Consider the following 550,416-nt stretch of genomic DNA (forward strand, 5'->3'; position numbering starts at 1 on the left):
ATACTTTTTTTTCTCTTTTTTGCAGTATGTTGTTATTTCACCACACCATTTTCTCCAATTCCTGTTTTGATAATGCCACTTTCTTAACAACAGTCAATCATGATAAAAGTAATGTCTCATAACACTGGGCTGCATTTTAAAAATGCAGCAGACTATTTGACAATTTCCTGGTTAAAGTTAGGATTTTGCCTTTATTTATTCAAATGATTGTTTCATAATGTCTCATTGTGGGTCGTCATTTCAAAGACGCATAACACTACAGAATTACTGGATGTCTCTAATAGCCTGTGGTGGTGCATATTAAATGAATTGTACAATTAAAAAATTAAAACACTTTTTGTCAGCAAAGATGATGTCCTGAGCATGTGATGGTGTTAGAGGTATTTACAAAGTATTTCAGTTAAACTGTTGCATAGATTAAATATATATAAGAATTTCTTTGATATTTTCTTATCAAAAACATTTTTCATGTATGTGCTACTGTAGATGAAGCCTTCTTAGATGACGACTATCAGTCTTCAGTGTTAGTCTATTTTATACACCCGGCCCAACTAAACTTAAATAATAATAATGACAATGATAGTAACCAACTTTTTTAGCAGGAAAAGCCCATTTAATAATGCCAGTTGGTTAGACCAGTTCAAAGGCTTCATAAATGTTGTTAGCTTAGCCTCTCAGTCAGGGAGATTCTTTACGTGTTAGCAAATTAGCTCGCTAATGTTAGTGCTAACTCAGCTACCCGGTTAGCCATGGCCCTATTCTCGAGCGTTAGTGGTTCCTGGGGGGTCTCCCTCTCGGTAAGTGCCATTTGACAGCTTACAGAGAGGGATGTCAAATACTAGGACAGGAAGCGAGGCAAGTGAAATAAAAATAAATCGGCAGTTTAAGGCATAAAGTTATGAATTTGACATTTAGCGTCAACTTAGCTAGTTAAGAGCTAGCTAGTTAGTGAGTTTCAGTTTAACATACCAGAGTTTTCTGGTTCTCATTTGCGGCCGCACAGAAAATGAATTCCTCAGGATTTAAATGTGTCTCCTAATGTCTTCAGTGCAGAAAAGACCACTGAAGGAATTATTTATGGCTGAGAAAGAAGGTGGCTAGCCCCGAAAGACAGTGAAGAACTGCTAACAGGAAGGAAAAAAAACATTTTGCGCTCCCGAAGAGAAGCAGTGTGACGGCGCTAACAGAATGAAGCTTTGACGGGTTACAGAAGGGTGAGAATTATTCATCACAAGTATTTTTCAGCAATATGTTCAACTTTTACAGGAGAAAAGGCTTCACAAATGAGATGGCAAATGTGTCTTGCATTAGACTGGATAAAACCTTTACCAACATCATGGCTCTTGTAGGGGGCAGATAGTCTTGGTGCTAGCTACAGTGCATGAGGGGCACAAACCGGGGCTACAGTGGAGCTAGCTGGTTAACCTTTAGAAAATCACTTGTGACCTGAATTCACTGATTCATGCTCATTCGTCTTGATGTAGAAAATGGAAAACAAATGCAGAAAATCTGTTTATTTTTCTTGCTTATTTCATCTTTTTTTTATTTACTGTGTTTTTATTCAAATGTGACATTACATTTAAATGAACCAGAGTCATCTCATATGCATGCCAACACCTTTCTGTTTCAGGAAGGAAAATGTAATTGTATTTTTTTCTTACCTCCTCCACATATTGATGGAGTTGCAGCGGTTTATCAGGAATTGCTGCTTTAATGCATTCAGACGTGAACTGGGTTGGCAACAGCTGCTTTGTGAAACACTGTTGAGATTTTTCTTTCAGGGGATTAAAAATCTTCAAATGATATTTTCAAACATTGTAATATTCAGACAGCTTTGTAGTTGTCACTTACTCGTGTTGCTTTTGCAGAATCCACACCCACCCCACTGTGACTCCTCGGCTGGTGGACACATGAACACCCTTGTGAGTACACAATATCTTGATTTTAGTTTTGACTAACCACATGAATTGCATTTCATGTTTTATTTTTTGGTTTGGTAACACTTTGGAATGAGGTACACAAAAACATGGGAAGGAACAAGCAAAAAAGGAAATAACTGGCAAGTAATAACTAACTAACAAGCATCTGACTCAAGAAATTAAAGCTATTTAAGAGCAGATTTCTGTTAATCAGCGCACTGACCACTTTTGAGTCATTGCTGATTAACTCTGAATGCCGCACAGCAAATACTTAAATATTCCTTATTAAGTACATGTGTACATTGTACCTGCTGAGGGATGCACTGTTACTTCATGATTTACCATTACTTATTATGTATTTGTTTTCTCAACAAATCATACTGCCAAAGTATCAAGTAGCTATTGAGTTTTAAATCCACCACTATCAGCTCCACCCAAAAAACTTTATTTAGTTCTTTAACACATTGACATTAACATGCACATGCATTTATAGCTAACAGATGCTTGCTAGACAGCTGATAAACTGCTATAGTCAATTGTGGCTTGTTGTAGTTCCATCCTCTCATGTTGAATTCCTCTTGCTCTCATGAATCTCATCAGGAGCTACTCCAGCGTTCCCACAGTGAGGCAATGACTGCTGCTCATATTCACAGATTAGATTCATTCAGCAGTAAAACCCCAACTCAACAACGATGCTCTCTGAGAGGAGCACAGTCACAGAGGAGAGACTTCAAGCTCCCACGTACAGTAGCTGTTGACTAAATGTGCTGGCCTTGGCTTTTATGATCTCACATAATGTCAAAATTGAAATTTAGGAGATATTGCTTGTTTAATGGGCTTTGAACAAGATCATCGCTTGAGCTGGGTGGTACGTGAATGTTTTATTACGAGCCTGGACTACTTGTCGTGGATATGCTCTTTGAGGTGACAGTAGGGAGCACTTAAGTGTGATTGTTTGGTTTGAGAGAGTGAGAGAGATAGATATAGAGAAAGAAGGGGAGATAGGCATAGAGAGCCCCATTGGCATTACTTCCCTGTAATCCTCTTTGCACTACACCTGGCTGGCATACTAATGATGGAGAAATGACCTAGATTTCTCTCACATTCATACTCACAGCATAAAACATAATGAATGAGTTGGTTGAATTTTGCTTGTGCGGCTGCTGTTTTTTTTTCATGTGAGCGTTGAATCTGAGAAAGAGGCCAAGCATGGATATTCACTTTTGATGAAAGACAGACTCGAACGCTACAACACTCACTTTGGTCTCTGTTGTTTGAGCTTCCTCTGTGGCTTCATGATGAATATGATGTGATCTGTGCTTTGAGAAAGAGGCCAGAAGACTGTCAACAAAAATCCTACGTTTGATGTCTTCTGATATTGCGCTCTTCCTTGTGACAGTATCCTCTGAACACTTCACGACCAGGAAAACTGAAGAAGCCTCGATTTTGGATGGCTACAGCTAATATAACACTGGAAGCAGAGCTATTTTTATTGTTGCTGTGTTTAGACCTGTTCAGATGGGGATGTAGCTTACTGTGTAATTCACTACAGCAATGCACCACAACCCCACTGACAAGATCTTTGCAGAATGATAAATTCCAGCGGCTGCAGGTCTTCAGGGCAGACACTGCAGACTGTGGACTATGAGTGCATGAGGGGTCGTTTAAAAATCTGCAGAATGGTGTTTAATATGGCCGCAGCTGTAGCTATGTGATGTTTAATGCTTCGTCTGAACTGTACATCTAATTTTCAAATCTTTTGAACTGCATTTGGAGGAAACAGCTGCAGATGAGTGCATGTGCCAGTCTTCGGTGTGTGTGTGTACGGGATGCTGGGGGCTGCATGTAGAAACTATTAAAGTCAACTTCTCAAACCTTTAATTTACGGAACTATAACTTTTTATATATATTTACCATTACTTTGTATTAGTACTGTAAATGCCAATTTGCACAGTTTATTGGAGAGAATTATGCAGTACAGATGACTATATGAAGCTGATTCAGAGGAATATTCCCATTTAACTAAAAACTAATACGTGGCACCTCAATTTATCCTTCCCCTTTCATCTCCACTCCTCATTCCTCCTCATCCCTTCACTTCGCTTCTCCCCATCTCTCCTTACTCATCTGTAAACATGGAGGAGCGTTATTTCCCCAGAAGGAAATTCAATAGTGCACAGAGAAGCAAGGAAAAACGCCACTCCGCACCTGTTTTGGGAGGAGGAAGCTCAAGCACAGAGGGCGGGCAGAACTGATCCGGCTGGGTGCAGGAGGCAAAACCCCTTAATCCCTGTGACATTTTAGCTCAGACCTCTCATCAAAGCCCGTGAGCTGCTGTGCTGCTCGGGTAAAAGGAAGGATGGAGGATGCAGAGAAAGGAAAAGACAGACAAGCAGATGTTGGATTAGTGAAAAGAGAGAAATTTTTAAAAAGCTGCAAGTCTCGGATCAGATGAATTGCTGATTAAAGCTGTGGCAGCCTGGATAAAGAGGCCAGTTTCTCCTCTCTCACTTGTCTGCGTCACATCTTCTCTGCTCAGAATGCAAACACCATCACGCCCTGACATGATGCTCTCTGCATACTGAGTCCCTGGTGATGCCTTCCCCTCGGCTGCGCTCAGTGGTATCATAACTTCAGTGCCACACTTTGACACCTGTCACAGCCAGCTGGGCATTCACTCCTCCCTGTGGGCTTGGTCTCTGTGATACCCCAGGAGACAGCAGCTCCTCTACTTTTATCAGTCCCCACCTTGAACACCCCCTCTGTCCATATCATTCCACTGCACACTGCTTCTTCCTGGACTCATTCAAGCATGGAGATCCCTGGAGGGGGCTGGGACCGAGGTGCCAAATGTGTCTGCAGGCATTAAACAGAGGGGAGGCAGAGAGGGAGAACTGAAAAAGACACACGCACCTGAATGTGAAAGTGTTTCGGCTATTATAAAACCTTTGTCTTAGCCAATTTACACCTTCTGCTTGTGCTCCTCACCAATAAATGGTGCCATATGCAGTGTGTGAAACTTTCTGTCTACCTTTAATGTGAGTTAAAAGTGTGCAGGTCCCTTGCTGTGGATTGGATGCCTGCCTGCCCTTGGATGAAACAGAAACAACAGAGGAGCAGACAGAATATCAGGTACACCGACTGAGTAGAAAATAGATTTGCTTTTGTCTTCGGCCTGACAAAAACAAGTCAGATGATCAAACATAAAGAGGAACAGAACCAGGACCTGAAAAGGCCCATGATAATGTCCTGCAGCCAAGAGAAAAACAGTGCATGTAACTATTTGACTGCACACTTTGGATGACTTTCAAACCCAGCGCGAGTGATGAAATACCTTCAGTTTTTCCTGCAACAGCCCAAGCAAGGTGAATGCTGTGAAGTTTTTGTTTCAGCGTAAATGATGTTTGGCTGAGGTCACTCACTAAGTACTCATTTCAATACGGCCCAGATGAATACCTAAGCATTTCATTTACGCTCAGTGTTTGCTCTGAAGATTACATTATTAATCCACGAAGACAGAGGATTATGGTTTGTGGTCCGACTGATTCAGGAGGCAGCAGCTGGGACAAACTAAATTGAGGTCATACTCCTATAGACCAGGTTTCATGCCATTTGATCCTTTATCTAGCTTCATAATGGCATCAATAGCTTACGATAGCCGCAGCTGGATGATTGGACATGTATTAAACTGCAAATAAACCACATGTTTGTTGTGTTTTATCAACCTCAAGTGAGTGAAACATGAAAAAGAAGACTTGTTCTTTAGAGTTTCATGTAAAGCCCCTTCACCTCATGACTCACCCGCACAGGTGTTTACATTTAATCTGCCTGATGAAATATCTTCTCATTCAGGACTGCGTGGATGTGTACAGACATCTCCCTAGATGTCATGTTAAGTTCGATGTCACCTGTCAGCGTGGGGTGATTTATACCTTGATTATTCTCAGAATCCCAGTTTCATAATACATACTTACTGTATACAGTATGTACTATCAGTAGATGATGTAAGAATACTCCATTACAAAATGTTGCAAAAGCAAAAGTACAGAGGTATTATCAGCAAAGCTCCTTTCACACTGTTATTACAGAATCTAACATTATTCTGTTTTCTCACATGTAAGAGTATTTTGCTGGTAATGTGGAGCCAACTTTAGACACTTTGGATAGTACCAAGTAGTATTCAAAGTGATGATTATAAGCACGTGTGATTACACACCAAATATGCATCATATTCCACATACATATAAAAGAGATCAAGTGCTACCTTTTTTACATAAAAACATATTTTAGTTTAAGGAACTCAACTCAAAACAAACATGCAAATTATAAAATACTTTAATTTTCTGATGTCACAAATCAGGCAACTGAAGTATTAGTTATAATACTGGGTCTAATGAAACTGGCAAATAATGAGCAAACAACAAATTACACACAATAATCACTGTGATGATTAAACCAGAAAGCTTTCAATTATCGTTATCTTCATCACAATCTTCAAAACTTTTGCTTCCCAGATTTTTTGGTAGCAAAGTCATCAGTGGTGTCCTCAATGCTGACTATGGCGAGACCGCTGAGACGATCTTGAGCCACTGATGACCTCAAGTACGTCTTGATGAGCTTCATCTTGTAAAAGCTCCTCTCTGCTGATGTCACTGTCACTGGGAGAGTACAAGCAATCCACAGATTGGGGTACAGTTCCTTCAGATGCTCTTTCTGAACGAAACAGAGAAGCTCTAATGTTGTCATGTCATCTGAAGGGAGGTTTGGAAAGGATTTGATTTCAAGAGCCAGTTTCCTTCCATCAATGGCCATTCATTTTGTCCCCAGAGGTTAGTGTACTGCAGAGCTCGTTGCCCTGGGTGAACAGTGCCACATCATCCAGTCGCCGTCACTTTGCCCAGTGTTTGGAACTGTTCATTCAATGATTCAATGGTGGTGTCCACAACTACATTCAAAGAGTGTAGTTTCCAGCCCCTCCTCTGCATCACTGAAAAGGCTCCACATGCAAAATTCTCTTTGTGCTGTGACATTACTGTCCTCACAATGCTGCAGCAAGGCTAGTGTCTGTTGCTTGTGAGTGAGGTCTTTGCCTTCATGAGGGCAAATGCCACATTGAGCTGTGTTGTGGAAGATTGCTAGAGCGTGCTTACATTTCTCACTTGGTGAAGGATATCATACCATACCACTGTGCAAATCTCAAAGAGATACAAGGCAACCTCTGCCAAAGCTTGTGCTTTAGTGTTGGCCGAGCATCTGTGGTCTTATCCCCGACATCCAGTAGCGCATCTCTTAATCTTACGTTGGGGGCCTGATACCGCACTGCTTCAATACTATTTACACTACTCTCCCACTGTGTTTCACTCCAGGACTTCAGCGTAACTGTCAGATGATTCTTCCAGATTGTCTATCTCTGTGGTGCTGCAGAGAAGAGTGTTTCTGTACATTGCCGAAATAGCTGATGGCATCTGTGGATGTCCTTGTTGCATCAGCCATTCAGTGTGTGTGCTCCACATGGAACACAGAGTGCTTGGGGATTTTTCTCCCTCAGCCTCACTTGAAAACCTTTGTTGCTTCCCTTCACGTTGGCCCTGTTGTCATATGACTGTCCTCTGCACTCATCAAAGGGAATAGTCAGCCTCTCAAGTCTTTCCAGAATCACTTTCAACAAACCTAGGCCTATTGTTTTGGAAGCCACAACAAATCGCAGAAAGTTATCTCCTATTTGTAGTGTCTTGTCTATTTGACAGTCCTGGTCATGACTGATATCTGCTCTTGGTGGCTTAAGTCAGGAGTACAATCCAAAATTATGGTACAGCACTTTGACTGTTTGATTTCAGTCACCATTGCATTCAACATTTTCCCACTGATTGAGGCAATCAGCTCATTTTGGACAATATTTCCAAGATGTCTGGAATCACCGCACTGCATGTTTTGCACCCAGCCAGTGTGCTGCGTCATTGGAGGATCTATTTTGACAAGCAGCTCCACCTCTTTTAAAAAGTTTCCATTGTTTTGCATGTACTGTGTCACTGGATCCCCTCAATGCAAAGGTTTCTGTCAGCCACAGACTGGATAATGGAGATCGAGCGAGCCAGGACATCTTCTAAGGGTAACATTTCTGCTTGGTCTATGATCTTCCCCGTCTTTAAGTGCAGTTCCAATTCCGTCCATGTTGCCATGTTGTGTTCGTGCTTCTGGCTGCTTTCATGGCTTTTCAAAAGCATATTCGTCCAGTTAGAAGGTCCATCTGTCATAAGTCTGAATTGTTTTGGTAAAATAATTTACAACTAAAAGCAGTATACCGCATCATTCTTTCTTCAGTAGATGGGCCAATTTCCCTTTCACTTTCCCCCATTCACTAATGTTCTATACATATAGTGGTGATGGAAGCATCTACCATCCATTCTTTTGGGGAATGTGAACACTGAACTGATCTGAAAGGGTCCTCTTAGTACTAACTCTGCCCTGACTGCATCTGTCAGAACAGATGGCCAATCAGCTGGATCAGTTGGTTCAGTAGTAGAGTGATGAAGTGGTTCTGCAGAGGAAGATGATGGGCCTGGTGTCTCCTCACAGGCTTTTCTCTCAGACTATCTCAGCAGTGCTCCTGCAGAAACAAAGTTTCTAAGTCATTAAACATATTTTATCCTAGTGATTTTCCATATTGGTAACAGTAGTGAAATCCAAATTATTTTGAAAGTTGCTTATTTTTATTTTTATTTTTTTAAAAAAGGTAATGATAAATGCCGAAATGGCTTACTTTAGTTATGACTAGTAACAATTGTATTATAGGTGTTTGAAATGGGAGTTTTTTCTCATAAGAATTTTATCGCGCATACCCAGAATGTTTACTCCAGACATCAAAAATGCATTTGTGGATATCTGAATTTGAAAGCCCAAAAAAACATGAAACGCAAAAGTGACATTATTTGTCCTAGAAAAAATGACAGGGTAGATATCTCAAATGGCAATTGTAGATAGGAAGAAATGTCATTGTGGATATGTGAAATGTTCTTTTTGATTACGAACAACTGAATTATGGATATCTGCAATATATATTGAGTCTAGCTATTAAATGTTAAAAGGGCTTGCCATAAATCCACTTATTTTTCTTCCTCTCCCAGTCAATTTTTCTCCCCTCTCCTGTACTCCAGAGATGGCTGGAGCACTGGCACTTAGTGCACTTATTTTGCCCCCTCTGCTAGTCAATTTTTTTTCTCCCCCATCTGCAGAATGCAGAAACAAATAGCCAGTTTCTGAATGGATCTATCGTTTTTCCCTCATGGTGCATGGAAGCGTATTGTAATTTTGACCATAAAGCCAGAATGCAAATGTTACTTAACCAAGTCAGCTCTGAAAACAAAATGTGCGGTAAGGTTAGCTAGCTAAGTGAGATTAATATGTCTTACTTCCTCCAAACATTGTTCCTCCTCAGCTTTCTTTCATCTTCATTTTTCATTTCCTGAATTATAAATCCTTTTGGAAACCATGACAGCACATAAAATATCTGCCAGGCTATTAGATTTAACAGATTTGACCGACCCAGCCATTAACATCAGTCAGTACGTCTGATAATGACTTTGAAATTGGTTTGCTTGTGAGGCAAAAAACACTCACGAGCAAGGAATAAACAACAAGGAATAAAAATTGCTTTATGATGCACACATGTATTTTAGTTTAGCTATTGTGACCTTCAATAATGTATGTGTTTGCAGTCATTAAATAATGACGCTTGGTTACCAGAAGTATCAATTTATGTTCAAGGAGAAAACTGATTTGTTGGCAATGGGGCCCTTGGCGTTTCCAGGGGCTCTAATCACATGCATAACCTGCCTGTAGCAAGAAACGGCCCTGGAGTAAAGAGTACAATATTGCCCTTTAATAGTAGTGGAGTAGAGGGTAACATAGAATAGAAGTACTCAAGTACAATGTCAATATTGTAGTTAAGTACAGTGCTTGAATAAATGTACTTAGCTACTTTGTACCACTGTGTGCCATATACTAGTCTGTATAGAATGTTTTTTTAGTAGTAAACAATGAATTAACATGCTTAACAATTTTACACTAACAGAAAGTGAAACAATACTTGCAGTGTAAATTCTACTACTATAATTGGAGAGCAGTCTAGTCTGTGTGTCTGTGTGTTCCACTGTTCCTCTAATCCACATCGATCCAGTCCCCTCCAAACCTGCCCCAAAAAGCTTCAAGGGAAGGGACTTTGCACATGGTGTTTGCTATCAGTGTTAATCATTTCATCATCAAAGTTCATGTCATGTTTATTGTCATTTTAAATAAATACTCAGCAGTTCTTACATTTTTGATTCGTCACCCAGAACAACTTTTTCCACTTTTACCACACAAACCGTCAATCTAGAAGAAGATAGAAAAACAGCAAGATCAGGAACAGTTACACTAATGTTTATCAAGCCTGAAAAGAAGCACAAATCACTGTCAACCAGGCGCAATGCCACTGACAGATTGGCAAAAAAGTCAGGGATGAGTTCTGCAGTTAACCTATATTTCTGTTTTGTCGTTTGGCGTTAACATACTAATAAAATACCTACCTAGCCCTATTTTAATATGAGCATCATATGTAAAAGATTTTCACAAGTCCATTAAATTTGACTGTTAATGCATGGTGTCCATTGTAGTTGTCCCATACATATTGCCTTCAGAATGAATTTTTGAAAATAATGCTCTTCTTCTTGTATTCACATTTGAGTTGTAATAATAAGAACAAGAAAAGCAAAAAGCAAAACGCCTCGCTCCATTTCTAATGGGATTGATGAAATGGATTCAGCAATTTCTATATCATTATTTCATCAACCATTTGTTGCACCATGGCTACCTTTCAGTATTCAGGCCACAAAATGTTTTCACATTGTTACGTGCAGACAAGGACCCAGTTTGCAAAAAGACGTTTGCTTTGCAGGGAAAAACTCACTCTAAGAAAAACAAAACCAAAAAGCACCACATACGGGAAAGTATGTGTTCTTTAGTAAAATAAAGAACAAACACAAAATCACCTTTAAGGGAAAGAACTCATTCGGGAAAACAAACTTAAAGTGTCCAGGAGAAAAACTCATTATAGAAAAATCACTTTTAGACAATGGGAATACAGAGAGAGGCAGACGATCACTCGGGAGCGAGACTGGTGAGGCGAGAGCAGAGAGAATAATCTGGCACAGGAGTCAAATCAGAGGTGGCTTAAGAAACCGGGCTGATTAGCAGATGAGGAGCAGGAAAATGCTGTCAGACAGGGATGACGGAAAACACAAAAAGCAGAATCATGATACACATACTACATTAAAAAAACAAACAAAAAAAACAAACAAAACAAAGTTCTCAATGATCAATGGTATCTTAGTTTGGCATTACCAAAACCAATTAACACAAACTGCCCACAACCAACATGTGACTCCTGGTGATGTACGTCTAATTTCAGACAATGTGAATGTGTTCAGGAGAATGCTGACGTGTTCAGGAACGTGTTCAGGAACTTCAGAAGAGTATGGATGGCTCCACAAGAAGTCACAAATGCAGTTCAAATTCAAACACCTGAGATGGATGAAGTCTGCGTGCATGTTCCCTGGGGAGGCGTCAAAAGCCTGTGGCGATCAGGAATCCTTCAGTGCCTGTTGCAACTATGGAAGAACCCAGCTCAAGCCATTCAAAGACCTTCCTCCTACACTACAGTCCCTTTTAGACAGAAACTCTCAGCAATCCAGGCAGCTGTTGGAGAACGTCATGCGATATAATGGCTCGGTGTCTACAGCTTCTAAGAATGTCTCTGGCAAGACAGTGGCGTTCAATGGACATGGAAAGTTTTCCTTTTGGTGTCTATTTTACTCTTTCACTTACGTAAAAGTATATTTTCTTATCTGTTTGCACAGTTGTGTGTGTGTGTGTGTGTGTGTGTGTGTGTGTGTACACAATATAAATATTATTATTTCTGCATTGTAATAATGTAAGAGTTGGGTGTGTGTATGTATGTGCTTTTTTTGTGCCGTGCACCCTTCATCACATCCCTTCCAAATCCACCATTAATCCTGCTTAGAGGTCTGCCCTTTGCCCAGGATATTTTTAAGGAGTGGTGCCAGAGGGTCTACTGGGATCAGGGGAGGCTGGTCGTGAAAGCAATGGAGAGGGCTGGGGTGTAGGGGGGTAAAGTCTTGTGCTGCCCACAAATGTAATGATTATGGATGATGTGTCACCATCATCCACAATTAGTTTTAATTTTTTCCAGCTGTGAGCAGCTCCATCAGTTCTCGTGTGTGTCGAGTTTGCAGAAGAAATTGTGTACATCAACAGCACACTCAAAAATCAAGTGTTCCTCTCACTATGCACACTTACTATTTGCGGTGTCCTTTATTTTTTCACTCGTCCAGTGTGAGCACACTACATACTTGAAACCTCTGTAGAAATAGCATGTAATATGGATTTGTTGAAGCAGCTGGTCCTATTAGTATACTGAGTTTGATGACATTGTTAATCCCATCATAGCTCCGCCCAACATCAAGCAGAGCTGAAGTCTAATTAGCCAGAATAAATGACAACACCTGTGTGTGTGCAGAGCCTTCAGATATCTGAATTCAGTTGTTTTTAGTCATGACTGAAATGAAAGTTAAATATCATCCCTTTTTTATATCAGACATTTTGGCGGGTCATACCAGGAAAAGCACAGGTGGAATTAAGATGTTAGGTGTGTCACCTCCGGCGTCCAGGTATCGTGCATGCCCACTCACTGGCCTGATTATAGGCCTGATTTGCTGGGACACTTGAATGGTATGAATCCATCAATAAAGGTATAAGATCCACAAGTGCTTTTCCTGCTGAGACAAGTCAAAATGTTTCATGTGAAAAGGGCCTACTGAATCAGTCAGTTGCTAAAATCTGAACACTGATCTAAGCAGTGTGCAGATAGTCCAAAACTGCACGACCTTGGTATTTATCTACTTGTATTTTATTTCGTAAGATTTAAATACAACCAACCTTGCTTCAACAAATAGTTTAGTGAAGATCAAAGGCTGTGCTGCCTCATTTCATGTAGTTGCTCTTTTATCTTTGACCAGAAGGCGGCAGTCACGCGCGTATGCTGAGCGCGGCGTGCAGGGTGTCACCACACACACAGCAAACAGGCTACACGACGTGTAACTGCTTTGTAACGAGCTGTGTTACGAGCTGCAAAGTCAATTTAGGAAATCTTACTTCACCCAAATTACAATCATAAATATGCAGAGAAATTTTGTCACCCTATCTTTAAACATGAGGCTGAAGTTGAATAAAACCCCCCCCCAAACCTATATATATATGCCCGCCACTACCATTTTTGCATCTATTTTAGTTTATGTCAAACAAACAAAAGCATCATATGCATTATCACCTGACAATACCAGAGAGGATGCAATGCAGCTGGGGAATTAGAAAAGAATGTTTGATGTGAAGAGAGCGTGTATGGAAATGGTTGTTTGGCTTAAGTAAAAAAAAAATATTTTTTTTAAAAAGCAACTGTTTAGATGGGCGAGCCCTACTCTCCCACATGTCTGTCCACGGATGGTATTTCGATCAGTTTAGTTAAATTTCCCCAGTTATTTCTTCACCTTTACTTGAAAAAAAAAACTACTAATAACTATTATTTAAATGAGCACGGTGCCTCGCATTCAGGGGGAAAGGGCAGGATGAGAAACCTGAACAAGTTTCAGGATGTGCGTTCAGCTATTGGATGATGGATTACTCTGGTACCAAGCGACGGTGAGGGCAAACCTTGTCGTCCCGCCTCCTGCAGGGTTGCCATTGGACGCCGGGCTTGTCATTCCCCGCCCGCCCAGGTTAGGTTGCTCTGCAACGTTAAGATGCTCAATTGATGGGCGTACGGGGCTGTGCAGTGAAAGGAGATACCCTTACGTGTTTCATTGTAGCAAAACAAAACCATGTTCTTCCCCGGTTCTGGCACTGCTTGTTGCAGGTTTCTCCGCGGCACCTTTCCTGGAGCTCAGCCGTTTTTTCTCCCAACGCGAGGTGACAAGCGGGTTGGACGATGCTATTGCGGCGTTTTAAAGGGAAAAAAGCTCATGACAGAATAACAACACAAGACAGTGCATCCGCTGCTAGCCCCACATATCACTGTTTATTAGTTTAATCAGGATGAGGTTATTTGCTGGTGAGCTCGTGGACTAGGACAACGCAGCTACTTTGGAAGAAAAACGCACCTGCCGTGAGATAACGGACCATCCGGACCACATGGACGTCTGCTCCCTGGACCTCAAATCGGACAGACACATCTGATTATTTCTATAAAACCTCTCCTGCTGAGCCGCCATGGAGCATTCACAGTTTTTAATCTTCATCGGTGTAACATTCACTCGGCGCGGGGCTTCAAACCAAGCCGAGTGTGAGGATGACAGCTGATCGCCCCTCCTCTCCCACCAGGACTTAAATAAAGACGCGCTCCGTCTGAACTGGAAGCCAGAGTCTCAGTTTCAGCCGTGTGTTTAACAATAGATGGAGCGCACAGGGCTGTGACATTTGCGCGATCGCCACATTAACCTCTCCCCGATCACGTTGCCGTCACACTCCGCCAAAAGGTTTCGCCGGCATGAGCCCGTGGTCGCGTTTTACTGAAGGCCCTTTAATTTGATTTGTACTCGCTTGCAAAGATTAAAATCATCCGTCTCTTGTGCAGGGGGACGGGTTTTTTCTGCAGCTCCGTGGAGATGCTCCGTCCGATCACCTCTCCACATGGAAACTGAACGTCTCCTCCTGCTCTTTGGTACTTGGCGCTAAAGCCCGTGGCCGGGGATGATCCTTGAGTAGCCGGTAGAATAATCAGCGTCGCGGTGTCAGCAAAGGCTTGAGCTACAGGGGATTTGTGTAGATTATCGCCGGACTGCTATTTTGTTCCCCTGGTCACACTCTTAACTGAACTTAGCGGCTTTTGATCAGCCTTTTCCCTGCTGCCCCGCTGCCGCCTGGAAACTCCAGCAGGGAAGCCTGTTTACAAGCCTCGCTATTCATAGGGGAAGGGGGGGAAACCGGGTTGCATTCATAAGCAATGACCGCCACAGAGGTGTTTGGACCCAGATCTGAGGATACGACGAGTTTGGCGCCGCCGTCACCCCGTGGACCCGGGGCAACGAGACGCGCATTAAGCTGTGTGTAGTTAACACTCCCCGTTCATCGGCCGGGTCACATGCCGTCGCTGTGACCGGGACGTAGCCCGTCAGCACAGCCACAAACCGAACGCAGCAGCGCCCGAGCGACCACTTTCCGGACCGTTTTGACTATCTACCGGGCGGCTACCGGAGGATGTGTGAGCCAGGATGCTGCGCTTCCCCGTGAAGAAGATCCGGAAGCAGTTCAAGCTCCTGCTGCTGCTGGTGCTGCTCACCTCCGCCGTGTGGTTCACCTACCTGCACATCAACCAGGGCAAGACCATCAAACTCCACTTCAACTACGGAAAAGGTAGGCTTTCCTGAGACAAGCCTCATGCATTGCATTTTGAAGTTTTGTAAAAGCAGCCTCGTCTGTTACCCTGATAGATATGAACTTAACAGTCCCTAAAGACATTTAAAAAGACATTAAGCAGTCCCTTTATGAATGCTGTAGTGATACCTCAGGATATAATACCATAAACTAGTGTAACATTACTATAAAGTCACCACTGTGTGCAGCGGGCACCTGCAGGAACATTATAGGAATATTAAGGTGACATCAAAGAAGATAATAATGCTATAAAACATGATAAGGCCACCATAAGCTCCCCACAGTAGACATAGTAACAGACATAAAGGAAAAAAATCATATGTGTTATATACCATGACTTCAGCTGAGACCAGTATAAACACTTCAGTCACATAAAATCCCTGTAAGAATAATGTTGGTTGCATGGATTTATGATAAATATGTCTCTGAGACAGCTGCCCTACTGCCTTTCATATACTGATTGTTCACCCTTCAGTAGTGTGATGGGCAGGACCAGTTATAAGAAGCAACACAGAGCGGCAGCGTGTCTTCATAAATTAACAACAGTTTCCTTCTCCGGACTAAGTAAAGAGCACCGCGGTGTCGGGCCAGGTGAAAAGCCAGACCTCCGCCCTCAACATTAATAATCAAAGGGTAGTTCATGAAGGTGGACTCAGAGGTGACAGGCTCACCAGTTAGGAAAGAAATATCGGGTGGGCAGCACAGGGGAGGCAGTTCTCCACCTGCTGCTGTAATGCTCCCTCTTATCAAGGCTTGATTGCATCCATCCACCGTGCGCGTCATGAACAGCTGGTTGTAACAGTGGATGATGCTGATTATTATACAGGAATACACAGCTATTAATGAAAAAAACTCCTGATAAAAGGTGTGACGTACCATCACCTACTACTGGGTACAACATGGGACGACGGTGTAATCTATCTCCCGCAGCTGTCTGTGTAAAGTGATACCCAATGATTGTGATGTCCTTGAAGAGTGTACACCACACACACACACACACACACACACACACACACAACATGCAGAGATCATTTCATTGTCTCTGATCTCAGCCGTGGGGTTTTCCCAGTGACAGACTGGATTTATTTTTCTGATGATGACAGTCATTAGTCATACTCCTGGCTGAAGCCCGCCACACCGGCTTGTTGCAACTGGATAACTGCAGCAAAGGGAGTTGCGAGTTTGTGTCAGGTGTCCAGGTTAAAAATGAATTAAACATTGACGAAGCTCGTGTTATTCTATCCTGCGTGTGTACAGCAGGCCTGTCACAAGACAAGTAAAAAAAAAAATGTACATGTATTTATTATGCATATAAGCCTGAAAGAGGCCAAATGCATTGATGTGGCACAGGTGCATATTGTGATATTGTATGGAATGAGTGGTCACTCTCAGTCCTCCCATTCAAGCAGATTTACTGGATATCATTGCATTGTGCATTCTTTATCCTTGCCTGAGGATCCCTTTTTGTCCTCTGAAATCGCACAGCCCGACGCATGCTGGTATTTTCGACATAGCTGTGTTCCTCATTCTGAGGCTTACACTAATAGTCTGCCTTTGTGACTCGTCTGCCGTCTGATGGGGAAGGAAGCTGTTATGCTGTGGTGCGCTGGTCTGTGTGCCTAATTGACTGTCTTCCATTTAGCAGGCATCTGAGCAGGTCAACTCACTTAACCTCTTATGAATAACATGTCCCCTCTCGCACCAAGGGTTTCTAAGTGAGATGTAGCCATTACTGAAAATGGGGCTCCATGAAGTGTGTAAATATTCATATCAGGCTGGCAATATTCTCTCCACATGAGAATCTTCATTGATTCTAAGCACTGAGGTGGGGCAGGTAGAAATAATGTAATTTCGTTTCTGGCCTGAGTCCTCCCTATTTGAATATGAAATGACAATTTGTCAAATTTCCATTCGGCTTGTCCCTATTTTGGAGGAAATTAGATTAATCTCAGCCAAATCTTCTCCTTGAGCAAACACTCGTGTCAGGCAGATTGCTGCTCGGACTCCATCCACTACATACAGTGTTATTGGCATCTGACCAGCAGACTTATGAGATAATGTAAACATCGTGGCACAAAGTGCCCCGCTGAGGCTGCATCTATCTAATTGTGAATAACGATTTGAGAAGCGTGTCGGAGACGGTTTACGGCAGATGATTTTATACACACTCTGTCAAGTGTTTCAAACTTCAGTTTACTCACCTCACTGTGCTCATGTGCTGGTTGACTGGGTCAACATAATGAGGGAGCAGGGCCCTGAAACCTTGAGAAGAGGTCTTCTTAATGGTACCCCGCGGCGTCTTTAGAGCAAACAAGCACGCTCTTGTATACTTTGAACGTTTACATCAGCCGAAACTAACATGTTGAATACATTTTCTACATGATAAAACATTTTCCGCATCTTTTCTGATTGCTTTGAAACTTGCTGTGTTTATATGAGCTCGGCGGCCTTCGTTTTCTCCTCTTATTGGGCCGCTGCTACGTTTTCGGTGCATTGTGTTCCACCAGCTATTGCTAAGCTGGTGCTTTGCAGCTGGCAGTAATGTGCATGTGCCTCCTTATGTGCATTGTGGTGGAAACACAATAAAGATACAAAAATATTTGAATTCAGTTGTGCAAAGTCTTGAACTCTGTGGACTAGCTGACAAGAATTAGGGTGCGGCAGTGAGAGGAAACTACTCCCGGCAGGTTTGACTGCCTTGACTGAGCTTCAGATCGGAATGCTTTTACATCCTATGTTAAAAGGGTTTTGCTGCACCTTAACGAGCCTTGACATTCATAATCCAGCTAGTGTCTCACCGAGTAGAAACTGTATGATTTATATCAGCTTGCAAACTTAGTTGAATAGGTTGAAGGACGCATGATAACTCAGAAGTCATATGTGATCAGAGATATCAAACCGCGGTTGGCAGGCAGAGAAATCAATTACACAGAGGTGTCCACAGGTCGTTTTGAGTCAGGATTGTCATCATTCAGAGCACTAAGCGCTGAAGCCACAGCCCTATTGAAATGGACCATCATTTTCTCCCACTAAATTATTCAGCAGGATACTGTAGAGCTGTGTGATGGACTGGTGATAGGCAGCCCACTCACCTTTTTTGTGATTTTGTAGAAAGTAGAGATGGAGATTGGAGAAAAAGATCCAATGCCAGGCAGATGATGGCACTCATGGACAGCAGCTCGAGATGTGAGGAGCTTGATTAACGATTTTTTCCAAAAGGTTGAAGTTACCGGTACTTCCCACCCTATGAAACATCTGTGCTTCAGGAGAAAACTGTAGGTCAGGAGCTTTTCCTCACATCACCGTAGTAACAGCAACAACAACAGAGCAATCCTGATTTGCTTTGTGTATGAATGTATCATTTACATATCCTGCATGCCTCTCCCGTTTATGAAAAGGGAATATAATAAGAGCACAATGAGCGATGCGACTTTTGTGAATGTGTTTCTTTTCTCTATTTATGTTTTCGTAAATGCCAAGGTAGCAGTTGTAGCTATGATGATGGGGAAAGACAAAAACATATAATTAAATAGTTTTCAGATTGCACATTGGCCAGACTGGCCTTAGTTAATCAGAATTTCAATGAGAAAGTGTGTTGGCAGGCAGTGCTGCGGTGCATATTAGATGAGTGCCACATCTACGCGGCCACCCAGTTGTACAACAGCCCCCCTGTTTTCCTGCATCAACAGGTCCACTGAGGAGGAGGAGGAGGAGGAGGAGGAGGAGCAGACTGGCTGCTGCATAGAGGCCTCTATTGATTAACTATGATTACACATGTGGAGGCACTGCGCATATACTCAACTGCCCCCACACAAACACACAAATTTGTTGCCTATATAGCTGTAAAATAGCACATACTACACACAGTCACTTCCATATCATTGCCACTCCAGAGGGATAAGCAGGAAGTCAGAGAGGGGAAGTCTCAGGGCCTTCGACAGATTGGCTGCACGGTTGCCCATGGAGACAACATATGGGAGAGGAACGTGCTGGGCTGGTGGGGTGTTATGGAGCTTATTTTATCAAGGCTGATGTAGTCACAGGTTCTGAGGACACTTAAACGCATTGAATATCAGCTGTAGGCTACAAATAGAGCAGACACAGCTTGTGGATATGGTGCCATTGAATTGTATTAATGTGGCTTCAGAGAGAGCTATAGACTGACCCTAAGAACCACACATTCACATTCAGACACTCGGACATCATTGCAGTTCACTATCAAGTTGGATTCGGCTTGTTGTTGTATCTCAGCAGAAACACCCTCAGGCTGGCTCGCTGTCATGGTAACCATGCCCTCCGATGTCACTTTCCCTAATTTTAGATCTTGCGGTTCTCACGGTCAGTCAGCTTTACCTCAGCCAGAACCACTCTGCCGGAAAAACGGTAACAGACACCACCTTGGTGTGTGTAAGCGCTGAAAAACATACACAGCCCTTTTCGAGTTATCATTTATTCATGCAACAATGAATATTGTCAATTACCTTTTCAGATCTGTGAATAATGCAGCTGCTTGGTGCACACTTGCACCTCTGATGAAACAGAACAGTTGTTAATGGAGGATAGTAGAACGGAACAAAGAGACATAAACAACCTACATGCTTAGTAAAAAGCAATTTCCGAGGCCGTTGCGTTGTATATCTTAGGTGTGTTTCTGACAGAGTTGAATTTAGCAGCTTTTATAGGAACACTGAGCCCAGCGTGGGTGCAGTCTGCAGGTCTGCATCAACAAAGTGGTTTGGGCATGTTATACTGGGGACATGTGTGAACCCAGCTGGGTGGTGTGGCTTTTAAAGATTGCTTCCATTTAAGAAAGCTGGGCCTGTATATCACCGTGGAAGAGCTCTGTTATTCAGATGGGAAAATGGGGGGAAAAAAGCCTTTCATCAGGGGAAATTATGAAAGGAGTGAATTATGAAATTGTAGCTGTACTAATGTGGTGATTTATATTCTTTAGAGCCGTACTGTTTGGCTGGCTTAACAGAAGTATTTCTGATAGTGTATGTGCACATAATTCAATTTCCAGGTGGAAGCTGTTGCTGCAGAAACCTGGATGTTTTCAGTGCTGTGATCATAAAATTGAAAACTGGAATCTTATAGTCTGTGCATCTGCCTTTGCAATCCTTGAGTAATCATTAGATATAACAATACCATTATAGAGAAACTGAACTGTATATGAAACAGTCATTTCAGTCGAAGCAACTGTATCTTTGACGTCCTGTTTCATTTAAGGGGCCGTGTCATAAAAGCATACGCATGTGGCACTCATTGTTAGCTCGTGTCTGGGGAGCTGGGATAGGGACTGTCAGAAGCTCAACCATGAATCTGCCCCACAGCTTATCTGACCAACCCAGTAAATCTCTCTCTCTGGGTAATTCCACAGTGAGGATGAGTGATGTCCCCATAACAACTCACACTGCATCCTCGATGTGCCTGGATGCTGTAGGACCTGCCTGGTGGAGGTGGAGACAATAAAAGGATTAAGAGGGAGAAATAATACCTCGCGCTCTTCTTGTGTGTATGCCTTTGCTGATATCTCATTGTATAACCAAGCCAACCAAACATGTTGGGATGCTGTGTAAAATGTAAATAAACAGAATTCATTTGCAAGCGAACTGTTTACCAACAGCGGATTTACAAAGTGTTCCTGAGCCTGTGTAGGAACATCCTTTCTACAATCATGTGTTCACAAAGTGGTGAACCTCGCTCCACCCTTGCTTGTGAACAACTGATACTTTCCAGGATGCTCCTTCCATACCCATTCATGATACTATCACCTGTTACAATCAACCTGTTTACCTGTGGAATGTTCCAAACAGGTGTCTTTTGTTGCCCCGCCCCAACAACAAGCATATGTCGAGCACATGTCGAAAAGGCTGAGCAGCACATATTTTATTTATGTTTTATCCAGCATTCCATTCTTTTTTTTTTTAATTAGGGTTGTACACGTTGTTGTATTCTTGCATTTGTTCATTCTCATGCACACTCGTGCACTTGTGAAAACGTTTTCAGGCTGTGTATCAGTCCAGTCCTCCCTTTGCTAATTTAACATTCTCTGTTTTCTTGCTAATGCTACAGCAAATGCAACAGAATTTATTACAGCCCTAACATATTTCACACTCAGGATGTGTTACGTTCACATGGCCGCCGTGTATTTCGCAACGTTTTTCCGTGTCGCATGTAAGATTAACAGATGTGGATGCAGGCTTTAGAGATGAAGGGAGGGCTAGGTTGGAAGGTGAGCGAAAGCATTGGAAAAACACCAGTCCACAGTGTGTTAACCTCAGGGTTAATGAAATTTGTGTTGGCCTGCCTAACAAGCCACCATCAAGGTACCAGCTCTGCCCCATGCAGATGAGAGTGCTGGCCCACTGCCACGGCTTTGCCGCAGGAGATTTGTGCGTGTGTGTGTGTGCGTGTGCGTGTGTGTGAGAGAGAGAGTTAGTTAGTGAAACAGAGAGATTTAGTGTAAAAGAGAGGCGAATGTGTATGTGTGATGTGCTTGTTTTTTTCCAACGTGTGTTATTGCATGTGTCTGTGAGTGCACACCTCCCCGATCCCGCTGCCGTCTGCACTTTAGCCCCAGTGTTTACCCGAGCAGAAGAGGAAACAGCTGAATGATGGCACTGTCTGCCCGCTGGCACACTCGCCACAAAAGGGGAGCGAGCTTTTGGGGAGGAGGGACAGGGCAGAAGAAGGACACCCTTCTCACGCAACAGGTGGGACATGCAGCAGGATGCATCAGGGGAGGATGTGGCTGTGACTTATAATAAACCCAGCCATTCACAGTGCACTGTGTAATCTGTTTGTACATGGAACTGCAGCTCCTAGTTGGATGGTGTACACATCAGACGAGGTTCACCATGGAAAGGCATTCAGGTGTAGCTACGTTCTACAGCAGGGGTGCCTAATAATACAGCAATCACACTGTTAAACAATGCCATCAAGATTTAATTAAGACCAATTTCCTCATTGTAGCCTCATAAAACTCATGCAATTTGGACAATTTATATGGACACTGCTGGGAGAGTGAGTTGGTGACGGGTTTTAAGAAATGAGAAACAGTCAGAGAGCGAGTGAAAAGAAGGAGCGCCAGAGAGACAGATGTCAGGTGGGAGTATCGACTGCAGACGATCATGATCCTTGTCATGATGGGATTTGTCAGTTTCCCCGCGCTCAGGCTCGGTTCCGCTCTTTACTCCCCCCCCTCACCTCTGCAGAAGGATTTTCTTTCATAGGGTTTCTATGCAGCGATGGGCTGTATCAGCTCTGGTGTTGCCTTACTGTAAGTGATCCAGACCTTGCAGGATTTCAATCAATCATCAAAGAGTTGTGGGTCTGCGCGCTCCCGCTGCTCAGAATGAGCTTTCTGTAGCGGTGGTTAATGGAAAAGGTCACCTCTCCTCGAAGGCTGTGCCGGCTCGCAGCGAAGACGGAGGAAGGCTCAGAGGAGAGGGACAGATAAACCTCAGAGACAGAGGAGGCTGCATGTTGTTGCATTGCAATCAGCCTGCCTTTTTTTTTTACAGCCGTGTTGAAAAGTCATAAAAATGGATACAAATTGGCCGTAACGTGCCCGTCCCTGTGTGCCGTAGTTTTCACTCGTATTCCCTTTCACCCTTGTTTTCTTACTTTTCACTGCTCATGAATATTTACACATTTGTGGAACAGGATCTGTAGGCAGGATAAGAATTTCATCTCCATTTATGAAAGGCTTGCCAGATGAAGTTAAACACCAAGGGGAGAAGTTTGAGTTTTCCTTCACTTTGACATTTAAGGGCTTTCACTAACGTGTCTGGCTGCCATTTAGATAAAACTAAATCCTGCACTTTACCGTTTATCTGGCTCCATGTTTGAAAGGATAGAAGCGGCGAGGACGTGATTGTGGTGGCGATACGGTCCCCCACCGCCCCACAGCAGGTCTGCCGGCTCTCCCCAGCTGACAGCAACCCCATGTGAAACTCTAGCAGCGTTTCTGCGTTTTGCTCAGTCGAGCTGAATGGTTCGCTTCCTCCCTTTCATCTTGTATCATTTGCAGGATTTCCTCTTTTTCATCCCGTCTTACATTCGATCTCCCCTCGTTCCATCTCACCTGTCATCCGAGTTATCTTTTACACCTGGCTGTCTCCGTCGTCGTCTCGTTCTCCTGCGTGCGGCGTGGGAGTATCGGAGAAGGCGGGAGCAGGGAGCGGCAGAGAGGCGGAGGACAACGGCTGCACTTTGTCATTCTTTTGTTTTGCGTCTCAAAGGCCTGCTCGCCGCCTTGATTACCATGTGTGCTTTGTGAGGGAGCGCGGCATCGCTCTCTGCGGCCTGTCAAACACTGTTCCCTTTTTTTCAGCTGTGGCCGGTCATGAGGAAAGATATTCAAGAGAGGAGGAAAGGTTCCAGTTTACTCTGGCGCTGTGTTTGTGTTTGTACAACTGTGCATACTTGTTTTGAGAGGATCCCCGCTAGCGTGCGCTGAATTTTAACATCTCTCATTAATTTTGCTTATCTATAATTCACTGTAATTAAATACCCCGCTCTAGCATTCACTATACGTACTTAAGTTCTCCTTTATCCCCCTTGTCCTCGTCGCAGTCGCAGTAATACAGTTGATGGAAAATCACGGTTGTTGATGTTTTGATCAGTAAAAGTGGTTATTGAGCTTTATGGTGCTGGATAATGTTTCAAAGCTCATTTTTTCTTCTTCTGCTGACAACTTTTCATTTTTAGGAGCTTGGTTTTTATTTGTTTACTGTGAGGGAAACGTTGCAGGCAAAAAAGCAGGTTATAAAGCAAGCTGTCACAGAGAGTTCAGTCACAGACTGTCTTCAAGTCAACAGAAACCAGCGGCTGAGGGTTAAAGGATCGCAGCCATGTCTCTGCATATTCTGGCTCGTTCGTTTTCTTTGGCATGCGACTGATTTTCATGTTATTTCTTTTTCTGTGTTCCTAATTTTACTCAATTCTCTATGACATGATAATTAATAAGTGAATCTAACAAGTCACTTTGAACTAGTTTGACACACGAATCCATCACAGTGTGCATTGCATCTGCTTTTCTTTTTGGTCAAGGTCACATCATTGTTATGCAGCGCTTGCAGCTCCATCACCATGTTAACTGTTTTTAACCTTCGACACCGATAAAAGCATGTGCCTTAACAAATTTCAATTCACTTCACGCTGATTTTTATAAATGAGTAGAAACTAGTGGAAAAGACTAAAATGTATTATGAGCATTAATGCCTTTACAAAGGTTTTAAGCTCTGGAATTAGAATCTAGAGTCAAATATTTGGCTGCAACAAAATCAGGGGGTGAATCTTTAACCGCCCAATCTAGATTCTCTCCATCTTGGCAGGATGTCCTGGAAAGGCCACGTCTCTCACCTTCAAGTTCAACCTCTACCAATTACCTGGCTGGGTTTGGGCCAGTTTCTATCTTTCCCATCAAATCACCAATGAGAAAATCACTTATCACTCTTAAATCTCAGCACTCCATCTCTTTGCCTCTGTTGGCTTTGTTTCATGTGCAGTATATCAGGCAGTGTTCCCTGCTAAGGGCACCGCTGCAGATTCCTCCCTACTGGACAAAAACTTGATGCTGAGCTCCAGAGAGGATCAGTGGGAATGTCCATTTTTTTCCCCTACTGGTCATCTTCTTGTTTGTCCTAACAACGCTATGCCAAACTACCTCTGAATGCCGTCATTTTTCACCCATTTATATGGTATAGTGACCATTTCCTATTGGCCACTGGCTGGTTGGTTGACTCTCGGCGTGCTACAACAGCAGCAGCACTCACCACAGCCGCAGCAAGCTGCAGCAGCATCGTTTAATCTAAAATAAAAGGATACTGCTGCATCCAGTCAGCAAGGAAGAAAAAGCTGGGCGGAGATGAGAATGAGAAAAAAAAACAACAACATCAGCAAGAGAAAATTGATGACGCTACGAGCTAATTATCTGAAAATACTTGTACATTTTATCAGCAGGGAAAGAAAATATGCGTGCACTACCTGTAGCTGATGCTGATGTCTTGGGTTCGCTGCGTGGCCTTGTTTACATGATGGCAGAGAGAGGACATTCTTAAAAGCTCGTCTGACAGAGAGGACATTGTACGTCTAATGTCACCACACTTTATTCCACCCCTCCTCTTCCACTTCCCTCCTGCTTGGTTGCTTGGTTGGTTTTGTTCTTGCTTCCCAGCCTCCTCTTCCCTCAATAAAATGACACATCTATCACACTCTCTGCTTCTTCTTTTTTTTTTTTACATCCATTTTTGCACCTACAAATGAGATGTGGGACAAATGCAAGCTTTTCATCTGCCTGAATTTGACATGGAGATTCACCTGCCTCAGCAAAGCAAGACAATTCAACTCTATTATCTCACTGTCAAACACGCCGCTGCTAGCAGCCCTGCTGGTGGAAATGAGGTGTTCTTACATTGCTGGGGAGGATAGGAGGACTGGCAATGTGCCGATGTGCATAATACATCATTCTGGCACTTTTCTGACCATCTGATCATGTTTCAGAGTACAAAGAATAGAGAGAAAACAGCCAAGGAATTTGTATTGTATATATTGAGCACTGGGGGATAGACTGAGATTTATAATGTCCTGCATTTAAAGTGGGCTTGGCAAGTGGATAAATAGATTTGTCTACACATATGTATACACATACATTCTTACTTTTAGATATGTAGGAAAAAAAACCAAGGAGATGAGGTATGGCTTCCTGATTACTTACAGCTCTATCTGTATTCTTGTTTGTGGGGCGAGCTGGCACGCTGCTCATACTGACCCCAAGTCCAAGTTTTATTGTGTCGTGCATGAAAAATAATGCAGTCGGCTCCGTTCAATGAAAGGCTTGTTCCCTGGCTCCCTCCTCTTCAAAGATGGAAATACACAAAATATGACACACATCAAATACTGAATAGAAATGAGTGAATATAAAACTATTATGGGGCATTAAAAGTGCAATAAAAACAACAGCAAGCAAATATATAATATAAAGACATTAAAATTGGCACAATGCAAATAAACACCAAGGTTATGATACTGTCGATGACTCGTTGCAGCTTTATCAACAGCACACTTTCTCTCTCACGTGTCTCAGTGTCATGAGGTAACATCTCCTGACACATATCTAGAAATAGATGAATAGCAAAGCATTTTATTTAGATACATAAGGAGAGCATTATACATGTAAAAGGCTGTGGTTTTCATGTTCAGCCAACATGTCCATGCACGGCTCCTGTCCTGTTACAGTAAAGACTCCCAGAGCAAGACATCAGACGTCTTCTCATCGAACGTCAGCTGCTTTGCACATGTAGGGAATTACACAGGCCTCTTCCTGGATTCCTTGAGACAAAGGTGGCAAGGTCTGGAGGACGTGTGTGGCATGCTTCAGGAGTGCTGTGTGCTTCGGGGGAAAAATCCTGATTTGACAGACGAAAGCGTCCACAGGGATGACTGTGTTTATTTTGACACCTTCTTATGCACATTTTACTCTCCTGGCTCTGTTTTTTTATTTTATTATTTTTTTGTGATTAAACAAAGGGCCACAGAGCCTCATGGAAACATTGAATACAAGAATGATGAAGGAAGGTGGGTCACACGACATGACTTCTATTGAAAAATCCAAAAAAAGATGTGTCCAATAATACAATTTGATACCGGTTTTGGGGTATTTATATGATAAGTCAGCACAAAGGTGCAGAATTCTTTATTTACGTTTTGAACTCGAAATGTTTTCGGATCAGGGTTGTATATAGAATCAAGCCTAATTGCTGAGCCGACAAAGTGTGCCAATGTAACTCATTTATTTTTCACCATTTTAAGTGCCAAATTAATTAGCCATTACATCAACTGTCGGTTCTGCGTGTCAAGTTAATGGTCATTGTTAAAGCATCTTGTCACGGACGCACAATCGGCCGTATCAGGATTTGATCTTTGCTAAAAGCACTGCTGGCCGCATGCTGTAGGTTCAAAGAGCATCAACACCTCAGAGCCAGTATCAGTGACAGCCACATTAAAAGCACCTCTTTCAAAATGATTTCCCATGAGAAGAGATTCCTATCATGTTTAAAATTTAGCAGTTTCACCATAGAGCACCATAGACCTGTATACGGTACATTTGTGTGTGTGTGTGTGTGTGTGTGTGTGTGTGTGTGTGTGTGTGTGTGTGTGTGTGCCTGAGGGTAACTGAACAAGGAAAAAAAAAAAGATTACTTTTTGTTTACAACAGTGTTTCCCACTTAAAAAGCTGGAGTTAGTGATGGAGGAAGTGATAGTGTGGTTAGTCCCCTCTGCAAACAGGGTCAGAGCAGTGTGATAACACATCGCAGCCCTCGTCTTCTTCTCCCTATCTGGCCCGAAATTTTGCTCAGAATGGTAGGAATGCTGATATTACCTCTTCATACGAATCTGCTTTCAGCCCACACATTTGTTGAACAAAATGCACACACTCTCTCTCTCACACACACTCACGCACATATAGGACATGAACCCATAGATGAGTAATTTGTTTTTCTTTGAGTGCCCTCAACACTTGCTGGTGCTCTGAATCAAAAAAACAAAACAAAAAATAAATCATCCAATCAACAAAAAAGGCTGTACAGCCTGAGCTGTGCCTGTTCAAATGGAGCCGTTACAGGCTGATCGCCCTGATCAGATCGACACACGCTCATTTAGCGTTCAGGTGAAGTCAATGGAACTTCAAACAGAAGTTTTTACTGTCCCAGCTTGGATAAGACAGTAAGGACTGTCAGCGCCACAGACGGCGTCCTGACGCTAGTGTTTAGCAAGGTGCATTGTATTATGTGTAATTTACTGTACTTACATGAGTCAGAAATGGAAGGAAAATGAAGTTATTTAGTGGTAAATATGTGAAGAATGGTGCGTGAAGAACATTTGATGCATTATTGTTGAATACAAGAAGCAGAGGAAAAGTAGTGTGATCAAATATGATTGATGTGATCTTTCGGCAGCCCCTTCCTATTCCATTAACCTGATGCACCAGACAGTTTGCTATGCAGAACCATGCTGGCAGTCGTCCTTGGAAATTGTTTTTAAAAGGGCAGGAACCACCTATTTTGGAAGCCAAATCCGGCTAAAGACTCACTTTTGTGACTTGTTTCAACCTAAAAGTGAGATAACCCTTCTGACAAATTGAGGCACTGACGGTTCAAGGAATAGGTAACAGTATTTTAAAGATCTGTATAAAGACAGACATAGAATTCAAATGCAAGGAATACATATGCAGCTCTGCAGAGGAGCCTGCACAGGAGGATACTGTATGTGATGCATATGATGCTCAAGGACTGTGATCTCTTGTGACTGTGCCATTCAAAGCTTGTAGAACAAACGATAATACCCCAAAACCTCAGCCAGCAAATGGGGTGCCACACCTGAGTGTCCATTTATCAGTTGGGTTGTACAGGTTTCATGAGGGACCAGCAGGTCAGCTGAAATCCACCCTGCTCCAACAGATTTTACCCACCGGCAACTCTCTCCCAGTCCATTCTGCCCATGTCCCACCATCCAAATCTAGATTTCCTTTCCTCACCTTCGTCTTTTTGTCACAAATTATGTCACAAATGAGCAGCACGTAGAGTTAATTGATGAAAGTAATTTTGCTTGTGCAGTCACACGTGAGAATTGGTGTCCTTGCAGGATTCTGGGGCGCTTGCCTGGCGCTAGTTCTCCATCGGCATGAGCTCTTTCCTTAGTACAAGGCTGAAAAAAATCTGGGTACACTGTGTGGCAATGTGCCATGTTTGTTTCTCTAATTATCGCTCTATAGTAACGCAATCAAGAGTAGTTAAGGTCATTTGCCAGTGCTGTGCAATGAAAATGATTGTTTGTCGTGTTAACATTATTGCAGTGGGACGTTAAGACCTGTTTTGGTTCTTGAGTCTGTATCCAATGAGCATAACAACATACTCAATGTGTTTTTTCTTGTTTGCCACACTGCGTGTTTCCTACTTGCCTGTTTAGAGTTGGAGCATGGTTTAGCCTTTCTGCAGGTGGTGTTCTTCCATTATTTCAATGTGCAGAGACAGGCAGCTCTCCCTCTGTCACGCTTAGCCCCCTCAGTACCACCACCACCACCTTTAACTGTGTGTGCTACAGCGAGAATGCTGCCTGTGTGTGATGTGTCTGTAGAATATAGCGCCTGTGTCCTGCCGCAGGCTGCTGCTGTCCCCCTGACACACACACACACACACACGCATGCACGCACGCACGCACGCACGCACGCACGCACGCACGCACGCACGCACACACACAAACACACACACACTCCCGGCCTCTGTTTCATCCTTTCCCCTCATTCAAGCACTCTCTGCTCATTCATATGCTACAAGGGATTCCTATTTTGCTGCCTAGATTCTATTCCTTCCGGGGTTGTGGGAGTCCGCACCTGTGGGGTACATAAACACACACACACACACACACACACACAAACAGAGGAACGCACACAAACACAGACATTCATGGGCTGAATTTTGCTTGCCTACCTCCTATTTAAGCTGCAGGGAACCTGACTCTGGAAGCATTCAGATTTGCCCCCAGAGCTCCAGGTGAGAGGAAAATAGGTGCGCGAGCTGTGCAGGTGATGTGACAAAGAGAGGATAGAGAATCTCTCCAGATTCCATTTGCCATGAGAGATTTGTTTTAATAAGAGCTTAATGCGGACTGCATATTTCAAAAACCTAAGGGCCTGTTAAGCCATATCACACAGAGTTTTATTGCTTTTCACAGAGACTACCATTGTTTCCCTGCCATGAGGAAGAGCTTTTTATATCCCTGTTAATGTTGTCAGACACAGGTATGGATATCAGTGCAGAAAACCTGAAACCTGCTGAACACTCAAGAAAAAATGTGTCGGATCCAGCGTGCTGACATTGAGTGGAGTGCAGTATAGCTGAGGCCTGTGTGTGTTTGCATAGGTGGAGTGTGTGTGCAAGTGTTTCTGTGTGTCCAAGCCATTATATGCAGTAAATGACAGTAAAACCACCTGAAGCCTATATTAACTTTCCACAGCTACATTTTCCTGTCAGCAGGTTGACTCACACAGCTGCATGTGAATCAGCGGGAATTGCCACACACACAGAGTTGCACACACACACACACACACACACACACACAAAAGACCGTACTCTTACACCCCCCTCCCCGAAGAGGAAGACGAGTGAAATGGACATAGTTTAAAAGTCATGCTAAAAATGGCCATCATCGCTCCGCTCCGTCCACCATCCCACAAACACTGCGTGGTTATTTATACTTGACTGAGCATCTGAGGGAGTCTGGCCTCGCAACCTCATCCTGTTAGCTCAGACGAGCCTGCAGCCCTCAGCAACTTTAGCACTTTATTCAGGTCAGAGCAGAGCACAACCTCTCCCCAATGAGATTTAAATGTCCCACCCGTAATCCAAAATGTTAAGCAAGGGGTGGCTCCATCGTCGTGGATAAATCACACAACTCTTTGTAAAAAGATTCGAATTATTGGAAAATGTAATTTGATGGCCCTGAAGATGTTTGACTAAAACTCTCAGATAGGATAATCTACTTGAAACTTGCTGTATCAAGTCAAATCAAATCATGGTCAAGCACCAGCATTGTGTCCAAGATGATGAAAGATGAAATATTCTGTGTTTTGGATGTTTCAACAGTTCAATAAGAGAATATTCAGAAGTTAATGCACATGAGTGAATTCAATGTAACACAACGTTGCACTATTTTCTATCAAATGAATCTTCTGCAGGACAGCCTCCACACGCAGCTCCAACACATCAGTTAAGCGGGTCTGACGGAGGCTGCTCGCACACACTCGGGCAACACTTGTTTACGACGTTTGACCAGAAACAGATGCAGCTTTTTTTATTTTCCCCGACAGAATATCTGACTGCACACATGCAGTCATGAAGTCTTCGATGAGCCTGTGTTTTGCATCAATCCATATGGCTCCATTTCTGAGAGAGATGATGAATGATGAGCTCTTGCTAGGGCGCCGCCTCTCTCTCTCTTAGAGGACCTCTTTGACATGACTCGTGCGTGTGTGTGTGAGAGAGAGACCCTGATTTTTATAAATTGCATTCACATTTTGGCAGCTTCTAGCATCTAGCTTTTTACAGTTGATTGTTATTCTGCAGTTCCAACAGTGTTTTCTGCATTGCTGAAATCATAGGATACTACGTAATGGTTTTACTTTTTTTGTACAGAGTTACAGCGACGCCTTTTCTGAGTGAGCTATCAAACATATGCAGGTGTTTTTCTTGTCAAGCCCGGCGCTAGAGAAAGATCAGAAAGTTAGCTACTCTCTGCTACGTGCAGACTAGACTATTACAGAGCAGGGAGCCAGTCATCGGGGTGAAACGTTCACTTAGTCCAACTCGTAAACTTGCAAACTTCACTCGTTAAGAGGAAACATGTCAGTTTGTGATGTCCGTTGCATTCTAGGAGTTATTTTGTGGAGTTGACTTTTCTGTCAGTCTGCCTCAGATAATGATACTTCAGGTAGTGCCCAAAATGACCTTTACCATCCCAAAGAGAAAGGGTTTTTTTTGTATTGTAGAGTATCATTTGGAGTTCACAAACACACCGTCAGCACCAGGAGAGTGAGATGGAGAGAGGAAGTAGAGCAGGCCGGCATTAATGACAGAACACCTGAGCAACAAGAGTCAGAGGGAGTCGCTTTTCCGCTCGGTGTTTTATTGCCGATTAAGGCTTGAACTAGGAACCCGCCTGTGAGCGATTAACAATCAGAGCTCAAAGCTATTTAACCTGCCACTCTCCCTGAATCCTGAACAGCTGTGGGAGGCTGGACTGGTCTCCGCCTGTCCTGCACTGTTGCCCCGCAGTTGACAGCAGAGGCTTTGGAGTGACAGGGAGCACTCAGCCTCGATGTAGTATTTCACCTCAAGAGAATGTGAAGCAATAATCTGGATTTAAACCGGAGTTGTTTGACAATCTGTCCCAGACCCTGGAAAAATCTCGCTATCCTTTATCCTTCCCGCTTTCCCCTCCCCGCGGGGACTCTTTTATAAAACCTTTTAATATCGTGGTGAAACCGACCACGGCAGTACGTTTTTCCAGATGATAAAAGTGACAGCAGAAAAGAGAAAAGACGTGCGAAGTAGAAAGCTCTGGTTACGCTGCATTATGGAACACAAAGACAACTGTCTGCGCAGTGACACTGGTGACATCTTCTTCTCTTCGATGATGGATTTTTTTTTCTCCCTGTGCAGCTTTCTTGTCACACTGCATCGTTTGACCAGTTGTCTCTGAGAGGGGGAAAAGTTAAGTACTAATTCAAATAACGAAACAGGTGCACAGGTGCAAGATAAATCCCCAGTAGCTGTTATTTTGACAGTTTGACAAGTGTATTCAAGGTTTAAAACGTTTACAGCTTGATTTTCTTTCAGACCCTGCACATTAAAACCAACGCAGTAGCAGCCTTTTTCACTTGTTGTACTGGAGGAGCATCGAACATGCAACACAAGAAGTTTTAAACATGTAAAAATTACCCACTTTTTCTGAACATGCTGTTCTGTGTCCCCCAGCGTTCCCTGCGCTTCATCTTAAACATCTCTGATTTCCACTAATTGAGGATTGGGCTGATTGGGGTGGTCAGGGGGGCTTCAGGGCCAGACAGACACACGTAGCCCCCAGTGCTGTGCAGATGCTGTATGCATGTGCACATATGCATTCATGCGGTAACCAACACTTCTCTTCCAGCCATCTGGGATCTGAGATGTCAGGATGTGTTTGTACCCCGCTCAAGAATTCAATTAATTAGACTGCTGTGTGTGCATGTGCGTACGTATGTTGTTTCTGAGGTTAAAAGTGTTTTTTAATGACTATAATTTTTTGCATGCCTGTCGACACAGGTTTTTTTTTTCCTGGTTGCTCGGGTGCACATCAAAGGCACAAAGAACATCAGCGACGACAACAGCGCAAGCGGCAAAATAAAGAGGGAAATTCTCTCATTATGCTTTGCCACTGCTTTTTTACTACCAATTAACCAGTGTAGCAGCCTGTTCACATGCAAAACAATGCACCCAGTCATGGCGCGCTCACACTCATATTCAATAGCAAGTTTCCTTTTGAAGGCATGTGGTTGTATTCAATGCATTTCTGAGGCTGCTTAATCGAAAAGGAAAGGGGGAAGTGGTTGTAGCCCAGCATGAGATGGACAGACCCCACACCCTTCTGTCAATGTAAATATTCAGTTACTTGTTTTAATCTTCTTTTGTAAGATCTGCCAGGCAACTGTTGCTAAGGACATGTTCTGTGTTTGTGCAGAATCTCTCTTTCTTTTGCCACCCCATAAAGCACCCACTTATATAGATTTTACCCACATGTCAATTCACTAGCTGTCCTATTTCATTTTTCCAAAATAATATATTCTACCCTCCCAATATTCTCTGGAGCATCTGACAGACAATATGGGGCTCAGTGAATTCCCGAACTCATAATCCAATTTCATAATTCTCAATTCCCCTTTCCTACCAGCTCGCCAAGCCGAGAGCAGCAGCAGCTCAGAGGGATATGTGCACTGACGTGTAGACTGTCAGTGAGTGTGAGCAGAGGGTTAGAGGTTTAGTCCAGCAGGCTGCTCTGAATGTAGAATAAACTGCAGGTTTAAAAACTGTTTTTTCCCTTCAGGTGACGTTCTGGCAATTGCAGGTCCCTTATCGCACTTAGTGTTCCAAAGTGACTTCAAGGTCTTCAACTTTGTGGATGTAAAAAGGTTTTTTAAACAGTGTCACTGGGCAAGCAGCCCTCTTAATTCTATATGCACCTGCCACATTGCCTCAGATGAGGGTTTTGTTTACGCTCTTACTGCCATTTAACTCTTTGTAAAAGTCAGCCCGATTCTTACTGGAATTTTATCCCAGAACATACAGTATCTGTTTGTCAGTGACTTCACCTCATAATTCCCCTTTTTATTTTTCTTCCTGAGTGTATAAACTGTGTGTGTGTGAGAGAGAGCAAGCCTGCTCCTAAGCCGCCACAGCTCTGCCCAACCCGTCTGGTCCTTACTAAAGCCTTACGCGTCCGTGACTCGTTGCTTGGCTCTGAACTCAAATGTCTTGGCATCCATTCATGGGTACACAAGCGTGATATTGAATCACACAAAGAGAGAGAGCTCTGATTTCCCCGCTGGGTTCGCCCTCTGTGGCCTCTCGCCGCCACCCCACCCCCTCTCACATTGGGTGGCACAGAAACGCATCATGGCCAGAGGAAGGAAGCTCAGATGATGTAACCGAAGAGGACCACGGGCAGCTCGATTAGACAATGACAGTGTTTTCCTATCGGTCCCATGCTTTTCTCTCTTGTTAAAGATGTGACGTTTTTAAATAATAATAGAAAATAAATAAAAACAGAAAGCAATCATTTGTGAAAACATGTTCGTCATTCGACCATTTCTCTCCTCTCTTGAAATGAATATTGTTCATTCAAACGTGAGTTGGCGGTTTCTCTGCCGGGGAAGTGTTTGATGATTATGCTGCATTGTAGACAAACACTGACCGGTCAATATTTATGCCATGAGGACTGTCCCAGTGTGCGTTTATTAGCACGCTGCCTCATTGACTCGCGCAGTGGGGGGTCCAGGGTAACAAATTGACCAGCTGATGTTTAATGTGGAGCCTGATGTAGGTTAATGATCCAGCGGGAACCAAGGCTATGGCAGCGGAGGCAGATGTTTCTTTCTATTCAGCCTTGTCTGGAGGTTTTTGGAGATGATAGGCACTCCGTGCTTTGCCCAGGGGCTCCTCAGCAGGACGATCCTCCTCACTTATCACCAAACAGACAGAAAACCAACCCCTGCCCCCCTGTGTGCCAGGCTCGCACATCACCACTCTTCTGTTTAACACTAACACAGATTTTATTCATGAACACACATACAAATGTGGAAGTCCAGCTTTCTCTGCATTTATTGCTCTGCTGGTGCACTGCTCGACCACTCTCAAGAATTAAATAATAATCCGCTGGTGCAGGGTAGACACAGGATGAGGTAAAGTCTGTAAAATTCAGCCAGGCCTTTTGTACACGCATGCGTCGGGTTATTCTGCTGCCACTTTTGCTGCCTTGTCAAGTTGATTAGTAACCCCCATCATGAGAGGAAGGAGCTAACTGTGCTTGTGTCACGTTCTACGTGCCAAGGTTTCTTTCATGCCGTCGGGGAATCAATGGGGACTTGTTTCTGCATGTGGCACTTTTTTTCTTTCTCCGTTTCCTGCGGAGGTGGTGTGCAAATCGATGGCTTTGAACTCAGACGAACGGCAATTCAGATGGGAGCCAGGCGTTAAATGAAATCCTGCCCACCAGAGACACACTCGGCCAACTCGGCCGATGCAGAGAAACGCGTGATCTTTAAGAGGTAGATCTCCCAGATATATTTTTCTTAAGCATACCCACCAATCACTCGATAAGTGCATTTACTTAAAATATGCTGAGACGCCAAGAATCGCTGCGACATTACAGTATGTTAAACTGTTGCCTGTTCAGTGTCCCCTTACAGCTCTCTATAGGTGGGCAAGTCAGCCAAGCCAATTACTTAACCCTGACCCGGGGTGGCGGAGGAATCAGAGAGGCTGTGGACCAAGTGTCTGTAATCTTGAGAGGAAAGCACTGAAGCAGTGGCCCAGCTCTAATGTAGAAACTGGAGACGCCCTTGACGCCGATCTGGAGCTGCAGGGAGGTGGCTATAGACGCAGGGACGACTCTTAAATCTGCTGCGACCAGAACACATGGCCACACACACAATGGAACACTGATAATATGATTACCGAGGTGCTGGGTCTTAAGTCTAGACTCGAGGCCTTAGGGGCTTGATTCTGTCTCTCTCCCTATTTGCTTTCAACCTTTATCACATACACAGCTTCACAAACGTATTGTTGTGAGGGCTGATAGCAGCTCTTTGTACTTTCCTGAGAGGAGAGGGACGCCCCACAGCCATCTATTCTTATTCGCTTTCTACAAACCGAGCTCTCTGAGGCCACGTCCAACCTAATGTGGATGAAGCTGAAGACACCATTTAGGTGTTCGGCGTATTCTGTCCACTCTAATGATTTCAGATTGTTTTCTAGAAGCTCACAGAGCTCACAGAGTTTTCTCCGAAGCTCCAGTTGCGACCTCTGCATTGTCTTTAGAGGAAAGCTTGGCTGTTTTCCCTCTAACGTCACAAAATTAGTGTTTCAATACAGGTGTTTTTGTTCATTTGTGTTTTTCTGTTTCTGTTTTCAGCCAACTATAAAGAGGAGTTTAAACTTCTTACAGTCTTCTCAGTGGATTTAGCAGAGTTACACCCAGAAGGGTGTAACTCTGTGGCACAGAGATTTTTAGACTTGTTTGCAGAATGTTTGAATTTGCTTTGGCCAGCATTGATATTCTGACATTAGAAGTCTGCTTAGAAGTTCAGCTCAACTGTCTCCACCAACTGCTGAGGGAAATACCTGGCTATTATATAAGCTGCTAAATGCTCCACTTACTAGTCACCAACCAGCTCCGGGTAGTGAAGTAAGTAAGTAACCAAAATCATGAGCTGAAAGATGCTGAAACACATACACAAAGATGCATATGCATGAATGTGTGGCAATCCACATTTTCCTCTTGGTACTACTTAGAATGCATTATGTATGTTTGTCTAAACATGCAACCAGCGTGTCGCAGACCATGAAGATAAGAAAGTATGACTCTATGTGCTGCACGCATTGCACTAATGCCCACACAGACACAAACACGCTGACCCTTGTGCACTTCCACATCAGTTTATGGAGATTGCCCGTGCCTTTCAGGACTGAACAATAGGTTTGAGTGGCATCGTGAGAGTTGGAGCGGGATTAGGCCTAACCTCCGAGGGCTCTCTCCAAAGCCCCTTTTGTGTGTGTTTGTGAATAGAAACATGGTTCCCTGAGATTGTCTGTCTGCCTGCCAGCCAGTCGTGTCCTACATGCCGTCTGAATCTTCGCTTTATTTAAAATACGCATTAGTGTGTGTGTCCGTGAGCGTATCCGACTACACCGTCGGCCCGGTCTGGGTTACATGGTGATTACTTTTGCCTGATGTTCATCCCTTTCTGTTGCTGTCTAATGTGCCTAAATGCAACGCGAATAAAGAGCTGATGTCTCCCAGCCATCCCGAAAGTTTTACACAGGTCAGTGTATCTGCCTCTGTCTCCCTCTGTGTGTGAATTGACAAATGATTTGATCTAGGAGTTCTCTGCATCCCCCTCTTTGCTTTGCCTCTCTAATTAACCATTTCAGTCGGCTGAGAGCATCCGGCCAGTTGGGTCTTCAGCTGGCTGAGAAAACACAGAGGGAATCAGCAAATCTTGGCAATCATGTCTTCAATGTAATTGGCAGCCTCAACCAGTAATCATGCTTTCTCTGATAATAATAGTGCATCTCCTCTTCCTGATTGTGTAAGGGCATTAAGATGTGGTCTCTCTCTCCCCCCCTGCCGCTCGTTTTTACAGTGAGGGATATGTGGGAGGGTGAGCGCTTCACCAGAGGGTCAGTCGTGCATGAACAGAAAATTACTGGGAGAAATCACTTTGCTTTCCCGTTTGATTTTCAGATTCAGCAATTACCCCCTGCCCTCTATTCCTCTCTCGACATGCCGTGGGTTGAACACACAGGTGGACAGTATGTGGCAGCACGTGTGTGTGTGTGTGTGAGAGAGAGAGAGAGACACTTTGTTTGCATGTGTCTCGTCGAGTGCGTGCGCCTGATCAGCAGCCCTCTCCATCTTCTGAGAAGTTGACCTGGTTTCTGGTGTCAAGTGCTAGCATGGTCAGGGGTGGCGAGTAGGTGCTCCATTCATCCAGAGGAGCGAGCATTTGACAGTATCGGTCCACCATTAAGCCCCGTGATGGATGCTCCACAGTGTGGGAACAGATGGGTGGAGGCCGCTAAGGATGGAAATGGGATTTGTTTGTAGGCAGACAGTCTAGATTTACTGCAGGAACTCATTCATCCACAGCATGTGATTTTATAACAAAATGTGTTTCGCATTTAATTTTTTACAGTTATTTGCAGTGATTGCAACAGAGGATTAATCTTATATTCCAGGCTTGCGAAGTGTTCTGGGAAATCACAAGGACCATAAAATGAGCTCGATACAGGATTGGGATCAAATGTGTGTCGATAATGGTGATTAACTTAGCTGATTTTTAAGTAGCCAGACTAACAGCCCGCCACGCAGCAGATACAAACACAACAGCAGCCAGTCAGCGCGCTGCCTCTCTGCCTCTGCTCTCTGTGTTTCTGCCTGTTTGCACGAGGGTGGGGCTGACTTCAGGGCATATTTTGCTGGAGTCAACAACGACAATGCTGATTATCCACAAGTGCAACAAAAGGGAGACAGTATGATCAATTTGTCAAACCGCTGCAGAACAAAAACTTGCCGAAATGCGACGTCTTCGGCCACTCTGTCCGCAGTGACCTGCAGCCGCCTCTTAATCCACATCTGGTTTGTTTTCTGAGCCACACTTTCTGCTAATGTGCTGAAAGTGAACTCTTGTTATCCTTTAAAGCAGAAGACATTGTTGACAAAAACGGAAACACTACGTCAATTATATGAAAGTGGTTTGGATCTCAAAAGTGATGATGAAGCACTAAGATGGTCAGCAAAACATGCCATCAGTCGGTGCAGACCTAAAGTGAAAGCACAACAAATCTGAACCATCACCTGAAGTGGAACCATCCCAGCAACCACACCAGTATGTTAATAAGCTACAAGGCAAGCTAACTTGAACTGTATAGCTAAAGCAAATAAAGCATTTGAAAGTTAAACGTCTACAAGTAGATGTTACTCTGCACAAAACATTCTAAACCAAGCCACGTTTGCACAGTTTGATGTTTATATTATATGTTTTTTTTGTTTTTTATGTTAATAAACTCGATGAACCCTCTGGTTTCTTCAGGCTTCAGTCAAAACCAGGATACTCTTCAAACTGGCAGCATTTATCACATAAATAAATAAATATCGACATTGATCGATATGGAAAGAATTATTGATCTTTTTCTTGCCACATGGTCGAGCCCTAGTGCAAATTGAAAGAAACACGGCGATACGTCGTACGATTTTAAACATTTAACACACTCTTTTGTATGTTGCGTGTTGCCCATTTTGGCTTGCTTGTTTTACTCTCCGTCCTACTGTATCATTGATGTGTGTTTGCATGCCCAGAGCAAGGACCCTGCAGTGTATGCATGTGTGTTTGCTATCCTCATCGGTTGTTTGCCCCTGTTTGCACGGATGAATACAAATAGGGCCGAGTTCCTTATGGCAAGAGATGCTGTAGTGAGTAAGACTTTTACCCCCCCCACCCAACCTCCGTCCCTATTTTCTCCAATCTCGCGACACAGACGTTGCCCTGCTCCTGGCTGGCTTTTGGTGTTACTCATGTCCCCTGACGCAGCCCGGAGTAATTTGGTTTTGTGTTATGAGTAATATTGTCACCCCCATCTCCAGTGTTTTCTTGTGACCCTCAACACAGGCCCAAGTGTGAGCGCTGCTGGCCTGTTGTCCTGACCAATGAGCATCATGTGCATTTTTGCCGCTCTGTATGCCTCATTGCAACTTGTTTTTGTTTCCTTTGACCCTCAGTTCACCCTTTAGTAGTTCTGCTGCAGTTGGTGTTTCTCGTCTCGTCTCGTCTGTTTCTGTCTTGCTTCGACGTGTTTCTCCATCGGGCTCTCCTTCTTTTTGCTGTGAAGCCCTATCTAAAAGAAGTGGAGGGAAATCACTCCCTCACACCGCTCAGCATGTCCTTTTACCTCTGTCTATCACTCATCAGCTGCACCGACATCATCATCCCTCCTTCCTCCACTCATCCCCCAATCTCAAACCCACACCTTCACCTTGGCGCGAGCTGGACCGAGCCTATCTCTGCTCCCTCTCTCCTCCGTCCAGTCCTTTTACCCCTCATCCGCCGTCCTCCTCACCTCTCCGAGCTCTCCTCCTTTCTCCTCTTCTTTCCAATTTTCACAGCTCAAATGAGATGTTGTGTACAGAGGAGAGTGTGTACATTCCTTATCGCCAGCTCCTGCCCGGGTATTAGGTGGGGGAAATGGGCCTGTAATGAAACAGAGAGTACTGCTGTGCAAACACACACCCGCCGCCGGGTTTTTTTTGTGTGTGTGTCTGTAAATGTATGTGTGCGTATGCATGCGCATGTGGGTGCACATCGTGGCTGATTAAGGTCACCCTGTTTCTCATCTCATTACTTTGGCCACTGTCCTCTCTACTCCCTTCCTGTCTCGCTCCTTCAGCCTCTTCCTGCTTCTTCTGTCTCTTACCATTTATCTCTGTTCATGCCTCCCACTGTCTCTCGGTTCGTCTCTCTCTCGTATCGTCCTGCCCGCTGTTCTGTTCCATCCTCTATGTATTTGACAAGTTTATTTGTGCACACATTATTTGGTATAAAGCGATGTCTGTACTTGCGAGTGCATATGTGTAGCATGTGTGTGCCTTTCTGTCCCCGTCATTCTTCCCCATCTGCACACCACCACCCTCCACCGTGCCCTCTTTGCGCCACTGTTCCTCATGCATAGTAGATGCGTTTAGCAACAACAGCAGAACGACACAGGCTCCGTCTGTGTGCAGCCTCCGGCTTCCCACACTGCTGTGCTGTCTGGCATGACAGTTGAATGTCTTCTGTCTTTGCAGAGCTGGTTTCAGAGAGCGTACTTTCACTCAGCCCACACTAAGCAGAATGGGCTTTTGTCTGGAGCAGTCACATTCTTCTTCTATCCTTCCCTTTTTGGCATACAACAATCAGTCTTCAGGAGCCTGGTTGAAGAAGGCCAATAGCTTAATTGGATAGCGTTGAGCTCTAAAGACAGTGTAATGCCTATTAAAGAGCATCAGATCAGTGAATGATAGGTAGTCTTACTGTGAGATGGTGTTAGCCTCTGACTTTACACCACTGACCCTAAGAAGCTGCAATTAGACGTTGAACTGACGAATTTCCTTTGACTTTGTATTTTAAGTAGTTGATGTTGACAAAATAAGTAAAATAAAATATTTAGCCTTGTTCATATGATGGTATTCTGGAGATGATCCTTAATGTCGTAGTTATGTTTTTGGGATCTCAAACATTAACATTTTGTGAAGGAATCATTATTAATATTGATTCTGTGATGAAGGAGGTCATCATATGCATTCACTTTTGATTTCAGTCAGGTAAAACTGTCTCGTGTCTTATATCAGTCGTTAGAAGTTCAGCATTTAAGCACTGTTTAGTTTCATTACCTGTTCTGGTTTTGTGTTTATACTGTACATTGGCTAGCTCTTGAGGAACTGGGTGTTGCAAAACTAATACTAAAGCAAAAGAAGAAAATCAGGCATTGAAGAGAGGTGCAGCCAGAAACAGAGATGGAGAACACTGCAGCGATCGAAGGAAAGAGGATGGAGAGATTCTGTCAGGTTAATACAAGCTCACGACTCAGGGGAGGTCTTGTTTTGGCTCTACAGTAGTAGGTGTGTACACCGGCAACAGGATGGTATTGTGAGTGTTGCTAAGGGTAACAGATTGAAATATGCTTCTCTGCCTCCAGCTCAGTCTCGGGTCATCTTGGTTGCCCAAGGCGATGGTTTTCAACATTAAATCCTCCTACAGGGTGAATAACTGGTTGCCCAGGGAGACGACTGCAAGGCTCTGGTACAGTGTGAGGAGAGCGGAGGCTGGTTCATATCTCTGCCCAGCAGTGGTTGTTAGCTGCCGTCCCATTCATTTTAATAGTGGTAATGTAATATTAATTAATGTTTCCTTAGGTTAAACAGAATTAGAGGACTACTGTTTGTGCAGCGTTGTGTAACCTCTGTATGTATAGAGGTTCCCATCAGGGACGTGTCGCTCGGCTCAGTGGGTCACGAATGGCTGCATAGTGATGAGAGTTCAGATATGGATCATAAGACACTGCACATCAGCCACAGATGAATAAACTGTGGCAGCTGCTCTCCTCTCCTCCTCTGAAATAAGGTAGTACTGTCTAAGTATACACTTGAGGTAAAGAGGTCATATATAACTATAATTATTGTTGTTATTATATATTACTAGATGCCCTCGTTGGGCTGCATAAGGTCACATAGGCCTTGTGTGTCTATGAACAATACAGATCTGTGCTTATAAATGATCTGTTTTGATTAGTAATCATTTAATTTGTGTGTCTGTCTTGTGTAGCAAAACATGATTTATGAATATGAATGTATGTGTGTGTGTATATATATATGTGTGTGTGTGTATACAGTAAAGATAAAATAATAGGAAATCACTCAATCACTGTTCATTCCAGAACATGTTTCTGAAGGTGTGTGCTCATGTCTGTCTGACCGCAGCCACTTCTGAACCCTGAAAAGCTTCTCTTAAATGTCATAGGCCTGTGGAGCTAAAAGAAATCCCTTTTAGCTGTTTGATAAATAAACCCTGAGATGGTTCAGGCTTTTTCCCCACTGATACCAACTTGTTTTCTCTCCCACGCTGAAGCAGTGAAACATTTGATGTCTGCACACACACAGAAAACATGCTACATGCGTTGTTACATATTGCATGACCCGATGGCATCCAGGCAAAGTCACGGATGACGCATGGATGACAGTTATATCAGTTTCTGTCAGTAAGCATCTTGCCAATTTATTCTTTGGTATGTCTGCTTGTTTAAAGATGTTGCCAAGAAGGAAGGCACAGAAGCCTGAGTTATTCTGACACCATGCTTGGACATGTTGTGATCTGGCTCTGCAAATCAGTGGAAAAACACATTGATTGAGGTCCCGTCTTCTCTGTTCCAAATAGTAGATGCAGAAAACCCAAAAGCTTTCTTTCCCTGTTCAGTTCTGAAAAATGGCAGAATGTAGACTCTGATTTCCTTATTCCACGTTTAAAAGAGAATATAAATCGCTTTGTAAATAAAAAATATACCAATGAATGAGGCAGCCCACACATAAAACAGACCAATTCACTTTTGAATATAATCCACAATGGTGAGTAAGAGATCTTGAGAGCTTGTAATGAATCTCCATCCAGCCTGTGAAGACAATGAGCAGAGACATTCATGTACAACACATTTCTGTGGTCAGCAACAGGTAAAAAGGGAGACTCCACCAATTTCCCTTTCACACAAAAAGAAAACCAAGACTTACTTCTGCAGTGAAATGATGATAATAGCTTCAGCTATTTTGTAACATGCTGCATTTGCCCCATAAAAGACAGATTTCTGGCAACTATTTTCTCAGTCAATGCAGATGTTACTGTTCTTAAAGTGGTAAAGATCATCAGTTCGGTTTAATCTGCATTTGGAACAAGTTGCAGTTGACAAAGCTGCCGTCCATCAAACACATGCTGAAGATATGCAACAGCCTTCGCAAGAGTGGGTGTGAAGCACAGCTGATGGTGTGATCAGTGTCGAAATGAAAAACTGAGTTTGGGATATTCTGTCTGACGCAATCTATGTAAATAGTAAATTATAATGGGCCCAGAACCAAACCTTGTGGGCCCCTCTTGTGAACTTGAAGTACCTCGCCCTGTGACTGAACAGCCTGGGTTCTGTCTGTGAGATAGCTGGCAAACCACTCAGTTGCACGTTCAGAAAAAGCAATAGCTGTAAGACATCCAATTAAAGTAATGTGATCAACAGTATCAAAGGCCTTTGATAGAAGAAAAGCATAGACAAAGAGAGAGACAGCACTGCTTGCAGGCTTCAGTTATATTGTTTATGTCCTTCATGGAAGAATAATGGCACTATGGTTTTTGCTGAATCCTGACAGGAATGCAGACAGTAGAGAGTTGATAGCAAGGTGTTCTCTTACTTGTTCACTGACCTATTTGTTGATAAGATTAAAAATGTGACAGTGGCTCAGCTATGAATTCTGATGTCAGTTTTAAAAAGACAGGTTATGAATTGTCTGGACCAGACGGTTTACTAATTGATTCATTTCTTTTCGGGCCCTAATGGCCTCTACTACTACTATACTCTCTGGGGATTTTTGAGGTTAAAGAAAAAACTACTAAAATGATTATCGGTTATCCTGAGACCATCAGTGAAGATAGTGCGTGGAGGATTAATTGAGTTGCACATAGCAGATAGCAGATAGTGGAACTGTGCTTTTGCTTGTCGTCGGAGAGGGCTGTGTTTATTTCTTAGCCAGCCTCTCTTCCTGACTTACATTCACCAAGTATTTCTGATAGCTTGGTTGTAAACCAACAATTATCACAGCCTTTAATTCATTTGTGTGTTTCAGGCACAGAGTAGGCTGGGCATCTGCTCAATTAAGCACATTAAAATGATTTCATTGCACTCTCTACTCGCCCTAGTAGCCCCATCTCTCATGACGATCCCTCAACAATGGAAGTGGAGCTGTCGGATAGCGACATGCATCATGAGTTTTATTTATTTCCATCCGGCTTTTTTGACTTGAGATGCGACCGTCTTTTCTCGTTTGATGTTTATAAATACACAGGGTTTTTTTTGAGGGGGGTTTATTTGTTTGTTTTACATCAGGAGACTGATGGGTAGGTCTATCATAGGGTCTGTGGAGAACAAAAGTTTACAAAGCAAGTAAACTACTTAATTTAAATGACAGACAGGATCCAAAATAGAGTGATGGTACACGCCTGCATTTGCATTTTCATCACTTTCAAGGAGCGTCTAAATGGAAGTTGTATGACCTCATTGGGCAGCATGACTGGAGTCAGCTGACTTCAATGAAAATCACCCCTAATCTGATTCTTATTCTTAGCTGACAAAAGAAATCTTCATTGTGGAAATACCTGTTTTACAGCTTGTTTCGTTCCTTCGACAGACTCAACTGGAAATCTCTTATCATTATAACTTAGAGAAATATGATCTTGGGGAGTCGTTGACCAACAATCAAATTATCCACTCCGCAAAAACCTGGAGACTGTGAAGGCTCAGCCACCCCAAATTTCAGATTCTGTCATCTTCAGTGTACGGCGTACTCATGGTTGCAAGAGAATCAATAATCACAACACCCCAGATAATACAGAACAATATGATTGCCAAGAATGATCAATATCAGACCTCCTGTTTCTAACCCAGTCACTTAAAAAAGAGGTGTTTCAAAAACTCATTCATAGCAGAGACTCTGAAAGCTTGGTGGAAATCCAAATAACTGCATACCCCACATATTCAAATGCATTTACCCCAGTCTGACACAACTGGGACTTTCAGATGAAAAACAAACCTATAGCATTCAATTCATTCAACAGAGGAGGAATTACACATAATTTCATCACAGCTCGCTCATACCTGTTTGAGCAACTTAAATTCATAACCACCCAGAAACTTAAAAACTTAAACAAAGGTACAAACTCTCAGTGGAAACAGACAATGATGTCCCACAACCAGTCCAAGACTGGGAAGCAGATCCAGCTGTTACCATTGAGGTAAGGTCCTGGATGTATTCTGCAATAACCTCACGTTCTACACAGAGCCACAGTGAATGAAATGACCACAGCAGCACGTGATACAGCTTCACAATGCGTATGCATGAGACAGAACTGCTTGTTTGTGTGAGGTGAAGGTTTGTGTGCGACGTGAATCGAGTCCTATTCTACTTAATAAAAAAGACATAATTACAACAAACAGTAAGAGTTAAGTAAACTGAATTAAGTCAGGTGCAGAACAGATTGGGGGAGACGACCCCTACATAATAAGTCCTTTTATCAAGTGCTGTCTGCCCACAGACACTCGTTATGGCCGATGACTTGAATCTGCTGCATTCCGATAAAGAAATCGTTTTCTTCTCACAGCTTCCCGTCTGTGTTTGTGTGAAACACTAAAAACAGAACAAAAACACTTTACAGATTTATAATGCATGATCAATGTGGTTTTAATATCAATAATGATGATATAATGATATAAATATGTTGTGTTAACCAAGCTGGTACTGCAGGTGTATTTGCCTGTAACATAAACTGTAACATAAAGACAAATAATGTGAAATACTGCAGCTTCATTAAAATAAACAACTTTGAGTCAAGTCTTTTAAATGGTCCACTTACTAGAATTCTGCTGATGATGTTAGTGTGTCAGTCAGTCGTGAACAGTCCAGTGTTATGAATAATAACCAGACAGTTGCTGTCTGCAGGCGACACACATATGTAAAGACGCACAGAATTCGGCCTCTGTCTGTCTGCTGACTGTTTTTTGCTGTGTCTTTTTTTTTTTTGTGTCTCCATGTCTCACCCCCGAACCTGCTCCGTCTCAACTCCCTTCTCATTTCCAAACCACCATCAGAGACGTCGATCAATGTGTCCTGTCGTCCCCTTCATGTCTTGCAGCGTGACCAGCCTCTGCTGTTGCAGGAGGATGCGAAAAGGAACACCTATGAATAATTTACGCAGAGCAGGAATATGTAAACGGGTAAACAGGCACAAGCAACAAAACGCAAGCAATTGCAGAAGCTCGCCTGGAATTAATTGCTCGGTCGAGGTCCCGTGTTCTCCTTAGTGGAGCTCTCTGTCCTTTGTGACTGACTCAGGGTCAGCAGGCTGTGGGGATTGTTGTAGCAGGATCAGTGAGTGAAGGGATTGCTGAGGTGGGAGTATAATTGCTTTACAATTTCCAACATTTGTTTGCTGAGGTTTTATGTAATTCTGATTACTCAGCTGCAGGGTAACACATATTGTTGAACTGGTGAATTTGCATCATTGCGTCAAAAAGTATTGCTGTAATTGGAGATTTTTTTTACTCTGCAGTTCCTCCTCCTGTACCAATCAGTAGATCCTTGTGTAATGAGGTTTTAACATAACATATGGATGTGGTCTATTGAATGACTCAGATTGGACTGAATCGTGTTGGCGGCTGTCACAGGTGGCCAGTTGACAGTGCAGGGAGGTGGAAAAACGTTCATAACACTGAGTTATCATCAGTAACCAGTGGACGATGTGCTGAGTTAACTGACAGGGTGCAGGGCAGAGGAGGGGGGCTAGGACGTGACAGAGTGGCCCCATTTGAGGGTGTCAGCGGGTCCCAGGAGTGACAGCGCTGACCCAAGACGAGACCCAGCTGGCTGTCTGGCCGGCTCGTATAAGTTGCCTGATCATAAATAGCCGGGGCTGCAGTGCAGGGTGGAGGAGGTTTGTCATCAGGCATGGCCCCAGCCGGACCACTGACTCCCCGATGAGAAGGGAATTTATCACTGTACAGTGATAAGACAAGGCTATTATTGCTGCTGTCCTCCTCCTCCTCCCTCTCCTCCTTGTATGTAACACGTAACCTCCTCCTTTTCATCTCAGTTTCCCGTGCTCCCTTGTTCCCCTGCCCTCCTTTCCCGTCTCTTGTCTTCTTTCATCTTTTATTCTCATGTTGTAACCCCCTCATCCCCACCGCTGCTGCGTTTCCTACCCCGCTTTTCAGCTGCTGTCCTCCCCCTCTTCACCACCCTTCCTCTTCTACCTCCCTTTCTCTTAGCACACAGGCGATATTATCAGGAAAGTAATGACTCCTAGGGACAATGATAATCAGATACTCGGCAGAGGATAATGACCACATCAGGGTTCTACACGGAAACAATGTTCGGGCGGTAATCGCTGCCGAAGCATCAGATTGCTGCAGAGAGTGATGGCGAGGACGAGGGAAAGAAGGAGGAGAGACGGGGAAGAAAAGATGAAAGGTGTATAGGAAGCGCAAGTGAGAGGAAAATGGAGGAGGGTGTTTGTGAGGGAGGCAAAACGGGAGAGAGAGATGGTAAACAGAGTAAGGTTAGTCAGGGGTCAGTCTTCTCTCAAGCGTTTTGAGGTTTGTGAAATACTATTTGTCTAAGTCTTTTAGTGAGGCAGAGCTAAACTCCCCATTTTTCTGCTCCTCTCTCTTCCCTCTTCCTGACACCATTGTCTCGTCGTCTCTATGCTCCCACAAGAAAAATTGCTTTGCTCTGTCAGTTTTTTTTTTTTTTTTTAAAGTCTGACTCACGTAACTTGGTGCCGCGAGACTCGAGGCCTGGGACTCGACTCTCAAGTTCATCTGGTGTACGTATTTTGGGATGCGGGCCTGGTGCAGGCTCCTCTCTCATTGTCTCCCAGCGCAGCAGCTCGGCTGTCAGGAACGCAGAAGATGGATGAATTATCACAGAGCGGTCTCCTCCAGCGCTCTCACCTCATTTAGACGCTCTGATCGGCGCTGACTCTTGCTAGCGTCGTGACATTGTGTTAGCCTAGCACCAAGGCCGTCTCCAACTCTGTTTCTTTGTTTACAAATGTATGCTAATGAGCTCGATGGCTCAGGAAGTGTGCAACCCCTGCACGCTCACTCTAATTTCTTCCCCTGTGAGACATCAGCTGTGACAGTTGTGATTCTGCGGCGGCTCAGAGTCGCCTCCTTATCTCCTCTGCTGTGATTGGAGCAGCTGCCTCTGGGTGTCACTGGCAACTGTGGGGATTGCCTAGTGGTGTGCGTGTATTACTCATGTTGTGGGCACATAAATCTGTTTGCACCTGCTTTCCTTGTGGGGACAAAGCGCAAGTCCTCATAACATAAATGATTACATTTCAGGGTGGAGACTTGGGTTAAGGTAAGGGTAAGTGGATATAAGTCTATGTAATGTCCCCAGAAGTGATGGAATGGTATGTGTGTGTGAGTGTGTGTGTGTATGCATATGGTACGTATCCACTGTGGCATGATTAACACTTTGGAGACACTTGCAGCCTCTATTTGACAATAACTACTGACGCACATACAATGCACAGGCACATCAAGGCACCTGGAGAGAGTAACTTGCATTTATTCTGCACCATACACAGCAGTTGTGTGTGTGTGTGTGTGTGTGTGTGTGTGTGCGTGCGCGCGCGTGTGTGGCCCTGCATTAAGTCCATCCGCTTCGGTCATTGTCGTTTGTCACTCTGAGAGTGGCTGCTATAGCTTGCTCTTCTCTCTCTCTCATTCTCTGGCTCTCTGGCTTCGTTCTGCACTGCTTTTTTTATATATCGTGTCATTGAACATGATGGAAATGTTTCCCTTTTGCACTCTCGTTTCCATGGCAACCCAGAGTGGGACCAAAGCAGACCTTAAAGGCCTCTAGACAGCCAGCGGAGTTCACAGAGACCTTGGGCACTAAGCAGCGGGAGGAGATGGGCAGAGGCAGGCAGCCATTTAGAGGTGAGCAGGGCGAGTGGGCTGGCAGGCCGCGGACGGATCAGACTGCTTTGCTCGGCAGCCTATGGACAAATACCAACTAGACGGCAGAAATATATCAGATTTTTCTTTTTTTTTTTAACTGTTTGTTCAATATTACCTGAGTTGCCAGCTACCTAGCCCCTAAAAACATCAATCCTGCGGTCACAAATAGAAAGCAGGATTTATCAGTGACGGAGAGTACTACCAGACAAGTTAACAACACAGTTAGCACAAGATGTATGTTTTTTTAGAGATACCATGCACATTGCTTGCCCTATTTTAGACTAACACAGCTGTAGACTATCACCTCATAGGCCCTCGTTAGCTGCCAATAGTGCGATGAGTGTAAAAACCTCAAAAGCCTCGAGAGCAAGTCGGATATAAACGTCACTGGAGCCCAGATGGTCGAGGGATGAGCACCTCCTGGCTGTCGCATCAGCCTTTTTGTTTGTAGATGTAATCTATTGAACACTCAGTGGAACTCTTCACTTCTCCACACTATGGTACGCAGTGATAAAAATGCATAAAAGGCCAAAGATTGTCTTTCACATTTGTACAGATACGACTGTAGGTGTTAAGGACACAAGCATCTACCACTGCCTCTCGTTCTGAACAGACCTCACACCGATCGCTGCTGAAAATCACCAAACTCATCTACTCTGAAATGCAAATGGATAATTGATTTATTTCTTTGGATTCGGTTTGAAGCGATATCCTCTGTGCAGCCCTCTGAATGTATGTTCATGGCCTGGCAACGCAGTAAAGTCATTCCATTTTCTCTCAGGCTGTCTATTAATGTTTGAGTGCGCTTTCTGTTTGTCTGCATCCAAGGCATTTTGTTTTTTGTTATTTGAATTTTGCTAAGTGGCGGCTTTAGTGAGCTATTAGTGGAGTGCAAAACATTACAGGAGAGGGTAAGAGAGCGGGACCTCTTTGACCCTGACCCATATTAAAGCACATTAAGCATCTTACAGTCTCCCTTTCTCTAGCCTGCACACCCACAGGCCTACAAGCACATTTTCTCCCTTACTACATGCTCTTTCGCTCCGCTCTCTATCTTTTATCCCATCGAGTTCTCTCTATCTCTGTCTCCTTCCCTTGCTCCTCTCTGCGTCCCATTTTCTCTATTTATCTCATCTCCAAAGCCTTGTTATGCTTCTTGTCTTAATGCACTCTCGCTTTCCTCCGAAGGCTGTGTTGTTAGAGCTGAACTAAAGGCCAGGGAGTGCGGTACTCAGAGCCAGGGCCTATTCATCAGTTTCACAGCAGCCCTCCACTCCGCTTCATTACTGACTGGCTAATGGCACAGATCAGTGCAGTTTATTTGCTATAATTAGCTAGCTCCATTTGGCCAGCGCAGCCCCAGTGAAGCCTGCTACACTTACGCTGCCCCCTGCCATGCCACCCTGCCTATATACTATATGTGTGTGTGCACAAATGCCTGGCTGTGGTGCCAGAAAGTGTCATTAAGAAACTATACCGGCCCATCAGTTTTACATCCTCCGTTGCCTTGTGGCAGCCGCGTCTTGTAACGTCATGCCTGATTGCAGAGCAAAAAGCCATGAGGCTTGTAAAACTTTATAAGCTCTGCACGTAGCAGAGTGTATTGAAAACGCGTTGCAGAGAGAGGGGGATAGGGAATGTGTGAGTGACTAAATGAACAAGTGAATGGCTGACTAAGTGATGAGGGATTGAATGAGCGAACACGTGAGCTGCTGGGAAATGGTGGACTCTCGCCCTTTGATTACACCGTCTTGTTTCAAAAGATCCTCATACCTAAACGACTGATTGATAGTGACTCCCAAAATGACGTATATCTCCGTTGGAGGGTCCCAGCGACAGGCAGACAGAACTTAGTCGTCACATGGTTAACGTTGTCAAACTTTTGCAGTTTGCACTTGTTGAGGTTCAGGAAAAAGTCATTCATTTAAATAAGTACGACGTGGACTGTCGTTCGTATGGGCCTCTCTTGCTCTTTATACTACATCACCTGATTCTTCTTTTGCTCCCATCATAATTATTACAGACACAAGAGGTCGCTGCCTAACAATAAGCCGCCTATCTGAGGGTCGCTTTGCCATCAGTCTGAAACGTGCCGAGCCCCCGCAGCTGGGGCAGTAACAGCATCCGTCAGCGGTTGTTTTCCTGATGAGAACTGGCTGCTTCATTACATCTCTCTCTCAGACTCTCGTCCTTGTATCCCAATCAGCTGCTTCTCACAATCTCCGCCTGCATTCCCATCTTCCCCACTGACTTCCAATTTAATCTCCTCCCGCGTACCCTCTTGCATTCTCCACCCGTGCAACCCCGTCCCCCTCTCACTTAATCTCCCTGTCCTTCGCCCACTCCCGTGTTCTTAAAAGCTGCAGCCTCTTGTTTCGTCGTCCTATGCAACTTTAATCTCGTTCCCCAATAGAGGGATGGGAGGCGAGGGGTGTATTTAGCGTTCTCCCTCGAATGCTGGTGCAAGCTGAAGGGGAGCGCAGCCTACGTCACCGGGTTTGAGTCGCAGTGTACTCGTTGAGTGGAGGAGATCAACCCCGTCAATAATTTACGCTGATTTACTTTTGCTGTGTCCTTCCAGACCTTCTTTCCCATTGCAATGTTTGATACTCATGGATTCTCCAATTTTCAGTGCCCATCCATCATTTCCACTCACTCTTTCATCACACATTCAGCTGGTGGCGACTTTATTAGGTAAACTTGCTCACTGAAGCAAAACAGCCACGTCCTGCACACAGCAAATCAGTATGACTCTCTGTAGACAAGGTCAAGAGGCTCATTTGCTGTTAAACCACACTTTAGAGCAGTCATGATGGATAAGCTAAACAGCTTTGATTGGTTGTTCCAGTGCCAGAGGTTGTTGTCCCAGCGTCTCAGAAACAGCTGGCCCCTCGGGATTTTAGTACGATAGAGCAAAGGAAAGTGTGCTGTCGGCTCCACTAAAGCAGGCAGAAACACCTTGGCAGTGATGAAGGTCAGAGGCAGATGGCTAACAGGAAGGCCACAAGTATGCAACAGCTCAGAACAACAGGGCATGTCTGGATTCAGCTCATCACGCCTTGAGGCAGCAACAGACCGTGCTGGGTCTCAGTCACAGGTGAGAAAACAACAGAGTGGTCACATAGCTATCAAACTTCAGTGATTTACATCACCGAGCATCCATCAGTCTTGTCTTGTGTCAAGAATCAAGCTCGTGGTAACTGCGTGGGAGTCTTTTCTTGCACAAATTGGACCTCGTGATACCAGATGTTGAGCCTCATTTGGATTCCTGCAAACTGAAGCCACTGACCAGTAGCCCTTTGTCACAGGATTACCTAAAGCAAGGAGAGAATCACACAAAAGCCTCTTTAGCATCTGGGAAGTGTTTATAGAGATGATGACTAGCCAGCGCAGTCTCTGGGACTCAGTCCAATAAAACATCTTTGGGATGAGATTGAATATAGGACGAGTATGAAACCATTGCTTTAAAAATCTGTGGGAAGTGCAAGATGCTGTTGAGTCAGCATGAATCAAAATAAATAAGGAGAGTTTCCAGCACCTCTGAAATATATTTGAGGCCTACATCAGTTGGTTGAAATTATTATTGGATGAGTTAACGAGTAGCCCTAACTCCCCTAACCCTTAATCCCTAATCCCTAACCTTTATCTTAAAGTTGATTAGTCATTATTAATTTTTGAACACTATGTCTGAAGCTTCCTTTTTTGTATGTTTGAATATTTATTAGTTCAGGGTTGGTTAGATAAAACAAGCATCAATTTGGGCTCTTTGGACTTGTTGCGGGCATTTTTCGTTATGTTTGAATAATGAAAAGCTTTATAGATCAGAGACCAAATAGATTTCTGGACATTTTAGTGTGTAACCTGTGACCCTGAAGCATGTTGTTTCTTTCCCTGCGTGTGTTCTGCTGGTTCTGCTTCAGTGTCGAGCATTAGGAGCCGCTCTTCAGATAACACCGGCAAATGAATTGTGATAATGACCGTTGGCGTTGCTCTGTGACCACTCTGAGCTGCTCTGTTAGGCTGCGTGCGATTATTTCCCCAATTTACCTGAGGGGTTGTTACATGGAACAGCCCCTGAGGGCTACCGAGCAGATTATTATTAGCTAATGTGTTAATGCTGAACTTAATCATGTATGTTCAAGCTACCTCCAAACCAACCACCTCAGCTTTATGCATCTCTTCCATAATGCTCAATCCTCTCATCTTTCCTCTCCTAACTTCCCCTCGTTGCGTTTCTTGTAGCTCCTGCTGCACTCCCTTCTTTGATTCTGTGATTAGCATTCTGCTGTATCACCACGCTGTCTATCACTTAACATACAGTGGAGCACCGCCTCGCAGTGAAACCCAGCGGTTGTTGTCAGTCTTGTTCAAAGATAAAGCAAGACACGGAGATACAGCGCGCGCACGCATATTCATACGGAGCATTGCACGCATATATGCGCAAACACTGAAATACACACATGCATATAAATTGGCACGTACAGCGGAGATGAGAGCTCTGACAGCTGTAGTTCACTGAAAGTTATGGAGTTTAGAATATCATTAGCTTTCAAAGGGCAGCCAGGCAAGGTGAACTTATTACTCAAAAGTAGAGGAAGCTGGAGAAAGTTTTCCCCATTCCTTGTCTCTATCTACAGATTACACCCACATCAACCTTGGATAAGCCTTTTGTTTATTGTAATATAATATGCTGTCACTTAATCTACAAAATACTCCAAAAAACCTGCCACTTCCTCTGTCCTCTGGAGGTCACAGAGGTTGCTCACCACTGTCTTATCTGCACGGTGAATAGTGCTGCAGTTTTAGGGCCGGGGGACATGAACAGATTAGGCAGAACAGAGGAGAGGAGGCTCCTAAATGATTAGTATTCCGCGTGGTCCCCTGCTGGTGGTAGAGCTCGTAGTCGATTGGCTTCCATTAACCTGCCAGTCTGCTCTTCATTACTTCATTAGAGCCCGCGTTGAGGCTTGAGGAAGTCCCGTCACAGTCCAGGGACTGACTCCTGACTTGCTACAGCTCGCCACAGACAAACCACACCTCACAGCTGCTGCACACTGTGTGTGTGTGTGTGTTTGTGCGTGTGTGTGTGTGTGTGTGTGTGTGAGCCTGAGTGCCCGTCTCTCAGTGCACCCTGTTCTTTTCTTTCTTTTTTGTCACTTTAGCCTTCAGCTAGCTGTGACTTTCCTGATACAGACCGGAAACTCTTGAAACTCTACTTTTAACTTTATTCTATTCCTCATATTCTCTGTGTTGTATTTTCCGATGTTATACATTCTCTCTATTCTGTTTTCATCCTTATTTTTATCTGAATTGTATGAATATCAAGTAGGTTTGTTCTTTTCTGTTTTTTTCTGTTAATTATGGCATTCTATCCCTGGTTTTGTGCATCTTTATCATATTTTTCCGACTTATTTTACATTAATGTTGTCTCTCTTTTTTATGCTCGTTCTGTCTTTTTTCATGTAATTTCTTTGTTGTAAATCACTTTGAGCTGCATTTCTTGTATGAAAGTGGCCACACAAAAAAGTGTTATTATTATTGTTACTAGTAGCTTTGTGTTGGTGTCTATGTGTAAATGATAGCAATGGATGCTGGTTACTTAGGAAGATGGCAGTCCCAGCACAGGATAAGACGACCTGCCTCAGTGGTTTGTGTCGCTTATTCACATTTGATTTGCTCATCAAACGTCTACTTCCCACCAGCAGGGAATAATATTCATGACTCGTTCCCGTTGCAGCGCCGCAACTTTCTATCTGACAAGCTACGCGAAGGCCTGTGTCCACACACACATGCACACACACGCACACACAAACTTATCTTTTAAAAGCATTAAGGAGTGCTCAGGGATATGTTGGCAAAGAATGTTTGAACATTTGTCCACAAATGTTCACACTCATACACACACACACACACACACACACACACACTGCAAGCGCTTTGCCGTTCTCATTATCTTCTCCTTTTGGGATTGTTGAAGAATTTATTAGAAGAATATATTAGCTGGGAATGTTCTTTTTTTCCCGACATTTATCCATAAAGAGGGACTCTGCGAATGGGCTCTAATGATTTAAATGTAATATAAATAGCAGCGGAGAGTTATTTCCATGTTACACCTCACTTGATAAGGCAATGTTTCTAAGGCTCTGCATAGGGTGCAGAGACACATTTTGTACTTTTAGTGCTTAGTATCTCTCATTTTCTCAGGAAAGAAGTTCAGTCAAAAATTATTCTCCTCAGACTTCAAAAGACAATGCTTGAGGGACTTGAAGGAGAGAAATGATGTGAAAGTGAATTCTTTGTCGAAGTTTGCCTCCTAATGTTGGTTGCCTGCTTTCTGTCATCTGGCTGGGCTGACGTTTCCATAGGTGATTTTCTTTCTGTCAAACTTTAATGCTCTTAATCTTTTCTTTCTCTTTATTGGGGGTATTAAAGAATGCTCAGGTGGATTTGGCTGTCAGTTTGACCATCCATACTGCTTGAACATGCCGTTGCATGCAAAATACAACATATTCCTATCATCTTATTTTGCAGAAATTGATGGAAGTCATTATGTGTATTGTATGCAGCATTTTTATTCACAGGTATGATGAATTTTAACTGCTGTTAGTGATTTCCAAGTAGGACTGCTATGAGGTTTCTGTGCTCCGTGTGCTCATTCATATTTAAGGTGTTCACTTACAGAAATGAGGCGAGGCATAGGGGAGTCTCACCTTGCTCCCCAGTGCATTGCCTGCTCATAATAGCTTCAGATAAACGGTTAAGGGGAGATGTGCTGCCAGTTGACTCATGCAGTGACTCATGCAGTATTTTTACTCAGAGAATGAACAGAAATAAAGAGCATAAATAGCAAAATGAAGTTAAGGATGATTCGCGACGCATAAAGAAATTGCATTGCCATTTATTTTCCACTGGGGTTATTTGAGGTCATTTGTTGTATTCTAATTACAGGATCATATCCTTTATTTAGGGCTCTTCTGCTAATTTTCAGGTTCATACTTTTATTTTGGGTGCCTGCTAGAAAATGTTTACATGCTTTAATGTTTAAAAAACACATTATTTTCCTCCTACTTTGCATTGCTGCAGCACTTCTGTTCACCCTCTGTTCCAATGTGCTGTTTTAGTGCCTGTCTCTTTAAAGCCCCCCCCTCCCAAAAAGCCATGGCAGTGATTGGTCAGGTCCGACAGGCATGAGAAGCCATCGCCCACCAACTTCAACACTGGCTCTGCAGGTGTTTTTCTTTTGCAACCCTCATCCAACGTGCGTTTCATCGCATCACTCAGATAATGTGTAAAACATGGCGTATTCATCGTCACGTTGTTTCAGGCCTACAACAGGATGATGGTGATCACAGTATTAACATCAGGCTGATCACAGTACGACCAGAGGAAACCAAAATGACAATACGTGTAACACATAAGTGATCTGCCCATTGTAATTGTGTGAATCTTGAATCTAGCTCGTTAGCACATCTTATGCATTTGATTTCTTAGTGATCTGAACGTACTTACTGACATTTAAATATTTTTCTTCTTTAATTGGCTTTCTATAAGGTTCAGTTCCAGAGTTGATCTAACCCGATGATTCTCTAGTATGTTTATTTTAGTATGTATAATGATTCCAGTCGGCATGATCTATTTTCATGTGAATTATTATGAGAACTAAAAATACTTTTTCATTTTTGTCTACATTGTTATAATCCTGTGACTCATTCTCATTGCATCTACCATGCTCTTTATGAGAAACCATAGGACTATAGAAAACCTCAGTGGTGATCGCTCTGATTCTCCACATCACTGACTCCCAGAGATAATCACTGCCGCTGAGCCTGCAAGAACATTACAGACAAGGTTCAAACACGGAATTAGCCCGCATCAGTGTGATACATGCACACACACTTGTGGGGACGTTCGAGAAGCTCACAACGTGTCTGTCGACAGCGTCTCAGGGTCATGGTAGCTTCCAATCCTCCTCCTCCTCAAGGTCCAGACGAGGTCTCTGTATTGGTGGGGATGATAGAGAGGCCTGAGGAGCTGAACAGTGGATGTGTCAACACCACACAGGAGCCTGAACAGCTCTGACGGGATTGCATTTTTTTTTTAACACCAAATAAGACAAATACATAGCAATATTACCAGGGCCTGAACAGGTCGAATGGATCCCTAATCCCTCACGATTCATGTTGCTACAACCAGCAAGATTTATCTACACAAAATTCAAGAGCTCTGCTTTGCAGCAGGACTGCATAATCGACTTTTATTACAACATGTGGATCATAACATACATCTGTGGCTCCATTCATCCTGCTCAACCGGCTCTGGGCCAGTCAACACACCTCTGTCCACCCTCGGCAGCCACACTCCAGAGGTACATTACAGTTACAGCACTGGCTAGCTCAGTTGCAAACAAAGTAATGTTATAATGTGCACACAGCTAGCCCGCCATGTTATCACACAGCTAACCAAGAGCAAAACAGGAAGCGATCAACTCAGTTGGTAATCTCTGTAACTGAAATGGTTTCGTCCACTGTTTCGATGCTTGGGGTCACTGGAATTGATTGTATTGATTTGGATGCTGCTCCAGCATCGTATAGCCCCCGACTCTGTATGCACACCGGTGTCAAATGTCTATAAAAATAAAATCCATCCACTTGTCTGCAACATTGTTCTCTTTTGGAGGGCTGCGCGGTGATTTGTTTGATGCACGGCTGCCAGGAATAATGCACTTTTCATGGCCGGTTTTCAGCGTACATGAGTACACTCTCCTGCTTTGCACTCCTCTCAGTGGCTCTCCTGGGAAGGAGCAGGCAGTGAGGGGGTTTAGCAAATGTTTTAGCTTGATGACTGTTGGTTAAAAAACAGCACAATCGAAACGCGTTTTCATGATTTGCCGTCTTTGATGTATTTGCGGCATCTTGACATGCACACGCATGTGCTGTTTATGTAATTTACATTCAGACACATTTCTACAAAGGAACTTTTACAAAAGAGGTTTTCGTTACATAGTAAGATCAAAAGTTGGGAGTAGAAGTGTCCTATTTTTGGCTCAACAATAGCAGGAAAGTCAGGCTTGAAGTGAGACGAAGTTGAGCACGGCTACTCTTTGGTGTTTGCGCTTTGATCTGGTTTAGCTTTGATAGACCCCGGAGGACATACTTAGACGGTCCGTGTGTCGGACGAGTTGGACTGCCGACCAACGGTTTTCACACCATGGTTCCTGTGGCTCACGTGGCCTTAGTGGACATGGAAATGGCACTCGCTGAAAGCGTCTTCGCCTTACGTGGGCTGGTATTATGTTTTCTTTTTGTTCCGTCCTTTTTTTTTTTTCTGTCGGGGTGACCTTTCCAGTGCGCACCAGGAGTCTGAAAACACACAACACAATGCGCCCTAACACAACCAGAGATAAAGAGGGGAATACAGTTTCGAAGGTAATGCATTGTGAGCATGGCAATTTTCTCCTCTGTTTCATTTATACAGCAACAGGATGATTTTTCAGATCAAAGCAGATTTTTATTACAGTTGTCTGGAACCAGTGAAATTGTTAAGGGAATGGAGGGAGACAGGCAAGATGATATCCAGAGAAATGAGGAAAACAAATCATCAGCACAGATTATGTTTGCCCTAGACTTTCAGGAGATGCAGAACAAGTTGTACGAGAGAGAAACTTTCACTTTTGTTTCTGTTCATTCTCGTTTTTATCTGTTTTGGATCTTATTTTTATTTATTAGTTATTTTTAGTTGTTTTTTCCTACTGTCTTGTCTTTACATGAAAGATGAATAAGCAGGCATGCGTAGCCTACGCCTGTCTTTTCTCTTCTTCTTGACTGCATCAGTCTCCCTGCAGCTCAACCCTGACACACACATACACACACACACACACACACACACACACACACACACACACACACACACACACACACACACACACACACACACCACCTCCCCAAACCCCTGCCCCATCGAATTCAACCCACTCAGAGTCATTGTTAAGGGGACATATTGGAAAACCATTAGCTCTCATTATGCTTTATAACCACCCGTTCTCCCCATTCTGTCTTTTAATCACAATCCATCCCCTTGTGTGTGTGTGTATGTGTGTGCGTGCGTGGGGTGGGACGAGTGCACGCCCTCCTGTGTGTGGCTGAATGTATGTGTGTGTGAGCTCTAGCCACCCCTGCGCAGCAGACAGTAATGAACCGCTTTCACTGCAATACATTTGGGACACCACCCCCACTCTGCTTTTTACGGGGGGAGTCAATGGCACAGGCGCCACCTTTTATGGCAGCCCATCCGAGCTGCAGCAGCGCTGTGCATTTGTGGACCATGTCAGCCAAATGAGATCGAATCCTGTGCAATACAAATAAAATGGGGCTGGAGTGAATAGGGTATGGATTCCTCTTTTATATGAACTCCTCGTAGAGGTAAAAACCCTTATACGAAACCCTATGAGTATCCATTCACTCCTTGTAACTCCAAATAACCAGGCTCTCATAAAGTGTTGAATATCCTGTTACTGCTCTGTATTGAATTGTGCTCCGGTTTGATCGTCTGTGACACTGCGTGTGTGTGTGTGTGTGTGTATGTGCGGGTGTTTTGCTGGCAGCGTGGCGAGGTGGCAATTTTGACCATATGCTCCGTGATGGACACACAAAAACACACTCTTGCGCGCACGCACACACACACACAAACTCATAATGAGTGGATTTAAATTCCGGTTGTTCTCTCCCGGCCAAGGCAACTGTCATCATTGTGCAGCAAAACTCCCATAATCCATCTGTGGCATGACAGCATCCTAACAGCTCCCCTTCGCAGCAAGAAAAGCTATTCTTTATGTCTCTCCAATTCTCGATCTCTCCTCTTTTTTTCCCGTCTCCACTCCCCCCTCTTCACATTTCCCCTCCGGACTGCTTTTTATTCTTCTCTCTTGTCTCTCTTCGCTTTTCCAATTACATTTTTTTCCCACTTAATCTCCTTTTTCTCCGGAAACTTTTATCTGGGTTTGATTACAGTCGAGAGGCTCGGTAGGAAGAAAAATGAGTGATAGCTGGAAATTACTGTTGACCATGATGATGCTGCTGATAGAGATATTCATAATTATAATTATGCTGTCGATGATGGCAATAATGATGGAGATTGACAATGATGCTAATAATGATGATGATTAAAATTGAGGATGAGGATGCTGACAATGAGGGTTGATGATGACGGCGACAATAGTGATGATAATGGTGCTTGCTTTTCACCTTGGCCCAGATGGAGACAGACAGACAGAGGGGACGGACGCCAGCCGCAAGAGGGACGCTCGCTCCTCGGCCGGCCACCACAAGAGCGAGGACACCAGCGACAGCAGGGAGGACGAGGCTGCAGTGAGTCGTCACAACCTAATCACACGCACCCCACCCGCCCACTTCCCTCTGACTAAGCAAGACTGAGGCTTGTTGCATGTGTGTGTGTGTGTGTGTGTGTGTGTGTGTGTGTGTGCGGAGGAGCTCATCAGGGCTCCAACAATCACAGTCTATGTCTTAATTATCATCAAAAACTTTGGGTTCTGCGCACCCAGTGATTAGCGCTTCATTCTGCTGGCTGCCCCTAAATGACACTTCTCTCTCTCTCCATGATGGAGAAAAGATAAAGGACGATGCAATATAGACCAGACACGAAGTACAGTGCGTATGAAATTGGCGTCCGTGGGCGGGGAAACATTTAGGAATCTGTGATCAGATTTTATTGTGTAGAAACTTCTCTTTTTGCTCATTCAAACCCATGTACAGTTCAGCCTCGTGACGCCACCCACAGCACTGAATTTTAATAATGTTCCCAGCTCCGAGAGGCCACAGTTCAGAATACACTGCGAATGCATCATGCGGTCTCCTCCTCAAGCATTTATTTCTGTCATAGTTTTCATTCTGAGAGATGTGAAATTAGGCAGAGCAGCGTTCATTATAGCAAGAATTTAAAATTTTGTTTTAGTCACTTACTGGAAATTTTTGGTTTTAAAATCGCAGTTTAGCCTTTTGTTTTACTTAAAATTTAGTCTGTGGAATCAGTGCACAATAGTTTTCTCAGGCACAAATTTCTCCTGACTGCAGAAATTCCAATGAGAAGTGAGCACACCTTGAACTGTGTTTAGTCATGAGCCCCTAAGGGGAGAAGAAATTCACATATCATACACTAAGCTGACCTGAGGTAGGCAAGAAAAAGACTTTTTCAATATACACATGTGCATTGAAACTACTGTACTAGACAAAAAAAAACGTATTGAATAAAAATAGATTAAAATTCAGATAAGACAGAGATCTCACACATTATTGCATTATGACTTTCTGTAGCGGTTATTCCTACAGCGGAGGTGAAGAAGCCTCCGACTGAAAACACTCTGCTGTCTGATTAGTAGGCCACGCAGGGGGTGTGAAGTGTTGTCCATTATGTTGAGCAGTTTGTGCAGCAACCAACTCCAGGGGCTCCGGAGCACAGAGCCAGCCTTCTTTATCAGCTTATTTTCTTAGTGTCACTGACTGACATACATTACTGACTCGCCGTACTTCTTTCATATCATAGAAGCTGAATGCCTCAAGTTTGTTTGAAAAAGTGCAACGCAAAAAAACGCATTTCCTTCACAGGTCCTCTTTCTTTTCTGCATTTACCAACGACACAACAATCTGCATGTTTCACAATCTCAGCGGACGTTACTGATGTTACAGATGTTCCAGTCAAAGTGTCTGCCTGCGAGGGGCCCCCGCTGTCACCATGCCTTGTGATGAACTATAGGAAAGATTGGTTATCAGACGCTGAGAATGTTTATTACTACACAAAACTTTTAATTTATTGTATGTTTTTATATCTTCTGCTGAATTCGGCATCATGTTTCACTCAGTAGAACTCCAGTTCAATAAATCAGTAGTTATAAAAATGTGTGAACTGCGTCGTTAAGCAGAGGAGCATTATCTGGGAAACATCCTGTTTATTAACTTCACATGGAGCTTAAATGAATGCCAAATTATGTAAAATGTTTGCCAAATGAGCTAGTGTCTGTTTACGAGTCATAACAAATCATAAATCATCTTTTAGAAGGAGTAGATGTTTACTGTAAGCTTGGCTCTGTTTAATTTTTCTAATATGCTAACAGAGCAAAGCAAGCTAATTGCTAATGTGCCCTGAATCCACAAAGAACTAGAGCTATATGAACTTTAAAGGCAGATGCTATTAGCACCCAGGTGTACAAAGCCAACAATTTAGTTATTTGCCCCAAAAACATGATTGTTTCCTAAACCTAACCAAACTCAGCCATCTTTAAGATGTAGTCATCTCATTTTTTGTTTCACGTTGGACTTAAAGTCTTGTGTTTGACCTGTTCATCCAGTAGTTATACTTGAAGCCCGCTTTTGCATGGGGTCCGGACATGCACCCAACATGCACATGGCAGGAAAAAAAAGCATCCAATGGGAAAGGAGCATGGAGGCAGTGAGGATTTGTACTTGCACTTGCAGATAAGTGATTGGTTGAAAAGAAAAACAGCCAAAGCTTTGAAAGAGCTACTCTGATCTAACTCGGGCTGTCTGCCCGAACACTGATTGCGCTGTAATTTTTTGTTGCTGTCGAAATATTTTTTTATTTGCTTTGTCATTCCATTATAGTCATGAAATGAACACTGAGACAGGGTGATATCCCACAGCAGCAAACAGAGACGAGGTCTGGGCCGCCGCCAGAGATCGTTAGCACTCGGTACATGCAGCAGTAAACCACCGAGACCATCTGACACTGTGACTCTTATTTCCCCTGACAGTGGGCGGATTTTAGGGTTAAGTACAGCAATTTTGGACCCGCAGGTAATTCCCAATTACTGCAGGACCTGCGGAGTACATTAGCTCTGACTATGTGATGAAATGACAAGCTCCTGTTGCTTTCAACAAGCAGTCCAAACGAGGATTATTGTCAAGCATTCCTCCAAAAACACGAGACTGCGAAACACGGCTCACGATGAACTGCTGTCATTGCTTTGACAGCGCAGTTCTGCAAATCTGTGCCCAAGCTCAGTGTGATCTGAAAGTCTGCTAGAATGGACAACAGAGAGAAATATCTTGCTAATTTGCATTAGCTTGTAAGGGATCATCAGGGTTAGGGCCCCTCCATAGCCAGGAAATGTTGTATTATACACAACTGCTTATTATTGGCAGCTTTTTTTCTAAATTGATTTAAAATATAGTCTCTGTATCTCTCTGGGTGTGTCAGACGTACCTCTCTTCTCATAAATCGTATCTAGCTGTTTTCTGTCAGCTTTAGTAAAGTTAAAAGACTCTTTTATTACTCTCAAGATTCACCACTCATCTTCTGGCCTTGAGGCAGGCAATTTATTATTGCCCCCCCCCCCCTTTCCTCAACCTCAGTCGACCAGGTTTCCACGCCAGCACTTGCCACTCGTGTTGACAGGCTTTCTGCCTTGAAATGGTATCTCGCCTTAGGCCCGTGTATCTGTAAAACTACCCGAGGTGCCAAAGAACCGGCAGTGCAGGCAGACAATGTGCGTGATTAAATGTTCACCGCGTGCGTGGCTGAGTGTTTGATGTCGAAATCGTTGTGGAGCGAGGGACAGACACAGATTAATGAGATGTATCAGATTTAGTTATTGGTATTGTGATAATAAAAAGCTTTTACCTCTCTCCCTGCCACAGAGGATCGTTACCCTGAGCCGCTTCTGCATGTGGAATGAATTTAGATGAATTAGACAGTAGTAACAGTAGAGGTTATTCAAAGAAGTGATCTTATTCTGCCAGTTTTTCTGCTTCTATCGAGATTTAACACATAATTAAGATTTTAAATGTCTGTCAATACATCTCTCTGTCAGACATATTTCATTTTATCATATCTCAGTTGTCAAATTGATTTCTGCACCTGCTCGTGCTGGAGTAGCTATGTCACTGACAGCTCTGACAGGCATCGCTCTAATACAAACACGTATACTGCACTGAATGTGCAGGAGGCAGTTTGCCACACACAAGCCGTGGCTGCTAGAGTTTAAGACCCAAACATGGTGAAAGTTAAAACCCAAATTGTTGGGATAACGCCGTGTGGCTGTCGACTAGCCGAGGGTACCGTCCGAGAAGAAGAAGGCGATATATCTTATTCCATAAAATGCAGTCGTCTTCAAAATCGATTTAAGTGAAGGCTTTAGGAAATGTGCTTGAAGAGATAAGAGTCATGAAGGGAAGCCAGCAGGGTTTTTTTTTTTTTTTTTTCTCAATGGCCCTCCTCTAAACTCTAAACCTGCCTGATAGCGTTAGGGCTTCTCTTCTGTAACAGTCAAAGGAAAAGCGGCTCTCGGGGCGAGTCGGTCTTGTACGCTGCAGCTCCAGTAGTCGCCTGCGCTGTAACATTCTGCTGAAGTCGCTGGAAACGTGTCAGAAAGTTTATGCCGTGCTCTTTGGGAATTTTAATAACACCTCTTTGTCATTCGTTCCCTAAACGGCGGCTGATAGATTTGGTTTGCTTCAAATAATGATCACTTAGATGAACTGTGTTCATACTCGGATGGTAAACACGCTCTAAATCATCACAATTACTATATAGGAGATAGAATTGGCCTGCTGCAGGAGGTGCTTCCTCGGATTTACGATCAGTTGAGTGTAAGACTGAGCTCCGTTTATGATTATCTATAACACTGCAAGTACTGGGTTCTATCCTTTCAAAGGTGTATGTGTGTGTGTGTGTGTGTATGTGTGTGTGCGCCAACATGGCTCACCCTTAAGACTTTTGTGCTCAGCTCTATAACAGCATCTCCCTTCATCTATAATTTATTCCCATTTACCAGCCCTTTGTTCCAGCAATGTTTGACCTCTGAGTGTGCGCGCTTCTGTGTGTGTGTGTGTGTGTGCACTCGGGTTACGATGCTTCACATCTCTGTGCACTGTGCTGCTCATTCAGCACCCACATCTCCAGGAAACCCAAAGCAACATAATTGACGCCCTCAGCTGATGTGACGCTGCGCCGGTTAAAAAATGCCAGTGCCAAAGGACTCCAAAGCTGGAGTCTGTGTTTCCAGGCCCGATGTGTGTGTGTGTGTGTGTGTGTGTGTGTGTTTGAGAGAGAGAGAGAGAGAGAGAGAGAGAGAGAGAGAGGGATGATTTAGTGTGTTTAATGTGCTGTAATATGGGTCAGGGGGACAGAAGCACTTCCTCCTTGTTTGCCTTCCTCTGTTAAGCTCCCCTAGTGTTTTGTGCTGCACTAATACTTCACTAAAGCTGCCATTTCAGACATTTCAGACAATGAAAGCAAAATGGCATGGGTGAAAACAAACAGAAAAGCCCCCAAGGCTATGTGCACTCAAAATTAATAGACAGCCTAAAAGAAAATGGACTGACCTTATTGCAACTGAGCTGCACAAACACTCAGTCGGGGGTTCCAGCAGAGAGATACAAGGACTGTCAAACACCCACAGACACACACGCACACACACATTATATTGGTGGTTGACTTAATTGAGTGAGGGCCTGCAACACATACCGTATTAAGCCCATAAATTACACTTTTACTTGTTCTTCTCCCTGCACTTTCTGCCTCCTGCTCCTTTAAAAATAATAGAAAGAGCAGAGTTGCATCCTCGATATGAGCAGAGAAGAAGAGGACGCCAGTTTCTGATAAAAGAATGTGTCGAGCGCCTCTCTTGATTGTGGTCAGATGGACAGAGAAAGCAGGGAAAATAGGGAGTGTTAATCTGAGCTCACCAGAGGGAAGGAGAGAAGGATGGAAGAGGGGAAAAGGAGAGGACAGACAAAAGGAAGGACATGGGTTGATGGAAGGAAAGGAGAAAATCACAAGTAAAGGGAGGCGAGAGGATGAGAGGCAGGATCTTCTGTAGGGGAAGTAATTACGTTCCTCTCTGCCTCTGTGAAAGGCTGCGACTGAGCAGCAAATGTTTGCCTCTGCACCTTCTCTTTCTTTGCCTGCAAATCACTAAAATTGCGGCTTAAATAGTTGACAGTGTGTCAGGGTTTGCAATTACAGGAACCGACTTAGGGTGTTTTATTTTTATTTTTTGAAAGACATGGAATATCTCTCTGGCCACCTGCTTTTCAGGATGAAACCTGCAATAGATTTACACTGTCACAAAGTGTGTGTGTGTGTGCGTGTGTGTGTAGTTGTGTGCTCCAGGTGGTTATCCCTTTGTCTGACAGTCTGACACCAAGGATAAAAGCAAGGTGTGTTTTTGCCCTCGTGCTATCTAGCACATACGTATTATCATGTATGTGGGCGTATGTGTGTGTGTGTGTGTGTGTGTGTGTGTGTGTGTGCGCGCGCGTGTGCTGTTAATATGGATGAGATGTGGATTCCGTGCTCTGTGCCGTGCTTCTCCTGACAGTGGCAGATTGCTTTTGCGGGGCCGCCCCTTCATTTCGCACACCTGATGAGAGGGAAGAGTGATGAAGGCAGAAGAGGAGGGCCGGGGCTTCACAGTAGACAAAAAGGCTGGAGGACCAAAAGAGGCAGAAGAGAAGAGCAGATCTGATGGAAGTGGGAATCATTAACGTTGACTGAGAGATAAATAAAAGAACAAATGTGTGAGTCGCTGACGTTGGATGGTTATTCAGACAGACACACTAAGAATATTGAGGTAGGGGAAACCAAAGATTGAAAGACAGACACATGCATGTCATGTCGGAGAGGACAATATGGCTCTGGCTTGATATACGTATGCACATATGATACAATATACATACATTCTGTAGACTACACATGGTGACATTATTATTATAATGACTTGATTATATAAAGAGACTGTAATGCTGCCGTGATGGTTGTCAGCTGAGTCCAGCTGATCAATAACAAACTTTAAATTGGATATTGGTATTGGATAAATCATGTCCAGCAGCTGTTTGACGGGCAGCTGTCTGCTCTCCTCTGCTTGTCTTTTCCTCCCACGTTGCCACCTGACTGTGACTGCACCGACTTGTAAAAACTCTTAATGTTTTACTTAAAGAATCAACAATGTCATGATGGATCACCTGAGCTGATCAGATTCTAAGGCGACTTGTGGTCAGTGTTGTGCCGTATCAAGTTCTGTCTTATGATGCCATGATGTTAATGTTATTGTGACGTTTTCATGTGTTGACAGCAGCAACACAAAGTAATTAACCATTAAGGGTCGAGGTGCTGAATGATGGCGATCGACTTTATTGCATTAACTCTGCCGACGCTTTTATTGATCAATCACATCATTCTGGGTCGAGTTAGGTTAAAGTTTACTAGTTGGCCTCATGTTATAAGGGTCTGCAGGGTCTTTTCCCTTTAACAAAAACATGCAGCATATCAGCTGTAAGGTTTCTAAAAGCACATCACCAACACATTGCGGCTCATTTCACAGGAGAATTGTTGTTCATTATCGCAGAGGATGAAGAATATCTTTCGGGTCAAGAAACCTATCATGCAGCGGTATCTAAAGAACCCAGTATTACGCACCATCACACACACACATACAAAGAGCAGGTCAACATCTCTCATTGTGCTTCCTCAGACATTAATAAGACCGTGGGCTGTTAAAGGCCGGTTAGTCAAGGTAAAGGCTTGCCAACGAGGTCACGGTGATGAGAGGAGAGGAGAGCGATGGAGGAAAAGAGTGAGGAGATACTTCACAGTAGGCTTGAGAGGAAGGGCTGCACCATTGTCTTTCGCCTGGCGGAGATTTTAATCATAGTGGCAATTTTACAGCGGCTCATAAACCTCAGCAGCCGGGCCTCATTGTTAACCTCCAATCGCTTTCAGGGCTGTAAATATGGCCGCCTTACATCGCTCTGGCCTTGCCGATAGTTTATGGGAGGTGGGACGGGGCCGGTGCCGGCACTGGGAGACATGCCTGAGAATGATGAGGAGCGGAGGAGAGCGTGGACTGACTAGTAACTAAACGCGTGGCCCATCAGAGCGACTCGACACACTCAGTTGCACTTCACAGACTTGATGATACAACGCTGTGTGTGCTATCTGGGTATTAGGCGTCACGTAATCTGTAAATGGACCCAAATGTGGGGATTAGCGCCACAGTGTAATTGCTCAATTTGACATTTAGATTTGACCGTGGAGATCAGTGACACATGACTCATTTTTCCAGGTACCCGCTACATTTATTTAGCATTTCAAACGTTGTCACGGATTGGAAAGGATAGTGAGCGAGTCGGGACGGGGACTCTTTGGCCTCATCTCTGACATTTGGTTGACGAGGTTCTCTCCTGCAGCTGATTGGTTCTGCAGCCAGCCAAGTGGAAATGGATCTCCCATGAGGCATTTAGTACATCAGTCTGAACGCCCTACCCCAGGATGCCTGAGCTCCCACTGTGTTTGTTTTCTGCCACTTTTCTCAAGTGTCTTGTCACCTGTGATACCAAAAGAGTTTAATTACATTTTTTCTGTCCTTAATCAAGGACTCCGCTGCCAAGCTGGTCCTGAGAGTCTTCCGGGTGAAACAAATAACGGCTCCAGGTTGACAGTCTAAATGGTAGATGGAGGGATAATGGAGCTATTATTGGTGGACTCCTCTCTGCTGCTAAGTACAGTAAGCTAGACAGTGAGCTCTACAATATGAACTCAGAGCTCTTAGATAATGGTGGGTCAGTCCTCCCTGAGGCACTTATGACAAGTTGAGCGGCCGTAGCACAGGAAGGTTAATAGACAGATACTGAAACAGTGAGGTTTGTGATACAGGGATGGCAAAGAGATGGTAAGCAACTGTCGCCCAGACAGTATTCAAACATCAGCAGCAGCTTTTACACAAAGTCACAAGGACACAAGAGGCCTGATTTTGTCACACTGTACTCTCACTCAGGAAGTTTACTGAGACTCAGATGGTTAGAAAAAGGAGTCTGGACACAATATATTTAATGTTTGACCACATCAGCTTCATTGATTTTTGTAAATATCTGCTTATTCTGAATTTGATGCAGCAGCACATATCAAATGAGTCGGGACAGGAGCAACTAAAGACTGGGAAAGTTGTGAAATGCTCCAAAAAAAACCTGTTTGGATCATTCCACAGGTAAACAGGTTGTTTGGTAACAGGTGATAGTATCATGATTGGGTATGAAAGGAGCATCCTGGAAAGGCTCAGTCGTTCACAAGTGAGGATGGAGCGAGGGTCACCACTTTATGAACACATGATTGTATGAAGGTTGTTACTACAAGGTCTTCTTGGAAACACTATACAAAAACAAACACACACAGCTTGTCTGCAGGTGATTGCTTTCTGTTTTTATTTACATTTTACAGAGCATCTCAACATGCATGGATCTTGACACAAAGCTAACCAGAGTTACTGTTGCTGAGTTTTCAGTCTATTGGATGGCTGCTAAAGATTTGAAAGATGTGTTTTTTTTTCTCTTAAACTCCATGAACCTGCAAGGACGCGTGTGACTATTCCCACAAAAGGATGATAACCAACCTTCATCATCCCCTTTTACAGTTTTCATAGGTGAATCTGGTTTATCATGACTTAGGTCTTATTTTCGCAGTTTTGGCCATCGTCACGTACCTGCTGTACTTGTGCACGCACACGGTTTTGCTGTAAAGGATTACTACTGATGTTTGGGTTGTGCTCACTTTCGGTTTTACCGCCGGATAAAATGGTTTAGGTAACCTGGAGACACTGTTACTGTGCTGTTGGTCACCTCTCTGACTGAAAATGTTATTGTTCTGTAAGTGCTCTCTATTTAGTCATTACATTTTTGTAGTTGTGGATCAAACCAAATTAACGCACTAGAACTGCATTCAGGATTCATCGGTTGTTTACATCTTGACCGTATGCAGTAATGCATATCCCCTTGATCATTAATTTGTTCCACTGGACGTTTATAATTTCACTGCAGACAGATCGGTTAAAACCACAAGCCTCCGATAACTAGCCGTAACCCCACAAACAAGAATTCTTCCCTTTCATTTTTCAAACTTGGGCGTGTTGACAGCTCCGTTATATGAAGCTATTTGAGGGTTCAGCCCAAAATTGTTTTTCCTCCGGGTGCTTCAGCGCTTTCAGTCATTCTCACTATCACCTCTCAGGCATTTGTCAGCCTGGTGTTGGTTCACACAGGATGGACGTCCAAGCTGTGGGCCTGCAATAAACATCCAGGCGGGCCTCCAGCATCGAGGTCTGCACGGTTGTCATACTCTGCTACCCACAACCGCATGCCAACAGAGGGGACAGCTGTTTCTCAAGACCGGCTGCTCAGTGTGCGCATGCAGTACGCCATGCATGCACACAAACTGGCACGCTGATACCTACATCCACAGTCCAACAAAACAACTTGCCTCTTTTCCTTTTTAGGACGGAGGAGCATAAAGTTTTATTTCCATCCTCTATATCCCAGATTGGGAGGGGAAGAATTACACAGTGGGATCGCCATCAATCTTTTCAGGCACAGTATTGAAGAATCCTTCTCTTTCCTTTCTCGCTCTGGTTCCCACCAGCTGGCTGTGTTCCAGCCGCGGTCAGTGCAAAGCTGTTACCGGCTGGCTGACGCTGTTTCTGATCAGTTTCGTGCTGGGGCGATGCTGCGGGAAGGTCATAGGGTCAGTACACATGACACTAGACTATATGTCTGTTGCTTTTTCTCACCTCCACCCCTCTCTCTCTGATATGATGGATGCACGCTGAAGGCGGTCAAAGTGGACTGATGATGAAGTTAATGGGTTCAGGGCCCAAAATCCCGTCTGCTGCCTGCAAAGAGAAATGATGCGTCACAGTTTGGTTGTTGTGAAGTTGTATGTCTGATCAGACAGATCATAATTTGGTCGGGGTTGGAGATACGCTGGGCAATTTAGCGAATTAATTTGAATCACTTGTTACACTATGTGTACAATCTGCATCCAGAGTCACTACAACAGAACAGTATTTTGATTAAGAGAAACGTAGGTGATAGCAGGCTATCATCAGTCCTGTAAGCTGTGGTGTGAGCAGTCACAGTGTATAGGAACCCTCCGCTTGCCTGGCTGCAGACCTTTGAAGAGGCCCACTGACTCGACATGAAACAGCGGTTTCTTATCTGACAAAGCAGACGATCCAATGAACGTCACGGGGGAGCTAACGATTAGCCAATCAGCACTCAGGGTGGGACTAACGCTGTTGTCAAGCTGCATGCGTGAACCAAGGGTGAGTAATGACAACAACGCAGACTGCTATAGACAAGATAGACGCTGTTTTTCACCTGACAATGTTTTTACCTCTCTCGCTCTGCTCCACTCTGAAAACCCCGGCAAAACCGATGCTAGGTTCAGGTGGATATACATTGATCTTTAGTGACTGGAAAATTAAATCAAATCCCTCTGTCCCACAGAAATGGATGCAGTGTCAGACTGAATCCTGGGTGGTGGGAGTTTGGCCTGAATGTGTATCTTTACCTGCCACTTCAGTCTCATCTGCTGCATATGCAGCACAGAAATTGATTTCCCCCTCTATTCATATTCAGGTGTCTTTTTATGACACTGCGTGTGTCACTCGATGCTCATTTCACAAGGCTGCTTCTAAAACAAGTATGATATACTTGGAAATGCGCTTAGGCGCATCATTATGCAGATCTGCTCATCCAGGATCTGCGGTGGAGGAGTAGGATCCCTGAGAGCACAAAGAGCTGCTGGTCAAAGACCTCTTATGGGAAACTGCATCAACCCCCCCTCCCCCAGCAAGACAAACTTGTTTAAGTGCTTAATGTTTTAAGTGCTTTCAGGCAGCTGGATTGCAGAGGACGGCCTGGTAGTAGTGGACGTCATCAGCGTAGAAGATGCCTGGGTGTCTGCCAGATTAAACAAGGTGCTGCTCCTGTTGCCGCATGATAAAGGGAAACAAAGCGCATGCACACCTCCATGTTTTCTTCGGTTCCATAAAGACTCTAAAAAAAAAACACTGTTCACAATAGAAACGAGGCAGGGATAAGAACACTGAACAAAGCATTTTCTCCCTTTTTTTTTTCCCAAATCTCCCACCGCTCAGGCATTGACTTGACGAGAGGCAGATAAGGAAGCCTTGGCTGCGTAGCACCGTGCATAGATACAGCGGATGGATGGGTGGATGGAGTGATGTGAGTAATTGAATTGGAAACAAAATTCTCGGTGTGGGCCTGCTGCGTTTCTGCGGGGCCTAAGGAAGAGGAGGAGCGCATTCATTTGCATTCCTGTGGGAACACTTCCTGCTTTCATCAGTATTCCCTGTTTGAGTTGCAGCGAGTGCCGCATCTCTGAAGAGTTGGAGGGGATTTCGCGCTCTGCTTCAGTTTTTCAGCTCGTCTCCAGGGAGTTTTTTCCATAGGTGCCAGCTTTCAAGTGTCTCATTTTGTTTTCTTTCAGCCTGCGCTCTTTCATCCGAGAGAGGCCTCAGAACATTAACCACTATATGGAGAGATGTGTTAGATGTTAACTGATGTTCCGTGCAGAACGAGCGCTGCTGATAGAAATGACAATTTTGCAGGATACCATTCGTGTAGGTGTAAAAACTTGCTGGTACATCGGCGTTTTGATATTTGGACCTTCACTCCCACTGCAGCAATCTATTCAGATTGTTCTCGTACAGAAACAGTTGAATACGTTTGACTTCCAGGGTCAATGTTTCCCTGTTTCTGTTGTCGCTCTGTTTTTAAATTGTGTTTTACTCTTTAGTATTTTCCAAAGCTTCGCCCCTCACTCGGCTGGAGTGTGTTTCAAGTCCATAACGTGTAGTCTCCTGTGGTGAGCCAGCTCTCTGCTGTCCCCACGCTGTCCGGGTAGAGGCCAGACCCTTGGAGCCTGTTGATTGATCTCCTCGGTATCTTTGCCCGCCTCACCGCCCATGGTCACCCAACCTGTCCTCCTCTCGTCCTGCAACTCTTTTATTTTTCTTGTCATCACTTCTCTGTCACCCCAGTCTTCATCTGCTGCCCCTTATGAAAGAGAATAATCTGGGCTAATATCTACATGCAGTTTACATGGTAACACTTTACTTACCACTACATTTATCACATATATTAACTCTTTGTTATGTACAAATCATCTTAACAAGGTCTAAAAGTGTTTGTTAACATGTTCCAAACTCATCAAGACATGTTGAGCTTCAAGTTTCATTCTTGACCTTGGTAAGAGAAGTTTGACAAAGAGAATTCTTAACATTAAGGGCCTCTTGACAATAACTCATCCCACCTTAAATCTTAAATTAAAACAAGAAGACATGCAGTACTTTATATAATTACAACTGTGGTATGTTGTTCGTCGTTCATTAAGTAAGGAATAAATTATACTCTATCTATCTATTGTTTATATGCTGCCTATAAATGCTAAAATGAGGGTGTTTAAATCATATGTCATGTTTTACCCGCCATATAGCAACAGTACAAATCCATCTGAATCAAGGCTACTGTGGCCTGAAAACTGTCGCTGTGCCGTTGGGCAAAAGTTTCTCTACTAAAAAGACATATGGCTGAGAGGCTTAGGCAGCATTTTTCGCAGGAGTATTTACAGAAAAATCTGTCTGCTCTCTGTGGGTGCCTGACAGTAAGCAGAGTACAACATAATCACAAAAGCTGTCAGCATGGGGGGAAAAGTTTTGGACAAATAAATTTTGTGATACACCTGCTGCACGATCCCACATATCTGACAGAAGGTAAGACAGCAAAAAAAGAGAAAAAAAGTTAAAGAGAAAATGGTCAGAACTACAAAGTAATGCCTCGTGTTCATTGTGATGGATTATACTGACTGTGTGCAGACATGAGCATGAATAATGTAAAAGAGCCCACCCAAGCTTTCGCCTCCTCCTCACCCTCTCATATCAGCTCCATTAGTGTCTCTGCTTCCACAACCTCTGCTCGTCTTCCTCACTCACCCTCCTCTTTCCCCTCGACCTCATCTTCCTCCTCATCTCACCTCATATTATGGGTATGAGAGAAATAGTGCACTTTGTGTTTGCATTAAAATTCCATTTAGCAGTGGTCCATTATAATACAGGTGTAATGATATAATTATAATGCCATAATATTTTAGTCAATATAACCTGCTGCACTTGACAGTTACAGATCATGCTGCTGTGATTACCATAGAAACCACAGTTTGAGTTTGACCTTTAGCAGTCTTTGCGAGTAGGTGGTAAATGAGACATGCCTCATTTACCAGCTTTTTCCACTCAGGCCACAGACATCAGATATGAGCTTACATTTATTGTGCCGCTGTGACGGCTTGCATGTCTCAAGAAAAAAAAAAAAAAAAGAATCAATGGATTTGAGATTAAACATTGACCGTGACTATGAAACGGCTGAGATAAAGAAAAGAAGGTGATTACTCTTCATGTAAATCATTCTGGGGTAATGACCAAAACAGGCAAACCAAGCAGTCTATTAATCTCGGCTACAGTGGCGGACGGAGCGAGCCGTTGATGCGCTTTGTTTGGCTCTGTTGTTATTGTCAGGATATCAATTTCTTTAAGCGTCCTCCTGGATTTATTCTGTCATTAAACAACCAACCGCCTTGATTTTTTTCTCACTTGAGCCAGTAGAAGTTTGCAGGTACAGTATATCGACACGCGGGTCGATGCCGCTGGCTGGGATGGATGGATGGATCCGGAGTGGCCATTTCAGACTCTTGTGAGATGGCAGCTGGCGGGAGAAAACCAATTTTTATTGGCTTTTTCAATTTGCGCCTGACCGGACAGGAGCAACACTATGTTAATTGCAACCAGTGAATCAATGGTGTGGTTTGAGTGTGTGTCTCTTTGTCTCTGTTGTGCGCTTGTTCATAATTGAAAAACCAGATGAAGATGACAGCACAGTGCACGAAGTAGAGATTTGCCGAGCTACATTAACAGGGAATGACACTTTTTCCATTTTCCATTCAAGGTCAAGTTCAAAGTTGTTATCATCACATCTAAACAGATATGTTCGGGATGAGTTGATGATGTCTGAGCTGCAGATGGAAAAAACATTGCATTGATAAGCAACGGTCTGATGCCAATATTTTAATATAAAAGCAGAGAAGATAGAGGCTGTTTATCAGCTCTCAATTAGCCAACCCCACACACAAACTTGATATGAGGACAGATGACAAAGAGCAGATACACATGCAGATAAAACTTCTCTGGCCGGTTAAATCCGCACAGAGGAGAATCTCACAATCTTTACCAGATGGCTGAAATTTGGCAAATGTTAGAGGTTCTCCCCGAAGTAATTAGAAGCAACCAAAACAGAGCCACAGCCTGCAGGGTTAGACACGTCTCCATCATCTCACATCTGTGTTTCCACTTTTTCTTTCCTGCTGTCATCTGCACTTTGGCAGAGTTGCAGAAAGTTGGACAGTTGCTATGAAGAATGCAATTTTGTTTCTCTTCTCACAAGAAATTGTGTGTGCTTTTGGGTGTGGTATCGTTTCTTAATTTGAACGATTCTGCTTATCAGTTCTGGTTCCTAATGATTGTGATTCTTCAAGGGGCGGGGCCACACAGCCACTTTCATTGGCAACTATTTAGATAATTGGTATTTTTAATGCAAAAACATTTCATGGTTCCAGCTTCACAAATGTGAGGACCTGCTGCTTTTTCTCTTAATTACTGTAATCATTTTGATTTATGTGGAATAATTGTGAGGTTTGGACTGTTGGGTGAACAAAACAAGCATTGTGAAGGTGTCACTTTGGACTCTGGGTAATTGTGACAGCATCTCTGACTATTTTTTAAAATTTTACAAACCACATAATCGAGTAATGGAGAAAATAATCAGCATATAAATCCATGATGAAAATAATCATTACTTATTTATTGATTATGAATGCCATCTCAGCCAGCTACAACAGTAAATTCCTGCTTTTACACAAGTAATAATATATGATATATATAACATATTTAATGGTATATGATAATGGAGTACTTCCTCCACCACTGCCCCTCTGTGTCTATCAATGTGAACAAACACTTAATTGTATGTATATGTATTGTATGTATAATTGTAAATAATTTTATGAATCAATATAGTTGCTATGTTTTTATTAACATTAGGTTAGCACACCCACAGCATAAGTACACCTATGTGATGATCACATAACAATGTGTTGCTATATTGATCATAATCCCACCTCGCTCTGTATGCAGCGAGTCGCTCACAGGGTCAAGGGCATTCATCAGAAGATTTCATGTCGCTGTAATTAATGCAACCACAAATGCTTGATTCACAGAAGAGCTTTATGCGTCATTTGCAGATGGAAGTTGCAGCTAATGAGACTAACACGTGCAAGCCAGACATCTATGATAATGATGGATAAAAGTCACACACTGCACACATGCGCTGGTAAAAAGCACAAAATCAGCAGCTCATACACATGAGGAAAATCCTTCATTTTCTTCATCTCTTCACAAGCTTCAGCGTGGAATCGCTGGTTGTAGACACATGAAGGAGGCCACAGTTTGTTGATGTGCCCTTGATTGATTGATTGTTGTGTGAAATGTTCAATGAAAAACTGAAAACAGCGAGTGCTTTGGCTTTTTCACATGAAAAAAAGGTGCAGTTTTGCTGCGGAAAGCGTGGTCGAATTTGTATCACACACCTACAGCCATAAAAAAGAGACCGCTTATTATACATGTTAAATGAGCCGCTACGCTATCTCCAGAATTGTATGGCTATATATAGGCTCAGAGAGAGAGAATCGGACAGAGTGGTGAGCACAAAATTGGACGTAGATGTGATAGACACAGTAACAGAAGAGGGAGATGATGAGAGAGACACACAGGGTGAGATTGAGAGCGTTGACCCTGAGCGACGGCTGTGTCACGGCCAGTCGCTGTCCTCGAAACCCTGCAATAAAAGTTATTGCTGTACCAACTAAGTTTTCCATGAATTTCACTCAGTATGCTGAAGACTGACCCAAGACATGGCATTGATATTAATATTAATACAGTACACGAAGGCCAAATCCTTCACAAAATAACAATATGTTTGTGAAAACACCAGAATACATCACAAGCTTTGTATCTTGGTGTCGAGTACTGTAGGAGTGAGTGGTTTCATACAGTGTGTTGCCTCCCTGAAGAGTCTTTATGCAGTATTACAGGTGGTGGTATATGTTAGTACTGTACATGTCATCTCTGATCTGACAAGACGCCTGCAGGTAGATGAAATTACGACCCACGCACCCGTTTCATATCGATGGAGGCTCCAGAACAATGTGGGCGTGCTGCAAATAGAGGAGGACGCAGCGTCCTGGAATGAGCTATAAATTACCTTTCCCGCCCGCCTCCGTCCAGGTGTCCAGAGATTGGGACGGACGGACAGCTGGATGGAGGGATGAATGGCTAGAAAAACGAAGTGGGGATGGGTAAAGCAAACATGAGGCCTGAAACACACTAACGGAACCTGAAGACAAAGGAGCAGCTTGGGACTGTGGGTGTGCACTGGCGAGAGAGAAACAGTTGATGATGAAGATTCATTGTTCTTTTCTCGCTGCCATCTATCTCCACTAACATGCGCCGACACCATTGAATACCCATGCCACCAGGTTGGTTTTGAGTTTGCTGTGTGGGTGCTAAAATAGAGCTGGTGTCAGGGAGGTTAGAGGCAGAGTGATGAAATGTAAAAGTGAGGCAGAAAAAGTAAATCCAAGTGTCAAGAAAAGGTGCTCAGGTGATAAAAGGTGTCGCTTACATCAGCAAACACTTAAAAAATGCTGTCATTTTCTATGCAGTGTGGGGTTTTTTTTTTTTAGATATGTAGATAATGCATGGTTCACACAAGGCAAGCTGACAGGTGAAGCTGACGTGACATCAAAGACAGCAACCATCCACTGCCTGGACCAACCAGACTGTCATTATTAGACATATCCAGCATTAGAAAGGTCGCAGGAAGTCCTCGCCGTCAGTCGTGCGCCAGAAAGTATTTTGACATTTCATTCTAGGTGTGATAGAAATGTTGTCATGCTTTTAGGGCTTGGCCCAAGTGTTCGCACACTTTGAACCCAGCGTAGACAAAAAATGTCATGGAATTTGACTGCTGTGGAGGAGCTTTCTGTGTCTGGTTAGCTGTGTGTATTTTCGTGAATAAAGTTGCATGAACGAGACGCCGCCCGTAGCGTGCCGGTGCTGTGAAAGAGCTGTGGGGCCAAATGGTGCCAGCACGTTGCTGTGAAGTGGCTCCGAGGCTGTGGACGGGGACGTTAAACACAAAGCAGCGGGGGCAGTTTTAATTACTCTTTGTCTGTCTTGTTGTCTTGGTGACAAAGGGAATGAGGAATGATGTCTGCAGAGGACGGCACATGAGGCAACACAGAGGCGAGTGAGGAGAAAGCGAGGGGTAGACTTTTTTCCTTTTTTTTTCTTTTTATGGAGACAGCAGAGTCCAGACAGGTGGACGTGAGATCTCCAAACAGGTGTGCAGCTGATGAAGTGTGCTGTGGAGGAGAGAGCTGGAAAGACATTCATTTTGACACAGTTTATTAACCAGAGGCCTCCTCCTCAAAGCTGCTCATGTCTGTTCTGTCTGTTTGAGTTGCGCTGACAGGACTGTAGAGGGAGAGAGGCTCCAAGAAGTACGACAGGAAGAAAAAAGAGCGGCTCCAGGAGCATAGCAGGTGTTTTAAAATGCGTTACAAGAGTCAAAGATGCCGGCCATCTGAAGCACGCACGTACGGACTGTATGTACATGCACGAAATTCACGCAGGGATGCTGAGCTACAGAGGCGTCGCTTTCTTTGAGATGAAAGATGGAGCCTGAAACGTTCTCTGGGCCCCGGGGTGACAGAACATTTTGAAAGGAAGCCGGAAGAAAAGGGTGGGAGAGGGATGAAAAGGTGAAAATGAAAAAAAAAAAAAAAAAAAAAGATCCCCTGGTGCCACAGGCTTTGCTGACACATCTCTGTGTTTGTGTAAGTGAGGCAAAAATGGAGTCTGGTGCGGCCACAAGTTCCTCTCATCTCCCCCTGCCTCCCACTGTGCAGCCACCCAAAGCAAAAGTACTAAAACCAAGCAAAGTGAAATAAATGGAAGCCTTTTTTTTTACACTTTGTTTATTTTCATGACAGCTTTTATATTTGTTCTAGCTTTTCCAAAAGGATTTTTTTTCTTGTGTGTTTAAGGACTCAAGCTTTTTTTTTTCTCAGTTTTGCCTCTTTTTCCTTTTGCTCCACAATATTTTAGTATTATCTGTCTTTAGCCAGGATGAAAAGCCACGAATAGGATTTGTTCTGATTGATAGTTACTTACCCTGCTACCATTAATCCTGGTATAGTTTGTTCCAGCTCTTTAAGGGGACTTTAAATGGAGTACTTGACAAACAGAGCACTTAAAGAGCTTACATAATAAGTGGTCCCGTTATACATCTAGTCAGGGAGGGGCTGCTTTGTATTAAGCTTTCATTTAACTCTCTCTGGACTTGGAGAAAAAGTTAAATCACATTAAATGAAACAGTATTTCACAGTAGAAAGGAATGGGGGGGGGGGGGGGGGAATTGCCCAAGGAAGAAGGATGGAGGGAAGAAAATCCTGAAGCAGGACAGAGAGCTCAGGAGTGCTGGTCAGCACAAATGTCAGCTGCAGAAATCGGGCAGGCGGCAGGCTACCCACATATCACAGATACCACATGTGAAATGTGCTGCAACACACATTACACAGTCACTATGTCTTGTGTGCTGTGAGCTCCAGATGTATCTGCTTGTGTAGTGGCATGCGCTCCGACATGGACGCATTTCTGGTTACGCAGCTTTTCTGAATGCTCGTTTCATATCTCGCAAATCATCCTTACTTGTCAGGGCTTTTTGATAACCACTCTGCGGTCAAAGCTGGCCCTGGTTTTTTCATGCTTTCAGACCGCCGGTGACGTTTCTTTCGTGTCTTGTGCCAAACTGATTTCTGCTCATTTGTGGTTATTGTTTTGGTTTCGGTGTGACGGGCTAATCTGACAGCGCTCATAAGCTTGGGCGCAGTATTTGATTTAGTGAACAGAGTACACATGCAGGTAAGATAAGATAAGGAGAAAAAAATACCCATGAGCGGTAATTGTCCACTGACAACAGCTGAAACTGCTGCACAGTGCCAGTCCCCCACCCCCCACCCCTCTCAGTTCCCCAGACTAATAGCAGAAGCACACTGCTGGCACAGCTAACATTTAGCCACCCTATAGACCTTCCTCCCTGCAGACATTGGGACTCGTCAAACACAGGTGTAACTAATTGCTCCGTTTTCGATGCTGCTGTGCCAGTGAAGGGCGCTGGTGACTGTGCATGCCGGCTCACTGGCCCGGTTCACTGGGACGTCTGAATGAAACACTGTTGGTGTTATTGTTTACAGCTATAGAAGTATAGCCCTGCTATACAGCATATGCACTATATGTTTTTTTGTTATATAGTTTTGTTATGTTACAAGCTAAATTACTTAAGATGAGATGAAATAAAAATTGATTTGTTCAGCTTTTTATACGCTCAGTGCGTATTATCACAGTAATAGACTATTGAGCCACTCTGTTGGGCCTTATTTTTTGATAATGACTGATTTGCTTGTTCTTAACATATCCAGAGCAGGACACCTGTAGACCTCCTGCATGAGAGTGATGCTATCAGTGTGGTTTATTCAGTAGGGGTGAGATAAGAAGATGTAAGTATTGATTGCAGGCATAGCTAATCTCTGCACAATCTCCATAATAGCAGTTGGGGGTCCTCTCTCGGTGTTGTCTTTACTCGTGATCGCAGATAATGAAGGCGCGACCTCCTCCTGGGGTCTTGCTGTTGGCTTATTGATCCCAGCAAGTTCCCCAGAAGCCAGTTTTTATTATAATGAAGTGTGTAACGGTGGCGCACTGATACAGACACCAACGACTTGGGAGTGTGTGTGTGTGTTTAGTTTAGTCGGGCATGATTTCACAGTTTTGAGTCCCCCTGAGAACGAGAATTTCATTCTCATCGAGGCCACTATTGTTGCGTTGACATGGGGTAGGAGTTGGAAGGAAATGTGTGTGTGTGTGTGTGTGTGTTATTGGATCTTTGTGTGAAACTGTGTGTACGTGTAGGCTGGTGCTCATGTGAATTCATATTCATTTTTGATCGCAGTTGAGGTTATGAAAGGTCACATCCAGATTAAAGGCTCCAGAACGTTTCCTCGTATCTCCTGTTATTAAACTTTCCGTGGGCCCTTCTTTCATTCATAATTCACTTCAGTATTTTAATATGTTTCCTTTCACTGACTCGATACGTGTGTGTGTGTATGTATGTATGTGGGGCATGGACTGAAGTTACCTCATATTACATCTCTGGTTTTTGGTCAAGGGGCAGAGTGGGAGGAGGACTGAGTACTTTAGTATCTTACATTTATGCTTTGATGAGCCCACCACCAAATGTGCTGAGGTTTCTGGTGCAGCGTGTGATAAACACACACTTTGATGAGCAAATTCTCGGCACACTCACACATACTGTAGCTATACACAGAAAGAGAAATGCAATGCAGACGCACCTTCAGCGCGAGTGTAGTGGTGACCTTTGTAAGGTGCCGTGTATATCAGGACATTGGGACCACCTACAGAGACAAGTAATACTAGCAGGAGGTTTTAGACCTTCAGATGTAGACATAATAATGTGTAATTTTAAACACTTAAGAATATAAGGCACGACTTCAAAGATACACAATCAGCTGGTGTGGAAATAAAAAATAACAGCTGGTGCCACAAGAAAATTGCCGAAGCTATTATTTTTCCTCGAGACTCGCTCAATGTGAACAATTCATACAAGCACACAAGCTCCGATTAGCCTCCGCTGATTATTAAGGTAATTAGCATGTGTAGAAAATTGATGAAAGGGTAGTGCGAAACAAGAAAACACTCAGCAGATGTTCCCAAAATGTGCGGGATTTGACCCTGCGCTGGCTTCTTATGTCTGACATCGTTTCACGTTCGACTGCATGCATAATACAGCGCCTTATATCCACTCACTTACAACACCAATCACAGCGTAGGGAGTTTGTCGCTTCTCTCCATCCTCGTTATTGTTGTCAGAAACCACCAGCGTCCCGAGAAACCCTTAGTTTTGCTTTTTTTTCATTGGCAAGCATCATATGGTCTTTTCTTTAAAACATAAGCCTTTTCAAACCTTTAGGTGCTCTGCTCTGCCAAAAAACAGCAACCAGGTGCTTTTATTAATGTGTCCCTGTACTCTGAGCACGCTGTGGCCAATTCCGATAGGAATGTATGTGAAACACTCATCCATCCATCTATCCTTTTTCCCTGCAGAAGAAAATCGCCACACACAAGTTAGCGCAGCATTACTGTGAACACACGTGTCTTGTTAGAGCGCGGCCAGCCAGCTAGTGTGTCCGTGTCCATCTCTGTCTTAGCCCGTCACGGTTTCTCCGCAGCAGGCTCGGTGTTGATTAGGTCAGATTGAGCACCGAGCAGGTCACGGATGATTGGCAGTTGACGGTTTGCCTGTTCTGTTTGCCAGCTGCCCCGTGTCACACCCCATCAGCGGTAATCAGCCTGGACAGAAAACCCAGGCCTAATATGGATGACGGACCTCTGTTCCTTATTCCTCCTTTTCCTCCACACTTTAGCGTGGCACAGAATGTGCGGGCTAATGCGTGTTGTCACTCAGGCAGTAAAAAAGCGCTCTTCCAGCAAAGGGAGCGCATGGCACGAGGCCGGATTTCTCCTCTCTGTGCTCCCTGCATCCGCTCTGCGTCCCCTTCCAGCTAACTCTCCCTCTCTGCTAATCTGACCCGCGTCTTGTTCAAGCTCTCCTGACATTGAATTCATGTAGATTAAAGGCACCTTTAGCCGTCTCTTTTCCTAAGGCTGTCCTGAAGCACCTCTCCGACAGTTTTAATCAGCATGCAAAGATTACGCGCCATCAAATAGAGGGCTTAGGCTTCGCCGGCTCTCTCTCCACCACTCAACGCAAAATCCTGCCCTCAATCAGCCAGCCGGATATTTTCATGTCATTCCAGTATCGTCTAAAATGTATTAAGATATTATAGAAACTTTGACTTCTAACAAGAGGGTCTGAGACAATACATTTAGATTTTTAAGGGTTTAAAGAGGATTTGCCTGCTGTACTGATGTGCACGACACAAGACTTACCACCTTGCCCCAGACCCAAATACAAGAAATGACACACTCTGTGAGGCATGTAGTAATCCATATGTGCTGCATGCACATGTTGGTAGGAATACATGCTATCCAAACAAGCCTGTTTCAGCACTCATGCATGCACAAACATACTCATCATCATCGCATTAAAATCAGTGCTCTACCCATGCAGGATAATAATTGCTCATCCCCTCCTTTTTTCTCACTCAACTGTCTGCAGTTTTTCTTCTCGCCATCCGTCCATCTCTCCCCCTTCCCTCCCCCCTCCCTCCCCTCCCTCCTCTCCTTCGTGTCTTATTGTCTCCCTGCCGTACTCATCTCTGCACCATTAATCTTCCAACCAATGAATTGGAGCCACTGACTCTATCACTGCTATTGTCGACTGCAGCCGTCCCTTATTTATGTTCCATTTTTCTCCCTCTCTTCCTCACTCAGCCTTTCTACTGTTCCATTGACCGGCATGTAATTTCTTACATGAATAATGCAAGCAGGGAGACAAAAATAGTTGCACTCCTTCTTTCTCTTGGCTGGGATTTGTTCTGCAATAGTTTAACTGAATGCGCTTGGGCTGATTTCTATTCAGCGGTGCCAGCCACTTTGTTAAAAGGAATAGGGATTTGGATGTAAAGGTATTGGGGCTCCCAAAGCTGCATTCTTACTGAAATAGAGTAGAACGGCTGATTGTGAGATCAGGGTGCAGATTTATTCGACCTCTCTGCGCTCGGGAGTGCTGATCCAGGATCGCTGAGGTTGTTCCCAGGACAGTCCTGTTCATTAGCCAGCAGCCGCAGCAGCCACGTCAACATATGGCAGTCTGCAGGCAAAAATTACATTTCAGCTTCCAGCAGTGCTTGCTGATGAGCCATATATCAAAGTGACCATCATCTTTCCCTGCGTTCCGAACCGATAGAGGCCATATTGAGTTGATGTCTCTGAGAGTGTCGTGTGGGTCACACTGGAGACATTCCTGGTAAACACCTTGAGTCTTGTAGTTCTTCATTTTCCCATGACAGCATCCAAGATCTTGCCTAAACACTGTTTTGAATCCCATAAGACATCTTGTGAGGGTAATTTGGGACACTTCTACCTCTCTGTGTTGAGGCGGCATAATTGGTCCTCTAAGATATGAGCTAGAGAAATGAAAGTGAGCCACATCATCTCCGCTTTTATCCAACTGCGCTCGCTCGTCTTGTAGAGTGTTTTAGACAATCACAGGTACCCCCGTTTTTCCCTGCACTGTTGCCTTGACGCATCACTTAAAGGGATGTGCTGCGATGTTTTTCGCATGTCAGTCCTCATCCGTTCTTTAGTGCCACCGTGCTTTGATGACCCCTCAGTCAAGTTCATTTCCTCACAATCATGGTGTAAATTCCATTCAGTTATTAGAAAGCGTCTAAATGTCAGGAATGACTTTGAAATGAGCTGAATACACTCTCTTACACCGTCCTCTTTTTCAGTTAGATTCTTACATTGCTGCAGCATTTCAGGTGAGGGCAGCTGTGAAGTTAGCCTTGAGTAAGGTGAGGAATGTGTACTATGTTTTGATGCTGTCACAAGCTTTTTTTTAATAATGTGGAGTGGTTGTTGTGAGTGTCTGTGAGTGGCGATAGAAAGGTTTCACTGCGGCCATGAGAGCTCGCCACTGTTCAAGTTTTAGCTTTGATTTGAATTAACCCACCGGATGAGGGTGATTCATTTCAATAAACCGACCTTTCAAAGAAGGACACGATGAATCGAGATGTTACAAAACAAGTTGTTATTATTATCTAACCCTGACTCTCTGTGGTGGGGAGAAACCTTACATCTGTGGTATCCAGTGTATCCTGAGAATTGGGAACTGAAAATCCGTCCTTTCAGTTGTAGTCCCATCACACACGGAGCCGCAGCGCTGGTGAGTGTGTGCTACTTCACAGAGCTTTGTGGTACTGCTCTGAAACCACGCAGGCACTGGTCTGTTTGGTCTGTTCAGTAAAGAGAGGTGTGAAAGGGAATCTGGCAGTTGCTTCAGACAATCGCCGTGCCAGAGGGATTTCTGAGGACTAGACTGGCACAACGCGCTGTGACTAAGGCCCTCTCCCCGTCGTCCTTTTTTTTCCTCGTTACTGCTCCATCGTTCACCTTTTCTCTCTTTTGTATGTGTCTCTGTTCATCTGTCTTGTGCTGCGGTGCTTATTCTCTGCCTCCAGTCTGCCACTTTTTATGTCTTCATTCTCCATTTCTCTCTCCGCCTCTCCTCTCCGTTTCACCCTTTTCTTTTATCTCGCCTGTACTCTCCCTGTAGAAATCGCTCATCTCATGCATCATCCATCCAGTCTCTTAGATCGGCGTCTTCTGGTCCGTGGTTACACACTGTCACAGTCTTATCCAACAGTGTGAGATGCACAGTATGATGCATCTGAATGTGTGTTTTCTGTATCAGAAATCATCACCGTCTCATATGAGAGCAGCTTTTCTCCTCGCTGATGAATCATTGCGATTAGTCATGGCTACAGTAAATTCCATCCAGGTATCTTTGCCTGCAGCTGCACATATTAATATGAGCAATGAGCAGCCAGTGACCAGGAGCCACTGTTGATTCAGCGAGACTATAGGATGAAAAATGGTAAGTGTCTATGTTGTTATTATGGTTGGACTAATTAACATAGCCTATATCTCTGTGGTGGTTAACATAGATGAAAAATTGAGAATAATGTAATTATTCTGTGCTGGTTATCAATTTTCACACTGCTGGAAATGAAAGTTTGATTTGTGGACTTTTGGGAGCCGTCTGAGCTCATTCACTGGGGTTATCGTGGTGGGTGGGGGAGTGAAGAGATTTGCGAAACGAGCCCCAGATCTCTGCGCTGCTCTATCTGCGCAACCCTCCCCTAGACCCCCCCACCCCCCCCCACCCCCCCCTCCTGCAGACTGCTGCTTGTTTGTGTTTAGTAAGGGACATTAATTAAGCTCATTGGCATTCTAGGACTCTGGCTCCAGCTGTTTCCCTGGGCTAAGATCAGCAAGGTCATCCGTTGGAGTTGTGCTGCGTGGACGTGAGGACTCTGGGAAGGAAGCAACTGGGAGGCTAGCCCCCACCAGAGCGAGTTTTCTGACTGCTGAGAGGGATGGATATCAATGACAAATGCTCACCGATTGGACAGCTAATCTGTCAATCAATCCTTCTTTAGATGAACAACCTCTGCCATGCGTGTTCATACATAAAACGACTGAGCTTATCTTTAATTAAATGCCGCTCTCCCTCACTCTTCCCGTCTGTGATGCATTGCTGCCGTAGCAGACAAATGCACACATTGTTGTAGAGCATTTGTCATTCTATTTGATTGAAAGTCAACAAGGTAAATAGCAATGTAAACATCTGATAAATAGGCAGTCTCATCAGAGTGATTGATATTCCCTGTTTAGCCTTGATGCAATGTTTAATACATAAGGCCATCTGACAGGCCCCTTAGCATCAACTTTAATTATCATTGAAACACGATAACACATTTCTGGGCCCGGTGCCAGAAAAAATGTAAAATCTGCTTATAAGTTAGAGATTGTAACTCTAAAGTAATGAGTCACACAAAAAAGCTACAAAGTCTTTGCAGCGCGCTGTAAGTAATGGCAACATCCCGCTGAAGTGTGAAGTCGATACGCACAATAGAGGGAAAAGAGATGCAGCTGATGACGGATGTAGTGCTGCTCCAGGTCAATGAGTTTAACAGTGCATTTTAGCATTGCATCGACAAGCAGACTTTGAGTCGGCTCGAGCTGAGGTGTCGCTTCAGGAAAGCGGCGTCTGTGCGAATTACAGGCCAAACCCGAGCAGTGATTTAGAGTTTGTTCTTTGAGCTCTGACAAGGTATTATCTCTGAAACATTGTCTCTTTTAATTGCAGTCGGTAACCCAGGATCGCAAAGTCCTTTAGCTACATGGATAATCTTTCATCATCATTCAAACAGTCATCGCACCTGTTCTAATAGTGAAAGCTGATTAACAGGCAGGCAGGAGCAGAAAGCCCCTGGTTCTTGGTTGAGCACACAATGTCACAGAGACGGTTCGAGGTCTGGATTTCGTTTGAAATGAGCAAGCTTCGCAGTGATTATGGCGAGGAAGACAACATTTAAAATGTAAAGAAGTGCCCAGAAGTGCAAAGTGTTAATGAGAAAAACAGAGGTGTAATGACCTGGATGTCACAAACAGAAATGACCTCAGACCTGAAAATATATAAGATAAGATTCCACATCTATTCTCATTCCTTTAAAGATAAAGCAAGATAAATGTATACGAAGCTTTATTAGCATTTAGTGGTCTAGACAAAGGTAAAGATGTTAAGTAACGCTTTGTATTTAAAGTTGTGTCTATGGAATAGCCTGAAAGCATTCGAGTAGAGCCGATAATTAGGTGCAGTTTTCATTGCGGCTTTATTTCTAATTATATGGTGATTTTTATTCCTCTGCACAGACGACAGCTGTGGCCTGCAGGCAGTATGTTTATGGGTTGTCCGTCTGTCCATCTCTTTCTCGTGAACGCAGTATCTCAGGAACGCCCTCGGGGAACTTCTTCAATTTTGGCACAGACATCCACTTGGATTCAAGCTCGGGCCGATTAGAATTTGGTGGTCAAAGGTCGTAGTCACTGTGGCCACACGTATCTCTAGAACTCATGTGACAAAATGTCACGCAAACCAGGTTCAGGTTCAGATTACACACCAAAACCTTCTCAATCTGTTGTGATTGTGTAGATCTTCTGGACAATGTGTCACGATTGGTAGCTTCTTTGCGGCAGCATCCATATTTGAAGCATTGTAGTTCACCACAAGCTCATTGATTCTACTGATGTTGATCTTCAGGTGATTGCACTAAGTGAAGACAGCATGTTTCTCACTCAACATTATTCACTGGAGTCATACATGTCAATAAAGTCAGAACTTCCATTAAAAAATACACTTAACACCTTTAATCAAGTTCCTTCAAAGTCATCACTACATATATTATATAAGTTTGGACAGACATGGATGTAAACTGCAGCTTGACTGGCTGGTGGAGGCAAACAACTGCATGGCGGTGATTCCAGTTCAGCATTCAACACATCACGGGTCAGAAAATGTGATTCTTCTACACTTCAGTATTTTACTGACCACTGAGTCTGTCGCATCCTTTTATTCTTCTGCTGTCTTTGTTTCATGCGAGACTCCAGCTGATGCAATATTAATGTGTCCTTCAGTGAATGGTTCTATGAGTGTGTGTTTGTGTGTGTGTGTATGTGTGTGTGTCTGTCAGACAAAGCTGGAGCTGGAGCACGTTTGTGAGTGTTACGCTCAAACATCAGGCACTTTACGCTCCTCTGGTGTCAGGCAGGAGGGGAGTGTGTTGTCACATTTCTTCATCATTACCTTCCCTGCCCTCCTTCATCTCTCCCTTGGAAGCTAAAAAAGTAATCAAAGGCTTGGCATCCGACAGCAGCTCCTCCATTCTAAAAAAATTCTTTTTCGTCCCCTGATTCTTTCGCAAACGCTGGTGACTTCTCGACAAAAGCCCCTCATTTCAGGGGTGCTGAAAACCGCTCCGCCGCGTCTCGGCGGAGGTGTGCCTCTCTTTGACATCGGCGCTAAATGCTGGATGCTTTGCCGCTCATTTAACAGCTCTGCGACTCGGTTCCTCCTCTGGGAGCCGGGCGGCCTTTTATCTCCTCGTAGCTAGGCCGAGGACGTGCGCTCCTCTCCGCTCTGTCCTGCCCGTCACACCACAGCATTAACATTAACCTCTTAGCGGGCCGCAGAGAAGGAGCCCTGCAGTGCTCTGGCCGGAGCACAGGGCTAAATCCCAGATCAGGGGGAGAGTTCAGGCTCCCTGGAGAGGAGATCTTGGCCGGCAGGGTGGACGCTTAGAGTGTGCTGGAGATTAGAGCTTTGGCGAGTCAAACGCTGGATTAGGAGTGAATGGTGAAGAGGAGATTCCAGGATGCTTAAAAGTAGCCTTCTGGGGAAATAACCCTTTGTTTGCTTGGCCTGCTCTTTCATGATATACAGTGTGTGTGTGTGTGTGTGTGTCTCTGTGGATGTGTTATTCTCAGCTGTGTGTACTGCACAGTATACCCTGCTTAATACTTCCATGAATTAGAAAGGGCTGTGGTTTTAGCTAATGATGCTACTTTATCACATACTATATATCAATTATGTAGCTTATGGAGTCCTGTTACCTCAGTGATGGATGGATGCTTTCATGCAGAGATGGATGGATGACTTGAGCCTTTAAAAACCACCATTCATTTGTCTTCTCCTTTCACCAACGTCTCTTTTTTTGTGGTGACTGATTGGTGTCTTTGTTTCTGCTGTTTTTTTTTTTTTTTTTCAAGGATGATGAGGCATTCACAGGAGGGGCTGATGGCAGAGACCATACCCACATCCGGAAGTTCCTCAGCCAGCACCACAAGAAGTTGCCATGGAAGCCAGAGGTAATACAAATCACTTTTTCTCCTTTGTTTTATTTTGGTTTCCTCTTTCTCAGGCTTGCACTTATCTCTTAATCACTCTCTTTTTAACCCATTTCTCCCATCTCGCTGACAGATAAGGATTATTATATTGCGGATCTCTAGTTGCTTTGCTGTTTGTCTTCTTTTTATTCATCAGCTAAACCCAGCAAAGTCACACACATACACACACACACACACACCAAAAATTTTATCAGTAATCGACCTTTGTGAAAATGGTTTTATTAGTGCTGCTTCATGCCAGCTTGGTTACTCAGTATTTGCTTTTTGTGAAATATAATTTAGCTGAAGATGTCTTACTCTCATTTTCTTTCAGTCGTCCTTTCACGGATATTTGAGGTCAAGCAGAGATCCAGTCAGGCTCTGGTTCTATTATAGTACCTTATGGTCTTGAAGACAGATTATTGTGTGAGGATGGCAACACTTCATCCAGAACCAATAGCGGGGGATATTTAAAGGCACCTACGACGTGAAGATTACAAGTTGATTTGATTCATCCTAATTTTTCAGCTCACTTACTGATGTGGTTTACACATCTGCTGTAACAAAGGTAGCAGCAGGCAGGGCAATTAAGCAGCGGATTTGCGATAAGGAAAGCGACTCTAGATTTGTAACCTGTTCAACAGAGTTTAATTAAAGGACTGTGTGTGTGTGAGTGTGTGTCTCTGTGTGTGTGTGCAACCCTAATCTGCAAAATATGATTTATTAGTCATTCTCTACCTGGGGTAAAGTTGAACTATCTCTGCTGAACACCACATTGTGTAGTTCTAGGCAAACCATGGAGAATCTAATGGTTTGTAGACACAGCACGAGATGGATAATACAAAATTGCCATTGTATAAGTTACTTTTAAATAGGCTGCAGCATTTTCCTTATTTTTCCTTTACAGGGTTCTCTATCATTCATCGCCTTATGCGCCTAATCTTCTGCGCAGGGCAGCATTACAGGGGTGCTGTACACAGTATGTGTCCAATAATCTTACTGCTCTCCTGGGTGAGCCAGTGTTAAGTTAGCCTTTTTGCCTTGTCTCATCAACACAATGCATCAAACGCAAAATCAAGCAAACCCACATGCTTATTTTTTTTTTATTTTCTTTTTAGCACAACAGGGCTTTCGTCACATGTACGTGACATCTGTTTTTTAATGTCATCTGGCCCAGAAACATCTGTTGCCTGAATATTGAGGACCCTGCATCTAAGTGTGGATGGACGCTGTCGGCATTATTTAAAATGGTGCTACTTAGAAAATGAGAAGTCACGTCGATATGAGACGGTCAAGTTCGGACTGCGGCCAAACAAGATATCCGAAGCTGGAACATGTCGCCTAATTGCACAAATATAAATGATTTCCATGGCCTGATCACAGACAGATGCACATGAACATGTTTTTCTGGGCTCTCTGTTTTATCATTTTACATGCAAACACTTTTAAAACCACAGGATGCTTTTCCACTTATAGGCATGTACATGATTTCATTGACCAAACATAATTTCTTATTTATGGTTCGGTTAGGAAAAGTAGCCTCAAAGGGGAAATAAATTTTGCAGCACACCACACCGGCTCCATTTTGCAGCACATTAGGCGTGACTAGCATCAAAGCTCACATGTAGAAGTCATCATGCACATTTCCAGCCCACTCGATAAGCAACATGCCATTTAGTCAGTGTGAATAATATGTAAATCCACCATAACTCTATCAAATATTTCATACATCTCTTCCTCTTTTATCTCAGACTTCTGCTATGTCAAGCCTAAGCCAAGTCTGTCAGACATCATGGAGTGCAGCAGTTCTTGCCTCGCTTTCCTCACTAGCTATCTGTCCTAATTAGCAGCACTAACTTGCTTCTCTGGTGCACAGCCAAGATGGCAGAGGTCTGAGGCATAGACTCAGGCTGGTGGAGGTAGAGTGGTGCCATATGCCAGCTGTCACAGACTGGCAGAGGTCACGCGGGCATCCAAAAGCATTCTTACAAGCCACACGCGCAGAGACCCAGCTGCTGTGCACAAGTGAAATGAAAGGATCGCTGACTTTATTTCTTCTAATGCGAGCACCCTTAGAGAGATAGATATAGAAACGGAGCGAAAAAGGGCAAATCTCCAAGCTGTGTTGGGTCTAGCAGGTTGTTTTCAGCCACCGCTGGAGACTGGACCCGGATTCCCAGCTGGTGAACTCGTCCGGAGGTGACTGCGGATTAGCGTGGACGCGCATCTGCGGAGTGGACCTCCCCTGTCTGTCAAGGACGGCAGCATGTCAAGGACACTGACATGGGATAACGATCAGAGAGCGATCTGGCTCGCTCAAGCAGTAGCCAGGAAGGGAGGGACAGTCATGTGTAGCAAAGCCAACATGGACCCAGAGAGACTTTGAGCATAACAAACCATTTTTACTTAATCGGGAGGAGAGAGAGAGTGATAGTAAGAGAGATTAGTGACACTTAAGCTTTTATGGTTTCTTTACCCGCGACTGTGTGTGTGAATCAAATCGACATCCCAGATGTATTATGAATATGCGCCGTGATTTTAACCTGATGTTAAGCAGTTAAACCAAATACAGGGGAGGATAGATGGAGAGTGTCAAAAAAACAGAGCTGGAGATGTGGTGTTGCAGATTTGGACATCTTCTTATTTACCCTAAAGAAGGAAGTGAGGAAGATAGCGTGGCACAACACAGACACATGACTCAGGTGGGAGCAACCGTCGCAGCTGGCTCCTCACACAGAAACACAAGGGCGAGACCAGTGGAGGAATCAAAATTTCTCCCGCCTCCAACCATCCCGTCATGCCGCCATCACAGGTGAGAGTGGCTGGACCGGGGGTGAGGAAGCGTGTTTGTCTCTTCTCACTGTTCCTTCAGTCTGCCCGTCTTTCTGCTGTCTGTCTATCCAGAACGTCAAACAGACAAACAGGAGGCATAAATTCGATTTCTGTTGCAGGCCTCTCATTACAGCCGGGCGAATGATCGACAGCTTTGCTGCAGGAGATAAAAAAAAAAAAAAAAGCCCAAACATCCTCCCTTCTCTGCCTCACATTCTCAGCTCAACGTATCTGCTGCAGACACATCCATCCCCCTCATGTTATATCCCTGGCATGACTGAAGACATGTAATTGTGGGACAGATGGCAGATTATACAAACCCTCATTACAGCAGTTGATGAGGCTGGAATCTAGATCATATGAACCTTGTCTTCCATTTTTTGCTGCTCTCCTCTGTGTGAAATGAGTTCTCTCATTATCTCTCCCCGTATAATCCCCTTTCAAACCTCTGTACCTTTGAAAACCCCCTTTTTCCTCGCTGTCCCTGTCTACTTATCCCACTTTCTTTTCTTTCCGCTTTCCTAAATTACTAATGGGCAGAGAAGGATGAGATAGGCAGGGAGAAAGTAATCTAAATGCCCCCTGGAAATCCACATGGAGGGATTTCATCGAATGTGTTCAAGCACTAACATTCCTGTCACAGCCACAGAGGGAATAACTCGCATGTAACTTATGGTATCTTTTGATCATTCATTCGCCGCTTACATTTCGACGCAGCAGCTCTGTTGTAGCTGTGTTATGATGTATCAACAGTGAGCTTTAATGCCATCTCTCCTGCAGCATATGTCCCCCGGGGACTGAGCTGAGAAGTATTGTATATAACCCAGAATGCCTTTGCCAGGAACATCATGTCTCACTTTCCTTATCCAAAGGGGATTTACAGTGTCAGCTGGTGCGATTGCTCGTCAGTGGGCGCGCCGAGCGGCCATTTGTCAGTGCCTCGCTGCCAGCGGGAACGCAGACGGCCGCACCAGATTTTTGGGAACGGGAGACGGCCTCCTGCAGGAGAAAGGGGGAGGAAAGGGAAGGTCTGGTTTGTGCTCCGGTTGACGGTGCGACCAGATGGGTGAGGGATATCGGAGTGGAGAGCAGTGCAGACGGGGAAATGCTAAGACAAGCTCACAGAGATGGGGGTATGCGAATGTGTGATCTGAGGAAGACGGGCTGGTAACAGTGCTGTTTAGAGCGGCCTCTTAAGCGGAGCAGTACGCCCTTTCATTTCATACGTCTTCATCAATCAGTTGTTTTCTCCCTCAGCCGAGCACCTGTCATTTCCCCTCTCCCGTCTTTCTTTTCTCTCTTCTTGCTTTGCAGACCCCCTTAGTTGCCTCCTTCCTCTCCCTTTCCTCCCCTCTTTAACTGCCGTCAGAGCTATAGGTGCTCTGTTGCTTTGAAACTGTGGCAGCTTAAGACTGTATATACTGTAGGACAGTTGTGACCACCTCTGGAGTGCGATAAGAGCGAGGAGGAGGTGGATGAAGATAAAGACGACAAAGAGATTCTGACTTAACAGACAGAGAAACAGATAAAACGATGAAGAAACTGACACTGTGCAGGGCGCAAGCTGACTAAATATCCAAGCCCTGTCAAATTATTTTCCAAAGACGTACAGATATTATTAAAAAGGAATGTGCAGTCTTCTTTTGCAAGCTGTGAAATAATGTTTTGCCATGAGACTACAGTTTGGTGTCTTGCTCAAGGACACTTTGAAAGGTGAGCTGGAGGATTCTTTCGAAAATATCTTATATTTCATTCTTTACAGCATCTGTTATTGAATTTATTGGGAATTTTTGTCTGAATGGATATGGGTGCATATTTTATTAGGGCATTTAATTGGAATTGTCAATAACTGCTTAGAATATGTTCCTGGCTCTGATATCAGAATTAGTCCTGATGCAGATTGGTGCAATATATCCAGCACAGATCGGGGAATAATCCGATGGTGTTCATAGTCTACAGTATTCTGATTAAAGGGTATTTGCATACTAATGATTTGATTTGATTTGTGAAAGATTTACTTTTTTGCATTTGTAAAATCTTTTTCTGATCTTTGCACTACAAAATCCCAAATATGAACTATTTTTCTACATTCTACCTGCTATCTGCAGCCGCACTCTTCTTATCGAGTGATTGCACGCTGTTGGAAGCAGTGGAGAGCTTCTTAATTCATCCACCAGTGGATTTAAGACTTGTGGTTGTGCTGCAGTAGAAAGAAAAATACAGTCGTTCGCATCGATTAGTTGAAGTGACCATACAAAATATTGGTCATCAGATGTCAGCAAAATCTGATTTTAAATGGAGGCCTCAGCAATTCGGCAAATCACCAGTTTGTGCTGCCTCAGCTCATTACAGAACTATTTCACCCAGTCCAAGTGAAACAACTTATCTCTAATCAAACACGCAGAATGACTGTGGTTGAGAGACAGTGCTAGTTTGATTTGGGCTCTTCTCATGCAGTTGGGCCTGTAGTTTTTCTTTCTCTTTTTTTTGTTATTGTTTTTTTGCTGGTGGTGAATTTTTTATAATCAGTGCAAGTACAGGAAACAATGCTTTCCGAACCCTCCTCTCTGTGAATTACACTGCTTGTCCTCAGTGGCAGGAAGATGCAGAGGTCTGTCTCCGGTTTTGGATTAAGGAAAAAAAAAGAGAAGGAAGAAAGCAAGAAAGGCAGCAGCAGCCGTTCTGTCTCTTCCTTAGCCGAGTACCGAATGTGAATGTGAGCTGACGAGGTTGTAAAAAAGAAAAAGCTGTCGTGTGAAAGGACACAAGCTGCCACAGCACAATCAAGAAACCCCCCCAAAAAATACCCCACAAGCATGCAAGTCACCGTCTCTACAAAACAACTGTTAATGTGAGCATCATTTAATCCCATGTTCCAAAACAAGGAACCGGGAGTGAGCTAAAAAAAAAAAAAAAAGAGCCAGAGGGAGACAGCGCTGGGAACTGACAGCCGACAGCTGAGCTCAGGGAAACTGAAGGCTGGAGTGGACAGAGATGGAGGGATGGAAGGCAGAAATAGAGAGGTCAGAGGCAAGAGTAGACAGCATTAGGGATGGTGGTGCTGGAGGCTCTGAGAGAGAGAGAGAGAGAGAGAGACAGAAGCAGTCGGGGAAAAAGCCAAAAGACATAACAGGAGCGAGGCAAAGGCAGTTTACGTAGCAGTCAGGGAAGCAAAGGGATAACAGGGTGAGTTTAAGTCGGAGAGAGTGAAGGAAAAAACAGCTTCCTTCTCGCCTCATCCCACATCCTGCTAAGTCCAGAGCACAGACAGGCCTCTCGCTGTGCTGTCACCCACAAAATAGAGCCACTTATACACCAGCAACCCTCAGCAGAAGCCCCACTCTACAGCCCGTGGCCTCAACACAGGGGTGTGTGTGTGTGTGTGTGTGTGTGTGTGTGTGTGTGTGTGAATAATTAGAGACTTTTAAAGCCTCCCTCTGATTGCTATTTGACAAGAGGAGGGCTGAGGAGGGGGCCAGGCCGAAAAAGGTTTGCTTTTAAAACCCACAGGAAATCTATTAAAAGCTTTACACAAGGCATATTTACACAGGGACTTGTCCCGTCTGCTAAATCCCTCTAACCTCGCCGTGCCACTCCTTTTTTGAAACATCAGACATTCCTGTTCATCTTTTCAACTCCCCGCTCTTCTCTGATTTGATTCCGCCGACCTCGCAAATCCGCATTTCTTTCTCCCCCTGTTTTTTCATTTGCATCAATCTTTTTTTCCGCGAGACAAAATACAAAAAAAAAAAAAAAGAAAAACAGAACAAAACAAACAACATATGTGCACATAAAAAAATAAGCAAGATCTAAAATCAGGAGACCCACTGCTTTGGACTGACATGTTTGCACAACAAAAATACCTCATGGTTAATGCATGAGCTGTAATTGCCGTGCTGCTGTCAGTGTGCGGGGCACGTAGTTGACCGTGCAGAGCTCGGAGAGAAATGAAAAGGACAACGTCGGGTCAGGCCATCTGTTAGAATGTGCCTGTGCTATGCTGGAGGAGCACGACTCCCTCCATCAACGTGTTCCTCCTTTAAATGTAGACATGGATGTAGAGGAGCAGTCAGAGAGGTGTTTACCCTGAAAGGCTTTGCTGTCTCACCCCGCTAATCCCTCTGATGAAAGGACAGGAGTTACAGCTGTGTGTGTGTGTGTGTTTTTTGTCATGAGGTCACTCTCACTCTCCTTATTGATTGATTTGACAGCTCGCACTTGTTGACTACACAGCTAGCAGCTACTCCACATGCACAGAAAGGCTACCTTCATCACATGAAATGGGGCCAAAGTGGTGGAGCCAGCTTTTGCTTTGATGCAACCGGGGAGCCCCGCTGCATCGTTTCATGGTCGTTTGGTGAGAGTCGGCTTTCTGCTCAAGTTCTGTGTGATGTTCTAAATATCTGTGGCAGCATTACAGTGGCAGCCCGCTGAGACTGCTAGTCACGCATTAAAGGGATGGCATATGTGTGTACGGTGTGTGTGGGTGTCTTGATACAGTTGGCCGACGTATGAGAAGTTAGAGTCTGCAGGTTGTAAATGACTGCGATGACTCGTGAGCTTGCATGCAGATGTGTAAGCATGCATCTGCACGCGTAGCTGTGTCTCCAACCTCCGGTCGTTGCATCCATGCCACACTTTGTGGTTGGTGTGTTTATGTGTGGGTAAGGATGTGAAAATATGTAAATGATATTTTGCTCACGCCTTGCTCTATAGAGTGTTTTTTAATTGTGTGTGACCCAAAATGCTTAAAGCAGCTTAAGTTTGACACACAAGTCATCGGAGAGTCATCTCTTCTCGTATATGAGCAGGCCCGTGTGTGTGTGTGTGTGTGTGTGTGTGTGTGTGTGTGTGTGTGTGTGTGTGTGTGTGTGTAATGCCCACGTTGCTGGGACATAAATCTGTTTACACAGTCACATTGTGCTCTCTGCAAAACACAAGTCCCCATAACATAAAGCATTAGATTTTAGGGTGAAGACTTAAAGTTAGGGTTAGGCAAGGGGTACTGGGGTACTGGTTACGGTTATGGTGAGTCTCCAGGAAAGGAATATAAAGCTATGTAATGTCCCAAAAAGTGATGGAAGAAAAGTGTGTGGGTGTGTGCATGCATGTGTGTGTGTGTGTGTGTGTGTGTGTGTGTGTGTGTGCGTGTGTGCCTGTGCGTGTCAGGAAACGATACCCCAAGGCAGACTGGTTTCACCATCTGTCCTTGCTGTGTCCTGTGATTTCCCTGTGTAATTCAGACAAATGTCAGACCATGAGCAGGGGATCAGCTCTGACAAACTGCTCCAGACATTCTCAGTTCACACTCCCCCCCTGATACTCCTGACGAGCTCTGTGTCACCTCCTCTTATTGAGGACACTGAGAACATTTGAAACGTCACGCTGCATTCGCATGTTTCGCCATGAATTCACGGCGGAGAGGAAATTGCGTACACGCCAGGACATAAATACGTCCGCTGAACCCGGTGCAAATGGAAACCTTACAGTCAAGACGGGAGCTCCAGCAGCTGAAGTGCTGAAGTATAGCCTGCCTGTTTATTAGGAGATGTAATGCTGTTGTTAGTGCGTGCACTAACCTGTTTCCTGTCTGTGTGTGTTGGCAGTATAAGGGCCAGGCCAACCTGCATGTGTTTGAGGACTGGTGTGGCTCCTCTATAGCCCAGCTCAGAAAGAACCTGCACTTCCCTCTCTACCCTCATGTAAGTATCACAGCGTGCGCGGACTGAGTGACCCCTGTTGAATGCTGTGTTTTCTGTGGTACCCCAGAGGGACATTAAACCGGCCGTTAGCGAAGCAAAGTTACCTGCATAGTTGCTGTTGCTGCACCTGTCAGGCTCCCCGTTCTGGCAAGGCGCATTTGTAGTTTACAATTATAACGGATTTACCACAAAAAATATTCAGTAATTTATTTTATTTTATTTTTTCTAGTCATGTGTTGGTGGCTGAAATAAAAACTGTAAATGAAATTAAAACTAGCAGATTTTAATCAACTGTTGCTAGCGACGTTACCTAATTAAGCTGACGTTAGCTTCATGATTTAGTTGAAAAACAGTCTTTGGCTGACTTTTAATGTTTCAGACTGACTCATTTGATGAATTTAGATAACATGGGAATAAAGTGACAGCGTTGTTCTTGCATGGTAATGCACAGCTAGCTAGTCCTATTGTTAAAAGTATGATAAGGAAAAGTGTTAGCTCAAACTCGTACTTCATTTGAACATAACCCTGTTTAGCTTGTAGGCTGCTTAGCTTACATGCTTAGACAAGCAAGACAGAAATTAGAATTATGCTTTATCGTATGTATTTTTAAACAACTCCAATTTTAACATTACAAGAGATGTGTTTAGCGAACGGACCATCATCTAGGGTATCACCTTTGTCAGAGGTGTGGAAATATATTAATTAAAAACCAAGAATTGTGTGAAAATCTAATTATGAGCAGGACAGAGATGCTAGTGTTAGCACACACTCTGTAGCATCCAGGACCAGACTACATAGCGAATGTGTGGGCTTTTTAATGTAAACTGAAACACTGTATTCAGTATGTAGCTTGAAATACTTCTGTTTCTTCTGTTTGTTATTGCAAATGCTGCATCTATGATCTGAATTCACTTCTGTTTCTTGCTGCAGACCAGAACCACATTGAGGAAGTTGGCAGTGGCTCCGAAGTGGAAAAACTACGGCCTGAGAATATTTGGCTTCCTCCACCCTTACAGAGATGGTAACTAACTGGTCTTATTAGCGAGTCCCTCCTCTGAGGCTCAGGGCCTTGGAGCATGCGTCCTTTATAAGAGTAGACAATTTCCCCAGCCCTCTTAATCCAGCCGCTTGAGAGCCACTAATATGGTGGATATTCACATTTTTATTAGGGCTGAATGCCAGAGATCTCACAGCTAAATCTCATTGCAGTGCCCTCCTAGCCCTAACCTTGAGCCCTGTTGCCATGGGAACTGAAAAGCCTTAACACCCAAGTGCCCTTACACAAATTGCAGAATATGAAGTTATTAATTAGATTACCGCTCATTTCATTCTCTTATGTAGCGTTCGCTGGTGGTATAGTTGTCTCCAGCTGATGGCTCAAAGGTCATCCTATCTTCAGGATTCTGACAAGCGCTCTAACAAGCGCCCTTCGCCTCAGACGCAACCTTTCAGGTGCAATTGTAAATTGATTGAATGTTAACCTGAGTTAGCACCATAGAAATGCTAGATGCTTTTCCAGACAACAGACTTTTAAAAACTCAAGACGACTCAGTGTCACATAACCTGCATCTAATCCATAGGCCATTGGTTTGTCCCTGAAATTTAATGCTGCTCCTTTAGTTCCTTTACCAACACATTTAAACAGCTAACATTTAATATGTCGTTTAAAAAGTGTCTCTTTGGAGAATTCCTACATTACTGTAAAAGTATCTGCTTGTACTATCTACAATCAAGCCCTACAGACTGTACAATATAGTTTGCGAGACCCAACATCATCATTGTTTGTTATCTCAGTCTTCACAAGGCGGACACACAACTGAAAAGTCACACTGATATGTGCTATGTCTTCCTTTTCACAACATAAAAAGAGTCTTAGGCAACAGCTTTAGGCATGCATCAGCTATGGGGAAAGTAGATTAATGCAGCTCTTGCTATTAATAGTTTTGACAGACATTATTGACAACCTGACCGCCATCCACTTTTACACTAAAAGGTGACATTAATTAACAAACTCCAATGGCCGCTCGTTTGCTCTCTGTACGCCTTGTGGTTTAGATCCCTGCACACGTATTCATTTCTCGTTCACACAGTTGCTTATAGATTGGAAATTCAGTTGCAGTAACACTTCTGATATCACTGTGACCAAACGTGTCATCTCCGACACGCTCGGCCACGGTCTGTCCAGGCTGCCACAGAGGCAGATTATGTGTCCATCAGATTTCAGGTGCATTTTTACACCTAAGAATCTCTTTTATGAGGTCATGCCCTGTCTGATTATACTACGATTATGCTTATCTGGCATCATGGATATCTGCTTCCACTAATTCACACTTTGATCATGTTTTTCCCCTCCAGGAGATTTCCAGTTCTCGGTATCGTCTGATGATAACTCTGAGTTCTGGCTGAGTCCTGATGAGAGCCCTCTCAACGCCAGACTCCTGGTCTATGTAGGACAGGTAAGCGCTGAGCTGTGCTGCACTCTTTCCTAATATATAATTATATTAACTTTCCTAAAAACTCAGCAAATTCACTAAGTACGCATTTCCAAGACTATGAATGTCCCTGGTTTTAACTAATATTGCTTAGCAACAAGCTTTTACAGCAGGAAGATATTGAATCACCTCGGGCCTTAACTGTTTCGAACACTTCAATGTCATGATTGAAATAAGGAAAGTGCGTTGCATAATATATACCTCTAGGTAAGAAGTACTTCCTTATCATTAGACTACATACAATACTGACTTTATTATATGATATTCAGGCTGAGGGTGACTCATCGCTCCAAATGGCATCTAATGGATTTCCTTCCTAACCATGACAATTATACACACAATGATCAGAAATGGGAAAAAATATTCTCTAGAAATGGGATTATTAATGGGACTGAAAGGGTCAAGAGCTGTTAAACTAATACTGCTCTGATCTGACTTCTGCTGACACAGCTGCCGTTTGTCAGGACACTGGGTTCTGGCCAGTCAACGGCATAAACGTTTTATTCTGCCAGAGCTCCACCTTATAGCAACAGGAGGGACACAGAGCCGTTTGTCTGTGTTCGTCCTTCGTAATCACCTGCTCACCTCATGTCACCATCCTCACACTCAGGGTATCACTCACCTCCAACACACAGCTCAGAATACAGGGGACTTAAATCCTCCTGTAGAGCACCCTGTGAAAAATTGTTTCCGTTTTCCATCTATCCTTGGAGTACCCTCTGCCCGCAATCGAATAAAAGTCAAGCTGTGCCACGGCTGCTGCCTTCACTAATAAAGTTTTCTCGGTGAAACCTTCCTAAATTTTAAAGAAGGAAAGGATGCATGAGGTTGCACAGTGTTTGAACTGCACCATATGAGTGCCCTGGGCAGATGTGTGTTAAGAGCAAAGGTCCAGCTATGGAGCCATCTGTATTCCAACAGGATGTGAGATGCCACCAGGTTCCATGGGAGCTGAGATTAATTAGCTGGCAGTGAATATTGATGTGACATTTAGCAGTGGAGAAATATCATCTAGATAATGGCAGGGGAGCAGTGCTATGGCCAGGGATCATTCATTCTGCCGCTGGCTGACAGACAGGCCTCGCTGTCTGCCCCATCTTCAGAGACACGTTGTGTTTCACAGATAAAAATCTGACTCTCTGCTCCATCCCGCACTATGTGACCAATCTGTCTGCATGAGTTTTGTGGGGAAAAAATCTTTTATGTTAGAAAGCCTGAAATGTTGTTTACATTTTTGCTGCACTTTTATAAGCTAGTGTTTCATATACAGTCCTTGCACATCACAGAATTTATGCCCAAAGCAGGTAATACAGTGCTTTGCTAATCTGAAAAAAAGGCTTACTGCCAAGCCTGCTTTTAAGACCTTTAGCTCTAAAGAGGTCTAAAACTTTGCTTCCCACTTTTTATGCTGTTTGAATTCTCTTAATAGCTTCTAGCTGTTAATAAAAATGGGATAATTACATCTTATGTGTGTTTTAAAGGATTAAAAAAAGATGAAATATGTAAGTAGAAGAGCACTTGGAGAGCACAGACCTCTGCCACGGCCAATATTCCCCTCCACCATGATGTGCAGATCTGCAAGCACAACAACTGTATATGTCTGGATATATTACCAGAACTTTTTAGAATTGGAAAAATTGGATATGAAATTGTTTCCATAGCCACACCTTAAAAGCGTTGTTACAATTGTGGCAGTTCTCCCATGAAACCACTGTCCCCGAGTGCTCCATAATGACTGCTTTCTGTGGGTAGTTTCAATAATTACATGTGTCGCTACCCCAAAGGATCACTGGTACTCATGAATTTTGTCTGGATATGGAGTCATCGAATACTTGCCTGTGTTCTCACTACTTAACTTTATCACCATCTGCTGCATTTTGAGATGTAAGGTATTTATTCCACCAAGACCAAATGTGTAATGAAAGCGAAAAATAATTTGTGTATCTGCATTGTGATTCAGATCTGCTCCATCGTTTAATGCGTTCTTCCTTGGCCGATGCTGCACACTTCGACTAAGTTTCATGAAATTCACGTCAGTAGTTCTGTCTGTTATCCTGCTGACAAACAGACAAACAAAGACCATTACAAAACACCCAAACCGGCATATTGACAGTGGTCCCTGTTTACGTTAGACAGAAAAGACTGATATAAAGAAAAGATGGTGCTGTCTTGGTCTCACTTGTTGCAGGTGAAAGCTCCTGTAAACCTGTTCCTTATCTGAAACAACGGCTTGAGTGCAGCATGGACGAGGATGTGACAGGTCTCTTTTATTTGAGTGAGCTTTCTGTGTTTTTTTATTGAGGTTCAGAACTGGAAACTCCAATAGTTCGGGAAAATATACTTAAAAATTTTATGAGGCTTTTCAGCAGCTGCTGGAGTTATTCCAAGATGTTAAAGGAGAGGGTATCTAAATTTCATAAGCAATGAGTCAAATTTGACCCCCTAGCATAATGTTTGTGGAGAAAACCTCCCTAGCAGAAACTTGTGCAGAGATAATGTGATAACTTAAATGAAACTTTTAAATCACTGGAGTGTACGCCTGCAGTATGTCAGTGTCTGATGATTTGTATAGTTTCTCATCTTTGCTCATGCTAATGACCTGACTGTAATTCCTGCTATTCATAACCTGACTCACTGCTCTAAAAATACTCGTAGTAGTAAATGATTATTGCTTTACGTCAGCGGTCACAGCGGTGTCGTCCTCGATGGTGAACTGGCTATATATGGAATGTGCTGCCATGAGACATTTAGCATGCGGTGAGACGAGAGGCAGGGGGCTGAAGCGTTACCGTGGCGTTTCTTTGGAGACCCCTGTCAGCATTTTGTGGCTAGCTTTTCGATGATGTACTGGATGTGACTGATATCTCCTCGGCCCCCCGCGGGATATCTAAATGAAAAGATCACGTCATCTACCAAGGTCCAGTTCTGTTTCATTTCACGCACATAAACTCAAAAACACAGGATAGGACAGCTCTGTACAGGTCCTGGTTCTCATGCAGTTACTTTCAAACACACACTCCAGATGCACAGATCCAGAAAGACAAAACTGACCTTGAGTCATGATTGGTTCCTCTGTGTTACATGTACCAGCTTGCTCTGGTGATTGTGGTTGGGAATGGGGGGGGGCTCTAATAAGGACACTCTTCAGTCCTGCTGGGACATTATCTGTGTGCATATGAATGTACTCAATGGGAGTGAGGATCATCCATTGTCCCGTCTTGGCGTTAATCATATTTTTTGCCCACAGCTAATCTGTAATGAGATTTTCCTTCAATCAGAATGTCCAGACAGCTCCCACAGAGCTTCCCACAGAACCAGACCAGGGCCAGTCTGATGCTGAGAGAGCCTCAGGAGTGGCCCGGTGCACGTGTGTGCAAGTTTGTGTGTGTGTGCATGCACATGCATAGTGCTCATGATGTGCTGGTGTGTGTCATATGTGCTGTGATGCTTATTTTGTCTGACTCAGACACACACACAGGCAGACACACAGGAAACTGGGTCAGGGTGGTGTAATCAATATGAGACTCGATATAACAGTAGCTGCTCATTCACACACAGGTCAGACTTTTGTCAGTGGTAATCTATATTACTTAATATATGTGAAGAATTTTGCTCCAAAATGATGCACCATCCACTATCTACTATCCCATATTGACTGCTAACCCACAGAAGGAAAAGCACAGGTGTAACTAATAAAATAAATGATGGCTGAATTCCATTTAGCTGTGTCAGTTTTAGTATCCTGGTATTGAGCTTTCTGGCGTTCTGTCACACTGTCATGTCTGACTGGAACAGCCTTCCTTAATGCTATTAGTAACACCTGTACTTTACCTTCTATGACAAGTCAAAAGGCCTGTTCTGGTGTTTTTCAAATACTTTACTGCAAAGTAGCAGCGTCTGTCCAAAAACTGTAAATAGCATTTTGGATTGAAAACCGTGACAGCCACATAATTAGTTTCATTCTTTGTTGAAGTTCCAACTTGAAATTTGCAACCTCCATGCACCTAGTAATCCATTTGGAGAGACATTAAAAAAAAAAAAAACAGGGAGGAAAATGGATGCCTCCAAGATTAAAATTTTAAACCTGCTTGAGATAGGCAATCCATCACAGCGAGCAGCGTGTCTATGTCCGCTTTTACTCCTGTTGCAGTTGCATCAGCGTGTGCAGAACGTTTGATTCAAACTACAACCACCCACTGATAATGTAACCTTGACAACAATTAAAACAGGCATGGGGATAATTGTGACAGATTACCAGTAGCCAGCTTGAAGCATCTCCAGGTAGATTTTATGGACTGAAATGAATGAAAACCTGTGACTGCTTTGAAGGAGGGGAAAAACACGATTCAAAGCCCTGCACCTCATTCAAATGGACTCGTCTCATGCTCATCATGACCGTGGTCCCACTCGAAGGCGCTGAGCATTCCTGCTTAATGAGACAAGTATGCCCAGAGGTCATAAAACTGCTGTTGACTATGGCTCTGAATGCACCTGTTTCACTTCCTTTTTTTTGTTTTTCACATCAAGTTGATGGCAATTAGACCAGTGACACCAGACTCTGTTGTCTCTACTGAGGTCAAAGTGCTGCAATCTGTATTTTTTTCTGGAGCCTCTAGGGCCTAGCGCACAGGTACATGAGTATTATTAAAAACATGGTTTTTCCTCTTTGTTTCTCAAAAAAAAAAAAAAAAAAAAATCCTGTCCTGTTTTAAAAGTGTACTGTGCAGGAATTGTTGTTTGTGGTTTGTAAACACAACATTCAAACCCCTTCTCCCCGGCTCAATGCCACCAGAAGCACACTGCTTATACAAACGCTGCAAGCTGCTATTGTAGGAATGTTACCTTTGTTGTAATGGAAAAGCTAACGAAGCTAAACGCCATAACCTACCCGTCCATCAGAATACAGGCCGACTCCATCCCCATCCTCTCCATCAGTGGTCTTCGGCAGGTAAAAAGCCCAGATTCACTGTCGCTTTACTCTCACTTTGCCCACTTGGTTTTCCTCTCACTGTATTTGTGTTTCTTCAGCACTGTGTCGACCATTTTCATAGCTTCCTCTTGGATGCATGCTGCTTACGCTCTGGCACCTTGTCACTGCTTCACCTCTGCCCTGTTATTGGCTGGGGGCTACACACCCCCTGCCCGAACACAGCAAAACAAGAAGAAAATACAGGCACAGGGCAGGGTCTCTGCAGACAGACACACCACCACCACACACTTCTAGTGGGTCATACGTGACAACTGAGAGGGATTACTAAATTACTCGTGTATGCCTGCACTAATTGCACTAATCAGTTAATCAATAACCTTCTTTCCCGATCAAAGAAATAAAAACATCCATCTTCATTTTGGCATTTTGTTTTCAACTTCTGGTTCACTATGGATGTATGCATACTTAGTTTTGGAACATTTATCATTTTGATGTTGTGCTTCTCTGACTCTGAAACATTAATAACAAGTAAGCGTGGACAATGCAAGGGTCATGGCTCTGACTCAGCTGAATGGGATGGTGCCATTATTTCAGTAATACGAATGCTGACCCTGCATCGAAATTCTTCCCTCAAACATTTCTTCAAATGTCAGATTTTCTGTTTTTCGGCCGACGTGGTTATGAGTTGCATGAGTGCAACCAGGAACAGTGTGCAGGCCTGACCCTTCCTGGCTTCATACGTCTTATCTCATGGCCTCTGTGTCCTCGTGCACCTGCACGAGGCGAGACAGAATCAGAGAAAGAAAACAGCACTCTGAAGTTACATGACATTTCAGCTATGACTTCTCATCTCATATGGGAAAAAAGAGTGTATAGAAGAAAAGGAGTTGATAGAAAGAGGAGTAATGTCTCCATACCTCCATTACATTATTTCTTGTATTTCTTGACCCTGTTTTGAGTTTCACTTTTCAGTGTTTCACGGCCAGTGCCCATCTGAAATGAGTTTTCTCGAGGTACCTACATATGTGGGTGGGGTGCACACAGAGACACACTGTGTGTGTGTGTGTGTGTGTGTGTGTGTAGTGTCTGTGTGAGAGGAGGAAAAAAAGAGGTTACATTAGAGTAAGGTTGGTGTATGTCTGGTTGTTCATCTGCTTTAGGTATAAGAAATTTTGTCGCCAAGTTCTCTGCCTTATTTCTCTGAGGAGACTAAGTTGAAGGAAAATAAGACAATATGTCAGTGAGGGGGTGTGTTTTAAGATGCGATATGACGAGTGTTTGTGTGCGTTTGTGCGTGCGTGCATGTGTGTGTGTCTATGTGTTACCCCTCATGACTCCCTGGCTGCTTGCTTTCTGATTTACCTCCCACCTACTCTGGTGAGGAGATGCTGCTCTCAATAAGCAATGACTCACTGTTCAGTGGGAAACTGTGTCTGTGTGCACGTGTGTGTGTGTGTGCGTGTGTGTGATTCTCATCTCTATACTGGATTAACACCTTGGAGAACATCTGCCACTTTCATGTGAAAACTGAGGTACTACACTGTTATTTGTCCTTGTAACAACGTCTGTGATCATGCCTTTGTTCACATACAACTGATTAAGCACCTGACAAGTAAGGAAAGGAGCAAAAACAGCCTTTAATTTTGGAAGTAGACTTGCTTCTTGACATTGATGTATTTCTCCTTTGTGTGAAACTAGTTCAAACCCCTCAATTTACTTTTAAATTGTCCAGAACCCAGAGGTGGGAGATGGTTTGAAGTGCTGAGAGATTCACGGGATACACATGGAAAAGATGTTGCATGAATCTGAATTTCTGTCTGTACTTTGTGACAAGACTTATTTGTATGCACAATCATAAATGTGGAAGTCAGGCTTTAGAGGTAAAGGTGCCACAGATGTAATCTTGGTTCAGACACAGCATGTAAGTTGTCTTGAATTTCACTGGTCAGAAGTTTCTTGAAATAGTTTCCATCTCAACATGACATTCATAGCTTCATGCTCACCCCAAGGGGATGTAAGATCACTTCATTGTTGCTCCCGTTGTACTTTCATTTCTATTCTGTATATGTGTGTGTGCTTTGGAAACAAAGCAAATGATCTTTGCTTGTTTTAGAATGAAACATTTTTTCCTTTATTTAGAGTGAGCACTGGATAACATGACTTGCTGCGATGAATATTTTCGCAGTGCTGACTCTGCTGTGTGATCACTCTCTTTTTCATCTCGCTGAGAAAACGCATTACTCACAGGGACAATACAAATACGCAAGTACAGTAACTCCCGACACTGTCAACAGTATTGTCTCACAGGCTTTCCATTTATATTCCGTGCAGAGTTTTAAGACTCTGCATTTATCCCACTGCTTTGTGTCACAATGTTGAATGGATGTGACAAAGAGAGAAGACAATTCAGGTGACCCTTCGCTTAAGACCTGCTCCGAATACCACTTGTCCAATCATAGCTTAGTAACTGTAACTAGGCACCTGCAGGCCTGTCAATCTTTGCAGTTCTCTACATGTTGATGCGGTATGCATTAGGCTCGAAGAAGAGCGACACTCGGTATCTCAAGTGTTTGGAGGTTGGCGTCTTTTTTTCAAAAACTTAAAACACAAGAGCAAACATGAGGAATCCATTCCTCAAACTTGTCTGCTCCAACATAAGCTACATATGTTAGTATGTCTGGCTAACTATCTTACTACCGACAGTAATAACCAAGTGTTCCATCCAAAGGCAGTAGGCTTGTTGATAGCTTAGTACATTATTCAGTGAGATTACAGGTCACAAAAAAATACCTGTTCATGAGCGACACATTATTCACTGTTTGTAAATCTGTGAGCCAAGAGCCTTAGACTAATGATAACAGCTCAGTCCTGCTGCTGATATGCCTGGGACATGTAGCTTTAGCCTTAGTCTTTTGTCAAACCACACTTAAAACCTGGGGCCTTGGAGAGAGTGAGAGACAATGAGGACAGGCTGGCAGTTATATCCTTGTTGGAGGCCCGCACAGTCGAACCAGCGCGTGCAGAAAGGGAGGGGTTGTAACATTTGCAAGATGTGAAAGTTCTGCTGAGGTGAGGACTCCATTCAGCAACGATTTGTTGAAGTTTTTTAACTTTCACTGAAGGTTGCCTGCCTCTCTTAAGAAAGCAACAGCACTTTGCAGTGACACAGATTCGTTTGAGGGAGAGCAGCTTAAATGAGATTCTACTGCACTACTTTCTGCTGTCATCCCTGTCACAAGCCAGCATGAGCTGAACAAAACATAATAAAACCTTAAAGCAGTCTAGCAGTTAAATGAGTTACACTTTTCATTTATTTATGGAGAAAACAAAGTGTTCGTGTACATGCTCAAGTCATCGCATGCATAGTGAAACACAAGTATTGTCTTCCAAACAGGCACAACAATAAAAAGCATAGACAATGCACGCAAGGAAGCAGTGGGAGGATTGTGATGATGCAGATAATTAACAAGTGCAGCATTTACAGGTTGCAATGTTGGTGTGCTAATGAGCTGACTGGTCTCTAAAAGCCAAATTTTGCAGTGCACGAGCTAGACTTTAGCATAGCAGCATAAAAACAGAGCCACATTAGTGTTTATTTTCGAGTAACGCACAAACCCAACCAGCGCACATTAAGTTTAGGAGAGAGACTGACAAATGAAATGGGTTGCTGGGATAGTTTACATGCTGGTGTACCAATAAGTCCTGTGCACCCATGTTGTTCGGATGTTGATCGGATGCTGTGACCGACATTCCAGACAGTTAGCGAGTGGAGCTTTTGGGTGCTCACATCAGTGTGTTTACAGTAGACGAGGAACACTTCTGATTATGTGAGAAGAGTTGTATTAAGTGTTTTGTGGCTCCAGAAGGAGCTGTGTGAAGTCTGCCTCAAGTGATGGAGGTGTGGAAAGAAGTGAGCTTACCAGAGCTCAGTAGCCTGCTCCTCATCTTTGCTTGAGGCTAGCAGCTAGAGGCTACATTAGCTGCTGCTAGCGTGGCACATCCGACTAGCCTATATTTAATATATACAGTTTCATTGTGGTGCAATGCTACATCTGTACTCTTTTAGCACGGTCTGAATGTGCACAGACCGTCTGATACACACCATCAGTGCTAATATAAATTGAGATTTCATCCTGAATGCTGACCTCAGACCATATAAGCACCACATCATTGATGAGTGAACATGCCCTCCACTCGGTTTCAGCATCAAGTAACTACCGTTAAAAAATCAACACAAAGTAATTTCCTGCAATTGTTTGAATGTCAGTACACGTTTAAAGTGTATATTGGTTTGAAAGAAAAGTTTTCATCTTTAATGTAAACTTTGTAAATGCAGTTCAGCTGACTGAGCTTAATCTGCTACCTTTCTCACTTTTTCATTTGAATATTCTCCCCCAGTGATTTAACTCCCACCATCCTTCCTTCTTCTGTGCCGGAGGAGGAATCTGTGAGGAAACTGTTGGTGTGGAAATGTACTCCGGCAGCAGCGTGCTGCGGGCCCTCAGAGTGAAGACACAGTAGCACACATTGTGTCCTCCTCCTCTCCAGCCAACTGCTTCACAGAGACTCTCAGAGGCTTTAAGACTGCCAGGGGTCTGGTTGATTTTGGACAGACATTACTGCCTGTTTTTTCAGTTTTTCTTCCCATCCTGACTCTCTTCTCATGCCAGCAAATACATTCTGAGGTACCATTGCATAATTGCCATTTCATATATGTGTGTGTGTGTGTCGCTATCTTGAAGGTGCACGCTGCAGTGTGTGCTGCTCCCTGTGAAAACATTGTGCTACCCGGACTGAGGATCGGCAGCTATTTAGTGCACAAGCTGAAAGGCTCTTGTGATCTGTTCCCACCACACCCCGCAACGTTTTCTGACCAGTTTCAAACCCTGAAGTGTGGCCAGCACAAACAATTAAAGGCATGCCCGCTGTGATCTTAGCCTTATTCTTTCATTATGGATCAGCAGCAGTCGAGGGCCCTAATTAGTCGCGTTGGCTGGCTGAGGAAATGAATGGGCACTGATTGGGCTGAAATGGGGGCCCCAGGGGTTCCGATGAGCCGGCTTCTTAGAGTCAGCATTGGCAGGGAATTGCTCTTTCTGATTTTCTGGCGATTTATAGCCATTAGCTCTCATCTGTTTGCTCAGTTTGCCTGTCAGAACTTGCCTTCTGATTTTCTGTCCCTGTTGCTTCGGGGCATAGTGTCCTGTTTTCCCAATTACTCTTCATTTCTTGTGTTATCACAACCAAGGACGCCAGCACAATCTTGTAGCGTCCTTTTCAAACAACCAATCCATTTTCTGAAAATAATATGAGCTGACGAGGTTATAATCCGACTTGTTTACAGACAGGGCTCTTCCAACATAGTCGTAGCCTGTGCCTGTGAATCATAAAGTTGGTGTTTTTGGCTCACAAAGTTGATTTCTAAGAAGGATTTTCCAACGAATACTCTTGAGTTGTGCTTCAATGTTTCTTACGCTCTTCTTACCCCCTGCTCGCACACTTGTGTGCTCTCTCTCTCTCACACCCGCCCTGATCTGTGTCTCCTGTCTTGTGTGTTGCAGCTGGGTACAGAGTGGACTGCTCCAGGCGAGTTCAGCAAGTTCAGGTCCCAGTCCTCCAAGTCTGTGCAGTAAGTACCTGTGACAACCACACACATTTCTTAACGGCACAGTTATTTCACTGTGAAGTCAGCGCACAGGCCGAAAGAAACCCCTGCTCACATCTTACAGTCAGCTTGGCAAACACACACCGCCACTAGAGCTTCTCTGAGGACCGGTCTTGTGGCTGTTACCGGTAAAGTGTCTCTCTACCTGTTAAGTAGCAGTCTGTACCCATCATGCCCTGTGTAGAGTCATTCATGTCCGGCTACAACCTCTTTTATCACATAATTGCTTCAGAAGGCTTGTTCACTGGACACTGAAAAGCAGGTGATGTATCTCTTCTGTGGATATGCGTGTACTGTTTGAGTTAACATGCGTAGAGTGCTACGACCGTAGCAGTTGAAAGTCCCCTCTCTCTACATGTAAGTTGAGAATGTATTAACCTAATCAGCTCCTCTCAGTTTCAACACATCTCTCTTCCTAATTGCTGGGAGCTGCTTTCATAAAAGCACCCTCTGGTATGAGCAGTTTGCTTCCATAGTCATTGTCAAGTTGATATGATTATGCAGCAAGAGAGGAGATCCTAAGAACAGCGCTTTTATCCCGTTGGGTTCTTGCATTTGCCTGATTGGATGAAGTTGTAGAGTGCTTCCTTTAATTATTCACACACCACACACAAACACACTGCCAATGGTGTTTGTAGTGAAGGTTCAGAATATTTTAGAACTTCTAAATGGTACAAAATGGGTGATGAATGCACACAAGAAAGTCAAAGAAAAAAACATGTTTAGCTATTTGCAGTTATGCCCCCTTCAGAAGCTGAAAGCTTTGGATCATGGCTGCAATGTCAGCGTGAGTCTGAAACATTCTTAGCATGGTTTACTAAAAAGACAACTGGTCAAAGCAGCTTTCCAAGCCTTGGTGATATCAGCACGCTAATGATAGAAAGGATTAGAATGTAATACTGATATGTATCCCAACACAATAAATGAATACAAGATCACATGGCGACCTCTTTTTTTGTTTGAATTATAACTTGTTCAAATCATTCATTTATAGAACAGTAACAGAATGTGATCATGTCATCATGGTACAATTCTATAGTCAGAAAGCCGTCTCATATCAGCAGGGGCAAAAGCAGAACCCCCAAGTGGGACCAGAGCGAGCATACAGGACACACCACTGCCTGCTGTCATGCACGCATGATGACATACTAGATGATGAAATATGCATTTGAATGCCTAAAGTTTCAGAGAAACAGCGATGCACTTTACAAGTTGAATTGCTTATGAATCAGGTGGCGGTGCAGTGGTGACAGCAGCAGTGTGAATAGATGTGTGGAGCAGGCATATAAATGGACCTCTCTGTGTGACTGTGAGTGTAGGTGTGCTGATGGCGCTTTGAAAAATCTGCTGATAGTCATTTGATCTGAACGCCACAAATGACATCATAGTCCTGACTGAACTCACCATATGAGCTCAATTTGTGCAATATTACAGTGATTTAAGTGCCGACTTTGAAAGCCTTTTTGATATTATTGTAGTACATTTACTGATACACACACACACAGCCGTGTTTCCATCGGACATTGCATAGGCTTACATTCATTTCCTGAAGACTACAGGATTAATTTGACATTGTTGTGAATTCAGTCTGACTCACTGCATCACTCCAGGTCTCCAAGTGTCAAGTTCTCATTGTAACTCTTTAGATATCATTATGTATCATTCAGACAAGCATTATTCAGACGCATAAAACCACAAAACAATCTTTAATGCTCATTTAAAACCATGCATCTGTCGCACATTCTGCCTTCCTTTGTAAAGGTCCACTTAGACACACACACACACACACACTCACACACACAAACACCCACACACACAGACACAGAGAACATTTTATATAATGAATTTAATAAATTCATTAATGCCATAAGGGGCTGAATGCAGACCAGGACCTGTTGGCGAGTGTTTGTCTTTGTCTGTGTGTAGGCTTAACTGGGCCTGGTTAGCACAGCAGGCACGCCAGACTACCAGAGAGTACAGAGAGATTATAAAAGATGAAGCAGAAGAAGAAGACGAATGGAGAGAAGGAGGCAGCTGAAAGTTTTTCTATTTTCTCATCGTGCCTGAATAGCGTCTTATGTTCTTCGACAATGGAAGCAGAATACGACGGGTACATTAAAAAGAATCGGTTGTGACATTGCTGTGTTGCACGTTTTGTCATCTGTTAGTGTGTCCATTCGGTTGTGTGTTTGTGTGGATGGGTGTGTGCATGACTTCATGTATGTCGAATCTGCAGGGTAGTTTTTCTACAATTCGAGCAGGTTGTCATACAAGAAAAATTCCCCAGTCAAGGAGAGCTATTGCAGAGAACATGCCTTCGCTGTGTGCTCTCTACCGCACTGAGATCTAATACAGCAGTGATATCTATCACCTTGCGCACACATACGCACACACCAGTTGTTGCTCAAGTACCATCCTCTCAAAATCTTTTCATGTTTTCCACCCTGATGCGTAAAGTGATGCACGATTCCGCTGTCAGAATATGAAGTGTTGCATACCAGAGATGGAGTGGTTGGGGAAGTGGTGGGGTTTTACGTGTGGAAGGGGCTAATGACTAAAGTCAAATCTGTTCTTATTTTACAGCTACACTCTATCACATGCTTTAGGGGAAGTGTGTCAAAGATGGCGTGAAAGTCTAGCTTAAGATAATTAGGAAAAATCTAGTTTGATGTTCCTGTGTGTGGGCGTGCGTAAGAGAACATATTTATATTTTTGCATGCAAGCAAATACATGCCTCCATGCATTAATGTGCATGTGTTCGTTAAATACCGTGACATTTCAAATCCCTCTCTGCATCTGATGACTTTATTGAAACATCCCACAGCAAATTCTGTTTATTTGTCATCTTCCACGTGTTCCGTCTGCCGCACTGTGTGGCATGAATCGCTCACACACCATTACACTCGACCTGTTTACAGCAAAGCTGATGTGCTCCCAAGCGCGGCAAATTGTGTGCACAGCAGGATTAATCGCCATGCATTCATAAAAGGTATTCTTCAAATTAGATGGGATAGATTTGAAATTAGCAAATTAGCTGCGCAGAACAGAACAACATATAATTTTCTAAAAAAAGGGGGAAAAAATGAAAAAAAATCCATCGGAGTGTGTGTACAGCAATAATAATCAGTCATTAGACAGATTGTATCACCTGGTAATTTGAAACATTTGTAAATCAGATGAAATAAAGAAATAATATAACAAAATGAATTAGGTGTTGCTAGAATATTACACTCAATTTTATAGATGGAAAGCCACTGTGGAAATTATTTGTCATTACACAGGCTACTGCTATCCCTTGGCAGCCTGATCCTCTTGTGCAATTTGTTATTGAAGGATACGGAAGTTCGGGTCATTTGAGCCTATTTACAGGCGCCACTCTACCACAGAGCTGCATTTCAAAACAACTTTCACAGTTTATGGGCTACTGTTCCTGGTTATTATCATATTGGACCCAGGACAGAATGAAATGGGACAGAGCTCGAGTAAAATGGAGCATAAAAGAATTGAGTTGAATGGTGCAGAGCAGAACACAACAGAGAGCAACCCCTCAGAAATGTAATTGAACGGAGGAGAGCAGAATGAAGCACAACAGACACTCCCACTTTAGCAAGGTTGTTCTTTCGCGCGCTGGACTGCGGTTATTTATACGTCTCGGTTCGTTGGAGCCGTGCAGCCGCCTGTAGTAGAGCTGAGTGAACAGTGACTAATGGCTGCTGCAGGGTTGAATCATATTGTCAGGGAATGAAACATATTGTTGTTGAGGGCTTCAAGAAACACTTCACTCGCCTGTTGGAGGTCTCCACGCGATGCAGTTCAAGGCCACTGAAATCAACAAACATACGTGCGCACACACACACACGCTTATAGAATCTGAACAGCATCCAGTTGGCGGTCCCTCTGCGGTTACTCCGCTTCTTGGATGACTGCAGCTGGAGCTTTCAGGTGCACCACCCTCATCTAAACTGCCACATTCTTCCCATCAGCCCCTCGTTCTCTCTCTCTTTTATGGCCTTCTCCCTCAATCTCAACATGTCTGTTTCTTGTAATGGCAATTACATTTGGGGAGTGGATTTGCAGCTGGTAAAAAGGAAGAGGTAGATAAGGTTATGGGCTTTCTGTAGTGTGCACGTGGTCTGGTGCAGGAGAGGCTGCACCGAACGTCCACTCATCACCGCCGGGCTAGGTGTGGCCTTCCTGTCGTCGGGTGGTGTGTGAGAGTCTGTCCTAGGTGGCAATTTAAATAGATGGGATGGACAGGAAAGTTGGATCAGAACACCTGTTTGGGAGGTCTGGTAGCCATCTACACCACCTGGCCATGACCACCTGGAGGTAATGACTGTGTGTGTATGTGTTTGTGTGTGTGTGTCTGTTCTGAAGTTTGCTGAATAAAGCTTGAAGATAAAGAGTATTGGTCCCTCTTGCTGTCTCAATCCATCTACAACCCCAATTCCAGAAAAGTTACGATGCTGTGTTACGTAACATAAATAAAATAGAAATGTAATAACTTGCTAATCCTTTTCGACAAATGCACAATTGAAAACAGCACAAAGACAATATATCTCATGTTTGACCTATTGGGCTTCATTGGATTTTCTAAATATCTGCTGATTCTGAATTTGATGCAGTAACTCGTTTCAAACAAGTCGGGACAGGAGCAAGAAAAGACTGGGAAAGTTGTGTAACGCTTCAAAAACACCTGTTTGGATCATTCCACAGGTAAACAGGTTGATTGGTAACCGGTGTATCATGATTAGGTATGAAAGGAGCATCCTGGAAATGCTCAGTCGGTCACAAGCAAGGATGATAGATAGATAGATACTTTATTCATCAAGAGAAATTTGCAAATGGATGGAGCGAGGTTCAACACTTTGTGAGAACATGATTGCACAAAGGATGTTACTACTACCTCTTCCTTGGGAACACTTTGTAAAACTGCCGTCGGTAAACACAGTTTGTTTGCAGATGATTGCATTCTATTTTTATTTACATTTTGTACAGCGTCCCAACTTTTTTGGAATCAGAATTGGATCTGCTTCTCTCTTTCTGCTCTCGACAAACAATGTCTTCTGTCCTTTGTGGCTCCATGTCAATGAAATGGATCCATGTGAGGATTTATGCATGGAGCATATCATCAAATAATTCGTGGTAACAACCATCAAAACAACATTTTATAGCTGCTTGTATTTGGCCCATTATTTAGATGTGTATGGTTATAAAGAGAAAGGTAGAAACAGTCAGAGATTAGTGCTAATTTATTAGTTGATAGAAAATCAACAACTTTGATCGTCTCACTTTTTAACAAGCACAGATACAAAACATTTGCTTGGTCCTTGCTTGTTCTTCCTAAACATGAGGATTGCTACTACTTTCTTTTCTATATCCCAGTAAATTGAATATGTTTGATGCCACTTTAGACTGTTTTTGATGGGCTGTTATTTACTATTTTCTATCATTTTATTGTCTAAAGAATTAATCCGTTCAGAGAAGAAAAAGCAGACACAACAATAAGAATGAAAATAGCCATTAGTTGCAGACCTACTTTCAGGGGTAAGTGTCAAAAAGCTGCTTCTTTCTGATGCCACTTGAACCTGTTGTCATGACTTTTAAAATAACACTCTGTCAATTTAAAAGTGCCCCTTTTTTGTCTGTCTAGCTCTTTGTCTCCGCCTCCGCTCATACCTGTTACGTGATCGTTTGGCGGTGCCTGCTAGGTGCTGTCACAGCAGCTTGATGAGTGACAGTGAAGTAGTCAGATGAGGAACCCAGATAACCCTGTCAGCAGTGTCTCTGCTCTTTGACACAGCTACAGGAGCCTCAGGCTGTATAGACAACACCGGCGAGATTGACATTTGCTAAAATTCTATAAACTGAACTGTGCTGAGTAGCATACTGAGCTAGTCTGACGGCGTGCTTGACTCAGGCTCAGGCGGGGATGTGATTGGCAGTGAGTTGAGGATTATGGGGAATATTGTTTGAAAGATTTTGAGAGCTAACGAGCACCGGCTGAAGGCAAAAGTCAATTAAGCGATGTCTGTGTTTCTTAAGCGTTAGCGTTTGCCTCCATGTGCTTCTGTAGATGAGCTTCCATACATGAGAGTATGGCCCGTCTGGATTTTCACCTCGGGGTGTAACGGTTGAAATTAAAAATGGCTGCCGCTGACCTTCGACAGTGGCGTGGTGAGGAGGAAAGGCAGGAGAGGAATCCAAGGTTATCTGGGACGCCACAGCTGGCATTTTGAAGCAGAAGCTTTCACTTCACAAACTGCTGCAAATGACATTTACGCCCAATCCTCCACAGACACGTGGGCGTCGATGTGTGTTCTTCTGCTTCTCTGTGAGTGTCTGAGTGTGTGCCTTCTTACATTTTAGGCCTTTCTTTCCTCTCTTAACTTCCCCTCTTCTACCTCCTCATCTTTCTTTCACTTTCATTCCTTCAGACTGCAAATGCTCCCATTTGTTTTCTGTCCACATGACTTAACAGAAAACCTCCAAAGAGCGATAGTAGTTGGAAGGAGAGAGTTAACTGTGCTTCTCCTAGGCAACAATGAGGGAAACCTAGTGGAGAATGACCAGCTATTTCACTATGGGATCTCTCAGTATCTATAATTGAATCATTTAAGCACTGCTGGCTATTAGCTGGTGCTGAGACTCAAGCATTTAGAAAGGGGAAAGTATAGTACTTGTGCTCGTGGCATCATAGGAATACTGATTGAGTGTTGCACCTGCTCTACAGCGAGCACCTGCACTGTCTTATGATATGCATGTATTCCACTTCCATGTGAGTTAATGTCTTTATGCTTCTGTCTTTGTGTGCACAAATATCCCTGATTGTGTTTGTGTGTGAACACCAGCCTTAATGCGAACCTCTCTCTCCGCTCAAGGTAATTGGTTGATACGCTGTAGCAGTTGAATTAGAATGAAGCTGTTTGCCAGCGAGCTGCAGTGACTTCTCTGTCCCACTTTCTTCCCTCAGGCCTTCACTCCGCCATCTGTTTCTATGAGTGATGGGAGCCTGCTGAGACACAAATCTTTGTTTGAGTGTGTGTGTGTGTGTGTCTCTGTGTTCATGTGAGGAGTGGCTTATATTTAATCAGAGTGTCTTTTGGGGCGTTGATGGTGATCTCTTGAGCTGTGAAAGACTGTGGCAGCGGACATCTGATTGGCAGTAATGCACGAGTACGACCACACGGTAACACCAGTCTGCTTCTGGCCAAACCTGATTAGAGACGGCAGTGATGACGGATGGTCAGCTCGTTCTGAGGAAACACAGAAATTACATTCTGAGCAGCTGGGGAACGGATATGTAAGCTGTTTGGAAAGTGACTTAGTCTCCGTCCGACAATTTCTTGAACTTTACGAAGCCGACCATCCGACATTAGCACACCCTTTACGATTGGTCAGGTGTGTGTGGGTGAGAAAATGAGCCATACACTAAGTGCCTTCCAGGAAAGACTGTCTGAAAGCGTGCAGCATATTTAAACAATTATCACGTCTTTTCACCCTGCCTTCAAGTATATTGCAGTTCGAAAAGCCTTTAAACAGTTTTGTCTTTCAACACAGCGGTGAATCATGTCAACATACTAATGAATGGGTATTAAGTGTCTGTGGCTCACTGATGAGTTGTTAAGCTCTGTGGCATGGAATAATATCAGGCTTTGGATGTGCAGACAACACTTGTTAGTTGCATCAATCCATTGGTGGTTTTGGTCTTGAGCTCCTGAGATTCTTTGACAGTAAGAAAAATGTTGCCAGCCTTAATTCTCCCGACTTGCTGACGTACTTCTGTACCTCTTACATTTCTCCTTTAAATACAGCTCCGCTCAGCTTGATGATGCTGTGATGAAAAGAGCACATGCTTCTCTTCACCTTCTCTGCAAACCCCGGGAGAGCAAGACATCGTCAGATACTCTTTCTTCACATGTCCACGCATTCAGGCTAGTGGGAGAATGGGAGCCTTAATACAAAATCAAAGTGGGACAGAGGTGAAGTGGAGGCGTAGAGAAGAAAAAGCATCAAAGATAGTAACAGCATAATGTTATATTAGATAATTACATACGGGGGAATTGGACGTGGTAGATGGAGGGAGAAGAGACGGTGCGAGAAGCGCTGCAGAGAGGCGGCGGACGAGATACAGGAGAAGAGAGAGGGAAGAAGGGACGAGGGGTGAAGGAGAGCAGAGGGGGACGAAGCGAAGGCAGGGGATGGAAGAAAGAGGATTTATTGCGGCTGCAGGGAAGAGCAGCGTGATAGCTCTCTGATGGATTAGAGGAATACATGAGAAATGGAGTGGAGAGGGGCGAGAGCGCGAGGGGAGAAAAGTGAAGTTTGTGCGTCTCCTTGGGGCAGCTCTAAACACTGGTATCATTAATGTAGTTGAGAGGGGAGCACTCGCCGAGCACAGTCTTTTTATTTAAAGACCACCTGTGGGTATTGGGGGGGGTGGGGGGGTTGACAGTCAGATAGCATTAATGAGAAATTGAGTTGCAAAAAGAAAGCAGATACTGGAAAAGTAGAATCAGGAAATTGCTGCAGCCGGCAGTGCAGATAGGTGAGATGAACGGAGAATAAGAGGAAGAGGGCTGGTATTTACCAAAGGTAGGAAGTATACTGTCTCCATTTCACCTCAGCTCTGATCACTACAAACAAGGTTAGTAATACTGAGGGTGTGTGTGTGTGTGTGAATGTGTGTCATCTGCCTGTCCGTGTGCATCCAGGCTTTTGTACATTTCTTTAGAGCCTAGCGGTTTTCTGTGAGATGCTTGTGAAAGGAGTTTGCCTTTCAGCAGGAAAAAAAACACACTCTCTATATGCTCTTGCCAAATAAATATTTCATATTTCAAATCCAGCAACAATGATACTCTCTGAATATTGTTTAGCTCCAGCAGTCTTGTCTTGTGTTATCCAGCCCAGTCGAGCTCCTTTGTCTGTCTCTATCCGTTCAGCCCAATGAAGGGAAACTGGAAACAAAGACTCCAATTAGTCAGGCAATTAGACTCTTGTTTTGTGTCCTCCACTCATCCTCTGAGTCACACACTAATAGCTATTCTTTCCTCTTCCCATCTCTCACTTGCCCTTCACTTGCTCCTTTATCTTTTTTTTTCCCCCCGTCAGGCATGGCGTTCTATATGAAATCACGTCTCACTGATATTCGCTGTAATGTATTTTTGCTTTCATGATACAGAACGCATTTATAATTCCCTCTGTCCCTGCTGTTCATTCGCTATTTATCGCTCCTCCTTCATCTTTCTTTCCGCGTGTCTCTCTGTCTCTTCATCTCTCTCAACCGGTGCACGCCTCGTCATCCATCACAGGGTGACTGGTGTGACCAACACACACACACACACACAAACAGAGAGTCATGCCAGTACATAAAAACCACCCTTTGTCGCTCCTACTTTGTGCTCCTTTGTTTGTTTCTCCTTTTTTCCTCCAGTCTTTCAGTTTAATATAATACTTTTGGACAGAGCGGAGCTTTTGAAATTTGTTTGCATCTTTCTTATTTGTCCCTGATCATACCGTGATTTGGGCCCATCGTGATTCATTTCCGTCTTCTTCACACCAAATTGAGAACGAAAACAAGACACAGAGAAATGATGCAAACCTTTAAAAAAGCAAATCACTATCAGTAGACGAGTGCAGACTGCAGACACTAAATCCCACAGGACTCAACAAATGTCTCACCTCCGCATGGAGCAAATATGAAATTGCTACTGAATCGGCATATAAAAACACTTCAAACCACAGAGAGAAAATATCAAGGAGATAGCTAAACAAAAATAAGATCAATGTGCAAATAGGACCCAATGTCCTGATGTGATCCTCTGTTTCACAGTGTCATGTGATCCTTTTGTTTGTCTCTTGCACCGCTCTTGTTGATAGGCCTGCTATCTGCTATCAGTGGTGTGTGTGTGCATGTGCGTGCATTGTCTTATCTGGCATCTTGTAACAGGTAAACAAGTTTGTATCGGCTGAGCTGTCACTGCTAAAGTTCAGACTCTTTGAGTGCGGTATGTTTTTTTTTTTTTCTTTGAATTTCTGTGAGTGGCAGGGGGCTACAAGGAGGAGATCCTCAAATATTGACAGTTGAGGACGCATTTTGAGAGTTTTCTGTGTGTATCTGTTACAGCTGTTATTTATTTGAAGCGCCCCTCTCGTCTGTGGTTGTGTATCAGCCTAACGCTGAAACATTGTGGCGGCAGACTGCACCCTCTCATCTCTGGCATTAGATTATCCCCTAGATCGAGTCAGATTATGGGCTGAAATAGACAATCTAATGAAGGGTCAGGAAATGCACTGATATATCCTAAAACCCATCTATAGTCGTCTGCTGAGGGACGGGAACTCAATGAACTACGGCTGCCAGGGTTGTCTCAGGGGAGGAATATGCAGGCATATGGTCAGCCAAAAACAGTGGAAAACTATAAGCTCCCGTACTTGGAGGGAATTTTGTTGCAAGAGTTTGGTTCGATTCTTCATTACCCCTCAGCAGAAGCGCACATATATTATCATATATTTCAGGGCTGTCCTGTCCTGGCCACCTACTGGAAGAATATCCATCAGACTGTCGAGCAGGTGCTCAGAACCACTGCCCCTTTTAGAGTCAATGTTCTTGTACTTAATGTACTTATACAATATCCCACAAGAGATTAACTCCAAAGACAGAACCCTTGTGGAAATGCTGCTGGCTGCATGTAAAAAAAGTCATAATTCATAAGTGGCTGAAGCCCCAAGGCCCCTTGATTGAGGACTGGATCGATGTAGTTCTTGAAATATATACAATGGAGAAATTGACACATTCCCTCAGATGACACCAGATAAATTTACAAATATATGGTCAGGGTGGATTGATTTTATCAGACTGCAAAGACAAGACTTCACATTAGACACGTGAAATAACTTGAGTATGTTGTTGTGATGATGATGTTTTGTTGTCATTGCTTTGCCCTGATGAAATGTCAGGGGAAAAAAACAGGTCAACATGTATGTTTTCATACCTCCATTGTCATTAGTTCTTTTTTTCTCTTTATTCGTGATCCAGCTGGTCAAAGTGCGAGTTTGAGACTATAAAGTAAATGTAAAGTAAAAGATTACCTTGGATAATAGCTATGGCTAATGGATCTAATGGAAACTGATTTGAACCTGGATGTTTTCCTTTGTTTTTTCTGTGTGTGTGTGTGTGTGTTTGTGTGTGTGTGTGTGTGTGATTTTTGTTGTGATACATAATTGTCAAATTGTCAATGGCGCCAAGTAAAATTTTATAAGATTTTATAATCCTCTGGCTGCTCAATGAAATTGAATCAGGACAGTGATGTTCAGGTATGCAATAAATGCGTCTGTTTGCAGATGAGTCATTTTGTCTGTTAGTAATATTTCATACATTCTGTATATTTCACTACAGACAGAATGTTACCGTCAGTTCTCTGGTTAAGATCACGTTCATCATAATAATGTTTCATCTGATCGAATTGAAATACTCCTCTGACTGTGGTGACTGGCAAAAACTGAAAATGAATAAATATATATATGTGTGTGTGTGTATTTTAAGTATAGCTCAGCTTAAAGTCTGCCATGTTTGAATCATGTTCCCAGGGCAATCATATGTTTGCCCTGGGAAAGGGCAAGCAGTGTGCCAAGAGCTGAAAGTGGCGCTTAAGTTCACTGAGTGCCGTTTCAGCAGCTGCACAGAGATGTTCCCTATTCATGAGAGAGTGACCTTAGCGCACTGTCACTGCTCTCCTGCACCTGCAATGATTTATTGGTTACAGAACGCTGGACAGCCGGATGATGTGGCTGCGTTTGTGCACGGGGCAACACGTGATCGTCCCCCTTCAGCCTTTGTCCTTCCCTTTCAACTCGGTCAACCTGCACACTGCACACTACACTATAACTGTAATTCAGCAGCCTTTATCAAGGCTTTATATCCATCCATTAACGTCCCCCTCCTCGCAAAAATGCATTTTTTCTTCTTGTTCCTGCAGTTGAATGTTTGAGCTTCGCTGTGCAGAAGGATGTCTGTGCAGAGTTTGACACTAGAAAGCTGTTCTCACATTCACAGTTTGTCTCCAAATCCAGTTTTAAAGAGGCGGGCCTACCGGCATTATTTGTGACATCACAACTAGTTTGGAAGCCAATCCTGGTCCAATATTCAGCTCACACAAGTGTGACGTGGAAACTTGAAACCTCCAATGCACAAACACTGAGAACGATTTTAAGGGTTTTAATAAGATGATAGAACTTTTTTTTTTTTATGGAAAAACACATTTTGAATCAAAGTCAGTGTTTTATATATATCTTAAAACATGTCTGGAGGGGATCTTTAAGCAATTAGTTGATTGACAAAAAATTAATAAGCCACAATTTTAATAATGATTCAGCCCAGTTATCTCTGGCTTCTCAAATGGGACAGTTTTTCTGCTTTTTCTCTTTGGGTTTTGGACAATAAAGCAACTTTAATATGCCGCTCTGGGCTCTGGGAATTTGTTTGATAGGCATCTGTCACTGTTGCTGTGTAGACTAAAAATGATTTTAAACTCATAAAAATGCACATACTCTCTAGAACAAGGATAACATCGTGCAACAAATGTTTCTCTGTTTGTTTGCCTGTTTCTTTTTAACGTTATCTCCTGTTTTTTATGGGGCTATTTTCGATTCCAAACACAGAGGATGAGCCTGTGTTTGTTTCGGGAGACAAATGGGAGGCAGGAGAGAGAAAAGGGACCATCAAACAGAGAGAAAAGAGACAGAGAAAAACAGAAACAAAGGCAGGAAATGAACAGAAAAAAGAGCAAGCCGTCGCATATCTTTGTGAATCAGAGCACATGAATATGGAGGAGCCAAATGACTCCAAAGTTCAGAGTAGCAAATGTTTCACAAATTACCAGGCTGCGGCAAACAAAGTGAACATGATCTTGTTTAAGAATTAGGCTTTCAAACATAACATACTGTACATTTTATCCTCATAAGAATAACTTTCACATCTCTTTCATTTGAGCCACATGCTTTAACAAACGCCATGTTTATGCACTGTAGATCTGCACTGTACATGCATGCAAGCAAAAACAGCCCCGCAGTGTGTGTGTGTGTCCAGCTATGACTGTATGTGTGTGGTCTGAGAGCTAATGATGTGTGGAGCATTGCTCGGGTGTCTCTCATTCAGCAGCAGATGTTTGGTTATTATCCGAGATGTGTCTTTGATGGGAATAAAGCATTGTCGCCTGGCGTGTGCGTTTCACCAGGACAGGGAATAACATACAGACCTTTACTCGGTTCCAGAGAAATACTGAAGCCTGGTTAAGTGTAAAATGTTGATTTATGTGGAGCATTGATTTTCTTCCTCAGAGTCTCTGAAGGAGTGGTTTATTCAGGACCTAAGGCTCATAATATCCTGGCTCACTGCTGTCTTCTTTGCCTTCTTGCCTGTAGCACTGAGTTATATTCAAGGCTGATTAACCTGTTTATGCTCAGGTCCAATTGACAGGTTTTTTATGACTATATGTGCTTTTTAAGTAAAACGCCTCACCTTGCTTCACTGCAGTCTCATTAGATCCTGTTATAACTTCAGTTTTTGACGAGCCAGAATTGCTCACACTTGTATTTCTGGTAGGTGTCCACACAGGAACATTCGGTATGTTTCCAGTGTGGGAGAGATCCTCCTAAGGTGGAAGGAGCTGCAGTGGCTTATTATAGAAAGATTTTTTTTTTCCATCAGTGTCAAATATCTAACAGTAGCTCTCTCTTTCCCCTCAGCCTGATCTCGTCCAGACAATACTACTTTGAGATACTCCACAAGCAGGACGACAAGGGCTCGGATCACGTGGAGGTCGGGGTAAGTGGATCCACCCGGTCATGGGAGCGTGCTTGCTCTATTCTAGCTGTCTGTCTGCATCTCTTTCCCCCTGCGTTGCTCACTCTCAGCATATGAAAATGCTTTCACCTGTTTGCAAGACAATTTGCATTTAGCTTTGACTTGTACCCTGTGATTAACAGAGTCAGAGCGGTGGCTGAGCAGGTGAGAAATGAAAGGGAGCTCTCCTCCCTCCCTTGCTGTGCATTATTTTGCATTTTTCTTCTCTTTTCCATCTGATCACAATGGCATGCATAAATGCCCTCCTTGCTGTCAAACTGGCTTTCCCTACCAAGCATTTTAGAGCATCAAGTCATTTAAAATCTCTCAGCTATTCTTCTTCTATCCTCTTTCTATTCCTCCATCTGTCATCGCTCTCCTCCTCCATCGCACTCCTCCACCTCAGCAGCACCTCTCATTGGATTTTCCTTCCTCTCCATCTTTGTTCCGCACTTCTTCATCTGCAACTTTTCTGCTTTTCTTCTCGTTCACCCCGACTCTCCTCTGCACCGCTCGTCTCCCTCTGCAGTGGTGTTCGGCACCTCAGGCAAAGCTCAGAGATGAGTGGGGCTTAATTTCGAGATGAAGTTTCAAACGAGAGCCCACACGCCTCATGTGAGGCTGTACTTTGAGTGGGAGGGCAGATGATAAAAAGAGATCACTGGTGTGTGCATGGAATTAATCTCTTAACAAGCCCCAGGTTATCGTCATCATGGTGACCATCATCATGAGCAGAGCCGCGGCGGTACTGCTGGAGTTGCGCTCTCCTTTCACAAAACTTCTTTTTTTTCCACCCTCAAGGTTCATGATCTTTTACTTTTCTCCCAGTTTGTCTTCATCCCCTGCGAACTCCGTCTGAGTGCCTCGGGCTGCTCTCCTCTACCTACCTTTCTGTCTTGCTGTTAGTTCTTGTTAGTCTTAATATGCTTAACTGTCCTGTCATATTTTTCCACTGTGTTTCCACAAACCATCCATCACCTCACCACTCCTTCACCTGAGACCACAGTTTCCAGCCCTGCTCTACTCTCAAACATCTCAAGCCCTCAGTCCATTCAGTGTTGTGCTTTTTTTTTTAACCGAGGAGCACCAGCCTGAACTCTTGTAGCTCTGCCAGGAAGATCACACATGAATGCTGTGTGTGTGTGTGTTTGAGAGAGGAGGGCATGCATCTACTTTACCACCATGCCATACTGACACTTGGGCCTCCAGTCTAGTTTGATAATAGCAAACTGGCACAATCAGCACAATCAGCCCATGGCAGTGTTTTCACACAGGCTGTGTGAAATGTCCTGTTAGTGGCAGGTCTCCCAAGTACTGTGCTGTTGCTGTGGGATGTTGTGGATCGTTGATGTGGGTGTGTTATGAATATTCTGCTGATGATGTGCAAGTGTGACTAATAAATTACAGCCTGTGACAGCCACATCCCAGTGGCAAACAAATACCTCCGCCTATCTTTGGAGAGCCTCGGGACAGGACAAACAGACAGAGCTGGTGAGATACAATGAAAGAAAAGTAGAGAGGATGCATTGTAATTTCGGGTGGGGGTCCTGCGGCGAGATGGTGTGAAGCTTTGCAGGTGTTAGGCTACGTTCAGACCAAAAACACATACTCCATCGTTAATTTCAATGAGACAACTGTGTTGCAGAGGTCTTGAAGAATTACACAGCTCATTGGATTGTGAACGGCGTCATTTTAATGTTTATCTCACGCTCATCGAGACGAAGGATAAAATGATTTCTGTAAACAATTCTGAAATTATGTCTCACAGTGTTTAAGCTTAATTTTGGCATTGAGTGGGCCTTAAAGCCGTATTAAAGTTGATTTTGTGGTCACTTGGGGGCAGCCCGACAACCTTTAAACACAAGTTTCCAACAACTCCAAGAGGACATATGTGGCTCTTTAGCTGCTAAATACATCTCGTATGTTCACCAACTAGTTTTTTACTTTGTTTGCCTGCCCTTTGGTGCTGGGTATGTAGTCTGTCAAGCTTTGTCACTAAAAATGGCTGCCGGCTGAAAACAGGGTGGATGAGGGTGGAGAAAATGACCCAAAACAAAGAGTTGGTGGTATTCTCTCTACGAGGGACCCATATGACACTGTGTTGATTAGAGCAGACTTTTTGGAAATCCTGTCATTAGTACATGTTGCAACATGCCTACAATAATACATCCCCTTGCAATGGTTTAATAGATGGCTATATATTATTTTATTTTATATATTTTTGACTATACTGGTGGAGACACACAGCTGTCTACAGCTTCCCAAGGTGGACAGTGGAAGCTGGTGCTGACCATCACATGGGGAGCTGGCCATTCGAAATTGGAGGAAAATGCGGGAAACTGGTAAAAGACACAAATTTAAACTTTAAAATCTTTTGCATTGGTCTCTTAATCAGGGACAAAGAACAAATGGACAAAAAGAAGGAGAGGAGACAGAGTAAAGAAGAGGGACAAAATGTTCTCTCTACCGCGTGGTGTTTCACATTCAAATTGTCAACTTCTTAGCAGACTTTCCGAGTCATCCAGAGAAAACTGTTCACACCATCTTTCTCTCTGTCGCTCAGTCTCTGTCTCTCTCTCTCTCCCCCCTCCTCCCCTCAGCCAACTACTCATGAGGCCATCAAAATGGGTTTGCACTTGTAGAAACAATTTAATGAAGCGTATAAAAGTCATGCAGCAAATCAAGATTGTGTGCGGGAACTGGTGTATGTGTGTATGCTGTGCTGTCTTAGTGAGGCCCCTGTGTGTGATTTAACAGCGGAATACATTTCACACCTTGACAAAAATAGCAGATTTACTGTGACCGGCCCACAACAGCGTAAGCCCTGGGCTCACATAAATCTGCAGAAACCCAGGCACTCATTTGTTAAAGAGCAGATAGTGTGGATTTGCGACTCTTCCGTCTGTGTTCTGTGCCAAGCTGTGATTGCATGGTCAAAGGTGGGCTGCTCCTCTGGGAATGTATTTGTTTACCGGCGCTTGTTATAAAGAAACAGGGGGCAGTCAATATCAGATAGTACGCAAGCGCCGTCTGAAAGTTACCTTTTGGCAAGAAAATGAGAAAGAGACCCTTTGTTGGCCCCTCTCTTTGCCATCATGTGAAGGAATTAGGGAGGATGGCTGCAGGAAGGCGGAACATAAGCAGCACTGGAGACAGGAAGAGACAGGTTAGGAATACACTGCGCCTTACCCAAGGGGATGGAACAACTGTCGGCCAATGAATGAGTGTTAGGATGAGTAGGCAAGTTACTAAACCTGCACTCTGACTGAACCTTTCCATTACTACGCTCCACCACTGTGTTTTTCTTCAATTAACTTGAAATAAACTCTCTTTAGAGTGATGACTGCTTTTTAAATGGATTAAGCGAGATGAAAGAAGACTCAGTGTGCAGTCGTTTCATTAAGTTCCTTAAATGCCATCTGGCTCTTGGTCGGTGAAACGCAGGACCTTTCCACTGGCCTAATGGAAAAGACGTCGCTTGCTTGCCACGTGACAGAGTAAAGGAAAGCGTTGGCCATTAAACGGTGTGATTGAGAGGAAGAAGGAGTGAGAGAGAGAAGAGAGGAAAGTCACGCCTTAATTAGTAATGGCAAGTTTATGGAGAGCCAGGGGTGTGGGATTTAAATGCGGGATTTTAACGGCCCTGTTTTATCACTGCTACCAGGCCAAGCCTCAAACTGCCCACCAATTAATACACACGCCCATGCATGCACACACTCGCACTCTCACTCACACCCGATCAACCCTGCGGGCTCATGGGTGTGTAAGCAAAGGCACAGCCATACACACATGTACACGCAGGCTTCTCAACATCTGCCTCGTGCCTCCCCTCCTCGACATACTGTAAATCAGATCTGGAGCCAGCTGTAAAAGTATATCGTGTGTGTCGTTTTACTTTGGAAATAACTCACCTTTCTCACAGTTTCTTTACCACTACAACACCTTTTTGGGTTGACCACAGTTCAGCAGACGTATGGAGGGTTTTTTTTTCAGTTTTCACTGTGTCCTCCTTTACCTTTTCAAGTACTTTTTTTTTACCCACTTTTACCTTATTACAGTCATTTTTGTCTCATACTTCTACCATAAATGGCTTTTGTTTTCATTTTGACACATTTTCAGATCCCAGATTACCCTCCACATATGGAGGAGTACACATATATACAATGTGTGTGACCCTTGCCCTTTCCCTCATTGCTCAGGCCACCAAATGGCCATGTCAGTTTCTTTTAGTGAGATGACATTTAAATTTGTCATTTGGCACCTTCACTCCAAGACGTACTGCATGGAAAAAACAGGAGCACCAGCAATAACCTTTACCTCACCAACACTAGCTCTTTAAGGGCATGGGACATTTTACTGCCATGTTCTTTCTCAGCCTCTAGAGGGCAACGCCAGTGCCGGTCGATTCGACTTGCAGGCCGCTCACCCGGGCTCTCCCCAGCACGGAGACGATGAAAAGTGCAAGAGTGGCTCCTCATAATCGAGAAGGAGTCATTGTATAGCTAAATATTATTATCCTTCATGTTGTTCTTGCTCATAGAACCACTGAGAGAACACTTGTGCCTACAGGGATTTAAAGCCATTAGCGGGGCTGATGTTCGCATCCCTGTCTGCCGTTCATGCCTCTGCTTTCTCTTGTCATCACGGAAAGAGCACCGTCCCACACAAGACACGTCATTTTAACATTTAAAAGGGAAGCTGTGTAGTGTCCCTTCACCCACGCTCGTAGTGTCCTTGTTACCTTTCATATGCTTACTTTACCGTACCTTTTATTCTATCTTACCATGTCCACTGCTCTTTTGGGCTCATATTTCATTCAATAAGTTTTCAAGCGACTTGAGTTTTTAAAGGGTAGAACATGCAGGCACACTGGTGTTAGCATATTCAGGTCATGTTGAATGTGTCAGATCACATTCTGCTAATGTATTTTATCATTGCATGTTTTTAAATCTGCCATAGGCTGCCGTAGCGCTATCGTATTAAATCAAATTTCACATGTTCAGTCGGGTCTGCGCTGTCATGCTCACTTAGTCCAAAACCGTCAATTCCGTTGCCTCTTTTTCTTTATCTCCATTCGTATTCAGGTCAGGCTTGTTATTCCTGTGTTATCTCCTTTCCAGTAAGCATCATGTTGACCAAAGTACCTGCGTGTCCTTGTCGTAAGTTTTATTCATTTGGCTGCCGAGCAAACACATGGGATTTTAGGAGGTGTGCTAGGACATTCTGTCATGTAAGTTTGACTTGATTTGAATCTAGTGAGAGTGTTAGTATGACTAACCGGCTTCGCCTCAGAGCACACAGGGCATCGCTGTCGACGCGCTGACTACGACGCAGCAGTAATTGCTATGGATATTGGGCTCATTTGTCTTTCTGAAATGTCTGTTCTGAGAGACTTTGGCTAATGTATAATTCAACATAGAAAATCAAACAGCCCGTCTCTGTATCCACCTCCTCATCTCTCTTTGAATATTGTTCCTTTGTCCCTAGGCAAGACATGATATGTCGTGAAAAACAAGCCACTGTTTTCATGTCAGTGTGACAGGGAATGGAGAGTGGCATTTATCCTCTAGCATGTAAGTGTTAGTTCTGTTTAGTTGTCAATTGAAATAACAGCATAATGAGTCAGGAGCTTTATGTCCTTGTTTCCACGCTGTAGTTTTTGTTTAGTTTTTTTTTTGGTTAGGTGGTTTTTTGAGAAGGGTCCATCTGCAGTGTCGGAGACTAAACGTAACCAAACTGCAGCCGTTTCGAGGGTGTATCACTTGGTAGGCGTGTCCTATTGTGTGTCAGAGATAGACCTGCTCGGCCTTTTCAGCTCTTCTTCACTTCCTGCATCCTTCTCAACTTTCATTGTATGACGTTTCTACAACATCAAAATGCCTTCTCCTCTCAAACACAGCACTGTGTTTGGGAGGAGTCTGTTCAGAGCCCGCCAGGAGTCTCTCCTTGATGCTCTGCTGCCGGGCGCCTGTCAGTGGGCAGCACCGTAGCTCCACACTACACGCTCTCCATTACTGCCAATGTGAACATTTTGTGTCTCTTCCTGCTGAAGCTGTCATCTCGCAGTCCATCAGTAAAATTGAACTTTTTCTTGTGATCACTTGTCAGCTCACAGTGTTGTAAAAGAGGTTTTAATCTCAGTGTGACTTCCTAGTTAAGTAAAGATCACGTGTTCAGGTCATGGTTGTGTATTGCATTAATTTGTGTCAGTCAAAAGTTCAAAGTTACGACCCGCAAACTGTGTTTGTCTCTGTTGAACCACAGTAGCAGCAGATATCAGATTTTAATGCGTTGGCTCAAAGTGTGTAACGCACATAGCAGATAACATAGGTATGGAAAGGGTACGGCAATATTGCACTGTTACCTTAAAAAGTGTTACTGAAGTAATAAACCAACAAAAAGTGAACTGATTATCAATTATAAATATACAGCTGCCTTCCTCAGTGTAGCCTCACTAGACTTAACCAGAATAGAGACGACTCTTTTGTGCCACTCTCGCACAGTTTATCATATCTTTTTTATGTGACTGAAGACCGTTTGTAAGTTATGTCACAAATATGCAGTTTTATTTCTAACGAAGGCTGAACAATTGCCTGAAACAGCTGGGCACTGCAGTCTTTAGCTAGCATTACTAAAACAGGAGTAAATAGTGCATTTGTCGAGGACTACTTTCAGCGGTGGATTGATACACATCAACTCAACTCATAATAAGTTACAGTGGCCAGCCATATCGTTCAATCTTGCATCGTCACCAACATCTGGAAAGTAGCCCATAAACAGTAATTGGAGTCACCTTAAAAATCATACAGTTTGCAGGATGTCCTTCACTCCAAAAAATCATTGTGACTGTACAGAGGGTGCTGCTCTAAAAGACCTCGCAGGCCTGTCCGACCTGCCCTGTATTTAATTTAAAGGTGAAATAAATAAATAACAACAGTGTAATCCCGGCCTCGTCTTGCCTTTATCCCTCGGGCAGGTGTCAGTGGGCTTGTTAACATCTGTCTTGTTCTGCTGTCCTCTCTGCCACTGACTCTTCTCTGTTTACCACTCTACCAATTTGGGCTTAATTCCAGGTGTGTGTGTATGTGTGAGTGAGACACAGAGAAAGAGAGAGATAATAGAGAAAAAGCACACAGTAAACTTCTCTGCCCTCTGCTCAACAAATGGACTTGGACAACAGCGAGACAACCTTAGTCCAGCTGAAGCTGCCTGATTCAAGGAAACATCTTTCCTCCTCTGTTTCTGCTTTATTCGTTCACGATTTATTGGGAGATAATGTGTCTGTGTGGAAAGGCTCGAGTGGTGAAAGGAGCTACACATTATTGTACGAAAGGTAAGGCGATACTGCCAAACAATTATTTATTCCCAGGAAAATTCAAGGCTGTAGGACCGCTAAATGGAAGTGTTTACTTTCTCTTAATCTTATTGGACCTCAAATCTGAATCGATTTTTACGTAAACTTGGAAAGGTCACAGAGTTTCATTATGTCGCTACCTCTTAAGTGTCTCACTAAGAAAACAACTTCGTATCCATAGTGCCTCAGGCTTTGGAGCAGCCGATTGAATTGAAGGAAACAAACACAACGGCAGCCAGCGGTCAGCTCTCTCAGAAGCAATAAGCTGCTAATCACTGGTGGATAACAAATAACCTGTGCCTGATGGAACCAGAGGCAAACGTGTGTGTGTGAGTGTTGAAGCTGGAATGAAAGTACTGTAGGTGCGTCACTCCATCGGCCCTCAAACCACACACTCTGGCTTGGAGCAACATCCATTTTTGGCCAGCTGGATGAAAACAATATCAAAACCTCATATGTCACTGGGTGGTCCAGGCATGATGAAACGTGATGAAACAGCACTGCTGGCTGCCCACTGCCATTTTGCTCTGCGATTGGTACTTTTTTTTATTATTTCCCCTTGGATATTGATTTTCTTTCCTCTCCACTGAACTTGTGGGGCCAGTGAGCAGGCCTCTGCTTCTTCCTGCTGCTCCCTGTCAACACTATTTCACAGGGGACGCGCCTGTACACACAGAGTACACACCCACGTTTGCACGCACGCAACAAATACTGTGTGTGCATATAAGGTGCACATGCAAACATCTAAATACACACAGATATCAGTATCTCCCTTGGATGAATAATAAGAGAATCCTCTGGGCCAGAGAGTGGACAGGAGTGATTCCCACAAATCTGTAAAATAAGCTTCACAGCTTCAAGTATTAACATATGTGTGTGTGTGTGTGTGTGTGTGTGCTCTCATTGATCTCCTGGGCCTTGCAATCGACCCTGTGATGGTGCTCTCCATACATGTGCAGCTGAAACACACTGCAAACCGCCAGTCAAAGCGTCAGCTGCCAGTGATGGTTGAAGACCTTTGCAGCTTGAAGTGGGTTTGCTCTTAGGATTCATGGAAAGGTTTACCTGCTACCCATATCCTCGCCCTGTTGGAGCCTGGAGGCTCAAGTCAAGGCTCATCAGGCCTTTTTCACAGATGTCATTTTGAAAAAGATGTAGATGATAAAATTAATCATGGCTGAATTCAATTTACAACCCCAATTCACCACCCAAACCCCAAAAATAAAAAGACAATCATTTGCAAATTCTTTTAAGCCTGTATTCAGTTAAATGCAATACAAAGACAAGATGTGTAATGTTTGACCTCATCAGCTTCATTGATTTTTGCAAATATCTGCTTATTCTGAATTTGATGCAGCAACACGCGCCAGACAAGTTGGGACAGGAGCAAAGCTATGGAACGCTTCAGAAACACCTGTTTGGAACATTCCACAGGTAAACAGGTTGAAACAGTCTGACGGTTTAAGAATGTTTCTCAACACAAAATTGCAAGGAGTTTAGTCTGGAGAAATAACTGCATGTAAAGGGGCAAGGCCGAAAAACAACAGTGAAGGCCTGTGACCTTCAATCCCTCAGGCAGCACTGTATTAAAAAAAACAACACGACTGTATAAAGGCTGTTACTGCATGTGCTCAGGAACGCTTCAGAAAAGAAAAGTGTTGTCGGTAAACACGGTTTGTCGCTGCTGCATCTACAAATGCAAGTTATATATCAGCAACAACCAGACACACTGCTGACTCCTCTGGACCTGAGCTCATCTGGGACTGACACAAAGTGGAAAAGTTGATCAATCTGAACATATCTTGTCTTTGTATTATATTCAGGATTTCCAAGTCATTGCATTTGATTTTTTTTTCCATTTTACATTACATCCAAGCTTTTTTAGAATCAGAGTTGTAGGTGCTTCAGTTTAAGGCTTAGAGGGACGCTTCAATACAATGAAGCCATCGTTAATGCTGTCAGCAACACTACTGTATGATAATAATAAACGTCTGCTGTGGAAAAGGCTGCATAGCTTGTGCTGCATAAGCTGCTGTCAATCAGTCAGCCAGTGTTTCTGTCTCTTTTCTCGCCTCCTGTTTTTTCGGCGGATTCGGTTACACTTCAACAACAACGGAACACATCTTCAACTCATACATCGCTGACACTACTGATGTTGTGTAAAGACATTGCTTCATGTGTTTTTTACTTATCTAGTTCTGTATAGTTGGGTGAAACTAACGACTCTTATGTGGTCTCCACTTTTTCGTCCTTCCTTGAGTCAGGCAGTGACAGCCTGCTGACTTGACCTTGAGGACAATCACCCTAAAATAATGACACAACGCTGAAGCCTTTGGTGGCCTGCTGAGCCGCTCCCTGCTGCCGCTCAGCATGGTGTCGCACCGTGTCCTTGTTTGTCATCCTTTTGTGCGTGCACTTGTTTGGATGCTGTGTGCTTCTGTGTTAATGTGTGTCGGCGTGGGTGTGGAGGTGTACCGCGCAACACAGATATGATGCAAAACAAATGCCGTACTGGGGTATTACATATCGGCGCTTCGGTCGGTGCTACGTGGATGACAAAATGTGGACTGCGACAGAATTTAAAACTGTGGATGCGCGTGTATGCGCGTGTTTGTTGTGCATACACGTGCGGAGGCATTTGCATGAGCCCGAGGAGGGTGTTTATATTTGTATTCTCAACCCGAGGGCGGGAAAATGACCTGTCTCCTGTGATTATATCCTGGCTAACCAGAAGTGACGTGGTAATTGTGAAATCTATTTAAAAGAATTGTAGCTTCTCTCTCCTACTCTTCCTTACTGTCTCTCTTTATTTCTCTCTCCATGCTCGTCTCTGTTTTCAGGTCATTAGTACGTCTTCCCGTTTACACCTACCCGTCACCGTCTTCCGGCGGCTCTGTTCTTGCTCTGGTCTATTTTCTCTTGTTTTTTTTTTTTCTTTTTTGCTGTTGTTTGCTGACTTCACCCTTCCTTCTTTACCCCCTACAGGCTCACATTTCTCTTTGTCTGTTCATGTACCACACTTTCTTTTTCCTTCTTGTTTCCTCTTCTCTCTCTGTCTGAGTGTGTTTATACAAAAACCCCAGCATCGCATCGATCCCGTGATGTTGCGAAGATCAATAACACAGAGTGTCACAGTTTAGCCTGCAAACAGTGAATGACCATTTCTGCTCACCTTATGCTTTCTGCATGTTGCCGTTTAGTTTTCTCCTCACACTCAGTCATTTTTCCTCTCACTCTCTGCTTTCGCACACAGTGGCGTCCATTCCTCCCTGGTCTGAAATATGAAGTGATAGACTCAGCCTACATCTCCCTGTATGCAGGTAAGAGCTGTTCCACCCGGCCGTTGCATTGCAGCTTCTCTGTCGTCTTGTCTAATAGAATAAATTTTAAAATGGACATTAAAGTTTTCTGATGCTTGTGGCTGAGATACACACAGGACTCTTTAATGATTCTCTTTATTTTCAGTCTGTTCATCCAGCTGAGAGCTTGCCAAATAGAAAGAGGAACTGATGCTATAAAAAAAACAACTTCATTAGTCTAGTCTGGTATCGATCAGTAGTTTAATGTCACAGAATCAGCCTTTTTTAAACCAAGATGTGCTTCTCTCTTGTGCCTTGAACAAACTCACTTTTTTTGCCTTTGTCTTGATGACGGCTTAACATCAACATTTTCCCTTATGTCACATGTATGTTTTGAGGGCAGCTGCAGATTGTCACTTTGAGAGCGTGGCATATTCTCTGTGTAGGGCCAAAGAGAAGATCTAATAGTTGCTCTATTTTTCTGTAAGTGTCATTTGTTGCAGAGATGAGAGCACTAGCTCCTGAGTAGATGTCTAATCTCTATGGCTCCAAGAATAGCAGTGTGTCACAGGGATTCGGTATCGTTCACGAGGGAAAATGCCGCCTGCACAGAAAATGATTTGTGGAGTTGTCATTTTGGGCAAAGCAGCAGGTTTTCTGGGGGATGTATGCCTTCTTGTTTATGGCCAGCTATGACAGGGAATAAGGAGGCCTTGTACGGTATACAGTATGAGGTCACCTGCTGGATTCAAGCATTACGATCTCCTCATCTGTCTCCCTCCACCCATCCATTTCTGCTCCTCCCTTTATGTCACACTCTCAGCAACTTGACTTTCACAGAGCTGTGGCCAGATGCACAGAGATGAGCGGCTCAGCAAACAGTTTCAAAGTGTTCAAATACTGTACATTTATTCAGATTTTAACATGTTTTCGGCTCATATTCAGTGTCTGGAAACCCAGCAATACATGTGCCAAACTGGTAGAGTGCATTTGGGCAACTATGAACTATGAAGCACTTTGTAATTAATAACTTATCCTGCGTGTTGTTAAGGGGTTATTGAATATTTTCAGAATGTGGTATCTCATCTGAGTAGTTTTCTCAACTTCCATCTCTGTGGTCGAGAATCCTGCTGACTGAAACTGTGTATTATTGAATTTTTACAAATTAAATGATCGTTTATGTTGTGATAATTACCCGTGGTGCATTACATGACATTTCAATTTGCAGGGCAGTTCAGTACAGCTCCAGTAATGACTCATGGGGTCAAGCCAAATAGATCTCTTTATTGGTGTGATAATACTTTTTCAGAACAGTTCAGAATCAGTGAAAATACACATAAAAGTCTAACCCAGATGGTGGCTGTTAATTAATTTGCATCACACATACACACACGCACACATACACACACAGACACACATACACATCCTCTGACATTTAGTACAGAGACTAGGAAATTCAAATGGCCACATGATCTAGGTCTCAATATCTGAGATAATAATTGTTGCCATACAGACGTAATGTCGCATTTTTGTATTACAACCCCACTACATCAAAAAGAAGAGAAGGAGAGTTGTTTCCATTGTTTGTTTGCTGTTTTTTTAGGGTTTCAGTAACATAGATAATTAGTCTTGGGAAAGCGTGTGTGTAGTGGCATCCAGGTATGTGATCAACAGATGTCTTGTTAGAAAAAAGGAAGTCTAAAAAAAAAAAGGGTGTTGTGTGTGTAGCCTGTGCACACACAAAGACACACACACTGAGCGTGCACTCTCCCCTCTCTGGAGGATAAAAATGATGCTGACCACCCTGTTAATTATAAAGCATTTCTCCCATCAGGCCTTGTCTCCTGACATGCCATTAATCACACATGCTCTCTACTCCTTCCCTGCTATCGATTGGTATAATTATGACTCTGCTCTGCTCTGTTTTTGTTTTCTTCCAACTTTTTTCTCATCTTTTCGCAGCTTTTGTTTCTGCCCGCTCTCTGTTTCCTTCCTCTCTGCCTGTCCTTTGGCCTCTTTCCTCCCCATTCTTCACCTTGTCATGGTCTGTGAAAACTTTGTGCATAATATTTTCCTTCCTACAGCTAACAAATCAAATTTGCCCATCCTTCAGATAATCAAAACAGTCAATGCAATTGTGAATCTTCCTCTTACCCTCTTCCCTTCATCACAGCTACCTCACCGTGTATCTCCATTTCTGTATTTTTCAGATGAGTCTAATCTGAAGATGAACAGTGTCGATCACATCCCCCAGACCTTGGCCAGTCACATTCGTCTCCCAGAGGACTCTCAGCCACAGGGTCTAGAGGGAGGCAGCATCGTGCAGCACGGAGCAGATATGCTGAAGCCGGACCCCAGGGACACCTTCTACAGCAGTAAATCTGCCACTCATCATTTCAGTCTGCCCCCCTTTTTCTCCCCTCATGCAGGTTTTCTGCCGCGTCATTTTCCCCGACTGACTGATTGACTGTCTGGCTCACAGTCTCTCTGGCTGTCACTTTAGCTGCATTCAACATGTCATTTCGTCTGGCTGGCTGTTTTCCATGTTTTTTGTGTGTGTTTTCCTTTGCCCCGATCATCTCCCCACTTTTTGGCTTGTTGGAACCAGAATTCCATATACATATTTGTTGGTACCTGACCTTAAATATTTACCTGCCCCTTTTGCTTCCTCTCTCCTCAGCTCCTATGATCGACCCCTCCCGACTGGAAAACATTCTTCCGGCCTGTCTCTACTCTCCAACCTATGTGGTCAAAGATTTTCCCATTGCCAGATACCAGGGCCTGCAGTTTGTAAGTCACCTTTCCACCACAAAAAGCAACTCTCAATAGAGAGTGAGTTCTTACTAACATTAAACTTGTGGGGTCATCAGAAGTGCGTCCAATTATTGCAGTAGTCTCTTCCCCTGCAAAAAGTAGCCCCTTACAGAGAATATTCTAATCAGCTGGACAGAAAACATAATAGCAGAGAAGCTAAGTCAGTGCTGGTTTGGACACGAGCACGCCATCGCTCCCTGAAAACACAGAAAGGGAGCAGGTGCAGGCAGTGTTAAGTGCTGCTTCCCCCTTTAGGACAACATGAGTTACTGCAGCAGCTGCGAAGACAGTCGATGAGCTGGAGATGACAGCCACAGAAACAGCAAATCTACTTGAGATTTGACAGGAATCACCATAAGAAAACGCAGCATTGTGTAGAGAAAATGGCTGATTTGAATTCATCGCTGGTGTTTATCTCATCCTCACAGAATGACAATCAACCCCTTCACCTGTTTTTTCTGGGGCCGTTGCATTTTGGATTGACACTTGACTTTTCTTCAGGTCTACCTATCCTTCGTTTACCCCAATGACTTCACACGTCTCACCCACATGGAGCGAGAGAACAAGTGTTTCTACAGAGAGTCCCCTATCTACTTGGAGAAGTAAGGGCATTATTGCTTTTATCTCTTAGAGAGCTAAGAGAACATTTGTCTCCGTCTTGTATATTATGAACAAGTACATTGATTATGCAGAATAACTGTTCAAGTGTGAATTTGATGGCAGTGATTCATGCGACCTCTCGCCAAGAGATTAAGTTTATTATGCTGCAAGGCACACTGAAACGTCAGCCTTATGCTAATGCATGTGGTTGTGTGTGGTTGCGTGTGTGTTTTTGCCCGTGCGTTACCTCTTGTTGTGTCTGCCAGGTTTGGTTTCTACAAATATATGAAGATGGATGAGGAGGAAGACGACAGACCGTTTTTCTTCCCCAACCCAGATGGTAACTAATAACAAAGAGACATGCCCTCATGCACGCACGCACAGTCACACATATTTACATGCATGTACACACATCACTTTCAAGTTTGTGTCTCCTTCATGTCTCCAGATTTCCTGGAGGAAGAGGAGGTGGTAGATACAGAGGATGAGGCAGAGATCGTTGGCACTCAGCCGCCCAAGAAGCCCTCTCATCCCAGCCAGACCAGCCACACTTCCAACCCCTCCCACCAGCACTCAAAGCCTGGGCCCACACAAGGTGGCAGAGAGGGGGAAGCGGAGGAGGAGGACCCCGATGAAGACGAGGAGGGAGCAGTCAACAGCATCATACGCCACAGAGAAAGGAGGCACTTTCCTCACAGAGATGGACAGATTGGTAGGGATCTGGACAGAGACTGGGGAAGGGATCATACAAGAGGCAACATGAGACACGATACTAGGAGGGGACTTGAAGAGCCTCAATCCAGGGCGTTTCAGCCTGACATGGACAGTGTGGTCCGGGGTCGCTCCCTGTCTTGGATACGCACTGGTCCTGCAGAGTTGGGCCCTGGCAGGAAAGGAGGAGGAACAGGTGGTGGAGGAGGAGGACTACCAGGTGGTGGTGGAGGAGGAGGAGGAGAGAAAGGAGTTGAGACTCCGCCTAAACTGAGCAAGTCGACACTCCTTTTCCCCCAAAAGTCCTCCCTCTCTGCCCTTGCCAGCCGAGCCAAGCAGATCCTCAGCAACTCCGCCCATAGCAACAACCTCCAAATGAACAACAATAAACTCACTGGAAACAAGAAGGAGAAGAGGGAGGAGAACAAGATTTACATCACCAGGCCTCGACCTGCCAAGGAGAGGGAGAGGGAGAGGGAGCAGCGACGAGAGAGGAGAGAGGAGAGGGCATCTCACCACCCTAGAGAGGTGTTCCCGGGGGTCTTTCTGTACCAAACTGGCAAGACCACTAGACTGGTCAACCTGGGTGCCAAAGGACATGCTGGGGGAGGCATAACAGGAGTTAAAAGTCTTGTCAGTGCCCCTCAGCTTTGGCCCAATCCCCCAACAAAGGAAGGGAAGACATCTCCTCACAATGGAAGCATCAACACACAGAATGAAAGTGTACAGAAGTCTGCCAACAGGGCAGCAGGGGCAAAACCGGTGAAAAGCAAGAGGAAGGGGGAGCGCCAGAATTTAAAGACTACTGTAACTGCTGACCTGCCCAGCAAGGGGGACCCAGTAACCCCACTGTCCCATCATCAAGAAGCCCCTTCACCTCCAGTTACCCCACCAAAGTTAAACTCCACAGAAAACATGCTCCAGGGTCAATCACGTGTTACCTCTTACCTCAGGACCTCTGAGATCACAGAGTCCCAGCAGCAGCCAGACCCAGACCCCAATCCGGCAGAGCTCGACCAGGATGCAAACCGCTCTAATCCTGACCCCGACCCTGATCCTGAGCCAGAACCAGAAGAGGGCGAGATGTCGGACTACAGCTACGAGGAGGTAGAGGCCCGGCCAGGGTGGGCAGAGGAGAGCATCAACTGGCAGAGGACCTTCTCAGTCAATCCGATGGACTTTGAGCTGCTGCGCTCTGACTGGAATGACCTGCGCTGCAATGTGTCCGGCAACCTCCAGCTGGCAGAGAGTGAAGTGGTGGATGTGCTGGCACAGTACATGGAGAAACTCAACGAACGCAACGGAGGGTAAGGATAAAGAGGACATGGTTAGAATGATGTGAGGCTAAAAGAGAGCTTATGTAAGTTCAAATGTGGTTTCTCATGCTAACCATTATGTAAAACAAGAAGTAATTTCACTGAGAACATATTGGTCACGGCCTGGTGCTTTGACTTCATGTTAGCAGTCCTCTGTGTGCCGATTACCATTTTCTGGAGCGGTGCTTACAAACCTTATTTGTTGGCCATTAACTTTTCTGTTTTCATTTTCCTCCCACATCACACCATGCTGACTTCACAGCACCACAGATAATGCCACATTTTTGAAGTGGTCTGCCTGCAGTCAAACAATGATCAATCCAGTTGTGAGAATTATATAAAAAATGTGTTTTACATTTGCATCCTCTGCCTTTCTGTCATACTGTACGTATTTCAGAGCATGGACAAACCTGTCTGTGTTTTTTTAAGCTTTTTTTCTGCCTGTGTCCCAGAATCTACACCCTGCTGCGAATCATCAACGTCGAGAAGCGGCGTGACTCGGCGAGAGGGAACCGTTACCTGGTGGAGCTGGAGCTGATGGAGAGAGGCCGCAGCGTGGTGCGTCTGTCGGAATACATTTACCTGCTGCTCCACCGCAGCAGACAAGGAGAGGAGAGTCTAGAGAACACTGACTTCGCCCCGGCCTCGGTACCGGCGTCGGCCCCGTCCGCTGCGACGTCCAGCCTCGCCACCCCAGCGCCAGCTCCCTCCACCAGGTCCCCCGCCCGGCCCGGAGCCACCCCCTGGAGCACCGCCTATGCTAAGCCTTTGCTCTGCCAGCCGGTCATGCTGCAGTGGAGGAAAGATGTCATGGTGCACTTTGTGGTGCCAGGTCAGTCAAACAGGGGACTTTTCAAGAGTGAATGAAGTGTATAGAACAAGTTGTTAAACTGACATCATTCAGGCTTTATTTTCTGCTCATATGGAGAAAATTCAGCTCATAGACCAGACTGTTTGCAAAACATCACAGCCACACATCTTTTTGGGGGAAAGCAGAAAATGTCTATAGAGAAAGTGTTGTCTGTAGAAACCAACCTGCTAATAGCCAACTTTTTTTCTTTGCTAGGCTGAGATTTAGTTGGAGAAGATAGTCATGTTTACTCATTCTGCTTTACTGTATGACTGTACTCCAGCAGCCTCCCACTCAAGCTAGCTGTCCATCAGCTGTAGCTTTCACCAGCGTCATTTAGCTGTTTATCACACTGACTGTGAATATTCATGCATCGTATGTTACTAAACTCTCAGTGTGAGTAGTCTCACTGTAATTTCTCTCACTAACATGTGAAAGTGCTATTCTTTCCCTCCAAAATGGGGGTGTGGCCTTTGAGATTGGCACCGATGCAGTTTTGTTTTTCCTAACTTGCTGTTTACTTTGCTCTTACCGTCCATCAGTGAAAAACCAGGCTCGCTGGGTACAGCAGTTTATCTCTGACATGGAGAATCTTCATCGCCAAACAAAGGATGACAATTTCAGCATCATCATTGTCGACTTTGAGAGCGAAGACATGGACGTGGAGCAGGCGCTTAGGGAGAGCGGCGTGCCAAGGTGTGTATGCGACGCCATCAGCCACGTCATAGTCCTGACTTTAAAGGCCTCCAAGTGATGTGTGTGCATATTTTTTATTTTGGCAGATATGAGTATTTAAGGAGGGAAGGAAACTTTGAGCGCTCGGCTGGACTGCAGATCGGAGTGGACACTATCGAGGTCAGAGAAACAAACACACAGAGACAAGACAACAATATGTGAGCTGGCAGGAAAAAGCCACTCTTTGAAGGTCAGCTGCTCACACTGACCACACGACCTTTACTGGTTGATGGACAGACAGAAAGAACACTCATGCATAATGAATACATCACTGCTCGGCCGGTCTGTCACGGGCAGTGGATCTCGCCCTTATCTCCGAGCCTCCTCCTGCTTCCCTTCGTCCTCTCCCGCAGAGCCCAGCTGTGGGCAACGGGGAATCGCTTAGACAGTTAGCTGCATTTCCTCTGTCATGTGTATGCCATAGCTGTCACATCCATTCCCTTTCACAGCTTATCTGTGTGCGTGTGCCCTTGCGCCACACTCTGGCTGTCTCTATCACACGCGCATGCACACCCACCCACGGGGGGCGTGGAGCAGCTGGAAATTTGGACCGACGTTGATCCGTCAGTTAGGTGTCAGTGCTGTCGCGGTGGGATGACAGCGCTGCCACTCATGTCTGAATGACCTGCGGGATCTGGGAGTGAAGACAAGCCTCTGACGCTGAGCCCAGTCTTCTCCACTTTCTCTAATCCTAAAATCCCGTATTAGGCCAATGTGAACATCTACTGGCATACACACAAATTTGCACCAGCTCAGCCACAGAATCGTCAAAAAGACGCATTCACACACATTGTTGTTGTTTTTTTCTCTCAGGAAAGATTTAGAGATTATTTAGAGGCACTGAATGTGTGTGTGTGTCTTTGCTTTGTGTTTTCCTCTTGCAGGATAGTCACAGCATCGTGTTCCTGTGTGATCTGCACATCCACTTCCCTCTCAACATCCTGGAAAGCATCAGGAAGCACTGTGTGGAGGGACGCCTCGCTTTTGCTCCCATTGTCATGAGACTCGGCTGCGGCAGTTCGCCACATGAGCCTGATGGTAACATGCACACACACATCTGTGCACACTCACATTCACAAGTTATTAGTTTGACCCGTCACTCAAACTCATTCCCCAGTTACTGCTGCTTTGAATCCCCAATACAGGTTTTCAGTGTACATGCTAAATAGACGCACATAGTGTGCTGTGTAAGCATCACACATTCCTTTAGTCATTATCACTGTTGATGCAATGGGGCCAATAGCTCATTTTAAACCTCTTTTTTGTTCTTCCTGTAGGCTACTGGGAGGTAAACGGCTTCGGCCTGTTTGGAATCTATAAATCTGATTTTGATAAGATTGGAGGCATGAACACCGAGGAGTTCAAAGACCGCTGGGGTGGAGAGGACTGGGAGCTGCTGGACAGGTAACCCAGGAACAAGCCAACACAATAACCCTCAATGTAAACTAGTAGAAGGTCACAAAGTTCTTTGTTGTTGCTGTGTGTCAAAGACTGTTAATGTTGTGATGCAATGCTGGGATTGTCAGAGCTGTACCGGGTAAATATCATATTTTAGAGCAATGGGAGTGGAGAGTGTGCACATTCATTGCCAACAGGGAGCAAGAGGAGGACAAAAACGGCATGCAAAAGTAAAATAGACTTAGTGTGCACAGTGAAGATTGCTTGCAGAAATCTCCTCTTTTAGTAACACCAAGAGTGGCTCCTACTGTCAAAACTAAATTTCATTTATGAGGTGAATTTTGGGATTGAAGCAGTAAGTAATAGGCTTGGTTTACGTATTTTCTCATTTACCTGTTCAGCTGTGGAGCCATGCTATGTCCGGGTTTCACCACTTCTCAGATTTCTACCTTCACCTGCAAAATAATAGGGGTGGATATAATTTCATTTTTGGTACTCATAGTGTTGATAGTGACTTTTTCAACTATAATATTTCAGTGCTTCTCAGTGCCCTCATTTATTGTGTGGTGAAGGCAGAAATCTCAGAGATGGATCCTTCAAAACCCGAGCAAACAAAACCAAAACTATGTCTGCGGCTAGATACCACCCAGATGTTAGTTGGGTTACGTGAGTTAAGTGTGTTAATGTTAGTTAAGTTATAATACCATTAAAGACAGCCACAGTTACTGTTCTTCAGTATTTTGAGCCTAAGAACAGTTGCTATGGATGTTAACCCACCATTTTCTTCTAGATGAAAAGAACTTGTGCCCCAGCATTGAGAAAAGAGCCCCGTTTTAACCCCTTCTTTCTCCTTTCTAGGGTACTGCAGAATGGTTTGGAGGTTGAGAGACTACGCTTGAGAAACTTCTTTCACTACTACCACTCCAAACGAGGCATGTGGAACGCCCAAAACAAAAAAACTCCCAAGGGATAGCGCCTCCCCTGGTGGTCGGAGGATTCTGAACCTGCCCGCAGATCCACTGTGTGTGAGAGAGACCTGTAGGAGCTCACTCACTGCCTGAACTCTGCCTTTTTTTTTCCAAACAGGCTCCGTTCAGGGACGCCTCTCTTTCGCCGTCGGCTCTTCTTGTATGCTTGTCTGTCTGAGGAAACAGAGCGCAAATCTGAACTTTGCAAGCGAGCCGCTTAGGCAGACAGACCCGAGTCATCACTTTGCCTCACTGACTGAACTACTGTACAGAGAGAAGAGAGTTATTTTTCTTCTCCTTCTCTCTGTCCCTTTTTTGGTGCAATGTTTTCAGACAGACTGGAAAGCAGCTGTTTTTGTGTGTGTGTGTGTTTGCGTGTATGCGTGTATATATATATATATGTATATATATCTATAGATATATCTATATATATATCTATAGATATATATATAAGTTATGTGGGTGTGTTGCCGCTTGTGTGTGGTTACGATGACAGGAAGCACCTTTTTTCTAACAAGGAGATGTGAAGACAACCTAAGATCTTTTCTTTCTAACAGGCTCCCTGATGGGCGCCTAATAGAATGTGTGTTGACACGTTATTCAGATAAATTCAGACATGGTGGCGTTGCCCGAGTAGAGGGACTCTGGTGAACAGCATTTCTAAATACATCAACTACTACCTGTTGGATATTATTAAACAGTATGACCGAGGTGCTGAAATTCTCCTGATACCTGAAATTATGAAACAAAGAACGTTTTTGAACCAGAAATCAGCCCTTTTCCAAACAGATACATCGTCTTTATATCTCTTTCTGTCCCTCTCTCTCTCTCTCTCCTTCTGTATCTCTTTTATCTTCTTCTCATTTCTGCCTCTATCCACTTCAACATCATGCCAATTCGAATCGGTTGAAACGTTACATATAACACTGCTGCTGTACGACACCCATGTTAATGCTACCTATCAGTTTAGAATGGGTTCATTTTGTTTCATGAAGTTTAACTGAAGCAGTTGTGCTGTTGCTTACTTAAAATGGCTTTGCATTTGTCCCTATCTTCTGTTCTAAAACACTGAATTTGTGAGCAGTTTACACCTTTGAACTCTACTGACAGCATCCTCTATACCCTCCAGATCTCTAACCTCACTGTCAGCTTGAACATGAAACTCTTACCGGGAGGGAAGCAGGGGACAACAACAGTTTTCTGACGTTTGATTTTTAGCGTTGTCGCACCATTTTTTAAAGCGTTTTCTGAGCTGCGTTTCAAATATTGGATTTGAGGGATTAGGACTCTATCTCTCATATTAAAATACCACCGAGACAGGGAATGCCTAGCTTTCGAAAACGTCGACACTCTTCTTTTAAGCTTGTGCAAAGCTCCAACAGAAGGAGACCAGTTCATGTGTTGGACACGCTGTGGCGAGGCATGGCTGTTTCACAAATGTGTGCCTTTATCAGGGTTTGGCTGCAGGCAGTTTTTAAACTACTCTAATGACTCAAGAGGGCAGGGACAGACAGAAATACATAGTTATTTATCAGCAGGCTGTATTGTCACTGTAAATTGGGATACACTGTAAGAGAAGGAAATGTGGTTCTCTTCAATGGATTACAGACGTGTCAGTGTGTTTGTTAAATTACCTTAGAAGCAGGAAGGAGTGATCTTTGCAAGCCAGTCGCCCCAGTGAGATATACAGAGATGGTACTAACGACTACTGAGTGAAATCAGGAGGTGTGATGGAGACTCACTGGCAGCTGCAGTCCAGCAGGACCCCGCCTCCTCCCATTAGTTTGGCTGGAGGCCGGGCTCCTAATACCTCTGTTTATGCAACATGGTACTTATATTGATGGAGAGTGGCTGGAGGGCTCGAGGGTGGACACATGGCTGAGAGGTAATGATCTGATATTGACTATATGATTGTACAAATGCCCTCCAAGACCCTTTGTTTGCCTCTACAGGAAAAAGGTCTATACTGTACGTCATTTAACACTGACATGGGACTATTTAAAGAACAAAACAAACATTAAATATAAGACTATATATATATAAATATATATATATATATATATAAGAAACACAAAAATGAAAAATAGGCATTCCAAGGTAATTTCTGTGAAATTGTTTTGTAGAGAAAAAGGTTTTAAGAATGTATTGTACTTTTATTTTGATTTGTTGGTTTTTTGCAAATAAAATTTTATGCTTACGTCCAGATAATTTTGTCTTTTTGTCGTTTGTCATTTTGTAAGGCATAAGTCAAATATCAGCTGCAGCCAAACAGAAAAAAACCACAAAAACAGAAACTCTATTCCCCTATTCTCTGAAAAGCCCTATTCCCTATCTGGCCACATGGTGGTGCTCCACCCATAACTATACCTGCAGAGGTGCAGTGAATGAATGGTTTCACACACATCAAAAGGAAAAGTACATGCGTATTTTGAGATTCTGTGTAGGCGAAAAGCCACAATATGAGCAGACAGATTAAAACAATGCTGGTCCCCCTCCTACACACATGAACACTCATACAGAGTCTAGAATCACTTCCATCATGCAAAAATGTCAACCCTTCTTGACCGCATGTGAGTATGTGACTAATTTTGATCATGTCAGTTAGGTCACTTATTCCCACACAGCTTCACAGGGGTTGTGAGGCCTTCATCATTTTCAGAGGTGTAAGGAAACTTACTTTAACTTACTTACTTAAAGATATAAACTCAAAACAATCTCACAGGATAAGGACACGGTGAAGATCTGAACACAAACTACATTCACAGAGTCTTTACTCTCTGCTGAACAGCTTTAGCCTGCATTAGAGTTAAAACCAGTAGAGCTAATACAGCAAAAGCCCGAGCCTCAGGGAGAAGACAACACTAAATCTGTAAAAAAAAAAAAAAAAAAGAGGAAGTCTGTTAAGTATGTATGATTGTCTCCTAACCTCTGATGTAATATTGACAGGAAACAGTCTGCTCAAAAATCTGACTCACTCATTTCACACAAACCTCCTGTAGTCACTGCGATCACTATGTGGGTTAATTGTACAGTTCATCAGTTGTTCTGTACTGTTATTGTTACGCATTGAATATAATATGAAATAACCATATGATACGTCACTTAGTCAGGGGTCGTCAGTTTACTCAATGATAGAAAAGGGGTCCCTTCAGAAAAAAGGTTGGGAACCACTGAGTTAGGTGGGTTAAAGCGGTTTGTAAATTCTGACCAGTCAAATGTATGTGAGCTTGTTCTGTTTTTTAATCACCTAGATTAAGACGTATCCATGCTCTGATGCACTTTTATTACCAGCTACGAATGCAAAATAAATATGACATCATGTTAAAACCTTCTCTCTGTTTTTACTCCCAATCTGACATCACTAAGCAGTTACCCACTCGAAGTTAAATTGATCTGATATCCCAGTCATTGTGCTTTATGACCAATGCAGAGAGAAGAGCGAACATCATGAAGTCTTTGTGACCAAATGGAATCATTTGCAGAGTTTTTTTTGTTTGTTGGTTTTGTCTTGCTGGTGGGCCGGCTCGATGTCTGCCCCTGACCGTGCACGCACACAGAGAGGCCGTGAGGTAAACTCTGCCCGCACCACAGCTATACATGAGGTCTGGATGAGGCAAGCGCTAACCTCCTGTGAGCCCCTCTGCGCCCTGTGTGTCTTCTGATCTCATTCAGTTACTCCCTGTGCACTTCCCCTCACTGAGTCATGTATAGAGCATGATGTGTGAGTGCATTACAGAGTCAGTTTTTCCACTTTAAGTACATACATGGTAGTATGTTCTATAACACCCAGCTCTGTATATGTGTAAGAAAACATTCATTATGGCCAGTTTCACAATGTGTTGCAGTCTCACAGGCACACAGGCTGAACCCATTGTGTAATAGTGTTGGACTCTGTCCCAGTAGAGACACACCCTACCTGTCTATATGAGTGCCGAGTGATGAGAAGCAGGTAGTCACAGGCCTCTTCGACATGTTTGCTTTATTTTCCCTCAAGCGCGTTACAGTACCCAACCAGAAACAACAAACAGGGACCACAAGATGGTCCAGCACTAAAGTTTCATAAGAGGATTTGCTCAAACTTTGTTTAGAGAGCAAGAGCTGCCACTTTTATTTCAGCATTACATCTGCTGTGCTGGTGCAGAATGGGCACAGAGTGGTGGGCTGGGCACAAACCATACAAGCCAGCACACTCTTTCTTAGCTGAAAGTTAAAAACTGAATATACATATTTAAGCTATTACAACACTTCTGTCTTCCTTGCGATCCTAAATAAGCTCTTAAAAAGTACTTTCAGTGCAAACCCTGAGCCTCGTCTAACCAAAGTAAACAGTACCCCACCTCTTACACCATTACCGAGGGCTTTACAGATTCAGTTTCTGTTACAGGCTGCAGGTGAGAGATTAGCTAATTGTGCAGGCAGCAAGCCAAGTTCCCCAGAGTCAACATGAGGAGATAAGTGTAGTCTTCATGGAGCGCTGTTTGCTTCCAGTTAAGTAACTAGAAGAATTTCTCCAGACCCTTTTGACTAATATAATAACCAATGGGATTAATACTCATGGATGAGTTAGTGAAAGGTGACAGCCTTAGATTATAGATGATTATATTCAACCACATTTTGTGGAATGATAAGAAACTGTAGACAAAGATGTAAAACAGTTGAAGTAATATGAAGCTGTTAAGGAGTTTGAGTAGGTGTGTAAAAAAAAAAAGAAAATAAAAAAGTAGTGAGCTCGAGCACGAAAGCAAATGCAGCCATATGTAGGTCACAAAGTGAGGGGGATTTGTTTGATGCTTCATTTGAGGCAACACAAAGTTTACTTATTCAGCTAAACTTCGGATGGATCTGGAGCGCGTGTTGATTGGCTGCCGTTAAAGTCTACCCTCTCCTGATTGGATGTTTGAGCCGCTTCCGTGTTGTCATTCAGCGGCCGTCCCTCCTTTCGCACATCTGTAGCTGAGAGTCTCCGGCAGGCTGTCTGTGCGAGCGCCGGGACGGTGAGAGATGAGGTAGACTCGGGACTTTTCCACGGTCGTCGACGAAAACACAGCGGTTTGTGTCCGTTGAACGGCTGCGCGGGACATGTTCTAATAAACGAAGTCGGCTTTGGGTGTATTCTGAGAGTGTGGAGACGTTTCGGCGTGTTTTAAAGACTGCGGATACTGGAAGAAAGTTTAAATCCCTGCGCCACCCCGGTGGGAAGGTGAGCCCGGTGCGACTTCAACTTTCCCGGCTGTCCTGCTTGTTCACGACAGTATAAGGTGGTTTTTATTTTAAAACACCTGTCTAGTAGGGTTTTATGTGCTTGTGCAGTTGTGTCGTCTCGCTGTCCTGCGCTGAACTGTACTTAGCGGCATGTCCGACAAGTGCCGCGCGGTGTAACCAGTTCATCCAGCTCGGCGGAGTTTCGACTGCTGCTTTCACGGACTTGCAGGTAAACCGCTGACGAGTCTCGCCGCTCTTCCAAAGCACCTCTAAAAAGAGCCGTTTCACAACAATGGCTGGTTTGAGCAATGTCCACATGAAAACCCTGGAGGACCTGACCCTGGACTCTGGCTACGGGGCGGGGGACTCCTGCAAATCCCTCAGCCTGTCCTCCTCCAAGTCAAACTCCCAGGCCTTCATGACGGCCCCTCACCGGGGTAACTGGTGGTACTACTCCGGCTCCATGAACAGCAGGAACAACAGCTGGGACACGGTCAACACTGTCCTCCCCGAGGACCCGGAGGACATCTTCTCCAAGTGTCCCCGCTTACCTGAGCTGGAAGAGTTCCCCTGGATCGAAGAGGAGGTGGCCAAGATACTGCGCAAAGTGGCCGAGAGTGGTAGCGTTAAAGGGGGGGCTGCACCTGTGTTCTCCCCGGAGGCCGTGAGGCGGCTGTCCGCTCTCCTCCGCAAGGCTCTGATCCGCATCTCCAGAGAGGCCCAGCGGCTCAGCGTCATGCACTGCCGCTGCACACGCTTCGAGGTGCAGAGCGCCATGAGGCTGGTGCTCAGCTGGGCCCTGGCCGACCACTGCGTCTCTGCTACGGTCAAGGCTATCTCCATGTACAGTATGAGCGCCGGGGAGCTGCTGAGGAAGGGCAAGTCCGCCCGCTGCGGCCTCTCCTTCTCCGTGGGACGCTTTTTCCGCTGGATGGTGGATACCCGCATCTCCGTGCGCATCCACGAGTACGCAGCTATATGCCTCACCGCATGCATGGAAGCCCTGGTGGAGGAGATAGGAGCCCGGGTGCTGATGGCCGAGAGGGGTCATTCAGGGCCGGATTCAGGGTCAACATACGCCCCAGTGAGTGCAGAAGCCCTGGAGGGGGTGGTGAACAATGATGCGGAGCTGTGGGGAGTCCTGCAGCACTATGAGCACCTGATCTGCGGGAAGAACGCCAACGGTAAATACCATTTTAAGTCATTTCAGTGCACACAAATCACTACCATGTCCAGGTGTTCGATGGTAAATTGATGCAAATGCCAGCTTTCAGTGTATGCTTTGCTGTGGGCTGATGGGTGTCAAACTTCACCTCAGACTTTTTGTTTTTCTGTCACGCACTCTCGTCCCAAAGTGCTGGCCTCCACTTTCCACTCCCTCACAGGGTGGAAAAGGTGAACTGTGGCCTGCATCTGGATACAATAGCAGCTCTTTGTGCGTGAGCATTTGATGGATCCTTTGCTAATTTGACTTGTCAGAATAGGAAAATAACAGTACAGAGGCATCTGATACGAACAAAGAAAGTATTTTCTCTCTGACCGGGCCATGCAAGGAGAAATGACCACTGGAGTCACCAAATTAGATTTGAACTGCTTGACTCTTATTGGGCAGTTGCAATATTGAGACCGTCCTCACATGTCACTCCTGTTCTGCTGTTGTGATTTGGGGTGCAGGGAGCCTTTAAAGCACAGGCAGGAGGCTTGTCTGTTGACACAGCTCTCTGTTTACGCTGACTTTACTGGCTGCACTCCTCTCAAATCCTCCCCTTCTTCCATTTCCTCATCCCCTCCTCTCATCCTGTTGGACAAATCCCTCTCACCCACCACCATCTCCACATATATTACATCACTCTCCCTCCTCTGTCTCTGGTCCAGCTCCGACTGTGCATCCCGCTCCCTGTCCATTTGTTTCCTCCAGCTTCACATCCCGCCTCAATCAACTCTCTCGCTCCCTCTTCCCTCTTTGTCCAACCCGAGTACACTCATAGTGCTCTTTCCATGGCTGTTTTGGCAGCCCAGCGTTGGGTTGATTCATGAGCTTGTGTTGGGACAATGTAACCAGCCTTTGTTTGTGGCCCTCTACCAGCTCCCCGGAGCAGAGCTTTTTACTGCAGGACAATGGCCTTTTGTTGTATGATCATGCAGCTTAGCCCAATGCAGAGGGAATGGAAACAAATGATGGCGAAGCTGGGCACTCACATCCATGTGCACACACAACAGACAGAAGGGGAGAGAGAAAATAAGTGGAGATGTCCATTATTACAAGGCTACAGGCCCACTGCTGATTCAAGTTAAGACATTATCATGCAGGAGGAGCACCTAGGTGTGCATGTGAAAAAGATGTTCGTGCTGTGACACTGCCAACCTCCCAAAGGTGTGAGGTCAGTTAGCACATAACACACAGCACTTGCACACATGCATGCACACACTGATTCACTGTCACCTTACATTTCATATTCTGTGCAGCCCCCACTGGTTTCATCATAATGCACACTACATTTAAGCCTGCAAGTGTTTAATAGAGTGCAATGCATTAGACCTGCCTGTTATCGGGCCATGTGCCTGTGTTAGAGCTAAGTATGTCATTGCAAAATAAGTTTAAGAGCAGCTTTTGTCCCAGTATTTAACCAGATGTCTTTTGGTTTGGTTTGGACTGGCCTATTTTGGTGTGTTCAGTCATTGGTTTTGAGAAAGACCTCTCTCTGTGTGTATGTGTGCGTGTGTGTGTAATAACAACAGACCATTATTCTGACCACCCTAGCTTTTTATAGGCCCAAGACCAGGCTGTGCAAGCCACATACCCCTCTACTACCTTACCACCTGACACCCCACACCCTGCTTTCAGCACCCACCTCCTCTGCAGCTGCAGACTACCCAACCATGAGCATCCACAAAAGCAAAGATCCACTTTCTGCACTCAAGCTAGATAGTCTCAGAAAGGGAGTGTAGACTAATGATCATATGGAAGGGCACAGTCTGATAAACACTCCTCCCTCCCTCTTGATTTCTCTGCGTCTCTTCGACTCTTTCTCTTTCTCAGGGGCTGGCCCACATCTGGAACTCTTTAAGTCAGAAATGACTTCTACGGCTCCAATAACAATTCTGAAAACTCCCTCCCTCCCTCCCTCCTCTCCTCCTGCTCTCTCTTGCTCACTCTTGCTCTTGGCTTCGTCTTTTTTTTCTCTGCCGTTGCGTTCACGTCCACTTCATCTTTATCTGTTTATTTCTTCTGGTCTACAGGGAGTGCATTAGAGGAACCCGGTTGTGATGTGCCAGGATCTTATTCATTACTCATGCACACACCCGCACGAGCACATTCACACGCACGTACACACGCATACCCTGAAACCTATTTAGTCTACTTTGCATGGGTTCAAATGGCTCCATAGCACTGGTTGAACCCACAACACAGTGCGTACACTATACAGAAGAATCCATTTGTCATTCATTTCTCCACACAAGGAAATAGCATGAGCAAGCTCTTCCTGGTATAATTTGTATTGATAGTACTGTGGGGCATTTTAAAGTGCAGAGTAGTAGCTGTACTAATGGACAGTGGAAGTGGCTATGAAGTCATTGATCTTTATGACTGGCACACAGATGTCTGTGGCAGAACGGTTTTCCAAGTGCAACCCCATTTGAGCTTTTGTGGGACTTTTGCAATGTGCTCAGACTTTTTTGTGTCTGTATTTGTTTCCAAAGTTAGCTGTTTAAGTAATAGTCCAGTAATTAGATATTATGCAAACGAGTGACCTTGACCTTGACCAAGGCTCTCAACTCTCAACAGCTCCTTTCAAGCTTTGCAGTGGAGGATTGTGCTTATAAGAGGCTGCTCTATGGCTTGAATCTGTAAAACTATAGATCTAAGGCAGGGACTTTCTAAAAGAGAGCATTCATGCATGAGCGCATGATTTACCTGGATAAATAAACTTTGATTTGATCCAGTACTAACAAAAAGTTCTGTTTCTCTGCTCCAGCTCTATAAAGGTAGTAAAAAAGGCTGTGAGTAATGGGTTTTGGGTGCACTGAGAGAGCAGGGCATATGATTTGCTGCTCAGTATTTCCCTAAATATGTATTTAGCCCAGAAAGAGGCGTGGGAACTGCGGGCAGAAAGATGCAGGGAGAACGGCCCAGCACTGTGGTCACACAGATGGGGAAACCAGCACTCTCAAAATACACTCCCTGCTCCACAAATCTGGAGCAGGATCAAATACAGTTTTGGGAAACATATCAGGACATTAATATAACAGTGAAATTGATTTAAGTTATGCCTTGTGTGTGCAAATTTAACCATGTAAGACTTAACAGCAAGCCAGTGTTTGGCCCAAATAACTGTACAGATGAATGTAGGTTGACCTTGTGAACACTGTCAGCGGGTCAGTTTGTGTGTAGGGTTAAGACCGTAAGTCATATAGCTTTAGTGTATAATAAGGGTTAATCCTGCACAAAACAGTACAATTTGTGTGTGTGTGTGTGAGAGAGTGTTATGTGTGGGTAAATGTACCACCTCAGGCTACACACACACGCACACACACACACACACTGATGGTCCATGTCACTGTTTGCAGTGGCTTCTTGTCTGGTCCCAGCTGTAAAAACACTGACCCATTAGAGTGCTGGTGTGCATATGTGTTTCAGTGTGCTCATCTGTGGGTGCTCAAATGTACTTGTGTGGGTATATACTATTCTTGGAAAACCATGAGTAATGCTTTCACAGATATCACACCGCAAATGAGTTGTCGGACTATTACAAAACCAATGACACTGATTCCAGAACCTCCCGTTGATTTCACATCATTTCACACAGGTTATTTCAGTTGTGATATTAATAACAATCAAAGTCAAATAACCTTCTTAACAGGTTGTGTACTCCCCTGTGTAGACATCCCACCCTTAGCCCCTCCTCTCTCTTCTTTGAAACTTCAGTCATTATTTTGATTTCTAGCCACACTCCCCCTGTTACATTACAGCTGTGTGAGTCATGCTTCTTAACACTGTTTACAGTAAAGCACTGATGAGGAGGAAGCAAAGAAAGATGAGGAACACAGATACTCAAAAGAAAGAGAAAGAGAGTGACAGCAAACTTGAGAGCATTCGTGTCTTTGCATCTTGATTTATTCCCTCAAATCACATTCTTGTAGAGTAGTGGTTGAGTCTTTATTCTAGCCAGAGAGAACAGAAGCATTCAGAGTGGTAGTGAGCCTCTTTGGCTTGTTCAAATTGGAAAATGTGCAGCCAGTGTGTCAAATGCATTACCACAGAGTCCTGGCTGCGGCTCTCGAGGGAATCTGTCCTCCATGTTTGGTTGGGGTTGCAGTCGGAGTAGCTAATGAGGGAAGCAGAGGGACTGGCTGGAAGATGCCTGGAATCTTGGACCAGCCAACTTAGTGCATGGCCTGGATGCTAGCAATGGTTTTGTTGAAAGGAACCCACCGTGCAGCACATCACCCCCGTGTGAAGTCTGGCTTTGAGTCGGCGCTGCCACATGCACCTGTGTTGGAGTCTGGTTTGGTCATTATGATACGGAAATCTGAGTGTCGAGGGTCAGAAGTTAAAGATCAGTGGAGTCATACTTGTGTGAGTGAGTGTTTCTCCATAGAAAAATATGCAAAAATTAGGACTTTGAGAAAGCGTTGCCATTTTTGTCCAGACGCCGGTGGATGTGGCGATACAGCTGACAGTTTTACTCGCTCACTTAGTCACTCGCTTACTGATTATATAGGGTAACTAGCAATTTCACACACATGCTTTTTACCATTTTTTTTTCCTTTTTTGGCTGTTTTAAGATGAAGGTAAGAAAAGGACTAAAATATGCACAGATGCACCTAGGACCTGGACACGTTTTTACACTTGCTGGTGTTCATGAAGCCTTGGTGGTGCCATTAGCTGGAAGGAAAGATTATAAAAACCCGCTTCAGAAGCCTTGGACCAGGGCTGAGAAGCCAACTTTGTTTTTGAGCTTGATTGACAGAAAATGCAGAGGCCAATCAGTGCTTCGCTTCTATGGATCATATTGGCCTTGGATGCCACAAGTTACTTTTTTTTTCTTTTTCTTGCCCACCTAATCAGTAGCTACAGCAACACAAGCCAAAAAGGAAAAAGGGGATGGAATGGCAAGGCTTTTCTTCATGTTTCTTCATGTAACATTTAGCTGCTGCAGCTCATATTTCTTTTCTCCTCTGACTGACAGGCCGCTAGAGAAGTCAGACCTGTCTGACCTTGACATAGAATCAGAGCGCAAATATCCAGCCTTGCCTGAGCAAGTTTAAAATGCTGTTTGCTAAAATGTATCAAAAAACAAGATGAAAAAATGGTTTAGTAAATATACCTGATCAATTTCATAAAGTAAAGCAGACATTTTTAGATATCGTCCTTCTGAATAAATTCATGTCAGAATCTAACCTGACAAAGTGTAATGCGCAATACAAAATATGCTGTAATTGTGACCTAAATTGTGCTACTGTTACAGTAAAAAGAGTAATTGTCTCTCATTGTACCCAACCCAGACATAAACCAAGTGCAGTCACTGTAAGAAATCTGTCATTGCTACTAAAAATCTATCCCTCTTACGACTACACCACCCTCTCACTCAGTAATTTAACACAGAGATGGTTTGATTAAGTGTCAAAGCATATGGTTTGCAAAGAAAAAGACATATACAGTGCTCCATTCAAGTTCTTTAAATTGGTTGTTTCTGTGGCAGTTCAGATCCGTTCTGCCTCGCGTTTAAACATTTGTACAGATTTCACAAAGAGTAAACTCTATGAATCTGTCAAACCGCGAAACCCCACTGAAGTCATCACTTTTCCTGCTCCTTCCCCCTGAAAAATCAATGCCAACCATCACAGTTCTAATTGAAAATTGGCATTAGTTGGCATGCATCAGTTTCTCTGCATGTGTGCTCCAGCAAAACTGAAGCCAGTTACCATAGTCGATACAGAACCGTTTTGTGGGTGATTTGGTTGTAATATTTAATTACAGTACACACAAACAGGTCAGATGGGCACACTCGGGTAGGGGAGTGAGGAGAGCACGCCTGGAGGGGGATCAGGGAGTGTGTAGTTTAAGTGGAAACAGATTTGTCTGACCAGGGATTGGATATAATAACCCCTTGCTGTGTTCTCTGGTGAAATCTGTTGGAGCCTTACTGACTTCGCTGGATGGAGTCAGAGGAAGAGCGAGAGAGAGAGCGTTTGCGGGAGAGATGAAGCTGCAATCCCACATATCCTCCCTGATTGGGATCCATGTAGCCAGGTTGGCCAAAGCCAAAATCTCTGCAGCTGAGGAAGAGTTTGTGTGTGTGCGTGCAGGATTGTTCCTGCATACGCATGCATGTGTGCCAAAGGAAGGGCTGTCACTAAGAAAGAAAAAAAAAAGACACAGCCTCTTTTGGATGTTCTTCAGCCAAGCTAAGAAAGTTTTTTTTTCTTTTTTCTTTCAAGTCTAAACTGTTGTTTTTGTAAACGGACTGAAAGAGGGAGCTTTTTATGATGCTCTCAGTGACCTCTTTGTCCAGCGGAGTCAGAGCAGCAGTGTGTTGGAGCCTGAACGGCGAAGCTCACATATATTGCACTGGAAAAGCAAACACACTCATCTGTAGAGACACTGTTGTACACATGACCCCCGCCTCCTCCTCCTCATCTGGCCACCTTTCTCTTTTTCATGCTCATGTGCATACAGGTATTCATTTACATATGCAATACAGTAGTGCACACAAGTACTTGCACATTTACATAAACACAGTCTGTCACAATGCAGATAAACAAGGAAGATGCAGGCATTCTGACTATCCATTTTACTGTCACTATAACACACACACACACACACACACACACACACACACACACACACACACACACTAAATCAGTCCTTCTGACTTGGATGACTGCTAAGGCTGTGAGCACACACAGGGTGGAGTAAGCAAACTTGTATCAGTGGACAAAGGCACTCTGTTTAGGACTTCCATTCCTGCTTAACTGGTCAGTGTCTTCCGGTTTGGTTTTAGAGCCAAATGTCCTTAAATACAAATGTGTCAGTAGCACTAGCTGTAGTACTTACACCTGCGGCTCACACTGTGAAATCAGCACCATCTACAGGTTGAGCAATAGTGTACAGCTTGCAGGATGTTTGGAAGCAGTTTCTCCAACACCCCAAACAGCCAGCCAATTTTCCAGAAGGAGAATTGAATGAGAGAGAGAGAGAGAGAGAGAGAGAGAGAGAGAGAGAGAGAGAGAGAGAGAGAGAGAGAGAGAGAGAGAGAGAGAGAGAGAGAGAGAGAGAGAGAGAGAGAGAGAGAGAGAGAGAGAGAGAGAGAGAGAGAGAGAGAGAGAGAGATCCCGACCAAATGCAGACTCAGTCAGGCTATAGAGAAAGGGCGACACCAGAAGCCCTGAAAACCGACAGAGGAAACAGAGATCCACTCCCCCTTAAAATGTGGCAAATATATGGAGTGCTTGAAGAAATTTGCTTTGTAAGTCCCAAACTTCACAGAGCTAGATGACAGAGAAAAGCGACAGATGCTACTCAGAGAGGGAAAGGCAGCATACAGTACGTGACTGCCTGTCACAAACTGAGGGACACATAATTAAAACAACATCACTGAATGTGATAAATAATTATCTTGACAAGGCCTATTATACATATGGAACACACACACACCCACACACACATTTGGATGGATGGTTTTAATGTTTTTAATTCGTAATGTAATATTACTTTTGTATATTGCCCAAATATTTGGTAAATCTGTACTTTGATGCTTTGGCAAAATCCTTTTTTGAGACTTTTATGCTAATAAAAGCTTTGAATTGAGATAGAAGTGGGGAGGAAAGTGGGAGAAAAAAGGAACATCAGCGTTTATGACAAGCTTGCTGGTGAGTGTGCCAGGTTCGGTAGACAAAGTGCCCGTTCTGACAGGTTAGCTGAGGTGTGTGCGGCATGTGTGTACGTGTGTGTGGCACGTTGCCCTACAGTGGTAAGTAGGCCACTGCAGCCTTTGACATTTGCATCTGCATGTTTTTGCTTTTGATGTCTTGCTGTCTCTCCCATCTCTGTCTCACGCCTCTAACACTGACGCTATCTGTGCTTTTGAGAGAGACTGTGTGTGTGTGTGGGCATGCATGTGTGTATGTGCATGCATATTTTTATGTGTGTGTGTTGGCCTGGATTTGCCTTTTCTGTCAGCGGAATTGACTGAGGGCTGACTGAGTGCGTGACTGTTAACGCAGGCGTCCAGTCACAGAGTGATGAGTGGAGACTGGGGGTGTCTCGTCCGATTTGACTGAAGCCCAGGAGATGCAGCTGTCTTTGAAATGAAAGCACGAGGATGAGAGGAGGTTTTGCTCTTTCTTTCTTCCTTGAGAAGTCTCCCAGTGACAGGAACTGATGCTGCGTGTTTCCACATGTTTTCATTGCGACTGTGAATCAGGGGTTAAAACTCCCTCTCCCTCTCTTTCTTCATCCTCCTCACTGTCTTACTGCCCTCCCCTCTCTCAACTGTCTCGTCCCTCTCCGTCAGACGCTGGAATGTGTTTGTTTGTGTGTCGAGCCTGCAGCTTCGTCAGCAACAACGCATACATAAACATCAAGGCTCGGCGGCTTGTTTGAATCCCTTTTGCCCTCATCACAGGATACGTCGCCCCTCCCCCAAATTGTGCTGGCAGCCAAACCGCTGTGGGTTGAAGTCTTTTAAAGTCACTCTGATTTTAGACGGTTTCTCTTGTTATGCTCTATCAAACCTGGTCATCTACCAATCCTCCACAACACCACACCAGGCTCCAACTTCCTTTTGACTCTGTATCTGTGTCTTTTTACTCTTCTCAACCCTCATTGATTCCAATCTCTGGCTCTGGCCCTCACCTGTGGAACTCTTTTCCTGTAACGTACACTCTGTAATGCACTGTCTCTACTTCCACTCTTGCGCTCTGCAGCAAAACCCATCCTACAATTAAAACTTTCTTTTCCAAAACCTTTGCTTTTCCATCTGCAGCCAGCGCCATCTCCTAAAAACATCACCTGTTGGGTCAAGGTCATCCAGATAGACACATGGTGATTAAAAGAGCCACAGCGGCGCACACAGCCTATTTAGACCAAAACCATGTACAGTAAGGTTTCCTGGAATTCCCTCGTGGTTAGTGGAGGGAAGGGGCACATTTAGAGCAGGGCCATATGGAGAACACATGTGGGCACAGGAAAACAGACTCTGTCAGGACAGGGCACCCTTGGCCACAGCCTGTAGTCTCTTTCTGTCGATAAGATCTGCACAGCACATCCACCACATGTGGACTTCTTCCTGGAACCAAAATAAACAGATCTCAGAGGTAACCAAAAGAAGATGTATGACATTAGGGAAAGTTAGAAACAAAACTTTTGCGTAATGGACGTGTGACTCCCCACCACAGGCTGTGATTTAAGACTCCGGTGTGCATGAACATGTAAAGGTTTAGATAATGTTTAGGGGACAGACAGAGCTGGAACACTCATCATCTGGTTGGCCTGTATTTCCACTGCAGACTCTTTATTACACATAATCACCATGTCTATGTGTTTCCTTTGAAAATGCAGAGGAGTATGTTTGGGTTCGAGTCTATGTTGTGTTTGTGCGGCGGGGAAAACTTGTACGTCTCGACTGGCCAGTCGTGAGGCTGCTGCGATAAGAAAACTGTGATGTGACGCTTTGTTTTCATTACTGTGTGTCTGTACAGGATATGTCTCTTTGGGTACGTTCCCGCTAATTTGGGTTACATCTGTATATAACTGTGTGCATGTGTGGGCCCATGGCCACGCAAGTATGTGTTGAACTTTGTGTTTGAATGTTTTCGGTGAATTAGTGGGCTCTGTCTATTGAGCCGCATCTGATGTGTCTCTCTGTGTTGGCCTCCCTCTCTCTCTGGCTCCGTCTCTATCTATCTGTGTTGTGGCGGCCATCTGTGTGTCCCTGCAGGGTCACAGACAGTACTGGACATAATACACTCGGTTAATGGTGGCCAAGTTTCCTCTCCAACATCGATAGTCTGCCTATTGAGCATTAGGGGGGTGGAGGGGGAAGACAGGCGAGGGAATATGGTGGTGTGTGGTGGAATTTCACACTGATGAAAGCATGCCTTGTTTGAGGCCGTTTGGAGAGATGGAACAACGATGATGCTCCTCCCCAAAAGACGGGTGCACATCGTTTTCTTATCTTATTAATTCTGCAGTGTGCCTTGCGTCTGTCAGTACATACTGTGTGAATATGAATTGGACTATTAGTATCCTGTGTGACTTTGTGCTGGTTGTGTGTCTGTTACTATGCAGCGCATTGGAGGTTGCAGAGGAAGTGTGTCAGACAGCAGTTAAACAGACCATGGCTGAAGTCAGGCGCAGAGCAGCCCTCGATGCTTCCCCCTCTTCTCCACCTCTAAGAGCAACACATAGCCTCACATAGACTGTCTCAATGCCAACATGTTCATCAGATCATCAAATCTCATTCTGTTTAACTCTATGTAAACCCACTGGGATTATTAAGCATGTTGGGATTAGACATTTGTTCCACCCGCTTGGGCTCTAGACACAAGTGTGACTAATTTGGGCTCTATTGAACAAGCATTCTCATTATTATCCATGTGTTTCACATTAGGTAGCAGTCCATACTGTGCACATACTGTATATTCGTGTGTCTGCGTGTCGGTGTCCCGGCCTTATGGTGCTTCTGTTAAAAGAGGTTGTAAAGGCACTCTCAAAGGCAGCCTGACAGTAGTTAAATTATAGTGTAAGACCCAGCCGAGCATTCACTCTGACAGAGGTCAAGAAGGAGGAAGTGGTGGAGCTGGAGAGGTCAACACACCTTTCTGCCATTATACAAACCCACCAACAATTCAATGCTTTGTCTTTTACTTAATAGTCTGCTTCTGGCAGGGAACTCCTTTACCAGTCCACGAAGGGAGGAGCCTTTCAGCAGTTCAGTCAGGTGCTAAGAAGGGGTGTGTGTCTGCATGATGGCGTTGAAGGGGGCAGATGTGTCAGGAGTTTAAGCTGTGCAAGAGGGAAGGAGGGAGTCAGTCAGAGGGTCAGCAAGTCATAAATACTGCAAAACCCACCCAGCTGGCCAGCTGAACACCAGCCAAACTGTGGAACATTAGCAGCTTTTATTCATCAAGGTGGCTTCATAAAAACATTTTGACAGAGTTGTATTCGTTTGTTGTGCTTTTCAGCCGAAAGGGTTTTTGTTTTGACATGAGGTCTGCAGACAGAATCCTAAGCACAGACAGTCTGATCTCTGGAGAACAATGGAGCACGTAGGGCAGTTAACAGAGACGCGACCCCACATGGGCTGGAGATGTCTAGATGCGTCTCTGTGACTCTGATAACATTGTGGCTCTATCTCAGTGTCTAAATAGACAAAAGATAACACACACAGAACAACACTTGCATGCACACATACTAAGAAAATCAAGAATCACTTGAGATAGAGACACAGACTGATAAGTAGCAAACAGACAGACAAAGCTGGAAAGGAATTTACACTATCAGCATGTGGTGGTCTTTTTCCCTTGATGCAGGTGTGACAACTAGTGCTTCTTAGCCTCATTAGGATGCCCGTGTGATATCTGCTGTGTGTGGGAGAGAGAAAAGAGCAAAGGGAAACAGGGGCCCTGTTTACATCTGGCATTAACATGAGTCTTGGGTGACCTGATCACAAGTGGACAGCTCTCAGTGCAGGTGTGAATGCATCCAAAACGCATTGAGGACTCGTTGAGACCTGATTGCTCAAGCTATATTAAGACACAGTCTGGGACACATATGGGCACATTCTTTTAGCAGTTTGTACGCAAATGTGTCCTGGGCCACATTGAAGGACCACCTACTCAACTGATGTCCTCTGTAAAAGTAGCTACCCACACTGTCTGATTTCACTGTAATTCTAATTATTTGTTTGGGTTCTCTTATCTACCAAGATAAGCAGCACAGCAGATGTTTGTGAGCACACAGTGTGGTTTCAACTGATTTCACCATTGAACCAGTAACTGCAGTATCTCCAGACTCCCTTAAAAAATCTTGCAATTTTGAGAGTTACTGAGTGAGGAGAAGCTTAATTAACGTTGCGAAGTGGCTACGGCAAATTCTTAATCATTCCTGCCACCTTGTAAATTCGGCATTAAGTACAATACATTAAGTTGTTTCTTTTCTTGTAAAAAACGCTGTGTCAGTTTGTTGCAGAATCCGTGTACTGGCCTGTCTGCGACTCCTACCTTTACCTGCCAACATTTAGCAGCTGTTTGAACGCACTGTTTCAACTGGTTTCTCAATTTACACTATTATCTATGAAAGAAGACGTTTTATTGATGGTAAACATCAAATTCTACAATTGTATTAAACACTAACTAATATAGGCTAATTGTCACCCATAGAGAATGGCCCCAGACTCCCTTAAAAAATCAAGCAATTTTGTGAGTTGTTGCGTTTGGAGCAGCTTTATGAATTATGTGAAACGCTGTGTACAACAAATTCTTAATTAACTGGGTGCCCTTCGGCAAATGTTATACGTTTAGTTAGTTATTTATTTCTGTAAAAACGTGTCCATTTGTCACGGTGTGTTGGCCATCTTTTTTTGCACATAGAGCGGGGAACAACTGCTCACTCAAGACACAAGTGGACACACATTCTAGTGCCAGGTGTGAACTGACATACTTGAAGCTGTCCACCTGTGATTGGATCACCCAAGACATGGTAATGCGGAGAGAGAGATCCTTGACAGTCATCGTGTCTAGATGGATGGCTATCATCTCGAGCCCCATGCTGGGAGAGACAAACTTTAGAGGAGGCCCATTTTCTTGTCCTGACCCCGTGAAACCTCCCAAGAGCCCCATCTCTCTGTCCTCCCTTGCCTTCCTCCTTCCCTTCATTCTGCACTCCACTATTCTCTCTTTTGTTGCTCCCTGTGTTCCGCGCACAAGTCTTGAAATGCCATCAACGTCTCCTGCAGGGGGGAGCACAAGAAAACTAATAACATAGTACTTTGTGTGTGTGTGTGTGTGTGGGTAACACTGTGAGTGAGGTGAAAGACAGATGTCTGTATGTCTCTGTGCATGCAGTTGCACATGAATTTTTTAACAGCAGATGAACAGAGAAGCCGCTGATTTCAACATAGTTTTACTTGGAATGTTATGGACTTTTACAAGGTGTGGCACACTGTGCTGTTAAATTAACAACTTGGCCAGCAGAGGAGAGGGGAGAAGTGCTATCAGTATGTTTTAAAATGTTGAACATGTGGGGATTAAGGCTTTTGTAGGTGCCAGAAGTAGCTCTAATGTATCTACCTGACTCAGAGCTGAGAGATGCAAACAGGGAGCAGAGCAAAGGTGAAAAACAAAGACAGGACAGTGACAGAGAGAAGAAAATCAGAGCATGAGATGAACCTGCCTAGTGGTTCTTGGCTCTAGTGCACTCTTGCGCTGAAGGCCGTAATTACCCTCTGACCGACTCGTGTTGGTAGCTACAGAGTGGTGAGGTCAGCATTTAGCTGGCTAGCACAATGAGGTCAAGTACTATTCATGCCCTGGCTTGTACATTTTTGCATGCAACTCTCCATCTAACACTCTGGCTCTTTGTTTGGGCTATCTTTGTCGTGGACGGGTGCATGCACATCTGCAAGCTGGTTTGTGTGTCACCGCAGTCTGAAAATCGAATCAGTGAAAAACTTGCCTCCCCTCTGTCTCCTGTCTTCCAAACTTTTTCTGTCCTTCTGTTGCTCCTCCTCGTTTCATTCGTCCATCACAGCGGTCGTCTCTCTGTGCATCCTGCCAGTTCTCCTCTTGCAGAGGGTCAGCCAGAGACTTCCCGCACAGGGCTGCTGTCGGAGTCAGGCTCCTGGTAACCTGTAGCACAGAGACAATGGCTGGGGAAGGCATCATCATATCCGCACACACACACATACGCACAGAGGCTAAAGCTTGATTTTAAATACGCACTGTAATCTCTGGGTATCAAATTGTTGGGAGGATTGCTGCCAGACGCACTCAGGCTTTCAGCAGGGGACTAAAAGGTTCTCCTTTTTTCCCCATTTGCTTCATGAAATACCGCTGCTATCCTCACGCAGAATTGCTTCTTTACACAGGCTCTCCCCAGATCCTCCCCATCTTCATTATGGTGTGTGTTATTTTCTTCCCATGTTTCCCTCAAGAGGCAAAAGGTAAAACTTGGTTAATTATCACCCTGCAGTTTTCGTAAGCCCCTCTGAGACTTCATGGGCTGAAATTGGAGAACGGGAGTTGTCAGGAGTAGGGAAACAAAGTGTGTGTATGTGTGTGTGTTCCTAGCTTAAGGCTTTGGGTCGTCCAAACCCCAACTCTGAACACTTGGCAAGGAGTTGAATGAAATATCCCACGAGCCTCTCCTTCTGTCTGTCTAGCCATTTGTGGTCATGGGGTTTCCCGAGCGGGCAAAGCAGGGGCTGCTGTTTATCTTGGAATGAGACAGGAAGTACAAGAACCAAAAGTTGGAGCAAGAATCAAAAAAAGGTGGAGGGTTGGGCAGAAAAGAGAGATTCTGTCATGTGAAAGCCTGTCAGACATGGTACAAATGCGGGAGGGGACTCGTCGACGGACATCGGCAGGGCCCGCACACATGCTCAGCCGTCTTCGTTACACCCAGACAGACCCTACAGTGGGAAAAAGAGAATGAAAACAGATTTGTCACTCAGTCCTCTGTTTGCACAGGAGCTGTGTGAGCATGTGTAAGAATAGTCCTCTCCCCCAATCTGTTGCACACAAACATTCCTCTAAAACACTCACACACCCATGCTCAACACTCCTTTAAAGGGTCTCTGCTGGGCAGCCTGGTCTCTCTGGGAAGGGTAGAGGGGTTTGTGTGTTTTAATGTGTGTGGTCAGGATGTGGCTAGCACCTCTCACTAGTCATGATTTACTAACAATACCCATGGTGTTTAGAGACTGACACTCAGCAAATATTACAAGTCTGAGTGGGTCGACTATACAACAATGTGGAAACTTTTCCATGGTCTCCCATTCCCCGATTTTGTTCACATTGTAACACAGTCTCTCTCAAGAAGTGTGTGTCGTTCCTGATTTATCGATTGTTTCCTGCCAACGGGGTTTTATTAATTCCTGCAAAGGGCGTAGTTGGTAATATACAATGTAGCCAGTTTAAAATTTATATGTGAGTGTGCCAGGGTGTGAGTTTGTGTGTTGGTGTGTTAGAAAGGGCTTCAAGTCTGTCAGCTATTATTTAGCCATTGTGGCTTGGGAAGCGTTGTGGGAACGTCAGTTGAAGTGAATTGACCGGGTCTTCTGTGATACTCAGGAAGAAATACATTAACACACACACACACACACACACACACACACACACACACACACACACACACACACACACACACACACACACACACATGCACGCTCATGAGAATTGCCCAGCCTCCTAAGAAGTTAAAAGGCAAATGGCCTTTGGCTTTGACGTTGCTTTTACTTCTTAAAGTGCTCTGTTTGTCAAAGTACTCTGGTTTTATAGTTAGAAGAAATATGGAGGAGATTGAGAAAGTCTCTCCTGAGATGATATCTCAAGGATCCTTGTCTTTCTTTTTCCATCTGCTGCTTAGAGGAGAGGGCTTCAGTGGGTGGTCCACAGAGACCCCTGGAACAGTAGCCTCTTATGACCTGCATAACACAGAGACATGCAGACTCATCCATATGCACCCAGTGAAAGGCACACAACACACATGGGTAGACACATTAAAGCCGACCACGCAGATTAAACCTGTCTGAAGTTGTTGAGGTGACCTTATAAAGTAATTCAATGACACGCACTGAGTCAAGCTCGCCTGTAGCACCTGCGGAGGCAACAGCTGGGAACACACACGGCAACAAACGCCACCCCTTGTACATATACACACACACACATACAAACACACTCACCTCCCACAACTTTATTTGTGTTGCTGCCATGCTTGGGCTCAGGAATGTGCGAGCAGGTGCCCCCTGCAGAGAGAAAGCAGCAAACAATCATCACACTGAATGTGTGAGTTGTTTGAATTGGAGTCACAGCGTTGTTCGCTTTGTGTTCGAAGGACAAGACTACAGTAGTGATGACTCAGGTTGATGCTGTAGCAGTGATTTTTTTTTTTTTTTTCCACTGAAGCTGAATGCAGCATGTTGAAACTCATTTACCTTTGATGTGGCCGGCTCGCAGTAAGTCTGGACACATTGAGGCAGAGGATAGACACTCGATCAATGTGTGCATCAGGACAGGAATAAAGGCAGCTTCATTGTTCTCTTTAATAGCCTGAGCCAGCCACAAATAGACCAGAGTGCCAAGAAAACACACGCCTAATCTGACACATATTCACCGTTTGGCACCTCTTTTTTGTCTTTTGTTGTTTCAAGTGTTAATTCTTGCTTTTGTTTATCTTTTTTTTTTCATTTTTTTTAAATTATATTCTTTTCATTGCTAGTTGGCCTCCTCTCTAGAGTGCAGCCACATAAGCACAATCCTCTTTTCCATAGGAAGAGGAAAGAGTCATAATTGTATCAGTCTGAGCACAGAGAGACACCAGATGGTTCCTCAACCCTCAGTTGAACATCCTTCGTCGTGTGTGTGTGTGTGTGTGTGTGTGATACACTGCAGTGGTTAAAATGAGGCCTGTCTGCTAATGACCTTTCATCCAAGTTTCGACCTGAGAGTGATTTGCAATTCTTGAATGGTATTTTTTTGAGACAAGAAGAAAAGATGAGGTAAAAAAATTAATTTAGTAAAAAGAAAAAAGAATTGAGAAGAGTTGCATTTCTTTTCTATGTTATTATCTTGAGACTCCTTTTTATATTCACCTTGTGACACATTTGGGAGGTGCGGACCCCCAGTTGTGTGTGTGTGTGAGTGTGTGTGTGTGTGTCCTATAGTTCTGACCACCGCATGGGCACTCACTTGCTCATGGACATAAAAGAGGGGAGTTTGTGACTTTGTGTGTGTAAGTGTCGCTTTGTGGGTGTGAATATTTGGGGGTCAAAAGGTGACATAACTGCCTCGGAGGATGGTCCTTTTTAGCAGGCTCCTTTTGAGGTGTGGACACTCCCCCTGTGTTCAGCGTGTGAGGGGTGTGTACAGGGTGTGTGTTAGGGTCAGGGGAGAGCTGTAAACCTCCTTCGGGTGTCAGATGGGTCATACAGCCAGTTGAATGAGGTGACTGGTCTGGTTAAAGGTAGTTTACTGCCTGCTGCTAAAGAGGTGGACATCCTGACACGCCCTGCAGGTCCCTAGCACACCCAGGTCACACAAGTACACACACACACATACACAGAATATTTAGAGCTTTAGTATCTGCGCTCTGCTGTCATCTGCAAGACTGACACACGGCCACATGATTTGTGCTTTTGATGACACCTCAATGCCTGGTGCATACCATTATTTAATTCTGTGCCATCATGTGTGTGGTCAGACTGCACCGCACACATTTATCAGAATGTCATCGTGTGTGTCTGAGGTTGGGTGGTCCGGTGATTTGTTGCCAGTGTGTCGCTCTTACATGTGTTCACAGTGGCATTGATTTCCTGACTAATTGTATGAGGTGCTCTGCCCACTCTAACCATCCAGTGTTATGATCGACATCCCCTCCCAGCATTGAACTCTCACCTCTCTTCTGTCTTTCACAGTGAGGACAGTTGTTGTCAACAATAGCACAGACAACAGCAGAATTCGACAGATGTGAGTGGAACAGCCCTCCTCATTACTGCACACTAAAGAACTGCAGGCCTGAACAGAGCTCTGTCCACTGCTGTAAAATGCTGCCATGAAATAATGCATACTCGTCCTCTCTATTTATCTTATCCATGACAGGATATAATGGGATGAGTGAGTCTGTGGGTGGTGGTTCTTTCTTAATGCAGGCTTAATTGGAGCGTGATAGTAGTAAGGAGGTTAATGCAACAATCGTGGACGAATAGTTTTCTGTCTATAGAAGTAAATGTAGCCTCCCTTTTCTATTGAGCTGACTGTGCAGGTTTAATCACTCAAACTAAGATGTGTGTCGCCAGTAATGGAAAGTAAAGTAGTGCATTTAAGCAAGTAAGTTCAGTGTGGAGGTATTTGTACTTTACTTGAGTACTTCCATTTTATGTACATATGCTGAAGTGTGTTTTTGCATGTTTGACTTTTACTCATAATGAAGCACTTTTAAGTCGGTGAAGTGCGTGAACAACAGTCGGTGGCTGCCCAGAAAGTGGTTTGCCTTTTCCTTTCCTGAGCCTCTTTTCCACTCTGCTGTGAAACCCAGTCCAGAGATTTAGTTCGAGAGAGTGGGAGAAAGCAGGAAAGGAGTGATTGAAAGAGTGAGTGAACCTCCATTCCTAATCGTAATCCATCCACCCCCCCCCCCCCCCCCCCCCCCCCCTCCACCACCAACCCTTGTTTTTTTCTCCCCATTTGACTCACTCCGTTCTGCGTCATGATTTTGCTCTCTACCCAGCCCAACACGGAATGTTAATCAGCAGAAAGCTGCTTTAGATTTACAAGGGGGAATTTGGATCCAGTTCTTTGAAACGTCAAACTCTTAAGTCTCTCTATCAAAACCGCTTGTTGGACTGTGAGAACCATGCTGCGGCAGGAACAGCTTATATCTGAACATAGATGTTGGGAAGTATTTGGTGCCGTAATGTATCTTCTGGAGCTTTTGAGAGTGAAGTACCTGTGACTCTCTGTGGACGCCACTCTGCCGGGGAAGCCACAGCACGGGACTCTCAAAATGTGTTAATTAATGTCTTGGCTCCTGTGTGAATACTCAATTTAGTGTGTAAGAAAAGAATCAGGAGGATAGAAAGAGCTAGAAATAGAGATAGAAGCTCTATCTTATAAGTAATTGGTGAGTCACAAAATGTGCTTTTTGTGGGTGTTATTCAGTCTGGGGTTAAAGCGATAATGAAACAGTGCCACATGCATCTGTGTGCGACACACAGACACATAAGTGTCTGATGCTGAGGTTATTTCAGTCTTGATCTTAATGTTAATTTAAAAGGTGTGACAGTGGAAGTTTTTCAGTGACGGAACTAATGACAAGCATGAAATAAACGCAGGCTGAGACTGAAAAGCTGCTGAGCTAGGGTTAGAGCTGAGTTAGGATGTTGCATGGTGGCACGTAGGAGGCAGAATCTCGTTCATGTTAGATTTGGTGCATTTTCTTGGTGCATGCAAGCGATGCGAATCAACAAAACTTAGAGCACATTTGTAAAAATGATCAGCAAATCTAGTGAATTTGTCCTGCCAGCTCAAAACACATGTAACCCTTAAAATTCTGCATATTCATGCACTTGTTAAAAGCTTGTTTTGCGTTCACGAATTCCTGCACCTTTTTAAATCCTCAGGGTTCAAATAAGTTTTTGTTGTTAATTAACTTCCCTATTAGATTATTTGAAATGACTCGAGAATCACACTCTTTATAGGTTTTCATTTCATAATGAAAAGACTTAACATCTGGCTACCACCAAACAACCAGAGGTCATGTTTATTTGGTGGTAAGTGGCTTTAAACCTCCGTCACAGCGCACACTCAGAAAAAGTGTTTTTAGGCAACTGATTCACTTAGAAAAGGGAGAGATCCACACAGCCAACTGGCCCGTGAAACTAACTTTACTGGAGTTTCCTCTCCTGAAAAGAAAATGAACCTCCAACTCATTCTTGAGCTCTGTGTGCCTTTCCTCAATGAATGTGTTGTCTGCCATCCAAACTGACTGGCTCTCTGTTCTCGCTCTCTAGTGGGTCCAGCTGAGAGAAAATGAGCTGATCACACAGACAGAATGGGAGCAATTAGTGCAAACACACACTCCGATACACACTTTGTGCCTCTTTGCCCAGCCTGCTGCCCACAGTGTTATTTGTGGGAGAACTGAATAGAGGGCAGCTTGTTCTTAAAAGGGAGGTTAACTGTTTCTTTTTAAAATGGACAAATTAAACAGCTAAACCTTGATCTGTTCCAGCCAATAAGGTCCAGTCTTTACTGTGGTCATAGGGAGCTGATGTAGCCGTTGGCTTTGAAACATGAATGCATGTATCGCCACCATTACATTTTGCCCTAAGGAGTTTTTATTTGTCTAACACTTCACCTTCTGGTGGTGTTTTGGATGGTGACATCATTTCAAATTGGATTTGATTATGAGGGTGCGGGTTTGAGGTTAAATGTTTATGTGGAAGTGTTATTGCAATGTGTGTGCGTGTGTGTGTGTTTGTGTGTAATATACTCATTTCTGTGTCGCACAGAAAACAAAGCCAGCCTACATTTACAGTACAGTGTATTTCCAGCCCCAGTCCGGTACAGTAAACCTATAAAACCTAGTCATCCAATAATGGCGCTATACTGTCCCTTTGCTGCACACTTTGTGAAGTGGCGTCACATATGGAAAAGGGGAATGTTGAATGAGACTAGATAGCCACAGGCACCACAGTTGGCCTGGAATGCAAAATATAAAACATGATTAGAGAGCGAAAGAGGGAGAGTAGAGGAGGGGAGAGGATAATGGGGAGAAAGCTGAAGTCATGTTTAGGATTAGGGTTAGTCGTGTTGAGGAGCTTATAGCGATATTTTTCAGAGCTGTGGGAAACCAAAGCCATCTTGAACTGTACCACTCCTAATTCCCCTGTGTGTGTGCGTGTGTGTGCGTGTGGGTGCATGTGGGTGCGTGTGGGTGCGTGTGGGTGTGTATGTGTGTGTGTGTATGTCGGGGGGTGGCGGTAGGTATGTTAGTGTAGACCATATTGTCACACTGTTAGACCCACTTTAAGTCCATGTCAAATGAAATGGCATGTCTTTAGTCTGCTACAGCATACATAGAGTGAAGCACTCGTTCTGTGTTCTCTATTTAGGAAGAAAATCAGGAACCAAAGGAAGAAATGTAATATTTTTTGGTTTCATGATGGAGCCAACAAGTTTTGCATTAATTAAGAACAATAACCCACATTAGCTTTCCTGCTAAAGTCTTCTATTTATTTTGTAGAACAATTGACCACACTGGAGAAGACTGCACTGCTTTTGTCGGTTTGCACATTTTTGACTGCAGAAGGGATGACTAAATGTGATTCCAGTTGGACTTAAATGTGGCCTATTTGCATTTTGAGTTTGACCACCTCAGACCATTTTAAGTCATACTAGATGTTTGATCCATCTTGCTGATTTTCCATAAGTACAGACCAGCAGCTAATAAGATAAGATAAGATAAGATCTAATCTTCGGGGCCTTGCACACTGGGTTTCTAACAGTGGGCCAACAATGCTACTTTCAGCCTGTGCGTAGGAACTAAATTTCACACTTTCAAATCTTAGTTTTAACCTTCTTTGTGTTTTTTTTTTTCCTAGAAAACATCTTAAGCCAAAAGCTTAGTGCTACACAACAGCAATAGTCCGACACGGCAGGCAGATCAGGCACTGCATGTGATTCCGTCACAGTCACCAAATATAGGAACTTTCCTCTTTCCGTCTTAGCCTGTGTCTTGCAGTGATTAATGATGTGTGTGGGTGTTCTCACTCAGTGGCTTAGGGAAGTCCCCTTTTACACAGCTGATAAGGTTACTTCCTCTTTTAGCCCCAGCTGAAACCACCTCTGACCCGTGACCCCTTGCAGGCGGGGGGTCACCAGAGGTGTCGGGGGACATCAACCAGACCCCACTTCACTTGTCTATCATGGTCTGTGATTTATCAGGTTCGGACAGGCCCGTGTGAGATAGTAACTTGGATGCCTTTTTAAATCAGAAACGTCTCGAATCACGCACGCGAGTATTCCAGTGAAAAGTCAAATGTACTGTAAGCAGCTTCAGTTTATGAATGCTTCTCTGTCTGCCCTCAAATCCACATTCGTAGTTTTTACTTTGAAAGACACGCTTATATGCTAACTTGTCAAATGAATGGTTATTTTTATCCCAAATGCTAATAGACCACTTTAAGTCTCTAAAAGGCCCTCTGTCCCACTTGAATCATGTTTAGATAAGGAACGTGATGAGGGTCCGCCAGAGCAAGCAAACACATGGATATTTTTAACCCTGTATGCTGAACCCTGCAAATGGCGAAGCTGAACAAAGCTTAGCCCTCTGGTTTTACAGAGAGACACATACACATACAATAAAGCTCATTCATCAGTCTCACTGTTCCTCTCTCAGAAATCATGCTCAGTGCCTCCAATAAAAGATTCGTGTGTTGCGAACAATCTCTCAAAACTGTGAGAAGAATGCGGTGCGTGTGGGAGTGGGTGAGGTTGGATGTGTGAAAAACAGGTGTTTTGTAGCCTTTAAGTGTGGAAAACAAAGAGGCCAGGCCCGTGAGTGAGGGATCACATCTGGCCCTTGGATTCCACTGACATGAAATGAAGTGCGAGCATGTGTGCGTCTGTTGTTGTGTGAGCGACACGCTTTGAAAGACGGAGGAGATCAGGATACTTTAGGGGTGATACACGCCCAAGAACAGCCCTGTCAAACACTGTGCTATTGTGTGACTGTCCACCTTCCAGCCTCCACACAGGGACTAGGGTATAGCCTCCTGGCCCAGAATCAGAGCTCCATTCTGGGCAGGGGGAAGTGTCTTTGATGTCCCCTTTCCTTGAATCTCTGATCCATTCACCCCGTAATGAATGACGAGGTTGTGAAAGGAGGCAAGGCAGGTGTTCACTTGAGCGTTTGTCTGCAAGCAGTCATGAGCTTTTCTGTCGACTTACTGAGGGCATACACAGCAGGAGCAAAGCTCGTCACGTCCTTCTGTCTTTCACACACTCTCTGTACGGTAGACAAAACAAATCAGCATGCACAGACTAATTATGGTTCAAGAATGTACTTCTATCAGAGCTGAGGGCTGTGACAGAATATGGCAACACTCAAAGAAAATTTCATGGTCTGGATCCCTTCAACAGAAAACTGTTGATTGTTAGATGTTAGTTGTTATGTAAGAGTCACACAGTGTTCTGCAGTCTTTTTATGTGCGACTCATTTTCTGCTGAAGTGACTAAAGTGATCTCAGAGTGAATTTTTTAAGCGAAATAAGCAGTAAAATGTGAATGATTGAAATGTTTACAATATTTGCTCATGAAGCCTCAGCAAAGGGAGTGCTCTAAACAGATTTAAAATTGGAAATTCAATACACAGTTGATTCACGGTGTGCGGTTTTGCCATGGCCTGAGAATTTAGAGCTGTTTTTTCTGGCTCGCTACTGAAGGTGAAACCCAAATATCTTCCAAACATACGCCGAAGAAAGTAGACATGAGAAGCAGTAATGTCCTCCGAAGCCTGCACATTTTCTACCCTAATGTTGCTACCAAGCTTGTGTGTAAAACAACGCAAACTTAGAGGCAAGTAGAACAAACTGTGACATTGGGAGATAACAGGCGATATCACAAGAGCAACAAGGAATGAGAGTTGAGGCATGTGGGAAATATGTTCAGTTCCAGTTCAGCTCAAATCAGACTGTTCTCTTCTGGCACATTTTACTCCCAGGTCGCACTTAAACATTCTTCTGATTTCCTGATAATAGATTGAAATTTGAATGTTGAAATTTACTTTGACAGCAATGTCATTAATTTGATATGACTCATAAAAGCACCTAATTGAGGGAGACAGCCCGGCTGGGAAAGTTCCAGATACTTTCAGCGTAACAAAAAGTAGTTGTTGGGTTTTTCTGACCTTGTTACGGAAGTGTGTCCAACATCATTGTGAGTGATAGCTTGGCCACGCTGGGAGTGGCTGGAAGGGTTTTGAGAGATAGTTTGGATGGGCTGGGGACTGCCACAGGCTTTGTGGTAAGTTTCAGCTGTGATTTGTAGATGGGATTCCCACATGACATTTGCATGGTCGACCTCAGAAGTGGAACCATAAAGGCGCAAAAGAATGAATCCCTTGTGCCACTTGTCTTCCCCCGCCTCACCCATTTCAGAGTCTCAGATATGCCTGTCTCTCACCCCGCAGTTCCTCCTCAGTTGTATTCCTCCTCTGCATGACTCATTCGTCTTCCACCAAAGCTCTGCAGCCCTCAGTCCCTCTCCTCCCTTCAGCTTCGGCTCTCATCCCCTCCTCTTTGTCGTATCCTCAGCCTCTCCCAGTGCCAGAGACAAATGATGCATATCGTGCTGGATCTGCTGGTTCTCGTGATATTAGTGGTGGTGGTGGGGACAGGCGCTGGTTGGCTTACAGACCTACATCAGGCCCAAATGACGCAGGCTGGGGTTCAGTGGTGAGGCAAGCAACGGGGTGGGACTGTGGGAACTACTGAGAGTGTGGTGGTGTGCGAATATTTGCCACAGCTTTGAAAGAATATGTCCGAATCAATAGAAACTATATTAACATTTCCAAAGCTTCCGTTCAGGAGATGTCTATTTTAAGCATGCTAAATATAGACCAAAGATTATTTTGTTAAAGTAACAACAAGAAACTTCAGGATACGTCAAATCAGTCCCTTTTTGTAGTGTGATGTTTTCCGTGACCTGGAAATTCACCTTCTAATGTTCTCTAAAAATAGTTCTTAACTAGCTTATTTTAATACGAGAGGCAAAAGAGGAGAGCTGTGCTGTTTGAATGCTTTCTTAACTGTTTAGACCAGTTCATTACACTAGTTTAATTAGTCCTCCAGGTGCTGTTAGGTATTTATTTCAAACCGTTTCATATATTTGATGCAAATGGAAAGAGTTTTAAGACTGGAATAACGTCAATGTGACGTTCTTGGTGAATCACACTACAGGGAGTCAGAATAGTCTGTTTGCACTCCATTGCTCACTCCCATGCGCACAGTCTTGCACACACACCTGCCGACACATTTTTTTCACACACCCTCACCCACAGTAATGAGACAGGATCTCTCAGAATGGCTCCTACACCTCGGAAGGCATGAGTCTCTCTAACATAAGTTGGAATCAAGCCATTTCTGAGAGAGGTGTTCACATAACATGTCATGCAGTAATGCCCACTAATCTGTCATGGAGGCCAGCGTAGTTATGGTGGCCGTAAAACATGGTGGCGTATACCCGGAGAGGCAGTTCAGGAGAGTGTGCAGAACATGAGAAAGTTAACACAATAAGGTGTGAAATTTTCCTCTGTTTGTCTGTGAAAAGAAAAGTGAAAAGTCCAGTGTCTTTACAGAATAATGGGGACAAAAAGAGATTCACACAAGGTCTTGTAAAAATGTTCAAGCTCCAGATGCTTCTCCCATGTTTATGTGCAATTTTAAGTGATATTTAACAAGCTGCGAAGGCACACCCTCATCACAATTACACAAATACCTGAAGTGACACATCAAAGAAGCGCATGCATGCTTAATATGCCAAACGTGACTGTATGGGTTTGTTTGTGCTTGTGTGAGTGAACAGGGATGTGTTGAAGCTTGTGTACAGCTTGGTTGTCTGCCGTGCAGGTTCTTTGTAGCAGTGGTACTCTGCTAGAGGCAGCCATTTCCATTGTGTTGGAACGGGGAGTCAGCACATATTATACAAGTCAGATGGTGCAGAGAAAGTACGAGAGGGAGAGGTAGAAAGAGTTGGAGTTAGACTTTTTGTATGAGGCTAGATTCCCTTTGGCAGCACAACTCTGCTGGAGTGAACATATCTTTAATTCTGTCAATATGTTTTTCATTTCTAAAGCACTACTCGATACAGAAGTGACTTCTCTGCTTGGCTTTGTTTTTAGGAAGTTAACCTATCACGCGCCATGTGCTTCTCCATCGAGAAATCTAGCTCCCTGTAATATTTCCCTCTCACTTTTTTCTATAGAGCAGTTGATGTACAGCCTGTCATATAGACTGGAGGATGTTTACGTCCAGCACATGTGATTTAATACTCTACCTGTCTCGTAGATTACCTCTCCTTTATTGTGAAATAGTGGGTGTGCTTGTTTCCATACATACCATCACACCATGTTGCAAATTAGGCTGTGATGTGATGGCTGCAGTTGTGTGCATTACAGAGCAGTGTGTTTGCAGCGGTGTGATAGGTAGAGCACTTACTCAGAGACATAACGCAGTATAAAACAGTAACATAACAGTATAAAATGAACCAAATCTGACAGCCAGTCAGTCTCAAGTTGTGCTGCTACACGCACTCATAACACAAAGTACTCACTGCAACATCTTGTATATCCAGCAGGAGTTTTGCAATGAGGTACACATACTAACCTGCTTGTTTGCAAATGGTGCCGATATTACAGCGGCTGCTTATACCAGCTCAAAAACTAGATGCCAAATATAAACTGTGTCCATACTTTGTATTTACATAACAATAAATTGTTTCCATGTGCACCTTAAACGTATTTATATAGTTCAGTTCCTGCACATGCATATGCAGTGCATTGAAACATTCAGATACAGCATTAAACATATAGAAAACTATAGGATATAGATTAAAGAGTAAAAAATGCAAGGTACAGTAGGTGGATACTTCATGTGGATGTTTATGGTCAATCAAAAGCAGTGGTTAACGTAAGTGATTTCAACCTGTATTTAAAGGCAGTTCCAGTTCATGTCACAGTACATATTGCACACAATTTACGATACAGAAAGATGTTTGTAGCATTAGCCACTGGTTTTAAAATATTCTGTCCTTTACCCTCCTAGATTTAAGTCTTCTCTTCTTTTTTTCACCAAAGTTCAATCTCCTCTTGTGTCACGGGGTGCTGAGAAGAAGCGACCTCAGAGTAAGAGGATGGGAATGTTTTTTTACACACATCAGCGTTTTTTTCTTTTCAGCATCGTTCTCAGATTCCAATGAGAGGACACCGCTCGCCGGAAGCACATGGGAATGTCATTTTAGGGATGGCAGCCCATCTTTTCCCCTTTGGGAAAGAAGGGAGAGTTTGAGATGAGGAGGCTTTTTTCCTCAGGCTTTGTAAATAAATCACAAACCTGCACCGATCATCTTTCCTCTTTCCATTTCTCTTTTCCATCCCCTGCCATCCCCCACTCATTTCCTCTGGCTTGGCAGAGAGCTCACCTCTGATTCTGACGCCAAAATAAAGGTTAACCTTTGGGCAGCTAACCGTGTTCACCCAGATGCTAGATGCACAGTAGCTCGCAGCACACTGTGGTTCTTACACAGCAACGTAGTCTGAACGCTAACAACCAGCAGAGAGATACAGAGAAGCAGAAAGCAGCAGTCCGTGTTCTCACCTTCATTTGTTCCAACTTTTATCCATTTGAGCTGGAAAACAACTAATGCCAAGCCTCTTACAGAAGTTAAAGAACAAGATGATATCTTTGAGTTATGCAAGCATGATGTTATTACCTCACCAGCAATTAGTCTGACAACCGGCTGTCATGTCCAATAAAAGAGCAAACCGGATGTTACATATCATAATTTATCTGTTATCAGATTTTATGAAGAGTGATAAATGATACTTCTTCGACCGATTTTAATAAAAAAGTCAATTTGGCTTGGAGGAAATAAACTGTTTTCCAAATGCTCTCCTTAATGTGCATCTAGTTTGTCAGGGACGGCTGAGTCTCTAGAGGGTCCATTCAAAGAGGAAATACCACACGTGTCGTAATATTCACAATAAACGTTACGCTGCTCTTAGTGTTGACCGCTAAAAACTCCCCACTCTATTTTAACTGCTCACTGTTTTTTTTCTGCTCACTGTTTTGTTCCACTACACTGTTCTACTTTTACACACAGGTGTGCACACCACACTTTAAAGCCAGCAGTCACACCATGCCACAGACCTGCCTTTGTCGTTCTGCTTTTTCGTTTGTAATTGCACTGTTTCCTGTGCGTATGATGGTGGTGTTGGTGACTGTGTTGTATTTTTGTGTGCATTTCACCACCATATACTCGGTACGCAGAAATGACAAATAAACACACTTGAACATGTCCTAAAGTGACCCAAATTACACCATAAGACATGGTAGTAGATGGAGTACTCTGTAAAGAAAAACTCAATTAGTGATTTCATCCTGCAAATCGCCCATGGAATTGTACTATTTGAGTGTATTAGAAACAATTATTTCAAGTCTTTAAGTACTTACATGCAGTGCATCCAACACAAGCTATTTCAATTTAAAACCAAGACTTAACCTTTAAGTGTATATGTCAGTGAAGGATGCAGTTTATGATGAAAATCAAGAAGGTGTAACAAAGTGCAAATCCTCCTTGTTTGTTTCTTCATCTGTGGGTGTGTTAGTGTGAAGAAGGGTCAGAATAGAGGTTGTTAGGGTCCTGGGGGTGGTCTTTGACCCCTGCAGTGCTCCTTTGATTGACGACATCCTATGAGCCCCATACCAAACCTTCATCTGACTGAGTGTTCCTGTGTACAATATGTATATCAGATTGAATCATGTAGCTACTTTAACCAGCCTTGTTTTACCAGTTTCTTCAGAGCTCTGCCAAAATTAGGCCTGACGAGTGCATCAGGCATGTGTATGTGTTGTATAATCTCCACGACTTGGATGAATGAGAATCTGCACAGACATGATCTCCATGAGTAAAGGGAAATAAATATCTGCAGTGACACTGAACTCTTAACTTAACTTATTTTCCTGAATGTGTTGAGAGCAAGGCTCACATTCCCCTTGTGTTTTTGTTTGCGCTCAGCGGTGTGGGTTACATGTTACAAGGGTTATAAATACTAAGTAAATACCACCAGCAATTGTTTTGGGACTTCTGTAGAAGCATGTGTGGACGGACTGTTGCAGAAGTTATGGAGGCTTGTTTACACTGCTCACAGAATTACCATATTAATCACAAGTACCGTTCTCTCTCTATGTTTTTGTCTCTGCAGGTGTTTTGTCTCTCCCGGCCCATTTCAGTCCCTACACAGAGAACCAGCAGACGTCTGTGGACAGCAGGGAGGATGCCTATGCCCAGCTGGAGCTGAGGACGCTGGAACAGTCCCTGCTGGCTACCTGTGTGGGCAGCATCTCAGAACTCAGTGAGTGCATGTAGTCCAGAATAGTGTGTGTGGTCCAGCATCGACTTAATATTAGCAGATGTCTTTCACATTACGTGTTTAATCTATTAAATCCCAAGTAAACATTCCCAGAAATGATAAACTCATTGTCATCTTTTTTTACTTAAACCATATTCTAAAAGCTTTCTTAACACACCTTGTTATTCCCACTGACTCTGGAAGACAGGAAACCAAACAGCGATAATATGCTTTTTTTTTTTTTTATCACTCTCTGTCTCATTATAAGTCCCATCTTGTGCCTTATTGTGAAAGTCATCTAAATGTGCACTCTTCTAAAAATAAGCAATGGAATAGTTTATCTACACATGGAGCTCTGGGGAGTAAAGTGATAATGCCTCTGATTGTATATTGTCTGTCCCTGGTCTGTTTTTTTTAAGAAGTGTGTATCAACACAACACGTCTGGTGCTCTGAATCTTTGTTTTACAAGTCAAGCTAGTCAGCATGAGAAAAGATCAGGATTCAGACTTGTTTGATATATACAGTGGCTGTATGTTCACTCCTTGTAACCTGGATTTCATCTGTGTATCAGAGGAAATAGAAGGCTGGCGCTCATTCTCGTCTGCCCTGGCTAGCTACATACTAAGAAAGATGCATATTTCTTTAAGAAACAGTGGTTTGGCGATGAGATGCTGTATATTTGTTTGGTATTTGGACAGCAGTGTCTTTGTTTTTTTACAGACAGTTCCAAAGTTCAAGTTTCAGTCCTATTTTATAATTGGGTCAGGTTGTGGTAGGTGTTATATTAAAAAGACTTTATATGTAGAGCCAGTCAGGGAAAGTGTAAATCTGTTGAGAGGTAAAGACCTCCCTGTGACTTTTTTCTCTCCAGCCATCAGAGTTTGAATGATTGGACGGACTTGTTGAAATATTACCAGTTGTAGATGTCCATGTTTCATACACATGATGGACTTTTGGTAAACACATGCACACACACACACACACACACACACACACAGTCATACTGTACTCTACTGTACTTATGGTTAGTTTAAGCTGGAGGCTGTGATGGACTTGGAAGATGATGGAGAGCTGGAATCAGGTCATTAAAAAGTGAGAAAAAGACAGGAGTGAAGGTGGAGTGAAGGCCTGGAGGTCAGAAAAGTAAAGGATTAAGTGTAAGGATGGAGTGCACAGTGGCTAAAGCAGGGCTGAGATGTGGGGGGTGGGGGTTTAGGGGATATGATGGAAAGGTAGAGAGGTGAAGAGTGAGGTTGTCAGGGCAGGGAGAGAGGAGGAGGGGTGGAGATTAGTGTTGGTGAGACTGGAGGTAAGTTTCCTTCTCCAAATGAGCTAACACTCTACCATTTGTTCCACCAGCACAAGGCCACGTTCATACACCACCGCCGCTAGTGAGGCATTAAGAAAGTGTACACACACTCTCAAACACAGACACACTCTTTCTCTCACTTGCTCAGTGGTCTCTTTGTGCCACATCTCTCTGGTGGTGTGAAGCTGGGCTGTTCTGGGCAGGACTGGCATCCTTCAGACTCATTCACGCCTGCACTTGCACACACACACACACACACACACACACACTGACTGATATGCATACACCCAACAAAAACACAGAGAGCTTGGCACTCTGATCTGAGCCCAAGAGACCAGGCAGACACAGGAGCATCTGTACTGAGCTTCCCAGTCCCGCTGGATCTCTCGACTGGACTTGGCCAGACACACGAACACACAGCATGCATAAACATGATGGATAATGGATGGCGGGATACTGGACGTTTTGACTAAATGTCCAAAGTTGTTGGAAATATAGTGTAAGCAGTAGACTGGCTCTGAAAGTCGTCTTCAGACACATTTGAATGTTTCATTTTCAGCTCTGCACCAGCTATGGGAAACTATGAGTATGCAGCCATCCAGTTAACTAAGGGAAATATTAAGGATCATGACTGGACTAACCCAAATAAAAATGAGCTTTGTGCTAAAGCCTGGAAAGCTAATTAGCAATCTGGGGTCACACAGAGTCCAGATAAAAACTTGTGTAAACATGTTTGTATTGAATTCGCTGACAGCATAGGCGACAACTTCACACTACTTTAGTCTTTGAAACATTTCCTTTTCTTGCAACTTTGACCTAAGGGCCACATTCTGTCACCATGCATTCAGAAAGCAGTCTTGTCACAGTTTATTGACTTCTAGGTTTCCACAAGGACTCCAATATAAGACGTAATCTAAGAATGAAGCATTTCATATCCTTCTGACCCCGGGAACTTAGCCTCGGGGCACAGCGTGGCCTGTAAAGCCAGGGAGAGGCTCTCCATCTTGGGCAAGAATTCCTGGGAGACCTCCTGGAGGGACTGCTGGTGATGGTTAACACAAAGGAGGCCCTTCAGCTCGAAGTGGGGTCTGTTTTGGGAGGGCCAGTTCAATCTGACCCCCCTCGAAGTACCGCAGACCTCTTAATATAGACACACACATACACACTCGCACTGCCGAACTCCCCAGTCTTGCCACACCCCCCCCCCCCCCCCCCCCCCTTGCAGCCTCCTGCTCACAGTAATCTGGTTAGAAATTAACCTCAGGGTAATTATGCTAAATAAGCATTACACGATCTCAAGTTCAACCTGGCTACCCTCCTGCCTCTCTCTGCCCCTCCCCCACTTCCCCTGTCTGTGACAACTGATATTTTGTCTCTCCACTACCCTCCTGCTATGATACCCATAATCACATACTGGGTGTTATCTACAAGCTTGTCTCCTTGCAGCACTACACCCTCTTGTTGTATTCTCTTCTATCTATCCATGTCTGTTTATCTTGATAAAGTTTCATATATTACATGTGTACATACAGTAATCTGCATTGGCCTTTATCCAACTGCACATAATTGTCCCATTAGCTCACAGTGTGGGTAATGAATCCTCTGATAAGTCGCATATTTGTTAAGTCCATATCTCACAACAGCGTTTTCACACAAGGTGGGAGACAAATTTTAGACATTTTCTTACTCAGACGTAAGCACAGGTCTTAACCTTGCTTGTATCATGTGACTGACACCCACCTTTCCAGGCTGAGCACAGTGATTGAAATCATTCATTAGAGCGTGTGATCCACTGTCTGTTAGGCCATTAACTCCTTCAGTGATTAAAGATGAATGGCTGTTTAGACTGGCCGTCTGGCTGTGCTCACTGATAATTACACTGCTAATGGCAAATACCACTAGAGACATGGAGGGGGAGTAATGAGTAAAGGAAGGTAGAATGTAAGTGGTTTAGGAAAAGGGAAAATCCAGTTTGATTAGGCCACAGGGGGTATACTGCGCACTAGTTTAAGGTTTCTCTGATGTGCCACTTTGCTGCTCTTTAGGACCCACATACCACTTGGATACTTTATTTAAGAAATCCAGCAAATGACATAAACATGCCATATGTATTTGGGGTTTTTTTTGTTTTTTTTAGAAAAAACTCTCTAATAAACCATTTAACCCTGATATTTTCCTCCATTTCCTTCGTTCCAGGTGACCTGGTCTCCCGGGCTATGCACCACATGCAGCGCCTCAGCTCAGTGCGCCCAGGACTGAGCCCAGCCCGCCACGCCCGTCCCCAGCAGCCCGTGTCCTGGTCCCCGGACGCCCTCCACACCCTTTACTACTTCCTGCGCTGCCCACAAATGGAGTCCATGGAGAATCCCAACTTAGATCCTCCACGCATGGCACTTAGCAAGGAGAGGTGGGAGTCATGCATCACAGCCAGCGGAATAGCAGATCTTATCTTAGACAGTGATGATTTTTTTTTTTCCATTTTGGTTTTGGATCCAACCTCAGAAATGTAGTTTTGTAGTATTGTTTCTCCTCCTTCATGCGTTTTGTGCTTTTTTGTTTTCCTGATTACATCTGTAATTAGAAAGGATTTGATTTGGACCATGAGGTTGACAGAAAGACAGAAATTAGATAAATGCCATCACTCTAGCCATGCAAATACACAAACTCAAATATACAAACATTGACTCACTCACAGAAAATAACAAATAGGTTCTAATCAAGTGAGCAGCTTTTTCACAGACTACCTTTCCTTCTCAGCCCTCGCTAATCCCATTGCCCTCTGGTCTTTGAAGTGTTAATTTTCTGTTGGTAAATTACAGGTGAGCAAGAGACTCCAGGTGCTAATGTTAGTCTGATAGAAGGGTGAAGTGTCTCTTTAGAACATAAATGAGGTAGAAGACTGGTGGTTTAAGGGATTTTTAGAGGTGCTAATGGTCTGTAATTCTGTTAGGGTCTCCACAGATCTTCCTTGGGTTGCCTTTGTTGATCAATTATGGTAATCCTTGTCTCTTTTCAGTCCCGAGACAAGCTGTTGAAATCGCATCACATTTATGTTTTGTTCTAATGTTTTGGTTTGAGCAGTATACCTGATTGTATTTTTTCTTGGCTTTAAGTAAGTCACAGGAAATTACGTTTTCATGTTGATGGGAGTACAGAGTTATATCTGGTTTATCTGTTTTATCCTCCAAAATGAACTGATGAAACTGTGGGTTGCACAGATGTGCTCAGCTCAGTTTTGGTGGTATTTAACAATCGTGAGAGAGTATGTGCTGTTGTTTAAGGTAAGATTATTAGTTGTCTGTGTGTGTGTGTGTGTGTGTGTGTGTGTGTGTGTCCCAGGGTAACTATATGTTAGAAATGTCAGTGGAAAGTGCTGTCGTCTGTGTAAAGGTTAATTGCACTTTTTAATACGTGTATGGAGACCTGTCTAAAGGGAACACACACACATACAAATGGGATGCTGTGCCCACTAAAACGTGTGCTCAGTTAGCTGTGTGTAAGTGGGTTGACTGTGTGTTTGTTTTCCTAGATTAATGTTTTAACCTTGAGAAATTCATGTGTTTGTGACTGTTAGGTTATGATGAGGGCGTCACATCTGGGAGATGATCATAGTTAGGTGAAAGTTTTTGTGATGAAATCAGCCAATCTCTCACCAACAGCCACATAACACACACACACTGTGTATGAACACGGCTCCAGATGGCTCTTATACATTTAACAATGAACAGACACAGTGTGAGTGAGCAAAGGTGGGCTCCTCATTAGCATCAAAGAGAACAGCGCAGCAAATATACACCCCTCTTTTCCCTGTCCTCACTGTTCCTTCCGAGTCCTCAGATGTTTTTAATGCTGGGCGTATATCAGCCTGCTTTATGTGTGCAGGATGAAATGATTTAGCATCCTGTTATACTGTATGCTTTGGAACATCTGCACCATTCTGTTTTTCTTTCGTGGCATCTACCGGTTCACCTACATGCTTCTCTGTAGCGTCTATAAACGTTAGCGTGCATGACATACTCAGGTGGTAGAGTAGAGCTGGGTAAACCTGGTAGTGATTACAACGTGAGCGCCTGGTAATCATACAGACTTTTCTCCTTCGAGGGGCCTCTCAATCTGCCTGGCTCACCCTCGATTGAAAGCTTTATAAAAATCTTTGGTGGAAACTCAAAACCACCAAATCTGTGTGGGCCACATCATCAAACATTATAGGAAGCCTGGTGAGAGTCTTACTGCCGAATCCTCGAGACTAGTGAGACGCCATTTTTGTAATGATCCTCTTAACCTGGTGCTTAGTTGTAGTTGTTACTGATGATGTAGTGTTGGAGTACTACACTGCATTAAGCATAAACCCCAGTGTGCACTTGTTTTTGCATTCACACACCAAGAAAAATACAAGTTTTAGTAGTGCTGAAAGTTATTAACCAATCTATTTAATGGTCGAATCACTCTGGAAAACAAGCACTTCCAAACACTCTGCTGAGCAGACCACCCCAACCCCTCTGATCCCTTCAGTGGATGAAAAGGAGCACTAATGGATAGATGTGTTTCTGTGATAATAAGTAGCCAGTGGAGCTTACTTCTAACCACAGACACATCAGATATGGTTGCATCCACCCTTATGGGGCCTTTATGAGAGAAATCTGACTCTAGATCAGTGGTTAACCTTGACCCTTTGCAACACATGATGGGAGTCTGCTTTAAGAACTGATTGAAGTTTCTTACAAGGTGAACTCAGTCACAGTGCCTTCAGCAGTGTAGCCTGTGTGATGTTGCCTCCTGGAGAGAAAAAGCCTTTGCTTTTCATGTTGGACAGGTTAGAGTTCAAACCCACCTGACCATGATTTGAGCTATTTGTCATTTTATGACCAGCCAGGTGGTGGCGAGAAAGGCGCCATGAATCAGAGCGAGCGTTTATATGTGCGTGTGTGTGGGAACGTGTGGGAGAGTTTGTGTGTGTATGTCTGTGTGTGTGTCTACATCCCGCTGTTCTCAGTGTGCAGCCTTAGCATGTCGGGTCACTAGGCTAGCCATGAGCGCTATCTAGTTTCAGTGTTAACAGGCAGCTCGGCTTTGATGTTGCACTGACTCTCTGACGAAGCTGAAGTTAGTGTTTCAGGCTGAGGGGCATAACCCAGACGCTGGGGTCAGATGGACGGTGTATGTTCAGATAGAGGGAAAAATGGTTTGAGGAAAGAAGAGCAATGAATTGTGGGAAAGGGCCAGAGCTGTGTTTGTGATGATACAGACATGCTCCATCTGTCTGCAGACGTGGGCCACTGGCAAAGGTGTGTACACACATATGGCCTCATTTGATTTATGTTGATGGCTGTTTTCATATATCCTCTACACACACATGGATACACTCATACAACATTAGAGGTCAATTGGTATAAAACTAGTGTTTTAGTGGAAAACCACTATTTCTTGCACTGAAAAGAAACGGTACCTTCACTCACTTTGAAATGCTGAAGAACAGACAAAATCTCTCTGATAAATCAATAAATGTTAACTGTAAAAAGCTCAAAACATTTATTTGCAGCTGGAGATTAGTTCCGGATAAGTGTCAGTGCCGTGTGCACACCCGCAGGCAAGCATGCAGTAAAGTAGCAGGCTGGATGCCTCGTGGGATTCAGGAAGATGGACGCCGACACATGCACGAGTGCACATATGAACGACCAGACTCCCACGCAGCCCAATTTGTGTTGAGTGAAGCCCATTAAGAGGAGAATAACATTGATTCCCAAGCCCAGTGCCCCTCCTCTCCTCAGAAACCTGTCATTCTTACTGCTCTCACTCTATCTCCAAACTGCCACCCAACCCCCTTCTTCAGTATGACATACCCCACCTGCCTCCCAGCCGTTTCCCAAACACTCAGAAGCCTCCTTACATGCACCTATCCAACCCATTTAACATTGCCCTCCTACTCCTCCTCCACCCCATGAGCCTCTTGTCTGCTTGTTAACTGTCACGCATTAGTGACTGCAGGGTCCCTCCTCCCTCCTGACTGATCACCAGCTGATAAAGCACTGAAGCAATATCTGAGAGAGTCGCTAGAAGATAAAACAGGGGACAGTGAGGTATCTGCAGGTTTCTAAAAATCTGAAATGAGATTCTGATAATAATAATAATAATAATAATAATAATATCATTCCAGCAGTCCAGCTCAACTAGGACAGAAGAATGTTAGTAATAAAATATGAACAGCTGGTTTTATTCCTCATTTCTGTTCTTACTAACCACAACTGGATTCAACAGCTGTTTTCCTGGAAATCTTTCATACAGTCCAGTTATGAAAAGCTTTCATTAGCTAAGTTCAAAAGTCTGACATTCACTGCCTGAAACCTTTAGATAAAATGGACTTTACAGTACACATCATTAACAAGGCACTGATGAATGAGAGGGAGTGGTGCTGTACAGAAGGAGCTGTTCCACAGGAAACCACAGGTAGCTGCGTAAAGTAAACACAGTGAAGAAAATAAATGCCACTGCGGGGGTCCCGGTGCTCATTAACAGTAACCACAATCCCTATAGCATGCACACTATAGAGCTATGTGCTGTATCCCATCTGTATTCATGATATACATTGGAGTATCTCCATCTCCTCAGAACAAAGGTGAAGCCACTTGTAAGAATAACATCACAGCAGGAGAAAGTCAGCCCAGTAAGTCAAGATAACACAGAGACAGTGTTCAAACAATCATTAACACACAATGACTGTGGCTCCATCGGAACAAAGGCAAAAAACAACACTCACAATAATGTGCCATTGTTCACAGGCACATTGGATGTACAAGCACATATGGTGGGAGAAAGACACATACAAGCCGGGATTAATGCCAGATAAGCAGCCAGACGCGGCGTTGCAGATAGCCTTTGCTGGTTTCTAAAGGGTTTTAGAAGAAGCGTTGTGAGAGGAGGACAATGAGGAAAGAAAGAGAGCAATCACATAATCCAGATGATTTTCAGAATGCCACGTTCACAAATACCAAAGCGGACTAATGTTCTCTCTCCCTTTACTCCTCTTCTGATGTTTACTCCACTGCTTCGCCACGATTAATGGCATTTTCTCTTGTTCTCTCACGCTCAGCTCAATCTTGTCCATCATTTCTATTTTAAACCTTTTCTCGCCTTTTTTGTTTCACTCCTTTCTCCTTTCCTTGTGTTGTATTTCGGTTATGATCGCAGAAACCATCCACAACATTGCCAGGGTTCATTCAGGCCCCTTAGGTAGTTTGTTCTGCTACAGCTGGTTTAAAAATAGGCTGATTATTCAGAAGCCACTGCAGTGTTTTGTTTATCAAACCGCAACACAAATGAAGTCACAGTTCTGTCCTCATCTCGTTTCATCTTGCAGACAAAGACAGCTGATGTTTAACTGCAAAACCTGGCAACCAACATATCAACACTGATTAGTCATGTATACATCTGTTATTTGAGTGTTTGTGCTTGCAGGTATGATGAGTTTAAAGGAGAAAGACAGCTGTATATCCTGTGTAAACGCCAGCAGATATGTGTGATCAGTGGCCGTGAGGTGCTCTGTGCAGTGTAAATGTGACTCACTGTGCAGTGGTCAGGGTGAGGGGAAGTACTGCCAGACGTATATAAGTCATCTGATTGAAGACAGTTTATGACTTCCCCCTAAACGTGACTGAATCATGAGTGAAGACTGAGAGCAGTGTGTCTGAGAACTCACCAAGTGCTGTACCAACGTTACACTTGAATACAAGAAAAACACAAACCTGTTTGGGTTAAACAGATTTTTTTTTTTGCACCAAGCATGAGGATGGACAGAGGTGGAATTATTTGTCTTTCTTTCTTGCAGGCCATTCCTGTTGCTGCCACCTCTGATGGAGTGGATGAGAGTGGCCATAGTTCATGCTGAGCATCGCAAGAGTCTACTGGTGGACAGTGATGATGTCAGACAGACCGCCAGGCTACTCCTTCCAGGACTGGACTGTGAACCAAGACAGCTGAAGTAAATGAGAACACACACATACACTCGCTGGGGCTGGATTTCCAGACTGGATCTGGTCACATGACACTTCACGCAGTGATATGAGCTTCAATGGAAAGCAGCAGCACCGCTTTTGAAGAAAAAAAAAACAATTAAAGAAACTAAACCTTCAGGCAATATCTAATTTTAGTTTTCTTGACTCCAGTGTCAATTACGTGCGCAATGAGGTCATCCTAATTAGTTGAAAAGAAACTTACGCTAAGCCAGTGTTGTGCTTCCAGATGTGGAAGTTTAACCCATGCACTATAGGCTCATAATTTAATTAGTTCTCACTCACAAATAATTACACTCTTCAGTAGATTAATGACTGCTTGCCGACTATAATGTGGCTCATTAGCTTCTTTGTTCAATTAAAGAAAACCAGCAGATGTGAATATACTGTGAGCATGAGCCACAAGGTGGTTGAAACAAACTTATTGTAGCTCTCAGTGTCTTTTGTTATTATCTTACTCTTTCTTTGTGTCTCTATGTTCGTCAGGCCTGAATGTTGCTTTAGCTCCTTCAAGCGCCTGGACTCCAAAGCTGCCACAGACAAGTTCCATCTAGACTTGGGTTTTCGGATGCTCAACTGTGGACGCACTGATCTCATTGGCCAAGCTATCGATCTGCTGGGGCCAGATGGGGTCAATAGCATGGACGATCAGGTACTGAACATCTGTCTCCCAGTGTGTGTATATATGCTGATATGTGTCTGAGTTTTTGTGCATGCTGTGTGGAATGCTGCAGGTTATTCATATTCATTTTGAAGCAGCACTTCATGTGTTTTTTTCCTCAACTTTCTGTTTGTCACTCAGGGGATGACGCCTCTGATGTATGCATGCGCAGCTGGAGATGAGGCCTTAGTCCAGATGTTGATCGATGCAGGGGCCAACCTTGACGTGGCGGTAAATATGCATCCACAATTTTCATTATGTTAAGTGTTTTTAAGAGAATGAGCTGGATCTTGATGTGTAACACTGATTCTTCCTGTGTTGCCAGGTTCCACCATGCTCCCCAAAACACCCCTCTGTGCATCCAGATAGTCGCCACTGGGCAGCCCTAACCTTTGCTGTGCTGCATGGACACATCTCCGTAGTGCAGGTTGGGAACACGTACACACAAATGTGGTAGCCAGTGTGTGATCCTTTAATTTTACATGCTACATGGTTGGTGTGCTTTATACTCGAGGGGAAATGTCCTGCTTCATAAGCACAATAAGAGCAGGTTGTCCAGAGCTAATAGTGGATGTGATGTCATACTTTAAAAAGTTGAGTGACAAATGTGAGGTCAGAGGTCGCGCTATAAACGAGTTACAGGATGTCAAACATTGCACAGTATAACAGATGTGCCGTGTATTTCCAGCTCCTGTTGGATGCAGGGGCCAACGTGGAGGGGGCCGCAGTTCGCAATGGACAGGAGAGCACAGCGGACACCCCGCTGCAGCTGGCTTCAGCAGCAGGTGGGCAAACACACGTGCACACACACAAAAAGACACACACTTACATATTACAACAGGGGGCACAGCTGGTGTTAGTGTTGTCTGACTGACAGTAGATCTGTGTTTGGATATGATTTATGTTAGCTAAATTATTGCTTACTCCTAAATTATACAGACAGAAAGTCTGTGGACGGGTCGAGCAAAGGAAGCGATGAATAAATTAGAGCTGCTGTCGTGACTTTCTGCAAATCGGATAATAATTGATCTCACAATTACCAGTCACCAGTACAGTAGTGTGCTAGTTTCCCAGAAGACCACCAAGAGCAGCACGGGACTGAGTTATGAATGACACATCGGCTGCAGGAATGAGGAAATGAAAGGGTAAATGAAGGCACAGTGAAAGCAGCAGAGTTGTGCCTGTGGTTGTTTAAAAGCCTCTGGGCAGCATTCCGCTGTGGGATCCTCTAAAAGCCACACATAGCTGTAGTAAAAGAGACACATGCTCTACATAGCAGCAATGACAGTGTGTAAATAGTGCCTAGTATGAATGTGTTTGCTTGTTTGAAAATGCAAAATCAAGTATGATAAAGGTTCATTTACCTCTGGTAAAATTTGTGTAATAAATAACAGTGTGTTAAAGAAAGGAAGGAGGCATTTGGAGCATAAGTGCACTACTGAATTATAAAATAAGTAATAAAAACACTACTAACAATCAAATGAAACCATAAAAAAAATGTTGCTGGGTGATATGTTTACAATTCAAAAATATTAAGTAGACTGCACCAGTGGGAAAAAATACAAGGAGGATAGATTACTAAAAGTATGGCTTTGCAAACAATAAAGATGTTTATGGTTGATACTGGTAAAATATCTCATTTAAATAGTAGTAGTAGTGTAATTGACTGTTTATGTGCTTCCCAGGCAACTATGAGATGGTGAGTTTGCTCCTGGCTCGAGGTGCAGACCCCTTATCAAAGACCCACGATGGAAATGCTCTGACGTCCTCCCTCTATGAAGACATGAACTGTTTCAGCCATGCTGCCGCACATGGACACAGGTATGTGTCCCGTGTATGCTGTCCTCTTAAACACAGAGAAAGAAGTCACACAGAAATAACGCAATCTGCAGTCTATCACTGAGTTTGCGGTTGAGGAGAGATTCATCCCTTTTATCATGCAGTGAAACGGATGACCTACAAAGTATAACAAGCAAATTCAGGGTCTCCTCCTATTCAGAGTCCATCTGTCCCTGAGCACCAACTGGTAGCATAAACCTCTCCACCTGTTCGCTGTGTGTATGTGTGAACACAATGTAGACTCAACACTTGAGTCACATTCCACAGTGAGGGTGACAGATTACGTAATCAGAGAGCAGGGCACAGGGTCACAGAAATGGATGTATGTGCTGCAGAGTGGACGTGTATTAATGTTTTCATGCTACCGTTCTTTCCTTCGTTCCTTGTCCTCTTTCTTCCCCCCTTCTTCCTCCCATTTATCTTGTCAGGAACGTGCTGAGAAAGCTACTGACTCAGCCCCAGCAAGTCAAAGAGGATGTCCTGTCTCTGGAGGAGATCTTAGCTGAGGGGGTTGAGGGTGAGGAGGCCGGGATCTGCCCTTTCCTCCCACTCTCCCCCCTCCCCACCCCGTCCTCTGGCCCCGGGGCCCTTCCAGAGGTGGGCATAGCAAGGCTCTGCAAGGCCAGGATGAAGGCTCTGCAGGAGGCCAGCTACTACAGCGCTGAGCATGGCTACCTGGATGTCACCATGGAGCTACGAGCCATGGGTACCTATCAAATACCAAGAGGAGGATTCTCTTACTTTTCAAACTGTCCTTACTTTGAAAACCAATCAGCATGTTTCTTTTCTTTCGTCGTAGGTGTACCATGGAAACTACATGTGTGGCTGGAGTCTCTGCGCTGTGCCCAGCAGCAGTCCAGGGCAGGAGTCACCCTCTCACTCCTCAGAGAGTTCACCACGATCAGGGAGGAGGACTACTGTGAGGAGCTGGTCACCATAGGCCTGCCCCTGATGTTCACTATCTTGCGTACCACCAAGGTACACACAAACCTCAGGGTGTCTGCCAGTCATCGCCTTCGTCATGAGTTTAGATGGGTGATATAAAGCCCTTCTCTGTGTTCTCTCACTTTCCTCCAGAATGATGCTATCATACAACAGCTGGCGACTATTTTTAGTCACTGTTTTGGTCCAGCACCTCTTCCAGCCGTCCCTGAGATGAAGGCAACTCTTTCAGCACAGTTGGGTAAGGGAAGTCTGACACTGGCGTGTCTGTGAACACACACACAGTGTTTAGAGGGAACATCTACAATGGCTTTATGTCAGTACTTTTACTTTCATTGTTCACCAATCTGCCAATTATTTTCTTGTTAATTGTTTAATTTTTTATCAGTGAAACATCATCACTCATCACAGTTTCCTAAAGCCCAAGGTGATGCTATCAAATTGCTATGTGCATCAGTTTACTATCACAAACAGAAAAATGAACAAAAATACAAACACAAGCAGCAATTCCTCTCAAATGAGGAGTTGGAACGAGTGAATATTTGATATATTTGCTTGAAAATGTAAATAAATGATTAATCGTTATGTAAGGTTTTGAAGTCTGTGTTGGAAGCAAGGTGTCAAACAGCCGAGCCAGTCCTCTTCTCTGCCTGTATGACAGGTGCAAACGGGTATTTTGCCATTTAGCGGAAGCGAGTGCGTTCTACAGAGCTACATTTACATCTGAGTGAAAAGATAAATGGCTCCTTAGGACACTTTGCAGATGCATACCGATGCCAGGTGTGAGCATCTTGACACACGCATCTTACACCTGCATACAGGATGCTGTCTGAATGGCAGAACAATGCTCAGACTGGCTTCCCTGTCACTAAAAATCTGTCTTGTGAATGCTAAGTTTCTGATGTGTTTTCCTTCAGACCCTCATTTCCTGAATAACAAGGAGATGTCAGACGTGACATTTGTGGTGGAGGGGAAACCGTTCTACGGCCACAGAGTCTTGCTGATCACAGCTTCCGACAGGTGAGCACAGACCGGTTTACACTGGAACAGGAAGACACATTAACCCACGTACGGACAGTGGTTATTAAACAAAAAATCCAAATGTGTTTTGACACAGACCTTTGTTTTCTTTAGATTCAGGTCTCTGCTGGCATCCTCTGGACCAGACGGAAGCCAAAACAAAGAGATTGAAATCAGTGACGTCAAGTACAACATTTTCCAGGTAACAAATATATATCTTTATTTCCTGATTCGAAAAAACAGTCTTTGTTTTAGTGTGACACAGTGAAACAAGAGTGGTGGCAAATTGATGGAGACAGACTTATTGCATTTGACGAAACACATAATGTATTTTTAGTTCACCTACTGTACTGACTTGTTCCTAAGTGAGACCTTTGACCTCTCTGCAGATCATGATGTCATACCTGTACTGTGGAGGAACGGAGTCACTGAAAACTAATGTTCCTGACTTGCTGGAGGTGAGATACAGAAATCCCAGAGTTATTAGCTGCACATGCTCTGATCAGTTATAACTGTTGACATGGACCCAGTGTAATTTACCTGCTTTAACATACTATAAAGCATTAAAATGCTGCTCATACACGGTACACACAACAAACAACAGTTACTTCCTCTCCACATCCCCCTCAATAATTTTTCTGCAATGTCCTATTCATAATGAGACCTATTGGCCGGCTAGTGAAGCTCTGTAAATACAGTGTATGTACTGCTTTTTAAAGGGCAAAAGGTTTGTGGTCACACAAATCCCCAGTTACACCCTATTCAGAACTAAAGACAAAGCTCAGCATACCACAGTGACAATCCATTGCAATGGTCTATTGCACTGTAAAACACTATTCACTGTAGGTCAAAGTGGACAAGAGCAGTAAAATGCAGGAAATATTTGACATTTTTCATAACATAATTTCATCCTCCGCCTTCGTTTTCAGAGATGAGCTATTCAGTGTTAATGCGTCTCCATGTCTTCACAATCAAGCTAGTCAGCAAAGTAATCTTAATTAAGAATGAAAGTAGATAACGTTGTCCTTCACTGCTGTGGATATCTTTATGTTACTGAGTGAAATGTGAGACAGTGTTTCTCCAGTAGCAACATTTGCTTGTGTTTTCTCCTGCAGTTGTTGTCAGCTGCTAGTCAGTTCCAGCTGGGGCTGCTACAAAGACACTGTGAACTCATCTGCTCTCAGCACATCAACCTGGATAATGCAGTCAGCATCTACAAGACAGCCAAGGTAACACACACACACACTGGCGAGCCTGGATCATGTCATACTGCTCTCTCAGCTGAGCAAATGAAACCAAAAAGCTGTGTAATACAGCAGAGCTGCTCATATGTAACTAAGATCATCCTCTCCTTTTCCCAGGCCCATGGTTCAGTGGAGCTGAGCTCATTCTGTGAAGGTTACTTCTTGCAGCAGATGCCTGCTCTACTGGAGAGAGAGGGCTTCAGGAGCCTGCTGCTGGGACCCCCCGGCACCCGCCAAGGGAACACCTCCACTTCTACGCTGGTTCACAGCCGGGGAGACTCACCTCTGGAGGAGCTGGAGGCCAGCCTGGCTCAACGGCTACGCTCTCTCCACGTTACCTCCCGAGTCTGAGGGCAACAGGACAGCTGCTGCGGGGAGTAGACAGGAAAGAAGTGGAAGGATGTGGCAGTTTCATCTTATCACTGATACAGGATCAGATCTTTAGAAGCTCTCTTAATAGTTTGAGTACAGATGTTTTGTTAGTAACATCTGATCCTGTCTCTGGTAACAAGCAACGTCCACAGACACATTTTGAGTGAGTTATTTGGCAGCAGTCAAGACTTTGCTCTGTGGACAATTCAGTGTTTCATATTCAGTGCCAAGCACTCCATCTTGACAGTGTACAGCATGTTTATGAAGAAGAAAACTGGACAATGTAATGCTTTTTCCTCTGTGGCTCGGGAAGCTTAAACGGAGAAGCAACAGATGGATGCAACAGGTTGGAACTCTGAATTCTGAAACACTGCTGCCCTCCAATGGACAAAACTGGCAACATAAAACATTGCCTCAGTGGATTTGGATCAACGGCACCCTGCTGGTTCTGACTGAAGCTATGTAAAGTGACAATAGACTGAAGCATCTATGAAAGAATCAAGTGAAGCGGCCATGCTGAACTTTTGGCTTGGTCAAACTAATAATGCAGAGTGGGAGGAAGGAAGTAGACTCGGTGCCTCCAGCGTTGACAAAAGCTTTGAATTAACAAATGTACTTTTTACGTAACTGTATGTTTTTATTTTCTATTTTTAAAAGTACAGCAGAAACACTTACTTAAGAGTGGGATGGACATTTACTATTTAATGAGAAAAAAAAGATGTGAGAGTATTTATCGGGGTGTTCCCTTTTTATTGTTTTTTTTTTTAATCCAAGCAAGTGATTAATATTATTGTTGAAAAGTTGCTTTTGTGTATTTGTTGTTTTTTCCAGGTACACTCTAACAGTTAATTAAGCTTATGTATGCTGAGGTTTAATGCTTCTACACAGGTACAGCAGCAGAATCCATAATGGGATCTGGATTACATAAAGTCTGTTTTAATGCTGAATATTGTAATAAACCTGGTAAGAAAGCCTTGTCATTTACTGGTGCAAACATTTCACTGCCAAACTGTTTGTGTGGGTTTGTATACACTCACCTGAAATCCAGGAACTGGCAAATGCACAAACCTACAACATGAAAGTCATTACATTGCAATAAAAATGAATGAATAAACAAGGTTAATTCTCACAGGAAATGATGAGAATGTGATAATACTCAACACTACATTAATCGTAGCTTTGTAACATATCCTAGTATTGAGAAAACTGACCATGTGATAGATTTAAAAGTCTGTGGATATTTACTGTAGGTTTGCACTTACCCAGAAATGTACAGGAAGGAAGAAGGGAAACCAACACACCATAACTTAATGAGTTTATTTGTTTCAGCACTGAAGATGCTCACAGTTATTTTATATGGGGATTACATCAGTCAGTTTTGTTCCTGCTCTGTCAAAAGACCGCTCTGGGCCTCAGAATCACTGGATGTCCTTGGTGCTGCTAGCTTCCCATTGTAGAAAACAGAAAGGAGGGTGACAATAGGGTATTGCTTTGTGTTTGTGTACTGATATCCCCTCACTGTGCCTCGTCCACCAACAGGTAGAGAGAGCTCAGACCTCCGAGCCTTCCAGGGAGAGGTACAGAGTAAAGGAAGCATCGTTCAAAAGCTTTGTGCACAAGATAAGAGGAGGAGGGAGGGAAAGATCAGCGGGAGCGAGGGAACAAAAAAACAAAAAAAAGAAGGCCAGAAATCAAACTAGAGAGGGTGAAGAAGTAAGGGACAGAGGGGGAGTTTAAAACGTTCAAAGGTAGTTTTGTGGAGAGAGAATTGATGAAGGCTGAGAGAAGGAGTGAGTTTGGCATGGAACATGAACACTAAAGCCATGCAAAGAAAAGCTCATGTTTGACATGCACACAGCAATACAAGCTAAAAGCATAGAGCAGGAATCCCCAGCATGGTTGAGAAGACGATCAACCCCCACGGTTTGTCTGTATTTACAAAGAGAAGAAGTAGATTGGGATCTGTGGTGTCCTTCTCCTCAGGCCTGGCCTACAAGCACAATAATATGAAACTGACAAATATCAATAGGAGAGCTTATTTCCTCTCCAAAAAGAGGCTAAGTCTACATTCTTAAATTACTGGTAAATAATTGTTCCCACAAGTTCTCTTTCCCTCTTCAGGGAGGTCGGGGAAAAGAGAATTTGTGACTTGTCGTTGTTCACATAATTCTGTTAAATTCAGACCAAAGCAAAAGAAAAAAAGTTCTTTTTTTTCTTCAAATGTTGCCCCATTTTACGAACACACAAGAGGGTAATAAATAACATTCAACTGACCTAACAGCTTTGTTCATATAAATAGCCAAGTTATAATAAATTAGGAACTGAAACAGTGAGATGAACAAACATGAATAAATAAGGACAAAAATACAAAAATATCCACAATTGCATTTATCACGTCGTCGTTTTTTTTTTTTTTGTTGTTGTTGTTGTTGTTGTTGTTCCTCTACTCCTACTGCTGGTATGTGAGACTAAGAGAGAGGTATAAATGGAAAACCAAAGACAAAGCGCTGCAGATAACACAAACAGGACCGTTCGGATCATTATTAGGTCGAACAAAGACGTAAATGATCATGTAACAAAAATACACGGAAGAATTTAAAATAACAGTTATGTGGCAGGCGCAGGTTTACCAACCTGACCCTATGGTATCTAAACATAGTGTCACAACTAGACATTTCTTTTTTTTTTTTTTTTTTACATAAGAAATGATATCAGTCTGTACAACAGAATAGATCATTCATTTTAAATACCCCACATACCCACCCGCGTCCCTCCCCCCAACCCTATACTATCATATCATCTCCCCCCCCTGTCCTACTCACACCCCACACCTCTCTGAAATCACAATTCCAGTCCGTTTGCAGCAATAGAGTTAATTCTAATAAAGTCAGTTAGTATTTTAAACCCAGTTCTTCACAAAGAAAGTACATTAAAAAGCAAAGAAATACAATCCAGCAAGCATCCGCGTCGGCTGTTTGGGCTTTCCACAAAACTCCTCCTCCTTCTCTCCTCCTCGGAATCAGTCAGTGTTTCCTCACGTCGTCTTCTTATTGTTGTTGTTGCTCGTGCTCTTGTTAATACATCCCAGAGTTTGCTGTGCATACTGGACCTGTGCGTGTATGCATGTGTGTCTGCTGTGTGTGCGCTGTCTTTTTGTAAAATGCTCGCTTCCAATTAATGAGCGCTCCTGGAGCCGGAGCGGAGAAAGGGGGTCGGGGTGGGGGACTCTTGTTTTATTGGGGTGTGTGTGAGGATTAGTTGTGCGTGTGTGTGTTTTGTGTGTTTCTCAGGTAGGGGAACGGTAAAGGTATTTTCGTCTACGTCTACTGATGGCTGCTGGAGGTGGAGAAGGGGCGCAGAGGGAGATGAAGGTAGAAGTCTGCATGAAGGGTCTGTTTCCATGGTAACCCCCCACCCTCTCAGCGCACCTCTAAAAGCAGTCCTCCGTCAACAAATGTCCGTCTCTCTCGGCACGCTTGGAGGGAGGGGTGGAGGGGTGGTCGAGGGAGGGCGAGTGGAGCGGGGAGCAGGAGGAGGGACTTAATAGGTTTTCTGGATAATTCCTGGTATCAGAAACAAGTCAGGTCATCACACAGGTTAGCAGCAAGGGAGCAAAAAACAGCAAGGGCCACAGGAGATTGGATGGTCAGGGTGAGGGGAGGTGGATGATGATGGTGGACACTGAGAGGTAATGAAAAGGGGGGTGTGGAAGGACAGGAGTGTGTGTTTGACATGTATGTGCAGTATGCTTCTTGTAAAATATCACTTTGATTCTCTCAATATATTTCTATCTATATAAAGTTATTTTATACAAAAAAATGTCCATAAATGATTCTGTACATCTAGCTATGCACAGAGAGAGCACGCTCTCTGTGCCACTGGCTTACAGTGATACTGGGATGGGTTTTAGCACTGGCTCAACTACGCAGCTTCTCAGTCTAAGACTCCTCCTGTGTCCCCACAGACGCCAGCGACAACTTGGCTCTGTCTCGGCCCGCGGCGGGGCATTTGGTGTCATTATTTTCTGGCTCGTGCCTCCGGACGTGCATGGGCGAGGGGCAGTGCTTGGAGGGCGTGCCAGAGGGGTAGGGCACCTGTCCGTTCTTCTCGTCTGAAAAAAGTTGTTTTATTACGTCAAAGAAGTTACTCAATGGGCTGCCTAGGTACACAGACGGGAAGAAAAGAGGACAAAAAAAAGGGGGGAAAGAGAGAAGAAAGAGAACAAACAAACTAATGAACAATGGGGTTCACAGGATAGAGACGCGGCTACAGGTAAGACAGAGCAAGCAGAGGCGAGGAGGAGGACAGACAGACACAGCGAGGATGAGAACTGCTGGGGCAGCCACGTCGGGACGATGGGCGAGCTCCCATAAACCATGCATGTGTCACAGCGCAACCGATGAAAACACACAAGTAGCCATTCAATCAAAAACTCAAAATTAAAGCAAACTTCGGGAAGCTGATACAAGAGTACATTTGTTTCACATATGAAGTGTGGCGCCGTGTGTCATCCCTGTGAGCTGGTGCCTCAGTAGGTCCGGCCAGCCAGAAGCAGGACAGAGGACGGTATAATGGCACCGAGGGGCAACTTGAACCTCAGCAAAGCGCGGACAATGGAGGGCTGTCTTTCTGGTGGCTATTGTGCCCAGCGAAGCGCGTCTAACGCAGTAATGTTTGGACTTAAGTCTGCCCAGAGCGAAGAGACAACCTTTGATCAACACATTTCTACACCTGAGTTCAGACTTTTATACCTCAGCTAGCTATGAAACCTGGCCGAAGACATCAAACGCACTGGGAGGCTGCGTCATCATTGTGCCAACTCTTTGAAGTCAGAAAAAGTCCAACTCATGTGATTTCTCTACAACAAAGCAAAAAGTCTGGTGAGCTGCATTTAAGTCATAAATCTGTCTTAACTTGATGCTGTGAGCTGAGTAAAAGGAGTGCATGTGCTAAATAATACACGTTTATTACTTTCTTCCTGCTATAAGCACACTTACAGTCAGTGTGAATGTGTGTGTGTGTGTGTTTATGTTTGCATGCCTGGAAGTATGCAAATGATCTTGAGCTAAACACACTCACTCTTTCTGCAGGGCCTTAATGGTCCCGCTGCAGGTATGTGGAGTGGTAAGGACAACAAAGCATGAGAAATGGAGCAAATAAAGAGTTGATGTTCTTTTTGTTAATGGTGCACACACACACACACACACACACACACACACACACACACACACACACACACACACACACACAGCACATCTCTGGGAACCATCAGTCACACACAGGACTGTTTCTGAATACTTGACAGAGGAGCCATTTGCACGACAGAGTCCCGTGGGTCGACAGATGAACAGTGACAACATCAGTAACAACAGGCAGGGGTGCAGCACGGATGACAAAACACACTCATACACACATGCACACTGGTCTGGAGAAAGTGTGTGTGTGTGTGTGTGTGTGTGTGTGTGCTTGCACTTAATAAATCGTTATTGGAAAGGGTAATTTCTGCTTTGGCAGCTTTGTGCTAAAAAAGCCTCATTTTCAAAACTCAGCCTGACAATAAGCACATGCTGCCGATGTGAAGGCTGCCTGCAGTAATCTGGAGATACGGGCAAACTTCAGTGTAATGACTTGAGAAAAATGTCTCGCAGCAAACGAGGCGATGTTACAATCGTTGCGGTTCTCAGATGAAACCACCGTCTCCGCGTGCTCCATAACGACTGCTTTCCGTAAGAAGCTTCAACAACTACATGCGTCGGCTGCTGTGGAGGATCACTGGTGCCTGTGAATGTGGACTGGAGTCAGTCTCGCATGTGTGTATGGGAGGCATGTGAATGTTCTTTTGTCATTGTGTTTGTCAGTGTGTGGACTAGTGTGACTGTGCCGCAGCTGGAAAATGGTTGCAGCCAGCATCAACCTAATGTTCCCTCTACCTGTCTCGTGTGCGAAGAAATCCACATTTAAACACTTCACTCCACCCAAACCTGCATTGTTTTCAAAAATGGCAGTAAACTGATGAAACTTGACGTCGGCTGTTAAGTAAAGAGACACCATCCTCTCAGTGAATGGTTCTCCTCTGCAGTCCTAAAGTACACTCGCTACGGTCTCCCTCTCCTCTTATTGTTCCACCCCTCTATTGTCTCCCTAAGCTGGGCTCCCAGGTATGCTGCTGTTAAAAGTGATTAGAGGACACAATGACCACGACTTGATGAAGCCTTTTGTCTGACACACATTGGTATGCAAAGCCATTTCTATTCTTAATTACAGCCACTGGCAGTTTTTCAAAGGCCCTGCGATCAGGTGGCACCAAAGGTGTGTTAGGAGGTCAAAGCAAAGAGGGAGGCGGAAGAGTCGAACAATGCTTTCAACTGCTCAGCACACACTGACCTGCTCTAAGACCCATATTGCAGTGTGAGATGCTCTACTCCTGTAAAGACAAGAAATTTATTTAGACTGACCAAAAACAACTGGCACTGACTCTAAGTGCAGCAGCTCTGTTGGTGGCTACAGAGGAATACACAGGACTGAATTTTACTTACAATGGCATCCTTGCTGCCATTTATTCTAATTTCACCCTCCTCACACCTCAGCCTGTTAATTAACTCTGCAATAATATAAAAGATCAGAAGTAATTGGTAAACTTACTGAGGCACGGCAGTGATAACAGACTGTTAAATATCACAACAGCTGTGGTGACTGCTGTTCGCTTGTGGGTGTCGTAGAGGGTAACACTGCGCAAAAGCCACAGAGCAAAGATTCAGCTCACACGTGTAACTTACAGCCGAGTAACAAGGACCAACCTGTGTCCAACGTGGAAATGGAAATGGGGTTGAAAGGATAAAGAAAGACACCAACACACAGAGTACGATTTGTGGATGGGATGGAACTGACGTCCAAAGAAAGCAGCACGCCTCCTCCTGAAACGGTGCATCACAGGTTGGCGGTGTTTCCCTATCTGACCAGCAGGTGGAGCTGTTGTCAAGAGGATGGCGACTGAGACGCACACAAACAGAGCAGTGGTTCACATGGAAGGACATGCTAAGGGGAGGGATCGGATCCCTGTTTCTCTCTTATCTTTATTTTCATCATCCAGGCTGCGGGTTGAGTGAAGAGGATGAAGCCGCATTAGGGAGAGAAGAGGCTTTTTACACAGGTCCAGGCCCAGCACCAGCCCTGCGACTAATGACGAGACGGGATAACGTCACAAAGTTCACAGGTGAACGGTTAGGGGGTGATGAAGGCTGCCCGTCAGATGCCTTTCTGGTGGACTGGGGACAGCAGGGGGAGGGCTTCTTGTTGTACAAGAGAGGGGGGCGCTTGTCAGGTGCGGTGTGTGGCAGTGCAGTGCAGTGCATTGTGGGAGTGCGTTGAGGTGCAGCGGTGTTGCCATGGTAACGAGCGCCGACAATCAGTCTTGGAAGTAGGAGTAACAGAATGCAGAGCAGCTCGCCCTACCTCTACTCTAATCCTCACTGCCAGGGCAACGAGACAACATTTGACCCGCCGTCGGTGCTTGAGAGCAACTCCCATCCTTTGGAGGCAGCGAGGCGCGGGCATGCAATGGAAGCCGTGTTGGAGAAGCAGAGAGAGGCGCTCGGGGATTTCAAGCACAGGGGAAGAGGAGGGCAGGACTTAGCTTAGCTTCAGTGGTGAGGGTGGGTCGTCAGGGGGGAGGGATGGACGGATGAGGCGGTGGGGGGTAAGGGTGAAGAGGGTTTGGAAAAGTTTTTTTTGTTGGTAAGGAGGAGTTCTTACTCACCAGACAGCTGTTGGACCCCAGGCTGGTCATGTGTGCTTAACAACTGGCTCTGAATCGTCTCCACTACTCGCTTAAAACGCCGGCTTGGTCCTAAACACAGGCACAAGAAAGCCCACATTGTCATGATCAGCTGCATCAGACAGGCCGAGTGTAGAAAATATGCAGATGGAACCATTAAGAGTGGGGAAGGGGTGAAGATGAGGAGAGGAGAAGAGGTGCATGCTGTGCAATGTGAGCTGGAAAAGCTGCAGAGAGCCCAAGATGATAAATGAAGGCCAGAGAGGAGCGCCACTGTAAGCTCCTGCTACATGGTCAGTGACATGGAAGAACCAGCAGGCTCCAAACAGCCACTATTATACTCCATTCAGCTCAAATGGGTGCCCCCCACTTCAGAGTGTGTGTGCATGTGTGACTGTAAGTTTCTGTGTGAGACAGAGAGAGAGAGAGCACGCATGTGTTTCTGCAAGACTAAGCATGCACGCATGATTGCATAGTATGTAATCTTGCATAGACAGACCTCATCTTGTTACGCTCAGGGAGGTTTGGAGAAAATCTTATCAAGCATTCAGGATTGGAAAAACTTTGAAAATCCTCAGGCAGCCATTCATTCTGGCAGCGAGTTTGAGAACACCCACCTCTGGAAACGGGTTTATTTGTTGGCAGGAGACGGCACAAACGCAGCCTCATTTCGTCACTTTGAAGTGTGACGGCGTCCCACTCCACACGTGGGTGATGCCTCTCCACACTTGTCAAAGTGACTTGAATTACGTGAGACCTCTGTGAGCCTGATGAGATGACCAACTATTCAAGATTGCATAACACCGTATGCAGCTCTGTAATCTGTCTCACAGCAGTAGGGATTCATATTTTTCCCGAAAACTACACTTTTTCTATCAGAACAGAAGAGCGATATCACAGAATCCTGGGAGGGGCACTTGTTTTTAAGGTGCAACTTCAGCTTCAGTCAAAATGCATAACAACCAGGAGAAACATGCATAAACCTTTGGGTTTTGTATTATTTGGTGGTATCAATAATGATTAAGGCAAAAGAACGCCATTATGTTAATCAACATTAGAATGAACATATAAGCCTTGCATGCAGTTTGAACTTCGCTGAGTTCATCGGCTGTGATCTGTCTGCTGAGAACAGCCTCATGGAAGCGATATTTGGCTATTCTTCATTGTATAAATGAAATTCATTAAAGCGAGGATGCTGGATGTAGGTCAACTCAACCTTTTAGATTCTGTGGATTTTAGATTCTGCTGCATGTTGCCCATGTTTGGTGTGGTGTTCCTTCTGTGTGTCTGCAAGTCCTCTGATAAAGGAACCAATGGGAAGAGAGCAGGGTCCCGAGGCATGAGGTGTGTCACATCCTCCAGGGTCCACAGATGTGCGTGTATCACTTACAGTACATGGGTGTTTTTTTGGTCACATGGTCACATTTCTCTGCTCAAGACTCTATGTAACGTTAAGTGTAATGTTAAATTTATGTTTTTGTGAAGAAATAAAAAGCTAAATATTGTAGCGAGCTAAGTGTGAAAGAAACCGTGCTAACCAACAAAAATACAACCTCCCTGATGTTACATAAAGTGTTTGATTTCAGTGAATTGTGTCTTCTAAACTCATAGTGGCTTCACAACACATGCATGAAATACATAAATGGTTGCTTAGTTAACAAAAACAAAATCACCAGTACAACAAGATCATCTTTAACGGCATTGGCTGACTAATGATTGACGTTTAATTTCGCATTAAGTTGGATTCTACTCTATTTTTTCCAACAATGCTAATAAAATAAATAAAGTAGGCCTATTTGAAATTATACTTTCATGGCAGAAAAGAAAGTGTGTACATTATGTCTCCTTCCACTGGCTCACAGTGCTGGGGTCTGCAGCTGGACTGTACAGTAGGCCCAATGCATGCAGGATAAGCAAGAAACAAGAAGGCGGTTCATATCTTGACGCCCCCTGACCTGAGAGCAGGGTGAAGGTGACAGAGTAGATGCCGTTCTCCTTGGTGGCGGCTGTGCTCTCCGTGTAGGTGATGTCCACCTGGAATTTGACTGGCTTCTGGAAGACTGTGGGGCCCGCTGTGGACTTGTACTCTGCTCGGAAACTGGTCTGAGAGATCACGCTGTGGCTCAGGCTGGGGATCTGGGAGAATAAAAAAGAAGAGGAAAAATGGACAAAGAAGCAAAGATATGAATAAAACTAAGTGGTAAAAAGAGGCAAGTAATGGGATTATACATTGGGAGCATTGATGTTTAATTTTTCTCCCACACGTTGCGAATGACAAGGTGAATAAACCCTCATTAAAATACCCTCCACATACTACCGAGCCACAGTTGAAACTCTAAGGAGATTAATGCCTCGGGGAGTAGCCATGCATGCCAGGGAGACTTAAGCTAATGTAATCTTGAGTCATCCAACAACATTGCACTCTCCCACCTAAAATGAATTTGTATGCCCAATGAACAGGTGAGCTCTGAAATAGTCACGTTTCACTATAGTGCTGGAGAGGGTTTGACATTCCATTAATGTGAGTGTGCTGAGAGGTATAATTCCACTGATTCAGGTGCCAATCTCCTGTCTGGAATACCAGCCAGCATAACCCAGAGGAGAAAATAGCTACCTACAGGGATGGGGAAACAGATTTGACATTGACCTGCACTGGCAGAGTTTGCATTTACTTAGACTTTGTTAAATCTAACTGGGGTGAGGATAGGTTGTGTTCAATTATGTACCCTGAATATCAACTACCACTGCTGAATGTTTGTAGATACAGATTCCACCGCGTTGGCTGAGGAGCCCTGATGTTGCCTGCGTTCCTGCATGTGTTTGTACATTCACACTATCATAAACACACCATGCACACAGATTCAATCTTTACACTATTTCTCAATTTCTTGCGCTACACATCTAAATACGCACGCACACACATGTGCTCAATACAAGGTATTGAGGGCAAAGCATCTATATGCTAATGATCAGTGCACTCTGTTGATTTTCTATTGACCTCAAGTGAGTCTGCAGTCAGAGAGAAAATAGAAGCGCTGAACACAAGCAGTTTACTGAATTGCTACATAAATCAGCAGCATGTTAGCAAACACTTGGAGAGAGGCTGCCTCATACCACAGCCAATCACCAATGCTGTGAGAAAAGGCAAGGTCCTGCATCACACAGCAGATACTCGGGTAATACTGCTGCATGAACACACGTCCGGGTGAGCAGGGAGACGTCTGGGCACAGGGGGCTGGGATCAGATGGCAGAGAGGTTTAGGAAAGGCACAGAAGGAAAGCCGAGTGCGTACCGAGAGGAAGGCTTGAACGATGTCCGCCTTGATGGAGCTGAGAGGCTTGTCTTTGATGACGATGAAGATCTGCTCCTCTTTTTCCAGGTTGATGAAGTTACCAAACCAGGATTTTTTGGCAAGTCTGTGGGGAAAGACAAGAAGCTGTAAGCTTATACTGTTTATTGCTGTGTGTTCCTACTACAGAGAGTTTGTCTTCCTTCCACCAGCCTTACTTCCTTGTTTTAACAGACCCATCCATCCACCCACCCACCCACCCACCCACCCATCCATCTATCCATCCCTCTCTGCTGCTCTGGGGAAATGAAAAGGAGGAAACAGAGGATACCTGAAGGGAAATGAGCTAAAACTGTGCAGAGGAGAAGTTTTCTGACTTTCACCCTCTGTGCAACTGGGTATTTGTGAATGTGTGTGTGCGTGTGTGTGTGTGTGTGAAAGAGAGAGAGGGAGAGAGAGTGTGTGTGTGTGTGAGAGAGAGAGATAATTGAGCCTCTCTGTGAACAGAACTGTAGGTCCAGAAGGGGCAGAGGTAGATGAATTCACTACTGGCCTCAGCCCAGGTGTACCTGCACCCACTAATAAGCCATATGGACTCCTGTTTTCTGGCATATTAATATTTCATGAGGTTCTTGAAAATGTTGATGGATTTGCAAGACTCAAACTTCAGCAAAAACAGAAACAATCTACAATTTCCTCCTTAAATATAAATAAATACTTATGATTCAAATATGAATACAGACTTAGATCATGTTAATAGACATGTCAGACAGAGACATTAAGGTGTGCACTGTTGTGCAGTGTGAAGCTGGTCGGAGCTGGTGTGTGACTGCGTATGCCTGTCATCGAGCTCAACCCAGCTAAGAGAAGATCTTTTCCAGCCAACTCTCCAGCTCCTTCCAGCCAGAATGTTCTTCTCAGCCAGATGGAGATGGCCGAGCCAGACAGTCAGCCAACCAAACAGGCATATCTAGGCCAACCTTGAGTTATCAGGCCCCTGGGAGCTCAGCAACATCACATAGGCTACCTTCCCTCCCTCATAACCAACCCACTACCTCCCGCTACGGTGCTGCTTCTCCATCCCAGACCAGGCCTGAGGCCATTACAGGGAACTCAGCAGGTTAAAATCAAACATTCATGGATGTAATACTTTCCAAAACATCACGCTATCGAGAGCGAGCCCGTTTGAGCCAATAACTGAGGGGCTGACGGGTTATGCATAGTTATGATGGTGGTGGTGGCTTCGAAAAGTGCAGCATCTACTCACTCTGGGGAAGACTCTGGTGTGAGGCTGGACATCTCCTCTTGTGTGGGGACTGTGGGGGCAGGGTCAAAGGTCAGACAAAGGTGGACGGCTCAGAGAAAGATAAGATATTCAGTGTTTACCATAAAAATCATCTTTCATCTGCTGCAGCGTCAGTACCTTGGAGTTTCCTGCGGTGGAAGCGAGGCGAGCCCAGGAAGCTGTTCTTGATGGAGTTGAGGCGCGTCCTCCAAGGCATGCCTCCGATAGAAGGGCTGGGGGGCGGCGTTGGCGTCGGGGTGCCAGCCGGGCTGTCCTTGGGAGTGTGCACTGGGGTGCCCTTTGGGGTGGGGAGGGGGCTGCCTCGTGGGGAGGGGTGAGGGGTGACCTGTATGAGGGGGATAGATTTGGGTGGGTGGTCAGTGAACGACGAAGGCACCGGCGCCACGGGGTGAAAGTGGTGCAGCCGGATGGGCGACAGGGGCACCACTGGGCTGAAGGGCACAGAGAGCTGGGGGTTGGCGGCGAAATGGGAGCGCCGTACCTGGGGGCTGTTTGGGATGGAAGCACTGGGGCTGGGGGACGGGGAGAAGGGGGAGGACTGGCAGGACGGAGAAGTCGGGGTGGGGGGCACAGAGGCAGAGGGAGGATGCGATGGGGGCTGGCAAGGAGCGGAGGACTCTGATTTGGCTGCAGATGCTGGGTCTGGGGAGGTTTCGGGAAGCGGGTTGGATCGTGTGGCTTGGAGGGGCTTGGGGACAACTTTGGGCTTGGCGGGGAGTGTCTGCGTCTTGTTGAGCGCTGCCGGCAGAGGCTCGCTGTTTGGCGCCAGGGAGTTGGGGGTGGAGATGCGGGGGCCTGTACGATTGGGGACGGGCTCAGGGGACGGGCAGGGGCTCGTGTTAGGGGACTGCGACAAGTCCGGAGACTGAGGCGGCACGCAGAACTTTCGGACAGGCTGGAGTTAGAGGACACAGAGTGAGGACACGCGGCGAAATACAGCCGAGAGCCAGAGCAGGTGGAGGAGGAGAGGAAAACAAGGAAAAACACGCGGGGACGCATGCAGGAACAAACATGCAGAAAAAGCGGGGAAAACGTGTGGCAGATCAAACACACACAGCCAGAAGCAGAGGATAGCCAAAGAGTACAGAGGCAGGTGAGATGTGTGCATACACGGGAGAGATGGAGGAGGCATCGCAAAAACAGAAAGACAGAAAAGAAAAGAAAACATGCAGTTAGAGCATTCAGTGACTCATGTCAAAACAAAACAAAAATGAAACGGGAACAACAAAAACAGCCAGCAATGCACACAATTTAAAAAAAACAGGCCAAACAAAACAAAAAGGATGGACTTCTTGAATAAAACATGCAGCGCTCTGCCAGCTAGAGACGAGCAAGCAGGCACAGCCAGGTGTGAGAGACAGACGGCCAGCTGTGAGGACAATTTGGGCCGTCTCAGTAACAAGAGGAACACCATTATGGCGCATCTCTGCTTTTAAATTTCCAGTTCCCAGATAGGTTTATTGATCTGTGTCATTTGTAATGCTGAAATTGCAGCCACGACGGTGCACAGATAAACTCCTTTCCTCGGCCGCCTCCCCTTTTTCCGGACACAAATCTGAGAAAATAACCCCTCGCAGAGCCTCTTGCTGTGCGCACAATCCAGGCTTTGGGTCGGTCTGAGAAATCAATTTCCCTTTCAGATGAGCCCGAAAGAACCTGTGTGGCGCGAGGAGCTCGTCTTAGGATCCTGGCTAATCTCGAGCCTTCTCAGGTTAGTCAGCTGGAAAAGTTTACTACAAGCCCCCCAGCTCTGAGCAAGAAAAGTGGGATTTTCTGAAGCATTCCCTGAGCTGGATTTTCACAGAGCTCGGGCCACAGAAAACAGAGAGAGGGATAATAAGCGGAAAGGGTGGAGAGAGAAGAGGCTTTAGGGGAGGAGAAAGTTTGCTGTGCTGTCACATCCTCTGTGTAAGTTCATCAGTATGTTTTACAGATAGATCCAACTGCACGGACACAGCCATGACTCATGTAAAGTCAGATCTAACACCGGATATGAAGAGTCCATCATAGTGGATCCCTGCTTCCTCAAAAGGCAAAGGTGGATGTGAAGCGTGGATTCAAATTTAAGGGGTGGAAACATTGTATCTCAGACTGATGATAAAGTGGAACAGTAGGAGAATACTGCATGTGCAGAGAGATGCAGTGGTATTGTTTCATAGCGTACTGAGCTTTGTTAAAGGTCAGAAGCCGCAGCGATGTAGCTGTAGCTACTGTCTTTATTTACTCTAGCGGACATAAACAGCGATAAGATGGCAGCAATAAGACAGGATCAGCAGCAGTCGGATGGTTGTTATCCCTGAAGGCGAACAACTAGATACCTGAGAACGGGGTCAAGAGGTGCATGTGGTGTGTGCGTGTGTTTGGAAGTGCACAGAGGGTCGTGACTTACCCGTGGGCTGCTGAGGGGGCTGGTGGAAAGGCCGGAGGAGGCTCCACTAATAGACCGCGACCTGTGCCACAAACACGCAAGAACACACACGCACAGGGGCAGAGATAATTCGAGGGATCAACATGTGAACCTGTTACATGTTTCAGTAAACACAGGTGGAGGTGAGAGCGTGGAGGTTACATGTTGCACACAGTTAGAAAGCACTACAGCGTATGTTACCATCATACTAAGCACAGTGGTTGCTATCCAGCCCTTTGCAAACACACCTATTCACAGGGAGAGGGTGAAAGCATTACAACGCTGCAACAGACATTACTAACATTGACTCCCAGCAATTAGTCTCAAACCAATTATGCTCAAACCTCGGTTTCAAATATGTCGATCTGACTGCAGCTTCTCCTGCAAATCTATAGAGGCGACTGTCCACAGATTAGCATTCAAATTAGCTTTCCACCCCATCTATAGCTCGCTCGCAAACCAGACGCGTTGACTTTTAGGCCTTTTTCGCCCGATCAGTAGAAAATATCTTGAGGGGGGAAATGAAGTGGGACATTTGGTTGAGTGCCATTTGTCATGTTTCTTCCTTTTCCCCTGCAGATGCCGTCAATAACCTCTATGAGCAGAGCCCTGCTCAGAAATGAACAATCACAGGACAATCTGTCTCCATCAAAAGCGCACGCACGCAGGCGTGTACACACACACACACGTGCACACAGAAACACACGCGCGTGCACACAAAAACACAGGGCCCGTCAACACTCGGAAATGCCAGCTGCTCACTGTCACAACACTGCCCCTTTTCGTCATTCAATCTATTAATACCCCCCCTTCTTCCCTCCCTGTGTTTTTCTCTCCGTTGATGCATTTGCGAACATGTGGCCCAGCCTACAGATCTTTCGTCTCTCTGAAAAGATGAAGAGATGAGCACTTCAAGTGGTGTTTGTTCTCAGGTCGCTAGGTTGTGGAGGAAGGCCTCATGGAGTGATGGAGGAATGAGGGAGCGATGGAGGAATGAGGGAGCGATTTAGGAATGAGGGAGCGATGGAGGAATGAGGGAGCGATTTAGGAATGAGGGAGCGATGGAGGAATGAGGGAGGGATGGAAAAATGAAGGGTGGGAGGCAGGGATGGAGTAATGGAGACTGATGTTCAGTCCTGATGCTGGAGCAGTCCCGTGGGAGCACAGAGGCATCCATACATGGCCACCAACACGGTTACAGCTAGTAGCCATGAAAGTGATACAGGTGCCGTCATAATAACAAGTCTTGATTAAGATCTGTACATATCAGTCTTCTAAAGGTAGAAGCTCTACTTTAGGTTCCATCATCCACAGCCCCCTTTTAATTTACAAATAGCTAAAGAAAGACCTGATGCTGGAACAGATATCTTTCTCCTGAGAGGCACTGACTCAAACAGAACAGTAGAAAAGCAACACTAACAGCTATCATGAGAGAGGGAAAATATAGGAACACCCACACTCGAGCTATTTTTGTAATTCTCTCACTGCCCCTTCTGTGAGCCTATTTATCGCACACACTCTTGCACATATGAGTAGGCGATGCTGAGATCACACTGGCTCTGGGCTCTTGTTTCGGAGAGCAGCTGACCAGACAGTTGCTATGATTTACATGTAAATCCTACGCTCCGCCGAGACCACAGTCACTCACTGCAGCGCCTGTTCACATACAGCCAATTGCACTTTATCTAAACATGGCCAAAACGCAGCGTCCTCGGGCCATTACGAGCATATTGTTGGAGGCACGCTGCATCTGTTAGTGTTGGGCCAGCAGGTCTATAAAGCTAATGTTACAGATGGTTGTGCCGTACAGCAGTGGGCTGTCAGGGGCTCGCCCTTGGTGAATTATTGTTGATGGATGTTTTATTTAGACTAGCATTTAGAATAGCAACACAACTAAGCAACGATTTATCATTGATCATGTATCAAAAGGAACATTTGAACATTTGTTTTATGTGGATGTCTATTCAGTGTAAATGTTGCTTGTTTGCTTTAAAGGGTCAGTTCACCCTTATTACAGAAAGCAGAATTTAATTTGTTGTTTTAATTTAATTTAATTTAATTTAATTTGTCCTCACAGCATTTAAAAATGACATGCAAAAACCTGAAAACAGCTGCAATTTCCTGTTTTCCAATTAAATTGATATCCTGGTTCCTGTGGATGATCCACAGATCACAGAAGTTTTTAATAGGGACTACTTTGTTGTTAGAAAGTAGCCTCAATGAAAACTGTTGACTGTATGGGCTGTGGGTCATCCACAGTAACCAGGATATTTCAGTGTGAGCACCAGTGGCGTAGTGTAACTAAGCACATTCAATCAAGTACTGTACTTCAGTACAATTTCAGAGAGAAATATTGCGCTTCCACCATGCTACTTCTTTTACTTAAGTAAAGGATGTAAAAACGTCCTTGCCACCTCTGGTGAGCACCACTAATGAAATTGCATTTGCCTCGTGTCATAAAGGGATATCTCCTCAGCAACTGAGTACTTGCAGCCATGCATGTGTGTGCAATGATGTGTGCCTGTTCTACATGCGTGCGGCTGCCCATTCTTGTTTTTCTATTAACCATTAGTCTTCGAGCTAGCGTTTCCCATAAGCCTGTTTTGGAACGGGGCCCTTGTCCTCAGTATGTGACCCCCAGCTGTGTCAGAGACCCATCCAGCGCACCTGTGGGGGTCTAATGCCGGGCCGTGGGGGATGGAACGAGTACAAGAGGTTCTGGGATGAGGGCATGGACTGAAATAAAATGAAAGTGAGGCAAAACGAAATGGAGGGTGCCAGGAGTCAAACGGCGAACAAATAAAACTGCCACAGCAAAAGCACAATGCTGCTGTTCTGCTGGCGTGATAAGTGGAGAAAGTTCCTCCTCTGTATCGACTCCGTCCTGCCAGTGGAGTCCTTCTACATGGAGTAGATATTCATATAAATCAACACACTGTTTAAATTCATTTCCTTTCCTGAACCTTGACAACTCCCAGAGGACTCAGTGCATTAATATTCACAGCTCGGCGCCTCAAATTTCTAAATGTAGCAGACCCCTGCAGTTTCTGCTGTAGAGCTCAGTGTTAAAGGTGCTTTATTTGTGCTCATTTGAGCCTCTTAAATGAATTAGAGTCAATAATTAGCATGAGAGCCTGACTTATTAAGACTGCTCTGAGTAACCCAACACATTTAAACTGCATGAAGCAACCAGAGCAGATCTGTAAAGAAAAAAAAAATCAATTGATATTCTCTTCTTCACACTGCAGCACTTTTCCATATTTCATTTGCATATCATTAACCTCCCTTCATTTCTCCTGGCATGTTGTTAAGATTTAAAATTAAATCAGTGGGATTTCTTGCGCTTTGAATTTGGCTTTAAATGTCTTTTTAAGATACTTTTGGGTATATAAAGAATGGAATGGGCATTCACATGAGAGCGTCTCCTTGTGGGTTTCTCTGCAACACGGCTGCTGCAGAATTTACCCCAAATCTGTTCAATTACACTTCAAGTCAACACTCACATGTATGAAAACACAGCCCGGGCAGTTCATCGCAGACTGCCTACGTGAGATATCTGAGGCAAAATGCAGGATAAGGATTGAGGTTAGTGACGTTTTTGCCGTGTAATTTCAGATAAAACCGTTTCCCCCTCCTTTCCACGATTTGGCGGTGGAAATGTATCCTGTCAAAACACATGTTTCAAAGTCAGTCCTCTCTCTGACACCCTCTGATCTGAAGTTCTACGAATCTTCTGTGCTGTCGACAAAAGTTTGCTGCCGGGGAAAGATAAGGTTAGGTTCAGAGAAAGTCAGTCAAATCTTTGGACGTTATTCTGCTACGTATGTGCTTCCCCAACACCATCGTCTACACACACACACACACACACTAGCGCCCACATGATCAAACAAAGCACACACAAGGACGCGATAAAAGGCAGAAAAGTTCAAAAACACAACAAAATCCAGATTCACAGAGACTTTGTTACCAACATCTTTTTCCCCCCACTGCTGAAGAGCTCTGAATTGCAGTGGGGGGAAACAGAGGCGTACAGCGATAGAGAGATCTGATTTGATTTGGAGGCGGAGGGGCTGTGGTATTGGACTCCCCCCACCTCCAACCCACCACAGCTGATAGGAAGCCAGACAGAGAGAAAACTAGCAGCATCTCCACATTAGCATAGCAATTCCATACAAACAGAGGGGGGCGTTTGGGACTGAAGGTCAGCTGCACACAAGGGACCACGGCAGAAAGAGCGAGAGGAGATATGAAAGGGTGGGGAGGAGCCCCTGAAACAGATTTGGGTGGAGGGGCAAGAACAAGCACACTGATTTAAAGTAGCATGGAGGAAAGATGCAGCGGAGCTTTTTTAATGACCGTAGATGCTGTTGTATGTGGGAAAGATGCAAACACATGCTGCCACCTGTTGAGCTTTCTCAATATTGAGAGTAATAGGTGTAAACCTAAAGCTGCTGTTTTAAATAAAGGTTCAAAAGACGAATTTCAGTGCCCTTTATGATACACGCCATCCAGCTGTGTGTGATGTCTGAACTGGTGTTGACACTGCTTAGGAAAAGTATTATTAATGCTCGACAAAGTCATCGCAAACTGGCCTATTTTGGGATTCCAGGCCTGACTGAAACATGTGAGTCAGAGCGACCTTAAAATGAAGAGGAGATGAGACTCAGATCGCCTGAAGGGATGAAGGAGCGGAGTCGAGGCGATGAAACACAGGAAGACGAATCTCAAACTGAAGCTCAGAGGCACCAGAGGACAGGAGGAATTAAGCAGAAGCGTTTGGAGGTGGGAGCTGCTCAAATGGATGTAAAACGTCTGAAGTGAAATGAAGCCAGAAATATACTCTTGATATTTTGTTGTAAGCAAAGCGCTGCGGTGAGGAGTTATTAATGCTTCTGCCATTTCGATGAATATTCAGCTTCAAAACTATGTATATGTATGTTTTTTTATCTATGTAATATATGCACTCGCTGCCTCTGCATTTATGCCCTCCACCTCTGAAAGCTTCCCCCAGCTCTCTGCCAATCTGCCTATCATTAGGCAGATCAGGTTATCACCCCCCACAGATTCAATCTTTCCCGCTGTCACAAATGTCACCGCCTCTGAGCAGAAATGTGTGTTGTGATGATATATTGGTTGTTAAGATGAGGAAATAGATTTGAAATCAGTCCGCTGTGCCTCGTGGGTGTGCGCTTCTGGCCTGACTCGAACATTTCTAAAATAGAGAAATACAGAAATGTTCCGCATCCCGAGAAAGTGGGACACAGTATGGGAGAAGTGATTATCAATGCGCTGAGATTATGAAAAGGGGAGATAATTGAGCTAACGCCGGAAAAGAGGGGTTTGTAGATATTATGGCTCGGAACTGCAAGTGCGCAGTCCTCCTTAGTTTGAAAATTAAGTTAATTAAGAGAGTTAAGTCAAACTTTAGGAGCTGCCATTCAAAAGCTGTTGACTCTGTTGGACCCAGCTTCTCTCGTTCATCAGATGAGTTCCAGCTTATTTAAAAAAGCCTCGTGAAGCACTCCTTCCACAGGACGCACCGCTGCATCTTTCTCCTGCCACGCACGTGCCCCAGCATGGGGGGAGAGACGCGGAGCACGGCAGAGGTGAGAGGGGCAGGTGAGAGGGGCAGGTGAGTACCTTTCTTCTTTGCTGCATTTTGTACTGGCGTCAGGAATGTCCAAGCTTTTACTGTACACTGATTTACTACAGTGAGACAGGAGACAAAGCGAGCAGAGCGTCAGTCTCTGTTGATGTTTGTCCACAATCTAACCAGCTGACACCCAGAGCCGGACTGGCTGTCAAGACCTGCTGACACACCGCTGGGCTGCGAGATCCCCCCCAAACACACACACACATCCGCAGCTATGTCTAGATCTATCTGTTCATTTCAAAATTGCACAGATTTTTTGAAAAATTCGCCCTTTCAGCCCTGTGCGTACCTCTGTCCGTGCTGCGTCATGTCGATGGCCCTCCTGGCCGGTACAGGTGAGCCTCCGTCTGTGACGCTCAGGACCTCCATAGACTTCCTCTCCGGTCTCCTCTTGCCATGACGGTTCAGCATGGGAGAGTCCACCCGCTTCCTCGGAGGATCTGCGCCAAACAAGCGAGACAGATTCAACGCAGCTGCACCTGACGCCCCTCCGCATCTATCCATGTATTCCTACACACCCAGCGGTTTTGTGCGCCGTGTGCATATGTGTGTTTGAGTGATGTTCAGCGCCCATCACATCGACATTTTAACTAATAGTGAATAAGTAATGGTTTCCTCCCAGACCTTGAACTAATGGCCACTGCATTGACTGTACCACATTCACTGAAGAGGGAGTCTATTCATCAAAATGTCGGTATCTCACAGCTCACACGTTTGCACATAATACTCCTCCCTATTGCACTGCGCTCGTCAGAAAATAACTCTGGCAAAAGTCTAAGTGGAGCATCTCTGTTTGGGCTCAGATTTCTGTGGGTGGAAATCTGTGCTGAACGGGAGAATACCTTTTTTTTTTATGTGTTATTATCTGATCTGAAGCACTCGAAGCGGACAGTTTTTTAAAAAAAAAATAAATAAATAAAAATCTTTGGCCTATTGACACCTTCTATTTCTGCTACTGTATTTCATTGAGAAGCTTGTCTATATTCAATAAACAAAAAGCCTTTTCTAGCGGAGAGCCAATCCTCGTCGATTGGAGCTGATCCAGGGAAGAAAACACTGCAGAATGGTTCAGACACTCGAAGCACTCATGAGTTACCTTCTAACAGAACTTATTCCCATCTAAATTGGCCTGTTTGTCTGCGTTAACAGCTGTCTATTCAATTATTTAAAGTTAGGCACTACCAACATACTGGAATTGTCCAGAAATAGAGTTTGCAACACTGCCTTTGCTGATTTGTTTTTATTTTCTCTTTTTAATCACATTTTATTGTGTTACATTCTTTATCTGTGCTTGTCCGAGCCTCACCAATCTCATTGCGAGGGGGAAGGTTCTGGTCCTCCTGACTGGGGTACCTTTCCTTACGGTCCAGTAACAGGAAGTATATCATCTTTTCCTGGTTGTCACTGCAGAGAGGAGACAATGGAAAGACTACTGAGACTTCTGCATAAGAAAGGGCTTTAAACAACCCTGGGTCATTCCAAAAAACACACAAGTTTATAGAGAAGTGAAGCATTGGTATCGTACATAGGCACGCCAGCATCTGCAAGAGCTCAAAACCAAGACATTAAACTGCACAAACCCTCACTATGATTAATGTCCTTTAATCTTTTTGGGTTCATTGTGAAACAGCTACTAAATAGCTTCTGTCATTAAAACAAAAGTTAAGTTTTACAGGTCATTAAGCCATCATATAATATTCTGCATATATTTTTTCTCCGTGTGCAGAGTGTGGTGAGTTTATGAAAGTATCAAAACATTATGAGTTCGTCCTTTTCTTTCTCTGTAAATCAGGAAGCCTAATATCTTTAGCCTTTAGGCCAATACTCTGTATGCAAAAGGCCCAGGGATTGGCCCTCCATAATAAAGACAGATTGGAAAGCAGTAGGAGGCAAAGAGACAAGGACCTGCAACTTCAGCTAAAATGAACCAGGGGAAGGGAGATAGAGACCGCGGATTTTCCTCCAGTCCAGCACTATTACTGGATGCTCCCAGGAGAAAGGAAGCAAAACATAGAGACAGGGAGAGGGGAAAGTGATGGAGAAATGCTCGTTTAGTACTAAATTATGAAGGCCGGGTAAACTAGAGGGGAAAGAGCTTGAAAAGCAAAGCAAAAGGAAACATCTGTAATGCCCACGTTAATGAAAAAACATGTGTTTGAAAGACTGCAGGGTGAGTATCCTCAGCATGCTCACACAACAAACATTAGCAGCCGAACATAAACAATATGACCCACGAGCTTGTTCGCGGTGCAAGCCAGGATCAGCTGTGGGGGGAGCGGCGAGCGGTGTAAAGGCTGTGTGGTAACAGTTAAGTGATCTATAGCTTCTGACATCTAAAGCGACAGCCTCGCAGGATTTCATAAGAGTCGGGGAAAAACCAAGGCAGTCTGTGCGCATGGACACCGCACACCTATCCCTCCCGTCGCCAGACCACCGCACCGCCGCGGCTTCTTCTCTCCGTCTTCAGCTGCTTTTATTTTTTCATTTATCAACACACTGCTTCATCTTTTATTCCCCATATCCTCTTTTTTTCTCTCTCTCCCACCTCTTTGCCCCCTCGTTTGCCCCTTCATTCACTCACTCATCTGAGAGCAGGTCTTTCAGCAGTTTGTTTTTGTCTCTGAAGCAGCCCAGGGAGTGCATGCTGTCCAGTACGTCTGGGTCGATGTCGTCCGCCGAGGGCAGGCTGCGGATGGTCACCTTCCTGGGCACGGGCTGCTCTGGCTCTGGTTCGTTCTTCCCCCCTCTGGGAACGCAAAGAAATCACATCACACATAAGGACGCTGTCAGCCATTTTGGTCCCTGGTATTTCATTAAGTAAGTTTGAATCCACCAACATAAATCTTTTCATATAGCTCATAGAGCCATTATGGATCTCACTTTGCAGCTTTACAGATTTAATGAGTAAACAGCATATGCAGTATGTGAAGTGTTCCAGTCTGTTTAACTCTTGGACATCTGGGTCGAGAAGTTTGCCTCATTATGACGCTGGTTCACATTATGAAACCTTCACAGTCACGTATTTTCCCCAGGTTTAGTCATTTTGCATATAAGCTGAAGAGGGTGAAGAGCTGCTGCAAAGATGCAGACAGACAACTGAGTCATGGCGTTAAGTTCTGCCGTCTCCCTCTCTCCTCCTGGCTTGTTTCCCAAACTTTGTTTCTTCATTATTCCATTACTGTTTCCCGTCACTCCCCTAGTTATGTCATTTTTCTCTGTCTTTCTTTTGTCTGTCTGTATCTGAGGAGTGCACAATCAGGACTGCATTCTTTGGGATTTAAAGTGAAAGGCTAACCAACACTGACACCATTTTCTAGTAAATTTCTAGAACGTTCTACATCTACATGTTTTAAAAGAACAGGTTCATCTTTCAACTTCAATTTCTACAAATGTTACTACATATATACACACACATACATATATACATATATACATACATACATACATATATATTTACATATATACATATATATGTATATATACACACAAACACACACACACATATATATATATATATATATATATATATATATATATATATACACACACATATATATGTATGCTCATGTTGAGGGGACATACATCTGTTTACACAGTCACATTGTGAGGACTCGCCTTACTTAGGAGGACAAAACATAAGTCCCTGAAATGTAAATCATGAAACTTAAGGCTGAAGGCAGTAGCCTAATGTGTTTACCTCAAAATAAACTCAGATGCCAGTTTATCAGCTCCAACTTGCTAAAAGTAATGCAGTCTGCTATAACAGCCAAATGCATTAATTTGAGCTAGGTGTACCTTATCTGCTAGAAACTGGGTGTATGTTTGTCCAATGCACGTCATCAGTGAACCTGCTGAGGACAGCTGGGCCTGGTGCTGTCCTTTCAGCACCATAGAGCACCTTGTTAGAACGCTCACCAAGTAACAAACCTACTGAACAAAGAATAAGAGGGGATGACCTTATTTGAATTTGTATTAAAAAATAATAATAGTAATGAGCAGCTTCTGGGAAATAGCCACAGCCCCCTTAGCCATTCATTCTTATGTTTATTCGTTTGATCAGACACAGACACAGGCAGCCAGGCAAGTTTCCTCACTGACAAAACTCACATTACATTAGTCTTCTCTGACAGCTCTTCTCTTGTCTCCCTTTGTTTCTTTTGTCAGTCTCGCTGTCTGTTTGCATGATCTTTCAGCGTACGATAGAAACCATAACTCAACCTCTTCCAGGACTCAGACTGTATAAAACATGGACGTAGTCTCCGTGACGTCACCCATAGCTTCCTGGAGTGCCATTGTGAAGCACAGTGACAGTGGCTCAATCCGTCACCATCTTGGCAGTGCCTGCCTCTGCCTAACTCCTGACTAAAATGGGGAAAGAGGTGGAGCGGGGGTGGAGCTGAGGTGGGAGAATGAGGCCTGGTTGCGGAAATCCAGTGGCTAGCTGTGACTCAAAGCGGCCAAGATAATAATTATGCATAATTTAAATGAGTGAATTATTTAAGAATTCACCCTGAGTGAAGTTGTCATGAACGGGGAAATTACAGACCAAAACCGTCGTTTGTACCAGGCAGTTAAGGTGAACATATAATATGGGAGTCAATGGGGATTGACTTGCTTTGGAATCAGCCTCAAGTGGCCATTCATGGAACTGCAGTTTCTGGCACTTCCCTGTCAGCTTCATTTTTGAGCCCAAGAGGTTGCAGCTTGTCCATAACTCACAATTTCATCAAAAGATTCAGAATGTGTTATGAAAGTTAAACGATGGGAACAGTGAGGTTAGATGGGTTCATCCTCCACCACATCCCTGCCTGCTCCCCTGCTCCCTGCTCACTTGACCATATGCTGCACATCCTCTTTCATGCACTACCAATTTACCCCTACATCCCCGAGAGTGGAGTCATGCCCTGCTCAAATGTATTCTCGTGTACAGGGCTGCAACTCAAAGCCATTTATCATGTGGTTGCTCCCCCACCAGGTCTACAACCCCTGCAGAATAGGCTACGAGAGGAGGGGAGAGCAGAGGAGAGGAGGGTGTACAAAGAAGGAAAGACCAGTACTTACATGTACCATGTGTGCTTCTGGATCTGTTCTAACTGTAAAAGACAAGACAGAAGAAAAGGCAGGTCAGTACAGAAGCAACGTGATGCACTTGATTTGAATTTTATCCTCCTTTAGGTGCTGAGAAAATAATCACTGAGGAAGAAGATGAATGCAAAGAACAATCTTCTGCCTGTGCATAGAAGTGTTTGGTGCAGTGTGAGCTGAGCTTACTGCCTTAATGGAAACACAATAGGACAATACAGGCAGATTGAAAAGTGGAAGTAAATAATGAGGCCTTCAAATATTAATACAGCCAATGGGAAAAACTTATTGAGAGAAAGAGTGCGACAGAGAGAGGTGCAGCAGGAGTATGAGAGAGAGGCGATGCGGCTGAGTTATAAACAGAGAATATTATCTCCCTCACACACACTGCTGACCCTGCCAAGCCCTCTAGTCTAAAGGGAATCTCCCATTCTCATTCTCTTCCCATCTCTCGTACTCACACAAACGCACGCTCGCTCTCTCAATGCTACTCTTGTCATCACACTTTTTTATGTGGCCACACTGTGGTCACCCGTGCTGTCAGCATGATCTTTTGCCAAGAAAATAAAAGCAGAAAGAGACAGAAACACTGAGCAAAAGGGCAACAAAAGAAGATGTCTGATCGAATGACTTCGCAGTGTTTCAACTGCCCACAGAGGAAAACAGGATCAATGTCACTGCTGGGACTTTTTAATTTGCTCCTGCTGTTGTAGTGGAACCACAGGAGATACACATAGCAGCTCTAATTATTATCACTTATTGAGAGCTGTGGTTCCTGTGTATGTGCCTACATCACCGTCTCAATGTTCCCATGCTCCCAGAGGATTTACCTCTGTGCTTGAGCACTGATGAATGCCTTCATGTGACACTAGTTCAATCACAGAGCTGGCCAGACTGCGGTTTCTGACTTAGGTGAGTCTCGTCTGCTTCCACAGAGGTCATGGTATTGACAGAGACACCCTGCCTGTCAGATAGAGGCCAGTGGGTGACCTACTCTCTCCCACTTTTATTGAAGGCCTGGAGGCAAGAGACTGATATCGCACGCATGCTTGAAAGTGATGTGGTTTGAAATGCAGTATCACATCAATCAGTCTCTAAATGTGACAGTACCAATTCCAACTGCTTTCACTCAGAAAGAGGGGAATGCTGCTGCAGTGCTGGTTTGGGTAGGTGTGGGTTTGAGTGTGCATCCAGGTGCTGCATAAAGTAATTTCGGTGCAACTTGTGTGCACACAAATGTATGCACGCCTGCATGGGAATGCATGTCTCAAACAAAAGGCTGTTTATTAGGGCAGGCAGGGACATCAGGCTGGGTGGAGGAGTGGGGACCTTTTCTGCCCTACAAAGCCAAAATAGAGCAACAACATGTTTGGTAAAAATTGAGAAAATGACTTTTTGACATGTGGTTTACTGTATAAACCTGACTGTACCACAGAAATGTGCAATTTGGGGAAAAACAGCATGTAAAGAACTAGAAAACTGAAACTGCAATGACTGCACTCAGCTAATTAAGACTACCTTTAGCTAAAACTCCTGTTTTCTGTAACTGAACAAACTGTTTGCATGCTCCAACATGTTAGAAACTGAGTTGTTTATATCTAATCATGGAGAGAAAACTGTCATCCTGCTATAAGGTACGTTTTAGCAGGACTAGCTTAGCAGAGTAGCAGAAACTGCTACTCTCGGACAGGAATTCATATGATTAACTACGGTATAATTTCTTAATGAGGGCAGTTTAATTTCTTATTTATCGAGACAAACACACACACACACACACACACACACACACACACACACACACACACACACACACAGACACACACTTGCTTTATTTTCTTTTCCGCAACCTTGATTCTTTTTCTGTGCTGCCTCCATGAATGCATCATTTGCCTGTGATGAACTGCTCTTTAATATAATAAACAGGCCAATCATCTTCATTAGCCAGGGAAAACGAGGAGGCTGTTCTTTCCAGGCTGTCTGCGCTCATTTGAATAGTGAAGATGAGATGACTGTGTTGAGGTGGCTGGCCTGCTCACCTCCAGGCCCCCGACGACACAGACGGGAAATGAAGAAGAAGAAAGCTTTTTATTGGTCTAAGCCCCTTAAGCCCGGGTGCGTGCCCTCCCACACTGACTCCGCGGGGCCTTCGCTCTCTGTGTGTACTTATGTGCATGTACAAGCAAAACCTAATTAACAGAAGGTGGAAATAGTCCTGAAACACAGCAAGTAGATGTGGTCTGATTACTCTATCAATCTGATTCAACAAACTACTGTCAACATTATTATGAAAAGAATCCCTTAGCAAAAGAATACCATGTTCCCTCATGATGTCATCCACACCCTCAGGTGCACGTGCCTCCTCTCTGACTGGGCGGACACCACTAAACTCCAAGAATGCTCAATCTAAAGGGGCTGTTTGACATTCTGCGAGGTTACAACACATCCCCAGAGCTCTGTTTGGAGCCCTCGTGCACGGGGAGGGGGGGCAGAGAGGTAGCATATTCTCTCCCAGCAGCTCGGCCCGTGTGTAACCCTTTGTCGAGGACAGCTGGAGGCTGCTGGACATATCTAGGGGATTTCAGGGTGACCTGTCCTTGTTGAGCTGAGAGAACAGAAAAATAAAGCATATAGTGTACATACAGCATACCAAAGAGGTGGGGGCTCTTTCAAGTTCATGCCCGTACCTTCAGATTGTCAACTCTCCTGCAAATGAGCATCTCTTTCTTTGCAGCTTTCTGGTCTTTTTTTCGTTACTGCCGGTGTTTTTTTGTTTGTTTGTTTGTTTTTTCTCGCTAGTTAAATCCATTCTGACACTGTGACGATAGCTAAGCCAAGGAGAAATGGAGCATCAGCATCCACTTAAGGGTGGTGTCACCACACTTGCTTACAGGCAAGTGCATCAAAACACTTTTTACCGCACTGATTCACAAAATACCTGAAGAACCTGGAAAAAGTGTGTACCTACAGCATGTGCGTGGGGTTTTATTTTGTGCGTGTGTGTGCGAAAACAGCAACTTGTGGGCACGTCTGTATCTCTGTGTGTCGTCTGAAAGTGAAGTGCAGGACAAGAACAAAGGGCAGCACCATCTCGCTGTAAAGTATGTACTTTTTGAGAACTCTGGCTTATTCACATTTCCCTTTGTCCATCTCGACCTCTCTCTCATCCTGACCGCCTGCCCTTCACATTTCTCTGTTCTCGCGCCCTCCGCCAGCCACCTCGCCAAGGTGATCAGCTGCAGTGTAGAAGGGGACTGGCACTGTGATGAGTACACTGAGGAGTGCAGTGGGAGAGTACACAAACAGCAGTCCTCCCCTGAATTCGCATCCTGCACTTGAGGAAGAACTCAAACAGAATTGGGGATGAGGCGAGACAAACACATTCGGAACACGAGGGAAGAAAGAAGACACAAAGAAAAAGACGACGGTTGGCTTGGCGGCGTCGAGTTGATATTAGCCACTTTAGTCTGAATGTGTATCTCTGCCATCTTGGCCTCTCCTTGGAGCATTACAAGTTTTCCCAGCTTGTTGCGAATCTGCAAGATAATGTTTTCCCTCTCTTAACAAAGACCTGATGTGTCTGGGTTTTTTCCTGTGAATGCTTTCTCAAATAACATCTATAAATGTGTTTTGCTGCTTCTACAACATCATAAGTAAACACTACTAGTCACAGACTATGAATATGAAATATTCAATGCAGATATAACTCACGTCTTTACTGAGTCACTGAGATTGTATGAAAGGTGCATAACGAGGTGAAAATGTAGCACAGAAATACATCGTGCACAGTGCTAAAGAACAACAACATGCACTGCAGAGGTTTATGATACTTACATATTTGTGTGCTAACGTGGGTGCGAAGACACTATACACATACCCTTAGAGATATATGTAATAATTACACCCACACCTACATGATTGTCAGTCACATAAGGGTGTAATGTTCCTTCTCAAACCATGGACATTAGGAAATAGTTGCATCCCCCTTACTGTTGCAGCATTCTCCACTCTTTTGCGAAGGCTTCCTGCAAGACTATGGATCCTGGCTGCAAGGTTTTGCTGCGATTCTCTGACACCAAACTTGAAAAATTACTATTATTACTGTTCAGTTAAAAGCTATTGTCTAAATATCACTGAATGTTGTAGCATGAAGAGTTCCCTCAATTAGAAGTAAGATGCAAGGCTTAAGACCAAAAGTACATAAAAGTACAGTATATGAACATAATCATAATGGTGAGTTATCGTGTAGCCTCTGAACTGAACTGACCGTTAGTCTTTTGGAGGCATCCACTTCGATCATGCCACGGAGAAGGTTCTGACAGTCTGGAGGGATGAAGTGTGGCATGTGAAACACTCCCAGCTTCACCTTCTCTAGCAGATTCCTCAGGTTGTCGTCATCAAACGGCAGGGCGCCCTGAAGAGACGAGGGAAAGAAGCGGAGCGTGAGAGGATGTGGGGTGAAAGTGGTGAAGATGTAGATGCAGGAATGAAAAATAGTGTGCACTCTTAATGGCAGCATTACAACAGAAAATAAACCTTCGTCTGATCGAAGGCGAAGAATATGAACGAGTAACGAGGCTCACCAGAAGGTACGAAAGCGCATTTTGAGTGTTAATCCTGCGCCGCTTAAAGAACAGACTCGCTTTCTCAACTCGTTCAACTCTCCAATTAGAGCATTCTGCCCTCAGCCACCATGCAAAATAAATAATAAACAGCGGTAAGCTGAAAACGGGGTTTTTCTAATAATTACCCAGCTTTCTCATTTACCTCGTTCATTTAGCATTCTCTCATCAGAGTCATTTATCAGAGCGAGCTGACACCTCACAGATGTGGCTGCTTGATGAATGACAACCTCCACCAGAAGACAAGATGGAGGGGGAGAGAAAGAGGAAAAGGCTGAGAGAGACAGAAAGAAAGGCTGAGAAATTAAGAGAGGTAGAGAAGGGGGGAAAAAAAGGGAAAGGAGGCTTGTGTAACAGATGATCTGAGCGCAGCCTAACTGCTGGGGAGTATGCGCGTCTCCCACAATCAGACAAATGGTTATCTCGCAGCCAGACAGCAGGACGAAACAGGAGAGAGACAGTATTCATCTGCAGTCAAACTGCGACGGGGAGAAACTTCTGTTTTGGAGTGAGAGAAGTGCCGTCACGATGGAGACAGCGGTAAACAACATCAGGTTTACGCAACGCAAGAGCAAAAGGGATACTGTCCTTAACACAAGTGCACAGACAAACGCACGCATGAGGCACGGAGTGAGGGAGAAAGAGGCGAAAACAAAGATAAATAAACAGGGCCTGTGGCCAAAAGCCGCCCTGTCAGCGTCGGTATTTATTTTAGGCTCTCTTCTTTCAGTTTGGCTGCATGAATTATTCATGGAGCAGGAGTGTGTAGGAACTACAGTACAGCTGTTGATGAAACAAAGCTTCAGGGCTGCACGGCTGGGGAACCACAGACATAATATAGCTGGAGAATAGACCTGATTATGGATATAACGTTGTGTGTGGATACAGGATAATGAATAAAAAGATGCTTCAATTCTCTGATCTTCTATTATGCAAGAGTATCAGCTTGAGGAGGTTTCGGCAACATTTTTCCAGTAGGGCCTACTAAAAGTCAAGATTTTCTCAGGTTTCGAGTCCCTGAAACCTGAGTGCATGTTTGAGCCTCTGTGGCGGCTTTAAGAACTTCTCATTCCACTAAGGTCAACCTCGAGTGCAAAGCTGCGAATGTCCCGCGACAAGGTGCACTTGCTTTCTGCTTTTGATCCATTACAGCTGGCACAAAGGCGAGACATGTGGGAAGGCAACACTTTGTGGTTAAAGTGTATGATACTTCTCTGGGGGATTTTAAACTGTACGTCAGTCCACTCAGCGTCAGTTAGTAAAGAGGAAGCTGACACTCACCACCAACAGGGCAAAAAGAATGACCCCACAGCTCCAGACGTCCGCTTTCCTCCCGTCATACTTCTCTCCCTAAGGATGAGACAGTGTTTGTTAGCGGGTTAGCGCAGAGTGCTGGTTAAAATAAGACTTTGAAAAAGAAGCTAGTGGAGCCAGAACATGCAGCAGTGGAAAATGACTAACCCTGATGACCTCTGGACAGGCGTAGTGTGGAGATCTGTTGGGAAAACAGAAACAAGAGGTGCAAACAGTGAATGAACTGAAGCTTAAGTCAATTAACCGCTTTTCCATTTGTACTGTTGAAGTCCGAGTTACACAGTCATGACACGACTAATATTAAAAAATTCAGACACAACTGTATGGAAATGTGAAAAGAACAGTTTCGGCAGACAGTAAATGTCTCCCGTGAGCATAGATCAAGATGTGCTTGCGGGAGCTTAGACATCCTGAGGGTGTTTGGATGTCCTCCTGCTTGCTCACTCAAGGGCATCCTCTCACAGCAGACAGTGAACAGACCCACTAATCTTTACAGCACCTGGATGGGCTGACAGTAAACCCAATGACTAGATTGACACATCAATATCGAATGAAGATTTATGGAGCTACCTCGCGACGGCTGCTCCATAAGCCGGTGGCTATGGATGAGGGGAGCGGCTGTGGAGTGACTTGTTATTTTATACGTTACACAGCTGCACTTTTGCATTGCTTTGACATTGCCACATTGCTTAATTCAGTAGCTTGAAATAAAAAGGAAGGGGTGACAATAAGTGTTTTACATCAGTCTAAAATCAAACAACCTTTTATTTGCATGAAAGCAAATCAGGCACCCGTCTCCCCAAACCTCTCGGCCTGCTGATGTGTCCTCCACCTCCTTCTTCCGCTCATTCTTATCTAATACCGGGACATTTGGCTCTAATGAGAGACTATCTGAAGACTAAACATGGCGCCCATTAGCTCGGCTGTTGTCTTGTGTACTCATGAATACCAGCCCTGACGGTGCGGCTTCCTCTGGCTGTCAGAATACTGGCCGATAACAAACACTGCCGCCGTGTCAGCGGGGAGGTTCAAACGCGAGCCTATGCAAATACGGCCTTCCTGATTGCAAGTGTCATAGTGCATTATGCAGATGAGCGGGGAAGAAAAATAAAAAACAAGCCTGGGATTTGCACTAGTTATGCCTCTCGAGTGCACAACACACGAGCCACAGCTGGAACCAGCGTGAACATAAACTAATTATTTGCAGAGGCTTTAGGTGGCAAACACAGGGTGAAGTTAAAGACTGGAACACAAGCGTCTCGGCTTGCTGCCTGAGCTGAATACTAATTTGTCGATATTAAAACACTAATCAGTCAGCCATATCATCTACAGCATATGCTTTAAAGATCTCTACATATGTCAGCCTTGAAACTTTTCCATATGAAACACTCCAAAACCCTTCGCTAAGTCCTGCCCTCCTTAGTTACTGTTGCTTTGCCTGTCAAGCTTTCCACACAAATGGAGGTTACAGTGACAACAGCGGCAGATTTTTGCAGTAATTTTTGAAACAGGCTTCTCATTTCTAGCTGACGTCTGTGCATTTTGACGACCCTTCTTTCCTGTTGCCTTTCACCCACATTTAATGGCCTAAAGCGATCAGAGGTGTAAATAAAGTTCATTCAAATGTAGCTGAGCTCACCACATTAAAATTCTGGCCACATATAAAAGCGCAGACATCATGAAATTTATATCATGATAAAAAAAATGTTGCTCACTGCTCACACCAGAAGTTCAGATTACAGACAGGGATACTCAAGATAAATAGAAAGCTGTATGAGCTACCTCCCTCACACCGGAGTGAAAAATGCAGTGCTTTAAAGGACAGTCTTGTGTGGGTTGACATAACATTAGTCTTTTCTTGATATTTGCCAATGCTCATTATTCTCTCAGCCTAACACCACCAACATCACATAAATAAAATCGCACAGGACAGAAAATCTGACTTTTTTCTGAGGGCATACAAATAGCAGTATAGTGGGACAAAATGACGCTGTAAGTTGTTTGCCTGACAGAATAAAGACAGAAAACACATTTGGTTAAAGATCCCCTGAAGACATGTTTGAAGATGTATATAAAAGACTCAACTTTCAACAATAATTTGTGTCTGATTTGGTTTTTCCTCAAAAATATCTTTTTAAAATGCTTAAAATGACGTCCACTCCTTCATTTAAATTTCAGGACTCTATGAATAAAAACTATTTTTCATTTCTAACATTTAACTGTTAGACACAAGATGTCTCCTCTTTACTGTGAAGTCAATTCTCAGTGTTTGTAAATTGAATACTGGACCAGGATTGGCTTTAAACTAGTTGCGACATCACAAATAATGCTCAAAATCCCGATCTGGATTTTCACTGAGCGCAGAGAAACTTTCCACTTTCAGAAGACGAATGTGAAAACATCTAATGTCAAGTTCTGCCCGTACATCATCTTGCACAGTGAGGCTCAAACAATCAACAGTAGGAACAAGAAGAAAAATACATTTTTGAGAGGCGGGGGGCTTTAAGGACCCAAGATTGTAAACATCCAATAAAAAGATGTACACTGAAGGGCTTATCAGTGTCAGCCTGTTTGCACGGAGTTGTCTGGAACTCAAGTTCAAAAGAGCATTTACAAGTTTACCAAAAGATTACCATGTAAACAGTACATCGCACACAGTTTGCAAGGAGAGCATCGTGAGCATCAGAGATATGAATTTCTCCGGAGCAGTGAGCGAATCAGCGGTACGGGCCGGCAATACTGAGGAGACGCTGAGACACGCAGCTCATCATTATGAAAATTCATCTTTTTGAACCAAATTTGTGCAGCTCCTCACTGCACACAGGATAATTTCCTTTCATCAATCAAAGCAAGAGAACTAAACAAACAGCAAGCGCTAATGAACTTGCAGCTGGGCGAGAGAGAGAGAGAGAGGTTGTATGGGCGGTCCTGGATCCATATTTGTGTGTGCCTCTGCTCATATATACGTCTGCGTGTCTGCGTGTATTTATGCATGTGCTCCGCAGCCCTCCCTGTTCTACCTGGTGGTAAGTCTCATCTCCACTCAGCTCCATTACCCGTGGCAAATGGAATACATTTGTGTCAGACTGCTGCATGGTGAGAGGGGGCCAGATAAATGCGTTTAATTAAAAACTGTCATATCTACACTTAGAGATGGGACAGTCAGAAGAGCATGACTAATCAATAACCACACATGGAGTGTATGGCACATTTACACGTATTAGGCCACGCCATAGAAACACACCAACACAAGTGGTGCGCACGCATTCCTGTGAGACACACACGCACAAACAGAGCAGGATATGGAACGAAAACAGAGCTATGTTGCTTCGCTGTGTGTGGGAGTGTGGGAGTTTGTGGCATGTGTGCCTGCATCTGTGTAAGACAGCTCTGTGCTCCCACTTGCAACAAGTACCTCTCACACTTCATAAGTGTATGTGGGGGACTAAGCAGATGCACCGCACCTGCATCGGATGGCAGAATTGCTCAGACTGGAAGCAGAACGCAATCAAATATGGATACAGTTGGTCCACAGGATGCTGCGAAAAGCTGAGTAAGAGCTGTCGCATTCTGTGGCCTTTCTAGGAAAAGGAAACACTTCAGCGTGGTCATCGCGGCTGCGGAATGACTCAATCATGCACATTTTACTTGCAGATAGCAACGCACACTGCTCTCAGTTGGCCCGATCTCTACCGATGAGTCACAAGAGCTTAGGCACTGTGGTACTGCTGGAAGAATTACGCAACAGTTTCAGCGGCGTGGCTCGTGTGTGTGTGTGCGCGCGCACATGCTTAAATGTGCGTGCATGTGTATTACAGAGCGGGAGTCAGAGGAAGAGAGAGACAGACAGAGAAACAACCAAACAAGCAGAGGACAAAGGGTCCTGGAGGTCAGGGATGAACTAAGCCTCGCTGTGTGCGCATGTGTGTCTGCAGCATTGCGTGTATGCAAGTGTGTGTAATTTCAGTTGCGGCCGATTTGGAGGTATAATCTGGACAGAATCAGGTCTGAGCTGGGGACAGATGTCACAGGGCCTTCTCTATCTCCCAGCCTTGCACGCAGTGTCATGTGTAACCACAGAGCAAAGACCCTCCCCAAGACATCCACATCACCTGGAATCTGAAAAAACACCCCCTGGTTTACATCACGTCTGGAGTCGTTTGGACGTCCACCACGCGTCGTTCTCACTGGACAGACATTTTTCTAAATCTGCAGATCTATCTGTGCCTATTAATCAATAATCTTCATAGGAGGCCATATAAATCACAAAATCTACTACTATACTTGTGTTTTAACTTGACTCCTTATCATTGTTGGGCAGAATAAAACAAAAAATCAGTATAAACAATGCTGACTTCCTTCATGTATACCGATTACGGTTGGCTTTGCGTACATGTTGACATATCATTTCCAGTGTGGATTCCTGCTAAGAGTGAAATGATGCTGTCACTGACGTTATGAACCCAGCGCCTCAAAGTAAACCATCATCAACTGTGCTGCCTCTTTTATTGACGAATGTGACCGTGCGCTCCATTCACTGCGCTTCAGGGTTAAATAAAAACACTCCCACAGTATTGGACGGCCATCCTCGGAAGACTTTGAAAGTGACTTTTCCTGTAAGTGAATTCATTACGGCCGTTGTGGGATTGATGGGCCTGGCGTCGTCGTGACTGCCAGATCATAAAACCCAGTGTCAGATATGAGGAGACGGAGAGCAGTAACGTGTGGCCCTGGCCCTGGCCCTGCTCACAGCCAGATAGCGAGCTCGGCGAGCGACGCCAACCGAGATCAACTGCTCGATAGCAGAGGCTTTGAGAACATGTCACCTAGCAGAGGGCCTGAGAGCTCCACTCATCATTATCTATCGCTTCTCCACTCTCCTCTCTGTTTCTCTCTGCGGCATACTGGCAACTCCATGTGGCCTCCCGCTATGACCCCTCCCTACCTTAGATATTCTCCAGACACTGTGTCAGAGAGCATGCACCACAATGTTTGCTGCATTACTTACCCACAGCTGGTTTCCAGCAGACTGTCTCCAACCTGAAGGGAGGCCATGCCGAAGTCTGCTATCCTGATGTTGTTCTTTTCATCTAGCAACAGGTTCTCTGGCTTCAGATCCCTGTGGCTGCGAGATGAAAAAAACATAAAGCAGTTAATGAAACATGAAAGAGCTCATCAAAAGTCATGTAAACTGGTGAAACTGAAGAGAAGCGAAAGGTGCGAAGTCCATTAAACACCTGTGGATCGAGCTTCAGTCCACAGCCACGCAACTGAGAACAACACAGTGTGTCAACGTGCCACAGAGCGCCCTCCTCCTCCTCCCTGCAACATTCTCTCTCTTTGATCGGTCCATGCTGAAATTAAGGGGCTCCCACCTCAGTGCTAGGCTGGTACAAGGTGTGACGGCCCCCCGCTGTGCCCCTTTCTCCTTCTGTTTCCCTCCCTCTTTTGCCCCTCATCCCCTTCCTCTCATCTCCCAGACAGCCACCAGCAAACTGGCTGAGCAAAGGGCGTCAAGGGGAGCCAGCCGCAGAAGAGGTGTTCATTAGCTGCCATTCATTACCACTAAACGCAGCGAGGGGGATAATACCCAGCGGACATCGTCTCCCTCCTTAAAAGGGACAATGAGATATTTCTCATATCACGCATGCTGTTGCTGTGTGGGAGATTAAAATCTCCGTTTTGATTGGTGACTGGTAAAAAGAGCAGGTCAGCGGTAGCGTTTTATTGTGCATTTAACATCTCAGGGTCCAGGGCTGCATTGCATCATGCTGCGATGTTCTGATGGCTGAGGGAAGCACCGCAGACATCCCCCACACGCGGGCACACGCTGATAGCCCATCTCGATCCAGCCGTCTCTTCTTCGTTCTTCCTTGCTTACCTCCCTCTAAGCTTTTTGTAATCAGGCGGAGAGTCATGGAGCCTGCGAGCTGTCAGGATGCCATGAACTAGACTTTTATCTTCTCTTTAAACTAATGATAGAAAGGGGAGAGGAACAATAGCTGGATGCGTCTGTCTTTGAAGAGCGCCTCATCACAATGGACGTTTAACCTTAGATGGCATCAGCTGCTGTACAACTCGTTTCCTGTCCTGAGGGATTAGCTGTCAGCTGGTTTGTTATCACGCTGGCAGTCTCTGTGATCCTTGCTATAATTGAAATAAAACACAGATAGCATCTAAAACAGTTCTCCCCAGGCTAAAACCTTTGTCAATTCACACAACCATCATTTGGCAGCGATGTCAGTAGCCCGAGAGTTAGTCTTTTAACTAATACTGTCAAAGCACACGTGGAAGGAACAAACATTTACCCGACTGCTCAGGGGCCACCGGTGTGACGCTGTGGTTGTACCGGGCCTCACTGAGGAGTGAGCATGTATAAAGTCTCCCTCTGTTCCACCAGGTCAGTACAGCACAGGAAGTCTTCTTCATCAGCATGCCTGATTAAATAAGGCTTCAACAAATAATGTTTCTCCCGGCAGCAAAGTGTTTAAAAGTTACAAATCATTTGTGACTGGAGTTTTAAACATGACAGGAGGTCAAACTGTAGCTTTGTGGCTACAGGGAGCAGAGGACAGGACCTGAAGGAAGTTAAATAATTCGGTGCGACATCAGTGACCAACAGCGCTGATTGTGGCCTCAGTTTTAAGGCAGCGGTCAAACACTGAACTATTAACATCATGGGGGAGATAACCCGCCAATCCTGACGGAAAACTGCATTCTTTATTATCCAAGTGGTCCTGAACTGTCAGCCTCAGATGCAAAAAACCCCCACACTAAATCATGACCTAAAAGATCCATAAACATGGCACAAACATTGTGTAATCACATGTTAAACACAAAGAGCCAAAGCCTCATGAGGTCCATCCAGAAAAGAAAGAAGGCAACAGCGTATTTATCCCCGGACAGCATCAAGGGGACAAATTGCATCTGGATGCTTTATTGGTTGTCAGGACCCGGGTATCCATAATAGGACATTAAACTGCCTCTCTGACACATTAGGCAGCACTTTGCTACTGTAATCTTGCTCGCACAGCAGGTCCTGCAGCAGGGACACCTCTGGTTTGCACTCGTATGTCACACAGGAGGAGATGCCGTTCAAACAAATTCAACGGCCACAATGAGCTCGTGCGAAACTGTTGTTTTTCTTCAATACACATTTTTTTTTACATATTTCTTATATATATATTTTCTACATATTTTATTTTAGTCAATTCCATTTTGCTTGTATAAAATTTACATATATAGTCTACTTTTTATTTTGTACTTTGTTTTTTACAAATGTTCTCCACCTCTACTGCTATTTTTTTCTTCCCACTGCTTTCAATGCTGCTGTAATGCCCAAATTTCCCCGACTTGGGATAAATAAAGTTTTATCTTATCTTATCAGAAATGTGGGAGCTGTACGCCACCAGTTTACAGGCAAGTCTTTGAGGAATGTCTTTTCACAAAAGACTCGAAATACCAGCGCGTTATTTTTGCAAAGGTGTTTTGTGCAGGAGATGAGACAATACAAATTTTGGCCCACATAGAAAAAATAAAAACAAACAAAAAAAAACAAAGTAAGGCCACTATTTAAGGCCTGTATTGTCATCCATTATGTCATACGATATATTGTTATGTATTACACCGTTCTACCTTGAGCTGTGGAGGCCTCACAGTCCAACATGCACTCAGCTCTTACTATGTAATTTACAGGGCACGCGTGTGTGTCTTCATGCTGTCTGAGCAAGGTTTACACCTCACTGGGGCTGTTAGATGTGATTATTGCAATCTAGCACCAAGCCCTTAATTGCCTGTGATCATTTACACGTGCCATGCTGATATGTTTTACAGAGGTTGTAATGGGTCTGTCCTCTTGGATAACTCCCTAAAATATCCCAGACATGTTTATGGCAGTGAGCAGTTTTGTAACTAAACTCTCCAAGGTGGTCCATGTAAAATACACTCCCATTGTGACACATTCGACACGCGCCCTGTTTAATGCCACCTCTCGTTATCGCAAGATATGTGACACTAATTAACTAAACCAGAACACTTGAAACAAACACTAATGGCTCGTATGTGTCTTTTTGACACATTAACACGCCTGGAAAATGGCACACCTGTTTTTGCATTTTTATGAAGTATCCTGGTGCCATTATTGTTAGCTGGAGTGGGATTTTAAACCATCGTTGTGAGCTGAAACGTACCCATTTAGCCTCCGGCGCACCTCTGTGTCATCCTCCTCTTTCTATCTTTCCTTTTTTCTCTGAAACTTTTTTAGGCCTCTGTTGACCCAATTAGAGAGAGACCAAGCACACTCACTAAAAATGCTTTAGGCTAATATTCTATCGCATTAGCAAAAGAGGACATTCTGACTGCTGACTTAGATGTGCTAGGCACAATCGTTCATTAGCCAATGGGGTTAATTGAGTATTAAGAGCAATGAGGGATGAGAAAGATAAAGTTGTCTTTTTTGCCCCTTTTTTTGCTGTCTAATGGAAATGGTCTGTTTTTGCATTTTTGCTTAAAGCAAGCGAGGATTTTGCTGTTTTATTATTCTGTAGTTTATGTCTTTTTCTTCCTCAAAGCAGCCAAGTTAAAAATCCATTGTAAAAGACCATTTGTTCACAGTACATATGAAAGAGTAGAGCCACATGCAGGCAGTGGAGAAAGTACTCATTTACTTGAGTAAAAGTAGTAAAACCACAGTGTAGAAATACTTTATTTCAAGTAAAAGTTGTGCCTTTCATTTTCAAGTGAAAGTATGAAAGTATTAGCATCAAACATTACATAAAGTGCTGATCATGCAGCTGACCCATTTCAGGATAATGTATATTAGATCCGTGGCGTATAATTACTGATGCATTAATGAGCTATTTTAACCTACAAAAACATTTATTTTATTTTTGTATTATTAAACCAATTCTGCAAAGTAACTAGCAACTACAGTTATCAAATAGAGTAAAAGTAGTGGATCAAAAAGTACAATATCTGCCTCTGAGTTGTAGTGGAATAGAAGTAGAAAGCCGCAAAAAAAGCCGATTGTCTCATACAATCGTTGTACCGAGTGACGCTTCATCACATAAAGCAACATAAAAACAAACAATGGTCTAAACAAGCGTCAGCTGCCATCATCCTCTGGCCGTGCTCTGAATATTGTCTGACTGTGTTATGTCAGTTGATCACGACGCACTCGTCTTCAGCAGAGACCTCCTTTCGCTGTGAATAGTGAATTAGTCAACACCAAAGTTTCTCACATCACTTCACCTTTGGTCACGTTTGATATCACAGCCTTTTCATGATCTCTGAGGTTCACTTGGATAGCTGCAGTACTTATTGCCTCTTTACACTGCTTCCCTACACATTTCAGTAGTCTCCTCTCATATCATTTGCATTTAAACTGGATTAAAATTGAGAGGAAGACACACTAGATTTGCCTCTCCAGTGATTGGTTACAAGAGCATTCCTTGTGCCATCTGCGGCATTTCTATCTATTCCTCTGGGGTTTTAAGCAACACTGGTGAAATAATGCATTGTTGCATGCCATGCAGAGACTGCAAAGTGGGATTACAGTGATGGCAAGATCTGTAATAAACAAACTATTTGCTTTGTTGTGTCAAATCTGTGTGTGCAGCCCAGCGTTTGCTCTTAATCCAGAGGAGTTTGACTGGGGAAGATAGGATGAGCAGCAGACCTTCGAGGCAGAATAAACAGAAAAGCATTGGAGTGAAGGAGTGGCATTGATATTACAAATCCATAGCAACTTCAAGCATCTAATACAGCCATGGTGGTGCATAATTCCTCTTAGAAGAGTCCACCGTGGCAGTTTAAAATAAGAATGATAAATACTCTCTTATTACCGATCTGGTTATCTTTCCCCCCTTTACTCTCCACATAATCTTTGTTATCTTAACAACCTGTCTTTTTTTGTTCTCTTTGCTGCCACTTCTACTTACCTTTCATTTCTCCCTTTCTTAACTTCCCTCATTCAACCAGCCTCCCCACTTGTCTTACTACAGTTCCCCTTACAACTAAACGCCCATTCCCCATAAATCAAGCACCATAAACCAACTTACTACTTTTGTTCTCTCTCCTCCTCTCCATTTCCATTTCTCCATTCCACCTCCTCTCAACATTCCCTCCCCTCACCCAGTTACACTTTAGTGCTTTAACTGGCTCTGCAGGAGAGTGAAATATCAGAAAATTTTAAAAGATAAGGAGAGAGGGGGAGAAAAAAAGATTTCCATTCCGTCTTGTTAGCGGCCATCAGCTGTAATGATGATAGGCTATAAGTACAGGCTTCCTGCAGGGTGGCAGGCAGAATGTCATCGGGGGGGAAACACTGCTAAGAACGTCAACAAACAAAACCACACACAGCCACAAGGGCACGGGTGGAGGGTGGAGGTTGACAAACAGGCTAACATGAACTGCACGCTGTAGAAACATTGCAAAAGATGACAAAAAAGATGACAAAACAAATCAGACAGAAAGAGTAGTCAGGTTTCCGGAAAAAAATGAATTAATGTGCATTTCCATCCATAAGCTTCATGCTAATATTAGGAGTTGAGGGTATTGAGGTAAACAGCTGGTGACGCAATTTGTTTTCCAACTCATGATGCAACCAAAAATTGGTTGCATAAAACACTGAATTTAGATGTTTTTTGTGGATCGATGTGACAAAATACCTGGATTTGTTCATTATTAGATTAACTTTTGTCAAAAATAGGCATTTCCATCTGGTTGCTTTATGTGTAAAGACAAGCATGTGCCAAATTACAATATTTATCACTGTTCCAATATACAATGACATATACCATGGTGGGAAATTTAAGCAATTCCCTAAAAGAGAGGTAAATGCTGCTCAAATAAAAAGACCTGTTGCTAGCTTTATTCCCCTCTGCGGAGCTATAAGCAAGTGATGGCAGAGACAGATGCATGTGGCTGTCTGAGCCGCTGAAAGAGAGGAATAAAGCAGCCAATGACGGAGGGAGTGTGGGAGACGCAGAGTGAGAGAGAGAGAGAAAGAGGTGGATGTGCATGATGTGCATGATTACGACACTGCGTGGGTTTAATGTGACTTCTGGACCAGGTGTTTGTTTGTGCACATGTAGGTGGCGGCGATAATGTGCAGAAATAAGAGGACGTGTGACTGTGCGCGTGAGCGTGTGCGATGAAGCTCTGAGGGTTCTCGTCCTAGCTACACTCGCGATCTCTGCTTTACTTGGTGGGGCGCTTAGAGTCACTTTGTGTGATAGATAGCCTTTATCTCTCACCCACACACAGTCGCTTTGTGTTAGACATACAGACAAAAGGTGGTGAAGAGGGTTACAAAGGGAAAGACCAGGGTCATTACTACACAAACAGAAGAGGGGTGAGGGAGGGGACACAGCCTCAGATTGTGCTTCTTTTCTGTGGATGGATGCAAACGTTAGTGCATGTGCAGCATATTACAAAGCTGTGTGATGGGAGTGGGTGGACAAAATGACTGGGGCGTGTTTGGCATCAGCTCCAGATCACCTGACCTTCTATCCTGGCTATAGTCTCACTGTGGCCTCAGAAACACAAACACACACAAAAAAACCAATGCAATATATTTTAACATTTAACAGGAGGATTGGGCATGAGGTTTATCACAGGAAATCAGAGCTCGCAGGGCTCTCTGGAAGGTTTTGAGTGTAGATGCAGGCAAATGGGATTCAAGGGACTCTCTTATTTTTCTCTCTTGTGTGTAAACTTAACCTCTCAGCGTCTGTTAATCTGGTTCAAATACTGGGTAACAAGCACACAAGCAGCTCGTCAAGGAAAATGCACTTTACTCCTCTCAATCAATCCGTGTCTCTGCTGGGTGTTTGCAGTTATGGCAGACTGCCACATCGACTTCTCTGGAGAGAGCATACTGTGCAGCAGATGTGTACTTTGCTGAATGTCAAAACTGACAAGACGCAGCCGAGGCTGTTGTTGGGATTCCCTCTCAGGTAAATGTGGAGGCGCATTATCTGCAATATAATAGAACATCTTTGAAGCATCCGCTCTGTTTCTGTGACCTTGAGGAACAAAGTGAATCCGAAGCTGCTGCGGGAGAGCTGACCCTGACCTCTGACATCCTCGCTGGGAGACACATTTTCATAAGGATCGATAAAATCTCATTATTTGTGCTCTCGTTTCTGTTCAAACTAGTCTGTCAGAGGATCTCTGAGTCATACAGTTGCAGATCTCACATTGGCAGACTTAACAAATATTCAAACACAAGACATGTCTGAGTGAGGAGTAGAGAGAGGAGCAGTTTGACGCTGGATCTGTATTAACACACAACGAAGATTTTCTCTCACCGCCTCAGCATTCATTATAAATACCTTTTACTGACGAGTCTTTCCCATGTCTGTTTTTATCCTACCCTTGCCTATCTTTGCCTCATCTTCCTCGTCAGCTCTTCCCGTGTGCTTCACTTTGTCCCTTTCTCTTCCTCCGCGGAAAAAAAAAAGAGAACTGCCAAAATCAGAGCGCGATCTGATTCAGGCGGAGGGAAACACTGAGTCATAAACAGCCCTCCACGTTCTTTCATTCACATCCAGACTTTACATCCATCTGGCTCAAGAGAGATATTTGGGGATAGGACGTGGGCGGAGGGCGGAAGCATGAGGCGAAGAGAAGAAGCGAAAAACGGGAGGTGTGCGTAAAAAGGAGGGTTGAGGAGAATGTGTTTACCCCCCTCTGCACGGTGAATCACAGAGAAAAGGGTGCACTTCTAATGGTCTGTGCAGGTCCCCGGCGCAGACAAGCAGAAATGGAAGAAATGATTGCAGAAATGCTTTTTTATTGAGGGGATGCTGGGATCTCATTAGAGGGAATGGAAGGGAGGTGAGAAAGGCTGCGTCTGTCTGTCTGTCTGCCCCTAATTGAGGTTGGGAGGGTGGCGAGCGGGCGCAGCAACGCCAAATAATCCTCCTCATGATAAATTTACAAGGCATCATTTTCTAAGAGTGTTAGTGAGGGGATTTTGAGGAGCTAAAACGGAGAGACAGCTGCGAAAGCAAAACAGGAAGGCAGAGATGAATCTGCAAGTGAATCTTACTATTAAAGAGCTGTGATAATCTATGTATGTGCATGCACTTAATGTCAGTCCCAGATGCTTTCTCCTAATTGGCCTAATCTGTTCTCCTCACAGCCAGTTATTTACACAGACTGATAAAAGACTTCTAACTTTCATTCCCTTAGGTAGGACAGTTTTGTTTTATTTCAGCGGTTATCATCTGTTTTTCTTACATTTCTCTCAGAGAATTCAAGATGGAATCCATCAACCACCGGTTTGAAGGTTCAAACAGCTAAATTAACTAATCATCCCGAGATCATCAGTAAAAAGTAAAGTTGTTCTGACACAGGGGTGTAGTAGCTGCTACTGTGGACAACAGCCCCCACAATGGCTTAATTACTAAGTAGCAGCAGCCACAATGCAATAGCTTTTTCTATAAAGTATACAGCACAAATATACAAAGCATATCAAATCACAGAAAGTCAACGCTACCCAAACATTCCATGACAAATCAGTTTAATTCTCTCCTTTTAATTGCCTGTTCAACATTATGCAAATCTATCTCCTGGGCATTTAGCACTCAACGCCAGCTTCTTATTATACCACAACTGTTTTTCTCCAGCTTCCTCATCAGCAGGAAGCTATTCAGGAAACTTTCAGCGACGGGCCTACGAGACTGTGCACAGAGGAGTAGAAAAGCCTCTCGCGCTCCTTCTCCGGACACAATAGCCCTGGCACAAAAGTTATGATGGAGTCACATGAATTATCATCATGAGTTGACCGGCTGGCTGGCTGGCTGGCTGGCTGGCTGGCGGGCGGGCGTCGTGTCACAGCCATGGTCAGGTTTTATGGTGATATCTTCATGTTTGGGCCCTTGCCTGTGAATATTCCGGCGGTGTGAGCAGCGAGGAGTAAAACCATTACTGCACAGCATGATGACCACGTTTTAATTGTTAGTGACCTCAAAATTCTTCTAAATAATGCAGCTGAAGTAGTGCCCTTGATCTGGTCTTGAGTCTGGTCTTTCTCCGCCAGAAAAAGGCGTCGCAGATCATTTACACATTTTATACACGCTCCAAACAAACCGATGGCTTGGTTTACATTAAGGATTAGCGTATAACCTCTCCTCTAGCTGGCGAGTAAAGAAAGGGAGCGGCATAAAAGAAAAAGCAACTGAAGAATCTCTCTGCATTACTTTTCAATGTCCTGGCACCAACTGCCCCGCCTCTCCTCTGTACAGTTTGTCTCATTTCACATGCTTTCCTATTTCTATGTACTCTGCATATTCTAAGTTTACCGATCAACTAGGTCTACTGTACTGCATGATCAGGCCATCCGGGTGGGTCCGAAACACCCTTGCTCATGGTACTAGCTTTTTCTTTGGTTGAATCCAGCTATATTTTGTGTTCCTATTTCAGATTTTTACCCCTCTTTCTGTGTAGCCGCTGGAGATTCACTTGTGACCAAGGTAAAAATAAATACACTTGAACTCATTCTGCTCTGTGGTCTTTGTGCTCTGCCGTGCAGGCACATGAGGACAAAATACAGAGCAAAGGCACACTCTCTCTGGAGAGGAAAAAAAAAAAAACGCTCTCTGTTTTAGGATCATAAATGGACGGACAAGTGACACGACACATGCATACAAACAAGAAACACACTTAATCAGTCCCTGCTGACATGTTGGACTTCTGAAGTATATATAGTCTATGAGCTGGTAAACAGCTAAATTACCCCCTGAAGCCATCCACAATGTTTCATATTTGTGACAACCTGGAAGCAAATTTTGAAAACTACATGGACTCATTCTGCTCAGTGGCAGTATCGCAGGCTTTTTCCAGAACTTTATCTGGAAAAGAAGTGGACCACCTGTATTTCAGTCTCCGCCAAACTACTGTAATAAGTGAGTAGCTCCTTATAAGGAAAATAGCTCATTCTTTATATAGAGTCACTTATATTCTTTGGTGTGTTCGTGTATTTGACTCTTTCTATCTGACGTGTCAACCACCCTCAGCCATTTAAGCTGGATGTTAAAAAGGAAACTAAAAAAAGAGGAAAAATAAAGACTTTCATAACAAGCAATATCAAGTTTCCTCAGTTCTATAATCTCCACATTGAATCATTGGTTTGAAAACTGAACAGCACTCTATGAGCTATGAATAAACTGATTGAAATTTAGATTGCGATTCACTTCAGGAAGAATCTGTATCTTTTTTGAATTCATTATTTAGGAATTCATTATTTGTTTAATGTTGTATGAAAACCAAATTGATTTTGTTACACTTCCTGGGTATGGTTGTTTATGGCTTGTTCTATCTTTTTCTAAAATGTATGTGATGGTTTTATGCAAAGAGTGAATGTGGTTTTCATGGCTTTAACCTCCGACACGTTGACGAAACCTGTGGTGTCCACTGTTATCTCCAACTGCATGGTGAACTAGTCTTGGTGTGAAGTCGAGTTTAATCCTGAAAAATACGTGATTCCAGCTGAAATCTCATGTTACTGAGAGCTTTATGTTTTTTTACTTTGAGTGATCATTCACCTTATTACTATATCTAACACTGATGGCTACTACAGAAGGCTCGCAGCTGCAGCCTCTGAGCACTCACAGTATGAAATCTGTCTCAGTTTAACGGAGAGACCTGCTTTAACGAATCTTGTTTGTTTGTGCAATGAAGAACTATTAAATATTACTTCCATGAGGCTGTTCTCAACAGACGGATCACGACTTTCATGTTCCTCACAGTTCAAACTGCATGCAAAGTTTATATATTTATTCTAATTTTCATTAACATACATGGCATTTGTTTTATTTAATATTTATTGATATGACCAAACAACCCACTAAATCATTCAGGTTGGGAACCCATACATTTATGCATATGTCTCCTAGCTGCATTTACTGTTAATATATATATGCATTTTGACTGTAGTTGAAGTTATACCTTAAAAGCAAGTGCAGTTCCCAGGATTCCTGGAATAGTGTGCTTCGTTTTCCAGGATAGAAAATGTCTCATTCTCAGGAAAAATATGAATCCCAAGTGTAAAGTGCAAATACGCCTCAGACCATCAGTGTACTGCACTGTGAGATATAAATGGAAATGGATGCAGGATTCCATTCCATATATTAGGCATGCATTAAATTTAACTACATGAATGTATTTGCTTTTTATACTTCATACACATTTAATGTCATGCTATCAATGTATGGTAAAAACCTAAATATTATCTTCCCTTGCTATTACTGTCCTTTGATTTGTGTCATAATTATATTTGTTTTACAAACATCATAAAACAAAGAACAGAGTCTATGAATAGCATCAGTGAAGGACTGGTGGGACTGCTTTATTCAGGGTTTTCAGCATATACGTTAGTCTTCTAGCATGTGGGCCTTTTCACTTACCATATGGAATGACTGTGGCAAAAATCCAGAGCAGACATGATCTGTCTGAAGAATTTCCTGGCCTCTTTAGGTGTTAACCTGCCTTTCTTCACCAAGTAGTCAAACAGCTCACCACCAGACACATGTTCTAGCACAAGGTACCTGAGAGAAAGAGGGGGACAGAGGGAAATCAGTCCAGGAAATAAAGATGAAGCAAGGAGCACATCTCATACACAAATAGAAAAGAAAGATTTCACTTATAGGGACGGGAACAAATACCAGTGTCTCCACAGAGCCACCAGAAAAGGCCCTGAAGAAACAGAGGAAGCTCCTGACCTCCAAGGTCTGTGAGAACTGAAGCAGTGAGTTTCACAGCCATTACACACAGACAAACGGGCAGACTTATATCATCATATCATGTTGCATGTTTATTTTTGTCATCTGTAACATGTCCCCGCAGTCACAGTGTGAAATGTACCAACAACATATTACAACGCATGTGAAGAGTTCTGGCCTCCACTGCCGCCCATTGAAGGGACAATGTAGTCGTATTTCACTATAAAAAGATGGAAAAGTTTTGTGAAAGCTCTTAGACGTAAGGGATCAGGAGCTGAGGTGCAGACACTGTAAGCTTCTGTGACAGTCTTTGTCTCAGCACTCGCTTAATCAAACGAAAGAGACAGAGGAGAAGGAGGAAGAGAGATAGTGGAGGATCTCATTGCTATACAGGACTGAGGCAGAAGTGAGACATAACACCCAAGAAAACCCTTAAATAAAATAAACAATACAAATAATGATAATACTGCTAACATCATCATCATCATCATCAACGACTACCGCAACAAATGAAAATAAACAAATAATTGTAATAATGGTAGCCAGTTACTGCTGCTAAAGTTTGGTGGTTTGGAGCACTTGCGTGTGTGTGTATGTGTGTGTGAAAGCATCTAAAACAAACAAAGCAACAACAAACGACTCCATTAAGAAGCAAGAAGGAACGTTAAGGAATAACGCTGTTAAATTAAGGATCGATTAAATGGGAATAAGAGGGGAGTAAAAAACAAAACAAACAAACAAAAAATGTCTGCTTCTTCTTCCTTCCCCAAACAGGCGCCTACACACACAACCCTCCCCGCCATCACAGTTCTTCCGGCCGCTCCTCAGGTGGCCTTCACGTCTGTGTGGCTGGGCTCGTAGGGGAGGCGGTCTGTTCTGGGGCTCCGAGCGGGTGGGGAGGAGATGAATCTCCGCTGACCCACACCTAAAGCTGCATCTGTGGGCTGAAAGCCAGCGGCGCTCTGGCCCTGCCCTGGCTGACCCGCTCGTATATCCTGCGCTGAGACTCCCTCCATCTTCACTCGGACAAATTGAAACTCGGACAGGCGGTGAAATACTCTCTTCCTCCTCTCTCTCTCTCTCCCTGATGCGGATGTGTGCGTCCACATGCTACTCCTCAGTTTCATCGATTACACTATAGTGTTGCAAATTGTACTCAGCCACTGAGCATATGCTCACTAAACAACTCCAAACCCTTAATGGCAAAAAAAAGATGGCGAGCCCTCACCAGCACAAGCAGGTGAACACACGTTAACACATTTACAAAAACAAGGACATTTGACTTGAACTGCATTCGGCATTTGCACAGTTTCCGATATAATATGACCAAATCGTAAATGCTATTCCACTGAGTCCTGCAGTTTGCCCTGTTATTTACAATAACAATGCATTTTAAAGGGGCACTCCCCCTACATTACTTTCTGTTGGTAGCATTATTCCGCAACTGTTGAATAACATTTTCTGTGAATCTAGAAGGCAGCTTTATAAAAGCTGCAAAAATAAAACTAGTTATGTCATCAGGGTTAGAGTACAAATGGAAGGCCTGCTTTAATAAGTGTGGGTGTGGAGTCTGAACTAAGTGGGCTTTTACCAGGCTGGGAGGGTCTAATAAAGAGATACTAGCCAGATGCATTATTGGAATTGTAGTATTCAGAGCTTTACCCATGATCAGGTCAGCGCATCTCGGGATAGGACAGATGCAGCTAATCCTTTTTTAACGGGTTTCTCGCAAGTACCCCAACTTAATGCAAGTGCAATACTGAATCAGTGGAGTGCCGCTTAACATGAACTGCTATACACTCTGTTCATGCATTACTTGTAAGATTACAGTATTTCCATCATAAAAAACATTTATACATTTTCAGCAATGCAAGGATGCAGAGAACGTGGGCCTCTGAACAGCCTCATTGTTGCCTAACAGTAGCTCAGCCAATAAGAAGAGGTCTTTCAAAGGACTTCGTCTTGCACGTGTTACAATTAATCTTTGTAACCTCTTTAACGCTGCAGCAAAAAACCTGACATAAAACAGCTCATAGCGACACCATTACATCAAGTGTACTCATGTGCATTATGGACTCTTAAACTACTGAGCATTTTTTCAGCGACCGTTTTTCATTCTCAAAAGCATAATTTATATCGACATCATGATGTGACCGTTCATTCGTTTCGAGCGATGAAATATCCATAAATAAAACATTGGTGCGCTATGTATCAAACTCCTTCCACCTCTCCCTCACCTCGTGTACACACACATGCACACCACTTCAAACAGCTCGTGGTAGGATCTGGGCCAGCACCATCATAAAACTTAAAAGCTCTGAGACTGCTGGCTCAAAACGTGCTGTATGTCTATCAGTTACTGGCTTTCAAGTGGGGAGACTGAGCAACAATCTAAACAACATTCATTTGGAGACGACATGGACGATGTGAGGCACCGAGTGCGCCCGAGTCACTGGTGACACGAACGTAAAGCAATTTGTCTTCTGTGACACTACTAGTGAACAACTGTCAAACGTGATGAAGCAACCGACACGAAATGTGATTTTAGTAATCCAATTATAGGATGAATCACAATATTCGGATGACATGTACAGCGCTGCATGTCCAAACTCATTTGGCCTGTAAGCTGAAGATGAGAACTAATTGAATTTGGTTGACAAACAGCCCTCTGCAGATCAGGAAGGCTACCACACACTACTGATGGGCTTGTCACTCACTGCTGTTAAAGTTAGCTAATAGATGTGAGTGTGTGCGGCCCCGGCAGCGGACTAATGCGGCTGCCACTCTCTGCGGCTAATGTTTCTTAATGCAATGGCGTCGCCCCTGATAAGCGTGTCATGGTGTTTACATTACGGAGACTTCCTCTCCCTATTAGCAGTCCCCTAGCGTGCGCGACCAAATTAAATGCTTCATGCCAATGCTAATGGAGCATCCGCCCCTCCAAGGCTATCATCGTTGCCCTCCCATCACAATACACCACTCAAGACTGTTCTGCGGGCCAACAAAATGATCTGTGGGATTTTAAAGACTGCTCTGGCATCCAAAAGAGCACTTGGTGGTAATGATATTTGTGAGCCACAAAAGTTTTTACGCAAACTTACAATCAGTTACTGTGTGCAGTATGATTTAGTGTATTTTGCATAAATCAAACCTGCTAAACAATCCACTGGTGATACTTACAAGTATTTTTTGTTTTCGTAGACATCATGTAGCTTTAAAACGTGCGGGTGTTCTATGAGCTTCAGAATAGCTATTTCTCGTTCCACCTGTGTGAGAGAGGGATTGGTAGGGAAAGAGGGAGGTAGGGAAAGAGGGAGGAAGGGGAGGGGAGAAAAAAGAGATTTGATTAGTGAAAAATCAACACAGTCAAGTTCCTAAAAGCACCAATTGTCCTGATCTGCCCTCTTAAACTGCAACGTTCTTCCCTCTGCTGCCAAAACTGAAGTACCGGGGAGACAAACCGAGTGACCCCAAAACAGCCTGTGATGAGTTCTTGCCAGTCGTTTTCCTGAGGTTACCTGTGAGGTCACTGTTAGAGAGACAAATCTGAGAGGCAGCAATCTGTAATAACACAAGACACAACCAACATAAGGGCTTAAGAGGAATAAGTAAACCAACGGAAGGCGCTGACTGGCACTTTCTACTGGCAGAAAAGACTGGAGATAAGCTCTGACCACACTCTGGTTGGCATCCAGGCCAGCGAGCACGGCTATCTCTGCTGGAAAATATGGTTTGCTTCAAAAACTGAAGGAAAACAGGTTGCCTTTGTCTTATCTTCTAAAAATTGTGTCCTCCACCTCTCTCACAAACAAGCCTCGCTGCATACTTTGCAATCACATTTCATAATCCCACGGTTTGCTCGAGGTAAACATAAATCAGCTTGGCTAGATAAGAAACATGAAGTACAATAAGCTGTCAGAGTCAGACATCCCACGTTTGAACATTTCTGTCCACTAAGAGTACAGCCAATGGGTGACTTGGGGTCAAAATGTCCACTCAGGTACATCAACATCTCCCCGAGGAGGTTTTTTCTTCCTGCAGTCAGCCTGAGACAGCGGCACTACATATAAACACAACGCTGTGTCCACAACAAGCAGATGGCTGAGTCCACACAAGTTTCTAAGTTCTTCTTCTTCTTTTTTTTTTGCTTACAGAGCTGCTGAGGGACATATACAGCGCACCGTGAGACCAGCAAGAGCTGAATTTCACCAAAATCGAGCAGATCAGTTTGGATTTGTGTCAGCATCTCCGGAGGTTGTAGTCAGCATGTACAGCTGCCACTGAAGATCAGCATGGAGCCCACTTCGACAGAAGCCGCCGCTAATCTTCAGCCCCCCTGTGCTCCCGTGCTCCCTTGTGTGTTGCGGTTATCTGCTCATCCTGCTCCTCCACCTGTCTTGTCCATCCTCTCCTCCGCCCTCTGCGTCTAGCTCTGACTGACAATGACGGAGATGAAAGGACAGTGTGTGTTAAGGGCTCCTCTGCCTCTATTCAATCTCATCAAAGTCAATTTCACTTTGTCACTTGCGTGTGACAGCCCTCACGCTGCTTTAACGTCACACTCACTCTCCTCGTTTTCTGAACGCTCAAGTGGAATAAAGTCAAAACTCTAATCTGCCATCTAACTATGTTTTTGTTAAACTCCTACAAAGCTGCCTGCTTGACTGGGCGTAAAATCAGTTTCCTCCCCCTTAATTATACTCTCACATTGTTTTCCATTTCAGAACAGCTTCTATTAGTGATTACTGTCAGCTCAGGTAAGTATTGTACCCTATCTTGACACACTTTTGATGATTATGTTCTGCCCAAACAGCAGCATCCCCATCTCCGCTCCTTATCAAGAGCAACATGTCGCAAAGTGGATGATAAAAACCTGCTGAGGTAGCTCACATTTAGTTACTGGGGAGCAAAAAAAAATGCAATGCAGTGCAAACAGTGTTGGAGCCGCAGCCAGGAAAAAGTCATGGGAGAATGTAAAGCTAATAAAGTTAGGCGCCCAGCTCGTCTAAAAAAGGGTAAAGTGGTAAATACGTAATTAGCATGGCGTATCAGTGGGAGTAACAGCGAGGCTAATCAGGGCTAATCCAGAGACTAATGAGCGCTATCAGCAGCACTACACCGTGCCACTCTCTCACCTGAGGCTAAGGTGTGTTGTTAAGAATGAGCCCGTGGAGGCCGGCAAGCTAGCTAGCTGGCAGCGGGGCTCCCCGCAGAGAGACTAATGCTACCCAGGACTCAGGGAGAGATGAGCTGTCGAAATGCTACAGAGCCAGCAGCTGGCTTCCTAAGCTTCCTTTAAGCGCCTCCTTTTAGTTAATTGAAATAAGAGAAATGAGGCTTAATGTGAAGACTTAACTGTACAACTGCCTGCTTATTGCAAGATTAGCTGTTGATTAACACACTCATGCAAATCTGTGGAGCAACCCTTGCTCTTTCTAGCATCGCGAAATGCAACAGTTTCATTTAATAGCCTACAATAATGAGTCAAAAGAAATAATCGATACATTTAATGCACACCTCACTTGCATCCACCTGCAAAAGGTGGAGTCAGGCCTATAGGTTTTTTTGGTGCATGGATTATTGCAAACGGTAATAATGCATGCATAAAACAACTGCATTTATACACACACACAGTGTGCAACTGTTGGCTCACTCCTTATCAGAGCCTCGAACACACACATGCAACACCTCCATAACTTCATGCTAATATAAATGCCAGGTGGCCCTCCTCTCTCTTGGCCTGGCTCCTGTACGTGGCTCCGCACTCTCTCATTAAGTTTCACATCTGTGAGTGTGGACAGTTCCCTCCATATCTCCGTGGCGCTTCATTAAGCCTTTATTAGCAGGCGCTTGGACAACGTTCACCGAGACACACGCACACACACACACACACACACACGGACAGATGGATAGGTGGTCAGATGAACACACACCTTCTCTTTTCATCTTTCTTGTGTCTTGTGTTCCACACTTCAGCATAGAGCCTATTTGCTCGGTTTTTCAAAAAACAAACAGGGTAACAAGAGGAAGAATAGGCAGTGGAAAAAACACCTCATCAGAAACCAGAGGTTGAACGAGAGCACAAGACTGACACTAATCCAAATTGGCTATTTGACTGGGAGATAATTTGACTTGTAAAGTACGGTGGTTATCGTTGTGGAGTGGACATCATTAGCAGAAGGCGTCAGAACAGGAGTCTGTTGGTGGATGGGCTGATTGGCAACGCTTTGACCCACCAGGTTTGTCATATCCTGGCACTCTAAATGCATAAATAAGTTGGAACTGCGGGGGTAATTCTACAACTAGACAGTTGCCTGCAAAATAAAGAAAAAAAAAAGAAGCTGTGTGATGAATGATAAAACATGACACTGAATTCTTGTCCTCCAAATTAAAAGCATTTAATTTTGATGATGTTTGAAAGTACATCTAATGTGACACATTTCTTGTAATTATGGTGTAATTTGCAGGTGCAGACGGTATTTTATAATAGAAAATTGAAGGGGAACTGTGAAGACTGGGGCTACATAGACAAGTGAGGCAAAGCAGTCCCTGCTGCGCACATGTGTCATAAGAGCCAGTTTAGCATAGCTCCGTCAGCTCGCTATTGATTCTTCAAATTACAGCCCTGGATCTGAATGGCTGAATGGACGAGCAAACAAATGACATCAATAATGCCATCACCATGGGTAAGAGTCCAGTAATAGAGGACAGAGACCAAGACAACCAGGCGACAACAAAGACGCAAAGACATTAGATTCATGTCACACATGTCACGGAGTGACCGAGCAGAGAAAGCGGCCCAAAATCTCAGAGGGGAAAATATTGGATCACAGGCTCTGTCATCTCTCACTCTCCACTTATTGAATCTCGCGCTCGTTCTCCCGCCTCTCTCTCTCTTTCTTTCTCATGCGCACAGAAGGAAAACACAGACATTTCTGTCACCTCCCCCAGGCGAGCGAGTGAATGGTCCCCTGATACTAAGATCTGAGGATCAAAGTCAACAGGGCAGCCATGTGTGTAATAAAAAAAAAAAAAAAAAACGGGGGTGGCTAATGTTAACATGGGAGCCACAGTGCATGCAAGAACTGCCGGATGGATAGAAAAACCAAGGAAGAAGGATGGGTGAATGCAAGAGGGATGAAGCGCAGGCCATGTAATTCTCCGCAATGGAGAAGACTAAAACAGAAATGCAGACGAGACAGATGGAAAGAGAGCAGAGTGGCACTGCCAACTCGGCCTCCCCCCCTGAGTTTTGCAGCCTCTTTTGTTGCTAATTAACACAACACAGGGAAGGGATAACCTTTTTAGCAGCGCCATGCACCGAACAGCCCACGGAGAGCAAAATGATATAAGGCGACGAGGCGGCCGTGTGAGGAGCTAAAAGCATGTGACAATCAAGGAAATGAGAGACCACTGCACCTGCATGCTTCATCCTGCGGACAAGATATCTAGGGCAGTTGTCTAGAATGAATTTATTTCTGCCATCTTGCTAGATCTTTAGAAGCTTTCCCAGTGCAGTGAATCACAACATTTTACAGTGTATGAGTCACTGGATTTATGGTTAATACATTTTGTTTCCAACATAAGACAATTGCAGAAAGGCTGAAAGGCCAGATATTCTGTGGACCCTCCTTATAGTCTCTATCCTTCTTCAGCATGTCCTTAACATTCATGACATTTTCTTTTTTTCTTGCACTCCATCAGCTTTATTTCACAAACTCATCACAATTTATGATATTACAGTTTTTTTCTATTTTTTATAGATACAGATGATTTTTCAACCTAATTCATAAATGTATGCTTAGGTTAACTTTCAATGAGATATAATGGTCTACACTTAAGGAATTCTTATAAAAATAACACTTTTCTGAAAAGTCCAACATGATTAATTTAGCTTTTTTGTAGGTCATGATCTTTATTCTTTGACATTGTGAATAAGCCCAAATTGTATCTTATTCGTTTGATATTAAGTTTAGCAAATAAAAACTTTAAAATCTACCAAAACTATAACTCAGAGGAAGGGGTGTAGGAGGTTAATAGATCAGGTGACATGTGGGCGACGGAGAAATAAGGAATGGGCGGGGTAATGGCTGGAGAGAAGGGGACGTGGGTCCAACTGTCAGTGAGCAGAAGGGGAGGAGACAGCACAGCTTGGCCACTGGCTCGCAGACAAAAACCAGTCAGCTTGTCATCCATTCATACTTGTGACATGTGGACACATTAACGCATGATGCACACGCGCGCACACACACACACACACACACACACACACACACACACACATACACACACACACACACACACAACAGTGATCATGGCAAGCCATGAGCCACCTCCATCCATCCATATGTCGGTCAGTGAGCCAGTAGGGCAGAATCGGTGTTTTATGCCAGGAACAGAGGGTAGCCAAGCTGGTGTGTACGCATGCATGTGTGTATCTTAGTGTACGTGCTTGCACATGCATGTAAATGGTAAGGCTTTCAGTGGCTGAACAACGCTGTATGTGAGTTGTTGTAGCCGGGAGGGAAGGACACAAGTTTCAAGGGCAACAAACACACAGATGCACAGTCTACTTGTTACACCCTGGTGGAAAGGCATCGGTCACAAGGTCTGTCCCAAGGTGTGTCTTCACATGCTCTTCCTCTGCTTGGTGTGCAGGGCATGGTCACTGCCTTCCAGAGGACATTAACATGTGTTCCTGGGAGAAGCTGCTTATCCAAACTTGTTTTTGAAATTGACGGAGACGGGCTCGGGGTGATGGATTTAATAGCATTTGGTGAGGGAGTGTGTGCGTTAGGTAGCTGTGTTATCTCCCTCTACTGAGCCCGTCCCAGCGAGAGCAAAATAAAATACAAAATAAATATTTGTATGATTCCATTCCAGTCAAAGCGGTTGAACTGAGAAAAAAAAGTAATATCCCTGTGACTTTCATCTCTCTCTGTTTTATCACTTTTCTCGCCGCTCAGCGGACCTCACAAACACACAAATGTGTGCGCACATGCACAAACACACTTGGATACACAGTCAGCGCAGCAGGTTTTTCTGATAATCACTGTATCAGTCATCCTTTGTGAGAAGGAGGTAAATTCCCTACACGGGGGAGTTTGATCAATGCAAGAGACATGTAAATCGATCTGGACGTAGTCTCTGGTAGGCCACTAGTCCTTATCCTTTATCCATCTCCCACCTTTCAAATCTTACTCATTACCCCTTCCCATCCGAGACCAATTCTAACCCCCCTCCCCCTCTTCCTCCTTCTCTCCTATCCTTCATTTATTTTCTGTTTCTTTCATTCTATCTCTCTAATCATGTCTGTGATGCGTGCCTGTGCTTCTGACAGATCCATCAGGCTGCCACTTAGACCAGTGGCAGGCCACATCATTTCACAGTAACAGACATGTCCCTGGATAACCTTGGTCGTAATAGAGTCTAATGGCAGAGGTCCTGCACGCCGTGAGGTCAAAGGGTATAATCATGACCCTCGTCACACCTACTGCAAGGGCTGATGGGTGGGATGGAGTGGGATGGGCTGGGCTGCAGAGAGGGTGAAAGGTGTGTGCTCGGGGGTATGATGTATGTGAATGGCCACATCCGTGCAAAACCCCTCCGCAGGATGAGTGATTTATCAGTGACGGGCAGGCAGCGGATCCCTTTGGCAGCCATGTTTTTGTGTCGGCCGTCTGAAGAGTCTTTTTGTCACTCACTCCCTAAGTGAGGGATATTTCATACGAGGAGGTTGGTGAGGTGACCTTGGACTGTGTGGAGATGTGAAATGTGGATTAATGAACTGGTTTTCACAGACTGGAGAGAGAGCACAGGGCAGAATGTAATGATTAGATCTAAAGGTCATCTATAGCAGTTATGAAAGCGTAAATCTAACAACCTACAGTCAACTTTACTTGAATGTGAGGTAGATGGAATTGTTTCTTAGGTGCAGCACAGTAAAGATAAAATCAGGTCCTCTAAGGATGCAGGAGGATTTTGTATTAAAAGCCATCTGTTTCTTGCAGAATGTGTCTTTTCCTTGCTGCCAATCTTGAATTAAAATACCTATGATGTAAATTTGGCTGATTGAAATCTTGTCTGACTGTATGAGACCAGAGCACTTCTGTAATTTAAAAATGACAAAATTCTAGAAAGAATTATAGAAAATGTGAAAATCTTTGCTAAGCATTCATTTATAGAAACACAAGTGTTCACAAAGTAAACCTCTGCTACAAGATTATTTATATGAAGAAAAACACAACATGGACATTCAACTGATTGATGAGACTTGAAGGAAGGTGTAAAATACGGCACAAGCCAATCTAACACACTGGTGCAGGTTTTGGTAAATGTAATGTTATGTGCAAACAACTTAAAGAGAGTGAGTAATGAGTAATGAAGATTATTAGTGCAATAATTCAGGCGGACAGTAGTAATTAGCTCACAGTGATTCACTAGTTCACTAATTATCTCCACATATGAATACATGGCCTATTCATGACACATGAGCCTGGTCAATAGTCAGTCGGGCAGAGGAGTCAATACCAGACAGACAACAGGTCAGTAGGTAAGACTGGTCAACTGAAACAACTCAAATTAGCAACTTTGTAAATAGGTTGAAAATAGCTCTAATAATGTAATCAGGCAGTTTTTTCAACTTCCGCACTTGTTAATTAGCTCTTACACTTGAGCGTGAGATACATAAAAGGCACACTCTTGTGCTCTTGTGGTACTCTATATGAATACTAATTTACCCTAAGAATGATAAACCACATGTGCAAACATACGGTGCATATATGTGTTGGCGTGCATGTGTCTGCGTGTTCTTGAGAGTGTCACCACAACAGGGTCATTAGCAAACAATCCCCACAGGGATGTAGATGAAGGAGCCGACGGAGCTAAAAGTGTCTCTCTTTAGATGTCCGACACATTGACCGCAAAAAGCCCAAATATACAACAGGATCTGTCCCAAACTCATTAACGGCGCCAAGTCTGAGCCAATTTCCCTGTTTATTTGCAAGGGCTAAAAGTGGTAAATTTATGCCTGATTCATAAATTAATGTAGCCTGTGCATAATGTTCAAGCCTTGTAGGAAGCTAGTTAACAGCATAATCAAGACATAAAGCCATGTGTTGAATACTGAGGAGCTAATAGACATAACTATAGTTCTATGAGCACATGCATCCATTTACACAATAGAACTGGCTCTGTCCCAGGCAGAATATAGTAAATACTAGGAGTATTAGTATTCACTCGTTCGTAGTATTTAGTATATTAGTGGCAGTGAAGTGGAAGTTCTCAACGCAAAGTGGCTTATTATTGCAGTATACATTTTTCTTCACATGTGTCTTTTTATAGTACAGTGACAACATATAGTGCGAGGTACATTTTGCACCTGTTTACTTTGGTATCTGTGGATTCCAGTTCACAGATCAGTGCATGAAACTGAAATACGAGTGGAAACCATGCATGCAGCTGATAAATGGCATATTTTTAGGCATCATTATCAGGTGCGTGCTTGGCTTATACGCATTAAATTGCCTCGGTTTGGGACCGAGCACAATTTCTGTGGACACACAGCCTGTGTGCTTGTAAGCGGGCAAGTAAGCAGCATTGTTGGTAGTGCTCTTTGTGACATGCTTGTCCACAAGCTGTTATTCACCCCACAACCCTGCCTGTCTGATGTGAGACTATTACAGACCATATCCTGCAGCGAGAGGACAGACAGAACCTTAAGGGGAGTTGAGTGTGTCTGAGTGTGTGTGCGTCTTTGTTGACTCTTGAGCAACTAGACAATGGTCACGGAGCTGTCATTCATGGTGTCACTTATGGTACGTGTGACTCGCACACACAGATACTTGTGCGCACACGCACACAAACACATATGACAGCACACACATACTGTAAGTATAAGCAATGGCAGTTACAGTGATGCCATGGTATATGAAATGACATATCACAGCATTGATGTTGGCAGTGAGATGACAGTTGTCACAAACTGTGACACACTTCATTGTCCAAAAGTTAACGTGTCACAAAGCTCGGTTACAGTCCCACACACACACATACACGCACACACAAACAAGCACGCACACACCAAGACTGAACGGTAATCGTATTAACATTCACTCTTTCTACAATCCCACAATGCTGTACTAGCAAAACATTTTTCCAAAGCTTCTTTGTATGTATTTGTGCATTTATCTGTGTTAATGAAGACAAGGGCAAGGTGCTGCAGGTGCATCATATCGCACATTAAGGCAGGGCACAGGCCAATATAAAGCAGAATAAAATCACTCACTAACACATGCTGTCGAGATGCAGGGCACTGGAAGCGTGTGCCTTTAAATGGAAGCAGCATGATGTAAAAACAGATGACAAAGACAGATTTGGAAGTAAACTGAGTTTATTTTCCCTCTCAAGAGGGCATGATGCACCTATTCAATTATCAGTCCCTACTCAAACAAGACGGATAAAAGATGATCACAATACCCAGAGGCTGAGAAGAAACACGCACAAAGTACACTCGAGTGGGTCCACAGGTGATATAAAGAGGTAAGAAATCCCAGTGCAAAACAAAGAAATAAACAAAGGCATAAAAAGGAAAACTGAACTTTGAAGGGGAACTTGGCTGATCTCCCCATGAAAGCATCACTCCACTTAAGGTTAGAGGAATTGGATAAAATGTGCCCTCCGCTCACAAAGGAAAAGCAGGGAAAAAAATGAGAATAAAAAGCGACACCAAAGCAACAGCAAATAAAAAAGCAAACAGAGATTTCTCATCTCGCATGACAACACAGCGGCTTCTGCCTTTGAAGAGGAGAAACAAATGCCATCGGTTTAGACGTCTGTCTGTCTCCTGTCGAGCTCAATGGGGGATCCCGCTACAACTTGTGTTCCGCTATCCTCCTTTCCATTATTTCCTCTGCACTCCGTCTCTGTTTTATCTCGATAAGACATATGAGAGGTAAAATCAGTCAAACAACGCTGCGTGTGTTTGATGAGCTTTGTCACCACAGCGAGCAGCAGCACTAACGCTTTTACGCGTCTCTCCTGGATGTGTTAGATCCCAAACTAGCAGGCAGAACTGTGCAAAACTCAGTGTTGGGCGTCTTCAGTCAATGATCTTGAGCATGAAACGCGATGTGACACAGGTAGGGCTGCCAGCCGACATTGCCTCACAATCTCCAAACATCTTGTGCCGCGTGGGTAAAATCTATTCCCTGTTTCCGTTTCACCAGAGCGCCATCGACACTCAATAAAGACTGGGAAAAAACTGGATGTACATTGATTTGGGAGAAGTGATTGGAAACCAAGTTAGGATGCAGAATGCTTCATATTGACTGATAACAGATAGGGCTTTGTAAAGACTTACAGGTTCGGGGAAATCAATATTATTATTTAGTTCTTCACAGAATTTCTTCAGGGGAAAAATGACAGAGAGAAAAAACTATGCGACACTCACTACATTTATATGCACACTAATATGCCACAGTTCTGTTTGGATATACCTAATTAAGCCTTAAAAAGCCTGATAAAGACACGCTGTAAATGCTGGATTTCAGGAGCATTCTTCGGACATGTATACAGCACATTAAGAATATAAATCTCAAATGAGGTTTTCACCGCAATTCGCAACACACAGCCTCTTGCCAGTACGCAACCAACAGTTTGCAGGGCTGGGGTAGAGATGAAAAGCCCTCATATCTGGTTAGAAGGAGAAGCACAGCTACTTTTAAACATTATGAAAGACCTGGATATCAACAGGTTGTCTTTTTTTGGAATAAGGACAAAAACTTGAATACGTTGTGCTTGTAAACATGGTCAATTGGAAGAGGGACGCACTGATTAATACTGTGTGATACAAGAAAGGGGGTATCACTGGAAATGTATTGTATTGAATTTCTCATGGTTCTGTAATATAGTTAGAATTGACTATATTTGACTGACCTCAAACGAAAGAATGCTACTATATTTCCTGATTTCACTTTATTGCAAGAATCGAAATTAATCCAACATTTTAATGCAAAAATACATCAACAGGCAGAAATGAGTGAAAGATGCAGCAAAAGCAGAGCAGAGAGAAGTCAGCCTGTTAAGATCAAACTGTGTGCTGAGCCCCGGCTTCTGGCTCAGCGCCGTATAAAGCTGATGGATCAAGGCGCAGGGGCAAAACATATGAAACCCATTTATTTCCAGGGGTGTCGGCGCTGTCTCTGCGACGCACGCACACAACCGCGTACATGCACGCGACATAAAGTTACAGAGGCACGTGTGCGTGTTGGAGGCATTTCTATATCCAACCCACTCGCGGCACAACAGAGATGGCGGAGGATGGCCAATCTATAATCATTAGGAGGGAAGAGCGGAGATGGCGGAGAAAGAAAGCTACAGTGCTGTCAGTGAGGTGTCGGGATAACAAGATTAGACCTTGTGTGATTCATCTGTGGCCGTGGCTTTCTGCTCCTCACCCGCCCACCGCAATCTCTGCCGGTTGGTGGACTCAACCTTGCTTTTTCTCTGCCTCTTTAGCGCTAAATTGTCATCTTAGATGCTGCGCATTTAAAAATTGGACACCATTGTGTCATCCAGTCATCCAGAATGAAACTTGCTCTCGTGTTTTGCCACTTAGGCTGCAGATACAGATGTACGGATTATACAAATTATGTGCTCACATTGCTTTATTTCAAAAAAATGTCCTCGTTTATGCACAGAAAAGCACACATTTAAACAGTTATGAACTTTTTCATTAATCAGAAAAAGTATGGAGCCTTGTCCTTATATTTCAGGCCGTCTTAGGTAATGCAGCTGTCCACCCTGGCTCTGCCTCGTCCTCGGCTCTTACATGCGGTGTCCTTAGCATAGCGCTTCAATTATTTGCTTCAGGGGGCAATTATACTGCATGCCTCTCCATCTCCAAACTCTCTTTTTCTCTCGCTCACACGCTCATTTCTCACTGAAATGTTGTGACTGACATCAAGGACAGAGTCAGCAAACCACAAGTAACCTCACCACGCTAAAAAAAAGAAATACATCAGAAACAGCGTAGCTATGTAAAGACATCTACTTCAGAAGACATCCATCCAAAGTGTTCTAACTTCATGTTCACCATCCTTTTCTAACCCTTCCCACACACACACACACTCTTCCCTCCCCTTCTATCTGCCTTCATCCTGCACTTCATCCCTCCTCTCCCTCTCTTCCTTTCTCTCTCTCTCTCTCTCTCTCTCTGGGCTCGGGGACAGTAGAGTGACTTTGAAGTTGTGCTGCTTCAGGAGGAGAGAGAGTCACTCTGGCTAATTAGTTGTCCTTATCCCAACAGCAGCAGCCGCCACCAGCTCACTGGCTCAGAGGGAGAAACAGAGCCGGCATCGACTGCAACTACCAACTGCTGCACGCCAAAGATACCCGTCTCCCTCCGCTAGTTGTTAGTGCTAGGGGCTAGCAACAATTTAACGCACCCCGAGACTAAACTGCGGATTAGAGAAGTTGCTCCACTCGGCATAATGATGGGTAATATGGTATGAAATATAGTACAGTGAATCTTCTGCTCTCAGGTAAAGCTTGTTAGACCATAGTTGACTGCGGTGGCAAGATTCAACCATTAGTTTTACAGCAAGTGCTCAGAGGCACTGCAATAACAGACTCATGGTTACTCATTTAAATCACACATTTGTCAGTTTTGGTTCTGTTCAATAAAGGCAAAGATCTTGCAAGACTTTTAACAATTAGACATTTTAGCGAAAGCCTTTTTGTGCAATGAAATGCAGAAGGTTTTCTTAGATTTTTCTGGCCTGATTCTGGCCAAATTCTCATGACATAAAGCAGTTACAGGGTTTGTCACACTCTTATCATGGATTTAAATTATGTTTATTTTTGTTTTCTATTCTCAAGAGCGGGCGAGCAGCTCCATTTTATATAAAATCCCTGCTGCATCACAACAGATCCCTCCAATTTGACCCTCTTGTGTGCAAAAAGAGAATGTTTCTCACTTACCATTTATCATTATTAAAAGTCTCGGTTATTGCGATCATACGCGTGGCAACCGTTTGGCCATGCCATGTGTGTGAATGTCACATGAACAGTTCAAGAACAACCCGCGCTCGCTCCTGACAGGAAATGTGTGTAGAGACGTGGTATACCTACTGAGGCGTCTGTGTTATCTCGTCTCAGCAGGGTTCCTCACAGCATGTCCATCTCTCTCTTCTGAGTTTCAGGAACATTAACTACCCTCTCGAGATACACATATGCTCACACATACAGTGTTGTTTCTGGGCTTCTCTCTGTATCAGATCGCCACACTGCGTTCTGTTTGGCCTCAGTGCCAATGACTGCTGACATACTGTCATATGTGCACATACTGTGTATTCTCTTTCTGTCTGTTTCTCTCTCATCTTCTGAAACATGACAGGCAGCCACTTCACACTGATGGAGACTCTTATTACTATTCAACTAACTCCATTGTTAGGTTTTCTGCTCCGAACTGAACCAAAAAATAAAATAAAATAAATCCACTGCGCTGCTCTTGCTCTTTGAAGTAGTCAAGGCTCATTCCCTGGCAACAAACTGACAAGAAGTTCATAGACGAATTCATTATCCAAGACAATTCAATGTCTTTCTGGTCCAGAGTGTCATAGCCTGTGGGGCTGTGGACTAAAGAGTTCAACATTAGTTATACAAAGTTCAACACAGAGTGAGCGGAGGAAAGACTTCTCTGCCAGACATTCTGAGACAATTAATTCAACCCGTCATCTCCTCGCCGCAGACCCCTGACACCCAAGGCCGGCCGGGGGAAGGACAGACGTAGAGGGATGATATGCGTCATGGAGGATGTGCTCTTGCACATACATATGTGTCTGTATGACACACGCTCACACATTCTTATGAACTCTTGTGTGCAGGCACACATGCACACATGCACATACGCGCAAGTGCACGCATGCAGACACGCACACACACACACACACACCTGTCCAGGAGAATCAGACTCTACCCTAATGGCACCATGGGGACCCAAGACATTAGCATATTAAAAGGTGACATTTCCCAGTCTGAGCCTTGCAGTAGCGTGCAGCCCGATCACTCTGACAGTCTGACAGCCACACAGGCAGGCCGGAGAACAGACACATCAGACTGTGGAGTGCAACACAATGGGAATATGGGAACATGGCTGGATCTGAGTCAGAAAACACCTGTCCAGCCGCGGTAAGAGCCTCAGCATGGGAGAGCAGATTCGGAATCTGAGGCCAACGTTGTGCCAAGTGTGTGTCCTTAGCAACGGTGTGGTCTAATGGGTCATGCCTCCTAATTTACTGTATAGGTGCAAAGTACATTGGTGCAGAGTCTTTGAGTTATAACTGAGACCTCAAGTTGCTTTATATCAGAGGCCAGTGAACAAATCAGCGAACACACAAAAACAATACTGCATGTTTAGAGTACATCGATGAGAAGCCTGTGTTAATGGGAATGACAAAAAACACACACATATGATCACACACATCATTTCCATACAAGCACACAGATCCAAAACCAAAAGCACCTGATTCACGAAATGAAAAGAAATGTAACTGCTGCATTCAGTTTGAAAGACACATTATTTACATGATTGCTTATAGCTGATGACTTTTGGCATCCACTCTCAAACTTATTAGACAGAAAACTGTCTCTTTCAGAGGAGCTCAGTTGTCCCTGGCTTCTATATGAAATCCCTGCTGGCACACATGTGAACACATGCCTGCTGGCACACGCACGCACGCACGCACGCACGCACGCACGCAAGCACGCACGCACACACGCCAGGGGCCAGCAGTTGAGAGAAGTGTGACAACGGCTGAGTTCAGTAATTGGCTCTGAACTGCAGCTTCAGCAAAAGCTGTGGTCCTGTGGAAAACCTGCCAGTGTTTGGCATCTGTTACAATCATTTCCGTCTGCAGGACAGCCCAATGTGAAACACCTGGGTCAGGACACTGTCCTGCTACCGTCCCCTCTGCTGTCACTTGTTACAATGGTTCCAGCGACTACTTTTGCTATGACTAATAATAACTCTGTCAGTGCACAGGCAACAGAAATGACCTGTGTTTCCCTCCTGAAAATATTACACTGTATGTTGAGCAGAAATAGAAGCGGCTTCCAGAGCACGACAGCAATAAGGGAGAAAAAGTCCTGGGGACCCAGGCACAGCAAGGGGCTGATTAATACCGACTGTTTATCAAACAGCAATATCCGAGGACAGAGAGCTTTTCATCTAAAGTCTAATGACGCTGCTGCAAGAAGTGATGCAAAACGTAAGGATTTTCCATTTGCAGATAACCTGTGCTGCGAGCAAACCCTCCCGCTTCCTGCTTTCCAGCTCATAAGCAAACAATTACAGTAGGTGCTCCTCTCTGCGTGTGTCCTGTGAAAGACAATTTTCAGGTTGCGGCGTCTTGTTGTCATCTATCTTCCTGCTCTCTTTGCTTTTCTTTACAAGTGCTCCATCAACACAAGGGCCAATTTTGCAGCGTGCCAATTTTGAGCGGGCACTGAATGGAGCTGCCCAGCAGGAGCCCTGGGACGTAATGAGAAAAAAAACATCCTTCATAAAAGGGGCTACGTGGGTAACAGTAAAATTTTAAATAAATAGAGTTGTTTCACCCAGAATATTCTGACATGTTTTGCAGTGAGAAAGTAGTGATTATAGTTGCAGAATTGCTTTACTGTTGTGTTACTCCAAGGTCTCCTGGTGGCTTTGACGCCTGGCAGGAGAGCCAAACAGCTGACTCCTTCAGTTCAACAAGGATGAGACTCAGCTGCTTCAAACACCCACTGTCACCAACTCAGCCAGTGATTCCACTCCTCATGAGGCTCATTATGATAAATCGCTCATATTCAAACATTTTTGCAAGATCAGCCATTGGTTTATGTAGAAATGCAAAATCCACTCTTTCTAATTTTGATTTTGGAAACTCTAGCTGGCAGTCAGCTCACATTTTCTGCGTCAAAGAGGTGGCTCTTTCAGGGGCACCACGGCTCAATCACAATGCAAATGTAAAAAAAAAAATTCTCTAGCACTTCCTTACTTACATGTATTTGAAAAGACGAAAAGGGAAAAGAAGAAAAGAGAGTGCAAACTAACTTTAACAACCTCACTTTCAATCTGAAAGCCGCTGAAAGCTGGACACATACCTTCATTAGTACCGACTCGCTGAGCTTCTCCCGGTTCACAATCTTTATGGCGACTTTCTGGCATGTTACACAGTGGACTCCGAGCTTGACCAACCCTGCAGAAACAAACAGGAGACATATGCTTTTTTAGGTCAAATGGGTCAAACACTTCATAGATGCTGCAGAATAATGGAAACACAACGTATTCAGATGAGACCGAGAAAGCAACCAGTGCATAATTATGTAATGTACCGACTGTACAATGCATAATGCAGTGAGCACATTATTAAGCTACATGTAAGAATTAAGCTTTTTTTCAGTCCACTAATGTGCATTGACCAGACTGATGTAAAATGGCTCATGACTTCATGTACAGAATGCTGATAATGACTTCTGAAGTGTGGACAGTTCCTTAAATAAGCTGCCCTCTGGGGTTTATTTGAGTCATAAAGGCAGTAAGTGAGTGGGCCATTTGTGTTATTGATTCCTATAATGCACTAAATTGCTGTGATGCAGTCATGTTGAGTTTGCTCAAACAGACAATAAAATGTAGCAGTAACAAACAGAGGCATTACAAAGCCAAAGGTCAGTTGCTGAATGGGATTCTTTATTGATCGGGGCCCAAAAATGGTTAGAATGAAGCAACAAGGAGAGTAAATTAGCATATTGCATTTCAGCAACCCAGCAGAAAACATCACCCTTACTTCTCAACTCAAACACACTGATGCAGGCGAGAGACTTGAGTGTTTGATACCAGTCTGGTCCTATCGGGACTAGCTTCTGCATTGGCATTAGCTCTGAAATCAAAATCCACACATTATAAATCCTCAGATTTGCTGCAGAACCGCAAAAGCGTCTCTCCTGCTTTGCCACAGTGAATGTCCCCAGGTATCCTTAGTTAAATGATCCACCGCAAACAATGCCGAAAACAAGCAGGGATGCCCCAACGAGTGTACAGTTACAGTGGAACAAAGTGTTGTGTTTGTGTGTATTCGATACAGCGGAGCCATGACGACACCACCAATCCATTTTCTGCCAGGGACCACAGAGCGGCACACACATTAGAAAGATGTTTGCATCAGATAGATTACTTACAAACTGGAACAAACACACACCCATACACAAACAAATGTCGGCTCTTTATTATTGATTTCCCCAATGGCCCCACAGTGCTGCGGGGATTTGGAGACGAAAGAAGATGATTTTTAACTTTGTAAACTACAGCATTTGAGCTCTGTAATGGCCTGGCACACGGAATTTACAGAAATATCCAAGTGGAATAATGCGAAGGCTTTGATTTCTTGCCACTCTCGTGCTGGCAGAGATGAAGATCAAGTTAATAAGTGTTACTATGATGTGCCTCAGACAGAAATGCAGTCACTATAAGAAGCGCGTCAATGGAGAGAAGAAATACACTTCATCAAACTGGCTGGCTGACATGAACCAGACTTGCATGGGCCTCTGGCTCGCTCTCCCACTGTCTCTCACACAGTTTGATTTCTACATAAACCAGCAGAGGAGGGAGAGTCAATGGGCTTTGAGGAGGCGGTGAAACTTAGGAAAACAAGCCTTCTGACACCAGAGAAACGTCAAGGAGGCGAGAGGAATGAGGAAGGGCGCAAGCATCACTGGGAGACAGAAAAAGAGAAAGAGGGAATAAGTAAATAGTGAAGAGCATGTGAAAGATGAAGGGAAAAAGCAAAAAAGATCGAGAACCAGGGATAGCACATTATTCAAATGACAGGCCACAGATAATTAAGCAATAATGGAGAGCATTGTGTGGGAGTGAGGCACTGGCTTGGGAGTTGAGGGGCCGCGGGGGCCGAGAGTGGAGACACATAGAGGAGAGGAGGCGTGTGAGAGAGAGAGGGCGAGAGAGAGACATACAGAATGATGGAGAACGAGACAGAGATAGGAAGGAAGCAAATGCTAAAAAGAGGAAGATGAAAGATGAAGGAAGATTTAGAAAAGGGAATGAAGCAGTTGAGCAGGAGGGGGAACAACAGTCAAACCCATTAGCCCTGTGATGGTAATCATATGTTAATGGCTGCTATAGAGAAGCTCATAAGTCATGATAAACACATTAAAGAGAAAATATCTGCCTGCAAACACGTGAAAAGTTAACTGGATTATTTGCCTCACTATCCATCTTCCTCCAGTGACTGTGTTGTCATGAGCAGAGGGCGCATTAGCGAGAGGGAAATGTGCACGGGAAGACAGCACATTATGACTTTACAACCACTTTGTGTACGGATTGAAATGAACTCTTAAAAAGAACTTCAGTACATAATGCAAAGTGACACAAGGCATAAGCCTCTGTTATACACCATACATGGAAATCATGCCTTGAGCACAAATTATAGAATTAATGGTCATGGCAAAACACAGCCAACTTACAAGTTTAAATTACAAATAAGCCTGCAACAGATAAAAGTGCCCCACTGGCCAAAATCAATGCATATTTGTCAGTTTTTGGAAAAACTGGCATCATTTTGGTCTCAAATGTAGCCACTGGTGGTGCAATAGCCTGCAAATGTTGTGTCTGACATCCCTAAAAAGTACAATGTTTCTCACAAATCCACCTGAGGAATATCAGGCAAGAGGAGTGTTGATATCCTGTAACATGATCTCTTAGTTCTAAAGTCCTCAAAATTTAAAGTTTCCTTTGAGTGTTGGAAGCAGCGTTGTATACACACATACTCATACTTACTGGTTTTAGTCAAAACCATAAAATATACTAATGCACATAGGTGCTTTGAGCTAAATGCTAACATGCTCAGAATGGCAATGCTAACACGCAACACATAATCAGTGGGTGATTTGTAGCTATATAGTTTAGAGAATATTTTCTGCCCACATGCTTAGCTCATCTGTACATGAGCCAGTTTTCATGCATATTTAATAGTCTGGACAGGAATCAAATCCAAGCTAATTTTTCACCTGTCTTTGTCTTTTTGAAAAATAAACAAAGGTCAAGCTGTCCTCCTGTTCTTTTTGATGCCATTCTGGCCACAAATTCACAAAGCCGACAGTGCTGCCTGCATTCCCGTGTGGAGGGAAGGGGAGGGATGGCCAGCAACAGGGGTGACACATTTTGGCCATTTTGCTAACGAGGGGGGTCACCCCTCATCCCCCCTCAAATTACCTTATGGATATAATGTTTGTCATGTTCAGCATCCTAGTTTACCATGCTAGCATTTGGAGTGTTGTCTGTTTGAAAGTATTTTGCCATATTCCAAAATACTTGGAAAAGTTGCCAATTTTGACCAAATGATGGCGCTAGATGAAATGTCAAGAGAACGTGTCCACAAAACTGTCAGGACACACTTTCACTCAAGGTCAAAAATGTCAATTTGATGGTGGATCACCAGTAGACTTCATCCTCAGTGGGTCATGAATGTATAACATTTCATGGCAATCCACCCAATAGTTGTTGAGATATTTCAGTCTGGACCAAAGCGGTGGACTGACAGTCACTGCAGGTAGCGAGGATAAAAATGGCTGCATTTTATACCGAAATCAGGCACTGAGATATATTCCCACTAACAGAGCCAAAAACAAGTCATCATGTGTGGGCAACACACAGTACTTGTACATAATTTCAAAGTGTGCACTAGAGTAATTTTTACCAAACACGAATGTACGGTAAAAGAAGAAACCCGGAAACTGTTTTCAACCCTGAGTGGAGAAAACAGACCGACGTAATGAATAAAACAAATCAGACAATGAATAAATAAAAAAAATCTGTCGGCTTTTGGTTTGGCTGAACAAAACAGTATTTTGTTTGAAGTGCAGGACTGGAGATACAGAGACATGCTGATGAGGTGTCGGGTGTTGCCCATCAAACCATTAAAACCTCTACAATAAACTAATGGTTTATCCTTCTGGATGATCGCTCCCTGCTAGTATCCAAGCCCAGCATCCTCTTTCCAACAGGAGATACGTGTAATTAAGGCCACAGGATTTTCTCACAGTAATTGCATTGTGACTTATCTTGTCTTAAGTGTGTTGTAGTATCTAATTAGCCTCTCTATGACCTTAAATCAACCCATCTTCCACCCCTCTGTAATGTCCATTGATGATGATTGCCTGATGCTCCTCCACCTTTCGCCCGTCTGTGACGATACCCCAGAGGAAACCCTCTCAGCTCTGGGTGAACGCGCTGAGCTGAACCTGGAGCGGCAAGGCTGGAGGGGAGGGGTGTTGAGGAGACACCCTGGAAGAAGCAGGGGTTTCGTCTGGATCTGGCCGGGGCTGAGCAGGTAGTCTGTCTTTGAACATAGCTTCAAACGTAAGGCTTTGACTGAGAGCACGGAGGATCAGAGCCTCACGGGGGGAAGACAGGCAAGATTACCACTACAGTTGCCAGTGTCTGTGCATGACTGTGTGTGTGAGCATATGGATTACAGTTCATTTTAATTTGATCTCTTGTAGTTGCCTTTGGCAGCTATTTAAAAAGAGAGTATAAAAACAACTATTTCAAATGTTGTTTTTTCAACTACATGTTACGGACATCCATGCAATAAAGCGCATGTGTACAGCTGGTATCTTTGTGAGTATAGAGCTGATGCGTAGGTTTGAATTCCCTCTCTGGGGAGAAGGACAGCACTGTGCTCTGATTAAGTGTCACATGAATGTAATTTATTAACTGGACCAGGAAGACACTTGCAGGCCGGTGTTGTCACATACTGTACACCTAAATGCTTCTCATTAACACACATATGGACAAAAGCAGGCTGCGCAGCTGACCTGAGTTTGCAACACCACTGAATCAGCAAGCGCATTGATTTCTCCTCTCCTTCGCCCTCCTCCCAAATCAATAGCATCAAAAGCGCTCGCCTTCACAACAATGTCAGAATAATGACACCAGTCAGGGACTTATGGGCTGGAGAGGCCACCATCGACTGATCCCAGGCCTCCATCCCGGCTCTGGACTCTTTGCTTTCCACACTGCCCTGTGATTAATGATCTAACGTAGCGGGCCCGCTGGAGGAAGACACAGAATGAGAACTTTGGTCCATGGCTCAGTGAGCATCAGAGCTGAGCAGCGTTTTCCTTCGCTGTGCTGGAAACTGCTGCATTGCTTCAAAGCTGTGGTTTCAATCATGTCCCCGCTGGCTTTGACAAATCAGGGATGAATAATAAAGTTTTTGAATAGAGAGCTGGGCTTGATTGCGTCTGCAGAGCCGGCCCTTTAGGACAAGCAGGCGAGAGAACTGAGGGTCAGAAATAGAGAGTCAATGTAAGAAGAAATAAAGAAACCAAAAGAGAAAAAAGGAAAGAAAAACACTGGGAACCATGACTATGTAGTCACTTATCATTAATGGAAACAGTTCATTAACAGCATCTGCACAGAGTTGTGAAAATGTTACTAATCAACTTTATTTTTAAATTAAATCTGTCTGCTTGTCTCCAGCTCTGCAGCACTGAGCCGTGTGCAAGCACTGATTTGGTAATGAGCTTTTTGTGTCACAGTGGTTGTCCTTCTGGATATCACAGCTGAACTTGCTGACATCTGTCCCAAAAACATCTCTAACCGGTGTCAGGTTATATTAATTATGGGGAGGATTTGAACTTTTTGAACAAAGCAACTTTCTATGAAAGATATAAATGACAAAGAATTTTGGGCCTTTCCCCCAACCAGGCACATTTAAATTTGGCATTTAGTCCAGGGAAACTATTGGGTAAAACAAACACTCATGCAGCAAAAACAGGTGCTCAGTTGGAAAAAAAAATTGTGATTTGTTTATACTATAAGATGTTGTCAATAATGTAAGTTGAAAGAAGTATCTGGAACCCTTTAGGCTGCCAAAAGATTTTGCAGCAGTGCAGTTTATCTGAATGAGCTCCAGTAGACTATAAAGTGAGAGTGTGTTGCACTTCATTGAAATCCTTTGACTTGTTATGGGAGTTCCCAGTGGGCCCTCGTTGGCATGTTTATGTTTGCCTTCCCTCAAAGCTGTTTGGCCTGGCAGAGCATCCAGGAAACCCCGACTCCCAGAGAGAGAAACCGCACATCCCTCCGTGTTAACTTGTGAGAGCTCTTCCTGTTCCAGCTTCCTAAGCATGCCGATCGGTGGTCGATTTATCATCGGGTGCTGCTGGGACATCCAGGGAGGAGCAGGCGGGAGAGGAGAAGGACCCTGACTGTGAGCCTGATTTCCCCGGCCATCGATCTGAGACACTGAGAGGGAGTGAAGGAGAGCCGGGGAGAGGGGACAGGAACACTCTGCTTGAGCCTTGGAGAGGCTGTTTATGATCTCCACCTACTAACCACACACATCTACAGAGCCACACACACACACACAATGCTTCAGCTTTATCCTCTCACAGCACTGGCATCCATGCGGTTAAAGATCATTACTGGATAGCTTAATTTCCATCTGGAAGCAACTAGGAGCGGAGAGCGAAGGATGAAAAAGAGATGTCTCCACTTGTGCACCTCTCTCACTTTCAAACTTGATCTTTCAGAAGCCCTAAGCCAATGCCGGCAGATGGTAGTAGCTTATGCTGGCTTAGCTTTCTCTCCCCGAGGCGTTGGCTCTGAGAAGCTCGTTGCCCTTAGGCACAGATCTGTGAGCTGCTTCCCTCTGCTGCTCTCTAACTCTGAATGCTCTACGTGGGGGCTTCAGCTCTGTCCTGGGATCAGCGTTTGAAAGGAAACACAATGTGTTACTAGGGCTTATTGCTCCAGCTTCTTCTGGCTATATGAAAAGCCCCTGCAGCAGGGCGTGGGAATCCCCTCCACCAGGGCAAAGGGCAGGAGCTGAAGACCGATCATCAACCACTGCAGCCCAAAGCTCTTCAGCTGTGTTAGCTCTTACACACATACAGGCTGCCTGCAACGTCAAACACATATCTGGGTGGTGCATAGAAGAGAAATACATGTTTTTTCCTTGCAACTACGCAGTATATTCTCTATTACAGTTTTTATGTACAGTGGTGACAAAGTGCCAAACACAAATGGTTATGACAAATTAACGCATTTTGTGCATTATAGACGAAGAAATGTACTGAAGATTAATGTTCGGTCTGACTCCATCACTACAGAATGTGCTCTATGAAGAAGTATTTAAGCACAGGGCTGTCGATATGTGAATCCTTGCTATAAAATCTCTGCTTTTGTCAACTATTTGCCAGTTTCCAATCACTTTCTGCTTTCTCTCGGTTCCGTTGTGTTATCCAGTTACTGCATGTACTTATCTTTCCCTTGTCGTGCAGTTCCTGCCCAGATTTTGCCCTCATTCCTTCTCCACCCGTCAGGGCTCTCTGACTCATTTATCTCCCCTTCTCTCTGTTCATCCTCTCATCTACGCAGAAAGAGAGGGAATACACCAGCAGAAAGCTGTTGAGTCATACTGTGCAGGAGGGAGACGCCGTGTCGAAGATCAAACAATGCTCGCTCGCTACTCAATGAAGGCACTCTGTCTGTCTCTCTCGCACCGCTTCTTTCCTCCCTCTTCATTCACCAAATCTCTGCATCTCCTCCACCCCTCCACCTCCTCGCTCGCTCCTTTTGCATTTTCAGTCAGCCGTGACGTTAGTCTACCCAGCCTGAATTCCCCTGCAACCCTCTAAACCCTTCCAGCCAAAGCAAGAGCAACAACATCAGTAACAACAGAGGCCCAAACCAACAGAACGGCTTCAAAAGCAGGAAGAGCAGTTTAGCCCTGGAGTGCTGGTGCGAGGAGGGAGGCACACTGACGCATGCATACAGAAAACTGTTTATTTGGCCTGCGTGAAATAAGACATTCGCTCAACAGCTCCCTTATAAGTTAACTCCCTACACAAAGCAAGGATCTCTTGGTAAATAGAATAATACTGGTACTTTGCTGGCAACCGAAACTGGAGTTACCTCTTCTCTCAAGGGCACCCTGGAGATGGTATGGATCAGATTTCTGGCTCCCAAGACGCTTAAATCTCTCACTTCATTAATACGGTCTTGTCGTCTAACAATGATCATGTTAAGTGATGGAGAGTGCACTCCATTACTATTTCTAAATAATATAGATTTACAGCATTACCGTCCCCCCCCCCCCCCCCCCCCCCCGCCATCAAAAAGCTAAAAAACAACTGAAATCTAATTTAGTTACAGTACATCCTGGCACTTACTGGCTAACATACTGCTTCACCAGTGTCGTTTCTCCTCTTATGCAAGTATTTTCTACAGCAGCTAGCATCTGCTCCCTGTGTGTGCTTATATGTGTATGTACTTTGTTTCAGTGTGCATGTTTTTGACTGTTTGGGTTATAGGGAGAGGGGCTACAGAAACCAATTCCATATACATGGTTGCATTTCCATAATATAGCTCTAACAAGCACAAACAGGGTGAAATGTGGTGTAGGGCAACGAAGTTCTGGGTGGCTTCAAGGCAGTAATCTATTTTTCACATTCTGAAACAACAATGAAAACAATTGAGAGCATCGCCCAAAGGCAGCGACTACTGAGCGATCCACTTAGTCACCTAACAAGCTCTGTGATTGGCACATCTTTCAGGATCCCCACCCCTTTCAGCATCGGCCTCATCAGCATGCAAACGCATGCACGAAGACGTCCTCAGAAGCTCATCACCTGCACGGTGGAAGACGCATGCTTCACACACTCTTTTCTGGCAGTAAGGCAAACAAGTCTCACTGCCAGAGGTAACTAATGCGTGATTGCACAGCAGAAAATAGCTCCGAAAGTTCAGGCTCTCCTGTTTGACTGCGCAGAAAATTCCTGGATGCTGAGGACTTGCTGGAAACATATGGCACGCACAGCCTACCAAATATTCTCATGTTTGCTAGATATCCACACTTATCTGTACTGAATCTGTGCAGATTTTGTGGATTAAATACGCAAATAAAACAAAAAAAAAAAAAAAAGTCAGGGAGAACTTTTTGGGCAGAGATTTTGTCTCTTGTGAGGAGACAGTCTCCCCATTAAGTTGATCAGAGGCAGTGACATCTCTTCTCTTCTGAATCTCTCTGCTGACATGTCGTCGCAGATTCAAAATATTCCCCTCTGAATTTTGGCCTGATGTGACTGGAGTTCAGGCCACAGAGCCGAGCGAGAGTGACACTGTCAGAGGAATGTTCCGGCCGAATCCCGAACGGGAACATCAGAGCAAACATGAACGAAGACACGGTGGGCAGATACGGGAGAGATGAGAGACGGAAAGAGCAAATTTGAGAAAGAAAGTTGCGACAATGAGAAATGGAGGAAATACTGATCAGGATAGATAAATAGAGAGATGGTGGGAGAGACGCAGTCAAAATACGGAGAGAAAGTGGGGCCTAGAAGGGCGGGGCACGGAGACTCAGATCTATTTTTAATGCCTCTGACTGGGGATCAGCAAAAGGAATGTATAATTACAGCCTCATGAATAATGCAAGCAGGCTTCTTTTAATTAGCCACACCAGGCCCGATGCAGCAACCGCAGCAGACGGGACAAACACGTGCACACGTACATACACACACACACTCATCCAGAGTATACATATATACATACAAACAGATAGGATGTCCACAGAATGTTATTTCACCGATGCCCGTATGTGTGTCACTTTGAAACATATGTGTGTGCACGCTGAACATGCACTCGCGCACTCCTCCAGGGAGACGGGAGTCAAATAAAGAGGCGAAATGATGAGCTAAGGATTGGTGCCTTGGTGATGACTCTCTGATAGGCTTCACAGTGAGAGGAGCCCCTAGACACCACTCAAAGAGCAGCACACTGTCTGCCTGTCATGTGTTAGATAACCCCCAATATAAGAATATGAATTATTAAACATCTGACTGGATAATATTACAAAACCTGGCTGTAGCTGCAGAGAGGCATGCTGGCAGTGGCAGTGCGCTCTTCCTGTATTTTGCACACACATGCACGCTCGCATGCATGCACACCAATGCGAACCAGCGCAAAAAAAACCCCCAAAAACAGCCATTTCTGGCATACAAGAGATGCAGTGAGGCCAATTGTGTGGGCTGGGAAAGAAATGGGGGGAGGAAATCTGATTCTAAGAGGCAATTAATCAAACCTTCCCCATCTATAATTCAGCTTGAGTTATTTCATTAATTAACAAAGTTTGGGCTGTCCATGCAACATCTCCATTATCAAACATGGATCAAGCCAGAACAGGCGAGAGGAGTTCTCATCAACCTGTCTTAATAAGTAACTTTCTTCCAAATGGAGATTGAAATGGATGGTCGAAGCTCAACCAGGAAAAGCTCAACTAAACTCTCTCCGCACATCAAGAGAAGGGAGGAAGCTGGATCCAAGTTGGAACGACACATCAAGACGCCGGCAGGATGTTATTTGGTTGTTATCTGGCAACTCGACTTCACCCATCTTCAGAGCCTTAATTTGTAAGCTAATTTGTGGCTGGCAAAGACAGGCTTGAGTATGGGAGAGGATATTGGATGTAATTCGATGTCTCACTCCATCTTCGTTTGTTGATTGGAGTTTAATTGGCAATGAGGGTGCCGCGTTCCCGCTTTGGGGCAGGCAGGGGAGATGACAGCTTGAGCACATGGACTGAAAATGAGTGCCGCTATGATGTTTTAACAGGGACAGCAAGAAGCACCCACTTAAAGGTTCAGACTCCGTACAGCTGAAGGAGCACATCAGAAAAAAAAAAACAAAAAACGGACAAACTGAGGCGTCCGGCTTTTATTTTCCGACTTATGCTTCTATAAAAAAAAATAACACTTTAACCTAGAATTGGCTTTACACAACTTTTTGACATTCAGCCCTTTTTATAAATGAAAAAGAAAAAAACAGCAGGTGAGCACAAACCCCACTATTACGGCCAATATGCACAAGGTTGTTCCTATACGTACTTACAGTGTGTGGATCTAGGACTTCCATAGGGGGAGTGTGTGTTTGTGCGTGTGCTCGAGGTAGGGGGCCACCTCCCGGTGTGTGACATTGATGCACACACAAACGCACACACTTTTCAAAATACTGGCAATTGGCTTCCTCTCCCGGCTTTTACTTCTCCTTGCTATGTCTTTGTCCAGCCTTTTATTCTCTGCTAGCGTAGAACAAACGCAGCACAGGAGAAAGGTCAAAGTGTCAAAGCTTCACCATTAGTGTATGGGCCAATCGGAAACACCTCAGGCCACGGAAACAATGGAGACAAGATGTACGCATTTTTTTCTGGGTGAGAGCTGCCTTGCAGCCAAGGATAGGTTTTCACCATCCGCTATTACTATAACTATCTAAACAAGAAGAGTGAAACCCAACATCTCATGCTGATTATATATAACACACGCAGCTTCTGTCCAGCTCTTGACTATAATTGTGTTCACCCTGATAAAAACAGCTACTGACATGATTTGAGTTGTTGGATTAATTCAGTCAGAGATTTTTCCACTTTACAACCAACACAATTGGAAAACACACCAATTAGACTGAAAGCATTCTGATTTTCCTTCAGTATTTTTGAGATTGCGATTTCTTGCACACTTGGCCGGCAGATCAGAGGATTAGTCAATTAGGGGACAATACGTAGAAGCGTTTTAACATAATAACACTTCTCTGGTGAAAGCTCAGCATTGAGCTGAATGAGTAAAACTAATGTGCATGATATACAATCTTGCAAATCTCTCTTGTGCATCTACATATTTACTTTTACACATGTTCAGAGTTGCAAGTGCTGAGATGAGCGAACATGACTCATCTGATTTGGAATATTTCCCTATTTTCTTAATGTTGAACTCACATTTTGCAGAGCACGACAACACGTAGTCATACACACTCATTAGCATATTATCTTAAATGGACGTGACTTTCATTTGATTGCTCGGAGCTGATTTCTCAAGCAGACACACTCCTGTCATGCTCTTATACTTTCATGCTGGGACTTGTACAAGACAAATGTTTTTTTCACTGATATTTTACCTGAAACTCCATTATCTACTACTCCTTCTGAAACCACTCACAACCGGAGCCACTCATATGTGCTTCCACTTGTGAGCCCTGCTTGCTTGCATAACATGCTAATATATTTGGCCATGGGACATGTCAGTGGGTGGGGCTGCAGAGGAAGGCGGGATGGAGGCGGAGAAAGATTCTTGTGTAGAAGAATGGAGATCATGCTGAGAAGAGGGAGGCGGCGGGGTGCGTTGATAATTATCCCGGCAGCCATTGGTGGAGCTGTTGACATCTCTCTCGAGGAGTGGGATAATTTGAGCGACTCTTCTGGCGAAATCAATGCGTCAGCGGCAGCTAGCTCATTACCCAAGCCACCGCTGCATCTCAATGAAGCAACACGGGAATATCTATTAGCCACCGAAAGCCCGATCTTTCTCTCTCTCCTCCTTTCCCCCCCTCTAGCTCGAGTCCCTCTATCATGCTCACTTTGTCCCCTATTTCCTCTCCTCAGTCAATCAGTCAGTCTTCCTTCCCACTCAGTCTCTCCCTTGTTTTTGTTGTTGCCTGATACGTCTCTCTTTTTTTGCATCCCCCCACCACCACCACCACCATTTCTCCCGGGGGACAAAAGGAGGGATGGCTCTGCTGTTGCATCATGCGTTCCTACCATAACAACAGCAGTTTGTGTGTGTGTGTGTGTGTGTGTTTGTGTCTGCCTGTATACAATCCGGAGTATGTAAGAAAATATCCAATTGCAAAAAACAAGGGCAAAAACAGAAAGTCTTAGTAAGGCAAAGAAAGCTGGCCACTGACCCTGTCTGAACACTCTTCAGCTTGTCTGTAATTATCAGCGGTTTTGTGTGTGTGCGTGTGTGTGCTCCAGTGAGTAACATCCCACCGCTGAATGGAAATGAAAGCGGTTCTGGAGAAAAGCCAAGGCCCAGATTGCCTGCTTTCTCTGAGACGGGACTCATGTCACAGGGCTTGGAACATTGCCTTGTACAAAAAGTGCAGATACACACAAACTGGACACACACACACACACACACACACACACACACACACACACAAACACCCACCCACCCACCCAGGGAAGCACTAAAAGAAAGTACACAAAGTAGAACACCAAGGGCTCTTCACCAAGAGTCCACCTGGCCTTTTTACTGAACAAGGACTGATCTTAAAGTGAGATGTCTAACAAAGCCAAGGGAAAACTCTGCCTGAATGGCAAAAAGCAAGAAGAGATACAATCTTTTAAAAAAGGCAAGAGGAAAGGGAGAAAAGTGTGTTGACTGGAGGAAAAACAGCTAAATAGAAGCGTAAATTGGAAAGAAAGAGGGGAAGACAGACAGAGAAGAGAGAGAGAGACGTCAGAGCGCCAGGTCTACATCGAACGCCAGCAGGGAAACAGAGAGCAGGGAGACATCTGTTCAACACGACTTCAGGGGGGGGTTTACTCTGATGTCAGCCTGTCACTACATACAGGACCGCAGGAGCAGATACATGCTGAGAGCCAGAGTACACACATATACACACACACACACCCTATAGGATACCCTGTCTCTCTTCCTTTCCCTCTCTCTGTCTCACTCTCCTCCATGAAAATCCACAGCTAAAACCAGCCTTAGCAGGCTCGCTTTATCCTTTCTGATTCTCACCTGATGTGTCTGTAATAATGAGCTTTCAATGAGTGCTTTATGCTGTAAATATATTTTTTTGTGTGTTAATTCCTCGGCGAGAGCTCCATCACTTAGTGTCTTGATTACCCAGAGAAGTGCTGAAATCTGCAAAACTTTTAACAACTGATTAATTGTTTAAGTCCTTTATGAAGCAAAGCTGCTACTTGAATATTTTGCGTGTTGGCACACTAAGAAGAAAATCTGCTGTTCGGCCAAAGCAAATAACTTGAAGACCTCACCTTTGACTGACACTTAACAAATTAAACAATTAATCAAAAAATTATCATCAAATTAATCAATGACAGAAACAATTCTTGGCTGCATGCATAATCCAAAGTGACAGTACCATGCAATGATAGAAACCAGAGCGGAGCAGCTCACCCCTAACATTAACCCATTAATTGCATCAGTGTCGATATCACTTTTATAGCCAGAGAACAGATTCAATTGAAGAAGCAGAGGGAACGAGAACGAGAGAAAGGCCAGCCTCTCCAAACGAAATAAAAAGGAGCCTTTTGTTGAACTAAAGCATTAATCAATAAACTGTGTATTGTCTTCATTAGCTGCTTGGCGTTTTCAAAATGCCACCGGCCATTACGTGACACCAGCCTTCAGCCGCTAGCCGCCTACAGCAGCAGTGAACTTTTAGAGACCTCCGGCGTCGTCTTGTTCATCCCGAAGGCCATCAGCGGGGAAAATACTGCAGTCATTAAAATGATAATGATACAGTCAGAGCGGCTGACGACATATTGATCAGCTGCAGCACCTCCTCCATCTGTCTCACACACACACACATACACACAGCCATCTGATGAGGAGGACTGTGTGTGTGTTCGCCTGTTGTATATATAATGCGTGTTTGTGTGCACTGTCAATAATACAAGAGCTCTTTACAGCTGGACATAAGGATGCAAGGCTGGCTCAGACACTCACAGCGCTGTCAATTTGCACCATTGAGTGATCAAATCACACACACACACACACACACACACACACACACACACACACACAGACACACACACACAGTGAGACAGTATCATTGTCCAGAGTCAGTGCAGACAGTACTGAAACGTTAGTCATGTTTGCACTGCTGATGGCTTTTATATATCATGGTAATGCTCATGAAGCTGTCACAGGAGCCCTGCAGACATGGGAGGCATCCCTGACATGCCTATTACGCGTTGTACATCACCGGACCGGGATGTGTGTCCTCGCATAACGGCGATGAACAAGTCTGTCACAGTGGCGTGATGCATGTTGCACTTCAGTGATGGATGTGAGTGAGGCAGTTTGGGCATGTCGCATCACTTGACAATCAAAGATAGAAGCGCGAATATGACCGGAGACCTCTTGAACACCTTTTCACAGATCCTTCAATGGCGAGGGCCACCCTTCACCAGGTTCCCGCTCGCGACGGGAAAACTCAAGTTCAAGTGAACCAATTTCGGCGTTCCTGTGCTTGTCCCTCACAGGCCCGTCTCATTTTGAAGAGGCGCACTCTCCTTGCGTGTCTGAGCTGCAACTGCCAATCAAGATGTCAGGAGGGCTGATGGACAATCCTCTCAGCCACTGATGACAGATTGAGAGGTTTGAGAGGGGCGGGCTGGGTTCATGTCAAGGGCTCTGCTAGCAAGGGGTTGCTATGGCGTTGCTATGGAGACAAGGCAGAGGGAGAAGTGGTTTATGATGGGTGGTCCACACCAGAGGTTAAAGTAAAAGGAGAGATGTGTGTGAGTACTTGCTCCCTCGAATTTGCATATATGCAAAGATGACACATCAGTTCCAGCCTCCATGTGTGTGTCCCTGGCTTATGCACTGCCGCAGTATTGGGAAATACACACAGTAGTCACATCTTAACATTCAACCGCTGTGGAGGGTTCAGGTCACACACACACACACACACACACACACAAGACCCACTCTGCCCGGAGCTGATGACGCAAATAGCCTTATAACTCCGGCTTGGTGCAGCGCTCAGTGCAGATAGGGAGGGACAGGAAGAACAGAGAGAGAAGAGGAAAGAGAGTGGAGATTACAGTCTGAGGAGTTGTAGCTGCTTCTGTAAGTGGAAAACAAACTGTCCTACAAGCACATACATGCACACGGTCAACAGGGCCATCAGCAGGGTGAGATTAGCACTAATCTACATGAGCATCATCTGTGACCCTTTAAAGTGATGGCTCTGCTAGTATGAGAGAGATAGACCACGCTGAGTGAAGGCATGAGGAAGAGAAGGTAGAGGAAATCAGCAGCAAGTGAGTGTGTGGATCAGAAGGGGCATTAGGCACCAGTACCAGCTCCTGCCAGTTGGGGGCTCCCTTTCACCTGCACTTTTGCCTCAATCCCCCATCCACTCTATTCTCTCGCCCTCGTTTTCATTCACAGTCGCCTCCTGACTCTAATCATTTCTCTGCCAGAAGGATCTTTTACATTTGCTTTGTAACTTTGTTTGTATTTGACGCCTTTCAACCACTCCATCTCTTTGTGATTCTGTTTTTTTTTCACTGCCCTTCTTTCCCATTGCTTTCAATCTCCCATTCTGTCTTTCTCTCCTCGCAATAGTGTGTTGCTGTTGCTGTTGTTTTTTTGTTTTTTTTTGCGGTCACTGCAATCCTGTCCAGCCACTGTGATTTTACTGCAGAGACACACAGAAAAGAGGAATAGCCAACAAAACAAGACAGTCAGAGAGAAAAGGGATAAGAGACGAGAGATGCAGACACAAGCAGAAAGAGAGAGAGAGAGTGTGATTAAAAAAGAAAATAGGGTGCATGCTTTTTCTGGATGTTGAAGATAAACAATGCGATGGAAAAGAATAAATATGGACATGAAATATACAACACACATGTGCTTCAGAAACCCACTGATTCGTGGAGTCAGAGGGATGCTGACACTCATGAGAAGACAGCGCTATTGTTGCTAGGAGAGGAGCGAGGTGGGAGGAGGGGAAGACCAGGAGAAGAGGAGGATGAGGATGAAGAGAAGGGGGGGTTGAGAGGAAGAGTTGATGTAGAGACAGTTGGAGACAGAGAGAGCGAATGGGAGACGGAGGTGAGGAGGATTGTAGTACGCGGATGGTGCCCCTGTCGATTAGCATAGGAAATGCTCCCTCCCCCGTCTGTAATGTCAGTGATTTCACATACCATCACCTCACTGCAAAGCCCCGCTTCACTCCATCACACACACACACACACACACACACACACACACACACACACACACACACACACACACACACACACACACACACACACACACAGAGGCAGCTATTGCCTTCGCCAATGAAGACGAACAACAGGAGAGAGGAATGACACAAAGGAAGAGAACGAGGGTAAAAAAAAAAGAAATGCAAGAAAAAAGAGATACACACAGTAGACAGAGGAGAGGTAGGGCTGCTGTACTCATACTTTTCCCCATCGTACCGTAAGTTGTACGCTGACCACACTACATGCCCCGGTTGGAAGCCCACTGGCAAGCTGATGAACAGCACCGTCATGATGACAGAAGCCTCGATAATGCATGAAAAACCTCACTCTTTAACAGTCAGTTCAAGAAATTTTATGGCGCCCAATTTCCCTCTCGGAGTCTTTCAAATAAAAGGGCGCCTGATTAGAGTGACAGATGTGGCGAAGGTGTCATCGCCAACGCTACGTGTTACTATTTCACTCCAGTCCTATGAGCTACGGCAGATTGTCTAACACTCGGTACACCTGCAGCATCAGTTTGAGATGCCTCTTTCCACTTCATAGCATCACTAAATCCTTTCATTTGAACCCTTCCTTTCCACAAAATAACAGCAGGATGTCCTGTTTAGTCTTATTTTTATAGCTAGCCATTTATCTATAAAGAAACTACTTAGCAGAGATGAAATGATCTTTGCAAAGTATTTTATTTAAAAAAAAGGTCTTGTATCCTTTCTATCTCAATTACTGCAAGTTGGTTTGTGCTACTGCTACTGGTTTCCTGCTGCCTCTCAGAAAAACATACAGTACATAAGTCACCTTCACCATACTCATGTACTCATGGCACAAAAGTAAGCCAGGCTTTGGATTACGGTTCGAGAGAGGGTAAGCATTTCTCAGCGTTCAACGTTTGGTTCAGCTTCCCTTTAGAAGCAACTTTTTAATACGTGGTCATTCATCAACAGCTGACTGCTTCTTACCTGGTGGAGCAGCGGAAGGAGGACACATCCAGGCGGGAGAGGCAAGAAAGAGAGAAAAGAGAGAGAAGCAAAGTTAGTGGCGTACACTGAGGTTAACAGTACAGCTTCAAGTCACACACTTCTTTATCCTCAAATTTATGACCATGCAGATCCCATCAAATCACAAATGACAACAAAGTGATTAGGAAGGCATACATGTCAGCCTGAAAGTCAGTAAAGTGGATTTAGGGTGGATTTACACTGCATTACATCCCTGCCAATCACTGGACTTTGCTCCCAGCAGCTGAAGCCCTCACCCCCTCTCGACGCCTTCTCGTCTCCCTCTCCGATCCCAGCTCTGACAGTCCCTCATCCCCCATACAAAGTACCCGTCTTCTCAACACACACACACTCTAACATGCACACACACAGACACACACACACATACACACACTCCAACTGACTTCCAAAATAAAACCCGGCTGTTTACCAAGCCAGAGAATCCCGAACGGAATCACATTTTGCCTTTCAAAGGGTGTTTGAAGTTCCTGCACAGATGTTGCTGTCTTTTTTTTTCTTTTTTTTTCTTATTTCATGTAAGAGAATTTCCCCTTGCTCTTTCCCCCACCTCGCTCAGCACAGTGTGACACTCTTTCGCTTTCCCTCAACCTCCCCCCACATCCCTCCATCTCTGTCCCCATGATCACAGGGAGAAAGTTTTATCAGGCAGAGGAGCATCTTTTGAAAAGTTGTTGGGGTAGTCTCAGTAGAGGGGAGAGGAAAGGGAATCAGATGTTGAACCTGAAAGGCAGATGTTTAGTTAGCATGCTAACCTTTGTTATGTGTGTGAGCACGCAAAAACACACAGATACAACCAGAATAGATTAACATCCACCATGCAATCAAACCAAGTGTTTCACAGTGTTATGACAGGTGAAAAATAAATACATCTCCTTCCCACACAAGAATGATTTTGCACAAAACATAAACACACCTCTCTTTGGATTCTTCCCTTCCCTTTTCATTTGACTCTGAGATGGATCATCCATGGGAACTGGGGGGAACTCTTCCCTTCTATTTGCTCAGAGCAGAGAATCTGATGCTTAAAAATCCCTTCTCGATTCCTGGTTCCTCACTTTATATGTCATGAGGAGTGTTCTTTAAAGAATAACTCTGCTTCGTTACAGCTTGAGTGTTATTCTTGTAGCTTTGGCCATAATTTCTTGGGCTATGACACCTTTGTGCTTAACAAAGTGGTTGCAACACAAAAAAAAAACAGCGGTCAGACAATCAGACTTGGTATAGACCATTCTGATGTCAGACCAGAATGGTGACCAGCTGTGACCATTTCTGGAACTTGTGAAACAATCCGCCATTTACATCCACTTGACGCAGTGACCGACCAGCTTTGAACATCTTTATAGATCTCTATTTTCATTTTACACAACTATTTGCGGAGCTTTTTCATGTGTACGAACAAGTCCAGCACTATGAATTCATTCCTTCATTTGTCCACGATATTTATGCTTCTACCATGGCTAAGTAGGCTACGCAGTTAAATGGCTTCTTTTTTGTCTGTTTTAATTTGTTTGTTGTTCATATATGATCGGGAGTCTGCACTTGGTGTTTTAATCTGATAACTGACCGGATTCTCCATGCTGCTCCTGTGTCTGACTTCCTGCCTGGCTCGATCTGCTCTGTGCAGCTTGACATCAAAAATAGACAAGTGGTACGTTCTCTGTGGAGCAGAGCGGAAAGCTGCTTCTGGGACGTGTCTGAAATGCGCTGCGGTGCCACTGGTGGAGTCAGAAACATTATCTGGGCTGGCTGCGATCAGCCGTCCGCTGGGATTTGCAGGTTAGTCTTGAACTTTGATGGTGGAACAACCTGCAGTGCTTGTTCTGATGACCCGAGAGGCCTGATGGCCTGTGCTATACGGGATGAGCGAGTCACTAATATCTGATGAAGCCAATTTGTGCAACACCTTGAAATTTGAAGTCATCCTAAATTTAACAGGAAGCGGAGGAGGAGGAGGAGGCCACATCAACCTCAAACAACACTCTTAAATTATATACATTTCCCTTTCCTTTAAAGCATATTTCACATGGAGGTTGGCTTTAAAACCCAGACTGCTGGGCAGCGAGAGCGATTGTGTCAGAAGGTTTACAACCCAAACAAGTGTCGGCCTCTCGAGCTGTCACGCTGCGGACCATCGTACAACGTCGGCCCACTCATAGGTTAACAGTGCAGTGTCACGCCGTTAAATTCAATTGGTTTTTTACGACCGCTCCTATCTGTCCCCAAGGGCAGGCAGGAGAGGGGCTGTGAGAGATATCAGAAGAAACAGAAGGGACATGAGTGAGAGGTGCAGCATGTTGTGAGAGAAAGTGAAGGAGAGCAATGTGGAAGGAAGATGATTACCAAACGGATGAGTGGATGAGGAAGAGGAGGAAAAGAGAGGCAGCAAATAAAAAACCTTTCCAGCGGAGAGAAAAGAGAATCATTCACCCCCCCACCGACAAGAACGATGCGCGTTATGATTCTGACAGAGCAAAATGAGGCCAGCTTTGATTATGCCTCTCTCCTCTACTAAAATGGAGCTCTGCATCACACACATATAATATTCTGTGGAGCAATGCAGGAACGTGGGCCGCTGTACAGCGCGGAGAACAAAGGCTGTGGTTGAAAGCTTCCTACAGGAGCTAATTGCAATATTAGTGGTCCTAGCCAGGGGAAGAAGAGGAGAACAACACCACTACTAATTAAAAGAAGAGAGGCGTTCTCTGATTGAACAGCGGGAGAGAGAGAGGAGGAAGAAGAAAGAGATAGAGCAGAAGTGAAGAAGACAAAAGAGGCGGACACCAAGGGTGGAAGAAACGGACTGAAAAGACACAGAGGGACAGAGCGGGACAGTGGGCGGAATGTTAACAGTGTTGCTGTGTGCTGTATGGGAGTGTGTGAGCTCGCAGTGAGCGAGTGTGCGTACATGCGGGATGTGTGTGTGTGTGTGTGTGTTCGTGTTAGAGTGTAATCTAAACGAGACTTTAGAGATTAATCCAGGCCCGGCTTCAGACGTCACACTCTAATCCATCAGGGTAAAGCAGCGCTCTGCAACTCCGCACCCAACCGCTGACTCTGGATGTGATGATACATTACCTACAGTCAAGCCAGGGGTGGTAACATTGTGGGACATAAGCCATGAGAAGTTAAACAGTGTTGCTTTTATGAAAAGACGGTAGAGTGCCGTTGTGTTGGAGATGGTGGTCTTCAATCAATATTAGATTTTTAATCCACTAAAATTACAATACTGATAATCAACAAATAGAGATGGGTGACAAATTAAAGGAAAGTCAGTGGTCAGTGATTTTAATCCCACCTGGACCGACACCCTTATATTTCAAGAGGATCTCTCAAGTTTTTGTCCAACTTTTTTTCTTATTTCTCTTCAGCTCTGTGCGAAATTTGACCCTGGGTGAAAATGGAAGGAAGTCAGTGTCGTTTCTGCTAATCCGGACACATGCTGTCACCAGCATTCAGGCCTCTCTGGGAACCCAAATGACAACAGAGGAAAATTTATACCATCAGGAGAGCAAGTCCCAAAGACCTCAAATGTGCCATTGTAATGTCAGCGACAGGCAGCTGAGCCCCGTCAGCCGTTACCTGTTCACATTTCAGCACCGTTAAATTGACACCATTAAAAGTACGCTAGTAGCTATCAGCAGCTCCTGTTTGCAGTGTACACATGGATGTGCAGACAACTGTCACTGAATTACTTAATGCTGAAGAAAAGTTAAAAGTTCTGAAGCATCTTTTTCTATGATTTCTAATCAGATGTCTGGATGTTTATCTGCAATGGGCATCACAGAAAATTATATCCATATCCTTATTCAGTGTAAGTCACACTGAATGATATCAATATGTATTTCATGCCTGTGGGTTAAGATTTGACTGAGTTACGACTTCGAGAAGGAGTGCGAGCTTTGACTCACATTCACCTCACGCAGTAGGTTAATCAAATTCACTCTGCCGCACCCCCCTGGAGAGGCTTTTGGCTTTGTCCATGTCTATTACAGACTATATCCTCTAATTTCCTGATGGTTAAAATGCCATCTGGAACAATGAGTTAAATTATAGTGGAGCACAGTGAATATATTTTACTCCCCTCCTCCCCTGTAATGTTAATGGCGTCCAAGTGGGGCTTTATATCCCATTCAGACCTACAGTGTGGCACAGGTCAAATTTTCTTGGGGGACTTTCCTGGCGGTCTATCTCAATAGGTCAGCATGCCTCAGCTGACCTTCCATTGCAAGTTACCTCCTCCTCCTCCTTCCTGGGTTGGTTGAACATGAAGTCAAACTTTATTAAAGGTGTGTTTTTTTTTATTATACTAGATATTTTGTTTTGGTGGAGAGGGTCGTACGGTGAGCCAGTCAAAAATCTACACAGACCATTTTGCTTTAGCGAGACGTTTGTTTTTACCGACTTCATCTTTGCTTTTTATTTCTGTCACATTGCGACGCTGCTCTGATGACACGCCGCTGGCAGCTGTGGTAACACTTTCTAATTGTTTCGGGACCCCCGTGCGACTACTGAGAGCACTAAATGTGTTCTGTTTCTGCCTGAGTTTTTCTGACGGCAGGATTTGAAGCTTTGCTGTGTGAAATTCTTACCTTTTCTTGGCTAACATTTTTGTGAATGAACACCCCCCCCCCCCACGCACACACACACACACACACACACACACACACACACACACAAATATAGTAGAATATGTAGCTTTGCATAGCAATTTGGAGGCACTGATTATGCTATTGATCAACACACACTGCTTCATGAACAGGTGCCATTTATCTGGTTCAAGCAAACCTCTTACATCAAGTATGTGCAGTTAGTAAAGTCTGCTGAATCCAACTGTACATGAAAGCCTCGCAGAAAAAAAGCAAGAGCTCAGTATGAGAAGAACATTCTCGCATTCAAGGTTTCTTTTTGTCATCTGTCTGTACATTAAAAGTTAGTTAAAGGTGCTGCTACAAAAGCACATGCGGGACAGCTCTACGACAAAGACATATATGCAACAGAAAAACCATGCCCACAGTCACACACAGCACAAGCTTGCTGTTAGTTTGGTTTGGAGTTGTTGTTTTCCTCACAATACTTTCATTCCAGTCATTCATTGTGTTCAAAAACAGCTTCATGAAGGGAGATCACAGAGCTGCAGGCTGTGCAGTTTAAGTGTGTGTGTGTGTGTGTGAGTCTCACGTCAGCTTTGGTTACCAGTCTAATGTAACAACACCACACACACGCGTGCATGCACACACACACACACACACACACACACACACACACACACACACACACACCAGAACAGAAATTAATGAAACCACAAGAGTAGAAAACTGCTCTAACTCTCTGTTTCCCCTCTTTTCCTCTTTTTCTTTCTCTCTCCGGTGAAACCACGTCCGACCACCCACGAGACTGAAATGAAGCCTTTTCGCTCACGGAAACTGTTGCGTGCTCGGACTCTGAAAGCATCGCCGCCTCTCTCTCATCCCTCATCGCCGTGTCCGTTTCCCTCTTTCCCCCGTCTCCCCCTCTTCTCGTCCTGGCTTCCCCTCTCCTCCAATCACCTTCAATCACCTCATCCCCTCCCGTGCTCTGACCATCCGATGGTCCTGCCTCTGAGCCATGCATGCGTGCTGTGGTGTGTTGTCATGAGGATAGGTCAGCGGCTGGCACTCGTCCAGTCCATACAATCAGACATGCTGTTCGCCCTGACCTGACCAGACCCTCTTGCACGCACATGGCCCGGAGAGCCCCATGGCGTCGGGATAGGTGTATACGCTGTGCACACAGAAAAAAACACTGCAGAGAAGGAGAACCATCTGACCTGTTGTAAAGCTCAACAGTTGAATTCACTCTGTCACATAATACCTTAAACACTACCACTATTTTTTATTCCTCCATGGTGTCAGCAATTATTAGACTCATGTCGAAATGTCAAACAGTCAAGCTGACTCTTCAGTGCTCAACAAAATGACAGCAGTAGCATAAAGTTACATGTTGTGCCATTTTGCATGTCAGTCAGCATTATCTCATTACACACAAAGACAACTTTTATTGATCCTGCCTACAAATTAAATTCAATATTAAATGTGGATAATCATATTCCTTTGACAATTCAACATCAATTAAATCAGTTTAAATACCCACAAATCAGTATCAAAATATAAAGTAAAACATCATCCTGCATAAATGTATGAAAGGGAGGTCTCACCAGATGTGTGCTGGTACATGAGGACCAGTCATAGCTGCATGTGTGAGTGTGCGTGTGTGTGTGTGTGTGTATGCCTGTGTCCAGCTCTACTGCTGTGCCACCTGAGATGAGGCTCCTGATCTGAATCACAAGCATCTGATTGGTTGAGAGTGGGGCTCAGGTGCATCCCACTGAACTGCAAAGAGCACCGCAGGGTGACGGGATTCCCCGCCCGGGTAAACACACACACACACACACACACACACACACACATACACACACACACAAACAAGTGACTTCTAGGTAGAAGCGGGGACACACAGGAGCCATGTATAAATCAATCCCAGGGAAAAAAAATACCTGCTGATACTGAAACACACTCCCACTCAGCTCATGTCCCCTCTCCACCTCGACCACTAAGTAGTATGAATGGACACACACACACACACACACACACACACACACACAGAGAGAGAACACATACGGTAGATACACACAATCTTCACAGACTAGGCTCCATTCTCTTCCAACCTTTTGTCTACTTCAAGAAAAAAAAGCTAGTTGAGTAAACAATTGGTCACAATAATTTGATAATTGATTATTTTTTGAATCCTTTATTGAGCAAAAATGCCAAAATTTGCTTATTCCAACTACTCAGGTGTGAGGATTTGTCCTTCTAAGGAAAATGTTGACTGAAAATTGAAAACTTCAGGGTTTTGGACTATTAATTCAACAAAATAGAGCACATTAAAGACATCACCTTGTGCATCGGTAACAATTAATCAAACATTTATTCAGAAAATCAATAATGACGACAACGATTAGCTGCAGCTCGAAGCAGCCTCTTAGCAACTCAGACCTCAGACTATTTTACACTCAGAAGAGCAGGTGAAAGCTTGGATGAGACAGGCTAAACAGTGAACAGTGACCTCTTTTAACTGCTCCACTCCATCATTTCAAGCTGCCTTTCATTTATTAAGCTATTACCATCTGTTAGATGCGCACAAAAGGGTTGAGTTCATATGAAGACAACGGTCAGATTTCCGACCCCACAAACACACACATGGTAAAACCCGTGACAATCCCTTCTCGCTAATCGTATTTCTATTACCCTTCTGCACTACTTCTGCAGTGTGGGACAATACTCTATTTCTTTTTCAATCTTCACCCCTTTCTTCCTCTGATTTGATTCATTTCCTCAAGCTCCAACATGCTGAACTTGTCACACTTGTGTTTTTTATGCTCCCTCTCAAACTGCCTTCATCTCACCTCAGGTTCTCCTCCGCTTCCTTCTTGCGTCTATCTCTCATTTAAGTTTTCCTTCATGACACAGAGGAGAGATGCAGTGTGCATGATCATGTTTCACAGATAACGCGACAGCCAAATTTCTAAACACACTACATTCCTCAAACTCAGGCACCGTATCATGCTCCCTGCTAAGATTCTGGGTTAAAGCTCGATGGCCCTAACGCTGAATTGATTTGTACAGGCAACATTATCTTCACTGTTTATTCTGCGTATACTTCACGCTCTGCGCTTTCTTCTCCGAGATGAGTTTCTCTCGTTTTCTGTGAGCCGAGACGAGTTTTTCTCAAACATGATTAGAGGAACTGACACCCAGATAACCTCGCAGAGACAAATCTTTGGAAATGAATCTTGCTTTTGAGACGAGCAGAAAATGTCAGTCTCCACTGAAGTTCAACTATACCTAATGCAATAGGCAGCGATTCGGCATGAAGTACGTAGCTTGATCAGACATGCTCACATCACGCAGCAAGTGAAGATTTTTTTGACTTCAGTGCAAAATCTCAACTTAGGCAGAAAATGAAGGGACTTTCACAATACAAAACAAATCAATGCTTACACAGGAGTGGTTGCTGTTTTCTTATTTTGCTCTGTTTGCAGTGAAAGCAATGTTTTTTCACTGCATAAGAACATTTTATTCTAGAGGTGCACCACACACAAACTAAGGGATGGATGATTTTTATGGATGCCACTTAGAGACAAGCAGCTGCATGAATACAGTTTGTATGTGGAAAGAGGCACCGCAAGTTTTGCTTCGACTCTTTGTCATGTGAGTTTTTTGCCCACTACTTCATCCACTACTGAGAACATCTACACTGTAATCGGGATTTACATCACAATGGCACAATGCCCGCGCTTGAATCACAGCCTTCCAGCTCTCGAGCTAAAATTAGGCTGCTATTTTCCCAGTTGTACAGTAGCCGTGTGTGAATGTGAATGTGTGTGAGTGAGTGAGTGTGTGTATGCGTGACGGGGTCCATTAGGACTCTAAGTGCTGGGCTAATTGGCAGTAATGAGTTCTTGTGCTGGGGGGCTGGTGAAGGGGGCTATGGGGCTCATGTTTGGTAGCTTCTCCAAAGACCACTCCACTAAAGGGCTTCATTAACACTACTTTCACTGTCCCGTAGAAAGAGGTGTGTGTGAGTGTGTGTGTGTGTGTGTGTGGATATGACGGTGTGCAGCTGCTGCATATCACCTATTCCCCTGTACGGCTGAAAAATAATTTGTTTGCACTTTTCTCTCCATGTCAACTTTCCTGCTCCGTGCAAGAGATGAAGGTGATGACATAGGGGTCCTGGAGCTCAACACGGCTTTTCAAACACAGATTTACACACACACACACACACGCACACACAGGCAGGCACTGAGCCAAGCCCATTTCCAGTCAATCCCTCTAATTGAGGGAGGCATTCATTTGTTTTTCAGGAGAAGTATCCAGCATTTTAGGCAAATGAGCAGGTAAGCGAGAAATGGAATTTCAAGTCTGTTCAATGAATAATGGAAATGGAAAGCGATATCTTCTCAGTTATGGTGCACAAAGCTATGTGTTGAAGGAAGAGCGACAGAGACAGAGAGGTGAGAACACTGTACGTATATTTAAGCATTATTTCCAAATGAACGTTTGTATTTAATGTGGTATACCTTGGGGCTTAGTGTGCTATGGGCTTGTGCGTTGCGAAGGGCCACAGAGGCAGTGACTCGCACTAATGTAAATTACACCTACCAGCTCTGTGCCGCCGCGGTCCTCCTTCCACACACACACACCGGATAACTCATGCTTTGTCAAGCTGGAAATTTCCCATTAATTCCACACAAACACGCACAATCCATGAAGGCTTTTCCCCACAGTAAGCATTATATTCATTACGTTTAGTTTGGGAGTGCCCCCCCATCCCCCCTCCCTCTAATCGATTGAATTGTGGATACGACGAACAGTGCTTTCTAATTTGACTTGAGTAAGTGGGTGACAAATAGTCCAGCCAGAAATCAATGAGGGGAATTATGTATACACGGAGGGGGAGGGGTGGGAAGAGAGTCCAATGCAAATGACTGTATACACTGACAAGGCACGAAGGCATACACACACTAAGCCGTGCAAACACAATGCAAACCAAATCAGTATCTCAACAAATCCTCTATTTAATCATGTGTACTCTGCGTGAGTACAATCTAATAACACAGAGAACACAATCATGTCCCTATATGCATTATTGATGTAATGTATAATCTTGTACTCCGTCACCTAGCTTCGCAGTACAACTGTAACAAAAGTGAAACACAGACAAGATTATAATTACATTTCTATTAGTGTCAGTGATTGAATCACTGCAGGAAATCAAATATTGTGTTGCTTTGATCTCAAGAGTGTTTTTCTACGGCCTGTAGATAAAGGTGAGGGGACAGATTTCATCCTAAAAGCAGATTCAGGCGAGTCTTGCATCGTCAGTGTCTTTTATTGCTTCCCCCCTTTTTTTTTTTTTTTACTTCTGGCACTTACTGTATGTGACACTCCAATGATTTTTGGCCATTAGGGCTGCATAATTAGTCACAGGTAACTCTATATTACTAGTTCTAGAATGAATTGTCATGTAAATCTGGTGATACTGAGGCGATAACCACATTTTCTGTTCCCTTAAATAGGCTGGTATTGGACGTTACTTTATGTGTGACCAATCACAACCTGCACACCATGCGTGCATGTGCCGCAGTGGCCCTTAGATAGAGTAAAATAATTCTCCTCAGGTAAAGTGTGAACATGCAGAGCAGAGCTACATCAAGCAATTAAAACAGGTATGAATTTTGTGCATGCGTGTGTGAATCTTGGACCATATCAAGAGTAAGACTGCAATAATAGAAACAGACACAGTCTCACTCCTACTTTAACTCCTTCCACTTTCCAGTGGCATAAATAAGGATCTAATTTTTTCATGATTTTGCAGCCCTAGTCTAACCACCAATACACAGCAGTGAAAGCCACATATGAAATAAAGAGAAAGATTAGAATTCAAACTGTGTGAAAATGATGAAACAAATGTAAAAAACAAAAATCAGACCGGTGTAATTCACCTGTCTATTTTCTCATTTTTCTCATACACACCGAAAAACTTAACCCAAATTGAGCTGTTGCATTGACTACCTCCATATGATTGTGTGCTTAGCCAGGGTGTCCATTTGGAACTGGGCAGCTCCCAGTCTGACAGGCTGGTGGTGAGGTTATGGCTATTTTCCAGGGGAGAAAGTGCTTGTAGTAAAGTGGGAATCAGAGGGATGTGGTCCAACACCACTCTACACAGAGCAGAAAAAAACCTGCTGGAATTCACCAGAGCAGATTACTTGTGGGAGAGTCAAACACACATACTTGCACACAAGCCACCGCAGACCCAGGGATGCATGAAAACACAGGGTGTTTCTGGCAGAGAAGTGAAAAAAATTAATGGATACTGGTGCACAAATACACAAAAACTGTCAGAGACAGATACTGCAGTAAGAGTGTGTGTGTGCGCGTGTGTCCGTCCCACTCCTCATAAACCAGTGTGATCTCCACAGGGGGAACTAATCAGCTCATCGCTCTTAGATTGCCACCAACAACCTTAACACCCCTTCACACATACACACACACACACACACACACACACAGACACACACACACACACACACACACACACACACACAGTCCTGGCCCTTGCTAATAGAGATATAGACCTCTCTTTGCTGGTATTAACCCTCAGCTTGGAGAATTGCACTTAGAGTAAACAGTCACATTCACACACACACACACACACACACACACACACACACACTCGGAAGAGAGAGCAGGGCTCATGCTGTCAACAGAGTGCTCTGGAGGAGGGAGGCTGAGGGAGAAGATGGAAGGACCTATGGCTGAGCTGAAAAAAGGGTTTTCTGAGCGTTGACTTGGCCCCCATGGCGAAATTCATCTATAATCCAACCTAGTAAGCGAGGCGCCGCCCTGCTGGCTGCATCGTGGTTCTCCTGTCCCTGTCTTCCCATGTCAATTATTTGTACTGTCTTCTGTGCCATTGTGTCCTCTGGGACGGTGTAACTGAACAGAATTTCGTTGCACTTGGAAACTTGTGTGATGACAATAAATGATTCCTAACAATAGCCTGAAAACCTTCTGCTTTGCTTTAATGAAAAATTCTACCAAGGGGTCTTGCAAAGAGAAAAGATACTGCAGCAGAAAGTGAAAATCAATATAAAAGGGGAAATTTACATTGAATAGCAATCATCTATGTAATTCTCACATTGTTTTTTGTTCAATCAATATTTGTGTGCATGTACAGAAATATAAAGTGGCCAGCTGAGCTTCTCGGGCTGAATGCTGGATGAGCTGTCACATCTAAATTGGCTTTGTTTTCACAGTGGTGTTGACAGACAGAAATGACCAGATACAAGTACATGCTAGGTTGCATCTCAATTAATCACTTAATGCACCACCCGTCGAGCAGTGTAAACAACCCAAATCAAACACACCCAAAAAGTGCTGCGTGACCAACAGGTGCCTGCTGTGTCTCGCTAAAACACTGACCGCTAAAATGCTCAGGTGGATCCTCCAGCAGTGACTTCTACGTTCACCTCAGTGAGGCCTTTTTTTTGCAGTTTTTGAAAACTTTGACTAGTGCAGCGGGACCTGAGGAGTTGAGCTGCCTTAATACTGGTCGTATTAAGGCAGCGAGAAGGAATGAGCAGAGAGGGCTGACCTGGAGCAGACTATGGAGGACTTTGAGGTGCATGAGGCATACACAAAGCCAGACAGGTGAGCGCAACAACAAACTCGCTCATGGATGCAACCCCCTCTCTCCAGAGGAGAACATCAACAAGCACTGTGTTGCCAAGCAACATAGGATTTTGCGTGCGTGTGTGTGCTCCGCGGCATGCAAGAACTGTGCAGCCCTCCTAGTTTTTAATGTGTGTGTTTGTGGCCTGCAGCTCCCGCAGCATCCATGGCTCTTACTTATTTATTGTCCGCCATCTTTGTTTACATTTATGAGTTTTGTCTCTCTCTCTCTGCTGTATTGTATTACACTATTAGAACATTATTTTCTTTAACTTTACCCCTTTTTAGCTCTCTTTTTAAAAACAGTTAGTTAAATTTACCCGTGTGAAAAGTTTGTGGAATTTCACTGACTTACTTTTTAATTTTACCACTCACAGACAAGTAATTTGACTTTTATTCAAAGTAACAGCACATTTACCTCGTTGCCTGAGGTTCTCAGGTATCAGTCGACATGGTAAATACTCACAGCAGCATCTGTGCCACTGAGAGAAACTGATACCTTTTCAATTCACTCCGAGGATGAAAACAGCCATTACAGCAATTCAAACATTTTTTGGTTTTCGGCTCAGTTTTTTTTCCCTTTATAAAGCCGCACAGTGCATCTTTAAATCCACCACCGTCACTGCTGCCACCAAAAAGTTATTGATTTCTCAATATACTGTCCCATCAAACAGCACAGTAACACTGAGGCTACAGCGTTACTGACATGAAGCAGAGAGCTGAAAAGACACAGCTCTGATGCTGAGAAACAGGTGTATGCCTCCAGAGAAAACACAGCACGTACAGTCCTTTACCATACAAACAAATGACGAGTATGTGTGTCGACCTGATGTTGCGCCAAACACCATTCATCCTTTAACTTCCTCTACTCATTTTCACACCTTTAATTTTGCATTTTTCATCACAAAAGACTGAAAAAAGATGGAGCCATCAAGCAGGTGTGATCCATACAGCAGCCCGACAATCCCCCTCATTACTCACAGTGTGATCTTCGGCTACAATACAGACACCTTGGTGACAAATTACAGATTCATTTCTTTTCTTTGTGTTTTTGCTACTTTTTCTTGCTTACTGCATGTTACATCTGAAGCAATGACTGAAACAGCAAAAACTGGTGACGCTAATGATCCGCGGTGTGTGTACTGTAGGTACCCCCTCTGGCAGTCTGCAACACCATCAGTGTGGAGTTCTGCTGAATCTCTCTCTTTCAAAAACTCACATTTCTACAGTCATCTTTATATCATCCCCATGTTTTTCTCTCCCCCCCCCGCCTCTGTTCTCTTTCCAACAACAATCATTCAGCGAACTGCTTATTGTGCCTGAGTCTAAAGCAGCTGCGTCTGAGCTTTGCCCTCCCAGGACAACAGAGGAGTGTGCCTTGCTTCCAAGGCAGCAGCACAAAGAACCAGACAGATCAGGCCCAGCTAGCTGGTTCACAGCTTGCAGAGAGCCACATTTCTAACAGAATTGGTCTAAAGGCCTCAATAATGAGCACCATCCAACTCCCATAGCCAGGGGATGTGAGCAGAGAGGCTGGAAGGGTCAGAATATTATAGGAGGAGAGAGCTAGAAAGTAGTGAGTGAGAATGAGAGTGTGAAAGAGCGCTGTTGGGTTCGTAGCCCAATGCAGTTTTGAAAACGGTGGTTTATTTGCCTGCTCAGCTGCTGAACACACTTTAAAAGGCCTTTTGGGAGCCCTGACCACAATCTGGACTTCCGCTGAGTCCTCCCGCCCGGGCTTGAAACATCAGCCATGACCGGCGGCCCGTGGAGGCTGGGGCTCAACTAGTCTGAGTCAAATGGAAAGGAAACAGGGCAGGGAAACTGTCTTGGGAAACAGAAACTGTCACGCTTGTGCACACAGATACACGAAGCAGAGGAAGACATGCGTGACTACACGTGCACGCACACACAAATCTGACGTGGTACTAAAGTAAAGCTAGGTCAAGCAACAGACTAGAGCTCAAACTCAGAGCAAACTCTCGCCTCTATAAATGTATCCACGCTGTCAGAGCAGAAGCCAGGTCAGCCGGTAAGAGGACCAGCTCTCTGTGTGCGATGTAGGGGAAGCAGGGGTCAATGGGTTTACCTAGCAGGAGGTTAGAGAGGCAAGGCGAGGATCTGCAAAGTATTGAAAATGACAAGAAGAGGTGGGGGAGAGGAGAATGAGAAGATCGGATATTTACACCAAAGAAGAGAGCATGCCAGAGCATCTAAAAACATATCCTTCAAAGAGAATGGCAAAAAGAGAAAACTGGAGGATATTTAGAAGCCAATTTAACTTGGTGCACATTCTGCATGTGTGGATGTACTTATGCTATGGGCCTAAGTGGTGTAAGAGAAGAGGAAGCAAACGAGCTAATGGGGTGCCGAGAGACTCAAAAAGAGGGAGGAGGATGGAGAGAGTATGGGAGAAATTTCTTTCCATCAATTATTAAATGATGGAAGGAAATCTCACACAATACAGAAAGCTGATAAGATCTGCTCATTCTAGACCTCAGTGGACTTAATTAATTACTCCAATCTTGTTTTCTCTCCTTTAGTTGTGTAATGTTGCTGTTGTGAGATCATCCAAATAAAGTTGTCTTCATGGCCCGCAGAAAAAAACATAAACAGCAGCAGAGCGCCGCAGACAAATGTGACAACATGAAGCAGACTAATTCAAAAGTATCTCCAGCGCTGCTGTGACAACAAACACAAAACCCCGGACATCGTCGCCAAACTTTATGTCACACCATGTTTTCTCTTGTTGCCTCTCCTGGTTTTCCTTGTCACCAAAGCAAAACAAACAGAAAAAGACTCACAATCACATAAAAACAGAGAACGGAGATACATAATTTGATCCGGCACTCCTCTGTTAACACTCCCAAACTGCTGCAGCACCTCACCCATGACTGCAGAGACAAAAAAAGGAGAGAGGGGGTGGAAGCAGGTTTGGGAGGGAGCTGCAGCGCTTGTAAAAGCCTAATAAAATCACACCTACAAATGAGATCTCCACATGAGAAGAAGGTTTTCAACAGCCTTTAAAGCCTCAGCCCTCTGCTAAAAATATAACGCCTATTTCTGCACAGGGAGATAAATAACTAACCCGACTAACTATTCTCCCGCTTCGCCCAAAGGGGTGCAACATGTGCCAGTCAAGTGGGGAAATGGGGTCAAGCATCTCCTTTCATGATACCTCTGTAACATTTTAGGAGCGCTAGAATAGAAGCAGATTCAGTTCAGAGAATTCCAACAATCAAACGATAAAGAGGACGTTCAAATGTCTAAATTTGAAATCTGAAAGCTGCAGTGAGTTGGCAGTTATTTCCACACATAACTCGCAAAAAAAACTGGGCTCTTTCGCACGGGGGGTGGGGGCGAAATTATTGCATGTGGGGTTGAGGAGTCTGAATGTAGTCCTGAGCCCTCGGGTGGGTGAAGGGAGGGGATTCACCTCTGAGCTGGTGAGGTTGAGATATAAAAGTCCACTGTGGAGTTTTTACTCGTTGCGATGCATCTCCGTGTGGATGTGCATCATCGTGGATGTGGCATGCAGCTAAAGAAAAAAAAAACAGTCACAAACTTTCTGTATGTGTAGGAGAAAGCACAAAGCTGCAGAGGGTAGACGCCAATGTCCCCCATCAGACCCTTTGTGGTGTACGAGGGCTGCTTAATGCAGTCACTGGCCGTCGCACTCCATCTCTCTCCACCCCTACGTTCCTCTGCCCCTCGTTCCTGCCGTCATTATCATCGCCACCAGATAGCAATGATGCGGCGAAACCCGTGGAGTGGTCCCCACATCCCAAACCCACTGCTGGAGAGAGAGAGCAAGACAGACGCCAAGGAGAGAAAATCACCATACAGAGAGGAGAAGGACCGGCTGTTAGTGCTGAGTGCTGGGAGTGAGGGAGTGGCACGGACGGGTGAGGAGAGGGAGACGGAGGGGAGAGGAAGAGGAATAAATGGGAAGGAGAGAGAGATGGTAGTCGTTATGGGACTGATGTGTAATAAACTGCATGAAGGAGCCTTCAGGGAAGCATTACTTTCTAGCTCAACACACACCACCTCCAAGAAGAACAGACACACATATTAGACACACGCACACACTCACAAACACACAACTCTGAACTCTGCGTGACTCATAACCTTATTCATATTTATGAGAATTCAAACACAAGCAGACTGCACTGATAAACACAAGTTTGGTGAAGTCTTCCATCGTGTCAGTCTGATTGATTAATGATGTCTGTGCTGCAGACAGTTAGAGGGCGCCTGCAGGTGACATGCAGCAATGCATTCTGGGTTCTTTGTGGCATATGTTTAGTGCTGTTGGACACTAGGGGTGTGCAGCGTGTGTGTGTGTGAAGCCTCAGATGTTTGCCATCTAAATCCCCCTTTTTTTTAAAAAATTTTGAATACTTAGCAGTGGGGACTCAAGGGTGTGCAATAATCAGCCCTCATCATTTAAAGCCAACTCCAGCAGCTTTGCCTTCATCATAGCACCATTAGTACATTAGATATAAAATACTCAGCGGCCGGACATTTTACGAGGCCAAATATTCAAGAATTCAATGACTGAATGACTTCTTTTATTGGTACCGATAAGGTCAATCTGGGCCTTAGCAGGAGGGATATTAGCTTCCTTAGGAAATGGAAAGAAGTGTTCAAAAGAGGAATGAATAAGGAATTTTATAGTTCATCATTTTTGCACATTATTAACAGGTTTTAAAGCAACAGCTTAACATTTTGGGGAATGTGCTTCTTCACTTTCTTCCAAAGAGTAAGATGAGAACATGTGCACCTCTCTCATGCCTGTACGGAAAATATGAAGCCAATCAACACGTTTTAGCTTTTAGTTGAATCCAAAAACACACTCATACACACCACGTTGGCTTCAGCTGTACAAAGTCTGAAATGTGAAAACATCCAGGACATAAGCATGCCTCCCAAAATGTTGAACTATCCATTCACTTTATATTTAGTTTATATCTCTATTTCTGTGGCTGTATTTTGTGACTGATTGTGTGGTAGTTTCGGCTGTTTAGGCGATGCAATGCTACATTTTCTTGCATACTTTTATTTTGAAATTGCTGTCAGCCATTATGTAGTGCATGTATGTTCTCTCTAACACCTTGATGAAGGCCCTGTTCCTCAACATACTGGCTGAATAAAGAATAGACACTTCTAATGAGTCAGTTATTGTTGCAGAGTTGCTTTTCACAGTTGGATCTGTGGCTCCTTGAGCACATAGTTGACTGCTGAATTAGCAACAGCATGACTTTCTACTTTGACTTTAGCTTTGCAAGCTGGCAAGGACTACTTGAATATCACCTAATGATTTCGCAATCACAGCAAGAAGTGCAATCTAAAGCATCGGCCATAGTCAGTCATTTGAAAGGACACTGAACACACACACACACACACACACACACACACACACACACACACACACACACACACACATAGTGTACAGCGACAGAGTTCAGGGTCTGCTCGGCAGATCAAGCGACAGATTGAAATCTGACGAAAAGCCAGCGGAGGGGTGAAAGAGCACGTGCATAACAGCTCTGTGTGGAAGCTGCGCAGCACTGGGCTGACAGCAGGGGTGGACAATATGGCCAAAATCTGCTTTCACAGTTTATGTAATTTTAGATCAGGGCAAAGTATGTATCATGATACAGTAAATATTCTATAAATTAAATTAAGAAATGCTGGATTTTCTAATTCCAAATGACCACACTCCTTTTAGTAACAAGTTCTTCTCCCTCATCTAGGGTTTGTTGCGATGTCTCCTGCTCTGTATTTACAATTTTACTCTGCCCCTCCATGTTTTCTTGTTACTCTCAGCTTGGAGGTGAATAAACGCCACCGACAATCGCTCTCACACACAGGTAGCTGGATTCATCCCTGAATCAGCCCTGATTGGCTACATAGCAGAGACACTAAGGGATAACTCCTGCAGTGGAAGCAGCAATGCCATCTACCATCTCGAGGTATACACTGTCACATTGCCCATCGATAGCTGGCAGGGTGCTAGGCCACTCCAACAGGCTCCACCATGGGTCAGAGTACCATAGAATATGAAGTCTCAACTTGTTTCATCACACCAGCAGATGTGATTCCATTTATGTGCCTCAGGTGTTTTGCCACTGTTTTAGAGGTGAACTAGTTGTTTGTTTCTGTCTCATCATCTCTCTTAGTCTTAATCCAAATGTCTTCTCATCCCATCTGTCATGCCCCCTCTCTCTCTCTCTCTCTCTACTTATTTCCTCTCTCTCTCTCTCTCTCTCTCATTTTCTCTCCCCATGGACCATCCATTAAATATCAGCAGGGCTTTTGAGCAGTTGGAAAAATCAATGACTCAGACGTTCCCCTTAAACACCAGTGATTTTCAGATCCACTTTAAGTGCAGGAGTTTTGAGATTTCATTTGGGCACAGTGTGAATCAACTCATGAATAAAAGCGAGGGAAGCACAGGCACTGATGGGGGAATGAGGCTCCTGCGGCAGCTGCGGGATGCACAAACCCTTCACAGCTCACAGAGAGGAAAATAAGGATGGAGGGAGAGGTGACAAGAAGAGAGGGAGGGAAGCAAAGACAGACACTGTACTGTAAGGAAAGGAAGAGGACGTAAAATTTTTGGAGGGAAGAAAGCGCCCCGCTCCTGTCACTACCCCTTCTCTTCTCCTACTTTCCTCACTCTTCTCCTCCTCCCAGCCTATTTTTTGGAGATTACAGCACAATGCATCTGAAAGTGGAGACAGCAGCAAGACGTTGCTATGACCCAAATACAGCAGTGTGGCGTGATGATTGGCTAAGAGAAGGAGCAGGGGTGGGGGGGTGTAGTGCAGCGCATCCACAGCCGCTTATAAGCAGAAGCACCTTTAAAATTCAAACATTTATATAAGCTAGAAATGGACCCGTTTCTCCTTTTATCCAATCACTTCATCCACCTTTCTTCCTCCATCTCTCCTGTCACTCATCTGTTACTCCATCATTCCAGTTCCTCCGTCCTCCTATCTGTCCCTCTCTGTCTCCTTCAGTCCCTTCTCGCATCTTTCCTTCTCCTACGTCTCTGCGTTGGGTTCCCTTAGAAAAATGGGGGATTGAGAGCAAGAGCGGTAGAAAGAGAGACCGAAATAAAGCATGAAAGAAGGACGGAGGGAGAGAAGAGCAAAGCACAGTCATCCATTCTTAATCAAAGCAGTGGTGTAAAATTGTGTGGTACTGCATGACAATCCAGCGAAAAAGCCAACACACTTGCGCCCTCATTTACCACCCCAAATTCATCCGCAGCTTGGATTTCTCGCCGCCTGTCATCGTACACAGTATGCCCAGTATCCATCATCACCTCATTAGACAGCAAGCTGACTCTCTCATCTCCGCTTTGCTGTCATGGTATTTAAGCTGAGGATGAACCAAGTCCTCCGGGGAGTGATGTCGATAAATGTCAAACTTTTCAAAGAAGGCACGGCCTCCTCATCCACTGTATCTATGGTTATTGAGTGTCTATACATAGCGGACTGACGTGTCTTTGTTGGCTGCCGTGACATTTGTGTGTGAATGCATACTGTATATCTCATTCCTTAAAGGCTCATGACTAACTCCAGTGAGCCTGGCTTTCGACCAAGCTATTCCTCTCTCGTCCACCCAGACTCCCTTTAAGGTGAGAAAACCACCAGCGGCCGTCAATTAAGGTGGAGGAGGTGGGTTGTAGTTAGATTTCATTTTATTTGGACAAAATGTTTTTAACTCTTTGTGCATGTTGGAGCCGCTCACACCATAAATAAGAGTGCAAATTAATGCAGATACAGACACTTGAATAATTGATACATGTCTGCTACGCATGTTGGGAACAATATACTGATACATGAGTTCACTGGAATCACATGAATCTGATAAATATTGGATGCTGAAGGCGGCAGGATTGTTCTGCTTCATCAGGGTCATACACTGGTCATTTTACATTGGGGGTCTAACATACTGAATTTCACAGCCACCTGAGCTTGTTAGAAAAAAAAAAAACAAATCTGCCTCATTTTCTGATAAATACAAGTCAGCAATGTGATTAATACAGCATAATACCGGCTCTGGCACTTTCAAAAAGCTGCATCGCTTGAAAGAGACGCATTAACAAAGACTGGCTGAGATATTCTGCCTTGAAGTCCCTGGTATGGGTAAATGTCCAAAAACAAGGGATTCCTGCAAATGCGTCTCAACAGCATCTTTCATGAGACTTCCCCTGCCTGCTAAATGCCAGGTTCTTTAAAACTTCATGCCGCAGTTTGTGACGCAGGTTTCTGGTATAAATCTGCAGTCTTCAAGCCCGAGCCGAGATAACCCTGACGATCGTTGGATAGCTCCTTCCAGGGCCTCAAATGAAATGTTTTGATGGCTTATCAGGACGAGTAAACCGAACATCCTAAAATTGGTGGACAAGTTCTTAGAAGTCCACTGACGTATGAGGAGTCATGCATTTTACATTTCTTGCAGCGATAACAGGGGTTTGTTTGGAATAAACTGCAGAGGAGTTAGAACGGGCAGTGAAAGCTACGGGAGACAGAAGTCAAAAAAGTCAAACATCAAAAGAGCAAAATAATATCCCAGCATATGCTGCAAGGAGAGACAGCTTATTGTTAAACAAAGTGCAAAGGACACATACGACTATTAGTCATTCATTACCTTTTGAGATCCTAGACCGCATTAAACCAATGCAACTTAAAGAAATTATTTAAAAAGTACACAATGGAAACTCACTCCTTTGTACTCATTCAAGTCTGTCCCTTTGCGTTGCTCAGGAATCACTCTTCTTGGATTCCCTACCAGGTCGACACCTTTGTCTGTCAAATCTCTGCTGAGTGCATATCATCATGTAGATGTAAGCAGTCTCCCAACAGCCAGCCTGCTGGTGTCTTCTGGAATACAGTGACAGGCCTACGCTTCTCCCCCCCGTAGCCACACAGGGGGTGGAAAACAACACCAGTGGAGAGGCAGACAAGTGGCACTGTGTGCACCCCCTCATGGGACAAGAATACATTTGAAACCGAGCACAATTGTGAATATACTGTCGTTTTCAATGCTGCATGGCTGAGCTCGTAGCATGCACTTGGAAACCTACAAGAGAAATTTTCTTGCTTTTCTTCACAAAATTAAGGGGTTTGCGTGCACAGATTCACAGACAAACACACTCATACAGGTGAAAATGACTGTGTTTGGCAGAAACACACACACATACACAACCACCACAGGTATAAGCTGCAGCCCTGGGTGACGCCACAGGTTAAATCCCTTCTGCGTAATCTGAGGTCCACAGTCAAAGATGCCACAATGAGGCTGCAGGGACCACACACATATGCACACACTATTAACAGAGGTCTGTTTCTCTGGATCCCCTGCTCTCTCCATCCTTCATTTTCTTCCCACCTGCCGACCACTTCTTCCCACGTACTCCTAAAGCTTTTCTACCTTTGAGCAATGAAATGACAAACATGTTCAAAGTACTGCAATGTGATCACAAGGACACCTTGTTTTCTGTTTCTCCCCCCTCAACCTCCCCCCCGCCAGCCCCATCTCCACACTTTTCCTTTCCCTGGGGAAGTAAATGAGGCCAAATTTTCTCTTTTCTCTTATGCGACTTAATCAGAGCGATGACGCTGGTGGCTGCTTATAGAGCAGGAGGAAATTCTTAACAAAGAACACCCTCTTGCACAACGCGTCCTCCTTCATACTCCCATTCATTCTGCCAAACAGTATGTTTGGTGCTGTCAAGTCAGAGTGGGCCAGGGAGTGCGCATACAAATGTGAATAAGAATGAGTTCAAATCTACAAGCAGCACACAGCTACACATTATCTACTGTCTGGTGTACTGGCACCTTATCGTAGCCTCACATTATAGATCACAACACAGCAAATCTCACACTCACACATCTGCTGTTCCCAACAGCTACTGTGTGAAGGTTGCCACAATACCAGCGCCACAACTGTGTAATATGCATCAAATCTCTGGTGCAATATAGCACTGACACATCACTCTGAGGACAAAGCTGTGGTTTTATTAAGGATGAAAGACAGCTGCATGGTGACCTTTACTCTGGTATAAAATCTATGCTAAAAGAAAAATAGACAAGGTGGAAAGCTGGAACCAGTGAACCAGTTACATTATTGATTGCTGCAGTTTTTGATTAATCTTAAACTATGCAAAGAACTGTTGCAGCACTTCAGCACTTGTAAACTGAAGCAGGGGTGAACATCCAGCAACCAAAGTAAACAGTAGGAACATGAGAACTGGCTCAAAGTGATTTGGCTCAGTATCTTCTTTGTTCAGACTCTTCCCATCAAACTAAATACTGTTTGTCTGAACACTGTGACATTCGGCTTCGTTTCACTGTGGTACTCCCTGTGAGGGCATCACATCTTAATCACCTATTCATTACATTGTTGAGGCTATCCTTTCCTGTTAAACCTCCCTTACACTTGCAGAACAATCTATTGATCAGCCTATCCATTCGACTCCCACCTGACCATGCATTTATCCCTTACGTCTGCAAACATTTAGCATGGGTGGTCACACACTGTCTCAGCAACATGAAAGAGCAGCCACTTGGCTCAAACTTACATCAGTAGCTAGAAGGAGCGCCTCGGGCGCACAGCACACAGCTACTTCTCATTCACCAACACCGCCTGGCCACTCTGTGTGTATGTGCATCTCCCTGTGCTTGTGGCCACCTGATCTGTGCAGCATGTCTGTGCTCGTCATTGTGTGTATACACGTGCAGGCATGCAGGTGTATTTCTGTGTGTGTGTGTGTTTGTGTGCGCGTGACAGGGTTGCGCTACTCTGAAGCACGATGTGAAGCAAGAACAATGGTTAAGATTTGTGAACAAATGGGAAATGAATCAGTACGGACACGGACGTTTAGGTCACACAGGCACCTGGAGATACAAGAGTGGCTCAAGTGGGTGTGTGTGTGTGTGTTTGTGTGTGTGTCAGGTTTTACCTGGTGCCTGACATATAAAACAGACAGTAGAAAGACAGATTTGGCACCGAGAGAGAGGAACAGACAGAAAAAGAACAGAGAGACGGTCAGAGTGTGAAGAGGGTGAATTAAGAAAGAAACCACAAAAATAAAAAGAAGACTGGCAAGACAGAAGTAGAGACAAGGCAGAGCAAAGTGTAGGAAAAACAGGCAGAAATGGACAAGTAGACAAAACTGCAGAAAGAGGAAGAAAAAAGAAAACAGACACAAATTGGATGTGAAAGGCCCTCTAAAACATGGGCAATTTTTTCCTCTTTGGTCTGTATTTTGGAGAAAATAAAGCTCACTTTTTCCTTGAGCACGGCGAGACCAAATCAATAGCGCTCCCTGTGCACAGCTATTATTTTTCAAAGGCTCCTGCAAGGAGAGAAAAGGAGGAGAAGGAGGAGGGAGGAGGGTGCGTGCATCTTCCCCTGTGCTGCAGAAGACGCAGCACAGGGGAAGACGCGCTCCAGACTGGTAAAATGAGTATCGCAGGTAAGAGGCTCTGATTGAGACCAGTTGTATTCACATGTAAGATCAAACAACCTGAAAAGACAGAACTTTGAGGCTTATCTGTAAATCAAGCCGATCTCTGTCCTTAAATGCCACTACACAGAAAAGGCATTGATCTAAAGCTGAATATGATCATAGCTGATACTGGCAGCATTCAGAGAGTATGCCCGTATTGATGTTTTGGTCGTCCTGTATTTTAACCGTATGTTTGAAGTCTTTCTCTTCAATGAAGCATAACCTATAGAGCTGCTTTGAAGCAGCGGTCTGTTTGATGTGACTTGCACCTCCAGCCCTAAGGCTTCTTTGTTCAGAGTCAGAGGCTTTTAACTGTATTACCCGCCTCACTTTAAAATACACTGATGCACACACACACACACACACACACACACACAGGTAAACACAGACAGAGATAGTGACGTAGTCCCCAAACAATCCCATTCTTTCATTCTCTTGCTTTCCCCTCTCTCTCCCTCTCTGTCTGAGCAGCACCACAGCCACATCGCAACCTAACAGATGGATCACATCTTCTACGCCTTAGCAACCAAAACCTACGAATCAGCTGGGTCACAGCCCGCGCCTTAGCAACTGTCCCCTCCGCGTCTGAGGCAGATGAGGGAAGCCTTGTGAAGCTCCGGCGGTCCAGGGAAGCGTGACGGCTGGCGCCGTCCATGAAAGAATGATGTTTTCTCCCTCACCTTTTCTCCCGCTCTGTGAACTCCCTCTCTCTAGCCGTCTACATCAAATACATCATGATCCGACATTAAGAATAAAGGGGAGGCAGAGAGCGGCAGCTCAGGCATCGACTGTGTGATCAGCGAATTCTTTTGACGACTCTGAACTCCATTTAAAGAAATCTTCTTAGAGCAGAGAGTGTATTTGCAACCCCCCCCCCCCCCCCTTCTTCTTGATCTGCTGCCCTCTCTCAGCAACATGTTGACTTTTTAGCAGGAGATGTAAGGAAACAGAGCGGTGAACTCTGTGAAAATGTTCACAGAAATTCCTGATTCCACTTAAACTTGTGTTTATCTTGCGTTCCAAGTAACTCAGCACTGAGATGAGAATGGAGCGGTTATGTAATACCAGCCGAAGATGAGCTCCACCAATGAACATTCTGGTAAGAGACTTCTGCTTAGTAACATAATCATAGTGAACACGGAGAGGGGAGACAGAGAGCGAGGCAGAGAAAGAAAGAGGCTGAGGGATGCTAACAGGTGGGAGAAGTGAAAGAATATACTGTTAAAGGACTGGACAAAACGGGACAATGAGCGAGGGAAGAGGGCCCACATTTCACCCGCCTGTGGACAAATCCTTTGTTTGATGTCGACATGTGATCTTCAGACCTTGAGCTCTAACGGGAGGCAGGAAGGCATCGGCACCCACCTCTGCACCCACCTGCAGCTACATGCTGACGGTCTCCTGGGCAACAGGCTGGGAATAACGGCAGTGAGGTGTCAGGTTGATACCCAGCAACACTGATGCGAGTGTGTGTGTCTATGCAAATAAAAGCAGTGTTTGTATCTTTGTATGAGAATATTCTACAGTCAGGAAACACTCCAGAGTCCTTGAGTTAGAAACACATAAACATCAGTTGGAAAGGAAAATGCTGGATAGGGCGATGCATGAAGCATGAAAGGATCTTACTGCTTAACAAATATGCCCACCTTTTCACTTTGGGGTACACTACAAATTTGGCAGGTATGACAGGTAAAACTTGAGTTCACCAATGAGATCCATCAGCCTCTGGAGAAAAACAACTCCTGGGTGAATACTAGATGGACATCCGGAAGAATCCCATGATGGTGAAGCCTTTCAAGCCCAGCCCAACCCCTGAGCCTTACCCTAACCTACTTGGGTTTTGGGGTTGCTACTGAACAAACGTGACTCTATGTTGCCATCCTGGGAAATTGCCTCCAGCACAGCAAGCTCAGAGGGATGATGTGTTGAAGTAATAGCTGGGCATTTTGTGGTTATATGATTTCTTGCCAAAGGTGATGAGAAAATGATTCCAGTCTCATACCTGTCTGAAAAATATAAGGCTACAGCCAGCAGTCAGTTAGCTTATCTTAGCAACAGACTGGAAACAGCTAGCCTGGCTTTGTCCAAAGGTAACAAAATGCACCCGCCAGCACCTCCAAAGCTCCCTATTTAACAAATTAGATCTCATTTGTTTAATCCATGCAAAACAGGAGTGCAACAACAACTAATTCTCGTTTTATTGGGTGGGTGGGGGGTGTCCTGAAGTGTTCTCAACGTCTTCAACCGGCGGAGACTCCAGGTATCATCTTAAAAACCAGGAAATGTCTCTCTTGCACCTTCAAATTGTGTCATTCACAATGTTTTGTTTCTCAATGTGCTTATGTTAGCTGTACAAGTAAGCGTGAACTTCATTATAGATTCTGTGGAAGTGGCTAGAGATGCAGTCTATTACAGAGCAGAACAGCATTAACAAATGTAATGTTGCCCACCATCACTAACCCATAACCTTAATAGCACAACTGTCCAAATAATGGACAGCAGGCTATTAAGGCTACTTGATTTATCCACCCTGGATGTACAGAGGTTTTCACAGAAACAAAATAAAGAGGCTACACTTGGATAAACTTTATAGCCTCCTGGTTCAGTGTGTGTTAGAGGCAACCAATATGCTGGGGGGAACTGCCATTAACGAGAACTGGAACATTAGAAGAAATAATTCCAAAGCCCCATGTTCACTTAGTGTATCACATCACGCTGTGTATAATATTCCTGTAAGAACCTTACAAGGACTTAGAAAGTATTTGTCAGGGTTTAGCTTTTGTACAGTGACATTATCATATTTAAACTTCTTCTGTCTAATTTCAAACATCATTCTAAGTTCATAATACTTATCATAATAATCATGACACATATTTTCTTAATGTATGATATCATATAGTAATACACAATCTGCTGTAGTAGCGATATTCATCAGGATGTGTATTTTTCTCATCATGTGCTGCTTTGTATGCACTTACAAATGTGCTGCTGGGCTTTTTTGAGTAATTACTGTTGCGTATTTTGCCAGGTCGATCTGTGCAGCCTGGTCAGAGGCTCTCCAAGTAACAGGGAAGAGATGCCTTCGGCAGTTTGCTCTCAGTTAGTGGAAACACACTGGAAACTTGAACAAATGCCAAATATATTCATAACACAGCCACATCCCCACACCCAACGTGGCAGTAGCATGCATTTTTTTATCGCCTGAATGAAAAATACAACTGGGCACTATTGACCAGTTTTGCCACTTCTTTGCCTTCACACTTGGTTCCTGTGAGCCGTAGTGAGGGGCTCCTCAGTAGAGCCCCAGGATCCATAAAGGGATGTTGTTGTAAGCTGAAGGAATGGAAGGGAAAAAAGTCCACCATGAGTGGATGGATGGATGGATGGATGGATGGATGGATGGATGGATGGATGGATGGATGCATGGATGCATGGATGCATGGATGCATGGATTACACAGGTCCATTACTGTACAGCTCAATCACTGTCACATTATCGTCAAAGCAAACACGAAGGCATCACGTGTTACTGAACAACAACATCATGGCTGATTTCACACTTTGGAAAGGTGTAATGCCACATGTCATGTGTGTGTGTGTGTGTGTGTGTGTATGAATTTGGTTATATGTACAAAGCTATAGGAAAAAGATGTGACACTATACTGCAAATATTCTGCATGGGGCTTGTATTGTAGTCAATGAGGCATCTTCTGATGATCATTACATTCAAATGTTGGTGCTTTCATGCTGCATTCACATTTATATTGCTCTGAAATAGCCACACCAATAGAGAAACACCATTTGGGCGCCGCACGGGGCAGAAAAAGAACATTTGAACCGAATGTGTCTCCGCTGAACTTTCCTGCTCTCCATTATATACTGTAGTGACTCTGACATTTTTCACTCCCACTGATCCCCTCACCCACTGCTCCATTTGAGAACAAGTCGTAAAATCCCTTGTGTTGCCCTTTCTTCACCCCTCCATTTCCATGCCCTCCTCTCTCTGTCCTTTCCTCCTTCTCCTTATCACCTCGCCTCTCATCTATGACAGGACACAGGAGAACAGCTTCCAGGTCCTGATCTGTATCTCTCCAACGCTCTCCCTCGCCTTGCTACCTCTCCTCCTCCCCTCCTTTCCTCCCCTCATGTCTCCCCCCTCCCTCTGTCTATCTGTGCTCTGGTCTGTGCTCTGCGGCTCTCCGTCCATATCAGAACAGAAACACACCCTGATTCCTATCTCTCCCCTCTCTGTAGAATACACAACACGAGACACCCTGCGAATGATATTCGCTCTCCCTCCTTCTTTCTCTTCATGTCCCTGTGATGTAAGTGTAAGTGTGCATATATATTCCCTGTGATTTCACTCTCTTGTCCCTATGGGGAAGAGAATGTAAACCCAACATTATCAGTACAGAAGAGGTGCTCTGAGAGGGAGAGACAGATAATACCTAAAAGCAGTCACGTGCACATCCATAAACACCCATTTATTTCCAGTATGCACATATCTCCTCTGCTTAAACAGCACAAGCAGGTCCATCCATATTCGGTGGAACGATGTGATATGAGCTGATATGTGAAAGGTACTCAAAGGCAGGTGTGGAGGTGTGTTTTAAAAGAACTGTCAGTTGAAAGTCATCACACTTTTAAAGCCTCTTATGTTGCAGAATGCATGGGAATTTTAATGTATATGGAAATGTGTGAGGTCAAAAATTATGTTGTTTGTGCTTGAGGCTGTGTGTATATAAGTGCTCCTTTTCTCCGCTTTCACTGCTCTTTGCTCTCTTCTGTGTGACTCGCATGCAAACACAAGTACCAACAAAAGCACGCACACACACACATACACACACACACACACACACACACACACACACACACACAGGTGCTCTGGATGTTGCGGTCCTGTGCTCCGCATCGCTGGCTAGTTGCCAGGGTGACACCCCGTCGCAGGGTTAGGAAACAAACAGCCCATAATATAATTGGAAACTGTACAACATGACAACACTGCATGACCTGTCCTGTTACCCTGGAGACCTCCATCCATCCCATCTTACTCAGCTGCACACACCTCCTCCTCTTGGTAAGGGTGAAGGGTTGTGATTGGTGGCTGAGGTGCTGTAGCAATGAAAGAAAGTTAGGAAGTGAAAGAGGAATGAATGAAAATGAATGATATTTCTGGTTTCCAGAAAAAAAATTAATTATAAGACAAAAAAAAAAACATTAATTGCTCTAAAGACTGAATTGCACTAACTGGAATCCCTGCAAGCCAAATATATAACAAGAAACACTGACTTGCTGTGAAAGTGTGAATTAGAAAATCCACAAGAAAAAAGGTTCAGACAGAGAAATGTCTCCTGGTGGCTGTGGCCTAGATTAACGCCGAAGCATGACTGGGAGAGTGTTGAGTGACTGAGAGAGCATATGTGTGTATGTGTGTGTGTGTGTGTGTGTGTGTCTGTGCGTGTTTAGGCCTATGTATGAGTGGTATACAGTGAAACTCCAAGACGCTGCAGCCGTAGCTAGCTCACACTTGCAAAGGGTTTAATCTCCAGGCCTAATAAGGATCAATGTAAATGCAGAGTGATACTGTTCTTTCCAATGACAGGACCTGCCACCGAGCTGAGAGGATCACCCGACACTCCTCCCACTCAAACCAACATTCACACTTCTCCATGCTGCACAGTCTTACAGATGTGTGTGTGTGTGTGCACGCGAGTGTGCGTGTGTGCAGTCAGCCAATACAGATGAAGTATAAGATTACTTATGCAACAGCAAACACATTAAGATTCTCAACAGCCCTCATATCGGATTGTCTGTATCAGTGTCATGTTTTTATACACCTACACATGAAGCAGGAGGGAAGCCGACACTGAATGCTAATGCAGGCCAGAAAACAATACTAATAATATCAGATTAGATCTCTGCTGTGAAAGGTAGGCAAGATACCTGCAGCAGTATTAAGACCACACACTATAAACGGCACACAGATCGTATCAGACAGTAAATATGACAGATTATTGTTATAGCTCAACAGTTCGCTAAGTCTCATGGAAGGTGTGCTGCGTGGAAGTGTTCGTGTGTGTGATCAGGAACAGTTAAATATGAATATGCTCGTGCTGAGTTGACAGACACACAAGTGTGCTGAGATTCAGGGTCAGCCAGTGCTGGGTATCGAACTAGTGGCAACCTTCGAGGCTGAAAAATGAAACCAGTGTGGAAGTGCAGCTCCGTGAATGGCCACTTGAGGCTGGCTCCAGAAGGGAGTCTATTCCCATACACCCCCATATTAAAATGCTGAACTTTACTTTGAAAGGTAGCTACCCACTAGGTTTCAGCAGCCAGGCTTCATTTGGCCCACCTCAACTCCACCCAAGCACCACCTCTTCGGCCATTTTTGGATTAGCCTGTTTTATATGTTTTATACAGTCTGTGGTATCAAACCTCAGTTCCCTTTGAGTGTCGAGTACTTCTTTCTGGGTAAGATTTATTTATTTCATGGTTAGATGCTGAATAATTTTATATTTTTATAAAAGTCGAATTGCGTTCTTTCTAAGTTGCACTTCATTTTCTCAAGTGTTATGGCAACAATGTTTTTTTTTAAGCATGAACATTTTTCTGTGTAGAACATGTTGTACACTCAGGGAAGCATCAGGTTTAGCATTTGCTAGTATACACACACAAACACACAAAAACACACACACACACACACACACACACACACACAAGCATTTTGGTTGCAAACAGCTGCCTGCTGCAGAGTGGGATGATAATTCTCTGGTTTTGTGACTAAACATGACACCCTTTACATTACACACAGTCGTTTGATCCATTTTTATTATGCAAATATTGATTAGAGTTGCTTTAAAGTACCTCTTTACACCAAGCACAATGACTTCAGGAGTTTTAATGGAAAGAACAACATAGTTTGTTGCATTTGTAACATATGGGCTAATTTCTTATTTTTAATGTAGTCAGTGGTTTATTATCACACTTTGGCAGCTAGTTGCACCACACACTTGCACTACACTGGTGTGAAGCAATTTGAAGTTCCAGAGTTATGTGCATCAGCAGCCTGGTATAAACAGGTGCTAACTTTACACCAGGAACTTGGTAAATGTGCTCTCAGCCTGACTCTGTCCCAATCCATTAAGCCAAGTGCCACTTCAGCTTAACTGCCCTCGGAAGGACCTGGCCTCAATAATGTATACAGCCATGCAAGTCTCTATTACTCACAATTAATAATACATGGACTGCCTGCCTGGCTATCCCCATCTCACTATTCTTTCCTGCTCCCCATCTCTGCCTGTTAACAGTGATGGGCAGCACCATCTGGCAGAGAAGAGAGGCTGGGGGGGCAGTGGAGGAGGAGGGTGGTGGTGAAGTTCACAGAAAGTGTGGAGTTATACACACAACTTTGTTAAAAAAGAAAGACACAAAACATTCAAAAACTATTTTGAGACACGACGCTGCAGCGACCTTTTCGTGATATCAATAGCCGACGATGTTCATTTCCTTACAAATGAGTGCATGAGAGAAATTAAATTTGGGCATGTAGCTATTCGGGGACTGTGGGCGTATTAACTGCGTGTGGATGAATGTGTTTCTAAACTGCACTAACTGTTGAGAAGGTCAGCCATCACATTCTATCAGCTTTACTTGTGCTGCTGCCCATTCCTGCGAGAGACTCGTTGTGCTATAATGATATTATCGAGTCCTATGTTCTCTCTCCCGCTCACTATTACTGAATCTCCTTCTATACATCTGTCCCTCCCTCAGTAACTGTGTTTGTCTGTGTCCCAGTGCCATATGGGGTTTGGGCAGATGCTCTACGAGCCTGTCAAGTTAACAAGTTGTCCTGTCACAGTACAGTGTGAACTGTGACAAACACGGAAGTCCTTTAAGATTAAATTAGTCACACTCAACAAATGCTGTAAGAAGGAAAAAAAGACCCAAGAAAAGTTCAATAACACCAAGGTGATGCCTTCAAATGGCTTGTTTAGTCCAACCAACATCCCAAATCCCATCATATTCAATTTAAAATGAAAAAAATGTGATCAAAAATGTAATCATGAACAATACAGTAATTACAGAGATCAGATGTGCTGAATTTCTGCAGGATTGGTCAAAATTGCATCAAAGATGAGAGGTTAGCGGGGTTCGAGTTAAGTACGTGAATCATCACCTGTGAGGTAAGAAGGAAGGCAGGGAGGAGCCAGTGAGTGAACGAATGAGTGAAGACGGATCCATCATCAATCTATGTGATCGTGTTGGACAAAAGCAAGCGGCTGAGGTATGGAAGCCCAATAGAGAAACAGACAAAGAGCTTCCTAAAGCGTTGGACGTAGGAGGTGGGGGTAAAGTAAAGGCCGGAGCACTGCTCTTTGGTCACAGATGGAGTGTGATTAACAGCAGCTGAAAGAAAAAAGGCTGGGCACTCAGGGCCCTGACATCCCTCACTCCACTTCCAACGCACATACACACACACACACACACGACCGACCGAAGCAGTCATTCAAGCAGCACTCTGGGGAAATGAAGCAGCCGATTCCCGGAACACGGTGACCTTCTCCCACCATGCACTGCTCTCCAGAGTGACAATCCGTCCCAGTAGTCGCTTTGATGACGACAATGTCAGTGCCGTTGCTTTGTCGTTGTTACTTTGACTCTTTCGAAGCAAATGTGAATGAATTCGCTTAAGTAATTGATATGATATTTCTTTGCCCACCAGAATGCTGCATATCTGCGTGAAACATTCACATTGGAGATATACATGAAACAGAGCTTCAAGCATGTGCAAGCAACTTATCTGCAGTCAAACAGAAAATGAAGTCTTCTCCGGAGCCGAAAGCGTACCCTGCCGTGCGGGTGTGTGTGTGTGCGGGTGTGTGTGTTGATGGCGGGATGCAGCAGCAGAGAGAAAAAAGATGTGAGGCCGAGGCTAACTGGACAGTCAGAAATGCCAGTGTCTACCCTCTACAGCGTAACCCTGACAGCTGAAAAGAAGATACAAGTGGACATCTAGTAATGCAAATACCAAAGGTTCACTGGCCTTTACAGCCTTAGGGCATGCTGTCTGTTACCACTCACTTTTACATAGGGGAGCACGCAGAGTAAAAAAACACGTAAAAAATACTGAGGATACGGCATATGCTGCACACAGACATCCTCTTGATATCCTCGTTCAGTGTCATACTTTTTATCCTGCAGCTACCGACAACAAACTATATCTCTATGACTTCCCTCTCTCATTTGCCGTTTCCCGTGTCTCCCGTTTGCTCCGTCCACCTGCGATAATGGATAACAGAAGACAAATTACAGCCCTGAGGTCAGTGTGTGTGTTTGTGTGTGTGTGTGTGTGTGCGCGCGAGTGTTCATGTCTTCATGCTTGTGTGACCATGAAGAAAAATCTATGATGTGTAAGTGACAGAGGAAGCGTTAGCGTGTGAGTGGTTTTACCAGTTAGAACATGCTATTTCAGTGTAACAACATGTGTGACAAAGCCCTTCTAGGCTCTGTGTGTGTGTGTGTGTGTGTGTGTGTGTGTGTGTCTGTGTGTGTGTGTGTGTGCAGATGTGCACAGCGAGAAATCACAGACGGCTGTGGTACGTGTGAGAGGAGGCGGTGAGGGGAGCTGTTACTCCCCTATAGCATCCTGCGGTGCACCGTCTTCTTCTCGCCCCTCCTTTTTTTTCTCACTTGCAAATATTATCATGTTTAATTCACTACAATCCTGCCTTTTATGTACACCGGGCTCATTATTTTTGGTTTATTTTTTAAGAATCTGACATTTTATCAGTATTTTGAATGGATACATGTTAAATAATTGAAGAACTCAAATACAAGAACTTAAAAATACCATTTGCAATGCAACTACTGCTTTGAGAACTCTCGTGAATAATCAGCAGCTCAGTGTTTTCTCCTAATTTTTCTCCTCAACTTCATTATATTTTCACCTGTTGCAGGTGACCTTTGTTCATTGTAAACTATGGAAAAAATTGATCCGGTCACTGTGTTCTTGACAACAAAATAATGCAAAATCGGTTTGTGCATATGTGTTCCTTTTTGAACAAGACAATGAGTCTACAGCTGTGCCAATGCTCCGAGAGACTGCACCTTGGCACAGTGGTGCTTTGACCTAAATGCTAACATCAGCATGCTAACATGCTCACAATGATGCTAAAACGTTGCCCTTTAGCAGATGCAATGTTTACCATGTTCACTATCTTTGTTTAGCATGTTAGCATGCTAATGTTTGCTATTTAGCATTAAGCACGATGTGCAGCTGAGGCTGATGGAAATGTTTCTGTGAGGTATTTAGTCCTAAAGCAAAGTTCTCAACACATTGTCCACCGGCAGCCTCACTTCCACAGACAGACCTGACACACACATTCCTAAGATAACTTGGTGTCAACTTTCAAACCAGATTTCCTGTGATCGACAAGGCCTCGTGCTCATCCCTCAGATCAGCAAGCAGGCTCGCGGAGACCAAGGAGAAAACAAAGACAAAGAAGAAAACGACTGAGCATGTATGTGTGTGCTGTGTATGTTCGTGAAGGGGTGTCCTGTGGAGAACTCCAGACACAACAGGCTTTTCCCTGCGGGACTCTGTCTTAGCATGACAGCCAGATTAACATCACACCCACACCTTCTCACATACACACACACAACATGGATCCACAAATCATCACACATCGCGAGCCGCATCTCAGGGGAACATTATCACAGGTGCACACACACGTATGCGCACAGCCGCACAGCAAGTCATTCAAGCTTATCTCCCACCTGTTTAGCATTTTCAGATACGTGGCCGTACACATGCCACATCGGTATCGCGCAACACAAAGGAGAGCGTTTATTCGCAAATGTATGCGTTCGCAGAGGCACGCGGCGTTAATGCGCAAACTATCGACACTGCTGGCCCCACAATAATTAGCTGTATCTCTGTCTGACTGTGATGAGGCAATAACAGTGAAAATGTAAATATCATTCCCTTTGCCTCAATCCTATCAATGTCACCATCAAAGCTTTGCTGGCATTTAGGCAAATCTCTCCCTTTAAGCCCCAGAGAAGGGGGTCACGGCACTGGCCCCCTCCTCCCTCGGGCCGCCCCCCTCTCCCTCTACAGAACTCACAGACTCGCCACAGAGATAGAGCTTGACATTTCCCTCGGAATGAAGGAGGAGGAGAAAGCAGGAGGAAAAAAATAGCAGGGATTAAGCAGGGACGGGAAGAGAGAGTTAGAGATGTGAGGAGAGAGAAAAAATGGATCAATACAGGAGGTCTAATAAAGGGAGGATTTATTGGCACCTTGTAATATTGTGAAGGGACGCCAATATGGCTCAAGAATTGTCTTAAAGAAGGGGAGGACTGCGAGTGGAGGCAAAGGGAGCTCACGCTTCCTTCAGCACCACGGAGAGCTCCGAGTGTCAGCTTATGCAAACAGCACCGGGACAGCTCCTTTAAGTCTCCACGAGTGACCTTTCACCCGCTTTCAAGCTCGCACTCTTCCCTCAATCCCTGCAGCCGTAGACCTCTAGCCTCAAGTCTTCACCTGCTAATTTCATATCTGGTTCATTTTTTTTGACCCCCACATCCTCGCTGTGCAACTGCAGAGGAGGAAAAACTAATTCTGCCCGGGCCTGGACTGCTTGGATCAGCCAGCTGAGTAGAAACGGATCCCAAGTCAGTTTGTCACATTTCCCTCTTACCCTCTCTCCAATGTAAAAGGTGTTGATTTTGATTAGTATCAAAAGCAGGAAACTGCTACGGGATGAAGGAAACTATGGAATAAAACTATAGAATCCCTTAAGAACAGAAGCAGGCAGGCAGGTACACACAAGAAAAAAACAACTCAAAACAAAATTATTAAGTAAATAAGCTGCTGTCAGCAATCGTTCAGAAGCTGCTGTCAGCATAGTAGCAGTCACCAGGATTCACACACACACACACACACACACACACACACACACAGGAGAAGCAAACGTTTAAATCGTTCAACACCTTCCTGAGGAATGTGTGAATGCAGGTTATCTACACTTTGGATTTTTGAATTAATGAAAATGTCACACACACACACACACACACACACACACACGCAAGGATCCCATCGCTGACAGAAGACTTTTACCCCTCTCTCCTTCATCACCTCTGTTGCTCTCCTCTCTTCCAGCCCGACAGGATCTGCAGGATACCCCCTCCTCTCCCCTTCCTGCCCTTCCTCGCTCCTCCTCTTCACCCCCCTGTTCTCGGTGCCCCTGCTCTCATAGCTCCCCTGCTCCCTCCATCTCTCTCTGTCAGCTCATTAAGCTTGACTTATCTCACAGTGCAAAGCGGAAATTAAATTCTGGGCCCTGAACCCCCTCCGTCGCCCCTGCCCCTCGTTTTCTTGTCTGCCCCCCCGCCCCCCTCCACCACCACCTTACCCATGTAACCAAGTCGGTGGAGGTAAATTATGCTCTTTTTTCATGTGCAGCATTGTTGCTGTGTTTGCTCTTAAACAGGAATCATGATGCCTGGCTGCTGTCTGGGGGTGTCTTGCAGACCATGGGTACTAACGTATCAGCATCTATATCACTACGGGAAAAAAGTCGCCATCAATTAGCTGCCAGTTTATTAATCGCTTGGAAGAAGAAGTTTCTCTGTTTGCCTTCTTGTTATACATCCTTTTCTTCTCTTCTTCTACAGTGACTCTCTTGAACTTCCCTTTCCTTTGGGCCAGCCCTGCTCTCCAAAACCTCTCCAGTGCCACTTTAAACTCAGAGGGCAGTAAAAGTTAATGTATGCCACAGAAAAGTAATCAGAGTATTCTTAAGCAGTAAGACCATGCTGCACAGGGAATCACGGCAGATTAAGGAACTGTATTTGGCAGCATTAACATGAAATCGTTCCATAAGCTCTGCTAATTCAACTTCACTGGAGGAGAGGGGAGGTTCTCCCCTCAAACAACACACGCAGTTCCCTATAATGCAGAGGGACACACACACACACACACACACACACACACACACAAGCATGCAAGGAACCACACACACTCCTGCACAGTAACAAAAATCCACTAATGTAGGCCCATCTCCAATCTGTGTCCTCCAGCTCATTCATATCTGACAGGCTTAAGGTGTAGCTAAGCATTTAGCCTCGCCTTGTTCTGGCACTCTGCTCGGCAGTGACGCATACTGCAGAATGTCGGTGATTCGTCAGCAGCCAATAGGATTAGCAATGCAGAGTGTTGCATTATGGGTACGCTCACGCCTGAGAGGTATGGCTCACACAGTAAGGCAGACATTGGTGTTCAGATTTTATTCAGCACCAATGAATGGATAAACAACAGGAACGGAACGGAGTATGACAGGAATGGAGAGTGTGACCTGAATCTGCTAATCCATTCATTGGTAATCATAGATCACACTGCAATGAAAGGAAAACATTTGCAGTGGGACAGATACATGACGTCCGTTCCCACACCACATGTCTAATCTATTGTGAGACTCTAACTTCACATCAAAAGAAGAGACATCTAGCCAAGAACGGCTGCCGAGGCTTGAAAAGCATTAGACATGAAAACAGAGAAGACATGATATCCAAGCTCTGTAACACGGATACAAATCATGTTTGTCATTTATAGTTAATTAATTTATATGGACCATAGATTCACAGATTTAGGTAAATGTAGGCAATGTTTACTTTAGCGTCACTGTGTCTCCTATCAGTAATCACAGTCACTTGTTATATTAGCAGGTAAAGTATCCGGTGTTTTAATATTTTAGGTTTACCAGTGTGCTACAATAAAACAGCCAGACGTACCCACATATAGTCTTCATTTATCTTAAAATATGCTACAACACACATTTTCTGGCAACGCATGGGTGGATTTTGTCTTCATTCCATTTGGTTTAAAGTTTTTAAATGGTAATAGCAAATCTGAATTTTGATTCCAATACCGAAAATAATAGTAGTAATTTTTTAATACTTACTGTAAGAAATGCAAAAAACTTTATACGAAATTCTTTCGTCCAACGAAAGAAGCCAGTTCTTAAAAGCTCTCAAAATTGAACAGCACAATAAACACAAGCTTCCAGCCTTCATTATAGACCATGGAGAGATAACAGGAATGAATAGAGAGGGTGGGATCTAACAAGGCCCCCAGCTGGACTTGAGCATTACACTTCATAGGTGGCATCTTGACCCCTATGCTGTGGGGGGCACCCCCCGATCAAAGAATAAGCCAACAAGATAACAAATCTGACAGTGCTGCAGATTTTAACAATTACTAAATCTGGATGATTTGGTGTCTGTTTGTTTATCAATTAAGCGACACTCTGGTAGACTTTTGCATTCGACTGGCAGGTGAGAAAGCACTGTATGTGCAGCGTCAGAGTCAAACAGCCTGCAGAGCTCTGGGAAGCAGAGCAGCAGAGAGGGGAGACACCTGGCCTGCAGTGAACAAGGAGCACCCACTGCGGACCACACGGCATCAGCTCACAGACACACGCCCACACATACAAACTCTTCTATGCAAAGACATGCAGTCATACAAGAACATACTACACAGAGATACAATATTTACTCTCCATCTGACAAAATACATGCGCTCAGATGGATGTGTATATACCAGCAAAAACACACAGACACGCATCATCATGCCATCTTTACTAGATACAGAGATGAACAAACAAACAAAGACAAACAAATAAACAAACAGCAGATTCACATAATGGCTGCCACAGAAACGGCAGACCATACAGTAGCTCTTTCTCTCTCTTTATTCTCTCCGGGGGAAGTAGAAATAGACTGAGTGAGGGATTTAGAGAGAGGGAGTGAAAGAGAGCGTGTGGGTGAGTGCCAACACTCAACAGCAAGCAAAAAAAAAAAAAAAAACCCAAAACATCAGAACATGTCTGAGTGGATTATAACTATACCACGTCACAGGGGAACGGAGCGGGAGGAAGGAAGGAGGGAAGGAGTAGTGGGAGAGACGGAGGGGAGGAAGCGAGGGGATGGGTGTGAGTGGCTGAGGCTGTGCTGTCACACCTTTCAAACGTTTATCACTTTGAATAAATACCTGCACATGGGAACATACAGTACACAAACATGCACCGATAAAGACTCAAACTACTCATTCTGTCACTCTCTGTCTGACAGCTCCTCCCTACACACACACACACACACACACTGCAGCAATACTAATCTCCCTCTCTCCATCCCCTCTCCACCCCCCCCCCCCCCCCCCCCCCCAGTCTATCCCATCCAATGGCCCCCATTTTAAAAATCTGCCTCTGCAGAGGGCGCCTTCAAAGCCCAGTAATCTGTCTGGGGAAGCAGCAATGAGTGAGAAGGGGGAATATAGCTTTGGATTAGATGCTCTCTCTTTTTTCTCCCTCAAAATAAAAACCCCCATTTCATTTCCTCCCTTTGCCTCGGCCGAGGCCCCCACGTTTACTACGGGATGTGATGTGACTCATTCTGCAGCGAGCTAACCTCCAATCCCTACTGAGAGCAGTAAACATTCCCCCAGCGATTAAGCGTATGTATTTACAGCCACCAGCAACAAATGATGACAAAAGTCCCGCGACTGATGAACAGATGAAATGCCGCCATAATAAGATTTTCTTTATCTCTCTGTAAAATGAAGTGATCTTAGCTTAGCATAAAGACTGAGAAACTGAGGGACACAGCTAGGCTGACTCTGTCCAAAGGTAACACAATCCAGCACCCCTAAAGTCCACTAATTTACATGTCATATCATGTTCGCTTGGTCTATTTCTTGGCAGGAAGCGTGCATTTTCTGAACCGTTGAACGAATGAGGATATCATCCCAAAATGTGGATCTACTGCTTTAACTAGCTACAACAAAAATACATAAATAAATAAATCTAGCCAATAATTCAGTTCCCACGTATATACAATTTTGATGGCGTTATATCTTGATAATATGATCATATTATGTTGTGTTTCAGACTTAAACAGTCCAAATAATTCATTCTAAGTATGTGCATTTTGGCTTATTTAATACATAACAGAGGAACATAGGTCCCTGATTAAAACATCTATTATAATTTTGTAATTTTGCTAATTTTCCATTATGTAAATTGACACTGGAACATTGTGATATTGTTTCAGTCATATCACCCAGCCCTTCTTGAAATGGAGATTTCCATTGCCATATATCTTTTGTGCTCAACACGAAACATTAATATGAAACCTGCTGCTACACCCAGCCAGAGCCTCAGTGAATGAAAGAAGCCTAAGTCCATGAAACGAGATCATAGAGTGATTATGAAATGTCTAAGTCCCAGAAACAAGCGTCTTAAATAGCCCCTCACAGGCAATCACAGGAGAGGTATTATGAAGTAGAGGTGTAGCTTAAAAGATTACACTTGGAAGCCCTTTAAATTAGTTTCCCTTATTGTGAACATGGGACTAAAGGTGGTGCACAAACACAGAATTAAAGCTCGAAAAAAGTTAAAGCCCTGGGGGAATTGCAAAAGTGCAGCAAATACTCCAGACCAGTGACTGCCAACTCCGGAGCGGCTATGAAAAAAGGGAGCATGAATGAGATTAAAGCATGATGTGTGGTCAGGAGAGATATCTTTCTCAAGAACTCAACAGGCAGAAAAGAGGATAGGATGAAGAGGGCAGGCGAGGATGGGGGATGGGGCTGCAGGAGGTTGAGGACGAATCCCAGCTCAGCCTCACTCCGGACAATTCTTCAACATATTTACATCCAATGCCATGCATGGATTAAAATGAGAACTGACCAAAATCAATCTTCTGGGTGTTTTGGGTAATGCAGGACTGAGAGCAAAGACGGGGGAGGGGAATCTGGTGTGAGTTATGGCGAGGGGTAGATGTTGAACTTCACAAAGGCCCTGCCACTCCTTTTACCTACAGACCTGATTTGACCCCTTCTCCAAATCTACTCCTTCCCTATAAATATTCTGATTCTTTCTTCATTTTGCCAGAAGCCTCTCACAGAATATCCACTCACTGCCCGATTTGTGCATCTTCATACAAAAACAAATGCAGGATTGTATTTTAAGAGAGGCACTACTCAACTAAAAGGATCCTAAAGAGGCTGACAGTCTTTATCTTAATAACTGCTCACTAACACATTAGATTTACCACGGTAGCGGCTCCAAGCTCCTCTATTACTTGCCCACAACATCAGCTGTCACTCCTGTTTTGTGAATCAAAGCCAAAGAATTCATTCAGGTTCTAAAAATCCAGCATGACGTCACGCGGCTTGTCTAAATCACTGACGACTGACAACAGGTTTTCACCCCCACAATCCACAATATGTGAAAACGAGCAGAAAATGTGAGAAAAATGAGTGTGATCCAACAGTGACCAAGAAATGTTTGGGGTTTTTTTTTGTTTTTTTCAAAACTGTACTGAATGAAAACGTCCAACATGTGATGGAGGTTTCCTTGTCTGGAGCAGCAGCTCAGCTAACATGCATTAATGGAGTCTCATGTAGTCCACGTGTAATCCAGTTTTAACTCCTGTCGTCATTCTCTCTGATTCTGGCCTAGTCTGGCCAACCTTCTACGCTCTTTCTCCTCCTCCTCCTCCTCCTCTTCCTCCTGCTCCTTGCCTTTGTTCCTGCACCTTTATTCTTGTCCTCTCTGTCCTCAATCTTTCTCTTCTTCCTCTCCTCCTCTGTATAACCCACTGAGGATTAAGGCGTTGTAATATGCTGTGCTGGAGGCGTCGTTTTGAACACATACTTGGATAAATCCCACCTCAGTGGTGGAACCATGACGGGAGCTGAGTAGCTTAAATCTCCGGGGACACGAGCGCATTCAATAAACATTTCGGGGTTCCTGTACACACACATGCAGACACACACACACAGGCACTACTGTACAGACACACACCACAGAAATGGACAGAGGATAGATAGAAGGGGGAGAAATGAGATGAGTGTGTAGCATGGAAAAGGAACAAACGGCTTGGGGAGAGATAAGCGGGAAGGTTGTTAAGGAAATGTCTGTGATCATTAGCAGCAGAAGCATGACAACAAAACTCTTTGTCTTCTACCCCAACAAGTCTCATCACTGTACCTCGATAACAATAGCTGCTAATATGGAAGCCTGGTTTGTTTCACCAGAGCCTGAGACGAATGCATATACAGTGAAAAGCACAAGTAGACTCAAAAAACTGTATGAAATGAAAGATTATTGGCAAACAGTAGACAGAGGACAGACAGAAAACGGCTGAGAGGGAGAAATACATGTTACTGGATGTGAAAAATATGTAACTACGGCAACACCACTGTGCGTATTCACTCCAGACTTGATTCAATAAATCGGTGGAGCCTGAGTGTTGAGACTCTGTCTAAAACTATCAGAGAGGAGAGGAGAGAAGAGGAGAGGTGTGTTTGGTGGAAAATAATGTCTACCCACTAACAATATGTGCTGATCTTAGGGGAGGGGTGCATTTGTGTGTAGCTGTCAAACGAAGCCCCTTGCTGTGTGCTTTGCATACGCAAGCAGGTGGTCCTGTGCACACGTCAATATATCCTGTGTAATTGAATTGAATGGGATAAGAAATGCTGCCGCTCTCCATCCATCTCCCATCTATTTCACCCAGCCCCCCAAATAACCTGCAAACACACACATACACACACACACACACACACACACACACACACACACAGTACACGTGCACAGCTTCATTGCCACATAAACATGCAAGCACAAAACTGCAAGCATACATATCTACACTTATCTGTGCACATTTAATGTACACCCAAGCACATCCCATGCACTCCCATTCACACACACACACACACAGACACAAACATACACGCAATCAAACACACATGCACACACACACACACACACACACACATACTCTGCCCTCCAGACCTGTCATTCTGAGGTAATTACCTGGCCTCACTAACTGACAGGGTTACGGCAGCTATAGACCCCAGGCATTGGGAGTCGTTAACCCTATATTTGCCCAACACACACACACACACACAGAGCAAGACAGTTTCAGTCCAGGAAGGCACAATAAATATGAATGTGTCGGTCAGGTTCACTGCCCCTGCCCATTTTTAATTTCTTTCCTTCTTCCCTGGGGAAGCATCCTAATACAGCTGCACACAGCTAATAAAGAAAAGAGGAAGGAGCAGGTAAAACACAAGCACATCCACCACTACTATTGACCTCTATGTTCTCCCTCAGACCTATTTAGCACTGGTATGCTTTCATTGTAGGGCTTCAATGAAAACACATGAAGTCTGAATGAAGTGGAGCGTAAAGATACGGTATTTTAGTCTTTCACATTATGTTTTAAGTAGAATGTGGCCGATTAAAGCTGGAGAAAAATAAACACATACAGAACTTTAAACACAAAAGCCTGCATGTAGCCATGTAGGGTTTAACACACTTACAAAAGCCTGTGTGGGCAGGGGGCGGGGGGCTGGGGTGTAAAATGTATGCCCTAAACCAGTCAGCACTTCCCATTATACTTGGGATAAATGGGAGCAAACAGAGAGGAGGATGGGAGGACCATGACCTTGAGAATGACTGGGACAGCAGCGTGTGTGTGTGTGTATATGAGTGGCGCAATGTGACAATTGCACCTACTCTGTAGGATCACAATGACCTATTTTCTGCCTGTGAATATATATATATATATATATATATATATATATATATATATATATATATTCGAGTATGTGTCAGACTGCAAAAAAACAAAACAAACTGTAAAATAATCTCAGAAAAGTTTCAGAAAAATCCTATTATTAATTACGTACTATGGAGAAGGTCAGAGTACAGGTAGGTCAGGCGACTGAAATGAGCCTGAAATGTTATGTTCAGTAGGACAGTGGACTGTTTTCCTCTTAAATTTGTCGTTTCCACTTTCATTTGGACCATCACAGCTTCTAAAGCTTTGCTATCATTTCAATGGAATCTTTTCTGAGACACATGCACATACAACACAATAAATAACTGACAGCAAACAGCCATAACAAATGCGAGCAAACTCTGATTAGACACACTTGAAACAAACAATTTGTCAGCCAATTTGAATTTAAGTCCCAATCAGAGCACACCTGGGCTGTTTAACTTTGACACATTCTGACAGCAAATCTGGTGGTAGGCTCCCAAAAAAACACCGTGATCCATCATTTAAAGTTTGATTACTTTACTCAGGAAGGCAGATTAAGCATACTTAATTTGCCATATTTCACCCTAAAACCTCGCTGTCAGCAGGAGCTTCCCAAGCTGGCGTTACATGAACGAGCTGCAGAAAACATGCAGCTATCAGGAAGAACACGCCGGCACGGGGAAGGAGAGCGCCAAGGCTCTGAGCTCTCCTCCTCGACTCCTTCCTCTCACGTCCCTCTTTCCCCATAGCAGTGTAAATTAGTGGGGTAATGGTTAACACATCTACAAGCTGAGAAAGAGAGAGACAGACAAAGAGAGAGAGAGCGGAGGAGGGGGCTGTAATGGGCTAAAATGAATGAACATTGATCAAGGTTTGTGAACAGGGAGCGTTCAACTGTGGATGAAATGGGAAACATATCAGGACTAATTAACGTTCCATAGCAATTCGGCTTTCATATGTGTACACACATCCACAAACACACACACACACATACACACACACACACACACACACACACACACAGTGACAGAGGCCCTGTGCAGCTTTCTACATATTAACCATGTAAATTGCACGTCACGTGCACTCTTTGCTACACCCTCAAGGTTCTGCACATCTAGCCCGGGAATATTCTGCTGATGCCTCCCATATTACAGCTGCGTGATGTGCACCTGTCAGCGCAGCTAAGAATCAAACAGTGAAGTGGTTAAAAATGTGTTCGCGTTTCATCATGCAGGCCACAGCCAATGCTTGGAGTAGAGTTGCTAAATCACAGTAAATTGGCTGAGAGCTGTGTGCATCAAAGCAGTTATTCTGCTGATTATTAAAAGCATTTTCTTCTGTATAGAATGTTTCTTTTGTCAACACACACTTTTAAACATGAAGCCAACTCCTTCCAGGCCACTATAACCCCCCCTACCACACACACACACACACACACACACACAGGCACATGCACAAACACACACCAAATATTAAGCAGGGAGTAATGGGAGAACACTTATCAGATCTCGTACTAAAATTAAACTGTGAAGCAATCTGGGAGAGGTGCAACACATCTACAGTCTAATTTATAGGGAATTAGCAAGTCACGCTAGTCCTGTAGCCTGCGCCGAATATTAGCATGTGTGTGCGAATGTGTGAAAACTGCTGAATTTGAGTAAACACATTCTTTCTGTCCCTGAAGGTGGACACAAAGAAGGATTGCATTTTTTCCCCCATTTGTATTACATACATAAAGAAATGACATATTTTATTCAATTTGAAGCTCTGAATACATTTGATCCACTTTGCTTTCATTCCCGCTGAAAGGGAGCGAGTGTGCGACGCTCCCAGAAATCAACTCTTTTGGAATGATAAGCTGCTACTTCCTACGTTAAGGTGGAAATAGGTTTTGGCTTGCGCCCTGGGACATGGCAATTGTATCATTCATGTCCCCGGCTCAAAATTGCATGAGGTTCATCTGCAGACAAAAGAATAAGACACCTCGCTCCGTGCCACCTGTGCACCGCCTACCACAATGTAAGTTCATCTTAAGTCCAATCTATATGCACAACAGAAATGCCACAGACAGATTGAACAAACCCCAACACTGTTATTTTCACTATAAAGAATATTCTGCTCTGTTGGACAGATGGAGGTCAGCCACGATCTTCTCTCGCCCCCCCTGCTCTTTATGTATTCTCAGGCCTCGGTTACCACTGACTCACGCTGACCCCAACGTCTAAGCTCCCCTTCTCTCTCCTTTGAGGATGCACCTCTAGAAGCTTCCACACTCTGCCACAACCTGACAGGCTGAACATCATCAATGCCCATGGCTCTATTCAGGGGCTTTCTCTACGCTTATCACTGGTGTCAGGTCCTGCCTGCCTGCAGATGACATCAGTCTGACCCTGTCAGGAACAGCCATTCTCTAAAGGGTTAAGAGCAGTACAACAGGCCTCCCAGGGTGATGGCTGTGGTGGGACTTCTCATCCAAGGAATCAATGGATTCTGACAGTTTCTCACTTGACTGCTGAATAAAGCATACCATATTGAGTTAGCAAACAGGTTAACGCAAGCAGACGTGTCTCATTAGAGGCAATGTGCAGCCATGACAGAAGTGCTGCTTTGACATCAGGGGCGACTGTTGGTTTTTGCTCAGCGCAGGTGCGCATCTGCCGCATGCTGAAAAATGCACAATGCATTTACTACAAGACACAAAGCCAACATCAAATATTCTCACTTTCAAGTCCAAAAAAATACTTCAGAGATGAAGAGCTGAGGCTGACAGTTTGGGTGAACCTCTCCAGCAGCTCAACAAGTTCTTTACTTAGCTCTCCGTGGTATATCCCGCCCGTTCCTCCCCTCATTTCAATAACTTCAAAGTGCACAGCCTTTTCTTCTGCCGCCTCCCTGGCTCTGCTCTAGCCTGCAGTTCCAGGTAAGACGGGCAGAAATTAAAACGGAGAGAAGGTCTTTTTGCCTCTTAAGTAATGATCAAAGAAGCGCTTCATCCTCATAAGGATTGGCTGTGCTGTTTCTGGAGCCTCTGTTGAAACCAGAGTCATTTCCCACTTGAAGGCCTGTTTAGTTGAACCCTGAGCAGAACTCCTGCTCTTTTTGACATAATTGTGCCCGTAATATATATGCTGCAGGGGGTAAATACGTGTCCCGGTGGATTTTTCCATTTCCGTCCATTCTCTCTGAGAGCCCTTTGAAACTCGCTTTGCAGGCAACAACATAAAAGATAGCAACAAGGCAATTATTTGGGAGGTAGAGAGAAAGAAAGACACTAAGGTTGTATAGGTTGTGGAATGGCAGCCTCTACAGTAGGCTCCACTGACCATCCAGTGTTTGTCTGTGACAAATCGTCCTTCTCCATCCCTCATCCTGAACTGTCAAAGACTACAGTGTTCACACCCCATGCATCATGGTCCGGAAACAAGGTATGTGCGACTTTGACAGCTGCCGCAGCAGCAGCTGTGGGTGATCATCACACCTTCAATTCCTGAGTGCCACTGGCATGTTTATGACCACACACATACAGTAAACACACACAGATATACTACACATATAAAAGCACAAATGCTGCACAAAAACCAGCGCACACACACACACGCTCAAACGCTCACTAAAACACACACACACGCACATGCACACAGAATCTAAAGCTTTTTTTATCCAAGCTTTATACCACTCCACATTTCTGATGCTCATAGGCCCAGCTGGGAGAGGCAGATAAGACTGGGTTTGGGTACAGAGGGTTAGGGAGCTACTCAGGGACACAGCATAGCTTTTTCAGGAATATTTCTATTGATTTTTAGGCATAGCCAAAGCAAAAAATAGCTATGTCTTACTCTAAAAATGTTGTACTAGCTGCTGTGCAACAGAGTTAGAGGAAAAAAGATTGGAAAGAGAGACTGTAAAACCCATCAAGTCAAAAGACTCTAAGTGAAGCTACCCTCTTCTTCCTCCTTCCGTCAAAGTCAAAGTTCAGCCACAGCTCCGAGAGGGCTTTCCCCTTCCTGCTCATGCTCATACTGCCAACCAAGCCACAGCCAGCCCATACCAAGAATAGTGTCTCTGGAGAGCTGGTAAGAATAGACACACAATTATTAGCCTGTAAGTTTCCTTTACCGGAGGACGCACAGGCCATGAACCCTTTTCCTTTCCTTTTATCACTTTGGTTTATTCCTCCATTGAGGCGTGAATAAAAAGGGATGTTCTCCTCCATGTGAACAGCTAATGAAGTGAGCGAGTTGTTAAGGTATGCAGGGTTGAGATAATAACAGCAAAAGTAAAGAGAGGGTGCCATGAGAGGCAGCGAGAACGAGCAAGCGAGACAGGAAGGAGAGGCACCAGAGGGAGACTGGAACGGAGACTGACATCAAACAGATTGGACAATGATCCACAAATGGATGTAGTGGAAGATTTTTCAATATCGTTGCTCAAGCAGAAAACACAACTTGTAGTGACACCCATGAAATGATCTGCTCGCAAAATGGAATCATAGAAACATCTTGCAAGAAAGGAAAGAGGGAAGAAATTCACCCCGGCACGCACAAAACGCAGTGAAATCCTGCCGTTAGACACGCATGTCGGAGGTATGACGGCTGTTCTGCTGTGCAAGGCGCCGTGTGTTGCAGCCCAAGTTGAGAATGTTTTATGTTTTAAAGTCCAATCACTTTCATAACGACTTTCACAGCGGCAAGAAATAACAAAGAAGGTGGAGAGAAAGAGGAAGGCACCCTGGGCTGACTGCAGAAAGCACGGATGAAAAGTTACTCTATTTAAGGCTCGCTTAAGTTCAGGTCAGCCCGACTGCATTATAAATCTCTGCACTGATTGTAAAAGAGGATGAAGTTGAGAAATTATTTCACAGCGTTTCATAAGGATTGACCTGCGGCTAAAACGCAAAGGGGCCTGAAGCGAGCGTGTGTGTGTGTGTGTGTGTGTGTGTGTGTGTGTGTGTGTGTGTGTGTGTGTGTGATAGAAAGAGCAAAAGAGAGAGAGAATGAGAGAACGAGTGTTCTTCCAGCCTCAGGCTTCTTCTGCACCTCTCCTAGGCATGGAAAGGCAGGAAAAAGGGGGAAAATATGAAGAAAACTGAGAGAAAGAGCAAGTAAAACCCAAATGTAATGATGAAACAGGCCTATAATAGAACAAATCTGTTCATGCGCCCGTTAGCACAAAGTATGTGAGGGTACGGAGTTAAACAAAACGTGTAATCTGTAGGCCAGACATTAGGGTCTGACTGGGGCTGGGGTCTGCGGGGCTGTTTTAGGCTCCAGCAAAAAAAAAAGATGGAGATCTGTTTGAAAAGTGCAACCCCGATTCCAAAAAAGCTTTCTTCTAAGAAAGGGATGATTGACGTGACTACTATTTTCGTCTCGAACCCCGTCTGGATCTTTATCCCTCCATCTCTGCTCCATGTGTAAGAGCAAAAAGCCATGAGGATGAACTTCTGGTGCGTGCGCTATATTCTGATTTACGTTTGCCTGTAAAAATGCCAGCTGCTTTAGTGGCCCTCTTTCACCACCGTCCTCCACCTCACGCCCTCCCTATCTTCTGCTAAGCTGGGAAAAATGAGAGAAAAGTGGGAGAATAGGTTGGAAAAGCTGGCAGTAATGTGGTGGTGGGGGGGGTATGTGTGCGGAACAGTGAGAGAGAAATGGTGGAGAGGGGAGAGCGTATGATGTTCCAGCTGCAGCAATAAGCCTGTTCAAGGACACAATGTCTTTTACACACACACACACACACACACACACACACACACACACACACACACACGCACATACACACACACATACACACACACACACACACACACAGATCTACCTCCCAGGGAAATTAATCACTGTTGCAAATAATATAAGTTAAATACATTTCCAAATACCCCAGGGACTAAATGAGAATATTAGCGATGGTGAAATTTCTGATTGATCAAACAGCAAAGCCCAGAGTCTCTGATCTATATGACCTTTATCAAGGTTTATCACGCCAGACGTTTATAATCCAGAGTCAAGACGGCTGCCAAGAATTGGATACAGATTTCTATGGAAGCTGATCACAGGATGCGGGCAAAGCAAAGTGGATCAAAGCCGCATGGAGACACTGAGCATGGAGACACTGAGCATTTCAGTGTGATAACAGCCAGATGTATGCATGGAGCAACACATGGGTCGCGGGTCAGCGAGGCACACGTCCAGAGTGATAAATCACACGAAAACGGTCTGTGAATTTATCACGGTGATTTCAATTGGCTGCGAATTGAAATGATGGCTTCATTTATTGTCAGTGACGCGTAGTGTTTAAGGATCTGAGATTACATTCAACAATGTCAGGAGCACCACCGAGCTATTGTTTGTCTGTCGTGTGTTGAGCCTGCGTGATGTGACAACACAGGGGGGAGCCTATGTGAGTGTGTGTTGCGTGGGGCGTGCAGCATAAACAACGGGTTGGGGTAACCTGGATTAATGCATCATTTGGACATGAGGACACAGCCGAAGAGCAGGCCAGATTAACCAGGACAATGGGGCAAGGACGAAAGGGAATAAAAAAGGTACAGCACTGATAAAGGAAAGGAGTCCAAAGAGAGGCGGCTGTCCTGTAGTCAGAACCATAAGGGAAGTCATGCTGAGGGAAACAGCCGGATGAAAAGGACGATAAAGAGACAAGAGGAAAAGAAACAGAGAGACCAAAAGGCCAAACGAGGGGGAGAGATGAGAAGGAGAGGGTACATGTACCAGAGAAATTGGCAGATTGACAGAAAGGCTGTGAGTGAAGACGGCAGAGAGGAGGGAAAAAAAACACTTTGACCTTGAACTGTAGGACTGTGTGACTCCACAGACACACACATACACACACTAACATCCAAATAGCAGCGGAAACACACACACAAGGACACAGTCAAATGCACAATGTCCAAATGCCCGCTAATATGTTTGGATAGATAAGTGTTTCATTAATGTTATTGTGGTTGTCGTGCAGCCAGCTGGTTCACTGTGTGCTTTGTCTGCTCCAATAAAAGCAAAGTGAGTGTGAGTGTTTGAGTGTGTGTATGTGTGTGAGTGAGTGTGAGTGTGTGTGTGTGAGTGTTTTTTTGTGGTCCCTTCTTAAGCCTGCACACAATCAAAACAGGAAAACACATCTCACCAAAGTAAACACACATCCACACCAGACAAAAAGTTCACCTCGCAGTCCATTTCAACTGGGAGAGAGGACAAAGCAGGCTGGCACAGGCGAGCAGGCACACACACACACAAAAACAGTGAATTCACTAGCTGCCCCTTTCACCCCCTCCCATCACCGTCACAAAACTGCACACTTGCAAATGCAGCATTTCTCAGGGTCAATAGATCCATTATCATTTAAATCTTGCCGTGGCAGCCTGATTCAAAAAGTCACATTAACACACACACTCACAAAACAAATAAACATGTGTATGCTTGGACTTTTGTTAACTTTGCCACACACACACACACACAGAACTGTTCTTTTGTCGCGCTGTACGACTGATGTTCCCAAGGCTTTAGCTCCCTCAAGGCCAACTCACACAGTCACTCCCCCCGTTCTCCACCGCCGCATCACAGCCGCCCCTCTGAAGTGACAAGTCCACCCACCCCCACCTCTCCTCTGCTTTAATGGGACTTCAAGAGCACAGAGGCACAAAAGACTCGCACATACATATGCACGTTTCCTCCACGTTTCCTCCACGTCTCACAACCCCACACCAGCAGACTGCCCAGCTACAGAGATCAAACTGGCCTTCCATCGCACACTCGCTCCGCCACCCTGTTCGTGTTGCCAGTCATTAACCACCTGCCCTGCCCATCACCCGTAGCAACACAGCCGCCCACTGCCCCCCAGCCACACACGCACGCACGTGCACACACACACACACACACACACACACACACACACACACACACACAACCGTCCAATAACTCTCTCACCACCTTACTATCCTCTCCTCCCATCAGCCTCGTCTCTTCTGTCAGCTCACTGGCATCCTCATTATCCATCTTTCAGGTCTATTGGTTAGAGGTGGAGACAAGCATCACCTGATCCAAAATGCATAAATGTGTGTGTGTGTGTGTGTGTGTGTGTGTGTGTGTGTGTGTGTGTGCGTGTGACTGCGTTGCGCTGTATGTGGTAGCAGTGGTTTGCTTAACACCATCCTTTTGCAACAACATGAATCCCGCCTGCACCTAAAGCTTTACTGACCTTAGGTTCTGTTTCTGGATTTCAAACTGAATAAACACGGTCGCTCTTCAGAAAAAGCTGGCAAATTTCATCTAAATGGTCCACAAAAAACAGATTCTGAATGAGATCTGGTAAGAGATAGGCCATGCTCGTGACATACTGGCTTTGAAAGACAAACATCTTTGAAGTCTTAACAAACGAGGACTTGTAGCTCTAACATGTGTCTACCTGTGGTGTTTGTTGCATGAAAGTCCTAATGATGAGTGTTTCTGTGCCCTTGAGCGCATATGAGAATTGGTGAGTGTGTGTACCACATACTGTACAGTTCAGTATCTGCTGTTCATGTTTCCCAGTCTCTCTCAGATTGAGGGCCCTATTCTAATCGTGCACACGCAACAACAGATGTGAAGCGTTAGGTCTTCGGTGCTCAGACTGTGCAGGAGCCCACAAGCATAGATGCTATTTTGGTTTGTGTAACGTGCAGCTGTGCAAAGCACGTTACATGAAGCAAGTTACGGGTGAAGGTGAATACATATCGGAGGGTGAGGCGATTCACATCACAGGTTTCATTATTCTGAAAGAAGTGAGCCAATCACACTGAAGCATGACAACAGCAGATCAACAAATGAAGAATACTACTACTAAACTACGATTACGTCTCACGGCTGTACACCTCCGCCCACCAGTCGAGTCACCAGCTGTCACTGTGACTTTGACCCTTGACCTTAGAGGACTAAAATCTAATTAAGTTCATCCTCTAGTTAAAGCAAACTTTTGTAAAAATCTCTAAAGGTGTTCCTGAGATATAGCTTTCACAAGTTGGAGAACAGACTGTGACACAATTTATGGGCCCCTGTATCCAACGTTTCCAGCATAATTGGGCATAATACCAAGTAATAATTGACCAGTCTGATGTGTGCAGAGGTGTGTGTGGGGTTATTTCCTAGCAGCCTGTGTATAATGGCACTGCACTCTGGTGTGGAAATCAGAGGCTGCAGATATATTAACATACTGTATGTGTCCTGCTGCCCTCATATGGCTGCAGGAATTTAATGAGCCAAAAAGAAGGCTTTCATACTAAAAAAAAAAAGCAGCTCTGGATGACAGATTCTGCAAGAATCACCAATTTTAATTTACAGATCAAGACTATTTCACTGGCATTCCAGTTTAAGACACATGTTTTGATGCTGATTTAAAAGCATCTACGGGTTGAAATTAAAATCTACATTTTAAGCATTATTGGCTTATTCCTCATTTAGTCTGCTGTTGATGAAACCACCACCAATCGTTGTGCCACCATGAAGATAGGGCCCAGACTCCTGTTCAGTCATGCTCCACCATGGTACAATTCACCTCTCCATTTTAATCATACCCAACTTCTGTGTTGCTCTTTGACTCTGATTCCAAAAGCTAGCCTTCTAACCTCTCTGGCCTCTCTGAATCGCCGACAATCCTCGATTCTGCCAATTCTACACACACACACATACACACACACACACACACAAACACACGTACACACATCTCACTGACTGACACTTCCACTCAGCCCACACTAGCGGGAAATCCTAGAGCAGTGTTTAAACGCTTGGTCAAGCCCTGTCTGAGTGTGGTGCTACGGGCTTGACAGGAATCAACTTCACTGGGGCTCCGCAGTACTGTAGCGCGCGCGCGCACACACACACACACACACACACACACACACACACACACACACACACACGCATCCCTATCCCCACCCCCACCTCCCTCTTTCACCAGCGCTGGCAGCCCTGATCTAGGCCAAGAAAACAAATTTGCGACAAGAGGATTCGCCCCTATCGCGCTGCAGTCTAATGATGAAAAAAAAACATCGGTTCGAGTGAATTAAAAGGATGACGTGCCAATCAATAGCTAGGAGTCACAAGAAATAATAAAGTCAGCGCTCTTGGAGGGATTCTGTGTATATGTGTGTGTCCAGAGCCATAATCCACTGCTGTGAGTTTACAGATTGTAGCCGTGACCTGAAATGATCTGCAGATCTGCTAAGTTGTGTTCACCCTGCCCTCACCCTTACCTTAACCTTCCTATGCACCTCACTGATCCCTGCTGCCTGGGGCCATACTGTGCATGCCTGTCTGTCTGTCTGTTTACGTGTGTGCGTGTGTGAGTGCGTATGCATTCATCTAAGCATTACAGATGCACGTGTGCTTATGTGTGTATTGCCTGTGCGTGCGTATGTCAATCCCCTGTTGCCTGAGTGTGTGCGCGCGTGAGGATGTCAGTTTGAGGAGCACCCAGGGACCACTCAGGAAGAAGCGCCCGGGGCACGCACGCTCAAGACCAAGCCTGAAGCGGAGCAGAGCTCGCTTTGCACGACTGTCGGGTCCCCATGCTGCGCAGCATCCACCCCTTAGACGCCCTGGCTTGTGCACACGTAGGTCAGACGTACGCCACAGAGAGCATGTTGATCAAAGCGTTTAACTCTAGCTGAACCTGGCTCAGTCAGATTTATGTTAATGTTTAAAACATAGAACCGTCTTCCTGAGGGAGGGGGCTGGGATGCTGGAGGAGCACCTGGAAGTGTCTCCCTCTTTGTGCATTTTAACCATTATTTCTCTCTCTCGCCGTCTCCTAACAGAAAATCAAAATCACATTTTAAAAATATAAATCTGTGGGCATAACCAGGCAGTGCCAAATTTTAGACATGTGTTTTTGCAAGTGCTGGGATAACAAACACACAAGATTAAAGCAAAAAATCAAAGAGTGAAACAGGCTCTACTTGTTGTGTCTATATCAAAATAATAGTTTGACATTTTGGGAAATAAGCTAACTCGCCTTTTTTTCAAGTCTTAGATGAGAAGATTGATATTACTCTCATGCATGTTGGGTAAACATGAAGCTGCTGCCGGCTGCCTGTTAGCCTAGCTTTGCAAAGAGACTGGAAACAGTCAGGTGGAAACAGCTAACCTGACTGTTGGCTGCAGCTTCACATCAACTGCACTGTGGTATCAATGTTCTCGTCTGACGCAGGGCAATATTGCGAAAAAGCCAGTTTCCCAAAATGGTCAAACTATTCCTTTAAGATCCATACAGTTTGCAAACAGGAAGGGGGAAGAACTCACAGATTTTCATCTTGCACCTTTCGGTTCTGCCTTCCTCAGCATGTCACACATGCTGCTAATAAAAAACAACACATTGCATTTGTGGATGCTTGCTCTACCTACTTTTGACCTTTAACTTTGTTATCGGACATGTGCACAGTGATGAGGCTGGTCACACGAGAGAGCATGGTTGGCCTTTATCTAATTCCCATCCGTGTGTTTCACCCAATCAAATTTCAGCTCACAGGCCCTCTTACAATGACGGGCCTCCTGTAACACACCCAGGAAGACACACACAGGTCTGTGACATATTAATGAGTTATCGCAGTTGACAGAAAGCGAGGGGTTAAGATGGAACGGGGAGGAAGATGAGGAGAGAGAGGGAGTGTGGTAGGGAGGAAGGGTGAAGCGGCGCTGCCTCTTTATAAAGGCAAATGTGCCCCGTTCTGTATTGTCTGCCAGGCTGACAGGCAGCCACGGGGGGCCGAACAAGAGGGGGCTCTGTCATGTCAGGGATTCACCAGTAGCAGGGGAGGTGGAAGAAAAATAGAAATACAGAGGCAGAGGTTGAAAGGGTAAGTAACATCCACCGTGAGTAAGAGTGTGTGTCTTTGTGTCTGCTGTGTGTATGAGCTCTGACAGTGATTCAGAGAGGAGCAGTGATGACAGTAATGACTGTTCTCGCAAAAAAATGAAGGGACGCTAGACTATTATTATCACTCGGTATGCGTGTGTGAGCACATATGTGCCATGCATGTGTCTGTGTGAGTGCGCCGACCACATGTCGGCCTGGCCTCACTCACCTCGCTGCCTGAGGTCGTGCGCTACCCCCTCCGTCACTCTCCACAGCGAGTAACGGTAGCTCCGATCATCCCAGCCTCAATATGTATGCATGTGCAGATACGACATATAAATAAGAGATGAAACTAATAGCAGTCGAGAGCCAGACCGAGCGAGAGAAACAGTGGTTTACTACTCATACTTGTTTCCCGGGAGAACCGTCACGCTGAGACACGCTGGAGATTGTGAGCTAACCTCAGAGTAACCTTTGCTGCATTAACGGCCAAACCGTGCACCATCAGTCAGCCCTCCGTTCTATAAAACACTAGATATGACCACTCTCTCAATCTGGCCCATCTGATTTATCACTTCATAAGGTATTTATCACCCAAGCCATTTTTAGTCCATATTTTTAAACACTGCAGCTGTTAAGGAAAACTGCTGGGCAATGAGGCCATGTAGGAATATGTAGAACTTTTACTCGGCGTGTTCATATAAGCACTCCACATAAACACTACATTCCCCAATGAGCTATCAAAGGCCTTCTAGTGGGGAATAAAAAAATCAATAGAAAGCTTCTAACTTCTGGGTCACATTTAAAGACTACTTCCTGGTTTCTTCTGACAGTAATTCTGTCTAAGCCTTCTTTATCCCCCTCATATCTTGTTTTTGTCCCTGTGTCACCGCGTGGCTGAATTTCCATGCACACCTCTTGCTGCTACACCACAGACTGAAATGCTGCACTTAAGTCTGCAAAAATGCATCCCAATATGAAAAACCGAACTCAAGTACAACAAATGTAACTTCTAAAGGACATACTGCACCTTGTTATTTCTTATTATCCATGTAATGTGGCAAAAAGGTGTACAAGCAAAAAGAAATCATGAGCAAGTGAGTATGAGTACAGATTCAGGCAATGAGTGCATAGCTGCTTGCGTTCCTTTGTGTTGTGTGTGCTTGCGTGAATATACAAATGAGCGTGGTGTCATCCAGACCCAGAGGGGCTGGTTAGATCACCCTGCTGTCTGTCTGTTTCTGTAATGTGTAATGGAAACCAGTGAATCATTGTGGGTAATTAGTTTCCTGTATTGTCTCACCCTTGAGGGAGCAGGGACCAGGGACTGAGGAGGGAAGGAGCTTGAGCCCCTCGCCACCCAGTCAGCTGCTAATAATGAGGCGAACATGGGACAGCAGGGTGACAGCAGGACTGACGATACCTTTCTGAACGAATCACTGTTTAAAATATAGACAGGCTGAATTGGGTGGAGAAAAGATATCGGTGACTCACAGCAAACGACCATTGAGGCAGAGGCTGACAAATTATTTCCTGGAAAGAGAAAAGTCTCTCAAAGCAGCTGTCTACACCGACAGGCAGTGAGTTATTAAAGAAAACCTGTTTCCACTTGAGAACTGTCGGATTGTCGCGTTCTCTAAAGGGTTTCATATTTCCAAATTTCAAGATGAGAAAAGTATAGATTTTCTAACTGGCGCCCTTTTTGTACATACAGTAGCCAATATCAGATATACACATTATACATATGGATCATCCACAAAACCTAGTTTCATACATATTATTTAAGATTAAAACCAATTTATTTTCAGGGTGGACAATATTGAAGTAAGCGCCTGTTTGACATTTTGGGAAACATACATATTTTATTTTTCTATTCGTCTTTATCTTTGGTGGAAGCGGAGTCTCCGCTGGTTGCCTGGCAACTGTTTCCAGCGCATAACACCTGTAAAAACGCAAATTGTTGGTTTTACACTTTGGTTTTTAGATTAAACAAACAAGATTTACCTAGCGAGCTTTGGAGGTGCTTTTATGGGATTGTGGTAGCTTTGGACGGATCCAGACTAGTTGTTTATGCTAAGATAAACTAATCGGTTGCTGGCTTGCATCTTATCGACTATAAAAGTGGTTTCAATCTTCTCAACTAACTAGCCGCCAGAAATCAAATAAGCATATTTGACACAATCAATCTATTCCTTTAAAAATGCATTAGTCTTATCCTGGTATTCCACTTGATCATTCTGGATTTTTATTCCAATCAGTTAACGGATACTTTGATCGCTGGACCACATGTGTCTCTGTGCCTCAGAGCAGCACAAAGTCCGGCCACAGTTAATGGGTTTCTTGCCCTACAAGCGCTCCATACTGTACAATGCAGAATCTCTCAATGTCAGCTTGTCAGTGAGCACTCTGAGGGCCTGACTCCATCTGACTCCCAAGCACACACAGGTCCTGCCACCACAGGACACACACACACACACACACACACACACACACACACACACACACACACACACACACACACACACACACACACACACACACACACACACACCCCTGGCCCCTCACCCCCTAGCCACTCATTCAGCAGCCTCTGACATAGGTTGCCACAGTGACATTAGTCAGCCCTGTTGTTGGCATGGTGACCCTCCCATCGCCTAGTCAGGTCACCTTGGCTCGCCCCAGCACCCTACTGGGAGTGTTTTGTGTGCGTGTGTGTGTGTGTGTATGTATGTGCGAGCATGCTTCATCTGGCACGTCTCCAAACCTCCTGGCACTGTGCCGCTGCCCTCCCACGACTTGACGGTCCGTCTGTCTTCTTTTTCCATTTCTTCTCTGTTACTCAACTCATCCTCTTTTTCAATCGTCCCGAGCCCTTTCATTTTTGAACTCTGATTCAACAAATGAAAACTCCATGATGGAGAAAGTATAGGTAAAATATCACAGAGCACAACGCAATGTGTGAGTTTGTGTGTATGTGTGCCAGGAAAATGTGCTGTGTTTGCATGTGGATTGGTTCTCGGTAAGGTTACATAATAACACAAAGGGCAGCCATCTGTTTCACCCCGGCTCTCGGGGTTAGCAGTGAGGCCTAATCCACTATATTGTTTGTGTGTTTATGTGCATGCACGTGGGTGCATGTGGGGGTGTGCGCACACGTGTGTGTGACTAATCTGCCTGCGTTTTCATAGCTCTCGAGTGGGAAAGTTGGTAATCTCGCAGGGGCCAGGCCAGAAAGAGATTTAATCCTCGTAGATAAATTCCCTCTCTTTTCCTCTGACGGGTTATCTTTTCATCTATTCTTTCTTTTCCTCTATACTCACTTTCCTCTTTTTCCATAATACTAAGGATTTTGTTCCACCTACTTTGCCAAAGAGGTCGCAAATTTTCCGTCATTCAGACGTGACCCCCAGTGTGGACTCTTGATAGTGCTGAAACAATTAGCTGATGGGCACACAATTAATCCAACAAATTAATGCAATGGATTAATGCATTCATTTTCAGGCAAAAAATGTGAAATGTTTGTTCCATACACCTTATTAAATGCAAGGATTTGCTGATTTTCTCTGCTCCCACCACAGTGAATTGAATATCTTTTGGTTTTGAACTGTTGGTCAAACAAAACAAACAATATGAAGGTGACACCTGGGGCTCTGGGAAATTGTGGCAGCCATTTTTCACTGTTTCCTGACAACGATTTAGGACTAAACCGAAACAATAACTGACAGAGTAAGTGATCATTAGTTGCAGGCCTACACTCTGATCTTCTCTGCATTTCTGTGAAATCTGCACCATTCCCTCTTGGATGACATAATACTCTCTTCAATTAGAGGCAGTCCCCCAGTGTAATGTGGCCTGGGGTTTCAGAGGCCCAGTGATATTTACAGTGGGTGAGTGAATGAGAGGCATCATCAAAGCCAGGAGCAACAGGCTCACCTATCTCTCTTCTAGAGCTCTTTCTATCTTTGTCTCTCTGATCACAGCGGGGGTAATGATGGAGCCTGTAGCCATTATTGGACTGAAATGACAAATATGGGATCAGAATATCGAGAACATTTGGAAAAAGAAAGGGTAACGAAAGTGGATCACTGGATTCATCTGCCCATACAGACATTCCGTACGTTAGTTACCATGGTGACCATATGTGACCATAATGGTGTCCAGCAATGAGGGCAACTAGGTACTGAAACAAACAGGTGCGCGCACACACACACACACACACACACACACAAAAACAGGGTATATAAATAACTAGCACTCCCACTCTCCACCAGCATGTGCTCCTGCAAAAAGCAAATAAAAAAACAGCATCCTCCTCTTATACTCAAGTACAGTGTGAATACATATTAATGTGCATGTGTGTTTGAGTGTGTGCTTGTTTGCGTGGGCGGGTGGAGTTACAGGAGGGTGACTGAACAGAAGCAGAGGGGGGTCTGACTTCAGCATCACTGTCTTGATTGGAGCCACTCGCTATGAGATGCTGACATGCTGTCTGAACTCACCGGGTGTGCTTGCACATGTGGCGTGCTTGCATGTGCTTGGTGTGTCTGTGTGTGTGTGTCAGAGTGAGTAACTATATTCAGCACCGGTAAGGTGGCTTTGGGACAGATAATGTCTCCAGAGCGCCAATGTGTTTTTCTTATTGACTAACCCATGAGCCAAGCTACAGGCAACATTTATGCATTTTACTGAGACACACGCATGCACGCATGCACGCACACACGCACGCACGCACACGCACACGTGCACACGCACACATGCATGCATGGCACCCACCAGCAAAGCCATCTGTGTAGGCTACACCATGTGTGACATTTCTGACGGGTGGAGAGGTTTGACATGATAAGCACTGGTGCATGCAAAGCAACACACACACACACACACATATACAGACCTCCTCTCACTCTATACATTACAACCTACACACAAAAAAAATACTCTGGGCCACTCATGAAAGCCTGATATTACCTGTGAGAGAAAAGAAAGCATTAAAAGGAGGCCAGGGGAGTAGGCAGGCAGGTGGTGTTTGTGCTTACTGAGCACACAACATTATGTGCATTCCAGCCTTTCCATTTCAATATTAGGTGAGGCTGCAGAATACAGAAATTTAAAAAGGATTGTGGGAGATAACAGTGCTGATGAAAGGGAAGAAATGCATTTATAGCTTTATCGATTGTGCGCGAAGAGCAGGATTAAGAGTCAAAGACAGGAGAGAGGGGAGAAAAACAACTTTTCAAACAGTCTTGAACCACAAGAAATAAAGATTCAAAGTCAGCGGGAAGGAACAACAAGGACACAAGAATAAAGATATTTAGAAAGGGGGGGGGTGGGATGAAGGGACGAGGACATAGTAGGTAAGGAAGCAATGGGAGGAAGGGGTCATTCTTGTACTCGATTTCATTAACTTCACAGCGATAAGTGAGGATATCGTAGAGAGCAAAGCTAGAGAGGGAGACATGTTCACTGGTGATCCCATTAGGCTGAGAAAGGGTAATACTGAGAGGTGGAGGAAGAGAGAAATAGAAGGGTGATGCTGAAAGGCACGGAGGAAAGTGGTGAGGGAGGCTGAGGACAGGAGGCAAGAGTTCGACAGGCAGAAAAAAAGGGAAGAGGGGATGACAATGAGGGAGGGGTGGGGGGGGGGTGAGGAAGAAGCTGATGGAAAAAGGAAAGCGAGCGGAGCAGGAAAAAGCAGCTCTGAAAAAGAATGAGGTTGGTAAAAGCCATTAAAAAGACCTCAGCTCTTAGTTCGGCGTCACCCCTGTGCTGTGGATTTAACTCATATATCACAGCGGGCTTGGGGAATTTGAGGAACCCCTATTAAAGCAAGGCGACCAGTGATTTTAATATGATGGGGATCATTTGCAATTTTTGATTGGAAATATGTAAGCAGTCAGGCAATTTAAAAGCTATTACATGTCCAAATAAAATAATATGTCGTAGGCTAATGTGGCTTGGCTTAATTAACTTGTTTTTACTAACTGGCTGAACTAATATAAACGCAGACCATTATTTGTGTTATTATAATTGGACTAATCAGTCATCCAAATGATTAACATTTGAAGAACTTTGGAAGTTAAATATTGCTTTAGTCAAATTATGCAAACACAAGATTTTCCTTTCTTATCACGGTCGGCTATCATCAGGCGCCACTGGAGACTGTTTTTGAGCTTTAGGGTTATAAAATCTAATAACAGCCGTACAAAGTGACAAAGGCTTATATATAATGAGAGAAGTATATAAAAGCAAACACGTTTCAAATAATATGGTGAAGAACTAACAGAGGCTTTAAGGCACATTTAAAGTTGCCCTGCAAAGCACTGCACAGCTAAATGAGCCGATCCATCACCTAATGCTTTTGCTATTAGCTGCATGTTTGACTGTTTAAATAACTAGCTGTGCAAGTTTCAAAATGAATAAGGGCTAACCTTTGGGAGAGTGCTACTGTACTACAGAATGCACGGTTTCAAATAGACTCATTGAAAACCTGTCTGAGACATACAAATTTTCATGTCCGAGGTTATGGTACTGCATGCAGGACAGCAAAGTTACAGAAATGAGGTCATGTTACAAATCAAGACATTCACCTGGAAACACAGATTCCAAGAGAGAGAAGAGAGGAAAATCTAGTTCCTGCTGTAGGTCCACTTGTCATGGCATCCATTTCACATGGAAGAGGACTGCTGGTTTCACTCTGAGAAGGTTACAGATGCACTGAGGGGGACAGCAGGTTGAGGAGGAGAACCCGTTGAAGGTTAAGCCCCTCCAAACCCTCGTCTTAATCATTGTCATTAGCTCCACAGGCACCTCAACTCTGACCCCGCCACCTCTGGCCCTCGGAGATTAATCACACACACAGACTAACACGGATACACATGCGCATATATGAACTCACAGATATGTAAAAACTGCGAAGCCATTAGGGAGCGCTCGGCATGTGTGCTGGGCACATCTGAGGGTGATTAGGAGGTGGCATTACAGCCAAAGCAGCTTCATCCAGTTGATCAGATCCTTAGCACTGAATAATCTGGCGCTAATTAACCAAACATCTGCATGCATCTACACACGTGTGCAAGAGGGTATGTGGGCGCCTGTGCTGTAGGATGGATGTGAATTTTCGTACGCGGTTGCAATGCCACCTCTGTGTTTGAGGTCAGGGCGAATGGCCACGGTACACACGCAAGCTAACACACTGACATCCACGCTAATACAAACCTTCCTTTTCAAAAATCAAAATACATTTAAAAACACATTCAAACAACATTAAAAAAACAAGCTCACAGCTGTGGTTGAAGTACCATTCCTTTGCTTTAGCCATTAAACTGTGAAAGTGCCCAAAGGGAGATCAGTAATCACTTTATGCAGGACTGCTTATATACAACCAGATAGACAGAGGACCCTTCTCCCACTCTCCACCAACCACTCTTAGCCTCTCTGCAAGAAATCACAGACCGCCATGTGAGTGAGGCGCATGTAAAGGCAAGGGTCACCTCAGGCAGAGATCCTCGGTGTGAACCAGAAGAGGCCTGATGCGGGTCCTGGGACTCGCTTAATGAATCACTGCATAGTCTAGACACGCATCCCAGGCCCCAGGAGAGGGCCTCGGTGAGCTCTCTGTCATCTTTATGCCCTCATACATGGGGCTTCTCATACGTGACACAGAAGCTGCTACAGTACAATTCACAGGGAACAAGGGCACTTCATTAAAGAGCTCTTCAAAGGGGACAAGGGCAGGACGGAGGGTCTTTTCCTAAAGTCAAACAAGACAAGGGGGGTATATTAACTACCTCTCTTGGACAAGTGGGAGATTTAAAGATATGAAGAATCTTCACAAAGTTCAGCTCTCCTTTCATTGCGTTGGCTTGTGAGACAGTTGACAGTCTATGTTTTAGAAAAGGAGGCAGCACCACATGTGTTTTGTGTGTGCGCATTTGTGTTTGTGTCCATGGGCAGCTGGGCTGTGTCCTTTAATTAAAAGGTCTGCTTGATTTAGTGCTGTGCTCAGGGAGAGACGGACAGAGGAAGAAAGAGGGAGAGCAGGAATGACGTAGGAAGAGAGGAGGCCCAGAGTAAGGCTAACGCACACCCAGCCGACGAGCGCATCTCTCTTGGGCTTAATGAGCCTGATCTAGCCTGGACTCATCATCAGCTGGGATGGTAAATTCTGCAATTACAAATCATTATGCAGACTGAAATCATGTCAGTCTGCAGGTGTGCATAAATGTATTCCTGTGTCTGTCTGTCTCTTGTCTTGCTGTATTTGACAGTGCTAAGAGAGAGATCAAAAACTGCTGATACAGTCAGGGATATACAAGAATACAAAGCTGGGCGCTCACACACACACATGCACACACTCACACAGCTCCTCCAGGTAAAGGTTTGAATATTTCATGAAGTCTCATTAAGGAGTGAATATAAGAGGTTGAAGTATAATGACACTGGCGAAGACAGAGTAATAAATTCAGGTCTCATGCAAGCCTAATCAGCCCAAGTCGTACAGACACAATCACAAGCTTAAGGGCATTAGAAACATGAGCCAACAACACCAAATGTTCCCTGTTTCCAGCTCGGAAGACGAGGAATCTCCACAGAATAAACATTTGAAACGTCTTTATTTCTCCTCATAATAAAACAAGCATCCCTCTGAATTCTCCATTAGGAGGAACAGAGTGGTGGGATGCACAATCTAATGGATTTATTTAGAATTCACCTTACTGCAGATCATTAAAAAAAACCATCACACATAAACGATATGAAACAAACCAGGCGTACATACAGTACAGTATGTCTATACAGAAATATTAACTATTCTGATAATCAGTAGCATGCCTGCTCCTCTGCTTTTTTGTTGTACATCATTGCAAAAAACAACTCTAATTAATTGTGACTGGCATTTTTCATTTTTGTTTACATCTAATGAAGAAACATTTCACATTTCAAATCAAGAGATTTACTGATAATGAAAATTAGCAGAATATCTTGTGCATCTTCTTTTTACCAGTGCATCGGTTGTTGTGTTCTTCACTTTGTCCAATCTGCGGACATTTATGCAGTCTTGTATACGTTATTTAATTAGAAATTTCCTCATTGCTGCTTTCATACTAAAAGCACTGCACGATAAAACCTTGGCATACGCAACTGCACGAGATTTAAAAAAATGTAATGACAGCTGATAAAATGTAAGAAGTACATGAAAATCTCTCTCTCCCATACACACACACACTTCTTACTTAGATCAATGTCCAATTACTATTGCCATCTTCCCCCTGTGGTTTGCCTACGTGAAGTATGCTGATACATTCTGCTGAAATCAGTTTTTACAAGCAATTACCAGCTCTGACCCATAAAGCCAACACAGGATATGCTTCTTCCATTAGACATACTATGATAGCCTCCTTTCACATTAAATTAGCCCATTTACACACACACTCGCGAATGATTATGTGTGTGATTTGCTGTTTGTAATGCTGCAATTTTTTTTCCTTCCATCTCCCTGGGAAAGACAGTAGATTAGAGATAGAAGAACAGAATGGGGGGAGGGGGAATCTTATAATGGTTCATGCACTACACAAGGCTCATCATAGCTGTGGTATTAAAACAAAAAGCGCTGCAGATAAAGCCATGATCACCATGGTATATGTGTATGAATGTGCTGTATATGAAGGCGCCTGTGCATTGCTTTTGTATATGTGTGAATGTGAGTCTATGAAACTGAATGAGTCCGCATGCATACTGCATGCACCATGCCCTTGCCCTTCAGCTGATTGACTGCAAAGGAGTCTATGTAAAGATTTAATTGAATTCCTTCTGCAATTGTGCAGGCTCACAGCAATCTGGCTTATCCGGCCCTGAATTGCTGCCAGTGAGATATAATCATCCTGCATGAAATGAGCCCTACCTGAGCAGAATGGCAGCACGTGGTCTGGAGGCTGCAGGGGAATACCTCCATTAGGCGCGAGGCGAGAAAACGAGGGAGCAGGAGGAAGAGGGGTCAAGACGGAAGGGGGTGGCAAGGCGAGTGGGAAATGAGGGCAAATGGATACAGAAATAGGAAAGAGGGAGTAGGTTGTGTTGTGTCTATTAAGGCAACCACAATCAACAATTTTGGAGATCAAAAGTAAAGGACGTTCAGCTGATATATCAGGTTATTTTGTTACATAAGGAATACCAGCCAATATTGTACGTTCTGCCCAGCACAATTTTCTACTGAATTGAATAAATCTAGCTAAAACGGAAGGACTCTGTCTGTCCTTCGATTTTCTCAACAACCATTCATCCGACAGACTCCACACTTGGCGGGTGTATTGCTGAGGACGTGCAGTGTTGAGTATGAAGTAGTTTGGATGAGCGGAGACCCCACAGTTCGAGGACCCCAGTTTAAGTGTATGCATGCACGAGTTTAAACAACGGTCTGTGACACCTTACATCCAAAGCCATGCAGAGAGAGGTGTTAGAATTAACCCCCTCTCTCAACGGCACTGTTACACCTAACGAGGCGTCAGCTAGTTTGAGTTTAAATGTTAACGTCTCGATAACCACACACAGTGGTTAACTTAATGTTAGCGAGCTACCTTCAATGAATAATGTCAGCTGGCTAGCTTCAGCATGAATTCATAAATTCTATCAATAGTAATGACATAGCTGTACAGATTTCATTCAGTCACTGTTGTCTGGATGAAGGTGAGTTAGATTTCAGTGGCCCATCTTTTCTGCTGCAAATCTCCTGCAAATACTGATAACGTTAGCCTGTAGTCAAATTTTTTAATTGTGTATTTTTAGGTTTTTAATACGTAAAAAAGTTGTACATTTGGCTTTTCTTGTGGGCAGCGTGTCCAGCCTCAATTCAGTCTACTAACAAAAATTTAATAAAAAAGGAGAAACAACAGTAATAACAATCATTATTAATAATTTAGGCATGGTTCATATTTTGGGAATGCCTCAATAAGTTGGTGGCATATTATACTATTAACACGCTGTCAATAAAGTTTAAAAAAGAAAAAAAAAAAATACAGGTGCATGTATATGTCTAAAACGGTGGGTCTGGAACCGCTGCGTCCAGAGCTGCAGGGTTCTTCAGCACTGCAGGTTGATGATATTGAGAAAGCTGCAAGCAGCAATACTGCAGGCCGAGCAATCGGCCCGTTCTGAACAGGCACGTGGTGAATGGGCTTTCGATAAACAAATTCTTCCTTTAAAGGCAGTTCCATCAACCACAGAATGAGTGAGTCTGCGTGCCATCCTCAACTCGTTTGCCCAAAACAGTGTCATTACTGTTCGGGTGATTCGGGTTCAAAGCGGCACCACGACCATGTTTTCTTGACAGAAGCACTCAGCTGAAATAAAGACAAAACACAAACTGATGCAGTGAGCAGATGCAGCTCAAAAAATGTTTTATTGTGGCCCTATCTTTTAAAATAAACCCGGAGGAAGCTGCTGTTTTGCATGTCAAACAAAGCAAACAGGTGGAGAGTGCATTACACAAAGAGAAAAGTAGCTGTCATAATGATCACAACATGAGTCATGCGGTGCCACACGCAGGCCCGCATAAGTCGTCACTTTTTCTAAAACCCACGCAGGCTTGTGTGCGCAGAGACACAGACACAGACAAATGGACATGGACACTGTTGGCTCGCATTCATGCTCTCATTATACAAACCATAATACATCAAAACAGCACAGAGGACAGCAGCTGACCAACCAAAATAACAACTTACTAAGCGGAGCCCCACTCATGCCCTCAGCATGTGAAATAGCACATGAAAATGTGTCTCAGTGTTGCTATGGCTACTGACTCTTCACATCGAAGCACAGAGACCTCCTGTCTGTAAAAACTCATACATGTACAAGTCAATAGATCAGCTACAGCCACAGTTTTCTATGTATCGACTGCATAAAATACTTTGCAAAGCACCTGCACTGACAGGTAAACTCTTATGAGGTTAAACAGAGGACAGGATTGAAGAGTAGAGGAACAAGTCTCCCAAATGTCCTTAAGGCACGGGGAAGTGTGTGTGTGTGTGTGTGCGTGCGTGTGTGTGTGTGTGTCCTCAGGCTCCGCACTGTGAGCAGTTCTTCCTGCTGTGACTGCATTTCCTCCAGTGATGACGTCAGACCTCTGCTGCAGAGGGAGAGCTGGGATTCCTGTAGAAACTAAAAATCATCCACTCTACCACTCTGTGTGTGTGTGTGTGTGTGTGTGTGTGTGTGTGTGTGTGTGTGTGTGTGTGTGTGCACGTGTGTGTGTGAACATGTGTTACTCATGTTTTGAGGACATAAATCTGTTTACACTGTCACACTGAGAGAACTCGCCTTCCTTATGGAGACAAAATACAAGTCCCCATAATGTCAATTATTTATTATTATTATTATCATCTCCAAGAAAATGAATTTAAGTCTGTGTAATGTCCCCCAAAACTGATGGAAGCACGATTGTGTGTGTGCGTGTGTGTGTGTGTGTGTGTGTGGATTTGAATGATAATAGGCGTACTGACCCTCAGAGATGCTTTACTGCTGTGACTCTTTTTCTCGCTCCCCCCTTCAGTCTGTCTCTCTCATGTTCTTCCATGTCCCATGAGTTAAAGCTCTCAGACGGTGTTATGCATCGGCAGAGAGCCCGAAAAAAAAAGGAGCACGCAGTGCACGCTAAAACACAAGCACTCAGATAAGTATACACATCCACACTCACACAAACACAGCAGCAACATCAGCAGCCACCACAGAAATAAGCAGCTTTTAGTGATGAATAAAAAAAAGTCAACCATCTGGGATAAAGACATGAAACCTTCGCCTACTTCATCGCTCTTTCCCTTAATCACTCCATCAACTGTTCCATTAGCCAGGAAAGAGTGAGAAAAAAAAGAGCGAGACGTAAGAAAAGATACGAAGAAAGGAAACGCAGATAAAGGAGAAAGCGAGAATACGAGACAGAAAAAAAGGAAAAAGAAAGAGATCAAATATGCTTTTGACACCTGAAAAATGCATAGAGTGATGCTTTGCAGTAACAGAGTGCACCCACTGGATTGTAAAAGGCCAAAAGGTCATGTGACTGATGGATTATTCCTTCCTTACAAAGGCATTCATCCCACCTTCTGACTTCACCGCAGTATGGAATTGGATTTACTGACTCAGATTTTTAGCCTATTGAAAAAAGAACAAACCTCTTATTGTTAATCACAAAATAAATCAGAGTTTTAGATTGTAGGGCCTGTTTTTATAAACCTACTAATGACAGAAGAACTGATGATAGATTTCTGGTCAGGTCACACGACAGCATATAGAACCAATAGTTAATTATGACTGTCTACAGAGTCACACTGAGCATACTGCAGCCGCGCATTAAAAGACGTTACATCACAATACAGGGAGAAAGCTGAAAGCTTGTTGGTGAACCGACAGCCAATAGTAAGAGGGCAAAATCCAAATGGGAGAGCGTGCTGGCCGTATTAAAAGATTTATGCTGAAATACTTTCACAAACCAGTACAGCACTACAAGGCCAGAGATTTGGAGTAAAGTAGCACGGGCTGAACCTACAATTCAGGCCAGATGGGGCAAAAACACAAAGATTCATGGGGGACTCCATTGCCTCAAGTATGACATCTCCCTGTGATCTGATTTCATCCTAATACATAGTCATGACGGAGGATTTGACCTGGCAGCCCACTCAAAGCACTGACCCATTCTCTGATGAAGTGGCAATACAGGGAAAGCAAACAGAAGAAACAGTTTGTCTTGGCCGGACCACTGATGCAGGAACACCTGTGATCCAGGAGGGTTTTCTGTTAACTGGCAACAACACTCCCCAACATCATCAGAATAGCAAACTGAACGTGCCCTCCTTCCCCTCTTCATGAATAACAGACTCCTCAATGTTCCCAGCTGAGATAAAATAAGTCAAGCTGGCTAACATAGTGCTAATTCTCTTTAGTCTGGCCAAGTGTCAGAAGTCGGTGCCACAGAGAGAGGAAGCGAGCGCAGGTTGTTGGTTTGTGACCAGTCATGCTCATCTAACCTAATCTCATTGAGGGCTGCCTGCTTCACTTCACATGCCAAGCCACATCTCAGGTGTTTCAGGCACGGGCGACATTGTGCTTCATAGCCTAAAGTGCTGACAACAGAGCGAGTGGCGGTGAAAACTCTGAATGCATCGCAATTACCTGCCCCTGCCATCTGGGATGCGCAGCACACAGCAAATGAGCGCACATTTTCATTCATGTACTTTTTCTTGGAAAACAGTCCAAGGGGAGTTTCCAGCAGGTCTGCTGAAGCAAAGGCACCGTTTCATGTGATTTAAAAGTCATTCAGTCACTGTATTCACACTGGAAATGCAACTTCAGTAAATAAAACTTTGCAGGGAAAGTGATATTGTCTTAATGGCGAGGCATCCCAAGTGAAATGGGCAAATTAAACTACACTTTGATACTAAACCATTACATTTATTTAATCCAAAAACTGCTTTAGCGTGCATTTTGACCATCTATGTTCAATTTTAAAAAAATATGATAAACAAATTATCAAAAACATTAATTACAGGTCGAACCTTGCACATTCACAAAGTGCAATCCTTCACAAAGTGTTTTAAATATACAATATTAGCCATTGGGACCAAAATTACGAAGACATAATGTTTTCTTTTTAGAATAATGTAAAATTATGTGATGAAAATAAATCTCTGTTCACCATATTGTAAACTTTATTGTTTATATTTACACCCTGGAAGGCAGGCCGATGACAAATGCTGCTGTGTGAACTGTATAAGTGTGCTGCAGCAGTCAGAAAACTGGACCAAAGTCAAGGTCACTGGCCCACCCATCTATTTGATAATGGATAAGGTACAGCAGGGCAGACAGCAATGGGGGGATGAGCACAGAGCTTCCCCCTGATCTGAGGACAGCCTGCCAAGGCTAGCTGAGCTGACAGCAACTAAAGCCGAGGCTCCCCACATGTGCTAATCTCCCAGATTTAAATGGGAACACAACACACAGCGCAGAGCACAGAGCAGGGCAAGCCTGTCTGATCCATGACCGTATGTCTGAGCACACAGAAGCATGCGCACGCATACACATGCAGCGCACATGTGGACAAAAACCACAGTCATACATTCAAACATGCGACGTTTCCACAGTCCCACGTGGAGACGAGGCAGATGAGCAGAAATAAGTCAGATAAAGACAAACTTGCACGCATGGAGAGTGACAGAGGATGTTAACTTCAGACTGCAGCCACTTAAAGAGCAAGAGAGGGAGAGAAATGAGAGCACCAGAGAGAGAGAGAGAGACAGAGGGAGAGGGAGACAGAGAGAAAGAGAGAGACAGAGAGAGAGAGAGAGCAAGAGAGAGAGAGACAGAGAGAGCAATCATGAGAGAGTAAGTAAGGGAAGAGAGGGACTGAGACAGAGAGAGAGAGAAAGAGACACAGTGCGAGAGTAAGTAAAGGAAGAGAGAGAGAGAGAGCGAGGGGGGGAGAGCAATCATGAGAGAGTAAGTCAGGAAGGAGAGAGAGAGCATTCCCTTTCATTCTTCATGAAGGCAGACTGGGAACCAGCAAGAAGCAGGGAAACCATGACAACCAGACAACCAACCTTGGCAACCAACCCGGCATTCTCACAGTCAGAGCCAGACGGGCGGCTCAGCAAGGGTTAATCTGAGCTGGGTGAGAGAGGAGCGAGGGAGAGAGAAACAGGCTGATTAAGCCTACTGCTGCGTGTACAGACGTTTAATATACTGTACGTCCTAAACGTCCCATGTCGACAAAGACCAAAAGACGCGGCAGCTGACTTAGTGACCATCTGAAGGCTGACCCTGTGGCATCAACAGCGCGCAAAGGCTGGGGCTGCTACAGGGCTGTCTGAGAAGCTATTTCACCGTGCATATTTTATCAGAGCAACAGTGTGAAGCCATATATAAATGTTACAATTTGGAGCAGCGGCGAAAACAGAAACGTGTGTGTGTGTGTGTGTGTGTGTGTGTGTGTGTGTGTGTGTGTGTGTGCGCGTTTCTGCTTGTGTTCTCTCTGCTGCGCTGCAAAACTAGCACAGTGAAATTCGAAATAGCATGAGGCGATATCACATTACACGGGGACCTCGGCGATAGAGAGACAGAGATGGACAGAGTGGAAAAGGCCGTGTTTGTGTGAGCAGGGGTGTGTGTCGCAGTATTAAATGAGGGAAAATGGACCCCAGACCCGTGCCGTCCTAACCCGATTCTCCACGCTGTGCAACATGGCAGAGAAACACTGACGGTGGGTGTGCACAGTTAGGACGAAACCCAAATAGGATGTGATGGAGCCCGACCAAAGAACACACACATAAAAAGGCACACACTCATTCATCCCCTGCAGAGACTGTTCCAGCAATCCCTCACTTATTCAGTGACCTCCCATCTAAAGATTGAGCCCTTTTCTCCTCTGGGGGGTCAGCAACAGAGAGATGAAAATCAGGGAGGAGAGGAGAGTAATGAAGAGAATGATCAATACTTCGCCTTAATTAATAACCTCCACTGCAGTCCGAGCGTTCAAGACTGCTTCATGCTCTCTCAGTTCAAGGTTTTTTTTCCGTCTTCTTCTGCTCGTCCTGCTCCTTCTCCTTGCCTCCATCCCTCTCTCTCCTCCTTCCCCCCCTCCAGTTCTCCACCTCCTTCCTCATCATTAATCTCTGAAAATCGTTGGCTACATACATTCCTCCCAATCGATGCAATTCCACCGAGGTCTTGTCTGATTTACCACATGGCTGAGTCCCTGTATGAATCTTGACTGGCCAGGGGAAGAGGGACAGAGCGCGAGAGAGATGGAGTGAAGCGGACGAGAGGAGAGGAGCACTAAATGACAGAGACCATCATCATTATATAACCTCTGTCAAAGTCACGGACAGTTAAAAGACTGCGGGCTGAGGTTCGGTTTACTGAAACGCACAATAAATAACATTTGTGCTTCAAAATATCTAAAAGCAACTCGACCTGTGTTATAGATTTTGTTGAGTTGTGCATTATCCCAAATGTCTCCAATGGTGTCCAAACCCAGAGGAATCTAGCATTACATCCTGTGTTGCATGTGCATGTATTGTCCTTAGGCCTGCCAAGAAATGACCTCAGCGCTGTTGCAACAGCGCTCCTACACACATGCATATAAGTTAGAAATTGCACAGCTCACAAACTGACCACATACAGTATGTATCAGCTCAGGCACAGACACTCCCACCATTCAGGATAAATTTCAGGACTGAGGGAACAGGGCTTCTGCTTTAGCCTGGCACTCAGGCAGCTGAGGCCAGGCAGGCTTGGCTTGGCTTCCACAGCTCTGATCCGGCTCACTAACATAGGGGGGCTGCCCAGCTGGGAGCAACACGGCATAGCCACCGGGTCAGGGCTTCTCCCACTGAAACATGGGTCTATCATCGCAGCCTTTCATTTATTTCCCCTCACTCTCCAATTTTAGGTCAACTCTGCAAACTTCTGGGTAATCTTGTGAACACAGGGGAGACAGACACCTGTGTTTGAGCTCAACACGGGTATCAAGATTATTTCTGCGGCACAGAGGCTACAGGTCGCCGAGAGCTTCGGCACCTGCGCCGCTCGCAAGCAATACACACGTACGCCCACGCAGACACATCTGGTTTCTGTGGATTTGCCAAGTGGTTTTTCATTGACAGCATCGACTGGGCATTTCCTCCTCACTTGTCATCATCAGGAATATCATGTGCTGTGAAACAGTATGGATCTCTTCCACTAGGACAGGAAATCTTTGGGAGTGCCCATTGATCTGAATCAACCACCTCAGGCTCACCAGCTATCAATCAACGTCGAATTAACGGTTTTACGTTACAGTGCTGTGCACCATACTCCCAGAATGGGCTTGTTTAATTGTGCATGTGTGTGCATGTGCAAATAAACGAGAAGAAAGTCGAATGGGAGCTTTTCTTTCACTTTCCTATATGCAGGCACACAAGCACAACCAAACACAGTGAAGCTCACAGTGAGAGTTACAAACCAGCCGGCCCATGGCTGACATGGAGACAACAAAAACAGCTGGATGTTGATCTAAATGTCTTGTAAGGCTGGTGAACCCAGAGCAAAAACTCCCCAGCAGATAGACAGAAACAGAGAGAGCTAAACACAGAAAAAGAAAACAGGAAGCAACATCACAAGCAGCTTTTTGTCAGATGAACAGTCAATATGAAAGCCCCTGAAGCACAGATGATTTCACTAAATGTCAATCAAAGAATCAAGGAGCCTACACATCAACCTCCAACTCTTAGCCTGTCAATACCCAAGTCTCACAAAAAAAACAGGGACTTACGCTGGATTAACAGGCAGTGTTTTCCAGACAATAGGCCTCTATTCCACTAATCAACAGCCTTCAGGAACAAAGTAAAGGCAAAGCACAGGCAGTGTTTTCCGACGCATTAGTGGAACAGAGCGGTGATTCAGCCCATCTTAAGTCACTGCGTGGCAAAAACACAAATCCACAATCTTCAGCTTTGTCAAACAAAGCTTTAAGATTCTGAAATACAAGGAGGCTGTTACTCCAGACCCTACTGCGATGGAGGCATTCGAAAGGAGCTCTAAACGTTACCTCAGCTGTTAAGTTGCTGTTGCATTGTGACATCGATTAGAGGCTTGTTAGGCTACTATAGAACATTACACAGACAGCACAAGGGGCTAATTCAGTGTTTGCTGGAAAAAGAAGTTGGTTGGCAGTTTCGCAGTGTGACAGTGCAGGAGTTATGAGGAAACTGCAAAGACTCAGCTCTTGATGCGTTCACGCACAGGTACCCTATACAGTACAGCACCGATGCGCCCCGTCTCACAGACACAATGCCCCGGCCAGGTTCCGCCAATCAAACACAATAACTCTGTCTCTGGCTTAAAAATGGCCTCCATGGTTCTGTGACCTCAACCCCAATCAGTAGCCAGCCATGCACACACTCCATATCTATAGACCCCATCAGGCACCAGTGCACACCTGACAAAGAGGGAACCGTACAAGAATCTGAAGAAACTGGAGAGAGAGCAATAAAACTGAGGGTAAACAAGTGCTGACGATATGAGGTGCATGAAAGACCGACAGACAAGTCTGGTGCTGACTGAGCATTTATTTTCTCAATTGGTTCTAACTAGGAAAAAACTGTAAAAATGCATTTACTTTTTATAGTGTGTATATGACATTGTAGCAGAACTGTACATGTAGCCTGTCCTGTGCATTTGAATTTCTACAGGAACATGGAAGCGCTAAGTTGCTAAGCTAGAGTGCACCAGCCCCTGCAACCTTTGGGCCACGTGAGTGCGTGTGTGAGAGCCGAGGAGACTTTGGCTGTGTGGGGGATTAGATCAGGAAGCCAAACCAGAACGACTGTGGTGGCCATGTGTGTGTGTGTGTGTGTGTGTGTGTGTCAGGACAAGGCCTAATCACTTAATGAACACGGAACAGCACCACTCCTCTGAGCAGGACAGCCAGATCAACCAGGGGCCTTCCGCTTTCTCCCCCTCTAATAATACCAGCCAACCGCAGCCTGGGAAACCTCACGGGGGATTTAGCCCACTGGACGGTCCCAGCTGCCACTCATGATCGTGCCCGGCCCATTGGGCGCTCGCAGTTGCCAAGCCAACCCTTTCCGTGGGGCCTGGGAAAGAGATCTGACAGATTAACGAATGGTGAATGGGATATTATGCACTGTCATTAATCTAAAATAGGTTTGGCATGGACTAGCTACACAGACGCCAGTAACCAAATGATTTTTCTAACACAGAACACACACACGCATAATGCTGGGCCCTGCTATTGCTGCACATCTGAAACATGAAAATGTAATTGGAAAAACCGGGCCCAAAGCATTCAAGATGAATACATATCATTTAATTAGAACATTCTCTTTGAGTTAAACATGGTTGAAATTCCCCAAAATGAAAGTCATGTGAGGGCCAAGTTGCTCGACACAACTCATGGTCCACGCTTACGGCGCTTCCAAGGGTCTGACAGCCGAGGCGAGCGAAAGAAACGCATCCAAATCTGCCTCAACACTCACGTAAATACATCCTGAGCCCAGGATGATCTCAGAGACAGCGTATCATTAAACGTCTGTCCCCGGCAGAGCATAGTGCCAGCTCTATACCATCATAAACAGCCATTAGACACTCCTGAGAGCTACCTGAAAGAAAGCCTGGCTGTGAGTGAGAGATCCTCCTGTAGGCACAAATGATTAAATGTAAGTGGCAGGAAAAGGGGGAGAGTAGCCATGGTGTTTTTAAAAACTGCATTTCCTATTAATCAGCTAGGAAAGAACCAACTGGAACAGAGCCTGCAACATTCATTTCCACTGTTAGATCACACTACAGCCATCCCACTGCAAATCTTGCATCTTGCATTGCAAGTACACACTGACTATGCACGCAAACTGCTTTGGAATTTAAATCTAATGAGGGATTTGTGTTGAAGATGTCCCGCAGACAAAGAGGGGCATCGGTCATGAGCGTGCACATACGCACCACACCACGGGAAGGCACGGACACAACCTCCTATTAATGAACACCGGGGACGCGCCAGGTGAATGAAGTGACCAGGAGAATATTTCAAGAAAGCATACTGTCTGAGAGAACACACCAACATTTACGCACACGCACGGCTGCTCAGCGTGACCAGCTGGACGGGGTAGGGGAAGTAACGCCTATTGTAGCCGTTTTAGACAACAGATGGGAGGAAAATCTCTCAGCTGAGAGGAGAGGAGAGGAGAGGAGAGGAGAGGAGGGAAAAAGTCTCTCTCTCTCTCTCTGTCAGGGTGGCGATCCTACAGGGCATGCTGCATCGCTCCTGCCGCCCCTGCCTACACAGGGCTGCGCCTGCCTCTCCTCTCACATGGCTCGACCGGCTGCGCGTAGTTGACCGCAGAGGCTTCTTCACTGTGCGCTCACCGTGCGCCGAACAACAGGGCCGGACCGCCGCACAGCGCCCATGCATGAGCGAGCCATGCCAGCGCGCGGGCGTCACCTGACATAGCATGGCATGTCAGAGAGCTGGCACCGCCGATTGCAACTTAAAACAAACTGCAGTGTCATTGCTGTCCATGCTGAGGTAAAAGCATGTGCTCATTCTTCAGGAAGCCCGGTTGCGTGCCCATAAGGTATATGAATGTAGATCAGTGCAGCCCCTATTTCCCAGCCACCTGGGCAGCTTTTGGTGTGATCTGTCAAGGTGGGACCCTTTACTCAGTAGCCGAGGAAAACCCACGTATTGCAGTCAGATCCTGCAGGAGGAACGCCTGCCTGCCTGCCTGCCTGCGGACTAAGAATAGATCAATGTATCAGGCAAATCGGGATTAACGGCGTTGTGCTCCAATCTCAGGACCCACACAAGCACAAGCAGGGCAGTCGGGACACAAAAAGTTCATTTTCAGAGCCCATCACACTGTCATCGCCGTTGGCGTTGGACGGTGTCCACGTTGCTCTGCTCCTGAATACACACACCCAGTCCAACGCCAACGCACAGCCAGCAAACCAATGTAAAGCAACATCACTTAAATCCACCGCCACCACCACCACCTCGTCCCGCTGCGTGAACAACGATTCTGTCAACTCACCGAACAGATAGCAAGCCCTAAAAATGCCCCACAAGGCTTGGCAGGTGTTTGTAACTAAGCGGTTAGTTATTTATCACCTGCAGACAGCCAGCCGGCCACATTTCAACTCGCCGCGGAGCGCTCCCGAAATGAATTGTGCAATTAAAGGGGATGCGGGGAGCAAGCTGTCCCAACTAACCTGTCTGTCCTTTCCCGAGCGTCTTCTCCAAACGGTAAGGTCCCACGTAATTGGCATGTTGGGCACCGCTGTTGTCTTTACCGGACGATGACATGACGGATCTGCGTGGAAACTGGACACTTTACAACGAAGCGCAGACAATTAAACACTCCTCGCTGGAGGTCCAAGCCGCTGCTGTCTCTTCTCTTACTCCACAGCCTCTTCTCCTCCTCTCGCTCTCTCTCTCCCTGTCGCTTTCTGTCTCTTTTTGCCTCCCTCGCTCGCTGTTTGAGGAGGTGAGGTTCTCTCTTTCTCTCCTCTTTTCTCCTATCGCTGCAGACGAGCTGCAAGTGCCTCGAATATCATTGTCGGCGGAGGCTGCGCTGCCGCTGTGCGTCTGTGGGAGGTGCTGCGGAGCCGCCGGGGATGATTGGCAGCGGATCCAGCCAAGCAGAGGGCCGGATGCCCTCCGCGCTGCCGCCCCGTTTCTTGTTGCTGGAGCATCTTTGCTTTTTCCAGCAAAAGTTGCAGGTCGGGATTAAGAGAGTTTAAACGCACACAAAGTCATTTTGATTTCAGCATAACTATTTCAGCGCAAAGTGGAGTGCGCAGTAACACGTCCTGGGCCACATATTGTATGATTGGATCTTTAGATTTTTGGATTTTTGCTTGTAGTTTTTACCAGTTCAAGTTCAATCAGTGTTAAGATGTTTTTGTGCTAATTATCCCCTCCAGATGTGTTATAAGACATGTAAAAATGTGCTTCTTTTAACCGTGGTTGATGGGTTTTTCTCACAAAAGAGTTATTAATATTATTATTTATTTTATGCATTTATTTTTAATTAGCTTCTTCAGACTTCGTAAAATTGCATCTACTCCCTCTCTCTCATCAGAAATTCCTCAATCTATGAAATATTGTTCATTTCAAACGTTTATAACTGGACACAAGATGTCCCCTGCTTCACTGAAAAGTCCATCCTCAGTGTACGCGCACTGCAGGCTCCAAGTCTCAAGTATAAGCATTTGCTTTTTGGACCATGAACTACAAGAGATGTCACAGAATCATATGAATGTATCTTAAAGTTAGATCTGAGCACATAGAAACGTTCTAGTTCCTAGTGTCAGACTCTGCACAAACATCATTCTGCACAGGGGAAGTCAAACATCCAAGAAAGTTGCAATAAGCAGGACACATTTTTGAGTTCTTGTTTTTGCTGTTGTTGTGTGCCACACTCATACAGTGTGTATCTACCCTGTCACCTCCAAAGTCCCATAAAGTCCAGTGAAGTGCCCCTATGCTGAAATAACACCTAAAACACCAAAATAACAGAGCTCAAAAAGCTAGATTTTTACAGATGGTCCCTCTACTTTAGTGCTGAAAATTCCCAATCAAATTTTAACTTTATCAAATCGCCAAAAGCAATTTGGCATGCAGTGAACCCGCTTCTGGGGCCCCTGTTTTGCCTGCTTTGCGCAGGTGGCAATCCAGCCATGGGGACAATAAAAACTGAAATAAACTAAACTGTTAAAACTAAGTGCCATCTCTCACCAGAAAGTGCTACGGCATTAACAAATATTTATCCTGACTTTATCTACCGAGGTGTTTTTATTATTGCAGCAAAGAATTGTGCAACAGTGAAGGAGAGTTTCTTGTCCTCTCATCTTTCTTTTTTTCTGTGTGCTCTCCCAGTGATCTTCTTTCTTACCCTCCACTCTCACAGCATGCACATATACACACCACACAAGCACAATAGCACAGTGACTGTGTGTGGGTGTGTGCGTGCGTACGCATGCCTGTGCAGTTGTGTGTGTGTGGATGTGTACTACTCATCTTGTGAGGACATGATTTGGTTTACATAGTCACATTATGGGGACTTGCCTTCCTAATGGAGACACAATGCAAGTCCCCATAACATAAATATTGAAATTTTAGGGTGAGGACTTGGGTTAAGGGTAAGTCTCCAGGAAAGGAATGTAAGTCTATGTAATGTCCCCCATAGTGATGGGAACATGACCGTGTGTGTGTGTCTGTGTGTACACAGCAGAGGGAGAGTGTGTTGGTCCTCTGATTCATTTCACACCCCACTGGTCTGAGACCTGTGACTGTGGCTCTGGTCCCTGTCTGTTCCTCACACCCTGAGAGAGTACAGGTGTCAGGGGACACACGCAGGAGAAACACACACAGATATTCATGCACGCATGCAAACACACCATGCGACCTCTAAATATTCTTGAACAGGATACAAGGTTGAGGGGGCTGCTGAAATATTAAGCAGAGAGAATTACATCAACACTGCACTGTGGACTACATCAAAGCCAAAGACATCCCAGAAAGATTCCCCGGCTTTCCTCATAATATTCCTATATAACAGGAACTCTACTGACTTACCATCATTGCATTTTTATTGGATATGAAATTAGAATGTTGTTGTGCATCATCCAATTTCCATTCATCCTCCCTCTGCACTCAAGACAAGACACAACATTGCTTAAACATTGCACATCTGCACTGTGTTATAAACTTAAACAGACAGTTACAAGTCGAGTGAGGAAATTAAATTCTACTCAAGACATAAATCCTGCAGGACGGAGAGAAATATTCACACCTTGAAATCTCTTACTCAACGTACAAGCAACCTAGGAGAGGAAATGCATTGCAATGTTTCACAAGAACGTTTCCAGCCTCCCCACTTTTCATTCATGAAGCTAAGTTTACAAACCGCACATGCCCCAGTTTAGTGCCTTTGAGGTCTGCGTTGAGCATGTGTGCCGCTTCCCCCGATGCCCTTCATCGCACTGGGAGCTGGGTTTGTGTGGGGAGGTGTGACCCGAAGTGTCACCCACGTGATTGCATGGTGCCAGGTGGACCGGCCATGTGATGTCAGCGCCAGGTGCCAGGTGGGCACCATCTCAATAATGCATCATGCCCAGTGCTGGCACTGGCAGGCGCACCACTTTGAAGTGTTCCAGAAACATCTGTAGCTTGAGTTTTTAATCACCTTGCCTGTACCTCCCTGCTTCCCATCAATCCTTCTCCACTCCGTCACAGCCTACATCCCTCTCTCCCTCTTCCCTGCAAAGAAATTAATGAGAAGTCTTCTGTTTGAGCTTGTGTGTTAGTGCGCCCATGTGAACATGTGTTTATGTGTGTATCTGTTAACCCACAGAGCGACCACGCTGCAGAATCCAATCAACAAGACAAACAAAATTCAAAACAGCTCCTTGTCTTCTGGATGTTTGCACACCATTCGGCAAGGCAAGAATTATCAAAGAGTCCTGTTAGATAACACAAATTTACCATCGGCCATATTGCAATCGCCTGCAACTGCAGGCTCCAGTGCTCCTCAGGACGTGCATGCTAATGGTCCCTTCCCAAACAACCAGTTCAGCTAAACAATGCTGTAATGGAAATAAATTATGGAACACTGTGTACAGTGCAAGATCTCTTTGATAGAAATTATTATCAAGTTTATCTTTTTCAACAAAAATCTGTTTGCTAGCAAGAGATGTGATGAAAGATGAGGTGTGCCAGACGGGAAAAAAAAACAGATGGAGAGATAGACAGGGAGAGGTTTACCAAAACGTGGAACATATTTGATGTGTGGCAAGAGTCCAATAACCTCTGGACGTGAGAGCGAGCCCAGACTGCATAATAGCTCCACCATACTACCATGTAATGAATAGCTTCATAGCAGAGTCTGACCAATTCAACAGGGGGCCGTGAGCACATTACCTGACACTAACTGTGTGCACATACACATGCCCACACACACACACAACAATTCACTGGTAGTAATGCAATGCTTCCACCCAGGAACAACAGCTACACACAAAAAGACATACATGTGAACTCACAGCCCTTCAGGGTTGTACAAACTGTTTATTGCCAGCTAGCTGCGTGCTGGAAGCTGTTAGCCGTTACTGGATTGGCCAACATGTTGTGCTTGATTAATTAGCATGTCATCCACATACAGAGGAGTCTATTAGTGTTCATCTGCAAACATTTAGAAAACTGGAGAGCAGAGAAATGAATGAAAGTTCAACGAAGGTTGATTACAGGACGGGCAGACTTCTGCCTGACAAATATGAGAATCATCTGTTGGCTTTTGTGCTTTAGTATAAATTGCATAAATTGTAAGAAAGGAGAAAGATACCAGAGGCAGACAAAGTGACAGCAGAGGAGAGAAAATAAAAGAATCTGTTCATTCTTTGCTCAGGTGATATTGTTTCTCAAGATACAGATATTCGCCCTCCCACTGCAGACACAAAGGACTGGGGAAGGTCAAGATGGGCGTACCCAAGGAAAACAATAGGACAGGTTACTCTTTCTCCAGTCCCTCATAGATCTCCATCAGAGGTACATGACAGAGAGCCAGGCTCTCATTTCCATCCGTCACGTGCAGGTGTGTGTGTGCATGTCAGTGTGACTGAATGCAAGTTTTGTCTGCGAAGCCGTTCTCAAGAAAATAAAAGGTGCATCATAAATAGACAGGGTAACCAAATCCATGTATTCAACAAAGATGTAGCTTTTAGGGTAACACAAGAAGGAAGGTTCCACGTGCAGAGCAGGAATGTGTCTTGCAGTCACATGTACGTGGGATAAAATCTCATAATTATGCCGATGCTGGAGGACACTTGTGCACGTCTTCGGGTCTGCATGAGGACTTTGGAGTGTGGGACACTTGAGCCCTGACCACTTCTGATTGCAAATGAGGGAGATGACACACACACACACACACACACACACACACACATATATACACACACACACACATTTGCACACACATCATACTATATTCCACCATCTAGCGTGTTCATATGATCATGATCAATGGTCGGCTGGTGTTCATTTCAAATGTCACTACAGTATGCGGGTTGTACACTGACATGCCTATGAGTGAAGCTGTGGAGGGAATACTCACCACTGGGAATACGCCTCTCCCTCTCTCTCTCTCTCCCTCTCTTTCACACACACACACACACACACACACACACACACACACACACACACACACACACACAGATACATAGACCTGCAGCTCCACTGCCCCCTGCTGGTTGCAATAACACCCATTCTTTCACCCCATCCCCATTCCCGAAACCCCCATCAATCCTCCACAGGGACATCTATAATGCTCTAATACCAGGATGTGGAAACACTGATGGTTCCCCTGCAATTATGACAATATACACTTTTATTTAGATTTTGTGAGGCAAGATCTTGTCAGACCAACGGAGGCTCCGTCTTGGATTTTCTCACATTGCACACTGTCTCGCACATCTCACCTCTCTCTACTGACATCATGAAATCACAACCACAGTCATCTGACCCAGTTTACTTCTGTTCCTCCTCTGTGGTGCTGCAGCCTTCCAGCTCTGAACAGCTCTCTCAACAGTGAAATGTGCTCCAGAATAAAGGTGGATTTCTCTGTCCTGTTGTGAGTCTCAAGATAGAAAATTGTATTTCCGCACAGGAAGGAGCCACTTCAACAAGCCCTGAAAATTACTTTAATTTTTAAAGAGCTGGAGAGTGGAGCTGGAACGAATGCTGTTAGCTTTGAAAGAATACAACAAATGCATAGTTGTTAGTGTTCATCTACCTATGCGTGCACCTAGATACCTGAACACACACACACACACACACACACACACACACACAAAGCAAGCTCTTCCTCTTTAATCATAGCTTTTTGCCATTGCAAAGAACATAATTGCAGTATAAGATGCAAACTGTTGTAATCATGTAGAGGGTTTGGCTGTGGTGTTGGATAATTGGGTTGGCTGCGTGAGCCTCACTAATCACAGGGACATTTAATGGCAGCATGGGGTGAAGGGCTAAAACAACTACATTTACTTGTAATAAATTCACTGATCACTCATTCAGCATGCACAATCCCGGCTGTCTCTCTGGCTCATTATCACTTTGAGTTTAGAGAAACACACAACATATACAGAGTACAAGAACATGCTTTTCTGTGATCACTCCATGAAGTGAACTTTATTAGAATATACGAGCAGCATCCTTTGCTGTACATTTGCATAATGGATTTTACACCAGACAAGAGTTGTTACTATATGAACTTCAGGGACCATTAATTTCATTCATTTATTCATGTGTTTAACAAAAAAGAATTTATTTCTTCACACTCCCCATTTAAGCCCCAGTGAATCCCCTGACTGACCCTCCAGCGGTCCTACTTTAGAGCCTACTAAGTTTTCATGATTGCTGACCTGACAAAAGAAAACACAGCCATTTTTAAAAGCACTGACTGATTTGCCAATACCCGTTTAGTCACTATTAAGAGCAGTTGCTTGTGGGACTGGCTACATAGGTGACCTTTCCCTGTTGTACACTGGCTGAGTACCCTTGAAAATGACTCACACACATACTAAAGCAAGCTTTCCTCTCTAGCCAATTCCAAATCTGCTCCTGGCAATGTCATTCGCTCTCTAGCATTTAGTGCCTCGCTATGTGTGTTAGGTACACAATCTAATGGATTTAGCTGAAAGAAAAACATATGACACATCATGTATCATGTGCATTGTAGTGCATGAAGCCTGATTTTGCCCCCACTCAACAAGCCAGGCCGCTAACTTTGAACCATCTCAATCAATCATCCCCCTTTAGTTATTCCACAGATTTTTGTGAGGTATGAAGAAGCAGAGCAGCATACAGAACAGTGACATGAATTGTAAACTCAAAAAGGGATCTCTTCACATCAGTGTAACAGAGGTGGTGAAGAAGTTACGTCAGAAGATATGAAATGCCTCATTTGCAGATATCCAAAGAAATTGTCCTTGGGGACATAAAACCTATCTTGTAATTGTTGAAAGGAAAATAAAGGCAAGCTATTTTCTAAGGGGAGAGGGGAGATGAAGGCAGATTGTGAAAGCTTCCAATGCTGCTCAGGGCTCCTTCATAGGAGCGATATGAGCCAGTCAAGGAAGCTTGCCTTTAGATGTTGCCTGTGAAGGCAACCTTATTACTGGCAGATGCTTCAAAACACAAAGCAAGTCACTGACTTGTAGAAAGGTGCAGTGAAACATAAATATTAGTCTGCAAAATGAACATTATAATTAGCGAGTGTGAGTGGGAAAGCCTATAGAGTATGTTTTTGAGGGTGACACATGTAAATTAGAACTAGGGGCACAATGTATAACCTTAATTTCATTGCCAACGCTGTATGTCTCTGTAGACCTAGTCGCACAAGATATTTAATCAACGTATGCCAAAATATTAAGACGCTGCAAGCCGAGGGCAGCCTATACTGTGTGTGACATGAATCTCGTGGTAATGAATCTCAGGGCACACTTTCAGGAGACACACTCAGGCAATATTAAGAAATTAGAAAATGTGGTTGATGTGATAGAACAGCATATGTAGCACGATGTTTCCCAAACCTTAATGCTAAATTACTTTTAGTGAGTGCATGCTGGTCGTCCTTTTAGCTCCTTTCATGCATGCATGCACTGCAGTCAGTATAAGCTGGACAGACATACTGTAAGTACAGTTAGTGTTGACTGCAATTTCACGTACTGTGATGTGCATGAGCATGTTCTCGTGGACATGATTGAAAACACGTATGCATGTGTCGGCATGTGTCGCACGTAGAAAGCGGGCTTGTACCACATCAATATCCCCTGAACAACATCGTCACATCAAGGTCGCCATCGCCTCTTCGCGGCAGCGGCAGTGAAAGTTATTGGAAGAGAGACGATTCACCTCCTCACACCACCCCTCCAAATGTCTCCGTGTTCTTCACTGGTTTTAATAGCCTGCAGGTCAGGCTGCAGAGTGCAATGGCCCACTGTGCTTTAGAGAGCAGTAAAACCCCATTAATCATCAGATAAACAGAAGTATCCGTTTATCAAATGACTGATGGCTTCTGGGTGTCTGCTATTGTGTGGCCGAGCTGAACAAAATGAGGATTTGATGCTGACACTCTGAGAGCAGAACGCCATTTGCACACCTTTGTGTGTCAGAGAATATGGTAGAACCCTTGACTGTAATTATGTCTTCACAAATTATGAGGTTTACAGTGCACAAAGGAATAGGTTCAATTACCAGAAGCTTCATCCAAACACAAATCTCTTTTAAATTACTTATCTTGAATTACTCCTCCCTACACCTTTGGCATTACTCATCAGTTAAAGTAACTGCATTATACTTGTCACAAGAGCTGCATGGTGATAGCAGAAAATTGCACATTTGCATAATATCTAGGAAATTAGGATACACTTTCAAAGATCATCAAGCATCTAAAACAATAGTCAAAAACAATGTTGTTGCTACTTCAGGTAAACACACTACACTCTTAATTATAGCCATGTGTGTGGTTAGAGGTATGGCAGTTTAAATTGGAGAATGTGCAGGTGACACAAACAGCAATATAGCATCATCTCGTTAGAACAACAGCCTCAAAGTCATAGTGTAGTACCTTGCAGTGGCTTTTGTCTTTGTCTCAGAGGGAGGGTTGGAGGAAGCTGAGGGTGGAGTACGGAGGTGGCGTGAGCAGAGAGAGATGGATGGAGAATAGGAAGGAGGCGACAGACGTGGGCGATGCAGGGGTGGCTCAGGCTGTCGGGGCCGAGCGACAGTGGCAGATGCATTACCAGCGACATCTCCATCCCCGCTGACGCCGGACTCTCGCTCTGTCACACACACACACGTGCACGCACGCACGAACACATGCGTCCAAGTTGATTGAAGCCAGCGGTTTGGCCCCACACCAGGCACAGGGGGTAATGACTGTCACCCTTTTTTCCCCATCAGCCCCCTGCCTTAATCAGCACACACACACACACACACACATACACACACACACACACACAGATACATATACACATAAATATGTGCTATTTTCTCCTGCTCTCTGAAATGTCAGGCTGGCAGGGGGTTGTGTGGGGTTCCTCCGGAGAGCAATAAAAGCTGATTGGAGTTAAAACAGTTGGTCAGGCCTCCCCGCCCCAGCATCTGTTGGATTACAGTCAGCCAACCTGTCATCTGTGAAATGAAGGCTAGTATGGGAGGAGAGGGGAAAGGCCACATGAGGGGACGGAGAGACAGTGAGAGAGAGACAGACAGGAAGGGATGTGTTAGACAGGGAGGAGAGGGGAGGGCCACGCAGATCGGTTTAGTAAAGGTTATTGTGTAAATTAATAGGACATGCTGTGGAAAAATGTTCATTTGTGCACATTTAGCTGAAGAAAAACAAGCAGAGAAAGACAAGGGGATCAAGAATGGGTGAGGGGTCGGATGGAGGGAAGGACAGACACACCTGACCTTTAGATGAATCATTTCATCTCGCCGTCCTCATGTATCACTGCCTCCGAGCACTGGGGGTGAGGAGCAATCCCTTTGACCCCCACCCACTCCCGTTCCCTTTACCTCTCCATCTCATCCCTGTCTCCTGGTGGCTCTCTCCGTCACCCACTGCTGAACCCACCCACCGCCTCCACCTGCTATGTCCCCCCTGAGGGAATCATTTTCACTCTAACAACTTCAATTAACCTTACCCCTTCATGCACGCAAACACACAACCGGGGTAGACCATGCCTGCACATCCCCCCTCACATATCAATCACAGGTGTTAAGGTCACTGGACTGGGAGACAGAAGCTTTGCAGAGCTTCTCCACCGACATGCAGAGGAATGTGAGGCTACCTGCCACAGTCCGCAACACAATGTATACACTGCCCCTAAACAAATAACCGCGACACTGTCATAAATCCTTTGAAATAATTAGAGCTGGGACAGCCAAAGGAAATGTATTTAATTTCATGCTCGAAGAAACGGTAAACGTCTGCTTCATTTTCTGCTCCAGGATTAACTTTTGGAGGTCATGCGCTGAGTCACGTCAAGGTCGGAGCAGACACACACGTTCAATGAAAATGAGGCGAAAGGAAGAGCCTACAGTGTCTGTGAGTTCCTCTGTGCCAGTTTCCAGAATTGCACCGCAGCCTTTTGACACTGCAATCGCAAGAATTAATCAAAATCTGCTGCACTGTCCTTGAATCTTAAGAGAGCCAGATTTCAAAAGCAAAGTATAATTAGAGGTCCACTTTGATAGAGAGCTGGATCATTGTTTCAGAGGCCAGTTTGGCAAGTTTGCTGGTATAAAGCAAATCTGGAATTGAAAGATTGGTGGGCTTCCCAGTTGCGCAGCAGTAAACAGCTACCAGGGTCTTTGGTATGCCATTAGAAAGTAGCTCCTGAGCGTTTCTATGTGCGTGCAGGCATATACGCGTGTGCACATGCGGGTGTGTACTTGGCATGCGTGTGAATGTGTGTGAATGCGTGCGCAAAAACCAGAGGGGGAGGGGGAGGTTAAATCCACACAGCTGTTCTCGAAATCAGACTTGGCTGTTGTGTGAATGCCTGCAGGCAGGAAACTCATATCTACCCTTCCACTCGTTTTCATCATCATTTAGCTGCTCTATAACAATGCCAGGCTGTTGTTTAGGCAGCGAAGTCCAAAAACTAACAAGGGCCAACATCGTAACTGAAGTGTTTTAATATGCTGTAATGATGGGACAAGGGATGTCTTCAACCATGAGAGTACACTCAGAGAGTAATGATACACCATACTGATCCAAAACCTCTGTTTATTCAGCTGGTTTGCAGCACTTAGGCATATACTTTCAATAACAACTTTGAGACTACACAGATGAGACTACAGCCTGCCTGATCAGGGCTCCAGTTAACATCTGATAAGGACCAGGAGACTAGAACTCATTTCACATCTGATTATAATAATATGCCCTATGATGGGATTAAGGCTGCAGGCAAAAGGCAAAGTGCACTCAATTAAATACACTGGCATAATACACGTAAATGTATGCACAGACACGCGACCTTTAATTCTGTACGAAAAGACACCAAGTCACTCTACAACATGCTTTCCCACACCCAGCAGAGCTCTCCCTGGGCTTATCAGTGCATAATTGGTGTTGACTGGTGTATTATTGCTCTGGTTAATCTGCCCGTGGGTGGCTAATAAAGGAGCTCCATCAGGGATGTTATCAATCGTAGACAGAAGGTGTGCATGGAGCGAAACTGGAAGCCAGGAGAAAGGAAGGAGTGGGAGGGCTGGGAGTGGGGAAGGAACAGGGGGGAAAGATATAAAGAAACAGAAGGTGAGAAGTGACTGGGAGATGAAAGGGAACGAGGAATAAGAGTGTTTGATTCATGTTGAATGACAGGGAAGGACAAATTAGCAAGGGGGGGCAGAAACAGTCAGGATTGTGGGTTTAAGATGTGTGTGGCTCTGGATGTGTCCGTCTGAGGTAAAGTGAGGTAACGTCAGTGGGCTGGATGTTGTTCTGACAGAGTTGTGAGAGTGATCTGGCTCCCGGGAGAATCCTTTTATGATTGATGTGGCCTTGTTCCTCGGCCTCAGTTCTATTTCCAAACAGAGGCTGCAGGAGGAGGAGGAGGCTCCGGCGAGGTGATTAGATTCCCCTCTATTACGAGGCGGGCTGAGACAGGTAGGATATCACCCGCTGCGGACACACGTCGGTCCCAATGCCCTGTGCAATAACAGCATGTTGGCAACTGACCCTGTGGTGCGAGAGGTGGAAGCTAACATGACAAAGTGGCGTTTCTTTATTCCACCGGGAGGGGGGTCGAGCAGTGATTGAATTGGCACACGCTCCAGAGACCATTGAAAGTGGTGGTGGGAGATGAAGGCAAAGACGAGGAAATCAGCAGCAAGGACAAGAAGAGGTAGCTCAGAGTCTGGGAAAGTTTGGAGTGCATCGCTGCAGGCAAACTGAGGACATTAAAGGATGGGAGATGAAGTATGATTTCACACACATCTAATGAAAACTTAATCTGTCTCCAGCAGGGTCATAGTCACACACTGAAGCACCTAAACACATCTGGTTGAAGTTTTCATTACTTTTCAAGTCAGGGCTCGTGTGATAGAGGCTGTTTAAACTAAAGAACTGGCACTGCCATCCAAGGAAAATTGGCCTGAGGATTTGAGTGGATAATTTTGCTATTCAATACAGAGATAAAGATTAGATTCTGCTGTATTCTATCGACCTCAAAACTGTGAAATAAGTCTGTTTTCTTCAGCTTTGATTCACTAAGATAACTTAAAAGACTCACGTGGAGTCAGCAAACCTCTACTGTGGATCATGGGTAAGTAGGTGAAGGCATTCAGCATCGAAGTTTAAACATGATAAATATTCTATGACCTAAAGAAAAACTCTTTTCTTTGAGATGATAATAACATCGTTTCTAATTTACTAACTGAATCAATTGATTTCATGCTGTGACCAAAGGTTTGGCTGGATGGAAAGAATTCCGTGATTTTAGCATTCACCGAGGGATGAGAAATCCACTCCACAGAATGCTGACAGCCTCCACTATCAGGCAGCGCCTCATGTTATCAAAGTGGAAAGCAGTGCTCAAATAAATTAGAATTCAAGTCCATGTGGCAACGCTATCAAGAGCCTGGAGGTTTTTCCACTGCCTTTATGACAGCACCTCCTGCTGGTGGGCTGCATGTAGTTGATGATGACTGAGCATAGGAGGAAACGTTGTATGAACAACACCAACAAGCCTGTGAATATTCTCATTCATCCAGGTCATTGTAAGCTTTAGGGCATTCAATCGTTTGCAACTGGACCTCGTCAGTTCGTCTTGGAAGACGTTTCCCCTTTCATCCGGGCAGGCTTCATCAGTTCATGTGCACCAGACTAGATAGGACAGCTCTAGTCCAATGAAATGGTGTTAGGTTCAAGTATTTATCCCCTGAGTGAGGCCAACCTCACTCAGGGGATCGGGTGCAACCCTTGGGTGTCAACGACAGTCGTCTGCCTCATTAGTGTCCCATTCTTGTCATTGGGAGGCTCCTTGAGCCATGTGTGAATGGCTTTGTTGTTTATTTTCAGAGGCTAAATTTTTGAATCTCTCTCTCAGCATTGTATGTGGGAGATAGGTGGTGCCTCAGACCTCCCCCCCTGTTCAGAGATGGTTTTTCAACCTTGACATAGATGGCTTCTCTCGCTCCTCTTTCAAACCATCTGTCTTCTCTGTCCAGAATATGCACATTTTTATCCTCAAAGGAGTGTACTTCCTCCTTGAGGTGCAGGTAAACCAACAAGAGGCTGGAGCAGGTGAGCGTTGCAGACAGAGACACACTAAAGTTGCAGGAACTTAAGTTTGCTCCATTATTCAAAGTCATATTCTTTTATTTTGATTGCACACGCAGACACCTCTTTGTTTGTCTATGGTAGCATCCACTGGACTGCTTTGTAAGCTTTTATTTTGAAGTCTTCTGTCAGATTGTCATTAATCAGACAAGACATCCATTTTATAAAACACATGAAAACAACTGGCACAGCTGAGTCAGCCAAATCACGCTGAATGGATTAGGATAAGACTTTATTGATCCCACGCCTGGGAAATTCACTTGTTACGACAGCAAGAATAAAAAGGAGAGGCAGAAAAAAGAACAATTCAAACAAATAGACAATAAAAAGATACAAAATAAAATCAACTATACATTATTTTGTAGATTATATATTACTCTGTGAATGCAGAATATGTACGTGTATTTGATATTTGGCAACAATGCTCTGACCTCGCCACTCCTGAAGAAAACACCAAGCGCAACACAACAGGCATTGAGGAGCGGTGCTGTTGACTTTCTGACCTTAGACTAACAGGCCCACAGGTGGGTGCTGTCGGGGAGGTGGAGCTTATGAAACGCTTCAAGCACAGCAGCAGTGGCAGCAAGTGACTGCAGCAGGTACAGTGTCGCTTTCAGGTGTGCTGCGTGAAAGCAGGTGCGGCAGAGCAAAAGAGTTCTTAGAGCGCTGACGCCTTAAACACACCACTAAACTGCAAAAGGGTGTGTTGGATATATATTGTGAGTGAGCGGTGTGTGTCATGTGAGATGAGTAATGGACTCAAGTTGACCGTCTGAACTGCCAGCATGCAGAGACTTTGCACTTAAATGTTGAGAGATCTATCTTCTTAATAAAGACTTGCAGAAGTTCTTGAAGGAAAAGAAGGTGTTTTATTTTCACATGATCTATACAGAATCCAATAATTTACTTCACATTTTTACTGTATTGTATTTTATGTGTGAGATTATGGCTGAAGATTATCAGTATACCGCTACAGTGGGAGGCAGTTCAGGCCACCACCACTGAGCCCTGTCACTGTGATCTGATAGAAACACGCCCTGTGAAAGGCCGGGCTTGCATAATGTACAGCCAATGCAGATTGCTAAAACACTACATGGCTTGTATAAGAAGGAGACATAGACACACAGCAGGGTGTGAAATCATCAGATAACAATAAAGCAGAGATGGTACTTTAAGGGCTATAAACATAATTTTTGTTCATCAGTACCGCAGACAACACACTACTTATTGTAAGCAGCCAGCTGTAAATGGCCAGATATTAGCTGAGTTGAAAATACAACATAATAAATGCAATATTTTTGTATATATCCCACAGATTGTTTTTAAATTGGCAATGGAAGTGATTTGTGAATTCTATTATTCACTGTATCTGGACTTCATCAGAGAAAATTATAGTACTCATTACGGCAATCATAGTGTTGCCATAATGAGGCATTTTGTCTTATCGGTGAATTAGGTCTATCTATATAAGTCACACACACATGCACACAGACACACAAACACAAACCTTTCATGACTGATACACTGATGTTAATAATGGTGCAGGATGGTGTCTTATAGTGTATGGAAACATATACATCATGCAGAAGACATGGACTACAACGTCATGTCAGTAAAGCTAACCCTAACCCTAACTTGTTGAAGTGCCATGTACACCTGTTTAAAACCAGAGATTTAGATGGAGGAACGGAGCTGTAAGTCGGATTTAAATCTATTACATGAATACATATTCAACTGAGTGCAGGATAAATTACTTTACGAATTACGTCTGAACCCAAAGGCCGTTTTCGACTCCACACCTGTGGTTCGCTCTCGACTGAGGACATCTATTTGCAGGATGGAAGAGCTAATCTGCTTGAATTTTCTTATCTAAGCATTTACAACCAAAGACATCAGGAGTAAACGCAAAGCTGGTGTTTCACTTAAGCCTTTGCTTATGTAAAGCTATTTTACACTTCTCACCTGTTGCCAAAATTGTCCCTGGTAATGTTTTATTGTTTAAAATGTCATAGATATTAAACTGATCACAGAGCTGTTTAACTGTTGTGGATTGGCTTTGACCTTTTTTGTCCATTTTTGTTGGTGTTTTGTCATTCTGTATAGAACATCTTGTGAATTATGACATTCAGCACTTGTTATTGCTCAAATACAAATTCCATCTGTATTTTTTTTTTTTTTAAATTGTGGATGGTAGGAACATTTTGAAACCCACAAAACTTTATATATCAATAGTAGCATACAGTATATCTGAAACTGGATAGTCTGAGAGCACGAATCTTTGTTCCCTGTGTAGGCCACATGGTTGACCCAGAACAATGAGAAAACGGAAAGCCATGTTGTAACTTATAAGCAACGTCTCTGTCTTTGTCAGTCGAATCAGCTCTGTACAAACTAAGAACATTCCTCAGATAGGTAACACAAAGGGCTTGGTCCAATGCACACTTGAGTAACAGGGCTTTGTGTTGTAATAGCTGAAACCAGACAGGAGGGGGGGCTAAAACGCTGCTGTGACTGCCCGGCTCTCATCTATCCGTGGTCCTCTGGAGTAGCCATTTGCTTTTATGTGTCTGTCACATTACATGCGCCCTATAATTGAAACCTAGTGCGTTAGTCTTAAATCAACAGCCGAATGAAATACAATAAAAAAATGTATGTTGTTTTTCTTTTTTTTTTGTCATTATCTGCCTGTCTGTGGTCTGTATGTGTTTGAGTTTATGTGTTGAAAAGATATAAAAACATTGTTTAAAATACGGCAGATTACTGTTCCACTACGTTAATTTACGCTAAACACTTGGCACATCTAACCCAAACTTCCAGATTGAAGTTTCCAAGTTGAATCCCACAGATGAGTCATACTGTAAGATCATCACTACGACATCACGTATCACACATCCGCCAGCTGAGCCGTGCTACCAGCGAAATTACACAAAATGCTCTTTACAACAATTGTAAGTGGCAAAATTGCGTTAGTACAAAAACAGTCTTCTGACGAAATATTGCTTATCTTTTCCGCCATACTTGAACTACATATTTGCCGCCTGTCATCTGCCAGTGACGTTTCAGGTGGATGTAATTTTAATGAAGCTGGCAGTTTGTAGCAGCTCCGCAAACGCCAAATGACAGAGATGGTTTTCATAATATTATCATTCCAGGACGGGAACGAAGGGCGTAGCACACAATTTGTTTTTTCTACAATTACAAAATTTCTTCCTACAATCACTACCAAGAAATGTGAGCCGGCCGGAAGCGCGCAGCCTCTGCCGCATCCTGCCTCGGACGTGACCCGCAGCACGCGCAGCCGCTACACTCGCGCTCATTAGCATACACGTAGGGAACGTGCACAGAGGGGCCGTCTTTAAATAGCGCGAGGCTCCCCCTCCGCAGCACCATTTCTGCGGAAGAGACGTCCTCACGAGGAGCAGACACATTCCACTTCGGTCTTCTCACCTTTCTAACTGAAGCCTCAAGGTAAGACAAGATAACCCGTCTGAGTAGAACATTAGACAGGACCTCACCTGCACACCGCGAGCAGAAGTCATCTTTATTTTGAGGCGTTTGCTTGAACGTGGACTTTAGTAGGTAAATGGGGGGCTTGCCAACCTGATGCGCATTTTTTGAGGATACTGAGAGGGGCGTGTCGCGATCAGTACTGATAGTGTTGCCTGGTTGTGAGTTTTTACTCTTCTTCATGTGTTCCATTTGTGGAATGAGGGTTCTTGTAATTCATTCATATTCACATAAATACTTTTTTTTTTTCGTAAAACAGTAGCAGAAGCAGGATGATGCAGGGCTGTAGCTTTCCTACTTGTTACAGTAACGCTCATGTCAGTTCAATTCATGAGTTTTAAGTATGAGGCCAGAAATTATGCACATAAGAAACTATTTACATGCCCGCGAGAATAAGAGATACCTGATATGCTAATTGGGTTAGGTTAACAGAATAAGGGTAAATTGCAGGTGAAGTCTGTTTCCCTGATATTGTTTGTATTGATGTAATATACGCAGTGTTACACAAGTGGTTACATATACCCTCTGCTGCCGGTGGCGGCCGTCAGCCAGACAGCAGCCGTGACCATGAACGAACCTGGCGCTGGAAAAGCACTGCGTTCACGTGCTGAGCCATGAGGAGGCAGATCTCAGGGAGAGTGATGTTGGCGCTGCAGGTGCTGCAACAGTCTTTATTTTCTGATTAATCAGACTGGTCCCAGGTTTGGCAGTGTTGCGGATGAATATGCGTTATTTGCCACCTGTTGGCCAGTGAGATTGTCAGACTACATTCCATTCACTGTGCAAACAAAATGCAGTTCTTCCTGCTTTGAATGAAAATTCGAGTTTGATGGCATAAAATGTAATCCCAGTCATCTGCAAAATTGGATTGTGAAAGGCCGGATACTAAAACTCAGCTGTGACACTTGACACCCCATCAGAGTTCAGTGAACCCCCGCTGACTCCCCCACACTGCTGCTGATCAAGTAAAGTAAATGTCACAATGTACTGGGAAATATGATAATACAGCTGCACAAAGCAGCCTTAGTTGTCCACTTACGTTAAGTCCCAGAAATGAATATAATCCAAAGCTTGACACAAAACATCCATCTCCCTCTCCCTTTCTAACTATATCGCATTAAATTCTTTCAGCTACTAATAATCCTTCTTGTAATCCTCGTTGAGTCATGCTACAGCAGTGAATTGGCTGGTTTGTACAGCGTATTTCAGCGATAAAGGAAGGAACTCTGGCCAGTACTGAACATCTACTGTAATCTTCTACTGTAAGATAACAAAGGGTCCTCTTGTACAGCACAAACCCTGCTCACCTCAGGGACAGGTCCTGGTATGTAGTAAGCTTTCAGCTCACCTCAGAGTGAGGGATAATTGGATAAGAGGATAGTATGACTGTCCCACTTACCAGATCCTACAATTGTGTGCAAACTCACCATGGAGAGGTCTTAAATATCCTCTCGGGGAAGGTATTACAGTGTATTAATGCGGTCGGATACTCCACTACGTGCTTGTCTGCACATCAGCCCAGTAACGCTGGTGATGTAAACTTCTGTGAGTGTGAGCACTCGGCCATGGCTGCCTAACCAGGAAACATAAATAGTAGTCTGTGACGTCAGCTGGTGATGGTCTGTGCTGTACGGTGACAGGCTGCAGTACTTTCCCAGACAGGGGTTACCACGGAGACCCAGAGAGGCGCTGTGAGGCAGGAATTGCTGTCCATAAACCATTTATGGAAGTAAACATGATAGAGAGTGGTGGACTCGTGGCTACGAAACTGGAACTGGAAATAATGTCTGTGGGGTTAAGAGAAGGGCACTCTTCTAGTTTTGTAACAGAGATAAAAAGGGAAATCCAAGTTTGACTCAATCGTTGTCAGATGAGGGAGCTGTCACGTCTGCCCTGGCGTGGGCCCGTTAGTAGCAGCACATTCAAACTGTCACATACATTATGCAGCACTACTTTCCTGCCTCTCGCTTTTCACTCTCACCCTCTCTCTTCACCCTTTTATACCCCACTCCCGACTTTTTCCCCTCTTTTCCATCACATGCTCCCCCTTTCTCCCTTTCTTCCCCCCCTGTTCTTTCCCCCATTTGGCCTCCACGTCACTCACATGCCGCACCCTCCTCCCGCACCTCTTTGCTTTCCACAGATGTCCACCAAGGAGAAGCTGATTAGCCACGTGATGAAGGAGGAGCCTGTTGGCAGCAGGAACAAGGTGACGGTGGTGGGTGTCGGCATGGTGGGCATGGCCTCTGCCATCAGCATACTGCTCAAGGTGAGGCAGAAAGAAGGAGAGGAGGTGTGAGGTGAAGAGAAAGAGCTGTGTGTGTGTGTGTGTGTGTGTGTGTGTGTGTGTGTGTGTGTGTGTGTGTGTGTGTGTGTGTGCTTGCGTGTGTAAAAAGTGTTGAAATGAGGATGTAGATGGGACGATAACTTAGTGTAATGTTAAATGCTAAAAACCTCCATGCTGCCTTATCAAACAAAACTGGAGAGGAAAGTCCGCATTTCCCTTACATTGTCCAGTTCCATTCACAATCATTTAGCTGGATCGGTGCCAGCTGAGAAACAACAGGGCCTCAGAGAAACCAGGTCACAGGTCTTACAACTAATGCAGCTGTATAATCAAGGCAGAGATAAATGCTGTTGTTCCTCACTGTTATATCAGGCCGCTTACTAGAAATAACTCAAAGGTCAGCCTCACGGCTACATATTTGCTGTAAGAGACACTATATATAGGGAGCAGTAAGTTGTTGAGTGACTTATTGCACGTATGTATGTATATAATCAGGACTTGTGTGATGAGCTGGCGCTGATTGATGTGATGGAGGACAAGTTGAAGGGTGAGGCCATGGACCTGCAGCATGGATCCCTCTTCCTCAAGACACACAAGATTGTAGCCGACAAAGGTGAGCACGCACAGGACTAACTGCGGACCTTGTTTCTCGAAGGGTTTGTTTTTTAATTGTCTTGCTGGAACTGTTTACTCTGTAGCTCCATCCAAGCATCTCTCTTCTCGTCAATTTTCCAGACTACAGTGTGACTGCCAACTCCAGAGTGGTGGTGGTGACTGCTGGTGCCCGCCAGCAGGAGGGCGAGAGCCGTCTGAACCTGGTGCAGCGCAACGTCAACATCTTCAAGTTCATCATCCCAAACATCGTCAAGTACAGCCCCAACTGCATTCTGATGGTGGTTTCTAACCCAGGTTAATCAGATGGCGGAGGCGTGAATGAGGAAAGAATAGTGTTGAAATGTACTGGAGAAAACTATGATGTGTATAATACTACCACCTGTAGCTCAGCACACTTGAAAGGGTCATCGTTTCTAAGAGTTGCCGCCTCTCATCATTTCCAGTGGACATCCTGACCTACGTGGCCTGGAAGCTGAGCGGTTTCCCTCGCCACCGCGTCATCGGCTCTGGCACCAACTTGGACTCTGCCCGTTTCCGCCACCTCATGGGAGAGAGGCTCCACCTCCACCCTTCCAGCTGCCATGGCTGGATCATCGGAGAGCACGGAGACTCTAGTGGTATGCAGCTCTGATTAAAAATAAAATCCCTGACAGCTGTCCACTGTACCTATCTGTTGGTGTGTGGCAAACCTTTTAACACAGCTGCGTCTTTATGCAGCCGTGGTTGCCTTTGTGTATCCCATTTGCAATCAGGACAGTTAATCACTGTTATGCGCCTGTTTCTCATAGTGCCGGTGTGGAGCGGAGTCAATGTTGCTGGAGTTTCTCTGCAGGCCCTCAGCCCAAAAATGGGGACTGAGGGTGACAGTGAGAACTGGAAGGACGTTCATAAGATGGTGGTTGATGGGTGAGTACAAATTCATTTTCAGTAATCCGCCAAAGATCGGAAAGAACTCTCTGAACGCTCATCAATTTCATCTACATAGAAACAGATCTTTTGGGTTTAATGGCCTGTAGTTGAGTATGAACATAAAGACTAAAAATGCCAGCAGACTCAGTTGAATCCAGTGGGGCTGACGAGGCCTGGAGAGGAATTAGACCAAATCTGTGGGCCAAAAGGCAAGCAGTGACAAGTACAGTGTGCCTCTGTGTGAAGGGCTCACTCGATCCTGGCAGCCAGTACAAAGACAATAGCTGTGCTACTTCCTGTAACACCAGAACTTGCAGTCATGCTCCTGGCCTTACGTACACTCCCCACGATATACAAGACAGGATTAAACCCTGATTCAACATAAATGACCTATATCACCTGATCAGTATTCAGATCATTATTGTTGGATTTTGTACTATGAAGTTGTGTCTTTGTTTTGAAAATTAATTGATGTTTGTCCAGTAAACTTTAATATGTACTATTATTGCCTTGTCAGCCAGTCCTGACTTATCTCACCCTAGCTAGGTGCTTAGGAAGGTCAACCATGTACAAAACAATAGGTGATTTATCAAAGATCTTTGTTTCGGATATGAAATAAAAGATTCCAGGAGAGGGACAAAGACAAGGAGTACATGTACTCTACATAGCGGGTGGCTCAGCAGAGAACAAAGACCATGAGCAAAAGTGCAGCGTTCTCCACCTGCATGGCCAGTAGAGGAGAGGGCTTTTTTGAAATAGACATTTTTTACATTTTATAAAAGCAGGAAGACAGAGTTATTTTGAAACTGTAGTGTACATATCCAGGTAAGGTCATGGATTTGAGTTTATGGTTCACTACCTTTCATCAAATATTCACCTCAACTTACATGAACTGAAATTCCTTTTTTCTCACTCTGTATACATCAAGCTCAGCACAACTTTAGATACTGACCAAGCATGCAAGAGACAGTCAATTTTGTGCTTCCCCCATGGTGATAAACAGCTGAATTCTCAGCATGAAAACATCTGGAGAGAAGATGGATGAGGGATATTAGAGGAAGAAGTGGAAGCAAACACGGCCCCAAATAGGAACACAAGCCGACAGCGTTTTTTTCTCTTCAGTTCATGAAGTCTTATTGTGTGCACTGCAGGGCTTATGAGGTTATCAAGCTGAAGGGCTACACTTCCTGGGCCATTGGTATGTCTGTGGCAGACCTGGTGGAAAGCATCACGAAGAACCTGCACAAAGTGCACCCTGTGTCCACTCTGGTCCAGGTGAGGAGATTACGACGTGATGAAATTTATCGTTCTGATTACTTCACACAAACATACTGTACCTGTTTCAAATATTCTGAAATGACCCGCTAACCGCAACCTCACTGTGTTCCCTTCATCATACAGGGCATGCACGGAGTGAAGGACGAGGTCTTCCTCAGCATCCCCTGTGTCCTGGGCAACAGCGGCCTGACAGACGTGATTCACATGACACTGAAGCCAGAGGAGGAGCAGCAGCTGGTGAAGAGCGCTGAGACCCTGTGGGGCGTACAGAAGGAGCTCACTCTGTGAAGAGCACTCCTCTGAGTCCTCCAGTCCACCCTGAAACTACACTCATTACAGCGCGGCTGACTCCCTCTCACCGTACCTCCTGTGTCCAAGCGGGCGAATGAGACCTCTGAATATCTAAAGGCCAAGTGTTTGTAGCTAAACCGGTGGAGGCTAGAGTTTACCTTCAGATATTCACACATGGGTGTCCTGTGCTGCCTACCACCCGCCCTCCCCTCCCCTCCCCATGACAGAATTCCCAGAAATGCAACTCATACTTTTGGTCTTTGAGCTCAGCCTGTGTTGGAGAGAGGGGGTATTTATCTGTTGTCCTGTCTACACATGAAATGTAAGGCCTTTGCAAATTGTATACGTACTGTATGTTACTGTGCACTGTTGCTTCTTCTGTATACTCCTTGTCTATAGATGGTATTTATTCTGTGTATTCTGTGATTGTTGCCAGTTGTTTTTTTCCACTTGGTAATCTCTGTTTATTTTTTATTTGGAGTATAATGGAGACATTCCATTCTCTATGAGGAGGGCTTCCTATCCACCTACAGTCATAAGTGCACTGCTGCAAATATCACTGGGCCAGAATCCTGTGATACCAAAGTACCTTATCATTTGAGAATAGCAATGCTACTTCTGCTGGTTGGCATTGAAGCCTTTGTAAACAAACCTAACCACAAGTGCACTGACAGAAAAACTCTTTAAAAAGTAAGGTTTGAAGAACTGGTAAGAAGCATCAACAGTTTCATCTGAGAGAATTAAACGGTTGCCAACGAATTGACTTGCCATAATTCTGCTCAGCATAGAGATAACAGAGAGCCAATGGGAAAGATTCAGCTGCAATCATGACCTTAGAACAGGTTGTGAATCATAAACGTTAACAATCCTACAGAAGCTGTCTGTTTGCACACCCTAATTACCCTCAAAGGGTTTTGTATTTATTTTAATCCACCTGACTCTGGAAAAAAGTACATCAAGAGAACAATGATGGTATTATTTATAACTGTTAATACTGTTAAGATCTATTTATGTATTAATATTACGACATTAGGTGTGGTCTAAAAGTCACCTGACTCAATCAAGAAATGTACCTGTCATGGCAGCTGGATATTGATTTTTATTTGTGGTAAACATCAAATAAATCTGCCAGGATACAGATACAAGTCTGTCCTTTGTCCCGTCCTGTGTTTGTCATCCAAGCTAGCAAAAGGCAGTTTGTATGTGTTTACAGGGCAGCTGACTCAGCTGCTCTCAGTGCACAGCTATGGGTCAACGCATGGCACAGGCTTTTATGCCAGAGATCAAAATGTGGTCACTTGCAACTATTTGTGACATCATGGCAAGGTGAACACAGACACCTACTGTTGGTAAATACTGCTGCACCTGCTGACCAATACCAGTGTTTTTTAAAAACTGTCATCATATTTGTTGACTTTGTCCAACAGGTGTGTGCGACAGAGAAAAACACAATTGGAGGTTACTTTTCAGTGATTAGTAACCTATCGAACAATGAAAAGTACATTGTGAAATATTAATGAAATGACATGGAGGTGAAACATTAAATCAGATTTCTTTTATTTGTACTGATTTACATAAATCTACAGATATAAAAGAACAGATGGTCTATGGTTGAATTGGAAACAAGAAAAAAATAACAGTAGATATTCTATCATACAATTCAAAGTGCATTTAGTAAAAGGCTAGTTTAAATGAGACCTGTCTGCAAACTTTACATAAGTTAACTTTTTGATCAGCACAATAGTTCTTTTGTATGTTATTTTCTGTATCCTTGTACACTCCGGCTTTATTCACAACTTCTTCCTTAAGTTTATTGAAAACTTAAACCTCTCAGCAGGACTGAGAATGAGTGGACAACACAGGAATGCAGAAAAGAAAAAAAAAGTGAAAATTTCCTTTGTAATCCTGTAAAGTCTGTCAAGACCGTCGTCCACCTTAAACAGAAACACTGTACAGAGTAAACCAACCAATGTACACGATTGTTTACTGATGTCAGACTGGAGGGTAGACCTGAGCAGCTGACAGACAATGAAAGAACCTCACTCACACCACTGTTGAGAGAGAGACAGACAGACAGACCCACTCACACACACACACAAACAAGCAACAGGGAAAAACAAATTGTAGTGAGGACAGGTGGGCATGGGGGCTTAAAATTTAGCTCATTACCAGACTCAAACAAAACAGTGAACAGTGAGTGAAAACTGTTCAGGCTCATGATCATCATCATCCCTACTGTATGAAAAGCGATCACTTTGACTCCATGGCTACTGAATAGGCGCCAGACCTCATGCAGCATTAAATCCCGAGGCCGACCTCAGTCCCTCCTGAAAGGTTGCCATGGGTATTTATATCAGAGCGTAACCTTTTCATTATGAATGGCATGGACATCTGGGGCTCGATACAAAGGCCCTCTCTACTAGCCCCAAACAATTTGTGCTTACTAGCCAAATGACTTTGTCTGGCAAAGGGATTTGCTAACAGAACCTGTGGGCTACCCTGTAGTGCAACATACAGTGGCATGCAAAAGTTTGGGCACCCTTTGTGAAAATTTGTTATTGTGACTAGCCAAGTGAGTGAAAGATGACCCGATTTCCACAAGGCATAAAGATGAATATTCTATCCTGCAAGCAGCTGCCTAGCACACTGAAAACTAAAATAATTGATGCGGCTATGAGAAGATTGTAAACAGTTTCCAGGTAGCTATTTTCATAATAGTATAAAATAATAATATAAAAGTTCATAATACGTGAAGATATGGTAGTTAACAGGAACGGTGGAGGTCAAGCTGAGGTCTGGAAGACCAAAAAAGCTTTTCAGAGAGTAGTGTAGATTTGCTAGAAAGGCGAATCAAACCCCCAGTTTGACTGCAAAAGATATTCAGGAAGGTTAAGCAAACTCTCCTGTGGTGGTGCATTGTTCTGTGTAGCAACACCTGCACAAATATGAAATGGAAGAGTCACCTCAACTTTACCTTTCCTGTATCCTCACCACAGTATTCATCTTCAGAAGTTTGCAAAGGAACAAGTAAACATGTGCGATTTGAAAACGAGTCCTGTAGACTGATGAAGTTAAAATAAAACTTTTTGGCTGCAATGAGCAAAGGTATGTTTGGAAGAAATCTCCAACTGTCACGCATGAGGGTGGACTGATCATGCATAAAATATTACAGAGATCTTTAACTTTATGAATTTTGGAAATCGGGTAATCTTTTACTCACTTAGCTAGCAATCACAGAAACTTTGAAATGCCACTGTATACAGGACAACACATTAATTCACTGTGCGCCAACCCAGTGACATCACAAAGACGGAACAGACTCACATCTCACTTTAACCAACATGATGTGTGTGTCAAGCATGTTTTTGTGTCAGCCACAGTACCTGGTTCACAACGTGGTCACAGCAATTCTTAACAAATTTTGGGGCGGAAAAGTAATGCTGTCATGTTGTGTAACTGGCTCGTGGCTGTTAATGCATACTGATCTCAAAGAAATATTTGGTCAGATCAAAACACAAATGATGTCATATTCAAACTGTGGCCACACAGTTTGAAATATCACTGTGCTCAACAAGACCAAGTCCAATTCTTCATACATTTTTACAATTCTCTGTTGTTGCTGTTCAGATTTCTGTCTCATAAGTACAGATTACATTGACAGCAGCTGATTGAACAAGAAGATGTTAAAAAGGGAATAAAAGAGAGGATAAAGAGAAGAGAGGAAGAGAGCATGAAGATATGAATGTTTCCAGGTCAGTGGGGAGGGTCAGTAGAGGTCACTAAGGCCGGCAGTCTTGCGGGCTTTCTGCATGAGGGCACGAAGCTGAAACTGCTTCCTGGACAGAAGGCGTACATGCTGTAACAAAAGAGAGTAAGAGTCAATAAGGTTAAAACCACTGATTACTCAAGTGTGTCTACACAGGATGCTTTTCAGTCTGACAGAACAAATATGCTGCTCTTCTAGTCAATACAACTGTCTATACAGGCGTGTCACTTGTGCTATGCGTGTGTAAAACTATGAGCCAAAGCATACTCTTTACACTTCAAGTCTATTTTCTCCTGTTTTACACACGTAATTACAATGATTGTGTGTAGGGATCTTGGTGCTGACATTATGCACGAAACTCAATGCTGTGCCTGAACACGTCCTGTGTAGGACGTGTGTTCATGTGGTCACCTTGAGAAAAACCTCCAGGTCTATGACGCCCCTGCGCAAGGCCTCTCCCAGGTAGAAGATAGTGTCCTCAATTGCATTTTCTTCAGCATACAGGTTCAGGATCTGTTTGTACAGCGGAGCTGTGGGCACAATGACGTCATCAATGTCATTGTTCTCTGATTGGTTCTCCATCTTCTCCAATGCCTCACTCAGCTCTTCATCCTTTCTCTTCAGCAGATCGATATTCCTGTCCACCTCAGTCTAGTAGAAACATGATGATCACAACCATGTAATTTTTGTTATGATGGGGGGAAAAAAAACAGCAGAGGACAGAAAAATACAGATACAATATTGAAAAAGATGAGTATCTCTCACCACTTCCTGGTCCAGTCTTGAAACCATCTCCTCCAGTTTCTGATGTCCTTTCTTCAGGTCCTCTTCTGTTCGCTTCAGGGCATCCAGTTCTGCCTGAGCTCTATCCATCTCCTCCTTCATCCTCCAGCGAAGCTTGTCACTCACAGCTGAAATCAGAGATGCGCGGATGGTGTCCTCGCCAATGGTGCCATCTCTGCCCGGGCCTTAAGACGAAGAGGTTAAGAGCAGATGTGAGAAGAAACAGAAAACATTTCCACAATTGTGGGAAAAATGGGGATCCCTGCACACTGTAAAAATGCAGTCCAATAGAACATTGCGGCAGTAAACACTCTTCCTCATGATAAGGCTGTAGTCTTCTGTGGTGTTCTATTGGGCTGCACACCAGTAAAAGGCTAAATATGATATTTGCATCACATGAATTTCACTGAAGCTCTATTAGAATTCACAAAGTTAGTACAATTGTATGTTTCAGGTTTTCTAATATTTTGTTCACACATAATGTATATGAACATGAGAATAACCAAAATAATAAAATATCGAACAGATAAGTAAGTAAAACACCATTACAAACTAAACGCTCAAAAACTGATAAATACCAGGTTATGTAAGTAAAAAGGCACTGATAGGTGTCTTGAGAGTTAAGACCACCTCATGTCCAGTGTGGGGTCAGCACTACAAATGTCAGAGTTGATTCAGCCTTGCGATATGAGTAGTCTACTGGCATACACTAAATATAGGAGACAGCTAAAGCTCCTTCTGCATGCTGGTCCTTGTTCAGCATTTCACTGGTGGTACCTGATGTTAGAACAGCAGATAAGTATCAAGCAGTGTTGGGAGTGGGAACTGTAATTCCACTTCTCCAGAACGCATGATAAAATGCACCCGGGGTCAAAAATGTCATCAGACCCATTATGAAAACTAACAAAAAGTAATATCTGCATTTTGCAATATAAAACAGCAAATTTCACAAACTACTCAGTCCAGCACTAGGCATGCATAATGGGAAAATGACACTTTGTGGTCCTTCTGCAGGGCACAAATGTAGGCAGGAAATAAACATGGAGGGGAGTGAACGTGACACAGAACAATGTAATTCTGGACATGAGATAGACTCTGACCAGCCAAGAGAAAACGAGGAGCTCGTACCTAAAAGAGGGGTTACTTCTGGATGTGGTTTAGACATAAAAAGTCTGACATAGACCGTACTAATCTCTTTTACCACCTAGGCAACAATCGTGTCAAACAGTACTGAGAGTCTATGGATGAGAGGCACAAAAGTACAGTCCAGTGCTCAAAACAAACACCCGACTTGGATCGTGTTTGCAACTATAGTTGAAAAGTGTTTTCTTTTGACCTTCTGTATATGTATAAGCTATATAATCTTATACATTAATATTTTATAGTTTGTTACATGCTTAATTGAAAATTTGCACTTTCAAACTATAATAAGAAATGGGCCTCTACATGTGATCATTTTACATAAGCTATTTATTTATTTAATATACAGAAAAAGTGCTACATCAAGATATGTATCCTTATCTGGATATGAAATGATCTATATCAGGATATGAGATTTCGGTCATATCACACAGCCCTGCTTTTAAATGGGGTAACTAACTGTCACTAATTACTATTTTTTAGAAAATGGGACAACACCGATAACGAGATCATAGTTCTGTCTTTGTGAGGAGTAACTGTTCCCATACTAAATATAGCGCTGAGTGCTTCTGGGTGGCAGAGCTGGAAGGGCAACTGGTCCTTTCCCTTCAGGTCCATCCCACCCTTTGGCCTTTAATGCTCCCCACTCTAGTTACGCTAAAGACCTTTCGGCTCAGCGCGCCTTCGAAGTCACACAGAGGGTGAGGGAGTTTGAGTCAAAAGGTCAAGTGTCATCATTCAGGGTTAACTAAAGACCATGGAAAGGTGTATTGCATTGTGTTTTCAGGGCCGAATTCAACTTTGGCTGAGCGCTGAATCAGTGTATAGAATTACTAAGAAAAAAACAGATATGCGCATAGAGAAGTGCAGACAGTCACTATTTCTGAGAGAACATATTCATCTTGCCTTTTGTTGTGCTTGAGCAAAAAACTTTTGAATCCTGTGCTAATCTTAAACTTTCAAATGAGAAAGAGAATTAAAGCAACCTGTGATACTAAATGTGATACATACCCACTGTGGAAACTGGAGTCTGGGTGGGGTAGTGTGCAGGTCCAGCAGTGGCTGGGTAGGAGTTACCAGATGGGTACTGGTATCCTGGGTAGCCTCTGCAAATATGACACAATATGATCGACAAAAAGCTCCATATCTTCCATTAAAACAATGTCATATGTTGAACCTTGTGTGCTATCTATTGTGCATTCACTCCTGTTTAATCTAAACAAATGTTTCACACAAGTGTAAGTGAACCAGTTGTACTGTGTTTCAATAATAAATTTCCTTCTGTGTGATATGCTGCTTAAGAAAGCATGAAAACAAACACGTCAGGACAGGTTTGTTGAGAATACAGTGTACTTGTGTGGGCTGGAGAGGGAGCTGAGAACTGCTCAGCAAAAGTCTTACCCTGGGTTTGGGTTTGGGCCATAGGATGAGACCGCTGGCATGCCAGGCATGTAGGATGCTGTAGTACAGAGAGATCAGGCATCAAACAATCAGATCTGATAACATACAAGTCAAAATATTCTTTATCTCTTCTCACACAGACACAATGACTTTCATTTTTCATGGAGTGCTGTAGTATCTGAGCTCCACCTGGTGTTCAAGGAAATAAATGCATCACTAACAACATGATACAATAATAAGGCAAGTCTGGCAATAAACATCAGCAATAATGCTGAGTATGACCTGCACATATTTTGCAATTTTGTGATTGTTTAGGCAAAATGGAGAATTATGATTAAAAATCATTTATGAACTTTGAAGAAGAAATAGGGACACGTGGTTAAAGTTACACTTTTTAAGCCTTACAATTAATCCTACCTTCATGAGGATTGTAATATTTCTTTTTAACTATTCTGGAAAGGTGTTTAGTCAACTTTACAGACATTTTGAAAGGTGTAGTTTGTGGTGCTTATTAACTGTATCTTTTATTAGAGGTGTTTCTAATACTTTAACTGCCATCAGTGATAAATGGGTTGGACAAACACATTTCAGTGTACTGAGAGATGTTCAGTGCATTAATAATTTCAATAGCACCATATCACTTTGAATGAAAACAGTCAGTGGACCATCTTGTTCTTCTGAAACTATGCCACTCACGGTTGGGTGGTCCAGCTGCTTGGAAGGCTTGGTAGGGAGCTTGTGTGGTGGGGCGAGAAAACACAGGAGGCTCCTCTCCAAACACTACAATCATGACCTGAATCAGACCATACAGGTCTGACTGAGGCTGTGAAAACACATTGCAAAAGGCAAGTTTTATTAACCAAGACAAGAAATGCAGAATGCTATTCAAATGACCGAAAGGTGTGTCACTGTCAAACATTATCTGGAGCCACAGCTACATTTATGGCAATCAAGATTACGCTATCTGTGCTGACAGATGGGTAGTCACAGACAGATTCAAGATATTCCACAAAGTTACAGTGTAACTTATTGTTATGCAGTAAATAGTGTTGTAGGATAACTCCAACTTCTATAGATGTCAAAAACTCAAAGTCAAGTCATAACTCAAATTTTTTACAGCATTATACAAAGCTATTTATTTAGTATTCATTTTAAATCATGTTTTTTACATTTTATATTACACACTCTTACACACATATTGTCATGGCCTAAATGAACTGTCTGTCATTCAAAATACTGACTGAAGACCTCGCACTTACATGCTTCCACTCATGTAGATAAGGTAGGTAGATCTTGCCGTTGGCATCAATGTGCTTGCCAGTTTTAATCATCATGGCACTGGTAGGTTTGACAAAACATATGGGAGGGTTGTAAGGATATGTGTCCAGCAACCACAGACACACTGGGATGTTGTAGACATTGCCTGCAGGAAACACACACAGACACAATGTTATAACTGTTTTTCTACCTCAATTTCATCATCACCCCACCTTTCACACTTGACAAACTATGTTATTACACATGTTTATAAATCAAAATATGCTGTACAACACACAAATATATATTCTGCAGTCTAAAAATCTCCTGCAACCCCATCTTGATATTGGAGTAAAACAATGCATGATGCAGTTTGTTTGCCTGAACACATGCTGGTTCTGAAATTGTATGTGTGTTTTCGTTAAGATGGATCCTCTTTCTGTGTCACCTCAGCTGACACAAAGACACACATTTGTTACTTTACTCCAGGCTACAAATGGCAAGTTTAGCTTGAGATAGTGCATGACAAATAGAGCAAGCTAGAGTGAACACAAAAGAGAGGAAGGAGGTAGGAGTAGGTAAGCATAAACAAAACTAAATGGAAACTGACACTTAACTGTCTATGCCCCTGTGTTTCAAATTCTACAAAGGAATCATGAGCTCAATATGTTTTTGTAGAAAAACTGTTTCCTAAAAAGCAAGAGAAATATTCTCTCTACCTCTGTAGCTCACTGGGACTGTTCCTGTCAAGCTCATCAGGTCTCTTGTTGATCCATCATTAAACACTGAAATACAAGAAGTTTCCACATCAACAAGCAAAACAAGCTGGATGTATATCATCATATAACCATAGTAGGGGTGCACGATAATTATCGGGCTGATAACAGGAAATTATGATCTCATTCCGATAAGTCCGATATCATGACGAATAGCCCCAATAACATTTATATTTTTGTCAGCACGTCAGTGCCTAGATAGATAGATTGATAGATATACTTTATTTATCGCAAGCTGGGAAACTGCAGTTCAGCAGCAGCATTACACACAGTAGAATAAGACTATAAAGAACAAACTATACATAACAAAATATCAAAATAGCAAGCAGTAAAAATTATATACATAATAATAAAATAGCAAACAGTAGTAATAAAAAGTATTGCACAAAAAAGAATATCTACAGCCTCACTCCCACTATGAGACCCGAATGGCCTGCAGTGAATGCTGCGTTCAAGTGGCATCGGCATAATCAGAAAAACTATCTCACTGGGAAAAATCAAGAATACCCCCTCATGCCAGAAAACAACTCGTTAACTCGGTCATAATTTTGTTAGTTGCTGACTTGAATTGATATTCGCAGTATTTTTCCACATGTTACAATGACATATTGTCATTGAGGAATGCACTTTTTTCAGTTTGTTTACATAGAAATGTTTGAATCTAACTTGTGTCAGTGCATTAATTTTCTATGTATATTTATTTTTTTGTAAACTTCTGGAATGCACTTTTTCAGTTTGTTATCCTGATGCATGTATATGCATCAGTTCAAGAGGCCTTTATTTTCTATAACAGTAAGTAAGCACCTTATTTATATTGAATGGAGATATCAAGTAGGTTTGTTTGATAGCTTTAAGAAAATGTTTGAGAGGTTTGCCAGTAGTTTTTCATTGGAAAAAATAAATATTTCTTCTTTTAAAGAGTCAAAACTGTTTTTGGCTTTGTTCGTAGTATTGATGTCATGAAATTAGATATGTGTGTTATCAGTTATCGGTTATGGGTATCTGCCTTTAGGAGCTGAATGTTATCGGTATCCGTGTTAAAAAAACAGCTATCGTGCATCCCTAAAGCACAGAATATAAAACTGAGACCAGACAGTCAAAAAACAGGAGATCATTATCATCAATTTACCATAAGCATCCATAAGCGGCTTCAAGTCCTTGTATTGGGAGATGACATTGGTTATCTCACGAACAGTCAGATCTCTGTATTTATATTGCTGAACGATGACAACAAAAGAAGAGGGGAGAAACACAATCTATGTTAGTATACTGACAGCTTATATTTAATGTATAAGTCTAAATAAAATGAATACACCAGTAATTTGCATTATCAAAAATGGCTGATTGAGCCTTAACTTCTGCAATTTAGAATGACCCAGTGGCTGCCTTATACATAAATAATTTATGCTTAATTCAAATAGCAATGAAAATCAACCAAACAGTGTATTCTTCATTAAGATTACAAGCGTCAGAAAATGTTATACGGGCGGTAAAAAGATAACTAGCATATGAAAACGTTGTTTCAAAAAATGGGTGAAAAACAGTCACGCTCAAGAAATGACGTTTAGAAAGCAAGCTTATAGCTACAATATTAGCGGTGTTAGCCAGGTGGCTATGCTAGCCTGTCAAACACAATAGGTGGGGTCTTAACTGAATGCCTCTCAATAGTGACCCTTTATAACAAAATCAAATGTTTAACAAACTAAACTTGAGGGGAAAACTGGCCGTTAATTAATAATTATCCACTCCAGAAACGTGACTCTGCTAACTAGCTACTGGTAACGTTGTCATGTTTGGTATCGGTAACACTGGCTGACTTGCTACTATTGGCCAGCAAGTGCCGCAACAGTTGAGCAGCTGGCTTACCTTCAGCATTTTCTTCAGGGCACCTTCGTTGACAACTGCCATGGTTTTTGAGTGTTTGTTTTAACTGTTATGAATGAGCTAAATGAGTGAACAGCTGACTTTTAAGCCAGCTGGAGTGGCAGCTAATACAAGCTAACGCTAGCTAGCAGGTCTTCAGTGAATGCTAGGCTAAAGTTAGCCCAGCCTCGGGCCCGACTACAATTGACTCGGTGTTTATATGAAGCCCTCCAATCCAACACGAATAATGTCTCTGTCGTTGACCCCTTAACACTCACTAAATAAAGCAAAAATAGAAAGTAGACAAAAACAGGTAGTCAGTAGGTCTGTAAAGAGGCCGAAAAACAAATATCCGATAGTCAACAACAGGAATTTCCGGCATTCCACCTGGCAGCTTCCGGTCCGCGTGTGACGTTGGCAGTAGACGAGTGGTTCCCAAGGTGTGGTCCGGGGGAACCTTCGCAGTCTGAACTATAGCCAAGGGGTCTGCAAGAAAAACTAAGTAATAATCCAATTTCAGTCCTTTCATTTACGTCATCACTAAGACAGTATGTATGCAGATAATTGACTCGTACTGTAGGTGTGACTTTCCACCTCAGCTATGGCACAGTTATGTATTTTATTTTCATAAGCACCATATTGTCATGACCATATTGTCTCTTACAGATTTGAGCTGATCCAGTGCTGTATTTTTAATGATTCATCAGATAAACTATCATTTTATGCACGTTGTTATTCTCTAACAAATCAAATAACTCAATCAAAGGTGGCTGAGTGAAAACAGATGCAGACATAGTCAAGTTCTAACTCTTGCTGCATTAAGTGACCTGATTATATGAAAAAGAACAGAAATAGTTTCCCAAACTGTGAAGGCTAGCCAAAAAGCAATTCAAGGAAGAAAATTTCATTAAATACACATCTCGGAATTCAGGATGACAGATTTAATATGAAACCACCTAGAGTTGAGGGATAAATTGCGTTAGATGAGTTTTGTTCACACATCACATATTAGGGCAAAATCAAAAGTTTGCTTAGTAATTATACAAAACTGTTGGTTTGGCAATTCTACCAAAAGTCATTCCTACAATAATAAAAACAATGCACACAAACTTGTTTAGAATGGGACTTGATTTACAATACCAGGATCAATGTGCCACTTTTCACATGAGGATGGATAATGATGTAAACTAAAAGGCTTGTTTTTTGGAATGGTTTTGGCTTTTGACTCTGTATAAAAAGTTGAGACTAATCCAGAATGTATCTTAAGCATCCATTACCAAATAAATCACAGCAATTTTAAACACAGTAACAGTGACAGATTACAACAACAAGCAAAAACATGACTTGCACTAATGAACAACCTTAAAAAGCACTGTTATGGTGTGGTCAGAATATCTGTTCAGTATGCTCTGTCGAAATCAGGTGAGCTGCACTTTTTTTTTATAACAGGCCATGTTTTATTGGACTGCACCTAGCAGTGCATGTTTTTTGCTCAGTTTATAACTTCTCTCTTCACTGGTCAAAAGTCCACAACATTTGAGGATAAGAGCACAACAAATGCCTTTGTGTGCTGTTCAGGCACAGCTTTATGGGTCGCTTGTAAATCAATTTGAGCCAATTAAAATTCAGACATTCAGATCCCAAAGTAGTTTGTTATGCTCACATGAAAAACATTTAAAAACATTTAAAAAATAATGCAATACATTCACATCAAACAGAGCAGGTATGTTATCATCACATGCTCCTACATTTACAGTGTAAATCATTTCAAAAATAGGTGTTATCTGTCTGACATTATGAATTAATGATACATACAATAATAAATGGATACCATTTGACACCGTGCACAGGGTAAAATACTTAATCACATGCAACACACAAACAGTATTCTAAGGAGTCAGATCAGGCTCAGTCTTAATGAATTAACACAGAAGGATTCACAAATGTATTTCAGGATTTATATGTAAACAACTCTCTCCACGTAGATATATATCAAGGCACACAAATAGAGTTATCATTGTACATTCCTGTAAAACACCCTAAAATATCCTTCAATCCATGCCTACCTGATTGGCTGAAACAGACAAAACCATCTGATTGGCTACCCACACACAAATGCAGTGCAGTTCAGAAATAACAAGCTGGATGTAAATGCAGCTTCAACTGTAACATTAAAATGTAACAACATCCAAATATGTTGTTGATGAAAACTGCAAATACTTTTAAACACTTGTGCATTTCTACCACATATATTTAAAACAAGTAATATTTGTGTGTGCATGAGAAATACATTTGTGATCCTTATTTTTTTTTTGGCATTTATATGTGGATTTGCTTTATATTTCTATTTTTTCTATTCATATGGGAACAGTCATTTATGTATAAATGCCCAAATACATTTGTGAATCCCGCTGTGTGCTTTAATTAGTATTGAGACTGATCTGACTCTGTCATCTCCGCACAAATAATTCACACAACAAACTAACAGTTGGTTTCATATTCTTGCTGGAAAGGTTGACCGTCGTCTCTGGCTAAATACACATATAAACTTTCATCCATGTTTGAAAGCACCTCTGCTTGTCTGTGGAACTGCTGCCCACCTAGAAAAAAAAGTACAGATTTTCTCATTCATGAAGGGAAGTTTATCAGTCACAGCAAACTCATAAACATGTTGGCAAGAGAAATGTGTTCGCAGCCCTAGATTTATAAGGAAGGAACCTAGATTCACAATCAATCAGGTATGGCCCAGATATGAATCTTGGATCTGTCTTATCTACACCAGCTCGTATCTAGGGCTCATATTCTGCTGTTGTTTTGAAACTGCATGGAGGCTTCGTGTGAGTGTGACTTACAAGAGCTTTGTTCGGGCTCTGGGTGAAGCTGCATGCACACAGGAGGGAAGTCTCCAAACGTGGCAATCATCACCTGCAGTAGGCTCACGAGGTCACATTGGCTCTAAAGGGCAAAGAAAAAGCCACACAGATAAACCAGAGTTGTAAAGCTCTAAACCACACTGTATATTTCATCATCAGTCCTGAACCCCTGATGATGCCATTTCTGTCTTTTTTGTACATTCAGTCTTGTCAAAGAGTACAAGAAAAGGTCGTAGTTCTCACAGTGTTCCACTCCTCCAGGTAAGGCAGAGTGACTTCACCACCGCTGGAGATGTACTTTCCTCTGAGGATCACCATCCCATGAATGGGTGTGACGTAGCAGATGGGAGCAGTTTGGGGGTAGCTTTCCTCAATCCACAGGCACACCGGGATGTTGTAGTTCATGTCTTGTGTAAGAATGGGGGGAGAAGCAATTTCTTATTTTGGATTTGAACTGATGAGAATCCATGTCAAAGTGAGCTTCTAGTCGCAATTTTGCTGTTTCATCAGCTCACACAGCACAACATGCAAAGTCATTGTTACCTTTAAAAATGACAGGAATGGTTCCACTCAGACTCATCAAGTCCTTTGTGGTTCCATTGTTGTAAACTGTAAGAAAACATAAAATAAATACGACAATGACTGTATTGTTTAGAGCACTTGTTGAAACTTTCCACGAGCTCAGCAAGAGACGGCGAGCTGTCGTTTTGCTTCTTACCATATTTTTTCATCATGGGCACAAGGTCTGTGAAGTGAGTCAGTACGACGTTTATTTCATGGGCCACATGTTTGCGAAGATATGTCTTGAGAACACAAGGATGAGAAACAAACACTGAGAAAAACAAATGTACGCTGTACATACAGTGTGTTGTCAATGTTTAAACGAGACAGAATGAATTCTTTCAACTGTTGACGATGATTCTTACCTTCGGAAGCATTCTCTTAATCCTGTCTCCACGGTATGACATGACTGCGGTCTATCCAGACAGAAAATATCACTTTCTCTGTGTGTCTCTCAGATCAACAACACTCAACAACACTCAACAACACTCGACCTTTCGTCCGCCTGGGGTTTATAGGTAATCTCCTGTCTTTTATGACCCTTGGAAGCCAGTAACAGAACAGCCACACAACTATGCAAATCATCTGCCCTGAAAAGCAGCAACTGGGCTTGAACAAACAAGACAGGAAAACAACGGTGACCCAAAAAAACAATATATAAGTGTATTAGTATTAGTGACAGTGCTAACTTGATACTGGCTGAATAGTCATGCTTTAGATGGTGAAACTGTCTAATCTCTTGTCACAGGATCAATTATAGGATCACAATAATTGCTCTGATTTTTTCACATCTATTGAGCATTTGGTACCACTTGGGTTACCACATACAGTGACATAAATAACATCAATACCAGCAGTAATAAAATGCAAAGACCTTCCAAATGCTCTGTTTTGCTGCATACTTACTATGCTTGAACATGACATTAATCAGTAGATGGACTGTTCTACTGTATCTGTAGTTTATTTAACATTTATTCCTACATTATTAGAGAATATGTAACATTACAGTTCTGTAATATTCTTATACCATGTCTCATCGAGCTGCTTTCCTTCACTCCACTACACAGTATCTCCTGCATACTTCCTGCTTCCATTTCGGTTACTGGAGGCAACCAGAAAAACCACACAGTTTACCATCTTCTATGCAACGCAGTCCTTTTCTTTAAACAATCAGTATTTACCCAATATGTCAGAATTGATATCAACACACCAATTTACCAAGAAAAGATGATCTTATTAACTTTAACAAACCAGAAGCAAAAACTTCCCATAAATGGCTCTGCTGATGGTAAAACTCTTGTGTAAACACAAGATTTATGACTGTCCTTTGAGCTTTCGTCACAGCTGGACTTGCCCACAATGTTTAAACTACACCATATTGTGCATTATGATCCTGCCGTACAAACAGGGGAACTATTTGTCAAAAACGTTTATATAGTTCAGATGTGTTTACACTCGACGAAAAACAGTTTGTTTAGCGCTTTTGTACAAATAATCTGTCCCCGTCTGTGCTTGTCACACTCTCAAACATCCTACACAAAGCAGCCTGTAGGTGGCAGCAAATCTCAAATTTGAGAGGAACATGATGTGGAAGTTAGATGGTTGCCAGACCAAAGACACGGTTTCATCTTGACATCTTTATTCCTGTCCTGCAATACATTTGCCACATTTTCAAAGAGTAAATACATCTTAAATAGCTAAACAGTTGACATTTTCACAAATTCCTTCCACGCCTCCATTCCACAGTTTGCAAGGGAGAAACAAGCCCTTGACTCCACTGTATCCTTGTGCAAAACTCCCAGTGGTAAGTCTTTGTCATGCTTGCCAGGTTTGCTGACATGTACAGTATACTTGTGGTTTGCTGGCTGGAGTTTCCCTGCAGCAACATGACGCTGATATTCTAATGCAATGGGAATTTGAATACATAGATTTGTGGAATTCTATGGGATTATTATCATGGATGGAATAGATCAACAGGGAGAGGACAAGCATACCATCAGGACTGTTATTACATGTTACAAACGGCACACTCTTTTTTACCCCCCAATTAAAAAGTTTGAGTAAAACGGGTGAAAAATAAATGTTAGGAACAACATAGCCAAAGTGGGACCGGGGATCAACTCTTGCATTACTTCAATATTGTAAATTTAAAACACGAGGCGTCTTTCAAACAACATCTAAAGACTCAAACACATTCACGGTTCATATCTTTCCTCCAAGCAGAGAAATGAACAGGCAACTGATAAAAACTTGACCGCTGCCATCCACACAGCAACTAGACTGGTCATAGTTCTTTAAGCCGTGTTATGAGTGTCACTATAAAGAGTCACTTGAACTGTACAAAATCAATTCAGTCAGAAAATAAAAATTCTGTTTCCCTTAAAAGGAGACAATGGCAAAAGATAATTTGACGTCTTTCATGGAAGAGGTCTGAGATGTCTCTGAGGTTTGCATCTGAAGTCTGTTGCCAAAACCTGCCTGTAGTGTCTGGAACTCTGTACATTATCATACATGACCAATCCTCAGAACTGTTAAAAGCTTAAACTGCACAAAAAGTAACAATTCCTAGGAATCACCATCACATGTTCCAGTGTAATGTGAACGAAACTTCATATAATCATGGGAGCAAGACAACTTATACTGGGCTTTGTCAAAAGAATTTGCTTGAAATTTGTTGTTTCTCAGTCTTGTTAAACAGAATCACATTCAGACGCACATGCCGTTACAGAAAATAAAACAACTTCTTTTTTTTTTTTGTTTAAACAATCAGTGTAGTGTTTTTAGGGACTCATCTTTCAAATTCTATACAGCGCATGTCTAAACTCAACACACTTCTATATTTTTTTTGCACACATAATCAAACATAAACAACTCAGCCAACAGAACACATACTCATCTCAGGTAGAGCTTGCTGCATATACTGTATGAGGTACAAACTAGCTAACAGATAAGGCAAAGTAAACACAGAGCAGTCTTTTTCATTTAGGCAGCAAATTAATGCAGTCATGGAGAGCACAAGCTAGTCAGTATTAAGAAACAAGCAATGCACTCCATTATCCATCACCTATTACACACAATAGTCCCACGTACACAGTAAATATGGTTGTGATATGAGTAGCACCTGACCTATTATTGTTCCACTGTAGAGTTGAGGTGGCAGAGAAAGAGGAGCAGTTTGAGGGTAGTATGGTGTGTGGGAAAAAACAAACAGACAAACTGACGTTCCACTCTGAGGCAGGACTTGTGCGTTACGCTCTGCAAAGCTAACTGGTGACATCCTTTAAACCTGGTTTCCAGGACCGTTAGGTGAGACCTTCCTGGACCCCGATTCCTGAGCCTTATAATCCAGAAGGAGCGACTCTTGCCATCTAGAAATAGCTGTTATCACCGTGTAGTAAACAAGAGTTGTGCACCATACAGTCACTTAAATGAAATGCAAGAAAAATCAACTAGTTGTCATTTTGTCTAAAACCATAACCTGTCATTGTATAACTGTACAAATGTAGGGTTTTCCTCCTATTCTACAGGCAATCTTCTCCAGCTTCAGCAACTGGAAAATGACAACTACATTTTCATGCATGGTACCTCTCCTTCCTAAACCAAAGTACAACAGGAAAATAAGTAGCCATGAGAGGTGGTTTATTCCCAATACTTTGTGGACAGTAAAGAATCCTATTGCACCAGAACCTACGTACACTAGCCATTACTATTATTATGCCACAAAGACAACTCTCAGCAAAGAAACATCTGTAAGGAGAGAAGGCAGCCGCATTCTGGAAATCCATCTATCTTAATATTCTCCATTCAACATTTCTGTCCCAAAAGGAATTCCAAACTACATCAGGCAGGTCATGAAAGAAATGTCACACCAGGTGCCGTCTGAAATAAACACCCTTGCTCACATATTGCTCAGTGACGTTCAAATTCTGCAATCACAAAAAAAAAATGTTCCTTATCAAAAACAATACAGCTAGGCTAACTGTTAAACATCAACAAATTATAGTCATTCCCAAGTCAGCCTCCACCCTCCGTATCCAGTACAATGACGGGACTACACAGCCGTTTGAGGGAAACCAAAGGCAGGTAGAGTGGGATGGGGGAGATGGGGGGGAGCGGGGTTTGTGTGAGAGGTGTTGGGGTAACTAAATGTCCATTCCAGTCCTTTCCATTTAAATCAGTCAGTCCTTCCAGTGGGCAGGCAGGGGGAGTGGAATTAGGCTTTCAAGGTGGGAGGAGGCCAGAGACACCCCCTTTAAGACCAGTGTTGAGACTGAGAACAATAAGTTAGTAGGAAACTTGTGGCGCTACCCAGCGAGACCACACTGGAGTTGACAAACAGTCATTAGTGGTGTTGCTCACAGGTCGACATTTGGACCTAAAAAGGGGCCAGATGAGGCTAACTCAGGTAGCCACGTAGGCAACAGTCCAGATCCTCCTTTCCATGAAGGTCTATAGTTCAGTCAGCTCTGGTGGTTTCCTTGAGAGCTTTTGCGGCAATCGTCCTCTTTTTGAAAAAAGTTTAGATTTCATCATTGACTTGTTTTATCTTTCTATCTTTAAGTCCATGCTGCCACTACGCGCTGTAGCGTTTCTCCTCAACGTGCAACGGTCAGCTGGGGAATGAAATGACACAAGAAGGGGACACAGATGTTAGTGCCATTTCATTGCTTCTAAGACAACAGACACAGTGAAATGTTTAATTGAGGGAGATATGGTTTCCCATTTGTTCTCATTTAAAATGGGCAGTCATAAAAACATGCTCCAACATAACACACCAATTTGGAGACTTCCCATATCTGCTGTTCAAGAAGAAAAATGTCTCACCTGCATCACGATACCACACAGCGACAGCTCATACAGTCCTGACCGCTCTCATCAGGTGGGTTCAGCTTCCTCAGCTTATGCTGCCTGATCTCCCTAACCAGTGTGTAGAAGGCGTCCTCTACTCCCTGTAAACACACACATGCACACACATACAGACAGATAGAGAAAGGTTACTGAACAATCTGGGTACTTACAATGGTCACATTTTAGTAGAGTACACTACATGCACCTCTTGTAACAGACAGCAAACCTCTCAGGTGTACTCACCATTGAGAGGCTTGGCAACATCACCATGGCAACCCTGATCATTTCAGACACCGTTAATCAAGAAGCCATAATGACTAAGAAGAAGTCATGGCTTAGTTCATAATATACATACATACACATTCTTGAGTGTGAATGACAGTGATGAATACGACAGGCTGTATGCAGCTAAATAATGTGTGACAGTGAGTCAGAGATAGTGGGAGTCGTGTGGCGATTTCTCCTTATGGAAGCCTTTCAAATACTGGAGCTCTGCTCTCAAGCCAAGGTAACCTGGCTATGAGTCATTGCCTGCGGCATAATAAAATGCTCCCAGCAACACAAATCACATCACGCCGCAGGCCATTCACTGCTCTTCATGTGCATGAATACACGTGCAAAATGCTAAATTGCAGAGCCCACACTAGTACACTATTGCAACTTGTTGACTACAGTTTGATGCAGCACAGGAGGACTTGAAATTTAAATAGAGTCTGAGTTTTGTGGCTTGCAAAGATGGGAGGACAAGACATCAGTGAAATTTAAAGGTGATTTTGAATACCAGAAAGAAAGAAAAGGGTTACTCCATGAAACTGCATGTATGGTATGTGCTTCTTCTTCACTACCTACCTGTCGTGTCTTGGCAGAGGTCTCAATATAAGGGATTCCGTAGGAGCGGGCGAGTTCCTGGGCTTGCCTTGTGTCCACAGTGCGTGCCGGGAGGTCACATTTGTTTCCCACAAGCACCATGGGAACATCGTCTGAGTCCTTCACTCGTTTAATCTGTTCTCTGTGAATTGCAAAACAAGAAAATTGTGACAGTTGACTTTTAATTTGCGAAACTCTGCCTGTTTCCTGAACCCACCCCTGTTGAATCACAGCGAAATATCTCTTATCTGGGATCCTCCCTGCTTCATAAACAACAGCAGCTCCACCACTGGAGAGCCAACCACCCAGGGAGCTCTAGGACCCTGAGGAAGAGCCAGGGCCCGCCGGTGCTGGGCTGTGCTGCACTGCTGAAGGAGGCAGAGGAAGGCAGGGAGGGGGAGGGATGGACAACAGGCAGGCGGTGAACAGCATTACCTCATCACTACAGCAGCAAGCTCCAAACGCCAGGCAGCCAGGGGGAACTGAGTGAGAGGAGTGGGTCAGATCAATCTATGAGCTCAGCCCTTCTTCTCCCTGAGCCACAGTACAGCAGGATGCATCCACTTGTCAGCCCTGCCCATCTGCAGTCAACACTGCTAATACTGGTTATGAGCACAGTGGCTCTGAGTCTTGATGTCACAGCAGACATGTTACTCTGTTTAGACCATTGACTTGTTATATTCTGGTGAGGCAGGCATTTCAAGTCTAATGGGTATAAATATGATCTTATTAGTCTGGTGCATTCTCGAGTATGCTACATTACTGCTGGCAGTTTCAACTAAGAAACGAAAAAAATAAAATGCACTGCTCAGTTTCAAGCAGGTGACATGCCAGTATGTGTGAACAGTGGAGGAAGTTTTGCAAAGAAGGCCTCTGACTATTTTTGCCTGTAAAACAAACAACAGATCTTTCAATAACTCAATGACTCTGACCAGCCCCGCATCCAGCCAAAGATCAGAGGTTTTACAGAGATACCAGTAGTTGTGTTAAAGTCAAGCACAAAAAAAGGCTGGGCTGCAATGGAAGCAAGCCAAAGAAATGTGTGTGTAATACACTTAAAAACCCTGCAAATCTCTAAGAGGAGGTGGCAAAGTTAATATGCAGCCTCTTTTACTTGCCACATGCAAGACTGGCAAGTGCGCTTCTAATGTGATTAGAAAGACAAAATGTGGGAAAGTGAGAGAACACAGTCATCTCCAGCTGAATTCCCACCCCGCCTCCCTGTCTCCTTCCCTGTCCTTGAAAGTGCTACCTCTCTGCGCTCCTCTAATTGAGTCAGGATCGATTTCATTGGCATCATGCTGTAATCCTCCAGTTGGGGGCTAAGCTTTCTTTAGCCGTGTTAAACGCTACAGCATGACATCACCCTACTACTGCAGAGAGCTGGCACACATACATATGCACACCCCTCTCCATCCAGACCCCATGGGAGTCCTTGTAACACACTGCATTTCCAAACACACATACACACAACATTAGAAGAGCACTAACATACTGATGTCTGAGCTCCACCTTGACTCATCTGTGATCTGGCATGTAAGTACACATCTGCAACAATAGATCCCACAATGCTCAGTATTAATGTGACGATTTGTGATGCCCCTGCATCCCTTAATCTTAACCCCTCTTTTCTTTCCTTTTCTTTTCCTTGCTCTTAGACACACACACACACCTGTACTGGTGAATGTCCTCAAAAGACTTTGTGTTGTTGATGGCGAAGACACAGAGGAAACCCTCCCCTGTCCTCATGTACTGATCCCTCATGGCGCTGTACTCCTCCTGACCTGCAGTGTCCAGGATGTCCAGCAGGCAGGTCTCCCCGTCAATCACAACCTGTTTCCTGTATGAGTCCTGCAACAAACAGGAGAAACTCCAACAGTTAGAGAGGAGGTTAAGACACAATGTCAAGTGTGTGAGTAAGCAACCTGTAACAAACACAAACAGACACAAAAGAGATGTTTCAGGAGGGATCTGAGGCAACTGTGGGACCTCAGCGGAGGCTGTCACATCCTTGGCTTTGGTCGCTCAGTGCTAAGCAGCATGTACGCATACTATGTATTAAGTGGTATCTTTTATTAAATCCCAGTCCACTTCCAGGTCAAATGAACATCAAGAGGTCAGAGGAGCAGGGTATCGGAGCCAATGTTTAGCCTTCCAACACGCACGCCACAAAAACATGGAGTGCCGTCCCTTTGTCTGTTAGAGCATAGGGGCCAGGAATGCAAACACACAAAAAGGACATTGTCTGGCCAGAGGCAGGCGTGGTGAGAAAGAGAGGGAGAGAATTGAGACAGAGAGGGAGGAAAAGAGAGAAAAGAGAGGGGAAAACATTCTTACTGGCTTCCCTCTCCTCTTTTTTAATGTCTGCGATGTTGTTCAGTGTCGTATTTTCGTGAAAATATAAGAATTACGGAGGGGCAGAGTAAACATTTCTTCTCAAAAGAAAATTTGACATTTCTCGCAAGCCTGACAGTTTGGAGAACTGCCACAGCATTCAATTAATTAAATTAAATTAACTTGATTTAGACTGAGCTGTCGTCTCAGTAGGGTCCAGGAAATATTCTTCAGCAGTCACTGTGGGAGTGGACATTTGACATATACACTCTACATTTGTGTGCACATTGATGCATGCAGTTCTACCACAACTATTCAAGGGGGACCTGGAAAGAATTTATTGTCTAACTACATCACCAACCCTTCTCTACCTGCTCACCGCAGAGTCCAAGATGCCTCCTATAAGAATAACATGTACAACATGCAGAAGAGAGTCGTACCTCTATGGTGGGGTCATATTCATCCACAAAGTGGTTCTGGATGAGCTGGATGGTGAGTGCACTCTTGCCCACGCCTCCAGCTCCCACCACCACCAGCTTGTACTCCGTCATCTTTGCCGCTGCTGCTCACGACACACACCACTGCTGGAGAAGAAGGGGAGCAGAGAAAGGTGCAGGTTACACTCTGACAGACATACACACAGCTTTGACAAGCTGTTGTCTGGCACTGGACTGGCCATGATGGTCAGTCCACTACCAGTAACACAGACAAAGCAAACAGTTATTACCATTGCTGTCCAGTGGTGAGAAACATTAGTGGTTTGTGTGTGTGTGTGTGTGTATTTGTAGTGGGGGCTGAGGTTGAGACCCTCAAAGGGGAATGTGAAAAATGTGCTAAAGGTACTCAATGTTCCAATCCTCTCCCGCTCAGCATGAGCAGCAGAGGCTGTGTATGAGAGGGAGAGCTAGGGAGCTGGAGAGGGAGAAAAGGAAGACTGACCCTCATCACTCAGGCTTTACTTTACTGATGCCTACTTGTGAAACCATAGCAACAGTTATCACAGATAAATAATCATAACTAACAAATACAACAGAAAATGACAAAAAACACACTGAACAAAAAGATTTTGAAAAGTAAAAAGTTAAATATCTTAGAAAATGAGCTGCACCAATTGTTCCTCTCAACAATGAGCTAAATGCTACTGCTAACAAATTTAAGCAAATGCTACAAACTGTTTTTTGCTGGTTTGCCTTGCTTTTTCCATAGGGTTTAATCAGCAACAGAATGAGAGGCCTAAAAGAGGGTTTTATGACTCCAGGTGTGCCTTCGGTTGTCCCCTATGGACCAACTGAGCCCACTTAATAGGTCTAGTCAATGCAACAGGGCTGCCCTCGCTATAAATCAAGGCATGTTATTAAAGAAACATGTCTGTCTCTTGAGAAAACATAAGTGTTATCTGTTTTCTGTTGGCTAAAAGTTACACAACACAGGTAAACCTTCACAAGAATTTATGGACCTAGAGGGCATTTGGAAAAAGAACAGACTTGACACAGTACAATTCTGATTTGGATCGACATGCACAATCCTGCTTAATAGCAATAATTATAATAATAATAACAACAAGAATAACAACAATGGGAGACATTTGTGGCAGCTGTGAAAAGCATCTTTTGAAACCACCTTTAATCAACAACTCACTGACAGTAAGAAATGTTAGCAGAGCTGATGGATATAGCAGAGAGAGAGAGAGAGAGAGAGAGGTTATCACTGGAAAAACAGATAATCCAGATTTTATCAGAAAGACCAGGTGTGCACAAAAAATGTGGGAAATTTGCAGAAAATACCACAGGGCCAACTATCAAGTCAGCTGGAACCACGCATGTATGTCCATGCATAGACACAAGGCAGTACAGAGATAGAGAGAGAGAGAGAGAGAAAGAGAGGAGAGAGAGAGCGACAGACACAGACAGACAGACAGACAGACAGTATGATCCCCTGACATCACCACGACCCTCATTACACTGCTGGCCAGTGAAATTCCAGCTGTGTTGAGTCAATGGGTAGAGAAAGTAGTCATGTGGGTGTTTCCATTACATACAGTGGCAAAGTGTGACTCAGCTTACTTCAAATTTACCAAATCCATGACCTCAAAATGCCCCGATCCCAACCCTGCAGTAAGACATGAAGGCACATGATGCGTCAGAGTTAGAACGACATGAAGCTCTCATGGAGATTTTATAGGATTAAATCTAATACAAGCTTGGGCTAGCGTGAACGAACCTATGGCTAACCACACGTCAAGTCTGCCGCAGGCCCGTAACAACCGCAGGAGCCTGCCGTGGTTACAGCTTTAGCTAGACAACATGCAGTCAACAATGAGTGGTCAGGTGAGGTCATCACAGCTATGTCATCTCTGATGTCAGAGCTCAAAGGAAAATCACTAGGATTTGTAGCACCCCCAAGGATGCAATGACACTCGAGGGGCAGTTTAGTTAGGGACACGGGGCAACGTCCCGAGTCACTGGCTCCTACAGCTATGAAATAGCTGCAGGAGCCAGTGACTCGGGGCGTAGCCCCGAGTCACTTATTACTATCCCGCGCGTTTCTTCTTCTTCTTCTTCTTATTAGGGACACGGGGAAACGTCCCGAGTCACTGGCTCCTACAGCTATTTCATAGCTGCAGGAGCCAGTGACTCGGGGCGTAGCCCCGAGTCACTTATTACTATCCCGCGCGTTTCTTCTTCTTCTTATTATTATTATTTTTCATCTTCCTCCAAGTTTTCGTCCTCAAACTCGCCCCGCAGCTTTGAGAAAACCCTCGCAAATTATATATCAAAACGTGCGTATTGTTCGGGATCGGTGTGCTATTACTTTTCTCAAATTTATCGCAGTTTTTCGCGTCGTAAGACGCGAAAAACTGCGATAAATTTCCCATAAGAAATGAATGGGACCGGTGAAAAAAACAAGATTGAAATTGGAGTTTTTCAAACATCTGTAGCTCAGGCATACATTCACCGAGAGACTTCATTTCAACTTTAAAATGTAGACCCAAGTCTGGTCTATTGGTGTGTTCATCCACATTTTGATTGGTCCTATAGTTTTTGATCAGTCACTGTTCAATGACAGTGATCGTTTGGCGGGAAATTTTGAGATTATAATGGGTGTGTATTGCGCGGAATGTTCGTGCTAGAGTGCGTGCTAGAGTGGCACAGAGTCTAAAAACGATCTGAAAATCTTCTCTTTTTCTCGTCGCTACGGCCACAAATTACACTCTACACGCATAATTTTGGGCTCATTTTGTAGACAAACTTGTCCTCTTTCGTGTGATGTCCTCGAAAAAGCCGAGAGACTTACTGAATTTAAATAGTGAGACGTTTTGTGCAGCCAGCGCCCTCCTGTTCTCCCATTAAGTCCCATGTTAAAATTCAGAGCTGTTTTGTGAGCAAAGCAGAAATGCCTCCTGTCTTTAGATCGCCATAAAACGAAAAGTTGTTGTGTCAGGAATAAAACGAGGAGATGGCCGGACTCAGGAAGTTCTCGGGAGTCCGATGATCTATAGTACACTCTGATACGAGGTACGGTTCTCTCACCAGAGGATTTAGTTCAGGAGGTTCGCCGAACCCAAATCTCACTGCATACAATACAAACTCCTGTTCTCTGAGTCGCAGAGTCTTTTTAAGTCGACCATTTTGTCATTTTTCTAAAGAATATCTGGACATAAAACACACGTACATCTGGCCCAGACTTGTCCGCATCTCACAGTGTAATCGGTTTTTTGGTAGCAGCTACGGTTTTGACACAATCGCAAGTTGTTCGGAAGAAACCGACAGCGAAAAAGCCGCTTTTCAAGGGAAGAGTTTAACAGGTGCAACTGTCATTTACACACACACCGGTCAATAACCCACGCACACACATCTGCAGGACAACAAGCCTGAGAATGATTATCTTAACGAGCTCAGTCAAAACAAGGGCATTGTTTGAAAACAATCTCCATCCAACAAACAGTTAAACTCAGCTTCAGAAAGCGCTTTGCCAAAAAGGTTGAGACAGTAGTCACACAAACACACACACAAGCAGGGCTAACCAACAGCTAAAAAGTGATTAAAAACAAGCACGTCAAAACTGAACAGGAACAGGTAAAAAGTGGGAGAGGTAGAGAGGTAATTATCAGCAGGTGGGGCAGAAGTTACACACGCACACAAACAAACACACACACACACACACATTCAGACACACATATACCAGACACATCTCCATGTAGGAGCTGGTTGGGCTGCTTGTGTAGTTCAAGCAGACACACACACACAAACAGACGAAGACACACACATACGCAGTCACACACAACGACAGATACATAAACACACACACACAGACAAATGCATAATGAAAACCCCATCCCCCCGCCCCCTTGTTAACGCCGTTAGCTCTGTTAGCTCTGTTAGCACAGTTAGCTCTGTTAGCGCTAGCGCCGTTAGCTATATTCGCACCTTTAGCTGTTAGCTCAGTTAGTGTTAGCTCTGTTAGCTCCGTTAGCATTAGCTCCATTCATGTTTATTGATTCAGTTCATTAATTCATGTTAACAGAGACATGAAGCAGAGGAGAGAAGCAGACACAGACAGCTGAGGTGATCAACAGAGACAGACAAGGAGAAAGCCACAGAAACACAGCTGAGAGCAATTCATTAATCAGGGACTGACTACCTCTGATATCTGCCGTTTTCTCAATTTGCAGCCTTTTTCAATTGTCCGCTGCTTCGCCATAGTTTCTCCTAGAGACTTCATTCAAACTTTAAAACGTAGATAATTTTGTCGGCTCGAACACACCCCGTGTCCCTTTCAAAATTTCCCAGGGGGAATTTTCTAGTTATTATTATTTTTCATCTTCCTCCAAGTTTTCGTCCTCAAACTCGTCCCACAGCTTTGAGAAAACCCTCGCAAATTATATATCAAAACGTGCGTATTGTTCGGGATCGGTGTGCTATTACTTTTCTCAAATTTATCGCAGTTTTTCGCGTCGTAAGACGCGAAAAACTGCGATAAATTTCCCATAAGAAATGAATGGGACGGGCGAAAAAAACAAGATTGAAATTGGAGTTTTTCAAACATCTGTAGCTCAGGCATACATTCACCGAGAGACTTCATTTCAACTTTAAAATGTAGACCCAAGTCTGGTCTATTGGTGTGTTCATCCACATTTTGATTGGTCCTATAGTTTTTGATCAGTCACTGTTCAATGACAGTGATCGTTTGGCGGGAAATTTTGAGATTATAATGGGTGTGTATTGCGCGGAATGTTCGTGCTAGAGTGCGTGCTAGAGTGGCACAGAGTCTAAAAACGATCTGAAAATCTTCTCTTTTTCTCGTCGCTACGGCCACAAATTACACTCTACACGCATAATTTTGGGCTCATTTTGTAGACAAACTTGTCCTCTTTCGTGTGATGTCCTCGAAAAAGCCGAGAGACTTACTGAATTTAAATAGTGAGACGTTTTGTGCAGCCAGCGCCCTCCTGTTCTCCCATTAAGTCCCATGTTAAAATTCAGAGCTGTTTTGTGAGCAAAGCAGAAATGCCTCCTGTCTTTAGATCGCCATAAAACGAAAAGTTGTTGTGTCAGGAATAAAACGAGGAGATGGCCGGACTCAGGAAGTTCTCGGGAGTCCGATGATCTATAGTACACTCTGATACGAGGTACGGTTCTCTCACCAGAGGATTTAGTTCAGGAGGTTCGCCGAACCCAAATCTCACTGCATACAATACAAACTCCTGTTCTCTGAGTCGCAGAGTCTTTTTAAGTCGACCATTTTGTCATTTTTCTAAAGAATATCTGGACATAAAACACACGTACATCTGGCCCAGACTTGTCCGCATCTCACAGTGTAATCGGTTTTTTGATAGCAGCTACGGTTTTGACACAATCGCAAGTTGTTCGGAAGAAACCGACAGCGAAAAAGCCGCTTTTCAAGGGAGGAGTTTAACAGGTGCAACTGTCATTTACACACACACCGGTCAATAACCCACGCACACACATCTGCAGGACAACAAGCCTGAGAATGATTATCTTAACGAGCTCAGTCAAAACAAGGGCATTGTTTGAAAACAATCTCCATCCAACAAACAGTTAAACTCAGCTTCACCAAGCGCTTTGCCAAAAAGGTTGAGACAGTAGTCACACAAACACACACACAAGCAGGGCTAACCAACAGCTAAAAAGTGATTAAAAACAAGCACGTCAAAACTGAACAGGAACAGGTAAAAAGTGGGAGAGGTAGAGAGGTAATTATCAGCAGGTGGGGCAGAAGTTACACACGCACACAAACAAACACACACACACACACACATTCAGACACACATATACCAGACACATCTCCATGTAGGAGCTGGTTGGGCTGCTTGTGTAGTTCAAGCAGACACACACACACAAACAGACGAAGACACACACATACGCAGTCACACACAACGACAGATACATAAACACACACACACAGACAAATGCATAATGAAAACCCCATCCCCCCGCCCCCTTGTTAACGCCGCTAGCTCTATTAGCTCTGTTAGCACAGTTAGCTCTGGTTGCGTTAGCGCCGTTAGCTCTATTCGCACCGTTAGCTGTTCGCTCCATTAGTGTTAGCTCTGTTAGCTCCGTTAGCATTAGCTCCATTCATGTTTATTGATTCAGTTCATTAATTCATGTTAACAGAGACATGAAGCAGAGGAGAGAAGCAGACACAGACAGCTGAGGTGATCAACAGAGACAGACAAGGAGAAAGCCACAGAAACACAGCTGAGAGCAATTCATTAATCAGGGACTGACTACCTCTGATATCTGCCGTTTTCTCAATTTGCAGCCTTTTTCAATTGTCCGCTGCTTCGCCATAGTTTCTCCTAGAGACTTCATTCAAACTTTAAAACGTAGATAATTTTGTCGGCTCAAAATGACCCTCGGCACATTTTGATATCTCTTACGGTTTTCGAGCTATGACCATCGAAGGCCGACGTAAGACGCAAACAACTGCGATAAATTTCCCATAAGAAATGAATGGGGAAATTTCCTCAAATTTCAGCCTTTTTCAATTGTCCGCTGCTCGGCCATACTTTGTCCTAGAGACTTCATTCAAACTTTAAAACGTAGATAATTTTGTCGGCTCGAACGCACCCTGTGTCCCTTTCAAAATTTCCCAGGGGGAATTTTCTAGTTAGGGACACGGGGCAACGTCCCGAGTCACTGGCTCCTACAGCTATGAAATAGCTGCAGGAGCCAGTGACTCGGGGCGTAGCCCCGAGTCACTTATTACTATCCCGCGCGTTTCTTCTTCTTCTTCTTCTTATTATTAGGGACACGGGGCAACGTCCCGAGTCACTGGCTCCTACAGCTATTTCATAGCTGCAGGAGCCAGTGACTCGGGGCGTAGCCCCGAGTCACTTATTACTATCCCGCGCGTTTCTTCTTCTTCTTCTTCTTCTTCTTCTTATTATTTTTCATCTTCCTCCAAGTTTTCGTCCTCAAACTCGCCCCGCAGCTTTGAGAAAACCCTCGCAAATTATATATCAAAACGTGTGTATTGTTCGGGATCGGTGTGCTATTACTTTTCTCAAATTTATCGCAGTTTTTCGCGTCGTAAGACGCGAAAAACTGCGATAAATTTCCCATAAGAAATGAATGGGACGGGCGAAAAAAACAAGATTGAAATTGGAGTTTTTCAAACATCTGTAGCTCAGGCATACATTCACCGAGAGACTTCATTTCAACTTTAAAATGTAGACCCAAGTCTGGTCTATTGGTGTGTTCATCCACATTTTGATTGGTCCTATAGTTTTTGATCAGTCACTGTTCAATGACAGTGATCGTTTGGCGGGAAATTTTGAGATTATAATGGGTGTGTATTGCGCGGAATGTTCGTGCTAGAGTGCGTGCTAGAGTGGCACAGAGTCTAAAAACGATCTGGAAATCTTCTCTTTTTCTCGTCGCTACGGCCACAAATTACACTCTACACGCATAATTTTGGGATCAGTTTGTAGACAAACTTGTCCTCTTTCGTGTGATGTCCTCGAAAAAGCCGAGAGACTTACTGAATTTAAATAGTGAGACGTTTTGTGCAGCCAGCGCCCTCCTGTTCTCCCATTAAGTCCCATGTTAAAATTCAGAGCTGTTTTGTGAGCAAAGCAGAAATGCCTCCTGTCTTTAGATCGCCATAAAACGAAAAGTTGTTGTGTCAGGAATAAAACGAGATGATGGTCGGACTCAGGAAGTTCTCGGGAGACCGATGATCTATAGTACACTCTGATACGAGGTACGGTTCTCTCACCAGAGGATTTAGTTCAGGAGGTTCGCCGAACCCAAATCTCACTGCATACAATACAAACTCCTGTTCTCTGAGTGGCAGAGTCTTTTTAAGTCGACCATTTTGTCATTTTTCTAAAGAATATCTGGACATAAAACACACGTACATCTGGCCCAGACTTGTCCGCATCTCACAGTGTAATCGGTTTTTTGATAGCAGCTACGGTTTTGACACAATCGCAAGTTGTTCGGAAGAAACCGACAGCGAAAAAGCCGCTTTTCAAGGGAAGAGTTTAACAGGTGCAACTGTCATTTACACACACACCGGTCAATAACCCACGCACACACATCTGCAGGACAACCAGCCTGAGAGTGATTATCTTAACGAGCTCAGTCAAAACAAGGGCATTGTTTGAAAACAATCTCCGTCCAACAAACAGTTAAACTCAGCTTCAGAAAGCAGTTTCGCAAAAAGGTTGAGACAGTAGTCACACAAACACACACACAAAAAGGGCTAACCAACAGCTAAAAAGTGATTAAAAACAGCACGTCAAAACTGAACAGGAACAGGTAAACAGTGGGAGAGGTGCAGAGGTAATTATCAGCAGGTGGGGCAGAAGTTACACAGGCACACACGCACGCACACACACACACACACACACACATTCAGACACACATATACCATACACATCTCCATGTAGGAGCTGGTTGGGCTGCTTGTGTAGTTCAAGCAGACACACACACACAAACAGACGAAGACACACACATACGCAGTCACACACAATGACAGATACATAAACACACACACACAGACAAATGCATAATGAAAACCCCATCCCCCCGCCCCCTTGTTAACGCCGTTAGCTCTATTAGCTCTGTTAGCACAGTTAGCTCTGTTAGCGTTAGCGCCGTTAGCTCTATTCGCACCGTTAGCTGTTAGCTCCGTTAGTGTTAGCTCTGTTAGCTCCGTTAGCATTAGCTCCATTCATGTTTATTGATTCAGTTCATTAATTCATGTTAACAGAGACATGAAGCAGAGGAGAGAAGCAGACACAGACAGCTGAGGTGATCAACAGAGACAGACAAGTAGAAAGCCACAGAAACAGACGAAGACACACACATACGCAGTCACACACAACGACAGATACATAAACACACACACACAGACAAATGCATAATGAAAACCCCATCCCCCCGCCCCCTTGTTAACGCTGTTAGCTCTATTAGCTCTGCTAGCACAGTTAGCTCTGTTAGCGCTACCGCCGTTAGCGATATTCGCACCGCTAGCTGTTAGCTCAGTTAGTGTTAGCTCTGTTAGCATTAGCTCCATTCATGTTTATTGATTCAGTTCATTAATTCATGTTAACAGAGACATGAAGCAGAGGAGAGAAGCAGACACAGACAGCTGAGGTGATCAACAGAGACAGACAAGGAGAAAGCCACAGAAACACAGCTGGGAGCAATTCATTAATCAGGGACTGACTGCCTCTGATATCTGCAGTTTTCTCAAATTGCAGCCTTTTTCAATTGTCCGCTGCTTCGCCATAGTTTCTCCTAGAGACTTCATTCAAACTTTAAAACGTAGATAATTTTGTCGGCTCGAACGCACCCCGTGTCCCTTTCAAAATTTCCCAGGGGGAATTTTCTAGTTTCACTTTTTGTTTGGCCGTAGCGACCAAAAACTCAACTCCAGCCATTTTTAGGTATTTATACTTTTAGATTTCATTCATTAATTCATTAATACAATTGAACAGTGCCAATGGCATCAGAATCACATTGTGTCCTTGTACAGCCCAGATAGCGAAAAAAAAAAAATCATTTGCAAACAAACCGTGTTTCCCCACAACAGTTTTATGATGTGTTCCTGAGCCCATGTAGTGACATCCTTCATGCACTCATGTGTTCACAAAGTGGTGAACCTCGCTCCATCCTCGCTTGTGAATGACTGAGCCTTTCCAGGATGCTGCTTTCATACCCAATCATGATACTATCAACAATCAACCAATCAACCTGTTTACCTGTGGAATGATCCAAACAGGTGTTTTTGGAGGATTCCACAATTTTCCCAGTCTTTTGTTGCTCCTGTCCCAACTTGTTTGAAATGTGTTGCTGCATCAAATTCAGAATAAGCAGATATTTACAAAAATCAAAGAAGCTGATGAGGTCAAACATTAAATACATCGTCTTTGTACTGTTTTCAAATGAGTACATGTCAAAAAGGATTAGCAAGTTATTGCTTTCTGTTTTATTTCTGTTTTATGTCCCAACTTTTTTGGAATCTGTGTTGCACATACTGTCGTTTACATCTGCACTGCCCAAACGCCCAAAGCAGCCTTGTTTCTCTTCCTCAAAAGTATTCTGACTCAAGTCCTGTAGTTCAGATGAAGCAGCTCGGACGAAACAAGTTCATGTGGGGTTAAACATCATGGCCTGTTCGCTGACAGCATCTCATTTTGCTGAAGAAAATCACAAACCTGCACCACTTGCTTGAGTGTCCAATCTATCAACATTTCATGAGCACCCCAGGTCACATATTCTGCCTTATCTTATTCAACTGTCATCCCTTATATAAATTGCACTCTGTGTAGCTCTTTTATGCAAACCTCTTGTTCACTACAGGCTGGTGAACACCAGTGCTTTAGACAGACTGAGTATAACACATACACACCCTCTCTCTGGTGCATTATGTCCCAAAGGAGAACACACAAACATAAACAGCTGGAGTGAATCTTAAACTCGAATTGTAGAAAGAATACAGTAATAGGTGGACAATTTAATGAAAGGACAACATCCACAGAAAACTAAACTTACAAAGCTAATTCAGTCATGGGGAGTCAAAAGTAACACACATGCACCTATATTTGTCACTGGGTGTGGTGTTGTATTAATAGAATTTGCGCTCACCCGTGTCAAAAACTGTGTAAACCGTCTGAGATGTGTGTGTGACTGCAGATGCGTGTGCAGACTAAGATTAGCTAAGACTAAGACTGGCTCACTGATGTTAATGATTGACAGAAAAGCAGACTTGCTAACTGACGACACAGCCACTTAGCAGCTCTCATTCATTCGATCACGCACGCACACACACGATCCAGTAAGCCTTTGCTTGCCTTAATGGAACAGGTAGCTCTGAACACCATAACCAATATCAACAATAGCTACCTTGCAAAAACACCCTCACTGCTATAACTCTCAAGCGCAACAGGAAGGGAATTATCCTGAGCCCTCAATCTTGTGGCCAAACATTTAGCTTCCTTTTTCCCTCACTGTATATAAATCAGCCTGGTACACAGTGCAGCGTGCCCTGGCTGGAGCACAGAGACCGTAGCAGAGCCGCAGAGCCAGCCCAGCTCCTCGCAGCCTCCTTTAACCAAACAAACAGCAGCTGTGCGAAGAGGAGAGACTTGCAGGGCAGTCAGACGCTGGAACACCTTTGGTCACTGTAGGCTACAAGCTCAGGACAGGGGAGGGATTCATACCAGGGCAAGTCAGAAAGCAATCTAGTTTAATGTGATGGAAACAGCAACAACAACGGGTGTGCCGTCAGGGCTACAACTAACAACTGTTTTAATTACCGATTTAACTTAACACATTATTTTTCAGATTAATTGTTTGGTCTATTAAAATGTCAGAAAATGATACAAATGTCAAAGATTTAGCCCTTTATAGATGCTGTTGTCATTACATGGTTTTTTGACCTGAGAGCACTCAGTACCCACTCAACAGATCTCTTGGTCTCGGTCTCGCATAAGCTTATCATAAATGTGTATGTAATGAATATCAGCTGATGTACTGTTACTCATTTTTTTTTTTAACTCCGAAATACTGTTGTCGATTAATATTCTTCTGATCAGCTAAATGATTTATCAAGTAATGTTTTGTTTTGTTTTTTTTTAGCATTGATTACACGAAGATTTGACAGATTAATCTACACAATACCATTCCCAGTCCAGTCTGGCAGATGCAGGTGACAGGTACTGATTAAACAGGCAGGATGGTGAAGACAGTCAGCGATTTTGCCTGAGAGATAAAAATCTATCCAACTTTTGTCCCCTTCTGATTCACTCTACTATAACCTACCACAACCCAATTCTTAACCTTACCCTCAGTCAGCTGACCTTGAATGCCCCACACATTCTGCCTTGTCTTGGAATAACATGTCTATTATATTTTATCACAAATATTTACTGGTTAATCAGATCTTTTCAACACTTCCAGCATACACACCTACCCCAAACTTTACTCATACATTAAAGTGTAGCACCTGCTTTTCTGTTTAGTCCTGCCAATAATATATGCAAATCATGATGCATTTATGCACACAAACACGTGCTCAAAAAGCATTTTAATAACAAATATGGATCGATATGTATCAAAACTTCAATCCCAAACAGAAGCTAATGAAAATGTAGGGCACACACACACACACACACACACACACACACACACACACACACACACACACACACACACACACACACACACAAAAGAAAAAACAAAATGAGATTGACACCTGCACTTTCACACGCCCACAGCTCTCCCGACTCTGACACGGCTGGTCGCCGCATTTCTTCCACATAACCAGATCTCAAGTGCACACCTGCCAGACGATTAAAATTTACAGCCTAAAATGCAAATTCAACACACCCGCGCCTGCTTCTGGGAGACTGGAGGAAGGAAAACAGACAGCCATGCCATCTCCTCTCTCAAACTAGGCCATGACAGCGGCTGATTAATAATCCACACATACATATGGAGACGAATAGCAAAATTAATCATTGATAGAGACTGCCGTCTCTTTTTCAGAGCCACTTGTTGTCAGTAGGGGCTCATACAGAGCTGGTCTTTGTGCAGATTAAGAGGAGGGATGAGGACACAGCCGCGGGAGATCACAATCATCGGTGCATCATCAATCTCTTTACATATTTCAGCAATTATTTCGTTCTATACACACAGACGTTTAGAGTGCGCCTATAGCAGTGTTGCCCCCTCCGCTGCAGTCCTGATTTTCATATTGTACAGTAGCTACTGTCAGTGCATGGTTAACCTACTGTATGGAGTCCTCATTTGCCCTAGACGTGCAACAGCTGGCCACATTTGCACGTGCACACAAACACACAAGTGCATAAACTATAAATACAACCACAATGAGGTCATGCAATCTTTGTTTCATTCAATGTACATATCAGACAGCAAAGTTGCTAACAAAACCAGCTCATCAAAGGTGACGAGAGTAAGCTTCCTAAAAACGGCCATAGCTGCAAAGTCATCTGCAAGTTGGAGACCAATTCCATTCCAGAGTCCCCAAAATCTCTACATAGCTGTCCCCTTTCTGATCAAGGAGCACTATAGTATGTCTGTGTTTAGGGTTATTTATAGCTGGCCACCTCCAGCCTGGGAAATTAACAGTTCGTTTTGAAACCCTAGAGCGCCGCCTGGACCAAGAGGATAATCTTACATGACAGCTTACGGAGGGTGCGAGCACAGAGCAGCGCGAGGGGTGATGGGAGGAGAGTGGCTGAGGGCAAGGGAGGGAGAGGGCTACTCTTACTATGTGCCAAGGGCATAGAAAACCACAGGAGGGAGGGGTCGACCTGGAAACCGAAAAATGTAGAAAAAAATCAATAATGAAAATGCTCAACATTCTCCATCCTTTTTTGACTCTGACAGCTACAGTTGATGAACAACTCTTTACTTTTTCTTTGGTTCCTCATAACCTGGAAAACAATTCCATCACTTCAAAACACATGATGGTAGAGACAGGACACATGAATGACCGTCTTTCTCTGCATGCATTCTGCTCTCCATTAAAGTGCTTAATTGGTTAAAGAATCCATACTGCCACAATCCCACTGCAGAGATAATTGATTTTTAATGGAGAGATGATGGTAAGGAGACCCTCTCTAGGGAGGTATCATGGTCGAATACTGAGGCTCCAAGACCATTCCTAGAGCCTTGATAGCCCACCGCACCCTCCCACTGCTCTCCAATGACATCATCTTCCTAAATGGCATCCAAACATAAGTGTTGACCGGCAGCTGAGGAATCACTATTCTTCTCTCTGAGGCCGATGAAGCACAAGTGAGGACTTTGAGCAATTCTTATGAAGTTTATTAATTCAGAGATAAATCTAGACCTTTTAAAGATGGACTATCCATTTAAATCCTCCTCTAGGGCGGGAAAGTAGAAAATTTCCCAAAACTTGAATGAAACCATAATTTTCCTCAAAGAGAATCATCTAGTAAACAATTCCTCCTCCCAACATTTTCCCCTTTACAAACATTTACATAAAGAGGTTCTGCGTGCATCTGTGTGTACACATGCATGCTTAAACAAGCCGCTCTTAAAGGCAATGGAGTACAAGTGACCTTTTCCCACTGGGTCATCCTTTCAGCTTGTCGGGTAGGGTGAGACAGTGGAGGCAGTGGCAGAGATGAAAAGGCCAGCTGACCTCCACACAAAGGCCTGCCAGTTAGAGGAGCCATGAGGCTTATCATTAGACACCCAAAACCCATCAGTGCTCTTTTTTTTTTCAAATCACAGGAACGAGTGAATCTCGTCCAGTTGTCTTTTTGAATTTGTGAGTGCATGTGAAAACATTCTGCACAGAGAGCATATGCTGGGACACATAAACTAAGCTGACACTCAACCTGTAGAAGATCCCACCCAATGTTTAGTCAGTTCTCCAAAGGAAAAGAAAAACATTCAAAACACCTCCTTTAGAATGACAAACCTGAAGAATTAGAAACAACAACAATATCAAGTCAGGAGTACGGCCTGAACCATCTCTGAGTCTCACACAAACACATTTAACAAATTAAAACCCCACATGTGGACGCAGTAGAAAAAAAAGTTGTCATTTGTTAAATCTTGGTATCCAGAGAAATCACACCGATTTTGGCATGCAGCTGGGCACCACCCAGGCTACAGCTGTTCAGAGAAAGGGACAAAAGATTAACATCACACCTCCACCATTGGCCGGACTATCTCCAGCTGTTTTCCAGCTGCCTGAATTCTTGCCTTCACTCCGAATGCTACAGACACTGATGTGAAATTCACATGACAAACACTAGATCTCCTTAACCGAACTCACGTCGTCCCCAATGTACCCCTGCCTATATAAGAAAAAAAAAACTATGTGGCTGACTTGTTACTTGTATGTGATGCAGCAGTGATGTTGTGGTGGATGAAAATAGGAGATGTGCAGAGCAGTCAGCCAGTCAGTCGATCATATGCCAAAAAGCCAAGAATAAACACAAAAGTGAAACACGTTTTGCTATGTTTTCAAACTTAAATGTTTGAGGCTACTTTGTATGATGAATCCAGTGATTCTGACGAGGACTTATGTCAGCTTGGGATGGGTAAACTGGTTCCTCTGCTGTCTAACAGCCTCCTGTGGACATATTTTTCTGAGTGAGGGCCGAATAAACATTAGTACTGTCCTTGCCACCTTTTCCCTTTTAAACTTACTGAACAGTTTTAACAGACAGCCTCCAGAGGAGAAATAATTCCAAGACAGTCAGCTTTCTAAATGCCTTGTAATGGAATCTAACTTCCGCAGTGATACGTTCAGTTTTTACTCAGTGTGACGGGGCGTCACCCTACTCTGTGAGGCTACTCTCGGCAGCGGCAACCCCATACTGAAGATTGTCTTAACATTACACAAAAATACAGGCCAGACAGTAAATTCCCCAGTATGTTCATTTAAATGCATTCGCTTTCTTTTTCAAAGTGAGATGAGGGAGGGGATCCACGGCGGTCTAATGTCCACCATGACCAAGTTACAACACCCGAACTCAGGGGAGACTGCTTATCAAAACAGATTGTTTAAAAAAGGAAAATCCACAACCTATGTAGATCCCATACGTGTAGCCAGGACTACAAAGCAGGCACGAGTTGCTGAGCTCGAGAGACAGAAGCTCGTGAATTAAAGTGTGATGATAGCTAGCTAACATGCTTTAACTGTGGACCGCAATCTCCAGCGGTGCCCAAAGCGCTGAAAGCATTTCAAAGCGGTATCATTAGACAAAAACAGCCACTGGCGACATATTTCGGACACAGGAATGTGCACTGCATACTTACAACAAGCAGAGGTCTAATTAGCGACAAGAACGACGTTTCGTCTGCCGGTGGAGAAGGAGAAAAATCTTTCAACTCTGTTGCCTCTCAGCAGCAATCGGAAGGCAACAAAATGTTCTTGCTCTGCGTCCCGCCGCCTTCAGATATCTGCACCTTATTCTGTCCGAGAAAGTGTTTAATTTTCAGTCGCTAAATATGCACCGAGGCGTTCATTGGTTGTAGCTAAAATGAGCCCGCGTTGAACAATGTGCTTCCAGAGAGAGACGAGGGGATGAAGAGTGTGTGGAGCCCACGCCCAGCTCTATCAAACATAGAACCGCCCCGGTTACCGTGCATGTTACTGCTGCATTCAAACGCTATCGGAAAGATGGCAACTAACGCCGCGAAGGCCCTTTTACATCGAGTGTTCACTACTCAGTCCAAGTTTTCAAAGTGTCACTTAAACGTAACAGACAAGGAATCCCTGCAGACACATTCAAATGAATGTGATAATGAAGGTCTATTTTATTGCTAGGCTGTAGGACCTGCAGTAGACTGGATTTAAAAAACGCAAGGTCATGAGTCCAAATTACCCCAGCACGACCCCACCCACCTGAGAAACTAACTACCAAGCAAACTGGGAGAATTGTATCTATTCTCTATTAACTGTAACTGTCATTATAGGGGTAATTGTTGTTTTTTAAAAATGGGTGTACTTCTGGATTCCGGACTCAGATTCTGTGATATGTTTGCTTTTTCACACTGGCTGAACTAATGATGCCAATTATTGTTTTCAATTTTTCTTCATTACAGTAGGCTTCATTAAAAGAAAACATTAATCGTGCCTACAGGGTTCCCCTTGTTCCTCTTCATTATAACAACGTATCAAAAAGCTCTATCCAACATGGTGTGCGATTCAGATTGACAGATATCGAGAAAGAAAAATCGCTTTCTATTTAAATGACCGGCATTTTAAATGCGAAAAAATAGGTTTGGATCACAAATTCAAAGACAGCGCTTATCAGCATGTGAAGGCAGCACCACACCAACGTTGGCGGGTTACAGAGATTGCTGATACTGCCAATGTAGCCCTCAGAGCTGTCCTGAAGAGTTAACTTTCACGCGTGCACTACATATCCCAGAGAGCCTCGGGTCTCTCGCTGCCGTATCCAGGAAGTCGTCTGTGGTTGTCAAGCAAACTTATTCTTGTAAGAAACCTGCTCTCAGTCTGTAAAATGTAACCCCGTAGGCCTTATTTAGCATGTACTTTCCTGCAGCAGGTAAATATATATTGTTAGAAAAGATGCTAAATAACATTTAGAAAGTGCATGTTGTTGGTGTTAGATTAGAGCGGACTATTGATTACTTTGCCTCACGTGTTATCATCGTTTAACCGTACAGTAGGAAGGTTAGTTAACGCTATCTTGTTAGCCAGCTAATTGAACGCTAGTGAGGGAACATGAAGAAAGATACAGATAGTTTACTTCTCAACATTTTTGCTTTTTTTTTAAGAAAGCCAATAAACCAATGTTATTGAGACGCTTTCAATTCAGGTAATTTCAGGTAGCCGTGAAAGATGAGTTGCTGTCATGGGCTTGTGCCCCAGGAGGTTCGGCCTGGCACAGCCCTGCTCCGAGTGACTGAGCTGAAAGCATCAGGCCACAGCAACCCAGTCCCTGCCACAAAACCCCGGGAGGACTCTGTAACGGTAGTGGAGCCTTACTTCTCCCCAGAGAAGCTGGTAAGTTTGCAGAAGTGCCTAAGGATACGGTCAGTGTTTACCCAACTATACACCCTGTTCTCCCTTGTCGTTGTCTCATTCACGTGGTTAGTTTATGTGCATCAAAAGCCAGCCTTAAGAAAATCCCTGCTATCAGAGATATCTGCTCATTTAATTTACAGCAGTGGTGGAGGCGTTTATGTAGCTCAACATGCTCATGCTCATGTAGCTCAACATGGAGATCAGATTTATCACCTACTGTTTGCATCCTGCCTGTAATATTATGAGTGTATTATGATGAAATTATTGCTCTTCCCTATGCCAGATGTACTGCTTTATAAACAGTAATTGCACATGCTGTCCAGATTGAATTTTCAAGGTGAGGTGGGCACATGGAATTATTTCAAATCACAGGCTTTACAAAATTCATCACATCAAAGACATAGGTGTATGTTTAAGGTAAATGCTGAATGATGAAACTATGTCGAGTAAAGACTAAACCCAGTTCAGCATGCCAGTACTGGTCAGCTGGTGTACTGTTAATTTCCGTTCCTTTCAGGAATCGCTGTGTGGAACTGGGGACCTGTCTCACGTGACCTCGCTGGAGATCTGCGTAGACACACAAGAAAACTCACTGGGTAACTTTGGTAAGACGTACAGAACATCAAGGCATTTGTACATGTAAATCAGCGCTTTCTATTTCAAAACATATGACAGTGTTACAAACGTTGTATGTGTACTCATGAGAGCCCTCTGTTTGCTGGTGGTATTGGTTTTATTGTTTATATCTGGTGTTTCTTATGCAAACATAGCCACGCACTCAGTAACTCTTTTACATTTAAATTAAATTTTTAAAAACTTTTAGCATTATGTACAATAATGATTCATAGCAGATGTTCCTTACAATGACTTAATAGATGGTCACAAACCAGAACTAGATAAGAGGCATTTAAAGACATTGCTCTGACTCACACAACGTATCCGTAATAGATTTCCTGTCAGGTGTGCCAACCTCAGTGCAAGATGAAAGAGTTGATAATGGTGAAGGAGCGTCTTCATTATGCTCACCTTTGAAAATGCTCACATTGTGAAAATAGATTTCACAATGAGTGCAGGCATGACAGAGCATGTTTGAGTCATGCTTAACCTGCCACTGTCTCTGCCTGCCGCTCGTCCTTTCAGCTAATTGAGGTTTAACGCCTGATGAGGTGAATTTGGAATTGTGCCAGAAGGATGGTTTAAAACCTAATAAATAATCACACCACTGTTCCATGAAAGTGACAGACATGGCTCTGTTTATCTGACTGTCTTGTAGGTGTCTACTTGCCCAGGCTGGTGCAGCTCAGAATGAACAACAGCATGATTATGTCAGTAAGGTAAGCGTGAAGTTACATAACACAAATACCATCTCCTTGTTTTAGTCCTAATTTGCAACCTGTTCTGAGGAGAACGCACACAATCACAATCATGGTGACATCACCTCATGGAATACTACAGATTCACAAGAGGCTGCAAATCCCAAGACCAAAAATGAAATACAGTGTGAAACAACCCAGAATTTGTGCTCCTGATGTGTAATTATTGTCATATTTAGTTATTGTTTAGAAACAAAGTAAGCAGGTCCAGGTCTTTCCATAAAGAAAACTATGATTTGACTTACAGCAGTGATGGACCCATGGGGATTATTGTCATGCTTCACACTGGTCACATGTGTGCTAGAGAACACTTTTTAATGAGAGGCCCTGGAGACCATAAAGAGACAGTGCTTTGAAACAGAAGGTCTGAAGTCACAGAGATCTGTACCTGGTGGGAGAAAAAAGTGTAGCGTGGTTGCAGTGCAGGTGGAGGGCTCAGCTCTGCCAAGGTTTTCCAACATGGACTTGTAATACAGTATTTTTATATGGAAGATGCATGTCGCTGCTTGTAAACCAGATACCAGTAGTTTTGGTGTTCAGTTTAGTCTTAGGGATGGATACCCATGGAGAACAGGTTCACCCACCTGCCTCACAATAGGACAAAGAGAGGTTAGTGGCATATCACTTTTCAGGTTTGTCCATTTGGAGAAAAAGGAAAAAAAGAGGAAAAACAAGACAGGAAATATGCACAGTTTCTCCTGGATTGTCCTTCCAGTTTGATTGCAGCCACAGCTGTGTCATCAAATTGGATAGAAGAAAAGCAATAAACCTCCAGGATGACAGACACAGACACAGACACGTACACACACACACACACACACACACACACACACACACACACACACATTGCAAACTGTCCTTATATCAGGACAGGTGGAGAATTGTTAGAGACTGCTGAGGGATAGGAGAGAACAAACAGAAAAATAGGGAGCTGTCTGCTCCACCCTGAGAGTAGTAGAGCAGAGCCAGCCGGACGTGCACTACCTCTGATAGCATTTCCTGCTTTGGGCTGTGGGAGCTGTTGTGAAGAGGGTGTTACAGGGATGTAGATACACTGACTGAGACTCTGCTGGAAGGGTCAGAGCAGGGGTGTGCAGCAGAGACAAGTGGGCGGCAGAGGAGAGGCCTGCATATTGGCGAAGAGAAAAGACCTTCTAGCTTCAGTGGCCAAAGGGACTGGATTGCCTTTCCCATGATTCACAGTGTTGTGTAACTCCCTCCCTTGCCTCTAAATCAAGTCTGTACTATTTTGTCTCCTCAGAGACCTGGGAACCACCCTCTCCCACCTGCAGGTGCTGTGGATGCCTCGCTGCTCCCTACAAGACCTAGATGGCATTTCTTCTTTCTCTTCCCTCAAGGTAGAAGTTATAGGTTTCAGACTGCCCTGCGTTGAGACAGTTCAACAAATCAGAAAACTGTTTTGGAGTAAAAATCATAAGTGCTTTGCTTTCCTAACTTTATTTGAAATGTCTAAAATGTGTTTTTCACGGCTCAAAGGAAAAGAAAACAAGGCGTTCTTGCACACATTTCTCTCATCGGTTTAAAATTTGTTTTTTAATTTGACATGAGTCATGATGACTCTCACAGTACTGTGGGTTATTTCCATATATCTGTGAGTAATGGTATAATGTTGATTTATGTTCTTGTGATCTTAAGAACCCAGTGTATGAGAAGATAGGAAGATACCATATCTGGCTCTCTGACTCTCCCTATATGTCTAACATGTTCCTTTTATGTATCCAAAGCAGTTATCTATTATTCACTTTGTGTTTAATCAATTTTCTGTCAGTTTTTCCAATTTGTCTAGTCACACAGTTTTTCCCCCTCTTTCAATCCTTTATTCCGTTTCAGGAGTTGTATGTGGCCTACAACAGTGTGTCAGACCTGAGTCAGGTTGGCATGCTGGAGAACCTGCAGTTTTTGGATCTGGAAGGGAACAATGTGGATGACCTAGTCCAGGTTCAGTATCTGGGTTTGTGTGGCAAACTCCAGAAGCTCACCCTGGAGGGAAACCCTGTGTGTGTACGCCCAAACCCAATGGCCATCCAGGTAGCGTAATGTTCTGCTGATGTTGTTCAGAAAAAAAAGTACATATTGTATGTTTGTCTGCTCCTGTGAAAAGAGATGGCACCTGAATAAACTCACATAGATCAATTTGAACTCCAAATGCTGGCCTTTCCTTCACCAGACTTGTCTGCTTGCCTCTGTCAGGCACCATGTTTGTCCTTTGTGATTCAGCAGACACAGATATTTGACAAATAAGCATTTTTCCAAAGGAAGTGTTGTGGAATTGGAGACATCAAGGAGAGCCAATATTAGCTACAAAAGCCATCTGCCTGTACTGTATTTAAGACCAACAGTTATTAATGATCAGCAGTCGTGTCACCATCTAAGCATCATAATGCACTGACAATAATGCTTTTGATGGACAAGTGTGTGTTATTTTCTGTGCAAGTCTTGAATACACCTTTAGCTGATGTTCTTACGTAGATTAACATACTGCGAGCACAGCAGAAGAATGCACTTAAAATCCTGTCCTACACACATATACACACACATATATACATATATAGAAATAGAGAATGGGTGGAGCTGAATAAAAGCTTGAGCAAGGAGCTGGGTAGATTTCCTGGAAAGAAAGTGTCATATTCAGGTGGTGTGGTGAAATCCAACTTGCAAATGCAACATGTGGCTTTGATGTAGGTATCATTCAGTTAGTTGTCTCTCCTGTGCTAGCAGGCTTTCAGCCCTTTGTCAGATAATGACTGAAATGTAATTAGCATGTGCTGAGACATGAAAGTATCTGTGTGATCTCACCACTCTGTAGCTGGGTCTTCAATACACCAGATAGAATACAGGGAGAGCAGGAGGCATCAGCATAATCAAACATAACAGCAACATAGCTGGCATACTCTTCTGTGGAAACATCATGACACAGGCATATTTTTTCATTATCAGCCAGTACATTTTCATTTGGAAATAAATGGCCTGTGCATAAGGCAGCTCCCCATGTACATATTCAGTGATACTGAGTGTAGCTGGATATACAGGGTAGAAGCTGCATTTCGCATTTCCACCCTCTGCTGATTCGAGACACAGTGTGCTGTGAGTTTTTGGGCCACTGTGAATGTGTTTATTTACACCCACCAGCAGAGCATTAATTAGGAAACTAGGGCATGAGGGGAGATGCTGAGCTGAATATGCATTAGGCCTGTGCTTTGTAGTGACTGAAGGGTTCTTGGGTTTGCTCTCTTGCCAAACTATCAGTCTTCTTGGTCCCTCTCTCTTCCCATCACACACACACACACACACACACATGCTCATGCACACACACAGACACACACATACACACATCCGCTCACTTCCTCTCGCCCAGTCCTTATTCTCCTCCTTTTTTCTCTTTCGTTTCCTCCCTGCCAGCCTTTCACTCTCTTTTTCATTCATTACATCTGTTTGGTTTGGTGAAGGGCAGAAGTGCAGAGCTCTAATTTGATCGCTCAGGAGCTCAGTGATTCACTGCACTGTCCCTACTCATTCTCTCTCTCTCTCTGTCTCTTCCTGTGTGTGCTGACAAAAGACCAAACCTCAGTGCAAAGTGCCCATTATTGACTTCAGTAGCACTACTTATTAACCTGCATAGCTTTATGTCTTTTGCCTCCTTATTAGAAGTTAAGGTCCACAGAGATCATTAAAACATTATAATGGTCAAAACCAAGTGCAAAAAGATATAATTAAAGCTAGCTAATATACATTTTCTTAATGTGATGCTAGTAACTACTGATATTATTGCAAATTATTGCAATCTATTCTATTTATGTTCTACACAGCGTTCCAACTTTTTGCAAATGGCCCTGTACTATATAGTGGATCTGTCCAGCACTGGTCTGAGTAGTCTGTTCATTAAATGTGTCATTGTCACTGGCCCATACATTGAAACCACTGCATGGCCACAGAAGAAATATGTGCATCAGTAATGTTTTTCATACAGATGACAATCCTGAAAAACATTGTTGTGCGCACAAAAGGCTACATGCCTTAAAACTGAAATAATTACAACTGCACAAATAATTTAAACCAGCTCGTTTAATGTGCTAGTGAAAGACATTAAAGTCAAATACAACATCATCTCCCTTTTTAAACAGAATGAAAGGACAGAATATAAATTAATATCAACACCTGTTTAAACAATGTATTTTATTGTGTGAACTGCACAATGTTTTATATTAGGTTTGACACTTCACAGACTACCCCTGAGACACCTGAATCTGGCACAAGTAACTATTCTGCATTTTCCAAAATGCAACAGTCTGTACACATTTTTCCTCACAAAGTGCATATCAGACATCTGAAACAGACAATTTCACTTGCCTGTGTTGAGAAAGAGTAGGCCCACTAACGTGTAACAGTGTACACTAAAGTGCATACATCTAAGCTTTGTAACTAATATCATGTTCTTTCCTGTTCTTCTCCCGTTCTACCCAGACAGCAGACTATAGTTATCGGGCTGCAGTGAGAGACTTGGTCCCTCAGCTGCATTACCTAGACGATTTAAAGGTGGAGGAGGATGGGCGTAGCTCCAGCAGCACCATGGGAGAAGACTGGGCCATTCTCCGAAACGCCATCAGAGACTGCAACTCCTCTCAGGGAGCCGCTGAAGACGGTGTGTGTGTCTATATGTTGTTTTGAGTCATTCGATGCAAACCAGTTAATTACATCTCAGTATTTATGGGCCACTTACTTTTGTCTTTGTAGAGGAAACAGCAGACGGTGCATCGCTTTACAGCAGACCCACCTCAGCCAGGCGCCCTGCTTCCAGCCACTCCTGTGTCTGGCCGCCCTCATCAGCATGCTCCAGACCCCGCGCTGGCTCCAGACCCATGTCATCGACCAGGCCTGGAGTTCTCTCCTCTCCTGGATCCAGACCTGCTTCTGCAGACTCCGATGTAGCAACAGAAACCGGCACCTTGACGCATGGTTAGGCACTCCAGTGGCTGTTTTTCATACTTTTGTTTCACTGTGAGATATTCTCCATCCAGCCACATTGTCTCAGCTTCAACTGTGTTATAAACGTGTGTGTCCTGCTGCTGTAGTGCATTCATTAACCATCCGTACATCCAAAAAAAGCTGACCCATGAGAACCATTTCCACCTGCACATTTTATTTAGTTTTGGTGCCAGTTCTCTTCTTATTGGCGTCACCCTGCACAAATAAACATTGTCAACAGCAAGCTTTACTCTACACTGCCACCAAGAGGACTTGTTTGTGTCAGAAAACAGTTGAATTCACTGATTTCCTTCTCTCATCTGTTGATGAAGGGGCTGGGACGATCCTGTTTTGTGGAAACTCAGTCCAGGCTATTCGATCCAGGCGAGAAAAGTTGAGGGTAGGTGGTGTGTTTTAAAAGAAGAAAAAAAAATTCTATTGTCTTTCTATTCATAATTAATGTAGTCAGCTCTTAGGCCTCTGTTGTATTTCCATGCTTTGTCTCCTACCCCTCCCGCTCATTTGCCTTCTCTTCCGTCTCATAGACAGCACCCACCAGGTCTACATTCACGCCCCGTGACCTGCCCATCCATGTGCCAGAACACACATATGACCTTGAGGAGCCTGATGTTAGAGAACGTGTTGATGTTTTTGCTGAGCTTAGAGCTTGGAGGGAACAGCACAGCAGGTATTAACTACCTGCCCTTTTTCATAAGCTGGAATCACATCAAATTATATAAAGATTATTTTTTAACATCTGGCTTGTGATGACAGATCATGCACTGTCAGTTCCATGGATCACATTGGAATGTGATCCGTTTCCAATCCATGAGGACCCAGAGAGTTGGGCTTAGAAGTCTTTTAGTTTGTTCCTCACTTCAGTCGTCGGCTTGGCCTCCTCTTCCTACTAAAGGCAAATGAAACTAAATACCTCTCTACATTGTTTTTCAGGCGTCTTCAGGCCATAGAGACAGAAAGATTACCGCAGGTCCTGACTATTCAGCATTGTGATGCAGAGGAGGAAGAAGATGATGATGAAGAAGAAGAAGAAGAAGAAGAAGAAGAAGAAGGCTTTCCTGGTACGAGGAACAACAGCAGTGATGAAGAACATGGAGTGGAGAAGCATGGTAACAGCGAAGCTACTGTCTCACCAGATTCCCCTGTCCAGTATCTTTCACCAGGTGAATACTCACTAAATAAACAATGTTTTTGTGACTGAAAACGGAGAGAATTTAAAGAATTTGATGATCATCTATCCACAATAGTAACTCAATTGAAAACAAAGACATTACAAATGATATATCAGTAGATTACAAAGAGTCATGGCAACTACTTTGCAATGATTTTGTTTTGTTTTCAGACCTGCATCACAGAGAAGCCTTATCCCGTGATGTGGCTCGGGTGTCCTTGTCCCCAGACACCTCGCTGTCCCCTTCTCCCCCTCTCAGCGCCACAGCAGCTACTGCTAGTCGCAAGTCATCGGGGATCCGTGCACGTAGGCTTCGACTCAGCCACACAAATTCAGACCAATTCATACCCCGCCCACCCACATCAAGTGCCCTGGGTGAAAGGCTCATGGATTCATGGTATGGCATTATTAAAAGTCACTTTTATATGCCAATATATATGCATCCATACAGTTTAAGAACAATAGATTTTACTCTATTTTTGCTATTAACAGCTCCTGTGTCACTTATGTAGTTTGAATTGAACTTACTTTGTATGCTAAACTTCAGTTACACTGCCTTATGCATAACTACATACTCTATTATGAGCTAAATAATCTGGATATGTTGTAAGGGAGATGTCAGGTGACTGTCATTTTGGCCTACATCTAAAAACAAAGAATACTGCCAACCAAATCATTGATATTCTAGCAGTTCAAAAAACAGTTTTATATTGTCAAAAGCATCACATTAAGAAAATGCATAATAGCTGACCTGAATTCTATCTTTTTGCACTCGGTTTTGACCTTAATGATGCTTTAATGAGCTCTGTGGACCTTAACTTCTAATAAGGAGGCAAAAGACATAAAGCTATACAGGTTAATAAGTAGTTCTACTGAAGTCTATAATGGGCCCTTTGCACTGAGGTTAACAGCTCCTGTGCCACTTATGTAGTTTGAAGCGAACTTAATTCCAAAATGCTATGCATTTTAGAAAAAATGATGAATTGAACTTCAAAAAATATGACCCTGACATGAAATTCTTCAAAGGTTTTTGACCAATCGTTAATTAGCACTGTGCAATGGTTTGAGTTAAACTTAATCGGTCATATAAGGTGGAACTAAAAAAAGGGTTCTCTGTCTTTCAGGGCAGAGATGGACTTATCTGCTGTACAGTCTGGCAACAAGCATCTTCAAACTCATCAAATGTCCAAAGTCTTGGACAGAGCAGCGATTCCTCGTCCTCACACAGCCAGGGCAGCTCTGCAGAAACATCACCCGCACCGCATGCTCCAACCCTGCAGAGGGAGCTCACACCCAGATTGACACCAGAACGGGCAGATGTTGGTTCCCTGACCAGCAATCAATATTATTAGTGTGACTGTTCTGGTGGCATGGAGGCCATCGGGGGGATAATTCCCCGTACTTGCTCTGAACATCACTCACACAATGTTTTGAGGTGCACTGGGATTAGCTTTTTTTCCAAGATATTGAAAGCATTCTCATGCCAACATCCAGTGAACTCATAGTGCTTTAGCATGAGTAACAGTGTACAGTCTCCAGCAGGAAGACTTACTATACTGAGATAATCCCTCTAATGTTACTTAGTTGCTGGTTTTGTAACGGCTGTATTAGTTGAATGAAAATGAAAGGGGATGGGACTAATACCTCACATTTGCATTTCTCAGGATGAAATACTGAATTATTGTAAGTGCTGCTTTGTGTTTTACCAAATAAAGTAAAAAAAAAAAAAGATATGATTTTAGATTCTCTTTCATTAAAACTGAGCTGTACGCTTAGTTAAATGCAAAGAGTCATTCCAGGTTTCCTGCAGTGACAGTTGTTGTTTTGATACTTGTAGTGTAGTAGTCAAATGTTGCCACTTGAGGGCACCATCTGTAAACATTAAATCAAAAAGTCGATCCAACGCTTTAATCACCTTGAGCAGCCAATCCTTCAAATCCACCACCTTGAAACACAAGATTCATTCCTTTTGCTGCCCGTTTGTCCACGTCTAAGGTGGCATTTACATCAAAGAGAATGTGATTTACAAAATACAGCACAAATACAAGCTTTAAGCGTGCAAGCCTTGCACACTGCCAGTGCAGGAGAAAATGTTTCGTGATGGACTGATGCACAGCACAAGTAATGGACTGGAACAAGTCAAGTCTATTTAGAGTTTAAATGTTCTAACTGTACCATGCGCTATATTTTTCCAAGAGCTGTGGAAACTTACCCATCAGTTGCACTGTGAAGAGCAATCTCAGGCTGATTTTGAGGACCAGACAGGCAGTCACATCTAATACCTTAGTAGTTCTTAAGAGCATACACTGGTGAGAGTAGCGGTTTGTCAGACCAATCTTAACATGAAATTGGATTTCAGGGGAACCCCTACAAGCAGCATGCAGATGTTTCCAAACTTGCCCCCATCTTTTGTGCGGATACCTATGTGAGTACACACACACACGCACCAAGACACACACATCAGGAAGCCCTTCACATCATTCTGTCATCCCTGCTTCAGTTTTGTCCACAGAAACAGGATGTAAATAAATGAGTCAAAGCAACAAACCACAGGCACTCATTAAACCTTAAAACCCTAATACTCTTCACCACAGTGTTGGATTAGGAGATGTACACACATGTCAGACATAGGAATGCGTGATTTGTGTATACACGTACGGGTGGATATGAACTCATCCATGAGACAACTCTTATGTAACATGCATTTCTTATCTTCAAGCAACTCTTCCATCACATAACTGCATCACCTTTGATCATCCCTCGCTCCCTGTCAGGTGTTTTCAGTCACGCTCTCACCTCACTGGAGCTCTTGCGTCTCAAGACACACAGAGGAGGACAGAATGAAAGGCGAGGCCTTTTGTGGTGGGAAAGTGGGAGAGTGCCCTCCTACTCTCTCCGTAGTCTTGTAATTTCTCTGAAAGGGATCGTTGTCACTGCTGGTCTGGACTGGGGACCTAATCTGGCCCGTGAGAAGCTTTCTCTCACTGCCCGGTTATTACCAGATGATGTGATAAACCAGAAGCTCCTGTTTCTTTGTCAGTGACTCTAAGATGGTAAAATACTGTAAAAAGCTAAAAAATCAAATTGGAAAGAAATAATTTCCTTTAATATGTCTGACACAACAATTTCAGTACAGCCTTTTTTTTTTTTTTTTTTTTTAGCAATTATTAATTATCACCATTCACACCATTGCCAAAAAGGAAATGGTTTCTTCTTAAAAGCATGCCTCTGTCTCTCTTACAGTATATCTAATAATCACCACTGTGGTTAGAAACGCCAGGGTCCATGGAGATGGTCTTTTCAATCAAAAATCAAATTAAAAAGACAATTATAGCACTGCAGTGCCACTGCGTCATAAATTTGCTTTGTGAAACCTTCACCCCAGAGATAATTATAAAACACAGAAGGAGGATAATGTTATTAAGGCAAACGTAATAGACAATAGAGTACACAACAGCAAAATAAGTCCCACTCTGTCACAAACACACGCACACACACATACAAGGGCAGACAAACAAAAGCATGCATTTCTGTCTGACTGAAGTGGAGAGTAATGTGTCAGTACACGTTGTGAACACCACTAAAACAAATATCAGATGAGGTAGACGCGATTCAGTTAAATCCATGCTCATGTCAGGAAGGTTGCGGTTACAGTCCCCAAAAGACTCCATCAAAGCTGCAGAGACTGGAGGTTCGTGCAATAATCTGTCCGCACACAATACCGCTGTACATTCATGTTGTGACTGCCAACAAGATGGGTGTGAGCTAATTACAGGGAAACGCGTTATGAAAACACACACACACACAAACTTAACTTTAACTGAAAGGGAATGCTAATTTCTTTTCACTGGCGTGGAAAAATGCCCATCTTGTTTTCATGTTTCACTATCAGGCGCCGCAACTGGAAATACCTACAGTATGAGTTGAGACAGGCCCAGGTGAAGCTGTTTGCACAGTACATGTGAGGCTGCAGGATCCTGCCGGAAGGAACATTCCACTCGCTGGAAAATATTCAATTTACATAACCAATTTTCTGTTGGCACCTTCACAACCAAATGCACACATGCAGTCCACAGTGATAAACAAAAGGCATGAAGTTAATCGCACTTACTGATAAATCTGTATGCAAAGTCAATACATGTAATGTTTACAGGCAAAGTCACTGTCTTTGTGCTAATATACATGTTCCGAGGTCCATTGAACTTTTGCACTTCTGTGATCTCTTGAAGTAAAAGAGGTTTAAAAAGGCAATGTCACGAGGAGTTGAGAGGTTATTTTAGCAATAACAACATAAGGCAGTCATCTGACTCATCGTTTTGCAATGCTGAATTGATAACTGCAGCTTACATTGCATTTCCACTAATTCTGCTTCAGAGTCATGCATTCAGTCACTGTGAGCAGCAAGAGGCACATTTCTTCACGTCCTCTTGAACAACAGGTGGGATTACCTGTTGTTCAAGAGGCCATGAAGAAATGCTGTGGGACTAGAAGGGAAACCTGTTTTTTTTTTTCTTCCTTTGGCCAACTAATAGTGCATATGCCAGTTTTATATAACAGCATCTTGGCATGCCTTTAGAAGTGTTTAATAATCTTTTGCAGGCTTTTTCTCTGGTGCAAGACCAAAGCATTTATAATGCTAGTGTAGTTTTCTGCTTTGTGATTCCTTTTCAGTTGTTTTCTCTTCAAAATGTCCTGTTTTAGAGGAGTGAATTGTGACCTGTGGGGTGAATACAGGAATGTATTTTAGTTTTAGTATGTTAGCAAAGCCACATGTCACCCTGTGAACAGGATTCAGTTGTTCGGGGAATGTTTGGCACAGAAGGATAAATGTCAAACATTTCAGGCAGCATTCATTTTAGGCTTTCCTAAATTATTCTGGGTATATATGATTGAAATATTTTGCTTTTTAGCAAAACATGTTTTGTCCAACACATTATTTTAAAAAAACAAAAACAGGTTTATTGATGTTTTTTTTCAGTACATATCAAAGTAAGCACACAACCAATCTTGTTGAAGCCACTGATAGTTATGTGCAAACTATGGTTTCGCCTTCTTTTGTTTAGGTATAAACATACACTTTATTAAAGACAATTTTGTATGATTAAAAGGGTAGTACAGAGGCAATTACAACCTTCCGCTTCTCACACTTCCGCCCCATCATAGCTGAAACGCATGCCGTGACATGTATATTTTGAAGAAGACAGTCACTGCATCAGTGCAGCATTTTATCAGATCATATCTCCTCATGGCCTCTGTGAATGATGTCTACCACCTCTGTCTCGGATAAGATCAGCTTCAGTCTGCGAACTTGCAAGGGGGGCGAATTTCAGAGAGTAATCTCCTGTAATCAGTTACATATCCCACATGTAATCCAACATTGTAGCCAAGTGTAATTTATCTGCTGCCATCTCAGTTACCTGTAAGCGTATCATAAAAGCTTCACTGTTCTCACAATCTGGGATCAGATTAGGTCGACTGCTGCCAGCATGGTGTGTCTGAGACTTTGAAATAAAAACCCAATCTTAAGCAAGGGCATGAGGAAATGTTATGTAAACAAATAAATGTGGAACAATAAATGTTAAACAGTGAAGTGAGTTTGTCTTCATTTCGGAATGTAAATGGAGTCATAAATGGTAGAGATGACTGATAGTTCAGTTGCTTTAACCACACGACATTTTCTCTTTGATCCTCACAATTTTGGAATCCGGTCGCGTGCCGGATTGGGCGGTTCGGCGGGCCGGATTCAGGCCGCGGGCCGCCAGTTGATGATCACTGCTCTTGAGCCTGTTAAGTATTACTTAAGGACATGTTATATCTTAAAGTAGTAGATGATGGGGTTACTCACAGTGACTGGTAGTGTAAGTGTAAGTTCTTCCTGTTGAAGCTGACTGTTGACAGCTTACACTAATCTTTTCATAGTTAATGTCAGTCTGTGTCAGCAAATATTTTGAGGGATGTTCAGTTCAGAATTCAGTGTTATTGAGTATTACTGTTTGTTAAATATGGATGCATCTTCAAACATCCAGACTTTAATTAATCAGTGGGATTTATGTTAACAGATAAAAGTCGAAAATTACAGTATGAACAATTTATATTATGTGATCTGATTTGGGTAAATTAACCAAGCATCGGTGACATCCTTCATCCTGCAGCTGCATGACAAGCAGCACAGAAGAATCTGCTGATGAACTTGTCAGGCTGTGAGACTCGTCTACCCAACCTTATCTTCCTCACACCACCATAAATGAAGGCTGGAATGTTCTGTCATCCATACCTCCACTTTACATGCTGAACATGTTACAGACACACTACTTCCTCCTTTTTAGAGTCATTTCATGGTAATATTCTACATAATCTGTGTGTGTTAACATAAGACTGTGTTGATGTTGTTTGACAAATTATGCTCATATCCATACTTTTGTGCAGTACTACATATTCCCATTTACATTTTGTGCAATATTACCTAGCATTTACAGTTTGTATACTTTATTCTTTTGTGCAATAGCTGTAACACTATTTATTGTAATTTTTAATCGGAAGGCAGCATTGTTTTTTTTCCACAGCTACTCGGGCAATGCACACTTTTTACATATTTCTTTTATATGTATATATTTTTTTTCTACATATTTTATTGTTCTTTTATATAGTCAATTCCTTTTCGCTTGTGTAATATGTACATATAGTCTACTTTTTATTTTGTATTTTGTTTTTTTCGAATGTTCTCTACCTCTGCTGCTATTTTTTTCTTCCCACTGCTTTCAGTGCTGCTGTAATGCCCAAATTTCCCCAGCTGGGGATAAATAAAGTTTATCCTATCTTATCTTATGTTATTTAAATTGTTCTACAACATTAAATTGAATTACTTCAGGTATTGGGTTCTTTCTTTCATTTACATTAAGTAGTAGTATAGAGGACTTAGAATTATTTATTTTACATCATGAAACATCACCAAATGTTTCTATTAGCTGTGACAAGGATGGATTTATTTAATTTTGCCTGCCGCATCAGGCACCCGGGGAGCATACCAGGGGGTTAACTGCCTTGCTCCAGGGCACATCAGCCAGCTAATGGAGGGGGAGGGGATACTCCACCACACCCAAATTTTTCTGCCTGTCCGGTGGGGGAATCGAAGAGGCGGGATTATTTTCCAGCGAGTGGAATGTTCCTTCCTCTCTCTGTTTTCCTATATATTTTACAAAGCATAATGGTTATTACTGTGCAACATTATTAATGCTGTAGTCACTTTCTCCACCATGAGCAATGGCTGACCCATGTACAACCTGTGTAAAGTCTGTGAAATTCTACTGAATTTTTGGCAGTATATTTTTATGGGAACTTTTCTTATAGTTCTTTGTGGCAATATATGTATTTTTACCTATTTTTTTCTTTTATATAGTCCTTTGTATAAAATGTACATATACCCGAAATGTCCCTGGCTGGGGATAAATAAAGTCTTAGTCTTAAAGTATTATCCTATTTTAAATGTTTGATATTTTCCTGTGTCACTAAAGTGTTCTTTTTCATCTTTATAATTATTAGGATACTCAAATGTTTAGCTTCTGTCTTGTTCATCTTTGAATATATTTTACAAAGTCAGTTCCACCTCTAAATTCTTATTTTTTATTTGCTTAATTTTATTTTGTGATTGTATTTATGGATTTTGTCATTGATTTGATTCCTCTTCTTTTTGGAGTGGGGGAGGAAACCAGAGCACCTGGTTTGTTGCTTTGTTTACACCTTGTCCTGATTAGGAAAGCGGAGGTGCTATGTTGCAGTAGGGCCCCAGCGCGTGGCAGGTGCTGCCCGACGGGTAGTTGAAAAAGTTTTGCTCGCTGTTGGGTGTCAGTGTGGTGGACAGGACAAACGCGGGAAGAAGTATTCCGACAGTGTTGATGCCAACCTTCGCCCCAACTTTCAGACCTTCAGCACAGCGACGCCACCAGCTTTTATTCGCTGTCCGTTTTTTGTCCATTTCAGACTCAAGCAGGGCCATCTTGGCACTAGTGTTGTTATTCTGCTTGCTCAGATCCTCGACTGCACCCACCAGGTTTGTGATCTCTGTCTCCATTGTCTCTTTCAGGAACTCCAATGTGGCCACCTTCTGTGACAGCTCATTTTTATCCCTGTGGTCTTGCTGAGCCACCTCTGCACGATGCTCAAGGTCAGACACTGTGGCCCTCAGCTGTTCAATCTCTTTGTTTTGTTTCTTTGTCAGAGGCTGAAGGTAACACAAGTCATCCACCATATGGTCATTTTCATTGCTCAGCAATGTGTTCTCTCCATGAAGTTCACACACCGCTTCCATCAGACTTGCAAGCTCTCCTTGTTTTTCCTTTGTCAGAGATTGAAGTTGGGCCACCTGAGCAGTCAGGATCTGATTTTCTTCAGTTAGTCTTTTCTCGTTTTCCTGCTGCTCAAGAACTTTAACACTCAGATTTTCATTCTCTGCCTGTTTTTTAGCTATTTCAGATTCAAGCAGGGCCATCTTGACACAAGTCTTCTTTTCCTGCTTGCTCAGATCCTCGACTGCTGCCACCAGGTTTCTGATCTCTTTCTCCATTGTCTCCTTCAGGCGCTCAAATGTGGCGACCGTGTATAACAGCTCATTTTTATCCCTGCGGTCTTGCTCAGCTCCCTTTACACGATGCTCGAGCTCACACACTGTGGCCCTCAGCTGTTCAATCTCTTTGTTTTGTTTCTTTGTCAGAGGCTGAAGGTGGGCCACCTGAGCAGTCAGGCTCAGATTTTCTTCAGTTAGTCTTTTCTCGTTTTCCTGCTGCTCAAGAACTTTAACACAGAGATTTTTATTCTCTGCCTGTTTTTTGGCAATTTCACAGCCAAGCAGGGCCAGCTTGGCACTAGTTTTGTCATTCTGCTTGCTCAGATCCTCGACTGCACCCACCAGGTTTCTGATCTCTTTCTCCATTGTCTCTTTCAGGGTCTCCAATGTGGCCACCTTCTGTGACAGCTCATTTTTATCCCTGTGGTCTTGCTGAGCCACCTCTGCACGATGCTCAAGGTCGGACACTGTGGCCCTCAGCTGTTCAATCTCTTTGTTTTGTTTCTTTGTCAGAGGCTGAAGGTAACACAAGTCATCCACCATAAGGTTATTTTCATTTCTCTGCAATGTGTTCTCTCCATTAAGTTCACACATCGCTTCCATGAGACTTGCAGTCTCTCCTTGTTTGTCCTTTGTCAGAGGCTGAAGTTGGGCCACCTGAGCAGTCAGGATCTGATTTTCTTCAGTTAGTCTTTTCTCGTTTTCCTGCTGCTCAAGAACTTTAACACACAGATTTCCATTCTCTGCCTGTTTTTTGGCTATTTCAGATTCAAGCAGGGCCATCTTGGCACAAGTCTTCTTTTCCTGCTTGCTCAGATCCTCGACTGCTGCCACCAGGTTTCTGATCTCTTTCTCCATTGTCTCCTTCAGGCGCTCAAATGTGGCGACCGTGTATAACAGCTAATTTTTATCCCTGCGGTCTTGCTCAGCCCCGTTTACACGATGCTCAAGGTCACACACTGTGGCCCTCAGCTGTTCAATCTCTTTGCCTTGTTTCTTTGTCAGAGGCTGAAGGTAACACAAGTCATCCACCATACGGTCATTTTCATTGCTCAGCAATGTGTTCTCTTCCTGAAGTTCACACACCGCTTCCATCAGACTTGCAATCTCTCCTTGTTTTTTCTTTGCAAGAGATTGAAGGTGGGCCACCTGAGCAGTGAGATTCTCATTCACAATCTTCTCTGTGTCCTGAAGTCTCTGGAATAACTGAACTTTTTGTGTGAGCTCAGTCTCCTTGTCTTTCTTATCTTTTAGCTCCGAGTGAAGCGCCCTTACCTCTGATTGGAGCTTAGAGTTGTGCTCCTGATAGCGTTTGTTTCTAATGTCCAACTCTTGAATTTTTTGTACCAATTCCCAACCCTGAGTTGTTGGTTTCTGTCTCACTGTCTCATGTGGTCTGTGCGATTTCTCTTTTGTCTTTGAACCGCACAGAGGCGTATTGACAGTACGATGAGACATTTTTAGTTTAGGAGTCTTGTGTGCAGCCATTGAAACAGAAGATTTATCAGCCATTTATGTCAGTTCAGGTAAAAAAAATAATTAAAGTAGTTATTCACTCTTAGTCTCTTACACGTCCACAAAATCCTTCAAATAACAGTTTGTTGTTTAAGAAATTAATCCACCTGAAATCATCTCTCAGTTCTCAGATTCATACTGTTTGAAAGCTTCATGTGACGTCATATGTGCTTTGATCAGTGGCGTCACTGGCGCATGCGCCGTAGAATGACACTCCAGCTGCAAAATTCAAAAGAAAACTTCTGATAAAAATACAGGCGTAACATTTCCGGTCTCATAACAGGTACTTCGCATTTGAATTGAATTGAATCAGCTCAAAGTGGCGCATTTGAATTGTATGTTCTTAAAATATTAAAATTATTGAACGTTTATCCTTCGATACTGTCCTGCTTTATCCCCGTCACGCGTTTTAACACAAATATTGTCGATCAATACTTTTAATATGAAAACTGCTGGAAGCCGTATATTTTCTGTTTCCGGGGTGGTTTGACAGCAGCGGAGTTTTTACGACGAGTCGAGACCAGAGGATAAAACGCTCGGTTGTCTGCCGCATGAAGCTCGACTTCTGAATCTCTCGTAAGTTGTTTTCATCTCCTTTTATTTTCTGTCGGAATAATGTGAAACGGCAGCGCTTGTGAATTTTGATAAAGGATGCAACAAGTGCTGGCAAGTGCGCACATAGCGCTGCACCTGCAGGGTCAGGACAAAACTTTTCTCACTGACTCTGTTGTGTAACTTACACAAGTCACGCTGAATTTCGCCGACGAACTTGCTCTTAGTGACGTTAAGTTTAATTTTCTAAGGCGCTCACAATGTTATGTCAGTGCCTTTATTGTCAAATAGTGGTTGACTTTAGCTCAGTCACTTGAACACCAAAATCTGCTTAAAATTCAGTCAAACTTATGCTAACGTGACCCGTTAACCCTGTCCAGTTGTTAACCGTAACTTCAGCAGTTTTGGTCAATATATAGAAAACATCAAGCTAAAGTTAAGGTGAATAAAAATGGCAATGCTTCTTCAACAATTTGTGAACAGCAACAACATTATCAACGTCACAAATACCTACTCACGGTTGTTGTTTTTTTTTTTTTTTGCATAGCTGAGTGTTTTACCAGCATCATCTTGAGTGATTTAGCCATCAAGCAGCACAGAAGAATCTGCTGATGAACCTGTCAGGCTGTGAGACTCGTGTACCCTACCTTATCTTCCTCACACCACCATAAATGAAGGCTGGAATGTTCTGTCATCCATACCTCCACTTTACATGCTGAACATGTTACACACTACTTCCTCCTTTTTAGAGTCATTTCATGATAATATTCTACATAATGTGTGTGTGTGTGCAGACACAAAACATAATTTTTTTTTTGCACTGAAGTGTGATTTATCATACACGTATTACCTTGCAATATTGCTCTTTTCCCGCTTTTGTTGAGTACTCTACCCATCGGTGCATAATGGTATTCTTTTTTTTTCCACAATATTTTTATTGTCATTTTTACAGCATGAAAAACAACCATTCAGATTCAGTATATGCTGTCAACTTGCTTCATTCACCCAAATATCAGAAACATAAAAATAAATCATTAAAAAAAGGGCTGCAATCTAAGAGCAAAGATTGTCCAATAATCCTACTGATCATCTTCCTGATCGCCAATCAGCTGATCCTTTCACTAACCTTCAGAAAATACTGAAATATCAACAGGTCCAAAATGGCGCTCTCAGCTGTCCCCCTGTTCACAACCAAGGTACATCCAAACCACAATCACATAGGGCCCCAGCAACCATCAATGACGCAGATTCAGAACCTTGACCTTTTTAAAGAAGGACAGTAGTCAGACTGATCAGCTGAACATAATTAACATAAGGCAATCTGTACTTAGTGGGTTTTATGATGTAGTAGATACAAAATGTAACACATACTTCAGAAAAAACATTATTAAAAAATTTTAAAACAAATTTAGGAACTGCGCCGCCTACAGCAGTCAGACATCTTGAGCATCCGGTAAATCGCAGTTCTTTACAAAATTGATGAAAGGTCTCCATATATTTTCAAATATGTGCTGTTTAGCCTTCAGTATGTAGGTTATCCTTTCTAATGGAAGGTTTGATAACATCTGTCTCATCCATTGAGCAGTATTTTGTCCGTGAATATTTTTCCATAACTGTGCAATACATTTTTTGGCATACAGTAAGCTGAGGTCTATAAATGCTCGTTCATTTTTACTATAATTATGTGTCTCTGGATATAAGCCCAACAGAAAAAGCTTAGGGTCCAGTGAAATCCGTTTTGAAATTATCTTCCCAATGATGACTCTTACCTTCTCCCAAAACGTTTGAATTTTTGTACATTGCCAAATACAATGAAACAATGTCCCTCTGTGTTCCATACATTTTGTGCAAATGTCTGGTGTGTATTCGCTGTATTGATTTAATTCCACCGGAGTCACGTATGTCCACATTAACCATTTATATTGTATTAGTTTTAGGTGTGTATTAATACATTTAGACTGGGCATCAGCACAGGCTATTTTCCAATCTTCATCTGAAATTTCACTTTGCAAGTCCTCTTTCCAGGCAGATAACTTAAATTGTGAGCTTTCGGATGAGCCAAATGTCAGCAAGCTGTAAAACTCTGATATAATACCCTTTCTCAAACTGTCCTTTGTCATCATTTGTTCCAACAAAGATCGTGGAGGTCTAGTGAGTGCGTTATTTTGATTTGCTTTAACAAAGCTTCTAATCTAGAGATATTTGAAGAAATGTTTTTTTCTATTGAGCTTGAATTTAGACCTCAGTTCATCAAAGGACATCATTGTATCTGAGTTTACCATATATAGATCCTGGATCATTCCCTTAGAGATCTAAGTCCCTTAGAGTGCCATAATTTAAATGTTGCATCTGCTCTACCTGGTAGAAAAAAATGATGACCCCACACTGGACTATATTGTGATATGGAGTGTGTTTCTTTTAAGTATTTTTTTTTTATAGCATACCATATCTTTACCACATGTTTTACAATTGGATTTTTAACTTGTTTCCGTAATCTTTTTTTTTTTGAGTGTATATATAAAAGGGAAGAGGTAGTTTTAGACCATGAGATTCCATTTCATTCCAGTGAGGAGGATCATCCTCTGAAAAACAGAACATAACAGACCTCAGCTGTGCAGTCCAGCAGTACCACAAGAAATTTGGACATTTTAAACCTCCTCGATCAAATGGTAAATACGGCAGAGACAAGCAAAGTTGTGCCCTCTTATTGTTCCATATAAATCCTGAGAATGTTTTTTTAATTTTTGAAAACAAGCCTAAAGGTGGTGGCAGAGGAATGTTTTGAAATAAATTAAGTAAGGTAGAATGTTCAATTTAATTTTAAAATATTAATCCTCCCAATTATAGATATTGGTAGTGACATCCATTTATCAGACTCATTCATTTCTATCATTAAAGGTTCATAATTAGCACCGACAACATGCTCAAGCCTATAGGCAAAATGTGTACTCCCAGATTTCATCTACCTGCTCCATCGCTCTCTTTCCCACCTGGAGAGCACTGGTAGCACAGTGAGGATTGTGTTTTTTGACTTCTCCAGTGCTTTCAACACGATCCAGCCATCACTGCTGAGGGGGAAGCTGGAAAGTGCCGGAGTAGGCTGTCACCTAGCTGCACGGACCATCGACTACCTCACCGACAGACCACAGTATGCGAGGCTTGGCGACTGTGTGTCGGATGTGGCAGTTTGCAGCACCGGGGGCTCCGCAGGGTACTGTGCTCTCTCCTTTCCTCTTCACCCTCTACACATCGGCCTTCAGACACAACACAACCAGCTGCCACCTCCAGAAGTTCTTGTTTGATGTGTATCGCAGGGGAATGATTTGGAATACAGGGAAGTCATCACTAACTTTGTCGACTGGTGTGGACTAAACCACCTGCACATCAATGCCGGCAAGACCAAGGAGATGGTGACTGACTTCTGCAGGAAAGCACCACAGCCTACACCGGTGTGCATTCAGGGTTTTGGCATTGAGTTCGTGGAGGAGTACAAATACCTAGGTGTGCACCTAAACAATAAACTGGACTGGTCCAATAATACTGATGCCCTGTACAGGAAGGGCCAAAGTCATCTTCATCTCCTGAGAAGACTGAGGACCTTTGGAGTATGTAGGGCATTACTGAGGACTTTCTATGACTCTGTGGTTGCATCTGCAGTCTTTTACGCAGTGGTCTGCTGGGACTGTGGAAGCCCTGTGTGGGACAGAAAGAGACTTAATAAACTGGTCAGGAGAGCTAATTATTAATCGGAAGGCAGCATTGTTTTTTTTTTCCACAGCTACTTGGGCAATGCACACTTTTTACATATTTCTTTTATATAAATATATATATTTTTTCTACATATTTTATTGTTCTTTTATATAGTCAATTCCTTTTCGCTTGTGTAATATGTACATATAGTCTACTTTTTATTTTGTATTTTGTTTTTTTCGAATGTTCTCTACCTCTGCTGCTATTTTTTTCTTCCCACTGCTTTCAATGCTGCTGTAATGCCCAAATTTCCCCAGCTGGGGATAAATAAAGTTTATCCTATCTTATCTTATGTTATTTAAATTGTTCTACAACATTAAATTGAATTACTTCAGGTATTGGGTTCTTTCTTTCATTTACATTAAGTAGTAGTATAGAGGACTTAGAATTATTTATTTTACATCATGAAACATCACCAAATGTTTCTATTAGCTGTGACAAGGATGGATTTATTTAATTTTGACATCGTTAAAATTATGCCATCAGCATGCAAAGCTATTCTGTGCTCTGTTGGCCCCACTTTCATTCCACTAAAGTGAGAGTGTGAGTGCACTGCTATTGCGAGAGGTTCTATTGCCAGTGTAAACAGTAGGGGCGAGAGAGGGCAACCTTGTGGCATCCTTTCCTGATTTTTATTGGTTTTGAAACATTTCTATTTGTTTTAATTTTGGCTGTAGAATGTCTATAAATCACCTAACCCATTTTATACAGTTGTTTCCACACCCAAATCTTTCTAAAACCCTGAAAAGATAAGGCCATTTGACCCTATCAAAGGCCTTTTCAGCATCTAATGATAGCAGTGCTGTGTCAGGCATTTCTTTATTTGCATGAATAATACTCAATACCCTTCTTACCTTATGAAAACCTTGTCTTCCGTTTTGGTCTCTATCAATAATATTTGGCAATAATTCTTGTAAGCGTTTCGCTAAGAGTTTACGTATTATCTTAAGATGTGAATTTACCAAACTTATGGGTCTCATGTTTTGACATTTATTAGAAGGTTTACCTGGTTTTGGGAGTAAAATAATGAAGGCACTATTGAGAGAGGTTGGGAGACCATTATCAAATGCCTCTAAAAACATTTCCAAAAGTGGCGTTAGCAAATTAGTTTTTTATTTTTTATACAGATCAATTGAAAGACCATCTGCTCCAGCCCTTTTCCCTGACTTCATATTATCAGTGGCTTGTCCTATTTCGTCTCAATCTTTTTTCATTTCATTTGTGATATTGGGTATAGATAGTTAATCTAAAAAGAAGACTAGCAGCCACCCTAGAGGCAGAATATTTGTCATATTCAGCTTTCAAAATTAGAAAATAATTTTCCAATTGTGGTTTACTTTTCTCATTAATTATTTCTTGGAGAATCCTTATTTTCTTCTTTGCAAGCCTTTTTTGATTTTGACCCAGTATAGCTAATAATATGTCCTCTGAGAAAGGCTTTAAATGCTTCCCACTTTATTCCTGCAGATGTTTGTGTGGTATTGATTTCAGAAAACTCCTCTCTCTGTTTTCCTATATATTTTACAAAGCATAATGGTATTCTACTGTGACATATACATATTTATTACTGTGCAACATTATTAATGCTGTAGTCACTTTCTCCACCATGAGCAATGGCTGACCCATGTACAACCTGTGTAAAGTCTGTGAAATTCTACTGAATTTTTGGCAGTATATTTTTATGGGAACTTTTCTTATAGTTCTTTGTGGCAATATATGTATTTTTACCTATTTTTTTCTTTTATATAGTCCTTTGTATAAAATGTACATATACCCGAAATGTCCCTGGCTGGGGATAAATAAAGTCTTAGTCTTAAAGTATTATCCTATTTTAAATGTTTGATATTTTCCTGTGTCACTAAAGTGTTCTTTTTCATCTTTATAATTATTAGGATACTCAAATGTTTAGCTTCTGTCTTGTTCATCTTTGAATATATTTTACAAAGTCAGTTCCACCTCTAAATTCTTATTTTTTATTTGCTTAATTTTATTTTGTGATTGTATTTATGGATTTTGTCATTGATTTGATTCCTCTTCTTTTTGGAGTGGGGGAGGAAACCAGAGCACCTGGTTTGTTGCTTTGTTTACACCTTGTCCTGATTAGGAAAGCGGAGGTGCTATGTTGCAGTAGGGCCCCAGCGCGTGGCAGGTGCTGTCCGACGGGTAGTTGAAAAAGTTTTGCACGCTGTTGGGTGTCAGTGTGGTGGACAGGACAAACGCGGGAAGAAGTATTCCAACAGTGTTGATGCCAACCTTCGCCCCAACTTTCAGACCTTCAGCACAGCGACGCCACCAGCTTTTATTCGCTGTCCGTTTTTTGTCCATTTCAGACTCAAGCAGGGCCATCTTGGCACTAGTGTTGTTATTCTGCTTGCTCAGATCCTCGACTGCACCCACCAGGTTTGTGATCTCTGTCTCCATTGTCTCTTTCAGGAACTCCAATGTGGCCACCTTCTGTGACAGCTCATTTTTATCTCTGCGGTCTTGCTCAGCTCCCTTTACACGATGCTCGAGCTCACACACTGTGGCCCTCAGCTGTTCAATCTCTTTGTTTTGTTTCTTTGTCAGAGGCTGAAGGTGGGCCACCTGAGCAGTCAGGATCTGATTTTCTTCAGTTAGTCTTGTCTCGTTTTCCTGCTGCTCAAGAACTTTAACACACAGATTTCCATTCTCTGCCTGTTTTTTGGCTATTTCAGATTCAAGCAGGGCCATCTTGGCACAAGTCTTCTTTTCCTGCTTGCTCAGATTCTCGACTGCTGCCACCAGGTTTGTGATCTCTTTCTCCATTGTCTCCTTCAGGCGCTCAAATGTGGCGACCATGTATAACAGCTCATTTTTATCCATGCGGTCTTGCTCAGCCCCTTTTACACGATGCTCAAGGTCACACACTGTGGCCCTCAGCTGTTCAATCTCTTTGCCTTGTTTCTTTGTCAGAGGCTGAAGGTAACACAACTCATCCACCATACGGTCATTTTCATTGGTCAGCAATGTGTTCTCTTCCTGAAGTTCACACACCGCTTCCATCAGACTTGCAATCTCTCCTTGTTTTTTCTTCGCCAGAGATTGAAGGTGGGCCACCTGAGCAGTGAGATTCTCATTCACAATCTTCTCTGTGTCCTGAAGTCTCTGGAATAACTGAACTTTTTGTGTGAGCTCAGTCTCCTTGTCTTTCTTATTTTTTAGCTCCGAGTGAAGCGCCCTTACCTCTGATTGGAGCTTAGAGTTGTGCTCCTGATAGCGTTTGTTTCTAATTTCCAACTCTTGAATTTTTTGTATAAATTCCCAATCCCGAGTTGTTGGTTGCTGTCTCGTTGTCTCATGTGGTCTGTGCGATTTCTCTTTTGTCTTTGGACCGCACAGAGGCGTGTTGACATTACGATGAGACATTTTTAGTTTAGGAGTCTTGTTTGCAGCCATTGAAACAGAAGATTTATCAGCCATTTATGTCAGTTCGGGTAAAAAAAATAATCCAAGTAGTTATTCACTCTGTGTCTCTTACACGTCCACAAAATCCTTCAAATAACAGTTTGTTGTTTAAGAAATTAATCCACCTGAAATCATCTCTCAGTTCTCAGATTCATACTGTTTGAAAGCTCCATGTGACGTCATATGTGCTTTGATCAGTGGCGTCACTGGCGCATGCGCCGTAGAATGACACTCCAGCTGCAAAATTCAAAAGAAAACATCTGATAAAAATACAGGCGTAACATTTCCGGTCTCATAACAGGTACTTCGCATTTGAATTGAATTGAATCAGCTCAAAGTGGCGCATTTGAATTGTATGTTCTTAAAATATTAAAATTATTGAACGTTTATCCTTCGACATTGTTCTGCTTTATCCCGTGTTTTAACACAAATAGTCTTGATCCATACTTTTAATATGAAAACTGCCGGAAGCCGTATAATTTCTGTTTCCGGGGTGGTTTGACAGCAGCGGAGCTTTGACGCCGAGTCTAGACCAGAGGATAAAACGCTCGGTTGTCTGCCGCATGAAGCTCGACTTCTGAATCTCTCGTAAGTTGTTTTCATCTCCTTTTATTTTCTGTCGGAATAATGTGAAACGGCAGCGCTTGTGAATTTTGATAAAGGATGCAACAAGTGCTGGCAAGTGCGCACATAGCGCTGCACCTGCAGGGTCAGGACAAAACTTTTCTCACTGACTCTGTTGTGTAACTTACACAAGTCACGCTGAATTTCGCCGACGAACTTGCTCTTATTGACGTTAAGTTTAATTTTCTAAGGCGCTCACAATGTTATGTCAATGCCTTTGTTGTCAAATAGTGGTTGACTTTAGCTCAGTCACTTGAACACCAAAATCTGCTTAAAATTCAGTCAAACTTATGCTAACGTGACCCGTTAACCCTGTCCAGTTGTTAACCGTAACGTCAGCAGTTTTGGTCAATATAGAAATCATCAAGCTAAAGTTAAGGTGAATAAAAATGGCAATGCTTCTTCAACAATTTGTGAACAGCAACAACATTGTCAACATCACAAATACTACTTATCGACGTAATCTCCTTGTCAATATTAGCACTTTGCATTAAATTATCTTACTGCTAATTTAACATTTTTTTTTTATTGAATAGATGAGTGTTTTACCAGCATCATCTTAAGTGATTTAGCCATCCAGAGGTCGACCAGTTGAGACATTTTTTTTTTATGAACAATGAGGTTTCATAACACCCATTATTTGTCCATTTGATTTTGGCATTTTTTCCTTGAAAAATTCTTCAAATGATTAATTGCTTATCATTGATGAATTTTCTGTCTAATGGACAAATCGCGTTATCTTCCGCTTGGCTTATGACTCTTTGTTCCCCTGAACAAGACCCCACTAACCTGAAGATTTACTGCACTGCCACCATCCCCACAGCAGCATCTTCTGCGGTGCAGTAATATATGTTTGCCACACATGTTCTGATGCACATATACAGAAAATATCTTTATCCATGTATCTGTCATTGTCTACCAGTCTGTCCGGCTGTTCTGCTCAGTTTTTAGTCTGACAACATGTATTTGTCTCTTCCTTTTCTCCATTGTCCCTGCAGATCTAATTGTGTGTTAGTTGTTTGCACTTCCTCTACTTCTCCTTTGTTGTTTGTACCTCTTCACTCTTACATCCTTTTTTTTTGCATCATGTTATTTTCTTTCCTTTTCTTTATCTTTCCCACTTTGCAGATTGACCACAAGTGAATAGCTTTGTGCGTGTGGTTTTTGTGGCCTCGTCACATCTGGGCTATAATCGTTTCATACATATTTTATTTACGCTGTAATGTTTTTTCCATTAGTGTGTGGTTTTTCCCATCTGATTAGCTGGTGAAATAATCCTTTGACAGATTCTATCAGATAGTGTTGGAATGAGTAACTGTTTGAGAGTGAGGCAGAGATAGGATGTTCTGCAGTGTTTTTGTTTTGGTCATCCTAAGTGAAGTCTCCTTTAGTCCTTTGAAAGTGATAATAAATGCAAAACTGTCAGTGGAATTGAGCCTGATGACACCAAGGAAAAATAATATTTAAACAGGCAAATATGTCTGATTATGGGAATGGATTTAGACCCAGTGTTGCAGTTAAAATGCATTTAGTATTTTCCTCTTGTGTTTCCTGTAATAAAGTAGCAGCACCCTCATGTCTTAATGCTGGAGTAAAATGAAAAGCTTGGCAAAAAGTTGAGAGTAAAGTGTTTAGTTGCTTGACCTTGTTGTCCCCCCTCCAGACCATGAAATTGCTCCGTGGTGATTCATCTGTCCAGCTGCTCAACACTGGAGAATATAAAGGCTTGTCCACCAGCTGACAATCCTGCACACACATGCACATATACCCAATCTTCATCTCATAGACACTAAATCATTTCAACACCCCTTGTGTTAATGTATTGACTCTCAGGAGCACTGGGATAGTTAAGGTCTGCTACAGAGCAAACTAGCATAGACAGGATGCTTAGATTGTGCCTTTAATGTAGGTGTCAGATCTGCCTTCTGAATTCCTGATGAACAACAGTAGATCAAAACTACACTATATTTAGTGTACCATTTGTCCAGTAAGGTGTTACAAAGTATTGAATCGCATATTTGACTTCGCATCATGTGAGTGTAAGTGTAGCCCCATATGTGCTCTGTTTTGATTTTCCTTTTCAGTTTAATTCTATAGATAGTCTTAAGTAGAATGGATAGGAAAGTGCAGTTTATTTGCATGCTGTAAGTTATTATTGTCAAACTTGTGAAGCTGACTGCTTTTGGTGTTGTTTCATTATTAGGTTCCATCTCATGGCTGCATGTTCCATTTTCAAGGATATCCCAAGAATCTGCTGTAAGCCGTGGCTAAAGAATGTGCCTATTATCTACTGACAAGCAGATACATGAGTGTTAATCCTCAGATAGTCCTCTCCATTACTTAAAAAAAAAAATCAATGGTAAAGGCCTAGACTTGTCATTGCTGTCCAATGCGTTGGATACTGTTGGCTTTGTCACCTTCTCTTGCAGTGGCTCATCAGCTATCCTGTCACACTCACGCTGTGGAGAGGTAATTGGGCCCCTTTTCACTTGGTAAATGCTGCTCTGAGAACGAGACCTGCCTGCCACTGCTGAAGGAGGGTAATTTACTGGCGCTGAGGCGATACATTACAAGGTGGATGATTGTGTTCAAATGTACAGCACATTGCTGAGAAAGTGATAGATGTGTGATTTCAGTCTGAGTAATAAACCAGCCGCCTAACATTCGTAGACTGTAGTCTCACTGTTCGGTAGGGAATGTATGCTGGAGAGCCTCACTGTAATTTAGTTTACTACCGTGGGCAGATGCCAGGGTGCATTGTAAAAACACGATTCACTGCACATTCATAGGGATTTTGATTTTGAAGTCTATGCAGTTTACAGCACCGTTGTAAACTCAAATAAAAGTAACTTTGAGACTTGGGAAAATGAGTGAAATTGTCTACTTTTACAAATAGCAAAAATAAAAAGCTTTTGTCCTCTTGTTCAGGATTCAGGGGAAACCAACTGAATCAGTTTAGGTCAAAGCACTGTTGGCCATTCATTCGTTGAGATAACACTAACCTGCAAACTAGTGGTTCTCAAACTGAGTCAGACCACCTCGAGAGTCGAGTAGGATAATTTTAGTGGTAGCAAGATTAGTAGGGGACGGGATGAGACAATAATTTCTACTGTACAAATGCATTTTCAGGTCTGTCTTCAGCCATCTGCTAATATTGAATCCAATCAACCTGAAAAGGGATTTGTGCATCGCTGCTTTTTCCAGATGACATACCTTTGCTGGCTTCATTGGGCCCTGACCTCCACTGTGCAAAGGGGTTGTTTGAAGGCAGGTGCAGAGCATTTGAGATGAGGGTCAGCACTTGTAAACCTAGAGCTTAGTACTCCTTCGGAAAGAACTGGATTGTTCCCTTTGGGTTCATAAGTAAGATGCTGCCCTTAATGAAGGAGTTCAAGTATCTCTGAGTCCTGTCATGAGTGATGGGAAGATGCGTTTAATTGACAGATGGTTGGGTGCACCATGTGCAGTGATGTGGACAGCATGTGGACTGAATCGAGGGTCTAGGGATTGAGGGTGGCGTATGCTGTACAGAGCGTGAAGCCTCTTGAGGCAAATTTGTGATTTGTGATATTGGGCCATATAAATAAAATTGACTCGACATGACATCACAATCGTATCAGCCTTAACCTAATAGACAAGAATATTGTTTTGCGTGCATGGAATGGCTGGATTTCTCCCTTCTGGCTCATGTTCAGCTTCAACACGTTGTAATTTCCTGCACAAACATGGATAAATCTAGCAAGTGTGCTCGGGTATGCCCTCATTGACCTCACATGACTTACTAGTTTGCACTGGTCTTTACACTTGCTCCTTTAAAATAGATTGCAATGATAATACATGTGCCATTTTACCTCTCTTTTACATCTGATAAAACTGCCAAACCTGAGATAACACTGCATTTACCATCGTCAATGCAATCATCATCCCACGTCAATCTGAGTTTACAACTGTAATGTATCCCCTAATTTGTGCCAACTTCATTCCCACCTTGCTTTGTTGCACAACCCTGACTCCAAAATAGTTGAGACACTGTAAAACAGAATATGATCATTTGCCAATCGTTTTTGACATACACTCAATTGAAAACAGTATAAAGACAATATATTTAATGTTTTGCCTCTTCTGAATTTGATGCAACAACAAATTTCAAACCAGTTGGGACAGGAGCAAGAAAAGACTGGGAAAGTTGTGGAACGCTCCAACCACACCTGTTTGGATCATTCCACAGGTAAACAGGTTGATTGGTAACAGGTGATAGTATCATGATTGGGTATGAAAGGAGCATCCTGGAAAGGCTCAGTCGCTAACAAGCGAGGATGGAGCGAGGTTCAACACTGTGAACACATGATTGTATTAAGAATGTTACTGCATGGGCTCAGGGACACTTTGTGAAACTGTTGAAATCCCTCCAGCATTTACTTGCATCTAGCACCCCCAAAATGTGGTCTTTGTAGTGGACATAACAGCACTTTAAAGGCGGGGTAGTGAATTACAGTTTGAGTGTTATTTATTTCTTTGCTTCAGCTGTTTTACCATTGTTTTCTTCTGACTGTTTAAAGACTACTGATCAAAGTATTTGTAATAAATTCCATCTGCTGCTGATCAGTTGACACGAGCGTCCCCTTTGTAATTACTTGCACGTTGACAGTTTGACAGCCACCGCTGTTAAACGTGTTCGACCACATGAGCCAGCATTGCCACAGCTAATCATCAAACTCTCATGACCAAAGAATTGTCAGCACACTTGAAGAAAATGCTGAATTTTGGGGCATTTTTAGATGCAAATGGTGTGAATTAAGATTCCAGTTGTTATTCCTAACCCCCCTCCTGAAAATGAACTAAAATCAAAGAAGTGAAACAACCTTCCTTCAAATAGAAACAAATGTAACCTAATAGAGCCACCTCAGTGATTTAAAGACTGAAAGGTGAGGAGGCAGTTTTTAAAGTGATTCAGGTTATATATTGATGGTCAATACAGTTTAGGAAGGAACTTGTAAATAAATAGCCTAATATGGAAGTACATAGGTCATGTTTGAGTGTGCCAGCTAGAGATAGAGCCGTACCATTAGTGTCACCCGTGCTGCTCAGCATTGTTCCTCATAGCAAACAGAAAGAGGCTACAGCCAACCTGTTTGGTAGAAATCTGTTGTGAAGATGGGACTGTGAGGAGGGTGATGGGGAAATGGTTTGTTCCCTTATGCAGACAGTTACGGGATGGAGTCACGCCTGGTGACCTGTTCCCAGCCTCTGTGACCCAACTCTCTACCTCACTTCTTTTCCACCGTTTTTTCTCCTTTCTGTCCTTTCTTTTTCCTGTCTTTATCACCCTCAACCCCCCAACTTCTTTCCCCCGTCTCAGTCTGTGCATAGGGAGTGGCTTTTTAGCAGTCATGTGACTTTTTGTCTGAACACAATTGCCGGTGTTTGCCATTGGCCGATTTTTCTTTGAAAGAGCGTTGGTTTCCCGGGTGACGGGGAATGGCGGCACCACTTCACTTTTCTCTGCAGCTGCCCCCCCCCCTCCCCTCTGCATTGCTCTTAGCCGGTCTCTCTCTGTCTCTTCCGCAGGCTGTGGTGGATCAGGTAGCCGTGAGCACGACACACGCAGACACTGACAGGATTGTGTGGCTCTTCCTCCTCCTCTCCCTCTTCTCCTTTTTCATCAGGCAGACAGTCACAGAGACCATTAGACTGCAGGAGGTGAGTGAAACAAATGGCCTTTTTTGTTGAGATATGCATGTTTTTTTTTCCCCCCACTGAGTTTCCTGTTTTTGTTTCTTTTCTAGTTGAACTACACATGGCTGAACTGGTTTTCAGTGCTTCAAACAGCGTACAAAGTAAACATAAAAACCACGTCAGATTAGTCATTGATTAAACAATTACTTACCGTTTTAAAGTTAGTCCTTGTTTTTTATCATTGCATTAGTCACCATGGTAACATCGTATGACATGTTTAGGAAAAGGCATGCTTAGCACTGTGACAATATGTAAGATTAAGCGATATTAACCGATGATGAATCATTCAGAAATCTTTGTCCGCACCAGTACGATCCTTTATTGTATTTCTACGACTAACTGAAGTGTTCCTGTATTTGTTATGGTATGGCACATAACGTACACTGCCACAGTTGGCTTGGCATGGCTTTTTAAATGTCCAGCAGGACAGACTAAAACCATGTGTAGACGACACAGTCAAGATGGGCCAAAGTTATTTCTCTGCTGTAATGAGAGCTGTACAGTAGGCTTAGTTCTTTTTTATGTTCCATGAAAGATTCAACAGCTGTGTGCGCTCTCTGCTCTGCTCGCCACGGCACAAGCACAATGTGGGTTGTGTTTGGGAATCGGGCCACTGTGGGAGGATTTTCTGGCATGGTTACTGTCCTGAAGTGGTGCCCTCTCTGCTTCCCTTCTTGGGCCAACCAGGTGGTCGCGTCTGTATGGTCACCGTGGTAACGCTGAAAACAGGCTCCCTGCCCCTCCCTCAGGTGCACTTTATCTGATGACCTGAAGGATCCTCAGCACACACACACACACTCATAGTCCCGTACACACACTAGCATCTGTTTGTTGACACTTGACCCCTCACATAGACAAGGGACACATGAAAGAGGAGTTTGCTGTCGGCAGATGTGACTGATTTCTGTCGCTTTTATCACCGCAGAATGTGGTCCGCCAGCTTATATGTCATGAATATGAGGTAAAAGGCCTCACAGGGTGCAAAAATGTGCATCAAACACATTAATTGGTTGGAAAGTTGAAGTAGAGTGATTGCACTTAACTTTAAAAGAGTCAGAAAGAGTCAATAGTGATCCTTAATAGCAGAATTTAGCTTGCTTTAAATTCACCTCAAGGCACCACCCTTAAAAGGGGAAAATGATGGCCAATTAATTAATTCAGTCTCAGTTCTGGAGGCTGTTACTAAGTTCTCGACTATATGACCATAAGGCGAACCTGATTCCAGAAAAGGTTGCAAGTTTAAATAAAATAGAATGTGATAATTTGCTAATCTTTTATGACATACACTCAACTGAAAACAGTACAAAGACAATATATTTAATGTTTCACCTCATCAATTTAATTGATTTTTGTAAGTGTATGCTTATTCTGAATGTGATGCCAGCAACGTGTTTCAAACAAGATGGGACAGGGAACGTGTGTGAAACACATGATTGTCTTTAGGATTTAATTACATGGGCTCAGGAACACTTCAGAAAACCTGCTTCATACACACAAAGCACATCAAGTTCTTTTTGAATGAAAGGTTTATTAAACTAGTAACTACACACATGACTAATAACTGCTAAACCAGAGAAAGGAAAGACTAAATGCAACCATAAATAAATGCAATGAATACAGCAATGAACAATTTCTTTTATTATTTTGGAATCCTTGAAAGCAAGCAGCATGAACTTAATTAGTCCCTATGAATATTTTTTTCACCAAGTCAGCTTCCCCTCAGGCTATACTCTTGTCTCTTTGTAAACAACCAAGCCATTTATGTCTGCCTGTTGACCTTAGAGCACCTCAAGCAGGTGTAGAGTCTGGAGTCTTGTGCTTTGTGTAAAGTCATTCTTCAGGGCTTTTTAAAATGATTGAGCCTACTCATGTTTGAGGCCACAAATTAGGCCGTTCACCATTCCAAGCCTCTTGTAACCTGCAGGCAGATTTGAGGCTGCATGGTCAGATGGTGTGGAATTCAAGCTATTTTTTGAGTATGAGTATGATGTTTTGGACTTATCAGTTGCTTGTCTGTATTGAATGTTTGAAGACTCATTAAGTGAAGGGCTGGAGTGGGTGTCATTGGTCCACAGCCTGGCATCGCGTAGCTGATGCAACCAGGAGGAAACTGGCGCCGAGGCCTTGTTGTTGCTTCTGACAGCCTGCCATGATGTCACCACTGCTGACCCGACAATCCTGACATTCCTGCTGATAGGGTTTTATGCAGACGTGGAGGGGAATATGTGGGAGATATGTGGGAGAGATGCACAGACTTGCACACATATGGCCTTTGTCTAAGCGCTGATTAGTAATCTGCCATATCCACTGACACACACACACATACGCACGTACGTCATTAATTCGGCCTCATGCATATGCCCACTCCAGCACACATTCAGACCCTCTAAAACTGCAGCGAAGATGGTGATGACAGTCTCTCCGGGCTCGTTAAAATTCAACAGGTCTTTAAGTGTCTGCACTTGAAGTTCTGGCGAATCTGTTTTGCATATATCCTCTGCTTCAAGCTCAAATGTCTGTTGTTAGAATGGTATGATTAGAGAGATCCAACTCCATTATGCACTGGTATCATTATGTCTTTATGTGTGTGCGCATGCGTGCATTCATTTCTCTGTTTGTATGTGCTTACAGTGCATGATTGTAGCTACAAAAGACTTTCTTACTATAACACAGCTACAGCCTTCCTTTGATCCAGTAAAGCCACCGAAGGAAAGAGATGACAGGCCCGGTGCAGTGAAAGCTTTTAAATGCTGTTTGTGCTCTTTGAGCTGCAGGTGTTTGGATAGTCCTTTCCCCCAGACACTAAACATTGTTTTGACTAAATGGACAGAAAAGTGAGGGTGACATCTTGGATCTATGGAGGACAAATTGAAAAGCATTTAGACTCAACAAACAGGTGTAAGAAAACATTGCCAGACAAACAAATCACAGGCGGAGGTGTGGAGAGGAAGGTATAGACAGACAGACTTGGCGTCAGTGAGTGTGTCCGGGGGCCTCTCTGTCGCTCTGTGTGGGGCTTACAAAGCTTTTGTTCACCTTCGACCCCTGACCTGCTCCCACCTGAAAGCTCCCCTGTCACTAACTCACATTTCCTGTGCATCCAGTGTGCCCCCCTCCTCTGGCTTTTGTTTTTACTGAGATCATCATTAAATCAGCAGTTCAAACCCACAATGCAGGCCAATATCTCATCTTGCTCACTCTTTTTCTTTGGTTCCTTGCTCTCTCGGTGCCCATGGTATTTACCAGCATTGTAGTCTGTGGATTTGGTCCCCCTTCTGTCCTGACAAATCCACTGCCAGGACCTGGACCTGGTACAGAGGTGGTCACTGGCTTTATTTGATTTTATGTGAACTGACTGAACCGCCATTTGTCATTATGAGACTTTCTGGTAGATTAAAAAGTAGCCTACATCAGCAGCCTCAACCAATGGCACTCAACCCATTGCATTACTAATAAACAATATGATAACGTGATTAACCTTCTTGGTTCGGCAATGTCATGTACAACATTAAAGTTACGCCATATACAAATATTTCTGGAACACTGCATGCTAGAGACTTTCTTTTTGCCCGGAAGGACACGGTTGTGTTGTTTCAATGAGGGATCCGGTGCAATTGTATTGATTTCAGAAGCTTTGTAATCCAGCCTTGAACTGTGATAGCGTTTTGGAGGCTGTGCAAAATACATCTGTAATGAGGAATCCAACGCCGAATGTCTTCTGTGATTATTTATCCATTTTCCCACATTGGAAACATGTATTTTTGTTATTAGCATGGTTTTTAGCTGTCCACTTGCAGTCCCAGGAGGCCTTTGGTTGAGTCTGTCGAACAATCAGAGGCCGTGTTTCTTCTTTCTGAAGTCTGTTTATAGGCATAAACATTTTGACATTTTCTCAAGTTGCACCAGGCTGAAGTAGTATTGTCGTGATTTTTTTCATGTTAAGCTTCAGAAGCAGAAAAGTTGTGTTGAATGGTTGTTGTGAGAAATGAAAACATGATGTGGCTCTGATTGTGGTGCCGGCAAGCGTTCGTTCATAGACTCTCATTATGTTCTGCTTGGGAGCGCTGAGTCACATGTAACACCTAGTGGTAAAATTTGCTATTACCTGTCTGGTATTTGGCTTCATGTCAGACCGGTTTGAAAATTTTGCCCAACCCTACACTGGCAGTGGTGTCTTGTTGGCTTTGCCACTCTATGGTTTTGTGGCTCACTTGCACTTCTTGCATGGGTGAGGTACAGACAGAAATGGAAAGGTGATCGTGGCTACCAAACTTGATGATCCTACAACACTCACAGCTTTCTCCCAGTCCCAATCAGACTGGCTGTAGCCTATTTTATATTACTGACAGCAACGACACCGAGCACCACAGTATGATACTGTTGGTGCATCTTTTTCTCAAGAGACAGACAATGACTATACATCTAGAAGTAGGGTGCAACTGACCAGAGGGAATGAGGTAAGGAGCTCAGACATTGAGGCACTGTTAGCAATGTGCAATATGACCACTTAAAAACTTATCTTATGATAAATGTCCACATTTATTTAACCTCAAAAAATTAGTTTTGTCGTGTGGCCCATCAAAAATGCAATGCAAGGCCATGTGAGAGGTAGCAGTGTTTTTTGAATGGGGGCCATTTAGTCCCGAGCCAGTCTGGACTGGTTCTGAGTAACAAGGGAGAAAAAGAGACGATGGAGAAAGGGTGCCGAAGTGCAGCCAAAGTTCTGACAACTTGGAAGCCGCTAAAAGCCAACCGAGATTCTCTTATGTGCTTCATTAGTGCGATCTGAAGAGTGTTCAGAGAGAAAAAAAATAAGGCTGTATTTTGTTTTTTTTTTTGCCTTCGTTTCGATCCTGTGTTTGGAGAAAAGTTTGTTTACCAGCAGCGTGTATGTTGATCCAGTTCTCTTCCTGTCATTTTCAAGTTGTACTCAGGTTCACCTTGGCAATGTATTTTCAATATAGCCATCGTTATTTGTAAAGAGATGACATAGTGACATGCATTTGCTTCCAAAACATGAATCATCTTCTGGGCCAAGTTTCTGGGAAGAAAACAAAAGTCTTTGTCTGTTCTCGGTGTGGGATGTGCTATATTTACATCTCAACAGTGCAATTACCTTTGCTGGTGAAAGCCATCTCGTCTGTGTAATGATACACAAGACATAGCTCCACTACTTTAGCAACAACGTTGGCCTGACCATAATGAGACAGCAGTGCTATACTTAGGCATGTTTGGCACAAACAGAGCATTACTACCTTGTGTTGCTTGCCATGAGTACAAAAACCAATGTCACCAGAAGTTCAGGATTTTGTAACATGTTTGGTCTTCTGAAAATAGAGCCAACGTACTCTGCTCCAGTTCCATTCACTGTCCAAGCTTTAGTCTTGAACGGTCTGTTGTCCACCTGTTGAAGGCTGTTTTTAGTGAAAGGCTGAATAAATAGAGGGAGAAGAAGGGGTGGGGGTTTTAACAGAGAAGATGGGAAAGGGGTGAGCCATAGCAGCAACTTAATGCTATTCATTCTTGGTGAATAATGGCCAACAAAGACACTATCAGCATGTATTCCCCTCACTCTTCTACCCTCCACAGAACCTATTGAACTGCTGCCAGACCCAACCAGTCTATTTCTCAGCCAGAGAGCCATCTTCCTGTCTTCTCTGAGCGGAGTTATGGCTGGCTCGCCACTCTTTGGACAGATTTATACCTACTATCACTTGTTGCGGTATGAACTTAGTCGTAGGTGATGATTGAAAGCAGTCAAATAGCTGTGTAGAGTGTGGGGTTGAGTGCATTTACAGCCTTTGTGCAAAACGGGGATGGATTTCTTCTTAAAGCGCAGGTTTTAAAGATTTTCAGGCCTCGTCTTTGTTTTCTTTAGCGTCTTTGCTGAATGCGGAGGGAGGGTAGGAGGAGGGGAAGAAACGGGGGTTGCAAGAATGCTTGAGTCACACAGAAAAAGAGGGATGATATGTGGGGTTTGACAGGGGAGGGTGGGATGAGGGAGGCACAGCAGTGGGAGGTGCCCTGAGGAATGCCTGGAAGGTGTCAGAGAGGTCTTGGAGACTTTGGACTGATAATCCTCCACATAACATTACAATGGCCTCACCCACCACTCTGATTTCAGCCCTGTTGTCTTTCTGTCTTCAATCTCTCAAACCAATGAGGAGAACTCACCGCCTGTTAACCTTTGCTTAGTCATGTGTTACAAAAAAAGTCCTTAAATGAACTTGTGGGTCTGACGATGGACAAGCACATGACCCACTGAAGGGTAATAGCTTGTCAGGATCCATAAAGTGTACTTACTTCTCTGCTGCTTTTAAAATGTCACTCCTCCTTGGCACCTTAGCCTTTTCTCACTGTGGCCTTTAGTACCTAAGCAATGCCTCAGGAGGCAGTTCCCCCACTCTTTTTTTTTTCTACAATGTGGTCTAAGTGATTTGTCAGACAACACAGCTCTTAGATGTGCCAAAAGCTTTGCTTTATAGACAGAACAGTGAAACAGTTCCCATAGATGTGAACTGACTCTCTGTGGGCCTCTGTGACTCAGCCGGGCTAAAAGCTACAGCATTCTTCACTGTGGTCTTTTGTTTGCATGATTTAATTCATCAAATTAATGCAATTAATCCAAGACATCTATTTTTGGAACATCTGCTTTATACAATGTGCACGCTGGTTATTAGGCTCTATGACTGCATGTCCTCATTAGTCTGTTCAGATAACAATCTGACGTCAGATAAAGGCAAAGTAAACACGAGGATGAAGCAGGTATTGTCGATGGCCTGCTGCTGCTGAATCATAACTACGAGTTTCATAACTACGATGTTTTTTTGTGCCGCAGGAAGCAAAAAGTTTTTTTTCAATGTTTTGTGATGCTGCAGTGGATTTTGAAACTGGCATCATGTCATATTTTATCCAATGTCATCGGCCAAAAATGAATAAAAATAAATGTATTTTAAAAAATAACAATAATACTAACAAAAAAACAAGAAAATGAAAAAGCAAAAATCGTCACAGTGCAGAACAAATAAGTTGACCAGAAAAAGGTGTCAAATTTTTCTGGGTTAAAATAAGACCCCCAATGATAACCAATATTATCTTATCACAGGTTTATCAGTAGTGGCGTATATTTTGGCCATTGAAGAACAAGACAAAGCAGCACAGGAATGCCAAAGATGTTTTAGAGGTAGTTTAGAGGTGATGTCGTAGATAATCCATCAGAGTTTACTTTTTAGCTGTAAGATATCTTGCTCAGAACATATCTTGGTCACTATGTTCTTTCCAAAACATTTTTAGGACATTCTTATCAAAAACATTTATGTTTATGTGTTAATTTTAAAAAGGAATATCAACAGATTTTGAAACTCGCTGATACTGACGTTGGTATTGCCTTTATAAATCCAGCGTTGTTTGGATTTTAGTTGACCGTTAACAACTGCTGTAATTACAATAACTATGATAAAAATTAAAACTGATTAGTTGTTGTTAAACATGGCTGTACCTTCTAAAGGCTTCATTATGGCTTGTGTTATCCAGGAGCATATTCATTTTGTAAGCCATCATTCTGGTGCTCTGTGTGCACTGTAATCTTACAGTAATAACTGATAACAGCAGCCATTTATCATATGCTTATTCATATGATTTTTACTATTCATCATTACATGCAAATAGTCTGCAGGCTAATCTTTTTTGAAAGTTAAGTGTGTGGGATTTAGGGGGAACTATTGGCAGAAATGTGACATTATGTTCACAGTTATGTTTTCATTGTTGTATCATCACTGAAAATAAGAAGTGTGTTTTCATTACCTCAGAATGAGCTCTCTACTTCGACTGAGAGAGCAGGTCCTCTTCCATGGAGTCTGCTCTGTTGCACTGCCATTACTCTACAATAGCCCCAGAACGGATAAGCCAACCACTTGCTTTAGATAGCACCTTTTGCATTTTTTGTGGCCGGCGTAGGGGAGGGTGAGATGAGGGTATTCAGTTAATTGCAGTCTGCAGCCTCTCGGCTAGATACCACTAAGTCCTCCACACTGGACCTTTAATATATACACATTATATATATATATATATAAAATATATACTGCCTATCTCGTTGGTCAGACACAGCTAAGCTCTGTGTTGGTGTGTGGGAGGAGGGTTGTGGTGATAGAAGCACACTTCATGATAGTGGCGGTGTTGTTGTTCCATCAACAAATGTCGAGTAGTTTCTATAGTCGTTCAGGCTTTTGTTTTGTATTTGTGTTGCTCTCTGGACCAGAGTGGTCAGATCTAGGTTGCTTCATCCTCTCATTTTCCCACAGGGCGTAGTCAAACTCAAACACACACACACACACACACACACACACACACACACACACACACACACCACTCACGTGCACGTTTGTACTTCTATCCTTATGAGGACCCTCATTGACACAATGCAGTCTTAGCCGCTATTCTATTCTATTCCTCAGACAGCCCTCTGAAGGGCTGAAATGTCCTCACTTCCAAAGGTCTAAAATTCAAATTGGTTCTCACAAAGATAGCTGTACCAGAAGTACACACACACACACGCACAAACATCCACACACACACACACAGTCTCTGCAATTGCACCTGGTCTGCCGGACTATGACCTCATTCCAGGAAAAGGAAGTGAAAATCACCTGACAGTGCTGTTCTTGTGACAGGAGACCAGAGGTTGGATGTTTAATGCCTCAGGTCATAGATTGTACAAACAGTAGAGGCTCATATGTAAATACACATGCATGCAAAGAGTTTCCAGTTCGTCTTATCTCTGAGTTTTCTTTCAAGCGGTCCTCTGTGTCATTGGGGAATGTAGAATAGAAAGACAGTAACATGAGAAAATTGATATAGAGAGAGAACGACAAAGCCGAACACACAGTTTCAACTACCTGAAAAGGGGGAGGTACCCGATCTGTCAGCAGAGCAAGAAAGGGTGGGGAGAAAGAGTGTAAGAGAGAGAGAGAGGAGTGACTGAGAGGGTGTGTTTCTGTGTGGGTGAGAGACACAGAGAGAAGGAGGAGGGGTGTCGACAGAGAGAGAGAACTCCAGCAGTCAGATCTTGGCTGTGGTGAGGACACCCAGGAGAAGTGCATTCCTGAGGCAGCAAGCAAGGAGAAGGCAGCAAGATACAGCGGACAAGTCACGGCATCCTTTAAATCTCCCCGTGACCACGTCTCACTGCTTCTGACCTCCGTTGGACTCGCACGCTCCTCACACACACACACACACACACTCTCACACACGCGCTGCCTTGCACAGACACCAGCGGCACAACCGGCTCTGCCGCTCCGTCAGAAGTAAAGGATTTCACCAAGTGAGAAAAAGAGACGGAGAGAATACAAACTGAGGGAGGAAATAAAGACACTGAAGAGAAGGATAAGATCCTCTCACTCGGTGAGTGTCGCGGCTTCTTTCACAGATTGTTTGTTTGAATGTGTCCTTGCCTGTTTGAATGTCAGTGTCGGGAAGTTCCTCTGAATTCAGCAGACCTGTCTCTGGCTCTGCTGTATGTTCCAACATGCATGTAAAGGGAGCTGTTATTATTAATAAGTGTCAGCTTGTGTGTGTCTATTTGTTGTGAGCGGCACAGGAACAAGTATCTTGTGTTATGTCTTTGGGGATCTTAGCTGTGTCTTCACATGTACCTGTTGACACTAGACCCGCCACCCAAGTCTTCCTGTACGAAAGAAAAGCACTCAAACCTGTTTGGGTGAAACTTCACTCCTGTTTTTTCACTTTTTCGTGTGTTTTTTTTTGTGTGAGTGTGTGCTCTCACTGTGAGCCAGACTGCATGTTTTTGTGTGCAAGTGTTGGAACTATGAGGCAAGTGCAGGCTATCTCTTACACAGGTCGCCTGTCACACAGGCTGCTGCTCCTTTTACCACTGTAGGATTAAAGATTAATTTATGGAGGGCACGGGCAGAGTTCAGCTCACTCGCCGCATGTTCCTACTGCATCTAACTGTTAACGTGCTACACATCTCAAATGCCAACACTTTGCGAGTCTGATGCACCAAACCACTCTAAGCCTATTTAAACATTGACTCATCATTATTCATGGCTAGTGTCTTATTTAACATTTCCCAGCATGGTATATGCCAGATAGTGGAACATGGGGCTCATTAGCAGGCTGTATTTGTTATCCAATCACAGAAATCGATTGGAAACCCCCCCCCAACCCCCCCACCAACTCCAACCAACTCCTCTGGGAGGTGATTATTCTTTTTTCTGACTGACTGTGGGAGTAACACAGTTATACCTCATGCATTATCTCTGTTTGTGTGTTTCACACAGTGAACTTGGTTCCAGAGAGATAATGTCATCATAACAGATGGTTGTAGGTGGAAAGAACCAAATGGATATCTCTGACTCAAGCATATATTGTAGCTTTAACTTGCCAACCATTAATGTATTCATGCAGTCATCATCAGTCATGTGTGCCCGTGCTTAATAACACTCCTTTAAATGTATTTATCCCAGTTGACCTTTGCTCATTAAACTAGGTCAGGTGCTGATACTGACTCTGCACACCACAAGTTCCTTGAGAAACCAGTTGAGTTGTCTGTTTATTACCAGGAAGCAGTAAAATGTAGAAAGTTCACCACATTTGCTTCAGCTACTTGATGGACAGAGCAGAGAAGCGATGATATAATGTTCTGCTAAATGTCCCCTCTCTCTTGAAGCACTGAAGGTATTATACCTAAAGCAACTATCAGATGGCAGGATAATGATGTGGTTGCCAGCAGTCTGAATGCATTATGAAACTTTCAAGTTTCTTCCCAGCCTTGTTTCGTTAGCATTTCTTTTCTCTCTCCTTCCCTTTGTACCCCCCCTCACTGCCTAGATATTTCTTATTTTCTATCACATGAATGCGCCTGTTCAGCATGGAGAGAGCAGAGTGTCCTCTGAGAGTCGTTGTGCCTTGTTCACCGCGATGTTATTTTTACTGCTCTTTCACTGCTCGAATACCCAGATGGACTCCCCTCTTCTTCTAGAATAGTCAGTCTGTCTGTCTCTCTGTCTGTCAGTGTGTCTGTCTGTCACTCAGCTCACATGACAAGGAAAGCAAGTCCACCCATGTACACCGAGATATCTCTAGGGATTGTTGATGGGAATTTTCAAAGCCATTCTTCATGCTGCGAAGTGACTTAATTTCTCGCCGTCCTTATCAGGAGTGTTTCCCAACTCCTGCAGATGCACTCAGGGCCAGGGGTAATTGGAAACGCTATGACAGCATGACGGTGAAATAATATGTTTGCATGTTTCGGGTTGTGATTATTTTTGGGACGGTGGTTTGAACCACTTTCTCCCTCCCTCTCTCTCTGTAGCTGTCTTTCTCATGTGTTGCTCTGCTACCTCTCTCGCTCCCTCTTGTTCTTTCTGTGCGTCCTTCCCCTGCCTGTGCAATGTGACGGAAGGTAGTGCTGTGCTCTGCTCATGTCGGATCCATTAGGGATGAAAGCACACTGCAGTGATAAAAGATTGATCCAGTCCTCCTTGCATCACATTCACATCCCTCACACCCTGCTCCCTCATCCTCCATTCCAATCCAAAGTCAACCCAGTTTTCAATTCATCAAATCATCTGTAGTCCTCTAAATAAATCATCCTCGCCAAGTTTACTATCGCAAACTTTTCCCACAGGATTTCATAAAGGGGAACATTCTGTTTTTCTCGTGCAGGATGCTGTACTCAGCCTGTTGTACAAGGTTACAAGTTCTCAGTGATGCAAAGAAAATATCTTCCTTCTTATGAAATTTTCTGGGGAGAGAGTTTTGAAGAAAAAAATAGGACTCTTCCGCCTTCACTTCCAAGGTGTATTTGTTGTACCAGGAAGGGCAATATGTACTTGGCTAGCAGAACCAGTAAGAGACTGGCATCCAGCCCAGCGCACACAGGCCATACTTCACCTGTTGTATCCGAGGAGGCAAAAACAAACACAACAGTTTGTCAGCCGGGAGGCTATAATTACTGAGAGGAAGGACGGGATTTGCAGAAGGAATTTCACTGCAGTTTTTCTTTTATATCTTAAGACATGAGCCGTTCAAGTGCACCTGAAAACATGTTGTAAAACGTGTGTTGTAAAACTGCAGAAATGTCTGGACTGATCGCAGACAAGTGTCAAAGTCTTTTGATTCCAGGTGGAGACATACAAACAAGGGAATGGTTTGTTGGCAACTGCAAACCATTGTACCCATTTTTGTCTTCAGTCAACCTTTTTAGTGAATGTTGTTGAAATAGTTTTAGGTCATTGAGCGGCATACACGCCCTTAGCCTGAATGTCTCTGCATTCATCCAACCTGTGCAGGTCAGAGGTTAGATTAAGCCACCTACTCTCAGAATGTCCTCACAGAGCTCCGTCCACCTAAGGACATGCTTTCCGGTGAGTCCAGCTGACTTTAAAGTTCACCCGAGTGAATGCTGTCACGTCCTGTCAGGGTGAACTTCTTGGAGCCTTCATGGGTGTTTGCTCTGTCACGTCATCAAACCCAAAGCTTCACATTCCCTGTTCAGTTGTAGCAGTTTGAAACCACTGGCAGTTGCCGGGGTTATGGACAGTATGTGTCTGTTTGTCTCTCTGTCCGTGGCTCTCAATTCTTCCGGGTGTAGTGACTGTAACGCAGTAAACATCTCTGCCAGCCCCCTGGGATGGTCATGTGACCGCGTGTGTGTATGTGCATCTGTGGATGCATGTGTGAGAGTGAGCAGCAGGTTGCTCCCTTGCTCAGCCAGCCATGCCGTGTTGACTCTCTGCACACAGAGCTCTCTGGGTAGTAAATAACATGGTGCCTCAGCCAAGGGCCCCGGACAGGGCCAGAAGGGGGGTCAAGACGCCAGCAAGAAAGAGAAAATGTCTGCCTCAGGACCCAGAGATACTAAATCAACTGACAGGAGATGAGAGGGGCAGGTGGATTTGACAGACTCGTCCCTCACGCTGAGAGGCTTTACGTTAGACCTGTCATTGAATGTACGTAGATGTGTTTGATCAAGCACAGCAAACAAATGTTGCTCACAGGTAGATGGCAGCTACCGTCGGACTCACAAACTCACATTGGTGAGAAGTCCAGAAGAACAGGTCCAAAATAGAAAATCTTAAAGCAGAAGTGATTATCATGCTACTGTAGATGCTGTTGTTGTTTTAATGCAGATGTAGAACCAAGGCATGATGAGGCGGAAGCATGCGAGAACATGAAAGACAGGTCTCAAAAGCTCCTGGGACAAGCTCTTACCAAATATCACAAGGCTGAGCAAAATTAAGTGAGCCTGGGACAAACCTAGATATTAGTATTTTTTCACCAAGCCCTAGTTAGCTGTCACATGCATATGCATCTTCATTCTGTCTATTCTTTAGTATGTAATCAGAATACTCTCCAAGCACAGGTGAAACTGTGCCAACGCACCAAAGCAAACACTTTGGAGAGACAAGACATATTTTCAGTGTCAGGTTACCTTCTTGTCTGCGGTTTAAGGTGAGATTTTTGACTCAGACCCGGGCCCTGTGCCAAAATGCAGCTTTACTGAGTTACCTGGGTACCTTGGCAGGGCAAACCCTGGATCCCCCTCAAATGTGGAACATGGACTGCTCCAGGTTTAACACAGCAAAGTTATCCAGATAATGCGGTAAACTTGCTCACGAAACAGTTCCCATATGAAAGGCTTGTGTTGCCATTTCTGCGCAAAGACCCCAGTAACTGTTTAGTCAGTGTCATTTTGCCATATCTCAGACTTGGTGTTTATGGTTGTCTGCCTTCAACTGAATATTCCCCGCTTTAACAAGTGCTCCTGTCAAGCCAGCCCCTCATCATTCCTCCCACTAGTCCTTCTCTTCTGCTCCTAAGGGGTAGCCGACTTATCTCTCATATGTAAACTTAACAACAGCAGCCTTGACAGCATTAAGCTGTGTTTGCATGTGTATCCATGCCAAAGATCACCCGGGTGATCTTGAGTCAGTGGGGTGAAAGGAAGCTTTCTGGAAGTGAAGGGGCACCTCAGACAGATATACTGTCTTAGTCCCAAAGGTGCTCCTAAGATACTGGGAATCAGACATAAATCTGCATCCTGCCCTCCTACCTTTTCCTTACTCATCTTGACTGTCCACACATCCTCCCCCCACTGCTCTGATAGGCGTGATCGTTGCTCCTCCTCGGCGTAATGACAGGGAGAGAGAGTCATGTGTTACACCTCCCCATCAAACTATAAATCTGGCTTATTGAGAGGCCCACCCTAAGCCTTGTGATCCACATGCAACACAAACAGATTCCACCCTTTGCTTTTTCAAAGGGGACACTTAGGACTCTGTGTCAGCCGTCAGTTCTTGTGTGGTACTGACTAACCACTGCATTTCAAAGACCGTCTAGCTCTTAAAGCTTGTCTGGTTAGGGTTGCAATGATGTTTAGTCATTTGTTGGTCATATAGTTGGTGATTTAAATCCAAAGTTAGCTAATATTAAGTTTTTGGGGGTTTTTTTGTACGGCTGCTTGTGACAGTATTTAACATTAAAGATGTTTGGCTTCTTTTGCCAAATAAAAAAAGGGCTCTGCAGAAATACATGTTCATGTCTCTCAAAGCAAGATACTAAAAAGAGTTTTGTTGTCACCAGCAAAACTCATGGCCCCAACCAACACCGCAAGATTCAGTTTCTTCTTGCTTACATAAAATAAAATATCTCATTGATGCCTGTGGAGAAAAGATGCACTCTGCCCAGTATGGCTGTTAAAATTGGCCGAAAATGACGTTCGATTATTCCTTCTGAATATAACACGTAGGTTTGAACTGTTCAATTTTCTATTTTTGTGCATATGTCCTTAAGTGTGAACCAATACAATGAGATACATACTATGAGTATATTATTTCAACATAAATTATTATCTGATTATACAACCTTTTTGTGTCCAAGTGACTAATGGAGACAACAGTTTTTGAAGCTTTTTTTGGTATTTAGTGAGAGTGCTGCAGCAGGCAGCCACAAAACGTAATCCCTCCATGGGGTTGCGCACCATCAATGTATATTTACTAACAATGCTTGTTTTTGCCACTGACAGGCTCAAATTGTTATTCTAAGTGTCTGACAACATTATGAAAAGGATCCATGCAGAGGTAGACCTTTCTGTTAAAGAGTAAGATCTGTTTTGTTAAACCAGAAACAGCTGTTCTATAACTCTCGCCAAAGCCACCGGACTTCATTCATGGAAACAATAATTTTATCATCATAAAACACTCCTCATTCAAATACAACAGAAATGAGATAAAACTCACCGAAACCTCCTTGGTTCGTCTTTCCACTGTTGCAGCAATCACCACCAACTCTTGAATGTTTGAAATAAACTCTTAATACACAGAAGAGTGAGAGAAAGGATGGACAGACATCAGAGAAGCAGCCGTGAAAACAGCGTGGAGAGCTGGAATACTTTCACATCTATATCTGACTATAAAACCTTACCCACAGGTAAACTGGTTGATTTGAATTTGTGGAAGTGTGTTCACAATACTAAAGCGTCATGACTAACTAAAGTCAAAACATTGTTTATAGATGATGTAGTTTAAATTCCACAGTACTTGTCAGTTGGAGCAGCATTCTTGTGGAATGACTGTCCTTTATGGCTACGAAAAGACAGCATCTTATCTGTTTATAACAATATTTTGCACGGTCCTGTCGCGATAGGTTACTTGAAGGTCTACACGCACACGCTGATGCTGACTGTCTCTGTCGTGCTGTGCTTGTGTTTACCTGTATCCCTCTCTCCAAGGGCCAGGTATGTGGGAACTCCCTTTGTAAATACTAGGAGGGTGTGAGAAGAGATGTTTTGCATGGCAGATTGTCCTTTAGCAATGAAGTAACATGTTTATCTGGACAGCCTGTGGCTTGCACTCAAACTTCCTGGCAGTTGTTCAAAGAATGTCACAGTCAGGAGCTCTGGCTTTCAGTTTCAAAGGGGAATCTAATCAAAAGCAGTGGTGAATGGATTGCATTAGCCATAGCGATAGTTTGTGAACTGCCCGTGTAATGGCTGTGACCTCAGATTGATGTCTTGGGAGGAAACTGGCTGGAAGTCTTTACCCTCATCTGTGAAAACACAGGTTTGTGTTTTCTTTATGTTGGAGTCATATATTTTTGTTATATGCATTACTGTTACAACTCTGCACAAGAATGTGCACCTGGTCTGCCCTGGATTGATCACTGCCTTACCTAAGACTGAACTGAAGCCTTGTATATCACTGATGTGACAGACTGAGCTGTGAGATTATGTAGGTCTGTGCTTTTGAGCTCTATGGCATGCCGTTTTTTTTGCAGTAGCACATTGATATTTGTTTCCTTGGGCATGCTAATGGCAATGTTCACTTCAGCTCAGATAAGGACTGGCAAGTGTGTATTGCATCATGGGTTGCATGGAATTAAAGTATGATGAAAGACCCACACCAGTCTCACTCACTGAAAAAATAGCTCCAGTACCTCCACACTAGAAGGAGTTTCAACTATATGAGTTTTGTTACAGTTGCTTTGACTGAACAACTGGCATTTTCTTGCGTATAATTTGAGGCCTTATTATGGATTGTGCTTCAAGAATGTAAGTTGGCCAAAACGAAAATGAAAAAAGTGGAGTAAATAATTGATATGAGCAGGCATGGAAGCGACCTTTAAATTACTAATGACTTAAGCTTCAAACCAGTGACACTGGAGGCCGTGGCAGTCCTGACTCCTCAATGACACATGCATGTGCGCAGGCGTGCACGCAGGAAGTGAGAGTGCAGCACCTGCACCTGCAAAAAACTCACCTTTAGATAGCATGTGATGGTAATTTTAAGGCTACCAATTTCTAGGCATGCACCATGTAAATTGCATACTTTTAAATGCCTGGGTTCACTTTGACAGTTTCATGTTGCTTTAGTCCTAAATTAAGCATCATCATTTAGTTTGAGTCAGCCTGTCTGCCGTCTGTCGTTTAGCTGTGTAACATATTATTTGGCCATGTGATGACTGAATGTATATATGACTGTGTACGTGTGTGCATTACCGAGTATGTGTGTTGCATATGAGTTTGGCTGGGAACAGAGTGATGTCCTCCTTCCCTGGCAAGCACTGCTGAGTCAGGTCGGGAGTATATAATTACACATGGGTGCCCATCAGCAGTCTGAGAGCCTTCTTCCCTGGCTCACCCAACAATACAAACTCCTGTGCTCGCAGGGATCAGCCTGCAGGCAGCCAAACCACTCATCCTGAGCCGAGCTCTCAGCGGAGGCCAGCTCTTCGCGGCCTTCCACAGGCTATGTGCAATCCTGCATTGTCATTCTCTCTATTAGCTGTCGGCTCTGTGGGTGGATCCATGAGTCAGCGCAAACAAATTCCTGGTCTCTAATGTACTCGCCTCCACTTGATTTCCGGGGTTGAACCGAACAAGTGAATGACTTCTGCCAAACCAGGTGTGAGTAAGTCTTCCACTCGGTGAGATGAATAATGTAGTAGTGTTTTATTGTGGCCAGGGCTGTGTAAATTATTGTGGCCACATGCTCTTGGGAGTTTACCTTATTTCCTTTCAGTGAAATACGAATGAGTACAATGTGTCCAAAGTAGAATAACCACAACGAAATCTGCTCCCCAAGCATTTTCAAGAATTTGAATTAAATAATGATTCTTTCTCTCACGCCTTCTTCCTGTCCTTCTCTCTTGTGGTTCAGGCCAGGCTACCATCTGCCTGTGTGAGTGCTGCTGGTGATTCATGATGACTGGGATTTCACACTAAGTGCCGTTTCACTCAGTGTGACTGTAGTGGTAGTGACAGCCACAGGTGATGGCCAGACTCTGAGTGTCCATGCCGAGGCCTGCTTCAGATCAACTGGAGTAACTGACCGCAACCTTTAAACCTCCTTAGCCATCAATTACATGCACAGCGATTACACAGCTTGTGTGTTTAGTCACTGCACATGACATGGAGCAGCTCAGAGCTGAAGAAACCCATTTGTCCAGCTGGGATTTGAGTTTGCAACCTTTTACTGAGTCTACTTTTGTAAATACTAGATGCCACCGCCCACATTTGCCCTTGATTTAGGGGCAAAGGTGTCCCCTGTATTAATGAACCACTGATCTGCTCTCATTGGTATTTCTCACTTGGACAGGCCAGTCATTATAATGGAGAAGGCTGAAGGCTGCAGCGACAGATCCCTGTATGCAAGTATGACGACTAAAGCTTATAAGTGCTATTTCTGATTCCTTTGCACTGAGTCATTAGCACGTCAATAGAGGAGAGACACAGGCGGACAGGGGACATTTTCAAAGAGCTGGCCGGTCACAAGCGTTTGAATTGTGTTCCGAGAAATATTTGCTAAATTAATGTCCTGTGAAAAAATGCATTATTCATCAGGTGTGTTGAAGCATCAGTGAAGCTCCGTTAGCACGGAACCAGGCAACCGTTCAGTCTAATTAACAAGCAGCGTATCTGGAGAGCCTGCCGCAGCCCGGCCCTCTACTGTGACAGAAGCAACACAGTCACAATTACTGTCATAGTGAAATACACAGCTTTACACATATGTATACACTTAATGCCTGCATGCAAATTAAATGTTATCTTGGCACTGAAACAAAAACACACATAACCCAGTTTTCTTTTCAAAAGCAGAGCTACAGAAGTAGTGCACGCACCATAAAGGGAATAGACTGCTGTTTGATGTTTTGTTAACACCTCCCAGACAAAATAACCCATCCAGCTGCGACTCTATTATTTTTCCTACTTTTTACTGCTTTGTCACATACTATTAAAGCCAATAATCCCCTGTGTGAGAGGTGTATCCTCACTGGAAAGTTATTAAGTTTTAACTCACCCAATAGAAGCCCTCAGATCTCGATTCCAGACGTGCCCAGAGGGCCACTCCCTGCTCTCTGACCGCAGGCACTGGAGCCCTGCTGATCATGGTTTCTGCATGGGAGTTATGGTGTTTTGGGAGCTACTGATGGCTCTTTTTTCTTCAAGACTGATCTGGAAGAAGATCTGTCCATCAGAGATCCAGTCAAGAGCAGATAAAGACGTAGGGCTAGGCTAGGCCTGTCGGTGTTCTCATTGAATGTAAAGCATCTCCCCATATATCTTCTGTATTTGCCCGGGGACTAAGCTAGATGTAGCTTGCGCAGATGTTTTGGATTAGCACAGTTCAATCCTTCAGGCAGATTTTGCTTTTAGGAAGTCTTCTGATCTTTTGAAATAAGATGTTAAAGAGTGGAGCAATGCCTTATGGAAATACTGGTGAATTTATAAGATAAAAAAATCATGCAAATGGCAATGAAAAAATGAAAAACAGGGCAGGTGTAAGAAAAGAGAATGGGACATATAAAGGTAAGTGACAATTCTAAAAAGCCTTGTTCATTAAAGTGTCATGAAGGAAAGCTTTCCTAAGTCCTGAGGCTGTGACTGCAGAAGCCTGCTCATCGTTAATAATAATGATGATGTAGTTTTCACCCAGTTGGTTGCTTCCATCACTACCTGGATATTTCTGTCCAAATATCAGTGGTCACGTAGGCAAGTGTAGGACTCTGAGCCAGACAAGTTGTTTGCATGCATTTTGAAATTGTTATTTTGTGTGTGTGTTGTACCACACTTTTGTAGGAAGTGTGCTAGCAGGCAAAAACTGATTTTTTTTTCTTGCTGTGTAATGAAGAAGTGACTGAGAATACCCATGTGATTCATCACAGATTTCCACAGAGAGCCAGTTTTAATTGCTGAAGCAAAAGGATAATTTTCTACCATAAGGAATAATTATTATGCTGCTCTCAAATACGAGCATGTTGTGGACTTCTCTGTTTGTTTTTGGCCTTATGTGTCTTTAAGTACATAAACTGTGCTTACCCGGTAGACTGGAACACTGGATGAGGAGGCAAGGAGGACAAAAGAATATTTCTGGTCTCCTTTTTGTTAGTTTTATCATTGGTAACGTGGACACAGCAGAATGGCACTAAAAGCTGGCAAGGTGAGGCAGACGACCTGGCGATGCCAGGGGCCACAAAAGAGGCAACACTGTTAGCTGAGTGTGGAACTAGAGCAACAATAGTGTCTCTGCAGTACAGATGAGGCCAGGCTGCTCAGTGCCAGCGTGTTACTGGCTCTTTGAGTGTTTATGTGTCTCTGCCAAGCTGGACCAGAGTGGCACAGAAGGCACAGCTTCTCCCAGCACTGTTCATTGTCCTCCAACAACAGTGTCTAAACTATTATGTACACTTTAACCAGCCTGGGACAGGGTCCTGTTTTCTCTGTCGATGCTGATAGGGATGACTGTTTGTCTACATTTGTTGTCTTTCTGTGTTTTTCTGTGTCTGCCTGTGCTTCAGATCTGAGGCGGTGTGTGATGTACGCTCCCTGCCCTTTACCCTGCCATTGTTCCTTAGACTTGTGTTGCTGCAGAGATAGGACAGTAATCACTCTGAGCTAGAGCCACCTCTCGTAAAGATAGGCCTAAATTGGCATGTGTGTGCAAACACACAACAAGCCTGCACGTGAAGAGATGAAACCCAACCTTTGACCATTGCACTAGCATGACACAGTGCTCTGTACTTCCCATTGCACACACACATACTTATGCATTACACACCCACTTCACTACTCTTCATGTAGCCTAAGGGCTCAGGTGTTGCGAAGCTACAGTACTTTAATAGCCATCCTTGGAATTTTTCAGATAACGGTTACAATTTCTGCATGTTTGGCAATACCGCTTATGACTAACAGTAAATAATTGTTCAAGCCTTTGCAAAGAAAATTGAGGCGTAAGGGTGTGTCTGTCCAGCTGTGTGAATACTTGTATATTTGTGCTTGTGTGTGTTTTGTGTCTCTTTTGTGTGTTGGCGTTTCTGCATGCATTGCGTGCATTTTTGGACAAAAACAAGTGGAAGAGTGGGTGTCTCCCACAAGATTCTTGTCCGAGCCAGATGTTAGGTGTTTGTGTTTAAATAGAAAAGAAATAAAACCATATAAAAAGAGGATATCCAATAAGGAAAAGAACCAGAGCTGTAACCAAAACTACAGCTGTAGTTTTGGCGAGCGGCCGCTTCTCTGTGCCCAGCTTGTCCAAAAGGGAACATCAGTACACAGCCTGACACTGTTGCTCCCACAGAGTGGCACACAGACAAGACGAATCATGCCCCCTGTGTCTGCAGGGCTGGGATGCTAACCTCTTCTGCCTTGAGTCGAATGCAGTGAGGAGGGAGGCTGTTACTGAAGAGAGACAGACAGAAGCACAGACAGGGTGATGAAAGACGCAAAGCGGGTTAGCTGGATGGGTGACTGATGATGAGAGGGGAGAGAGGGGATGGCACATGGCTCCAAATCTCTGCTCCTTTCTCTACCACTCTTTCTCCCTCTTTTATCTGTCTACCTGTCAGACATTTTCTTCCCACATTTATTCTCTCCCTTTTTCATTTGCTCCCTGTCTGTCTTCCTCACTGTCTCTCTTTCTTTCCCTTTCATCATTTAGTGTGAGTGGTCTGTTTTCTTTATTCAACTACAATCCTCAAGTGGGAAATTTTTTTGATCGCTTCAGTTTGGTACGTTTACTTGATTTTATTTTTCCTCTGAGAAAGAACGTGACAGGCCAGAGCTCAGAGTTTCGACTGAAACTGCACTGTTTTGACCGAGTGGGCGGGTGGGGCTAGGGTGAAATTTAAATAGAGAGTTGGGATGTGCTTTTTGTTTTTTTGAAATGGAGGGGGTGACCTGAGGTTAAAGGGTGGGGTTTGGAGGTGTAAGTGGTTGTCGTGTGTAAAATTCTGAGTTTTGAATAACTTTAGTTGCTTGGATTAGAGTCTATGTGTGGGAGTGGGTGGGGGGTCATGTTTGTGTATGTCGGTGTGTTTGTGCGCAAAGCAGTCTACAGCCCATGTTTGTCAGCAGCATTTCCATGTTGACTCTGAAACCAAACATTCGAGTTTCAAGCCATCCTGCTTTTCGGATAGCAGATGTGGTGATTGACAGGCTGTTGGGCTTCTGTGATATTTTGAGTACTTTTCAGCTCCTGTAATTGTTGTAGAGAGCCTACGTTGATGGTACGCTTCATGGTTCTGAGACTACATTTCACAAACGGCATGAAGGTGCCTCTCCTCCATCTGTATTTCAGAACTGACACAGGACTCCGGAGCTGTGCTGAGAAAAGGAGCTGGGTCAGGCGGATGTCTGGTTCTCAGTGTTGTTGTGCCTGTGACAAAGAGAATAGACAGCAACCTGAGACTCACAGGCCCGTTTGTTTCCTGTTAGTGCAGATTATCACATTTCACCAGCCAGGAGGGACAAGAACTAAGCATCATGGGAGAGTGACATTCTTGCCTGGGAGATGTTTGCGTGTTTGTGTTCTCATTTAATGAGATTGTTATGGTACATAGAAATCCTGGACAGATATAGAAATCTTTCCATTAGGTACTGTCTTTAAGTTTGTTTGCATTTAAATTGCATCTATTCCAGGCAGGTCTGACCTAATTTCCCTATACATGCAGCCATGTTTGAGCTTAGTAAACAGTTTTGTGACAGGTGACTCCAAGGTATGAAGATGCTTATGCTTAGAGGAAAGTTTGGCCTGTAATGTAGCATTCTTCTGCACAAGGCTTGAAGATTTTCGAATGTTTCTTCCTGTCCACCTCTGCGTGTTTAAAAATATTATACCCATAACTTCACATGTTTGTCTACTCACTCTGTGACTGAACCAGTTAGTCTTAATCTAATAACAGAGCACATTCTGTCCTCTGATAGAAAAACATCAACATCCACTCCATTGTGTTGAAATTTGTGGTGTTTGATTTCGATAGCACTCCTTTTTTGTATCAAGTTTCTTTCCAGATGATATCACCTTGTTTGCATGGTTCAAAAGAATTTCTACCGCATGTGATCATCTGTCTCTATCTCCAGCGTGTTTCCTGTGATCTCGTTCTTTGGGTTCAGTCTCCGAGCTGTGCCGTCACTCCCTCTGTATGTGGTGTGTCGCGTTGAGCTGTTCTGTGTGATGTTGTTGCCACATCAGGGGCTGTTGCTCCCCCCCTAGCAGAGTTTGTGTTTGGCATCAAAACAGCGGAGAAGTAATGGTGGTGCGGGGCAGCCAGGTCAGCAGCAGAGGAGGAGGAGGAGGGCGGGGTGAGGGCTTTGTTAAGAAAAGCAGGAATTCTTCCGGCTGGCAGATGAAGTCAGTGCATTCCTCCAAAGCAGCTCCCTATAGGCAGCCAGTGGAGCAGAGCCAGGCACTGAATGAGGGGCAAGATAATGGTGGGACTCAGTATTGAACACCACCCATTGAGAACCGGAGAGACAGACAGAAAGAGAACACCATCTGTCTGACTGTGGGTGAAGAGTTGTCTTTTTACCCACCTAGGCTACAAAGTTTCATTTACTGTGCCAAGCTCTATAGATAATCTTACTGCTGCCCGAGGCGTTTCACTTTTTATGAGCACTGCGGTATTTTATTACCTTGTTTTGAAGCTTAGCTGTAAAAGTACAGACAGGCAGAGTGAGGGCTGAACATAACAATATTCATTTAGGCTAAACCTCCTGCCCAGACACGTGTTAGGCTACCTGCTGATCTGCTCTCTGAAGTATGATGAGACCCAGTTCTGGTCCTGCTGAGGGGGATCAAACCGAGGAACGCAAACACACACAGACTCGCACGCTTGTTCTGTCTCTCCTGCCATGTTTCTATGTATTTCTGCCCGCACAAACACCCTCTCCCAAACATAGACACACTTGAGCTGCTCCACTTTCCCTGTCCGTTCCCCTCGGCAGTAAGCTATCATAACGGCTTTGAAGGAGGGCAGCAGAGCGTTTAATTGGGTTACAGATTGGCATTTATGCTCCCAGGTCCACAAGATACTGCCGGGGCTCTTAACTAACCACTAGGAACTTAACAAAATACTAGCCTGCTGTACCCCTCGGCTGCTGGTCTTGAAATTTACAATTCAATGACGCTCTCACTCTTCACAGCACATTTTTGACGTCAGTACTGTTTGGTGTTCCATTGTGTTTTGTTTAGATTAGCAACAGGTTGTGGCGTATGTTTGGCTAAGATTACATCGTGAACCACAACTCAGTGAAGCCTTCAGATAATAGGTGTGGTGTCTTTCTGTTACCCACCAGGAGCTCGCCATTGTTTGTACATTCACAAAAGTCTGTTCTTACAACTGGAAAGTTGGATTTCTGGCGTAATCGTCAACAAACACGACAAACAAATCAGCACTCCTCTAACATGTCTCTCTGCTCTTGTCTTTCAGAGTCAGTGCTATGCAGTGTTGAGTTGAGTCGACCCAAGCTGAAGTGATCTGTTTTGAAGACCGTCTTGCCGTTCACCCCATCCTGCCTGGTCCCAGATGGAGCTCAAAGTGTGGGTGGACGGTGTGGTGCGGGTTGTGTGCGGCCTGTCGGAGGAGACGTCCTGCCAGGACGTGGTCATTGCTCTGGCCCAGGCCATCGGTGAGTACTGTGAATGCTTTCCTGCTGTGAACTCATGGTGTCATCGGGTTGTGACGCCGGCTCCGAAGCTGTTGTTATTTGGTCCCTTGTTTGTCTACTTGACAGTTTATCGAAAGACCTTAAGTGATTAGATAACAGCCCTGCAGAGAGAATTTGCCGCAGACAAAACGAGAGTACTCTGCTTAGTTTGCAGCAGTCCGGCTCAGCACTCACCTTTTTATTCTCCATTGACCCAACTCAAATACTCGACTGGATTTAAAGAGGGTCAGTTTGGATTTGAGCCGGCTCTCTGTCTCTGTGTCCTCCGGCGTCATTCAAGTCATACGCTGCAACAGCGTTGAACACCATAACTCCAGATTTAGCACTCTCCTCCTTCCATGAGTGAGATGCCTGCCAAGTCATTAGGGAGGGTTTGTCCTAATTTCAAGGTCCTTGTGGAAACTTCAGTTTATTTGAACATTTTTTACATGATGTGCAAGTCTTACACAGCAGCCTTTTATTTCAATCCTCAGAGGCAGAGATTTAGAGGTATCGGCATCATCATAATACGTTTGATGTCATTTGTTCACTTAGCACTGCTTGCACAGAAAAAGTGGGAGGAGTCAAACTGACTGCCTTAAGTGCACTGAAGGAGAAGAGCGATCTTTGACAAGTAACTCATCAAGTCGCGACCGATTTATATAGTAAAAACTTGAGTTTGATATGGTGGTGGTAGGCTGTGTTGTTTCTTAGTGTGTAGACTTCTTCGCACTCATTCTCTGTCTCTCTCTGTCCCCAGGTCAAACAGGCCGTTATGTTCTGATCCAGCGTCTTAGAGACACAGAGAGGCAGCTGTTGGCCACAGAGAGGCCTCTGGAGTCCCTGGCGAAGTTAGGCCAACATGGCAGCGAAGTTCAGTTCTTCCTGCGCCGTACGGGCCCAAGCAGCAGTGACGGACCCAGCTCCAAACAAGACAGACCAACTCCCCTCCCGGTGCCCAAGCATCCTGAGCCAGAGCCTTCAAAACGCAGCCAGCCTAAGAAAGCACTCACCTTTAACCTGGGGCCATCCACCTCTCCTAGAACCAAAGCCAAACAGTTTAAGAGGTCTCCTCGGGACTCTCCAGAGCAAAGAGCCTCTCCCTCTGCTTCTCCTAGCCCTTTACCCGCTCATGTGCCATCTCCCTCTCCCTCACCACCAATTGGCCCCTCCAAAGAGGAGGTCTTTAGGAAGGTCCTTCAGCAACAAGAGAGACTAAGGGCTTTCGAGGCCCAGCTGGAAGCCCTCGAGAGGGAGTCACATACCTGGGAGCGTCCCTACCCATCTCCATGTCCATCGCCAGTCTCTGATTCTCGCTTGCAAGAGGAGATGGACGCTCTGGAGCTAGCAGTGCGGAGGAACCAGGCCGAGCTTGTCCACGAGCAGTACTGGGAGGAGGAGCTCCAGGCGGAGGTGGAGAAGGAACGAGGGATGAGGAGGAAGCTTGGGGAGCTCCACGCCAAGCTAGACGACTGTGGGCGGCGGCTACATGAGTTCTCTGTTCGCTCCGCTCAACTGGAGCAAGAAATCCAGAGGGAAAGCCAGGCAGAAGGGAAAGCCAACAGACCAGAGGAGTCCCTCGATGCTGTGAAGGCAGAGCTCCAGAGCCAGGAGAATCACAGGACAGATCTGGAGGAGCAGCTATCTGAGACTGACAAGGCTCTGGGGAAGGCAGAGTCTCTGCTGCAGGTAAGGAGAGAGGCCACGGTTCTAGAAAAAGGGCTGTAAATCCACATCAGCCCATATGTGATCATTTGAAGGGAGTTGCACAGACCCTCTTCTAGCTATGATGTAAAACTGTATCCCTCTCCTACCTGCATACTGTGGCAGACAAAACAGCAGTGCAGAGACACTCATAAAAAGGAAGAAGAGTACTGAGTAGAAAGGAAACATGATTTATTGTGGCATTTTGATATCTAAATAATTATACTAGAAATTATGATGACATGAATGTTGTATACTCGTATCCTACCCTGTCTGAAAATGTTTTATTGCCTGGAGACCGTCTAGTTGAACTAGTTTGGCAGGTATCATTTTGTATGAATGCTCTGACCACGTGGGGGGTAATGGTGTTTATATCAGGTACTGGTATCTACGCATTCTTGTACCTTGTTTATGGAAAAGAGATTTAAGAGGATTGATTTGTAAAACAACAGCCCTTTTTGTTTGATCTACTTAGCTTGATCTTATCTTAGTTTGTGGTGTCCGTGTTTATTTACTTTTGGTGGTTGTCGTAGATGAAGCTCTATCAATAAAAGCCTACCTGGTTTAAAGCGAAACTCGAGTTTCCTCATAATCCAGAGAGAACCCAGGACTTGGGTATCCACTTTGTGGAGCTCATTGAGAATACGTCCGGGCAGGGGAGTTAAGAAAATGACATTTCTCTTTTACTGTAATATGTTTTGTCACGTGGAAATAGAGGACACTGCAAACAGTTGTAGTCTGGTGTTTCCATGTGTTGACCATCGACCATCTAGACTGAAAGACCATTGTGTCCCGTTTCCAATCCACTGGGCTCTAAGTCATTAATAGCAAACTGGCTGCAAAAACGATTAAAACATAACAGTAAACTCATTTGAGTCATCAGTTAGTCATCCTCGTGGCAAGCGTGTGTGTGATTCTGGGGTTGAGCTCAACAGATTTAGTGCCTGATTGACGGAACTAAAGGGGACTGATGTCATGATCAGTTTGCCAGTCACAACCCTGATTCCAAAAAAGTTTGGACGCTGTGTAAAACATAAATAAAACAGAATGTGGTCATTTTCTCATTCTTCTTGATGTAACCGCAATTGAAATCAGTACAAAGACAATATAATATATATGTTTGACCTCATCAACTTCATTCATTTTTGTAAATATCTGCTTATTTTGAATTTGATGCAGCAACACGTTTTAAACAAGTTGGGACAGGAGCAGCTAAAGACTAGAAAAGCTGTGGAATGCTCCAAAAACACCTGTTTGGATCATTCCACAGGTAAACAGGTCCATTGGTAACTGGTGATAGTATCATGATTGAGAATGAAAGGAGCATCCTCAAAAAGCTCAGTCGTTCACAAGCAAGGATGGAGCAAGGTTCACCACTTTGTGAACACATGATTGTATAAAGGATGTTACTGCACTCAGGAACATTCACAAGACCAACTAAATACGGTTGGGTTGCACATGATTGCGTTTTGATTTATTTGTGTTTTACACAGCGTCCCAACTTGCTTTACTTTCTGTTAATGGCATCTTAACAGTGGGAAGTGATACAGTGTAATAAAGCTGAATCCATCGGGATGGAAAGGTGTGTATGTGTGGCTGTGTCAGTCATCAGTCAGCTGATCGGCTGAGGCTGCCAGCCCAGTGTTTAAGTGCTGGTGCAGATGAGCGCAGCATTCCTGTCATTAGGCTAATGGAGGCAGACCTGCAGGTGTGAACTGTCTCAACAGGCTGCCTCAGTCCAACATCAATTATATGTATACACACACACACACAGACACACTCACATACGCTGGGTTTGGGGGCTATAGCATACTGCTGCTGGTTCCTGGACTGCATGCAGACACATTGATTAAGCACAAATGGATAGTCGATTAAGACTGATAGACTGTCTGTGCGCAGTTTAATCTGTGGCAACAAAGGTGATGCCACTGTCTCGATGGAGGGTCTCTGAACTCCAGGTTTTCAATAATTGGATCAGCATCCAGTCAGCTTTGAAATGCAGCTGCAGATGAGCATTGCTGTGTATCCATCTCTAAGTATGCTTCACACTGCTGGAACCTGATGGATTCAGATAATATGTGTGTAGTAGTTGTGATTCATTGTAGCTGAATGGTCTGATGGGTACTTGTAGACTCTGTTGCCCCCTTATGGTGAAAAGATGCTTGACATTTACAGTAGTAGTAAAGGCAAAATACACTAGCCCTGCCTTATAAATAAATTAAGAAATTCTGCTGTCATTATTTTTTGTTATTGTTTTGTTGTTGTTATCACTGAAATCATGCAAAACAGAATTATATCTACTGATTAGCAGGCATGTTTAGCACATCCCATTTCCCTGTGCTGCACCCACTTCCATTTACAGCCAGACAAGGTGTCAGTGTTCAGTGAGTCAGCGCTGACTGATGTGTGCTCTCAATTGTCCTTTTGTTTTCCTCACTGATCCATGTTCTTTTCCATCTCAGGCCAAGCAGGAGGAGCTGGAGGAGCTGAATAAGGAGCTGAGGCAGTGTAACCTGCAGCAGTTTATTCAACAGACAGGTGTCCTGCCAGCGCACACCCACTCACGCACAGAGCTTCAGGAGCAACTGGAGCAGCTAGAGCTGGCACACCTCCTGCAGGAGGGATACAGTAATGGAGGTATGGAAACAAAAAGGTCAGCATCGTACGGTCGGCCGGTAAAGTCACATGGCTAACGTATGTCTTTCTCTGTGTCAGGCCACAGTGTAACTCCAGTGGAATCGCCGCCTCGCCCCACTGCCAAACAGTTCCTGGGACATCCACGCAACCTGCAAAACCCTCTCGTGTCCAGTCTCAACCCCGAGGGTGTGTATGTGTGAGACCCTGCTGCTTCCCAAGTCCACCCCGCTCTGCTCCTCTCCTGCCCTGCCCGTCCCCCGGTCCCCAGAGCCCCCTGCCCCCCAAACTCTCTACCCCAGCTTCATTGGGTTTAAGGCGACAGCTGGCGTTATTGGTGCTGGGTAGTGGAAGCATCTGTATGGTGGAGGTCTTTGCTCCTGTTCAGCTGCTCTTCCCTGTGCTCTACCTTTAAAGGCTGAAAGACTTCTCTTCTGCACCTAACTCTCAGTCTTCTGCTGATTCCTATCCTTAACTTTTTACAGTTGACTTCTGTTTTCTCACATATCCCTGTGCGCCTCCGTTCTCTTGGTCTTTCTGTCCTTTCATGTTGTCTCTACTCCCCGCCCTGCTCCTCTCTCACTGTTTGCTTTCGGACTAACAGTACCTGCTTTCATTATACTTTAATGCATCTTGGAACTTGCTCCTAATTCCCCTCTCTGTAATACAGAGTGGCCTTCCCACCCTCAAGTCAACAGTCGTCTACCGACAGCTGCTTTTCACCGTATCTCCATGTAACACATCGATCACTGGGAATGACTTTAGCAGACATTCTGATTGTAGCGCTGTTTTTATACTGTGACATGGAAAGATATGAGACCAATGTCATTTCACTTTGCCTTTTATGTATGGATACTATTTATATGTGAGCAGGGTGTATCTATACAATGCCTTGTACTTTGGTGACGCTTGACTTCCAAAGAGCAAGAGCCTTTCATGGAGGGCTCTGCAAAGTGTATTGCACTGTCCCACTCTCTTCCTGTGTGAAGCCTCGGCCCTCGTTTGCCTACACAGAAATGTATCTGCCTGTTCTCTTTCTGCTCTGCTTGAAGTCAGTGCAGCTTATTTTAGGAGCTTCTATCTTTTTGCCAGTCTATTTTTGTCAAGCTCCGTGCTAAAAGAAGGGATACATTTCAGAAGTAGGGTCATGGGGCCGTGGTTTGTTGAGATGTTTTTCTTTGGCCCGGTTCTTTTGCCGCCATCACGCCTAACATTTGACCTGTCATAACTTCCAATCTGCATCAGTGTACTGTAGATTTAGGATGAGCTTACTTACCTTAATCCTAATAACAATCATCACGCAAACAAGACACGCTGTTTTTTTCAGTTCATTTTCAATACAGTTGCAGTAAATGACCATCCAACCCACATAAACCAAAATTTACTTTATCATAGCACTTAGCATTTTATTATATGTCTCTCTGTTATGCTGACAGGTCAAAGTGTTTTGAGTGTGCACTCTCTCCTTACTGTCTCCAGTGTGCTGTTTCTTTTGTGGGATTATACAACTGCTTCTTGCTTTGGAAACTACAGACTTAGTGCTTGTTAGAGAAACATGCTTGAAACTGATTCTGGCCCAAAATGCTACTCTGACTACAAGACTCCAGTCGTAGTCCACAGCCTCTGCGGGTAAAGGAATGAACCCAATAACTGGTCTTGTGTCTGCTTCTCGTGGGCATGTGTGAATATCTTGACTGACACAGGTCTCTCCTTCTCTGTCTTAGCTGAAAAATGTTGTCCAAACAAAGGGATCATCATCCCCACTTATTTTTGTGTGTCTTGCAGTCCTGACATCCAGAGAGTCGTCATGGAGATAAATCATGGACCGCAGGGCCAAGGGAAACTTGTTCACTGTTCTGTCACCGTCACCTCCTATTTAACCCCTTTCTTTGTCACTATTTAATCTACCATGATATACATACTGTATATACATAAGACAAATATATTTACAGAGTTTTGCTATTGTAAACACTGCAAAGTATCTGTATGAAATGTAAAATAATTTAGAAACCTTTTACCTAGAGCAATTATTACAATTACTATGTATTTAAATATAATAAAAATGTGTATTGTGTTTTAGATAATCATTTGTGCAGTGTTTTTCTTAATGCCCTCTTAATGGAGTCACATTCATTATAATCATGCTTGTAATTACAGTCACTAGGAGTGGAGGTGCAGCACATCTGGCATACCCTGCAGTAAATAATTAACACACCAGTGTATACTTTCTAAAAATTACAGTGCCATGAAGCTCCTATGTGAAATGCATTATGAATATATTATAGGCACTGAAATATGCATGCTCCCCTTCACTGCTTGTGGTGTAATGGGCCCTATGATGCACGATCATTTCTGGGCATGTTAAAGCCGGTATTCACAGGTGGCCGATTGAAAGTTCACAGAGTGCATCCTCGGGAGCAGAGCGAAATGTGGCCAACATCACGGCGACTGCTTTTATGGATGATGTCATGCAGTATGTCTACAAGACGTGACCATAAATGAACAAGGCCATTGCAGACTTGAGCATTTGAGACGCTTGACTAGCAATCAACTGAGTCGTAAATGTGCCCAGTCGATAGTTTTTTAAGTTCCTTGTGTGTTCAAGCTATCAGTAAGGTGACTGCTTGCTGTCGGAGGACATCTGATTGCAGGAAATTGTGGACTTCACTCCCCGAGTCCGTGTGTGTGCTGCCTCTCTTTAAATTAGACACAAAACAACTCGTTGCTTTGTTGCATTCTGTCGTTTGTGATAAAAATCACCCCGGCATGATAGGATAAACAAACAGTTCCACCACCATGGGCTTCTGCACAACACTTTTGTCCTCCACCCCTTTCCTGTTTGTTTACCCTGGAGAGTAAATATGCTGGCTGTCACACACACTGAGTGACTTGAGCTTTCCCTGTGCCCTGGCTAACCCCTGACTGAAACCCTGCGGATTTCTATAAATACTCTGTGTGCAGACACTTGCCAGGTACAAGACCCAAGCATGCACATATTTTCTTTCCATGTGCAGATGTGCATGAATGGATGTCAGAAACTCAAAGCATCAAAAATATACTTTTTAAAAAAATAAATTATTTCCACTTTATGCCACTGTTGGTAACCATGTGTTTTGAAGTAAGGGGATACATATTATGATTAATTATGTAGAATTGGATTTTACTGAGAAGACTTAAAGCTGTCTGGCTTGGCAGGGGTTAGATAAGCTCCAAATCCTTGTTTAGGTCCCACTGTCTGGACAAGCCCACAGCATGGTGCAACGCTGATGCCTACCTGTGGACACGAGGGATACTGCACATACACCTAACCTCAAACTACAAAGTCTTACCCTTTGTATCTCCCACTACTACATTCACGCTGAGTGTCCAATGGCAGGTCATGTGATCCCAAATGATGCAGAGAAAAAATAGCCATAGCGCTGAAATTGATTGCGTTTCTTGTCGACCCCTCAGATCTGATGTTTTATTTTCAGATGACCTCGGTGCCAGTGTTTTTTCTGTTATCCTACATGCAAAGTGAAATATATCCAACCTCACCCACTTTATATCTAAACCCAGAGGACTCCAATCTCATCAAGGGGACATTAACAGATTATGATGATGCTTCAGGACACCACAGAGAGGGAATTATTTTTGCTCATACAGTGGCACTCCACATGAACCCCATCCAAATCTTCTTTGGAAGGTTTCAGATGAATGCGAAAGCTCGACGTTTGACCGCTTTGGGACGAAAACTGGTCGATAGGTATTTATAACAGGCAAGCGGGTTTCTGGGAAAGAGCCTCCTCAATGTGGACACGAGTGAGCATCTGCACGTCCACATGATGATGATGATGATGATGAATGGGGTGGCCACAAGTTAATGAGTCTGACATAGTGCACTTATCTATTCCTCTGTGTCACAATGAGTCATTATGCACCGATGGGAATAAAACACTCTCGCTGATACCGACAAATACGTCACATGGTCAAACAGAAAGTAAGATACGTAAAGCCACAAATGATTTGAGCAGAAACTTTACTTCTCACTTGAGGCATACTTTTGCAAACAGACATGACATAATGCATAAAATACGGATACAATTGACATGGATGTTCTTAATTGGAGCTCAAATTTTGCTTAAATAACTGGAAAACTCCTGCAGCTAGTTTGACACATTAATATATTATGATCCATTTTCTTCTAAAACCTGTTCCTTTATAATAATGCTAATTTTTGCTGGAGGTCCCCAGGGAAGCTCCTCAGGAACCCCTGAAGGGCCCCTGACCTCAAATTTGAAAGCAGTGAGTATGATGATGATTATCATGTCTCAGCTGCACAGATGAAACAGAAACAGAAACAAAACACTCACCAATAGTCTTGACAGTAGGTGGCATTAGAGAGAGGGGCTCCATAGGAGACGATGCAAAGGCTACTGACCTAAGGGAACAGTATGTGAACATAGGAGGAAGTAGGCTACAGTGCACATGGAGACCGCTGGGAGAGCAGTCGTGTTGAACAGGCCTGCCCCAGCAATGTGCAGGGGACATGATCAAGGAGGTAGACCAGGGTCCGGTCCGGCTGTGGCTCGTCTTGGCCGTGCCAAACATGAGAAGTACTCCCAAAACCAGGTTAGCCGCTGTCACACGCACAGTGGAACTGACAACTGGCACAATGTGCGTTAGTCAGTGGCTTACCTGCTTTTAGATCTCAGATATTACGCTGACAGCCATGAGAGCACATAATCTGCGGAGGAACACAGACAAAGGCTGTGTAATAAAACAGAAATAAAGCAGACACAGTCCATATGAAGAGAGATTAGTGCTATCACCCTCTACTGACGTTATACTTGAAAAATAACGTTGTTTAAATTAATCTACACAACGCAAAATTATATAACAATTCAATTAAGTCGACAAATATCTTAAATCCCAACACTGTAACAAACTGTACAACAGAATTGGACATTGTAGCTCAACGCTCTGTGTATTTGGCCTCCGAATTATATTAAAATACCTTCCATTTCAGTTGTGATGAAAAAGTTCCAAAATAATACAATTACACACGATAAATGTAAAGGAATGTGTTGGAAAATTACATGTAGTGACACAGTGGATGTGGCCTATTCGTCAACACAATATACACAGAATAAAGAACAGTGGCAGATAAAGGGAGCTACTTACCAGTCCCAAGTTTTCTTTTGGGTTAATTTTAAAAGAAAAAATATTTCTTTTTCGTCGATGGGAGTCCGTCTGCCATCTATCCAGGCATCGAAATTGTTTTTTCTCTAAAATAAATCACAGTGCATGATTAAAGTTAGGTGCATTTTAAGACTATAGTATAGCCCACACCGACGCAGAAGTTCAGTACACTTGCACTACCCCTACCCTGCCCACTCCCCTGCATCTGCAACCCGACCTGGTTATGCAAATTAGAAAGAAACTGGCAACACGCCAGCCAATGGACTGCCGCACTGTAGTTGAACGACCCACCCACTGGGGATAGTCGGCAAATAAGAATCTCGCGGAGGCGGGTTACGTGTGACCAGCACTTTCAGTTGAGCTCAAGAGTTATAGTTGGGGTGCGGCGCGTTCAGTTCTGCACGTCGTACATTAGGAATGAACCATTATCGTGTGAACCGTTTCCTGCCCCTGACCCATAATTTATTGCAAACATCAATGCGACATTGCCGTCTTCGTCCGTAAATAGACACACGATGCGACAGCCGCTGGCTGGAGGTGGGATAAGCGCGCTTTAAGCCGGTGGGACAAAGGACGCCCCTACCCCTACAGTGTAAAGTGGTTGAACTCGGCTTACTTGTGTACAGTGTTGCCATGAGCGGAGTGTGGCTGCGCACGTACCAAGGATGCAGCACGACAGTCTGATCTGATGATGACGGCGAGGAGGTGGAGGAGGAGGAGGAGGGGGCAAGATGATGAGCACTCAATTATTTACGGAGTGAGAGTTCAGGACTCCCTGATATCATTAAAGAATTGTGTAACATCATCTCAGTTTGAAACTACTATTAAAATTTTAATATTTTTTACCCTATAAATTTTATCATGAACCTGAAAAAAGTTCAGAACTTCAATGCACAACATTCATTGTACTCAATTAAAGAATAGTGACCTACCGTGGTATATATGGATACCATAGATATTACAATGTTGTTATCATCATAATAGATTTAGATTAGATTAAGAGGTATTTGTCCTTTGCCATGACAATTCTTTCCACCTTCTGCACAGCACTCAAGAATACAACAATACATCAAACTCTACAGATACATACATGGATCCAACAACATACACCCACAACCAGCACATTCTCAAACTTGACATGCACAAATGACCAAACTCAAGGCACATTATAATTTGGATCTTCTATTCAGCTCTGTTATGGCAGAGGGGACAAACCTCCTGCTGAACTTCAATTTTTTTTCTTTTCCAGTGACCTGTGGTGGCAAGCAGGTGCGAGGTTATTCAAGGTTATCTATAAGAAAACACCCCCTTTTTAGATATTCACAAAAACCCCACTTCATTCAATTGATCCCTCAATCAGCTCTGACAGCTGGAACATGGCGTTCTCTCTTTGTTTCTAGGACATTATCAAGCAACTTCTTTTTTGGTTTAGGTTGACGTAAATCTACTTCTGACCAGTTTTTGACTGTCAAAGCCCTGTCGGATTATTCACAGCCAGGATACACATAACCCCATGACATAAAGTAGTAAATCAGGATTACATTTTATTACGTAACAGCTGGTTTTGTCTAGTTAGAATTACCACTAGAGGGCGACAGTGACAGTAGACTGTTGCTTTGACGGGTTGTGGCTTGTGACAGTCCTGACTGGAATAATTGTTCTGGTAATAAACTGTGTCTAGAATATTTATCAGACTTTTACTGATGGTACTAAGTGAGAGTTAAGTACTGAATGTATAATATAACCTTGTCACAGTTTATCATGAACATATTTAATAATTTATCATCTCACTCATGCATGCATTTCGAACCATACTAGTAAACTGCTCTACTGTGTATAGAACCACTTTCAGGCCATATGTTCGGTGTGTGAAGGTAAAACTTGTTATCTGCTGTTAGTCCGTGTACTGGAATACCTGTCAAAATTGTAATGGTAGTGATAGCAAGTGCAGTTTCCGTTTTTGGTTTCGGGGACCACCCTGTTACAGAGTGTGCTATTATTGTGATTGGACGCACTCTAATATACATTAATGCACAGTAATTGTCACACTAATCGACATAAATACTGTGATTACATTCACGTGTACTGCATGTCTACGACTGGTCTCAGACAAATATACTACTGTCTCTTTAAGAGTCACAGTAGTCTGACTGCGCACGGCCATTTCCGTCTACAGCCAGCCGGTGGTGTCACTCAACAACCGTGAAGACTTCAAATCACTCTAACATACCTCCCACTACTTCATAGGGTAGGTTTCACGTTGATATTAAATGAACGAATAGGACGTTGTAGTTATGAGGGTTATATGTGAGTGAAATTTTCTCCGCACACTGAGTGTTTTTTCTAACATAGAGCCCGAAGGTGCTTTGAATTGACGTTTGCTAAATTTAGCTATTCTTCGGCTAGCTAACACGCTACACTGAAGCTAGTGTTACTAGCTACCGTCATTTGTTCAGTAAAGCGTCAAAGGTTTGTCCCATATTTTTGTCAATGCGTGTATCTGTTATGTGCATATCTACGTATACGCTGCATGTATTTTTTATATGAAACGTAGGTGAAGCACTCTGTTTGGTGCTCAGTTTTCTTCTTTGTTTACAAATGTAGCGTTAGCATAGTCTGCAGACTGCAGCTGGCTAGCTAACCTGTGTTAGTTAACCTTTTCCTGTTTGTCAGCGAACAACAAAAGTAAGTTACACAATTTGATCCATTAAAACTGCTGTTTTATACTTTCAAATGTCATTCATGGATAGTATAAAGAACTTGCTGCACTTAAGTTGTTTGTTAAGTGTGGCTAGTTATTGCTACACCCCATAGACAAAGAGCACATGCTTGACGATGGTTTTCCCTTTCTGCTCAAGGACTCAGGCAGAAAATCACCTTGTCATTTCGTAAAGTTGGTTGAGAATTTCTGCTCTGCATCACCTGTCTTTTAAACAGTGAGTAGATAACACGTTACAACACTTAATTCTGAAAGATTCGGTCAGACCCAATGTCACAATCGTTAAAATTGTGCACAAGTAAAATCCCTACAGATATCATCTTTCCATGTATACACTGTCTGCAATTGTGGTCTGTCTTCTAATGATTGTTTTAGAGAGAAACTGTCAGAGAAGCTGTCCAGCCGTTCTTCTAATGGTCAACCATGGATGACGATGACAGCCAAGATGAGCTGATCAACCGCAATACCTCCCACAGCAAAGGGAAAAGGGCTGCATTGTGGGCCATCTCAGGTAACTTGTTTGTGCTGTGTTTCATGGCTGATGAATAAACTCTTTCAACAGGTTGCATTCACTTTCAGAAGAGTACAGCATCGAAAATACCTAAAAGCTCTTTAAGCCTCATTCTGTTTGTGCATATTTGTATATTATTTTCCCTCTTAGACGACTCAGATGATGTTGAAGAGGAGTCTGAGGAGGGAGAATCTGACAGTGGTGAGGAAGAAGAGGAGGGTCACCTAGATGAAGAGGATGATGAGGAGGAAGAAGAAGAAGGGAATGAAGAAGAAGATGGTAGGAGTAACTTTGTCTGATTTGAGAGTCATGTAATGACAAAATAGACTGTAGTCTCCAAGTTGTAGCTGCTCTCAGTCAAATTATGCAACAAGCAATTTAGCAAGCCATGGTTTCACTGTGGAGTTTAAAGACGAAAACGAACTCTACTCTTTTTTTTGTCAGATGAGGAAGAGGAGGAAGATGCTAAGGTCGAGGATGGAGCTTATGGGGGAACCTCTGCTGACCTGGCAGGGATGAGCTCGGATGAGGACTCAGACAAGTGTCCCATCTGCCTTAATTCATTCAGCAACCAGCCTGTTGCAACACCAGAGAGCTGTGAGCACTACTTCTGCCTCGACTGCATCCTTGAATGGGCCAAGGTGGGTCTGACTTAATGTTGTATTAGCCAAAGGAGAAAACACTTTGTTGTATCTTTTGATTATCAGTATACACTCTGCATTTAAAAAGTAGCTGTGGGAGTGTGAGCTAAATGGCCAGTTTTCTGTGTTTTTGCTCTCCATTACATAGAATGCAAACTCGTGTCCTGTAGACCGCATTGCCTTCAACAGCATATACCTAAGGAAATGTTATGGAGGCAAAGTCAAGAAAATGGTGAGTGTGTTCATGCTTCGGTAGCATTACTTCTGGTGCATTTATAACTCTACATATGTTTATGTTGTCTGGCCTAATTGCTTGTGTGCCATGACTGCTTCATTCAGATCACAGTACAAAAGCCTGTGAAGGAAGGTCAAGAGGAAAGAGTAGATTTGGACCTGGAGCAGACCAGCTGTGAGGTGTGTGGGGGCAGTGACCGTGAGGACCGCCTCTTGCTCTGTGATGGCTGTGATGCTGGGTGAGATAGACATTGTACTTTTGCTTCTTATTACTGCCTTAAGACCTGTCCTGCATTCATATCATCAGAGGTCAAGCCTTTTTTTCCCCCCTACAGGTATCACATGGAGTGTCTCACTCCACCTCTTGACTCTGTTCCTGTAGAGGAATGGTTCTGCCCTGAGTGTGAAGCCAACAACCGTCACACAAGTAAGCCTTTCATTTATTTGTCTTCTTAAATTCATACAACATTTTGGACTTAGTAGTCCTTTACAGACAGGAAAAAAACTCAGTTGGAATATTCCATCTCATAATATACAGTATTTGACATATTTCAGTGAATTAATGATCTCAAAAATGCTGCTGATGTTTTTATGTATTTGTTTTTAATTAATTTTCTCTGTGGAATTACTCTTTAGATAAGACTTTATAAATCCCCAGCTGGCGAAATTCGAGTGTTATAGGCAGCAGGCAATAGCAGTAGGAATTACAACAGAATAGAAAAATACAAAATAAAAGTTTACTATATATATGTACAACTATAAAAAAAAATATAAAAGACATTGCCACAAAAGAACGATAAGAAATATTGCTTTTATGTATGAAACTCACTTTCTCCAACAACGTATCAACCAATAGCTTCATTCCTTATATTACAAGTGGCTGTGCTTAAGAAGGCCAAGAACTGTTCATTAGCAACTTTTCACAAGTCAGCCCTGTAAATCGTCTTGTCTCAGGGGGCTCAGGTGAAGACATTAGTGATACAGAGAGTCTACCGTCTACTGCCCGTCCTGCCACCAGTCGCTCTGGGTCCCATGCTGCAGGTCCCACCAGAGCTATTGCCCGGACGCAGCAGAGTGAAAGGGTTCGAGCTAATGTGAATCGACATCGCATCACACAGGCACGCACATCGCAGGTTTGGCATGAGGCGTGATGCTTCCGTTTTGACTTATTTTTTAACTCACTTCCACAGCATATGCACAAGGTTGTATTTTAAAGAAATGTCTTGATGTTGAACATTTATTGTTGTGCAGATTAAATTTACTGATCACATTTCTGACTTACTAAATTGTGCTTGAGGATGATGTACTTTAATCCAACTGACAGAAGAAATGACAGCATGTGTTTTTGATGTTTGTTGTATTTGATTGCTGATTGATGTGCTTGTGTTAAAGAGGCCATATTATGCTCATTTTCAGGTTCATGCCTTTATTTGGTGGTGGTGGTGGTGGTGGTGGTGGTGGTGGGGGGGGGGGGGGGGGGGGGGGGGGGGTCTTCCAAAAAAAGTGTACATGCCTTAATGTTAAAAAAAATCTCTCATTGTACATAGTTGCAGCACCTCCATCCACCCTCTTTTTAAGGCCCCACTCCTGAAAAGGTCAATCTGCTCTGCTTAGTCAGCTCCTACAAGCTTGCAGCTCACAGCTCTGCCAGTGTTTGCAGCCACTATCCAGTCTAGCTGGACTTCTACTGTGAATATCACCGCAATAACAAAAACTTGACTGAGCAAGATAGCTGCTGGGTGCCAATCAAAGTTACACAGTGTTGCCAAGCAAATTCATTCCTGACCATTTCTTTTTTCACACATAGCTATATCATCACCTTAAGTGCATGCCTATAAAGAAAACACCGTAGCAACACGTACACACACACCACTAGGCGTCCATATAACAACAATAAAAACAACAATATATTTTTTTACATGTTAAACATTAAACACACCAAATAAAAACTTCTCAAGGCCAGACTGACAGAAAGAGGACATCATGTTTTACAGAAAAATATTAGCTGCCTCTGGGTGAATGATTGAGTAGCTGATAAGTAGCCTTATTTGCCACCATCAGTAATTTACTACACTGTAAACCATTGATCAAACCAATAACTAACCGCTGTCAATGGATGCCTGACAACCTTATCATACTTTAGCTGTTACCTAGTGTTTCTGTGGCAGTCAAACAATAAAAAATAAACACACAGTATTTAAACTAAACGAAATGTCACTGCACTCTACAGGGAAAATATTGTGCCAAACTGCCTTTAAGAAATACGACATACTAAAAACTCCTTACGCAAAAGCGCATTACTAGACAAAAGGCGTTACAATGTCGGCAGTCTTGTTGTCAATTCGATGCATCTCCATAGAGTTGCACTTTATTTTCATTCAAACTTTACTGACTGGATTCTGTCGCCTCAACTCCCCACCAGGAACCGTCGCTAAGCTGCGCTATTTTTGTGGGCGGTATCCATGGGAATGAGGGGCGAACCGCTTAAAAAATTAGGATTTCTCACTCAAATATGGACAGGTTGGTGTATCCGATACACGCCGAATTAAACCTCGACTGACTGCTAATTCAGGTGTATCATCAGGCAAAAAAAAAAAAAAAAAAAAAAATTGGGTGAGTACCCTGAACGCGTCGATAGTGACTTCAATCCGTCCTTTCGGTTTTTAACATACGACGCATACCTGTAAACATCACTGGAAATTAAATATTACTGAATGCGTAGACAGACAAGTGGCAGGTAACACTATGCAAGATTATGCTTGTATACTTTAACAAACCGTACAGTGTTTAGCTGCTTGGCTTCATCACATAATGTTTATTGTAAATTAGCCGGTTGGCTGTTACAGTGAGAGAAATCTCGCGTTATTGTTGGTGGAGCGTGATGATTGAGACGCAGGAAAACGTGCATTTGTTTGTTTGCTGCATCGCAAGTAGTTTTGAATGAAGAAACCCGCAACTTTCTTTTAACGGCACGACCGCCAGGTCAAGAAGGGTATGCCAGGGCTCAGGTTTAAAAATAGCAGACCTACCCTTTCACATACTTTGAGTTGACTATCCGTCAGAGTTACAGCAGTAGTCCAACATCGCTCCAGCCAGTGGGAGTAGCCACATTAGCTGCGCATCATGCTAACGCCAAGTTCAACAGGCTAACCTGCTACATTCACTGTAAAACAACATAAACCATGGCCATGTTTGAAGTCGGGTAACGGACAGCCGCTATTGATCCATTCTTGAGCTTTAATCGTTCCCAGCGCTCGTAAACAAAGCAGTATGCACACACACAATTCGGTAGTTTTCCCAGTCCTTTTACATTTTCATCAAAACTGGACCAGGACACCCTCAGATGGTGGGAGTAGATGATGAGTTGAAGATGTAGAAACTGGCATGCTTTCCTTGTACCTTCCACATCCTCATATAACAAGTTTTATAGATAAGTAATGGAAGAAAAGGTTGAACTATTGAGAAGACATTTTAGGAGCAGTGTTTTCTGTAGGAGAGAATGACTGTTGTGGATTTGGGTGTTCGTAACTTTGCAGATTTTGCATACATCAAAAAGCTATATAAGAGTAAAAGACAGAAAAAAAAACCCCTAAAAACATAATATGGCGCCTTTAAGAAACAGTGCATGTGTTTGGGAGTTATGTTTAGACATTAATTGTTGGTTAAAACAGTGGCGTTATGCATATTTTTTTCTTACTAGTTGGCTCCCACGTATCTGATTCAGTCCACTTGGCTTGATGAGACCATTAATGCTGTGGTGGCAGGGCTCAACACGTCTGTGTATATACGAGACTTCACACCTCGTTTTCCATCTAGCCACAGGCACACGACCAGTAAGTAAGCACACAGATAGAGATGCAGAACAATTTTCAGCGAGGGTTAGAATAATAACAAGCACACACATGAACAGGTAGTAGAAGGGAAATAGTAGAAGGAAAAAATAAGACATGGCCATTAAATAGTGATGTTTTTAATGAGGAATAGCTTTTATGATTGATTGAACAGGAAGGCGCAGAAAGGTTAAAAGGAAGAAGCCGTCTTCTGCTGTGGGTAAAAAAGGTAAAGTAACAAGTACTGGAGTCAAGAGAAGGAAACGGAAAATGAGGAGGACTAAATCCAAAAAAAAGCTGGTAAGTGTGTCATCAACATCAGGCTTTACGAGATTTGGTTTGAAACGGTTCTCTAGATGTATCTAACACTGAATGTTAACAATGAATAACTAATTTACATTGTAGTCAGATAATTTCAAGATGCTTTTCTCTCGAGATAAACTCTAACTTTGTTTACCACTAGGTGTTGAAAAGGACTCCTCGAGGCCGTATTGCTAATAATCTTGGAATAGTAAAGGACAAGAAGAGCTCTTCACTTCCTACAGTATATCGGCCATCAGAGCACACACTAAGTGGCATGCGTGCTGACATAGGCGCTGCGTCCCTGTCGATCTATGGAGATCCATTTGACCTGGATCCGTTTATAGATTGGTAAGAAGACTTGTTCATATTGTAGTGCTGATCCAAGTACCATTTTACATGTATTCGTCGATATTTGTGATATAGTTTGATATGTAGAGAATGCATCACATGCTGGTCTAGTGGTCCTGGCTCCTGATCACATACTTTGAACCTAGCTTGTTTTCTTTGACATGTCTGTCCACTGGAATCCTTTCAGCCCAGTTTGTGCTTTGCTTTGATGCGACACAGCATGGATGTGTAATGCGAATAGTTTTTACAATCAAAACAATCAATATCAATTTACTATTACAAATCCAGTTTACAAATAGGACTATCATAATCATTATTATGTGGCTATCACTATCGTCTATTAAAGTATGTAGTACATGCTTGGCTAGTATTTATGTACGTTTTTGTTTGTGTCTGAGCGTATACAGTGTTTATTATCAAGCTAATTGTGCCTTACGATATTGTTTTGACCAGTGAGGAGGAAGAGCAGCAGGCCCACGTGACATCACTGCTGGAGGCCAAGAGAAGAGGGATCTCTCGCTCTGCTCTTCGCTCTCACCAGCCTGTAGCGCGACCTGTCACTGCAAGACTTTCCAGGTAACATCAACTTTTTGCTGTTATATGTCAGGAGGTTCTGATTTGGATCTTGTTCGTGTTTATAACTAAGTGGGGGACATGCTTTTTGATTCTATTTATCAATCTCTAACATGACAAGCACTTGCTGCAACATAGTGTAAGAATGCAGGATTATTTTTATATCTTGTCAGTTCCAGTTATAATGACCCAGGACTGGCTAATGCGAGTAGATCGCAGTGTATCAAATACATTGATTTATTTGTGGTGGCCCACTGCAATATCAACATTGACCTTGATATATATCGATTTTTTTATTTTTATTTTTTACCATTTAAAATGGGTAAACTCTTATTTCATTGTAGAGCTGTTTGGAGCTGTTGCTCAGCCCTCCTTGCCCCACTCTTGCTCATTGACACACATTGACAATGAACCCCTCTGTGAATAGCCCCTCCTCTCTATGTACACTCTGTCTCAAAACATGATTGTGCGTGGAAGAAAGGATTGTTGTTGGCTTTTTCCTACAATGAAGATGGCTGGCTGAATTCCTGAATAGAATCAATCCAGAGTTCATGAATGTTTAGTATCATGAACACCTCTGCACAAATTTGTCCATAACTGATGCATTCAAGTTAGTGTGTGTTCAGAACACAATGCTGTCTTGGAGATCCACCTCTTCAAATGAGTTATTAGCAAGCCTGTAAGAAGCCTAGCCAGTAAGGATAACTGCGTCATGCCAGCCGCTGCTTGGATTTTGTTGCATATCTATCTGCGCTGTTTCAGTGCCGGTACAAAGGTTGTCTTCGCTTTAGACATATCTTGGATTTTCTTTTCTAAATAAAAAAAAAATGTAAAAATCTGTAATCAGTTTTGCTAAGAGTCAAAACTGATGAGCATATTAATAATCCAGAAATATTAAACAACAATTTCAAAACACTACTAACATACATCATGGTACACACCATAGTATCTCACAAATGCAATACCTCATAATTGTGGGTGTTGTAGGTGTCTCGGTCTTCATGATTAATATGGTATCTAGATTTATAAATACATAAGAAATATGGTTGATCTTAATGAAAGTTTGCTTTGCTACACCAGGAGGAGTATGAATGTCCCCCAGTCAGGGGGTGTTGTGGAGGCAGCTCCTGTACCTGACCTGCTGGGCAGCATCTTATCAGGACAGAGCATGCTCTTGATGGACAGCTCTGATGTCGTCATTAATCGAGATGGTTCCCTTAAAGCTACAAAGCCAAGTAAGTGTGTGCCACATTCTGAAACACCAAATTTAAACAGTGAGATTTTATTAAATGTGTTGTAGCTGTTGGTTGCTGAGGTTGGTTGTTGGAAAAGAAAATAACTATGCTATTGAAATAGAGCTATTTTTCAAGTCCAGCTGTTGAATATAAAACAACTTCAAATTTACTTCAACTTAACTTATGCATGTCCAGTTGGTGAATATCAAACTTTGAGCAGGCTGTGAGTTATTCCTCACTCATTCTCAGCTGATTGTGACTGACTGAGCCTGTTGTCAACATTTCCCGTTTTCTGGTTTTCCTCAACACTGTTTCACTCAAAATAATTACTGTGAGTAATGTACAGCGCGTAAGTCAGTGCAGTCTGCAGAGCAAAGTAACCCAATTATTTCACTCTTCATAGGCGTTTATAATTTGTATGTTTTTTTTGTGTTACAGTGATGCCATCAGCATTAAAGCCAGGTTGCAGCAAAAGCATTAGCTCTGGAGATACCAGCACCCACATCAACCCAGTGATGTCACCCAACCAAGGAGACAGTTCTCTGTCTCCCCACTACAACGGAGACCTTCCAGGATCCTCCCATAGTTCCATCAACAGGCCTTTCTCCCAGAGCTCCTCTCACTTACCCACCCACATGCCCTCCTCAGCCAGCCACATCCAACCATCAGCCCATTCTGGTCATCCAAGTTTGCAGCCACGTCATTCAATCAGACCCTCCCACCTTCCTGGTCACAGGGGAACCAGAGCCCCCAGCCCCTCCTCATCCATCCACCCCTCCCTAGACTCCAGCTCCAAGAGCAAGGGAATAGCACCATCACATTCCCAACATAAAAAAGCACCTACAAAGCCCATGTGGGTAGACGTGTCAGTGCTTCCTAGGATACCAAAAATAAAAAGGGAGAGTGGTGGTATCACAAATGACACTAATAGAAGCAGTAGTGGTAGTAGGGGAAATAGCAGTAATTCTACCACCAGAAGAAATGGTTACAGCATGCCAGAAACAGGGGTGAACAGCCTCGCTGGGGACAAAGGAAGGCAGCAAAGTGTCGATCAGCAAAAGGGCAGGAATGGCGGTCAGACCCAGAGGCAGAGGCCTGACGGAGCAGGCTCGTCATCAACCTTTTCCAACTCTTTCTCCTCTTCTTCCTCTTCCTCTGGCTCTTCTGCCAGCCAACCACGTTATTCCTCATCTTCCTCATCTTCATCATCAGTGAGCTTCCGCATTAACTCCAGTGGGAACTCCTGGAATTCAAGGCGGCTGAGCAGCGGGTCATCCTCTGCCAGCGGAGGCAGCATGCAGGAGCCCTGGAGAGAAAAAGAAGATGAAGAAAGAAAGAGACAGCTGCACAGGGATAAACAGATGCTCCTGGCATCACGTCCGCTCGTCAATAAAGAACAAGAGAGTAATAATATCTACGATCCCTTTAATCCCACTCTGTCAGACTCAAGCAGCTCAGACGATGAAGATGAGAGCACAAGCCTGGATGGCAGCTCTCGACGTGCTACACATGAAGGGAAGGCTCCTAGTTTAGGAAACAAGGAGGATTCAGTGCAAAGCAAGCAGGACCTGGTTCATGTGAAAACTGAAACACAGGAGTTTGCGATCTCAGAGGAACAACCAAGGAGAGCTAGTACTCAAGACACCATATCACAGGAGATCAGATGTTCAGAGGAATATGCCAAGGTTGAAAACGAATCCAGACTAGTAGACACTAAGGCTGAGAAACGCACAACATTACTTGACACTAAAGTTAAGAAAGAGCCAGGGTTAGATGTAGCAGGGGAAGCTAAAAGGTTTGGTGACAGCGTAAGAAGTATGAATTCAAGGACAGAAGACACTAAACCACCTGTTCATCACAGCCTGGACATTGTAAAGACTGAGAGAGAGGCTTTAGAAGAGAGGAGTGCTGGAACTCCCAGCAGTGCTTCCCCTAACTGTAAGAATGATTCATCAGCATCCAGCTCCGCTCCCACCAAGAAGAAACAAAAGGGAGACACTAAATCAGATTTCAAATCCTGTTCCAAATCCCCATCAAGAGATTTGGATCTTAAGAAGAAAACCTGCCATGCTTCAAAGCAGCGACGCTCTAGCAGTCCAGAGACAGACCGAGGCAGGAGGGTAGACCATCCAGCCTCAGGCCAGGGATGCCGGCAGAAAGAAAAGGAGAAGGACAGAGAAAGGAGTTCCAGGCGGTCAAGGTCCAGAGAGAGGAGGAGGGCACACTCAGCCTCAGAAAGCTCGCAGTCAACTTCCCCTGACAGGACTCGCAGAAAGAGACGGAGGTCCCGGTCACGATCCAAAGACAGGAGGCGATCAAGGTAATGTAATGTGAGACTTTGTCCAGTATTTCTGGTATCATCTATTTAGCAACTGTCTGTTTGATGTCAAGACCTTTATTGAAGACCAAGTGGTTTTCTTCGGTTAAAGGTTTTTTTTTGTCATTACTGATTTTAGGTCTGGTTCCAGCTCTAGCAGCAGAGAGCGCTTGCGGAGGAAGACGCATAAACACAGGAGCAAGGAGAGAAATGATGGCAGAGAAGGAGACTGTGAGAGAAGACAGGTGTCAAAGGACAAGAGACATGGTCGGTCTCGGTCAAAATCTCGATCCAGGTCCAGATCTCGATCGAAAGACCGTAAACGTGGTCGGTCTTGCTCAAAATCACGGTCCAGATCCAGATCCAGGGAAAGGAGGACAGACCACACACGACTGCAACAATCATCTCTCCTCTCCAGAGAGAAGGGGAAGTCGCAATCAAAAGACAATAGGAGATGCAGGTCTAGATCCAGCTCAAGAGAGAGAAGGAAAGAAGAAGGATCATCATCCAGGAGACCACAGAAAACTTCAGCCTCCTGTGTTTCCTCCTCTAAGGACACAAAACAATTACATGCCAAGAAAAAAGAGAAGGATACCACTCAAAGCTCCCTCAAAGAAGAAAACGTTTCTCGAGTGAATAAACAGGATGCTGCCGCCTCTAAAGTTAAAAAGGAAGGCAAAGACCTCAGGACAGACTGCCAGGCCTCAAAAGCAGAAATGGTGAAAGAGACAAAGGATAGAAAAGAAATTAAGAAAGAAAAACAACCACCTGTTGATATGTTTGAAGATTCTCATATTACTAAACCAATTAAGAAAGAAGAAACTTTCATCGACACTTTGGTGGCAGTCGAAGGCTTAGATGAGGGAAAGAAAGAAAACCCCATCAAGACTGAGACTTGTGAAATCCCCATAATTAAATCTGAGCCAAGTTCTCCAGAAGTACGCCACTTACCCCCTGTCACCTCATCTTCTACGCTGACCACGCCTGTGACTGCAGACAGCCTCCAGGATACAGTCTTTCAGTCACGCCCAGGGTTAACGTCTTCCACTGAACAACCAAACACTATGGGGTTGACTGTCCCTGTAAAGCAGGAAGTTGAGCTACCCTCAGACTCTGATGATGACTTCAATGTCGATGTGATGCTAGACAATCTGGACTATGTGAAGTCTGAGCGCATAGAAGAAAAAGGTGCATCGGTCAAACAAGAGAAGGAAGTAGAAGAAGGGAAGAATGAATCGGCTGTAGTGGGAGCCAAGTCCAAGACTCAAGTGAAGAGGGTTACCTGGAATATCCAGGAGCCTGAGGGGCCTCAACCAGAGAAATCAGCAAGCAGTAAGTGTTGCTGCTACATGGCTCCACACCAGTTCAATACATCCAGCTAACAGATGTGGCCAATTTAAAAAGTGCACAAAGTGTTTCTAGATCAGGTTTGACCCACAGTTGCCTGTTTTTGTTGTAATATTTTGTTTTTCTTACACACATAAGCTTTGAATAACGTTGTCTTGATATTTTGCCTCACAGGCAGAGATTGAAACTGTGTTCTGTGTCTAGCTCCAAGCTAAATGTTTTCTGAATTCTTTCTTACTCTTTCAGAGCTGGCCCTGTACAAAATGAGGCTGAAGCAAGAAGGCGCTCGCAGACCGTCTTCAACAGGACAGACATCCAGTCAGGTGGTACCGAGTCACTTTTAGAGATGCATCAGATTAATGTGGTTAAATAACCAGAGGGTGGCAGTATTTATCTAAAAAGAACAAATGTGTTGTCAGGTTGAGGTCACGTGGTAGAAACTGAAACTGACACTGAAGCATTTTCAGACTAAATGAAAGTAAAAGCCATATTCTGGAAATCAAAACTGTTACACATCTAATGTAGTCACTAATACCAAACTAAATCACTTAATCTCCTACAGACACAGACATGTCATACAAAAGTCTACATATGTTACGTCTGTATTACATATGTAACAGTCCTGAATTATTGATGAATTATCTTTCATCCATGTAATGTTTTAGACTTGGTCTGATTTTTTGGTTTTTAATCTCCCTTGACTTTCACAGGACATCGCTGTAGCTGTCAGTGACCCTGCCAAGAAGGATGCTGTTGGTTTTCTCAGCAGCTCCTCTAGATCTGATGGTGTACATCCTGAGGGGTTATCGACCACTGGGCAAGGAGAGGCAGAGGAGGGGGATTTGTTGAGGAAAGACAAGGTCATTCTGGCTTTTGGGTGTTTAAGCTTGGAACTGAATATCTCAAGTGACCTAATGTCATGGTTTTGAATGAATGTTATAACTCCTCCTTCTTTGAGATTACTTGTGGAAACGGCATCATGACATATGATGTTTTTTTTCTCTCCTTCCACCAGTACTTGAAGAAGCTGCACATGCAGGAGAGAGCTATAGAAGAGGTGAAGCTAGCCATCAAGCCTTTCTACCAGAGGAGAGACATCAACAAGGATGAATACAAAGAGATTCTCCGCAAAGCCGTCCAGAAGGTGGGTTAAACATTTTGCCAAGATACTGAAAGGTTTGTCACCGACCAACTACTTAAAGCCCTAGTAGCTTTTAAGTTGTGACTTCAGGCCTTTCTCAGTTACTTGGGGCATCAGTTGAATTGGTTTTCCCTGAGAATTTCCATGTAGTAATCTTGTGTTCCTGGTCATCAGGTGTGCCACAGCAAGAGCGGAGAGATCAACCCAGTGAAGGTGGGCAATCTGGTAAAGGCATACGTGGAAAAATACAAACATGCTAGGAAACACAAGAAAGGAGATGACTCAGGGAAGGCACAGGAGGTTCAGACTGAGGCCACGAAAACCTCTGACAGCCCGTGAGGAGGTGTGACTACAGGCTAGGACAGCCACTCCCATTGCAAACACTCATTCATATATTACATAACAGGATGTACTTTGTGTCATACTACAGGGTTTGATCGCTCTGACAAAATGATTAAATACGATTTGCTCACAGCTTCATGACAGAACATTTTCTCTAACGTCAAGCTTTCTCTCTTAACCGAATTTTCAGGACAAACTTATTTTGTTGATCACTTGAACAGCACCTGTAGGTGTCTTGTGCTTGGACCGTCACTGCCAAGAACCAGTATTTTGTTGTAAAGCAGCTCAGAAACTTAACAGGAGACCTTGAGGTTGTGCCTTAAAGAGGCAAATCTCAAAAGACCCTTCCATGAGGCGATAAGTCAGGTAGCTTTCTCCACAGGCATATCACTGGGAGCATGCAGTGTGAGCTTTCAGTTTTCTATGGCGTCTTTTGTTTTGTGGGAGGGAGCGGGTATTTATCAGAGGAAAAACTCATTCTGTTGGTTATGAGTCCATATAAAAGTATGCAGAGTATGCATATTAAAGACCGTTGTCACATTAAGGAAAGACACTGTTATGCAATTTTTGTAGAAAATTTATCAGTAGAGTAATTAAACAATTTTAGATTTGTTGTAAATAATATAGATTTGATATATCCACTTATATGTTCCTTTCATCTGTGTTGCCTGTTGTGAATGATTGACATAAATGGTTCTAGTTTGTAGACTTGATTGGTTTACGTTTTGTATTTGAAAATATTTGTTCACCTTTTTGGTTTTTTATGTCTATATTTGTTCGTCTGCCTCCTGTAAACACTGATGGTTTGGTGGTTGGTCGGACTTGCCTTGTACTTTGTTGTCACATTTAATTTGGCTTTATAAAGCCAAGGTTGAGGAGTGGAAGAATCTCAAAAAGCAGGTGCTCATGTTTATCTGAATGTATTTTACTTTTTTTCTCCATTTACTTGATCAAACAGGCCAGGTGTTTCTAAGAGAGAACATAAATGATAATAAATCACTGATGATAAATAGGATTTTGTCTCAGCTTCATTCAAGTACTTGGTTATATTCTGTTCTGTCATCATATTTCGGTATTGAGGATTTGGGGCTTTAAGTGGTAACATCTTTAGATAGACTTTACTACATGCACTATTTTGTCTGTCTGTAGTCACCTCGTATATCTTGGTGTTGAATTTTAACCTGAGCCACCACAGACAGAAAACAGCCTCCACGTAGTCATTTGTATTTTCTTTTCAGGGCCAGTGTTTTGATAAAAACAGTCCTCTCTGGGTTATCATGGACAAACCTGAAGTTTCAGTCTAAGGGCTCAACATCAGTACCTACTACGGGGACTCAGCCCAGGTTTAAAAAGCCCAACTTCTCTTTGAAAAAAGGCGATATGGCTGTAAGGAAGCAGTAGGTTATACCGTAAAATTGTTTTAAATTGATCTATAACAAGATCTCTGTATATTACTTCTCAGCATTTTTGATACGTTGGTGCACAGTGGTATTACAAAAATGAGACCTTATTCAAGGTTAAACAGTTTATTTGCAATCCAAATAAAGCCAGGTAGATTTAAGTAGTACGAAAAGTGCAAGATGACCAGCAAGTTAAAAAAATGGCTAAAAAACTCTGAAGATCAAAATATTCACAATAGACATTTTAATATACAAATATACTGTCTTCACTGGCTGTATGACACAAAAACACTTAGATACATACATGATTTAGCTTTATGTTCAGCTCCCGTTTACAAGCTCGTAAACGTGATCAAAAAGGTTTACGCGGTAGAATGTATTTACCATCATGTAAGGCACTATTTGGTAACCTTATACATGTTCAACCCTGATTCCAAAAATGTTTGGTCTCAGTAAAATGTAAATGAAAACAGGATGAAGTCCTTTGTAAATGAATAAAATGACAACCAAATGAATGAAGCTGATGAGGTAAAACATTACATATATTGTCTCTTTCTGTTTTCAACTGAGTACGACTCAAAAAGGATTTGCAAATGATCACGTTTACATGTGTCTCAGCTTTTTTGGAATCAGGATTGTAACATCAACTGAATCGGGCATTTCATCAAGAGATGATTTAACATTTACGACACTCATATAAAGGTTCAATTCAAGGCAAGGCCAGTAGCCTTTGAGTTATGAAACAGTCTAACCGTGGAGGAGTCTATTTTTACTTATGTAGTGATAGAAATGTCAGTTTTCGGTGACAGTTTGTGACTTAATGTGAACATGAAATAAGCAGGAGGATGGAGCTACAGTTGGTCAGAAACGGCACATTATGTAATACACAATTTCATTCTGTTCATTCCTGTTTCATCTGCTGTGACACATTCAACAGGTCGCCAGTTAGGTAATGTTTGTAGCAAAGCTTTGAGTAGGAGCAGGATGTGGTGCATCATGAGGTCCCATAGATAGTTGAAGTGGTCCCTCTTAGGGCCGAGTGTGAGGGAAAAAAAATTCAGATCTGAGATAGAAAAGGCTCAGCAGCCCGCGACAGCTCCAGCTCAGCCGTTGGCAGACCAAAGACGGAGTTAATGAGATCGTAGAGGCTGTTGTGCGAGATCTGTAGGCTGACGTTGGCGCTGTGAAGAGACGAGGCTCCCTCGATGTGGGCCATCTCGTGAAAGTGTCGGCAGATCAGGGGGACCACCTGCAGGGGCACGCGGACAGAGATGTTTCACAGCACTTAAAAACTGCAGAGGTGAAGGGATCTGAATTTGATTGCTGGATAGCCAAACCCTAGTTATCTGTCTTTGAGGTGAAGATCAGACAAAGAGAGATTAGGAGTGTTACCTTGACTACGATCAGCTTCTTCTCCAAGGCTTTCCCATCAGGAAACTTCTCCCCAAAGCACATGTTGATGGTGTATTCAGGAGAGCCACCATTGTTCTCTTTAAACTGTTTCAGCTCTGCACACACACGGGTGGAACAATTTATATCACAGTGCAAACTGGCTTCCTAGAACATGTAGCGCTCATAATAAGTTGTGCTCCCATAAATGAGCAAGAGAGCCGCACCTACCGTTCACATACTTCTCAAAGCTGAGGATCTCCACCATTGTGTTCTGGGGCAGCTTTCTTGGCTCTGGGTGAGCCACACTGGGGTCACTGGTGCTGGCAAACACATGGCACCTGTCCTGCCTCCAGGCGTAGATGCCAGTCTCCTGCACCTCCAGGAGCAGACCTTTCTGGATGCTGTTAAGGATGCGGTTGGTGTAATCAATCTGGTGTAAAGAAGATTAGAAAGACATAAAAACAGGATTGATATAGTATGAGTAGTATCTCATATATAAATTTAAGGGACAACTCCACCCTTAGATATTTGGACTCCAAGCACATTTCATTTCAGTTTGAAATGACCTGTTAGGAAGCACTTACTGGGCTTTTCCTTCATTAAGTCACACAAAATGTCCAACTGATGCAGTCGGGTACCTGTTTGTGGTCCAGCAGACTGTCAGTGGAGGGGAAGCAGAGGTGACGGGCGTTGAGCTCAGGGTCCTCGTGGTGGTAGTGGAGCTGGAGACGGGCAGTGGTCATCGTGGTCTTAAACATTTCTTTTTTCCTGTAGTGGATGGAGACCTCCAGGTCATATATACTTGGCTGCAGAGGTGAACTGGGGACTGGTGGAGGATTTGCTGTAAGAAAAAAAGAAGAAATTTATCAGTAACATATAAAAGATCTTTACATGTAATCAATGGGAAACCTTTTTTCCAGTGACGTATTTATGCAGCTGTTATAATCGCACAAATTGTTTCATATTTGCTCTTCACTGTTGAACAACAGCAAAACAAGTAATCCTTAATCACAGACATTAAGTCTGGATCTCGCCTCTTCCTCCTCTTGTTCTCTCCCTTATTTCCCTTCTTATCGTAACAGTGAATTTGAACAGAGCATTGGTCCACATGTGGAGGTCTGTACTGTCTGTTTTTAGCTGCTGCTTGGTTGCACTGTGGAGAAAAAGAACGGCAGCAGCCTATAATTTAGTTATACTGCTTGCTAATGACGTTTTTTCAATAAAGTTACAGATACCATGACAGAGGTGCATGTGCACATTTGAGGATATATAACTCATCTGCATTCAGTGATATACTGAATGAGAGGAATCAGAAGCATTGTCACCACAGCTTTGCTAGAGGCCCACCTGCCATCAGGTGGGGCTGCTCGTGACAGGGGGCCCCAGCGCGGCTGCACTGTCTGTAGCTACTCCTCTGATTTCATTCAATACAGGAATATTAACTTTATTTAGCTGAACATACGCTCGTAGTAAGACGGCTGATCTGGTAGCATCGCTGGGTGGTTCTCGGCTGGATAGCTGCCAATCACAGCTGGATTGTGCTGACCATAGTTCTCTGTCCAAGGCTGCTCCTCTATTAAAGACAATAAAAAGCTGATTAAACCTTCCTTATAAACAGCTGGATGGGGTGTTATCAACTGATAGGACTTTTTTTTATTTCCCTTTGCATTAAGACTCCCGTACCTGATGGATGGTTCCCGAGATCCAAGGTCATTAAATTGTTTTGCATTTCACAAAGAATATTGTGCTGTTTGGAAGGAAAAGAATAGCATTATTTATCAAGTATTAAAGGGGAAGCAAATGTTGCAAAGAAAACAGAGAAGTGAAAGTGCACTCCGGGCAGTATTTCACCTCAGTTCCCGAGGGGAAGCACTCTATGGGATAGCTGTAGATGTCCGGAGTCATGTCAGAGTCCTCCTGGGAGTCTTGTGTTGGCGGACCTTCGTTGTCTGCGGGTGAAGAAAACATTCCCACGTTAATTCGCATGCAAGCTCTAACTGGCCGGCTCGGTTTGAGTTACACTTACGCTCAGTGTTGATAATCTCATAGATTTTATGAGGGTTGTCTGAATTCTTGGAATTATCCTGTGTCATCTTGAAGCGCACGGAGAGGTTGTTCAGAGCACATCGGAAGTTGGTTTTCCACCTGGCCTTGTCGTTGGGGAACTCGTTGATTTTGCCACTTGCTACCGCCCACGCCTGTCAACCACACAGGAGAAGTTTGAATACGATCACAGCTACTATATTAACCAGAGGCGGAAATGCACTTTTTACCCCACTTCATTCATCTAATGGCTGAAGGGATTTTACTTTTTAGGAAGTCAGATTGAGCTGCTTGCATCCCTCATTGAAAGGACACTCTGCCATCCAAAATGAAGACAGCAAACAGGAATCATTCTCACATTGAATGCCGAATCTTCCAAGTGAATTATGATCACTTGACAAACACAGATCATGATGTTGCATTGCAAATGTATTTAATCACATACGGGGAAGCACCCCCAGTTTCTAAATTATATACAGTATTTTCAAACAAAATTACTTGTACAGCTGTATTTAAGTATTTCCTGCAGTTTCTTTGATTGTTTCCTAAAGGAAAAGTTTGGATTTTTACTCGTAACTGAGTGCTGCTTACTTTGTTATTGCTTGCTTTGACTCAAGGAAAGCAGAAGTGCCACTGCTGGTGTTGGTATGCTATAATTGCACCTGGAAACACCTGCCACACATCTGCGCTCTGACAGTCATGAGATGAAGGAGTCCTTAATGAGCCGTCAGTGTAGCTGCCGTGAGGAGTGTTTGCGGCACAGTATCGCACAGTATTACTGTAACTGTGTCAGACCGGTGCCAACAAAGCCACTAGTGACAGATCTACCTACCCTGAATATTTTACTGTCCTCGTCGTTGCAGTCCTTCCTGGAGTTGTGCTTCCAGGGGACTCTGAACTTGTTCGGGCCCACATAGCACAGGCCCGTGTACTGGCCCGTCTCCACCTGCTCTATGAGCCAGCTGGCAAACTGAGGTTTGGGAGGGCTGAGGGGAAACATGACAGATCAGTGTCGGTCTTTAATGAAGCGTCTCAACAAGAGCAAAGAGAGACGAGTATGCAGTACTGTGTTAAAAGTGTTTCTTTCTGTTCTTATGCTGAGTGTCAAAACCACAGAAAACACCCTGTAATCCCCAAAGTGGTCTGGCAAAACAACACCCAGCAGCATGCACACTTTACTGGACTTGTTCAGCACGTCATACAAAAGGATTTGAATGAGTCTGCACACACAACAAGCCTCACATGGGAGTAACTCTTTAAGAATCCGTGCACAAGAAAAACAAAACCCACATGAGGATAATGCCCTAAATAAGGAAGGGAGAGGAAGATGCGGATGTGTGTCTCCCTACCTTTGCATGTCTCAGCTGAGCTGTCCCTCTCACGAGCTCTCGGGTCTGGAGCCTCGCAGCACCTTGGCTGGATTTATACGAACTGGTGACGTCATGCGAGGTGCTGATCTCTCCTCCCCCACGTGGGAGGGAGTAGCTCCTTGAGGCATTTCCGAAGAACGGGTGAGCCCGATTTACTCACGATAACACGGGGCCATTAAAGCGTGCTCGAGCTGCTCGCGCACGCCCCCCCCCCCCTCGTCAGAGCGGATTCAGACATTGCTCAGGGTTTGGAAGTGGAATTTCGCCGTCAGATAAATTAACGTGAGAAACTGAAAGTCGCTTTTCTTGCATCAGCGCCTCATCCGCATTTCGTCACCCTGATGTTTTCGGCCAGCCTTGTTCAGTCAGCTATGATTGGCATTTGGCTGGTGCTATCATAATAAAACACTTTTATTTGCTGGCATTCAGAGGAGCACTGCGGTCGGCTATTTTATGACTCGTGTTATCATCAATATATGAAACTGAAACTGCTTGTGGATCAGTCTAAACTTCTTAAAGAGGGCCATCCTGAATGCTTGCATATAAAAAACAGTTCAACCAGCCACTTGGGCTGTTGGAGTGAATCAGCTTTAAATTCAGCAGCTCATGATCTGATGTCTTCGCACGCTCTTCTGGTATATGTGATCTGAACATAAATAATACAACATGTGATGTGATGGAGGTTTTCAGTACTGGTCATAAACAGGCAGCTGTGCTGTAAACATGCAGTGCATGTTGTGGCACATTCAGGATCATGTTCCTGTCAAATGCCAAAATGTTTCAAAAAAAGCTGGTTTACATCATTAAGGGTTTAGGCTCTGTCACAACGTGGCACTGCATTTCCATCCTGAAGTAGCCCGCTTACACTGGCAACAAGATTTGAGGCCATTGTGTAAGTAGTTGTAAGTTCAGATGGTGGCTGGTGGCTCTGTCGATGAAGAGGCAGCGGCATTTAGCTGCTCTACTTTTGGAGGGGCGTCCCATGAAAGCACCCTGTTCCAGTGAATCTGGAGAGATGAATTCACCGGTGAATGTACCATAGTTTGCAACAAATGTGCCGTGTGTTCAAGTGGTCCGGGGACTTTCAGAGTCCGAATCCAGCAGGTGTGTGGTTGTGTCATGTGTTTGAATGAGACTGTGTATTTATAACCAGTGGGGATGCCCTTCTTTCCATGACTTACATTTTAGTCTGTCTCTCTAAAGGCCACCGCTCGGCTTGCTCCAGATGAAGTTTTACTTCCTCTTTTCAGCATCAGCAGGTCTCATCCAAACTTGTACCCTCAATCTCAGTGCAAAAGCTCAGCCACTCTGTTGCATTAGTGTGCATACTCATGTGACCGTGTCCTGACCACAGACTGCGTTACAGATAAGACGAGGCACCATAAGGCTTATGCATTAGTCTGCCACTGTTGGAGAAATATGGCCCATATAGGCCTACAGCGCAGCATGTATGTGTCAGGAATGGGGAAGCGATACACACTCTAGTGGAGCGCTTCCCTTTTCCTGCTTATTGCACAGATCAGTCCTCGTAGACAGCCCCTACAGAAAACACAGGCTCCAGCACGGCCACTGGTGAAGGATGGCTACTGAAAGGCCACACGGAAGGTTCACATCCTATTTCACACCTTCATTCACAATACAAAGGTGATATTAGTAGCGTCAGCTTGTGCGAGCAGTGAATGGTAATGTGGAACATGTTGACAGAGCAGATCGTTCCTACGTGTGACACAGAAAGGTCAACTGTTTTGCTCTGAGTACATTGTCCTGTCTCCCCGTGTGGCCTGCAGAAAAATCTAAGCCTACGAGTGAGATAGCAGGCCTTCGGCTCTGCCTGCACAAACACATTCTTGAACATGAGTATTTCGAGGGCAAACTCGTTGTGAACAGGAACAATTATGGGTGAGCGTTTGATGTCTTCGAATGGGGGTTTTCGCTGGGAATTCTAGCCAGATTCTAGGCTCTCCTTCCTCATTCATATCTCCCTTTTACTCTCTCTATCTCTTTAACACGCACACGCAGAAGGACACACACGCTTTATCATCCCTGTCTTGCGCTCACTCGATTAAGTCTCATATGAAGCACTGTTGAACTTATGCATGGTATTTTTTTAAAAAATAGTCGGTGTTGTGGCACCGGAGTTTCAGTTTGTGTTAAGTAACCTGATATGATTCTCATAAACAGCCACACCCTGACCTATGAACAAGATTTTGGCATGCTTCAGCATATTGGCCTGTGTGTGTGTGTGTGTTTGTGTGTGTGTTGATATATCTGCTTGTGTGCCAAACAAAAAGAAAAGCAATGTAAGTTGATCTAAGATGTCTATCTACTCCAGATTTGTTTGGCTGACGACATACTTCACTTCTGTCTGTGGGTTTTAAAGGCTGCTCTTGATTCATTGTTGACTAACTGAGAACATTTTTCTGGCAACCACTCCTGAATGCTTTTGGATGTGTGTTTTGGGTTGCTGTCCTGCTAAAGGTCCCATGACCTTTGACTGATACATTTTTCCTGTGCAGGAGTTTGTAGGACTGTAATGAAATTTGAATTGTCTACCATCCCTGATGACTGGAGAGTGCCCATAGCGTGGATGTCAGTGTGAATGGTTGTCTGTCTCTGTGTGTCAGCCCTGTGATGAACTGGCCTCTCGTCCAATGTCAGCTGAGATCAGCACCATGCAGCCCCTAAAAGACAAGCGGTCGTAGATAATGGATGGATGCATGATTTCCCTTATCAGGACAACATCAGGTCCATCAGGAAGTCCAAAATAAAGTGCACAGCAGGTTCCAACACATGCTCGACTGAGAATGAAAAACATTCTCCTCCGATACAATCGCAAATTGTCATTGTCATGTGGTTTGACACTTTTCCATGTTAAGTGTGACACAAAAGCACAACAATGCCTTTCTCATGAGCTCAGGTTATCAGGTACATGGCGTGGCAGCTTTATCAGATACCGGATCAGATGTTGCATTAGGGGAAGATGCCCTTTCAGGATGTAGATGCTCTTTACAAGCACACCTGAGGAATGGTTTGTTTCGCAGGGTTTTTCGCTTGTGTTTGCTTCAGCGCCCTCTGCTGTTGGCAGGGGAAGACCCTGCAGAGGGAGGAGTGAAAGGGGAAATCTAAGAGATGGAAAGTGGGGAATGCCACACAAAGCAAAACCACTGAGAGAAGCTCGTAAAAGCACACAGGTCAAATGAATTGTTGCGGTGATGATATTGATATTCACCCTGGTTTCTCCTGTATTACGTTTTTGTCAGTGATTTATGGATTTTGCTGTGAACAGTGAAGGTCTGAAGATTGGACTGTGTGAAAGCTGCTACTTTATTTTTGGATTTTTTTTTATATGTAAATGAATTTGTGGTGTCTTGTAAGCCTGTGTGGGCTGGGCACAGGTCAGAGCCATCACAGCCCCTTAGCAGCAGCATTCAGCTCAGCTCGCTCTGTAAGTCTTTTTATTGTATGTTTTATATTTACAGTAATTCATTCTCTTTAGTACTGAAACAGTATCCACTCTCGCAAGTGTTAAGCACCATTCATGGACTCTACATGTACAACCCCAATTCCAAGATATGTTAGGATAATGAGCAAAACATAAATAAAACAGAATGTATTCTGTTGTATTCAGTATTACTTTAATATGATGTCTGGTTTTGGTCAGATGAACACTTGTTAATACTTGTTTCTTGTTGCTCCAAAGGACCTTGATTTCAATATCATTCAAAATAGTCAAGTCTACATATAAAGCCATAAACTGCTGAGCCTAGTTGCCTTGATGCTCCCCTGTTAATGACCATACGTATATCTGTAGAGAAAAGAGAAGAATCTAGGAAATTGCTTGATTTTACATGTCAGACACTGTTGATCCCAGACTCACCTTTATAGTCAGCTGAATACATACCAAACTTACTAAGGATTACTAAATTTATACTTAACTGCAGTGCTAATTTAAGTAAGAAGCAGACGATTCATCCAAAGTCTTCTTTATTTAGAATTTGTTTCACAAGTGTCTAATTAAATATCTAAGTAAACCAAAACAACATTGTTGGGTACAACAACACGTAGTGGACAGTGTTTCTGTCTAATGTGTGAACACAACTCTCTGAACTCACCAGTAAGCTTCAGGTCATGTGCGCCGGGTGGGAATCGAACCGGCGGCCTTTGGACACACATCGATGGTCAATTATCCAACAGAAACAGAACAATTTCAGCAAGTCAGTTAGAAGTAACTAACAGTCAGACGACGTGCGAAAATGACTTTTCTCCTCATTCTTCCTGTTTTCTCCTTCTCCCCCCTGTCTTCCTCCTCACAGAGGAGGAGATGTTTGCCCGCTGGCTCTCGGGGAATCCCCCTCCCCAGGATTTACACCACCACACCCAAGTTGAGTAGAAGCAGGTAATTGCGATGTTTTGCCGCCAGAGGCCGCAAGTGTCCCATTTTTAATGGGCGATGGTCTCTAGGTTTCCGCACAGGCTGTCTCACAGCCACAAGTTGTCGGCACGGAGACTTTTCTAGAAACAAAACGTACTCCGAGGGTCTTTTGGCAAAACCCAACAGAACTACCCAGGAATAAAACAAAAGCTAGGACGACTTCTGTCGGAAACAAGGCAGAACCGGAGGATGGCGACGCTGTTCCGATCAACTGTCCAGTCAGATGTGGTGCTGAAATGCTGCATCCGTGCATCCGCACACTGAATCGGGTTTAGCTTTTACTGGGTTGTGCGGTCCCCATGAGAGGAAAAATAAAAATAAAAAAGCTCAAACATCACACTAAAGGAAGTGTTTGCATTCATGCAGGAGTTGCTTGCAGTGATAACCTGTCAGGCGGGCGCCAGCTAACTGGACCCGCGGACCACTGGGCTGAGAGCTAACTGGGATAAGCTCTGTCGGACGCCTGCGTGTCATAAACATGATGTTTACTTTGAAATGAATCGCGTCCCTGCGCGAGCTTTATAATTGCCAATTATTGTGCTCAGAGACACGCTTGCAATTTATTTTGCTCTGTAAAGCTGTAGCCTGGATACAGGAGAGAGAGTCCTTGGTATTTGTGATTGTAAAGAGCTGGAGGAGAAAGATGGCCGAGGGGGGAAGACTGATAATTTGAAGACTTGCCAGGGGTACATTGTCAAATTCAAAAGGCATTTCAAAGAAGCAAACCATTCACTTTTTTATTCTCTCGTCTTTTTTTTCTTCTTTCGCTGTCTTTCCCCCCCTCCTTTCTTTCTTTTCGCACGGTTGCAGGCCGTTTGAATCGACCAATGGGCCTTCAAGTTAGAGACATTGGAATGTAAATGAGCCCAGCGCGTGCTCCCGGCGCAGTGAAAGCTCGGGATTGTTTATTGAGCTCCCGGAGCCACGCGCCTGGCCCGGGGGAGTCGGCGTGCAGAAGAATCACACAGCGGGGGCGGGGCCTCGCCGCGAAGCGTGCGTCTCCAGAAAGGGGTGGGTGGGGTGTGTGTTGGGGCGCGTGTTGAAAAAGAGGAGTGCTGCCAAAGTTTGGGTCAGATCGGCTCGTGGAGTAAGCAGTCAAGAGAGACTTGGACTAGAGTTAGCCACACGGTCCCCACGCGAAGGACACGAGAGCTGTGCACTGCCAACCCTTTACGCTCTGCCTCCTCTTCCTCATCCCACTGCGCCCGCGCCTCTGCATCCATCACTTCAGAGCAGCTGTCAGCGAGATGGAAACTACAACCATCACCACCACGCAGACTGCATTCACCTTTGGACTTACTGAAAGACGCGCCAGCCTCAGCCTGCACGCTCCGGCGCAGGACTGCGCGGTCCCCGCCGCGCACCCCAACATTGCCGGCGCCGCCGACTTCCAAAGCAAAACCAAGGTGCTGAAGAGACAGCGCTCCAGCTCGCCAGAGCTGCTGCGCTGCAAGCGGCGCCTGAGCTTCAACGGCCTCGGCTACTCCATCCCCCAGCAGCAGCCCGTGGCCGTGGCCCGGCGGAACGAGAGAGAGAGGAACCGGGTCAAACAGGTCAACATGGGCTTCCAGACGCTGCGTCAGCATGTGCCCAACGGAGCCGCCAACAAGAAGATGAGCAAAGTGGAGACCCTGCGCTCTGCGGTGGAGTACATCAGGGCTTTACAGCAACTTCTGGACGAACATGACGCCGTGTCGGCCGCTTTCCAGTGCGGGTTGCCATCCCCGACACTTTCCAACAGCTACTCCGCCGACCCGGAGTCGCCTCACTCCACCTACTCATCAGATGAAGGCGGCTACGAGCCTCTGAGCTCCGAGGAACAGGAGCTGTTGGACTTTACGACCTGGTTCGACAGGTACTGAGGCTGACAGCATCCAAACCACACAGCAGCGTCTGTGCGTAATAGCGGCCGAAACGCCGACAAAGACTTGATAAAGGCGTCAGATCGGTCTCGCCCTCCGTGCTTGGAAAGTGATCTGTCGCCTCCCCCTCTCACCCGGGCTGCTTCTGCAGGAGCAAAGCAATAGTGAGAAAGAGAGAGAGAGAGAGTGAGTGTGTGTGTGAGAGAGAGGGAGCCTCTTGTTGCATAGAGCGTGAATAGCCGCCCTGAAGTCCCCACCAGAAGGAGGGAGCCGGACTCGGTGTCACGTTGAGCCGTGGAAATAAAGAACTGTTGATGTTTGAATAAGTGCAATTAATACGTGACACGGCAGGTTGTGCGGGGACGGCGCTGCAGCTCCGGAGGACGTTTGATGAGCGTGTGCTCAGAGCAGGGCTGCCTTCCTCAGCCGCCACGTCTGCTGGAAGACACAACACACATGATGCGTCAACAGACTTTTTTCGTGATGTACACGCCCCCTATCTCCCCTTTCATAACAAAATTGTATCATACGACAAATTGTTTTAACATGAAGACATATTTTTGTACATTGAGTCAAACAAACAATGTTCCTGAACTTTGGTCACTGCCGCTTTTCCTGACAGTGTTTTTTTAGAACCAGCTGTCAGTGAGCTCGTGAGTTAGCACGTATGAGGTGTGTGACTGGACAGCAATACCGAGGCTACTACCTGAGACAGATTGTAGTTGTTCTGTTATTTCTGAATAGGTGGTGAGGAGACTTTTATTAATGTATGCACTTGTTCTCCGTTTCCCGTAGCCTAAAATGTAAATATTCGATTTTAACAGATATATTTTGTGTAAAACAAGTTTTATAAATAAAGATGAATCTATTTATATTATATGCTTTTGCAGTGGTTTGGTTCTTCAGTTGATGTTGCACACTTTTATGCTCAGATGTGTGTGTGTGTGTGTGTGTGTGTGTGTGTGTGTGTGTGTGTGTGTGTGTGTGTGTGTGTGTGAGGGGTGTGTGTTGGTGACGGTAATTGAGCAAACTAGGGAGCTTCTCTTCTATTCAAAGCCCCTGCGTGACCTTTTCCCGACTTGGTTGGGCACACGGGGGAAAATTGCGCAGCTGTTGAGCACTCAATAACCATTATAGACGCGCACCTTCTACAGCGCTTTGTCTGCATTCAGGACGGGGAGATTAATATTACGTTTCATGCATTGCATTGTTTCTTTTGCATACTCTGCCTTTACCCAGTAGCCCAGAGGGCCTGCAGCGGAGGGAGAGAGGGAGGGGGAGGAGGAGGGGTGTAATTCACTCCTCTCAAAGGGTATAGACACTTTGAAATACGGCCTGGGGAAAGTCAGCTAGACAATAAGAAGGGTCAAAATTCTTATTGCCCGATTGAGATCAATCTAAATAAAACCTGGGGTTGTGGACTAGTTGTATCCCCGACTGTGTTTTTCATGGCGCACACAGCCCAATCAAAAAGCCCATCTCCTGCAAAATGGGGAGCGCAACACCACATTGTGAGCACCATTGTGTGCGCCTTTGCGCCTCATTATGCCAATTATGAAAGATCTTCCATTGTAATTAAACACTGATGCCAAATTCAGCGAGGCAGAACGAGGAATAACGAGTTTAATTTCACCTGGTGCTCTCTGTGGGAGTGGAAAATTGGGAACAAGAGAGGCTGACTGAAGCTGGTCTTTCAGTATTTTAGAATAAATTGAAATACTGAAAGACATTTTAGCTCCCGGGCTACATTAATCCAATAACAGGTCAAAGATGTGAGCGCTGATGGTAGATCAAAACAGCAAAACTAATTCACTTCGCATGTGAACTTTTTGAAATCTCACCAAATAGTAACACGCTTAAAGATGTGTGGGATGTTTTCTTCCTGGACCTGAAAGTGTGCCACGCATATGCACGCTCCATCTCTCCCTCTCCCTCTCTCTCTTACGCACACACACCCACACCCACCCACCCACACACACACACACACACACACACACACACACACACTGCAGCCTGCAGGTGTTAGCCACGTGCCTGCACTAGGTGACAAATGCTCTCGCGCTCCCATTGGTTAACGGCTCGCGTATGTGAGCCCTGTCGGTGACTGCGGCGACAAAATCAAACAAGTGATAAATGACATTAATTACGCTCTGCTTTATAACCTCCTACGTCAGCGGGACTCAAAAAGACAAATCAATGTTGGGCGCAAAACACCCCGCTGCTCCATTATTATACGGTTGAAATGGTGCTTCTGATGTCCTTCAGTGTCAGGCACAGGCCGGGGCACGAAGTGAAAATAAGCGCTTGTCTCTTGTCCTCCAAGATGGATATGCAATTTTCTCCTCGGCGATATGGGGAGGAGCAGGGGCGAAAACAGATTTATTCATGTCATTTTGTCCGTGGGTCATTTTCACTTTGACAATACATAAGGGCGATGTTAATTTTGGCTTAATCCAATGGTGAATAATCAATCACACGCAGCTCATTTATGCATGCGTTTTCGTGCGCAACGCCATGATGTATGCGTAAACCATGGAAACGCCAAATGCGCACATATCTAGACTATAACGCAGGGCTAAATAGGCAAAGAGTGGGGTGGTGAGGGGTCATCTGTTGCTCCGAATTCAGTCATCAGAGTGCTCGGTGTATTTTCAAGCCATTTTGCATGATCAGGAGGCCACCAATTCTCGCCTCTGCGTAAACTGCTCATTGCTGAACTCGTTTTGGTGCAAGGACCTTCGTTGCTTTTATGTTTTGACCCCACTGGCAAAAAGTTTAACAGTGTATGCCCCACAACATGAACCACGTTAGAGGTAGACAATATTTATATGATAACACTCCAACCGAAACTAATAACACAACTATTTTCCCTGTTATTACGATAGAATCTGCAGCTGTGACTTGAACCAACATCAGTCTGCACTTTGTTTTTGATACTTTTTACATTTTCCAAGAAGAATGACTCATCTTATGTACATTAATAAAAAGACACACCGCCGTTCTACAGCAACATGTGCTTCTGCTAATAAGCAACATATCTTTAGAAACTTTGATGAGTTTCATGAATGCTTTGCAGGAAATTAATTTGACTCATTTCGGGTCATTTAACTCTGAAGTCTTGATTATAAAATCTGAAATGATTGTAATTCTGATTAGTATTATACTATAATTTGACTTAACATGAAACTAAAAAGTAAGTTGTTAAATTAATAAAAATGCTTTGCTGTGATGAAATGAAAGTAAATCAAAATATCTTATCCCACTAACAGTGGCTTATCCAACCACAGCTCAGAGCCACATCAGCCCAACCTGCAGAGCAACAGGTGCATCAGGAACTGCAGACTAGAGTAAAAAGTCAGCTGCACGCTTAGTAACACAGACAGACTAGACTTATTATTTCAGATCACAATCACACCTGCGTCTGCCTCTGATTCTTTAACAATTCACAGTTATCAGAAATGAAACAAATATTTTACCTTTTTTCTATGCTTAACAGAGTCAATGTAAAGCCATGCTCTCCATAACAACCAGCTTTAGACCAATAAAACAACTTCAGTCCTTTAAGTTAACAGTGAGCTTTGTTGCAGTCGCTCCATGAAACTGTTCTTTTCACAGAGAGAATTTCAGTGGATGCAGATAATACAAACAAACCTACAGCTGCTGTGTGAGACACTCTACATCAGAGCCGCGGCTGTAAAGATGAAACTGTGATAAATGGGCTTCGGACAGGCGAGTGATGACCTGAGACAGCAGTGATGCAGGTGAATGCGGAGCTGGTGCACAACCTTGAGCAATGCTTACAGAGGTGTTAATGTTTAAGCAGCGGCGCAGACACGTTTATATTTAACATAGAAAGAAGTTTGGAGTAGACTCATTCACACACGTAGACACGCAGGGCTGTGCAGCTGGCTCAGAGACAAATCTGTTGACCCCTTGACTATTGATTGAATAAGGTCCTGGGTGTAGAAGAACTATGGATGCACAAGTATTTAGCACTAATCAATGCAGCAGCTACTCCTTTATTTTATTTTTCTGGTCTGATAGAAGTCACTGCAAGTCACGTTGGCTCTGAGCTTTATGTCCTCACTGACATTCTTTTAGACGTAAAGCTTCAAGTCTCTTCTCTACTTACTAAATTCAGTTTAGTCTCGATAGTTTAGTTTCTGGGATTCAAATTCAGGGTTCATTATTAAGATTTTGTCTCTGTCATTCCCAGAGTGAAATAACATTCTACAGTCAGAATGACGCACTGAGGTATAGTGTTCGTTACGGTGCTGAAGGAATGGATACCTGGGTCAATCTAAGTCCTTTCTTTGTGCAAAATGGCCCCTTCACATTTAATTTTATAATTTCTTTCAATGCAAGTAAATATCAGAGGGCCAGTACAGCGTGCGGGAAATCCTCTTCTCCTCCCCAAAAGTCTTACTAAATAGGAGCCTTGCTCACAGCCGCCAAGTCACTCTTACTTTCTGACAAAAAAGTCAGTCATTCTACTCGTGTTTTTCTTCTATCTTTCCAAAAAAAGAGAAATCTTTCTCTTTTCAAATGAACGTTTTGAATGCGCGCAGCTCAGCACTTTTAACTGACACCTCTGTATGCGTGTGAATAGGCCCTAAACTTCAGACGACCCAGCAGAGGAGGAACTGAGCTCAGGCCTGAAGGGTGGAGGGATGCAAGAGGTGGGGATGTGTGGTAGGGTGGAGGTGGCGGGGGCTGTGATTTGCATGGGCCATTGTGCTGCACAAGTTTGGGTGCTTTTTTTTTGGCCTGGGCCCTTTTGGCCATTTACTTCCACTCTGGCTGGCTGTGGCGGGCTGTGAATAGTCTCTGCTCGGAGGAGACACAAAGGCGCTTTTGTGCTACGGCCGCACCATATTCATCATGTAATGCCTGTAAGACAAATCTGATTGGACGTCTCTGTCACTTTGATGTGGGTCCAGAGTGCGAGTGGCCTTGAGATTGCTAACTTCACTCTCTATTGCCTATTCTGCAGCATTGATATGGGGGTGGTGGCAAGGGAGGGGAGAGGAGAGGTGGCTCGGGGGGAGAAGGAGGAGGGAAAAGGGAGAGCAGGCAGGGGGTAGTCCTCATTATTTGCAGGAGCAAATTCATAATAAATTTCCCCATTCTACAAAACCGGGTCGAGATGATTGACACTACTTTACGCCAGGCTGAACAAAAGCCCTGATTTGAGCAGAATACCAAATGAATGGGGCGAGCGTGGACTCAATTCAAACAATTTTAATCTCTCCCTGTCCTCCCTTATTCCTCCTCTCTCCCCCTTTCCTTCACACTTACCCTCTTTTTTCAACTCCAACTCTCCTGCCTCTTTTGTCCGGAGCATTCTCGTTTTACAGGGTAATTCTACTCCAACGGATGTGCTAATTGTGCTGGGTTAAACTGGATGCTGGTGGACTCCTGTGATACAGAGCTTATTCTTGCCTAATGACTGTAATGATGGTTCAGAGAGACTGCAGCCTGGAGTGGGCTGCTCGTCCAGAGCTGGAGAGGGAGATGTTTTTTTTTTTTTTTTAAACTTGTGTGGGCTGACTGGGGAGGAAGAGGGCCAGAGCTGGAGCTGGTGTCTGAAGGTCAGGTGTAGGAGAGAGGATGATGGACACAATGCTGCAACTAGAACAGCTGCGCAGAGCGATGCCTTCAAGTGCAGAATAGACTTACAGGCTTAACTTCAGGCAGATGAGGAAAACACGTTCTGGAGTGATTAAAATCCAAGTGATTGAGACGATGGTTAGTGATGGGTGAGAGCAATGCAGGGTTCATATTGTGCAACTGAGACTAGGAAGATTAGTGATTTTCTTCAACTACATCTATCATTCAGATTCCACATAACATTAATAGTGAATATTTTGGACATCTCTTGAATGTGAGCAAACAAACGACAGATGTAGCTTCTGTCATGCCACTCATACAGTAGGTGTCTTTCAGCTATGGGAGCCATAAAATCCAAATTTGAAAAGCCTTGGCGGAGCTGTGGTGTTATAAGCAGGGAGCAACCGCCACAGCTGAAACGACACCTGTCACCCAAAACATGCATCTTTTTACATTTTCCATTTATTCCTTTGCTTTTGTCCATATGGTGACGACACAATCCAAGCCACAGTAGATCCAGCAGCCTTAACAGACTTTTAATGGGACAATGATTATTAACAACATCAGCACAGACGCACATTAGAAGGCTTTGAGTACTGACACCAAGACTTTGTGGTCTTTTCATTGATAGAGAGAAGTTCAGCTTTTCGTCAACACAATCCAAGTTTTCTACGATCCAACATTTTGTGGCCATCATAGGATCTAAATCTGAAGACTTAACTCAAGCTCTCCAACGACAGAACTGCCTCTAACATATGACTTTCTATGTATGCTTGGATCCTTTCATGGCAGTTTTTCCTTTCAGTATCGCCGTCACTATGTTTACCTCCTGCGACCGCATTAAAAACTCACCCACGCTGTCTTGTTCTGCCTTCACTTGTGTGTCTGTGTGTGATGACATGAGATGTTAAGTCATCAAAGAAAAAAAAAAAAAACGGTAACTCCCTTTAACTGTCTTTCTAAAAACATGTTATGTGTGGGCTTGCTGTTTGTGTGTGTGTGTGTGTGTGTGCGTGCTTTTGTCTTTTTGTGTGTGTGTTTAAATAGCTTTCATCCACTGCCTCTGTTGAGGTCAGGTGCATTCCTTCACTCATCGATGGGTTGTAATGTCTGAAGGTTTGTGTGTGCGTGGGTTGGTGTGTGCATTTTATGATTGTCTGCATGTCAGAGGTCACACCTCTAACCCCAAAAACCACTTTTCCACTCTCTGTTTTTACTTGAACAAGCCCTGTCCCTCTGCACACACACACACACACACACACACACACACACACACACACACACACACACACACACACAGTCATGTCCTAGGGTCCTCAGCAGGTTGGAGCCTGCCCCTGGAGAACCTGCTCACAGTGACACACCACGGCCTCATCAGCCTCTGACACGCATCGTCCTTGGCTTCAGATCGCATGCTTCATTCCTCCATTGTTCGATTCAGACAGACAGTAGCACTCTTAGATATTTTCTTTTATGCGTCTTGTGAATATCTCTGCATGACACAATAGAAGGGCCTTCTTCATGGTATCAAAGCTGTGTTCACTTGCTTCTGTTCATGAAAGGTTTGTGTGTAAGGAGTCTGAATGGAAACATGACAGCACATGCAGGATTAGGATAAAAAAAGAAATGTAGTGAAAGTGGCTCAGTACTGTTAAACCACAGTTAGGTTTTCTCTGATTTTACTCTTAGACCTATACATGTACGCATTTGGATATTATCTGTACTCAATTACAATTCTGACATACTGAATTTTCAATGTGATGCTACTCAAGACGTTGACTCCAGTCCATTACAGATGCAAATATTTAATCCACTACTTTTGTTTATGGCTACAGCTCCTGGTGCAGATTCAGTTTTTACATACAAATCACATGATGAACTTATAAAATATGTATTTCTATCTATTGAACTACCCATGAATAGTTAAAATTATCTCAAATGTTGCTTAATGCACCAGAATTAACAATCCAGTAGTATAATAAACGGCTTGTATAACCTATAACAATGATGTAGCCATTCTGCATAGTGACATTACTTTTTAATGCAGGTTTTTTTTTACTTGTAATAGAGTGTTTTTACAATGTGGCATCACCTTCTTATTCTTCTCTTTTTGCTGAACTTGTGCTCTGTCAGAGATTTCAAAGAAATAAAATGAACGGTATTTTAAGACAGGGACGCTCCACTGCACTCCACTCCTAAATAACGGCTGATTATATAAGCTGATTTACATCAGAGCAACTGAAAATATCGCTCCTCCTGCAACTGTTTCACTTGATTTTCAAAAAAAAAAAAAGTTTATTTCTTTAATTAAGTGAGATGTTGGGATGCATGCTATTTGCAGTACTCTCTCTCTCACTCTCTTTATCACAAACACACACACACACACACATACGTACACACACAAATCCATAGTCCCAGGTCCCCCTGCACCCCGCAACCTATTATCAGCAGAGATGCCCTGGCTTACACAGGCCTGCCCCCTCCCTAAAACAAGGTAAAGGGAGGATTAGTGAGCACCATTTAGGGGCTCCTTTCAGCCCCCCATTTCATTTCATTAGCTTGTGACCTCTCCAGTTAATTATTTTGATCTGGCCAAAGGCTCGGCCTGCTTTTAATGATCCTGACTGACTCACCGCCCCCATCAGAACGCACAATACTTAACACACCCATTGAGGCCAAGGAATAAGAGGAGTGAAAAGGAAGGAGGAGAGAAAAGAGAAAGATTGAAAGTGGCATTTACCAGTCACCGGCAGAGGCTGTGTGGAAAGGAACCTGGTGACGGCAGGGTGGCGTAACGCCCTCAGACTTTTTGTCAGAATATACTATTGTCCCTCATTGATGGAGTGGCTCTCCTTTTTTAAGGGCGAAATCGTTGCAGAGCTTTAAGCTGATTCCAGTGGAAAAAAGAGGGAGAATAAAGGACAGGGAATCCGCTGCACCTCCTTCTTATAAATAACAGTGATGGGAAAAAAAAGCTGGTCTTTAGAAATTATTCGTCTGAAGTGTTATGGCACTGAGGAACTGTGCAGATGCTATTGCGCCATTCAGAGGTTACAGATACAGTTTGGTGATGACGCTTCCGTCCAAGTGTTTCTGTGTTTCATCAAGTAGAAAGAGCGTGCACACAACCGATGGCCCAAAACATGTCGACAACAAAAACACATATGTACCTGATTAGAGAGATTCAGGTGAGTCTATATTATGACTGTTACATCTTGTCATATGGTCTTTATTTTAGACAATTTCAAAGTAATTATATTTATAGCTATGTAGCCAGTTTTGTCCTCTCCTCTCCTCTCCTCTCCTCCTCTCCTCTCCTCTCCTCTCCTCTCCTCTCCTCTCCTCTCCTCTCCTCTCTCAGTCCACCTGTCTCTCTGTTGCTGTGCTGCACTAATTGCCTGTATTTGTTCATCCTGTGGGTGTTTGCGAAGGGATAGCTTCCGTTTACCCACGGCCACACAGCTCCATATTGAATGCAAACACAATAAAATCTAAGCAGCTTGTGCTATTTAATGCCTTATAAGCATGCCACCCAATGCATTTCTCATTTTAACCAAACACGAAGGATGAAAAGTCGGTGAGGTGGAGCAAGCTGATGGTTGAGTTAGTCTAATATTCCATTTTTTTCCCCCTTCTTTCCGTTCTCTCTAAGTCTGTTTTTGTGCCTTGTATTTGCTGGCAGCAGTGCTGGCCAGTTTACTCTGTCTGGCTATGCATGTAAAGAGTGTCCCCTCTTTGTTCCAGCCTTGGGCCCACAGCCAAGCTCCCCCTTCAAAACTTAAGCCACACACACACACACACACACACACACACACACACACACACACACACACACACACACACACACACACACACTCTCGCACACATGCACACAGTACCCCACTCACCCCTTTTTACTCTCTCAAACAACTCTCTCCCTCTCCCCCTGTGCTGCCCTCAAATTGCAAATAACAAAAAAGAAGGATAGAGCAGCAGAGACAAGCATCACTTTAAAAAGCAGGTGTCCAGAACTTTTCAGTGCTCGTCGATTTCAAATGGAGACCCTTTAACCTCCATGCTTTGCTAGCTGGTGGCTGAGGTAGCCAGTCAGAAGCCTAATCAGTCTCGTCTGACAATGCTGGGAGGTTGAGGGCTGTCAGTCCTTCTTTCAGACAGGGGCTCCAATGAAGCCGTGGCAGGGGAACCCCTGATTGATTAGTGCCTCTTTATTGAAGTGCGTGTGCATGTGTGTGAGTAAGAGCGTTTGTGTCTATAGGGGCCCAGCCAGGAAGCTTTATTTAAATCCGGCCAGAGAGAGTACTATAATTATGACTTTTTCTTTCTGTTGGCCGGTTAAAGCTGACAGAGAGGGTTCTTATGGCTCACTTCACCCTCTCAGCCTCCTAAAGAGAGATTATTACTGGCCCTAAGAGCTCGGGCCAGTCAGGCTCATCAGCGTGGCTTTATAGACCTGAGAGAAGGGCTGGGTCCAGAGTAGGACTCAAAAAGACAAAAAAAAAAAAAAAAAAAAAAAAAGGGTGGAGGACTGAGATGAAGACAAGTCACTGTGTAATCCCATTTCAGCTTTATTCACTGATGCCAGGGCAGTGAACAATGTATGCGCCCAGGATGTCAAACCAATGAAACCAGGCAAAGTTCTAACAGAGAGCAGCGTGCCAGCTCACCGCTATCACTGGCATTTAGATGCGTTACCTCCCCAGCAAACAAACAAACGCAAACCGACTGGGGGTCAGATAAATTAGTGAAATGCGGCTGATCCTGTGTGGCCTTGTTGGTAGGAGGTCTTCCTTCTCTCACTCTCTCTTTTTATCAGGTCATCCGCTATCAGTGTGTGTCTGCATCCCCCTGCAGTCGCAGTGCTGGCTGGGCCACAGCCCTGCTTCTATTGTTCAGTGACAGCTCCTATCTGCTGACCATTTTGAGATGTGTGTGTGTGTGTGTGTGTGTGTGTGTGCGTGCTTGCGCGCATACTCACCTGCACTGTAGGTGGGCTGCCTCATAATTGAGACATTTTACTTCACTTTCATTCGTAGTTTCCCTTTCATTGTACATTCTGGTAAATTAATAAGGCAGCAGAGGCCAGATAAAACGTGAAAGAGACATTTCATTCAAATATTGTAAAACTGCAATTTCTGCCAGACTTGTAGGAAGAGTGATTTGTTTTAGGCAGGCATGTCATAATGAATGGGTTAATATACATTAATATACATTGCTACTTGATTATTTTGGATGCATTCTGTATAAGTACCATTTTACTGATATTGTCAGAGATTTTGCTAATTTTAAGTACTTAAGATACTATTGGTTATTTTAATTAATGCATTGCATTTTATACGGTCATCTTATATTTGTATGTAGCCGCTTAATTCACAAGCGACTCCTATAGCTGTCAGATAAACATAGTTGAGTGAAAACTGTAGTTATTCCTCTTAAATGTGATGAAGCAAGTTGCACAAATAATTGCAATGTGTTGCATTTTACCACTGGACTGGGATTTTGCAGTTTACCTTTTGAAGTGTGTGTGCGTGTGTGTGTGTGTGTGTGAGAGAGACACAGAGAGAGAGGGAGTCTGTTCACATTGTATTTGGACCATTATAACATTCACCTCTGGGGTGTGGTGAGATTTTAGTTCTACTGACAGTGTCACTTTTTACATGTGCAGACCTATGACGCACACACACACACACACACACACACACACACACACAAGCTAGACCTTCAGGTTATCCTGGAGTCCTTGAACCACACTGTGTTGTCATGTCCCTGTGGTACCGACACAACACATCACAATTACTGTCACTCCTCAGACCTGACCAATTTACTGTCTGCATGTGCACGTGGAGGTCTACCAAGAGTTCTGGCTGATGTTTGGTCTTATGGCACAGTGCTTTAGACACCCTGAGTTTGAGCTTTTTGTAATGGCTTCCCTGATGTACAGTACTTTCATCTTGAGTCACCTTGTTTTTGTCAAGAAAAGATGGATGCAATGACAGACCATAAAGAGTCAGTATTCAGACTCGGGCAGGGAGCACTTTGCTTTCTCCCCCCTGTGTTTCTGTTGCCGGCGGTAACAGATTTTGGCCCACGCCGTTCCATGCAAACAGGACAGGCAGCTCCTGTCATATGACTCCTGGGATTAACAGAAGCAAAGAGCGTAATCCTGACACTTTGAAGTGTGTAAGATCTCAGTATCTCACATCACACGAAGCACCCGAAAAGACCTACTGTTGTTTTTGATCTAAAGAAACCGTCAGCCTGCTTTTGGCTTTGAACGTCACTTGTTTTTCTTTTCTGCTTTTTAGTCATTGACAGGAATGTGGGGGCATTTCTTGGAGAGTTCCAAAGAAAGAAAAACAGAAAGAAGGAAAATAAAGCAGTGACTCATCACGTTCATTCAATTTAATTATCCGCCTCATAATAAGCATAAACAGCCTATTTCTCTTTGAATTTTGGTGCGTGTGTGTTGGGCTCTTGGTTAATTTCGATGGCGTGTGGCAGCAGGTCTGCTCTGTTCACCATTAATCACAGTTTGTTAGATAACAAGCCCATTCTCTATTTCCTCTTTATGCCCTGTCCAGGTTCATGGCCTCCTCAGGTATAGTGGATCCACAGGTAAACACACAGGCATCAATACACACACCTACACCTGCTTAAGCATTAACCACATCAGCCATAAGTGAATAAATGTGGAGGTCTTTGCATATCCTCTCTATCTGTCGAACACACACACACACACACACCTGTGTTTAGCATGTCTTTTAGTTGGAGGGGGAAAATTCCGACATGAGCCCATTTATCAGGGGTAGAAGGCGAGCGATTAGATATTGGTGATAAAGATTTTGAGTCAACATCCCGGCAGGTGTCGAGTGTTTTTTACTGCACACAAGCGACTCCACTCCTGGGTTTTTATGGGCAATAAAGGATGAAACCCATCTTCCCTTCATCCGTCAGGCCACCCCTCTTCTCTGGGCAGAGTCCAGGCTGGGGCTTTACCGCCCTGCAGAGAGCCTGTGGTTGATACACTGACTAACCCGTTCAAATCAGCCTCCCCAACTAAGATAGACGTCCTGTTCTTGTAGGGTTCCCTCTAACTCATACAACCTGTTTGACTACTTAGATGCATAGCTTGCTGTTACCCATTAAGGTAGCCGTTTCTAAATCTCATTGCAAAGTTGGATATGCAGGCCATAATATGTAGCATTACTAATTACACAGTATTTGTGCTGCAGGCTGTAGAGAACAAAAGATTCAAGATTGCCTTTATTGTCATTGAGCATGGACATGTCAACAAAATTTGCATTGCCACCCGTATTAGATACAAAGATAATAAGAACAGTAAGAAAGATAATAAAATAAAATAAAGATAATAGAATAAAATAAGCTAACATGCCGTAAAAATGTGCGTAAATGCAATAAAAATATGCCAGAAATAAAAATATACTAAGACAATAAAATATAGCAAGAACAGCTGAGAATATACTAAAACGTATATACTGAAATGCGATTTAGGTAAGTGTGTCTGTACTTAAATGTTAAGTACACAGAAGGTGCAGGTGAAGGCGGAGGTGAAGGTGACAAAATGTTGTAATGGATGTTGTATCATGAAATAGTTTTTTCATTTAAAGATCTGCGGCTCAAAGCTGAAGTTGAAAGCCTTTAGAGAACACAGAGTTAAGCTCGGCTAACAGGTTAGCGACCTGGTGACATTTGCCAGTTGTCTTTTTTCCTCGGAGCTTCAGGCTGATTCCCGCACACAGACAGTACATCAGTACTCAAACTCTAGCAGTGCGAGCCGCTCTGCACGTGGCAGAGATCCGCTTTCGTGGGCTCACTAGCACAGTACTCACTTGCCATGTTTCCATCTATTGTCAAAGCAATTTTAAGCGAAATTGTGAAATGTTGCAGAAAAGAAAAAACAAAGAAAATTTGAATTAGGCGCATTTCCATAATCTGGTTCGGAGCGATTAAACCAGGCACACAAAGCTTTGGCGGTAGGCTACCTTACACATGGCTATAATAAACAGAGTAGAAGAAGAAGAATGTTGAGAACGAGCCATCTGTGAAAAATGGACAGTCATCTGCAGGAATATTTTTTCGTTTGGGCAAGTTGTAATTGTTCTTTAATGTCAGCTTCAGAAGAAGCTGTTTTGGCTTCTTCTTCTTCTTTGGGTTTTATAGCAGAAATCAGTCATGTCACGCATGTTTACTACGCTGAAACTTATTCGCAAAGGTGTTTCCGTCTCCCATTTAGTGCATCAACACTTATTTGAAAGAGGGAAAAAACACCTGAAGTGAGGGTAAAAACCTTTTTTCTAATTTTGCCATTTTTGTGATATTTCAAAATGCACATAAAAATACCCTGATGGAAGCACGGCTACTAGCAACAACTTATACAGCACACATGGTACGAGCATATACCATAAAGGTATTTTGGATGGAACTGTTATTGAGAGATGCTGTGACGATTTATCTAGCTTTCTTCTCTAAATGTTTTGAGTCAGTGTATCTCCAGTCTATTTTCAGGCTGGTGAGCTCATAAATCCTGTGGAGGAGTTGGGTGTTTGGAGAGTTTGATGCCTCAGAATAACGCAGAAGAACCTATGCTGTTCTTCATGCTGTGACAGGCTCCAACTCAGAAGCTATAGATCACTCAGGTATAATCACGTGACCTATATATATGTATATATGAAACGATGTATAAAAATCAACGCATCAGGTCACTTCATGGGACAGGTGTGCTATTCCAGGGGTTGACCCAGAGGCGTCCAGTGTCACTGCAGTGATAAGTAATCTCCTTGTAGACGCAGGAATGTGGGACGTGCTTTCACATCTACTGGGGGGGTCCACATTCACTCACCTCAGAGACAACAGCGGGGACCTACAGCAGCAACAGCGGCAGCAGTAGTATGTATGTGTGAACCCCTGGTCATTACGAGCCACCTACTGAAACCAGCTCCTCCATCAGACTTTGACAGGGATGAAGCCACAGGCCGTGGAAATTAACTAAGTTAGCCATTCAGATGCTAGTCTGCAGGCAGGGAGAATCTGGTCCATTTGTTCCCTGATCAATCAAAGCCCATCCCTGGCCTTCTTTTTGGTTTGGGATGAGAGAATTAGGTTGGATTGTCTTCCTAGTGATCCATTCCTGTGATAGTTTCATCACAATGGACAACAGAAGAATGCCAGTTGGTTTTCCTGCAGGGATTCTTTACTGTATTGGACAAATACAGATGGATGGACAGCATGCACTGGGAGCTATTGTTACATTGTGGGGAGGTTGTCCTGCATCTGCTGCCCACTGGGACCAGTTACTCCACTAATAGTCCAAAAAAAAGTCAGTCCAATCAGTCATTGTTTGCATATTGTGGTTCACTGGTGTGTTAACATACAGTATGCACATGGTGTCTCTTGTCATGAGATAAAGAGACAGACTTTGACTGCTAGATTTAGAAACTGGAACTAAAGTTGTATTTTAGGTCAAGTAATCTCTCATATTTAACCTTATCTACACATTTTTAAAGACACTATTTCCATTCAAATGGAGTGGGATTTTTTTCCGTTTACTTATAATGTCATTCCTATCTTTCATCACTTTATTTCTATGGCAAACATGACAGAAGACAAGATAAAACACAGTTCACCTCATTATTTACCCTGGTTTTCTCCTTCTCTGATCTCATTTAAGTAAAAGCACATAAACACACATGGTCACACACACAGACACACACAGTCTTGGCTCGCTTGTAAATAAGAAAGATGCACCTTTAATAGCTCCCTTCAAGATAGCAGAAGGAAAGGAGAGCAAATAAGAACACGATAAAGCAAAGAGGAACCAATAGCTGGTGGTCTGGTGTGCTGCCACAGTTTGCTTAATGTTAAACCAATAAGATAATACAGGGACCATGGAGTCTGGACTCGCTCCATTCAGAGATAGAGGCTGGACTGGGCGCTGTGTGGCGTGTGGTCTCTGTATCAGTGGCTCTGATTTTCAGTTAGATAGTGGGACCAAAATCTCTGTGTGTGTGTGTGCTAAGTTAAAGATAGTGTTTACAGCACCCACTTATTGGCAGGTGTAACTTTAAAGTGGAGCGTGCGGCCCTGTGAACTTTGCTCCTTAGACTTGCGAGAAGCCCTCGTCACTCCTTTTTTCTTTTTGCAGTTTGACAAGACACAGATGGTGAGAATACTGACGAGGAGCTGAAGAGCATTTTGTGAGAGACATATGAAATATTTAAATAAGACTAGAAAAAAATAATTCTTGCCATTGTTCCTGTGCCAACATTTCTCCAGAGGTGACCTCCCCACCCTCCACCCTGCCTCCTCACGCCTCTCCACCCCACAGCTCAGCCCCCTCAGCCCGCGCTCCATTTACCCTCCACATTTGCTTCAGTACTAGCTCCCGGGATTCTCCTGTGCGGCTGAGTGAGCGCGGGCTCGTTAGTTTGTGACCCATGTGGAAGGGAAGCGATCACGGTCGAGTTTGGTGGGGAAATTCGGTTTGGGGCCGGAGGGAGCAGAAAGTTGTTCGAGCGGTGGGCCTTCACAAATGTGACACACACACCCCTAGGCTCAGGACTTTGGAGCCCGAAAGAAGAAGAGGAGCAGAAAGATTTTTATTCTTAGTTGATCTATGCACATCTGATGCTCTTTTGCTGTGAAGACAAGTGCAATATTTAACGTGATTCTTGGCATATCTCATGTTTGATCGAGTAAATGTGTTTGCATGCATAATGAAGAAGAGCACTTGCTCAAACTTCGCACTCTGTGTGTTTGTTATATGCTGAACACCAGTTGAGGTGCACAGCGAACGGAAGAGTGTGAAACCTGCTGTCCCCAAGGCATCAGTGCACACACACACACACACAAACACAGTATTGTTTTTCCTCAAGCATCCTGGGATTTTGTGTTGCTGTGCTGGCAAATCAAGATTCCCAAGTACCAAAACAATTTTCCATTTGGAAGATGGAACACAGGTCTTTGTTTATTCCCTGCTTCATTCAATTAGCCCCTCTTTGGTTTGTTTAACATTTCATACTCGTGATCTAATTTTTTGTTTGGTTGCTCTTCAGATCTGTAAATTAATGCCTCAGCTGAGCGCAGGAGCTGCATGTGGTGTAGAATTCATTAAGCCTCCTTGTCCCCTGCGTGTGTGTGTGCACATCACAGAACGACGGCATCCCCGGAAAGAAAGTGTGTGTGTGTGTGCGTGTGTGTGTGTGTGTGTGTGTGTGTACATGTGATGCTACGGTGAAAGGCACCATCTGTTCCATGTGACAGTAATGAAGTGAGGGGCATTGTGGTACAAAGCCTCAGACCCATTCATCACAGCTGTAGGCGGGCCAAGCATATTCCCCCTGTCTTATAGGGATACCTCTACACACACCGCGCATACTCTCTTACACACACACACTGCAACCCCACATATAAAAGTCTGGTTTCAGTTTGCTATCGCCTAAATGGTGATTGTCTGTGTGCTAACACGTGTAGAGCTGTTATCTGAAGGGGCGTGAATGTGAGTCACGAGTGGTACCTCTATGAAATACTAATGAATTATCTGTGAGATTTTGACTGTGGTTTCATTTGCATGTTACCTGCCTCATTTACCCGAAATACTGCAGCAGGAACTGCACTGCCGGTTAGCGTGTGTCATTTTGGATTCGCAGTTACAACCTTGGGCTCCCTTTGCATTAGAGAGACTCGTAAATCATCTGGATCAGAATGAACTGTTGAAACATGAGATGCAAAATCCCCCCTGGAAAACTAGGAAAACTTTTTTTTTTTTTTTTACAAAGGATTGTTTTAGCATGCATGTCATCACACCGGTTTTATTTGATTTCACTTATCTGAGACTTTGGCTGACTCCTCACGCCTTGAACTCACAGTTGCTGTATGCTGGACTGCAAAAATACAATCACAACACAAGGAAAATTTATGTATGCATGAATTCTAGGCAACACTAAATTATAAGGAGTCATTGTTCTGCTGTGTTTGCTACATTTAGAATTGTGCGTACAGATTGTCTCCTGTCAGAGTGGCCATTCTTCTACATCAAACCTTTGCAAGCATACAAAGGTATTTAAGCTCAAGTTCATACATATTCAGCAGCATTAAGAGGCCAAAAGTTGCTTCATCCAACACGTTTTTTTCTCAGATTAGATAATTATATGACCTTGTAATTTCTGGATAGTGACGCACAAAATGTGAGGCATCAACAGACGGTATGCAAAGTAAACAATAATAACATATTTACATAAAACAGAAGCAATCATTTGCAAACTGTGTTTATTGTCAACAGGTTTACAAAGTGTTTCTGAGCCCTTGTATTAATATCCTGTAATCATGTGTTCACAAAGTGGTGAACCTCGCTCCATCCTCGCTTGTGAACGACTGAGCCTTTCCAGGATGCTCCTTTCATACCCAATCATGATACTATCACCTGTTACCAATCAACCTGTTTACCTGTGGAATGATCCAAACAGGTGTTTTTGGAGCGTTCCACAACTTTCCCATTATTTTCTTGCTCCTGTCCCAACTTGTTTGAAACATACTGCTGCATCAAATTGAGAATAAGCTACTATTAAAGACATTAACAAAAATGATGCTGATGAGGTCAAACATTAAATAGAGTGTCTTTGTGCGGTTTTCATTTGAATATATGTCGGAAAGGATCAGCAAATGATTACATTGATTTGTTTATGTTGTGCACAGTGTCCCAATTTTTTGACCTGGATGTTGGTTTTCACTTATTTTTCTTAATTAATCTCCTTCTCGACTGCGTTTTATATTTCATAGAAGACATGTTCATGTCACAGTAAAAGCCTGTGTAAATAATAGAATTCAAAATCAAATTCAACGTAGCGGCTTCAGTTTCAGGGTCCTGAAATTGTGCATGCTGGCTCACTGTAACACTGTCACAGCTTACTGGGACCGTTTTTAATGTTATTAATAATAGCTGTTCTTTGCCAAGTCAACATGTCTGTTGTGAAAAGGGCTTACTGTTATCTCTTTCATTCTCCTTGTAGTAGCAGTAGAATTTACTCCCTAATCATCTTATTTGATGGTGAACTTGAGCTGAGCAGAGGTCTAAACACCTGTGTGGGTGTGCAGTTGACTAAAGACGTCATGTTTGTGTGCACTGTCCGACTGATTGTATTTTATATCCAAATAAAAGAATCTTGATTGAAGACTCAAAGATTTTAAGGGAAAATCAATTGCAGCAATGTCTGTCATTTGTGAATTGTCATGTTTCAAGAGTTGTTGATTAACCACAGCAGAAACAGATAAATTTACATCTAACAAACCAAAATCTGTAAATAATGGCTGTGTCTGGTGGCAGTCATTGATAGCCATAGGGGTTTACAAAAACATTACCACTTCTATGGTATAATATATAACTACATTTAAGATAATAAGGCCTGAGGTTGCACATGGTAGCAATGTTTGGTATAAATATTAAATCTAACTCTGGCAGGCAAGGAGTAGCTGCTTTGAAATAGTGATCAGTTGCTGCTACTCAGTGTTGTTCCAGATCTGGACTCCATGGGGGGGTGGGGGTGTAAATCTGTCGCTGTGGCTACTGACTCCATCTGAGTCTCCCCATAGTTCTTCCAAAGGGTTGCTGCTGGTTGCTGCTGACCACCCACCTAATATTAGATATCTGAAGCTGGATGTTACGTTTATTTCACTGCTATCTTGTTAGACTGGCGAAGAGCTGGCAAATAATTTACTGTACCTGGAAATCAGGTTTTGTTAGAGTGAGTGGGCGTTCTTTCTATTTTTCCTTGGAGAACTGCTGTCATTTTTACACACTGCAGGCGCTAGAAACAACTTAAAAGTTAAAGCCTCAGTGTGAAGCGAAACGCCACGAGTGCCTTTGGGGAGACACTGTCTGAACATGTGCACCGTTATCCACATTTGCGCTATTAATTGCATTGAGACTATGTATGAAGACATGCAAAAGACAGAATCCTTTTGAGAGATCAGTGGCTGTTCAGAACAGGTATGAACACTTTTGCCTTCAGATGTGGTCGAATGATACCTCATATACATAAAATTTGATACTTATATCTCTTAGCTATATCCCTGTATAAACTAACAAAACAAGCCGAGACACTATGTACCACTGTTCCAAGGCCAAAGCTCCTTATACAATGTTCATCCAGGCTTGGGAACATTAAACCGACAACTTAGCACTGTGGGTAGTTCAAAGACTGTTGGAGGCTTGGACCATTAATGCACAGAGTTGGGCCAGTTCTTCCTCTCTGAAGATTATTAAAACTCAGCCTCCATTTATCACAACAGTGGAGTGACTACCATTGATCAATTACACTTGCTGATCATTGCACTTATGGTTATTTTGTGAAAAGAACTGCTTAAATATTACTCCATAGAGCAAAATTCCAGCTAAATAACTGAAGTTTATATCCTGCTATTAGCAGTTTGTTCTCAACACTTTCTACCCCCATCGCTCTATTCAGAAAGCTACTCTGCCTCCGTTTACTATCCAAGTCTCTCTATCAGTCCCACACCAGCTCCTGATCTACTAGATAAACCAAGGCAGGCCTCATCTCTGTGCTAATGATTAGAATCTTTGTTCAAACACTGACATCAGCTGGAAACGCTTTATTCCCTGCTCTGTTGGACCAGACAGGGCTTTCCTAATGCCACCAACACTAATATTGACTCTTACAACCTAATCCCTCAACGTCTTGCCTCGTCTCCAAAGTGTGAATGCTGACATTAAACAGCCCATTTATCATATTTTCAGAGTCTCACTGGAGGTGTCTTCTCTGTGTAACCTCCCCTCCCTCCTTCCGCTGCCTGCTGATTGTTCTGGCGGCGAGCAGGTCAACGCCAGTGCGCACTTTCAGTTGTGTTGTTTCGTTTCAGACACCCCCTCCTACCAAAACCGCCACCGCCGCCCCTCCACGCTCAGCATCTCCCTAACGGACATACAATGAGGTTCATTCTCTCCACTTGTTGCCCTCTCCCTGCATGAGTTGCTTGTGTGTCCTCCATCTTTACACTATATCAACACACGCTTTGTACATAACTGCCCCCTGTGACCTCAGACTGAGGCTAGTCCCTTCATCTGCCACCCACACACGCACATGCACACACACACACACACACACACACACACACACATTTGCATGTTTATATGACCACACGTGATTGTGCTTTTATTTGTGCTTGAATGTACACTGGGTGTTTGTTTGCGTGTGAGTTCGGTGTCGCAGTGTTTCCTGTGTGGACTCTTTCTCCCCAAACGTGGCGTGAAGTGTTGGTCAACTTGTTCTGCACAGGTTAACCCCTCCCATCCTTTTGAAGCATCCTTCCCTGCTCACTCTCTCCGCTGTGCATGAAAAAGAAGAAATCTTCAGGACTCTACATGCATTTTTATTATGATACACTTTACGGGGTTCTGTCCTGGAATACAGTTCACCTGTTCATCCTTACAGGCTGGAGCAGAGTAGAATAGCAGCTTTAACAGAGTGACTGTTATGTACAAAAAGAAGGTATAAACTCCTTTTTTCATGCTTGCAAACCATTGTTGTCACTTGCAGTTTTACAAATTGCTCCTTACATCTTTTAATGGTTCTCCTCTTCTTGGTCTGTTGTGAGCGAGCTTAATTCTCCTCTCTCTTCATCACCCTCCTTCACTGGCCGACCCGCCCTCTCTCCTCCCGGCCTCCTCCTCCTTCTTATTTACTGGGTCGTTGGTGTGCCTCATGCTCTGTATAGGGCCCCACTTTGCATTTCCCTGCCTATCAGAGAGCTTGTGTGTGTGTGTGTGTGTGTGTGTGTGTATGTATAGGACCCCCCCCGCCTTCTCCCGCTAGCTGAAAGCGCAGAGACAGCGTCCCTCTCCTTCAGCCTCAAGGCTAAGTCTACTATCATGCTAATGCCCATGTCCTGAGACTAATAGGTCCTTTTACACTGGAGGTTTTCATTCCTCTTGCCTCACTAAAGGGTTTAGTGCCAAGGCCCTTTCTCTCCTTCCTAAACTTTTAAACAGGATAAATATTTCTGTGATTCCTCCGCCTGGACGATGGGTTTGGAGACCGTTCTTTGTATAATTGGCTCCAATGGCCTTGTTACGCTTTCTGTAAATACATCAGGCGAGATGCAGGAATGCACAATTAAAAAGGCTGATCAAAAAAAAAAAAAAAAAGAGAAAAAAGGGAGATACAGGATTGTGCTGTGCATTTATGTGAGAGTATGTGCCCATACGTTTGCATATGTGTGTGTGGGTTTGGATGCGTGAGGGTGTGTTCCTGGGTGCCTCCTCCTTGCTACATACAGAGATTGATGTGGAGGTAAATCAAAAAGTTGTGAATCTATTACCTCCGAGCAGCGATCATCATAACTGCTGCTGTAAATTGAAATAGTTGGTGTCAGGGAAGATTTTCAGTCATCCCGGTCCAAGGAGGTTGGATGGAGGGCAGCAGTTATTTTATTTTAAACCAGAAAATGATTTCAGGTGCCGTCACTGTAGCCTTCATCCCTGTACCGTCACCTTTTTTTTTCACCTGAAAAGTGTCTACTCTCTGGGCTTGTTAGCGAGCTACTGTAGCTGGGGAGCTAGCTGTTAACACATTTCCAAGTTGTAAACATGTTGCTCAGGCACAGTAACTCTTTGAGCTGGCTAGCTTGCAGGCTGTCAGTTAGCAAGCTAGTTAGCTTCACAGCTCACATTCACAGATACTTGTGCCATTGTCTTTAGTTTAATAACGACATGAAAACAGGAGCATTTTTTGTGGCGCAGTTTTAAAGTGGTGACATAGTCACTGGAGCAATAGTTTGAGAGTGACACTGTATTTAATATTACACTACATCTAGCAACGGTTAGCTTAGCCTCACACAAAGATGGGAAACAGGAAGCCGTCAGTCATTTCCTGTGTTAGCTAGTTGGCTGATGGTGCTAATTGGCAAGTTCACCACAGTCAGACTAGGTGCAAAGGATTGTGCTGATTTAGTTCGCACCACAAGCAAATCAACTTGCAGCAATTCCACTGAGATGTTAAAATTTTGCCATTTTAAACGACAGTCTCGGATGGATCTTTTGGCAAAACGACTGCCGTGTTATTTTATTTCACATTCTAGCCAAGGCTACGTAGCTTCTATGAAATGTGTCGGACAGATATGTATAAAACAAAGCACACTACATTACGTTTTTTTTTTTCCATTTGACGTGTACCAATCATCCAGTCAAAGCCTGGCTTCAATGGCATCACCTTGACAGAATACGCAGTATATCACACAGCTCTGCGCTGCTTAAACGAGCGACTCCCCCCCTCCCGCGCGTCAGAGGAGCGATTGCCTTCGGAGAGGCGGAGCGGCATTCCAGAGAAAAGGATGAGCGTTGGAGCGAGCTGAGCGTTTACTATGTTTTGGGTTTCGCTTATCTCACTGTACACTAAACAAACAGACAAGGCGTTGGCAGCAGACAATCAAAGTGTAGGCCAACCGCTCCATCCCTCTGTGTGTGAAGGCTCCACACACACACACACACACACACACAATACTGGAGCTATAAAGGCAGCCCCTGCCAATGTTTGTATTTACACAAAGCATGAAGAAGGAGTCAGATACCAGTGTGTTGTTGTTGCGACACGCCACCGATGATGACTCCAGCCTGGTGACTCAACCAGATTTCAGCAACGACTCTCGCTTATTGTTCCGTAACATTCTGACTGAGGAGAGCAGGCGAGATTCCTATCAGCTCTCTTCAACTTGCTGTAATCGCTGCTTCTCTTTTCTTTTCTTTTCATTCTGCTGTTGACTTTAAACCAAATGTGTTCACAGTCATCAGTATGAGTAATGACTTTTATATGTCACAGTTATGGAAAATGATTGAACTTCAAGGAATGTATTGTGATGGTTGAGAGGCATGATTTATGAACTTGACCCTTTGCCGTGGGTTCACTTGCAGTTATATAATGTGTTCACAGCAGATAGGACTGAAGGCCATAAAAAACTGTTTTTATGCGGGGTATATAAAACACACATCGCCTGATTTAGCCTAACAATATTCACTCAGTGCATTCATATTCTGCACTATACATTCACATTCACATAAACACATATTAGAAGTCAGTTGGTGGTTAAGGGCATTCTCTTGCAATAATTGGCTTGGGATGTGACGGGCAGGTCCGCTCACGTCTCAGCACACAGCAGAGAATGAAAGTAGCCAGGAGCAAGGATGGATTTGACTCTCTGAGCATGTCTGTCAGTGTCAGCAGAAAGTTGAGGGGGGAACATAAGGCATAAGCCATGTTTTTACTGTCATTTTTTTTAGGATGACTTCCAGCACTTGTATTTACATTCGCTCTGTAGAGTAAAACGGCCGGTTGTGGACGCCGAGTTCTGTCCTAGTGTCCGGCGCTGAGGTGCCTTAGCGTGACCAGCCCGAGGGATGGCTCACAGGGACCTCACACCGTGGCCCACTCGGCTGACTCGCACTGTCAGATTCTGTATGTTTACAAGTCCACCGTACCTTTCTTTGTGCGGATCTGTCTGTCCTTATGGATGAAGACACCTCCCAGGTCTCATCCTTCCATTCTCTGATGGAAGAATGCATGCCCTGCGCTCCTGAAAGAGAGGGGACGAGCCGATGCATTCTGACAGCTCCGTCAAGCACAAGAAATGGCTGCTGGGTGTCCCTGATGCTGCTTTGTACCCCCACCCTGTTCACGCACTGGAAAGAGTGTAGGTGCACATGCATCCATTTATGCACACATGTAAGTGCAAGCACACGCCACATGTATAAAGTGACATTTTTTTTCCAAAAAGTATTAAAAATTTGTTCTTTAATTATCAATTCAATAATTCTTTATTTCTCTCTCATTCTCTTATACACATATTAAAACAAGTCAGTGGGCAGGTGTAGTCAAATGACAGACTAAGTCAAAAGAAAAAGCCCAAAGCACGCACTATTTCATACTGATAGTATACATGCACACACACATACACAAACACACGCACGCACACACACACACACACACACACACACACACAGAGATTATATATAAACTGTATGCATAGTATTGTGTGTGTTTCCTTTTTTGTGTGCCCTTTAATTTAAGGTTTAGATGCCAAGTCTGAGGAAAGGTGTTGCTCTCTCTTCCTGTACCTGTCAAGCAGAGACAAAGTGACACACACACACACACACACACACACACACACACACACACACACACACACACACCATTAAAGCATTAAGAAACTTAGCCTGCAGGTTCCTGTGCTGTTGTGTGTGTGAGAGAGAGACAGTGAGCAGGATATAAAGCAGATGAGTACAGGATCTGAAAAGAGTAATGTCGATTCTTCCATTCTTATTTCCACCAGACTTGTTTGCAGCCCTGTTTTATTATTATTCTGGTTACACATTATTGTTATTTTAGCATATTCAATTTGTGACAGTAGCCATGCTTCCATCAATGTATTTTTGTGAGCATTTTGACATATTGCATTCGGAAAGGTTCATGGAAACATCAAACGTATTGACTGATCAGCTGTTCCTGCTACAAATAAAGAAGAAGAAGAAGAAGCTGTACTATATATACCATATTATATATATGACGAGCTGAGATGAATGAATAATTACAACTTACCCAACTGAAAAACTGAAAAAAGACCTGAAGCCCTGAAGACCTCTCTCCATTTCTTCTTCTTCTTCTTCTTCTTCTTCTTCTGTGTGTGCATAATTTGCATTTTCTTTTTTTTCTTTTTTGAGCCATTTGAACAGTTCACTGCAAATTCACTTGACAAGCTGGAAACACAGCTAATGACATTAAAGCTATGATTAAGCAAACATTTCTTTCTTCTATCTGTCACAGTTTTCCTTTCCGAAGCCATGTGTCAAAAGGTTTCATAACCTAAACTGATTTGTATCAACTCACACAGACAAAAACACAGGCCTTAATTGTAAGATCTCTATGAAACTGTCCAAAGGGAGCTGAATTCAAGAAATGACTTTTTTACAGCTGTGATTCCATATGATGCATGGATTCATGAATATAAAGTGCTATAAATAGAAAAGAAAACTAGAAATTGCCTGGATTACATTCCCCTAAATTTATAACTACTTGGTCTAAGATGAACGTAGATGGACCTTGAAAAGTGGATTAAGAAAGGTGAGAGGAAAAACAACACGGCAGCTACAAGAAAAATTAAGTGACCCTCCGGGCAGTTGTTCTTCTATTTTCCCACCAACATTTCTCAAGGTGAAATAGGCATCAGTGCGAAAGTATGACAGATAACAGTGTCGTCTTCTTTACGTCTCTGACCTTTTAGCTTTCTCTCGCTGGTTGGCTTCGGGCCATGTATGAACTCTAACGGAAAATGCAAAATTGAAGGTAGGAACAACCTCGGTTTAACAGACAGTGGCCAGTAGACTATCTGTGTACGATGGCAGGTAAGGTGCTTGATTTTGGGGTTAATTAGCTCATATAATGGGAGAATTATATATAGTTTCATCATATTCTTCTATTGCTATGGAAGAAAAATGATAGAACTGCAAAACAGGCCATCTTAAGGTCAATTTCTACTTTTTATAGAGTCTTATAATATTATCAATTGGCTGAGATCATTTCAATACATCCTCTAAGCAACATGATGCAGTTTGAGAGGAATCCTGAAACAAGCAGATTTTAAATGCAAAACAAATGATTGCTCTAACTGCACTGGCAGCATTTAGTGTTTGCATTATAAATGAATAATAATAACAATAATATGAACTAATAAAGGAAACATAACTCTAAGTACATATCAATAAAAAGAAAAATTGAAAAATGCAGGTGCAGGGTTAAAGCAAACCTGAATTTAGAAAAAAACAAATTGCAAAATAATTAATTTTGAACAAATTTAATTGTTTAGACAAATATTGACTATGTGACTACAGTGACTGAGCTTATTCGAGCTGTGTGAGCACTAATCTGTAGTTTACTCAACAGTGTTGAGGGCAGCCTCTGTGAGCCGTGACATGCTTTGATTGACAGGTAACCTGCAGGGGAGAGGGCCAGGTATGCACACGGCTCTTCCCTCCACCTCCACATGTGTGAACGCCTGATAGCTAGTGACAGCCAGCCGCACAGCCCTGACTTTGTTTGCTGCGATTCTGTTCGCGTGTGCTTGGGCAAAGACCTGCAACACAACCTCTGCAGCAGCAAAACTCCATCTTTATTTAGTCATCTCCGCCTTTCTGCGGGAACACAGTGAACGGTTGGAGCTTCTGGAGGTGTCCTCAATGTGGTTTAGCTAATGATTTGTCATCGTGGTGAGAATCGCTTTGGGCCTGGTAATCCAGACACCCAGTTACAAGCCGTTGCCTCTCACATGCCAATCTCCATTACAGTGTGGAAAAACTCACACTCACACACACACCCGCACACACAGCATTTTACAGTGGGCACGTGAACAACAATTATATGTGTGCGTGTGTGTGTATAATGTACAGTTTGCTGCCCTATGTCGACAGGGTATTTGTGTTGACAGATGGATGTCTCTAAGTCTGTTTACATTAAACATGTGTGCCTGTGCACACAAAAACACACACGCTGATACCGTTAACTGCTTTAAGTGTGCGGTTACGTGCGCTGAAAGAATGGGAGACAGACAGAAAGAAGACAGACTGGAAAGGAGGAAGGATGATGACAGGTATAGTGTTCAAACCTTCCTCTCACTGTGTGTGTGTGTGTGTGTGTGTGTGTGTGAAAGAGATAGATATGATGAGATTTTATGCAAATACATTAGAGAACACAAGAACTCCATTATGCTACAAAGGTGACATTGTGAAGGTAGTGACAGACAGCAGTAATGTGTAATTTTGCAAGGAGATCACAGAGCTGTGAGAATGAGTGCTGGCTAAGTAAAGTTTGTTTGGAAAGAATGGCATTTCTGAGCCCCCCGAGAGGTGAATCTGCTGTACAGCTCTCCATTTCAGAGTGTTTTTAAACCCCAGAGAGGGGGAGATTTTAATAGTTTTTTGCCTGCCTTGCACTCTGCAAGCTCGGTTTCTCTGGAAACTGAAAAAAGTAAAGTTAAAGAAAAGGTTAGAAAACATTTGCTCAATAAATTCAAACAAGAAGCTGCTTACTCTCTATCCCAAAGACCCCAGAATGAAGACAAGACGCTGAAAAAAAGAACCGCCGTACAACCCAGTCAGTGCAAATCCTCATCTGGGAGATCCTTTAGATTAAAGAGTCATGTGTCAAAAGTTACGAGAGTTGAAGCGGTGCCGATTTGTGATTGGACATTGTCCTCAATTACGTGTTGTTAAAAGAAAACTGATGGATGCAGCCGCTTAGTGATGTGGAAACAAAAGAGGACAAGGAGATTTCTCACATCAGCGGACATTCTGGCATGTGACGCTAGGAAAACGCACAGGTCTAAATAACAAAATGAATGATGGCTGAATGCCATTCAGCTGCCTCAGTTTCAGGGTCCTGGTGTTGTGCATGCCAGCACAACACTGTTATGCTTCAAAGTAGTAACAAAGCTAACGTGTTGGTTGCTCATCATCCATGTGTGCTATAAGCTAAACTAAGCTATCGTGTTTCCTGTTACAGGTATTTCTGCGGTTTCTGGTGTTTCCCCTCCACTGTATTAACCTTTCCCACAGCTTCTTATCTCTGCTTTCCGTTGTGCTTGTGAGGCCGCTGTCGTCTGACCTCAGGCAAAAACCTTTTTTACTGCGGCATTATTAAGTCACACACCACAATGGCTAACCTCTGCCCACACAGTTGTTTACCTTTCACAGACCATTGCAATTCACCGTGGTTTTCCCCCCCGAGTGGAGACTTTGATACCCAGCCAACTTCAGTTGGTTTGAAGCAGATTATAAAAACAGCCACTCCTTAGAAACACAGACTCAGTTTCTAAGAGGTAGGCAAATGAGATGGCGGGGAGGAGAACACACACCTTTGCATTGCAGTAGATGCTCCTCGGCTGTTTGGCTGGTGAATGAGCTGAGACGCTTTGATCAAGTCGCGAAGGAGGATGCGCAAGAAGCAGACTGTGACAGACGATTATGCACATTAAGAGATGTGTTTAATTCTCTTGAACCCCTGCCCTGAGAAGAATATAATTAATGTGGCACAGGTTATATAACTGTGATTCATCTTACTCAGAGGTTTCTGTCGTACACAAACGGATCACCTGTGCGCTCCTCCCATGCAGTGGTACGCTATTCAGGTGACATATCAGTGTCAACATGAGGCATCAGTGCGTCCACTTTCTCTCTCTCCATCTCTCTCACTGGCTCTGTCGCTCTCTGTGGTTGATGGAGGTGATGTGAAAGTAGACAGATGGGGCTGGCAGCCAGACAACAGGCTGTTGTCCTCTGCGTCTGTTACTGGGCTCTCTTTCCTCGCTCCCATGTATCCCATGTGCCCCCTCTCCTCCACCTCCTCATATAGCTGCCTCTCTTTGCTTCCATTAACACCTTTTCCTCACCAATATTGCTGGCCCGATCTACCTTTTTTCACTTTTTGCCCCATCTTCCACTTTCAACATGTTTCCCCCCATATTTCTCCCTTCCCCCCTCTTTTCACCCCCCCCCCCCCCCCCCCCCCCCCCCCCCCCCCCCCCCCCCCCCCCGCCCCCCCCCCCCCCCCCCATTCTTTTACCCAGTGCCATTATGGCCCCATGCTAACAGAGGCCTTCATTAAATGTCAATTATACACCAGAGACCACACAGTGGAAGGACAGGACACAATGATTTCTGACCCCTAAAGGTCAACATGCTTATGGTCATTCAGCTCTTGCTGGAGAACAGTCTGTCAGCTATGAGGTCTTTGCAGACTTAAGCTGGAGTTTGTACTTCTTTGACCAAGAACGGACCAAAAAAAACAACTATCCAATATGTTAAAAAGGTGTCGTATTACAAGAATGTCATATACAATGAAAGTATGCTGAAAAATAGCAAAAGGAAAAAAGGGGCTGGATTTGGAAATGCCATTGGGCGGAATCACAGTGTCTCCATATGTATGTTAGCATGGGAATAGTTTGATCACACATCTGTGCACTCCATGTACTCCCTAGCGTGTCGCTGTGCGCGGGTCTCATACCGCGGAGAGGACCAGGCCAGATGGTGAGTGTTGGTCGGGGGGGCCGCAACATGTTGAGGGTCTCCATTCAGACAAGCTGTGCAGTGTGGGCATGCCCCCAGCTCTAAATAAACCTGTGGCAGCACCCAGGGTGGAGCCTATAGCACAGAGAGCAGTAGGTAGGAGGGTGAGAGAGGAGATGTTACCAGGGAACACAGCACAGGAGCCTGTTTGTTGTTTTGGCTGCATACTGTGCGCTGTCACATATTTTGTGCTGAGCTCCATGTCGGGCTTAGTATAGATTTTACCTCATTGTGCATTACTGGACTTCTACACAACTGCCTCCATCCTCCGACCCTGTGTGAACCAAAATTCCCCTTGTCTGTTATGCATCCAAGCTACAAGAGATTATTTGCACAAGACTTTTTGTGTGTGCGAGACAGAGACATGGAGAAAAAAAAACTGTGTGCACTGCAGAAACAGACTGTGAGACAATAAATGTGAGGGAGCGTTGGTACGATAGAGGGCCATCTGGCAATTTTTAGCCGGCTGCTGTGAAAGAACAGGGGGGCAAAGAAGGATTTGGTGCACAGCCCCAAATGAGCGCAGGATATTTCTGTGGGAGTATGAACCACAGTGAAACTGAAATTCACTTAATTTCTGCCAGAGTGGGCTGTATATAGATAAGAGGACCTCTATCACAGGAAGGATGTACCATTGGGAGGCTTGTGGAGAGACTTCCCGGGGCACATGCAAACCCACCGGCACAGCAGTTTTATCTTTCCCCCTTCTTTCCAGGGAAGTACTCCCAGATTACTAATGCATCTCCCTGTCAGCAAGGGCTGAAAATAGGTGAGCGCTGACCCAGTTAATCAGACTTGTACTGACCCCTAACTAAGGTGAGAGCAAACGTTTGGTCAGGAACGGCTCAGATCGTGCTTGCCCTGCGGTCTTTCATCTGAAATTAAAGTGAGGTGCGAATTACAGGTAACATCTGAATGGGGCTGGTTGACATTGGGATAATCTAATGTTTCAACACCGAGGTCATGGTATCCCGTTTGCAACACTTTTCCCACCCTCCCTGCTCGTTTAAAGGTAGGATTCCTGACTCTGCGTCGCAGATTGTTTGCCCAGCTAACTGGTTTAGTGCTTTCTCAAAGGTGGACAGAAGTGACAGAGGGTAGATTCTCGTGGGAGACTGATGGTTAAGTTCAGCTGACTCGTTGACCCACGTCCACCCTCTCTATCTTTCTCTCTGTCCTTCTAGCTGCCCCTCTGTGGCCCCTGGTCGCCACCTCTGGCCCTCTGGCCCCTGACGTCCACCCCCAGTGTGCTTCTGTCCACCCACTGCATCCCCTCAAAGAGCCCCGGGGTCAAACCAGCAGCAGTGAAGGTGAAAATGCACCACGTCCCTGGCCCGTTTGTTCAAGGCTGCCATTATGCTGGGCGTGATCAAGCTACCAAGTTCAGCTCCAAGATAAACCGACCCCCCCCCCGCTCTCCCTCTCCTCTCTCTCTGTATCCCCAGGGAGATGCACCCCCAGGCAGAGTGTCTTCTCTCTTTCATTGCACCCCATCTCTGGCAGAGGACCTGCTCCCTGTTTATTCTCTTTTCAAAACCCCGCCTTTTGTATCCTCCTTCTTCTAGGCCTAACGCTATCCCGCCTGTGCGCTACTCTTTCCCTTCATTCTCCACTTTCCCTCTTTCTTCATACTTTTAGTTCAGCACGCCGCTTTTCTCCCGTCTTGTCTTTTCCCCCTCTCTTTTATCTTTAATCTCCTGTCTCTCTATCTCTTCTCTGATCTTCTTTCCTCCTTCTATCTCTCTTTCAGTGTGGCCTAGACACCCCGTAGTCTGGAAACTGGCCCATCCCGGCCCTGCCCCTGAGGCCCTCCGCACGGCCCCGTGGGTAATGGGCATTGTGTATTCCCACTGATCCCTGACGGGGCCATATTGTGCCTCGGCGGGATGTCAGGAGCACAAAGCCAACCGGCCTGCCACATTGTCTCACACTCCAAATGAAGAAGTTCCTCCTCTGGCTCCCAACACAGCCTTGAAATGTCAGCAGAGAGAGGGAGGAGGTGCAGGGTGGTGGTGGTGATGGTGTGTGTGAGGGTTGGGGTTTTTTTTTTTTTTTTAAAGAGAATGGATGTGTGTATAGGGGGGTTATTGTTGGAGATGAGGGTTGTGTGTTACTCATTAATGCACCAACACTCTACTCATTTGGATCTAAATCCCACAGGCAACAACTCCAAGAGGCACACACACACACACACACACACACACACACACACACACACACACACACACACACACACACACTGGGCTTGGATTCTGGCTTGGAAGCAAAGTGTGGATTTATGAAGGCAAGCACTTTTGCTCTATAAATTGACTTGTTCCCACCGACTTAAAAACAGCATGAATTTCAGACAATGCAGCATTATCTTTTCGCCCCAGGTTTTCCTTTGAACTTGAGCACAAGTTCACGGGCAATCTATCTGCTCTGTCATGCTGTCACACTTACGCACCATTAGTATCAAAGGTATGATTCAGATGCTGCTGATGTGCGGCTAGATAAATAGAGATAAGGAGCTCCACAGGCAGGTCTTGACCTTCACAGCTATCACAAAGCAGGAGTGATTGGGAAGAGACGTGCCGTTCAGACCTCTCTGTCTGCCCGTGCCTGTCTAATACAAGTCAATATTAACTGTCTGGAGATAAACTGCTACTTCAACACAGCCCCAGCTTCTAATTTCCTGTAGTTTTTTTATATGTTTGTCAGTCGACCTTGAATTGATTGATTTCAAGTTGGTTATGGCTTCACTTCTATCAGTCGGTGTGGTTTAACTCTTCATACACAAACTTAATGGAGAGTGATATTCCTTTAGATCCCCATAGGGCGAGTGATTAAATGTAGCCATTATTAGCTTGGCTGGAGGGATGGGTGTACAAAGAGGCTGACACTGACACAAGAGGCTGCGGTTCAGCATTTGTATCTTTTAACCATAAAGGCAATCTGCATAACTTTCAAGTTACTGAGTAGATTTAGAACGTTGACCACATCAGAACATGCCCACTAGTTTTTGAAGTGCACAAAACAAACCATTATCATTCAGGGTCTAGGCAGTCAAATCCCCACTTATTCCATGCAGATAGCTTTTGATTTAACTGAAATCTCAGAGGTGAACGCCTTAAAACCAAGGGGGCTATTTGCATAGCTTGATGCTGCAAAAGGTACATGATGGCATATGTGGTAAGTGCAATTTTTGTATCAAGGAACTTCCTTCTGGTTTTTCAGTCTTGAAAAATATACTAAAATAAAGCAGTAAGTGCAGTGTTAAGTTCATTCTTTACCTTGAAGACAGTAGTTTAACGAAAAAAACAAACAAACAAAAAGGTGCACCTGCTTTTTCCAGAGCTTTGAGTAAAAAATACTCTGTGCAGGATATAAACTTCCAATAACACACTACTGAGAAAGGGGCAGTGGATGCTCAAAGCCCAAACAAAATAAGTGGATAAGACAATAGAAGTCCAGGAAATTAAACATCAAGAATATTCAGTGTATAGTGTCCTAGGATATCAAGCACCTATGTCTTCTCTCAAGAATAATCTATGTTGTGTTGAGCATGATATATGGAAACTTTCATGTTGCACTAGCTGGACGTCAGCATTGGCACCTACAGTATATATACTAGCCACCTATATGGTAAATATTCTTGCTGAAGTTTTTTTTTTTTAATCATTATTTTGACTTTTGAGTTCCTCTTCCCAGTATAATTTTGAGTAAAGATGTTGCTTTGGAAGCAAAAAGGTGTAATGGGACAAAGAGAAATAATACTAATTTCAGTCACATTTCCCAGCTGAATATGCGTTATCTAATTTCACCCTCTTTTACCTTATATGCTGTATGTTATATAGATTGTAACATAAACCCCTGAGTTGCCATCTTAAATCCCTATATTTTGCTTCCTGTCCCAGTTTTTGCATCCATTGTTGGAGGCAGAGAATTAAACTGTGAGTGGAGCTTTATTTGGTTTCCTTGTCTAAGTGCAAAAACAGCAAAGCAGCCACTTAATCAAATTATCCCTGCCTGTTGACATTGCACTTTGCACAGGAATGTTGATCTCACTCAAACATACTCTCACATACTTACCACCATCACATTCCAACAGCTAAATTAGGCACTTAACAAGGACGGTATGTGTGTAACACTTGCATTTATCAGTGTGTACATACGTTCCTTGCGTACGTTGACTAAAGCCTTACAGAAATCCCAGGAGGAGCTGAATCAACCAGAAGTACATGTGTTTTTGTTTGTGTTGCTCTTCCCCAGCAAACCGCTTCCACCACAGTGTCTCGAGAAGCTTAATGAAGTGGTGTTTGCGGACGAGAGTGTAAACCTGTGTATTTGACTGCCAGCTGGAGCGGCCGGGTCAACAGGACGTCTGAGGGTACAGCCTGCAGGTTGAGCAAACTGCCCCCTGTGACTCCAGTGTGTGAGCTGTTGACACTGAGCACAGTTAGATTGGCTGTGGCCATAATGCGGACATGGCCTGGGCTCAGGGGGCTTGGCTTGGGGTCGAACCCCGCTCTGCCCAGTCGTTCAGACGCCCCGGAGAGCCTGTCAGCATGTCTGAGCTGAGGAGGGCTAATCCTTGCAGCACTGGCCACGCCAGGGCCCGCTCTCAGAAATGTTGTAAAGTGATGGCAAATTTGCAGTCTTTTCTTCCCTCTTTGTTGCACTTCTTGGATCGCATCTATTTCCTCTATTATCTTAATGTCACATTTGTCTCCTTTCATATTAAAGCTGTTCCTTTCTGAGAATTTGAGCGTATTGGTTCAAAAGGAAAGCTTCCTATAATATTTGTTCCACATGGTCCAACCCAGGCCATTGACAGTACCAACTTACCCTGCCTAATTAATTTACCCTAACCACAACCAAAATAATTTCACCTAACCATTAACCATGAAAAGTAACCCAAGACTCGGTCTAATGGATGTCAATGAAGTTTCCTGTACATACACAGACGCTTGAAGGATAATCCCTGTCACATTTTAGGACATATGACTATTTCTATTGGGTATGACAACACTGTACACCCCAAAGTAATTTCAGAGAACTGGAAACACAATTACATCCCTTCAACAAAACAAACTGAGAGTGAAAGCACCTGAGAGGTCAGTAATAACCCACCACTGTCTCCTAGAAATGTCATTTATACACTAACTTGCAACAGCAAATAAGTAATGCCATGCCTCCTGGATTACGTCTTGTACACTTCTGACGATGCTGATGTATCAGCAAAATGTTCACACTTCATTTGTTTTCCCTGCAACATTTGCTCTTTCAGTACAATGTCTGCTCGTAGCAAATCGGATAGCACAATTAAACGTTTGTTATTCTGATGTTTAGGCACTCACAGCACTTGGTTATGGTTGGAACAAAGTTGTGTTCTTGGTTAGATACTGAAAAAGTTAATAGTGATTTGAAGCAGGAGAGAGGATTTTGTCTCTTTATTGAATAGATGACCGTAGCACAAGAGATGGAGAAAAAAGGGGAGAGAGAGGGTAATGACAGGCAACACATGTCCCAGGCTGGAACTGAACAGGGACTTTGCGGTATGTGGTAAGCACTTAACTGTTGAGCTGCTGGGGCGCCCGTGGCTTTGAGGCGAAACCACATCGTTTCCCTAACCTTTGCCCAAACTAAACCACACGCAGGAGTCTGGATGCAATGCCTGGTTCTCACACATCCACCCCAACCACCTCTTTACAACTATCTTATGATAACACATCCATGCTCACGTCACTGACCCCTGGTACCTGCCCTCTTCTCTCGTAGTCTGTCAGTCTGTGCTTATACAACCCATTAGTCATCTCTCTGTTTTACATCTCGACTGTCCCTCCGCTCTGCGCCTCTCCTTCTCTGACTTGTCTTTCCATTCTGCAGTAATGAGCGTGCTGTAGCTGCAGGCCTGTCCGTGCTCTGTGTTAATCCTTCCTTTCAGCTGGAGGGCCATTTAGAGCACAAGCACCCAGAGCCCGTTCCAGGATTTAATTAAACATTCTTGGTGTCGCTGTGTTACCTTGCACTCGCTCGCTTTCTCTTTCAGACGTGCACACGCACGCATACGCACACACCGAGACGTCTTTTAAAAAGCTTTTTTGGAATCCAGACGATCCCCACTCGACGACTTCTGTGTACATATTTGTGAAGGCATCGGGTCTCTCCCATGTCAGCGTGCACTCTTTCAGTGCCAAACGTGTGGAGTTAATGCACATTATGTTTACCTTCTAACCTGGCAGTGGCTGCGCCTCATACCTGTCTGCATGGATGAAAAGCTCGGTCATCTATCTCACTCATTTCCACTTTTTCAGTTTAGGGATGAAGGGCATAGAAAATATCAATACAGAACCAAATATTTGCCAAAGCAGCAGCAGTCAGCGATGCAGATCAGGTCATCATATTAAGTGTGATTCATGAACTCAGCTGCTCAAA

General features: G+C 43.8%; 12 protein-coding genes across 15 annotated transcripts; 7 read left to right on the plus strand and 5 right to left on the minus strand.

The window, feature by feature from the left end:
- Positions 1-15,238: 15,238 nt before the first annotated feature.
- On the plus strand, positions 15,239-145,539 carry b4galnt4a (beta-1,4-N-acetyl-galactosaminyl transferase 4a). Its single transcript, XM_041939562.1, has 20 exons — positions 15,239-15,380; positions 60,779-60,891; positions 89,892-89,990; positions 98,447-98,542; positions 99,473-99,563; positions 100,898-100,998; positions 111,526-111,593; positions 125,376-125,454; positions 136,080-136,146; positions 138,336-138,500; positions 138,806-138,915; positions 139,441-139,541; positions 139,806-139,879; positions 139,988-141,557; positions 142,019-142,398; positions 142,959-143,112; positions 143,199-143,271; positions 144,036-144,189; positions 144,429-144,555; positions 145,408-145,539. The coding sequence occupies exons 1-20, from the start codon at positions 15,239-15,241 to the stop codon at positions 145,520-145,522; spliced, it is 3,879 nt and encodes a 1,292-aa protein (XP_041795496.1). The 3' UTR covers positions 145,523-145,539.
- Positions 145,540-150,487: 4,948 nt separating this feature from the next.
- abtb2b (ankyrin repeat and BTB (POZ) domain containing 2b) lies at positions 150,488-196,944 on the plus strand. Its single transcript, XM_041938450.1, has 17 exons — positions 150,488-151,903; positions 180,424-180,573; positions 184,077-184,287; positions 189,703-189,855; positions 190,373-190,538; positions 190,689-190,778; positions 190,873-190,974; positions 191,236-191,332; positions 192,233-192,368; positions 192,815-193,092; positions 193,186-193,364; positions 193,464-193,569; positions 194,246-194,348; positions 194,463-194,550; positions 194,738-194,806; positions 195,464-195,577; positions 195,710-196,944. Exons 1-17 carry the CDS (start codon positions 151,012-151,014, stop codon positions 195,941-195,943), a joined length of 3,168 nt encoding a protein of 1,055 aa, XP_041794384.1. The 5' UTR covers positions 150,488-151,011; the 3' UTR covers positions 195,944-196,944.
- Positions 196,945-199,902: 2,958 nt separating this feature from the next.
- On the minus strand, positions 199,903-358,120 carry LOC121607907 (serine/threonine-protein kinase BRSK2). The gene is made up of 19 exons (XM_041938939.1): positions 358,014-358,120; positions 263,286-263,380; positions 247,317-247,402; positions 243,822-243,962; positions 232,418-232,534; positions 227,557-227,590; positions 227,377-227,445; positions 225,741-225,887; positions 221,456-221,487; positions 218,976-219,140; positions 217,701-217,798; positions 216,684-216,834; positions 210,724-210,784; positions 208,452-208,659; positions 208,296-208,344; positions 207,032-207,155; positions 205,694-205,874; positions 203,721-203,810; positions 199,903-200,123 (listed from the first exon to the last, which is right to left on the minus strand). Exons 1-19 carry the CDS (start codon positions 358,105-358,107, stop codon positions 199,903-199,905), a joined length of 2,163 nt encoding a protein of 720 aa, XP_041794873.1. The 5' UTR covers positions 358,108-358,120.
- A 16,419-nt stretch (positions 358,121-374,539) lies between these two features.
- ldha (lactate dehydrogenase A4) lies at positions 374,540-380,262 on the plus strand. The gene is made up of 8 exons (XM_041939908.1): positions 374,540-374,620; positions 376,803-376,928; positions 377,442-377,559; positions 377,682-377,855; positions 378,005-378,178; positions 378,350-378,467; positions 379,622-379,745; positions 379,872-380,262. The coding sequence occupies exons 2-8, from the start codon at positions 376,803-376,805 to the stop codon at positions 380,034-380,036; spliced, it is 999 nt and encodes a 332-aa protein (XP_041795842.1). The 5' UTR covers positions 374,540-374,620; the 3' UTR covers positions 380,037-380,262.
- A 1,317-nt stretch (positions 380,263-381,579) lies between these two features.
- On the minus strand, positions 381,580-391,416 carry tsg101a (tumor susceptibility 101a). Its single transcript, XM_041939907.1, has 10 exons — positions 391,029-391,416; positions 390,292-390,379; positions 389,106-389,171; positions 388,389-388,552; positions 387,826-387,952; positions 387,130-387,187; positions 386,740-386,834; positions 384,571-384,773; positions 384,217-384,456; positions 381,580-383,895 (listed from the first exon to the last, which is right to left on the minus strand). Exons 1-10 carry the CDS (start codon positions 391,068-391,070, stop codon positions 383,806-383,808), a joined length of 1,173 nt encoding a protein of 390 aa, XP_041795841.1. The 5' UTR covers positions 391,071-391,416; the 3' UTR covers positions 381,580-383,805.
- Positions 391,417-393,506: 2,090 nt separating this feature from the next.
- zgc:123278 (uncharacterized protein LOC641569 homolog) lies at positions 393,507-394,866 on the minus strand. Its single transcript, XM_041938623.1, has 6 exons — positions 394,825-394,866; positions 394,617-394,701; positions 394,442-394,507; positions 394,142-394,305; positions 393,878-393,980; positions 393,507-393,625 (listed from the first exon to the last, which is right to left on the minus strand). Exons 1-6 carry the CDS (start codon positions 394,864-394,866, stop codon positions 393,507-393,509), a joined length of 579 nt encoding a protein of 192 aa, XP_041794557.1.
- A 1,232-nt stretch (positions 394,867-396,098) lies between these two features.
- Positions 396,099-419,066, minus strand: LOC121607406 (GTPase HRas). Of its 2 annotated transcripts, none has more exons than XM_041938167.1 (6): positions 418,810-419,066; positions 402,949-403,089; positions 401,847-402,025; positions 400,157-400,316; positions 399,284-399,408; positions 396,099-399,072 (listed from the first exon to the last, which is right to left on the minus strand). In XM_041938167.1, exons 2-5 carry the CDS (start codon positions 403,057-403,059, stop codon positions 399,289-399,291), a joined length of 570 nt encoding a protein of 189 aa, XP_041794101.1. In that variant the 5' UTR covers positions 403,060-403,089; positions 418,810-419,066; the 3' UTR covers positions 396,099-399,072; positions 399,284-399,288. The 2 variants fall into 2 exon arrangements, with proteins under 2 accessions (XP_041794101.1, XP_041794099.1); XM_041938165.1 differs by having other exon boundaries at positions 402,949-403,092.
- A 1,295-nt stretch (positions 419,067-420,361) lies between these two features.
- lrrc56 (leucine rich repeat containing 56) lies at positions 420,362-429,394 on the plus strand. The gene is made up of 12 exons (XM_041939839.1): positions 420,362-420,526; positions 421,065-421,152; positions 421,821-421,881; positions 423,182-423,278; positions 423,772-423,969; positions 426,403-426,580; positions 426,673-426,894; positions 427,236-427,303; positions 427,449-427,591; positions 427,855-428,084; positions 428,264-428,489; positions 429,217-429,394. The coding sequence occupies exons 1-12, from the start codon at positions 420,362-420,364 to the stop codon at positions 429,392-429,394; spliced, it is 1,854 nt and encodes a 617-aa protein (XP_041795773.1).
- A 16,993-nt stretch (positions 429,395-446,387) lies between these two features.
- Positions 446,388-483,116, plus strand: rassf7a (Ras association domain family member 7a). 2 transcript variants are annotated; one of them, XM_041939119.1, is made up of 7 exons: positions 446,388-446,483; positions 452,088-452,219; positions 476,481-476,679; positions 477,458-478,386; positions 480,864-481,038; positions 481,117-481,224; positions 482,821-483,116. In XM_041939119.1, exons 3-7 carry the CDS (start codon positions 476,577-476,579, stop codon positions 482,850-482,852), a joined length of 1,347 nt encoding a protein of 448 aa, XP_041795053.1. In that variant the 5' UTR covers positions 446,388-446,483; positions 452,088-452,219; positions 476,481-476,576; the 3' UTR covers positions 482,853-483,116. The 2 variants fall into 2 exon arrangements, with proteins under 2 accessions (XP_041795053.1, XP_041795052.1); XM_041939118.1 differs by lacking the exons at positions 446,388-446,483; positions 452,088-452,219 and adding an exon at positions 461,281-461,654.
- Positions 483,117-488,392: 5,276 nt separating this feature from the next.
- On the plus strand, positions 488,393-502,772 carry phrf1 (PHD and ring finger domains 1). 2 transcript variants are annotated; one of them, XM_041939462.1, is made up of 20 exons: positions 488,393-488,464; positions 489,075-489,152; positions 489,311-489,446; positions 489,597-489,725; positions 489,891-490,087; positions 490,236-490,319; positions 490,427-490,560; positions 490,657-490,748; positions 491,276-491,454; positions 494,022-494,154; positions 494,327-494,451; positions 494,615-494,802; positions 495,256-495,378; positions 496,456-496,610; positions 497,049-498,930; positions 499,067-500,259; positions 500,521-500,597; positions 500,985-501,134; positions 501,290-501,418; positions 501,590-502,772. In XM_041939462.1, exons 3-20 carry the CDS (start codon positions 489,359-489,361, stop codon positions 501,752-501,754), a joined length of 5,223 nt encoding a protein of 1,740 aa, XP_041795396.1. In that variant the 5' UTR covers positions 488,393-488,464; positions 489,075-489,152; positions 489,311-489,358; the 3' UTR covers positions 501,755-502,772. The 2 variants fall into 2 exon arrangements, with proteins under 2 accessions (XP_041795396.1, XP_041795397.1); XM_041939463.1 differs by lacking the exon at positions 488,393-488,464 and adding an exon at positions 488,855-488,901.
- A 502-nt stretch (positions 502,773-503,274) lies between these two features.
- irf7 (interferon regulatory factor 7) lies at positions 503,275-508,078 on the minus strand. The gene is made up of 10 exons (XM_041938428.1): positions 507,942-508,078; positions 507,425-507,578; positions 506,576-506,747; positions 506,401-506,498; positions 506,233-506,296; positions 506,012-506,122; positions 505,188-505,390; positions 504,778-504,979; positions 504,550-504,665; positions 503,275-504,406 (listed from the first exon to the last, which is right to left on the minus strand). The coding sequence occupies exons 1-10, from the start codon at positions 507,947-507,949 to the stop codon at positions 504,215-504,217; spliced, it is 1,320 nt and encodes a 439-aa protein (XP_041794362.1). The 5' UTR covers positions 507,950-508,078; the 3' UTR covers positions 503,275-504,214.
- A 5,407-nt stretch (positions 508,079-513,485) lies between these two features.
- ascl1b (achaete-scute family bHLH transcription factor 1b) lies at positions 513,486-515,041 on the plus strand. Its single transcript, XM_041939633.1, has one exon. The coding sequence runs from the start codon at positions 513,642-513,644 to the stop codon at positions 514,254-514,256; it is 615 nt and encodes a 204-aa protein (XP_041795567.1). The 5' UTR covers positions 513,486-513,641; the 3' UTR covers positions 514,257-515,041.
- The last annotated feature ends 35,375 nt before the right edge of the window (positions 515,042-550,416 follow it).

The sequence above is a fragment of the Chelmon rostratus genome, chromosome 6, assembly GCF_017976325.1.
Source record: "Chelmon rostratus isolate fCheRos1 chromosome 6, fCheRos1.pri, whole genome shotgun sequence".
Taxonomy (NCBI): Eukaryota; Metazoa; Chordata; class Actinopteri; order Chaetodontiformes; family Chaetodontidae; genus Chelmon; species Chelmon rostratus.

Bases quoted from the DNA above. Each gene is read 5' to 3' on its own strand.
- ascl1b (XM_041939633.1), top strand. From the start codon at position 513,642: ATGGAAACTACAACCATCACCACCACGCAGACTGCATTCACCTTTGGA.
- zgc:123278 (XM_041938623.1), bottom strand. From the start codon at position 394,866: ATGTCATACCGTGGAGACAGGATTAAGAGAATGCTTCCGAAG. The intron at 394,508-394,616 runs GTAAGAAGCAAA...GTTTTCTTACAG, and splicing joins GCCCATGATGAAAAAATATG to TTTACAACAATGGAACCACA. The intron at 393,626-393,877 runs GTAAGTCACACT...TTTTTTTTCTAG, and splicing joins AGAGCCCGAACAAAGCTCTT to GTGGGCAGCAGTTCCACAGA.
- b4galnt4a (XM_041939562.1), top strand. From the start codon at position 15,239: ATGCTGCGCTTCCCCGTGAAGAAGATCCGGAAGCAGTTCAAGCTCCTG. The intron at 139,880-139,987 runs GTAACTAATAAC...TCATGTCTCCAG, and splicing joins TTTCTTCCCCAACCCAGATG to ATTTCCTGGAGGAAGAGGAG. The intron at 144,556-145,407 runs GTAACCCAGGAA...TCTCCTTTCTAG, and splicing joins GACTGGGAGCTGCTGGACAG to GGTACTGCAGAATGGTTTGG.
- phrf1 (XM_041939462.1), top strand. From the start codon at position 489,359: ATGGATGACGATGACAGCCAAGATGAGCTGATCAACCGCAATACCTCC. The intron at 494,803-495,255 runs GTAAGAAGACTT...TGTTTTGACCAG, and splicing joins CTGGATCCGTTTATAGATTG to TGAGGAGGAAGAGCAGCAGG. The intron at 500,260-500,520 runs GTAAGTGTTGCT...TTACTCTTTCAG, and splicing joins ACCAGAGAAATCAGCAAGCA to AGCTGGCCCTGTACAAAATG.
- LOC121607907 (XM_041938939.1), bottom strand. From the start codon at position 358,107: ATGTCATCGTCCGGTAAAGACAACAGCGGTGCCCAACATGCCAATTAC. The intron at 247,403-263,285 runs GTATGTGTCCAG...TCTCTCACACAG, and splicing joins GCGAGTCGGTACTAATGAAG to GTGGAACGAGAAATAGCTAT. The intron at 227,446-227,556 runs GTTAGTCATTTT...TCTCATCCTTAG, and splicing joins CCTGTCCAGAGGTCATCAGG to GGAGAGAAGTATGACGGGAG.
- ldha (XM_041939908.1), top strand. From the start codon at position 376,803: ATGTCCACCAAGGAGAAGCTGATTAGCCACGTGATGAAGGAGGAGCCT. The intron at 378,179-378,349 runs GTATGCAGCTCT...TGTTTCTCATAG, and splicing joins AGAGCACGGAGACTCTAGTG to TGCCGGTGTGGAGCGGAGTC. The intron at 378,468-379,621 runs GTGAGTACAAAT...TGTGCACTGCAG, and splicing joins CATAAGATGGTGGTTGATGG to GGCTTATGAGGTTATCAAGC.
- LOC121607406 (XM_041938167.1), bottom strand. From the start codon at position 403,059: ATGACGGAGTACAAGCTGGTGGTGGTGGGAGCTGGAGGCGTGGGCAAG. The intron at 402,026-402,948 runs GTACGACTCTCT...TGTTTGTTGCAG, and splicing joins AATATGACCCCACCATAGAG to GACTCATACAGGAAACAGGT. The intron at 400,317-401,846 runs GTGTGTGTGTGT...TGCAATTCACAG, and splicing joins GAGGACATTCACCAGTACAG to AGAACAGATTAAACGAGTGA.
- abtb2b (XM_041938450.1), top strand. From the start codon at position 151,012: ATGGCTGGTTTGAGCAATGTCCACATGAAAACCCTGGAGGACCTGACC. The intron at 193,093-193,185 runs GTACCTATCAAA...CTTTCGTCGTAG, and splicing joins CATGGAGCTACGAGCCATGG to GTGTACCATGGAAACTACAT. The intron at 195,578-195,709 runs GTAACACACACA...TCCTTTTCCCAG, and splicing joins GCATCTACAAGACAGCCAAG to GCCCATGGTTCAGTGGAGCT.
- lrrc56 (XM_041939839.1), top strand. From the start codon at position 420,362: ATGAGTTGCTGTCATGGGCTTGTGCCCCAGGAGGTTCGGCCTGGCACA. The intron at 426,895-427,235 runs GTTAGGCACTCC...CTGTTGATGAAG, and splicing joins AACCGGCACCTTGACGCATG to GGGCTGGGACGATCCTGTTT. The intron at 427,592-427,854 runs GTATTAACTACC...ATTGTTTTTCAG, and splicing joins TGGAGGGAACAGCACAGCAG to GCGTCTTCAGGCCATAGAGA.
- rassf7a (XM_041939119.1), top strand. From the start codon at position 476,577: ATGGAGCTCAAAGTGTGGGTGGACGGTGTGGTGCGGGTTGTGTGCGGC. The intron at 478,387-480,863 runs GTAAGGAGAGAG...TTTCCATCTCAG, and splicing joins AGGCAGAGTCTCTGCTGCAG to GCCAAGCAGGAGGAGCTGGA. The intron at 481,039-481,116 runs GTATGGAAACAA...TCTCTGTGTCAG, and splicing joins GGAGGGATACAGTAATGGAG to GCCACAGTGTAACTCCAGTG.
- tsg101a (XM_041939907.1), bottom strand. From the start codon at position 391,070: ATGGCAGTTGTCAACGAAGGTGCCCTGAAGAAAATGCTGAAG. The intron at 387,188-387,825 runs GTGAGTGGCATA...TCTGTACTACAG, and splicing joins AGCAGCTGGACCACCCAACC to CATCCTACATGCCTGGCATG. The intron at 384,774-386,739 runs GTATGTATCACA...CTTCGTCTTAAG, and splicing joins GACTCCAGTTTCCACAGTGG to GCCCGGGCAGAGATGGCACC.
- irf7 (XM_041938428.1), bottom strand. The intron at 506,123-506,232 runs GTACGGGAGTCT...TGTCTTTAATAG, and splicing joins TCTCGGGAACCATCCATCAG to AGGAGCAGCCTTGGACAGAG. The intron at 504,407-504,549 runs GTAACACTCCTA...GTGCCCCTGCAG, and splicing joins AGAAGCTGATCGTAGTCAAG to GTGGTCCCCCTGATCTGCCG.